General features: G+C 50.9%; 15 protein-coding genes, 1 long non-coding RNA gene, 1 other non-coding gene and 1 pseudogene across 37 annotated transcripts; 7 read left to right on the top strand and 11 right to left on the bottom strand.

The window, feature by feature from the left end:
- Positions 1–4,232: 4,232 nt before the first annotated feature.
- RASGRP4 (RAS guanyl releasing protein 4) lies at positions 4,233–17,321 on the top strand. Its single transcript, XM_058529251.1, has 18 exons — positions 4,233–4,389; positions 6,419–6,600; positions 7,013–7,118; positions 7,239–7,301; positions 7,924–8,055; positions 8,139–8,292; positions 9,352–9,525; positions 10,595–10,711; positions 11,503–11,778; positions 13,256–13,336; positions 13,415–13,519; positions 13,640–13,758; positions 13,868–14,012; positions 15,070–15,106; positions 15,189–15,323; positions 15,440–15,552; positions 16,031–16,122; positions 16,361–17,321. The coding sequence occupies exons 1-17, from the start codon at positions 4,367–4,369 to the stop codon at positions 16,085–16,087; spliced, it is 2,019 nt and encodes a 672-aa protein (XP_058385234.1). The 5' UTR covers positions 4,233–4,366; the 3' UTR covers positions 16,088–16,122; positions 16,361–17,321.
- FAM98C (family with sequence similarity 98 member C) lies at positions 17,292–20,572 on the bottom strand. Of its 2 annotated transcripts, XM_058529252.1 has the most exons (8): positions 20,497–20,572; positions 20,269–20,417; positions 20,065–20,199; positions 19,458–19,660; positions 19,190–19,267; positions 18,981–19,097; positions 18,521–18,688; positions 17,292–17,636 (listed from the first exon to the last, which is right to left on the bottom strand). In XM_058529252.1, the coding sequence occupies exons 1-8, from the start codon at positions 20,559–20,561 to the stop codon at positions 17,490–17,492; spliced, it is 1,062 nt and encodes a 353-aa protein (XP_058385235.1). In that variant the 5' UTR covers positions 20,562–20,572; the 3' UTR covers positions 17,292–17,489. The 2 variants fall into 2 exon arrangements, with proteins under 2 accessions (XP_058385235.1, XP_058385236.1); XM_058529253.1 differs by lacking the exon at positions 20,065–20,199.
- Positions 20,573–23,829: 3,257 nt separating this feature from the next.
- Positions 23,830–34,531, bottom strand: SPRED3 (sprouty related EVH1 domain containing 3). Of its 2 annotated transcripts, XM_058529249.1 has the most exons (6): positions 34,409–34,531; positions 30,607–30,694; positions 29,221–29,389; positions 29,047–29,123; positions 26,859–27,002; positions 23,830–26,106 (listed from the first exon to the last, which is right to left on the bottom strand). In XM_058529249.1, the coding sequence occupies exons 2-6, from the start codon at positions 30,688–30,690 to the stop codon at positions 25,441–25,443; spliced, it is 1,140 nt and encodes a 379-aa protein (XP_058385232.1). In that variant the 5' UTR covers positions 30,691–30,694; positions 34,409–34,531; the 3' UTR covers positions 23,830–25,440. The 2 variants fall into 2 exon arrangements, with proteins under 2 accessions (XP_058385232.1, XP_058385233.1); XM_058529250.1 differs by lacking the exon at positions 26,859–27,002.
- A 710-nt stretch (positions 34,532–35,241) lies between these two features.
- Positions 35,242–39,267, top strand: GGN (gametogenetin). Of its 2 annotated transcripts, XM_058529247.1 has the most exons (3): positions 35,242–35,466; positions 36,232–38,172; positions 39,049–39,267. In XM_058529247.1, exons 2-3 carry the CDS (start codon positions 36,251–36,253, stop codon positions 39,164–39,166), a joined length of 2,040 nt encoding a protein of 679 aa, XP_058385230.1. In that variant the 5' UTR covers positions 35,242–35,466; positions 36,232–36,250; the 3' UTR covers positions 39,167–39,267. The 2 variants fall into 2 exon arrangements, with proteins under 2 accessions (XP_058385230.1, XP_058385228.1); XM_058529245.1 differs by lacking the exon at positions 35,242–35,466 and having other exon boundaries at positions 35,822–38,172.
- Positions 39,268–40,095: 828 nt separating this feature from the next.
- On the bottom strand, positions 40,096–46,881 carry PSMD8 (proteasome 26S subunit, non-ATPase 8). Its single transcript, XM_058529248.1, has 7 exons — positions 46,534–46,881; positions 45,471–45,543; positions 45,250–45,352; positions 43,614–43,779; positions 42,558–42,658; positions 41,049–41,160; positions 40,096–40,321 (listed from the first exon to the last, which is right to left on the bottom strand). Exons 1-7 carry the CDS (start codon positions 46,879–46,881, stop codon positions 40,184–40,186), a joined length of 1,041 nt encoding a protein of 346 aa, XP_058385231.1. The 3' UTR covers positions 40,096–40,183.
- An 11,288-nt stretch (positions 46,882–58,169) lies between these two features.
- Positions 58,170–58,303, bottom strand: LOC131398012 (small nucleolar RNA SNORA31). Its single transcript, XR_009216810.1, has one exon. It is a non-coding gene; the product is annotated as a small nucleolar RNA SNORA31 (small nucleolar RNA).
- Positions 58,304–63,279: 4,976 nt separating this feature from the next.
- CATSPERG (cation channel sperm associated auxiliary subunit gamma) lies at positions 63,280–90,952 on the bottom strand. The gene is made up of 29 exons (XM_058531056.1): positions 90,468–90,952; positions 89,525–89,822; positions 89,385–89,438; positions 84,941–85,085; positions 84,471–84,594; positions 84,210–84,282; positions 83,161–83,316; positions 77,775–77,946; positions 75,876–76,013; positions 74,819–74,878; positions 74,541–74,660; positions 73,936–73,986; positions 73,704–73,833; positions 73,078–73,189; positions 71,856–72,014; positions 71,661–71,773; positions 70,714–70,927; positions 70,328–70,390; positions 70,029–70,227; positions 69,775–69,893; positions 69,580–69,660; positions 69,436–69,492; positions 66,200–66,356; positions 65,941–66,004; positions 65,707–65,802; positions 65,392–65,481; positions 64,002–64,094; positions 63,816–63,915; positions 63,280–63,724 (listed from the first exon to the last, which is right to left on the bottom strand). Exons 1-29 carry the CDS (start codon positions 90,950–90,952, stop codon positions 63,431–63,433), a joined length of 4,017 nt encoding a protein of 1,338 aa, XP_058387039.1. The 3' UTR covers positions 63,280–63,430.
- Positions 90,953–95,834: 4,882 nt separating this feature from the next.
- Positions 95,835–104,275, bottom strand: KCNK6 (potassium two pore domain channel subfamily K member 6). Its single transcript, XM_058529241.1, has 3 exons — positions 103,939–104,275; positions 97,392–97,787; positions 95,835–97,268 (listed from the first exon to the last, which is right to left on the bottom strand). The coding sequence occupies exons 1-3, from the start codon at positions 104,258–104,260 to the stop codon at positions 97,048–97,050; spliced, it is 939 nt and encodes a 312-aa protein (XP_058385224.1). The 5' UTR covers positions 104,261–104,275; the 3' UTR covers positions 95,835–97,047.
- A 2,673-nt stretch (positions 104,276–106,948) lies between these two features.
- Positions 106,949–114,694, top strand: YIF1B (Yip1 interacting factor homolog B, membrane trafficking protein). Of its 2 annotated transcripts, none has more exons than XM_058529240.1 (8): positions 106,949–107,047; positions 111,325–111,563; positions 111,647–111,751; positions 111,942–112,020; positions 112,152–112,209; positions 113,112–113,267; positions 113,343–113,436; positions 114,332–114,694. In XM_058529240.1, exons 1-8 carry the CDS (start codon positions 107,005–107,007, stop codon positions 114,485–114,487), a joined length of 930 nt encoding a protein of 309 aa, XP_058385223.1. In that variant the 5' UTR covers positions 106,949–107,004; the 3' UTR covers positions 114,488–114,694. The 2 variants fall into 2 exon arrangements, with proteins under 2 accessions (XP_058385223.1, XP_058385222.1); XM_058529239.1 differs by having other exon boundaries at positions 106,967–107,056.
- Positions 114,594–115,522, bottom strand: C34H19orf33 (chromosome 34 C19orf33 homolog). Its single transcript, XM_058529244.1, has 4 exons — positions 115,453–115,522; positions 115,224–115,336; positions 115,004–115,075; positions 114,594–114,904 (listed from the first exon to the last, which is right to left on the bottom strand). Exons 1-4 carry the CDS (start codon positions 115,472–115,474, stop codon positions 114,830–114,832), a joined length of 282 nt encoding a protein of 93 aa, XP_058385227.1. The 5' UTR covers positions 115,475–115,522; the 3' UTR covers positions 114,594–114,829.
- Positions 115,523–123,712: 8,190 nt separating this feature from the next.
- SPINT2 (serine peptidase inhibitor, Kunitz type 2) lies at positions 123,713–150,975 on the bottom strand. The gene is made up of 7 exons (XM_058529242.1): positions 150,525–150,975; positions 131,194–131,364; positions 128,667–128,726; positions 127,332–127,385; positions 126,125–126,286; positions 125,770–125,808; positions 123,713–124,363 (listed from the first exon to the last, which is right to left on the bottom strand). Exons 1-7 carry the CDS (start codon positions 150,628–150,630, stop codon positions 124,200–124,202), a joined length of 756 nt encoding a protein of 251 aa, XP_058385225.1. The 5' UTR covers positions 150,631–150,975; the 3' UTR covers positions 123,713–124,199.
- Positions 150,976–158,278: 7,303 nt separating this feature from the next.
- Positions 158,279–162,677, top strand: PPP1R14A (protein phosphatase 1 regulatory inhibitor subunit 14A). Its single transcript, XM_058529243.1, has 4 exons — positions 158,279–158,553; positions 160,769–160,849; positions 161,416–161,448; positions 162,456–162,677. The coding sequence occupies exons 1-4, from the start codon at positions 158,353–158,355 to the stop codon at positions 162,582–162,584; spliced, it is 444 nt and encodes a 147-aa protein (XP_058385226.1). The 5' UTR covers positions 158,279–158,352; the 3' UTR covers positions 162,585–162,677.
- Positions 162,678–195,385: 32,708 nt separating this feature from the next.
- DPF1 (double PHD fingers 1) lies at positions 195,386–203,877 on the top strand. 4 transcript variants are annotated; one of them, XM_058529235.1, is made up of 12 exons: positions 195,386–195,443; positions 196,801–196,961; positions 197,035–197,142; positions 198,551–198,678; positions 198,944–199,033; positions 199,423–199,501; positions 199,702–199,833; positions 200,734–200,784; positions 200,877–200,996; positions 201,992–202,104; positions 202,619–202,730; positions 202,889–203,877. In XM_058529235.1, exons 1-12 carry the CDS (start codon positions 195,415–195,417, stop codon positions 202,957–202,959), a joined length of 1,194 nt encoding a protein of 397 aa, XP_058385218.1. In that variant the 5' UTR covers positions 195,386–195,414; the 3' UTR covers positions 202,960–203,877. The 4 variants fall into 4 exon arrangements, with proteins under 4 accessions (XP_058385218.1, XP_058385219.1, XP_058385221.1 ...); XM_058529236.1 differs by having other exon boundaries at positions 195,404–195,443; positions 202,649–202,730; XM_058529238.1 differs by lacking the exon at positions 200,734–200,784 and having other exon boundaries at positions 195,404–195,443; positions 202,649–202,730.
- Positions 203,878–206,405: 2,528 nt separating this feature from the next.
- SIPA1L3 (signal induced proliferation associated 1 like 3) lies at positions 206,406–445,678 on the bottom strand. Of its 14 annotated transcripts, none has more exons than XM_058529162.1 (23): positions 444,825–445,678; positions 411,755–411,937; positions 349,444–349,511; positions 304,172–305,983; positions 300,234–300,364; positions 292,645–292,833; positions 291,609–291,783; positions 287,258–287,361; positions 285,110–285,267; positions 277,402–277,978; positions 269,749–270,023; positions 262,681–262,932; positions 261,826–261,963; positions 252,745–252,872; positions 247,460–247,578; positions 244,882–245,309; positions 234,135–234,356; positions 222,822–222,987; positions 222,123–222,372; positions 217,984–218,127; positions 211,743–211,878; positions 209,848–209,929; positions 206,406–208,651 (listed from the first exon to the last, which is right to left on the bottom strand). In XM_058529162.1, exons 4-23 carry the CDS (start codon positions 305,673–305,675, stop codon positions 208,508–208,510), a joined length of 5,322 nt encoding a protein of 1,773 aa, XP_058385145.1. In that variant the 5' UTR covers positions 305,676–305,983; positions 349,444–349,511; positions 411,755–411,937; positions 444,825–445,678; the 3' UTR covers positions 206,406–208,507. The 14 variants fall into 14 exon arrangements, with proteins under 14 accessions (XP_058385145.1, XP_058385147.1, XP_058385148.1 ...); XM_058529164.1 differs by having other exon boundaries at positions 445,289–445,678; XM_058529165.1 differs by lacking the exon at positions 444,825–445,678 and adding an exon at positions 436,409–436,647.
- A 4,850-nt stretch (positions 445,679–450,528) lies between these two features.
- LOC131396800 (WD repeat-containing protein 87-like) lies at positions 450,529–461,663 on the top strand. The gene is made up of 5 exons (XM_058529234.1): positions 450,529–450,643; positions 451,553–451,723; positions 452,108–454,989; positions 455,457–455,728; positions 456,091–461,663. The coding sequence occupies exons 1-5, from the start codon at positions 450,569–450,571 to the stop codon at positions 461,487–461,489; spliced, it is 8,799 nt and encodes a 2,932-aa protein (XP_058385217.1). The 5' UTR covers positions 450,529–450,568; the 3' UTR covers positions 461,490–461,663.
- A 1,277-nt stretch (positions 461,664–462,940) lies between these two features.
- LOC131396801 (uncharacterized) lies at positions 462,941–471,212 on the bottom strand. Its single transcript, XR_009216688.1, has 3 exons — positions 470,964–471,212; positions 469,776–469,858; positions 462,941–463,797 (listed from the first exon to the last, which is right to left on the bottom strand). It is a non-coding gene; the product is annotated as an uncharacterized LOC131396801 (long non-coding RNA).
- A 27,879-nt stretch (positions 471,213–499,091) lies between these two features.
- Positions 499,092–505,714, top strand: LOC131396781 (WD repeat-containing protein 87-like). Its single transcript, XM_058529177.1, has 4 exons — positions 499,092–499,239; positions 501,382–501,549; positions 501,957–504,811; positions 505,308–505,714. The coding sequence occupies exons 1-4, from the start codon at positions 499,132–499,134 to the stop codon at positions 505,660–505,662; spliced, it is 3,486 nt and encodes a 1,161-aa protein (XP_058385160.1). The 5' UTR covers positions 499,092–499,131; the 3' UTR covers positions 505,663–505,714.
- A 23,582-nt stretch (positions 505,715–529,296) lies between these two features.
- LOC131397961 (zinc finger protein 420-like) lies at positions 529,297–530,787 on the bottom strand (annotated as a pseudogene).
- Between the last annotated feature and the right edge of the window lie 7,308 nt (positions 530,788–538,095).

The following is a 538,095-nucleotide window of genomic DNA, read 5'->3' as shown; positions in this document are numbered from 1 at the left end:
AGTCTGGACCCGAATCCCAGCCTTGCCACTCACTCATGTGACCTCGGCCAAGTCACTTCGCCCCTCCGTGCCTCAGTTTCCCCAACTGGTAAGGAGGATATTAATAGTACCTATCTCATGGGGCTGTTACAAGGATGAAACGAGATAATTTATTTACAGCTCTTAATACAGTACCTTTACAGCTCTTAATACAGTACCAGTGCATAGTGAATGTTATGTGAGTGTTGTGAACATCAGCATCAGCATCCTCATTATTATAAAAACTGATGAGGCAGGAATCATAGCCATAGCAGATGTCTTTTTCGTGCCTGCTGCATTTCAGGCCCTGAGCTAAGATCTTTTTGCTGCCTCTCATTTAGTTCTCACAATAACCTTGCTATGACCCACGTTGTTTAGAGGAGGAAATAAAAAGGTATAGTCCTTCCCCTGTATAGTTTTAAGGACACGACTGGAATAAATGATATATTTCTCACAACAATCTTGTGAAGTCAGTACTCTTGTGGTGCCCATTTTACAGATGAGGCAAGCTGAGCACAGAGAGGAGGAGTAACTTCCCCGAGGTCACACAGGGCTGAGCCAGGGATTTGAACCCAGAGCCAGGGTTCTTAACCATTCCCCTTTACTGTCTCCATATTTGCATAAAATCCCCCAATTATAACAAAAACTCACTTCCCCAGGGCCAGGCCCTGCTCCCCAGAGTTCTAACCCTCCCTCTCTCCAAGGGCTACCTGAGCCACCGAGGGCCACTAGCGGGGCCACCGGTTTATGCAGATGAGTACCCTGGGCTTTGTAAATAGGAGAGTCCTGAGACAGGTAAGCAGCTCCTTCCCACTCCTGGCTGCCCAGGGCTGGAGGAGGCGTGGGCTCTGGGGAGCTTGGCGCAGAGGGCCTCTGCAGTTCCCTAAAACAAGAAGCGGTGGGGCCTGGAGGCCCAACGCAGGACGCCCCACACACACCTGGGCCTCCTGCCAGGCAGGCAGCTTCGTGCCTCTGGGCCTCGGTTTTCTCATCTGTCAACTGGGCTAACCTGGAATAGTCCCCACCTCCCGGGTTGGGGGAAGATTCTGTGAGGAAACTGATTAGAGCCGACCACATGGTAACTGATTGATACAGAGATCTATTATTATCATCATCATCATCATTATTATTATTATTAACATGTAATGGTATCTATTAAGTTATACAAAACAGTATCTTACAGTTCAATAAAATTATATGTAAAATGCTATTAAGTGTATAATAGGTTGCTATGTGTTACATCATTAATATTGATATATTGATACAATTGTAATATACGGCATTTAAGTTTGTATCATATTACTGAATTATATAATGCATAATTATATAATTATATATTTAGGCTAATATAATTATATAGTACAATTATATGTTTATTATACATTATGTAATACACACTTGTATATTAAATATTACATTTTTCCTTAGAATTTTATATATAACCTAAAATTGTTCTGTGTCATTGTGCCTTACATCATAAGATATTAATAGTGTTTCTTTTTTGTGACAGTCATCATTATGTGTTTTGAGACCTACTACCCGTGTTGCTCTGTAGACACCTGGTCTGTGGCTGTGGGGGCTTTGCAGGATTCCCTGGTGACTGTCCCCTTCTATTGATTCACCTACTCCCCTGGGGGTGGGCACCCAGGCTGCCCCCAGCTCTCTGAAACTAACGTTGCAGCGAACATCCTTGTATGGAACTGAGGGAGAATGTTCCGCTATGCACAGCGGGGAGCTATTGCTGGGTGAGCGCTCCATGTATACTTGGTTTGACTAAGAAGTGCCCAGTGGCCCTGGGGAATGGCTGCCCACTCTCGGTGCGTGAGGGTTCCTAGGTCCCCCCATCCCCAATCTTCACTTGGATTTTCCAACTTCTAATTCTTGCCAGACCAATAGGATGACTCACAGTTGTTCTAATTTGCACTTTCCTGATCTGTTACCAATAATTTCTAGCATTTTCTCAGGTGTCTGTCCGAGTTTGGGGTTTCGTCGTTACCTGCTCATACTCTTTGCCCAGTTTTCTCTCAGAGTTGCTGTCTTTTTTTCTTGCTGACTTGCAGCTGTTCCTTTTACATTCTACATTAATTTCTCATTGATTTTAGACATTGTAAATGCCTTTTCCTGCCCTGTCATCTGATATTTGTCCCATGGTGTCATCATTAAAAGAAGTTCTGGGGCCGGCCTGGTGGCATAGTGGTTAAGTTTGCGTGCTCTGGTTCGGCGGCCTGAGGTTCACAGGCCTGGATCCTGGGTGTGGACCTACGCGCCACTTGTCAAGCCATGCTGTGGCAGGCATCTCACATATAAAGTAGAGGAAGATGGGCACAGATGTTAGCCCAGGGCCAATCTTCCTCAGCAAAAAGAGGAGGATTGGCAACAGATGTTAGCTCAGGGCTAATCTTCCTCTCTCTCACACACACACACACACACAAATCCTTATTTGTGTGTTACCAAATGCATCCTTTTTCTGCCTTATGAGTTTTTGTGGTTTGATTCAGCAGCCTTTTCCTTTGTGGTTGTCGGTGTTATTGTTGGTATTAACCATCCCTGGGGGCCTTGACGGCGGCATGCATATGTATCAGTGCCAGGGCCTTTTCTGACCTGAGTCCCAGGGGCCTGGAGACACTCTCACACTACAAGCTCGGCTCAGCCAGGAGCGTTACATCACCTCGTGGGATGCAGGTGCTGAGGAGATGGGCCGAGAGACAGACAGACAGCACGTCATGGAGAGCCCCGCTTGAGACGGGCGGGGGTGGGCAGGAAGGAGGCAGAAGAGGAAGAGATGGAGACAGAGGGCCTGGAAGAGCTAAAGAGAATGGGCTCTGTGTTTGTCTAAATGTTCTGATGTGAAAAAAACATCCATGGTGACTTCTTTTAGTGAAAAAAACAAAGGAGCAAAAATATACTTAGAGCTTTGGTTGAATTGACTAACAGACTAGGTTTGGCAGAATCATGCTAATGACTATGACCCATTTATTCCCCTCCTGGGGATCTGGCCTACAGAACTGCACACGTTAATGTTCCTCAAAAGACAGGTGCTAGAATGTTCACAATAGGCCCAAACTGGAAACAACACAAACGTCCACCACAGGAGAATGGGTCGATAAATCGTGGAATACGCACAAGATGGAAGACTCTACAGCAGCGAAAAGGAATAAACGACGACCAAATATAATAACATGGAGGAATCACAAAAGACGTGATATTGAATGAAAGAAGCCAGACATTAAACTATTCCATTTAGATACAGCTCAAAAACGGGCAAAACCATTCTGCTCCCCCAGTCGGGCTAGTGGTAAGTTTTAGGAGGTAGTGTGGGGAAGGGGCTCAAGGGACTTGTGGGGGGTGGGAATGTTCTGTTTCTTGATTTGTGCAAATGTCACATGGATACGGTAAGTGTGTCACCCTCCATCAACATGAACACTTCTGATTTCTGCTCTTTTTTGTACACCAGTTAAAAAGTATGTCAAGCATGACACATTTAGGTAAAAGAAAAAAACACACATACTCAAAAGAAAAGTCTGGGTTACTATGAGCACCTATTTATGTACCTAAACAGATGCACAGCCAACAGATCAGATGAAAGCCAACAATATGTGATATTGGTCACCCCAGCCTAAGAGGGACAGCGAGATGGGGAGGGGGGCCCCAGAGCATTTACCTCCATCTGTAATGTTTTCATAATAAGATAACAGTCTTTAAGACGGCGTGAGGATTAAATGAGTTAATATTTTAAAAGCTCTTAGAACAGTGTGTGGTATACAGTACGCGCTACATAAGGGTTTGTCACAGTAAAAGTAACAAAGTGAAAATGTTTTTCTGGGTACAAATGGTACTATTAAAACTAAACTAGGGATAAAAGAAACATAAGAAGAAATATACAAAATATTGTCTTGTGACTTTCCTTTCAAACCTTTGTGCGTTATATACATGAACCTTATAGAAATATAGACTTTTCTTTTGTGTGTGTGCTTTTACATAAATGTGTCATATTAAGCATACTTTAAAAGAAACTGCTTTTATTGAAGTGTGACAGTGACAGAACAGAGAATCACGGGTCTAGAGACAGATGGGGAGATAGAGAGCCCGCTGAGCGATGGGGGGGTGGGGGCCGGCAGCACCGGAAACCTCAGCCTGAAGGGATCCCCGAGTGGGGGGAGGGGACCTTCGGTCTCTCCCCAGCCTCTTCCTTCCCCCTGGCCTGGGGCTGGGTGCAGAGGGGCAGTTCCTCTTTCCTTCCCAAGCGCGGAGGAGGCCCCAGCTCCCAAGGGGCTGAGAAGCTGGAGCATTGGTGAGAGGGGAGGAGCTGAGCCAGACTCTTACAAGACCCCCGCCCCCACAAGGAAGCATGAACAGGAAAGACAGCAAGAGGTGAGAGGACCCTCCCCAAGGAGACCAGGAGCACCCCAGGCCCCTGGGCCTCTGGCTGCATGGGAAGGTTAGGGAGGCACTAACCAGGGGGGTAGGGTGTCTAGCTCCTCTAGGAGCTGGAGCAGGGGCACCAGGTGGAAAGATGCTCAGGGAGTCCAGAGCCCGCTAGGGCTGGGGCTGCTTGTGTGAGTGTCTGTGTTTCGTGCGCCCACTCTCTGGAGTTTGAACTGCTCTGTAGCCCTTCTCCCCCGCCACCCCTCATCCAAGCTCTCTAGGCTGGGTGTCTCTGTCCTCTCTGGGGTCTTCCTGGTTCCCCATCACAGTTCCCCTGGTCTGGAAACTCTAGGCTCCCGCAGGGCCCTACCCTGGGGTAGGGGAGTGTGACCGCAGGGCAAGGCGGCTCCGCTGCCTCTGAAACCACTCCTGGCTGCTCCAGACACTGCAGGGGGCAGACAGTCTGCAGGTAAGGGCCTAGCAGCTGGCTTTGCCAGCAGGTTCTGGAATGCACTTCCTGTCACTCACAGGGGCCATGGTGGCTGGGTCCCTAGCCTAGGCAGCTCCTCCAGCCTCCTCCAGCATGTCTCTGATGGGCAAAGGGGTCCCCTCCCCATAATACCCACCAATTTGGTGGTGGAGACCTGACTGCCTCATTTTCTGGCTGCGTGATCTTAGATAAGTCATTTAACTGCTCTGTGCCTCAGTTTCTTCTTCTGTCAATAGAATAATCTTAGTCCCTCCTTGGAGGGGCGCTTAAGTCCTCAGTGAGACAGTCTAGACTAGTGCTCCCCAAGCTTAAGCAAGCATCAGAACTACCTTGAGGGCTTGTAAGACACAGGTTGCTGGGCTCATCCAAAGTTTCTGATTCTGTAGGTCTGGGGTGGGGGCCTGAGAATCTGTGTTTATATCAAGTTCCCAGGCAATGCTGTTGGTATAGGTTGGGGACCATGCTTTGAGAACTACTGATCTACACAGGTGCTCAGCTTTCTGCCCAGTACATATTCAGGACTCACTAAATGCCTCCTGTTACTCAACAACATTCATTATTGATTTACAGCGCCCTTGTTAGTAGGGTCCCCCAATTTCTGGTTTCACCCCCATGCCCCAGGCCTGGCTTCTAGTTTCCTCCATCACTTTCTCTCTCTGCATCTCCAGTTCAACTTTCCCACCTCTGCCCACTTAACAGCTTAAGCAAACTAGGTCCCTTATTTAGCACTTTTGAAAAGCAAGGCATCGAATGTTCATAATAAATTCCCGGCCAAGGTCTAAGGATGACCTATGAAAAATGTCTTATATTTTTCATATAAGGAAATTGAGGCCCAGAGAAATTAAGTGACTAACACAAAGTCACACAGCCAGCGTAAATTTTTCCACCCCAGTTTTGTCTGACTCTTGTGGAAGCCAAGGCCATTCTGCCTGGATTCTGCTCCCTCCTTCCTCCGCCATCTCTGTCTCTCCTTACCCTCTGTGCCCAACTGGAACATGAGCCTCAGGGAGGCACAAGGCAGAGTGAGGGTTATTTTTAAACTTTCCTTGAAGCTGCCTCAACCCCAGGGACCTCGCCCAGCTCTGAAGAGCCCTGAGGAGGCTACTGGCACCCGTATCTTCTCACCAGGCACCAAATCTAGGGACCCAGGCTGGCGGCTAAGACTCAGGTCCTACGGAAGTGCTGGCTTGGGGGAAGGATCTGTCACCTTAGTAGGGGTCAAGGTGGGGGATGGGGGAGAGATGGAATCTCAGGGGTCTGCTGCTCTCATGATGGCTGGGGGCAGGAGGGACGGGCATTGGAGAGCAAAGGGGAATTCTTAGGCATCTCCCTGAAGGCAGAATCTCCCATGATTCCCTCTGGGGAGGACAAGAATGATTCTGGGGGTCTTCTCCTATGATTCCCTGGGAGATCAGGAGTAATCCAAGGGGTCTGCCAACAGGAAGTCTTTCCCATGATGCTCCGGGGCTTTGGGGTCAAGAAAAATTCTGGGGGTCTGCCCGAAGGAAGGGGCTCTCCTGATGCCCTGGGGGTGTGTGCCCACAGGAAGTCCCACCAGGAATGCTCAGGGAATACAGGAGGGCGGGACCGGCCCCGGCAGGCCCGGCGCCACAAGACATGCCCCAGCCCTCGGGAAATCAGCAAGGTCATGGCCTCCATGGCTCTGGGCATGCTGAATGAGGGCTGCAGCGAGGACGAGCTGCTGGAGAAATGCATTCAGTCCTTTGGTAAGTGTGCCCCTCCCTGGCCAGCCTCCCCAGTTCTAAGGTTGGGCCAAGCACGCACCTCTCTCTAGGCCTCAGTTTTGCGGGGTACAAAATGGGAGCAGGGTGTGTGCAATGAATCTCAGTCACTATATTAGGGATAAGAGTGACACCTGCATTTCTTTTTCCTGCGATGCAGAGGGGGAGGAAGTCTGATGCTATTTTGATCTTCAAAGTGACTTGCCAGGAGCTGTGCTGGTCTATGCACAGTACAGACAAGGAAACTGAGGCACAAGGAGGTTAAGTTGCTCGCCCAAGTTCATGCAGGGGGTCACTGGTAGAGCTGGGGTTTGAACCAGGCGGTCCAACCAGCTCCGGAGGCTGCGCAGCCCACTGCCCAAGGCCGTTCTGACGTGTCCCCTTCTCCCGCCCCCAGACTCAGCTGGCAGCCTGTGCCGCAGGGACCACGTTCTCAACATGGTGCTCGCCATGCACAGTTGGGTGCTGCCTTCCACGCACCTTGCTGCCCGTCTGCTGACCTTATATCCTCCCAGGGCCGGGAGCAGGGGGTAGAGGGCAGAGACATGAGAACCTGGGAGATGGGGACAGGGTGAGCAGGCAGGTCTGGGACGCTGGATGACAGAGCCTTGACCAGAACTCAAGTACCAGGAGGCCTCAGGGAACACGCAGGAGCTGAGGCGGCTGCAGATCTGTCACCTGGTCAGGTAGGGCTGGGCCACGAACTCTACTCCCATGACCTAAGACCCCCACCCTGCTGCCCAGCCCCCAAACACCTCCCAAGAACTCCCCAGCCCAGTTCCCCACAGACCCACCAAGGCCTGCTCCCCCAAATCCCACTTCTGAGACGCCCCTGGTTTGGTTCCTAAGACCCTCCCAGTTCTGCTCCTTAGAACCTCATCTCTTGGAGACCCCTGACCAGGTCCCATAGACTCTCTCCTAGCTAGTTCCCAGAGGCCTCCAGCTCTGATCCCCAAAACCCTTACCTCCCATATACCCCAGCCTAGCTTCTAAGACTCCCTCACCCTGTTCCCCCAAAATCTCACCCCAGAGGCCCCCAGCTTAGTTCCCGAGACGCCCCCACTATCCTGCTTCCTACAGTCCCACCTCCAAGAGATCCCCCCAGTCTATCTCTCATTGATTCCCGAGCCTGTAAGAGAGCCCCATCCTACTCCCAGAGATGGCCCCAGCCTGGTGCCTCTCCGAACCCTGATCCTCCGGAGACTCCCAGCCCAGCACCTGGAGATTCCTCAGCCCAAGACACCCCTTTTAGAGACCTTCCCCAGCCTCACCCCCAGCCTCATCCCACTATCGCTAAACCACCTTCAGGTACTGGCTGACCCAGCACCCTGAGACGGTGCACCAGGAGCCCCAGTTAGAAGAAGTTATAGGTCGCTTCTGGGCCACGGTAGAGCAGCAAGGCAGCCCGGCCCAGAGGACCCTGGGAGACCATTCCAACCTGTGAGTCAGCCCCGCCACCTCCCTCCACGCCCTCATCCCCCCACCCGGAGCCCCTGCAATACCCTGCCCCTCTTTGCCCCCAGCCTGAGCCCGGGTGGCCCCGGCCCCCCAACCCCCATGAGCAGCCCAGGCCTGGGCAAAAAGCGCAAAGTGTCCTTGCTATTCGACCACCTGGAGACAGGGGAGCTGGCTCAGCACCTCACTTACCTAGAGTTCCAGTCGTTCCAGGCTATCACGGTGAGGACCCCCTCCCCCAACTGGGGAGGGCTCAGGGAGGACCCCTTCGTGGGCGCCGGGCATGATCTCAAACTCTCCCACTCGAGTGCTCAAAGGTCCAGAAAATGAGTTAAGCTGACTGAGCACAGAGCCCCTGGGTTCAAATCCATTGGCCCCTTCTTACCTGTGTAACTTTGAACTAGTTTCTCAACCTCTCTGGTTCTCTGTTTTCTCATTTGTAAAATGGAGGTCATAATACTTCATTGGAGGGGTGGGAGAAATAAATTAATACGTCCATTTAAAAATGCTTGCATAGTGCTTGCACATAGTAAGTACTCAAAATATTTTATTACTTATTCGTTTATTTGAGAAGCATTGACATGCACTGTGCCTCAGTCCCGTTATCTGTAAAAAGGGAGATTTAACAGTTCCTGCCTCATAGCATCAGTGCCTGGTCCAGAGTAAATGCTCTCTGGTAGAATCATTTGAAATTGCCATATTTTACCTACCCAAATGGTAATTTCATGTGTTTCAACCTATATATAATTGTTAGCTATTGCCATCATCATTTCAAGGGAAGGTGGGGACCTGGTTCCTTAATGTGAAAATTTCCTGATTGTGTGTACACTCACACACACACACACACACACACACACAGTGCAGTGGACGTGGGATGGATGCGGGACCCTTGAGCAGAACAAATAGAAATTGCTTTCATGCGTCTTGGCCATCCTTCCCTTTGCTGGCTAGATACCAGTCAGGTGTACAGTTAAGAGCATCACGCCCTGAACCAATTCCTTATCCTCTCTGTGACTCAGTGGCCTCATCTGTAAAATGGGAATAATAGAGCATTCACTTCATAGAGTCGATGTGAGGATTAAGTCAGTTAATATAACTAAGGGCTCAGAATAGTGCCTGGCTTTATTTAAACATTTCTCCTCAGATGGGAGAGGGCCGTGGTGACGGCAGGGACATGTAAGGGCCAGGCTAGGACAGCCGAGGTCGTGACTGCTGGGGGATGGACGCGTGAGGGGCAGGGCCTGCGCGCCGCGGCCCCCCTGACGCCCGCCTCACCCCCAGCCCCAGGACCTGCGGGGCTACGTTTTGCAGGGCTCCGTGCGGGGCTGCCCGGCCCTGGAGGGCTCCGTCGGGCTCAGCAACAGCGTGTCCCGCTGGGTGCAGGTCATGGTGCTGAGCCGCCCGGGGCCGGCCCAGCGCGCGCAGGTGCTGGACAAGTTCATCCACGTGGCACAGGTGAGGCTGGTCCCGGGGCTGACAGCGCCAGCGCCCCCAGTCATCTCACCCCCGGCCCAGCTGGCCATCCCGGGCGGTGACGTCACCACCCCGGCCCCGCCCCCGAGGCCTCAGTCCCCTAGTTCTAACCCGGGACTGTGACGGCGCTTCTTCCCTGGCTTTGATATCACCGCGTGAAACCCCTTGGTCCTAGGCGTGGCTGTTGACATCCCACCTCCGTCCCCCAAGCCCTATGCCCGAATATTCTATCCCCAGGGCAGTGAAAACGTCTCTTTCATGCCCCCCTTTGCATCACCCTCCACCCCAGTCCCCAGGCCCCAGCCGGACAGCGAGGGCCTCTCTCTCCATCACGTCGGGGCTCTCCCCGGCCCCGCCCCACGGTGTCACGCCCCTCCCTTCCCCCCTCTCTTCCAGTTACCTTCCCTCCCTTCTGGAGAAAAGGGAAGCCCTCCTTCCCCCGGCGTGGCCTTGCGTACTTCCTCGCAGACCACGCCCTTCCTCTGGCGTCTTCTCTCGCCTCGCTTCCCCTGCCCGGCCCCTCAGACCGCCCCTCAGACTGGGGGTTCTGGCGTCTGGCTGGGGTCCCCTCGGTCTGAGCATCTTCCACTCCTCCCTGGCCCCACCCTCTCCCCACAGCGACGTCCGCCCTTCAAACTTGAAAAAGGCGGGGGTGGAGCGGTTGCCCCTGCGCCCACCCGCTGACCCCACACCTGTCTCTCACGTCTGTCTGAGCCCTCCATATCCCTCTGGCCCCGTGCGCCTGGGCCGGGGCCTAACTGCTGCCCAGAGCCCAGGCCTTCTTGTCTCCCCTCACCGGACTCCTCAACACCCTGACACCTGTCTGAATCTCTCACCTGTTAGTCCCCAAACCTGTCCAACTCCCCGTGCTTGCCTGACTCCCGCCACTGTTTTCTGACCTCACATCAGTTGTGTCACCTGCCTGACCCCCGGGGAATGCCCACAGATCTGCTTGTGGCCCACTCCCCAACTCAACTGGGATGCTGTCATCTGAACCCCCACTTGTCTGCCCTCCATGTGACGCCCGCCATGTCTGCATCGCCCTCCCTAGAGCCTCCGCCAGCTGCATAATTTCAACACGCTGATGGCGGTCACCGGGGGCCTGTGTCACAGTGCCATCTCCAGACTCAAGGACTCCTATGCCCACCTGAGCCCTGACAGCACCAAGGTGAGCCCCCGCTCCCCTCCCCAAAGTTCCCATGGTCAATTATCCTGAACCACCATACTTTTCCCCGGCCCCCTCCATCCCTGCCCAGGGGCCCTGGGGCCATCGAGAAACTTTGCTCCTTCAAATCCAACAGACCCCCAGGATCTGTCCTGCTCTGTCATTCTTCCTCCCTCCTCATCCATCCACCCATCTAGCTGACCCTCGCTACTCTGTGTGCCTGGTCCTGAGCAGGACTGGCGGAGATGGGTGAGAGAGATGCTAGAACATGCAGTCCAGGTGGGGTGTGAAATGACGCCCCCAAGGACGCCGACATTTGGGCCCCTCACGGGAGGATCATGGTTGGGGATGTCCTGGGGAGAGTGAGTCCTTCGTGAGTCTGGTGTGTGGCTGAGGTCAGGAAGTGGCAGGAAATCAGGCTGGAGACGGCCAGCAGGAGATCCTGTTGAGCCTTGCAGGCTGGACTAAGTCGCCTGGGCTTTGTCCAGAGGGCAATGGGGAGCTAGGGAAGGTCTGGGCATGAGGGCAGCACCATGATCAGATTTGTGTTCTTGAAAAATCACTCTAGCCTGAGGAATGGGGGCTAGCGGGGCCTTTCTGAGGTGAGGACCCAGAGCAAGGGCAGTTTGGGGAGATGCTGAGGCCAGCGTGGGTGTGGGGGGGCTCACGGGGTGTCCAAAATGCCACTGGGCCCCCGGGGGTCTGGAGCCCACACAGGCCGCTAGGATATTCCCCTCGGGGGGGGGCTGAGGGAACAGAACTGCCCCCCCTCCACGACACGTCCTCGCACACAGGCCCTGCTGGAGCTGACTGAGCTCCTCGCCGCCCACAACAACTACGCTCGGTACCGCCGCGCCTGGGCCAGCTGCTCAGGCTTCCGGCTGCCCCTCCTGGGCGTGCACCTCAAGGACCTGGTGTCCCTGCACGAGGCCCAGCCCGACAGGCTGCCCGACGGCCGCCTGCACCTGCCGAAGCTCAACAGCCTGTACCTGCGGCTGCAGGAGCTGGCAGCCCTCCAGAGGCAGCACCCGCCCTGCAGCGCCAGCCAGGACCTGCTGCATCTGCTCACGGTGAGGCAGGCCGGGGGCGGAGGTCCAGGGGCCTGAAGACCAGAGGCTGCAGGGCCGGGAGAGCAGGGCGCCGGGCTGCACGGGCTGTGAAGCCAGAGCTTCTGGGTCTGTTCTTGTTTCTAGCTGTGTGGCCTTGGGCAAGTCACTTGACCCCTCAGCCTCAGTTTCCTAATCTGCCAAATGGGAATAATAATAGGACTCGCTTCAGAGAGTGGTTGAGAAGATCAATCAATAATATAATTCATGGAAAGTACTTAGAATAGTATCTGGACAGAGCGAGCTCTATGTAAGTGATGCGTTTTTTCCCCCAGCAACTCGAGTATCCATTGATCTGGGCTCCAGGACTGCTTTGGGCTTTCACACTCCTGAGCTCTGAGCTTCTCAAGTCACTAGTCCAAAATTCCAAGCTTCAACATATCCAGGAACCCAAGCAAAAAGCTAGTAGCAGTTATTGATCACTTACTATGTGCTAGGCACTGTGATAAACACTCTCTACAGAGCACTTCATTCCATCCTCACAACCCTACGAGGCGGGGACCCTTATCGTGCCCATTCTACAGATTGGGAAACTGAGGCCCATGAGGTGCGGTCACTTGCTGCTGAGGTCCCACAGCAGTAAAACCTGGATTTGAACCCAGGCAAGCCAGCTTCAGAACCTGTGTGTTAACATACGTTAACCACCACGCTGTGTCCCAAGACTGGGAGTGTGGGATTCCGGCTATATTTTATTTTATATGTATATTATTTATACCTATTTATAGTCTAGGGAGCTATAAATTGAGAGAGACTGGGGTTCAGAAGGCTCTGTAGTCTAAGGCTGATTTTCAGACCCTAAGACAGGACCAGCTACAAAATTTGCAGGGCCCAGTGCAAAGTGAAAATGTGGGGCTCCTCATTCAAAATTCTTAAGAATGTCAAGATGGTGACAGCAGGGCATTCAACGAAGTGGGGGCCCTTCTGAGTGCAGGGCCTGCCCTAAGATGACTGGTGCCCAAGGCCTTACACTTCGCTGATTCTGGAAGGCCATCAGCCCAGATCTTTACTGAGCGCCTGCCGTGTGCTTCAGGCATTTCGGTCCACAGTAGTGAGCATGTCAGAAAAAAAGATTGCTGTTCGTGTGGGGCTGACTTCCTAGTGGGGGAGAGAGTCAATAAAACACAGTAAATCAGTTAGTCATACAGTCTTCTGGATGATAAGTGCTACAGAGGACATTAAAGCAGAAACGGGCAGGGAAAGGGACAGGGGTTTGCTGTCACTATTATTTTTAAATAGGATCAAAAAAGCCTCAGTGAGAAGATGGCATTTCCGGGCGAGGGGATGGCGTTGTGGAGTGGATGGGGCTCAGGGGGAGACAGGAGCCTGGGGTCCCCAAAGAAGAGGGGCTTCGGGAAGAGGATGAGTGGGGTTCCAGGCAGGCGCGGGCCGTGGGGAGGAGGATGCAGACGAGGAGGGTCTGTAACGCCCGGCCCGCCCCCAGCTTTCCCTGGATCTCTTCTACACGGAGGACGAGATCTATGAGCTTTCTTACGCCCGGGAGCCCCGCTGTCCCAAAAGTCTGGTGAGACCTGCCCCCGCCCTCTGCCCTCCAGCCCAGGCCTAGGCCCTGACTGACTGCGCCCCTCTGTCCCTGCCCCAGCCCCCCTCCCCCTTTAAGGCGCCCCTGGTGGTGGAGTGGGCCCCTGGCGTGACGGCCAAGCCCGACAGGGTCACCCTGGGCCGGCACGTGGAGCAGCTGGTGGAGGTAAGGAGGGGACTGCGGCCTGGCCGCTGGGGGCCAGGAGGGGAGAGATCTGTACAGGGGAGCTGAGGCCGTGGGGACCAGGACTTGGCCTCACTCTCCCCGTCCCATGCTCCTCTGAAGTCCGTGTTCAAGAACTACGACTCTGAAGGCCGAGGCACCATCTCCCAGGAGGACTTTGAGCGCCTCTCCGGCAACTTCCCCTTCGCCTGCCATGGGCTTCACCCACCCCCCTGCCAGGGGTGAGTGCGCCCATCTCCTGGGTCCCCCAAACGAGGAGCCTGGGGCTGCCAGGACTCCTGGGTCTTGGAGAAAGGGGCCGGTCACGCTGAGGCGCCACTCTGCCCCCAGGAGTGGCTCCTTCAGCCGAGAGGAGCTGACGGAGTACCTGCTCCGGGCCAGCGCCATCTGCTCCAAGCTGGGCCTGGCCTTCCTGCACACCTTCCACGAGGTCACCTTCCGCAAGCCCGCCTTCTGCAACAGCTGCAGCGGCTTCGTGAGCACCTGCCCCCCCCCACCCTCAGGGCCCATGTCCCCCGGGTGCCCCAGCTCCTCACAGCCGGGCTCAGAAGGCCAGCCCCACCCCGGAGCACAGACAGCGCCCAAGCCCCAGATAATCCCCAAATTCCAGAATATCCTCCGCCTCAATCCCCACGTCACGTGAACTCAGAACACCGGGTACTCCCTACATCCTGCATAGTTCCGGAGTCTAGATAATGCCCAAGTCCCAGATCACCTCCATCCTGGGTGACCGCCACACCGCGGATAGTATCTAAAACCCTGGGTAATCTACAAACCTGGGTAGATTACCTCCAAACAGAATCAATCTCCAAGTCTGTAGGCTCCAGAGAATTGGAGCCGTGGATAATTTCCAAATTCAAGGTGTCCTCAAACTCTGGACAACAGACAAATCTCTTCATCTGCAATCCGAGACTAATTCACAGACCCTGAATTACTTCCCAAGTTCGCACTTTCATTCACTCAGTATTCACTGAACCCCTCCTGTGTGCCTGGCACGGTTCTAGGCTCCGGGGTCGGGGTAGGGGACAGCAGGAAACACAGACATAATCCCTGCCCATAGCATTTACATTTTATTAATTCCAAATTTTACCTAATTCCAGGGCCGGCCCCGTGGCACAGCAGTTAAGTGTGTGCGCTCCGCTGCTGGCGGCCCGGGTTCGGATCCTGGGCACGCACCGAGGCACTGCTTGTCAAGCTACGCTGTGGTGGCATCCCACATAAAGTGGAGGAAGATGGGCACGGATGTTAGCCCAGGGCCAGTTTTCCTCAGCAAAAAGAGGAGGATTGGCATGGATGTTAGCTCAGGGCTGATCTTCCTCACACAAAAAAACCAAATTTTCCTTAATTCCAGCATCCTAGCTGACTCCCCAAACTTGAGATTACCCCAAATTCCTTTAATCCTCAGATCCCACTTAAGCCTCTAGCCTTGAGGATTTCCCAAACCTGGATGGTTTCCACACTTCCAGACAGCCGCTCCCATCCACAGCCCACGCCCCCCAGCCTAGGTAACCTCTTCTGCTTTCTCTTCCTAGCTCTGGGGTGTCACCAAGCACGGCTACCGCTGTCAGGGTGAGTGGGGCGTCGGTGGTGGGGAGGGATCCGGGGGGGCACGGGCTGGGCGTCTGGCCACTAACCACTGACCGTCGCCCAGACTGCGGGCTGTGTTGCCACAAACACTGCCGAGACCAGGTGAAGATAGAGTGTAAGAAGAGGCCGGGGGCCAAGGGCGATGCCAGCCCACCAGACGCCCCTGTCCCACCTGCACCAGCTCCCCAGGCCAGCTGGGGTAAGACCCGGGGGGAGCAGTCCTGGGAAGGGGGCCTGGTGGGTGGGGACCAATTCCAAGGCCCTGAGGCCCTTCCTGTCACCTCCACCTCCCTCCCATCCACACCTCACCAACAGGCTCCGAGGACAAGCTCTCCTACACACTGTCCCTGGAGCCAGAGACGGGAGGCCACCTTCGCCATGCATGGACCCAGACGGAGCCCCCACACCCTTCCCGGGAACCAGAGCCGGTGAGGAGGGACTGCCCCCCCAACCTGGTACAGGGGGCACCAGGCCTTTTGCCCCGGGGAACCCAGGCAGATTTGGGGAAGCACAGGAAAGTAAAATGTGCAGAAGTCCTCAAATGCTTGAGTAGAAGAGTATAGCTACTGGTTAAGTTTTAATGTTGATAGAAAAACAGAATTTTCCGTATGTTGGGGGGGAGGGGGTAGCCACTAGTAGAACAGAAAAAGGATTTTAGGGAGAAAAAAAGAAAGAAAATAGTAAGATGGCAAGAATAAAGCCCAACATATCAGGAGTTATAATAAACATCAGTGGAGTATATTCCGCTATCCAAAGGTAGAGATGCTCAGATAAAAAATATATATATATATCCACAGGGGACATTGATTCATCCCCTTAGCAAACATCTGGTGGGGCTCTGCCCCTGGCAGTGAAGCGTCTCCGAGACACTGGACACCCCCCACATCACCGTCTTCCACCTTCCAGGTCCCCCTCCCAGCGACGGCCTCGCCACCCGCCCAGTCCTCCAAGCCGGACTCCTAGACACGGCCTTGGTCTCTTCTCTCTCCCCTCCCCCGGTCAGTCCCGAGTCCTGTCACTGGGCCTCCAGCAGAACCCCCACGGGCATCGCCGGCTCCCCATCCCTGTGCCTTCGTGGGAGAACCATGGTCTCTTACTCCAAAAGTCACCTTCTTTCCATCAGAACGGCTATTAACCGTACTCCCTTCTCCTGCACTCAGGAACTATGCAGCGCCGTGCTGGGGGCATTTAGACTTGGGCATCATCTCACTGACTCCTTAAATCTCCATTTTACAGATGAGGAAACTGAGGCCCAGTGAGGTTAAGCTGCCCGCGGAGGCCGGACTCAAACCCAGGTCTTTGTCTCCCTCTAAAGTGCGCTACACTGACAGCACGGATCAGGAGGGGGAGGGGACAGGGTGGGCCGAGTTCCAAACTCTGGGGTTCCAGAGACAGAAGGCTAGAGAAGGGATGAACGGGGACCCTGTGGACACCGGAGTCAGATCACATGCCTCCCCTACTCAGAGCCGTCCAGTGGCTCCATCTCTCAGGGAAAAAGCCAGAGCCCTCCCTGTGGCCCGCCCCACACGACCTACCCCATCACCTCTCCGACCTCACCTCCCACCACTCGCCCCCTTACTCATCCTGCTTCCACTACTCTGGTCTCGATGGTCCCTGAACATGCCAAAAATACTCCTACCTCAGAGCCTTTGCACTGGCCATTCCCTCTGTCTGGAACACTCTTCCCCAGATGCCCACATGGCTCCTTCTTTGGGACTTAGCTCAAGTGTCACCTTCTCAGCGAGGCCTCTGCGACTGTGCTCACAGTTGCAATCCTCCCCAGTGCCAATCCTGCCTTCCTGCTTTATTTCTCTCCAAAGTCCTTTCCCCATGTGACAAACTATACTTTTTACCTATTTATCTTGTTGAATGTCCGCCCCTCCTCCCCAGGGAAATGGCAGCTCCAGGAGAGCAGGGAGCTTATTCTCTCTTTCACTGCTGTGTCCCCAGTGCCTAGCACAGGGCTGGCGCATGGTGGGTGCCTGATAAATGTTTGTCCCAGCCTGCGTGTCCCCTTCCCCACGCCCACAGGAAGGGAAGGATGTGTGGCCGAAGAGCAAAGGACTCTGAGGGTCAGAGCATCAGGGGCCTGTTATGACACAGACCCCCTAGGCCTCCTCAAACCCGAGCACCCCTCACCTGGCCCCCCAGAGATGGGTCCTACGGCTGTCAGAAATTAAATTTATTTTCCAGAGAACACGGTCTTTGGTGTTGAGTGGTGGACATGGGGGGGACAGTCCCCCCCAGGGATGGGGGATGTGGGGCCTGGGTGCCAGGTGCCCAGGCAAACCCTGAGACTGAGCCTCCAGAGGTCATCGATGGCGTCAGCATCTCGTAGGGGACCCCTCCCCACCACCGGTCCCCTTTACTTCTTCTTCTTCTTCTTGTGGCCCCAGCCCTGGCGGCCTGCCTTCTGCCCACCTCTGTCCTCTCTTCTGTCCTTCCAGCTGGGCATGGGAGCCTCCAGCTCACTGGGGCGGCCCCCTCGGTCTGGCACGTCGCCCATAAGCACCTGCGAGTTGATTAGACTTGAGTTTCAGAGAAGAAAAATATTTCGGACAAGGGGGCCAGAGGGCAAAGGGAACAGCATGAGGTTGAAAAAGGAAGAGCAGATGTTGACTATCTGGTTGCAGTGGCAACCAGGGGGTGGGGGCGGGGGCTGCACGGGGCAAGATACAGGCCTGGTGCTTTCAAACTGGCTTCCAGGAGCCTCAGCAAGAAGGAAATAAAAAGAAAGGAGAGGATGATGGTAGAGCTCCAAGTCCCCACCAATATTAACGGGGACACCTCAACTTTGGTCTATTTCATATCTGGGGCTTTGTATACTATTTCCAGCAAACCAGTGTTTTTTCCTAAATATACATTACTCGTGCATCACCTGGAATATTTACTCCCTATATTTCCTTAAAACAAATAACCGTTTTTCTTAACTTAAATTTTGCCTCAGTCGCTGCTGTGCTAGACTTTATTCCCTAAGACTCATTCACATAACTATAAGACTATTTACACCAAGCAGTATGAGGCTAAATATGGAATCACTGAACAGAGGGTACTTCTGCCGTTAAAAATGGTTAAAACCCAATGCAATAGACAGGGTGAGGTGCTGGGGGAGGATTTTAAGCCAAAGCTGGAGAGGTGAGCAGGGCTTAGTAAATAGTTGGACTTTGTGTTTAAGGCACTGGGGAGCCATAGAAGGTTTTTGAGTGAGGGAGGGACATGGTCAGATTTTTGATTTAGACATCTCCTAGTTGCCACGTGGAGAGGGTAGATTAGAGGTGGTGAGTCCAGAGGCCAGGAACCCAGGCTGGAGAGGACAAGCCTGAACCAGGGCAAAGGTTGACAGGCCAGTTTGAAGGCCAAAGATGCTGGGGCCCTTCCCCACCCCCAGGTGTGCACCTTATTGATGGCACAGCAGGTCCCTCGGCGGGCAGCCTTGCTGGTGGCTGGGACGAGACGAGACAGGTCGGCTCGGGCAGCCAGGACGTGTGCGATGGAGACCTCTGCTTCCGGGGTCAGAGCCTCTCGGATTGGGATCAGCACTGCCTTCATGGCCTCTCCATGGACCTGGGTCGGGGGGCATGGAGAAGGTGCCCAAGAGCCCTCCCAGGTGGCATCTGCCATCTTGGAAGCATCTCCTCCCCACTCAGGGCCTCAATTCCCACATCTCTAAAGAAGGGGTATAGCTCTGAAGACAGTCCCAGCTCAGAGCTGGGAATTCTAGAATGCCCTGGGGAGCCTAGAATGTCTCGGGCCTGAGAACCTGCAGAAGGTTCTACTCCGGGCCCTCGTTCCCCTCCCTCATTGTGGCCCCACAGCCAGGCCTCCCTGCCGACCCCCCAAGGTCCTTAGCCCACACCTCTGCGCGGTCACTCCAGTGGAAAGCCGACGTCGTGAGGTCCAAACGCCGGAGGAGGAGCCGGCGGCGGCAGCAGTACTGCTCTTGCAGGCTCTGGGCCAGGGACTCCAACGCCTCCTGGGGAAAGTGACCTCAGTCACACGAGGGGCCCCCCGCACCCTCATCTCTGGATGAGGACACTGTTCACACACAGCCACACGCAGTCTTACCCATCTGGGCGCATCCAGCGGGGAGCTGAGGAGGGGCTGCAGGGACCCCCGGGGCAGGGAGGGCAGCAGCTCCGAGACCTGATGGGAGAAGGAGGAGTCCGAGGCTGACTGGGCAGACACCGGATGGACGCCTCCACGGACCCCAGGCCCCCACAGCCCCGAGGACCCAGGCCACGGACTCGAGAACGGCGGTCACAGCTCTAGAAAACAGCAGCGGCTGGAGCCCGGGTGCGGTGGCCCGGGTCGGGAGGGGCCTCCGGCTCTCTACCTTGGCGTGCAACTCCCGCAGCAGCCGGCTGGCAGGGGTCCCCGGCGCGGGTCTGGGCAGCCCCAGGGCTTGAAGAGTAAGGACCAGTTCCTGGACCACGGCTCTCCCCTCTGCCCCTTGGCCACCGGGCGGCGCAGGGCGGGGATCCAGCCAGGGGTGCAGGCGGAGGAGGCGGGCTGCCTGGAGCTCGGAGCAGAGAAAGCCTAAAAGTAGGGAAACGGAGCGGTGCAAATAAGGAGGGCTGCCACCTCCCTACGAGGACAAAAACCTCCCAGCGGCTTCAAAACCTCCCTCCTTCCAGCTCCGCCCACCTAGAACCCTGGCTCAGCCTCCAGAATAAGCTCCACCCACTTCGAGACCCAGGCTCCTCCTCGGGCTTTGAATCCTGTCCACTTCGGAGCCACCTGCCGGGCTCCACCTAACCCAACCCACTGGAGCGTCAGGACACTCCCATAAAAATTCTGACCCTGTTCATCGCGCAGCCCGGAGCCCGCCTCAATGTTCTGGCCCCACCCACCACGGAGCCTCTGGCCCGCCTCAAAACCCGGACCACGCCCCCGGGAAGCCCGCCCCTCCGGAGGCTCCGCCCCCCGGGCCCGGGGCTCACGCAGCAGGCGCAGGCCCGCGCCGGGCTCCCGCAGCGCCGCCCCGCAGTCCCCGCCGCCGAGCGCGCGCGCCGGGCAGTGCAGCTCCCGCAGCAGGCCGGCCAGCTGTCGCAGGAACGCCTCCTCCGCGCCGGGGCCTGCGGGACGCAGACGTCAGGGCGCGGCGGCCCCGCGGCCCCACCCCGGGCCTCCCGCTCCGTGCGTACCGTCGCCGCCGCTCAGCGCCCTCGCGCACCACTCTGGCTCCCGCTCCAGCGCGCCCAGAGCCCCCAGCTCCGCCGCCAGCCGCGCGCACAGCGCCCGGAAGTCTGGGCACGAGGTGCTCAGCGACGCCGCCCCCGGGAAGCCCTCATACCTGCGGCGGGAGGGAGCGGGGGTCAGCAAGGGTGTCCGAGGGCAAACCTGCACCCCCGGCCACGCCCCGCTCCCCTTACCCCAGGGCCAGCAGGTCCCGGGCCACGGCGGCCCCCTCCCGCGCCTCCGTCTCCGCCCCCTCCATGGAAGCTTTGCCTCTCCGCCGGCCGCGCGCGCCCCCTGCCGGCCGGCGGGAGGCCCCGCCCCACCGGCGGCGTGCGCACCCGCCCCCTGCGGCGGAACCGACCAATCAGCTTCTTCTGGCGAAGGCCTTCGGCGTTCCAATTGGTGCAGGGAGCCAGGCGGCGGGACCTAGAGCGCCGCCCAGTGGGTGCCGGTCACAGCTCTGGAAACTCCCGTGGCTCTGTAAATTCTAGAGCGTGCGTCTGGATCCCGTGTGTCGCTACTGCTGCGGCAGAGAAGCGACTTCGGTTTTATTTTCCTCAGCCGCCCTCGGATGCCCTCTGCCCTTAAAGCACCCCAGACCAAGGGTTGTTCTCCCACCTCCGCTCCAAACCCAGAAACTTGTTTCCTCCTTTCCTCCTTGGGGTTGGAATTCTGTCAGGGACCCAGGAATCCTTGCTCACCCCTCACACCCGCCTCCCACAAGAGCTCGGCCCTCCTTCTCATCCATCACAACGCATGCGTTGGGCCCTCACCCCTTTCCCTCCCCAGGCCTTGGAGAGGGGGAGCAGGTGCAATATACCATCGTGAATAAGAGATTGCACCCGAGGAGTCAGGCAGACAAGGGTTAGGGCTTGACTCCACCACTCACCACCTCTGTGTCCCTGCCAGATTGCGTCTCATCTGTGTAATGGGAATAATAATGAGGATTAGAGTCGTGCATGTAGGTACTTAGCAGACGTGTAGGGGGTACTCAAGAATAACAACTAACATATATTGAGCATTCTGTGTTTGCTACTGGGCTAAGTAACTTATCCTCATTTGACAGAGGAGAAAACTGAGGTTCAGAGTGGATAAGTCACAGAATGAATGCGTGGTAGTGCCAGGACGCAAATTCCGATCTAATTCCAAAGTCCATGCTTTTAATCACTTAACCTGTTACTACTGTTATCACTGCTACTGTTTTTGTTGCTGTTAAAATTATTGTTCCAGATCTAATCTCTTCCCGACTCTGTCCTGGTCTCCAGTAATTCCTAGATAATTCTGCTGGGAGTGGGACCGGGCTGGGCATTGAGCCTCAGGGAAGGACAAAGGCCAGAACTTCCTCGATGGCAGAGCCTGCCCTTAACCTGGTTCCTCCATAGCCCTGCCTACCCCAAGGCCGGGTACTCGGGGGCCATTTGTTGACCTTAATAAAACATTAAAAATGTCTGAGGCCAAAACCTCGGAGTGGTAACCTTGGCTCCTCTCTTTATATCAAACCCCATATCTACATTTGTGGGCTCTACTTTCAAAATAGATCCAGTATCTGCCTCTACTGCTCTCACACTGGTCCTGTGCACCATTGTCTCCCCCAGACCATCACAGCAGCCTCCTCTCTGTCTCCCTGCGCCCTGTCCCCTGTGTCTGTTCCCCACTGGCAGCTGGAGGGAACCTGTGAACCCCCGAGTCAGGTCACATCCCTCCCATGCTTGGAGCCTTCCTGTAGCTCCATCACTCAGGGTGAACACCAAAATCCATGCAATGACTTGCAAGGCCCCCCAGATCTGCCGTCACCTCTCTGCCTCATCTCCTAAGTACCCTCCTCCATGCTTCCTCCCCTGCAGAAGCTCAAGCTCCCTTGATGTCCCCCAGACTTACCAGGGCCCCTCCCTCAGGGCCTTGCCCTGACTCTTTGCTTTTCCCGAATGCTCTTCCTGCAGACACCCACAGGACTCCCTCAGCTCCTCGGGGAGGCCTCCCTGACCGGTCTCCAATTGCCTGGACCCCCATCTCCACTTTATTTTTTCTTTATAGTATGTGTCATTTCTAACATGTCATTCATTTGCTTATTGTCTCCTTCACTATTAAGTTCATAAGGTCCTGTGGGAAAGGATTTTTGTCTGTTCTTCACTGCTTTATCCCCAGTGCCTAGAGCAGGGCTGTTCAATAAATGCACTTTTGAGTGACTGCATAAAACTCAGCTGGAGGGTCTGCTTGGGACTAAAGGATGCGGAAGAGAATGTTGCAGGGAGCCTGGTTTGGCGGTTCAGGAAGATGAGTGGCCAGGAGCGCATGGATGCAAATAAAGAAGACAGGCTGAGAGTTTGTCACAGACACTTCTTGGAGCGGATATCTCATGCCCCCTCCCCCAACAACAAGGCTGGGTCTTTGCCCCCATCCTCCCCCACCACTTCAGCCTGCACTGACATAACGATATTGAGGTCACAGCCTGGCTTGGAATCAAGATCAGGAAGATAAATATTGGGGTGCCTCCCCCAGTCTGGGGGCCAAGCATCCAATCCGGGGGGCAAGCAGCTGGGCAATTGGGCCTGGGGGCTCCAGGGTCTGAGGTCTTCCTGGATCCCAGGGTCGGCCCTCCACGCACCCCTGATGTGGGGGTGATGAAGGGTAATCATGGATCAGAGGTGGGTATCAGCAGGGAGCAGGACTGGGAGACCTGGGAGAGGCGGTGCTGGGAGGGGGGGCGGGGTACCTTCCCCCGGCCCCCACCGCTTCATCCGAAGATCCCACAGCACCGTACAGCACTCTGGTCCCCCGTCCCACCCTTCCCCAAAACGAGGTAGGTTAAGAATGGAGCTTCCCCCCGCCCACCACGGAAGGGAGGAGACCGAGGCACAGAGAGGGGGATGGGGACCCAGGCTGCCCCAGCCCCCAGTCCCTCCGCCCTCAGCTCTGGTGGTTCTGACAGTGATGAGAGCTGGGCAGAGTGGGGGTGGGAGGGACACCCCCCTTTTCTCTCACCCATCCCAGGGTCTGGTTGGGAGAGCTGAATCTCACAGGTTCCGGATGTAATAAATAGTTAATAATTTAAAGGAAGTGACAGAAGGCTCTATCCCTCTGACCCCTTGACCTATCCCCTGAACCCCCACAAGGCCATCCAGTTTTCTGGGTAATGAAGAAAGATAAGTGCACATTTCCGGATGCTAGGGACCAGTTGCGGGTCCCAGGTCCACACAACATTGAGATTGCCTTGCTTCAAGACCTCGGTGCCCCCATTCAGGCCATCGGATCTGAGGTACCCTGGACTCCCATTCCATTCAGAGGAAAGGGACTGTGGCATCACCCCTTCCCCAGAAGAGGGGTCTCAGAGGGCCTTGAAACAGGCTTTCAAATGCTCCCAAGCAACCCTCAACTCTGAGATGGAAGAGGAGGAGTGAACAGAGGGCAGGACATAAAAACCTTGGACTAGGGCGAGGGTTCCAGGTTGGGCGTGGGGCAGAGTCTACAAGGTTGGGGAGAGAGTGAGAGTGTGTGAGAGTGTGTGAGTGTGTGTGTGTGTGTGTGTGTGTGTGTGTGTGTACCTAGCCCCAAGGTGCCTTTGTGCAACTTAGAAAAAAGCACACCTCCCTCTGAGGGCAGTGTGGCCAGCAGAGTGTGGTGTGAGTTCCAGCCCCACTCACCACTTTGGCCGTGTGCCTTTGCTCAGTGAACAGCCTGCACAATCATCCATGGTTGAGTCCCAGAGATGGGAGCAGGGGAGCTCCTGACTGGTCCTGGAATCCAGGAACATGAGCTCAGAATGGTGGGGCTTTTTCCCCTAGGGTAAAGGAGTAGTTCTGTGGGATGATGGGGGCTTGGGCTGGGGCCCCCGGGACTAGGATTCCAGAGTCTGGGACCTTGGGGTCTCAGGTCTCAAAGGGAGTACCAGGCTAGAGCCATCTGAGTCCAAAGAAATCTGGGATCTGAAGGTGCTAGGGTCCTGGGGCACCTTAGATCTGACCATTTCTGACACAGAGTGACCAAGGTCTTGTGTCAGGGGACAATTCCAGTGTTGTACAGGCTTGAGCCCTGAATTTGGGGGTCAATGGCACTTTGGGGTCATGGATCCAGTGCTCCTAAAGCACCTTGGGGTCACTCAGGGGCTGGGGGCCAAGGGGACAGAGGTCTGGGTTGCCATGAACATCCCATCTTCTGGGAGTGAAGCTCCCAGCCTTTAGGGGATTGGGGATCTGTGGGTACAAGGAAGCCAAAGATTCCAGGACATTCTGGGGCTTGAAATCCAAGTCCAAGGGGGATTGGAAGAGAGCTATCTGAGGACTTGGGACCAGTGTCTTGGGCCCTGAGGTGTTGGTGGCCTTCAGTCCTACATCTGGGGGTACTAGGCACCTCAGAGTCCTATATACGAGGTCCAGAGCTCCTGGGAACACTGGCTTGCGATGGGTGGGTCTACAGAGGTCTTTGATCCCTGACTCCCAGAGCATCTTAGGAGTCTGACATGTGGATCCGGAGAGTGGGGGGCACTCTGAAACGGGTCTCCCAAGTTATTTTGGTCAGAGAACATTTGTTTGAGCATCTCCAAGGACTCAGGGCATCTTAAGAGGGTTTGGTGTCTCAGGGGTCCTGGGGCTACAAGAACACCTCAGATACAGGCACCCCAGGTTTCAGGTGAGCATTCAGGGACCATTTGGGGTGATTCTGGGCCCTGTGGTCTCAAGGTCTGGGAGTAATTGTATACAGGCAGGGTCAGATATTGGCAACTCCTGACTAATTCTGGGGCTGTAATCTGAGGGGTTGTGGTGCCAGGCATGACTGGGTTCAGGGCCCTCTCTGTCTCAGGGACCCGTGTGCTTCCCGGCCTGCCTGAGGTGTAGTCTGAGGTTGCCTGGAGTCTCCTCAGTCTCGGTCGGGGCGGTGTCGAGGCGGGGCAGGGGGGGTATGGGGACGCCAGAACTCAGGATGCCTGGAACCTCTTGCACAGACATCCCAATGAAGCTGGGTCTCCGGTATCTCAGTCCTAGATTTGGGGTCCAGGTTCCAGGTCTGGGTTCTCTCAATCCAAACTCAAGCTCCAAGTTCCGAGTGTGCCTAGGTTTGGGTTTTGGGTCCAAATGGAGTCCGGGGTCCTGGACCCTCTATTTTGGGTCCTCGATCCGGCTATGGGACCCATCAGGCCGTCCTCACCGCGCCGCCTCCTCGTGGCGACCCCCGCAGCCTGCGCAGCCGCATCGCGCCGCGACCCAGTGGCATGCGCGCAGGGGCGCGTAGCAGCAGAGGCAGGGCACGGCGAAGGAGAGCGCGGCCAGCGCGGCCCAGCGCGCGGCGGGGCGCGGGTGGCCTGGCTCGCAGGCGCACGGGTCCGAGAAGTCGCCCTCGGCGTCCGACAGGCAGTGGTAGAGCAAGCTCTCGGCGCACCACAGGCAGCTGAGCCGGCGCACCAGCACGCGACCCGGGTCCGGCGCCTCCGCGCAGCGGCCGCCTCGCCCATCAGCGCGGCGGCGGAAGAGCGCGCGGCAGTGCACGCAGCGCGCCGCCTCCTCCGCCTCCGGGGAGGCCTTGGCCGGCGCAGGGGCCAGGCCGGGGCCCGGGGGTGGGCGAGCCGGGGGCGCTGGGGGCGCAGCCTCGGTGAGAGGGGCGGGTAGTGCCGCGGGGGGCCCCAGGGCTGCGCCCCGCAAAGCGCCGGTCTTGGCGAAGCGCACGACGCAGGTGGACAGGGCGAGGGGCGCGGGCGGCCCGGCGCGCCGGTAATCCTCATAGCCGCGGCCGCCCCAGCCCGGGCCCCCTGCTCCGCCCAGGGGCTCTGAGGGCTCCGGAATCCCCGTGAACGGTAGGAGCGGTGGGTAGCTCTGCGGGACGAAGGGACAGGAGAACAGGTTAGCGGGGTCTTTGATCCCCCACACCCCACCACAATCCATCCCAGTCTCAGAAGACCCGAGAGTCCTAAGACCGAGTCACAGGCCTCATTCATCCTAGGATCCTGAGTGCCTAAGTCTGGCTCTCAGACTTCCAGGCCCCCCGCCCGCGCCTCTCCCAGGGACAGATGAAATCTAGGGACAGACAGAAGAATCCAGCACCAAGCCCACACCTTAAGGCCCCGGTGCCCCCGGCTCCCAGTCCTGTGCTCTCTCAAGATCCAGGAGTCCCAGCCCCCAGCCCCCACTACTCTCAGATCCAGCAGTTCTGCACCCCAGCCACCTCCTCCTTCAGGACGCAGGAGTCCGGTCCCCAGGTGCCTTTTACCCCTTGGATACCGAGCCCCACCCCCTTGTGAATTAAGCAGTCTAAAGCACTCCTTCCATGAGTACCAGCAACCCCCTAACATACTTGAAGGATTCAATGGCCAAGTCATCCCCCAAACCCCTCTGCAATTCAGAACTTTCTGAAATCTCCAAGAGCACAGGAGACACGGGAAGCCATCACCCAACCCTCCGAGGAACCCAGGCCTCCAAGCTCCCCCGCCATGTCAGGTCAGCCATCCCCTAGGATGTGTATGTGGTCTCTCGCCCTTCTGTGGCCTCAGCTCCCACCCGCTTCGCTTCGGGACCCCAGCGCCCGGCCCCACTGCACCCAGACTTCCGCGGGGGGTGGGAGGTTGCACCTGAGCGGAGGAGCGGCGGCGCTGGGGGGGCGTGGCCGGCCCAAAGCCAGAAGCTGACTCCACGGTGGCGATGGAGGCCGCCGCGGTGATGGGAGGCGTCTCCTGGCGGCTGTGGCTGGAGGAGGAGTCGCTGTCCACGTGGGACTGGGGGAGATTGGCGACCTCAGAGCCGGACCTCCCCACCCCCACCCCGCAAAGCCGACGCCCTCACGTAGACCCCCTCCCATTTCGAGCAAGGGCTCTGCAGCGGCTCTGCCACTGACTCTGTGACCTCTGGCAAGTGAGCTCATCTCTTTGAGCCTCAGTTTCCTCGTCTGTAAAATGGGGATCCTAGTAGTGTCTATTCATAAGGATGTGGTTAGGGCCCACTGTAACGGGCACGGCAGATGCCTGAGGTGCAGGAAGAGCTGCAAGGGGTTATTATTATTATTTGACCCCCTCTTCTTATCTGCTTAGCTCACCAACCTACAGAACATCGAATCATCCTTCTCCCGTCTCAGAACCCCTCTCCCTTGGCCAGTCAGCCGCCTTCCTGCCTCCCTCCCACCACCAGTTCCACCCTTTGCTGGGCCAGTTCCACCCACCTTTGCTGGGCCAGTTCCACCCACCTGGGATGGGCTCCTTCCCATCCAAACCAAGCTGTGTCCATTATAAGCTGAAACATCACTTCTGAGAACCCTCGGTTTCCTTTCTATAACTTGGGGGTCACTCCTAACTCATCCGTTTACTGTCTTCAGTAAACATCCGCTGAGCACCCACGACGTGCCAGCGCACAAAGGCCATTGTGAGGATGTGAGATGGAGCAAGGACAGACCTCAGTGAGTGGGAATGGTCCGCGAGACTTTCATAGCTCCCACCTGCATCTCCATTACCCTGCGATGCCCACCTTTCTGCCCAGGGACCCAGTCTTGTTCCTCCAACTGTTTTCACCAAATCCCACTGTTCCCAGCAAGAGCCAACTTGCATCCGACATTATGTGCATTCATTAATTCATTCAATAAATTTATTCAATACATAATTGCTGACCATCTAGTGTATCCCAGACACTGTTTTAGGCATGGGAGATGCAGCAGGAAAGCAACAAAAGATCCTTGCCCTCCTGGAGCTGACATTCTAGCCTGGGAGAGGGACAGGAAACTGATAGATAAGAAAAGTGTCTATTGGGAAAGGAAATTATCTTAGAAGATGGGAACAAATTAGAAGAGGATAAGGAGCATTGGGAGATTGCAATTTTCAACAAGTTACTCAGGGAGGGCCTCAGGGAGAAGGTGATGTGTGTGGAAAGCCTTGAAGGAAATAAGGGAATGAGCCAGGTGGAAATTTGGGGAAGAGTGTGCCAAGAGAGAAGGACCAGCTGGTGCAAAAGCCCTGCGACAGGAATGTGCCTGCCCTTTGAGGAGGCCCCTGTGGCTGAAGCAGAGTGAGCAAGAGGGGCAGTAACAGCAGGCCAGATGGTGGGGATCTTATGCGCCACTGTAAGGATTCTGTCCCTCACCCTCTGTGAGATGGAGCCCTGCGACGGTTCTGAGTGGGAGATGACCATGAGCTGACTTCAGTGTCACTAGGACCCCTCTGGCTGTGTGTGAGGAACAGACAGGAGGACACAGGAGGGCGGCAGGGGACAATCAGAAGCTGGTGAGATGGTCCAGTTGGGAGATGAGGTTGGACAGTACCAGGTGAGAGGCAGATTCTGATCATTTTGAAAGTGGAGCCAATATTTGCTGACAGAATAAATGAGGGGCACAAAAAAGGAGAGGAGTCACGGATGCCTCCCTGGGTCTGCACCCTGGGTAACTAGAAGGATCGACTTGTCACTAATTTGCTCCTCCATTTACTTTCCATATTTATTCATTTTTATAGTTTATCTTTTTTTCCCTGCCTTTCCACACCAGCACAGAAGCTCCATGAGAAAGCGACTTTGTTTTGATACTGATGTCTCCCCAGTGCCTAAAACACTACTTATGGACCGTGCTCGATAAGTATCCTTGAATGAATGTGTGAATGTGTTTGATCGTGATAGAACAGAAAAACTAGAATCACTGGGATTGAATTGACACTAAGAGTTTGGGCCCAAATTTGTGTCCCCAGCACGTGGCCTGGTGCCTGATACACAGTAGGTGCTCAAGAATGTTCGCGCAAGAGAAATACACCCCTGCCCTCCCAGCAGAGCTGCATCCCGGAGACTCACCGTCAGAGGGCAGGGAGTCTCTGCGGTGTCCTGGGAAGGCGAGGAGGAGGAGGAGGAAGAAGAGGGGGTGAGCGAGCCTGGGGCAGGGAGAGAGGCAGAGAGTGAGTTCCCTGGGCCCCAGCTTCTCCCACCTCTCCACCCCAGCCCCCAGTGGCCACCACCTCCGATGCTCACCTCGACCCAGCGCGGCCAGCGCGGCCAGCAGACTCTTCTGGAACTCATCAGCCTCTGCAGGACTCTGGAACGTCAGCCCGAACTTGCAGTCGCCAAGGCTCCAGTGATGGAAGATGGGGTTCACCTTGTTGTAAACCAAGCCTGGCCTCAGGGTACACTCCAATGTGGTCTGAGGGGCGGGAAGGGGCCAGATCAGACCCCCCCATCCAGCCATGCTGTGACTTCCCCTTAACCCCCAGCCTCTCTGCATACCCCCAGTATCCTATGAACCTCATTTCTCCTAGGTGTACCCCTGAAGCCTGATCAACACCCTAATACCTCTCCCCAGTTTCATTGAACACATCTCTGATACTCCAGTATTTCTCCCAAACCCCGTGATCCCTCCATTTTCCAATATCTCCCTCTGACATTCCCAATAGGAATCTCAAATCTTATTGACTATCTTCAAAAATTAGTTAGCCCCTTCTGATAACCCAATATCCCCCCTTCTGACTCAATAGTACCCCCAAACTTTACTGAACATCTCAAAATATTATTGTTAATCCCCTTCTGATACCCCAATAATCTCCCAAAACACTACCCCAAAAGTTCTTATCAAACTCCCACAGATTTCGCCTCAGATGCTGGTCAGGACCCCCACTGTGCCCTCGGATCCTTGCCCAACATCACGGAATTCCTTCACACCATTTCCAATCCCCGACCTGGTTCCTGCTGACTCCTGCTCTGAGATGCAACCCTTCTCCCAAGCCTTTCCAGACAATCCACATCTTTCTACTACATCCCCAGCTGAAGCTTCAACCTTGTCCTTCCAAATCGTGCCAGACAGCCCAGAATATTCCTGCTGAACCCACATATAGGACTGTAGACCCTATTTGACACTTCCAGTTGGTCCCCCACCAAATGCCTCCATATACTTAGGGCAGACAGGGGCCTCGTGGTGAGCATCTCTGAGCAAGATGGAGCCACGGGAGAGTTCTGAGCAGAGGAGGGATATGATCTGAGTCAGGTGTTAGCGGGGCCCCTGTGGAACAGACTGGGGAGGGGGGCAGAAGCAGGGCAAGAAGACCAGTGAGGAGGCCGCTGTGACAGTCCAGCAGGTGACAGCAGTGGACGGGACCTGCTTAATACCCCAGACTCCCAACTCTTATCCACAGGGCAGAGATTCACTTCCCAACTCCTTCCCACTCCCCGGGTGGGGTCCAGGCTGGGAGAAGATCTGACCTCATCGCTGCACTCCCAGCCCCATTCCCTACTTCCCCACGCCCCACCAACCCCCACGCCCAGGTGGCTCACTTTCTGGTCCCGGAGGCGCTCCCCGTGGATGACGTAGTGCCCCTGGCAGGTCCCCCCCTCGGGCCTGGCCCCTCGGACCCGACATACGCTCACCTGGCTGAGGCCCCCGCCCCCCACAGGCAGCCAGCCCCCACTGGAGTCATCTCGGGCCATCACCACGGCTCGGACCCGAACCATGTACCTGGAGGAGGTGGGGGGACAGGGACGACATGGTCAGTGAGCTCCAATCCTGCTTGCCCATTCAGTGTCCCCCAACCCTCACCTGCCCTCTTCACCGCTCACATCTGGATCCACGGCACCCTCGGCAATCGATACTTTACCTTCCATCCCCACCTTCTCCCCATCCACACCTTCTCCGCAGTGCTCATCTTCTCCCCCATGCCCACCTTTTCCCCAATGCCCACCTTCTGCCCCCTCCACACTTTGCCCCAATGCCCACCTTCTCCCCATGCCCACCTTCTGCCCGATGCCCGCCTTCTCCCCCATCCCCACCTTCTCCCCCATCCCCACCTTCTCCCCTATGCCCACCTTCTCCCCCATGCCCACCTTCTCCCCCATCCACACCTTCTCCCCCATCCACACCTTCTCCCCATGCCCACCTTCTCCCCCATGCCCACCTTCTCCCCCATCCACACCTTCTCCCCCATCCACACCTTCTCCCCCATCCACACCTTCTCCCTCATCCACACCTTCTCCTCCATCCACACCTTCTCCCCCATCCACACCTTCTCCCCCATGCCCACCTTCTCCCCAATCCCTACCTTCTCCCCCATGCCCATCTTCTCCCCCATTCACACCTTCTCTCCTATGCCCATCTTCTCCCCCATGCCCACCTTCTCCCCCATGCCCACCTTCTCCCCCATCCACACCTTCTCCCCCATGCCCACCTTCTCCCCCATCCACACCTTCTCTCCTATGCCCACCTTCTCCCCCATCCCCACCTTCTTGCCCATGCCCACCTTCTCCCCGATGCCCACCTTCTCCCCCATGCCCACCTTCTCCCCCATCCACACCTTCTTGCCCATCCACGCCTCCCCCACGCCCACCTTCTTGCCCATGCCCACCTTCTTGCCCATGCCCACCTTCTTGCCCATGCCCACCTTCTCCCCGATGCCCACCTTCTGCCCCATCCCCACCTTCTCCCCCATCCACACCTTCTTGCCCATCCACGCCTCCCCCATGCCCACCTTCTCCCCCATGCCCACCTTCTCCCCGATGCCCACCTTTTCCCCCATCCACACCTTCTCCCCCATCCACACCTTCTCCCCGATGCCCACCTTCTCCCCCATCCACACCCTCTCCTCGATGCCCACCTTCTGCCCCATCCCCACCTTCTCCCCAATCCACTCCTCTCCCCCATCCCCACCTTCTCCCCCATCCACACCTTCTCCCGCATCCACACCTTCTGCCCCATCCCCACCTTCTCCTGCATTCACACCTTCTCCCCGATGCCAACCTTCTCCCCCATCCCCACCCTCTCCTCGATGCCCACCTTCTGCCCCATCCCCACCTTCTCCCCGATCCACCCCTCTCCCCCATCCACACCTTCTCCCCGATGCCCACCTCTCCCCTATCCACACACACCCTCTCCTCGATGCCCACCTTCTGCCCCATCCCCACCTTCTCCCCGATCCACTCCTCTCCCCCATCCCCACCTTCTCCCCCATCCACACCTTCTTGCCCATCCACGCCTCCCCCACGCCCACCTTCTCCCCCATGCCCACCTTCTCCCCAATGCCCACCTTTTCCCCGATCCACACCTTCTCCCGCATCCACACCTTCTGCCCCATCCCCACCTTCTCCTGCATTCACACCTTCTCCCCGATGCCAACCTTCTCCCCCATCCCCACCCTCTCCTCGATGCCCACCTTCTGCCCCATCCCCACCTTCTCCCCGATCCACCCCTCTCCCCCATGCACACCTTCTCCCCGATGCCCACCTTCTCCCCCATCCACACCTTCTGCCCCATCCACACCTTCTTCCGCATTCACACCTTCTCCCCGATGCCCACCTTCTCCTCGATCCACACCTTCTCCCCCATCCACACCTTCTCCCCCATTTACACTTTCTCTCCCATCCACACCTTCTCCCTCATCTACACCTTCTCGCCCATCTACACCTTCTCCCTCATCTACACCTTCTCTCCCATCCCCACTTTCTCCCCCATCTACACTTTCTCTCCCATCCACACCTTCTCCCCCATCCACACCTTCTCCCCCATCTACACTTTCTCTCCCATCCCCACCTTCTCTCATCTACACCTCCTCTCCCATCCACACTTTCTCCCTCATCTACACCTTCTCCCTCATGCCCACCTTCTCCCCCATCCACTCCTTCTCCCCCATCTACGCCTTCTCCCCCATCTACACCTTCTCCCCCATCTACACCTTCTCCCTCATCTACACCTTCTCTCCCATCCACACCTTCTCCCCCATCCACACCTTCTCCCCGATCTACACCTTCTCCCCCATCTACACCTTCTCCCTCATCTACACCTTCTCTCCCATCCACTCCTTCTCCCCCATCTACACCTTCTCCCTCATGCCCACCTTCTCCCCCATGCCCACATTCTTCTAGCATGGCTTCTTTCTTCCTTACGCCATCTCTTTTCTCCCATGCCTACCTTCTTCTCCATATCTACCTTTTCTCTTCATACCCACCTTTCCTTCCTTTCCCCATCCTTCCCGTCCCCACTCCCATAGCCTCGGTTTTCCACTTCCCTTCCCCCTCCTGTTCATCCCCTATCAACCCTGTCGCCTTCTTCTCCCTCAGCACATACCCACAGCCCCACCCATGGTTCCCCCTCACAGCTGGGTGCCTGCGCATATGTATTTTCTTAGAGCCCATCAGCTCAGCTCCAGTCCTCCCTACACTGCCTCCGCACCTGGCTGCCCAAGCCACTGGCTGGGTGAGAAACCCAGGCTCTCTTCCCCCCACCCCTTCCCGGATTTATGAATGAGACCGGATGCAAAGCTCACTGAGTCACCGAGCAACGGGAGATGGGCAAGGAGCAGGGAGAGAACCAGAAATGGCAGAGAGAGGCCGAAAGGGAGATGGAGGCAGAAGAAGCCAGAAACGGGAGACCCAGACACATCCAGAGAGCATTTCATTCACAAAAATCAAGCCTGCTCCCTCAGGCCTCAGCCGAGGGAAGGCAAGGGGGAGAGATTGACGGAAGGAGGGGTGCTGATCCCTCCTCCTCTCCCTCCCCGCCCCAGCATCCTTCAGAACCATCTTACCCCGCCCCCCAGCTCAGGGGACGTAGCCCTCCGCCCAGTAATTGGGATTAGCGTCCAGCCAGCCCCTCACTACCACCTAGCGCAGGGACCCTGGCGTCCCAGCCTTAGGGACCCAGGCAACGAGCTCTAGCCCCTTCCCCCACCTGCAGGCTGCCGGGTTTCCCCGGCCCTTGGGGAGGGGAAGGGGCGGCCGCAGCGCCCCCAGCCCCCTTTTCTCAATGGGATGGGATTTTGTGAATGAGCAGTCACGTGATGCTGCTTCCTTTGTCCGCCCGCCTCCGCCGACAACAGGTGAAGCCGAGAAAGAGGGCAGGGGTCCCCGCAGGGCCTAGTTGGGATGGGACGCCGGGATTTCTGGGTGCCCTACGCTCCCCACACATGTTTCCCGGGGAGAGTGATCCCCGGAGTTCTTCATTGGTGGGGGTCCAGTACGGAAATTTATGAATGGGTCGTCCTCGGAGGAAGTCCAGGCCCCCCAAATGGAGACTGGTACCCCAAATGGCTGCCGCGCAGTTTAGGGGCCCCCACCCCCTTGTCCTTCCAGCCAGGGTCTGGGGGGCGCCCCGGTGGGCAGGAGGCGCAGCGCGGTCCTGGCCGCCCCCTCACCGTGACAGGCGGTCGGTCAGCCCCCGCCCCCTCGCCCCCTCGGCACCTGCCTGGGAGGCTCCGGCCGGGCTCCGAGCGGCGGCGACGTGGCCTCCTCCTCCTCCTCCTGTCGCTCCGGCTCCCTCGCTGGCTCCGGCGGCGCTAGAGACGGGCACCGGGAGCCGGGGCGAGGGGGGAGGGAGGGGGAACCTGGAAGACGGGTGGGGGGGAGGGGGCGGCTTGGGGGAGGGGTGAGCGCAGGGCGGGCGCACTTGCCCGCTGGGTCCTAGAGCCCGGCACTGGCTCCAGCCCCCCAGCCCCCATTTTCTCAGGGTCCAGAGAGGACCCCCTACTTTCCCACCCATCTGCGCCATTGGTTCCTGAGGATGTGGGGAAGGGGTCGGGGACAGGGCCTGGTCTCAAGGTTCTAACGCGGCGAGGGTCCACGCCTAGGGTTCTCAATGGGAGGGGCTGGGCGCCCGGCAGGGTTCGAAAAGGGGTGGGGCGAGGAGGAAGCATCGCCAGGGGGCGGGGTCGGAGGACCTGGGAAGGAGAGGGTGAGGACGCCGAAGGCGCGGACCCGCGCGTGCGTCATGGAGGGGCGGGTCCGCGTGGACGGGCCTTCTGGGCGGGCCCGAGGGAGGAGAGGGTCCTGGGAAGAGATGTTGCGGGGTCCTAAAAGGGCGAAGTTTAGAAGTAAATTGTCGTAGGGGCGGGGCGCATGAAAGACCCAAGAGGGTGGAGCTACGTAGCCTTGTTCGTAATGGGCGGAGCTTCGGGAGAAGAACCAACGGAGAGGGGCGGAGCATTGTAAAGGGGCGGAGCCAAGGAGAACGTTCTAAAGGGGTGGGACTAGGGCTCCAGGCCTGGGGGCGGGGAAGAAGACGTCGGTGTAGTATTTCAAAGGGAGATCCAGGTTCGTAGTGGGCCGGACTCAAGCCGGCGCACAGGAGGGCGGGGCCTCGAGCCCGGGGGCGGGGCCTAGATCTCGGGGTCCGCCGTCGCTGGCTCACCCACCTGTCTTCACCCGCACCCCCGTTCTTTTCGGTTATTTTCTGCTACGGCCGTTCCCCGCCCTGCCCTGGGCCCAGGGGGCCGCCGTCTGATCTTCGGTCGGCTGGAGGAGTCGGTGAGTGGGACCGTCTGGGCCAAGGCGGGGCTGGGGCGGAGCTTGGGGAGGGAGGTGGGGTCCGAGCGTTGAGGTCTGCGGGTAGACCCGGAGCGGGAGTTTAGGAGCGAGGCCTGAGGATCTGCCTCTTTCAGGAGGGCTGGACCTCACCCAAGTGATGGACAGAGAGAGAAGGACTGGAGGGTTACTGGTGAGGACTGAGGGGTTAGCAGGACAAGAATACTGGGTATGACTTAGGCGCAGGCGGGGCCAGACCTGGCGGGGTGGTCGATGAGGCCCATTCCCTGACAACGGGGGCGGGACCAGGGGCGGGGGCGGGGCCTGGGCCTCCGGAGCCGGGTTAAAGTGCAGGGAGAGAAGCTTGAACTCCTTGTAGGCCGTATAGGCTACTGAGTACCACCATCATGAGTGATGTGGCCTGCGTGACTGACAGGGAAGCAGGCAAGACTTGTGTCTTGGAGACTGAGGGCGTGACCCAAGTGTAGGGATGTGATCTGAGGGACCAGCCAGGGCGACAGGGACCGAACCTTAGTACACTAAGATGATGGGGCCTAAGTGTCTGAACAGCAGCTGTATGGGGCCACGGTGATGGAGGCGTGAGTGGGGAGAGTCGGGCAACAGGAATGCAGCTAGAGACTATTGCCTGAGTGGATCTTGGAAGACAGGGGCGGGGCCCGTGCGGATGGGTAGGACCAAGTACAGCCAGCTTCGTGGGGGTCCCCACATCCCTGGCAGACTGACTGGCGGAAGTTTTTCTGACTACAGTCCCCGACCTCCGTCAGAAATGGGGAACGTGCAGTCGGAGCCGTCCGCAGGCGGGGGCTCCCGAAAAGAGCAGGCCTCGGACCGCTCCTCCGACTCCCGCCGGACGTCCCTGGAGGAGCCCGAGGTCACCCCCTCCTCCCCGGCCATGCGCCTGGCTCGCGGGCTGGGCGTCTGGTTCCCCGGCAGCTCCGCGCCCCCGGGACTCCTGGTGCCCCCGGAGCCCCAGGCCTCACCCTCAACCCTGCCCCTGACCTTAGAACTGCCCTCGCCAGTGACGCCCCCTTCTCAGGAGGCGGCTGCGGCCGCGGTCTCCACACCACCCTCGCCCCCCGTGGGGAGCCTGATGCCCGCGCCGTCTAAGTGGCGAAAACCCGCGGGCACTCCGGTGCCCCGAATGCGCAGTCTGCTGGAGGTGACCCATCGCGGCCAGGGCGACCCTCCGAATCTGCGCCCGCTGCCGCCGCCGCCCCGGCCACTAACAGAAGAGAACCGCAACTCTGTCCCGAGGGCCCCAACCCCGATTCCGCCGCCCGTGGAGCCGTGGAAGGCGCCGCCACCGCCACCTTCCGACTGGCAGCCCCCGGAGCGCAGAATCGCCCCCGCTCTGGCCACACCCGCCGCCGCCCCTGCAGAAAGCCAGGCGGGGCACGGCAGCGAAGGCCAGACGGCCGGCGGGGCCCGCGGAGGGGCGGCTCCCCAGGCCGGCGAGGGCGAAATGGCCCGGCCTGCGGCCGCCGAGCCCGGCCTGAGCCTGCTGTGTAAAGTCACCTTCAAGCTGGGACCCCCTCTGCCCCCTGCGGCAGCGTCGAGTCCCTTAGCGACCAAAGCCTCGCCCGGGGGCGGCGGAGGCGGAAGACACTTCTCCGCCACCTCGGGCGCCATCTCTTACGCCGAGGTCCTAAAGCAGGGGCGCCTGGCTCCTGGGGCCGCTCGCCCCTCGGGAGAGGTCCCTCGGGGGACTCAGGAAGCAAAGGGCGGTGATGGAGACGGCGAGGGGTGTTCTGGACGCCCCTCGGCGCCTGCGTCCCACGCCGGGACCCTTCCGCCACCACCCTACACCACCTTCCCAGGCTCGAAGCCCAAATTTGACTGGGTGAGCCCTCCCGAGGGCCCTGAACGCCACTTCCGCTTTAACGGAGCCAGCGGAGGCGTCGGGTCGCCCCGACGGCGCGCGGCCGCGCTCCCAGGTCCCTGGGGCTCCCCGCCGCCTCTGCCAGGGCAGATGCACCCCGCTCCCGGGCCCCGGAGGCCCGCACCCGCCGTGCTGGCGCCGCCTATGTTTATCTTCCCGGCGCCCACCAATGGCAAGCCCGTGCGCCCCGGGCCTCCGGGCCCGCAGGAGTCGCAGCCGCCGCCACCGCCGCCGCCCAAGGCACCGCCCACGCCACCTCCCGCCCCGCCGCCCACACCGCAGCCACCGCCCACACCGCAGCCGCCCGTGCTCCAGCCGACGCCGCTGCCCGCGGCGCTCCCGCCCACCCCAGGCCCGGGCCACTTGGAGTCGGCCCTGGCTCCCGCCCCGTCTCCCGCTGTGCCCCTCGCCGTGGCTGCCGAACAGGCCCCAGCCCGGGCCTCGGACCCAGCCCCACCTCCGGCCGGGGCCCCATCCCCGGCTCCAGCTCCAACTACGGCCGAGCCATCGCCGCCCGCGCCCGCGCCCATCAAGGCCCGCACGCGCAGGAACAAGGGTTCCCGCGCAGCCCGGGGCGCGACCCGCGAGAACGGCGCGCCTGGAGATGGTCCTCGCGAACAGACCGCGGCTACCGTGACTGACAGCGGCGCTGCAGGGAGTGGTGGCGGCGGGGCTCCTCCGGCGGGGACGGCTAACACGGGCGCTGCGCGCCACTGGCCGCCCTTCCAGGTGCTTAACTCTTGTCCCTGCAAGTGTTACTGCCGCCACCAGCCGCGCCATCGTCGCCTGCCACGCAACGTGTCTGCCTGGTGAGGGGAGGTCGGAGAGCAGGGAGGGGAGGGCCTCCAGGAATAACCCTAGGAGTGGGAACCCGACTCTCCCGGGTAGACTCCCATTCGGCCCTTTGGGGTTCGGACCCCAGCTGACCCTTGACCCTCCCCGGACCCAGCTGAGCTCCAATCCTTCAGGACCAAGAGGAGTCCTGACACTATACTGACCCCTGGCAGGGCCCAGCCCTTGCTATCCAGTCCGCCAAGCTGACCTTGGCCCTCCTGTTACTCGATGGAGCCATCACGGAAGGAAGCTGGTCCCAGCTGGCCCGACCCTGTTCAGGGCCTTGACCCTGAGGGCCCATGTCCCAAGCTCTTAAGAGATGAGAGGGGAGGAGATGTCTACCGGAACCAAACCGGTATACACGCAGGGCTCCAAAGGCAGCCCCTGGCCTAGTCCCTCAGCCTGCTGACCCCTCCCTCCAGCCTCCCGGCAACTTCTCCCGACTCTGGGACCCAGGGCTCTGACCGCCAGAGGGCACTGGTGCCCCAGTTCCTGAGCTGCAGAGCCTACTCCTGGGTCCTCAGATGGCGGGGTGAGAAGGAACACAGAGCATCCTCCAGGTCCCCCCCCCACACACACACTGAATCTCAGCACCTGGGCACCAGGGTCTGTCTGAATCACTGGGACACCCTCTGCCCTGGACCCCTTGGGGCTCAGCTAAGGCCTGGGGTGGGGGACACTGTCACCAACCCTCAGCCCCCTTTCCTACTAAGTTTAAGTGGATACAGCCCTGCCCTAGATTGCCTCTGGGATATTCAGATGCGGCCCCTTATACAGATGGGGCAAGTGAAGCCTAGAAGGGGTCAGGGCCTGGCCACACAGCAGGCCCTGCTGACTCTACCCTCCCCTAGGCTGAGCACGCCCACTAACCACCTGAGCGAGCCACCCTGGGTCACCACCATCAAGCTGGCTGGATCCCTGGTGGCGGGGCTGGAACACTACGACCTGCAGGCTACCCACTCCAACTGAGGCCAGTCTGCGCCATGCCCTCCGCCTTCCCCTCCTTGACAATAAAAGAACATCCAGATGCCTAGCTGCCGGTCAGTCACCTGCGAAGGGGTGAAGGGGTAGGGCAGGGCAGCGCAGCGGTCTCCATGAACCCACCACATCCTGGCAACATAAGGAGGCTGCACGCAGAGCAGCAGTAACAGAGGTTCCGTTCATCCAGCATCCAGACTGACGGGCCAGGGGTGAGATGGTCTCATTCCCCTTAACGCCATCAGCCCCATTTCTGAGCCGATCTGGTGCCAAGCTCTGGGGTCCAGCACACATCACTGGAAAGCAGGAGTGATCATTCCCAGTTTACAGCCGAGGAAACTGACTCTGGAAAACATTCTTGAAAATCCCACACATGGCTCAGCCAGATTTGGACTCTGCCTTAAACGCCTCCTGGAGAACTTCAAGGCAGGAAACACAGGCTGGGCAGCACAGGAGGTCCTAGGTCTCAGCCCTGGCTCAGGAAGGGTGGGAACCAGCGCCAGGCTACCCAGGGCCCATGCCTTTCGTCCCACCAAGGTCTCAAACTGGCAGCCCACAGACAGGTTCTATTTCGTATGTCATTTACAAAACCAGTTTAATTCATTGCAAACATTTTTAAAAATAGGACCCTTCACCCCCTTCACTGAAAAACTCTAGTGCCTTGGCCTGGCCTTCCTGTGTGTGTCCACAGCTGGCTGCAACGGTCCCTCCCCCCAGGGCCTGGCTCTCCCGCAGGCCACAGCGCCACTGGGCCCCTGCGTGGGCATCTGCATGCGAGACCTTGAGCAATGGCCGCTGGACAGAGGCAGATGAGACCCAGGGTTATCTCAGACCCACGAGGGCCCCCAAACTTCCCAGTTCTTCCGAGATGAGAATGTGTCTCCCCACCATTCCACCCGGGGAGACAAGGGCCTCGGAGAGAAAATGTGAATCCACCTTTATTGGAGGGGACCCTAGACTGCCACTGCTTTAAATAATGTAAGCCCTGCCCCGCCCCGAGCCCGGGGCTCAGACGATCATCTCCAGCTGCCGCGCGTACTCGATGACCTGTTTGGCCAGTTCCGTGGAGGGGATGGTGGTGTCTTCTGGCTTCTGCTGCTGGCTGGCAAAGCTGTAGTAGTTGTTGAGGCCCAGGACCCACCCGCGCTGCAGGAAGGGAGGGGTGAGATGCGCGGGGTGACCACACGGGCTCCCTCCCTACCCCGCAGGGCCAGCACTGACCTCTGTGGGCCCTGGCTCCCTTCCCTCACCAGCCCTACTCTGCCCGCGCAACTCTAGGCGAGTGGCTTCCCTCTCTGTGCCTCAGTTTCTCCGTGTCTGAGACAGGGACCCTCATCATACACCTCCCGGGGTGCGCTATGAGGAGTCAGTGAATCAACACCTCTGAAGCACTGAGAAGCGTGTTTGGCCGAGTAAACGATCACTAAATATCAGCCGTCACCATCACCCAAGTTCAGTTTCACCTCTTCCAGCCTGGTGTCAACCTCCCTCGTCACCAGGGTCACTGCACCCCCATGCATCAGCATCTCCAGGGGCACTGATCCTGCACCAACACCCCAGACCAAATGAAGCAAAGGCTTGTGGGGAAAAGCTGCAGCTCCAAGGAATTCTGACAAGGACAACAGCCAACGTGCGCTGAGCGACCCCCTCCACTCGTCCCCGGTGCTATGCTAGGCTCAGCCCACAGGTTAAATCCTAGCCTCATCCCACAGATGGGAAAACTGAAGCTCAGAGGAGTTCAGCGACTTGCCTGAGGTCACACGGCTGGATTTAAGCACGGGCAGTCTTGCTCCAGTGTCCCCCAGGCCACCCCACACTGCTGTCAGGGAGGGTACCCTCAGCCCCATGGCCCCGTGCCCTGCACCGCAGCCACCTTCTTGGCGTAGTCCGTCATCTTTTTCGGTGTGTTGAAGAAGAGGATCCGGGTGGCCTCAGTGAAGAGGATTTTCTCATAGGCCTTCTCGATGCACCCAGCAATCTCATCCCTGGGGAAGATGAGGGTCTCATTACTGAGCACCAACAACCCTCCAGGCCCTGTCTCCCCGACATGTGTGAGCCCTGACCCTTCAGTTCAGCGTGACGGCTGGAACCTGCTACTTGCCCTGTTTAACCGATCGAGGCTCAGAGAGCCAGGGAGAAGCTTGACCAGAGTTGCACAGCGAGGGCCACAGCAGGGTCCACACCCAGATCTCCCGGACTCCCAGGCCCAAACTCTGAATCCTACTCGCAGCCACGAGGACTTCAGGCTGTCTGAAACCCAGCCTGGGATTCCCATGAGCGATCTCTTCACATAACACCCCTCTACAATGGTGCTGCACCCCATTTCTAGATGTGAATCCAAGGGGGTTCCTTGCACCCTTGTCAAGAGGCATCATGATCAATACTGAGAGAGCAGGGCCAGCCCTGTGGCTTAGCCGGTTAAGTGCACACGCTCCGCTACTGGCGGCCCAGGTTCAGATCCCGGGCGCGCACCCAACGCACTGCTTGTCAGGCCATGCTGTGGCAGCGTCCCATATAAAGTGGAGGAAGATGGGCATGGATGTTAGCCCAGGACCAGTCTTCCTCAGCAAAAAAAAAAAAAAAAAAGAGGAGGATTGGTGTGGATGGTAGCTCAGGGCTGATCTTCCTCACAAAAAAAAAAATACTGAAAGAGCATCGAGTCACTGAAACTGGAGAAGGGTTAGTTCTGGGGAGGATGCGTCCATTTCTGAGATATCTTATCTCTCAGGCCAAGTGGTAGGTAGGTGGGTACTCATTATATTACTCCCTGTTCATTCTGGAGAGCTGAAATACTTCATAATCAAAAACAACCTAAACCCACTAAACGACCCCTCCTCATTCCCACCACGTCTCTGGGCTCAGCTCTGCCACCCGAGAAATGGAAACCCATCTCAGTCTGGCGCTTTGCCCGAGTGAACCAGCTCTGCCACCTGGACACCCTTTTACTGCTCTAGGGACTTGTAATGTCACGCCCACCTGCCCATGTGATGTCACAGCAACCCGAGGGGCTGGTGGGACTCGATGGCCCCATTCTAAAGAAGGAGAAGCTGAGGGATCCACAGTTTAGGTGACCTGAGGCGAGGCCCCACGGCTCAGGGGCTAGAGCACCTCCAAGAGCGGCAGCACGGTCCTCATCTGCCAAGCGCCATCCGGGCACCAAGCCCGGGCTCAGGGTCTGCCATACACCGGCACACATCAACAGCCCAGGGCGGGGAGGGCTGTCACCCACAATCTCGTGACCAGGCCCAGTTCACAGAAAAGGAGGACTGATGTGCCCGGGCTCCCCAGAGCACAGCGGGCCAGAACGGGATTCAAACTCAGGGCTGTCTGACTCCAGGGTCCGAGTTCTTCCTGAACCCCACAGGGCCTGGCCCCCACGCACCTGATTGTGTCGAGCAGGATGTCGATGAAGAAGGTATAGCTCTCGGCAGGGATGTTGCCTTTGGCCAGGAACACCTTGTTGTAGCTGCCCTCCATCAGGTACTGCAGAGGCCGCGGTGGGGAGGAAGAGAGGATGAGGAAGAGGCCTCACCCTCCTCCCAGTACCTCCGTAACCCCCACTCTGCTAGAACACCCTGTGCCATACAGTCACCCTTTCCCCATGCAGACGGGGGCACCTCCTCTTCCAGGAAGCCTTCCTTGGTTTGCACACACACAATCTAAGCCTGCTCTGGGCTGGTATCTAATTATCCCATCTAGTCTTCAATCCCAGGAGGAAGATAGAGCTGGATCCGCCCCAGGCCCATTCCTCCACACCTTTGGCCAAGCTGTGCCTCCTGCCACACCTGCCCTCCCCCTCATCCTCTCCCCACAGCCAAATCTTCTCATGAGACTTCAGCTCCAGGAACTACTTCCTAACTTTAGTATGAAGACTACTCCCCAACACTGCTCACCTTGTCTCACAAACACTGTCCTCTTCGCTTACCCTCAAACACAGCGGGCGTGCTTCTGCCTTGGGACCCTGGGACTGGCTGCCCCCTCCAACTGGATCCCTCTCCCCGAAATGTCCATGTGGTTCAGTTCTTCACCCCCTTCAAGTCTTTCTCAAATTTCACCTTCCAGCAAGGCCTTCCCTGACCCCCTTATAAACGATTTCACCCCTGCCCCCGACTCTCCCCACTCCTTCCTGCTTTCTTTTCCTCCAGAGCACTTCACATCTGACAGACCACACAAGTGACTTGACCTTTTTGTTCACTGTCGGCCTCCTCACCCGAGCGCCATCCCCACAAGAGCAGGGATTTACCTGTTTTGTTCACCGTACAGTCTGAAAACCAACCGCTGTGCCTGGCAGACGGCTGAGACTTAATATTTGTTGGACAAATGAGCAAATGCGTCCACGGGCTGAAAGATGGGTGGACCCGCCCACTCCTCCAGGAAACCCTCCCCAATGCTGTGCCTGCACCGCGTCCTTTAGCCAGGCCTCCCACCTCCAGCTCACCTGCTCCAGGGACACAGGGTGCTTGATGTACACGTTGGTCTGGATGTCCTTGGCAGGCAGCCGCTCCAGCTCCGTGTGGAACTCGGCCACCCGGTTCTGGGACAGCAGGAAGAGAAGGTTGAGCCCCAAGAGCTGGTGCATGTAAGCCGACTCGGGGAGCTGCTCCCTGCGGACCGGGGTGGGGAAACCAAGGTAAGGAGGGCTTGGGTTCCTACTGAGCCCCCACTCCAGGCTCCAGGGGCCCTGCTGACCGCCCCGTGCTGTCTCCTTGGAGAGGTATCACGTCCTGGGTTTTCAGAGTAAACTAAGGCCCAGAGAAGCACGAAGGAGTCACAAGTCCTACGGGCCCAAGCAAGTGACCTCACTTCAGTCAACTGACTCAGCCTCAATTTCCTTAGCTGTAAAATGGGTATCACCACAGCATCCATTTCATAGAGGTGGGTTAAATGAGTAAGAGTTAGGTGAATTAAATGACTTAACCCAGGTAAAGTGATCAGAACAGTACTTGGCCCAAATAAATACTGTACAGTCACATGCTGCATAATGATGTTTAGGTCAATGACGATCGCATATAAGATGGTGGTCCCATAAGATGAGTACCATAGAGCCTAGGTGTGCAGTGGCCTACACCACCTGGGTTTGTGTTAAGTACACTCTACGATGTCCACACAATGACAAAATCACCTAACGTCACATTTCTCAGAACGTATCCCCATCGTTAAGAGATGCGTGACTATGTAAGCGTTAGCTGTGATTATGATGTTAAGAACCATCACCCTGACTTTAAGAGAGAAACTGAGGCTTAGGGAAGTGAAGACCTTTGCCCAAGACCACATAGTCAGGAAGTGGCAACATTAGTTTCAAACTCAGGTTTGTCTGACTTCTGATGTCAAATTCTTAATCATCAGTCCATGCAGGCACCACTGAGTTATAAAACCATTCAGTTTTATATTTATATATCAACACATATCCAGTGAGTCCCTGCTCTGGGCCTGGCCCCACGCTAGGCAGTGCTGGGACACAGCAGCGACCATGACCCCCTGCCTTCAGGAGGCTCACAGTCCAGTGGGAGAGACAGCCTGGATGGCTGGATGGAGGGGGGTGAAGGGGAGGCAGAGGGGTCAGGGCCTGCTTCGGAGCCGGGGGTGGGTGTGTGTGCATGTGTGTCAGGGCCTGGATGGGGGGTGGGGGAGACACGGGCAGAGGGTCAGGGCTGTTACAGCATTGGAGGCCACAGGAACGAGCTTGGTCTGGAGCCTGAGAGCTATGGAGAGCCATGACAGGTTCTAAGCAGGGGATCAACATGGTGAAATTTTAGTGTCACAAAGATCCTACTGGTTGCCAAGGCGGATGAATCCAAGGGGGCAAGGCTGGGGCCAGGGCAGGTGAAAGGTGATAGTGCCCACACTCTGGAGTGGAAATGTAGTGTGGGAAGGTAGAAGGGGAGACAGATGGGAGGCCAACAGAGCTGGGATGGTACAATCCCAGACTCAGGACCTGCAGCCTCTAGGGATGGAGCTGGGCAAAGGGGGAGTTCCCAAGTGAAGGGAGATGACCCCAGAGGCTGGAGCACCAGGGATACAAGAGCAGCCATGTAACAAGCCCCACCCCCCATCAGCAGCAGGGCCCATCTCACTTGTAATCAAAGTAGTAGCATTTGAGCTGGGCCATGTATCGCTCGAAGGAGGGGATGTCCTTGCGCAGGATGCTCCACTGGGCCCCGATCTCCAGGATGTCACCTGTGGGTGACAGGGTGGGTTCTCAGGAAGTGACTGAGTCCCTTGCCTGACCACCACTGCTGCGATTCATGCCACCACCCCCAGTATGTAACCCGCCTCCAAGTCCAGTGACACTCACGGGCCAGAATGAGCTGCTGTTTGGTCAGTTTGGTCCCTGTGGTTGGCAGGAAGTTGAGCTCCAGCAGAACCAGCTGACGAGGAGGACAGGGAAGGAAGGAAAGAGGATGGGATTTCAAGTACAGGTTAGTTACCTCTTCTAGGCCTTGTTTTCCACCTAGGAGATGGAGCTCCTCATCATCCCTGACTCATAGTTATTCTGAGTACTAAAGGCATCAGTCCTCAGAAAGCACCCAGAACGGCCTGGGTACACTGTGAGTGCCCATTTAGGATGACCTCAGATTACAGTTACTCACAGCCTCACTGGGAAAACAGGAGACACGCTCCCTGCCTGACCCAATGGACACCAGGCGCTGGGGGACACGAGCACCTTCAGTTCTCGGCAGACCTTTCCCACACTCTGCTGGGTTGGGCCCAGCTCCACCCCCGCCCCCAAATCTACAACAGGGAGGGAGGGGCGCTGACCTCCCCCCACAGCCCAGCCCGCACACCCCCTCAGCAACTTGCTCCAGCCCACTGTGTGTGTACTGTTTCCCAAACACACTTGGTCTGAAGCACCCTGAGCCCCAGTCCGGTCCTCTATGATAAGGTTATTTTTCTAGGTTTAGTCCTGCGCTCATAATTTAGCTGGCCCCCCACCTAAGCCCCAAATCTCTCAGACCCCAACCTGGCCTGGTCTTAACCATCACACTCCATCATCTCAGCACCCGCCTTTCAACACCGCGTCCAGGCCTCATTCTACACTTGGTGTCGTCCAGAACCCGCCATTAGGAAAACTCCGACACCCCCAGCCTGCCACCCCAGCCAGCCAGGCCTCCAGGCCCCCAAATTTTAACCTCTCACTCGATTGTGCGGGAACCTCTGCATCATCCCACCGCGGGGCCGCACGGGTCCGCTCCGGGCCCCTCCCGCTTCGTCCCCCCTCCACGCCCGCACGTGGGCTGATCCGAATCCTTCACCCTGTTGGGTCCCCACCCCGCCCGGGTCCCGTCGGTAGCGCGGCCTCCCCGCGGCCGGAGCTCGGCTTGGTCCGGACCACTCGGGGCGCCCCCGCCCAGCCCTACCTTGAGCCGGCCCAGCTCCTCCCCGCACTTGCTCAGATTGGGGCTTTTCCGGTTCCACTCGCCCTTGAGTTGCTCGTACATGCCGGCCGCGGCCTGCAGGATCGCGCCCGAGGCCGCCGCAGGCCCCGAGTTCGAGGCCCCGTTCACCGCCGCGGCCGCCATCTTCCGTGATGCGGCAAACCGCCGGCCGGACTTACGGCAGCGCCGCCGGCCGACGCTCGCCCGGCGGAAGTGGGGCCGGGAGGCGGGGCCCAGGCCCGGGGGCGGGGCCGCGGCCGCCTGCCTCCGCCCGCCGCGGTTCGCGCTCAATCGCTGTCGGGGAGGCGCCCTCGGAGCCTGGCCCTTCATGAACCTGTCGGTCGGAGCTCCGCCTCTGCTGTCACTCAGGATGGTGACCGAAGTCGCCTCCTGCCCTAACTGAAAATGGGAGCGGTCGCAACGCCTCCTCGCCGCCCGCAGTCAATATGGCTGCCCTGGCTTCAGCCTAGGCGTTCGGGACGCTACGTTTTTGTCTTGGAGGTTCCACCTTCGCGGCAGCTTCTCTAAGCCGAGAGGTGGTGGTAGTGGTTATTGCGCCCATTCTATAGACAGGCTTTGAGAGGCCAGGTAACCTTCCGAAGGACTAACAGCAGAGATTCGAAACTAGGTCTTTCTCTCCAGTCTCTCAGTACATCCTTCTCTCCAAGTACATTTTCTCCAAGCGTATACAAATACGCACAAACTTTACAAAAATCATCCAATCTTATGGCTTCAAATACCACATATATGCGGAGGATTCCCAGTTTTTTATCCCTACTTCCGGTTCCTCCATATATATCACACCTGCGTGTTCAACAGCTCCACTTTTTCTCAAACCCACTGTCTCCATCATTTAGAATATCAGCTCCATGAGAGTAGGGATATTTATCGGTTTTCTTTACTACTGTATTCCCAGCACGTGGTAGGCAATAAATATTTGTTGAATGAGTGAATGAATGGCTATGTAAAATAAGTAGGGTCTTTTTTAAAAGTTTTTAAACAAAAACTGGATGATACTATACATATTTTCTAAAAAGCAAGGGGCTTTATAGCAATACATTAAGACATCTCTGGAGATCAATGGACATATTTCTGACACTTAAAAAACTGGCTGCATAATATTTCACAGTATGAATATACCACAATTCATTTAACGGTTCCCATGTTGATATTTGGCTTATTTTTGTTTCTTTGTTTGCCACTGCTAACAATTCTACAATGAAGATCCTTAAATGCATTTCCTTGAATACAATTGTTTTATTCCTAAGGGACAGGTCCTAGGAAGTAAGATTACTCAGTCAAGATATGCATGTTTTTTATTTTAGTAGCTATCAGAAGATTGCTTTCCAAAGTTGTGGCAGTTCACAGTTCCGCCAGCAATGAAAGAGTGCTGGCAGCATCACTGCTACTGGCCTGTATAGCTTCCCCCTCCTTTGTCAGTCTGATAGGGGACAAGCACTAGCTTTTTGTTGCTTTAGTTTGCATTTCTGTGCTAATAAGGTTAAGCTTCCTTTCCTGTGTTTATTGAACACTTGGATTTCCTCTTCTCTGAAATTTTCTGTGGGGTGGTTGCATTTTCCTATAAATTTTTAGGCACTTCTGCATGTTAGAGATAAAACGTTTTGGCAAATGTGTTACAATTATCTTCTTTGGTCTATTGTTTATCTTCTGAATTTATTTATTTATCTTTTGCAGTGCAAAATTTAATTTTCATATAGTAAAATTTGTGTAACTTTCTCTTTGTGACAACTTAAAAAGCAAATTTGCCTGTTACTTTATCCTCAAAATGGGTTTATTGGGTAGTAGCCAAAAGAATTGCAAATCTGGATGTGCATGCTACGGCGAAACCATAGGCAAAGCCGGGAAAACAAAAGAGGAAAGCTTGCTTTTATAGAGAAAAAGGGGAGTAGGAAGGGGCTGCTCTACTTGCTAGGAAGATCCATTGGGGAAAAGTAACAGTCCAAAGAGGCAGTGGCTTCTCATTGGCTGAGCTGCAGTGTTTCTTATTGGCGGGTCTGCTGCCAGGTGTGGAGAGAAATCTTTCAGTGGTAAAGTAGTTGTACTTCCTATGGGAAGATGCAAGAAAATGCAAGTGTACGTCTCTTCCGGTTTGGAGTCCTTGACGATGTGTGATAGAGCGTGAGAACTCCCCCTACAGGCCTTCCGGATTCCAATTTAGTTGAGGCTTGTTTTAGTAATTTCCACAGACGTCTGTGTTTTGTATCTTGTTTCGGAAGTTCTCTCCATGCCGAAGTAAAACAAATATTCTCCAAATTTTTTTTGATAACATAGTTGTGTTTTTGCACATGTAATTTCTATTAACCTTGAATTACACACACATATGGTGTGAAGTAGGGATCTAAAGTTGATTTCATCCTCATAGTCAATTTTTCCAGAACCATTTATTAAACAAACGAAATGAAGGACATTCGTGTCTTATATTAAATCTCTTCAATAATCAGACGTATTTTAAGCCATCTATTATATTCTACTGGTCTACATTTATTCTTGGTAAATACCATACTGTTTTATACATACATAAATAATGATATGTATATATCATTATTTTGTTGTTGAGATGAACAACAAAATTTGATATAATGACATGTTTTCTTTTCAAGAAAGAAAAATTAAAATTTAAGCAATTATTCATCCACAAATAATTTTCAGAGTTTATAGTTACTTTTTTCTAACCACTGTTTTAAATTGAAAATATGTAAAATGTGAAAGAGGATTATTCTACTAATACACAGAGGAAGAATTATCCTGAATCTCATACTATACTAAATATTCCTAACATGGAAAAAATGATTCCTAACTTTTTGTGTTCTTTAATAAAAAATTGACCATTTTAAAATGAACAATTCAGTGGCATTTAGTATATTCACAATGTTGTGCAAATACCACCTCTGTCTACCTCCAAAATATTTTTATCACAACAAAAGGAAACCCTATGCCCCTTAAGCAGTTGCTTCCCCTTCCTTTCTTTTTCTTTGCCCCTAGTCATCATCAATCTGTATTCTGTCTCTGTGTATTTACCTATTCTGGGTATTTCATATAAATGGAATCATACAATATGTGACCTTATGCTTCCGGGTTCTTTCACTTAGTGTGATGTTTCTGAGGTTTATAGATGTTGCAGCATGTATCAGTACTTCATTCCTTTTTGTGGCTGAATAATATTCCATTGTATGGATATACCACAATTTGCTTACCATTCATTGATTGATTCATTCATTGATGAACATTTGGGCTGTTTTCACCTTTTGGCTTTGTGAATAGTGTTGATATGAACATGCATGTACATGTACTTGTTTGAGAACATGTTTTCCATTCTTTTGAGTAACATACCTAGGAGTAGAACTGCTGGATGATATGGTAATTCTATGTTTAACTTTTTGAGAAACCAACAAACTGTTTTCCACTTAGCCATTTTACATTCCCATCAGCTATGTGTGAGGGTTCCAATTCCTCCACGTCCTCACCAACACTTGTATCTGTTTGTTTGTTTTTTAATTATTCTAGCCATCCTAATAGGTATGAAGTGATATCTCACTGTGGGTTTTATTTGCATTTCCCTGATAAGTAATGATGTTGAACATCTTTTCGTGTGCTCATTGGCCATTTATATATCTTCTTTGGAGAAATGTCTATTCAAGTCCTTTGCCCATTTTTAAATTGGGTTGTTTGTGGTTTTTTGTTGTTGAGTTGTAGGAGTTCTTTATATCTTAGACATTAATCTTTATCAGATAATTGATTTACAAAGATTTTCTTCCATTCTATGAGTTGTCTTTTCACTCTCTTGATAGTATCCTTTGATTCACAATAGTTTTTAATTTTGATGAAGTCCAATTTATCTATTTTTTTTGTTGCCTGTGTTTTGTGTATCATATTTAAGAAATCATTGCCAAATCAAAGGTCAAGATTTCCTCCTGTGTTTTATAGTTTTAGCTCTTAAATTTAGGAATCTGATCCATTTTGAGTTAACTTTTGTATATGGTATAAGATAAGGGTCCAACTTGATTCTTTTGCATGTGGATATCCAGTTTTCCCAGCACCATTTGTTGGAAAGAGTGTCCTTTCCCCAATAGATGGTCTCGGCACTCTGGTCAAAAGTCAACTGACTGTGTACATGAGGGTTTATTTCTGAGCTCTGTATTCTATTACATTGGTCTATATGTCTGCCTTTATGCCAGTACCACACTGTTTTGATTACTGTAGCTTTGCAGTTTGAAATTAGGAAATCTGAGTCCTCCAACTTTGTTCTTCTATTTCAAGATAGTTTGGGCTATTCGGGATCCCTTGCAATTCCGTATGAGTTTTAGGATGGGTTTTTCTATTTCTGCAAAAATGCCACTGGGATTTTAATAGAGATTGCATTGAATCTGTATATCACTTTGGGTCCTGTTATGTGCTAAATGGTGTCCTCCAAAAATGTGTATGTTGAAGCCTTAACCCTAGTAACTCAGAATGTGACTGTATTTGGAGATATGGCCTTTAAACCGGTGATTAAGTTAAAATGGGGCCCATTATGGTAAGCCCGTAATCCAATCTGAAAGGAGTCTTTATAAAAAGAGGAAATTGGGACACGCAAAGAGACACAGAGAAAAGGCCACATGAGGACACAGCGAGAGGGCAGCCATTGGCAAGCCAAAGAGAGAGACCTCAGAAACCAAACCCACTGACACCTTGATCTTGAACTTCTAGCCCCCAGAATTGTGAGAAAGTAAATTTCTGTTATTTAAGCTGCCTAATCTGTGATATTTTGTTATAGCAGCCATAGCAAGCCAATACATGTAGTATTGTCATCTTAACAATATTAAGTCTTCCAATTCAAGAATACGGAATGTCTCTCCATTTGTTTAAGTTTTCTTTTAATTTCTTTCAGCAATGTTTTGTAGTTTTCAGTATACAAGTCTTTTACCTTTTTGTATAAATTTAATCTTAAATATTTTATTCTTTTTGATGTTGTTGTAAATAGAATTCTTTTTTGAAATTTTCTTTTCGGATTGTTCATTGCTAGTGTATAGAAATACAGCTGACTTTTGCATGTTGGTTTTGTATACAGCAACTTTGCTGAATTCCTTTATTAGCTCTAACAGTTTTTTGTGTGTGTGAATTCTGCACATAAGATTGGGTCATCTGCAAACTGAGATAACTTTACTTCTTCCTTTCCAATTTGGATGCCTTTTTTTCTTGCCTAATTGCTCTGTCTAGAACTTCCAGTACTGTGTTAAGTAGAATAGGGCATCCTTGATTGTTCCTGATCTTAGGGGAAAGCTGTCAGTCTTTCACTACTGAATATGATCTTAGCTATGGGATTTTTATATATTACCTTTATCATGGTAAGGAAGTTTCTATCTAATCCTAGTTTATTGAGAGTTTTTATTGTAAAAGGATGTTGGGTTTTATCAAATGCCTTTTCTTTGTCAGTTGAGATAATCATGGGTATTTTTCTTCATTCTATTACTGTGGTGTATTACCTTGATTGATTTTTGTATGTTGAACTACTTTTACATTCCAGGGATAAATCCCACTTGGTTGTAGTGTATAATCTTTTAATGTGCTGCTGAACTTGGTTTAGTAGTGTTTTGTTGAGGATTCTTGCATTTATATTCATGAAGGCTATTGGCCGTTAGTTTTCTTTTCTTATAATGTCTTTGTTTGGCTTTTGTATGAAGACACAAGGGCAAGAATGAGTTTGGAAATGTTCTCTTCTCTTCAATTTTTTGGAAGAGTTTGATAAGAACTGGTAATAATTTGTCTTTAAAAGTTTGATAGAATTCGCCAGTGAAGCCATCTGGTCCTAGGCTTTTCTTTGTTGGGACATTTTTAAATTATAGATTCAATCTCCTTTCTTGTTATAGATATATTCAGATTTTTAATTTATTTTTGAGTCGGTTTTGGTAGTTTGTATGTTTCTAGGATTTTTTCACCTTCATCTAGGTTATCCCACTTGTTGGTGTACAATTGTTCCTAGTATTCTCTTATAATCCTTTTTATTTCTGTAAAGTAGGTAGTAATGTCCCCACTTTCATTTCTGACTTTAGAGTCTTCTCTCTTTTCTTCATAGTCTAGCTAAAGTTTTGTCAAAATTTGTTGATCTTTTCAAAGAACTAACTTTTGTTTTCATTGGTTTTCTTTATTGTTTTTCTATTCTCTATTTCATTTATCTCCACTCTAATCTTTATTGTTTCCTTCCTTTTGCTAGATTTGGGTGTAGTTTGCTCTTCTTCTAGTTCCTTGAGGTGGACTGATTGACTTGAGATCTTTCTTTTCCTTTAATGTAGGTGTTTATACTTATAAATTTCCCTCTTAGCACTGCTTTTGCTGCATCCCATAAATTTTGGTATATTGTGATTATGTTTTCATTTTTTTCAAGGTATTTTCTAATTTCCCCTTTATAATTTCTTCTTCTTTTTTTTTTTGTGAGGAAGATCAGCCCTGAGCTAACATCTGTGCTAATCCTTCTCTTTTTGCTGAGGAAGACCGGCTCTGTGCTAACATCTATTGCCAATCCTCCTCCTTTTTTTTCCCCAAAGCCCCAGTAGATAGTTGTATGTCATAGTTGCATGTCCTTCTAGTTGCTGTATGTGGGACGCGGCCTCAGCGTGGCCGGAGAAGCGGTGCGTCAGTGCGTGCCCGGGATCCAAACCCGGGCCACCAGTAGCAGAGCGCGAGCACTTAACCGCTAAGCCACGGGGCCAGCCCCTATAATTTCTTCTTTGACCCATTGGTTGTTTAGGAATGAACTGTTTAATTTCCACATTTATGAATTTTCCAGTTTTCCTTCTGTTAATTTCTAGTTTCATTCCATTATAATAAGAAAGGACACTTTGTATGATTTCAATAATTTTAATTTTTTTAAATTTTTGCCACCTGTATTTTCAAAATTGTTTTCTGTTGTGGGGGAATTTTTGTTTTTTTTTTTAGTTTGCGGTGTTTTTTTTAATTATTTTATTGAGGTCATATTGGCTTATAATGTGTAAATTTCAATTATTATATTTCAGTTTATGTATAGATTGCATCATGTTCACCACCAATAGTTTAGTTTTTATCCATCACCATACATATGAGCCCCTTTACCCCTTTTGCCCTCCTCCCACCCCCTTCCCCTCTGGTAAGCACCAATCTGTTCTCCTTATCTATGTGTTGTTTGTTTATCTTCCACATATGAGTGAAATCATACAGTGTTTGTCTTCCTCTGTCTGACTTATTTCACTTAGCATAATAATTTTAACTTTATTGAGACAGGTTTTCTGTCTAATATATCCTCTGTCCTGGAGAATGTGTATTCTGCTATTTGGGTAAAGTGATCTTTATACGTCTGTAGGTCTAATGAGTTTATAGTGTTGTTCAAGTAATCTGTTTCCTTATTTGATCTCCTGTCTGGTTGTTCTATTCATTATAGAAAGTGGGGTATTGAAGTCTTCAACTCTTATTCAAAACTGTCTATTTCTCCTTTCAATTATGTCAATTTTTGCTTCATATATTTTGGGGCTCTATTTTTAGGTGCATATATGGATAATTGTTATATCTTCTTATTGGATTGAACCTTTTATCAATATATAGTGTCCTTCTTTGTCACTTATATTCTTTTTTGATTTAAAATCTATTTTGTCTGATAATAATATAGCCACCCCAGCTCTCTTTTGATTACTATTTGCACAGAACATCTTTTTCCATCCTTTTACTTTTAGTCTTTTGGGTCTATAAAGTGAGTCTCTTGTGGACAGCATATAGAAAAGATGGATCATGTTTTTTTAATCCAATCTGCCAACCCTTGCCTTTTAATAGGACGCTAACCTATTTACATTTAAAGTAATTACTGGAGCAGGCCCCGTGGCGTAGCGGTTAAGTGCACACGCTCTGCTGCTGGCAGCCCAGGTTCGGATCCCGGGCATGCACTGATGCACCGCTTGTCAGGCCATGCTGTGGCGGCATCCCATTTAAAGAGGAGGAAGATGGGCACAGATGTTAGCTCAGGGCTAGTCTTCCTCAGCAAAAAGAGGAGGATTGGCATGGGTGTTATCTCAGGGCTGATCTTCCTCGCAAAAAAATAAATAAATAAAAAATAAGTAAAGTAATTACTAATAAGGAAGGATTTTCTTCTGCAGTTTAGCTATTTGTTTTCTGTTCCTCAATTCCTCCATTACTGCTTTTTTAAAAAATCTAATTGATTATCTGTAGTGTACCATTTTCATTCCCTTCTTATTTCCTTTGTGTATATTTTTTATACAAATATTAACTGCTAAGTTATTTTCTTAGTGGTTACCTTGAGGATTATTATTAACATCCTAAACTTGTAATAACCTAGTTTAAATAATATCACGTTAATTTCAATAGTATACAGACACTCTGCTCCTATACATCTCCATGCCTCCCCTTTTATATTGTTATTGTTGCAGACTACATCCTTATACATGGTGTGCTCATTAACATAAATTTATTTATTGTTTTATGCAACTGCCTTTGAAGTAATATAGGAAAAAGAGTTACAAACCCAATGCATGATAATATTGGCTTTTATATTTACCTATGTAATTACTTTTACCAGTGTTCTTTATTTGTTCCTATAGCTTAGAATTATTATCTAGCGTCTTTTCATTTAAGCCTGAAGAACTCCCTTTAGCATTTCTTGTAGGGCAGGTCTACTGGTAATGAGCCCCTCAGCTTTGGTTTATCTAGAAATGTCTTAACTTCTCCTTCATTCCTGAAGGATGGCTTTGCTGGATATAGAATCCTAGGTTGACAGGGCTTTTTTTCTTTTGTGACTTTAAATATCTGATCCCACTACCTTCCAGCCTCCATGGTTTCTGATGAGAAATCAGCTGTTAATCTTATTGAGGATCCTTCATATGTGATGAGTCGCTTCTTTATTGCTGCTTTCAAAATTCTTTCTTTGTCTTTGGGTTTTAACAGTTTGACTGTAATATGTCTCAGCATGGGTCTCTTTGAATTTATCCACTTGGAGTTAATTGAGTCTCTTGGATGTGTAGATTTATCCCTTTCATCATATTTGGGAAGTTTTTGGCCATTATTTCTTCAAATATTTTTTCTGTCCCTTTCTCTCTCTCCTTCTGGGAGTCCTACAATGCCTGTGTTGGTATGCTTGATGGTGTCTCACAGATCCCCCAGGCTCTGTTCATTTTTCTTTGTTCTTTTTCCTTTCTTCTCCTTAAATTGAATAATTTTTCTTCTCCCTGTTCAAATCTGCTATTGAATCCTTCAGAAGAATATTTCATTTCAGTTATTGTACTTTTCAGCTCCAGAATTTCTGTTTGGTTCCTTTTTATAATTTCTGTCTCTTTACTAATTTTCTCAGTGTGTTCATACGTCATTTTCCTGATTTTCTTTAGTTCTTTGTCCGTGGTTTTCTGTAGTTTATTGAGCATATTTAAGATAGTTGATTTAATATCTTTGACTAGTAATTCCAATGTCTGGGTTTCCTCAGCGACGGTTTCTTTCAAATTATTTTTCTCATGAAGGGGCCATACTTTCCTGTTTCTTCTTATGTTTTGTAATTTTTTGTTGTTAGTTAGACATTCTGAGTATTATAATGTAATAACTCTGGAAGTCTTATTCTCCCACTTCTCAGAGATAGTTCATTTTTGCTTGTTGAGGGCTAGAGTCATCTGATTGTGACTTTTCCAGACTATTCTTGTGAAGTGCTAACTCCTTATTAGTGTGGTCACTGAAGTTTCTGTTCTTTTATTTCTAGATGTCTGGCTTCAAAAAGGAAGGGGGGGAGTCCTGTCTCTAAATATTCCTATAGATGCTGCTGTTGAGAGGGCCAAAACCAGGGCAAATGTCTGTGCCAGTCCCTCAGGGCACCACCAGACCAATCAAAACACACAGCCTCACATTTTTAGAGGATAAGGTCCCCACTGCCTGCCAGCCACTTCAAGAATGGGCGCTGTGATCCCCAAAGCTGTGGCATGGTTGATGAATGGGGAGTGGTAGTTGGTTCCTGCATGCCACTCACTTATGAAAGATCAGCAACCTCTCTCTTCATCAAGCACTCCTGTGATTTTTATGAATGTCTGATCTTGTTCCAGAATTCCAAAATGGTTGATTCCAATCATTCTTTTCAGCTCAGTGGAGGGACTGAACCCTACAGCTTCCTACTTTGCCATTTTGTGTGACATCACTTCAACCTCATTCTTTTGCATGTAGATATCCAGTTGTCCCAGAACCATTTGTTGAAGAGACTATTCTTTCCCCATTGACTGGTCTTAGCACTACTGTTGAAAATCAATTGACCATAGATATATGGGTTTATTTATGGACTCTCAATTCTCTTCCATTGGCCTATATGTCTATCAATATTATACTCTTGATTACAGTGGATTAATGGTTAAGGTTTTTTTCTTTTTTGTGAGGAAGACTGGCTCTGAGCTAACATCTGTGCCCATCTTCCTCTATTTTTTGTTTGTGGGATGCCACCACAGCATGGCTTGATGAGCAGTGCATGGGTCTGCGCCCAGGATTCAAACCTGCAAACCCTGGGCCGCTGAAGTGGAGAGCAGAACTTAACCACTGTGCCACCAGGCAAGCCCCAATGGTTAAGATTTAATATCTGTGAGGTAAGTCCTTCCTTACTGTTCTCTTAAATAATTTTCTTGGCTATTGTCAGCCATTTAGTTATTGACTTCCTAGTCATAATTTTGAACAGTTGTTTTCCTATCATGGCAGACACTGGATTTAGCTTCCCAAAGACCTTTCTCTTTGTTTTTGCCTTCCACTACTATGAAAGCTGGAAAGCTAAACTATTCACCTTCCCATATTCCCTTGCGGCAAGGGATAGCCATGTGACAAGCTCTGACCCATAATATATAAGTGGAAGTCACTGGGTGAGGCTTCTGGGAAACTTCTTAAAGGGAACATACTGGGCTGGCAGGCCCCCTTTAGCTTTTGCCACTTCTTCCTGCCTGTAACGTAGACAAGGCCTACAGAGCATCAGGTCCTTGATAATATGAGTGAGCTAATAGACTAGGCCTGTACTGCCTTCTCCCAGGCTGCTGCTGCTGCTGTTTCTTCTCTTTTTACATTTTGTTAATGTTCTTCTCTGCTATTTCTAACATCTGTGTTAGTTCTGGGTAAGTTTCAATTGATTAGTCTCCTCACTATGGGTGTTGTTTTCCTGCCTCTTTGCATGCCTGGTAATTTTTTTAAACTGATTTGCCTTAAATTAATTACCTTTAACCCTTAAACTTTTAAAAGTGGAATCAGTGGGCCAGCCCCGTGGCTTGGCGGTTAAGTGCACACGCTCTGCTGCTGGCGGCCCGGGTTCGGATCCCGGCGCGCACCGACGCACCGCTTCTCCCGCCATGCTGAGGCCGCGTCCCACATACAGCAACTAGAAGGATGTGCAGCTGTGACATACAACTATCTACTGGGGCTTTGGTGGGGGGAAAATAAATAAATAAATAAAAATTTAAGAAAAAAAAACAAAGTGGAATCAGTCAGAAGGCAAGGGTATAGGGGAATAATTTCCCAATACTTCTCTAGTAAACTCAAACTTTAATTTCTTCTTTGGAGTAAAACAGGCTCTTCACTGTTTACAAGTTTACAAGGATATATCTGAGTTGCAAAAATTCTCTCCATGTTTTTTTTTTCTCTGTGTTCCCCTGTTCAATCTTGGCTGCCACACACAGACAGACAGAAAGCTCAAGGACACTTTTTTCTTCCGTCTGCCATGGAAACATTAGCAGCAGACAGTAACTGCTCAAGGTCTGTCAAATAGATATAGCTCTGCTAATCTTTGATTGGATGCCAGACATTGTGACTTTTACCTTGTTGGGTGCTGGATATTTTTTCTTATTCCTATAAATATTTTTGAGGTTTTTTTCTGGGATACAGTTAAGTTCATTGGAAACCGTTTGAGGCTTCAGATCTTGCTTATATGATGTTAGGAGGGTCCGGAATAGTATTGAGTCTAGGGCTAATTATTCCTTACTGCTTGCAAAACTTTCCTGAGTATTCTACCCAATGCTCCATGAATTACGAGGCTTAACAGTCTGGCTGGTGGGAAGAGTTACTGTCCCCAGCCCTGTGTGAGTGCCTGTCACTGTTCCCGCTAATCCTGTTGCATATTTCCTTCCCCATCATCATGCAGTTTCCTCGCACATGTACAGTGATTAGTGCTCTGCAGATCTCCGAGGTTCTCTCTCTGTGCGGTTCTCTCCTTTTCAGCACGCTGTCTTATGACTCAGTTGCCTTGGTCTTCCCAGACTTCCGTGTCCATCTCCTCAACTCAGCATCTGCAGGTTCCACCTCAGTCCCCCTCCCTGCACCTTGACCTGGACACTCACTCAAGGCTGTAAGCTAGGGCAACAATAGGACACAATTTATGTGTTTCCAATCTATCAGGAATCACTAGCCTTCATGGCATGATGTTCGGTGTCTTAAAAATCATTGTTTCATGTATTTTGTCTCTCTGTCTGTTTCAGGTATGAAAGTAAACCCAGTCCCTGTTACTCCCTGTTGGCCGGAAATGAAGATGGCGATATTAAAAGAGATGACTTGGCTGATGCAGGATTATGATCTGTTCATCTGGACCCTGAGGTGAATTGATGGCATCCTGATGCCGGTGTACAGAATTTCTCAACTTTTGTGGGAACATCCTCAGCCAACAGACCTTGCACACATGGATGTTGCCAGCTCTGGTTGCTATTGTCAGGTTTTCCTGTAATTTAGAGCTGATTACTCTTTGACATTTTGTGCAAAGGCTGCTAGCCAAAATCGGGTCCAAAATTTCCCTCTATAGTGAGAAAAGATTCATACATCCTTGTGTTATTCTTAGACGTTCATCGAATGTATATGTACCTCCCAGTCTAGGGATATGCACCTTCTCAATCACTTGTTTATGTCAAGCTTCACCATCTTTCAGCAAGATTGTATACTTTTCTTCGCTTAGTCTTGCTCTTTTCCAGACAAATTTATTCCTAGGTATTTTGTAGTTTGTGTAGCTATTGTGAATTGGACAAATTTTATTTTCTCATTTTGTTCTAGTGTCAAGGAAAGCTGTTGATCTTGTACAGCTGTCCTGTATACAGAAACCTTTTCAAATTGTCTTAATTAGTTTAGGTTTCTTTTCTTACAGGAGTCACCTGGATGTTTTAGGTACACATTTCTTCTGCATATACAATAGTCCTCCCTTATCTGCGGTTTTGTTTTCTGCAGTTTCAGTTACCTGTAATCAACTGCAGTCTGAAAATATTAAGTGGAAAATTCCAGAAATAAACAATTTATAAGTTTTAAATTGAGTGCCTTTCTGAGTAGTGTGATGAAATCTCACGCCGTCCCACTCTGTCCCACTCGGTACATGAATCATCCCTTTGTCCAGCACATCCGCACTGTATACACTACCTACCCACTAGTCACTTAGTAGCCATCTCCGTTATCAGATCAACTGTCACGGTACCACAGTGCTTGTGTTCAAGTCACCCTTATTGTACTTACTAATGGCCCCAAAGCACATGAGTAGTGATGTTGGTAATTCGGATATGCCAGAGAGAAGCCGTAAAATGCTCCCTTTAAGTAAAAAGGTGAAAGTTCTCGACTTAACAAGGAAAAAAAAATCGAATGCTGAGGTTGCTAAGATCTTCAGTAAGAACGCATCTTCTGTTTCTGAAATTGTGAAAAAGGAAAAAGAAATTTGTGCTAGTTTTGCTGTCACACCTCAAATATGTATGTACAGGGGAAAACATAGAACATATAGGGTTTGGTGTATCTGTGGTTTCAGGCAGCCCCTGGGGGTCTTAGAACGTATCCCCCACAGCTAAGGGGGGACTACTGTACAGATAATTGTCACCTGTTCTTTATCGATGTGTAGAGTTATTCTTTTTCTTGTCTTATTACTTTAGCTAAAAACCTCCAAACACAATGTTGGAAAGGGTGATGAGAGGAGTCATTCCTGTTTTTAATGAAAATGGCTCTGGCATTTAACTACCATATGTCATATGCCATCTGTCCTTGGTAATCAGGTAATTTGATAACCACGTTCAAGCAGTTTCCTTATATTTCTGTTTGACTTAGAATTTACATAAGGTGGGCCGGCCCAGTGGCTTAGCAGTTAAGTGCATTTGCTCCGCTACTGGTGGCCTGGGTTCGGATCCTGGGCGCGCACCAATGCACCACTTCTCTGGCCATGCTGAGGCCACGTCCCACATACAGCAACCATGATGATGTGCAACTATGAGATAAAACTATCTACTGGGGCTTTGGGGGAAAAAAAAAAAAGGAGGAGGATTGGCAATAGATGTTAGCTCAGAGCCGGTCTTCCTCAGCAAAAAGAGGAGGATTAGCATGGATGTTAGCTCAGGGCTGATCTTCCTCACAAAAAAAAAAAAAAAAATTTACATAAGGAATGGATGTTGAATTTTAGAAAAAGCCTTTTCAGGCACCTATTTATGTAATCATACATGTTTGCACACCTGACCCTCTGTTTCTTCATTTGTGAAATGGGGATAATGATAGAACATCATGAGGATTACTGGACAATCCAAGAAAAGGGATCTTCTATGGACTGAATGTTTGTGTCCCCCTCAGGGATATATGTTGAAACCTAACCCCCAATGTAATGGTACTAGTAGGTGGGGCCTTTGGGAGGTGATTATGTCATGAAAGTGGAGTCCTCATAATTGAGATTAATGCCCTTATAAAAGAGACCCCAGAGACCTCCCTCACCCCTTCCACCCTGTGAGGACACAGCTCACATGTGAGACACCAAATCTGCTGGCACCATATCTTGGACTTCCAGCCTCCATGACTGTGAGAAATAAATTTCTGTTGTTTGTAAACCACCAGTCTAAGGTATTCTGTTACAGCAGCCTAAATGGACTAAGATAGGGCAAACCAGGATATTATCTCATCACATCCTCCTTAATTGCATCAATGCAATTAGTTTTGTTGACAGAGGAGACTATACTGCTGACTATTGTGCCACACTGCTTGACCGTCCGTGACCTTCCTCCCGAGCCCCAGGTTCCTGCAGCCTCCTGCGTCGCCTCCTCTAGAAGTCTCTGGGACCTCCCACATGCACCATGACACCAGTTGGCCTCAGTGTCTCCCCCAAACCTGCTCCTTCTCCCTGCACCTTATCTCAGGGACAGCCTCTTTGTCCCCCCGTCTCCAGAGCAGAGCACTGGGCCTTTTCCTAAATGCCTCCGTCACCTCCACTCCCTCATGGCCCGCCAGCCCCACAGCCTGTCCACAGGCCTCCTGAGCATCGCTCCACCTGCCCCCTCCCCTCCTCCCCACACCAGGCTTTGGTCCAGCACCATCCTCTTCTGCCCAGGTCCATGGCTTATTGCCTCCCTGGATCTCTGCCTCCGGTCCTGAGCCATCCTCCACAGGGCAGCCAGGGGCATCTTTCTACATCTGACCACAGCCTTCGGCTTCTCACCTCTGATAATTCCCGAGATCCATAACATGACCTCAGCGGCCTTGCCTGCTCTGGGGCTTTGCTGTCTCATCGTGGACAAGCTGGTCCCGCTGTCTGCCCTGGTGTCCCCTCAGAGTGCGTGTCCCCTGGGCCTCTACTCCTGGAGTGGAGGACTGGAGGGGCATGGTCAGAGGACCTCCATAGTCGCTTCACCCAAGACCTCCGGGGAGGGCCTGGAGTTGAGCCCACCGGGTGGACAGGGAGTGGAGTACAAAGGCACATTTGATTCTCGCCTTTCAGTCTCCTTTTCCCCTTCCTGACAGCACATTTTCCTTATAAGAACTGCCCTTCCTCACACATAAGCAAGAGGTTAGGGTGGGACTGACAGCTCCAGGGGTGGGCTCTGACTGGCTTAAACCAATCAAGGTCCCATCCCTCAGGCAGTGTGAGTGGTAAAGTGGTGAGCTTATGACACAACCTCATCCAATCAGAGTAACTGACAGGGCTTTTGCTTGGGAAAGTTGGACTCCAGCCCCTTCTTTCTCTGGACAATAAGACTTGTGGGGAGCCCGCCCCGTGGTGTAGCGGTTAAGTGCGCACGCTCCGCTTCAGCGGCCCGAGGGTTCGCAGATTCAGATCCGAGCATGCACCGATGCACCACTTGTCAAGCCATGCTGTGGCAGCGTCCCATATAAAGTAGAAGAAGATGGGCATGGATATTAGCCAGGGCCAATCTTCCTCGGCAAAAAGAGGAGGATTGGCATCAAATGTTAGCTCAGGGCTGACCTTCCTCACAAAAAAAAAAAAAAAAAGACGTGGATGTGCAGCTTCAAACCATGAGGGGGGCTGGCCTGAGGTCAGAGACCACACTCAGAGGAGGGCAGAGCAGGGAAAGCTACAGAGAAATGGAGCCAGAATCCTCTGGACATTAAGGACTTCTGGATCAAACTGTACCTGAAGCCTATATTAACAAAGCTCATAAATTACCATTTCCATATTGACTATTTGAGTGAAATTTTTGCTACTTGCAACTAAAACAAAAATCCTAACCTCTCCAGAGTGCCCTTCTTAAGCTAGACACTAGATAGGTGTTGACATTCAAAATATTTAATGACTGATATGAAACCTGGGTCTGAACAATCAGACAGACTGCAGGCTATAGCAATGGGCCTGTGTCACGGAGGAGCTGCTGGACTGTAGGGGGCACCTGGGGAGGGGCTGAGTTGGCAGGCACACAGAGAAGCCACTGCTTGCCAGCTGGCAGAGGATTTTGATATTTTAATGACTTACGTGCTGTGTGGTACAAACTAACTAAACATGAACACTTACAAGATCCCCCAGCTGGTCCTGAAATGAGGCTTTATTTGGGTCTGAAGAAGTGAAAATTCAAGCAAAACAGAAAGGAAAGCCTGGGACAGGTGACTGGCTGCATTTCCAAGATGGCCCAGGCAGTGAGGGCGGAGGGCGGCAGGGCTGGGGCAGGCAAGAGGCTCAGGCCAGCGACCTCCTCCTCGAGGTCTCCTCAGGTTCGGCCGCGTTCTCCTCAGCCACCCTGGACACGGCTCTGGAGCTAACCCTGGAGCCGACCCTGGAGCCGGCCCTGGCTTTGGTCCGAGAGGGACTGCTGAAGACTCTGGAGGAGGTGACGTAGGTGGAGTAGGACTCCGAGGCGATGATGTTGTTGATCTTCCAGCGGAGGACGTTGCAGGCCTTCACCATCAGCGGTAAGAGGAGGCAGAAGGCGATGTAGAGGAGCACCAGGCCGATGAACAGGCTGGCCGACACCTGCAGGCGGCACGGCAGGCGTGGGCGAGCGGCGTGGGCGGGCGGGCAGCCCGGGCCCACCCACCGCGGGGCAGCTCCCGCAGCCACTCACCATGAGGATGAACAGGGCCCGCTTGGCACTGAGGGGGAGTCCGTGGATGTGCAGCAGGAAGGTGAGCTGGTGGTCACAGTACGTGCTCTTGTCCACGCCTCTGGGGGAGGCAGTGCAGGATTCGGGGAGGAGGCAGGCCCCGCACAGGAAGCCCCTGACCCCACCTGGGCCCCATGCCCGGCTCACCTGTTGCTCACCAACACCTTGAAGAAGAACTCGGGGGCGAAGATGCTATGGGGAACGGTGTCATGGCACGGGGAGTTCTCCAGACACAGCCACCTGGGGGCCCAAGTTCAGGTACTTGGGTGACAAACCATGCCTAGCATGTGCCAACCCGATTTCTCCACAAACCCCACGAACTCCGCGTGAGCCCCTACGAGGCGCAATCTCACACCTTCCCTGACTCACGCCTTCATTCATTCATCCAAGAAAGCTGACGAGCGCCTGCCACGCCACAGGCTGCTCGTGTCCTCGGTCATTTCCTCCTGCCTGTACACCTCCATCCGGCCGTTCCCCCTCACCATGCGTTCACCTAGATTACGGACTGTATACCTTTCATGTGCCAACTCCTCATTTATTCCCTGCTGCCCTCACTCCTTCATCCCACAAATAGAGCCTGAGCACCTACTAGGTACAATGTCACGCCTTCATGCATTTATTCCTTCCTGAATTCATCTGTTCAATAAACACAGGTTGAACGCTGCCTAGGCACAAGCTGGTTACTTCGTTCATCCATTTACTACCTTCATTTGCTCACGGCATCATTTTCTTCCTTTCACTGAATCCAAAATAGCTATTGAGCCCCTCTGTACTAACTTGTGCCTCCATTGTTTTATTCATTCCTTAAGACCTCCACTCAAATGTCAGTAAATGCCTACTACGAATTATTTAGTGAATTTGTTCATTGTCTCACTCAACAAATACTGTGTTGACTCTATTCAGGACCTGTGCCTACAAGGGAGACAGACCCCACAGGAGACAGTGATGGCCCAGAGAGGTCAGAGCTGGGATGGGGGGGCACAGGCAGAGGAGTCAGGGCTGGATGGCGGCACAGGCAGAGAGGTCAGAGCTACGATGGGGGGGCACAGACAGAGGGGTCAGGGCCGGGATGTGGGGACACAGGGAGAGGGGTCAGGGCCACGATGGGGGTACAGGCAGAGGGGCCCAGGCGGGATGGGGGACACAGGCAGAGGGGTCAGAGCCGGGATGTGGGGCACAGACAGAGGAGTCAGGACCGGGATGGGGGGCGCAGGCAGAGGGGTCAGGACCTGGATGGGGGGCACAGGCAGAGGGGTCAGGTGAGAATGGGGGAAGCACAGGAGGCCATGGGAGCCAAGTGTCCCATCTAGAACAGTCAGAAGTCCTCCCGGAGGAAGGGGCATCTGAACTAAGGCAGGAAGAAAGAGTAAGAGGGACCAGCACTGCACAAAGAGGGTCCAGCCTGTGTAAAGGTCATTCGCGTTTGAGGAACATGAACGCGTTCAGCGTGGCTTGAGGATCAAGAGGTCTCCCAGAGGCAGAAGGAACTGTGGGCAGGTGGGGGAGAAGGCGGCCTGCAGCGGGGCCGTGCACTCACTCGATGCCCAAGCTCTGGTAGGACATGATGTTGAAGGCCGAGTCCTTGGTGGCCGTCCTGTTCTTCGTGGTCCAGATGAGGCTGTCGGTCCTGCAGGGGCGCGTGACCTCAGCGGGGGCGGGGTGGGGCCTCAGCTGCCGCAGAGGGAGGCCAGCAGTGCGGGCAGGGGGCGGGGTGAAGCCTTTGGTGGGCGGGGCCTCGCGGTGTGGGCGGGACCAGAGCCCTGCGGTGGGCGGGGCTTGCAGCGAGGGTGGGTCTGCCGACGCGCAGCAGGGGAGGAAGGCCGATTCCCGGGCCGGGTCTCACAGGGATTACCTGTCCAGGGGGCTGTTGAAGCGGTAGATGTCCTCCTCGCTGTATTCCTTGATGCTGTCCAGGGTGGGCCCGCCGCCCACCACCTTCAGCACGTAGCTGCCGGGAGCAGAGGTGCGCATGTCCGGCCTCGGCGTCCGGAGTCCTGCGTCACCTCTACCACCCTCCCCTACTCTGCCCCCCTACCCACCCCAGCCGCCCCACTCCCGTCAGCCGCTGGCTTGGCCACGCCTTTACCTGCCCTGAAAACTGCCTGACTCTCCCGTCACCAAATCTTGGATCAGGAAGAAGGGGTAGAAGACTGTGGGGTCGGAGCGGGTGGAGGCCGGGAGGAGAAGCAATTAGCTTGGCCCGAGATGTGGAGGACGGAGAGGGGGGGAGGGAGAGATGAGAGGAGCGGGGGGGGGCGGGGGGGGGAGCGCAGAGGGGAGGCGGGCGGGCAGGAAGGGCGAAGCGGTGGGGGCAGAGGACCGCGCACAACGATCTGGACCCGCACCGTCGCGGAAGAGGAAGCAGGGCATCTCCGGGTCGACGTGCACGCAGTCGAAGTAGTGTTTGTTCTGCAGGCGGTTGTACTGCAGCGTGTAGGTGATGTCGAAGGCCAGCCGCTTGCCGGGGGGGCAGCCGATGAGCACTGGCACCAGCAGGTTGCCCTGAGGAGGGGGGAGAAGAACCTCGTGCTGGACGCCCCCCCACACACCCCTTCTCCCACCCCCAACACCACCACCTGCCAGGCTCACCCTCACCAGGGGGCAATAGGATCATTATCATCGTTGAAACAGTAACTGCCACCGCTTATGCAGCTCTTACTGTGCGCAGGGCACAGGGTGATGTTCTAAACGCTCTACATATTCAGATCCATTTAATCCTCAAAACAGCCTTGCGTGGTAGAGACTATTCATATCTCCATTTTAGAGATGGCAAAAGTGAGGCACAGAGAGGTCAAGCCGCTAATTAATGATCCAAAGCCACACAGCTGGTAAGTGGCAGAGCTGGGATCCCGGAACTGAGACGGGGTGGCTCCGGCCATCTCCAGAGGAAGACGTATAAACACAACCGCTGACACCCACACCTGGAGCGGCCAACTCCTAGCAGACTGCGTAGGGCTGAAGTTGGGCCTGAATTCTCAAATACTAGACCTGGGGAGCATGGGCTCGATGAGGGCAGTAGAGCCCAGGATGGGGGTCAGGGAACCCATGACATTGTCTTCAGGGTGAACAGCCCATGGCTCATTTCAGGGTGAGGGCCCAAGGGTTTCACCCAATTGTCAGAGGGACAGGGGCATCCAGAGACTGTGGCCTGGGCTTGACGGCGACCGTAGACAGGTGTCGGTGGCTGTAGATTAAGCACTTCCCATGCTAGGCCTGGGCCAGAGGCTTTACCCTGTCGGCCACTGGCTCACTGGGAGGTCTGACGGGCATCTCAGATTCCATTTAGCCACAACCCGTCTCGGACTGTGGCACCTCATCCTCCAGTTCAGACTCAAAGGCTTGGCCTCAGCCTGGAAACCTCTCTCTCTCTCTCTCTCTGTCTCTCTCTGTCTCTCTCTCTCTCTGTCTCCCCCCCCCCCCCCCCCCCCCCGCACATCCAGTCCATCCAGATATCCTGTTGTCTCTGAACTTCAAAACAGAGCCATTCTCTCTCCCGACCCCTCGACTCCTCCGCCTCACCCTCGCCTGCCTACCCTTGTTTCCTCCCTGGTCTCCCATCTGTCCCCCACATGCAGCCAGAGGGACCCTGTGGACGCCCGAGCCGCTCCTCTGCTCAGAGCTCTCCCGGGGCGCCATCTCGCTCGCCACAGCCCGCCAGCCCTCAGTGATCTGCCCCCATCACTGCTCTGACCTCGTCTCTCTCCACCTTCCTCCTCCCTCACCCTGATCCAGCCACACTTGCTTCTCGCTGTTCCTTTAGCCTAACACAAGAAACATCCTCCTGCCTCCAGGCCTTTCCACCATCATCCCTCTCCGGTATGCCTTTCTCATTCATAACCCCGTGGCTCACTTCCTCCCCTCCTTCAAGTCTTTGCTCAATGCCTCCTCCTCAGCCAGGCCTTCCCTGGACCATCCTACGGAAAATGCTCACCTCCCCGCTGCCCCTCGCTGCTAGTTTTTCTCCTCTTAACACACAGTGTCTTTTATTTATCTTTCTTATTGCCTGACTCTGTTGTGGGTTGACCTAATTTGGAATAGGGTCTTTACAGATGTCATCAAGTTAAGATGAGGTCATCGTGGATTAGGGTGGGCCCTAACCCAATGACTGGTATCCTTACAGGAAGAGAGAAATTTGGACACAGACACACAAGGACTCTGCCTTGTGATGACAAAGGCAGAGACTGGAGTGACGCTTCTACAAGCTGAGGACTGTTACAGATTATCAACAACCACGAGAAGCTAGGAGAGAGGCACGGAACAGATTCTCCCTCAGAACCTCGGACCTCTGGCCTCCAGAACTGGATGAGAAGGAATTCCAGTCTGCAGCAACTTGTTATGGCAGCCCCAGAAAACAAACACACACTCCCCCCAGAACATCAGCTTCACGGGGACAGGAATTTTGTCCGTTTCGTACACAGCTGTAACTCCAGCACTTAAAAAAATGCTGGTGTGTGGTAGGCGCTCAGCGAATGTTGGTGGAATAAATGAATAAGCTTCAGGCACAGGACGTGAAATCTGTTCCTGGCCTGTCCCTGTGATCCCAGGCCCAGCCCCATTCCCCCTGTGGCCCACCTCCAGGGCCGGCCTGCTGAGAGGCGGCAAGCCTTTATTCACCTAACCAAATTTGACTGAGGACCTACTATGTGTAAACTCATTTCTTCCCTCCTTCATCCAACATATTTACAGATTGAGAACGCGCTGGTTATCAGTGAGCTCCAGTTTCCAACTGTTCCAGGATGGGGAGCCAGAGAGAGGCACCAAGCTTTCCAAATACACATGCCTCTTGATCTGGTGAAGTGGGGGTGAGGAGAGAAAGGGAGGAGGACCTGAAAGGCCCCAGCCTGAGAATAAAGAGAAGCTCAGACCACACCCCGCCTCAGCACTTGTTTGCTTGTCTGTTTAAAAAAATAACAATCATTGGCCTTTTTTTACACTTCATTTTAGATGGCTAATATGGCCACGCGGTTATTCTCACAACCTTTTTGACTGCCCTGGATCATGTCAAGCCCGGAGGGAGGAGCCCCAGGTCTGGCTGCTGGAGAGCGGGCCGGAGAGTGAGCGAGAGCAAGGCCTCGGGGTCAGGTCCCTCCTCTACCACTTACTAGCCCCCTGCATTCCTCTGAGCAGACGTCTGCACCTCTCTAGGCCTCAGTGTCTGGCTCTGTGCAAAGCGGATATCGCATGTGTAAGCAAGCGAAGAACCAAGGACGCAAAGCAGTGAACGTTTGCAAATGAGGAGCAACGTGGGAAAGAAGCACCAGGCTGGCCCGCAGGACACCTTTGTGCCAACTGGGAAAAGAAGCCCTGTGTCTCGCATCCTTCACTTCCCCTGCAGAGCAGTATCAGAAGGAACATACAAGCTTGTGTGCAATCCACACAACCATTAAGGCAGTCCTTTCTGAAAACATAAATGGATGAAAGGAGGGAGTGGGTGGGTGGGTGAAATGAGGAAAATGAATGAGAAGGAAGAATTTATGAATGCTAGTAGGATTCCCACGGGGGGCACTCGGAATCGGCCCTCTTGAGACTGGACCCAACCCCTTCCCTCCCGCACAGGACCCAGTACCCCAAGGTCCAATACTTGCATGCGCGGCCCCTGGTGTGTGTTCTGGAAGCAGTGCCCGGCCGAGCCCACCACCTGTGGGTAGGAGCCGGCGATGATGACGGCCGCGTGGGCCCCATCTTCCCCTGGTCCCGCGCCCCTCCCCTCCGGGCTTGGCCGCACCTTCAGCAGCATGGAGGTCGTCAGGAGGTGATGTCCGCTAATGCCCTGCTCAAAGCAAACCCTTTTATCACTGAGCGTGACCTGGGGTGGGGGCAGACATGAAGGGTCAGCAGGCCTGCTGGAGGACCCAAGGACGGTTCAGAGAACCGCGGGCTTCCAGCAGGGCCACTGCGCCCCCCCCACGCCTGGCCTCACCCAGAAAAGCACCGAGTTGCGATTAACAAGGACCTTCTGCTTCACCACGGCCTCGATGCAGTCCGGGTTGGCCAGCACCACGCCCAGGCCCAGCTGGCTCTGCAGCTTGAACAAGAAGCCTGCTCGGAGCAGAGGGAGGGGGCAGGGCCTCGCGCCAGACCCGACAGAAGCCCCACCCCTCGGAGAGTGCCCGGGTCCCAGCCCCCGCCCCCACGACTCCCAGCCCCCCCGCCACCCAGGCCCCGCCCACAGACCTTGCTCGGGCTCCGACTTGAACGAGTGCCCCCGGGCGGTGAGGAAGACGGAGAAGCGGTAGCTGGTGCCCTTGTCCAGGAAGATGCGCTCGGGCAGCTCGTGCTCGGCCTGGAGGTCGTAGATCTTTTCGTAGCTGTCCATGTCAATGTGCACGTGACCCGCGCTCTGCCAGCTGCTCGCCAGGTAGGAGAAGTAATCCTGGGGGATGGGATGCGGGGCAACGTCGGCATCCAGGGAGGGGGCGGGGAGGGGTGTCCGGGCGCCGCCCCTCCGCCGCCTCCCAGCCCTCTCCGCGCACCTGGTCCTGTTTATTGTTCTTCCACCAGCGCCAGGTGGGGTCGTGCACCGGGTCCGCGTATGGCTGCAGGGACCGCCGGCACCGTGAGACCGGGGGGCGTCCCCCGGCAGGCGGCATTCCCAGACCCCTTCCTGGCCTCACTCCCAGCGCCTAACCCAAAGCAAAAGATGCATACCCCGGCCCGCCCCCAAGCCCGGCTTTCAGCCCGGCGGCCACACCTTCAAAGCCATCTCCCCAAAGCACGGCTCGCAGCCCTCCCCCAGCCCCCACTGAGCCTCAGACTCTCCCAGGCAGCTCCGCTCTGTTCCACCCTCCACGGCCGTTCTTGCAGCCGCGCAGGCCTTCCAGGCCTCCTCCGTGCCGGCTCAGACAGCCCCGGCGCCCACCTTGTCGTACTTGGAGTGCAGCCAGAGCAGGTAGTAGACGAGGCCCTGGTAGACGGCGAGCGAGTTCTCGCTGTGGAAGCCCGAGGGCTCCAGGACGCGCGGCGGCCGCGCGCGGTAGCGCTCCTGGCGCGTGTAGATCTGCGGGTTGGGCAGGTCCCGCAGGCGCATCACCGTGAAGGGGCAGAGGTTGGTGAAGGACAGCGTCGGGTGGCTCCTGGCGGCGGCAGCGGGGGGCGGCGGCTGACTTTCCGCGGGCGCCCCAGGAGCCTCCGCAGGCCTGTTTCCCTCTCTGCGCGGCTGACTCCCCGGATCTAATCCGGTCCTGCCTTCCTCCCCAGCCTCAGCCCTGGCGCCCTGGACCTCATCCTGGACGCCCCCCACCCCCATGGTACTCAACCTCCTAAGCGTCCTTCCACAGCCCCCTCTCTCCCCGCCCCCATGCCTCCCTGGGCTCCTCTGCAGGTGACAGAAGGATCATTACTGAACACAGTAACACCTGACTTGCAGTCCCTCCCCTTAGGCTCCCAGGACCCTCAAGATGAAGTCCAGGTTCCTCCTATGACCCCAGGCTCACCTTGTCCGCCCTACCATCACCACTGCACTCTATCTGCACCGTTCTTTCTCTCAGTTCTTGAACACCCAGTCTCCTTCCCTCCTCAGGGCCTTTGCACATGTGGTTCCCCTGTCTGGAACACCTTTCTCCATCTTATCACCTGGCCAATTCCTCCTTACTCTTCAGGTCCCAGAGGTGCTCATGCACCTTCGTCCTGGAAGCCCTCCCTGATACGCCCTCCCCCCAGGCTGGGTCAGGCCCCTCCTTTGAGCTTCCGTAGGCCTTGGCTCCCCCATCACAGCCCTGAGGCTGTCACTGGGGATGGCTTGGTCCCCCCGGGGCGGGAGCAGTGCCTGGGGCTGTCCGACTCCTGCTGTGGTCCAGATCTTCTCACCCCTGCCGCTGCACGAGGTAGCGTTTGCTGAGCTGCTGGTACAGCAGAAGCTGCTCCACAGGCACGAGCCTCTTGACAAGCTGGCCCTGCTGGTTGTTGATAAGGTACACCAGCTGCGGTGGGAAGGCGGGGCCCAGTGAGCTGCGCTCAGCCGCCTGCAGCACCCCCATCGCCCCCCAGCCCCCCGCCAGGCACCTGGTACAGTTTGTTGTCCTCGTAGAAGAGGGTGACCATGGTCTCATTGGGGGCGTGGAGAGAGGACTGGTGCATCGCCTGTAGGCTGACGTGCACCTGCCAGCCCTCGGACGGGAACAGCTTGTACACCCGGTAGCCGCCGTCCAGGAGGTACCAGATCTGGGCGGGCGACAGCCAGGGGTGTGTGTGAGGGCCATGAGGACCTCTGACCCCACCTCTCCCTCTCCAGCTGGAACCAGGTGAGCTCCCGTACCTTCTCTCCCTACTTCCCAGACCCCAGCCCTCTGTGTCCAGCCCTCACTCGCCATGATGCATTTCTTCCATGTTTCGGTCTGCTTGAGTGTTTTGTTTTGTTTTGTTTTGTTTGTGAGGAAGATCAGCCCTGAGCTAACATCCATGCTAATCCTCCTCTTTTTGCTGAGGAAGACCAGCTCTGAGCTAACATCTATTGCCAATCCTCCTCCTTTTTTTCCCCCAAAGCCCCAGTAGATAGTTGTATGTCACAGTTGCACATCCTTCTAGTTGCTGTATGTGGGACGCGGCCTCAGCATGGCCGGAGAAGCGGTGCATCGGTGCGCGCCCAGGATCCGAACCCGGGCCGCCAGTAGCAGAGCGCGTGCACTTACCCGCTAAGCCACGGGGCCGGCCCCTGCTTGAGTTTCTATTACTTGTGACTTAAGCATTCCTAATCTCGACCCCCCGAAAGGCCGTGGTTCCTAGGGCTGAGCCCTCTTGTTTCTTCTCATTCTCTGCACCCTCCAGGGTTTCACCATCCCCTCGGCCTCAGTTTCCCATCTCTGCACTGATGCCCACTCCCCCCCAGCCCCCCAACGCATTTGACTCTAGACCTTGCCTCCTCCTCAGCCTCAGCCTGTAGGACGTCCGCCCTCCGTGCGGCCTCCGCCGTGAAGCCCCCCCTGAAGCACACACGCCCAGCCTGGGTCAGGCCCTCCTCTGGACGTCCGTAGATGCTATTCTCCCCACTGTGGCCCTGATTACTCTGAACTGTCACTGTCTGGGAATGAGTCTGTCTTCCCAATGGACTGTGGCCCTGTGAGGGCAGGGCCCAGGGCTGCCTTGGTCGCCAGTGTCCCCAGCACTGCGTCAGGCATACAGTAAGTGCCCAATATTTATGAAATGAGCAACCGCAGGGAGAGAAGGGAGACCCTTGGGGTTGGGGGGTGGGCAGAGAGGAAGTGGGGAGAGGGGCAGGGCAGCCCACCTCCTCGGTTTCTGTGACAACAGCCACATCGCCACGGAACGAGCTGACCAGGTACTTGATGGACAGCTCCTTGGGGAAGTCCGCCAAGTAGATGAAGTTTTCTTTGTCATAGCTGCAGGGGCAGAGAGGGGAGCTGGGGGTGCCCAGGCCGGGCCCCAGAGCGTAGCTGATCCCCCCAGCTCCAGGCCTCACATGACGCAGGAACCGTGTGCTCAGGTCTTCACTAGCCTTGTGAGAACGTGCAAAGGAGGCCTGCAATTCTAGCCTCTGCCCCCCCCCCCGAAACCCTGGGCGACCTGCCAATCTGTAAGCAGGAGCATTCCGCGCACCTGGTAGTTTGCCAACCGCCCACGTTGTTGGCTCAGGGCCCCTAGGCTCCCAAGGGATGAAGCGTCCTAACCTTTCCGCAGAGAGTGCCCTGCTGTTGCTCACATAGGTTGGGTCCCCACATCCAGGCTCCCACAGCTGTAAAACATCAGCTTCCCCCACCCCGGTCCTCACCATCCCAGCCGCGCTTCCCCGTCACAGTCCTGGTAACTTCTGGGCCTGGGCATCCTCTAAAACCTCGGTGACTTCAGCCCCCACCCTAATGGGGCTGGGGAGGCAGAATATTGCCCGCCCTGTACCTCTGCAGGAGGAAGTTGCCCCAGATGAACAGCAGCTTGTTATATGGGTTGTAGACCATGCCCTTAGGGACCATCGGGAAGTTGGTGTAAGACTCCGTCCCTAGGATCATCAGGAACTCCAGGCCTCCAGCTGACCGGGCCAGAGGCAGAGTGGACACAGGAGTGAGGTGGGGTCGCTGGGCCCTTCCTCAACCCCACCCACCTTTGAGCCCCCTCTGTCTTCCCCTCCTACCATCAGGGATGAATTCCGGGATGGTGTAGAGGATGGCCAGGTAATCACTGACTACAGGTGGGGAGAAGACAGCAAAATCTCCTGAGGCCCTGAGCTTTCAAACCTGAAACTGGGCAAGTCCTCAGCTTTCCAACCCCTCCAAAAAAACCCTCCAATGGCTTCCCATTGGGGCCTGTTACCCCTGAGAGTTTCTTTATGTGAATTATAACAAGGCACTGCCTCTGAGAGGATACAGTTTCGTTAGGGCACAGGACTTGCCTCCTCTGATTCCTTGGCTGGGGAGTGCAGTGCACAGCCTATACAACTGTACGTGGCAGCCCTGTTCTCAGTTCAGGTAAAATCAAATTACATTTCCCTATTGTGAGCCACAAAGCCCTTCCTGATCTGGCTTCTGCTCACCTCTCCAATCTCCCTCCCTCTGTTCTCCCCCTCTGTTCCAGTCACATTATCTTCCTCTCAGTTTCACCAGCCCACCCCCCAAGGAGGGACATGAGCAACATTTCCCTCCAGCTCTATGCTGGGCACAGACCCCACAGGATGCGCGCGCAGTTCACGATCTGGGCTCCGCCCCTTGGCACTCAGCCCCCCTGTGGTGCCCCAATTACCCAGGTCGTAGCGGACCACCTGGAAATACTTCCGGATGGCAGGCTCTTCGATCTCCACCAGCAGCAGCAGACTGGAGTCGTCCGCAGTGTATGTGGCCCAGGTTATGGAGCAGTTGACAACTGGACGAGAAGGGGGCGGTCCGGAGACGCCCCTGGACCGCCCCTCTCCACGGTCTCTGTGACTGCATCCTTTCCCGTCACCTCTCCCACCCTGCCCTGCTCTCCCACACCCTGGATCCCCCACCCGGCCGCCGCAGACCCCTCTGGGAGATGGGTACCTTGTATCCCTTCGCACACGGACTGCTGCCTGGGCAGCATCTCGAAGGACACGCGGCCATCTGCGGAGCAGGGCAGGCGCACGCTCAGGCCCCGCCCAGCCCGCCTGGCACCCCCCGCACCAGCTCTCCGGCTGTCGGGGCCAGAAAGCTGGCGCCTCCCTGACCCTTAGTCCTCCGGACTCCAGGGAGCAGGTCTCACCCCCCGGCCTGTCAGTCACTCACACCTGGCCTATCAGAGCCTGTCTCTGCTCAGGTCTGGGCATGTGACCCAGAATGGGCCAATCAGAGTTCACCCAGGTATTTGTGATAGAGCTGAGGGAGAAGAGGCTGCTCTCATTCTCTTGGGGTGACTCAAACTGGTAGGAGATGCGACCCTGAGCTCCGGGGGGCCATCTTTAACCCCCATGAGAGGAGTATCTACCTGAAAATGAAGCCAAGTCATGGGGCTCATGATAATAAACCAGTTATAGCACCCGCCATGTCCCTAGCACTGTCCTAAGACTTTCCCATATGCTAACTTACTTAATCTTCCTATCAACCCCATGAAGCAGGTACTACTACTCCATTAGCCCTATTTTGCAGATGAGGAAATGAGGCCAAAAAGAGAAGTTAAGTGACCTGTCCAAAGCCACAGGTAACTTAGGTTGGGTGTGTTGGAGCAGTCTGTCTCCAGACCTGTGCTATAATCACTATGCTATACTACCTTGCCAAGAGATAGACAGAGTCCTGATGATATACCCAGTGAGCGCCTGGATCCAGCCATGCCTGAAGTCGGCCTCTGGTCTTTTCAACTATGTAAGTCTACAAATTCTTCATGCCTAAATGATTTTTGAATTGGGTTTCTGCCCTTTGAAACCAAACACATCATGAAAGATACATAATACACCCCAGGTCCTACCCCTACAAGTGCATAAACCCATCCCCACTCACATGACAACCTCCAGCCTGGGACCCCTCCTTAAGGAACACGGTGAGGGGTGAGGGCCTGAGGTCAGAATTCTTAGAGGTGAGAGTGTATGAAGGGGTCTCTTGGGCTGCCAGAGGCCCCCACTCTTACCTGTGATGGTCCCAAAGTGGACATAACCTTCATGCTTGCCAGTGGTGAGGGCCATGATGTACTCGGAGCCGTTGCTATGGAAATGCACAGGGCACAGTTTCTTGATGCACTCAGTGGCCAGGACACGAACCCAGCTCCCTGCAGGGGCCAGCATGAAGCCTCAGGTCCAAGCAGGACTTGGGACCTGAGCCCCTAGTCCACATTTCCCTGGCCTTAATGTGCCTGTTCCTTCTCCTCTCCTGCTGGAGCGGCTGTTCGGTGTGGCGTCTGAGGGACCCTTGGCAAAGGGCCCCAGCTGCCTCTGAGAAAAGCCCCCTTGCTCTATCCATGAGGTTCAGATTGGGCTGACCCCACCCTTGCATTCCCCTGGCCAGAGTGATTGGTTCTGAGCTGGGCATGTGACCAAGCTGGGCAAATCAGAGACAGTCCCAGCCTGCAACCACTAACAAAGAGATGCTCTTGGGCCAGGCCCATGGCTTAGAGGTTAAGTGCTCGCGATCTGCTACTGGCGGCCTGGGTTCGGATCCCGGGCGCGCACTGACACACCGCTTCTCCGGCCATGCTGAGGCCGCGTCCCACATACAGCAACTAGAAGGACGTGCAACTATGACATACAACTATCTACTGGGGCTTTGGGGGAAAAAAAAAGGAGGAGGATTGGCAATAGATGTTAGCTCAGAGCTGGTCTTCCTCAGCAAAAAGAGGAGGATTAGCGGATGTTAGCTCAGGGCTGATCTTTCTCACAAAAAAAAAAAAAAAGAGATGCTCTTTCCTACGGCCCCTGAGGGCACAGAAGTCTGCAGTTGCTGGTGGAAGGGGAGTCACCATGGCCACCACAAGGAGGGGCCTAACAGCTACAGTGAGCTCCTAGATCCAACTATGCCTGAAACCAACTTGCTCCTGCATTGTTCAGCTATTTAAGCCAATAAATACCCCCTTTCTTTGGCTTAAACCGATTTTAATTTGGTTCTCCCACTGTCAAAGTGCCCTAAGTAAGAAAGGGAGCAAAATGGGGCTGTTGAGAGCATGCACTAACTAATGAAATATAGGTTACAATACAAGTTTCTGTGCCACTATAAGTCTAAGTGCACCTATAAGCTGTCTAAGTGGCATTTCATCTAGATGGGGGAGAAAACTAGAAGAACTTAGAGGGCTTTGGTATCGTTTAAAAGATGAGGCTGGGGGCCGGCCTGGTGGTGCAAACAGTTGGGTGAGTGCGCTCTGCTGCGGCGGCCTGGGGTTCACCGGTTCGGATCCTGGGTGTGCACTGACGCACTGCTTGTCAAGCCATGCTGTGGCGGCGTCCCATATAAAGTGGAGGAAGATGGGCATGGATGTTAGCCCAGGGCCAGTCTTCCTCAGCAAAAAAAGAGGAGGATTGGCAGATGTTAGCACAGGGCCGATCTTCCTCACAAAAAAATAAATAAATAAATAATAAATAAATAAAACATGAGGCTGAATCAGAAGTCTCTCTTCTTCCTCTCTGATCACTCTCCCTCACGGCTTTGCCTCCCCAATGGCCCGTCTCTATTTCTCTCTCTTTGACTCTCTATGCCTCTCCCCACCCCCCGGATTTCTCTCTTGGTGTGCATCTCTCTTGGTACGCCTGTCTCTGTCTTTCTGACACTCTCTGTGCCGCGTGCGTGTGTCTGTGTCTCTTTCTGCCCCCTCCCTTCCCTCTCACACCTCCCTGTTCCTTCAGCTGGTTCTCAATAGCTGGGAGGGCCTGGGAGGAAGCCTGGCCCCGCTGTACAGGGGAGGAGGCCCACGCAGGGGGGGCAGCGATGATTCAGCACCTTGGGAAGTTCCTCCCTCCACCATGGGAATTCCAGTCCCAGGTGCCTCCAGCGGATGGGCTCACTGGGGCGCCCCCCTGCCTGAGGTGCCACGGCCCCTCACCGCTGCCATGGTTGCTCTCATGGAGTGTGACATAGGTGCCCGTGAAATAGTAGACGAGCTGGTTCTGCCGGATGAAGAGGGTGCTCTCGGTGGCGATGGCGTCGTAGATGGTGGCGGTGAAGCCGGCCTGGGGGCAGTAGAAGGAGCCTACCCAGCAGCTGTCAATGCTCAACTGCAGGGGGCAGAGCCAGCGGTGAGCAGCTGGCCTTGGCCTCAGCCCCCACGTCCTGCCTTGGCGGGAGGCGCCTGCTCTGACAACTGCTTGGGATGGACACAAGCAGCTGGCCCCGGGGTGCCCTCTCTGCTCACCCTGCAGCAGCACCTTGCTGGCCAAACTTCCCCAACACGGGCCAGGGAAGCAGGCACCCCTGGCTGGAGCCAGCTGGGGCTTTGTGTGCTCCTAGAGTTGGGCAGTGCACAGCGTACTCAACAGTGACAGCAGTCCCGGCTCCCCAGACCACAGTCAGGGTTGTACCCACGTGGATCCAAAAGATTCCATGCTTGGCCCAAGGCACATTTTTAATAATCTTATTCTACCTTGAACACATTTGGCTGTCAGGCTGACACTATCTGAACTCACTGACTGATCACTAACACTGCCAATACCGCTAACAGTGGGAAAGCACCACCAAGAATGGGTTCTTACCTAAAAGACTGAATCTAAATTTAATCAAGCTTCTAGCGCTCACTACCAGTTTATAGTCACTATGGGGTGTTATGACCGAATTGTGCCCCCTCAATTTATATGTTGAAGCCCTAACCTAAAGCGGAAATTAATAAAAGAAACCTTAACTAAACTGGAGTCAGGAAGGCCTGTATGGGGAGCGCTCATGCTCCCCACACGTCGTCCATTACACCAAACAGGAAGACACACACACCTGCATTTTCCACAGGAAGTGAAACTACTTTACTACTGAAGGAAGATTTTCTCCCCACCCAGCAACAGCTCAGCCAAAGAGAAATGCCACAGCTCAGCCAATGAGAAGCTGTGGCCGCCCTGAACTGTTATTCTCCCCCAATGGACTTTCATTTAGAACAGCCCACCTATTCCCCCTTTTTCTCTACAAACGCAGCTCCCCTCCTTTCTTTTCCAGATTTGCCTATGGTTTGCCACAGCATGGGCATCCCAAATTGCAATTCTTTTGGCTATTCCCGAATACACTTGTTTTGAGATAAAATAATAGGTGAATTTGCTTTTTAAGTTTACTCGATAATGTGACTGTGTTTGGCGATAGGGCCTTTAAGGAGATAATTAAGGTCCAATGAGGTCATAAGGGTGGGGCCCTAATCCTATGGAACTGATGTCCTTAGAAGAGGAGGAAGAGATGCCAGAGAGCTCTCCCTCCACTTGTGCGCACAGAGAAGAGGTCACATGAGGACACAGCGAGAAGGCACTTTCTGCAAGCCGAGGAGAGAGGCCTCACCAGAAACCAACCCTGCTGACACCTTGATGGTGGACTTCCAGCCACCAGAACTGTGAGAATATAAATTTCTGTTGTTTAAGCCACTCAGTCTGATATTTTGTTATGGCAGCCTGCACAGACTAATACATAGGGTCAGAGGAACAAGTTAATCAATTCCACGAAGAGGCAAGCAGCCAAATTCTATAGGACAAAAGGCCTGGTTTCTTAAATTGCCTGAAAAAAGACGGTTGCTGGGGGCAGGGAGCAGACTTACAGGTGAGAAGAATATTAAAAGACTTAACAACCAAATGCAATGTGTTGATTCTGATTCAAACAAAGCAATTTAAAAAGACGTCTTTAGAAAACTGGGGAAAATTGACTATGGCTGGGTTAGATGACATTAAGGGGTTATTGCTAATTTTTCTGGGTATTATAATCGCATTGTGGTTTTATTTTTTAAAAGTCCTCATGTGTTGAAGATACTTCCTCAAGTATTTCAAGAATTTACAGGTGAAATGGTATGATGGCTGGGATCTTCTTTAAAACACTCCAGGGGGGGCCGGCCCGGCAGCAAAAGCAGTTGGGTGCACGCGCTCTGCTTCGGTGGCCTGGGGTTCACCGGTTCGGATCCCAGGTGCGCATCAGCGCACCGCTTGGCAAGCCATGCTGTGGCGGCGTCCCATATAAAGTGGAGGAAGATGGGCATGGATGTTAGCCCAGGGCCAGTCTTCCTCAGCAAAAAGAGGAAGATTGGCAGATGTTAGCACAGGGCTGATCTCCTCACAAAAACAAAAATACAATAAAACACTCCAGGAAAAAAAAATGATGGGACAAAAAAAATAAGGAAAATGTTGATAATTATTGAAGCTGGGTTCAATATACTATGCTCTCTACTTCTGTGTCTAATTGAAATTTTCAACTAAAAAGTGGACTTTTCCACTAACTCTTCCAATAAAAAGTATAAGTCAAAACAAAACTCTAGGCTCTGCTGCTGAGGGAAATTTCATCAAGTAAGGAGAACCGAACATTCTCACTTCTCCCACCCTATTCAGCATCAAAAGAGTGTCCTTGAAAATGTTATTTCTTAAAAAGTCTTGTAATCCAGACTACAGAGGTTATTGCTATGCCTGGTGAAACTAACCTGCACCCTCTAAGTGTGTCATTTTGATTAGTGGTCATACTTAACATATTGCTCTGTTGATATTTGAAGTGAAGCCTCTGTTTTCTGGAAGAAATACCTGGAAATTTTCTTTGTTAAGCTAGAAGACGATTACCACATCTCCTCCCTTCTCCCACATATGTGAGGAAAAGAAAAGCTGTGAGTCAGCTGGATTTCTTATTTGAGCAAGGTTTGAGAATTCTGATGCATTTAACTCAGTAAGCAGCATGGTGGGTTTTCCTGGCCATGATGATTGAGTCCAGGTGGGCAAACGGCCTGAGCTATACCAAGTGGAAAGAATCTTGTGATTTGGTAGTTAGGGGGTAACGGCAAAGATCTTTCCCACTGGATGTGGGCCTCTGCCGTTCCAGGGTACAGAGCTGTTCTGACCATAAAGTCCATACAGAGGAACCTGGTCCAAGAGATGAAGAGAAAGAAACTCAGTCTTGGTGACATTGTTTGGAATCCTGGGTCAAGCTGGACCTGAAGTCCTGAATTTTTTTGGTTACATGAACCAACAAATTTCCTCTTCCACTTTTGGCAGATGGCTAGTTGAGCTCCCAAATCCATTTCCCCCATATTCTTTGGTAATTGAGTTTTAGAAGGGCATGTGCCACCCAGGCAGAAATTATATTTCCCAGCCTCCCTTGCATTTGGATGTAGCCAAGTGACTAATACTTCACTAATGGAATGTGAGTGGCAGTGGAACTTGCTGAAAAGAAAATAGCTTGCCCTCCATGTCTGCTCTTCGCCCTTCCCATTGGCTGGAATGTGGACACGGGCCTGACCCAGCTCCGATCCTACAGGTGGATCAATACCCGGGGTCTAGGGGGTGGTGAATCGGGAAAATGGAAGAGACCCGGGGTTCTCACTTCTGGGCTGTGATGAGAATGAGCAACAGCATCTATTTAAGCTATTCCCTTTCAGGGGTCTCTGTTACAGCATCTAAACCTGAGCCATGCAGGGCTGCGGAGAGCCGCGCACGGGGAGGATTGCTAAGGAATCCTTGGGGCAGTCTGGGGGGGAGTGGTGAACTGAAACAGGAGGGAGGAAAAGAGAGAGGAGACAGCAATGTGGAGAAATGCCGGTGATTAAAGAATGAGAAGAAATGGGCTTTTATTTGGGAGTGATGGGAATTTTTTGGAACTAGATAAAGGTGGTGGTTGCATATGTGAGTGTATAATAGTAAATGGCACTTAATTATTCACTTCAAAATGGCTAATTTATGAATTGTATGATTTTCACCTTGATAAATTTTTTTTTAAAAAAGGGACAAGAATAAGGATGCCTGAAGTTCACATGGGACTTGTCATTCCTGTGACATAAACTCCTCCGCTGCCCTCCAGATCTCTTTAGCAGAATCCACATCAGCCACGTACTCCCTGTGGGTGTGTTTGGGTCGGGAGTTTGTGAAAATTGAGTGACGTCTGGAAAGACTTGACCCAGAACAGAGAGATCTGACACAGGACAGGGAGATGGTCCATAAACTGAACAAATTCAGTGGAAGCAGGAATTCAGAGCCAGAGGGAACCAGCAGAACGTTAATCCATACGAGGTTCTCAGAAATCATGGGGGGGACTTTCAACATGGATGGGAGGAGGCTAAGGGAATTTCCTGGGGTTGCCGTGGTGCATAATTGTTATCTCGGACACAGTTAACAACCAGCATCTCCTCCCCACAACTTGGGGCAAAGCTACTGATTTCACTCTGGGGGACCATCGTTTCTCTGCTTCTTGTCTCACCTGCCGTCCTCACAGGACAGAGCTCATGAACTGTGCTAAGCCAGCTGGCACATTCCATTATTTGGGGACACATGACTCAAGCTGGACCAATCAGGACCAAGGAAATAAATGTCAGAATTTTTTTCTAAAGCTATTTGGGAAACAGATGTTCCCCTCCTCCAGCCTGGGAGTTGGGATGATATGAGCCACTTTGAGGACGGGGATAATCCAGAAGAGGAGCTGAGAGCTGGCGTCTTCATTTGAGCCCTGAATCAAGCCAGGCCTGAAGCTTGATCTGTGCCTGGGCTTTGCTGTTAGGTGCACCTACTAAACCCATTTCTCTGCTTAAACCAAACTGGGTTGGATGGAGTTCTGCCGACAGCTGCACCAGCTCAAACGTGTTTCGGTCATTCACACCAAAAGACCCTTCTTCAGACACTCCTTCCCCGTTTTGAGAATAAAATAGGCTCACAAGGCTGAATTTGGAGCCAGATGTATATCGCAATTCAAAATTTCCAGCGTTTAGCAGGTAATATGGCACATAAGCCATCCATATGTAAACCCTAAGCAGCACCCCGTCATCAGACCCCTTAATATTTCTGCGGGGCAGCATCTGAATATGAAATGCAGAATATCTAAGTGGGATGCAGAAGCACTATAAATAGCCTGCGTTAGCCCGGGTCGAGGTTTCTCGACAAATGAGTTTTAGCCCCAAACTTGTGAAAACACAGTTTTCAAAGCTTTTTGGATTTCAGAATTACAAATCGTGGACTTTAGTAATAATAGCTTTGACGCACACAGTATAGTACTTATTAACTTATATCATCGTCACAATGATTCTGTGAGGTAAATATAAATATTCCCACTTGACAGATGGGGAATCTGAGGCCTGGGTAGGTGAAGTGACTTGCCCCAGGTCCAGGATTTGAACGCAGGCTATCTGGCTGCAGAGTCTTACGTCTTTCCTTCGTGCTCTCTGCCCCTCACGGCACTGGGATGTCTTGGGGGACCCCTTCCGTAGCCCCAGGCCCCACCCTGTTTTAAGAGCCAAGGCCCAGACCCTTCAAGAGGCCCCAAGCCACTCTCTGTCCTGCACCCCTCACCTCCACGAGAAAGAAGTCCTTGAAGCTGGTGTCACTCAGCAGGATGGACTTCTCCCCCGGAATGCCACCCAGGATGAGCACAGGCGCCTGGTCCACGGTATACCACAGGGGCCTCGACGGGGCGTTCACAAAGTACCGGGGGACGAGATCCAAGAGCTGCGGGGGAGGGGCAGGAGGGCTGCTCGACACTCCCCCTCCCCTGCCACTGCCCCACCATCTCATTTAGGGTAACAGCCAAAGGCCTCACCCTGACACAATTTGTCCCTGTCACCTCTCTGACCACTCCCGCCTTGCTCCCTCTCTCCCAGCCACAGGGGCCTCCTCACTGCTGCGCGGACTCACCAGGTACATTCCCACCTCAGAGGCTTTGCACTGGCTGTTCCCTCTGTATGAAACGCTCTTCCCCTCGTATCCACACGATTCCCTCCTCTCCTCTTTCAAGGCTTTACTCCAATGTCAACCTTCTCAATTATGCCTTTCTTGACCCTTCCATTAAACACTTCAATCCCCTCCTGCACAGATCCAGTTCACCTCACTCTGAACTCTCCAGAGCACATACCACCTTTTAACCCACTGTGGAATTTACTCGATTTCTCGTTTACTGGTGTAGTGTCTGTCTCTCCCACTAGAATGTCAGTCCTGAGAGGGCAGGGATGTGGGTCTGTGTGTTCACTGTCGTGTTCCCATGGTGCCACACTGTGTGCTCAGGAAGTGCCTGCTGAATGAATGAATGAGTGAATGAATGCACAGTGATGAAGACTATGGTGCAGGAGTCAGGCAGACAGTTTCAAGTCCGGTTCCACATGTGCATGCTGAGACTGTGGGCAAATGGCTCCCTCCCTTCGGGGCCTCGGGTTTCTCCTCTTTAGAATGGGCCCATGAGAGTGCCTTCGCTCACAGGGTCACTGGGAGCACTTCCCTTCACCCGGGACCTGACACGACGTAAGCGCTCTGCTAATGGGGTCTGCCGCTTGCTTGGGAAGTACTCAGGGCCCCGGCCCACAGTCTTTCACCCCGTCTTCTGCCTCGCCCGCTGTCCGGCCCCTCACCTCATTCCCCATGGTGAACTGGAGTACGTTGCCTCGCTGCCTCTGCAGGAAGCCATTGATGTTCACCTGAAACCTGGGGCAGGTGTGGGGCAGGCACAGGGGAGGGGTTCCAGTTTCAGGGGCTCCCGCCATAGCTCACAGCCACATCCCCACCCCATTCCCTCCCTCTGGTCTCCTCCTGGCTTCTCTGGGGACCTGGGGATTAGGAAGTCCCTCCCAGAGTCTACACCCGCCCCCCCCCCCGGGCTTGGGAAAGGGCACCTTTTATCCGGAATGAAGGGCCCCAGGCCATTGCTGCTGACGTCCACGTGCATGACCACGCTGCCGTTCTTGATGGGCATGGGTGTGTACCAGCTCATGACACACACCTCTGCGCTGCACGGCTCTGCGGGTGGGCAGTGGGCACGGAGGCTGCGGGGCCTCCCAGCGCCCCTTCAGGCCACAGACCACTGGCATCTCCCCGCAACTCCCCATGCTCCCCTCTAGGCCACGGACCACACTGGAGCCTTTGTGTGGCCCCATCTAGGCTGTGGAACCTGCTGAGGCCCCCCCGTGCCCTCCTCCAGCTCACAGACCCCAGTGAGGCCCCCAAGAACCCCCACCCCCCTCCAGGCCATGAGCCCCTCTGCTGACCCCAGCCTCCCCTACAGGTCATGGACCCTGCTGAGGCCCCCAGCACCGCCCCACGCCCCTGCCAGGCTGTGGCCCCTGCAGGTGTCCCCCAGGCCCACCTGTGCTGCGGAAGGGGGCCGCCTCCATCTGGATCTGCAGCTGCTCTATCTTCCAGTGACGGAAGTTGACTGGGGACTGGAAGGTGACCAGTACCACAGGCTTCAGCCCCGTCAGGTGGCCTTTGCGGACCAGGGCCTCGGAGGACTGAGGGCAAGATGGCCCCACAGGTGTGTCCTTAAGATGGCCTCTGGGTCCCCCGTGACTTGACCCCACCTTTAGTGGCCTGTCTTCCTGGGCTGGGTGGGGAGAACAGACTCCACCATGGGAAGGGCAGAGAACGTGGTCTAGGTTTGGGGCTGGGATCGGGGGTGGACCAGGCTAGGAGAGGGGCAGAGGGGCTAGGGGCTGTGGAGGGAGTCAGGAGGCCTTCCTGGAGGAGGTGAGACCAGAGCCAGAGTCTTCAGACAGAATTTGGATGCAGGGAATGCACAGGGAAGTGCGGCACAAGGTAAGCAAAATGTGAGGTGGGAAGGAATCTGGACCCAGAACTGCTACAGTCACTACACTTCCCTCCCTGCAGCCATTCCCAGGCCCACCCCCCCAGACTCTCTGCCACCCCCACCGGTCAGAGGACAGCCAGGTTTGGGCTGGGGCCTGGGGGTGAGGGTGGGATGGGGCAGTTAGACAGAAAGGAACCGGGGAACCTTGGCCAGGGCCCGTCAGATCCTGGCTGGGCTGAGAAGGGCAGGCAGGGCTTAGAGTGGAGACGGAAGGAGGGAAGGAGAAGGGTGTTCCAGGTGCATGGAACAGCATAAGCAAAGGCTTGGAGGCATCCCCAAGAGAAGGCTGCACTCAAGCCACTGTGGGTGGGGTGTGGGGTAGGGGTAGGGGTGGGCTGTGAGACCGGGGCGAGAGATTTCACGAGTCTGACAACCTCTGCACAGGCTTCATCCTGAGGAACGCCTTGGCCAGGGCCCGTCCGATCCTGCCAACTACAGCTGGCCCCCTGCCTCTGGGTTTCCAATCACAGGGTAGCAGGTGATGGTGGGGCGGGACCTCCTCCCTGTCAGGGCAACAGGGGCCACGACCACCCTGTCCTGTCCAACCTCAACTCCTGCCCATACCATGTACCAGCCTCCTGTCTTCCTGCTCCCCACACGGAAGGAGGGAGCCTGTGAACACGAGTCAGATCACCTCCCTCCTCTGCTCAGAACCTTCTCAGGAATCCATCTCACTCAGGGTGAAGCCAGGTCCTCACTACAGTCCATGAGGCCCTAAAACTCTGCCCCATCACCTCCCTGACCTGTCTCCTGCCATGGCCCCCTCGCTCGCTCTGCTTCAGCCACACAGGCCTCTTCCCTATATCAGGGCCGCGGCGCTGGCTGTTCCCTCGGCCTGGACTGCTTTCCCAGTTCTCCTCATGGTCGTCCCTTTGCATCATTCAGGTCTCCGCTCAAGCCCTGTCGGAGAGACCTTCTCCACCCACCTCCGCTAACACCCTCCTTTCTAACATAGCACCTTGTTTTATTTTCCTCGTCGCACAGATTACTCTCATAAATGATTTTATGTATTCACTTGCTGCTTGTCTGCGTCCCTGGTGGGCTGAATCCACAAGAGAAATCTGGCCTGTTGTTTATCATTGTATTCCCTCCCTCATTGTAAAAAAAGGATCTGACTCATAGCAGGTGTTGAATGAACAGATAAAGGTATTATTATTGAACTTTTACAGATAAGGAGAGAAGGTTCATGGAGTAAAACTCTCTGCCCAGGGACACATTCTAGAAACTTGTTGCTAGCAAGCACTAAGCCCTTTGAACCAAGCCCTGTGCTAAGTACTTCACACATATTTAATCATTTTATGAAGTGGATATGATCCTGATCGTACCCTTGCTAAGTATGAGGAAACTTTGGTACAGAGAAGTTAAGTAACTTGCCTGAGATCACACAGCTGTAGGAGCAGAACTGGGATTTGAACCCAGGCAGTTTGGCTCCAGAGCCCAAAGTATTAACTATCATGCTATACTTCCTCCAAATCAATGTTAGTGGCAGATTCAAACTCAGATCTGCAGCCTCCAGAACTTTAGTTCTAGACTATAACATTCTACTGTCCTCAAAAAACTTACTCGAGCCAAAACAATCTTGAAAAAGAACAAAGTTGGAGGACTCACACTTCCCAATTTGAAAACTTACTACAAAGCTATAGTAATCAGGACCGTGTTTTTTTTTTTTTTTTTAAGATTTTATTTATTTATTTTTTCCCCCCAAAGCCCCAGTAGATAGTTGTATGTCATAGCTGCACATCCTTCTAGTTGCTGTATGTGGGACTCGGCCTCAGGATGGACGGAGAAGTGGTGCCTCGGTGCACGCCCGGGATCCGAACCCGGGCCACCACCATCAGAGCGCGCGCACTTAACCACCAAGCCACGGGGCCGGCCCAAGGGACCGTGTTTACTGGCATATAGATAGACATATAGAGCAATGGAATAAAATTATACCCAGAAATAAACCCTTACATTTATGGTCTATTGATTTTCTTTTTTAATAATTTTATTTATTTATTTTTCCCCCAAAGCCCCTGTAGATAGTTGTATGTCATAGTTGCACATCCTTCTAGTTGCTGTATGTGGGACACGGCCTCAGCATGGCCAGAGAAGCGGTGCGTCGGTGTGCGCCCGGGATCCGAACCCGGGCCGCCAGCAGCGGAGCACGCGCACTTAACCGCTAAGCCACGGGGCCGGCCCTGGTATATTGATTTTTGACAAGAGTGCCAAGACAATTCAATGAAGAAAGAATAATGTTTTCAACAAATGGTACTGGGATAACTGGATATTCACATGCAAAAGTGGGACCCCTACTCACACTATATACAAAAATTAACTCAGTACGGACCAAAGGCCAAATGTAAGAGCTAGAACTAAAAAACTCTTCAAAAAAACATGGGAGTAAATCTTCATGACCTCTAGTTGGGCAAAACCTTCTAAGACAACACAAAAAGCACAAGCAACAAAAGAAAAAATTGATAAATTGGATTTCATCAAAATTAAAAACTTTGGTGGTGTTTTATGGTATGTGAATTATATCTCAATAAACATAAAACTTTTGTGCTTCAAAGGATGCCATCAAGAAAATGAAAAGACAACCCACAGAATGGGAGAAAATATTTACAAATCATATATCTGATAAGGAACTAGTATCCAGAATATATAAAGAAATTTTACAGTGCAACAATAAAAAGACAACCCAGTTTTTTTTTTTTTTTTTTTTTTTTTTTTTTTTTTTTTGTGAGGCGATCAGCCCTGAGCTAACATCCGCCAATCCTCCTCTTTTTTTCGCTGAGGAAGACGGCCCTGGGCTAACGTCGGTGCCTATCTTCCTCCACTTTATATGGGACGCCGCCACAGCATGGCTTACCAAGCAGTGCGTCGGTGCGCGCCTGGGATCCGAACCAGCGAACCCCGGGCCGCCGCAGCGGAGCGCGCGCACTTAACCGCTTGCGCCACCGGGCCGGCCCCGACAACCCAGTTTTTAAATGGGCAAAGGATATGAATAGACATTTCTCCAAAGAAGATAGATACATAGCCAATGAGCATATGAAAAGATGTTCAACATCATAGTTATGATGGAAACGCAAATCAAAAGCACAATGAGATACCATGTCACACACACTAGGAGGGCTATAATCAAAGAGATGGACAGGAACAAGTGCTGGTGAGGATGTAGAGAAACCGGAACCCTCCTACGCTGCTGATAGGAATGAAAATGGTGCAGCTGCTTTGGAAAACAGTCTGGCAGTTCCTCAGATGTGAAACAGAGTTAAGATATGACCCAGTCATTCCATTCCTAAGTATATACAGAAGACAACTGAAAACATATGTTTATGCAAAAACTTGTACATGTTCATAGCAGCATTATTCATACTAGCCAAAAAAAAAAGAAATAACCCAAATGTCCACCAAGTGATGAATGGATAAACAAAATGTAGCACATCCAAACAATTTAATATTATTCAGCCATAAGAAGGAAATACTGATACATGCTACAACATGGGTGAGCCTTGAAAACATGCTAAGTGAAAGAAGCTAGACATAAAGGATCACACATATCATTCCATTTATATGAAATGTCCAGAATAAGCAAATTCATAGGGACAGAAAGTAGATTAGTGGTCTCCAAGGGCTGGAGGGATGGGGGTACAGTCTCTTTTTGGGGTGATGAAAACGTTCCGGAATTAGATAGTGGTGAGGGTTGCACAACTTTGTGAATATACTAAAAACTATTGAATTGTACACTTTAAATGGTGAACTTTATGGTATGTGAATTATGTCTCAATTTTTTTTAGTGGCAAAAAAAAAGCTTCCTTGAGCATCTACTATATACCTGGTGGGATACAGGGAATCTTCTTGAATCCTTAAGGTCCCCAGGGTCTGGTGGTACCACCACTATTAAAACGTTAGAGATGGGGAAACAGGCCAGCACAGAATGAGCTCCGCTGCACCCACTCACCTCTCCCTTGCAGGAGTAGTTTATCTTCAGGTAGTAAGGGAAGCCCAGGTACTTCTGTAAGGAGAGGTTGGGCAAACGTCCAGAGCCCAGTAGGTTGCGGGTCCACACCTCTCCTGTCCCCCTGACCCCAGGCCCCTCACCTCGTCCGGGTCGATGGGCGCGTCCACCAGCAGGCTGAACACGCTGCCCACTGTGTCCAGGGGCTCTTGGTCGAAGAAGCGGTCGCTCTCGCGGTTCTTGCCTACCGTCGCGAACTGGTTCAGGACAACCTGCCAGGTGCACTCCTGGATATCCTCGATCGCCCACAGCCTCCACGGTGCCAACGGCACCGCCAGCAGTGCCCACAGCGCCCGCAGGACTCGGAGTCTCGGCCACGCAGGCCCAGGAGGGGACATCGCGGGGCAGCGCGCAACGTCGCTCCAACCTGGAGAATGCCGGGGTCAACAGCCGCCGGCAAGACTGCGCGGGCGTGCGGTCTTCTGAGATCCCGCCACGCTCCTGCGCCGCGCCCCGTCCCTGCTCCTGGCCCCGCCCCTGCTCTTGCTCCGGGGCCCGCCCCTGCCCCTGGCCCCGCCCCTGCTCTTGCTCCGGGCCCCGCCCCGGCCCCTGCTCTTGCTCAGGGCCCCGCCCCCGCCCCTGCTCCTGGCCCCGCCCCTGCTCTTGCTCGTGGCTCCATCCCAGCTTTTGCTCCTGGCTCCGCCTCTGCTCCAGACTTCGCCCCTGCCCCATCCCCTGCATCTGCTCCCACTCCGGATCCCACCTCTGTTACTCCAGGTCCCGCCCCTACTGTTGCTCCTGGCCACTCCCCTGCTCCTGGTTTCGCCCCGCCTCCTCGTCCTTAACCTTGCCCCACACTTGCGTTTTGCTCCGCCCCTGCTCTGCATCCCGCCCCTACTCTTCACCTGGTCTCGGTTTTTGTTTCTCGCTTTGGCTGAGCCCCACCTATTTTCCCCAGTCCTGCTACTCCCTCTGGTCGCGCACCTGCGCCTGGCTCCGCCCCCACGTCTTGCTCCGCCCCCCCACTTCTCTTCGCACCGCCCCCTTCTCCTTCCTCTGGCCCTGCTCAGGTACGTGGTCCTGCACCTAGCCTCGCCCCTCTCTCGGTCCTGGGCCCGGACCTTCCCCACGCCCCGCCCCTTCCCCGGTCCCTGCCTCTGTTTCTCGCCTAGAGCTGGATCCCCGCTCCGCTTCCACTCTCTGTCCCGCCCTTGTTCCTCGACCCGATCCTGTTCTCCGGCCCGCCCCTTATCGACCCGCCCTTTCCCCTTGTCCTGGGCGAGCTGTTCTTCCTGAGGATGCTCCTCGCCCCGCCCCCGCCTATGGCCCCGCCCCTTCTCCTTAGAGACCCTCTCTTCGCCTTCGGATGTCTTCTCGCTGCCGGCCTTCCCCGCGCCGCGAGACGCCTGCTCGCCTTTTGCTCTCTCCTCACCCCGCGCCCTCTCCTCGCCCCGCACCTTCTCGCTCCACACCGGCGCTCCCTTGTCGTTCGGCACCTTCCCGATCCTCACCTTCCCCCCGGACCGCGACACCTTTTCGCCCCACCCGTTCTTCTCACCACCCCTTTCCATGCCCTGGACAGCCGCCGGCTCCTCCCCTCAGCCGCTCCCTGCTCCTCGCCCCGCCCCTCCTCCGCCCCTCCCCTCCGCGGCCCGGTCCCTCGACTCTCCTCCCTCTCGCCGGTCTCTCCCCTCCTCGTCTCCCCCTCCCCTCCTCGTCTCCCCCTCCCCTCCCCGCCACTCCCCCTCCCCCCCCGCCTCCCTCCCTGGGCTGGCCCCAGGCACCTCCCTCTTCCCCCCGCCCCGCGGTACCAGTCACTTAGGTTAAACCGGTCAACCGTCACTGGGCCGCTCCAGTCCCGCCCCTCTTGCCCGGCCTCAAAATGGCCGCTCGCACTTCCACAACCGACTTCCGCCGTTTCCGAGGCACGCCGCCCGTGCGCGTCTCCATGGTAACGCGCATCCGACAGGCGCCCAGGGCTTGGGGGCGGGAGAAGGGCTGGGGGGGGGGGGGGGCGGTGCTCAAAACCCGGGCGCGCGGGGCCTGGCCGGCAGAGGGCGCTGGAGGCCAAGTTTGTGATCCGAAGGCCGTCAAGGAGTTCCTATTGGTTGTTCTGGCAGCCGTCCTTCTACCCAATCAGGCTTTTATATCAAAAATTCTATTCCTAAAAAAAAAAGTTTGGTCTCCTTGTGGGAATTAATCTGACCGCGGCTTAACAGCCTCCTGTACAAAACAGGGACAAAAACAGTTGTGGGAAATCAATGAGATAACACATGAAGAGTGCCTGGCGCAAGTAAATATTCAGTAAGTTAACAATTTACTTTTGTATTCTGATGCCTAACAGATAAGGACTCGGAGCGTGACTTTTTGATGAACCGCAAAGCTGACTTGACTCTAAACCCATGGTGTTCAAAGTATCGCGTGCATTAGACTCACCACAAGGGCTTGTTAAAGCAGGTTGCTGGGCTCCACCCCAGAGTTTCTGATTCAGTAGGTCTGAGGTGGGGCTGGAGAATTTCTGTCTCTAGCAAGTTTCCAGGTGATGCTGATACTGACCGTCTGGGGAGCACACCTTGGGAACCAGTGCTCTGAAACCTTCCATGACTCCCCAGGACCTCGGGGAAACATCCGCCCTCAACTGGTTTCCAGAAGCCTGCGGAATCTCATCCCTGTCGTCCTTCCTGTTCGGCTCGTCTTTTTTCTCCCTATAGACCTTTGTAGTCCATACCCTAGTCACACGGAGCGACTTGGGTATCCTTGATAGGCGAGCTCTCTCTCCCCCAGACTGTGCACGAGCTGTACCACCTTGCGGTGTTACACTCACGGCTGCCCACTTTCCTTCCTTGGGTCTTGTTTGTGTTACATGACCAGCCCCAATCCCTCCCACAACCACCCTGGGCCATGACAGTCCAGGGTCTCTGTTCCCTCTGAATCCCAGGCTCCTCAGGGCAAGGCCTAGGGCTTTCTCTGCACTGTTGTTGTCAACTGCCATACACAGCGCAGAACTGGTGCTCCATGTAAAGGAACAGAGGACGGAAGGCTGTGCTCCCCAGCCCATGCCCACAGGCCAGGCAGGGGCCCCTTCATCTGAGGGAAGAAACTCAGCAGCTGTGTACCTGAGCCCTTCTAGACTCATGAACAGAGTCAGAGAGCCCGGGGTCTTCTCCTGGCACCCCTGACACAGGAATACAGCCCCACCAGGGGGGAGGTGCCTCTGTTAGATCTTGATGCACAAGGTGCGCTTTGCAGGATCGTTTATACCAGCAAGACTGCCAACCACGCATGTCCGTTAACTAGACATTGAAATAATTTATGGGGCGTGGGTCCTAGAGGAGACACTGCAGACATAAAAAAGGATCTGAGACCTCCTTGTGTGTCTCTGAAATGATCTCCAAATTACACAGGTTGGTGAAAAATGCAAGGTGCAAAAATGAGAATAATATTGGGAAAAGGATATAAACATTATATATTTATGTATATAACATATATAATAAAGCGAGGTGCAGACATGAGGATAAGCATCATTACCTAACATTTTATTGAGTACCAGACACTGTTCTAAGAGCTTTCTAGATATTAAGTTGCTTAATTCTCTAACAAGTCCATGAGGTAGGTGCTGTTATCGTCCCATTTCACAGATGAGCAAACTCAGGCCCAGGAAGGTGAAACCACTTGCCCAGAGCCCAGAGCTTGGGAGTGACAGAGCTCAGATTTATACCAGGAACTTTGCCTCCGGAGTCTGTAATTGTAACCACCTCACCATACTAGGTACCACTTGTGTAGAGCGAAAGAAAAAAATGAATGACACAATGACACACACACCTGTATATTGCTGCTACGTGACTGGAAGGGGACCTGAGAAATCAGTCATCACAGCCTGTGTGCGGGAGAGACACTGCCTCTCCACTGTACACTCTTGTACTTTCTCAATTTTTTAGCATGCACTTTTGTTTTTTTAATGTCTTGAACTGAACAGGGCCTGGTTTTTTTTTTCTAGAGGACTCTGGAAGGAGAAGCGGTGAAGAGCGAAAGCCAGATCCCACGGGCACCCCCCTGAAGAAGGGGAGAGGCAACTGCTTCCCCACCCAGCTGCGGATGCAGCTGCAGGGTGGACAGTGACCGCGCCGAGGAGCCAGGAAGGCTGGGAGGCTGAGAAAGAGCTACATGGCGGATGCTTCTGAGCCTCCCAGGGACAAGGCGACCAACCAAAACCTCATTCAAATCCCAGTTTTGCACCTCCTGTGTGACCTTGGATAAGCTACTTAACCTCTCTGGGCCTCCTTTCCTCATCTGTAATGTGGAGAATGTACCTAACTCACAGAGTTGCTGAGAGGGTTAAATAAATTATTACCTATCAAGGGCTTGGAACAGTGCCTGGCACATGGTAAATCTTAGGTGTTTTCCATCACTGGCATTAAAACAATCTTGTGTGACTGTTTAGCATAATTTGACAATGTTGACTTGCCTGCCTTAAAAGTCTCTCATCTCTGACCAATACCCCCCACCCTTCTGGTTTTCTTACCCCTTTCTAGAATTCCCTTCCGTCTCCCTTTATAAGCTCTTTTTTCTGGTATGAGGACATTGGTTGAAGGGTCGCTGTTCGCCATATAGGGCCTTTATGTTAATTAGAAAAAGGAGCCCCCTTTGGGCATATACGGCCTCGAACTTCAGCCCTATTTGTTTCCACCCTGCCAGCCAGGCATCCCTTACGTAGGTCCCAACCTGCATACTCGTACGAGATGGCCCCAGCCGATGAGTTAATCCATGTCCGCCCATTCTCCCGGCCTTCTGCCTTTCTAATGGAAGCCCAGTTTTGTTTACGTATTCACCAGCCTCCAAACCGAAACCTCAGCCCCAGCCTCAGTCCCAGCAGGCAGGGAGAATCCTGAGGAATGCAAGCTAATCATGGCGGCTCCATCTCTCTAGCCAATGATTGGTTCAGGATGGGCATGTGAGCCAATTTTGGCCAATGAGAGGGAAGAGAAGTCCGCTGGGAGGCTTTGGGAAAAGGTTGCCTTGCTTCCAGAGACACGGGAAGAGATGCCCCCCTCTTCATGCACTAAAAATTATCATGCCTGGTTGTGATGCCTGGACCTGTCGCAGCCACTTTGGGGCCATGAGGGGAGCCCATGCAGGAGCCAAGCCTTCAGCTGAGGGTGGCAGAGTAGAGAGAGAGGGACCCTGGGGCCACAAGACCCCCCCTAGAGCTGTGCCCAACTCCAGTGATGTGCAATCGACAATCATCTCATTGTTTCAGCCAGTGCCAGGCAGGATTTTGTTCCTTGGAAACAAAAATCCTTGGAAAGCCCGAATCTTTCCTTTCTGATATAAATACCATAAGGCTGAGTTCTCAAGGCTGGTCTTCACTTCCCTCCAGGGCTGCCACACTCACCCTCATGGCCCCGGTTCCCTCATCTGTCTCCAGCCTCGACCATCCTGAGCCCCAGCCCCGGGGGGCCTGTGACCTCCTGACACCTTCCCCTGGGGGTCTCTTTAGCCCCTCAAACCCACCATGTTCCAAACTAGCCTCAGCGTCTCCCTTCGAACCTGCTCTTTCTCCCAGGACCCCATCTCAGGGGCAGCTGACCATCCCTTGGGCCTTTCCCTGGCCTTGTCCCTCCTAAGTCTGTAAGGCCTACGGCCTGTCCACTTGGCCTCCTGAGCAGCCCTCCACCACCCCTGGGTCCTGCCTAGCCCCATCGCCTCCCCCTCTATTCCCGCCCCAGCCTCCCCTGGGCACCCGGCCTCAATTTCCCCCTCTGGTCTGTGTCCACAGAGAAGCTAGGGGCATCTTCCTAAGGCACAAACCTGACTCTCTCCTGCTCAAAGCCCTTCCATGGCTCTCCAGTGCCCTCAAGAAAGAGGCCACGTTCCCAAGCTTGTCAGTTAAGGACATTTAAGCTGTGCCCCTGTTTACCGCCCCACCCCCCTTCCCCCAGTCCCTCCGCACTCCAGTCACAGTAAACTACATGCCAGGAGCTAACGTTCAGCATGCTCTCCTGCCTCCAGGTGTTTGCACACACAGCCCCTTCTGCCTGGAAGGCCTCCTCTACCCTTTCTACTTGTCTGCTTACTATCCAGGCCCAGCCCAAAGGCCCCGGCCCTTCTGTAACCCCCACAGGGCTTGGTGGAGGTAACAGCTCAGAAGATGGGCCTTTGGCAGTAAATGCCATCACTGAGGTACCGTCTGGGGAGGGGGCACATCTCGCGGAGTAAATAGAAAACCTGAGGCCAGCTCAGTGGCGTAGCGGTTAAGTGCACGCGCTCTGCTTCAGTGGCCCAGGGTTCACAGGTTCGGATCCCGGGCGCAGACCTACGTACTGCTCATCAAGCCATGCTGTGGTGGCATCCCATATAAAGTAGAGGAAGATGGGCACAGATGTTAGCTCAGGGCCAATCTTCCTCACCAAAAAAAAAAAAAACAAAAAACAAAAACACAGAAAATCAGTCCCCTCCTCACCCTGAGTCTAAAACAAGGGCCCCCCACCCCCGAGCCTCAGTTTCCTCATCTGTGCAAAGGGGGTGATAACACTGTGTTCCTCATATGTGAGGTACCCAGGACGGGGCCTGGCAAAGAAAGCAGCACCGAATAACAGGGCAGCCTCTGTGACATCATCTCTTGAAGTCGGTACTGCTATTCTCGCCATTTTACAGACGAGGGAACCGGGAATCAGAGGTGGAGGGACCGCCCGAGGATGTGGGCAGGACGCGGCTGAGTCGGGATTTGAACCCAAGCAGGCTGGCTCCAGAGCCCAGCACAGGACATGCAGTTAGTGCTCGGTGAACGGGGACAGCAGTCACAATGGTGTCCAGGCTGGATCCTGTCTCAGCATCCTCCTGCCAGGCAGTTGAGGAAGATTCCAGCACCCAGGCTCACCTCAGGGCTCCCTGCCTGGGTCTTGCTTCCTGGAGACACTTGAGGAGAATGTCAAGTACATCTTCTTCCCTGGCTACTCCTCATATTTCAGGGCTGAGTAAGTTGTCCCTTCCTCCAGGAAGCCCTCCTGACCTTCCAGGTGGGATTGGGCAATTCCCTGTGCTTCCTCCATCACACCCCTGACCACGCTGCCTCCGCCACTGAGGTCTTGCCTATTCTGGGCTGTCACTGTGTGGGGATAGGGCTGTCCACGTCCCTGGACTGTGAGCCCACTAAGAGCAGGGCCCAGGCCATCTCGACCACCACTGTGTCCCTTGCACTGCCCAGCACGGGCCAGCACAGAGGAAGAGTTCTGGATGAGTGACTATATTCTTTCCACTTGACAGATGAAGACACCGAGGCTCAGAGAGGAGCAGTCACTGGCCCGAGGTGTGTTGAGCGATGCGGTGCCTGGAATGAGGTCTGGGCCCGGAGCCTGGTAGAATCGGCAGTGATGAGTGGCTGGGTGGGAGAGGCAGAGGAGTGAGTAAAAGAGTGAGAAACAAAGACGGTGAGAAAGCCAGGGAGGCACAGAGTGGGGGGAACGAGAGAAGGGGCAGGGAGGACAAGGCGGTGTGGACGCCCGGCGGAGGCCGGGACAGGTAAAACAGGAAGGACAGTTGGTGGCGATGCCTCAGGAACACCGGCATGTGCTCGCAGAGGTTCTAGAATGTTCTAGGATGTCAGCTCCAGTCTCGTGGGCCCCTCAGCCACAGGCCAGGTCCATCCAGCCTCAGGGCGCCTGCCCTGCTACCTGGGGATGGAGGCGTAGTCGGCGTGGGAGCCCGCCGTGAGTTGCTGGCACGGCTCGGGCTGGGGGCCCAGAATGTCCACGCGATCGTCCTCCTCGGTGAGGCTGGCAGGGTCCGGATTGGGCAGCAGGATGAGCTCTGTGAGGCCGTGAAGGTCGGACACGCGGCGGACAGTCTGGAGCACCAGCGCCATGGCGATCAGGCCCAGGAAGAGGTAGACTGCAGAGGGCAGAGGGGCGTGCGGCGACTCAGACCCCCGGGGCAGGCCGTGGGGCTACGGGACCCCCAGGGTGGGGCCGTGCCCCTCTCCCCCTCCAGTCCCCAGCCGGCCACCCCACTCACCTGTGACCAGCACCTTGTAGAGGGCCCGGTGGGGCTGGCCAGGGGCCTCTCCGGGCACGTAGTCGCCCAGGCCGATGGTGGACAGAGAGATAAAGCAGAAGTAGAAGGCATCCAGAAAGCTCCAGGCCTCCTCGAGGTGGGCAAACACCGTGGCCGGCACCAGGAAGCAGACGGTCACCACAGCCCCCAGCAGGACGGCCAGGTGCCAGCGGGCCGCCCGCCGGGGGTCCCAGCCCCAGCGCTCGCTCAGCCAGGACAGCGGGGCCCGGGTCAGCAGCAGCGACAGGCGCTGGGCCGAGGCGCTCAGCAGCAGCATGGTGACCGGCACGCCCAGGAGCGCGAAGGCGATGGAGAAGGCCTTGCCCGCGTCGGTCAGCGGCGTCGTGTAGCCGTAGCCTGCGGGGGCGAGAAGTCCTCTGCCCACTCAGCGCCTCCACTCGCGGGTCTGTGCTCCCCCAAACCGAGGCCCAATGTCACCCTCCAACCTGCCCCTCCCACAGCCTCTCAGGTGATGGCACCTCCGTCCTTCTGGCCGCTCAGGCCAAGAGCCTTGGTGTCACCCCCGGCTGCCTCATCACTCACACCCACTGTCCATCAATCTTCAAATAGACCCCAAACCTGCCCGCCTCACCCCACCCCACTCCCATGGCCCCCACCCTGGTCCTGCCTACCCCAGCAGCCTTGTCCCTGGTCTCCCTTCTACCCCCACCCTTGCCCCCTCAGTCTGTTCCCTACACGCAGCCAGAGGGACGCTGTGGACACCTAAGTTAAGTCATGTCCCTCCTCTGCTCAGAGCCCTCCCCTGGCTCCCTCCCACTCAGGTAAAAGGACAAAGTCCTCATTGTGACCCACAAGGCCCCACACAATGCGACAGGGCAGCACACTCCCGCCCCAGAGCCTTTGCACTGGCCATTCTTTCTCTATGGAATGCTCTCCCCCCAGGCATCTGCACGGCTCCCTTTCTCCCCTCCCTCAGGTCTTTGATCAAATGTCCCCTTTCCAGGCCTTCCCTGACCACCTTATTTTAAATCGTTACACCCTCTTACCCAACTCTTTTGTTTGTTTTCATGGCACTGAATACTGAACACTGAGCACACTACACAGTTTCCTTGTTTGGTTACTGTCTGTCTCCTGAGTGGGTGCCAGCTCCAGCAGGGCGGGGCTTCTGTCTGTTTCATCACTGCTGGAGCCCTGGTATCTGGCAGAGTGGGCCCTCGATCAATAGTCAAAATAATGAATGACAGGTGCAGGCTCTGGCCTGGCTCGGAGCCTCAGTTTCCCCTACTCTTAACACGGGTGTGACAAGCCCAGTGGGCTTGGACCACGGGAACAAGGTGGGTGTGAGTTCTGCAAACAGAAATATGATATGGGGGAATTCAGGTGTTGGTGAGACAGACTCACTTGGGCAATGTGTAATTTAAGGTCTCTTTTTATTTCCCAAACTGATTTAACCAAAGGGTCAGACATAGGACTGGGGTGCTGAGGGGCCTGGTTTATGTGGACAGTAAAATGTCTCCCCCAAGAGATTGCAGATCCAGCCCTGTGGTCAGTGATAAAGGCGGAAACCCTGCACCCACGAGCAGGCCTTGCCCTGGGCCCGTCTGCCCTACAGAAGGGTCCTCTGGTTTGTATATACTCAAAGGAACGGAAAGCAGGGGCTGCAAGAGACACCTGCACAGCCAAGCTCACAGCAGCATCACTCACAAAAGCCAAAAGGTGCAAGCCACCCAAGTGTCCTTCGACGGATGACTGGATAAACAAAGACAAATACCGTATGATTCCACTTACACGAGGTACCCAGAGTCGGCAAGCTCACAGAGACAGAAAGTGGAATGGTGGTGGCCAGAGGCTGAGGGGAAAGGGGGAATGAGGGGTTATTTAACGCGGATAGAATCCCATTTTGCAAGATGAAAACAATTCTGGAGATGGATGGTGGTGATGGTTGCACAACAATAGGAATGTACTTAATACCACTGAACTGTACACTTAAAAATGGTTAAGATAGTAAATTTTATGTTATGTGTATCTTATTTATTTCTTTTATTTTTTTTGGTGAGGAAGACCAGCCCTGAGCTAACATCTGCCAATCCTCCTCTTTTTCTGAGGAAGATTGGCCCTGGGCTAACATCTGGGCCCATTTTCTTCCACTTTATAGGGGAGGCCGTCACAGCGTGGCTTGACAAGTGGTGCGTCGGTCCGCGCCCGGGATCTGAACGGGCGAACCCCAGACAGCCGAAGCAGAGCGCACGTACTTAACCGCTATGCCACCGGGCCGGCCCCTGTTATGTGTATTAAGAAAGAGCTGAGAGCCGGCCCCGTGGCTTAGCGGTTAAGTGCGCGCACTCCGCTACTGGCGGCCCGCTTCTCCGGCCATGCTGAGGCCGCGTCCCACACACAGCAACTAGAAGGATGTGCAGCTATGACATACAACTATCTACTGGGGCTTTGGGGAAAAAAAGGGGAGGATTGGCAATAGATGTTAGCTCAGAGCCGGTCTTCCTCAGCAAAAAGAGGAGGATTAGCATTAGCAAAATTAGGATTAGCATTAGCAAAATTAGGATTAGCAAAAAGAGGATGTTAGCTCAGGGCTGATTCTCCTCACAAAAAAAAAAAAAGAAAGAAAGAGGGAGCTGGGAGCCAGCCCTGATGGTCTAGTGGTTAAAGTTCAGCACGCTCCACTTTGGCAGCCCAGGTTCAGTTCCCAGGGACAGAACCACGTCACCCATCTGTCAGTAGTCATGATGTGGTGGCAGCTCATGCAGAAGAACTAGAAGGACTTACAACTAGGCTATACAACCATCCACTGGGGCTTTGGGGAGGGGGAAAAAGAAAGAGGAAGATTGGCAACAGATGTTAGCTCAGGGAGAATCTTTCCCTGCAAACAAAAAAAAAAGAACTGGGGGAAAAAAAGGATCCTCTAGTTTTTGCTGGACACATGGCTGCCTGCAATAAAGACATTCCCTTGTCCCTTGCAGCCCAGTATGACTCTGGAATAATTTCTGGCCAGTGAGGTACACATGAAAGAAGCAAGCAACTTCCAGGAAGTGTCCTTAAAGAGAGGGGGATGCCTGTCTCCCTTCTTTCCTCCCTCATCATGCTGCCTGAACACAGACGTGAAGACTGGTGCTGAGCAGCCATTTTGGACAATGAGGCGACCTTGGGAATGGCAATTGTGCAAAGAGGAGTGATGTAGGTGCCTGAGGGTCTCCGACTATGACCGTTCCGGTCTTGGACCAAGTACTGTGAATGTGAGCAAGAAATAAACCTCCATCTTATTTACGCAGCTGTTATTTGAGGTTGATCACTTATGGCTCCAACCCTCATTAAGACAAGGATTTTGATGGAGAAACTCCAGCAGCCTGGCTGAAATGACAGGTTGCAAAGGACACAAAATCCTTATAAACAAAAAAATCACATAGAATTAGAATGCGGGCAGGGAGCCTCAGCCTACTGCCTCAAAGAGTCAAATCCAACTCAGTGCTCTGCCATTTATTCTCTGCACGACATCAGCCAAGTGACTTCCCTCTGAGGCTCGGTTTCCGCAGAGTCTGCAAAACGGCCTTCCTCAAATGCGATGGTAATAATCCAGCCAGGCTGGGACAGGACGTAGCAACAAGGGAGGGCCTGGGAAGAGTCACCAGGACTCCACTGCTCGCTCCCTCTCTGGATTCCCAGTCCCAGGCCTCACCAGCAATAACAATGACCACCAAGGCTCAGTCAACCTCAGTTACTGTTACCAGCACTTCACACGGACAGTCTCCCTCCTTGAGCCGACTTCAGGCAGGCTCCTCTGGGCCCTCTTCTGGACCAGGCCCAGTGTTAGCAGGAATCCTAAATCAGTTTAGGCAGAATCCCCCCACCCTTGACGTCTGAGCAGATTCCTCATCCTCCATGCTTGATATCTAAGTCCTTTTATCTAAGTCCTTGGCCTGTCTTTAGCCAGAAGCCTATTAAGCCAGTTTAGCCAGAATCCCCCACCCTCCCTGTTTCCTCTGAGTCCTTTTCCATCCACTGACCCCCTCCCTCTGCTCTCAGCCCTAAACCTCTAGCTGTCTTGGCTATATTCGGAGTTGAGTTCAGTCTCTCTCCCCTATCACAGTAACTTACCATTTTTAGCAAGTGTCAGAATAATATTTCTTTTACAATATACACACATCACCCTTCTGTATGCAAGCTTGAGAAGTAGTGCGGTGTATTGGTTAAGAGCACGGGACGCTACACCTTCCTAGCTGTGTGGCCTTGGGCAACTTGTCCAACCTCTCTGGGCCTCCGTTTCCATTGCTGAATAAACAGGGCCCCTAATGGCACCTGCCTCACAAGGCTGTTGTGCTGATGAAGTGGGTTAGAGCCCGTCTGTGGCAAGTCCTCTACCAGGCATTACTGTTACCGTGGAGTGGGGAGCGTGATTATCCCCATTTTAGATGAGGGAGGAGACCGAGGCTAGAGATGAGCAGCGGCTGAGCTGTGGCTGCCTTGAGTTTGGCCTCTTCACCTGTCCCGCCTGGCTGACTCCTGGGAAGCCAGGATGGGGCGGAGGCAGAGGGAGACACTGAGGTGACCCAGTGCAGCCCAGGAGCAGGTCGGGCAGGCCCAGCTGGCATGGGGAGAGAAGCCCCAGGGAAGGTCAGCGAATTCCGGTCAGTGAGGAGCATCCGGGCCTGCAGCCCGGCCGCCTATGGCCTTGGTTTGCCGGTCCACACACTGGGGCACCAAAGTGCAAGACCGCCGCTGTTGCCACAGGGAGGAATCCCGGCTAGCCTGCCCGGCCTCACTCCCCTCCCCCAGGCCCAATCCTGGGCCAAGACAAAGAGGAAGTCTGGGGACTGCAGAGGCGCTGGGGGAGGACCCGCAGCTGGGATTTCCCAGGTCTGCAGGGCACTGAGGCAGGTAGGGGGTTTCCCTAGGAGGGCTGGGGGCGGGGCAGTCTCACCTGCCTGGGGGGGGGGGTCCTGGGTCCAGAGGAAGGAGGGGAGAGGCCCCAGTGGGGGCATTTTCTGGATCGAATGGGACTGGGAGGGGAGTCCTCAGAGGGGGCTTCTGAGCCCAGGGATGCCTGAGGGGACGTGATGGGGGTAGACACTGCTAAGGCGTGATGGAGGGGTGGGGTCTCAGGTCCTTGCTAGCCCAGGGTGGAAATTGGTAACGGTCTTCAGCAGGTACTGGGGAGGGTTCTGGGGTGCAGAGGGCCCGGAGCGTCCTTAGTGGAGGGGAGAATTTCAGGCCCAAAGCAGGCTGGGGCAGTGTTAAGGTGCAGAGGGAGGTCCCAGCTGTTGGTCTGGAGGAGATTGGGGGGTCCAAGGTCCCCGGGAGACTCCCTTTCTTGGGAACTCCAGGGTGGACAGCTGGGGGCAGGGTAGCCGGCATCCTGTGTGTCTCTGTGCAGGGGGATGGGATTCTGTTCTCAAACACAGCATACAGGGCTCTGGGGTCCCTGAGAGGAGGTCCAAGTGGTTCTGGGGCTCTTACTGAGGAGCGTCAGGGCTTGGAGAGGGATGAGAGTCTCAGCTACGGGTTCTCGGGTTCAAAAGGCCCCCATGGGAGTCTCTGGTTTGGAAAGGGCTGGGGGTTTTGCTGGAGGCAGTCTTGGGGCCAAAGGGGTGGGAGTCCTGGCCAGGGAGCTTCTAGTTGGACACAGTCAGTGGTCCTTCCCTCCACGGTGGGTCCCTCTCACACATCCACACTTGGGGGATGCTGAATTGAAGTCCCAGGTCCAGAGGGAACAGGGGGTGTCCTCACTGGGCTCCCCAAGACAGGGGAGATGTCAAGATGGAATGGGGTATGTGGAGGGGGTCCTGCGTCATGTCAGGGCTACCTACTGGGGAGTATGAGGATGGGGTGGTCCTTGGCCTGCAAGAGGGCAAGGGTGCTGGGGAGTGGTCTAGGGCCAGAGGGGTGGAAGTCTCAGATGGCCGCCCCAGGTCCTTGGCGAGGGATCTCTACTGGCATAGAGTCTTTAGTGATGGTGCCCTGAGAGGGTCTGGGGATTCAGGGTCCTCAGTGGGGCACTAGGGTTGGGAGGAGGTTGGGGTAGGGCTTCCCAAACTGCGGCCCGGAAGGACTATCTGGAGAGTCAGCAGCCATTGTTGGAGGGGATGGCGGTCTGTGCACAGAGAGGACAGGGGTCCTTCATGGCTGAGGTCCAGGTCCAGAGGGGGCGAGGGTCTCAGGCGGAGGGTCCCAGGTCCTCGCTGGAGGTCTCTGAGGGTGGTCCTAGGCCCAGAGGGGACTGGACAGACCCGGGGCTCCCAGGGGCAGGCCGGGGAATGGCGTCCCAGATGTTCGCTGGAAGGTACTCAGGGAGGCCCTAGTCCCGGAGGGACTGGGGGATTTCCTGCTGCGGGGGCAGGCTTAGACAGGGGTTCCCCAAAGAGGGTCAGATCCCACGAGCGTGGGTCCTGGGTCCTCGTTGGGGGTTTTGAGGGGATCCCAGGCCCAGAGCGAAATGGGAGTGATCCGCTGGGATAAGGGTATTTCGTGCTGGCTCAGGGGACGCGGTGGGGGTCCCAGGTCCCCGCCGGCTGGGGGCATGGGGGCGGCGCTCACTCACCCACGGTGGTGACCAGCGTGCTGGCGAAGAAGAGGGCCGAGGCAAAGTCCCAGGCGGGGTCCGAGGCGTTGGCGGGCCCCGAAGCGTTGGCGAGCGCGGCGCGCCCCAGCCGTCCGGCCGCCAGCACCCGCTCCACGAAGGCGTCCAGGGCCGGGCCGGCCACGCACGGGCTGCGCCGCAGCAGCTGCTCCCGCTGCGCCTCCAGCTCGGCTCGGAGCCGGGCTTCGTGCGGGCCCTCCAGCCGCGCCACCAGCAGCGCGCCCAGCACCAGGTAGGCAGTGTAGGCGCCCAGGGCGCCCGCCAGGAGCGCGCCCCGCCGCATGGCGCCCGCCCCGCCCGCGCCCGCCCGCGCCCGCCGAGCCCCCGGCCGCCCCGCTGACGTGGCCCCCGCCTCCCGACGGCCGGGCGCCCAGCCTCAGTTCCGGGAGCGCTCGAGCCGCGGCTGCAGGCGCCCCAAAGAGGAAGGAGAGGGAAAGGGGGAGGGGCGCGGGTGGAAGGACGCTCCGCCTCCGGGAAACTGAGGCACGCCCTGCCGCCAGGTGTTCCTGTGTACCGAGAGGGTGGAGCCCGGAGCTCCCGGAGCTGGGAGACCAAAAGGCTGCGGGGCATTCCGCCTGTCCTTCCATCCCTTCCCTCTCTTCCTCCCAGGAGTTCCCTATGTTAGAGAGAATCCCAGCCCTCTTTTCCGCTCGCTGACCGAGGAGTCTCCCCCTAACTCCTCAGGGCCATCGCGCCCCGCTGCGTAGACTGGGCACTGACTGCATGAGGTCGCGTGGCTGAGGCGACAAGGCGACAACCTGAAATCCAGTCCTCGCTCCATTCGCCAAGGCGTGCGCCCTGGAGTGGGGTTGTGTCCACTTGGAGGGGACGCCTAATTCACAATTAGGAGGTGTCCCCTGGGCCCTCATGGATGGAGTGGGGATCCTTAGCGATCAACCAAATCTTTGCTCAGCGCCCACTCTGTGCCCGGCCCTTTGCTGGGTGATGCTGGGGACACAGCAGTGACCAAGACAGTCCCGGGCCTTATCCTCCAGGGGCTCCCAACTTCAAGAGTGACAGCTCAAAGGGTCACGGGTTGTGATGAGGGAAGCACAGACAGAGTGACCAGGGCTGATATGGGGGAAGGACCAGATGCCTGTGGAGCCCAGAGGAGGTGACCCACCAAAATTAGGAAGGTCAAGAGAGCTTCTCCAGGAAGGGGATATCTGAGCTGAGACGTGAAGGATGCACAGGAGTGAGCCAGGGTCTCTTCCTGGCAGAACCACAGATACACACCTCTATTAAAGCAGGGATTTTTCCCTCCCTGCACCCCCTGTATGTTTCTCTGCATCCCCTCCAGCTGTAACTCAGCACCTCCCTGACAGCCTTCTGGAGAGCAGCCCGGAATCCCGACCACATCTGACAGGCAGGGGAGTGGGGCTTGGGGCCCGGCTCAAACACACCCCAGCTGGTTCTATTTATAAAACTGTGGCAGTTCTTGGGGCAGAGACCAACTTGGGGCTGACAACTCACAGGAAGAGATACCTGATAATAAAAACAGTAACAGTAGCTGCCAGTGATCAAAGGCTTACAATACGCCAGGCCCTGTGGATACATAGGCTTGTATTGAACCCTCAACCCCTCCTATATTATTCCCATTAAACAGATGAGAAAATTTAGGCTTAAAAATGGAGAAGTGACCCGGGGCCGGCCCGGTGGCTTAGCGGTTAAGTGCACGCGCTCCACTGTTGGCGGCCTGGGTTCGATCCCTGGCACGCACTGACGCACCGCTTCTCCAGCCATGCTGAGGCCGCGTCCCACATCCGGCAACTAGAAGGATGTGCAGCTATGACATACAACTATCTACTGGGGCATTGGGGGAAAAAAATAAAAAAATAAAATTATTAAAAAAAAAAAAATGGAGTAGTGACCCAACTGGTAAGGGGTGAAGATGCGGCCAGCAGAAAGCCAAAATACCTGCTTTATTAATAAAAAAACATTCACAGAATTTAGAAGAGGGGAGGGAGCTAAGGATGAGAAACTGGTGGTGGAGCCCAAGGGACAGATACTAGACCAGAGGTGCAGAAGAGGAATGGGGGCACCTCACAGAAAAGGACCGCGGCTGAGCCAGGACTCGTAACTGAGAGCCCAGAACAGTCCTCAAGGTCCCCAGGAAAGATATCTCAGAGGAGGAAAGGGAAAGCCACAGCGACAGGTCACTTGCTAACATCCTTCCGGAGTGCTATCACTGCCCAGAAGTCACGTCTACCATTATCTTTGCCTCAGATAAGGGGAGGAGACCGAGGGACAGAAAAGGGGAGGCTGAGGGGAAGAGAAAGGGGGAGACCGGGTGAGATGAAGGGGGAGACAGGGGGACGGAGAGAGGAGGGACGACGGAAGCTTCATTTCCAGGCTCCTCACTTGCAGGTGTGGCTGTGTGTGCTATGAGATGCTGGGGCTTGTAGTGTTTTGGGCGGACCAGGAAGCCAGGTCGCAATACAAGAGCATTTGTGAATTTCTGGGAAAATGTCTAAAGATGTCTTCAAAGAAAGACTCCTGATTCTTCCCACCTAACTTGTTGGGCGTCCTTTTCTCATTCCAAATATTCACTTTAATACCTAAGGTCTGCCAAAATTGTACAAGCGTTAGAGCTCGCACAGCTCCGCTTAGCCCCTCGGGGACACAAATGGATCTCTCCTCCCCCGCTCCATACCCTTCCCTGGCTCCCCAGCGCTCTCAGCGACCCAAATTGAGCGCCTGTTTATAGAGAACTCCATTTCCCATCGGCCTCTCCGCTCCACAACTACATTTCCCGTCATGCACGACACCGCCCACTCCTAGGATTGCTCCTGGCTCCGCCCTCCTGCCCCTCGGGTCCCAACTCTCGCCTTACGTCACCGGCCTCCAGTCCCCGCCTCTCGCCCGCCGCCGACTCGTCCAGGCCTCCGCGAGGGGGCGTGGCCTCTGCTCTCTCATGTCTCCCATTGGCTGTCGCGTCGGCGGTAGGGCGTGGCTACGGGAGCCGGGCGGGCACATTTGGAACCGCGGCCAGGGCGGCGGCGGCAGTGGTGGCGGCGGTGGTGGAGGATGCAGCCGGCAGGCTTGGCGGCGGCGGGGACGCCCCGGCAGCGTAAGTGGCGTACGTGGCCGGGCGAGGAGACCGGGCGGGCGGGGCCGCTGCGGCGGTTGGCGAGGTCGCTGCGGGGCGGAAGTCACGAGGTCAGGGATCTGGAGCTTCGAGGTGTGCACAGCGCAGAGATGCCAGGTCCGGGTAGGGGGCGCGTTGGGGTCGATTATTCTTTTCTTTAGGAAATTCCTTGGGAAGAAAACCACTTTGGGTAGGCTATGGTGTGATGTGCAGAAAAACGCGACTTTCATTCATTGTCAGTTAGCGATCGGCCCGCTCCCCGCCTCCCGTGGCCTCGGGCCGTCGCCCACGCTTTTTAGGACGGCGTTCACAGCCCTGCGTGAGCGCGGAGGACCATTTACCCCGCATTTAAATTGGAACCTGTGTTTACCGTACTGTTCACGCCCCTTTCCCCTCTGGATTTGTGTCTCTCTCTGTAAGTTCTCTGCAGCTCCGTGAGTGTGCGTGCATCTCGTTTATTCATTCAACACATCCTGCCTCTGCTCCCCTTGGGCCAGGCCCCGTGCTGGAGTTGGGGTGCCCCGTGGTAACCAACATAGCACTGGTCCTTGTCAGCTTACAGCTCAGAGTGGAGTGGAAAGACAGACACTATACTCCAGAGCAAACAAGTCAGCAAGATAATTTGGGGAGTGATTAGGGCCGGAGGGGAATAACTAATCCAGAATGTGCCCTGGGATTGAGGAGGCCTCTCTGTGGAGGGAGAAGGCGCAATGCGCTCATTCCTTTCTTCACCCATTGTGAAGTGCCTGGCTGGCCCTGGGGTGGGTGATGCTGGGGATACAGCAGTGCCAGACAGCCCTGGTTCCTGTCCTCATGGAGCTACCATTACGGGGCAGAGGACAGCAACAGTCTAGAGTGGCAGGGCTATGATGAGAGAAGCACAGGCAGAGGAGCCAGGGCCAGGATGGCGGAAGCCCCATCACAGTGGTTGTGGCTGGGATGGAGGTGTTGTGGTAGCCCCAGCTTAGGCACGTGACCCAGCCTGGGGGTGTCAGAGAAGCTTCCTGGAAGAGGTACGTCTAATGATGAAGAATTAGCCCAGAGAAGGGGATCTGTGGTAAGAAGGAAAAGCATTGGAAGCCTGTGCCAAGTAAACAAGTAGACAAATGAATATATATTTAGCAACAGTGATAAGTGCTCAGAAGGGAAAAAGCACCACTGGGTATTATGTGAAAGAACAGATTGGGGCCGGCCCCGTGGCTTAGCGGTTAAGTGCGCGCGCTCCACTGCTGGCGGCCCGGGTTCAGATCCCGGGCGCGCACCAACGCACCGCTTCTCCGGCCATGCTGAGGCCGCGTCCCACATACAGCAACTAGAAGGATGTGCAGCTATGACATACAACTATCTACTGGGGCTTTGGGGAAAAAAAGGAGGAGGATTGGCAATAGATGTTAGCTCAGAGCTGGTCTTCCTCAGCAAAAAGAGGATTAGCACGGATGTTAGCTCAGGGCTGATTTTCCTCACAAAAAAAAAAAAAAAACAGATGGGGCTAGTGCTTCATATTGAGGAGTGAGTAAGGTCCCTCTGAGAAGGAAGCATTTGCATTGAGGCCTGAGTGCTATATTGGCAGGTGCTAATCGTGGCAGGTGTTCCAAGGAGATAGCACTGCATGCTCAGAAGCCTGTGGGGCAAGGAGCTTGGCAGGGTCAGGGCCCAGAGGAGGCCGTTGTGACTGGGTACAGAGAGCCAGTCATCAAACGAGGGTGGTTGGCAGGGCCGGGTCATGCAGGGCCTCGTAGGTGTTTGGATATTTTTTTGTGGGGAGGAAGATTAGCCCTGAGCTAACATCCCTTGCCAATCCTCCTCTTTTTGCTGAGGAAGATTGGCCCTGGGCTAACATCCGTGCCCATCTTCCTCTACTTTATATGTGGGACGCCTGCTACAGCATGGCTTGACAAGTGGTGCATCGGTCTGTGCCTGGGATCCGAACCTGTGAACCCTGGGCCGCTGAAGCGGAGCGCACCAACTTAACCGCTATGCCACCAGGCCGGCCCCAGGCATTTGGATTTTATTCTCAGCACAGTGGGCTCCAATCTTAGGCAGAGGACACGAAATGTTCTCTTCTGCATTTAAAAAGATCTCTCTGGCTGCCGACTGGAGAGAAGGTTGGTGGGGCTAAGAATGGACAGGGGGACCTGGTAGGAGGACATTTAAGTCAGGTGCGAGGTCACGGTCTGAGAGGGGAGGGTAACATTGAGACACAGTGGGCGAGCACTAGCCATTGGTTGGCTGGATGTCAGACAGAAGGGGAATCCGGGGTTTGGACACTGAGGTAAGGGCCCAGGGGCAGCCAGAGGGCGTTGCTGGGAAGTGGCCAGACCCGGGTCTGGAGCCAGGAGGGAAGTGGTAGCTGGAAACAGAGGCTGGAGCCCAGGGCACACCGTGGCTGTGAAAGCTGTGGGCGGCGGGTGAGATTGCCCCAGGTGAGAGGCAGAAGACGAGGGAAGAGTGGAAACGGGTCACACATTTCAGGGAGCTGGAAATAACTCATTGATGGAGAGGGACCAATCGGGAGACCCTCAGCTCCGTGAAGGCAGGAGCGTTTGTCTTTTTGATCCTTACTGTATCGGCCAGGCCTGCAGCAGAGCCTGACTCACAGAGGTCCTCAAGAGGTGTCTGGGGGCCAAACAGGAAAGAGAAAGAGGTCGTGTCCCGGAAGCCAGGAGAGCAGAGTTGGCGGTTGGCATCCGGGGCAGTGGCGTCAAATGCTGCCGAGGGCTCGAGTCAGAGAAAGTGGCGTGGCGGCCTCGGCCTGGAAGTGCGGAGAGCCAGTTAGGAGGCCGGCGGGAGCAGAACCCCAAGGGCCAGGGGCTGAGGGGTGACAGGGAGAGAGGAAGGTTTGCATTGAAGCTTCAAGAAGTCGGCCCTTCTGGCCACAAGAGGGACAAGGAAGAGGGAGGTGGGCTTGGGGACAAGCGGGCCGGGGCCAGGGCTGCCTGCTGTGGGATTGAGGGCACCTGGGCCTGTCTTCAGGCTACAAGTAGTTGAGAGGAAGAGTTGAGGCGCTAGTCATTAACAGGTGACAGGGACTGGCCGCTTGTTTTGTGCTGGGCCCGGGGCTGAGCGGTTTCTAAGGTCCCTTTGCCTCGGCCCTGAACTCCGCTCTGCAGAGGAGAGAACTGAGACGCAGAGGAAGCCACGATGGGATTATTCAGCATCGTTGACTGCTCAGGAGCGGGGCCCTGGAGCCAGAGTGCTGGGCTCAGGTCCGCCCTGTCCGTGTTCCCCGTCTCCCCGGCTGCCTTACCCACCCCAGCTGAGCGCACCTCCAGCAGGTCCTGCCCCTCCTCCCTCCACAGTCTCTCGGGAAGCAGCCCATGCCCTCCCCACCGCTGCCCCACCCTCTGTCCTGCCCTCCCACCTCGCCGCTTCCTCCCTCCTCTCCTCTCCCTGTCCCCCCCCAACCTGTTCCCCACGTGAAGCCAGAGGGACCTTTTAAAAACTTGAAACCTGGCTCTGCCTCCTACTATGTATGACTTAGGGCAAGGGCCTGAAGCTCTTTGGCACTTGCTTTTCCCATCTGTAAAATGGGGATGATAACAGCATCGACACAAATGGGGTTGTCATGAGAATTAAAGGAGTTAATCCATAGTGTTTAGAACACGGCCTGATATGTGTAAGTGCTCAGTTAGGGTTCATTATTCTAACATTTATCAGGCCCACCTGGGCTGGACCCTGCTGTCGCTCAGTCAGTTTGGCCCTTTGCACAAGTCACGTAGCCTGTCTGGGCCTGGGTTACCACATCTGTAAGATGAGGATAGCCATTTACTCATTCATCAGGATTTTATCAAGTCCTTCCTCTAGCCCTGTTCTGGGGGCTGGGGATTCCGCCACGAACAAGACAAAGATCCCCACCTTGGGGGGCTCATGTTTTAGTGGGAGACAGAGAGTGAACAAAATACAGAAAACACTATATTAGCTGGTGCTGAGTTTTGTGGATATCAGTGAAGCAGGGAAGGAGGGTGGGGAGATGCAGTTGTAGACAGGATGGTCAGGGAAGGCCCCCCTGAGCCAAGACTTCAAGGCAGGGAGGGAGCCATGAGGACATCTGGGGCAAGGCCCCAGTACGTGGTAGCTGTCAACATCATCGTCATCGCCGCCATCATCGTCATCATCATTTGGATGGATGGATGGGCAGCAGGCAGAGCCACTGCACTAGACTAGCTGGCCCGTGTGACATCGGAGCCAGTGCTCCCCGCGGCAGAAGAGGGGGCGCGCCTGCACAATGAATGAGCCTTCCCACCCCTCTCCCCCTGCAGCCTCGAAGCGGAGGATCCCTGTGTCCCAGCCGGGCATGGCTGACCCCCACCAGCTTTTTGATGACACGAGTTCGGCCCAGAGCCAGGGCTACGGGGCCCAGCGGGGACCAGGCAGCTTGGGCTACCCCGCAGCTGCGGCCTCGCCCCAGGCGGCCTTCCTGGCTGATCCTGTGTCCAACATGGCCATGGCCTATGGGAGCAGCCTGGCTGCGCAGGGCAAGGAGCTGGTGGATAAGAACGTGAGTGGGCTGGGCTGGGGGCGAGGAGTCGTGGGGGGGGCCATGGGGGGGCCGGGGCGTCAGGTCTGAGCTCTCCTCCCCAGATTGACCGCTTCATCCCCGTCACCAAGCTCAAGTATTACTTCGCTGTGGACACGCTGTACGTGGGCAAAAAGCTGGGCCTGCTCTTCTTCCCCTACCTGCACCAGGTGAGCATCGCCCCACTGGGGGACGCGGTCTGCGTGGGGACAGCCAATGCGAGAGGGCAGGGGCCTGGGGGTGAGTCAGAGGCTGGGGCAGGTGCAAGGCCCAGGGCAGTAGGCTCGCCCCAAGAGAGGGCCTGTAAGCAGGGTGGGGGAGCCCAGGTCTGGGGGTCTTGCCTGCCCCCTCTCCCCACAGGACTGGGAGGTGCAGTACCAGCAGGACACGCCAGTGGCCCCCCGCTTTGACATCAACGCTCCTGACCTCTACATTCCAGGTTTCACCCTCCCCGCGTCCATCCCGCACCCTCCTCCCTCTGGGTGGGCAGGTCTCGCGGAGGTTTAGGTGCCCGGAGGCCCGGGTGGTCCTTCCTTCTCTGACCTGTGTCTGTGTGTCTGTCTCCCACAGCTATGGCTTTCATCACCTACGTCTTGGTGGCTGGCCTGGCCCTGGGGACCCAGGATAGGTAGGAGAGGCCTGGGGTCAGCAGAATCGAGGGGGCCTGGGGGGCAGTCAGGAAGGTCTCTTGCATGCCCTCTCTCAGAAGAGCCCCACCGTGCTCCCAGGTAGCCCAAGACAGAGCCCTCTGTCACACTCAGGGTCACCCTTGCCTCTTCACTCTCTTTCCCACCACGTGCAGCCCATCACCACCCCCTGTGCTGGGTGACTCTAAATCCGGCCCTCCCTTGGCCTCCACCACCAGATCCAGCCTCATCCTCGCCCTCTCTGCCCATCCTCCTCACTCTGCTGCACCACCCTGGTCCTCTTTCCATCTTCCAGAGGGCCTGGTGCTGCCACCCCAGGGCCTTTGCACATCCAGTTCCCTTTGCTCAGGAGTATGTTCCTCCCCTACAGCATCTGCTCATCCACAATGTGTCCACTCTGTTGTCACTTCCTCAGGGAAGCCTTCCCGCCCCCAGTCTGGGTCAAGGTCCCACCTCTCGTTCATAGGCCCCTGTTCACTTCCTTTGTGGCACTGAAAACAGCTGTCATTAGAATCAGTTCATTGTCGAGGCACTGGGGATATGACAGAGACCAAGGTCCTTCTCCCCCAGCTCCTTACTCCAGGCCCCAGCTCAGTGTCCCCTCCCCTGGGAAGCCCTCTCTGACATACCCTCCCGACTGGGTCAGGCACCTCCCCTGAGCTCCCAGCACCCCCTGCGCTTCCCCCATCCCAGCCCTGACCTCTCTGGGCTGTCACTGAGGACAGGTCCGCCTTCCCTGTAATGGGGTTTCCACGAGGACAGGGCCCAGATCTGTCTCGGTCTCTGCCGGGTCTCCAGCCCCACCCAGCACAGGCTGTCCCCAGGCGCATGCCCAGGGAGGGTCTGAGTGGGCCTGCGGATGACAGGGCTTGGGCACTGGCAGGTTCTCCCCAGACCTCCTGGGGCTGCAGGCCAGCTCCGCCCTGGCATGGCTGACACTGGAGGTGCTGGCCATCCTGCTCAGCCTCTACCTGGTCACCGTCAACACTGACCTCACCACTATCGACCTGGTGGCCTTCCTGGGCTACAAGTATGTCGGGTGAGTACCCCTCCGCCTCCCGCCGCCAGCCCCAGCCCTGGGCCTCATCCTCAGACCAGCCTTGGCCTTCCCCAGGATGATCGGCGGGGTCCTCATGGGCCTGCTCTTCGGGAAGACGGGCTACCACCTAGTCCTGGGCTGGTGCTGCGTGTCCATCTTCGTGTTCATGGTGAGTGGGGCTCAGGGGAGGACGGGTGAGGGCACAGGCCTCCTGGGCAGAGTCGGGCTTCCTGGAGGCATCTGAGCAGAGGCTGGGAGGTGGGGAGTTTAGACGAGAGCTGCATTGCTGGACTGAGGAGCCCTGGAGTGGCTCCCCAGCCCGGGGGTCAGGAGGGCTTCCTGGAAGAGGAGGTGTCCAAGCTGGGGCCTGAAGGAAGGGAGGGAGCCAGCTGGGCTGCCAGGGTAGGCTCTCCCTCTCACTCCACTCTCCCTGCATGGTGGGCTTTCCTGCCAATCTGTTAGGACAAGAAAAGCTTCAGCACCACGGAAGTAACTCTCTGAGGCCCCCTCCAGCTGGAGTGGAGACGCTGGTTAAGAGCCCTGGGCTACACTGGGTCCTGGGCAAATCACCTCCTCTCTAAACCTCAGTTTCCCCTTTTATAAAATGGGGGTGATGATAATTGCATCTCGGGGTCCTGGGAGGATTCAGTGGGAGCATGTGTGAGGAGCAGAGGGCAGAAATTGGTGGCTGGTGGGCCCCATCTGACCCTCAGACAAACTTCGACTTAGATGTCATTATTTACAAGTTTTTTTTTAAAAAAGTATGTCTGGCTTGGTTGAAATACTGTCACTTGGCCACCCCCTTCCGGCAGGGTATTCACAGTGACGTTCCCACCTCAATCGAGGCCTCGCCTGGCATTTGAGTTGGAACACCCTCCCCCTCCCCCCCCCCCCCCCCCCCGTTTCCCCCAATCCTGGGGAGGAGCAAGTCCTCCCCCGAAGCAGAGACCTGGGCCCCTGTGGACGGAGGGAGAAACTGGTGGCTGCAGAGGGGCGGGGACTGGAAGCAGGTCCAGGGGCGTCCAGGGGCCGAGGGCTCAAGGGCCAATCCCCTCCCGCCCCAGATCCGGACGCTGCGTCTGAAGATCCTGGCCGAGGCGGCGGCCGAGGGCGTCCCGGTGCGCGGGGCGCGGAACCAGCTGCGCATGTACCTGACCATGGCCGTGGCGGCGGCGCAGCCCCTGCTCATGTACTGGCTCACCTTCCACCTGGTGCGGTGACGGCGCCCGGCCGGCCGTCGCCCCAGCTGCTGCTCCTGGCGGCCACCGCGCCGCCGCCGCTCATCTCCCTCGCCCGCCCGCCGTGGCAGCGGCGCCCCCAGCCCCAGTCCCCCCCCCCTTGCCAAGGTGCTGAGATCTCCAGCTGCACAGGCCGCGCCAGCGGTGCGGCCACTGTTCCAGAAACAATAAACCGCGATGGGCACGGCGTGCGCAGCCTCTCCTTGGCGCGGCCGCCCGGCAGGGGGCAGGCCCGGCCCGGGAAGGGGGTCGGCGCGGGGGCGGGGCCGGGACCAGAAGACGAGCGGAGGGCCAGAGAGGTTTTAATAAGCCCCGCCCCGCCCGTCAGTGCGAAGCCTCTTTCTTCCCCTTCTTCTTCTTCATCTTGGGCTTCTTGACCTTGCCCGCGGTGCCTTCGTGCTGTGGCCGAGGGCGGTGGGGGGAGAGGAGAGAGGGTCCGCGGGTGAGGCCCTGCCCTCCCCTGGGCACCGGGCAGCCGCTGGGAGGGGAGGTCCTTACCTTGGCCTCCGTGTCCGAGCCGCTGGAGCTGCTGCTGCTGCTGCTGCTGTCCGAGGAGCCGCGGGGGCCGTGCTGGTTGGGGGCGTGGCAGTGAGGCCGGCCCTTACCCAGTCCCCCCCGCCCCCCAAGTTGGAAGCCCGAGGCCGGGCAGGGCCCTGGGATCAGAAGCTACTCGTTTCCCCCCGCCCCGCGGGGTGTGCCCGGTCCTGTGATCACTTACCCCCGGGCTACCAGCTGCCCCTGCCTCGGGCGGGCCCTGAACTTTGGGGGGGCCGTGCTTGGGGTCGCCCAGCTGGCCTGCCTCCGGCAGTTTCTGGGGGGAGGGCTCCACGGCTGCGGAGAGAAGCCGAGCGGGGTGCGTTGGCGCGGGCGCAAGGACTGCCCTCTCGGAGGGGCCCTGGGTGAGGCCGGCCTCCCGCCCCCCGAGTTCCCCACTCCCCGGAGCGCACCTGCCGCCAGGTCGAAGTCCATGGTGGTGGGAGCGGGCTGTCGGGTGGGCGGGGAGGGCCGGGAGGGCGCGGGGAGGAGCCGCGGGCCCCGCCCGCCCCAGGAATTCTGGGCGCCCCGCCCGACCTTTGTTCAGTCCTTAGCCCTGACTCACCGCCGCTCCCGAGCGCCGCCCAGCTTTCCCCGTGGGAAATGGGGAGGGTGGACGGTTGACTGCTGTGGCCCTCCACCCCCACCGCGGAGCCTGGGCAAGGGGGACGGGGGAATATGTGGGCAGCTGCAGATTTCTGGGCAGGGGGCTGGAGCTGTCATCAGCTTCCCCAAAAAGGGGCAGATGCCCGCTTTGCACGTGAGAGGGAGGGTGCCCCGTCGTGCCCTCTGTGCCATGACAATAATTCTAACACGCTGTGTGCACTTCCTGTGCGCCGGGCGCTCTTCCAAGACCTTCGCTTCCATTAACTCACTTGAACGATCCTCGGCGGCGGCTTGGTGAGAAGCCGTGTCTGGAGGCGTGAAGAGCCTGAACTAGGAACCAGCCTGCTGAGTCTGAAGCCCAGCTGGACCGTTTCGTAGGGGGCCATCTGGGGAGAGTTGCTCACCTCTCTTGCCTCAGTTTCCTCATCTGTAAATGACAGCTACTTTATGGAGTTAACCTAGAATCAAATGGATTTGTTTCCTGGAACATGCCTGGCACAAAGTAAGTGCTTATAAAATAATATTTGGGGAATTTTTAAAGACAAGTATTGTGACTAGCCCTATTTCACAGATGAGAAAACTGAGGGAGCAGACAGTTAATTAAGAGGATGAGGGGCAGATGTAGCAATGAGCAGGCTGGAACTGGGATTCAGACCCAGGCAGTGTGGCTCGAGTCTAAGGCTCTGCCTGGCCCGGCCCTCATCCTGGAGGGCGCTCCGTGGCAGGGGCAGCCAGCAGAGCCCAGCCTTCCCTCCCGGCGCTGGGCTGGGGGAGGCTCCCATCGCTGTGAGGCTAGGTGTCCTTTCAAGTTCCTCCCCAGCCCAGCCCAGCCCTGCCCCCAGCCCTGGGCTGCCCGTCCCTGCAGGAGCGGGCAGGAGGGTCTGAGGCCTGTGCATGATGAACACGTGCAGTAGTCAGCCTTGTGCACTCGGGTCTTGGCTCCAAAGTCCATTCCTTAGAGGAGCTGCCTGGGCTGGCCGCTCCTCAGAGCCCGTCACTCCATCCCCTTCCCCTGCTTGAGGGCCGGCACAGCCCTCACTTTCCACTACCTGAAGTGGCCTTTCTTCTCGCTCATTCCTGCAGCATATATTTGTTGAGCCCAGCACAGTTCAAGTGCAGGGGAGCAGAAGGAGCAAAACCAGCAAAAATTCCAGCCTCGTGGAATTGACTTTGTAGTGGGAGAAACAAGGGAAAAGGTATAGCGTGTTAGGAAAAAACCTGGAAACTACAGTGTCCCATCAGTTGGTGAATAGGTAGACAAAATGTGGTCTATCTACGCAATGGAATACTATTCAGCAATAAAAAGGGATGAACTCCTGACGTAGGCCCATCACGGATGAACCTCAGAAACATTCCACTGGGTGAAAGAAGCCAGACGCAAAAGATGACAGACTGTATGATCTCATTCATAGGGAGTGCTCGGAGAAGGCAATTATGGAGACAGAAAGTAGATTAGCGGTTGCTGGGAGCTGAGTGTGGCAATGCGGATTAACTGTAAATGGGCATGAGGGAGCTTACTGCAGGATGAAAATGTTCTAAAACTGATTTATGGTGACAACTGCACCACTTGGTAAAATGATTAAAAATCACTGAATTGTACATTTGAAATAGGTGAGTTGTATGTAACTTTTTTTTTTTTTAAAGTGATATGTGCTAAGAAGAGAAATACAGCAAGAAAGGGGGCTAGGTAATAACTCTGTGGTATGTTGGGGAGGGGCTGGAGTTTGGAATAAAGATCTGAAGATGAGAAGACAAGCCATGCCGGCATGTGGAGGAAGAGTGCTCTAGGCAGAGGAAATAGCAAGTACGAAGGCCCTGGGGCAGGAATGTATCTGTGTGTCTGAGAACTGAGGGAGATCAGAGTGGCAGAGAGAACGAAGGGAAAGAAGTAGGAAGTGAGGAGGGATGGGGGAGAGGGGTCTTGCAAACCAGTGATCTTTGGTCTTTACTCTGAGTGAGAAGAGGTGAGTGATGATTGTGGCTTTGCCCACAACTGGATGCAGAGTTATGAGAGAAAGTGTCTGTCTCTCCTGACAGAACATAAATTCCTTGAGGGTGGGGCCTTGTCTGCTTTGCTCAGCACCCAGAATGGTGTGACTCAGAGCTGGTGCTCGCTATCATTTGGTGAATGAGGTTACCTGCTGCCCGGCAGTGATGGCAGGCTAGAGCAAGCAGAGAGTGGCCCGAGTCTGGGTTTTGTGGTCAGCCTGCTTGCAGGCGAATCCTTGCGCTACCCCGTACTGCTCTGTGGACACATAAGCCAACCACTCTGGGCCTCGGTTGCATCCTCTGTATAATGGAAAACCTATAAGGTACACGGTTTTGCACAGAGCCTGCCTGGCACGAGGTAAATAGATGCTCATTAAATGTTAGTTTTCATTATTATTCACAAACGCAATTTCACGATTCCTCATGAAACTGGCGATAGGATCCCTGTGTTATATTTGAGGCAGTCAAGCTTCAAAAAGGTAAGTTTCATGCCTGAGGACACTGGGCTAGAAGGCTGAGGAGCAGCAGTGTGAGACCTTCCAGCCGGGAGACGAAGCAGCTCTTTACTACTGTGCTCAAAGTGTGGGGAGGGTGGATGGGTCGGGGGAGACCACGCCCGGCCCTCCAGACTCCTCTGTTCACTCCTGTATCATAGTTAGGATGCGGCAGCTTTTACAGGGACCCGAAAGACAGAAAAAGCTTAACAAGATAGCTTCCCAGGGTTGGCCCCGTGACCTAGTGGGTAAGTTTGGCGTGTTCCACTTCGGGGGCCTGGGGTTCAGTTCCCGGGCATGGACATACACCCAAGCTTGGCGGCCAAGCTGGGGCAGCGACCCACATGCAAAATAGAGGGAGATGGGCACAGATATTATCTCAGGGCGAGTCTTCCTCAAGCAAAGGGAGGAAGATTGGCAACAGATGTTAACTCTGGGCCAATCTTCCTCAGCAAAAAAAAAAAAAAGGAAAGAAAAAAAAAGCCACAAACGATAGCTTCCTTTTTTGCTCCCACGAAGGCCTGGGCTAGTGGGAGTCCAGGGGGTGAGTGGTGTGCTCCGAGATCATCCAGGAACGGGGCTCCTTCTGTCTGGTTGCTCTGCATCCCTCCAGGGTGTTGCCCTTGGACATACGGGGAGGCTGGCCCCACCATGGGGTGCTCGGGAAGGGAAGGGGAAGTGGAGGGCACACCACTTCTTTTTAAGGACCCCACCAGGAGGCAGCACACGTCCCTTTGGCCAGACTCAGACCCATGGCCACATCCAGCTGCAGGGGGGACTGGGAAACACTTCCGAGCTGGGCAGCCATACACCCAGCAAAAACCGGGGGACTTTGATTACTGAAAGGAAGTGGGGGAACACGGCCACGGGAGCCTGTCCATCACTGCTCCCTGGGGGTGGCAGTGAGTGTCCCTTCCTCCCCTGCTCTGCCTGGCCCACAGGTTTACAAATGGGGCCGGATGAAGGCTGGGAAGGTGAAATGCTTGCACGAAAAACAGGCGTGAGGTCCTAAGATGAGAGCATGTCCACCCTTCTGCTCTTTGGAGAATACGAGTTCCCTGCCGTTCAATGCTCCTCTGCCACGGCTCACAGGAGCAGGGACAGCAGCTTATGTCCGCCCTCCCAGGCCCTGCCTGCCCCTCGCATCGAAAGGCTCTGCCCTCCCTGCTGGTTTCGTTATTTCTGCCCACGTGACTTCATCCTAAGGGTTTAAGCAACAAGTCTTCTCCTTTGTAGGGAAAGGGACCTGTGCTCCCAACTGGCCTGCAGCACTGACGCTATTATTCCCTGTAGCTCAGCTGACCCTGGCTCTAACATTTCCCCAGCTGACATTCTTCAGGGGTCCCTCTGACTCGAAAGTTTTTACTTCATCACTGCAATTTACGAAGAGATTTCTGGAAGCCGACTTTAGCGGCTGGGGAAGCCAAGATGGACGGAGGAGCGGACTGTCAGGAAGTCAGGCCTCCACAGGGTCCCGTGCTCCCACACATCTGAGGACTGACCTGGCTAATCGGAAAAGCAACTGCTACCAGGCCTGGTCTAGCCTCTTTCCTAAAGTTTACATGAACAGAGCGCCCAGTCGATAAACATCATAATCCCTGTTCTGGAATGTTTTCTTTAAACTTAACCACATCCCCAGCGATGCATGACCTTAAGCACACAGTATGCAGGGACTCAGTTTCCTTTCCCACAAGACAAAACCGCTGTGCTGGCCCTGGCCGTTCGGCAATACTGACAATCAGCAAGTCTTGGTGGGCCGGCCTTTGGGAGGGGCCAAGGGGCCGACAGCCCCACTGGGGAAACCGAAGCTTGACCCCCACTCAGCTCATGGTTTCGTCCAGGATTTGATTTTATTCTCTCTCTGAGCTAATCAATTAGCCTGTAACTTGTTTCCAGAGTGCTGGCAGAAGCCTGGCGACTCCTGGGGAGAGACGAAAGGCTTTCCTACTCCCGGTAAGCAGCACCAGCATCAGCATGTGTGTTGGTTTCCCCGGCCCCTTGGGGCCCGAGCGGAGGGTCCAGATGAACCCTGCACATGTGGTCGGTTGCATTACAAGAGGGACACTGAGCCTGGGGAACCTGCCACTCTGGAGCAGGCGGAAGGCAAGCCTCCTCTGTCCCAGAGGGAGCCATTACTTCATCCTTCAAGGAGCCCGCTGCACACCCGGCCCTGAGACAGGGCCCAGGTGACAGCTGTCAGCTGTTCTTGGCACACCCAGTAAGACCTGTGGCAGCTCAAGAGCCCCATGGAGGACTGTCTCTCCCAACAATCCACTGCTCTTGGCTTCTGGTGAATCTCCATGACTAGGCCAGAGTCAGCCACTCTGATTAACCAAATTCGTTCAGTTTGTCTCATATGGCCTTTAACTAAGGCCGCCAGCAGCAGGACTCCAAGCAGGAGCGAGCCTGCTGACAGGAGGCCATTCTTCTGTCCGGGGTCCCGGCCTCATCCAGCTGTGAACGGCGGGGCTTATTCAGACAGCCAGGATGTAATCCAAGACTGGTCTGTCCTCCATTAGGACCCATACGTGGGAGTTCAACCTGAGCTGCTGATCTGCGGTGTCACTGCCAATGACTAGAAGGCCCAAGAGCAGCCCTCACGCGCAGTGGAGAGACACTGGGGCTCGCTCTCTCCCGCAGGCAAAGACACGGAGTCCAGGGCACAGGGCACCCCAGCTCAGGATTTGTTGTTCAGCTTGACTTGGAACACCACTGCATGGGCTTGAAGCCACACGGGCAGGGCCACTGAGTAGTTGCAGCCTCAGTGGCATACCCCGGGGCCTGCCTGGGCATCAGAGTGTGTGACTGTTATCAGCCAGATGAGGACAAGGCTGTGCAGGGCCCGTCTTGGTAAACGTCCAGCGGCACCAGGCACAGCAGAATCGCTTGGGACTGGCCATGTCCCAGGTTACACTGCCAGCTGCAGATGCGGCAGGGCTTGGGGGGACCAGGCGACTGTTTGGCAGGTGGCGGTGTTGGATCTAGAGGACAGAGAGCGTTGACTGCACCCCACTTCCAGGCACCTCCTGGGGTCTAGGACGTTCCCTCCCCGGGTGCCGGGTTCTTGCTCTCCCTCCGAGGACAGGAAATCAGCATGTATCCCATCCCAGCAGGCAGAGCTTCACTCTTCTACCGTCACCTACTCACACTAGACCTGTTGTTCAGGAGGGTCAGATGTGGGGGGAACAAGCATTTGCACACGCTGACAGAGACTAGGTGGGCTAAGCGAGGCCCTCAATGACCAAGAGGTCATTGTCTTCACGACCTGGGACCAGTCAGTCCAAGAAAGAACCTTGAGGGCTGAACCAGAGTTAACTTTAGCCCGAGGCCCCCTTCTGGTCGCTGGCCACCAGGGGGATGCACCAATCAGGTGTGCTGGGGCTCCAGGTGAGGGGGAGGAAAGATGCACCACACCCAGGGACGATGAGGGTAGAACTCCGAGTTTTCAAAATCGTCCATAGAACTCACTGCCCCTCTGACCTGATCTTTACCCAGATGGCTGGGAGAGAAACGCTTCCTGGGGAGAGCCATGTCCTGTGACCAAACAGCCTTACTGTGTGGACCCGCAGGAGAGAGGGCGAGAGAGCTTTGTAGAATTTTTAAAAGTCTATTCCATCTCTTCATGATGCCCGTAGCCTGGGGATGACAGAGGCCCTGAAACGTCCACTGAATACCTGGGCTATTGGCCCACTGTTGGGCAGCCTTTGCAACAAAAAGAGCACCATTGTCAGCCTGTAAATGGTCCAGAAAGCCAAAGACGTGGCACAGTTTAGTTTCAGGGGCCACAGTGGCGTGGCAGGAGCCAGCTGATCAGAAAGGAGGAGCAGCACAATACTCTGAAACAGTGTGGCAGTGAGCCACCAGGCATCAGTGGGTCTGAGGTTCCTGAACACAAAGGGAGATGGAATGGATCTCAGGGTTGCTCAGGCGCGGTGGGGCAGGTTTGGGGACAGCCACCAACTACTTGAGGAGGAACAAGGAGACAGGCAGGTGGGCAGAGGCGGACACCAGCCTCTTGAAGGAGGCTCCCTTCCTGAGCACTCCCACAGGCGACCTGACAGCTAAGATGTCATGTAACCCTCCCACCCACCCATCTTACAGGTGCAGAAACCGGAGGTTCGAAGGTGAGTGACCTGCCCGCTGCCGCACCCCTGGACAGGGGTGGGTGGGGAATCTCTTTCCAATGTCTAGGCCTCCTTGCCCGGACCACAGGCCCTCCTGCTCTGGGGTCTGACAAGTAGGTTCACTTGCTCACCAACTCTTAGCCAGCTGCAGTGACTGTCCACAGTGCCGGGCAGCCTGGAAGGCTGGCAGGGAGAAAGCCAGGAGCAGGGTAAGATGAGGTATTCACCCAACTTGCTTATGGAATAGATTTTTTTTTTTTTTTGAGGAAGATCAGCGCTGAGCTAACATCCATGCTAATCCTCCTCTTTTTGCTGAGGAAGACCGGCTCTGAGCTAACGTCTATTGCCAATCCTCCTTCCCCGCCCCCCAAAGCCCCAGCAGATAGTTATATGTCATAGTCGCACATCCTTCTAGTTGCTGTATGTGGGACGCCGCCTCAGCATGGCCAGAGAAGCGGTGCGTTGGTGCGCGCCTCGGATCCGAACCCGGGCCGCCAGCAGCGGAGCGTGCACACTTAACCACTAAGCCACGGGGCCGGCTCCTGGAATAGATTTTTAAGCCCTAACGGATTCATGTCTTTCCCCACATGTACAGAATGTGACCTTTTTGGCCTGAAGGGATTTCTAGGAAGGGTCAAGGGCAGGAGAGCTTATTGTCTCCTTGTTCCACAGGGAGGCCACAGCAACATCTGGAACTGTCAGGCTGCTTGGGGCCCACAGGCTGGCCCAGCAGCCCCGCCCACTCCCGGGCCAGGGCCCAGCCTCCTGAGTGACCAAGGCAGGTGGAGGCCCCAAGCTACCTGCCTGACCCCGGGAGTTGTTCAGAAGCTGCTCTGTTTGGAAGAAGGAGGGAGGGAAGGGGCTTCCCGAGTCTACAGACAGGAAGGGAACACCCAGAGGAAGGCAGCAGAATTGCGCCTGAGCCTGGAGGCTGGATTCAGCTGGGTGGTGCCCCGTCCACAGTTCAGTGCAGGGGCATGTGGGAGACCCAAGGAAGACTGCAGGGCTGCAGCAAAAGACGAAAATCACGGATGCCAAAGTGATTTTCAGCCAAACCCACTCCAACCTCAGGAAGGCTTCCCCTAGACAGCGTGTATCCTTATTCCAACCCTCCTGGCCCTCAAAGGCAGTGTTTCAAGGAGTGGGCTACAATCCACAGTGGGTCATTTAAAAAAAAAAAAAACATCAATTCAGTGGGTGTTGCCAGAATTTTTAAAAAGTGAAATTGAATAAGAAAATATCAGAGCTCACCATAGGTGGTGGTAAGGCTGTGTGTTGTTTGGTGAAACTTTATGGGCACTCAGTTGTAATGTATGATGTATTTTGTTCAAAAACATCAGAAAGATGCTATTTTTTTAATGAGTCCATTTCTAGAATGGGACATCTCACGTAGGGTCCTGTGACAATTTTGGTAGAGTTTAAATGAGCAGTTCCATAAAGAAAGAAGGCACATGCTGAAATTTATTTTAAAACGGAAGGCCCTTTTTATTGAACTTGTGTATTTTACTCTCTTCCTTTCAGAATCCTAATAAAAAAAACTTATTTCTGCTTACTTAAAAAAACCCACAAATCAAACAAACAAAGGAAACTATTAAAATATCACTTCTGTGATGGGAAAGGAGGTAAGAGGATTCAACATAAGCAAAAGAAATTACACCTGGAGAAAGAAATAAACTGCAGAGGAAACGGGTCTGTCCAGGGCCAGACCAGTGAGGGGGGAACAGAGCCCTTCTCTAAGAGGGATTCCAGAGCACACCCACCCGGAGACCAGGAAGCAGCCCTCTCACCTTCCGGGGTAACAACGGACCAAAGCCCTAATGATCGCACAGATACAAATCAATCGCTAATTTACCAAGCACGCACACATTCTGCGGTCGTCTGCCCTCCCTGCCCAGGTTCTCTTCACCACAGGTTCTGAGCAGGGGCAGCCTCTGGGCGACGGGGCGTTCACAGGACGTATGTGTTCTTCACCAGGTGCTCCTTGTCGTCCTCAGAGGTCCAGACGGTGCGGAGGGCCCGCTCCTGGTTCCTTCCCGCCACCCTGATCAGGCAGACCACCGAGGCTCCCAGCAGGAGGATCAGGACCATCAGGAACAGCCCCGCCAGCACCACTGCCGAGGAGAGAGGCCTCAGAACCGGCGGGACAAGGAGGGCCGCACGGAGCTCACCACAGACACGTGGGCTCAGGGCAAGGACCCGCAGCCCTCGTGCCAGGCGTCCCCCCACCCAGCCTGGAAGGGTCTGGGCAACTGACACCGCCCTCCAGGGAAGTCAAGGAGAGTCCCTACAGTTCCGGGAAGCAGGTTCCTGAAAAAAGGAGGCGCCATGCCACGTGCACACAAAAGGAGTGACCATCTGTGTTGCTTCTTTTGAACAACCATCCCCACTTCAACTCTGCATTTCCCTGCCGCCTCTCAGGGGCAACCTGTACAGGAGTCTTGAGCCAAAGGAGGCACACCACGATGTAAAAACCACATTCCTCTGGTGTGTGTAAACATAAAACCCCGATCTCGTGTTCACCACCCCCTCAGCAGCCACAGAGGAGGATGTGGCCCTGCAGCTGGCTGGGGGCTGCCTGTGGAATAAGGTACGGGTGGAGGCGAGGGTGTACTCAGAGCAGGGCCGGGAGGGGACCCTCGCGCTTCTACGTGCCCAGCTAAATGGAACAGTGGTTGCCCCACTGCAGTCCCACTGGCCAGTTAGGATGCTTTTTTCTAGGCAGGGCTCCACCTAAGGAACGTGGCCTCCCGTGGCAGCTGGCCAGCTTCCTCTTCCCACTCGGCTGCAGAATCAGACAGGGGCAACTCCTTCTCCATCCCCAACCCCCCAGACCTGTCTGCCCCGGGCCTGGCAAACCAGGTTCCAGCTTCGCTCCTCCTCTAAAACAGAGCAGGCACGCAGGCCAGGTCTGGGCTCCTTAACAGGACAACAGGAGGAAAGAGGCCAAACCAGTGTGGCAGGTCCTTTGTGCAAACACTGCCAGCCATGACTCAGAATCAGAAACAAAAGCAAGGACCCAAGCCTCCTTGTCAGACCAGACTGCTTGGGGACTACAACACTGACCTGGCCTCGCTCTGCCCGCACACAGCCAGGGCTCTCCTGCCTGTCACCCATGACCAACCCTGTACACCCCAGGGCAGCAGAGCGCCCTCCAAAGGTGGAGTCAGACTCAGGCCTACGTGCAGCAGACACCTGCACGCCTCAGCACAGGACTCGTCCTGCAGCCACACCGCGCTGCCCGGGTGGGCTGCCTCGTGAAGGACCGCCTCTCTCCGCGCTGCCCGGGTGGGCTGCCTCGTGAAGGACCGCCTCTCTCCCAGCCCCACTCATGTACGCCGTGCAGTGGGACAAACATCCACCACGTGTTCCAAGCTGCCTGCCCATTCCCGAGCAGAAACGCGACTTTCTACCCGAGAGCTGTTCATAGTGAAGGGTGACGTGTCCTCAACAACACGAGCCTGCAAACATGGCTGAGCTGAGCCACGGCAGGCAGTGCGGGGAGGGCGAGGCCACTTACCTTTAGTGCTCTGGAGCAGAGCAGGATACAACTGCTTGCCTGGAAGAGAAGACACAACCCTGAGAGGTCAGCTCACAGTCCTCCTGCCCCAAGAGCTGCCACCTGACGATCCCCTCAGTCCCGGGCCATCATGAGGGGCTCTTTCCGAGGACTTTGAGGCCTTGCCACCCTGGTGGGGACCTGGGGCACGTCTGCCCACAGCCGGGACCGAAGCCCACCCGTGCCCCACTAGGAGCCAGCGAAGGCTGCAGTCCCAATGTCAGGGTTTCTGAGGCCTTCGTGTTAGTGGGAATGGACTGGGGGAGGGCTCACCACCCACCACCGTCTCTCAGATTCAGGAGTCTGGCTGACTCACCAAAGCATTGGCGCATGCATTCCTCCTTGGAGAGGTAGCTGTTTTTATTGCCCCGGCACCCTCCGTAGATGAACTTATCACAGGAGTTCTTCTCGGCGTTGAAGTACCAGCGTTGGAAGGCTGCACGGCAAGGCCCTGTGACTGCCTTGGCAGTGCAGTGTTCTGGGAGCGAGACAGCCCAAGGAGTACAAATCAGCAGGGCCCAGGAGAAGGGAAATGCAGCTAGAACGCTCCTGAGCCGTCACACCACTGCCAGCCAACAGAGGAACATCTTTCTGCTAAAGGAACCTGTCACTTAGAGACGCGGCCAGTCTGGCCCATTTGACACCCTCCTCCACATTCTCAGGGATCTTTTTCTTTCTCTCTTTTTTTTAAAATAATTTTATTTATTTATTTTTTTCCCCCAAAGCCCCAGTAGATAGTTGTATGTCATAGCTGCACATCCTTCTAGTTGCTGTTATGTGGGACGCGGCCTCAGCATGGCCGGAGAAGCGGTGCGTCGGTGCATGCCCAGGATCCGAACCCAGGCCGCCAGCAGCGGAGCGCGTGCACTTAACCGCTAAGCCACGGGGCCGGCCCAGGGATCTTTTTCTTTACAGCCAGACTGTGTCGCTATGGAGCTTACCCTACGCCAGCCAAGGTGCTAGGCACTTTACATGTACTAACTTGGTCTCTTAGAGATCTGTCCGAGGCCCCTCATTTCATACCCAGGGAATCTGAGGCAGAGCTGCAGTCACCTGCCACCACACCGCCTCTCTAAGCAGAGGTTCCCGGCATGCGGCACATCCTGCTTCCTGCTGCCCCAGGGCATCCTCGGGAGTTCTCCCACCCAGGAAAGGTCAGAAAGCCTAGCTCTACAATTTCCTTAGTGGAAACTGTCAACTCTGTCTCAGTTCCTGACTAAGAAAGAAAACATGTTTTACCCATATATAAATTTTTTTTTTTTTTTTTTTTGAGGAACATCAGCCCTGAGCTAACATCCATGCCAATCCTTCTCTTTTTGCTGAGGAAGACTGGCCCTGGGCTAACATCCGTGCCCATCTTCCTCTACTTTATATGGGACGCTGCCACAGCGTGGCTTGACAAGCAGTGCGTCGGTGCGCGCCCAGGATCTGACCCCGCAACCCCCAGGCTGCTGAAGCGGAACGCGAGCACTTAACCGCTACACCACCAGGCTGGCCCCATAAATATTTTTTAAAAGTTATACCTTCGTAGTCGAAAATATCGCTGGAGAGGTCATCAGAATCCTGCCTTCTGGGAACTAAAACACAAACATCATGTCAGGGAGGCTGGGATGGACACAGCACACGTGGCCCAGCTGGGCTAAGTCTGAAAGGGCCCACCGAGGGGATGCGGACACTGTGGCATCTAGAAGCGAGGGAATGGAGCCCCCCTCCGTGGGCAGCTTTGCTCCGTCCCCTCCCAGTCCCAGTGGGCTCTACAGCACACACGGAGTGAATGCTGGATAGGGAGGCCCGCCCACCGCCTCCCGGGTTACTATGGAAACTAATCCCAGCCACAGTTTTTGGGGTGATGAGGAAGACGGTCCTGTTCACTCTGACACAGTGAGGAGGCCCCTTACTCTCCAGGGGAAATTTTCTTCCGAGACAGGATGGAAACCAGAGATATTATGCCAATGCCCCAGGGGTCTCGATGACCTGGGAGAGGCCAGCTCGGGAATAAACAGTGAACTTAGGCAAAGCAACAGCCAGGACAGTCACAGGATTCCCGGCCTAGAGTAACTGGAAAGTGCCTCTAGCGTAACTCGGCATTCTGCGAGTCAGCCAACCACTGAACTAATAAATGCTCTCTCTCCTGTGAGCACCGATGTCGGAGCCAGAGGACCAGAGCCCAGACTGCAGCCAGTGTGTGGCCACTGGTCAAGTGGAGGGCCGTCCTCAAATGGGGCAGGGGCCGATTTCCTCCCTCAGGGCTGTCTCGCCCAGCTGAGCCCACCGCCTGGGGACCAGCCTTCAGGAAAGCTGGGCTGGACTGTCTAGTGTGTCTGGACCACTCACCCCAGGCTCCCAGTGCAGAGTCCTTTAAGCACAAAGGAGGCACGGGGCAGCTGCTGTCAGCACTACAAAGCAAGCTAACAGAAAGCTCGAGATCAGGGGCTGAAGTGGGAATGGAGGCGGGGGTGGCAGAGGACAGAGGACTTAGCACAGGGAGGGAAGCAGCACGGACAACTGAGCACACAGGAGACAGAACAGGCAGGGTGGGCGGGACAGAGGCCAGCCCAGAGAAGGAGGGGCCTGAGTCACATGTGGCGGGACCACAATCCCCTGTCCCCAGCAGGATGCTGAGGCCAGCCAGGAAGCCCCACAGAGTCCCCTGGCCCTCTTGTCCGCTGGACAAGGTGAACTCCCAGGGTAAGGACGGCGGCAAGGAGTCAGAGCCGGCAGCCCCGGCAAAGCGCGTCTGCCAATCCTGGGTACACAGAACCAGAAGGTGGGAGCCTTTGTACAACCTCCAATTACAAACGTCCCCTCAGTTACCCACTTGGGTGGCCCTCGTGCCATCTGGCTTTTTGAGAACCTACCACTTGGGCCAGAGGAATCTGCTCCAGTCCTGCTGGTGGCCAGAACATCAGCGGTGTTCTCTGCAAGGGGACACATAAACAACACTGAGAAAGTGCACCTCCGAGACTGCCCGGCAAACAAAATAAACGGTGGCCCTGCACAGTCGCGGTCCCGTATGCCTCTCCCAGCGACTCGCACTTCTCCTTTACGTGGGCCCTTCAGTGCACATGGTGGACCACAAGCTTGCCAGAACGGGGAAACACGGAACCAAGACTGCCCTTGTGGGTTGAACTTTAAGATCTACTCGCCGGGAATCAGAGCAAAGATGCGTGAAGTGACTTTAAAAAGACAGAATGGCTTCCAGGGCCAAATAGTCTGTTTAACTGTATTAACCCACCAAATGAATTAAAGAGCTAAGGAGGTGCAAAGCAGTGTGAATGCACCTAATGCCACTGAACTGTACCCTTAAAAATGGTTAAAATGGTAAGTTTTCTACATTTTTTCTCCCTCTCTCTCTCTCTCTCTCTCACACACACACACACACACACAGAGTGAGGCGGTGGGGTGGAGAGGCTGGCGGGTTGAGGAAGAGCAACAACAAGAGGAGCACTGGCAGGGCCCGGGGTGCGGGAAGCTGGCCGCCCCGCCTCCCTGTAGACCTCGTGGAAGGTCAGGCTGGCCTAACCTGATGCCATTAACCATTCACATCACAAACCAGCTCCCCTTGTTCCGCCTCTCTCCTCATGCAGCAATCTCGCGGGATTCTGGCAGAGAGGCTTGCCTATGTGGACTAAGGATGCAGCACAGGGACCCAAGTGTCTGGTCCCCTGGGTGGTTCTGGTTTTCATTATAAATTAATTAACTGGCACTCTTATTATCATTTGGCTTCCCACAGAGCTTGCCTGCCTGGGAGAGAATATGCTGGCAAAAGACTCCAGTGACTAGTGGCTCTGGCAGTTCTAACTCTCCTCAGACTCATGAGAGGATGTCTCAAGACGTGCAGTGGAGCCACAATCGGGTGCCAACAAACAAGCTTTCTGAGGCCTCAAGGCCAGGGCCAGAATCTGGACCATCTCTAGGGAGACAGCTGTCTGCCCTCTCCCAGCAAAACACAACCACCCACGGCCCCTCGTAGCAACATCCTGTCTTAATGCACACTGTCCGCTGCTTGTGTTCTTAAAACTTCAACTATCTTCCTGAGAAAATAAGGAGTAACAGAATGGGCAGGTACATTTGCCACAGTCAACTCTTGATTGGGAAAGGACAGAAGAAGTAGCAAAAAAAATTTCTCCTTTATTCCTCCCCCGACACCAGATCATAGCTGTCGATGGAAAAACACAATAAATGGTATTTTCCTCAGTCACCATCTGGTAAGGTTGCCAGTTGCCCCCCAAAGGTGCAGGACTCACTCACCTGTATGATCCAAACGCAAGACTCAGCCACCTCAGCTCTCCAAACACCTGAGCGCCCCTGGGCACCGGACCCACAAAGATCAATAAAGGCGTTCCTCAGGGCGCTCACACTGCTGGGCTTGTGTGCTCGGGCTGTATGTTTTAAACCTCAGGTCACAGCCAAAGCCGCTGTTGTTTTCTTCTCTTTACACACAACTTTAATAAGCTTATCTGATTTCTGAATGCAGAGCTCAGAGCCAAGAGAGATTACAGCCAGTGTGTGAGGAGACTTAAAAACGCAACAAGGGTGCGGGGCCGTCTCCGGGCATGGGCTCACAGGCTGGCGGTGTGCAGTGCGCACTGAGGGCACCCATGCCTCCGGACACAGCATCATAACCCAGAGTCCTTACGCTGATGCCAAGCTGGCGAGAAAGGATGCAGCAAGTCACATGACAATGTTAGGGAGATCGCCAATGAAAATCCTCAACAGACAGTGTGGATGGCCATGACCCTGGGTCTCTCAACACTTGGGAGGGATCAGGCCCCAGAGGGCCAAAGTCTCATTGCCACAGCTCTCAAGAAGTCCCTCCCGGCTCAGTTCAGAGCCAGTGCACGCTGCTGTGGGGCTCTGGGGTCAACGTTATCTTGATTCCAGAATCCTTTGCAGGTGAGGGCGGGGGGAGGGACAGATCCCAGGAAGTACGTTCTAGTCTTAACTTGACTCACAACTTGGCTGGCTGGGTGAGCTCAAGTCATTTGCCCCAGAGGTAAAAATAACTCAAATGCCCAGGGAGCAAAGGGGGGCGGCCTGTCTGCGTGGACTTGGACAACTCTGCTCAAGAAGGGGAAGGCCACGTCCTCCTATGCCGGGTCTGGTGGGGACTTGCACTCAGAAGCGGGAGAAAGGAGGTCGGGGAGAAGATGGAGTCATGCTCCCACCTCAGGCTCCAGCCTGCGCCTACTCTCCCCTTTCTGGGAAGAGCGAGAGCACCGCTATGAGACCACCATGTGGGCGACTTCACACTGTGCCTGTTTCTTCTGCTTTTTAACACATCCCCCAGCTTCAGCCATGAAGAACTAGTGAAGAGCAAAAGGCATCCAGATCCCAATAAATTGTCTCTAAACAATAAAATTTCCCCCACTACCACTGTCTTACCTGTGACACCAGCACATCTCCCAAGACAGTCCTCCTTGGTCAGGTAATTATTGTCATTCCCTTCACAGCCTCCATACACAAACTGCTGGCAGGATCTGTCAGTGACGTTGTACCACCACCTAGGGATGGAGGCCCGGCATGTCCCCACGATCTTTGAAACTCGGCAAAACTCTGAAATACAAAGCAGAGACCAGTGAGCATAGCAGGGCAATCCTGGCAAGAAGGAACGTGCGCAGACCTGTCAGGGAAGGCCCACAGTTTTCAGGGCCCCACGAGGAGAACCAGAGCCTGAAGTTCCAGCACAGTTCCTCTGTGGGCTGTTTCTAAAGTGTCCCACCAGGGGGCCGGCCCTGTGACTTAGCGGTTAAGTGCACACGCTCCGCTATTGGTGGCCCGGGTTTGGATCCCAGGCGAGCACCGACGCACCGCTTGTCCAGCCATGCTGAGGCCGCGTCCCACATACAGCAACTAGAAGGATGTGCAACTATGACGTACAACTATCTACTGGGGCTTTGGGGAGAAAAGGGGGAAAAAAAGGAGGAGGACTGGCAATACATGTTAGCTCAGGGCTAGTCTTCCTCAGCAAAAAGAGGAGGGTTGGCATGGATGTTAGCTCAGGGCTGATCTTCCTCGCAAAAAAAAATAAAATAAAATAAAGTGTCCCACCAGGCCTATTCAGTGATTCCTTCCTTGTACAGGAAAGAAACACGCCATCTAACAGCACAGACACGAACCCACCCAACTGAACTGGATTTCGGTTGCATGTTGATTTTTGTCCCTGCCCCCATTATCAAAGACATACACATCCAGTATAGAAAACAGGACTTTCAAAGGCAAAAAGACAGACTTCAGGATCCTTCTGGATGTGTGCCCCACCGCACCGGGCCAAGGGGAGCTTAGCTTGAAAGGCCAGAGCTGACGACGTGAGGTCAGCAAAGCAGTGCACTGTCTGCTCTTAGAGACTCTCTCGAGGACCTTTCTTCACCTTCCCTGTCCACCCTCTGCCTGGGCAGGCCACTTCACACTCAGATGATCACAAGAGCCTCAGAAAGAAGCTTCCTAACTCTAGGTCCCCTCACTGTCAACCCCCAGCTCCAAAGGCAACTCAGGTCATTCCTCCGCTCCAGCAGGCCTGGGTTTCAGGGAGCCCTAAAATCTGGCCCCACTCTAGAAGAAGAGGTGCAAATATTATAAAATGTCATAAAATTCCAGCCAGATACATTTGCCTGCAAAAAGCCTAGAAATCTGCTCACTCTCTTAAAAAGGGAGAGATGAACAAGTGCTGGAGGTATCACCTACACCAAAATGAGACTCTCCTGGAGGAACAGGAGGATTGACAGCAACGGGAAAAGGGAGCACCGTGACCACGTGACTCAGTGTCTGCCCTGCACCACCCTATCCCCGCTCCTGGCCCTGCAGCACCCCTGTAGCACGAGGCCACATCGCCCCCTGACACCAGGCCTTCACCCATCTCTGCCTTCTGGCATAAGGGCATCCAATCTGTGTGGGGCCCAGCACAGGGTGCTTGACAAACACCTCAGACAAAAGCACCCAGGGCCCGACACTTGCTTATACATTGTCATTTACTCCTCTCTAGCTGTGTTCATGTCTGTCAGGTTTACTTCGGCTACTAGCGGATGACTCTCGAAAGCAGAAGACAGGATTTGTGCTTCTCTTGGGTCTCCCAAAATACGTCACAATGATGGGCGTGAAACCAAATGTTTCACAAAACATCGATCTACGGACAAAAAAGGTTGGTACTGCACAAAACACACACACACGCCCCTCAAGGAACTCCCATACACATCGCTAAATCACAGGTAACCAGCACAACGGAAAAAACATATTTTCTTTTCTTTTTTTTTTGTGAGGAAGATCAGCCCTGAGCTAACATCCACGCCCATCCTCCTCTTTTTGCTGAGGAAGACCGGCTCTGAGCTAACATCTATTGCCAATCCTCCTCCTTTTTTTCCCCCGAAGCCCCAGTAAATAGTTGTAGGTCATAGTTGCACAACCTTCTATTTGCTGCATGTGGGACGCGGCCTCAGCAGGGCCGGAGAAGCGGTGCGTCGGTGCTCGCCCGGGATCCGAACCCAAGCCACCAGCAGCGGAGGGCGTGCACTTAACCTCGAAGCCATGGGGCCGGCCCAAAAAAAACATATTCTAAAGTAAGAAATTCTCTGTTAATTGGAAAGCAACCATCAATTAAATCACCAGTTAAAAAGTACCTTACCTGGACACTTCACATAAATGGAATCATACAATATGTCCAGAAAAGGCAAATCCACAGAGACAGGAAGTAGATTAATGGCTGCCTGGTGAGGGGGTGTGGGCAGGGAGTGACTGAAAATGGGCACAAGGATCTTTTGGACATGATGGCAACATTCTAAAACTGGATTGTGGGGATAGTTATACAACTCTGTAAATGTACTAAAAATCACTGGATTGTACGCTTAAAACAAGTGATTTTATGGTACATAAATGATACTTTATTATTTTGTGTGTGTGTGAAGAAGATCAGCCCTGAGCTAACATCTGTGCCCATCTTCCTCTACTTTATATGGGACGCTGCCTCAGCACGGCCTGACAAGCGGTGCGTTGGTGCACAACTGGGATCCAAATCCCAGGCCGCCAGCAGCGGAGCGCGCACACTTAACCGCTACGCCACGGGCAGGCCCCTAAGTGATACTTCAATAAAACAGTTAAAAAAATAACAGGGGCACCTTTTGTCCCCACCACATCAACCAGAACAGCCCAGTGTACTAGTGGAGCAGGTACTTTTGACCATGTGCCAAAGGTCAAAAATATCCACAATCACCGAGGCCCAGGGAAACCACAGCAGGAGGAGAGTTCTCTGGAGTCTGATTCTGCCCAGGCCACACGGTGTCGAATGCCGGAGGCAGCACTGCTACCACAGGACAAGATGGAGAGGACCCACCCGGATCCACTCAGGACCCCAAAGTGAAAACATCATCAAGGCGGGGAGCACCCAACTGCCAGAGGGCTGGCAGGAGCCTGCCCGATGCTCTGCCTGCCGAGCTGAGAGCCCTGGAGATCACTCTGCCTGCTCTGTGTCCTTGCTCCTGAGCCAAGAACCCGAGGCGGAACTGCACACTTGAAACGGGTGAACTATGTGGTATGTGAATTGTATCCCCACTAAAAAGAAAACCTGAGAGGGACCAACAAAGCTCAAGGCAGCCAGGCGGGAACCACTAGACACCATGGCAGAGAACGCAACAGGGTGACCACAGTATACAGAGTGGGAATTTGGTGGTTTTTCACGAGCAAGGTGTGGAAGCCCAAGAGTGTCTGTCTAGGGATGGAGGGCAGTGCCCTGGGTGAGCGTGGCCCTCATCTCTGTAGGCTCAGACACACACTCTTGGTGCCCCTGCACTGACGAGACAGGGGCACAGATCCTTGCTCACAAGGCGCGAAGGGGACACTGAGAAAGTAACTGTCACGCGGGTTAGCTGTGTACATTGACCAGCACACCCCTCGGAGAGCACGCTGAAGCGCAGCAGATGGTTTGGAGTCAGAGTAAGGGAAGTTCACTGAAGGGTTCCTAGGAACGTCCCCTCCATGGGGACCTCTCAGGCAGACCAGAGGCTCACAGCAGACAGCTTGGGACAGCACTCCAGTCAAGAGAACAGGGTAGAGGCCTGCCCCCGGGACACTTCCTCTCCTGACTGGAACGTTCTTCCTGTAGATGTGCTGGTCCCTTCATGACAAATCTTTCGAGCCTCAGAGGCCATTCTGTCTCAGACAGCTGCTAGCATCTGCTCTCAATTATCACAACTGATTTCATAGTGTAAGTTTCAGAAAGCAACCTCATTTCCAGGTTCCTTGGGTGGGGTAGGAGGGGATGGGGGCGGTGCTTCATTTTTGTCCCAAGGGAATTTAGAAATGTCTCTTTATTAAGAGAAAACTTGGATAAAAACCACAGTATGTCTGGAAAGACAGAATGTTGACAATTGTTGAAGCTGAGTGATGGTTCATAAAACTGTTTTCACGACTTTGTGTATATCTGAAAATTCCTGTAATAAAAAGAGAAAAAAAGGCACTCTTTTTCACTCAAATTTGGTTAGAATAAAATTAAAAGAGCTCTAAGTAGCAGAGTAACTGGCTGAAGCCAGGTTCAACTAAGTGAAATTTAACCACCCTTCACTGTGTCAAGACAGTCCTCCTGTGAGTGCAGAAGCCCCTGTCAACTGGAGAAGTCTCATTTTGTCACGTGCTTTTACTAACAAAATCGCTTTTAAGCCCCTATGATATAAATTTTTACTCTCTATGCTTAAGAGAAGAGAACTCATGAAAAAGAATTTTGTTTGCTTGTTTGTTTCAAAGGAAACAGTGTTCGTTTAAGAAACACAGGCCAGATATACTTCACCCCACCTCAAATAACATCAGTGCATTTTCTCTTTCACTGTTTTCCAAAAAGTTTGTAAAAAAGACAGAAATACTTTAGTATGTAAGGTAGCTTCCAGGACTTATCATCTTCTTTAAAAAAACTTAAAAAAAATTCAAGTACTATACTTTGGTAGATCCATATTAAAATCAAAATGAACCTGGGACCCGCCCAGTGGCTCAAGCGGTTAAGTGCACGCGCTCCACTGCAGTGGCCTGGGGTTCGCCGGTTCGGATCCCAGGCGCGCACTGACGCACTGCTTGTCGAGCCATGCTGTGGCAGCGTCCCATATGCAGTGGAGGAGGATGGGCACGGATGTTAGCTCAGGGCCAGGCTTCCTCAGAAAAAAGAGGAGGATTGGCATCAGATGTTAGCTCAGGGCTGAGCTTCCTCATAAATAATAACAACAACAAAACCAAAATGAACCCAAATGCAAGTATTACTTATTTCTTACTCTCCATTTACTGCCTGCCCCAAGCATTATGCCAGGTACATTACGTGCAGTAGTGCTACTGGTCACAATAAAACTGGGAACCAAAAAAGTCACTATAGTAACAGGCAGTGGGAAGAACACGAAACTCAAGTTGCCTAAAAGCCAAACATCCCCGAGGGCCTTTACCGCAAGCCGAGGCTCAGCAGGGCCAGGCCCTCTGCCAGGCCTCTGTTTTCAGTCACACTCAGCTGACAGGGCCACGGGCAGCCCCATACCAAAGGAACCGGCCAAGGCTGAGGGGGATTTGGTTGGACACATTCTCAGGAAGTTATTCCTTAACGAACAATTCTATTATTATTAAAAGATGACAAAATGATATGTTAGTGTTAGTGTTAGAACAGTGCTGGGAAACAATCCTGAAAAATATGTCTCAAGTCCGATTTGTATGCTCATAAATGCTAGCGCAAAATTAAATACATTCTATATGTTTTCAAAACACAGAGTAAGAAAAACAGGGAAAAGCTGAAGGGAACCAAATTTGGATAAACTCACTTCAGAATATGCAAAAATGGAATTTCTGCCTTCAAGAAACAGTGATGCTCCCTTGGAAAAGCATTAGACATGGTTAAAATCACACATTATCTGAAATATGAACCTAAATTACAAAACCCTGGCAGGCATTTTGAATATTAGCTATTACAAAATTGTCAAACAGACTGGTCTCTGTCATGGAGAACAGGTTTCTCTGGTTCTGAAGTCACTAGAGCTTTGACCAAGACACCCAGCACCGGCTCAGACAAGCCCACTCTGCGAGCAGTCGGCTGGACTCATCTGCTGTCACCTTCAACAAGGACATCACGGGAACTTGAGGCTCACAGGCACTACAATTTTATTCAACTTTACAGGCTGAAGAAAACGGTGTCTAATCATTCTTCAGAAACGTGCAATTGCAGCAGTGCCTACTCTGAAAAGGAAGTTTACTTTAATAAAATATTTCAAATGTTCTGAAAAGTACAGAAAATACCATTAAAACTGGTATATCCACTTCCCAGCTTAATCAAATTCTAACATTTTGAGGGACTAAACATTACCGATAGAACAGAAACCCTTCGCACACCCCTCACTTCAATCCCACCTGCTCTCCCTCCCCAGAATTAACCACCACCTTGAACTTGGTGTTTTCTTTTACGTTTTTATACCAATTCAGAGTAAGTTTACTTTTAAAACAAGCAAAAATAACTTTCCTAGGATTCTACTCCTTGTTACACTCGTTACCCCATGGTGCTATAAAGTGAGGAACGCTGACTTCTTGCCCCACTGTATGCACAATAAGAAAGCCCCGGGATCCTCTCACAACCTGAAGCCTCTTGTGAAATGGTCCTCCTCCTCCCATGTATCTGTTTTCTCTAGAGCAAAGGTCAGTGAACTTTTCTTCTTTTTTTTTTTTTTGTGAGGAATATTGGCCCTGAGCTAACATCCGTGCCCATTTTCCTCTACTTTATATGTAGGACGCCTGCCACAGCATGGCTTGACAAGCGGTGCGTAGGTCCGCGCCTGGGATCTGAACCTGCGAACCCCGGGCTGCCGAAGTGGAGCACACAAACTTAACCACTATGCCACCGGGCCAGCCCCAGTAAACATTTTTTATGATGGGCCAAACAGTAAATAAAAGCAGTACTCACTGGTTTTGCATGCTAGTGGGAATCACGTAAAACAACAGGAAAAATTATGACTTCCATGACCTCTAAAAGTTTTTGTCAAAACATTAAACACTGTGGGTTATAAATGTATAGAATAATGAAAAAATAGTAAAATGAATATTTATTTAGTACACCCTAAGTTAAAACATGAGGGGTGGCCCAGTGGCGTAGTGGTTAAGTTCATGCGCTCCTCTTCGGCAGCCCAGGTTCACATCCCGTGTGTGGACCTACACACCGCTCATCAAGCCGTGCTGTGGCAGTGTCCCACATACAAAATAGAGGAGGATTGGCACAGATGTCAGCTCAGGGACAATCTTCCTCAAGCAAAAAGAGGAAGATTGGCAACACGTGTTAGCTCAGGGCCAATCTTCCTCACACACAAAAAAAAAATTAGAAACTTGAGAATTAAAGAGTTTAAATTTCTTTCTAAAAAAAATTACCAAGAGTTGTTTGAACAGTGCTTGTGAGGGACTTCAGTCACACAACTTTCCACATGGAGCAAGCACCCTTTCAGTTCCCCTTAGTGAACCGTCCCACTTCTTTCTAGGTCTGGATCAGCTTCCAACATTTTATCCTTTGCTCTTTCAACGTCATGAAATTGTTCTGAGAGCTGTGTTATCCTTTGTAGAGGTTTGTGCCAGTGTTACTTCCTCTGGGACACCATCCTCTCTGTCACAATCACTTCCATCATTTCTGTCGGTAAGCGGGCCCTCGCCTAGCTCCTCTGGCTGCATGTCCAGTCTCTCAAACAAAAGTAGTGTCACCATTCCCACAGGCAGCTAGCTCTCCTATCACTTCATTTATGCGAGAATGGAATCTTCACCACTTTCAGTGTTATCACTTTTCCTCTTGTTAATTCTGTCGATTAACCCTTTTTGTAAACTGTCACTAGGTTTATCACCAGGAAACAAGGAGAGGCTTTGCTGTGTACGAACTGACCAATCACCACACTTGGTTTACACATGGATCTGTGACTGAGAGCCAGGAGCTGAAACCTGTCCTTTACCCAAGTACTCAGTTAATACACTGTGGTAACTGAAATTTGAGCCCTGTTGTTGGGGGACTGAAATTATTTAATAAAACTGTGGGAACCAAAACTCTCGCATATAGAAAACCATGCAAAGCGAGGACTGCCTTTATTTCAAGCTTCATGGGTCACATAGTCTGTCTGTCATTATAGCATAAAAGCAGCCTTCGGCAATACATAAATGAATGACCATGGCTGTCATTCAATAAAACTTTATTTATGAACACTAAAATCTTATTTCACATAATTTTTAAATGTTTTGAAATATTCTTTTGATTTTTTCAACCATTAAAAAACGTAGTGGGGCCGGCCCCCCGGCGTAGTGGTTAAGTGTGCGTGCTCCACTGAGGTGGCCCAGGGTTTGGATCCCAGGCAGGCACCGATGCACTGCTTGTCAAGCCATGCTGTGGCAGCATCCCATATAAAGTGGAGGAAGATGGGCATGGATGTCAGCCCAGGACCAGTCTTCCTCAGCAAAAAGAGGGGGATTGGGGGGCCAGCCCCGTGGCTTAGCGGTTAGATGTGCGCGCTCCACTGCTGGCGGCCCGGGGTTCGGATCCCGGATGCGCACCAATGCACTGCTTCTCTGGCCACGCTGAGCCACGTCCCACATACAGCAACTAACTAGAAGGATGTGCAGCTATGACATACAACTATCTACTGGGGCTTTGGGGGAAAATAAATAAATAAATAAAATTTAAAAAATAAAAAAAGAGGAGGACTGGCATGGATGTTGGCTCAGAGCTGACCTTCCTCACAAAAAAAAAAAAAATGTAGAAACCATACTTAGTTCTCAGGCCACATACAGGCCATGCTCCGAGCTGCAGTTTGCTAGTCCCTTCTTTAGTGTTTATAAAAACACTCTGTTCGGATTTTCCACCCCCATCAGGACCCAGCAAGTCTGATAAGTGTGGTCAGAAGCTATCATATAGACTCCTAGAGTTCACATTTCTTATAACAATACTGACCGTGCATTCCTCAGGTTTATCCTTTGCCAAAAATGCTCTAGCACATCCTTCCATCACTAAAAACAGCTCTACTTTTTCCATTATAGCCACTTAGAATTCTAAGGATAATGCCTAAAGGGATATTATTTACCATAATAATCCTCACACTTGAAAATCATATTTTACACAAAAAAACAGAGTATAGTTCACTGCTCAGTATCCAAAAGCAAAGAAATTAATGAAGAGTCATTTACTCTAAGAGTTTCAAAGAACAGGGGCAACCATCAGCACATCCAGAGGGCCTGGTGCTCAGACCCACCACAGCTGAAATCCACCAGAAGGACACCCTGTGTGGACTGGTTAAGTAACGTAAGTAACCAGACACACGGTGCAATACTCGGAGCTGTTACAAACAGGCAAATGCACGTGTGCTGGTACAGAAAAACGTCTAAGACTGAGGGGAAAAAAGCAAAAGAATGGTTTCTATGATTCCTTTTTTAACTTTTAATTTAGACACATATGAATCTACCTTTAGGGAAAGAGACTAAAAAAGGAGGGAGAGAGGCTTTTCCATCTGCATCTTTTAGTACAGTTGGAGTATTCTAATCTCGTCAATGCATTACTTTTATTTTTTTAAGGGTCAGCAGTGGTTTTATCTGGATAGTGGATTATATCTCTTTCTTTCGCTTAAATTTTACACTTAAAAATTTAAAACTACATGGTAAATAAAATTGAATGTACTAAATTCCCCAGTATCTTGAGCAGTACTAAGCAACAAATGTTTGGCGAACAGCTACTATATGTAAATAGGGTGGCCATACAATTTATCCTCTGGATCAAGACAGTCTTCAGAATGAAGGGAGGTGTTCTTAATAGCTATGGTGGGACATATGGGGGCATAATTGGAACCCTCCAAGGTAAACTGGGCTGAGTACCATCCTATATAAAAGACACTCACTGGGAACGTGGTCCTTGGCCCCAGGGGTTTACAACTAAGTTAGAGCCACTAGTCTTGCTTAGATAGAAAACACACACACATAAAGTAAAATACTACAATCACATCCTAAATTCAAAGGGATCGTGAGCCACACAAGGTACAAAGGAAATGACCAAAGGCTCTGGTATAAGGGAGTGACACAATAAGGAAGTTGTTGGGCAAGGGAGTGTAGGACAGATTAGAGGACAGAGCATGTAGGAAGTTGTCTGGTAACGCCAGGTAACGGCCACGAGTGCAGGAATCCCTGGCTGCCTCTTACCAGCCCACCATGTTACCTGGGGGTGGTTTTCCTAACCTCCATGTGCGTATTTCCTCATTTATATCATGGGAACAACAATACTTGCAACAAAAATGAATGAAACTCACAATAAAGCTGGAAATGTACAAACTTCATATTCTTTAATTCAGCAAGCCCCATATTCACTGATTCAGGCCTGGTTAATTTTTAAAAAATGAAGATTTTAGAGTCTTGGGGTATCTAAATCAAAGAATCTTGGGAGACTTAGGAAAAAAAGGCAAAGCTCTGATTATGGACCCATCATATCTGTGACATAATAAGAAATATGTATTTGGTGTCTGTCTGCCCCCACCGCTCCTCCCCCATCCCCCAGTTCCTACGACAGAGCTCCTAAAGCCCTTGTAATTTCCTGAGTGCTAGGACCATCTTTTGTTCTAATATTTGGTCTTTGACCCAGGTTCCTGACACAAGTTTCTAAGACCCTGGGACTCTCTGGAGTGATAAGAGTGTCTTTTTGTATGCTAATGAGATGACTGGTAGCTGGGTGGCCCCTAGATATCTTCAGGATGGGGGCTGGTTGCCAGAAAGACCAAGGCAAGTTTAAAGAATTGAAACTTTCAGCCCCACCCCCCATCCTCCAGGGAGGGCAGAAGGGTGGAGACTGAGTTAATAATCAATCATGCCTATGTGATGAAGCTTCCATAAAAAACCCTAACCAAAGGGGTTAGGAGAGCTTCTAGGTTGGTGAAAACATCCATGTGCCAGAAGGGTGGTTCACCCCGAACTCCATGAAGACTCCACTCCTGTGCTGGGGACCCTTCCAGACCTCACCCTAAATCTTCACCTGTATCCTTTATTTTTTTTTATTTTTTATTTATTTTTTGGTGAGGAGATCAGCCCTGTGCTAACATCTGCCAATCCTCCTTTTTTTTTTTTTTTTTTTTTGCTGAGGAAGACTGGCCCTGTGCTAACATCCATGCCCATCCTCCTCCACCTTATATGGGACGCCGCCACAGCATGGCTTGCCAAGCAGTGCATCGGTGCGCGCCCAGGATCCCAACCGGCAGACCCCAGGCTGCTGCAGCGTAGCATGTGCACTTAACCGCTTGCGCCACCAGGCCGGCCCCCACCTGTATCCTTTATAATAAAGCAGTAAACATGTTTTCCCTGAGTTTTGTGAGTCATTCTAGCAAATTACTGAACCCAAGGAGGGAGTCATGGGAACCCTAGATTTATAGTAGGTTGGTGAGAAGTACAGGTGACAACCTGGGATTTTTTATTTATTTATTTTTTCTTTTGGTGAGTCCTGAGCTAACATCCATTGCCAATCCTCCTCTTTTTCTTTTTTGCTGAGGAAGACTGCCCTGGGCTAACATCTGTGCCCATCTTTCTCTACTTTATATATGGGACACCGCCACATCATGGCTTGATAAGCAGCACATAGGTCCACGCCTGGGATCCAAGCCTGCGAACCCCGAGCCTCCAAAGCAGAGAGCACAAACTTAACCACTACACCACCGGCCGGCCCCACAACCTGGGATTTTTGATTGGCATCCGAAGAGGGGAGGGGCAGTCTTGTGAGACTGAGCCCTTAACCTGCGAGGTCTGTGCTAACTCCGGGCAGTTATGTCCGAATTGAGTTAAACTGTAGGACATCTAGTTGGTGTCCACTGAGAGTTGGAGAACTGCCTGATGTAGAAAAACCCAGACATCTGGGGTCAGAAGTATTCTGTAGTAAACAAGAGTTTTCCCGTTAGGTTAGGGTAGGGAAAAGGATGAGAATGTTAGCAAGAGAATTAACTTGAGGACATTATAAATCTATCTCAGTCTAAGTTGAGAAGAAGGCCTCTCTGTGTGTGATTTATACCTGTTCCGGATCTAGTTAGTACCAAAGTGTTTTTTGACAAGTTCGTCAGCAAAAAAGTCCTCTTTTGTGACCTCCAAACTTACGTTTCCTGCTGTGGAATGCACATTCATCTGGAGGCTATCCTGACAAGGGCCTGGGAAAGGGCATCGCTCCCTGTGACTTAATTCACGGGTGAGCAACACAGCGGGAGGCTGCGTTGGCTTTCTCTCCACAGGCCCCACAGAGATAAGTTCTGCAGGCTTGCACAGATGCACTTCTTAAAAACAACTCAGGGCCGGCCACGTGTCTTAGCAGTTAAGTGCGCGCGCTGCGCTATTGGCGGCCCGGGTTCGGATCCTGGGCGGGCACCGATGCACTGCTTCTCCGGCCATGCTGAGGCCGCGTCCCACATACAGCAACTAGAAGGATGTGCAGCTATGACATACAACTATCTACTGGGGCTTTGGGGGAAAAAAAGGAGGAGGATTGGCAATAGATGTTAGCACAGAGCCGGTCTTCCTCAGCAAAAAGAGGAGGATTAGCATGGATGTTAGCTCAGGGCTGATCTTCCTCACAAAAAAAAAAAAAAACAACTCAAACGAGATAGTTTTCTTTGACACATAGACCAATATCAGAAGAGTGTTGTGAAGATCAAAGGAGCTCTTACTTCTACTATAAGCACTTAAAACATCTGGCACAAAGCTTTGAATAAATAGTAGATATATTTTACGAAGACCAGACTAACGAAGAGACAGGATACAGGGGATATGGAAAACCGGAAGTACAATCTCTAAGTCAGAAAGTTGATCAAACCAACTCAACTGTCCCGCCTCCCTTTGTCTGTCTGCTGAGCCACCATTTGCCACGCCCTAAGTGACACAGTTCCTTTACTCTTCACCCAGAGTAAGACAGGGCAAACTGTCACACAGATCAAAGTCCGGCAACACTACATTATCATAAGCTTGACTTCAGACACAGAAAGCCTGAGGGTGGGACTGGAGAAAGTAAGAAAAACAAAGCCTTGGTTATTCATTTGGACTTTAAGTATCTTTCCTCAAGGAATGAGAGAATCTTAGAAAGTTTTGTGTGAGTGAAAAGGTCCTGAAGACCAGGGAGGTAACTCAAGGCTGTTTTAATTCTATCACGCCAAATTCCAAAGTTGACATTTATTTTATAATCAGCTTTATTTCAAGGAGATCAATAAATCTACCTATTTTGGTTAGCTGGCTAGGTTCTACATACCTGAGAGCTTCTGTTTCCAGAACAGAAAGCTACAACTACCCATCTCCTCTAGGTTCAGGTGCCTGGAAGCTGTCATTATTAGGGTAAGTAATTCAGAAACTTTAAAATAACCCCAAGGTATTTATAAGGAAAGAACATTTACAATGACAAATCCAACTTAAATTATAAGGCTCATAAAATCTTGGTGTTTTAGATACAAAATCTTGGCATTTTAGATATAAAATATTTAGATATAAAAGTTTACATTTCATAAACTATCAGCACAATGCAAACCACCACTCCTACACACTGCCACTTCATATTCATCACTCAAACAGGACTATAAATTCTACCCCTACCTAAATCCATAACTAGAATTACAGTAGCCCATCTGAATAACTTGGAAGGAAACAAGTGGTTCCAAAGTCTTCCACTGGGCTGTCTGTCAATTCACAGTCAAGGGTTAACCTTCTCTGAATCATGGACTATTTTCAGAAATTCTTCTGGTGAAAGCTAATGGACACTCTCCCTAGAGTACTGTCTCTCAACATTTTTTTCATTATCACCTCCCACCAAGGAGCCATTTTAGACATGTTTTTCCTAATCACCCCATTAAATTTCAATACCACAGACATACTGTATATCTATTTATGTACAGTAGTACTCTGAAAGGTGACGAACTATTGTAATATCTAATATTTTGTCACACCCCCTCCCCCCTAGAACATGCCCTAGACTCTAAATGACAGACCCTGGGACACACAAGGACAAAAAAAATCACATAAGCTCAGGGCTTGAGAAGCCATGGACCCAGGACCCCACTGGTGAGATCCATCTCAGACACTTGTGTATAAAACAACAGCTAAATTCTTGCCCTTACTTCTCAAATGGCTCCAATAGGGAAAATGTACTTGAAATAAACTTCAAAGTAACTAAAGTCCAAAGTTCCTGGGCCTCAGCATCCATGTTCCAGCATTCCTTCACAAGGAGTTTTCAAAAACATCTTGTCAGAAACCACGGGTGAAAGGACATTTGTGACCAGGACCGTACAAAGGCATCCCTAATCCATACTTGAACGCTTCTGGGGTCATCTGTGAACTCTGTGTTAGTCATGTGACCAGGGGGCCCCCTAGGTCTCCTGGGGTTAATGAAGTCATTTCAGTCATGAGTCACAGGCTACCTCATGCCCCATTTGGCCTCCCCTGTCAGCTTCAGGAAAAGGCAAACAGAGGCTTGGCTGCCTAGCCAACGATCTTAAGACAAGCCTGAGTGTCGCAAATGACTCTGGGGGTGGGTAAAATGAGAACCTGGTGGGGGGTTGGGTGAAAGAGGAGAAGTCGGCTTTCTCCACCACAGGCTGAGCTCTCAAATGCTGATGGGGCAGAGGCAGTTTCTGGTGGAAAGGGCCCACTCCCTCAGGGAACCTAAAAGCGAGGCCCTCACCACTCTTTAGGGACTGTCACCATTTGAGCCTCAAAGGCCATGTTTTCAGTACCGAGCACACCAAACCTTACCTTACTTTTTCATAGTACTCATCACCAGATATATATTGTTTAAAAGTAAATAAATACTTTTCAGGGCGAATCTTCCTCAGCAAAAAACTAACAAAACAAAAAACAAAATAACCTAGGCCTGGCACTTGGTAGGTGCTCAATAAATGTGTTGAACAAATCAGTGAATCAACATTTCAGACTATCCTGGAACCTGACTGTCTTGCCTGTGTGGGGGATCAGAATTTGCCACCCCAAAATGTGTCTATTTGGCTTGATTATTTTTTAAGAACAAAGACTCTGAAAGAAACTTGGACCTTCCCTCTAACTGCCTAAAAGAATTTAAGATAGAAGGCCTGTTCCAGGAGGGAGCTAATACCATAAGATAACTATAGTATAATGTAAACTAGGTGTGATAGAAAGGCGCCAGCAGGCCGATTTTTATCAAAGTTCTGTCTCTCAGGTCAAGTTGTCTATAGATGGCCCAGCAAAAAAAAAACTTGTTTAACAAACATTTGCATTTCCTTCCCCATGTAAATTGTCTTCCTCCCCAATGAAATCCCAAACCACTACCCCCAACACGCTCCTTTGTCTTGGCTGAAGATGGTACTTAAGGTGGAGGCTTTGGCCATTTTGGCGAGTTACTCAGTTTTCCTGGGTTTCTCCCATGTATACGTGATATTAAACTTTGTTTGATTTTCTCCTGTTATTCTGTGTCACATCAATTTAATTCCTAGACCTGCCAGAAGGACCTGGAGGGTAGAGGAACTGTCTTCCTCCCCTACACCTGCAAGCAGAACAAGTGCCTCTTCTGGGAAGGCCAGGAATCCCAGAGATGCTCCTTTGGAGATCCCACCAACACCAGCTGCACCTGGCTCTCACCTGTCATGGATCTTTGACCACCCAGTTTACAACTATCCTGGGGAGTGAGGAGAAGAGAAAAGAGCGGGACTAATAACATGCTTATTGGAGATTTGCTGGAAAGCTCATTCTTTTAGTGAAAGTTCTAGGGAAACTGCAATTAACCCAAGAGGTTAATGGAAACTGAAGGTTACTTGAAAGTGCAGTGGGGACTCAAATGAATGCTGCCACACTCGTCTCCAGTGGAAATTCCCAAGAACAATCAACAGAGGACTCTGAGCCAAGTAACCATTAACACAAGTTCTGATGCCCACGGCCGGCATAGTTTTGGCAGCAGGAACTACAATTAACTGACCGATCCCCAAAGGCACTTGCAAGGTTCTATTCTGAAGAGGATTATCTGCCCTTGTATTGATCAAAATTACATATTTTGGGGCCCTCCAAATACCAGGACTTATTAACTGGGGAAGAGATAAAAAATCATGCACATTTGTGGCCACCTGATAAGGGGTTTTCCCTTCCTAAAAGCAAAGCCACACATACACACACTCACCATACTGGACGATTCATAAAGCGCTGTTATGTTTTACCTACCTCCTTTTACTAAATGGAGCATGTTCTTAAGTAGGGGAAGTCACAACTCAAATGCTTACAGACACAGAGGGCAGGCCAGGTGAAGAAACAGAACTGAGGGAGAGCAGTGGATGTCCTGTCCAACAGGAGCACTCGGCACCAGCTCATGACTGCTAAGTGGGAACACTGGCTTGGTGCCACCAGATCTTCACATTTTTCAGACAAAGCCAAAAACCAATTTTTTCCATAAAAAATTCCCAGTTCTGGACACACTCCCAGTAGTGACATAAAGCCTGTTTGAAGCCTCCTGGGAATGGCCGGTTTATAATCTCTGGGTGCTTTCCATAGAAGACCGGCACTCTCCCTGAATGCTAGAAACCCCCAGAGCAAGATCAGCTGTCCCCCACCTCCTCAAAGGATCTGGATCAGGACACTCTTTGCCAAGCTTCCAGGTGCCCACTATGCCCCATACCCTTCTCTATCTGCCCCCCATCATGCAGCGCCTTACCAACACTGTCAGTCTTGAGACCACCTGATGCTCCTATCATGCCAAGAAGCCCAGACTCCTGAGTTACCCCTCATCCCCACACATCCTGTTTTGTCTCCATCTCCCTTCCCCCACCTCCTGGGGCTTCTGGCACTTATGACCTATCTTAAGTAAAATCTCATTTCCTCAAAGTCTTCTCTGAACACTACTGTCATCTTCTTACTCTAACTGAAACAGCTCTCCCCCCCAGGATACGCCTTCTTCTGTGCCTTTCCTCGGTGGTGCTTCCAGACCATTCTCCCTCCGCCCTCTCAAAACCCCCCAGCTAGGAATCTCTTCAGAGTAGATCATACCCCCCTTGTGCATCATCTGCTGACTCAGAGCCCTACCCCTCACTTCTCCACAATTTTAGCTCCCTGCTCACTAGCGCTCTCGCTGCTCCTGTCACCATTCTTTCCACATCCTCAGACCATCCTGGTCTCCTGGCTCTTAGACCTTCTCTCCTCCAGTGAGCTTGTCCTCCCCCCAGCCCCTCCCTCTCATGGTCATCCCTAGGCCTTGTCTCAATAACTGCAGCTTCTTCAGAACCTCAGTTTCATGCATATCACTCACTGCCCATCGTATCCTGTCTTTCTAGATCATTCCCTCAAAACCTCAACTCCAACAATCCGTTAGCTCTACCACCTTTCCACCAACCCTCAGCCCCCTCATGTCTTCACATAGATTAAATTCCAGCCCGATGGCGTAGCTAAGTGCTCGTGCTCCACTGCAGCGGCCTGGGGTTCGCAGGTTCGGATCCGGGTGCACACCAATGCACCGCCTGTCAAGCCATGCTGTGGCAGCGTTCCATATAAAGTGGAGGAAGATGGGCAAGGATGTTAGCTCAGGGCCAGTCCTCCTCAGCAAAAAGAGGAGGATCGGGGACAGATGTTAGTTCAGGGCTGAGCTTCCTCACACAAAAAAATACATAAATAAAAATAAAAAAAATTAAATTATGGGAAAAAAATTCCTTGCTCAACCATGATAATCACCTCTTACACACATTCACTACACACCTACCCCCTCCACTCTACTCATCTGGTGAGACCTGTGCAACTGCAAGTGGTGGGAGAAACACCTCACACTTTGCAGATGACTTTCCTTCTTGAGAAAATCCAAGTGATGAGAAGAGAGGGAAAAAAAATCAAAACTACCTCCTGCCTCAGATTAAGTTGTTGAAAGCTTTCGAACAAACAACTTCAGATAAGTGAGGGCATTAGTTCACCCAGCCAGACAGGAGTACTTCTGAAAGGTCAGCAGGCGCAGCCGGCTGTCGGGGAGGCCACTGGGAAGGGAGGCCTCTGCGGCCAACCTGGCTTCGTCAATTACTATCGCGCGACCTTAGAGCAGACCTGTGACTTCACCATCGCCCCAGGTTGTCTCAAGGAATACATAACACATACGAGCTCAGAGTAAGCAACAGACGTTAGCCCCAACTCAGTTCTGATCAAGCCCCAGGCCAGGTAACTGAAGGTACTTCCTAACATATTATTTCATCTAAAAGAGCCCAGAAGGGCCAACAAACTCTAGATCAGACTGCAAGAATGACCAACACCTGCATTCCTAATTCCTGGTCTTTGAGAGCTGAGCTTCTCCCCACTGGCCCTTGACGTCCCGATTAACTCCTTTTTTCCTCTCTGCTTTGCCTCGGGCGTCGGGAAATGAACAGTCTTCAGAAGTCACCACAGGCAAGGATTTGGTGCATACACATCCTGCTTTCTCTCTTTCCACCCAAAGTGCTGGCCTATAAAGTCACCTGGCACCAGCCTCTCATCCTCCTGCAACCCCCCACCCCCACTCCTGCTCCAGCCCTGCTGGCTGTCTTTTCCTTGAACACCACCACGCTTGTTCCCGCCTCAAGGCCTTTGTACTCCATTACCTCCAACTGGACACTTGTCCCCGAGGTCTTTGTGTGGCTGCCACTTCCTCATTCACAGTAGAGCCCAAATGTCACCCTTCTCAGAGACTCACCCTGATCACCTGAGCTGAAGTGGCCTCCCTCACCTTATATCAGTCTCTCTGTGTACTCTGCCCTGTTCATCTCCTTCTTAGTAATTTGATATTGTGGTGAGTGCTCCTGATGCAAATGTTTACTCGCTGTCTGTCTCTCCCACTAGAACATATGTTCTGTAAGTGCGGGGACCTGGCCTGTCTGAGTCACAGCTGTTAGCACCAGTGCTAGCACCATCCCCGAGACAGAGCAGGGGCTGAGCAAGTTCTGCTGAATCAATAAATTCTTTCAAGAGAGTTCTTTTTAAAGGGCGCTTGTGCTTGTCTGAAGCTGTTAAGTTTATAACAACACTTGTTCAAAAATGCCTTGCAGCCCAAACTTCCCTAGAGTGCAGAGGTTTAAACCCGGCTTATCCTCCACCAACCTCCAGGGACCAGTCCAAAGAATCCCAGCCCAGCTGCTCAGTGCCAACACTCTCCTTATACAAGGTGCCCACCCTTGCCCTTTGGCACACCTGCTTTCCTTCTCCTTCCTTTGCACCTCACTGAGAAACACCTTTCTTCTTGGAGGCGCTCCACTGCAACCGAACCTAAAGGTTTCTCCGGGAACTGCTGTCCAATACCCAAAGAAGTGGGGGTGGGGGCTTCTTCCCTGAGGCTAAAACTGCCACCAGGTCACCCGATCCCTAATCCAACCCCCATCCTCTCAGGCCTGGCCTCTCCGGGCTTTCCTGGGCTACGGAACTTTCCGCTGCCAGGAAGAGGGTGGTCTGCCCGGCCTCTCACCCCTTCCTGCCACAGGAAGGGCCACCGCCACTCCTCCTCGGTCACCAGCCCTCGTTCCCGCCCTCACCCACAGGAAACTTTCCCAACCCGGGCTCCTCCGCCCGTCCTCACTCCCAAGGGCTCCCAAGCCTCGTCAAGGCTCAGGCTTCCAGGGCGGGCTCCCGCACCCCCCCCCCAGGGCTTCTCCCAGTCGTCCCCAATTTCCTCCCCCGCAGGTTCTCTCGCTAGGACCTTGCGCCCCAGACCTTGCCCCTAACGCCCCGCCTTCGGCCCCTCGGGCCCCCACCCCTCCCAGGAGACCCGGCCGGGCCACACAGCTCGCGTCCCTCACCGTGGACGCCACGCTCTCCGTCGGCCGCGTTAGCCCAGAAGACGAGCAGCGAGGCCAGCAGCGCGAGGAGCGCCCAGCAGCGCCCGGGCCCACACAGCTGCGCCATGACCGGCTCCACCAGGCCGCCCAGGCGACGCTTCGAGCTGGGGGCCGTTGGGGTCTCGCGAGCAGGTGCGGGAAGACCCCGGTCGCGCACGCGCACTGGAGCGCCTCGTGCTCGGGTGCGGGCGCTCCGGGAGGGTCTGCGAGGTGCCACGCAGACGCTCACGCCGAAGTCGCCGCGATGCGCCTGTCCCGGGACTTCGGTGTGCGGACACTCGGCCTCCCACGCCCACGATGCGTCAGTCCGCTCCTCGGTCGCCCCCTGCGACACTCAGCGACTGTCCCACCGTTCAGGCCCCGCCACACCTCCACACGCTCGGTGGGCGCTGGTGCCAATGGCGGCCGCCTCGGAGCAGCTACCTAAGGTGGCCTGCCAGGGAGGGGCGGGGCGCACCTGGCGAGGCGGGGCGCGGCAGAGCGCAGGCGCGCGGAGCAGGCACCTGGGCGGCCGTCCTCCGCCCTCGGCGCACCTGGGCCCGCCCGCGGCTCTGGGGGAGGGGCGGGGCTTGCGCTGGCTCCGCCCCCGATAGGACCGAGCCCGGGAGTAGGCGCACGGCACTGGGGGTGCTGCAACCCTCGCCCCTTGTTGACGACGTCCGAGTCCCTGCGCTCTTGGACTGGGCCTCGGGGTGGGAGGAGAGAGTGCAGACACGCTCTCCCTGGAAACCTGTGGGGTTTTTCGCCCGCCTCGCTTCAGCCTTCCTTTGAGGGTAGGGGATTTATTCCTTCCTAAATTCAACGTTCACTGAGCACCTACTCGGTGCGTTGCTGGAAACCCAGCCGTGACCACGCCAGACTGGTCTCTGCGTCACGAAACAGGAACAGCCCAGAGTAGCGATGACGGAAGCATAGGGCAGAGTGATTAGGGATGTGACAGGGGAAGCACGGCCTGAGTGATCAGGAGCTGGGGTGGTGGAAGACCAGGGCATGATGGGAGCCCAGACAAGTTCCCCATTCAGCCTGAGAGAGGACCACGGAGGGCTTCCAGAGGAGGTGATACACCCATGAAAGAACAACAACCCCAGGCCCTACCTCCACGGTAACCAGTCCTGAGATGAAGGAAAGACGTCACCAGGCAGGGATAGGAGTTAGGGCTGTGATGGGCAAGCTGAGGCAGAATAATCAGGCCTGAAAGGAAGGAGGCCCAGAGAAGGCACCTGACCCAGTATAGGGGCCAGGGAGGGTTTCCTGGAAGAGGGGTATATGAGCTGAGTTTCAAAAGGGGGTTGGAGTGGAGCAGGCATAGGAGTAGAGGATAGCCAACAGGATAATTATAATAAATGCATTATTGAAAACACCTAACAGTGCTAGGAGGGAAATGAATTGGGGGCTGGGATGGAAAATAACAGAGGAGACCATATGAACTGGGTGGTGGAGGAGGGGTTCCATGGGGAGGGGCCTTTGATCATGAACCCTGAAGGATAAGGGCTGACGGACAAACATTCCAAGCATCAGGAACAGCAAATGCAAAAGTCCTGAGGCAGGAAAGACACCAGTGTGTTACAGAACCAGGGCCACTCCCACTCTTCAGCCTCCCTCCTGGCATAATAATAAGTGAAGAGCCTTCACGCTAATCACAGTGGTGTTTACCTTAAACAATTGTTTTATGCCAGCCATCCTCTTTTATCTTTTATCTCCTGACTCAAGGTCAGGAGTCTGAATGTGAAGCCAAAGGTCTCTCCAGCACCTGAATCCCCCAGCCCCACCAGGTTCCAAGGCTTGAGCTGGAAGCCAGCAAGGACTGTGGTGAGAGGTGAGCCTGGAGAAGAGGCACAGGCCTGTTCACTCATTCATTCATGCATCCATCCATTCGTTCAGCACATTCACTGAGCACCCACTAGAGCCAGGTCCTGTTGTAAATGCTGGAGAAGACACAGCTGTGAACAAAGCAGAATTCCCGCCCTGTTGGAACTCACTTTCTAATGCTGGGAACAGTGGTGGAACTAGCTTATTTGACATCTGGAGTGGATAATTTTTTATACCTCCTATCTACCAGAAAATTATCTTCAATAATACTCGTGTAAGAATCATTATTTGTTCTTTTGTTTTGAAATTATTGAAAATAAATAAATTTCCATTTTAAAGATTTACTCAAATTCAATGGAATATTTTATGTATGAATGAAAATTTGCACTTACCAAATAAAAGTATTACACCTTAGGGCCAGCCCTGGTGGTCTAGTGGTTAAGTTCAGCATGCTCCATTTCAGTGGCCCAGGTTCTGTTCCCAGGACCTATACCACTGTGTTAGCGGCCATGCTGTGTTGGCGGCCCACATACTAAAAAATAGAGGAAGATTGGCATGGATGTTAGCTCAGGGGGAATCTTCCTCAGCAAAAAAAAAAAAAAAAAAAATTACACCTCACAGTTCATACCCTGATTCGCTGTTGTAACTTTTAAACACAAAACTCCAAAAGAGGGCCGGCCCCGTGGCTTAGCGGTTAAGTGAGTGCACTCCGCTGCTGGCGGCCCGGGTTCGGATCCCGGGCGCGCACCGACGCATCGCTTTTCCGGCCATGCTGACGCCGCGTCCCACATACAGCAACTAGAAGGATGTGCAGCTATGACATACAGCTATCTACTGGGGCTTTGGGGGAAAATAAATAAATAAATAAAATTATATAAAAAAAAAAAAAACTCCAAAAGAATACGTAGAGTGACAGAATAGTTTCTTCATCTTGATGATCATTGTGCTATTGAAACCGGGGACCAACTTGCTTTAACTATATTTAATTAGTTGTCTATTTGCAAAAGTAGTTAGATAAGGCATTACTAAAGCCCCCCCCCCCACAGATAACATCTCTGACGCATGGGTCACCATGGTAACGGGTGGGGTGCTCAAGTTTTTCAGGAACTGAGAGTCCCCTCCTTGTCCAGTTCAGGCCGGTTGAGACCACCAATTCCTCTACTGGACCTGCTCAGATGACCGATCAATGACCCTTTGACGTCAAGAAGCTAAAAACTCCACCCTCAGATCATGGGAACGCTGCTGTTTTGTGAACATGCGTCCTGTGAAGAGGCATGAAGCCTGACTACACTTGTGCAGATCATCCATTACCTCACTTCTCTTCACCTCCAATCATCTATCCCCACACTTCAGACCACCTTGCCCCCTACTCCATAAGTATCCCTGAGTCCCCATTTTCGGGGAGGCAGATCTGAGATTGATTCTCCTGCCTCCTCACTTGGCTGCCTTGTGATTAAATCCTTTCTCTTTGCAAACTCATCATCTCAGAGATTGGCATAATCGTGTGGTGGGCAAGACGAACCAGGTTTGGTAACACTATCATTTTAACTTCTAATGTATGATTTAAACACAAGAATATGTAGAGTCACAGAGACTGAAGACTCAAACTTTGCCTGATACAAACCCAAATGATTCCAAATTGTTATGAACTTATTTTCAAAATGAACACATATAGCTGAGTCTTCATATGTCAGAGGTCAACTGTGTACCTAGCAGTTCTGTTGACTTCTCTGTAGGATATTGTGGCAAACAGACGTTGGGCAGCCCCATGTTCATGGCCTGTATAATCCCCACCCCTCAAGTGTGAGCAGGACCTGGGACTTGCTTCTAACCAACAACAGAATATGGCGAAGGAGGTTTGTGATTACATTATATAAGACTCCATTTTAGTGGACTGGAGAGAGAGACTTGCCATTGTTGGCTTTGAAAGAAATAAGCTGCCACATTGTGAGAGGACCTATGGAGACGGGCACACGGCAGGGACCTGTAGGTGGCCTCTACGAGCTGAGAGCATCCCCCACTGATGGCCAGCAAGAGAATGAAGACTCCTCCCTACAGCCTCACGCAGTTGGATGCAGATCCTGCCCCGGGTGAGCCTCTGATGAGACGGCAGCCCTGGCTGACACGTGGATTGCAGCCTGGTGAGACCCTGGAGCAGGGGGCCTGCTGGCCATCATTGGACTGGATCCACTGAAACTATGAGATAATAAATGTGTGTTGTTTTAAGCCACTGAGTTTGTGGTAATTTATTATACAGCACTAGAAAACTAATACAAAGCCAATGTTTACTAAAGGATAGAGTAATAAAATATCTAATTAGAAGCTTACATACATATTATTAAAACTCAACAGTAATTGCATCGATTTTTAGTAAGCAACAATTATAAGACTAACGAAAGACTTTCCTGGGGTGGGAAGATTATTTTATCACTGATACTGTATCGAATTGTCAGTTCATGGTATGATAAAAACTTGACCAACTTTTGGTTAGTTTTTTTTGATGAGGAAGATTGGCCCTGAACTAACACCTGTTGCCAATCTTCCTCTTTTTGCTTGAGGTAGAGTGACCTAAGCTAACATCTGTGCCTATCTGCCTATTTTGTATGTGGGATGCCACCACAGCATGGCTTGATGAGTGGTATAGATCCGCACCCAGGATCTGAACCCAAGAACTGGGGCCGCCGAAGCAGAGCACACTGAACTTAACCACTACGCCACTGGGCCAGCCCCAGACTTTTGGTCAGTTTTATCATTTTTAAATTCTCTCCAGACAGTGCACTCCTTTTTGCCTGTACCCAAGGCAGATGACTAGTCGGAAAACAGACAATAAATAAAATGAATAAACTACATACAATGTTAAAAGGTAGTGAGTGTTATGGATAAAACACAGAGCCAGGTCAGGGGCGCAGGAGTTATGGTAGGAAGCGGGATGGGCGGTGAAGCCCTCACTGCGCAGGCGCATGTGAGGGAGCCGAAGGAGCGAGCCCTGCTGATCTCCTCCTAGGGACGAGCTTTCCTGAGGAGGGAACTGCTAGAGCCAAGGGGCCGACATGGGGCCGTGCCTGGCAGAGCTTCAATCGTCAACTCAGGAGCTTGGCTTTCAGCCTCTGGGCAACGAGGAGCAACGGACAGTTGTTTTGTTTTTTGTTGTTAATATAACAGCTTTATTGAGGTATAACTCACACACTATACAATTCACCCTTTTAAAGTGTACAGTTCAGTGGTTTTTAATATACTCATAGAGTTGTGCAACTATCACCACAATTAATTTTAGAACATTTCATCATCCTCAAAAGAAACCCCATCCCCAGTCACTTCCCATTCCCCCCAGTTCTCTCAGCCCCAGGCAAGAGAGAATGAAAATCTATTTTCCATCTTTGAATTTGCCCATTCTGAACATTTCATACAGATAGAATAATACCACATGTGGCCTTTTGTGTCTGACTTCTCTCACTTAGCATGTTTTCAAGGTTCATCCATGTTCTTTTGTTTGTTTTTGCTTTTTTGCCCTTGTTTTGTTTTCTCAACCATGTTGTAGCAGATATAAGTACTTAGATTCTTTTGATTGTCAAATAACACTGCATTGTATGAATACACCACATTTTATTTATCCATTCATTGGTTGATGGGCTGGGTTGTTTTCACCTTTTAGCTATCATGAGCAATGCTACTATGAACATTCATGTCCAAATTTTCATGTGAACATGTTTTCAATTCTCTGGCATATCCCTAGGAGTGGAATTGCTGGCTCACATGGTAACTCTAAGTTTACCCTTTTGAGGAACTGCCAGACTGTTTTCCAAAGTGGCTGCACCGTTTTACACTCCCGCCAGCAATGTGTGAGAGTTCTGATTTCTCCACATCCTTGCCAACACTTGCTGTTTTCCATTTTTAAAAGATTATAGCCATCCTACTGGGTGTGAAGTGGAATCTCACTGTGGTTTTGATTTCATTTTCCCAGTAACTAATGATGTTGAGCATCTTTTCATGTCCTCATTGGTTTTTGTATATCTTTTTTAGGGAACTGTCTATTCAGAGCCTGTGTTCATTTTTTAATTGGGTTATTTGTCTTATTATTTTTGAGTTGCACGACTTCTTTATTTATTTTAGATATAAGCACCTTATCCGATATACGATTTGCAGTTTTTTCCTCCCATTCTGTGGTTGTCTCTTCACTTTCTTGATGATGTCCTTTGAAACACAAAAGTTTTTAATTTTGATGGTGTCCAATTTATCTATTTTTTCTTTTGTTGCTAGTGCTTTTGGTGTCATATCTAAGACACCACTGGCTAATCACGGATAGTTTTAAGCAGGGGAGGGACACAGCCAAATTTAAGTTTTAAAGTACCATTCTTGGGGCCAGCCCAGTGGCGCAGCTGTTAAGTGTGTGCTCTGCTTTGGCGGTCTGGGGTTCGCAGGTTCGGATGCTGGGTGCACACCAACGCACCACTTGTCAAGCCATGCTGTGACAGCGTCCCATATAAAGAAGAGGAAGATGGGCACGGATATTAGCCCATGGCCAATTTTCCTCAGGAAAAAAAAAAAGAGGAAGATTGACATCGGATGTTAGCTCAGGGCGGATCTTCCTCACACACACACAAATAATAAAGTACCATTCTTGCTGCTTATAATTAGAAGTGGGAAGACTTGGGAAGTAAGGGACTTTTCTGGTCCCCCTCGATAAAACTGCAACCCACCCTCACTCCACTTCTCCTTTTCTGCTTCATATTTCTCCATAGAACTTATCATATTCTAATAAACTGTATAATATACTGTACTTATTTCTTTTTTTTTTTATAGAAGACCCTCATCAGTGGAGAGGGCTTCTTTTTTTTTTTTTTTTGTGAGGAAGATCAGCCCTGAGCTAACATCCATGCTAATCCTCCTCTTTTTGCCAAGGAAGACCGGCCCTGAGGTAACATCTATTGCCAATTCTCCTCCTTTTTTCCCCCCCAAAGCCCCACTAGATAGTTGTATGTCATAGTTGCACATCCTTCTAGTTGCTGTATGTGGGAGCGGCCTCAGCATGGCGGGAGAAGCGGTGCGTCGGTGCGCGCCCGGCATTGGAACCCGGGCCGCCAGTAGCGGAGCGCGTGCACTTAACTGCTAAGCCACGGGGCCGGCCCCTATACTGTACTTATTTCTCATGTTTACTGTGTGTCTCCACCACAGGAATGTCAGCTCCATGAGGACTGGGCTGTCTGTTTTGAACAGTGCCTGGTAATGTATATATATTTAGGGATCAGACATTTTATTGAGATTTTGCTATGTCAATAGCTACAGAAAGCTGAGAGGACTGAAGGGCGCAGCCGCCGTCTCCCTCTGCACAGGTCGCCAAGGAACCCATGAGGAGGGATGCTGGGGAGGGGGAGCCTGATAATAACCTGAGGGAGAGAGGATCCAACGGATGCACTCTGGCCTGAGGAGTCTGATATGAGAGAGAAAGAGAGAGGGAGGGGCTAACAGCCCAGATGTCATGGTGTCAAATGAATATTTGTTGAATAGAGTGAATAAATGAACGAATGGACGCAGGGATGAGAATAAATGAAAGAAGGAACAAATGATGTACATGGCTTGATCTTTCCTTGCTGAGCAAGGAGGCGGCACGGGGGCTCCTGCACCGTCCCTTGCAGCCGCCAGAGGGCGCAGACAAGCCCGGTCCCGAGAGCCGGTCCCGGGACCCCGCCCCCCCGGGATCCAGGCCCCGGGAGCCCCAGCCGCCCGGCCCGCCTGGGGTTCCCCGACTCGCCCATACCTGAAGCACGCTCGGCGGCGCGCTCTACGCCGGCGCCGCGCCCAGCGCCCGCGCTGCGGCCGGGGAAACTGAGGCCCGGGGCGGCGGGGGCGGGGCCGGCCTCCCGGCGAGCCCGAGCCCCCGCCCCCGCCCCCGCCCGGCCCCGCCCCGGCCCGTAAGAGGCCCCCTAGGCGCGCGGCGAGGCGCACAGCGCGGCGTCGGGGCTGCGGCCAGGAGGGGACCGCGATGGCAGCGCAGCGCCTGGGCAAGCGCGTGCTGAGCAAGCTGCAGGCTCCGTCGCGGGCCCGCGGGCCGGGGGGCAGCCCCAGGGGGCTGCAGAAGCGACACGCGCGTGTCACCGTCAAGTACGACCGGCGGGAGCTGCAGCGGCGGCTGGACGTGGAGAAGTGGATCGACGGGCGCTTGGAGGAGCTGTACCGCGGCAGGGTGAGGCGAGGAGGGGGATGGGGCGTGGGGGGCGGCCCGGACCCACAGACCCCGGCCCGGGGTCCCTACGCCCTTGGGGGTCTCTGGGTGCTCGTGCTCTTGGTGCACACAAGAGGACGCAAGGCCGGTGCCAGGCACTCATTGGCCCCACCGTCTACCCTCGATGGCACTCTGCTTGTGGACACAGAGACTCACATACCTGAGCCTCCAGAGATGTGTCCAAACACCAGGGGAGGGCCAGGGAGTTAGCAGATGAGGGGCGTGGAGGCAAAGTGGGGGAGCTCTCCCGGCTATATCTAGAGAAAGGGTGGGGGGAGGAGGATGTTTTAAAGCCAAACATAGACATGGTGACAGGGGAGATACAGCCACACAGAGACGCACAGCAAAGGAAGCGGCAGCATTCAGATGGGCGCAGCCACAAGCCAGGGCCACTGACAGACACAGCGACAGAAGCAACGGCCATACACAGACTCCCAAGGACGCAAGCTGTGGTCCCTTACAGATCCACAGATGCTGCAGCCACAGGCACCCACAGACACAACAGCACAGGCCACAGCCACGTGTAGACACACAACACAACCACTATACCCACACAAAAGGACTCCAACTACAGCTCTTCACAGACACACACTGGCATAGGCTGTAGCGCCTCACAGACGCTGCAAGCTACAACAGCTACCCTCGGACTCCACATGACTCCAGTAACAACCATCCATTATCTCCTAAAGGCAAAAACACAACCACATGCGAACACAATGACAGGCTGCAGCCACTCAGACATAAACTAACAGAAATGACAGCAACCCCCAGACAGAACACCGCGGAAGCCGTGGGTACGTGCGGACACACAATGCGGACACACAAGGGCAGAAACTACGGCTGCCTGCAGGCACACAGGACGTAAGCTACAGCCCCCCGTGTTGACACGCAGGCTACAGACAGACAGACATTTCACTTGAGTCTCAGCTTGAAGTCACACTTTGTACAGCACGCACGTGCTACGGAGCACAACCACAGATACTGAGGGTCACAGACGTCCGCAGACACACAGGACGCACAGATCCTCAGCACGGCGTGAAGGTGGAAGAGGTCGTGGTCCCTCCCGGTGACCCGAGGCCCCTCTGTTCTCAGACGGACGTGTGGGCTCATACAGGGGGACAGACAAGTTCATAGGTGGCATCCTATGAGGTCATCCTCCGACGGTGGGCTCTGCAGCTGCCCCAGACACATGATGAAGGGACAAATGCAGCTAAGCCAGAGCCACGCACCTCACACCCACGGGACCATAGGCCCTCGTGCGAGCCACTCACACGATGCGACATACCTCTGCACCCTCATGCCCACCCTGGCCCCTTGCCATCGGGCTCGGGATGTGAGTCTCGGTGCACAGAGACTCACACAGGTGTGTAACACACTTACAGACCCTCACTCCACGCCTTTGCTGAGCCCTCTGCTCCACACGCTAACCCCCAACCGCCCAGCCCCGAAGCCTGCAGTGATCAGCAGGACTGGGGAGGGAAAAATCTGTAGCCTTAGGGATCTCTTGCTCAGACAGCTGGGTTCTGTCCCCTGCAGGGGTACTGAGCCAGCCTGCGTCTGGCCCTCTGCCCCAGGAGGCCATTCTCCAGTCCCCCCTCTTGGCTGCTCAAGGTGGGGCTTGTGGCTCATCCCACCCACCCACCACCTTGGGGGCTTGGGTGGTCATCTCTGCAGCCTCACCGGGTTGTGCTTTGGTCCCCCAGGGCTGGCCTGAGCCCTACCCTCCCTTCCTGTCCCCTGGGGCAAGGGCCGCCCCCAGCAGGCTCAGGCCTGCCCGCTCCCCTCCCTGCACCTAGCACTTAGACTTCTCCTTGAAAGGGCAGAGCCAGCCCCTCTCCTGAATCCAGAATCCGACATTCCAAGACTGCACCAGGCCTGTTTCCCGCTGTCGGAACTGGGGCCAAGGAGAGAGACCCGTGCCAGCCCCGAGGCTCCCGGGGCCCAGGAGCCAGGGCATCTGAGCTGGTACAGGCCCTGGGGCCTCTGTCAACCCATCTGTCACCCCTCCTCCCAACACCCAGATGTCCCGCCTTGGCGGTGCTGTCTGTGACTGCCACGTTATTGCTCCGGAAGCCGCCAGCTGGTCCCTGGGGCCAGTGGGGCGTCTCCAGAGCTCTGGACAAAGGCAAAAGATGGGGAGGAGGGGACCCTGACCATCTCTCCCTCCTCGCCTTAGGAGGCCGACATGCCCGATGAGGTCAACATTGACGAATTGTTGGAATTAGAGAGTGAAGAGGAGAGAAGCCGGAAACTCCAGGTAGGTGGAAGGGAAAGCCAAGCTCCACCTTACACCTCCCTAAAAACCATCCCAAGAGTTGACGTGTTTATTGAGCAATAACTGTGTGCCAGGTGCTGTTTCAATTGCTTTACGTGTATCGACTCATTTAATCCTCACAAAATCCTACGAAGGGTTTATTATCTCTATTTCATTATTATCACTATTATCTCCATTTTCCAGATGAGGAAAATGAGGCCCAGAGAGGTTTAATCACTTGCCCGGGGTCACACAGCTCAGAAGGAGCGGAGCTAGGAGTCAAAGCCAGGCAGTCTAGGTGCAGTGTCCTTCTCCTAGGGGCTGTGCTCTCCTGGAGGCAGGAAATACTGTGTGACCTTCTTGCCCTCTCTGGATCAACCCTGCACCCAATTGCCCTATAAGACCTCAGGCTGTGTTCTTCCCCTGAAGCCAGGTGGAAAGTCCACCCTGGAGCCTGACTTCCATTTGTCTTGTTGCCTTGGGGCTTTGTTGGGAAAGGGAAGGCCGGAGGGGCGGGGGTGTTAGTCATTTACTATTTCCTCTCTTTTTTCTGGGGCGGGGGTGTTTAGGGCCTCCTGAAGTCATGCGTGAACCCCACGGAGGTGAGTTTTCCCCATCACGGGCCCTGTTCTGGCCCCCTGTGCCCTGATGGGGGAGTCTCTGGGAGGAGGGAAGAGCTGGCCATGCCCAGGACGCCGAGGGGCCTGGGGGAGCCCCCTTCTCTCTCAGGGCCCTCTCCTCATCCCAGTGGTGTCTTCTGTCGTCCTCACCCCTATCCCCTTCCCTCTCCCCATCTGCCACTGGGGCTCCGTTATCTCCTCCCTGCTGGGCCGCCCCCCATCTGTCTCCTCTTTCTGCCTCTGCTCTGCTGTCTGCGGGCTCAGCCTCCCTCGTCTCTCTCCCCTGTTACTGCCTCCGCCACCCCAGGGCTCCCTTCCCACCTCTCAGGGGGCCCCCCATCCTTCCAGGCCCTGAGGCTCAAGGCCCAACCCCTCCCACTTCCTTCCCTGCTTTAAAAGGGAAAAATATTCATGTTTCTCTAACCAGCTCTGGGCTGCCTGAGGGACAAACGTCACTGTGTGTCTGTCTGCCCTGGAGACGGCTCAGGCCTCTGTCCCCGGGGACCCTCCTGGTGATCTCTGCCTGAGAAACATCTCGAGGTCTCTGTGGCTCCGTCTCTTTCTCTGTCCCTTTGTCTCTCCCTCTGTCTCTCTCTCTGCGTCTCTCCCTGTCTCTCGCTATCTCTGGTCTGTCTTGCTCACTGTGTCTGGGCCTCTGTCTCCCTCCCTCTCTCTCTTCCTGTCTCCCTGTCTCTCTCAGTCTCTGTCTCTCCCTGTCTTTGTCTGTCCCCATCTCTCTCTTTCTCTGTGGCTCTTTCTTCGTTTTGCTCTCTTTCCCCATCTCTCTCTCTCTTCCTCCCCCGTCACGTTCTTTCCCTCGGTATCCATAGTTGCTACCCCTTCCTCCCTCCACCTCCACACCCCTCACTGACCAGGATGCAGGAGAAGGAGGGCCCAGGTCAGAGGGGCTGGGCTGGGCTGGGCTGGGCTGGGCTGGCCAGGGGACCCCCACCCTCCCCGTGTCCTCAGCACCCCTGCCCTGTCCTCAGGACTTCGTCCAGGAGCTGCTGGTGAAGCTGCAGGGCCTCCACAAGCAGCCAGGCCTCCGCCAGCCCAGCCCCTCGGGTGACGGCAGCCTGAGCCCCCTCCAGGACCGGGCCCGGACCGCGCCACCCTGACCCCCTCTTGCCTCCGTGGCCCCCTCTGCGTCCCGCCCCCCAACGCGGTCCTGGCTTGTTTATAAGTTGTATTTAATGGTTCTGTAACAATAACACCGCGTGCCTGTGTTTCCTTTCCCTGGTTACTGTGGCCTCCCCGAGCCCCCCCCCAACCTCCCTCTCTCCTGCTGCGTCTCCTCGTGTCCCAGCACCCGCAGCTGGCCCGGCCAGATGGAGAGTCGCTCTTCCTCGGCCAGAGAGCATGAGAACAGGCCCTGCTGACCTCCCACCCCCGGGACTCATATCCTGTCCTCACCTCCCCCAGCCTTGGCCCAGTCCCAGCCAGCAGGGCCCCAGCGTGCGGGTGGCACTCAGGGCCCCTGTAGGAATGACAGCCCGTGGCCCCTAGGACAGGGGAGATGCACAGGACTGAATGTGCCCGGTATCACCACAACACACTGTAAACAAACCCTTCATCCACTCCATGAGTTTTATTGGGCGCTTACTGTGTGCTGGCATGGCCATCGGTACTGAGGCCACCAAGACAAGCAGAAGATGGTCCTTGGCATTAAGGTGCTCACACACTGGTGGAGGAGAAGGGCCTGTGTGCAAAGGATTAAAGCAGAGTGTGCTGTGCTTGGGGCCAGCCCGGTGGCGCAAGTGGTTAAGTGCACGCGCTCTGCTGCAGCAGCCCAGTGTTCGCCGGTTCGGATCCCGAGTGCACTGACGCACCGCTTGTCAAGCCATGCTGTGGCGGCATCCCATATAAAGGGGAGGAAGATGAGCTGGGCATGGATGTTAGCCCAGGGCCTGTCTTCCTCAGCAAAAAAAAAGAGGAGGATTGGCAGATGTTAGCACAGGGCTGATCTTCCTCACAAAAAAAATAAAAAATTAAAAAAAATAAAGCACAGTGTGCTGAATGGTCCAAGATACTTGGGAGCCCAGGGAGTAGGAGGAGCCATTCACTCTTGGGGTGGTGAAGAAATTTAGGAGGGCTTCCTGAAGAAAGTGACATTGAGGCAGGGCTTTGAAGGATGCATAGGAGGTTGTGTGAAATGGGTACCCATATCTGAGGGCTCTGAACTTGTGGGCGGGGGGATTGATATTGAGGCTGAGCCAGAGAAGATACCAAATATTGGCAGGGCCATCCGCCAGTCAGGATGGGCCAGTCCCTCAGAGCTGGATCAGGGAAGCCCCTGGGCTGGGGCTTGGGGAGGCTTGAAGGGTCCCAGGGAAGGGGCTAGGGCATCAGAAGTGGGTGGTGTTATTTGCCAAAACCTGTGGAAGTATTTGAGTATTTTAACAGCAGGTCTAGTTGTACCAGTGATCCCAGCTTTGTACAGTCAGGAGATGGGTGGGCCTGTGGGCACTAAGGGCTGGGCAGGGCCAGAGCTTCCCCCCAGGACAAAGCACGTCTCCCCACCCCATGCCACCCTGCAGCCCTGCCAGGATAGGCACCCACCCCAGGGGTCTGAGCTCCCATCTGGCAGGCAGAGAAGATGCCCCTGGAGAAGAGCATGTGGGAGGGCCTGACCTGTCTAGCCCTTCCGGTGGCCTTACTGACCCTGCACAGACAGGCTTCCAGTAGCCCTCCCTCCACACAAATGTAGAGGGTGACTGTGTGGAGAGTGAGGTATTCCTCTTTGTGGCATCTGAGCACACGGGCCCATCTCCAGACACGCCACTTGGGCCTAGGGGACTCGGAACTTCCCTCTCACAGAACCTGTTTTTGATTCCTCATTTTTCTGGGGGTGGTTTGTGCTCCAAACCCAAGTTCTAAAGTCCTGGGTGTGCCACCTGTTGGACCTCTCAGTTTCCTCATCTGGAAAATGGGGACTTCACAGATGAGGAAACTGAGGCCCAGGTTAGTGATGTCACTTGCCCAAAGTCACAGCTGGGAAGTGGTGCTGGCCTCAATCCCAGACATTATGACCCCAGAGCCCAACTACTTAACGCCTACTGAACTACTTAACTACAGCTCCTCTATAACCACAGCAATGATTGCTGTCCTTCAGTGGCAGGATGAGGTTGACTAACTCATACTAAAGTGTTAGTGACTGCTCACAACCCTCTGAGATAGCCTATCTAAAGGGCAATACAACTTGACCCAGAGCAAGGCCACAACAAAAGGATTGGGAGCAGCATATTGTGGTAGGTAAGAGTCTGGACTCTTACTGCCTGGATTCAGATGTCATCTGTCCTACTTCCCAGCTCTGTGATCTTGAGCAAGTCACTTAATCTTTGTGCCTCCATTTCCACATCTGTAAAATGAAGATGATTATAATAGTACCTGCCTCCTGGGGTTGTGAGATTTAAACGCACGGATCATAGACTAGCACCAGGCATATAATAAGCAGTTATCAACATTATCATTGTGGGGGAGGCTGGACCATTAGCTCCTACAGCCCCCATCCCTGGCCACCAAGATGTCCCTTGGGAATCACAGGCCCCCTGACATGGAAAAGCCCCCAAGACGCAGTGTACCTGACCGGCCACCCTCGCCCCCTCACTGGGCTCCCTGCCTCCCAGGGTCAGAGGTCTGTTTCCCACTCTGCAACCAGGGGACACTTTTTCCCACTCTCACCTTAGTCTCCATGTACTCCATTCCCTCTCCCTGTTTCCCCCAAAGGTCACCTTTTTTATCAATTTCTTGGTATTGTTCCGTGATTTCTTTATGCAAATACAAGCAAGGCCAAGTCTGTATTCTGTTTCCCTCTCTTCTCAGAGGCGATGCGGGCATCCTGCTTGCTGCTCTAGCCTTGCTGGTTTCATTTAACACCCTACCTGGGCCTCTTTCACATCATGACCCTCCACTGGCTCCCCTTGGTCGCAGAACAGGAGCAAAATCCTCCCCTGCGTGCTCCGCCCCGTCACCTGTCACCGCTGCCTTCATCTGTCTCCTCTCTGTCCTCCTCCTGCACTCTCCCCTCCCCCCTCCCCCCAGGCTCCTCCCCTCCAGGACCCACAGACACGTTTCCTCTGCCCCTCATTCTCGTTTATTTATTTTTTTGTGAGGAAGATCAACCCTGAACTAACATCTGTTGCCAATCCTCCTGTTTTTGCTAAAGAAGACGAGCCCTGGGCTAACATCCGTGCCCATCTTCCTCCACTTTATATGGGACGCCGCCACAGCATGGCTTGACAAGTGGTGCATCTGTGCGCGCCCAGGATCCGAACCTGCGAACCCCGGGCCAAGGAAGCTGAGTGTGCGCACTTAACCGCTTGCGCCACCTGGCCGGCCCTCATCCTTGTTTAGACGTAGTCTCAGACAGACGTCCCTGGGCCCCTTATCGAGGAGCCACCCTCAGTCACCCTGATTTATTTTCTCCATAGCATTTATTACTCTGAAATTGTCTGTTAGTTGATTGTCTGTCCACACTCCCCCACCTTCAGAATATCAGCTCCTCGCCTGCCTCGAGCCTGGCTGTAATCGTGACGTCTAGAACCGCGCCTGGCACACAGTAGGTGCTTGCCCAGTAACAGTGCCCTCTGATGACCACATTCTCTCTCCACCACAATAACCGTCCTCTTATAGAAGTGAGGCCTCAGCGCCCCCTCGTGGCTATGCGGGTTGGTTTTAAACTGCACCCCAGCGGTCAGTGACTCCAGGGGTGATCAGCTGGCTTTTAATGAAAAGAGCAGACTCCAGAGGTAACTACTACAAAGCACTCACCCATCTTAAATATTTATTTATTTATTTATTATTTAGTGTGTGTGTGTGCACGCACGCGAAGAAGATCAGCCGTGAGCTAACATCCATGCCAATCCTCTTTTTTTGCTGAGGGAAGACTGGCCCTGAGCTAACATCCGTGCCGATCTTCCTCCACTTTATGTGGGACGCTGCCACAGCATGGCTTGAGGAGCGGTGTGTCTGTGCGCGCCTGGGATCCGAACCCAGGCCGCCAGCAGCGCAGCTCACACACTTAACCGCTACACCAGGGGCCGGCCCTCACCCATCTTTATCTCTGATCAACACCAGCAGCTTTGCTAATTAGGATGATAAATATTAGAAATGGGCTGGCATCCATGATATGACGGATATTCACAACTGGCTAAAATGTTTTAGAAATACTTCTCGCCCTCATAATAACGAGGGCAAGAAGGCCCTTAGCGAAGGGATTATCATGGTTGATATAAGATCCACCTGCAGGGTCCAGCCCGGTGGTGCAAGCGGTTAAGTGTGCACGTTCCGCTGCGGCGGCCCAGGGTTCGCCAGTTCGGATCCCAGGCGCGCACCGACGCACTGCTTGGCAAGCCATGCTGTGGCGGCGTCCCATATAAAGTGGAGGAAGATGGGCACGGATGTTAGCCCAGGGCCAGTCTTCCTCAGCAAAAAAAAAAGAGGAGGATTGGCAGATGTTAGCACAGGGCTGATCTCCTCACAAAAAGACAAAACAAAAAAAACCTACCTACAAAAATCAATATCATTTCACTAACGCTGTAATAACCAGTTAAAACATAATTTTAAAAAATTGTGCAGGGCCGGCCCCGTGGCTTAGCGGTTAAGTGCGCGTGCTCTGCTGCTGGAGGCCCGGGTTTGGATCCTGGGCGCGCACTGACGCACCGCTTCTCCCGCCATGCTGAGGCCGCGTCCCATGTACAGCAAATAGAAGAATGTGCAGCTATGACATACAACTATCTACTGGGGCTTTGGGGGGAAAAAATAAATAAATAAAAATCTTTAAAAAATTGTGCAGTTCTCAAAGCAACAACAACTATCGTTTATCTAACAACTTAATCAAAGATGCCTAGGCCTTGATGGAAAAAACATTAACATGCCAATAAAGGCATGTTAGATTATAGAAGATAATCTGAAAAAATGAGACCATCCGTGCCCTTGGATAGGCTGTCTTAATGTTATCCACATGTCAGTTCTCTCCAAATTAGCTGGTATATTCAAAGCAATCTCAAGCGAAATTCTAGATGGATTTTTTGAGACACTTGGCAAGCCTGTTCTAAAATTTGTGTGGAGGAATAAAGGTGTACAAATAGGTAAGTCAACATTAAAAAGGAAAGGGGGGAGGGTTTGCTCTATGAAATGTTAAGACAGGCTTCAAAGACAGTGTGGTTTGGTTCAATACACGTATACACCAATACACCAAAGGAGCAGAACTGACTCACAGGCGGACCCAGGCACATAGAGGGACATAAAACAATAGAGGTGGCGCTGCATTCCACGGGGAGGAGGATGGATTGTTCATTGTGGCTTTGGGAAAACTGGCTCACCGTATGGAGTACAAAAAATGGATCCTTACCTCACACTTTGTACAAAGGTAGACTCCAAGAGAAATAAAGACCTAAACGTAGAGAATAAAACTATGGAGGTAATAAAAGAAAATGGAGGAGACTATCACTGTAACATGTCCACAAATTCTTCAATATGCCTCCCATCAAAAGGTGGTGTCTCGGGGCTGGCCTGGTGGCATAGTGGTTCAGTTCGCATGCTCTGCTTTGGTGGCCCGGGACTCGCAGTTTCGAATCCCAGGCGTGGACTTAATGCACCGCTCATCAAGCCATGTGTGGCGGCGTCCCACATATAAAATATAGGAAGATGGGCACAGATGTTAGCTCAGGGCTTATTTTTCTCAGCAAAAAAAAAAAAAAAAAAGAGGAGGATTGGCAACAGACGTTAGCTCAGAGCCAATGTTCCTCACACACACACAAAAAAATGTGGTGTCTCATTCCCCTTGTCTTGAGTATGGATCAGCCTCGGTGACTTGCTTCTAACAAATGCAATGTGATGGAAGTGTCCCTGAGTGACTATCTTAGTCAGCAAAAAAACTATCATAGACTGGGTGGTTTAAATAACAGAAATCGATTTTCTCACAGTTCTAGGGTTTGGGAAGTCAGGATGCCAGCATGGTTGGGTTCCAGCGAGGCCTCTCTTCCTAGCCTGCAGATGGCTGCCTTGTCACTGGGTCCTCACGTGTCACAAAGAGAGAGTACAAGCTCTCTGGTGTCTCTTATTTTTTTATTTTTGTTTTTTGTGAGGAAAATCGGCCCTGAGCTAACATCTGCCAATCCTCCTCTTTTTTTGCTGAGGAAGACTGGCCCTGGGCTAACATCCGTGCCCATCTTCCTCCACTTTATATGGGACGCCGCCACAGCATGGCTTGCCAAGCAGTGAGTTAGTGTGTGCCCGGGATCCGAACCGGCGAACCCCAGGCCACTGCAGCAGAGCGCGCACACTTAATCGCTTAAGCCACTGGGCCGGCCCCTCTGGTGTCTCTTATGAGGACACTAGTCCCATCAGACCAGGGTCCTGCCCTCAGGACCTCATCTAACCCTAATTACCTCCCAAAGCCCCATCTCCAAATACCAGCACATTGGGCTTAGGGCTTCAACATATGAATTTTGGGGGGACACAAACGTTCAGTCCCTAACAGGGACTTCTGAGGCTAGGTCATAAAAGGCTTCTGCTTGGTTCTCTCAGCATGCTTATTCTTGGGGTCCAGCTACCATGTTGTGAGGAAGTCCAAGTTGCGGAAGTAGGCTTTGTGCTTTAGCTGACAGCCAGCATCAACTGCCAGACACGAGGGTGAGAGAGCCCGGAGTGAGATGACTCCAGCCCTGGACACCGTCTGGCTGCAATGCCGGGAGAGACCCCCTGGTGAGAACCGCTCAGCCGAGCCCAGTCACTCCCAGAACCATGAGAGGTAATGTAACAAATGATTGCTGTTTTACACCACCAAGTTTAGTGCAGTTTGTTGCACAGCCAGTGATAACAGGAACAGTGACTTGGGGTGGGGAAGGACTCCTAAAACAAAGCTTCAAAAGTATCAACCATAAGGTGAAAACATTTGATGAATTTGATCATGTCAAAATTAAGAGTTTCTGGGGCCGGCCCCGTGGCGTAGTGGTTAAGTTCGTGTGCTCCACTTCGGTGGCCCGGGTTCCATGGTTCAGATTCCAGTCGTGGAGCTACACCACTCATTGGCCGTGCTGTGGCGGCATCCCACATACAAAGTAGAGGAAGACTGGCACATATGTTATCTCAGGGCTAATCTTCCTCAGGAAAAAAAAATTAAGAGTTTCTGTTCAAGGAAAGACATCATAGTTGAAGTTAATATTTAATAGAACGAGGGGCCAGCCCGTGGCTTAGTAGTTAAGTGCGCAAGCTCTGCTACTGGCGGCCTGGGTTCGGATCCTGGGCGCGCACCGACGCACCGCTTCTCCAGCCATGCTGAGGCCGCGTCCCACATACAGCAACTAGAGGGATGTGCAACTACGACATACAACTATCTACTGGGGCTTATGGGGAGAAAAGGGGGGAAGAAAAAGGAGGAGGATTGGCATGGATGTTAGCTCAGGGTTGATCTTCCTCACCAAAAAAGAAAAAAATATTTAGTAGAACGAGAGGACATATTTACAACAGGTAAAACTGATAAGTGATTAAAATTCAGAAACTGTAGGGAACTACTGCAAATCAACATCAAAAGACAACAAGCCTGCACCAGCCCTGATGGCCTAGTGGTTAAAGTTCGGCGCTTTCACCAGTTCCGTGGCCTGGGTTCAGTTCCCGGTCTCAGAACCACGCCACTGGTCTGTCAGTAGCCATCCTGTGGTGGCCGCTCACATAGAAGAACTTAAAACTAGAATATACAACTATGTACTGGGGCTTTGGGGAGAAAAAAAAAAAAAGACAACAACCCTGATTGAAAAATACAAAAGGGGTGTGAACAGACAATTGAGAGAACAGGAAGCTCGAATGCTCACCAGCGCATAAGGAAATGCTCAATATCAATAGTCATCTTAAAGATGCAAATTAAAACAACAATGAGACCGCATTTAACATCTAGATCTGACAAAAATTAGAAAGCCAGCTAATACCAAGTGCTGACAGGAGTAGCCGTGACATTGACCAACGGAACAGTCCAGTGAGCGTGTACGCGGCATGTGGGGATGCTCAGTGAGTGAGCTGGATCAACACCTGGCCTGGCTGTGGGGAAACAGGGCCCCCTCTGCACTGCTGGTGGGAGTGGATCAGGTCCAGGCTTCTGGACCCACGTGACCCATTCATTCGTCCACAGGTATTCTTGAGCACCTCTTAGGTGTCTGGCACTGTTCTAGGTGCCGGGTTACATCAGGAGCTCAGATTCTAGCAGAGCAAACAGATAATAAACAATATCATAAATAAATGAATTATATAATACGTTAGAAAGTGATAAGAATTATGGAAAAATTTAGGGGCCGGCCCCGTGGCTTAGTGGTTAAGTGCTTGCGCTCCGCTGCTGGTGGCCCGGGTTCGGATCCCGGGCGCGCACCGACGCACCGCTTCTCCGGCCATGCTGAGGCCACATCCCACATACAGCAACTAGAAGGATGTGCAACTATGACGTACAACTATCTACTGGGGCTTTGGGGGAAAAAAAAAAAGGAGGAGGATTGGCAATAGATGTTAGCTCAGAGCCGGTCTTCCTCAGCAAAAAAAAAAAAAAAAGAATTATGGAAAAATTTAAACAAAGGAAAAAAAGAAAAAATTAAACAGAGTAAAGAGATTAGAAGTGCTGGAGTGGGAAGATGGCAATTTTCAATAGGGTGATTTGGTGGACAGAAAAATGGCCCCCTCTTCTTTGAATACTCATAGTTACCATATAAGAGGCTTCTTAAAATTGTCCCACAGCTCAGTGATCCTCTTTTTTTTTTTTGTGAGGGAGGTCAGCCCTGAGCTAACATCCGTGCTAATCCTCCTCTTTTTGCTGAGGAAGACCGGCTCTGAGCTAACATCTATTGCCAATCCTCCTCCTTTTTTTCCCCCCAAAGCCCCAGTGGATAGTTGCATGTCATAGTTGCACATCCTTCTAGTTGCTGTATGCGGGACGCGGCCTCAGCATGGCCGGAGAAGCGGGATCCAAACCCTGGCCACCAGCAGCGGAGCGTGCGCACCTAACCGCCAAGCCACAGGGCCAGCCCTCTAGTTAACTTTTGAATACACGGAATACAGTGATGATAACAGTTTTCATTGTTGGTAATTTTAACAGCTGTGTAGGTTCTGGGCCATTTTCAGTTATTGATTAATCTCATCATTGGTTGTGTTTTCCTGCTTCTTTGAGTGCCTGGTGATCTTTGACTTTGCCTTGTTGGGTGCTAATTGTGCATTCTTATAAATACTGTTGAGGTCTGTTCTAGGTTGTTAAGTTACGGGGATGCAGATTGATGCTCTTGGGTTTTGCATTTATGTTGTATTAGGTGGGTCCTGAGCAGCATTCCATCTGGGGCTAATTGTTCCCCACTACTGAGGCAAGCCCTTCCTGAGTATTTTACCCAAAGCCCCATGAAGGATGAGCCTTTCCCGTCTGGCTGGTGGGGACAGGCACTGTTCCTTTCAGATGGCTGCCGCCCCTGACACAGGTGGTTTCTTCACAGGCATGTGCTGATCAAGCACACTGCTGAATGCTCAAGGGGCCTCTGCAGGTCTCTAGGGTCTCTCTCCTTTCTAGTTCTCTCTCCCGCAAACTCTCACCGCCTCACACTCTCCCCAGACTCTCAGCTCCATCTCTTCTCAACTCGGAGTCCATTGGATTTGCAGCAGAGGAAAAAAATCTTCCCTCTACCCTCCAAAGTTCTCTGGCTGGGGCCTTGTAAATTAGACCAACAAAAGACAGATTAACAAGAGAAAAACAAACAGAAGTTTATTAACATGTACATCATGCATACACAGGGGAGCACTCAGTGACGAGTAACTTGAAAAGGTGGTTAGAACTTTGGCTTATATAGCATCTTAAGAAAAATATAACTTTTTAGAGAAGTGACAAGACAAAGGAAAAGGACTTTGAGTTTCTAGGACAGCAAATTGTGAAAAGGTAAATCTATGGGGGAACTAATGGAAGAAAAGGGCTAGTTAGTAAGGTTTGTAGCGTAGGTTCCTCTGGTGGGGTCTCTGGGATGATAAGGATCTAGAGTTGTCTGGTGATTAACTTCTGTCCTTCCTGGTGGAGAGAGGAGGGGGACATCTTTACAAATTTATGTCCTGCTTATAGGCAAATGGCGGGGGCCGGGCGCGCAGAGAGCCATTCTTCTCAATCGTCTTCAGCTCAAAATGATCCTATGCCAAAGTGGCATCTTCCGGGGTGGCGTATTCTGCTGCCCTTCAGACCCCAGCTGGGATCCCCCTCCATGCACTGCAGCCCGGTACCACTTTCCAGGCAGTGCTTGGAAAACACTTCATTTGTTTTCCATCTCTCCATGGTCACTGTCCTTCCTTGCTTGATATCTTGAAAACCATTATTTTATATATTTTGTCTATTTTTATTGTTTCACTTGTCTCAGGCAGTAAGGCAAATCCAGCCCCTATTATTCTATCTTGGGCAAAAGCAGAAGTCTCCATAGTTTTGCTGAGGAAGATTAGCCCTGAGCTAACATCTGTGCCAGTCTTCCTCTGTTTTGTATGTGGGTGGCTGCCACAGCATGGCTGACGAGTGGTGTAGGTCTGCACCTGGGATCTGAACCTGCAAACCCAGGCCGCCGAAGTGGAGCACGCGGAACTTAACCACTACGCCACGGGGCCGGCCCCTCCATAGAACTTATTTAAACATATGTTTATTGTTTGTCTCCTCCCTCTAGAAAATCAGCCCCAGGAAGGCAGGGATTTTTGTCTTTTTTTCCCGTGCAGGATTCCCAGTCTTTAAAACAGTGTCTGACATAGGGTGAGTACTTGATAAATATTTGCAGAATCGATAAATGGACGGATGAGGTGAGTCCTGTTCTTGTTCCACTTTACAGATGAGGAAGCTGGGGCACCGAGGGGGCCAGTCATCTGTAGGGAGAGTCAGACTCAGGCAATCTGACTCCTGAGCCCACACTTTCAACCACAAGACAGCTGCCACTCTGCTAGACGTGGGCCATGTCTCTGTCTTTCAACTTCATTCAACTTCATCTTAGACCTGTTTTACCTTGTAGCAAGGAACGCAGTCTCCCATGGCTGGAAATTCTCATACTCTCAACATGAGGGTGGGGATCCATTCACTGCTGTAGCCCCAGGGCCCAGTGTGGGGACACAGTTGGTACACATTCTCTGAGTCAATGAATGAATGGATAAGTGAGAGGTGCAGAGACTCCAAGAGACTTAGATTGTGTCCTTTAGGATTCTTTGGTTGCAAGCAACAGACCTCATGGTGGGACTAAGGACCTCTCCCTAGGTCCACTGTGAAAAAACCCAGGAAAGGACCCTAATTGGCTCAGTCTGGGTCCTGTCCTATCTCTGAGACCAGGAGGTGGGTCACATACAAAATGGCAGCTTCTAATTGGATCACATGGCTAGGGCAGGGGAGGAGGGGCAGCAATTCACCTGAAGGTTGTGGGAGGGTTCTGTTTGAGCTGCTGAGGGTCCCATGGGAAGTTGAGGATCTCATGAGGGTTGAGGGTCCCATGAGAAGTTGAGGGTCCCATGGGAAGTTGAGGGTCCCATGAGGGTTGAGGGTCCCATGGGAAGGTGAGGGTCCCATGGGAAGTTGAGGGTCCCATGAGGGTTGAGGGTCCCATGGGGAACCTTTCCCACTGGGGAAGGGGTAAGAGGTCCTTGCTCCTGGTCAGCTCATTGCTGGGCAACCTGAGCTTCCAGGTCATTCACCAGACAATCCTGTTTGTCTCTCTCCACAACCCACCCCTTGATCATGGAACATCATGAAACACAACTCTGCTGCTCCGCTGCCGCTAGCCCTAGAGTGATTCCCCACTTCCTGCTGATGGCTCTGTAAGTAGCCTCTTTATTGACGTTGTCTTACTCAGATTATCCTCATCTGTCTGCCCTGTGTTTCCTCTTGGGGCCGTGATTAATACAGCCAATCCCACCTCTACACCTAAGGGCCACCTCGTAGGCCAGGAGTACAGGTCTGCAAGCATCAGTGGCTCCTTTGTGTCTCCACTGAATTCCTCGTTGGACACCCCAGTCCTTTATGGTAGTTTTGTCACCATGGGGGGTTGGAGAAAGGGTCCAGCAGGCCACTGTGGATATGCCGGCCACTCAACTCAATCTGCTTTCTCATTCCAGATGCTTTCTTCAAAATGTGGCCCATCTTGCGGCATGTACACATTTGGCATGCAAATTGAGCTTACAGCTAATTGTTATACTTATTTCCATGCAGGAGTACTCTACGAGGGTGTATCCCTAACATTCAGTCTTGGTGGGTCTCTGGCCTGACCAGACAGCTAGCCCATACGGAATGCCCTGTTTTTTTTTTTTTTGTTTGTTTGTTTTTATTTTTTTAACAATTTATTTATTTTATTTTATTTTATTTTTGTGAGGAAGATCAGCACTGAGCTAACATCCATGCTAATCCTCCTCTTTTTGCTGAGGAAGACCGGCTCTGAGCTAACATCTATTGCCAATCCTCCTCCTTTTTTCCCCAAAGCCCCAGTAGATAGTTGTATGTCATAGTTGCACATCCTTCTAGTTGCTGTATGTGGGACGCGGCCTCAGCATGGCCGGAGAAGCAGTGCGTTGGTGCGCGCTCCGGATCCGAACCCAGATCCGCCAGCAGTGGAGCGTGCGCACTTAACCCCTAAGACACGGGGCCGGCCCGGAATGCCCTGTTTTTAATAATGGAAATTTACTTGTCTTGTCTCGTAAGAAGGGTATTGAAGGATGGGAATGTCAGATCTGAGATTCCAATGTCCCCTCCCATGAAGCCATCTGTCCCCACCGGGGGCCAGTACCAGGCTAATAATTGCCTCTCAAAAGGGGCATACCAGCCAGCAGTGGGGACAAGTCCCTGAGTCCAAAACCCTAAAGGCTGACCCATGTGGCAGCATGTCATTGCCAAACACGCTGCTCTCCTGGGAGGCTGGACTTGGGGTAGGGGAGCCCTTGCTCCTGGTATTCTGGGGGTGTTCACTGGACAATCCTGCCTGTCTACCACACCACAGCATCTTTTGGGTTTATGTATTCTGGAAAAATACATCTGGACTGATGTATTGTGTGCATATCCTTTCAATCTATGTAACTGGAATTAGATTAAGCGCCCCACTCTATTTCTTACACTTGTCCCTCAGCACTGTATTTTATTTTATTTTATCCTTTTTTTTTTTTTTTCTTTTGTGAGGCGATCAGCCCTGTGCTAACATCCGCCAATCCTCCTCTTTTTTTTTTTGCTGAGGAAGACGGCCCTGGGCTAACATCTGTGCCCATCTTCCTCCACTTTATATGGGACGCCGCCACAGCATGGCTTGCCAAGCAGTGCGTCCGTGCGCACCCGGGATCCGAACCGGCGAACCCCGGGCCGCTGCAGTGGAGCGCGCGCACTTAACCACTTGCGCCACCCGGCCGACCCCTCAGCACTGTATTTTAAAAATCTATCCATATTGCTCTGTGCATATCTCACCCCATCTTCTCATTGCCACACAGGATTCCCTGTGTGTGTCCCCACCATTTACCTTCCCACTCCCCCAGGATGGAACCCGGACGCAGCCAGCTGCCACCATCACAAGTTATGCACAGTGGACCTCCTCCTCCATTTCCCCCTACAGAGAATTTCTAGAGGATGCTACCTACGAGCAACATTTCTGTGTTGCAGGCTATGTGTTTACTTAATTTGTCCGTAGGGAGGAAGGTGTATATTGCCCCCAGGAATGGCCACCCCAGGCCATACTCCTACCACAGTGCATGGGGGTTCCTGGGTCCTCACATCCCCACCACCACTTGACATTATCCAGCTTTCTAATTTTTATCAGTCTACCAGGTGCAAAGTGATATCTCATTGCTTTTTCCACATGTTTTATTATGAAAAGGTTCAAACATACAGAAAAGTTGAAAGGAATTTTATAGTGAATACCCATATCACTGTTGTTTTAACTTCCATTTTTCTGAGTGCTAATGATTTTGAACACATTTTCTTATGCTTGTTATTTTTTTGGGTCTCCTAACATTTAAATATTTGTATCCTTTGCTCATCCTTTTTTTTGGGGGGGGGTGGCCATCTTGTTGATTTGTAAGGGTTTTTTGAATATTCTCATTATTAATCCTTTGTCAGTTTCAGACATAGTAAATATCTTCTTTCATTCACCTGTCTACTAATTTTGTTCATAGCTCCTTCATTGAACAGAATCCTTAATTTTATTTATTTTGGGAATTTTCAAACACACACAAAGTAGAGAGAATAGTACAATGACCCCCCCTCCCCCACTTAGGCATCATCCAGCTTCAACCATTATCAATGCGTGGTCATTCTTATTTCAATTTTCCTCCTTCATCCTTTTATTTTTTAGCTAACACATTTTTTTTTTTTTGAGGAGATCAGCCCTGTGCTAACATCTGCCAATCCTCCTCTTTTTTTGCTGAGGAAGACTGGCCCTAGGCTAATATCCGTGCCCATCTTCCTCAACTTTATATGGGACGCTGCCACAGCATGGCTTGCCAAGCTATGTGTCTGTGCGCGCCGGGAATCTGAACTGGCCAACCCTGGGCCACCACAGTGGAGCGCGCGCACTTAACCGCTTGCGCCACTGGGCTGGCCCCCTAGCTAACACTTTCTTTTCCAACATTTCACCATGAAAAAAGTCAAACATATAGCAAAGTTAAGTAATTGTTCAGTGGACACCCATACACCCACCAGCTGGACTCTACCATTAGCTTCACCTGATTTGCTTTATCACACATCTATTCCTCTGTCCATTCCCCCATCCATCCATCATATTTTTTGAATGCATTTCAAAGTAATTTCCACACTCTACCTCTAAACAGTTTAGCAAGCAGATTATTATGAGTTGAATTGTGTCCCCCAAAAAAGATATGTGGAAGTTCTAACTCCCAGTACTTCAGAATGTGACCTTATTTAGAAATAGGGTTGTTGCAGGTATAATTCATTAAGATGAAGTCATACTGGAGTAGGCTGGGCCCCTAATCCAATATGACTGGTGTCCTTATAAGAAGACAGCCACGTGAAGACACAGGGACACAGGGAGAACATCATGTGAAAACAGAGACAGAGATTGGAGTGATATTCCCACAAGCCAAGGAACACTGGGGCTACCAGAAACTGGTAAGAAAGAGCCTCCTCCTTGAGCCAGCCCTGATGGTTTAGTGGTTAAAGTTCCGCGCTCTCACCACCACGGCCTGAGTTCATTTCGTGGTCGTGGAACCACACCACCCCCACCCGTCTGTCAGTTGCCATGCTGTGGCGGTGGCTCACGTAGAGAACTAGAAGGACTTACAACTAGGATATACAACCATGCACCGGGGCTTTGAAAAAAAATTCCTCCTCTAGAAGCTTTGAGAGAGCGTGGCCTGGTGGATAACTTGATTTCAGACTTCTGGCCTCCAGAACTGTGAGACAATAAATTTCTGTTATTTTAAGCCACCCAGTCTGTGGTACTTTGTTATGGCAGCCCTGGAAGACAAATACACATAGCATTACCAAGAGTTTATGATTTGTTTACTTTTTTTAAGGTAAAATTTGGACACAAAGAATGCAAAATCTTTAGTATGTTATTTGATGGGTTTTGACAAATGATTATACCTGTGTAATTCCAACCCCAATCAAGAAGTAGAACATCCCGGGCCGGCCCCGTGGCTTAGCGGTTAAGTGCGTGCGCTCCGCTGCTGGCGGCCCGGGTTCGGATCCCAGGCGCGCACCAATGCACCACTTCTCCGGCCATGCTGAGGCCGCGTCCCACATACAGCAACTAGAAGGATGTGCAGCTATGACATACAACTATCTACTGGGGCTTTGGGGGAGAAAAAATAAATAAATAGAAAAAAAAAATAGAACATCCCCATCATCCCAGAAATATCCCTCACACCCCATTAGCTGCAGTACTTGAAAACAACCCTAGTTTTAAGCCACACAAAAAGAACCCAGCCCTAGCTATCATGTAGTTTCAACCACAAATATTTTATTATTGGGCCGGCCCCATGGCTTGGCGTTTGAGTATTCGCGCTCCACTGCTGGCGGCCCGGGTTCGGACCCCGGGCGCGCACCAACGCACCGCTTCTCCGGCCATGCTGAGGCCGCGTCCCACATACAGCAACTAGGAGGATGTGCAACTATGACATACAACTATCTACTGGGGCTTTGGGGGAAAAGAAAAAAAAAAGTCTGCAACCTTAATTAAAAAAAATATTTTATTATTTATCTCAAATAAGTAATGGCTTTACAAAAATCATAACCACAATGCCACTGTCACACCAAAAAAATTAACAATAAATTCTTAATATCTCTAATACACACTCTATGTTCAAATGTCCCAATTGTCTCAGAAATGTCTTTTTAAGTTGGTTTGTTCAAATCAGGATCTACATGAGGTCCACACATTGTGGTCTTTTTTTTTTTTTTTGGTGAAGAAGATTGGCCCTCAGCTAACACCTGTTGCCAATCCTCCTTTTTTTGGTTGAGGAAGAGTGGCCCTGAGCTAACATCTGTGCCCATCTTCCTCTATTTTGTATGTGGGTCGCAACCACAGCATGGCTTGATGAGCAGTGTGTAGATCTGTGCCTGGAATCTGAACCTGCAAGCCCTGGGCCGCCGAAGTGGAGCTCACTGAACTTAACCACTACGCCACCAGGCCGGCCCCTAGAAATTGATTATGGTAGCAATTATGTATAGTTTAAGCAGTACAAGGGTTTAAATGGGGAGATACAAGGTTGGGAACACAGGCCTGGTCTGGAGTCTTGGGATAGCTGTCTACAACAGATGCCGTCTTCTTCTCATCCTGGTTTGGAGATATTTGTCTTGGTCAGTCAAAGTTGGCTGTCAGAAACAGGAGTTGAAACACTCAGGTGGAGAAGCCTTTTTGTGTGTGTGTGTGAGGAAGATCAGCCCTGAACTAACATCCGTGCTAATCCTCCTCTTTTTGCCGAGGAAGACTGGCTCTGAGCTAACATCTATTGCCAATCCTCCTCCTTCCCCCCCCCCCCCAAAGCCCCAGTAGATAGTTGTATGTCATAGTTGCACATCCTTCCAGTTGCTGTATGTGGGACGCGGCCTCAGCATGGCCGGAGAAACAGTGCGTCGGTGTGTGCCGGGGATCCGAACCCGGGCCACCAGTAGCGGAGCACGCGCGCTGAACCGCTAAGCCACGGGGCCGGCCCGGAGAAGCCTTTTTTAAATGAAAAATGTGAATCCGTGAGTCTGTGCCTTTTAATTTTGCAGCGCATGGGTTGGTTAAAAGCACCTGATACAATCCTTTCCAATGGGACTGCAAAGAGTCTTTTATCTGGTGCCTTTTCCAGTAAACAAAATCTCCAGGTTGAAGTCCCTGATCCTTAAGGTCTTCGTCTCCCGGGAGCTCACGATGAAAAGAATCAGCTACGAACCTCTCATTGCTTTTAAGTGTCTCAATGAGACCTTGACAATAATGTAAGATACCACCTTTAAGCAAAGGTGGTTCATACATGCCTTCATCTAGTTGCACAAGCCGTCTAGTTATTATCTTGAAAGGGGACAGCCGGTGTTTACCAAAGGGTATAGGCCTAAGATTGAGGAGCACTAGCGGAAAAACTTTTGCCATGAGAGATTAAATGCTTCTGAAAGCCTTGTCAATCGAGTTTTGATTGTGCTGTTAGTTAAAATGTTGCATTATTGGCCAAATGTCACAAATAGATTCAATTGTGTGTCTGTTGAAATGAGTTCCCCGGTCGCTGTGTAACTTGGTAGGAATTCCCCAAATAAGACTTATCCTGTCCAATTGTAATTTACCTACTGCCATTGCTCTTCTGCAAGGAAAGGCCTCAACCCAATGTGAGAACACACAGATCGTTACCAAGATAGATTTATATCCTTGAGATGGTGGCATTTGAACAAAGTCCAATTGCCATATCTCAAAGGGTCCCTTAGGAAGGGGAAAGTGGCCTTGTGACCCAGGAAGTGGTTTCCCTGGATTATACCTGGGGCATCTAACACGAGTATAGGCTTTATGAGCCACTGTGGGAGAAAGTTTCCAAAAGTATTGTTTTCCCCATAAAACCATCTTTTCAGTGCCCAATGGGTTAATTGATGTATATGCTGGAGCAGTGGCAACTGTGCTCCAACAGGCACTATGGGTTTTTATGGGGCCCGAACCACATCTGTGAGGGGGTGTCAAAAATCACCCCTTTTTGTTGCCACATCTGTTTCTCTTCTTCTGTGGTGATTACTTGAGCCTGTAGAAGGAAGTCTTTTCCTGGGTTAGCAGAGTTAATAGGAAGTAGCGGGTGTTCTGGAGGCTGGGTAGGGCAAGACTTCAAGGCTGCTTGCTTAGCAGCTGCATCAGTCAGTTTCCTTTAGCTTCCAAAGTATCAGATTCAGAGTGCCCTGGTATTTTAACAGTTGCTAAGTGTCTCGGTAGGTAACTGGATAGCATTTAATAATGCTGCAACCTGTCTCCAATCCTTTATAGGTTGCCCTGAAGAGATTAAAAACCCTCATTGTTGCCACAGCATTCCAATGTCGTGTGCCACTCCAAAAGCATAACGGCTGTCAGTGTAGATATTTGCTATCTGATCTCTGGCCAATTGACAAGCTCGAGTTAAAGCAATTAACTCGGCTTGCTGTGCTGATTTTATTTCTGGTACATAAGAATTTTCAGTTATGTCCACTGAGGAGGTTACTGCATATCCAGCCCGATAATGTCCTGGTTCATCCTTTAAGTAAGACACTTCCGTAAACCAAATTGGATCAGCATTATCAATGGGAGTCTCTTGCAAGTCATTCCCAGGAGCACGAAGGTAATCAGTTAATAAAATGCGGTCGTGGGCATCTTCCTCCTGTGGCACTTGAAGTAAAGTTGCAGGGTTAAGATTATTACATCAGGCTAAGGTAATATTAGGTGCAGAGAGCACCAGAACTTCATAGGAGGCTAGTTCAGCTTACAGAGTAATGCTGAGTGTGATGGGAATTGAGGAGATACTAAACTGAGTGGGGCACATAGATAGTTAAAGGAGACCCCATCGCTATTTCTTCAGTGGTCTTGCACAAGAGGGCTGCTGCTGAAACAGCTCTCATAAAAGGCGGAAGTCCTTCTGCTACTGAGTCTAATTCTTGACTATAATACCCTATATTTGATGTTGATCTCCATGTTTTTGAGTTAAAACACCTAAGGCATTTCCTTTATCTTCACGTACAAAGCGAAAAAACAGCAAGCTGTAATTAGGGTGTCCTAAGGCTGGTGCTTGAGTCAAAATAGACTTTCAGGTAGTTCTGCTTTCTCCCCTTCTGGTGTCCATTCAATTAAATCAGGCTGGTCAGGCCTTAGTGATGTATGTAAAGGTCAGGCTATAAGTGAAAAGTTAGGTACCCAGTTCCTGCAATATCCGGTTAGTCCTAGGAATCCCCTTAACTGTTTCTTTATCTTAGGGAGAGAAAAATCCGAGATTCCTTTAATCCTCTCAGAATCAATCAATAGTCCACCCTTAGATATTAAGTGTCCTAGATATTTTACAACAGGCAGGCAAAATTGGGGTTTATCCTTGGACACATTATGCCCCGCAGATGCTAACTGTTTTAACAGATAAATCATGTCCTTCTGTGAGTCCAGCTCAGTCTTTGAACACAAAAGCAAATCATCCACATGTTGAATTAAGGTGGAGACTTTAGGGACATCTACATGAGCTAACTCAGCCTTGAGTATCTGGGGAAAGTACGTAGGGCTCTCAGGATAGCCCTGTGGCATAATTGTCCAGGGATACTGGTGATTTTCCCACGTGAAGACAAAGAGGTATTGACTCTTCTTTTCTACGGGCATGCTGAAGAACGTGCTGCATAGATCAACTTCTGAGAAATAGCAGCTGTTAGTTGGAATGGCTGAGAGCAAAGTGTGTGGATTTGGGACCACAGGATGTTGGGGAATCACAATGTTATTTATCACTCTCAGATCTTGAACAGATCTCCAGCCTTTCCCATTCAGCTTTTTTACTGGCAAGACAGGTGGATTACAGGACTAGGTCAAGGAATTATAAGTCCCTTTTTAAGAGATTCCTGAACAATAGGGCTTATCCCATTTAATGCCTCTGGTTTAAGTGGATATTGCCAAATATTAGGTAGAGGCTTAGAATTGTCAACAGTCACCTTAACGGGAGTGGCTGATTTAATTTTCCCAATATCTGAAGAGCATGATAACCTTAATTCTCTAGGCACTTGCAATAATAGGCCATCAGTTTCCTCTTCCTCTATCTGAGTCATTGATTTTACAATCATTGACTTTTCAGTAACTACGTTTTGGTCAGCATCTCAATTTTCTAGATCTAGAAGCATTTCATGCTTTTGTGAAAAGGCAATATGGGCATCGTATGCTTCTAGAAGATCTCATCCAATCAAATGAATTGGAGCACGCTTTACCAGGAGAAACCCATGTTTTCCTGGGATGGTTCCTAATGGAAAAATCGGAAAACCTGAATTGGAAAATTTGAACCCCTACCATTTGAACTGTCTGTTTACTCCAAGGGAGAGGGCAATGAACAAGGGTAGTGTTAAGGACAGATAATGTAGCCCTGGGATCTACAAGGGCCTTTGAAGTTTCCCCAGCGATAGTTATGTCAATTTCCCCTAAGGTATTAGTGAGGAGAAGGCGTAACTCTCAGAGCCTCCCTATTCCTGTTTACTGTTGCTGAGCTCCAAATCCCATTTGAGTTTATGGTAGTCTCGTTTGAAATGACTAGGTTTTCTACAATAATAACAAGTGCGGTCATTCTGTTTCTGGTTAGATTTTAAAAGGATGGTTTCCCTTGGGCCACTAAGCTATACTCATGACTTTAGTGGCCTTTCCTTTCTTTTGTAAGGGTTTAGCTAGTTTATCCATGATAGTGATGAGAGCACGAGTGTGCAGTAAAACCCAATCCAATTCATGTCTTTTTTTTTTTTTTTTTGGTGAGGAGGACTAGCCATGAGCTAACATCCAATGCCAAACCTCTGCTTTTTTCTTGAGGAAGACTGGCCCTGGGCCAACATCCGTGCCCATCTTCCCCTACTTTATATGGGACGCCGGCACAGCATGGCTTGACAAGCAGTGGGTTGGTGTGCACCCGGGAACCAAACCTGAGATCCCCTGGCCGCTGCAGCGGAGCACGCACACTTAACCGCTGCGCCACTGGGCCGGCCCCTCCAATTCGTGTCTTTTAATTAACTTTGCTAATTCCTCATCTAATCCTTCTAGGAAAACTGAATTTAAAATGGGATCATTTTGACGATCCCAAAAACTTTCGGGAGCCATCCCGCAGTGTTTGAAGGTTTTCTCAAGCCTTTCAAAATAATCAAAGATAGATTCTTGGGGTCTATGATTACATTGGTGGGCTTCAGCCCAATCTACTCTCCTGGGAAAAAAAAATCACAGGAATGGCTCTCTGTCATTCCCAAGCAATATCTCTATGGTTCTTGAGGTCATCAGGTTCATGTTGATGAAAATCCTCCAGGGGATCTCTCCAATTGGCCTCTTTTATCCATTCCTTTGCTTTGCTCTCAGACACCAGCAAATGCACAAGCTAATATAAATCTGAATATCCTGGTGCATATGTTCTAACAATTAAATCAAATTCTCGAGCATACCCTAGAAGATCTTGCAAAGGGTCTAGGAAGTCCTTCCTTAAATTCTTAAGTTCAGTTCTACTCCAAGGGGTGTACACAAGAACAGGCTCACCTCTCCCAGTAACTGGTTTCTCCTTGAAGGGAGCCACTGTGACTTGAGGACTTTTAGTATCTGCTCCCGGAGAGTTACTCCTTGTTTCCTTAGGGGAGGAGGAGGAGGGGGAGGGGGAGGGGGAGGGAGGAGGGGGGAGGGGGAGGAGGGGGGAGGGGGGAGGAGGGAGGGAGGAGGGGGGAGGGGGGAGGAGGGGAGGGGGGGAGAGGAGGAGGGAGGAGGGGGGGAGGAGGAGGAGGAGACAGGTCCGTATGGAAGTCTGGAAAGGAAAGGATATAAGGGTGCTGAGGGAGAAGAAGGAGATGAGCTCTGAGGTGCCGAAAGCGGTGGCGGGGGAGAGGGGGGGGGAGATGGAAGAGATAAGCACAGCTTCTGACTTATCTCTAATCTTTAACTCAGACACAATCTCTAACAATTTACAGTTAGTCTCCTGTAAAGAAGTCATTTTAACATTATTATGTTTTTTGTTTTGTTTTGTTTTTTGCTGAGGAAGATTTGCCCTGAGCTAACATCTGTGCCAATCTGCCTCTGTTTTGTATGTGGATCACCACCACAGCATGGCTGCCGACAAGTGGTGTAGGTCCGCACCGGGAACCAAACCTGGGCTGCTGAAGCGAAGCACACCAAACTTAACCACTAGGCCACAGGGCCAGCCCCAACATTATCATGTTTTGAAGCCTCTAAATGCTAATCATAAAAGACTTCCCATTCTTTTCTTTTAGTTTTATAGCTGGCTTTTTCAACTTGTGCACACAAATACACTAGTTTTGACATGTCAGATGTTCCCCACTTTGGCCATTTAAGACTTAAGTCATCCTTAGTTAATTCTTTCCATTTTGTTAAATACTTGCAAGCATTGTTCCTGTGCAATTTGTACATGAAACTAGCTGGACTTCCAGTGGGAGGTTGTCTGGGAGCTGGCTGGCTTTAGAAGCATGACTTCCCATTTTCTTTTAGTTTTGTTTTTATTATAAAGTCTGAACAATTTCTAAGGACAATGTAGTCTAAAGACATTTCTCCCACCGGCAGTCTAAAACTACCGTGGGGCCTCAGAGTGCTGGACGACCACTCCTACATCGGGCGTCCCCAGGACGAGCCTTTAATTAATTAACGTGAAGGACAGTGGAGTTCCCTATGAGACCTCTGTACATCCCGAGGATAGATCCCCCCACACTTCCACATGGTTCTCAGTCACCGGAGAATGCCTTTCAGCTGGAAGGAGCTGGTGTCCCTTCTCTTTGGAGCTGAAATGCTCAGACTCTCATTTCTCTATTAAATAATTTGTTCAGACTTTATAGGCACAATTCTTTCCAGTGTAAAGCCAGATTAAAAGGACAACAACCCAGTTCACTCCAAAGCTCCCCTAAGTTCCCTTGGCCTAGGAAATTCCCCCTAGGTTCCCCTTACCTAGGAAGTGTACCGGTACCCTTCAAATTCTCTAGTCTTAAGACCTTAAACAGCTTATATAAACTCTTGGATGGTCGACTTAAAATAAGGAGGTCCAGGTTTCAGGAGAACTCACCCGGGTCACTTGGAGAATGCAGTGATCCAAGGGGGGCTCAATGGGCCCCTTATGGTACTAAGTGCCGGTTTAATGTAGATTCCAGTTGGTCTTGGTGGATTTCTCTGAAATCCTGCCACAACTCTGACAAGAAATGTTGACGCAAATAATCCATAACCAATCTATAACTCAAAATTGGGGTAAGTTTATGATGAGCCAAACCTAGGGACCATATAGCCCAGGAGAGGAACTTCGGGAAGGAAGGAAGCACACCAAAGAAACAGGTGTACAGATTGGTTATACTCCATCTTGGAACAAACAGCAGACATCACGTATTCTTTGTCCCTTTGCAGCAACATTTCTCAAAAGAGATGTCTCCACTTCTCTCTGACATCCTTTCTAATCACATGTGCGTGGTTCACGCTCCCTCCATGCCCTGCTCCGCAGAAGTGCTCTGGTCAGGGTCCCCTGGTGCTAATTGAAGTCACATTTCAGTCCTCATTCTACTGGACCTGTCAGGCGCGTCTGCCCAGTGGTCTCTCCCTGTCCCTGAGCATGCTCTCTTCACTTGGCTCCCGAGACACTGGCCACCCTCTCCTGGTCCCCTCCCTGGTTCCTCAGCATCTTCCGGATCTGTCACTGATGGCCAGCTGAGGCCTCCACCTTGGTCCTCTTCTCTCCCTGGAGAGCTCACCCAGGCCCCTCACTTTCCATGCCTTTGAGAACTGAGAGCTCCCAAATTTCTCTCTCTAACGCGACCCCCAGGCTCACCCAGCAGCCCCACTTGGATGTGTGATGTGGGTCTCAAACTCAATGTCCCCAGCTCAGCTCCTGGGCTCTCCCTAACTTGCCCCTCCCCGGCCGGCCCCATCTGGGGGAGATGGCACCTCCATCCCCCCAGCTGCTCAGGCCTCAGACCTTGGAGTCCTCCTTCACACTCCACGGACTCTTTCCCGTATGCCCCACAAATTATCCATCCGCAATTCTGCCCACTCTGCCGTGGTAGGCAGAACAATGACTCCCCAAAGGTACGAGGTCCTGATCCCTTACAAGCAAAAGGGTCTTTGCGGATATGACAAAGTTAAGCATCCTGAGATGGGGAGATCATCCTTGAGTATCCTGGTGGGCCCTAAATCCCATCACGATGTCTTTCTAAGAGAGACACAGAGGGCGATTTGACACGCATACAGGGGAGACGGCGATGTGAAGATGGAGCCTTGAAGATTGGAGTGATGCAGTCACAAGCCGAGGAACGCCGGCAGCCCCCAGAAGCTGGGAGACGCAAGGTGCGGATTCTCCCTAGAGCCTCTGGAGGGAGTGTGGCCCTGCGGACGCCTCGATTTCAACCCTGTGATACTGATTTTGGGCTTCTGGCCTCCTGAACTGCGAAAGAATAAATTTCTGTTGTTTTAAGCCGCCTGGTTTGCGGTCATTTGTCACAGCAGCCACGTTCTGCTACTTCTCATCTCCTTCTGGCCCCCAGCCTGGCTCTGTCCTCCCACCTGAACCATCGCCGCCTCCTCCCAGGTCTCCCTGCTCCTGCCTTGCCCCACAGACTGCCCCACACATGCGGCCATGGGGATCTTCCTAACAGAATGAGATCGTGCTTAAAACCCTCCACTGGCTTCCCTCCGCCCTCAGAGTCAGACCCAAGCCCCTTCCCCCAGGTTTTACAGCCCTGCCTGACGTGGTCTCACCTTACCCCCATCTCAAGACTGTCGTGAGGGCCACATGAGTGTGTGCGGTTGGCATGGTGCCTGGCAGAGGGAAGAGGGTTCAGGGAGCAGGACTCCTCCCATACCCGCTCCGTTAGGGCAGCAGAGAGGTCCTTGGGGTCAGCACAGCCGAGTTCAAGCCCAGGCTTTGCAATTTATTTGTGAACTCCAACCAGAGCCTGCACCTCTCTGGGGATGATAGTCGTGTCTGTCCCACTGGGCTGTTGAGATTATGCATGTAAAACCCTCAGCCCAGGGCTAGCCCACAGTAAATGTTCAGCCATTTGAATTTATGGTGTAAGATTACAGATAATATTTACTGTGTGTTAAAGTGTGCCAGACACTGTTGTAAGGGCTTTACATGGGCCCACGGCATCCTCACCACGAACCTGTGAGGTTGGGGCTGTTACTGTCATTCTCTAGATGAAAAAGAAGCAGCACAAGACAGACGGGGGAGGTTCCTGCAGAGCCGCGGGGGAGCACGGGACATCAGCCTGCGGAGCCACACCCTCCACCACTGGCTCCACGGCCTCTGATCCAGCCCTGTTCCCCTGCCCCACCACACCCCAGAGCCCGAGAGCCGTCCCTCCAACTGCATTGTGTTCCTTCTTTCTGTATTTGTCCCCAAACACTAGCCTAGTGATCTCAGGCCTTGAGGTCATCAGAAAGACTTGGGGCTGGTGAAGGACAGATTCTGGGATCTGCCTTCTGAGACCCTGAATCCCTAGGCCGAGGGGGTGGGGTGGCAGGGGTGGCATTTTCACGGAGGGCCTGAGAGGATGCTGACAGAGGCAGTCAGCAAGTCCCCCTCAGAGTAGCAGAGGGAGGAGGCTGGAGGTGTCAGCTCTGAGTCAGACCTGGGTTCAAATCCCAGCTCTCCCGTGTGATGGGTGGGGGCTCTTGGCTGCTACATCTGATGCCGAGGTCACAAGTCCTGCTTCCCGAGTGTGGTCCATATAATTCAGTGATGTAAAGCCTGTAAAACAGCTCAGCACAAGTCCTGACACACAGGAGAGCCCAGTCAATGGGACTTTACATATTGTTGTTGTTATTATTATTAATCATCATTGTTCTTGCCCTGGGAATGTGTGACCCCCATCCTGACCTCCTCCGTACCTCAGTATTGCCATCTGGGCAGGAGACTTCTGAAGGTCATGTTTGAACATCCCAAGGGCAGATCAGGGGAAGGCTGCATCCTCTGAAGATTAGTGGGGAAGAGAGGGATGAGGTGGGGATTAGCAGCAGTGTCTCCCTCAGAGGCCCAAGCTGGGCCCCCAGGGGTCTGAGACAGAGGGTCTCCTAGCGATTCCACAGGAGCCTTTGGGGAAAGGCGGTCAGACCCAGATGCTGGGCAGGGTCTGAGGACTCAGGGTGGGTGGACCAGAGTCTCCACTAGTGGCTCCACCGCCAGCAGGATGTCCCTCCTGGGTCTGAGGATTCGGGAACTGCCTGTGTGGACAAAGACTGAGGCCACAGTGCCCTCTAGTGGCCAAATCTTTGGGTTCCAGGGTTAGGAGACGCGACCATAGGTTGAGATTCCTGGGATCAGTATTGGTCCCCAAGACTTGGTGACAGGAAGATCAGGCATCAGGGCCCCAAGAGGTCATGACAGAGACTTGCCCTGTGTCTGGTGATGTCAAGGGGTCAGGCCTTGAAAATATTCCCCTGGAATCTCCTCCAAGAAGCCCTCCCCGACCCCCAGGCTGGGTCGGGAGCCTCTGGGCTCCCACAGCCCCCTGTGCCTCCCCATCCCGGCCCTGACCCCTCTGCCTGGGCATCCTCCACTCTTTTTTTTTGTGTGTGAGGAAGATCGGCCCTGAGCTAACATCTGCCAATCCTCCTGTTTTTGCTGAGGAAGACTGGCCATGGGCTAACGTCTGTGCCCATCTTCCTCCACTTTATATGGGACGCCGCCACAGCATGGCTTGCCAAGAAGTGCGTCGGTGCACGCCCAGGATCCGAACCGGTGAACCCCGGGCCGCCACAGGGCAGCACGCACACTTAACCGCTTGCGCCACCGGGCCGGCCCCTGGGCATCCTCCACTCTTGGCTGTCACTGTGTGATGACGGATCTGTCACCCCACTGGACCAGGAGCTTAAGGCATAGCCTGGGGCCGTCCCCATCACTGCTGTGTGCCCAGCATGCCCATGCAGGGCTGGGGACCATACTACTCTAGAAACGAGTGGATGTGCCTGCTAACCTCTGCCTTCTGTTTGCCTTGGACCTTGTCTGTGTGTGTGAGAGGGCACAGCCCGGAGCCCACCGTACTCTCTCCCTGCTGGTTGCATGCCTTGGAGCTAGACAGTGAGGAGAGACACGGAACACAATGACTAATTGATTCATTTATTTATTCAACATGCAATTACTGAGCACCTAGTTTTTCAGGTGCTGTTCTAGGCACTGGGGAGATGGAACAACAGTCCCTGTCCTCACCGAGCTGATATTCTAACGGGTGGAGACAGGCAATAAACCAAATACATAAATAGGTCTATAACATGATGACAAACTATGACAAGTGTCGGAAGAAAAAGAAAGCGTTTAAGAGGACAGAGAGCTACGGGGATGCTGTTTTAGCCAAGGTTGTCCTACGAGGTGACATGTAATCAGAAACCTCAATAAAGCGAGGGGTGAAGCCATGCAGGTGTCTGCGGGAGGAGCCTTCTGGGCAGAGAGAACAGCAAGTGCAAAGGGCCCATGGCTGAAGCAGGACTGGAATGTTCCAGGAACAGGGAGGAGGCCAGTGTGGCTGGAGCAGAGTTGGCCCAGGGAAGGACACAGGCAGATGAGGTCAGAAATGTGCTGGGGGTTGGGGAGGGGATTGAGTAGGGCCTGAAGGCATAGTGAGGACGTTGCATTTTATTCTAATTTTGAAAGAAGCCAGGGGAGGGTTTGAGCCGGAGAGCGCTGTGACGTCCTATGCTTTAGATAGCCCATTGGCTGCCGTGGAGAGAACAGACACGGGGCTGCCCAGGCAGGGGAGGTAGACAGTACCAGGATGGAGGCTGCGAAGGGAGAAGGGGGGATCCTGGATCTATTTTGTGAATGTAGAGATAACAGGATGGGCTGACGGGCTTGGTGTGTGTGTGAAAAAGAAGAGAGTCGAGAATGATTGATTGCACTTAAAACAAAATCCGTTCCCTTTATAACGGCCTGCAAGGCCCCGCATGACCTGGGGCCCTGCTCGCTCTGCCACTTTGTCTCCCACTCACTCGCTCTGCTCCAGTTACACTGGTTTTCTTACTGATCTTTGAACTTGCCATGCTTGTTCCTTTCTCCTGCTATTGATGGCTGGCAACTTCTCAGGTCTCAGCTCAAATGTCACCTCCTCAGAGAAACACTTATCACTCTCTAAAAGGATCTTGTCTATTCATTTTCTTATTTATCATCTGTCTTTCTCCATTAAAAGGTCAGTTCCTCGAGGGCAGCGACTTTGTCTGTTTGATCACTGCTATATCCCCAGTGTCTAGAAGAGTGCCTGGCACGTAGCAGGCCCTTAATAAACAAAGGCATTGATTAACTCCTGTACTTGTTTACAGGCCGGCTTACACAGAAAAGACACCCAGACAAGCCAACATAGACAAGAAGACATGACAGACCCCCGGGTCATCCACATACCCTGGGGAGACCCAGAGGCCAGGGATCACCTGCTCCCGCGCCCGCTGTCCCTGGAGGATGGAGAGCCGGAGCTGGGAATGGAGCACCCCCAGGGAGGAGGGAAGGATGCTCTGGGGAGAACCCAGCCCCGCCCTGTATCCCCAGCAGCCAATGGGCGCGCGGTCCTCCCGACGCCCCCTGGGACGTGTAGTCCGGACAGGGGCGCCCTCGGGCGCCGCCGCGCACCCCTAGACTCCACGTCCCGTCGTGCGCCGGGAGGTGCGGGGATTGGTCGAGCCCCGCCCCCGGCCCGCCCCGCTCCGCTCGCGCCGCAGCCCCAAGAATGAATGAAATCGTAGCGCGCTGGGCGGCAGAGCGGGCGGCGCAGGCCGGGCTGGGCCCGCGCGCGGCGGCAGCGGCGCCCCGGGCCGGAGGTGGCCCAGCCGAGCGGGTCATGGCCACCGCCATTCAGAACCCGCTCAAGTCGTGAGTGTCCCCGCCGTCCACGTCCCTCCATCCCGAACCCCCCGCCCCCGGAGCCCTTCCCCCTCCCTCGCTGGGGAGGGGGACGCAGCGCGCGGATGGTAGTTGAATGGGGGCCTCCAGCGCGCCCCCCCGTCCCTGGGGGGCCCGACACCCCCTGTCGCCCCATGGGGTTTGGGGCGGGAGCCCTGCAGGGTCGCGGGGGCGCCTCTTCTTTGTCGCTGTCAGTGAAGGAATGTGGCGCGGGCTGGGGGTGGCGGAGGCCGTTTCCCCACCCAGAGTGGGGGTAGGGGCTTCCCTCTCCTCCTCCTCCGTCTCTCCTCCTCCGTGTCTCTGGGGGCGCCGGGCCTGCCCCAGCATGGGGCTGGGAGTACGAACGCCTAAGTCCAGACCTCAGTCTCCGGGGTCTCCGCCACCCTCTTTCCCCTCATCAAAGCACCTTTCTCTCTTTTCCCCCTCTTTCTCCGAGGACCTCGGCTCGCGCGGCCGCAGGGTGGGAGCTGAGACGTCGGGGGTCCCCGGTTCGATCCCTGCTGTCTCCCCTTTTTCCTCCCCGGGTCTTGAAGACGCAGAAGCCTGGAAGCCCCGGTCAGCTTAGACCGTGGGATCCCTCCCTCTCCCCGCCCATACACATCTAACGAGAGCATCTCCCATCCCCGTGGGGACCAGATGCCTCGGGAGAGGGTGCTCGGAGCTCCCTCAATCTCCGGGGATTCCCTCCCTTTCTCTCTGTCCGCGTCCGTCCTCCGTGCGTTCGCTTCCTCCTGCGCCCAGTGGCTGGCAACCTGGACGCCTGGGTTCAAGGCTAGCTGGCTCCCATCCCTTCCCTCTCCTAGCCATCGCTCGCTATCTCCACCTCTCTTCTTCACTCTCTTTCCATCTCTCGCTCGCTCCCTCTTCGGGATCCCGGACTCCCGGGTCCCAGCGCTCCCCACCCCCCTTCCCCAGGCGGTGACAGCGGGCTCAGAGTGACAGGCGCGCGGCCGCTCCCGCCCTCCCTCCCCGGCTGGCGAGCGCGGACTCCCCTCCCCCTCCTCCCGGGCCTGGGGGAGGAGGCGGAGGGCGAACGCCGGCGGCGCCGCACAAAGGGGCCGGGACGACCTCCCCACGCTTCCCCCAACCCCGTGCGCTCGCAGCCTTGACCTTGAGCAACGCGTGCGGGGAGGTGGGGAGCGGAGAGGGGGCCGGGAGCGCCCCCCTCCCCCCAGAAGGGCTGTGCCTGGTGGCTGAACCAAAGGCCCCGGTTGCTTCTGGTTTCTGGCGGGGGAAGTTGGGAGAGGAGCGGGGCGGGGGCTTATAAGCACGCGCCTACACCTGCGGCTTTGCGGAGAGCGAAGAGGGCCTGGAGGGTGCGCGTGGGGCTGGGGTCTGTGTGTGACCGTGACACCCTTCTGCTCCCCTCTCACTCTAAGTCTCACGCACAGACAGATGTCTCCCCTGTGAGGGACGCCCTCACACTGGCTGGGATGGGGTTCCTGTGCAGGTTGGTGGATCTATAGGCATCCAGGCCTCCTCCCTCTGACCCAGGCCCAGACCTTGGAGGAGCTATGGGGCTGCCCACTGCAGGGCCCTGGAGGCCAGAGCAAGCGTTGGGCTGGGAATGCCAGCGCCCTTCTTTGCTCTCCCCCTCCCAAGGGTCTGCAGGGGTGAGGGTGGGCTCCTACTCCTGAAAGAATGAGAGTCAAATCTCCTTGGGAGTGGGAGGCTGCAGGGGGCAGCCCTCAGGAGTTCTGACTGCAGGGATTCAAGCCCCATCTTGAGCCACTCATTGCCCCCCTCTGAGCCTCAGTGTTACCATCTGTGGACTGGGGACTCATAACAGCTCTTATGACCTCATGGGGCTGTTATGATCTTTGTAAAGCACTTACTACAGAGCCTGATCCTGATGGAATGGAGTGATGATTATTAATAGCATCAATACTGATTTCACTTGTGGTCCAGTTTCACTCGGGTCCTGGGGGGTGGGGACAGGAGGGTTCTTAGCGCAGGGGAGTTCAGTGTGGGAGAGGGGTCTGTGAAGGTGACTAGGGGTACGGAAAGGGAGGAAGGCCCCTCTCCAAGCGTCAGCCTGGGTCTGCGGGTCAAGTCGTGCTGGTGGACAAGGGCCTCCCGGGAGGCCATGGAGTGTTCTACACTCAGGGTGCAGGGTTGGGGCAGGGCAGGAGTGAGCTGGCAGGTCTGAGGCTGCAGGTGTGGGGAGCAAGTGTGAGAGTGTGTTGGGGGACCTGTGAGGGTGGTGGGAGGTACGAGAGGAAGGTGGCAAGGGTGCTCGCTCTCTGGGCTGAGCTGACGGGTCCAGGTGCAGGGCTTGCTGTGGATGAGATGTGGGGTGGCCACTATAGGCGCCTGGAGGCCAGAGTGAGCGTGGGGATGCCAGCGTCCCTGACTCACTCCCCTTGCCACCTACTGTAGACCAGACGTGAAGCAGAGACCCATGCCCTTCCACTGGGGATAGGGGAGGGGAAGGTCAAGCCCTCACCTGGGGGAGAAGGGGGAGCGTTTGTGGAAGAGGTCTAAGACTAGAGGGGGGTGTGTGCGTGTGTTTAGAAGTGACCATGGGTGTGGAAGACCTTGAGGGGGTCTCTCTCACCCGGGGGTAGATGGGGGCATCAAGTGACAAAAGAAGCGAAGGCTGGTGCGCCTCTTCTGTCGCCTGGAGAGCCCTCTGGTGGACAAGGACCGTTGTGGGCGTTGTCATCTACGCAGGGGCTCAAACTTGAACACAAACTTTGGACGGGGTGGGTTCCAGGTCTGTGCGTGGGACTGGGTGGGTGTTGTGACTCGGTCACTCTCTGGGGGTCCCTTAGGGTAGAGTCAGTGCGGGTGACAGTGGGAGATAGCAGGAGGTAAGGCTGACTTGGGTACAGAATCCTTCCCTTAGTCCTACCTTCAAACAGCCACCAGAGTCTGAGAGCAAGGGACCGCACCTTTGTGTCTCAGATTCCTTATCTGGAAAATGGGGTCCTGATAGAACCACCCAGGAGGGTCATAATGAGAATTAAATGAGTTAATTGCTGTTAAAGCACTTAGAACTGTGCCTGGCACATGGCAGGTCCTCCGTATATTTATTCACTCAACAAATATTATTGACCATCTATTATGTGCCAGGCATTCTTCTTTCTAATAACGGTTAGCTCTCGCCCTTTGACATCTTAGTACATATAAGATCCTCTTTGTGGAATGGATGAATTTATTGAACACCTACTCCCTGCCGGGTACCTTTTAAAACACTTTACCCATATCTGTTCATTTAATAATTTTACAGACGAGGAACCTAAAGCCCAGAAAGGTGAAGTTATTTGCCCAAGGTCGCATGGCCACCAAGTGGCAGAGCCCGGATTTGAACCCAGGAGGTGTGGCGGCAACTCCTGGCTAGCCCCAGGGTTGTCAGGCCTGCGGAGGGGCTCGAGCAGGGCGGGGTCACTGTGAGAGTGTCCACCCCGAGTGGGAAGGGACAGGGGTCTCTGGAGCCAGGAGGGACTGGGGAGGGGGCGTTGTCAGTGAGCCACCGCGTGCGCCAGCGCGGGCATGTTGGGACCTTGTGTGGGCACCTGGAAGGCAGGCGTCTCTGCCTCCTGGCAATGAGGTGTGCGTGTGAGTGTCAATGTATGCGCGTCTGGGTAGAGGCGTGGGAGTGGGGGTGTGCGTGAGTCTACGTGGGCGGCTGTGAGTATACGTGTGAATGTGTGTACATTGCCGTGTGGGTGTGGGCGCGTCCAGGTGTGCACGTGTGAGCGTACGCCGGTGAGACTAGATGTCTGTACGCGTGAGCGTGTTGAGGGACTGTGCGTGCTCGGGCCCTCCTCGGCGCCCCCTCCGCGCTGGTCCCGCCGACTCCCGGCCCCGGACTACAACTCCCGGCATGACCCGGGCCGCCCCGCCCCGCCGCCGCGATTGGCTGCGGCCCTGCTGTGCCCGCCCCCCGGGAATGAATGGATGGGCGGCCTCGGCGCCCGCCCGAGCGCGGGGAGGACCGACCCGGCGGGGACCTGCTGGGGGCAGGACCCGGGGAGCAAGATGGCCACGGTCATCCCTGGCCCCCTGAGGTGCCGCGGGCGGCGGGAGGCGGGGGAGGGCGCGCGGGCGGGTCGGCGCGGGCGGGCGTGTGTGTGGCGGCTGGGGGTGGGGCCGCCGGGGTGTCTGGGGGGCTGTCACCGCGGGCCGGGCTGTGCGGGGGTGCGAGCGTGTGCGACTGTGGGGCTCTGGCTGGAACGGGGTCCGACGCGCTGCTCCTGGAGGAGCGAGGGTGTGGGGAACTCCGAGTCCTCTTCGGGTCCTTTTCGGGGAAGGGGGTCATGTCCCGACTCGCGACCCCCGGGGTTGCGGAGGCGGTGAAATGGCCCGGGGGTGCGGGGGCCTTGCTAAACTTGAGTGAAGCCCACACCACCTTTGTCTTGGGACATGGAGTGTGTGTCACTTGTTTGTGTTCTGGTTTTTGTGGATATGTGTGTGGATATGCGCTGACTTTCTTTTATTGGACACTAGGTATTTTTGGATATTTGGGTCTTGGAGTGTGTGTACATGCCCTTTCAAACTGTGCATCATTTGCGTTCTGTGGCTTTGGATGTGTGGGTATGCATGTATTTGTGTGTAAATTTTTGTGTGAACATGGGTGGATTGGTCTGTTTCTGTGCTGTATATGTGTGTATCTTTGTGTGTTTGAATATGTGGTATTTTAGATGTTGGTTTCTGTATTGTGTATCTTTGTGAATGTGTGTGTGTATCCTGTATGAATCTGTGTGATTTCTTTGTACAGTGTGTCTGGATAGTGTGTGTGTGATTTTTGTTGTGTCTTTGAATATGTAAGTACATATGTAGGTAATTTAACATTTCTCCTCTTTTAACATTTGTGTATCTGTGTGTGTCTTTGGATGCATGAGTGTGTGTGTGTGTGTGTGATCTGTCTGTTTGCATGTTGTGTCTTTGTGTGGGTGATTTGTTTATGTTGTGTGTCTTTGGATATGCGATGTGAGTTTGTGTATGGATATATGTGTGATCTGTCTTCTACACTACGTGACATTTGTGTTTTTCAGTAGACATTTGTGTGTGCACATATGTGAGATTGGTCTGCTTCTTTGTGGGTCTTGGGATATGTCTCTCTTTGTGTGTGAATCCGGTGTGACTATGTGTGATTTGTCTGTGTTGTGTGTTTGGACATATGCAGGGGTGGATGAGTCCCGGTGTATTTTTGTCTCTTTCTATATTGTGTGATCTGCTCCTTGGCTTGAGGCCTGCCCGAATCCCAGGTTGGGGGCTCCGAGGTCCAGGAGCGACAGGAGGGGGAGAGGGGAGGTTGGAGGAGGGGGCCCACCCATTCCCGACGCGCGGGCCGGGGGAGGCGTGCTGGGCGCCCGGCGCGCCTGCCCTTGCTGACAGCCGCCCGCCCGCTCCCCGCCCTCGCAGCCTAGGCGAGGACTTCTACCGCGAGGCCATCGAGCACTGCCGCAGCTACAACGCGCGCCTGTGCGCCGAGCGCAGCCTGCGCCTGCCCTTCCTCGACTCGCAGACCGGCGTGGCCCAGAACAACTGCTACATCTGGATGGAGAAGACCCACCGCGGGCCGGGTACCCGCAGGGAGGGCGGGGTGGGGCGGGGCGGCGGCCTCGCGGCGGGTTCTCACCGCCCTTCTCCCTCCAGGTTTGGCCCCGGGACAGATCTATACGTACCCCGCCCGCTGCTGGAGGAAGAAACGGAGACTCAACATTCTGGAGGACCCCAGACTCCGGCCCTGCGAGTACAAGATTGGTGGGTGGAGCTCCGTCCGTCCTCTGCCCGGGTGGCCGCCATCAGTGCCCCCAGCCCCCGCTGAGAAGTGTGTGGCGGTGCCAGTGTGTGTCTGCGCATCCGCCTTCATTTCCCTTCTGGCGAGTGTCTGAGGGGCTGGCTGTGTGTCTGGGTGTAGTCCAGAGATTCTCCACTGTTCCCTAAGTGACTGGGCCCAGGTGTATTCGAGGGCAGAGTGGTACCTGTTGTGTGTGTCTAGGTGTCTCGAGTCTTTGTGTCTCTTCCCTTGGGAGCTGGGATGGATCAGAGTGTCTGGCTGGATTTCTTCCTGTGGGGGCCTGAGTGTGTCTGGGTGCGTCAGAGTGTCTGATGGTAAGTCTTCCATTTGTAGTGGAGGGCATCTAAGTGTCTGTGTCTCTTTCCAGGTGTTTCCAAGTGTATTAGAAGGTTTATTTCCTCTTGTGTGTCTGGTCTGTCAGAGGATCCAGCTGTTCCTGAGTGTGTCTGGGTGTATCAGGGTGTCCACTGTCTCTTCCTTTGAGTGCCCAGGTGCTCTGGAATGTCTGGGAGAATCTCTTCCCTTAGTGTCTGGTGTCTTAGGTGTATTTCCACCCATGTGTACTGGTCTGCCAGAGTGTCTGGCCTTATCGCTTTCTGAATGTGTCCAGTGCGATCAGTCACTGGCTGTTTCTCTTTCCCGTCCAGGTGTATCCAAGAGTCTGTGTGGGTCCAGGTGTATTGGAGTGTCCACCTGGCTGTGTCCGACTGCCTCACAGGGACAGTCTGCACCTCCCTGTGTATGTCAGTGTGTATCCATCTGAGTGATTCTCTCTAGGTGTGTCTGTACCTCCCCGACGTGTGCCCAGGTGCATGGTAGTGTCTGGCTGTGTCTTCCCCACGTGGGTCTGGGTATATCTGATGGTCTGATGGTCTCTGAGTATCTCTGGGTGTATCCAAGGGTCTGGAGGTGTCTCCTCCACGTGTCTGGGTGTATCTGAGGATCTGGGTGTATCTGAGTGTCTGGGTGTATCTCTTCCTTTGTGTGTCTGCCTGTCTCAGATGACCCGTCTGTATCTCCCCTGTGTCTGTCCACGTGTATCTCGTGTATCCTGTTTGAATGTCTATCTCTCCATATGTGTCTAGGTGTAAGTGAGGGTCTAGCTGGGGTCTCCCGATGTATCTAGGTGTATATGAGGGTCTGGCCATGTCCCCTCCTGAGTGTGTCCGAGTGGATCTGGGGGTCTGGCTGTGTCTCCCCCAGGGTCTAGGCATCCTGCCTGGTATGTATGGTTGAATCTTTGAGTCTGTCGCTGGTTGAGTGTGGGAAAGCCTCTTCCTTCCAGCAAAGAACATGGTTCCCCCACCTGGGCAGTTGAGGGGTCCTCCAGGAACAACTTCCCCACCTGACCCCCCATGGCCTTGTCCCCAGACTGTGAGGCGCCCCTGAAGAAGGAGGGTGGCCTCCCAGAAGGGCCGGTGCTTGAGGCTCTGCTGTGTGCTGAGACGGGGGAGAAGAAGATTGAGCTGAAGGAGGAGGAGACCATTATGGACTGCCAGGTAGGACCACCCCCGGGGCCCCAGCTGCCCTTGCACCCCTGCCTCCTGCCCTGGCACCCCCCATTCCTGTCTGAATTCTCCCCTGGGGCCCTGGGCCCCGGGCCCTGGGGCATCCTGAGTCTCCATCCTCCCACGCCTCGTCTCTTCCTGGAAGACCTCTTGACTTGCCCCACCACCCCCAATCTCCAGCTCTGCCCAGAATCCCCCAAAGCAGAACAGTGCCCCTCATTTTCTTGACCGCAGTCTCCCTTCTCCTGATGCCCAGAAACAGCAGCTGCTGGAGTTTCCGCACGATCTCGAGGTAGAAGACTTGGAGGATGACATTCCCAGGAGGAAGAACCGGGCCAAAGGAAAGGTATTCCCCCCAAAGTTCCCCCCTTCACCCCTCCCCTCAGGGCAGGCCCCATTTAGTGAACGTGTACAGTGGTCAGACTCTGCCCCGGTTTGACCTCATTTCATCCCCAGAGCAGCCTGAAAGGGTAGAGGGTTTATACCCATTTTACAGATGAGGGTATTGAGGCCCAGATATATTAAACCATTTGCAAAACAGAGATGGGACAGTGGATTAGAACCATCTTCAGACCTGGGCTGCAGACGGGGAAAGGGAACCTCAGAGAGGTCAAGGGAGTTATTCAAGGCCCACAGCTACAAAGTGGCAGAGCTGCGATTCGACTTGCAGGCTCAAATGATGAAAATTCCTTTAGTTCCCTCTCTTTGGCCCCTCACTCCCGACTCTCCCTCCAGGCGTATGGCATCGGAGGTCTCCGGAAACGCCACGACACCGCTTCCCTGGAGGACCGAGACAAGCCGTATGTCTGTGATAGTGAGTCCTTCTGAAAAGGGGGAGAGAGAGAGAGAGTGGGGCCCCAAAGACCTCTCCCCTCCCGGCCCCCTCCCTGCTGTTCTGGACCCAGTGGGGGGATGCTCAGTTCTCTGGCAGAGGGGGGAGGTGTGATCCTGGAGGCCAGGGCAGAGGCGGCGCGGGCTGGGAGGGCTGACCGGCCCTCCCTGCTCGCTCTCCAGTCTGTGGGAAACGGTATAAGAACCGGCCGGGGCTCAGCTACCACTACACCCACACCCACCTGGCGGAGGAGGAGGGGGAGGAGAACGCCGAACGCCACGCCCTGCCCTTCCACCGGAAAAACAACCATAAACGTGAGCAGGCAGGGGGGCTGCGGGGTGGTGAGGGGCCCTGGGAGTGGGGGCTGTGGAGCCTGGGAAGGAGGGGGCACATTAGACATTTCTGGAAAATCTCCAGCTCAGTGGTCCCCTTCCCCCACCGACCATGGGGATGCTGGCTCTGGGGTTGCCATGGCAACCAACCATCTCTCCCTCACTCCCGGCCGGGCGTAATATTTCTGGGTCTGATTTATTGTTTCAATTAGAGCTTGGGGAGGGGGGGTGATAGATAACTCCCCTCCCTCCCTGCCTCCCTTTCTCCCTTCTCTGCTGAGCTTTTGGCCAAGGCGCTGGGTTGGGGCTTGGGAGCCCTTGGTGACCGCCCATGCCAATGCCATGCCAGCCTCGACAGCGGAGGGCTGGGGGAGGGCTGAGGTGAGGCTCTGCCAGTGCAGAAACCATCTTCCCACCCTTCCCTTGGCGGGAGATGGCGGTCTCTTCATCCCACCCCCGTTCTTACCCAGCCACCTCAGTGTTTAGAATTTTCCATCTGAATGTCTGTCTGTTTCCACACCAGATCTTGGCCAGTGGCATCGACCCAATTTTTATCTAGGTGGGGCTGAGGTGGGAGTGGCTGTCTTCTAGAAGCCTGTACGAGTGGGGAAGCAGGGGACTCCTCCTAGCGCTGTATCTGCCAAGTTGTTACTTAATAAAGAGGACACGTCCCTTGTCCTCAAAGAGTTAGGGGGGTCCCGGGGAGAATTATTTGGGCCCCCCCCAACTCTCTTTTGCTACTGGCCACAGCTTGGGGTAGCTACTCTCTCTCCCCACCTCCCTCATGCCTGGACCAAGGGGTCTGCCTTTGGGGCTGAGGCTGGGGGCAGGGTGGAGCCTTGCCTGTGGTGAGAGCCCCTCTCTCTGTCCCCCCACCCCCAGAGTTTTACAAAGAATTGGCCTGGGTCCCTGAGGCACACAGGAAACACACAGGTAGGGATGCCTCCCTCCACCCCTACTTCTTCAGCAGCCTTGGACTTGGAGCCCCTGCCTGCCCATGCCAACCCCTGCCTGCTGTCTTTCAGCCAAGAAGGCGCCCGACGGCACTGTCATCCCCAACGGCTACTGTGACTTCTGCCTGGGTGGCTCCAAGAAGACGGGGTGTCCCGAGGACCTCATCTCCTGTGCTGATTGTGGGCGATCAGGTGATGCCCCCACCTGAGGTTTCCGGGGGCTGGGGTAGAGGAGGGGAGGCAGAGCAGTGAGGAGGGGGCACCCAGAGCATCCCAGGGGCACTGAGGATAAGCCGAGGACCGCTGAGGACTGTGGGAAACTCTGTGGTCGCGGAGGCTCTGGGAACAGTGGGATGTGGTTGTCCTGGCATTGTGGGAAGTGGACTGTGACCGTGAGTAATGGATTGCCACTGCCTGGTACTGTGGCTGACAGAGGGCACTTGCCATGGACTTGTGGTTAGACTGTGGTTTCCCGTGGTGGGCTTGTGGTAATAGACTGTGGTTGCCTCAGCACAGTGGGTAATGAATTGTGGTTGTCATGGTATTGCGGGTCGTGAAATAGGGTTGTCATGGCAACTGGGGACAGTGGAATGTAGTTGTGGCACTGGGGTTGTGGCTGCGGTGTCTCTGTTCCGGGGACGGCTAGCGGACTGGCACTGCACGGTATTGTTAGTAACAGTGTGGTTGCTGCGGCCTCCTGTGGAATGGGCTTGGGTTGCAGGGAGTCAGGGTGTGGGGACCCCGCTGTGGAAGCTGCTTGCTGTGGCCCTGTGCCCAGGAGAACGTGGCTGCCACGTTACTGTGGCTCACAGAACCGGCTGGCCGCTCCGCTGTGGGTACTGGAATGTGGCTGCCTCAGCACGGTGGCTCACAGAACGTGGCTGCCCAGTGGTGTGGGTGGTGGGAAGTGGTTGCCACAGCACTGCGGGTAATGGAATGCGGTTGCCATGGCATTCTGGGGAGCAGAGTGTGGTTGCCATGGTGGCTGGTAGGAGACTGGTGGCCACGGCGGCGCTGCCCGCAGGACGGTGGCTGGGCCCTGTGGGCAGGGTGGGGCCGGGCTGTGGGCCCCAGAAGCTCGTCCGGCCGTCTGAGCCCGGTGGGGGCTGAGCCATTTTTTCCCCAGGGGTCAGCAGCCACCAGGGCCACGATGACCCCTAACCACATCCCTGCCCCTCGGTCCCCAGGACACCCCTCGTGTTTACAGTTCACGGTGAACATGACGGCGGCCGTGCGGACCTACCGCTGGCAGTGCATCGAGTGCAAATCATGCAGCCTGTGTGGCACCTCGGAGAACGACGTGAGTGCCACCCCCCCCGCATCTCCACCTTAAGCCTCTCCCCAGAGCCCCCTCCCTGGACAACACTAGTAACCTGTATTATCATTATCATTAGTGTCCATCAATTGGGCCCGGCTCTGAATGCTCTCCATCTCTCTACTCCCAACCACCCTCGGAGGGAGGTGCTCTGTTCCCACTTCACAGAGAGGAAACGAGCTCAGAGAGGGGAAGTGACTTGCTCAAGGTCCCCCAGCTAGGAAAATGGGACAGCTGGGACTCGAACCTCTGTGCGTTGCTTCCACAGCTGGTCTCAGACCAGCTCAGTGTCATGAGAATGTTCCACTGAGTCTTATAAACCCAGCCTACAACTGCTCACGGACAGTCCGCAGGGCTGTGCTGCTTGGCAGAGCAAAGAGTCCGTGATGCAAAGACCTTCTCAGAGCCGTTTCTCGTGGAAGGGACCACCTCCCCCAGCCCCTCTGACCTATCCCCTGCCCCAGCCCCCCACCCCGGTTTCTGGTGCCCGTGCCCCCAGGGTGCCAGCTGGGCGGGTCTCACCCCCCAGGACCAGCTGCTGTTCTGTGACGACTGCGATCGGGGTTACCACATGTACTGCCTGAGTCCCCCCATGGCGGAGCCCCCGGAAGGTGAGAGAAGAGGTGGGCACGACATGGGGGGGGGGCAGGGGATGGGTGGGTGGGAACACTGTATTTCTGCTGGCGGAGACCGTGTCCGCTGGATGGGAGGGGGCTGGGCACCCTCCCTGGACCTGGGCCTCACTCCCTGTCCTCTGGCCGCCCCACAGGGAGTTGGAGTTGTCACCTCTGTCTTCGGCACCTGAAAGAAAAGGCTTCTGCCTACATCACCCTCACCTAGGCCTGGCTCCGGCTCACCTGGACCTCTGGGGTGGGGCGCGCCTACCCGCCTCTTGGAGCTCCTCGGCTCTCTCCTCGTCCTTAATGCCCCACAGCAGGAGGGGGACCGGGGCCTGAGAGGGGGCTGGGCCCCCCTTCCCAACGTGCAAGTGGAATGTTTGCCCTGTGGGTTGGTGGGCCTGGCAGGGCCCCTCTCCCCTCCTCCCTCCTTCCCCATCCCTTGGCAAATGGGCACCAGGGGCTTCTGCTCCCCTCAAAGCCATACCCCGCCTCTGGGCGGGCACGAGGGTAGTGGATGCCAGCTGGGGACACGGACACAGCCTTTTTCTAAAGAAAAACTCAAAAAGTTAAAAAAAAAAAAAGAAATTAATATATACAAAGAGTCCTATAAGGCCTGGCTGGGTGGAGGGGGCACCGCTGAGCGCGTCCACTGGGCACCAGTCTATGCCAGCGTCCCCCCCCCCCCCCCCCCCCGGTTTCTGGAGTTGCAGCTGCTCCACCTCCCCCCAAGGTGGCACCATGCCCCCCTGTGCCCAGGGCAGGTGGGTGTGGTGTCCACCCCTCACCCCCTCTTGGTGCCCGCCGTGGATACTGCATGAAGTGAACCATGGTTCTGAACTCCGTCCCTGTCCCTCCGAAAGCCCCGCCCTGCCTGCTGGCCGTGGCCATGGCAGGGTGGTGGGTGGCTCGGGGGCACGGCGGGCCCCTGCCCAGCGCCTGCTGGAATGAGAAGCACAGACTCTGCAATGGACTCCGTTTTCCCTGCTTCCCTGCCCCAAGTCCCCACCGGCCAGGCCGGGCTGCCCCCTGCCACCCTCGCTGGCCATTTTCGGGGTCGCGAGGGGGCGTGGTTGTTTCTTGTGGTTGTGTGTGTTTGTTGTTCGGTTTTAAAAAAAAAGGGAAATTGAGACTGCAGGTGGGGGAGGTGGTGGGTTGGGGGGTTCTCCCCCAATCCAGGCGTGCCCTCCCTTGTAAATGAGTCTCCTTTATTGCCTGCCTCTGCTGTGAATTAACTTGTTCTGTGTATTAAACTGGGCCTGACCCCTCTGCCCACAACTGCCTCGTTCTCCGGGCTGGTTTGAGGCGTCACCAAGAAGGGGCAATGGGGCCTCGTTGGGGGAGAAGCAACTCAGGTTAACAGCTGGACTCAGCCCTACCTCCGTCTCCCTCCATCTCTCCCGTCTCCCCTCTGCACCCCGCCTTTCTCTGGCTTTGTCCCAGCTCCTCCCTCCCTGGCTGGAAAGAAGAGGGGGGATGGGGTGGAGGGGGCTCCCGCCCCGCCAGCTGTGGTTGCCCTGGCAACGGACTGCTGCAGCTGCAGCGGGAAGCAGTGAGGAGGAGGCAGTGAGGAGGAGGCCAGGAGCTGGGCCTGGGGGAAGGGAAGGGAGGGAGATGGAGACAGCGGCCCCTCCTGGACTAGGGTGGGGAGTGGGGAGCCAGGAGCATCTCGTCCTGGGCCCAGACTTCACCTGGAGCTCCTGTCCCGGATGTGGGGCCAACAGTGAGGGGACGGGGCAAAGGAGAGACAGAGACACAGGGACATTAGGAGAGAGACTGAGATTAGGGTGAGGTGGGGTGAAGAGAGAACCAGGACACAGATCAGGAGAGAGATGCGGATACGAGAGTCACAGATTTTCAGAGAATCAGAAAAAGAGCAGGAGAGAGCAGAGGAGGGAAGAAATAGATCTGGAGAGAGATGGAGATGAGGAGGGCTACAGAATTATGGCGAAGAGAGCAGAAGAGTTGGAGAGTTAGTGAGAGAGGCGAAATAACAGTAATAAAAAATAGCAGACATATCAGGGAGACAGGAGGAGGAAGTAGGCAGCCAAGTGGGGAGAGAAGCAGAAGAGAGATTCGATGAGGGGAGGCAGAGAACCAGGGCACGTAATTTAGCAGGGAGAAAAAGAGAATCAGAGGGGAGGACGTTTGGGGAGAGAGAGACAGAGTTAGGATCCAGGGACAGGCCAAGGCCCAGGATGAGGACACAGAGGGATGAGACTCACGGGAGAGAGAGACAAAGACTTTAGGGGAACAACAGAAAATTCTGGAGAGAGCAAGCGGTACCAAGGGATCAGAGACAGGATGAGGCGAGAGCCAGAGATGAGGGGGGAGGGAGAGAGACCGGGAGGGCCCAGGGGCGCCTGTGGAGGAGGGAGGGGAAGAGGCAGAGGAAGCTGACAACTGGGGTAAGATGGGGAGGAGACCAGCAGGGCCCAGCTCAGGCGAGACCTCGGGCTGGCGTGTGCATGTCGCGGGGTGCTGGAAGTTGGTGTGTGTCACAGGCGCCAGGAGAGGATGTGAGAACAGCTTGTTCCCCCGTTCCAGGGCTGGTGTGGGGAGGGCACGGGTTAGGGATGGGGCCTCAAGGAGGGCGGAGACAGGGAGAGTGTCTGGAACACTCTAGAATTTTTAGCTGTGGAAATAACTAGTCCACCTCCCCTGGAAAAAGGATATATCCTCGTTTTGAAAAAACATATTTTTCGGGGTTGGGGGGACGGGCCTGAGTCAGAGAAGCATCAAGTTTTAGCTCAGTGATGGAAAACTCGATGACAGGTACATGGGTGAGGTGGGCCAGAGAGACCCTGCCACGTGGCAGGCCCTGTCCAGAGGTGGGGCTGCCTCTTAGATCCGGGCGGAGCCAGATCCAGACTTCCCACGGGGCCAGACCTTGGGATTCTCATGTGGAATTTTGAGACTCGAAAATGAGTTTGACTCTGATCCTCCAGTCAAACTGGACAGGGTTCACCAGGGCAGATGCAGATCTGGGGCCAGGAGTTGAAAACCCTCCCCCGCCAGGAGAGCCCCTGGAGGAAGGCCTGGCCCAGGGCTGAGCTCACCGAGGCCGCCAGTATCTGTCCAGACACCTCCACCTCGCTGTGCTCCCCCACCCTGGAAGCTGGGGCTGCTTTTCACCCCAAAACACCAACCAGATGACTGGCAGAGGCGGCCCACTCCCACATATGCCAGGGAGAAAGGGGGGATGCAAATAAAGCAGCACTGGGCGGGGGTGGCGGTGGCAGGGGAGACAGCCCAGCCCAAGGAGGTCAGGGCCCCTCAGTTCTGAGACTTGCTGCGAAGGAGAGACTTACCGAGCTGGAAATCGGCTTTCTGCACATACCGTCTCCGGATTTTTAAAAGTTGACACTAATTCTAAAACCCACACAACTCCGTGGGCCAGGCCTGGCTTTCAGGCCTCCGGTATACGCCGTCTGAAGGACAATCTTCCTCTTTTTAACTTATAACTTAAGGACCTTTTACATTCTGAGTATTGGATTTCTGTTGTCTGGGTTTCAAAGAAAAGAAACTTGCAAGGCTGGTGTTCTCTGGTTCTTAGGGAATAGTGTGGGTGACAGTGTTTGGGACAGGGGGACAGGAGGAGGGGCCCACGCTGGACCGCACCCTCGCGTCAGTGACTCCAGGCAGCTGCCCAGCTAGTGAACACATGAACCATTTCTATGAAACATTTATTTCCTTTGAAACCTCCAGAAACATGCCAGAAAATCTCAAGACAGGGATAGGGGGGAAAAAAAGACAATAAAGAATAATAAAAAATCCAAATGAAACAAATCAACACATAAAAAAACCCCTGCTCTCTTCAGCCATCAGACAGAACACCAATCTCAAATTAAATAGATCTGTTTTGCAGAAATCTTTAAAAAAAATAACAGAAAACAAAACCAAAAATCATAATTTACACTTCTCAATGTACATGATTAGGTCCCCAAAATGATTCGAATGATCTGAAGACGTGAGGAGGTGACTTAAAAAAGGGGTGAGGGGCGGCCCCCAGGTTAGGGTCTGAGGGGGGTTGGGTGCGATCCTGCAGAACCCTCCGGAAAAGCGGGTCCGGGAAGAGGGGCAGAGACGTCACAGTAGTTGGCCAGGGCTGAGGACCGAGCAGGCCCCACCTTGTAGCCCCCTCTCAACCCACGGGTGATGGGGAGGAGAGGGCAGGTCTGAAGGCTCTCTGGGGATGTTGGCCTGCGGGGACGTGGGGATGGCAGGGAGGCATGAGGAGTGCCCTCCTCTCTCACCCCTACTCATCCAGCCTGGCACCCCCCCAGTGCCTGTGTCCTGTGCAGTCCCCAGAGCCCCCTTCCCTGAGGTTTCTGGCCCCAAAAAGAAGGCGGTGGGGTCCCTGGACAAGGGCTGGCTGCCTGGGGCTCCCAGCCTGGGCGTGCTGCTCTGAGCCAGGCCTACGCCAACCCCCCGCCTGGTGTCTTTGGAAAAGGGAAGCCCACCGGCCTGCCCACCCTGTCTTTCTGTCCCTCGGAGTCCTCCCGCTGAGCCCCAGCCCATGGGGGATGTGCCTCGATCCTCAGCTTGAGGTTGGGGGAATCCACAGATTGTGGCCATACAAGCTTGTTCTGGCGCAACTCTACGTGAAAAAATAAATATATATATATTTTTTTGTTTTGTTTTTAAAGGAAAAAAAGAACCTCTGTTTCCTGGGTGAACAGCATAGTACCACACCGGCCTGGCTGCCCGGCAAGCTGCCCCTTATTGCCTGGAGAGAACCCGCGTCTCGTGGGCGTTAGCACAGCAGAATGCTCCCGGGGAGCACGGGGAGGGCGTCCGGCCATGTGGGGCCTGCGAGATGGGCCAAGATGGGCCATCAAAACCGGAGAGGAGATGAACGCTGTTCCTCTCCAGCCCTGAGCTGAGGGCTCCATGAGCCCCTCCTGGTGCCCGGAGGAGGCCGTGGCTGCGTGGTCGGAGCTCGTGGGGCTGGGGAGGAGGAGATGCGCTGGGTGGGCTCTGCTCCTGGGCCGGGCCAGGCAGCAGCTCGAGGTGCAGGGCCCAGGTGCCGTGGCTTCTGGTGGTCGAGGGGCTGATAGAAACAGACTGTATAAATGGTCCCGCGTGTGCAAAGGGGGTGCCCCCTCCAAGAAGTTGCCTCTGGATGCTGGACTTTCCTCTCTCCAGCCTGGGACCCCCCAAGAACACAACTGAAACTCTAACAAAGTGCTCCTGCCTGCTTTTTGGAAAGATAGGGCTGGGACGGGGTTGTGTCCGTGCTTTTCGGAGCTATGTGCATCAGGACCGAGAGCCCAGGCTCGTTTCCACCCGGGCCCCCGTCTCCCTGGGGCCTGGGGGAGGACAGGCGGCTCACACACTGTGACTTTCATGGAGGGGCCTCGGCCCCACAAGCCCAGACTCTGCTGTGAAGACATCTGGTTGTGAATTCCTGGAGTGGTGAGGTCTGGAGACACTCTCGCCCTCCCTCTCCCCTTCCTCCAGCTTCCCGTGGCTTGGTCCAAGGAAGGGGCTGGATGGGGAGGGCAGGGTGGGCCCCCGGCGGCAGTGTGGGCACAGCCCAGCCCCAGGGACCAGAGATGGGCAGTTCAGAGGGAGGCCTGAGACCGCGAGCAGACCCGGCTCCCGGCCCCGGCGAGGCCTCCCTCAGGGGCCCCTGCCATCTGGGGTCTCCGTGTGCACGGGGAGGGCGGTGGGGCCCTGGCTGGATTATCTTGGCCACACTTGCAACGGGGAGCAAATGGAGGAAGAGAGGAGCAGGGCCCACAGCCTGCGGGCGGAGGCCTGTCCACTCAGAGTTCCTTCTTCTCCCTGCGGAAGATCTCGGCGAACTTGCGCAGCTGCTCGCTGGCGGCCTGGGACTCCTCCTGCAGCCGCTGGTTGTTCTGCCGCAGGCTGGCCACCTCTGACTGCAGCACGGCCTTGTCCTGCTTCTCCTGCGGGGGGCCAGGCATCAGCGCGGGGGCCCAGCGAGGGCTCCTGGGGCCTGTGGGCCCTGGCTCGTCCGCGGATTAGAGCCAGGCTGCCGAGGTTCAAATCCCAGCTCTGCTTCTCGACCGCTGAGCAACCTCAGGCAAGTCACTGCACCTCTCTGGGCCCCAGCTCCCTCAACTCTCAGACGGGTGGTGGAGGTTTCCCTTGAGGCCATGTATGTTAAGCTCTTGGAACAGCCTGACGTGCAGTAATTGTTCCATAAACATCACTAATTATCATCACCTCATTTCAGCCACCCAAAGACTTAGGGACCATCGTCACCCCCATGTTCCCGGAGAAGCAAGTGTGGAGCTGGGAATGTGGGTGCGGGGCTGCCTGCGCAGGCTCCACGGCCTCTTCCGAGACACCCTCTCAGGATAACGGAACATCGCAGGGCAGTGACTTGTCCAAGGTCACACAGCATTGAGCGGTGGGGTGGGATGTGAACCTGGGCCCCCAGAAATCCTGAGCTTGAGACTCACACATTCTACTCTGCCACCATTTTGCCTTTACCCCAAAGTAAATAAAACAACAAGTAAAAGTCCTCCGCCCTTATTTCTCCTCACTCTTCCACACCCTGACACCCTGGAGGTAAGTACACCGAACAATCTGGAATGTTCTAGATATCCCTGACCCAGGGATGTTAAACATTTAAGTAAGTATGATGTTTCTAGGAAACAGTTGTGCCTCTTGCTTAGTTGTTTAAGTTACCGGACTTCTTTTGTGTGTTAGTAAATATAAAGATTTCTGTTATGATTTTAATTGGCTGCAGAATATTCCGCTGCCTGGGTGTCCAGTCATTCACAGAACATTCTCCTGTGGAGGGACAGCTGCATTAGCTCCAACTTTTTATTGCTAAGAGTGCAGCAATGAACATCCTGCAATTACATTTTGAATAAATAGTGTCCAGTCGCCCTCCAAAAACGCTGGGCCAATTTATTCTCCCTCCAAGAATGTACGAGAGTTTCTCTGCGTGCTTACCAGCTTTCGCTATTGTCATTTTTACTCTTTACTCTCAGCTACATTCAAAGCTGGTGGCCTCCCCTTGCACAGGAGGGGTGGGGTGGGGACACGGGCCTCAGCCCCACTGGCCCCCGAGTCTCGGGGAAGTGCAGTGGGCAGGCATGTGCCAGGCGAGGCGGCTGCCCGGTGGCCTTACCTTCTGGAGGTCCGTGTGCAGCTGTTTCAGCATCACCTCCAGCTGGTACACCTTGCCCGTCAGATCCAGGGGCGGCTCCTCGCTGCAAAGACAGGGGCCGGGGTGAGGTTCGCGGCCCACAGCTGAAGGAACACGGGGCATGGGTCCCTTCTGTCCCTGAAGCTCTGCGAAGTCCTTTCCCCGCTGCAGTCCCGAGGGGTGCCTGGAGGAACAGCTCTGGGGGAAGCCAGAAGCCCGCCCTCCTCCCACCACGCTCCACGCAGTGAGGGCACACCTGTGGGCATGGCTGGGGGTCGTGGGAGCACCAGGCCTACGAAAGGCTGTGCGTCTGCCTGCCCTGAAGTGGGCATTCTCCCTGGGGATGGAGCAGGTGTGTGCTTTAGGGATCAATGCCTCCCACGTGGATGACGTCACGTGGCACAATACAAAGAACTGGCCCACTGACATCCACTGAGCCCCTGGTGGGCCCGGGACTGTCCCAGCGCACGAGGCGCGGAAGTTGGCAGACGAACAGGACAGGACCAACAACCATACTGACGAGGATGAGGCCCGCCTGTTACCAAGAGCCCACCCTGCACCGTGTGCCATCTCAATCTAACGGAGCTTCTGGCCCACCGCAGCTCGGCAGGTCACCATGTTGTCACCCACTGGACGAGGGGGAAACCCAGGCTCAGGCAGGGACACTGCATCCGGGACCCCCGCCTGTGGCTCCTCCTTTGTGCAGATTCCGGCCCTGGGTCTGCCTGGCCCCCGCAGAGGAGAGCGGGCAGCCCTTCCTGCAGAGGGCTCCCCCGGGCACCGAGGGACGGACACAGCCGGTGGGGGTGCCAGGAGGGGCATGGGCTGCGCAGACAAGAAGGGAGGCAGGGTGTCTCAGCCCAGGGAGGCGAGAGGACTCGGCCCTCCCCCGCATTCCTCCCTCAATGGTCCTGGATCTTGGAGACCTGCAGCGGCAGGGGAGGCGGGAGGCAGGGCGAGGAGGTCACCAGTTCAGGGGCAAAGGGAATCCAGGAGTGTGCCCAGAGGCCACAGGCCCCGCCACCCTCACTGCAGTGGTGCCATCTGTAGCTGCCTAGTCTTATAATTAGGGTGGGGCCCCAGCTTCGGTGGAGTGGAGTTCTAAAGCCAGTGTGGGAAGCAAAAAACCAAGAAGTCAAAACTGCCCTGGAACACCGCTGACAGTGCCCACGAAGCCCAGTGCACGGCTGTCGTGTATCTAACCCTGCACAGCGAAGTGTGCAGCTGAGTGTGAAAGGCACTACTGAAATCCACGGACACGCAAACATGCCACTTCCGTGCTCTGTTCCTCTTTTCGATTTTATTTTCTGCCAAGCTGCTGCAGACAAATACGCAGCGCTAAATGTGAGGTGACAAATGTGCGCTGTCCGTCTCCCTGCCCTCCTCCTGCCCCAGGACCCTCGTGAGGGCGGGGCCTGGGCCTCAGTCACCACCGGGTCCCCAGAGAGCCCAGCACAGGACCTGCTAGGGAGGAGGGGACGGTGAACGTCAGGGGAATATCTGCACACTTTAGGGACACGTGGAGGAGGAGACCCAGGAGCAGACAGAGGGGAGACAGGCAGAGAGCGGGGAGCCCAAGATGGGGGAGCCTGGCGGCCCTACTCAGCATTTGGCAAGGTTTGAAGTGAAACAACTTTGCAACTATCGTTTCCAGTGTTGTCTCCACTGTGAGGACAGGGCTGAGGGACTCGGTCACCGCTGGGCCCCGGCACAGTCTGCGATGTGTGAGGAGATGCTCCCCAGCTGTCGCCTAGCGGCTAGTGGGCTGACGCGCGGCAGGTGCCTCTCGTCCGGGGGGAGGGTGAAAGGGGGCAGGTGGCCCCCTTTCACTGCGCAGCGGGCTGCTGGGACCCTGGGTGCTCCCAGCGAAACCTCACCTCATGGTAGGGGTGGTCCTGGGGGTCGGGGGCCCCCTCTCCAGGCTCAGGTGGCTGTGGACAGGACTGTGTGCGGGCGGGATGTCCGGGCTCAGAGCCGGGTCGTTGAGAGAGAAGAGCGAGACGGCTCTTTGCACTGCCAGGGAGAGAGGGGAGAGGGGTCGGCGGGGCTGGCAGCAACTCCTCACCACCCCCCGAATCGAGCCACCCTGCCTCTCCCTGCAAGCCTCCCGCCCCGACCCCTGACACTCCCCAGCACACTTCTGTTCCATCACAGGCATTTGGGATGGATTCCTGCCGAAAAGCAAAACCGAGTGAGGACGCAGGCAGCAGAACCGCATCCTGATTCTGATCCTTCTAGAGCCAACACCAGTTCACACCAAATTCAAGGGACACAGAAACAAGTTCAATGACAGTGAGAGGAAGCAACCAACCAAAGTCAGCATAGATGACCCTGTTTCATCAGCAAATAAACGGCAGGAAAAAAATGGCCACAAGCGGACGGGGTGGAAGGTGGACGACAGGGAGGTGGGGATTCGTTACACTCTAGTTCTGGGCGTGTCTGCGAAATTGCAACAGCAAAAAGAAAAGCACAACGGAATATCGTGTACACGGAAGAGAGAAATCATGGGGGGCTGCTGATTAAAGCGGAGACTCCTGGGTCCCATCCCAGACACGGGACCCTCTCGGGGTGGGGCCTGAGCAGCTGCATTTTTAAATGGGACTGTTAGGTGATCTTCCCGTGATGGCAAGAATGGGCCACAGCCCTGGTGCCCTCAGAGAACAGCCGGCTCAGGGAGCCCCAGGCCAGCCAGACAAGGTGGGGTTGGGGGCACAGCAGGTGGGCTTGCGTGTGGATCCCGGGCACACACCGCACACACTGCCAATCGATCCACTGTTACCTTTCTGAGCTAATAGCACAGTAAAAACCCAACACCCTTCCCTTAGATCCACCAAATAGTAACATTTTGCCACATTTTCTCTTTCCTCCCTTATCTGTGTGTGTGTATTTTTTTCCATAATCATTTGAGAGCAAACTGCCCACATCACGGTCCTTCACCTCTAAGTAATTCACTGCACTTCTCCAAAAAATAAGGACTCCGCACACCATCATATTTGAGAAATTTAACATTTTTACAATATGAGCACTGTCTAATAGAGTCACCTTTAAATTTCCCCAATTCTCTGACTAATATCCTTTATAGCTCTTGTTTTCTATTCTGGATTTAATATTTATTCTCTTTGAAAATATTTTTATATGAACAATTTCAAACATGCAGAGAAAACAGCCCCAGGAGTCCTCAGGAACCAGTCACCAGTTTCAACAACATTCAACATCCTCTGGCTTCCTCCCGGGCACTCCTTTGCTTTTTTTATTCCTCTGATTACTCCTCTCCTTTACTTCTTAAAAACAGTTTGAGGTTGAATTCACAGACAACACGCTGTACACGTTGAAAGCATACAACTTGAGAAGCTGTGATATATGTGCATATATTCTGTGCCATCAAGCAAGATCACGAACATATCCATCCCTCAGAAGGTTCCTTGTGCCCTCTGTAATAACGCTCCCTCAACTCCATCCTTAATTTAAAAAACCTTTTTATGTTGAAATAATCTTAGGTTTACAGAGGAGCTGCAGAGATGACAGAGAATCCTGTATCCCCTTCCCCCAGCCTCCGCTAACGTCAGCTCCTCACGGGACCAGGACACAGCGAGCAGAGCGAAGAAACCAACACTGGTCTCGAATGGTTAACTCAACTACACGCTTTATCCGGAGTTCACCTGTTTTTCCACCCACGCCCTTTTCCTGTCCTAGGATCTAATCAGGATCCCACATGGCATTCAGTTGCCACATCTTGGTCTCCTCCCATCTGGGACAGGTTCTCAGTTTTCCTTGCATTTCATGACTTACACTTCTGAAGTGTACCGGTCAGGTCCCTCAGTTTGGGTTTGTCTGATGTTTGCACGGATTTGGGGGAATACGAGAGAGGTGGTGTGTCCCTCTCAGTGCACCACACCAGGGGTCCACGACGTCACATGTCTTGCTCCCAGCCATGGTGACCTCGCTCACCTGGTTACGGTGCTGTCTGCCCACTCTCTCCAGTTACTGTTTTTCCCTTTCCTCACTCGAGTTGTTAGAAGCAAGACACTAGGTCCAGCCCACCCTCAAAAGGAGAGAGGAGTTAAGTTCTACCTCCTGGAGGGACAAGCATGAAAGCACTCCAGGACTGCACAATAATTCATAAATATTTTGGGGGCGATACTCTGAGGCTATGTAAATACCCTGTTTCTGCTTAAAGCTCCCCCACTAATTTTAGCCATCATCAACAATTACACTGTGTGGTTCTAATGATTTCCTATTCCCCTCATTCCCTCTAGACTTATTAATTGGAATCCTCCTGTGAGGGAGAGCTGTCATATCGCCACCATTTGTTGATTCAGTTATTTACTTATATGAGAACGGACTCAGGGGTATTGACTTGATTCTTCCGGTTATAGTGCTATTGTTATTTATTTTGTTGCTCATTTGTTCCAACTTTGGCCATTGGGAGCTCTTCAGGTTGGCGCCTGTGTCCCTCCGACGTGTCTTATCCTTTTTTTTTTTTTAGCTTTTATTTTCTGATACCATAAGACGTGATCTCCTTTACTTTTTTGTTTTCTGGAATATTTTAAAGCAAATCCCAGATACCTTTGTGTTTCACCTGTAGAACCTTCACTAAATATCTCTAGTGGTTAAGGGTTGTTTTTTTAACAAAACTACTATGCCACAAACACACCTACCAAAATTAACAATAATTCCTTTAGTCCTTCCCATTTATTCGAATTGCACAGGCTAACTCACATATATCTTCATCAAGAAAAACAAACGTTACAATGAGCTGAAAGCACTGACTCCACTCCCGGCTGGCCCTGCTCCCAGCTCCCCAGGGAGTAACTGCCATTACAGTGTTAGTGTTTCCTTCCAGGCCTTTCTGCTGCACCACCCCACACCACCCCTTATGTAACCTTCCGTGTTGCTGCTGTGGTTCATTTATTAATTTCATAAAGAAGGAGAAAGCTCCCTGGGCGACTGAGGCACAGCCTGGGTGAGGACCCAGGGCCACCGCCCCGGCTTGCTAAGCTTCCTCACGTGTAGTGCCCGTTTCTCACAAACGTGGGCGCAAGGGTAAGAGGACTGGCTGCGGGAGGTGGGGGGCTCTGGCTGCCCCAGCCCCTCCAGCGGCCATGGCTGTGGGGGCTCAGGGTCTGGACAGCTCTGTCTTCCACAGATAATACTAAAGCCGCTGCCGACATCAGTGCCTCCCGGAAGAGGCCCAGGGCCTCCCATCTGTTCCCACGGGGCCCAGAACCAGGATGCCTGGGGACCCCAGGAGAGAGGAGATGGCCCAGCCTCCGGGCCCCACTCCCTCATTCCTCCTGGGACACGCCCCTGGCACCCCCATCAAATACAGAGCCCTGGGGTGTGCAGCAGACCCTGCCCACTGCTCCCGGGAGCCCAGGGAGTGAGGGCCCCGCAGGCCAGCTGTGAGACCCTGCTGGGGCCCCCGTGGAGACCTGCAGAGGACAGTCGACAAAGGCCCTCAGACTCCTCCTGGCCCCAAATCTTGGGCTGAAAAACCCCTCAGGGACGCACAGGTGTTATAGAGGGTGAATCTATGTAAACCCATTTAATGCTCATAGCCCCTTGCAGGGTGGGAAAATGATCCCACTTTACAGATCGGCAAAACTGAGGCCAACTCGTCACACAGCTCACCAACAAAGCTGGGGTTCAGACCCGGACAGTAAGCTCTGGTTTCCTTTTTAACCACAGTTGACCCTTCCTCCCTCAGGAGACCACCGTGCCCTCCACTCTTTAGGCCAGGCTGCCCCACTCCTTCCTTCTTTCCCTCCCGAAGTCCTGGACCCCGGTCAGGTGCACCTTGGTTAAGTCCCAGGACTTGCAGGTGGGATATAAAGTCCTCGGGCCACCAGCATCTAGTCTGCAGAACCAATGAGGGACCAATAATATATACGGGGTTCTCACTTCTCCTGAGATCACCCCTGCCTCCCCACCGCGGCCTTTCGGATGGTGGGTGAGCAAGAGGAGCCAGGCCAGCCTGGACGGGCCACGTGACGACGGTCAGCTGGGCCACGCTTAGAGGAAGGCCTTCCCCACACCCAGACTCCTGAGAAGCGCTGGCCCCGAGGGCGCGCGCATTCTAAGTTTGGCGGCAGGCGGGGCCCAGCCGCCCTCCACGGGGCCTCGCCCCCAACCCACCCGCACCTGCAATGCACGAGGGGCCCCCCTCGCTCACCCACCACCCCGCGTCCTCAACCCCATCCCTGCAGTTCCAAGAGGAGGAACCGCACCCCTTCGAGTTGCAACTTGCATTTGCCTTATTATGAGAGAGGCCGAGCGGTGTTTTCAGAAGCGTGAGAGCCATGTGAGTTTCCTTTTCTGTAAACGGTCTGTTTCCTACGCCCATTGTTTTGGAGGGTCGTTCAGGCCTGGGTTTGAATCCTGGCCCCGTGTGTCCTTGGCCAGGTGACTCTGTGGTAGCCAAGCCTCAGTTTCTCCATCTGTAAATGGGAATCTGATACGTCCCTCAGACTGGGTTAGAGAGACGATGTTGGTAAAGCAATGAAGTGCTGGTTCAGAGTAGATGCTCATAAGGTCATTGTGGCTGCAGAGTCACCTCCTCCAGCAAACGCCACTGAGCACCCCTCTCCCCCACTGAACGGGTCAGGCCTCCAAAGGGTCAAATTCATCTGCAGCACTGGGTCACTGCCCGGCAACCCTTCCCCAGTGGTTCCGGAGCGTAAGGCTGGGACAGACCAGAGGCCCGGCCTGGTATTCTCTGACCCCTCTCCCCCCAACCCCGCCCTCTCCCAAGGCCAGACTGCCTTCATCCTGTGGCCAGGAGAGGCTGCAGGATGGGATGGAAGCAATGAAGGGGGGCAAACAAGGAAGGAAGCTTCCCCCGGGGTCCCCTGCCAGATGTGGACGGCTCAGATGCGGAAACATGAAGGACGTGTACCATCTGGGTCTGGATTGAGGGATCCTGCTCTGTGCCAGACGCGTGCTGGGCACCCAGTGGTGACCGCGGCAACCCCAGGTCCTGCCCTCCCAGATGATGGGGAGACAGACCCATCATTAGACAGCAATGGCCCAGAGTAGTCAGGGCCGGGATAAGGGCAGCACAGGCAGAGGGGTCAGGGCTGTGGGAGCCCAGAGGAGGTGCCTGGTCCAGACTAGGGGATATCAGGGAGGGCTTCCCAGAGGAGGCACAGCAAAGCTGTGGCCTAAGAGATGAAAAAGTGACCAGAAGAACATGCTCGTGTCTGTCAGGGATCACCATGAGTCCCACTGTACAGATGAGGAAACTGAGACTTAGGAAGGTAAAGCTGCTTGCTCAAGCCTCACGTGGGAAGGAAATGGCAGAGACTGCTAGCTGTCCCTCATGATCTGTTTTTCCTTTTTCTGTGATCACAAATCCCAAATTTTAGCTGGGCACATGGCCTCATCTCCCAGCTGGCCCTGCAGCTAGGGGTGGCCGTGTGTGACGCTCTGGCCAATGGGAGGTAAGTGTAAGAGTGTGAGGCCTTGGAAGGCATCCCTAAAGGGAGGGGTTATGTCCTCTCTCCTGCTGGTGGGAGCTGGACTTGATGGTCAGAGCTCTGGCAGCCATCTTGGACTGTGAAGGTGAGCCCCCACCCCCACTTCCCTACGCCCCAGGAAATAGCAGAGCAGAGGGTGGAGGGAGCCCAGGCCCTCATGAATTTGTGGAAGTGCCACACCAGCCCCAGACCGCCCACCCTGGGAATTTTTTATCTCCACAAAACCTTATGTGTTTAAGTCACTGTTAATTCAGATTTTCTGCCACTTGCAGCCGGAGCAAACTTAAGTACTGTTTGGATTACGACAATGTTGTTCTGTAATAATAACATAAGGTACTGTCTGTTGACGGCTTGTTCTGTGTCTGACATGTTTTACACACAGTGTTTCATATAATCCTCACTGCAGCCCCATGCAGTGGGCACGGTCACATCCCTGTTTTGTAGACAAAGTAACTGGGGATCAGAGAGCTGAAGACACTTGCCCAGCACTGCACAGTGAGCAAGTGACAGGGTAGGACGTGAACGCTGCTCCCCGATTCTGGAACTCGAGTGTATCCCCCTTCAAAGCCCCAAGGCCCTCCACTGATCCTTCTAGAACAGAGAAGGGGGTAGGGATCTGGTGGGATAGGTGGAAGGTGCCTACCTTCGTATGCCTTGGCTGCGTTGACCAGGCTGGACCACTCGAGGCCAGCAGCCGTGTCGGGCAGCGGCATCATGCCGGGGTCAAGGCGCCGCAGGGGCCGGTCCCGCCCGTCAGCCAGCGAGAGCTCCGAGGCCGAGATGGTGGCTGGTGGGGAGAGCGGAGACGGGGAGATGGGTGAGATTAACAGCGTGGGAGAAACAAGGCAATTGACACATTGTGTTTTACTTTATACATAATCATTGTAATATAACTAAATAAACACGTCATCTTTACTAGATGCTAAATGCCAGGGAAACACCCAGCAGGTAAGGGGTGGGACTGTGGGACGTTTACGTGGGTATAATTTAAACTGGGTGCGAGGAGAGGCCTTGCTGAGAAGGTGGCATTTGAACAAGGCTCTGACGGAGGGAGCAAGCCAGAGGGATACCTGCGGGAAGAGCATTCCAGGCAAATGGAACAGCCAGTACAAAGTCCTCAAGGCAGGAATGTGCCTGTAGGTTGAAGGAACATTGAGGGGGCCGTGCGGCTGGGACAGAGAGGGAGAGTGGTGGAAGGTAAAGTCAGAGAAACAACAGGGCTGGACCGTGTGGGGCCTCAGGGGCCATGATGAGGACTTCATCTTTGACTCGGGGTGAGAGGGAGACACTGAGGGCTCTGAGCAGGGAGGAACACAGGTGTCCACAGGCTCCTTCTGGCTGTGTGCGGCAAACAGACTGCGTGTGTGTGTGAGTGGGGAGCAGGGAGACAGAGACGAGGCTGCGACGTCCAGGAGGTGGACGAGGGTGGCCAGGACCAGGTAGGGCTGTGGAGGGACAGGTGGGCAGACGCTGATCGATTCTGTAGGTGGAACCAAAAGCATTTCCTGAAGAGGGGGTGAGGGTGTGTGACAGGGAGAGGGGCCCGGAGGGACAGCGAGGTTCCGGCCTGGGCACAGCGGGAGGGAGCTGGCCCTAACTGAGACGGCGCAATCCGGGGGTGGGATGGGAAGTTTGCCTGGGGAGGTGTGGAGTACGAGAGGCCATTAGACCCCCACAAGGAGCCAGCGGGTGGGGGCGGTCACACAGGCCCGGAGTGGAGGAGACTCCCGGTCTGCAGGTATAAATTTGGGTCATGAGTGCACGGACAGTGCTTACATGTGGCAGGGTCACCGTGGGGAGCCCTGGCGGGTTCAGGTATGACACGCAGGGCAGGGAAAGAGCCCCTGAAGTCTCTGGGTGATGGAAGGGACGGATAGCTCGAGCATCGCGCCGGCAGCTGCATCTGCTGCAGCCACTGAGTGAGTCCTGCGTGCCGGGCTTAGGCCTCACGGCCACTCAAGGGGAGAGGACAGAGGACAGCGAGGCGCAGAGAGGCCAGGAGGCGACTCGGGCAGGAAAGGCGGAGCCTGACTGAGTGCGTCCTCTTGCTGGGCACCGCGCTAGTATGCCCCGGAGACCACCTTCCAGCCTCGCCTCCAGCTGGCCAGGAGGGAGGCGCCGTGTGACCCCGTGCCGTGGAGGCAATCAAGGCTCAGGGCGAGAAGCCGCCCCGCCCGGGTTCACACGCGCTGGTGGCGGCGCTGGGATCTGAACCACATGGTCCGGGGCTGGCCCTGCTCTAAGCCACGCCACGGCTTTGGGGTTTACGAGGCCCCTGTTCACGCTCGGTTTTCTCCAGTCCAGAGGTGGACACCTGACTCGTGACGGACTGAAAGGCTTGCTCCAGAAGACAGAACGCTGACAAACAATAACCAACAGCTGGTCTCTTCTCAGTGCCTACTGCACGCTGGGCGCCATGCTAGGCGTTTTCCACAAATTAATTCATCTGAGCCTCAGTGTCACTCAGTGAAGAGGGCACTGTATTTGCCCACATTTTACAGTCTAAGAAACGGCGGCACTGGGACGTGACACCTGTGAATCAGGACCTGAGACGTGAACACAGCTCTCGGGACCGGTGGTGCTAGGAAGCGTGTGCTGAATGAACGAATGCTCGGGGAATGACGGCGGGCAGGAGGGACGCCGAGCCCCCGGCCTCCGTGCTCTGATCTCTGGCCCGCCAGCACTTCAGCGCTGAGCTGGGGGCCGCGGCAGCAGCTGCCACAGCCAAGCACGTGATCAGTGGGCACCGCTGGGAGAGGCTCCTTGGCATGGAGGGCCCTTCATTAGTGAGGCCCAGCCCGGGCGACTGTGTCTCTCCAGCCCACACACGGCCTGGGAAGGGCCCTCGAGCAGCCTCGGGAGAGGTGGAGAGGCCTGGGGGGCCCGGCCACGCTGCAGCCAGATGGGACTCTCCCGGGTTCAGGGGACAGGGGAGGCAGATGGGCAGAGAGGTGCGCGTGTGTGCTCTGCGAGACAGAGGGCCCCGGAATGCAGTCACCACAGGGACCCAGACGACCCCAGGCCTGCTCTGAGGGAGGCCCCAGTCCAGCAAGGGAGACAGATCTGTTCCCGTATAGTGACAGCCCAGAGTGAATGGGGCTGCGACAGGGACACATACGGCAGAGTGAGCAGGATGGGGTGGGGGCAACCCAGAGGGGGTGCCAGACCCAGCATGATGGGGGTGTGAGGACTTCCTGGAGGAGGTGGCATCTGAGTTGAGGCAGAGAATCAGGCAGAGCTAGTCAGAGACATTCAACTTTGTCTGTGTGGTCTGTGCCTGTGTTCTCTGTGCACACCCCTCTGCCTTGGCCCTCTTGCCTTCTGCTCAGTACGAGCCGAACGCCTACCATGTGCCAGGCCCTGCCTTAGGCACAGACAGGGCAGGAAGGCCGAGGGGCAGGGGAGGAGACAGGAGGGAAGCTTAAGGAAGCAGGAGGAACTGTCAGTGAGACCCGGCCCCCCAGGGCAGGGGTGTTCTCTGACTGCTCCCCGCTGGGCGCCCACGCCTAGAGCAGAGCCCGGCCCACAGCAGGTGCTCAAGACAGGGGTGGGATGAAGGCAGCGGAGGGCCGGGCCAGGTGCTCTGCAGTGTAAGACGGGGGAGACGACCCAGCCTGGGGTTTGGGGGAGACTCCAGGAAGGAGCAGTAGCTGAGCGAAGCCCTGAAGGAGAAGCAGGAGTTACCACAAACGTGGTTGGGGGAAGAGCATGAACGGCAGAAGGAACAGCCACGTGGAATGCCCTGAGAAGGGAGACTGTGGTGGACTGGAGGATCTAAGGGAGGGTTCCGTGAGGTGGAGGGGCTGAGATGCGGGACCCAGAGTGGGAGCCCTGAAACACCACGGCAAGGAGTATGGACCCAGACACTAGGGCAATCGCGAGCCATGGAAGAATTTTAAGGGGGAGACAGAGCCCCTCAAAACAGTCCCAGAGCCTCCTCCATCCCACCCCCTGCAGTGAGCAGGAGGCTCCTTCTAGAATACGGGACACAGCCCCTCAGCCGAAACCCTCGGGGCGGACACATCTCTGAAGTCGCGATCTGTTTGGACCTGAGAAAGTGGTGCAGGCGCTGAGTATCACACAACACCCCAGAGAGGTCGGGGAGCACCCACAGCCAGCACAGCAGCGTCTGCAGTGAAGCCACGATCGCTCACACCGAGGGGCTGAAGACGGACCACACACAGCCTCACGTCTGTTTGGGCTGGGTTTTGCTGCTCAATGAGCTTGGCCCAAACCTCTGCATCGCCTTTCAGTTTTGGAGCCTTTGGGGTCGTGGATAAGAGATGACAGGGTGGACGAAGGCTCGGCCGCCCCCAGCCAGTGCTCGGCTTTTTGATGGGGGACATGCGCACAGCGCCCCTTCACGGGGGACACTCAGGAAATATTCGCTGGATGAATAAAGGGATGGGGGAGTCACGCCCCCCGAGGGTTGGCAGGCTTGGGGGGAGTCAGGTGAATGTATAAACATTCACGAAGCAATCTGCATGACGCTGGAACCTGGAGGGGGAGCAGCTGACGCAGACCCCCATGCTTAGGGCCCGATGCTGGGCCCCAGCCTGATGTCCTCTCCAGTCTCAGATGACCCCCATCCTCGGGTGCTCCGGACTCCTAGGTGACCCCAGGTGCTCGGCTAACGTCCCTTGCTCTGCAGGTGACCCCCAGTGCCCGACCACCAGGCCCCCCGACGCTCCCGTGCACCCCAGTTCCCTCCCTCTGCTGACACTAACACATGAGCTCCACGTGGGATGCCCCGCCTCCCAGCGCCGGGGCGCCTGGGCTCACCTTTCTTCTCGGGGAAGCCGTTGCCGGCGGCAGGGCTGGGGCTGGGGCCGCTGCTGCCGGGCGGGAGCGGGTGCTGGTGCTGGCGGCGGGCGGGCAGCGTGCTGGAGGGGAAGGCGCAGGTGCTGGTGAAGAGCACGTCGCCGGGCAGGCCGGGCTCCAGGCTGCCGGGGCTGGTGAAGCCGGGCTCCCGGCGCCCGCCACACAGGCTCTCGTCGGACAGCGTCCGCTGCAGGCTCTTCTGCGGCGACTGCTGCGGACGGGGCGGACACGGGGCGTGGTCAGGGCCCAGCCACGGTCGCCATGCTGAGACTGCCTCCCAAGCTGGACGTCGGCGGCTCCCACCCGCCCAGCACCCAGTTCTGCCCCACCCGCCCAGCACCCAGTTCTGCCCCTGTCTGGTCAGCTTCTCCTGGGGACACCTCCACCCCCACCTGTGGGCCACCTGGTCCTGGAGGGCCAGCACTGCTTCCACCCTGGGCGCCACGAGGACACCAGAGCCAGTGACAGTGGCCCTTCTGGTCACTTGTGGTACCCTAGTTGGGACAATTTCCCCTCGTGCGGCCCAGGCTGGTTTACACCGATTCTGTCCCTGATCAACGTGACACCCTGACTCCCGGCCACGAAGCCACATCCGCCCAGACACGGTGGGCGGGTGCCTCGGGCTGGAAGCTCCCCCGCCCTCCCCCGGCGCCCCCGTACCCCCGCGTCTCTGTCCTGCTCCGGCGCCAGGGGGTCCATGATGATGAGCTTCTTCAGGTCATCCTCGATGGTGGACTTGTAGTTCTTCCGTGGGGAGCGGAGGTCGCGGAGTGACGCCCTCAACCGTGGCTGCCCAAAGACGTTTTTCGTGTTGGTGTCCACCTGCCTGGGAGGAGAGGGTCAGGGTCAGGGCTCTGGGCTCAGGGTCAGGCTTGGGCAGGCTCGAGCTGCTTCTAAGGTGTCCTGACCCAAGAAGGCTGGCCGCCACTGGGGGATGACCGCAGCCATGTCTGCTTCACCTGGCGAGAGTGTGACAGAGGAGGGACTTCGTCTATTCTCTCTATTCCCTCAGCCCGCAAGTGTTCCCTGGGCACCTGCCCTGTGCCAGGCCTGCTCTAGCGGGGGGCAGGGGGTACAGCAGTGAACATGGAGCCGACCTCCAGTTGGGGAGACCGACGACGAACAACTGAACAGAAGGGAGACCCCATAGCGTGAGGCAGAGGGGGTGTTATGAAGAAAAATCAAGCTGGGTAAATGGATAGGAATCGACAGGGATGGAGGATGGCTTTTCTGAGGGGTGACCTCTGAGCAGAAACCTGGAGGGAGGAATCCAGAGGGCAGAAGAGCATCCCAGGCCATGAGGTGGGTGGGCACAAGTGTGGTGAGTGTGAGGGGTGGGGGAGGCCCATGGGCGTGGAGGACATGAGGGGTGGAGGTGAGGGGTCTGGGAAGGGACGGGGGGCAGGTGTGCAGAACTATGACCACAGAGGGGACTTGGGGTCACATCTGGGAGCCCCTGAGACTCTGAGCTGGTGAGTGCTGGGTCCTGATTTGCGCTTTGGCAGGATCACTCTGGTTGCTGGACAGGAAAGTGACCCCCATGGGGGTGGGGACAAGAGGGGGGGCGGGAGGCCGTGAGGAAGCTCCTGCAGCTGCCCAGGTGAGACAAGGTGGCCCAGACCAGGGCTTCCGGTAACAGAGGAGGGATGGGGTGTCCCAGAGGGAGCATCCCCTGGGAGAACTGGTCCCTGGGGGTAAGCGCTGGGCCACAGGCAGCAGCCCTCTGGCCCAGGTGTCCCAGGGCCAGCCCTCAGATCTCCCCAACCTGGGGCTCCCCATCTGTCACGTGGCATAGGAGAGCTCACACGTCACGACCTGGCTGGGAGGGTCCAGACACGAGCACCTGTGCCCTGAGCAGGGGCCTGAAGCCCCTGACTGCTCCCAGGACACTGTTCTAGGGGGCCTTCCATTCCAGCAGTCGGTCTGGGCCGCTCTGATAACCGTTCACCTAAGGCTGACCAGCATCCACTCCACTCTGCTGCTCTCTCACCCCCTCTGCTGGCCCTACAGGCGGTCATCCCGCGGCTCCCTGGCCCTCGCCTGACCAAGGCTGGCTCCCCTGGGGCACCGTGTCCTTCACTCCTGGGACTGCCCCTGAGGCCTCCTCTCGCCTTCCGACTCTGGCCCAGCCTCTGGACTCGGGTCTTACTTCCCCAGTGAAAATCAGGTCCCTGACCCGAGGTGTCGCAACCCCGCAGGGGAGAAACGACGACGGCTAACAGGGGCGCAGCCCTTGCCGTGCACCAGGCACCAGCCACCAGCCCGAGGGCTCCATCTATGCTCACTTGTTAAATCCGCACAGCCGCTCCCCCGGGAGCCACTAATCCTATCACCCCCACTGTACAGATGGGAAACTGAGGCACGGAGAAAGAAACTAACTATAGGACACTTGTCCAAAGTCACACAGCCTGAGTGGAGGAGTCACGACTCCAGCCAGGGCCACCAGGCTGCAGAGCCTCCAGGGGTCACCACCGTGCTGGACCGCCACGTTTATATCACAGAGATGGCCCCACAAAGATGTACGGGGTGTGGACCATAATCACCTTTGGTTTAATAATATGCCTTTATATGCAGGAAAAAATTCTGGAAGAAATGAGGGACAACGATTACCTCGGCAGCAGGAGGCTTATAAGGAAGTGGAAAAATGGGGCTTTTTTCATCTGACACCCTTCTGAACTGTCTGAATTTATTTTAACATAATCATGTGTTATAACAATAATAATAAAAACTAGTTTTAAAAAAGCTGACACCTAGGGGCCAGCCTGGTGGCATAGTGGTTAATTGTGCACGCTCTGCTCTGGTGGCCCGGGGTTTGCAGGTTCAGATCCCGGGTGCGCACCGACGCACCGCTTGTCCGGCCATGCTGTGGCGGAGTCCCATATAAAGCAGAGGAAGATGGGCACGGATGCTAGCCCAGGGCCAGTCTTCCTCAGCAAAAAAGAGGAGGATTAGCATTGGATGTTAGCTTGGGGCTGATCTTCCTCAAAAAAAAAAAAAAAAAAAGCAGACACCTAGACTTCACCATTTTGTAACTCAAGAAAGAAAAGGAGTCTTTGAACCCATGAAGAAATAAGCTGTCTTGGGCTCCTGAGGGTTCTGAAGCCTACATTTTCTTTCTCTTCTCTCAGCTGCCAGCCTTGGGATTCTAACAAAGGAAGGAAGGGAGGGTGGCAGGTTCTTTCTTGTCAGGTCATAGTCCTCCCCAAATTAGAATCCCAGGTCAGGGGTAATTCTGGCTCCACTACAGTGTTCTCTGAAGGGTGTTCTCCAGGCAAAGGAAAAGCTTCAGATCCAAGAGAGAGAAGTAGAAAGAGGCACAGCCCCAGTGAGTACATGCTCCTCCCATGGGAGCCGGAAGGGGACTGATCCCCCCGCTTCCCTTTTGATTTGGCCATTTCCCAGAACCCCCTGCACGGGGAGAACGCGACTGCGCGGGGCACTCTGCGTGCTGTGCCCGTCTCCTGGGAGGAGCAGCCGGCCTTCGGCTCCTCTGCCGCAAGAAACGGGCACTGTCCTCAGGCTCTCCCCTGGGCGGGCTGTAAGGAGGCCTTCTGGAAACGCTAAAACGCACACTCTTTCTGTCCTACTTCTGGCAGTGTGCCCTTCAGAAAGGCCTTATGAACCCGCGGTGCCAGGTGTACAGGACGCTTCACGGGGTCCTGTCTGTGGACACACAATCGGCTGGCAGGGGACAGGCGGAACCCCACAGAACAATACCACCCAGGTGTTAAAGAGACATGGAGCTGAGCCACACGACAAGGAAAAGCTTCTCCCAGACACGTCACGGGAATAAAGAAGGGGTATGTGTGGTGTGAAATCGTTTTTAGCAAACAAACTCACACACAGTTTAGCTTGGTATACCGAAGTTTACCAAACTCTCAGCTCCAAAGGTGGATACTGGGGATTCACTTTCTAAAAACGTTCCTCACCACAGCCCATGAGGTCTGAAACAATCGCCCTCATCTCCTCCCACACACGCCTCCCAAGTTCCTTAAACACACCAGGCACCCTGCCTCAGGACCTTTGCACTGGCTGTTCTGTCGGCCTAGACTGCCCTCGCCAGTATCCCTCATGACTGGCAGCTTCTCATCCATGCAGCTTAGCTCAATGTCACCTCCTTAGAGAGGCCTCCTGACCACTCAACCTTCTGGAGCGCCCTCCCAGCCCAGGTGCGCTCGATCATGAAACCCTGCGCTACTTCCTCACTGCGTTCACCTCATGATGATCTGTCATGTGTACCCGTGCGTTCTCCGTCCCACTCCTCCTACCTCGCCTGCAGCCTTCTGCATTCTACGTCGTGTCGGACCAGGCCCTGCCACACTGTGGGCACTTGAAAGTACCTGTTAAATGTGTATCATAAGGAACCAACCTTCCTTCCAACTAACCAACCCACCTCCCTACCTTCTTCCTTCCAACCTTCCCTACTCTCTTCCTTCCTTTTACAAGAAGCCTAAACGACTTTTATAAAACAGAACAAAGTACAGAGTTACTTTGAAAAGCTAAGCCAAAAGAACATGTATTCCTTCCCCAGTCTGTTTAATTTGTGTTCATTTGCTAAAATCGCCTTCCCAGCTCCCAGGACCTCCAGGACTCTAATGGGGCATTCCTAATTCTACAGTGGAAGGCTGGCTCACTGGAAGAAATCGTGCTAGAACCTTCTCCCCCGACCCTCAAATCTGCACCTCTCTCATCTCCTGCAGGTTCCACAGCCTGACACTATTTGTGGGCTGCCGTGACACGCCTAAAGGGAAAAAGTACGATGAAATTTATTTTGGAGAGTTAAATCAATCACTTTTGCTCTTATTCTCTTTCTTCTGGAAGAATTTTCCAATGTATTTTCTAAATTGCAGATCCTAAGCAATAATTTAAAATGGCATTAATTCCGGGTTAAAAAAAACAAACCGGGTTTCTACATCTCTGATCTTTTTCCTTTTTCTCAAGATCTCTGGTCTCCATCACTGTTAGAACCTAATCATCTCTGAGGAGAAAACGGACTTCTCTCTGACCACACAGCAGAATGAGATCACCGTCTATGGACTCATACGGAACTGTCGCCAAGACATCTGGAGAGAAAACAGCAAGCGGAAAAGGCAGAAGTGCAGAGCGAGGAGGTGGCCACATCGATAAATAAAAAGGGGTTCGAGGGACGTGCACGCAGTCACATGCTGGTCATATTTGGAACATTTCTAGAAGGATGCAGGAGAGATGAAACCACGGTTGCTCTGGGGAGAGGGCTGGCCGGGGAAGGAGAGAAGCTTGGTTTTCACTGCAAACCCTTTTGTGCTGGTTTGGTTTTTACTCTGTGCTGGTTTGGTTTTTACTCTGTGCATATTTTACCTTTCAAAAAGCAAATGAAGAAACATCCAGAAGGATGTACTCTCTCTCTCAGGGTTCTGATCGGCAATGGACAAAAGCTCCACTTTGCCCATGTTGTCTAAACTGGGATTCTGTCATGTTGTGGAATTAAACCACTTACATTAGAAAAGAAAAAGACAAAAATGACAGAGAAGGCTCTGCACTTAGGACCCAGACAAGAGCAACTTCTTCTTCCAGTGAGGGAAGGGCCAGGAGCGGAAGGCGACCAAAAGCTGCAGCTTGGCTGGGCTGATCCCAGCTGACTCGGAGCCTCCAACTGGGGCGGCTCCCCCAGGCCCGGGTTAATCAAGCTAATTACCACCACTGCCGACCTGCCTGAGCTGGGGGTTCTGCCAACGAGACTGGCGAGAACGCTCACCAGGCCTGCCCCTCAGGCGGCAGGCGGAATTTCCTGGAAGGATGGCTGGGAGAGGCCCGTGGGAGAGGGGGGCAACCCTGCTATGGGGTGGGGCAACCCTGCTATGGGGTGGGGCTGGTGGGGAGAGGCCTTCCCGTCCTTCCGTGGCTGCACTGAGCTGGACCCAGGCCCCTAACCCCGAGGAGGGAGGGAGCCCTAATGCCAGGTGTCACCCAGCAGATGCCAGTGCCTGTCGGCCCAGCCATGACGGGCAGGCAGTTCCCTATGACTCACTGAACCCTCCTCACACCACCTCTGGGACGTAGGCACTCTTGTCTTCCCCACCACCTTTTTTTCCTCAAAGATTCACTATGAGCTAACATCTGTTGCCAATCTTCCTCTTTTTTTCTTGTTTCCCTCCTCCCAAAGCCCCAGTGCCTGGTTGTATATCCTAGTTCTAAGTCCTTCTAGTTCTGTGTGAGCCACTGCCACAGCATGGCAACTGACAGACAGGTGGCGTGGTTCCACAACCAGGAAACGAACCTGGGCCGCCGAAGTGGAGCATGCCGAACTTTAACCACTAGGCCATCAGGGCTGGCTCTTGTCTTCCCCTTTTGATCTGGGGAAACTGAGGCACGGTGAGCTGAGGATACTCAGAACACAAGTCTGCCTGACGCTCTGAGCCACTCTGAGATCCACTCATGATGAAAGCAGCTCCCAGTGTGCGTGGATCACGGTAACAGCGGCTCCTGGTGACATGGGCCTGCACCCTGGGGGCCCTGCGTGTCACGTGTGGCTGCATTCATTCCTCACAGTGACAGCGACAGGCAAGTTCTACCGTCACCTCACTCTACAGATGAGGGCACTGATGCTCTGAGACGGTCTCAGCCAGTGACGACAGAGCGGGACCTGAACTGAGGGGGTGTGGCTCAGGGGACTGCAGGTGTAGGACCATCAGCAGCAACAAAGTCCACGTCCTGAGCGCTCACTGTCTCCCAGGCCCAGGGCTGCCCTCCACATGGGTTATTCATCTCATCCCCTCGGCGGCCTATGGGACGCAGGGCTGCCCCCGTTATGCTTGAGGATGCCTGGGGCCTGGGTCCTCAGGTGCAACCCGCGGGCTTGCCCCTCAAACCACCGCTGCACACTTCAGGCAGCACACAGAGGCTGTTCCCGAGGGCCTGCCTCCCCGGCCCCAGGCCCTGGGTCTGCGGTGGCACGGGCCAGCGGGGCCTGAACACGTGTACCTCGTGACAACCCTCCATGGTGTTGCTGACCCATTTCACACTCAGAGATGAGTGGTGGCAGTGTGGCCCTTCTCTGGAAGAGCAGAGGCCCGTCCTCGGCTGTACCAGCCTTGTGAAGCTTTGGGGGAGGCCCAGGGGCCACCGGCCTGCAGAGGCAGCGCCAGCCCTTCAACTGGGTCGAGACCAGCCCGTTGGGGATGAGGTGCCCAGGATGCTGAGGAGGCAGGGCCGAGGGCCACTGGTTCCACATCCTCCCCCATCAGCCTGAAAACCCCTTGGCCTAGTCACACTCTCACCTGCTAAGCCCTGGGCAGCTTAAACTTGGTGCTGGGGGCCTCACGTGGATTAGCTCAGCGAGTCCTCCCAACTCTGGAGGTAGGGACTGTCATCCTAGTTTAAGGAAGGGAAACGGAGGGGAAGGCAGCCCACGAGGGATTCCCGCCCTGACCTGCACGCTGCTCGGCCCCTGTAATGGCTGGGGGAAGGCAGGTCAATCAGTTAAGAGTCCTGGGACCAAGTGGTCAAGACAAGGCTTTCTGGGGATCTCCTGAGGCAGAGGCCAGCCTGCCCCCACCGTCGGCCAGGGCCTGCGGAAAGGCCGAGCACGAGGGACCCTCTGTGGCAGATACTCTCCGTCCCCTCAGCATACGGATTCTCCAGCCTTCCCCAGCTCACTCCATCTGCTCGTCAACAAACAGAGCACATGCCCAAATACGGGGATACTGTTTCCTCCGAGAAATTAGTCCTCAGAACACGAGTCACCGCCTCGGATGGAGTCCTGAGTCTCTCACACGATGAGGTGTTGTGTTTGTCATCTTGCTGGGTATCAATCTGGCTCCGCCACATCTAGTGGGTGACCCGGGCTAGGTATTTCTGTCTGTGCCTCAGTTTCCTCATCTGGAAACGGGGATAAGAACAGGATCCCTCTCATGGGGTCGCCGAGAGGATCAATGGGGCCAGGTCTCTACAGCCTGAGCGGAGCAGCCCCATGTTGGCCATTACCCCTCCTCTGGGGGATGCATTAGAGGTCCCTGACCAGAAAAAGGAGGAAAGAAAGTTACTAGAGGGGCCGGCCCAGTGGTGCAGTGGTTAAGTGAGTGCACTCTGCTTTGGCGGCCTGGGGTTTGCAGATTCAGATCCCAGGCATGCACCGACGCACCGCTTGTCAAGCCATGCTGTGGCGGCGTCCCATATAAAGTAGAGGAAGATAGGCATGGATGTTAGCCCAGGGCCAATCTTCCTCAGCAAAAAAAAGAGGAAGATTGGCATTGGATGTTAGCTCAGGGCTGATCTTCCTCACAAAAAAAAAAAAAAAAAAGTTAGACAAATTTGGTAACTACTCCCGGGGGATGAGTTCATAATATGCGGTGACCCTGTGGGGACAATTACAAAACCAACAATCACATTTGCAGTGATTAACCTTAACTAACTTAACGAATACGGGCAGGTGACTTAACCATCCTGGATGGACCTCAATTTTTCTCACCTGGGAAACGGGATGACCAATACCTAGACTTCACTGTTCTGGAGTGAGGAGCAAATGAATGAATGCAGGTAAAGGGTGAATGACATACCCAGCAGAGCAGATATCAGTCAATACAGGTAAATGTTATGCAAATAAGGTTTTGTGGCTTGGGATAAAATTTCAGCAACAGCACCACACACAGATGAAAAAACACATGCTTAATCTCAAATAATTTAGTTGGGAGTGATGACAACATTTTCTGGAAAACTAGGTTAGGTGACTCAGAAGTGTCTGTAACAAAGACGAGACACCACCTCCAAAATGCTCGGGGAGAGTTTGAATAAGACAGCTTTGTGAAATGGGAGTGTGTGGACAAAAGCAATCATTCTAAATTAGCATATTATCTTATGCCTGTGATTTTAAAAATATATCTATAAATTAATAAACATTATAAGAATCCATGAAACTACTTTATTTGCATCCCCAAATATTTTACAGTTTACATATGTTTACACAAACACACACACGAAAAGGCTTCTTGGGATTTTATCCTTGGGAAGAGGGGTGGTTGTTTAGGGTTGTCCTGTATTTGGGTGTATTTTCTGAGCACCTACTACGTATAAGGCCCTGAGTGGGGCTCAGGGTGTCTCTGGTCTCCCAGAACTCTCAGTCCAGTGGGGGCGACACAGAGGAAGGAAGTCACCAGGAGATGCCCCTCTGATCTGCCCTGGGGTAGGTGCCACGCAAGGGAAGAAGCACAGGTCCGCGGCGGGGAGGAGCTTGGAGTGGGGTTGGGAGGGCTTCTCCAAGGCAGGCATGTCTGTGCTGAGACCTGGGGGTGGTATTATGGGTCCTCCCAAAAGATACATTGAAGCCCTAACCTCGAGAGTCTCAGAGTGCGACCTTATTTGGAAACAGGGTCTTTACAGAGGTAATCAAGGTAAAACGAGGCAGTCCGGGTGGACCCTGATCCAGTGTGACAGGTGCTCTTATGAAAAGGGGAAACGTGGACACAGAGACACGCACACAGGGAGGACACCAGGTGAAGATGTGAAGACAGAGATCAGGGTGATGCATCTACAAGCCACGGAATCCCCCAGATTGCCAGTGAATCAACAGAGGCGTGGAGCATGTTCTCCTCCACGGCCCTCAGAAGGAACCAACCCCGACACCTTGACCTGGGACTTCTAACCTCCAGCACCCTCATGAGACAATACATTTCTGTTGTGAAGACCGCCGCCTGGAGTACTGTGTTAGCACAGCCCTGGCAAACTAACATGGGGGGCAGAAGTGAGCCAGGCGGGGGTGGGGGACCCAGGCAGAGGGAACAGCACTCATGCGGGGGAAGCACAGCCAGAGCAGCCACCATCGTGAGGAGCATGACAGGGTCACTAGGGCCCGAGCCTCTGGTCACCCTGAAAGTGGGGCCTTACGGTACCCCACGGGGTTGCAGTGGGAATGAAGCGAGATGCACGGCTCATGCCCTCACGACGGCGCACCCAGAGTGCCAGGCAGGCCACGGGGGTCTCGTCACCAAGACAGTGCCACCTGCTTTCCTGGGGGGCGGGGGATGGGCAGTGGAACAGAGAAGTGACAGAATGACAACAGGGTCTACGGAAGGCCCCTGAGGAGGTGGCGTCAGACTAGGCCTGTCTGGAGCCAGCCGGAAGATCTGGGGGGAGCCCCCCCCGGCATTGAAGAGCCACTGCCACGGCCCCGAGGGCGGCCTGCAGTGCGGCTGCAGTGGAGGGATGAGGGGGCGCGGGCGGACACGCGGGCAGAGGGCGGGGGCGATTGTGCAGGGTGCACGGGAGCTTGGGCGAAGCGCAGGGCACACCAGGCCTGTTACGCAACACGTGCTCGGTAAACGTGAGCCTCCCTTGTTAATCCTGGGAGCGGTGAGCCGCTGGAAGCTTTAACCAAGGGGAGGGAAGGACGACAGCCTAGTTTTCAGAACGCCTCTGGCTGTCAGTGAGATGCGTGAAGCGGATCCTCAGGGTGACTCCAGCACGTTCGCCTGCTGACATCTCCAAGGACCCCGTTTGTCTCCTTATGAACTCTGTGTCACCCCATTTGAATGGCCCCATCCAGGTCATGAGAGACGACATTACAAACAACAGGAGGAAGGAGGGGAGATCCTCCCACACCCAGCAGAGAAGGAGCCTTGGACCGGGGTTCCCAGGCTCTGATCCAAGCTCCATCCCTCACCAGTTGCGTGACCCTGGGCCTCAGGGGCCTCATCTGTAAAATGGAGCAAATAAGAGGTCCACCTCTGTTGGAGCTGTTGAGGATTCAGTGAATTAATTCACATACAAGAACTCAGAACCGAGACCGGCACACAGTGAGTACTCAATAAACGGTGGATACTGTAGTCACCTACCTTAAAAAAGCAAAAACCATCTCTTAACTGCATACCCCTCTTCTCTCTCTTTTGATTTACAGCACAACACCTCAAACAAGCTGCTTATACAACTGCTTCCAATTCTGCCCTCCCTTCTCTCCTGGCCCCTCAAGTCACCTCCACAAGGCTCAATCCGACGCCCAGTTCTTGGACTCAGCCCAGCTGAGCGCTCACGGTCCACAGCCACGGGCTCCTCCGCGTAGTCTCTGACCACCGAGGGGTCTCAAGCCCAGCTGTACCACCTCACCTTCTCTCTCCCCATACTCTCAGCCTCCGTCAGCTCCTCTGGCCTCGTGCCTTTATGCTGATGACACCCCAATTTCTCTCTCCAGTCGGACCTATCCCCGAGCTCCAGACTCCTTAGCCGCTCCAGAGCTCTCCCCCAAGCCTGCTCCTCTCTCGGCCCCCACCTCAGCTCAAGGCAAATCTGCTCTGGAGGCTGCAAGCCCTGGAATCATCTTCAACCTCACTCTTGCTCTCACTCCACATCCAACCTGCCAGTAAACCATGTCTGCTCCCATTTGAGAACCTACCCTGAAGCTGCCCTCTTCTCCCCTTCCTTGGCCTCCATCCTGCTCCAGCCCGGACCACCCCAGCAGCCTCTCGCTGGTCCTCACGGGCCACGCCCCACACGCAGCCACAGGGACCCTGTGAACGTCCCCTTTAGATCATGTCCCTCCTCTGCTCCACACCCTCCCGTGAAGCCATCTCCCTTCGAGCAGACACCAAAGCCCTTACATGTGGCCCACAAGACCCTCCACGATCTGTCCCCGTTGCCTTTCTGACTTCGTGTGCTCACACTGCCCCGGCCACACCGGCCTTCCTCCCACAGACCAAGCACGCTCCTGTCTCAGGACCTTTGCAGCTGTCATTCCCTCTGCCCGGGCACGTTCTTCATCCAGATACTGCACAGTGCTAGCCACCATCTGACCTACTGCCTGCTTTTCTTAGTTACCCTATTTGTTGTCTGTCTCCCCAGCTGGAATGCCGGCTCCCCGAGGGCAGGGACCTCTGTCCACGTGTTCACAACTGTATTCCCAGTGTGCAGACTGGCACAGCATCCTGCTGAATGAGTGACAGAGGTGTCACCCCCTTCCCCACCTGGGCTCGGCTCTGGCAGCGTCCCACAAGGCGTCCAGGCACTTACTTCTTTGGGTCAGTGAAGGGGAGTGGCCGTGGCGGGGGCTCATCTGTTCTCTTCCACCCCATTGGGTGCTTATTGCGCACGGGCTGCTTGGAGAAGAAGGACTTGGGGACGGAGGCAGAGAGCTGGAAGGGGCTGGGCTGGGCCAGCTGTGAGGGCCGGGGAGTCTCTGCGCTGGCAGTTTTGTAAACCTGAGCAGGATAGCCAGCCCTGGAGCTCATATCACTGCAAAGGGAAAACGAGAGAAATAAACGATTGAATCCATTCCACGTTTCACAAAACCAAACTGTTTAAATTTACTCTTGGGAAAGAAAAAAATCCATTCACACAAGCGAGTCACAGATACATTCCTGCTATGGAAAATTCCAACAGTACAGAAGCCTATACGGAGAAAAGGTGGAGTTGCCCGCACAGCCCCCAGTCCCACCCAGGAATGCCCTTCTAGCACGTTTGGTGCCTCTATGGGAATCTAGAAAAGTCACTGCTGTGGGTGGACGCACCCCAAGATTCCATCTCCTGGGCACAACACACACAGCTGAAGGTGGGGGTCCCGCCCCCCTCATGGTTAGAGGTAACCATGGTTTACAGCTTGCTCTGCTTCCTTCTTAACCTCTTCCTACGCATGCAAATATACACGTGTGTACAACCAGAGAAACAGCACCCTTTGAGGGGTGGGTGGAGGACTTACGTTTTTATATAACCAGGGTCATGTTAATACATTGTTCTGTAACTTGTGGGGTTTTTGTTTTTTTTTTTACTTAAAATATATCTTGCCATGTAGTCTCTTCATTCAAACACTGTTTGAGTACCTACAACACACCCGACACCATTCCAGCTGATCTAATCAAAACCACAGCTCAATATCCCAAATGCTGGGTTCCTGTGGAATTAATGCTGCAGGGAACCTCGTGCGGTTAACTAGGACCCAACTCTCAGGGACCCAGCTGCTTACTCCACTGAGGCAAATCAACGTTCAAAATTTTTAAATAAAATTCCAATTCCATTTCAAGCAAGAGGTATTTACTAAGAAAACTGATGCCCTTGGAGTGTAAGTCAATAAATCCTTTTTGAAGGTCAACTTAGCAATACGAAGGGGTGGGACTTTTGACTATGGCTGAATGAGGGGACTGGCAATCTTTTCTCCAAAAAGCACAAAATTGACCAAAACAAAAACCATTTCAGCACTTTGGAAATTGATCAAGGGCATACAACAATTGAAGAAACATTTATGCTTCAAACACTGCTGAACAGAGGAAAGGAAACTGTGGCGTTTTGGCCTGAGCCTCTTTCCATTCTCCGACCCAGCTCAATGAACAAGGAAGTTCTGCCACCACGGAACCTTTGGGACAGTGCCATGCAAACCAACATAAGTGCAATGAATTTCAGAAGCACAGAGAAAGGAGCAGAAGAAAGGGTTGAAGAAATAATGGCTGAAAACCGTCCAAATTTGGTGAAAAACATTAATCTACACATCTGAGAAGCTCAATAAATCCAAAGCAGGATAAACACCAAGACATTCGAATCTAGAAAAACAGGTGAAAGTCTAAGACTAAGATCATAAAGTCTTGAAAGCATCAAGAGAAAAAGGATTCGTCACATACAGAAGAGCATCAATACAAGCAACTGCTGACTTCTCGTTTGAGACAATGGAACGGAATTATATTTTCAAAGTGCTGAAAGAAAAAACGGTCAACCGAGAATTCTATATCCAGTAAAACTATCCCTCACAAATGAAGGCAAGTAAAGATGGTCCCATACAAACAAAGACTGAACAAATTCACTGCTAGCTCATCTGCCTCGTGAAGTAATAAAAGCCCTGAGGTCGAAAGGAAATGACTTCAGATGGTGACCTGAATCCATATGGAGAATGAAGAATCTAAGATGGTAAATTTGTGGGTTGGAATAAAGGACTCTGGATTTATGTTTTCTTATTTCTTCTCTAACTTCCTTAGAGATATAAGATTGTATAAGGCAATAATAATGACACCATATTGTTGGGTTTATAACACAGATGGACGTAACACATATAACAAAAATAGCACAAATGAGGGGGAAGGGAATGGGGTTATACTGGAGAAAAGTTTCTATGTTTTATTGGAATTAAGTTAGTATTAACCTGAATTACACTGAGAAGATGCATATTATAATAGCTAAAAAAGTCAAAAAAATCAAGAGGAATTCAAACAGTACACTAAAATACATTTATTCAACACAAAAGAAGTCAATAAAGGAAGAACAGAGGAGCAAGAAAGATAGTACACATATAGGAAACAAACAGCAAAATGGCAAATGTAAATCCAATCACTTTTCCATATTTACATTAAATGTGAATGTTTAAACATCCCAATCAAAAGGCAGAGATTGTCAGACTAAATTAAAAAGGCAACCTCCAACCACACATGCTTTCTACAATTTAGCAACATCTATTAACAGGGCCAAGGATGTGCCCTGGTTGGGGGATGTCCAGGGAGCCATGGAGCACATTACACCAGGAGCGGACTTTGGGGTGGTCAGGAGGCAATGGCGTCTGAGCTGAGCACTGAAGGATGAGTACTATCAGTCTAACACCTGACCTCCTTGAAATCCACGTCACAAAAAAGCCTGCACAAGTCCACATAGGCACATACAAGGATGGTCACTGCAGTGCTGTGTGTAATTAAGAGAAGCTGGAAATGGCCTGAATACCTTTTTTTTTAACATTTTTTTGTGTGTGTGAGGAAGATCAGCCCTGAGCTAACAGCTGTTGCCCATCCTCCTCTTTTTGCCAAGGAAGATTGGCCCTGGGCTAACATCCATGCCCATCTTCCTCTGCTTTATATGGGATGCCACCACGGCTTGGCTTGACAAGCAGTGCATTGTTGCGTGCCCGGGATCTGAACTGGCGAACCCCGGACTGCTCCAGCGGAGTGTGCGAGCTTAACCGCTACACCACTGGGCCGGCCCTTGGCCTGAATGTCTTTTAATAGGGGATTAAGAGATCATTCCAAGCATATCCGTATGATCAAAAACTATGCAGCTAGTGCAAAGAATGAGGTAGATTTCTGTTTATGGACGAGGACAGATGTCTGAGCTACAGTAAGTGGAAACAAGGCATGGCACAAAGCTTGACTTGCTTCTTTTTCTTCTTTTGAATGCCTATACGTTGTATGATTATTGGTCTTTTTCACAAAAAGGAGATGCACAGTGTTTCCCAACTGTGGGTCATGAAATCAATTCAGCAGGTCTTGACCATTATTAAGGGGAAAAAAAAGAAATAGACTAGGATAAAAAACGTCAGGGTACATCACGTGAGTCTGTGAAATTTCATTCCGCATGTCCACACTGGGTGTAACGTAAAATGCTTTTCCTGTTTTGGGTAATTGTCAAAAATGTTTGAGGGGCTGGCCCCGTGGCGTAGTGGTTAAGTGCTCATGCTCCGCTGCTGTCGGCCCGGGTTCGGATCCCAGGCATGCACCGATGCACCGCTTATCAAGCCATGCTGTAGCAGCATCCCATATAAAGTGGAGGAAGATGGGCACGATGTTAGCCCAGGGCCAGTCTTCCTCAGCAAAAAGGCGAGGGTTGGCATGGATGTTAGCTCAGGGCTCATCTTCCTTACAAAAAAAAAAAAAAAGTTTGAAAGAACTGGGCTGGTAGAGATTTGGAGAAAAATCTCAGGGAGAGTGTAGACTAAAAGATTATCTCTGGAGGTAGTAATGATGGGGGACATACACAGAATAAAAGTCAAATGAAACCCACATAAGCAGCACGGGGTAAGAAGGAAGTGCCATCTGACACTTAGTCTCCCTCGTCGAGGCAACCTTGGTCCACCCTTTCTTCTTGACAGACAGCCCATGCATACACAAGCACATGGGTGTGAGAGGGAGCGTGTACTCTCCCAACTGTTCTTTGTAAACTAAACGGCAGCACATCATAAGCTTGCTTGGCACTGGCTTTCACCTCAACAGTTACGTTCTGGAGCTCTCTCCATGTCAGTCCATACAAGCCCCTCTATCTTCAATGGCTGCAGAGGGTCCACTCTATGAATATATCCCAATTAATTTTAACCCTAACTTTTACTGTCCACAGTACATATTTCTCTACCTTGTCAACAGGCATGTTCAACTTTTGTGAGCTGAAAAAACAAGAGATGATCTTAAACAGGAAGGGAACAAAGATGAACTCCTTTGTCTCTGTGTTTGCCAGCCAGGTCCATCCACTGCCTCTTTCCAGATAGGCTTGCCCCTCTCCAGGCCTCTGGAGATGATCCTATCATCCTAATCCCCCCCGACTCTGTGAATATAGGCTGATTTTACCCGCCCTTGCTTGAGGAAGGTGACCAGACACCCAGCCCACAGGGAAAATCCTGATTGGCTGACGCCACTTGGGTTGGGGTGGGCCTGTGAGACACGGAGTGTGCATGCGGACTGTCTGCTAAAAATCAAAGAACGCTTGCAGAAAACATCATTTCCTCTTCCACTGGACACTATACTATCTGGTTGAATGACAGCCACTTTGAGACTGTGAGGGGAGGCAGCCTGTAGTCCAGTGGGGGCAGAACAAGAAAAAGAGGAAGACCCTGGGTCCTTGAGTCAATAAATTACCCAGTCCTGGGGCCCTCCTAACCCAGGACTTCAAGTTCTGTGAGATTACAGGCTTTCACCAATGGAGCTGGAATATTCTGTTACTTGCAGCCAAAAGCATTCTCATGACTGTCCCCATCTTCAGCCTCTACGAGCCTCAGGAACGGAAGCAGGGCCTCAACAAAGTACTAGTCCCTCGAACGTGCTGTGCATCTCCACCCAGCCCTGCGAGACGGGTGTCCGTGCTGCTCCCCCGATCTGACTGACACACTGTGATCTCCGCTCGAGTCCTTTCCCCTCAATGAGCCTGTTTCCTCCTCTGAGACACGAGGCAGCAACAGCCTGCCTCACAGATCATATGTGCAAAGTGCAGGCACAGGCCGGGCCCCGGGAGGTGCTCCCCGAGCTGCAGTTGCAAAGGGAAGTGGTGTGTCTGGGGGCTAAAATCTCCGGGCTCAGCAGGACTGGGGGTGGGGCGTCCTGCTCTGCGCTCCCAATGCACCCCCACCCAGAAAGGCTCTGCATTTCTCCGTGTTGTATCTTAGAGGAGCATTTAAGATTTTATTGGAGTAAAGGGTTTGTGGCTTAGAAAACAGGTGAAAAACCACAGGCCAGATGGAGAAATCACACAGCTGCATGGGCACGTGCAACGCTCTGGGCTGCCCAGCCCTGGGGGCTCTGAAGGGGGCCTGACGGGTGGTGCAGGCACAACGGAAGCTAGACCCCTCTCTCCAGGAGGAAGAACGGCGGAGGAGCAGGTGACAGTGCTGACAGCACGGAGCCCGGCCCTGCTCTAAGCATCCTACAGATGTCACTTCCTTTAGTCACCCCAGCAACCCCATGAGGTAGGCTCTACCACCATTCCCATGTCTCAAGTGGGGAAACTGAGGCCCAGAGAGACTAAATAACTCCCTACTTGGCCTTGACTGCTGGACCAAGCTCACCCTCTCTCCCTGGTGCCCGGCACAGGCTTGAGAGTCAAACCAGTCCCTGCATATGGCTGGGATTAGGCTCCAGCGCAGGAGCTGGGAGCCGCCACATTCCACCCCGTGGCCTAGGAGCAGAGGCGCAGGTCTTCAGAGAGCGGAAGCAGACAGGACAAGTGGTAAAGACTCACTGGCTCAAAATTGAGGTGGAATCCAACCCCTGCTCACCACCTCCACCAACCACCACCCGCCTCTGTCATCTCAGTGGCCTCCTCCTTCCCCCCTGCCCCCCAAAACACAGCCAGAGGGAGCCTGTGAACATCTGAGTCAGACCACAGCCCTCTTCTGCTCAGGACTCGCTGGCTCCACTGCATCAGGGTAAGAGCTGGAGTCCTCCCCGCGGTCCACGAGCCCCACACCATCTGGTCCCTCCCCTCTGCCCTCAGCTCCTCCCACTCTCCCTCTCTCTCACTCTGCTTCGGCCACATGAAGCTGCTCCCTGAACATTCTAGAACATCTCCACGTCCAGGCCTGTGTTTTGCTCCCCCCCGTCCCCAAGATCTCTGCGGGGTTCCTTCCTTCCCCTGAGTTCCAGGAGGCCTCAGTTCCTCTGCCCGAGCTACAGTGACTCTCTGAGCAGGCCTGTCATGTGGGACCGCAGCCTCCTGGCTAACACAGGCGGGGGGGGGCCCAGTGGACCCCAAGGCCCTCACATTACCTTTCGGGGCTGTGTCCCCAGAAGGGCATCCCCGAGACCTCCAGCACAGCCCTGGGAAGCCAGGCCACATGCTTCTTGCCTGCTCGGGAATGCCCGGCCTCTCAGCTCCATGTGGAGCAGGGAGCCTCTGATTGCCCCAAACAGCTCTGACGAAGTGCTCTGGAAACCCAGGAAGCTCTGGAGCTTGTGCTGCTCGGAGGAGGGCAGGGGCCAGGTGGCTGCCCGCCTGGGATCGCTCAGCCCATGGCGGTGCCCACAGCAGGCCTGGCGCCTGGCGCTGTGCCCAGGAGCGGGCTCCCATGATGAACGTCTGGGGGAGAGTCTGAAGGCGCTGAAGTCATCACGGGCACAAGCTGCGACAGGCTGCAGTGGCTCCCATGCAGGAGCTGGAGTGCCAGGGGCGGGGAGGGGTTTCCCTGTGTGGGCACGGTGGGCCCACCCCTCTCCTGCAGCCCTCGGACTCTGCCAGCAAACTCACTCCCCCCACCCTGATAGTCCATCTTTCTCAGAGTAGCCCAGAGTGATCTTTCAGAAACGTTAAGTCAGAAGATGTGCTCCAAAGCCTCCCGTGGCTCCCACGCCCCTCAGATCAAACGCCAGCACCTGACCACGGTCACTCCCGCCCACCCTGCCATCCTGACCTCCTGCCACTCTCCCCTTTGCCCTGGCCACTCCACCCCCTCGGCCACATGACTAATTCCAGAGCACTGCAAAGGACCTCACCCTCAGCGGCTGGGCATTCGCTGTTTCCTCTGCCTGGACTGCTCCCTTGCTTCCTACAAAATACCACCTCCCCCCAGAGGCCTTCCTGGACCTCCACCCTGTTCGGTTTTTCTCCCCAGCCCTTAACCCCACCTGGCGTATTAACATTACATGGTTGCTCAAGCATCTGTCTGCCTGCCTCACTCTCTCTCCGGGAGCATGTCAGCTCCACAAGGAAGGGACTCTGTGCCCTGCTGTGTCGCCGTGTCTGAACCACTGCCCGGCACACGGGTGCCCCGGTGGGCAGTGAAGGTAAGAACAACATTCCTCCCGGGCCCGCCCGGCCCCACTCTCCTCTCCAGACTCTCAACGCTCCCCATGCAGCCTCCTGACACTCAGCAGTCGCCCCACTTCTTAAACAGCTCGCTGGCACTGCCCTGGACCTGTCTCCTCCCTCCTCACGTCCCGCTGACGCACCCACAGCTGCTCTGTCCTCCCGTCCAGGTCCCCTCCTTCTCACGCACACCTCGGCCTCGGCCCCACCCCTGAGACTTCGCCTCCCGGGCCCCCAGCACCATCTCTCAAAACATAAATCTGCCCCCGTTACCCTTTCCTCCGAAACCTTTCCTTGCTGCCCGCGGCTCTGAGGATCAAATCCAAACTCCGTCATGGGGCTGACAAGGCCTTGTGTGGTCTGGCCCCTGCTGCCATCCCAACCTCCCATGCCAACATGGGCCCAGCGAGCCAAGGGGCCTGTGTTCAGTGACCGATGGCACCCACCCTGCTCCCCATCTCAGGGCCTTTGCACATGCTACTCCTCATAGCTGCATCCTCTCCACCCTCCATCCTCCTCTTCTCTCTCTTTTTAAACTGTAAAATAGCCATATGCAGCAAAGTGTACAAAACATACATATAACCACACGCCAGACCAAGAATATATCATCAGCCCCCTGAAATCTATTCACCTGCTCCCTCCTCCTCATCTCTCTCATCCCCGGCAGCAATGCCCCCCGCACAGGAAATTATCCTCGCCCCCAGGCTAGATGAGACACCGCCTCCAGCCCTGCAGACTCCAGCGGGGCTCCTCGCGGGGTTTCCCCAAGACCACTCATTCCTTACTTTTGTAACTGTTGGCCTGCCGTCTCCCCTGGCACCCCGTCTGCCTGCAGCGCCCAGCGGAGGGCCGGGCGTACAGCAGGCGCTCACCGTGTGAATAAACACGAAGAGCTGTGCTGACAAATAACAAAGCGCTGTGACGTAGCGCCCGGGCAGCTCTTGAGCACTGTGCCCGCCCTCGAGGGGCCGAGGCTGGGCAGCAGGCCGTCCGCGAGCCAGGCCCAGGGGGAGGGATGGGGGACGCAGACGCGGGGCGGCCAGGCCGGCAGCAGGCAGAGGCCCACGTGGGCCCCTCGGGCCCAGGTCTGACCCGAGCAGGTGCTGGGCGACCAGGCAGGGAGCTGGGGCCCGCGGAGGTGGGAGGATCGTGGGAGGACCAATGGAGCGAGGGCGCGGGACGTGCACATCTCTCTGGACCGCTCTGCCCCCAGCTCCCGGGCTCTCTCCTCCAGGAGAGCCCCTCCCACACCGGGGCCAGGCCCCTCCTCGGGGCTCCCGCACCCCCACATCCCAGGCGCTTCCCTCACCCCGGCCCTCACCACTCCGTGCGGCCACTGCCTGCGGCCAGGTCTGCCTCCCCCACCGGACTTGGAGCCCTGAGAGGGCAGGCCTGGGCTGTCCTGTCACCCCAGTGTCCCCAGCACGGCCTGTCACAGGCCTGGCTCAGGGGAGACATTCTGAGTCTGAGGCAGGGCCTCATCTTTTTTATACCATCCCCCCGCGATTCTAACAGCAGCCAGGCTTGAGTTCCACAGCCAGGCCGTTGGAAGGGCTCTACACATCAGCTGGCTTAATCCTCACCGCACCCCCCTGAGGGAGGTATGTGATGTATCCCCATTTCACGGATGAGGAAACAGAGGCCCAGAGAGGTTCAGTCATTTGTTCAAGGCCACACAGCCAAGACAAGACAGGGGGAGGGCTTGAACTCAGGTGGGCTGGAGCCCACACTCTCATCTGCCATGAATGTGTTTCTTTAAACCAACTCATTTAACGTTCCTGCACCTGTCCAAGGCAGGATCTGTCAATCAGGGGAGGGATGGATAACCCTTTTCCTAATATTCATTAAAGCAACACATATCCATTTAAAATGAAACATTTCCCTCCCCGTCCCACCCAAACCACCTCGAGCACCCCATTTTGGGAAATGCATTCCCCAGAGCGCCTGGTTGCCTAGGAGAAAACTTCAGGAAGCAGCTTAGAAGGATTTGCAATTAGCCTCAATTGTCTGCATGCAAACGAGAACTCCGCCAGGGCCCTCTGCTGTAGCGGCTCCTCTCCCACTCCATTCCCCTCATTGCTGGGTTCGGCAAGCCCTTCTCAGGATGCGGGGCGGGGGGTGGGTGGGTGGGTGGTCTTTGACATCTGTCTCGGCGATGACCTGATTCTCGTCTGTCTCCATCAATGGACAGCGGGCTGAGGTGAGGGCTGGGGCCTCTCTGAACGTGCTCATTATTTCTCCTCAGCTCCCAGCCTCATGTCTGGGACATAACAATCCTCGAGAAATATTCTGAGTGAAACAAATGGATAACTTAATAAACGAAGAAGCTGTTGAAAAGAGTCCGTGAGTTCGAGAAGCAAAGGAGATGGAGATACCCGCTGGGGGGCCTGGACACCGGCTGGCCCCTGCTCAGGGTGGTCAGGGAAGGGAAGGGAGGCTGTGGCCTCGGGGGTCACAGCACAGTAATCGCTGCCTGGGGCCACGGACCTGTCAGCGGGCCCAGGGACGAGGCTGAATCCAGAATGATTTTTCTGTCTGCATTTTTCTGGGAGGCGGTTCGTTGTCATCTGATTCTCAGAGTGGATGCGGTCCAGACTCCAAGTTCTGGTTCCTCGACACCTGTTCTTTCTCACTCACTCCCCTGCCTGTCTCTCTAGTGGTTCTCAAAGCGTGGTCCCGGGACCAGCAGCATCCGCATCTACTGGGAACATTGTAAAAATGCGTATTCGCAAGCCCCACCCTGACCCAGTGTATCAGAAACTCTGGGTGGGGCCTGGCAACCTGTGTTGAACAGCCCTCCACGCACTGCTTGGAGACCCTGCCCTTCACTATGGAGGCTGGAAGGCTAAGCCGTGATCTCCCAGACTTCCTGGGAGCTCGGGTGGCCATGTGATGGTGCCTGCTGATGGGGGGAAAGCATTTGCTTTCTCCACAGAAAGGTAGCTACAGAGATGCCACGTCCCCTCTGTTCTCTGCCCCATACCCCCAGGGGCACCCAGCCACCTGGAGACCAGGGAGCTGCAGGCAGCATGATAAGGATGGTGCAGTGGGAAGACACAGGGTGCCAGGCCTTGAGGCCCTCCTTGAGCGGCTGTACCAGTCGGCTCTGCTCTGTCTGGATTTCTCATCAGGGGACTGTTAAACCTCTATTTGTTTAAGCCACTGTGGGTCAGACTTCCTATGACCTCTAGCCGAATGCACTCCTAACAGATAACAGTCTGTGACTCCCCGTAGAAGTCATAAAAACCACTGGTCTCAGCAGAGAGAGAAGGAAAAAGAGACAGAGCGTCAGAGTGAACCAGAGACAGATGAGACAGCCAGCCAGGGATTTTTCTCCCTCTACCGTGGTCCTTGGAGGCTGATGGATGGGCAGCAGGGGGTGGTCCATGAGCCACCCAACTCTGTAAGCAAACTAGTGCGCAAACACGCACATTTGTGAGCATGTTTGTGGGCAGGTGGAAGGTGGTCGGGACCCCCTAAAGGACCCAGACTAGGTGCAGCGCCTTACCTGGGCTGCCTGGGCGAGTCGCGGCTGCCCCCAGCCAGGCCCGTGGGAGTGCTGGAGCCCGAGGAGTACAGCTTCGGCCGGTAGCCCTTGCTCTGGCCAGCGACCACCGGGGCTGGCGAGACCTCCCGCCGCTTGTCTGCGTGGTGGGCCCGGCCGGCCGCCTCGCGCCCGCCCCCGCAGAGGCCCATACTTCCGGGGGGCTTGTGCGGCTTGGCCGGCCGGGGAGTCTTGGCCAGCGACATGCAGCTGGGGCTGGAGGTGCAGAGGGCGGTGTCAATGCCGCTGTCGCTAGAGCCGCCCTTGGAGAGGGGGTCCTGCTCTGGTTCCAGGGGGTCCAGGGGGTCAAACCAGCGATCGTCGCTGTGGCTGCTGGACGCGTTGCTGGAGAGGGTGTTGCTGCTGGAATGACTGGAGTACTGAGGCTCGCCCTGGAAAGGAAGAGGAGCGTGCCACCCTGGGACCCAGGCGGGGCCGGCCTCCCCTCCCAGCCTCCCCCCGCCTGAGTGTGCACCCTGGAGCCAACGACTTCCAGCTCTGGCCCCCCACTGGCTGACCGTGTGACCTTGGGCAAGAGACTGAAGCTCCCTGTGCCTCAGTTTCCACATCTGTGAAATGGGGCTGATGGTAACCCTGCCTCACGGGGTTTGCTCAGAGGGAGACATGGCATTATATACGTGACATGCTGTCCACAGCTCGAGCTCACCACGTCTACGATTGAGCTCCCGGCCTTCCCTCCCAAGTAACGGCGCCTCCACCCTGTCAGCCACCCCACCCCAGAGCCTGGGAGCCACCCTGGACCCCGCCCTCTACTTCTACTCTCATATCCAGCCCCACAGCAAATCCTGCTGCCTGCATCTTCAGAATAGACCAGAACCTGCCATTTCTCCTCCCTCTACGGCTCCACCCTGGTCCTGTCTACTGCTGCACCATGGCACAGCCTCCCCTCTGCTCCCGTCCCGTCTCCCCCATCCCACCAGCCCCCACTTTGCTCCCCACAGCCAGAGGGAGGCTGTGAACACCCACATCAGATCATGTGCCTGCCCTGCTTAGAACCCTCCTGTGGCGCCACCTCACTCCGGGGAAAAGCCAGAGCCCTCACCCCGGCCCACGGGTTCTGGTCTCTAACTTTATCTCCTCCCTCCCTCTCCATCACTCTGCTCCAGCCACTCTGGCCTCCTCGCTGTTCTCTGAGCACGCCAGGCACACTCCCACCTCAGGGCCTTTGCACCTGCTGCTCCCTGTGCCGGCAATGCTGTTCCCCCACGTATTTTCATGGATTGCCTCTTACTTCATACAAGGTTTTGGCTTCCAGGTCACCTCCTCAGAGGACTTCTCGGACTACCCTATCCTACAGCAGCAGAGCTTGACACTCTCTCTTTTCCCTTAACTGTGATTGTTTTTTTTCCCAGCGAGGACCAGTTCTCAGTGTTATATAATGCATCTGTTTATCTGCTTGTTGTTTGTTGCCCCCACTGGGATGTCAGCTCTGTGAGCACAGGGGCTTGGCTATCCCCTTCATCACTGTGGTCCCAACGCCGTTCGCGTTGTAAGAGCTCATCAAACACCCACTGGATGCAAAGAGTGTCAAGTACTCACCAACTCTCTCCCCCTCCTGGGCGCACCGGGACTGCGTTTCCCAGTTTCCCTCGCACTTTGGTGTGGCCTCACGATGGAGTCTTGGCCAATGCAGTGTACGTGGAAGCAACTTATGCCATTTCCAGGCCTGGGCTACCAACACATCCCACGTGATCCTCTCCCTCCCACCCCCATCTGCTGGAAAGAGGCAGGGACCCAGCAGAGGCTCCAGGCCTGAGGGACAGCGGAGCCCCAAGACGGAGGGAGCCTGGGTTCCGGAATCACCAGGTGGAAAGCTGCTCCCTGAATACCCGTCCTGTATTGTCATACGAGAGGGAAGTAACTTCTATTGTGTGAGGACAGAGATTTGGGGACTGTCTGCTGTAGCAATTAACCTACTGCCACAGGCTGACTGAATGTGTTCCCCAAATTCACAGGTTGAATTCTAAATTCAAATGTGATTGGAGGTGGGGCCTTTGGGAGGCGACTGGTCATAGGGTGGAGCCCTCACGAAGGGGATCAGTGTCCTTAGAGACCCCAGGGAGCTCCCTCGCCCCTTTAGCCACGTGAGGACCCACGAGAAGGCCGTCTATGAACCAGGAAGCAGGCTCTCACCACACACCGAATCTGCCTGGGCCTTGAGCCTGGACTTTCCCGCCTCCAGAGCTGTGAGAAAGAAGTTTCTGTGGTTCATAAGCCACCCAGTCCATGTATTTTTGTTAGAGCAGCCAGAGCTGCAGGAGACACCTACCATAACAGAAGCAATAATGAGAAAGGGCGGCCTGAGGTGGTGAAGGGATTTGCCCAAGACGACACAGCTGGTGAGGGCTGCAGCCAGAACGTGCACCTGGCTGGTTCTAACTCCAGACCAAGCATTTGGCGCCTCTGCTGGCGTGGACGGTGGCAAAGCGGGAGGATGTGCTTATGCGTGGTGCTCAGAGGCCCACACCCACCTCTGACAGTCCCGATTCCCCAGGGCGGGGCGGGCGGGGCCCAGACTCACTTTGGAATGCCTGTTGGGGGAATCTTTGCCTGCCGCATCCTGCCTGGAGGCGTGCTTGCTGCCGCTGCTTCCAGCCACGGCCGAGAGCCGGGCCTGGGCGGGCACATGCCACAGGGGCTCTGCAGGAAGACAGGAGACACACCAGCGGTTAGAGGTGACGCAGGCCCTGGCCAGAGTCCACCTGAGGAATCTGGCCCTAGATACCTTTGATGGTCCCACTCCCCCGCCAGCTTGTCTGCTCAGCTCACACAGGCCCACGACCCCATCCACTTCTGTCTTGGGTATAAGACACTCAGTAAGGGAATATTTACTGAGCATTTTCAGTGTACCAGGCACCACTCTAGTGCTTCACATGGTCAACTCATCGACGCCTTTCCACACCCGTCCATCGCCAGCCCCAAAGGAGGCTGTGCACACTGTCACCCTTACTGGCGTCTGGATTTCCTGTTTTGTAAATTACTTGTTCATATCCATTACCCATTTTTCTATGGGGTTGACTGTGTTTTATATTATTGGTGAACAGGGCTCTTTATATATGCAAGGTGGCAATCCTTTGTTGATTAAATATGCATAACTTTTTAAAACAGGAAAATGGAATCAAAATAAACTTGATTTTTCACTTTCCAATACACTGACACTTGCTTTTCGCTTTACTTCTTCATAATACACCCTCACATAACTGAACGTGCAGTTATCTTATTTTAAATAGCTGCACAGTATTCCATCATGTGAATGGACATGTTATTTAACCAGTTTTCTACTGATAGACATTTGGGTTATTTTCAATTTTTCCTTTACAACAGTGTTTTACTGGCCTTCCCTCTAAATGCAACTCGGAGCAAGTGTGGAATTGCGTCTGAGACAGAGATCTACAAGTGGAATTGCTGGGTCAAAGGTGAAGTGCGTTTAAAATCGCAATGGCTGGTGTGGGTGTAAATTAGTCTAGACTCCCAAGGCTAGTCAGGGTGCCTGACCTGAGCAACTGACCTTAAAATAAAAGGACCACCCAACTGAGGGCTGGTTAATATCTACTAAACTTACAAATGCACTAATGGAGGATCTGAACCCAGGTGGTCTTACCCCAGAGCCCACACGTTTGATCACTGCTGTATTTAAGACACTTATAATAGTGATAATTATCACGAAACCCGTGCTCTGTGCCAGCACGCGTCAACCTGCTGTGTCCTCCCAATAATACCGTGAGGTGGGTATCAGCACCATCGCCAACAGATGAAGAACATTGAGACTCAGAAGTTAAGACACTGGTCCGAGGTCAGCCAGTGAGGAAGGGCCAGAACTGTGCTCGCGACCCCTGCCCCCTCTCTGTGCTTCCCCAACGTGCCACCACGGGCAACAATGGAGAGTAAGCCCTTGACGAGCAGCTGTCGTCATTCCCCTAATGATAGACTGGGTCCTGTGCTGAGGGCTGGGCAGGTGTGATCTCACTGGGCCCCAAACCACCCTGGAGAGACACTTAGGACGTCCACTGCAGAGGAGGGACCTGAGGTCACTGATATGGTCACATGGCCAACTCAGAACTCCCGCCAGGCCTGGCAGAGCCTGTGTCACAGCCACACACGGCTGCCTCAGTGCAGCCCTAGGGGGCTCTGGGCCATGATCCTGCCTGCTGAGGAAGGTTCCTGCTCTCGGCAGTCAGGGCCACCACAAGGAACAGCCTGGCTGGCATAGTCAAGGGTGTCACTGTCTGTGTGGCTTCCGGGAACCCTGGATACGAGAAAGCAGGGAGGCCGGCAGCTTCGTCCACCTACTTTACCTCTGGAGTCAGTTTTCCCCTTTGGAGCATCCCACAGGCCCAGGAGGTGCTGGTCCCCTGGGAGGTGGCCAGACCCCGCTGGGAGCCCACGTGTCCACAGAGAGACAAGCCCACGGCAGGCACACCCAACCTTAAGTACCACTTGTAACACCAACGTCTCCCACATTTCTGTCTCTGGCCTGGACCCCTCCCCAACTTCAGACTCGTACACCCGGGTGGCTCACAACACCCCATGGGGGGTCTACGGGGCCCCTCCCACTGAACACACTCAAAGCCAACCCCTATCTTCCCCCAAATCTCCACCTCGCACCGTCTTTCCTGCTCAGTCTACATGGCTCCATCCTTTCAGGCGCTCAGGCCAAAAGCCCGGTATCACCATGATTCCTCCCTCTCCACCCACCCAGAAGTGTCAGGACATTCTGTCACCTCTACCTCCAAATGACCATATCCAGAACCCACCCAGCTCTCCCCCACACTCTCCCCACCCGGCAAGAATCTGTAGCCAGAGTGACCCTGTGAGCACTTGAGTCAGATCCCATCCCCTCTCCGCTTAGAAGTGAACCTCATGGCTCGCATCCCACTCTGAGCAAAGAACAAAGTCCTCACCACACGCTGTCACTGTCACCTCCCTGACTTTGTCTCCCACTTCTCCAGCCACATGGCCTTCCTCACTGTTCCTCCAACACCAGACTCACTGCCATCTCAGGGTCTTTGACTAGCTGATCCCTTCCATGGAATGTTCTCCTCCCAATCTCACCTAAAATGTGATTTGCTCAGAGATTCCCCCAAACTCTGTCAATCTCTTTCTCAGCCTGTGTTAGTTTCCACTCGACACTCAGCATTACGGGTGATTATTTTACCACCACGTGCCCCCATGTACTGTCCAGCTCTCCTAAGAGACCGTCACTTCCAAGAAGGCAGGGGACACGCCTGTCTGGCTCACCCTGCACCCTAGCACCCAGCCTGGCGTATGTCATCAGTGACATGCTGAAGGAACAGAGGGATGAAGGGCCAGGTTCCTTCCCCTCCTGGCTGCCCCAGTGTCCCTGGCTCTGCCCTTAGCAGGCCCTGATTCTGGGCTGTTCACTGGCCCTCTGGACTGGCCCCCAGTGACCTTCTGGCCCTTCTGCTTTACCCTTAACACACTGGGTGGGTGACAGACATGGATTTGGTTGTGAGGGTGTGCTGAAACCACGGCCAGGGTCAGATTCAGGGCAGCTGGAGACTCCAGGCCACCTTCCCAACCTGGTGCTCTGAAGCCTGGGAGATACTCAGACTCTGTGGGTGAGGGATTGTGGGTGGTGTCTGCAGGTGGCAGGTGGCAAGGAGGGTTCTAGAACCCAACAGGCCTTGGTTCAAATCCCAATTATGATGCTCACCAGCAGGGACCCTGGACACATGACCACCTTCCTGTGCCTCATCTTCCTCATCTCGAGAATGGGACAGCCCCAGTGCCCACTCTGTCGTGTTCTGGGATGAGGAAATAGGAGGGAATTGAACAAACGCACAAACCTGGGCTGCTGTGACTGTGAGTATCAGCATCTGATCAGGGCTGGGCAAGGCCCGTGTCTGTCATGGTGTCTGATTCCCACCCCCCACCAGACTACCGTTTTTCTGGGTCTTGAATACATTCTAGACTTCATGATGATTTCCAAACAGACCGTGTGCGTGCGTGTGTCTGTGTGTGCACAAGGGGGAGTTAGTCAACTTACAACAAGGTCCCAAGGAAGTGACATGGGCACCCAGCTGCAGGGGACAGAAGGCAGGAGAAGGGAAGGCCAATGCTGAGTCTCTGTGACACCTTATTTAGGGCCCGTGATAAACGCTGGACAAATTTCCTCCCCATTTTCATGAAGTCTCCAAGCAGGACTTTTCTCTTATTCTGAACTGGGTGGAGAAAAAAAAGATCCATATCTGTCTGTCTTGGAGCAGAGATCACGGAACTGCAGGCAGTGCCAGGCAGACCCAGCGTGCTGAGGAGAGGAGAAACCGTGTCCACAGGCCCCCGGGGCGGCGGAAGGGGCACAGGGAGGGGAGGGGGACCTGCTGGCCTGAAGGCCAACCATTTTCCCTGGGTTAAGGGAACCACGGGGCTGGGGGGCCGAGGACTTCTCCAGCCGCTAACCCTGGGCCAGGCAACCTCTTCCCTACCCCACGGTGCCTGGGGAGCTGGTGACACGCCGACATGGTCATCTCCCAAAGCTGCCTGGAAATTCTCGAACGTCCCCTAAGTGGACATCTCCATCTCCCCCTGCAATGTCAATGCTCTCTGACACCACTGATTTTCTTTCTTTCGAACCCACCCATTCGCGTGGTGGTTCTCAGACTTCAAAGGAGCTACAAGTTTGTATGTGAAATTATGTTTAAAATATTCATCTAAGTAGTAAATGCCCACGATTAACAATCACATATAGGAGCATAGAGGACAAGATGCTCACCTCATCAGGCACCAGAAAAATGCAAACTAAAACCACCACGTGCTACCACTCTGTGCCCCCCAGAGGGGCTGGGACGAAAAGGCCGGTGAGGATACAGGGCAACTGGAACGCTTGGGTGTCACTGGTGGGGGTGTGAAATGGCTCGTCACTTTGGGAAATGGTTCCACACTCTCTTACAAAGTTAAACATGCGGCCCAGCAATTCCTCTCCCAGGCATACACCCTACAGAAATGTAAGCATGTGTTCATCAGAAGACATGTGCCAGAATATTCCCTGGCAGCACTATTCTAAGCAGCCTCAAACTGGAAACAACCCAAATGCCCATCAACACTGGAATGGAGTAATAAACTGTGGGTCATTCATACAATGGAATACTACTCAGAAATCACATTGCCACATACTGTCACGAGGATGACTCTCACAAACGTGATGTTGAGCAACAGAATCCAGACACACACACAATATATCCAGTGGGAGCCTGTATTCCATAGACATAAACTTCAAAACCAGGCAAGACTAAGTTTGGCTGTGAGAAGCAGAGGGGTGGCCTTTGGGGTGCTGATTGGGAGGGGCATGGGAGCTTTCAGGAGGCTGGGTGTGGGACACGGGTGCGTCCACTTTGTGACATTATCAAACTGGACGCGCACCATTGGGGCTCTTTTCTCAGCATACGCTGTTCTTCCTAACGGTGAGAAAACAACAGCACAGAAGGGTTTATGTAAGGACAAGCCTCAGAACACAGTCGGTTCTCCCCCGACCCGAGAGCATCGCTTCTAGTCCTTCTCAACCACGTCCCCTGGTGGTCACCACCCCGTGTCACACATCTGTGCTCCAGCTCCTGACTGACAATGCCAGCAGATGCCACCTGCTGATGCCCTGTGGCCATGGACACGGACCAGCTCACTGTCCCCGCTGCTCTCCCAGGTGACCTCTCTAATCCTACATGTGGCTCTACAGCTTGTGTGTGTGTTTATCCCTCACTGACAGGAGGAGAGGTGTCACCTGTCAGCATGTTAAGTAAGAGGTCCCGCAGGGCGAGGCCGGCAGGCACGGCTGGCCCGGGGAGGCCCTACCTGGCTTCTGGCGCTCCATGGTGCTTTCCTGGCTGGTCAGGCCGCCTGAGGAGGAGTCGCCGCTGGACGTCCCATCATGGCCGAAGTGGGGATCGAAAGACAGCAGTGGGTGTGGGGCGGCCGCATACCTGCAGGGGAGCAAGAGGAGGCAAGCGCAAGATGAAGGGCCAGTGTGTTGAAAACCACCTGAGCCTGTGGCTTCTTCACTGGCGGGTTTTAAGTCCACAGGAGGCTCTGCGTGGAGGGCAGAGGAAGCAAGGCTAGATGAGTAAGCCTGGAAACATGCTATTAACGGAGGATCAGGAATGAGTCTCGCCTGGGAAGCATGCCAGGGAGCTGGTGGTGGCATAGAGCAGAGGGCACGGTGAGTCCTCAAGGAAGGAGGGGCGGGAGCCACTTGGGCCCACCGCCCTGCCTGTAGGCTCCTTGGGGTCCTGTTTCTTGGCTGTGAAATGGGGTGAGCCTCTTGTTCAGCTGGGTACAGGCCCTTTCTAGCCCTGAGCCTCAGTTTGCCATCAGAGGCAGTCACACTGGCCCTTCCTTGAGGACTGAATGACATCCTGGGTGCCCAGCATGCGCCCTGAGGCTGACACCTCACACAAGCGAGCTGGGACAACTGGCCGATGGGCCCGAGCTGTGTCTCTCTGCGGGAGGCAGGCGCTGATGTGAGAAGCTGTGGGCTCAGGCTCCACAATGAGGCAGATCTGGGCTCAGGCCCCCGTTCCAGCCCTGACAAGCTGTGTGACCCTGGTCTGGCAAGGGGTCGTCGATTTGAGCTGCAGTTTTCCCACCTGGAAAACGGGATAATGACGTTTTCTACCTCACAGGGTCGTGGAGTAGATGAAATAGTTACCTCCTAGACAGACTCTCCTGGAGGCTGGCTCTGCACACCCACAGGCCGGGGCTGAGATTTAATGGAGGAAGCGGCAGAAGGTTCTCCCTGTGCCCTCATGTCCCAGCTGCATTCTCCACACCCTGAAGTGAATCCTGTGGGCCCCACCCAACGTCCATTCCACCTCAGCTCAGAGCCAGTCACGACAGAAACCATTCTCCCACCCGGCGTTGGTTCAGGGACAGACACATGACACAGTCTGGCTAATAAGACGGGACAGGGTGTGAGTTACTAAGATTCCCACGAAATACTTCTGGCTTTTCACCTGGCACGCACACGGCAGGACCGCACTTTCTAGCCCCTTGAGATTGGCTGGGGGTGCCGGGTGACTGGTTCTTATCAATGAGCCATGAGGGAAGTGACTTGGAGGTGGTGGCTGCTCAGGTGGCCTGGGTTCTCAGAGGTCCCCTGCGAGCCAGCAGTGGAGCTGCAGCACGGCTGCGAAATAACCCTTTGCTGATTTAAGTCACTGAGATTTTCAGATGCTTGTTACACAGCATAACCTGACTGAAATGGGGGTAGCTTGCTGTAAAAGTCTCCTTGCTTCTAAGAGAGATGACGAAGAAAGATGGCCGCTCTTCTCCATCCAGCTGTTGCTGGGTCCAGATATACCACTGTCGGCCTCTCACTACCAGCCTGAGGATGAGCCCATGGCTGGGGGTGGGAGAGAGGAGGCGGAAGGGACCAGGCCCTTGATAATGTCAAGATGCTGCGTTAACCCTCCCTGGAGCCTGCCCTGCCTCTGAGCCTCCTTGCCTGTGAGATAACAAATTCCTACATTTGAGCCAGCCGAATTTTGGTCACTTGTAGCCAGAAGCATCCCAGTGACACAGGCCCTGTACTTTGCAGGGGTTATTGAGCCTCCATGAAACAAGCTGATACTGTGATTCCCCGTTTGGCTGCTTGTGTCTATACTGGCCACTTGGGAGGGTGATACACTGGGACCCCCGACATGCAAAAGAGGAGCTAGCTGACTTCTCCAGGGTCGCCCTGCCAGCCCGAAGCCAGGGCTGTCTATGCAGAGACCAACTAAACCCGTAGGCCTCAAAGCCTCCAGGGCAGCAGACGGTGCTTCAGAGGCGCAATGGACTTTCGGAAAACTCACCTTTACTCACCTGCTGAGAAAATACATATTATCCCCGCCCTCCCAGACCCTGACCTCTGACGCCTCCGGGAAAGGAAGACAGAGCCAAGACAGCAAGAAGCATAAGCAATCTTCACCTCACCAGCTGACTTAGCAGCCAGCCAGCTGCCTGTAAACTGTGGCTCCACCACAGCTGGAAACTGAAGTGCTGGTGTGTTCATTTCATTTTCTCAAACGTCTGTGTCAAATCCCGAGCACGGCAGGAAAACGTCCGCAGTGGCTGGGTCGGCCAAGGAAAGTGGAAGGCACGCAGGGCAGACAATGCCAGTGGCTCCCCCGGGATCCATACTCTCCCTCCGCCTTGTAACAGAATCCCAACCGTATGGGGGGCAGCAGTGTGATCGGTCAACAGACGACGTTTCCCAGGCTCCCTTGCGGCTCTAGCCAGTGAGATACAAGTGCTGCATGTGGCTTCCAGGAAACCTCTGCAAGCGTGCTGCGGGCGCCTTTCCTCACCATCTCCTTTAAGGCTGAAGGTCCAGCAGCCACCCTAAGACCAGGAGGACAAGGGCCAAGGACGGCAGAGCATTGGCGAGGAGGAGCCTGGGTCCCTGATAACATGGGAGAAAGAAGGAAACTATCCCGTCTGAATCACCGTTTTCCGTATTATGAAGCTAAACCTAGTCCTGACTGATTTCTTGGAAGCTGAAATCACTTTCAAGATAAAGGATTTGGGGTTTTCGTGAGGTAACTGGCTGTGGTTCCAGACGTCTCCAGGCAGAAGCTGATGCCCTGGCCCTGGGGAGGCCTGAGCGGGGGTTGTCTTAAGGTCAGCAGGCTTGGGCTGCCAGGATGTTGGCTTTGAGCTTCCCACTCAGCCAGAGAGGAAAGGACCAAGACAGACATGAATGGAGGCCTGAGGGGGGCCTCTAGCCTGCTGTCAGTCTCCCACACCGACCGCTGGACCAATGGACGGGCGAAGTACAGGACGACTGGGGGAAAGGGTGGAAGGACGATGTAGCCATTGTTGCGCGCCATGCCAACAGCCACCATCTCCCTCTCCCCTGCTGGTGGAGCCCAGACTCTGCTCTGGCAGGCCTCCTTCCGCACATGACTTGAGTCAGTCCTGACAGCTTAAGACAGTCATGGGGGACCAGTCTGACCTTGCCACGGGTTGGTTCAGGGGTGGGCAAGTGACCCAGTCTCTTCACTCTTAGACACAAAGAGAAGCCCTTCTCTCTTCTGCAGGGCGCTGGTTTTGCCTGAGGCCACGGAAGCCACCACGGGTCAGGAGTGGAGCCAGGTCCCTGAGGACTTCCCTGCAGAGCGTAACCAGCCCCAGAGCTGCCCAGCCTCTGGACTTCTTATTACGTGATGATAAACCCCCTCAATGCTTCATGCCTTCTTGAGTTAGGTTTCCCATCACAGTGAGTCAAATGCCTCCTAACTGATGTATTGCTCTGTAAGGAGCTGACAGAGAGAAATAGGGGGGTAAAAAAAGCCAGCCAGGTGCTCTGATGAGCAAATGTCTGGGGCCCGGTCTGGCCCTACTGGCTTGCTAAGCCGGGCACAGGATCTGCCCTAACATCTGTCTCGAGTGTGGTGGTCTGCCCATCCCGCACACAAGGGCGGCAAACTTCTGAGGGCGGGGCCAGCACCCGCCAGCCTCTCTACCTGGCCACCAGCCCAGGCCTCCACCCAGCACCCACAGTCACAACCCTCATGGAGCACTTACCAGTGCCCAGCCCAGTTCTAAGTGCTCTACAGGCTCTCTCCTTGAACTTCTCGACGCTGCTCGGAGGCAGACATTCTACACGTGAGCAGACTGAGTGAGGAGGGGAAGTACCTCCCCATGCTCCCACGGCTCACAGGGGCAGGCCGCCTCGCACCTGTCCTTCAGTAAATCGAAGATGGGCTACGGGACAGGTTCTGTCTAGGAGGGCGTTCCTGCTCCTAAAAGCTCGACAAACTTGGCAAGCAGCAGGCCTGCTGCAGGAGACAGGAGTCCTGAGGGGGAAATGTCCAACTCGGGTCACACGGGCTCCAGGATGTCACGGGGCAACTGTGCAGCAGGAAAAGGGGGTAAGGAGCTGAGGTCAAAGGCCACCGGGGCAGCCCAACCTGCTCTTGGGCCTCTTACTGCAGGCTGGTGACAGCCCACGAGAGACACTTCTGGGGGTTTCGGGGATGAGGTGTGCTAGGGACATCTGGCAAAGCATGGAACCCAGCTGTTGACAGAGACAAACAAGGCGGAGGCCTGGGCTGCAGAGAGCACAGCTGGGCTCCCCTGGAGCCGTGGGAAGAGAGGGGTAGGCTGGGGAAGAGAGAATCCAAGGAAGAAGTGATATGCTCCCACTTGTCAATGCCCAAGAGCCAGAAACACAGAATCACGGCCATTGAGTGTCAGTGTGAGACGGGGACTCCAGCAGGGACCATGCAGGTCACCTTGATGTGGAGGATGAGCTCAGAGCCCCACGTGCAGGCAGGACAGCTATGGGGGCAGTGTTAGCCCACCAAATCACATAGGCCTAGGTCTCATCCCAGCTCTGCCACTTCCTGGAAGAGTGACCTTGGCCAAGAGGATTCACCTTGTTGAGCCTCAGTCTTCCCTCTGTGAAACAGAATTAAACTACCTACTCATGGAGCTGCTGGGAGCACTCACTGAGATCGTGTATATGGATCAACAGAATGGACAAGAGAACCAGAAATAGACCCACACAAATGTGCCCAATTAAGTTCCCCTTCCACTGGATTCTTGCTTTGAGGAACAAAAGCCATGCAATGGAGGAGGGAGAGCCTTTTCAGTAAATGGTGCTGGAGCAAACTGCACAGCTAAGCAAAAAAGGGAATTTCAACCTAAACCTCTCACCTTATGCAAAAATTAACTAAAACAAATTAACTCAAAATGGATCATCGTCTTAAAGATAAAATGTAAAACAATAAAACTTCTGGAAAAAACCATGAGAAAATCTTCAGGACCCAGGACTAAGCAAAGAGTTCTTAGACTTAACACCAAAAAATACGACCCATAAAAGAAAGTGATAATTTGGACCTCATCAAAATTAAAAACTTCTGGGACCAGCCGAGTGGTGTAGTGGTTAAATTCGGCACACTCCACTTCAGTGGCCTGGGTTCACAGGTTTGGATCCCAGGCACAGACCTATATCACTCATCAGCCTTGCTGTGGCAGCGACCCACATACAAAATAGAGGAAGACTGGCACAGAAGTTAGCTCAGGGCAAATCTTCCTCAGGAAAAAAACCCCAAAAAACAGAAAACAAAAAAAACAAAAAAACTTTTGTTCTGCAAAAGACCTTGTTAAGGAACTGAAAAGATAAACTAAAGACTGAGAGAAAATATTTGAAAACCATACATCTGATGAAGGACTTGTATCTAGACTACATGAAGAACTCTCCAACAATGAAAAACATTGAATCCAATGAGAAGACAGGCCAATGCCACACGTGGACATTTTACTGAAGTCACACACAGTTGGCGAATCAGCCAGGAAAAGATGTTCATCATCATCAGCCGTTAAAGAGATGCAATGAGGTATCATTACAGACCTATCAGAATAGCTAAAACGAAAAACAGAGACACCACCAATGGGGGTGGGGATGTGGAGAAACCAGATCATTCAGCACTGCTGTGGGAATGTAAAATGGTACAGCCGCTCTGGAAAGCAGTTTGGCAGTTCCTTTTAAAACTAAACATGGACGTATCACACACAGTAAACAATTGTATTCTTTTTTTCCAAATGCTTCTCTACAGGCAATACAGAAGGGTCTGCACACCCATTCACTGAAATAACACTGTTCTTCACTTGCCAACCAAACTGCACTCTTAGAACCATCCCCCTCCACTCCCAGCTTTACTGAGGTATAACTGACAAACAAAACGGTAATATAGTCAAAGTGTACAATGTGATGATTTGATATACGTATACATTGTGAAATGATTACGATAATCAAGTTAATTAACACATCTATCACAGTTACTTTTTCTTTGGTAAAACACTTAAGATCTACTCTCTTGGCAGGTTTTAAATATACAATACAAAATTATTAACTATAATCTCAATGCTGTACCTTAGATCCTCAGAACTTCTTCATCTTATAACTGAAAGTGTGTAGCTTGGACCAACATTTCCCCATTTCCCCCAACCCCTAGGCAACCACCATTCTACTCTGTTTCTATGAGTCTCACTTTTTTTTTGATTTGACAGATAAGTGATACCATACAGTAATTGTCTTTCTCTGTCTGACTTATTTCACTTAGCATAATGCCTTCCAGGTTCATCCATGTTGTTACAAATGGCAGGATTTCCTCTCTTCACGGCTGAATAATAGTCCATTGTATATATACACCACATTTCCTTTATCCATTTGTCTGTCAATGGACACTTAGCTTGTTTCAATATCTTGGTAAGCAATTGTATTCTTGGGCATTTATCCCAGAGAAACGAAAACTTATTTTCACACATGTTCAGAACATAAATATGTATAATAGCCCAAACCCAGAAACCACCCAGATATCCTTCAATGGGTGAATGGTTAAACAAACTATGGTATTTCCACACCATGGAACGCAACTCAGCAAGAGTAAAAAATTGACTATTGATACAGGCAACAACTTGGATGAACCACAAGGAAACTATGCTGAGAGAAAAAGAATCTCAAAAGGATACATACCGTATGATTCCTTTTATATAACATTCATGAAATGATACTAATTAAAGAGTTGCAGAACAGATTAATGGGTGCCAGGGGTTAGGGGTGGGGAGGGGATAGAGAGACACACACACACGAGTGCAGGTATAACTGGTAAATTCTGAAGGAGCTCTATGGACTGTACCAATGTCAAGGTCTTGCTTTGGTCTTGTATGATGCATATGCAAGATGTTAATATTGGTGGGTGCTGGGTGAAGGGTTCATGAACCTCCCTGTACATTTCAAAATAAAAAGTTTAAAAATTATACTAATAAAGGGGGGACACCAAGACTTGGAAAGAAAAAAGAAAAAGCCCCCCGGGGTCAGCAGTAACATCATGCCCACCACCTCTGCTCTCAGCTAATCGCTCTGTGCCAACCGCCATTTCCAGCCCCAGCCCTTGCCCAGATATCCCCACTCTCCACGCTCCTCTTCACTATTCCTGCATTCCACACCATTTTGCTTATTCACATCTGTGGCCTTTGCTCTGTCTGGAATGACTTTCTCCCTCCTTTCTGCAGCAAACTCCTACCAATCTCCCAAAGCCCTGCTCAAATGTCACCTCCTCCAGGCAGCCAGCCTAGACCTCTGGGGCTGGGCTGTGCTCCCTCCTCCGAGGCCTGAGTTGGTTAGAGCTCTCGTCAGAGCGCACGCCACTTCTAAGACCCTCTCTCCACCAGCCAGCAGCTCTGACAATAAGATCCTCTGGTGAGTGAGTATGTTAAGTGTTTCTCCCGGCACGTGGCACAGAAGGCTCTTGATACCCTGTGCTGAGTGAAAGCTGAATGGTGGCTACTAGAAGATGAGTGAGTGTGTTTTTCCCAGTTTTACACCAGAGGCCTAGAATCAAACGATGGTTTAGTGCGGTGGCTCTCTAAGGGTGATCCTGGACCAGCCCTGTCGGTGTCGCACGTTCTACTCCAGACCCACCAAGCTGGAAACTCGAGGGTGAGGCCCAGGGATCTGTATGTTAACAAGCCCTCCCTCCAGGTGATTCTGAGACAAACCAGAGACTGACACCCACTGGCCTAGTGGACTGATCCCCTGTCTTACGGCAGGTGGTCTTACTGAAGCAAACTCTCTCTATCCTTTCATCAAATACACACCAAGGATTTGCCATGTGCCAGGCCTTGTGCTACGTGATAGTAATACAAGGACGAATTGGGGAGGTCCTAGATCTTGGGGAGAGGGCTCCGTGTCATGAACATGCATGCACGCGTGCGTGTACACAACTGGGCTAATACAATGGAGGGTACTCAAGGCCAGGGTCAGGAAATACATAGGGAAGTGAGGGGCAGAGCGGCAGCACCTCATAGAGTGCTGGAGGAGGTTCAGGGAAGGCTTCCTGGAGGAAGGGCACCAGAGCTCAAGTTGGCAGGATTGGGGTGCGGGTGGGGTACGGGGGGAAGAGTGTGAGGAGTTCCCAGGCGGAGGGAAGACCATGAGGAGGGCTCTGAAATGCAGACAGCCTACTTAGGAAACTGGAAGTGGCCAGCGTGGCTGATGTGTGGCACTGCATGAGGACGGAGAGGCGGGTGGGGCCTTGGTGGCCCCGGTGTGGCACCCAGGCCGTGTCCTGAGGGCTCTGAGACACATGAGAGCATCTGGAGCAGGGGACAGGCACGGCCAGATACAGAAAGATCCCTCTGGCTGCTGAGTGGAGGGTAGCCCAGAGAAGGTGAAACGGAGGCTGGGGGCCTAGGGAGGTGGCCAGAGTGAGCAGTGGGGAAGGAGGAGGGAAAGGGGGATAGATGCTCTAAAGGCTGAATGGATGTACAGCAGCAGAGGGGAAGGAGGAAGGGAGGCACCCAGATGAGGCCCACGGCTCTGGCCTGAGGACAGGGCAATGGTGGCGCTGCCCAAGACAGGAGCCCTGGAGGAAGAAGGACACAGGGCACCGGGGCTGAAGGCAGCAGCGAGTAAGCTGTAGAGTTTCAGCTTATCCCGAGGGCACTGGGGAGCCATGGAGGAGTTGGGAAGATCTCTCGGGCTGCCCGGTTGGATGAGCATCCACGGGGGCTGGACTGAAGCCAGAAGGCCACGAGAACAGGGTAAGGCTGGTGGCCTGGTTCCAGGGAGCAGAGGCTGGAGAAAGTTAGAGGAACGTCTGAGCTGGAAGGCGGATCGTCTTGCTCAGACAAGTGATACAGGTGTCAAGAAAATGGCAGCTGAAATTCCGCTGCAAGGAAAGCCCACGGCGACTCCTGCCGGGGCTGCTTGGCCCTAAATCTTAGTCGACACAGCCCGTCCTCCTGGAGGCCTGCTGATGACCTGCAGGGATCTAGAAACCCCACAGAACGGCAAATAAACTTGTGGGGCCCGTGCATTTCCTGCAGAAGAAGGATCCCCAGCTTTCATCAGATTCCTTAATTTGAAAAGAGTGAAGGGATTCTGACCTTTCCGGGGATGGCTTGTATCTGGCGTAGGTGGCCGAGCCGGGGGTGGAGAAGCTCCCAGAAGGCTGGCGGTAGGGAGGGACTTTGTCGGCCCCTGCTGGTGATGCTGTGTAAGGGGTTTCTGGGAAGCTGACAGGCCTGGAACAGAGAGACAAGGCAGGCCGGGGGTGAGTGAGGACACCCCTTTCCTCATAGAGGAGAAAAGACCTTTCCCTCCTGCCCAACCACATCCCAACGTGTCCTCCTCCCCTGCGGATGGAGAGAGAGCTGCTGAACACCGGCCGGCGGGAGTCAGGACCCCCTTGCCTTCCCCCTCCCACTGATGCTGCCAAAAATGGTTCTCGCCCAGTCCTGGGACGAGATGAGACACCCCTCTGCAAGCTTGATCCCTTCGTTTTTTGGAAATTTATCCTTATCTTTTAATATATTCAAAGGAATATTTGTAAGTTATATGTTATCACAATAAAACAAACTCCCTGAAGCTACCACTTACCCCCAGAACAGAAGGGCGGCAACACACATCCACCTGCGGGCTGCTCCCCTCCCACTCCCTGCCTCCCTCAAGAAGTAATCACCATCCTAAACGTTATGCTTATCAGTCCCTTGACCTCTTAAAAAATATATAGTTTTAATTATAGATGGTATGGTGGATTTCCAACCTCAGACACTGAGCTCCAGCACGGCCCTCCCAAGAGAGACTCATGACGAAAGTCGAAGGAGAGAGAGAAGCAGGCATAAAGACAAGGAGGAGAAAGACAGAGGAGAGGAAAAGGCTGGAGAGAGAGAGAGGAGAGAGAAAAGGGCGAAGGACAGGAGGGCGACGGGGCTGGGGCAGTGCCCCTCGGGGGTCCTTACCTCTTGCTGTGCAGGGGCTGTGACTCCCGGAAGGGGACCACGGGGGTCTGCTTCGGGGGCCGGCTCAGGGACTGGGCATGGCTGGGGGTGGCTGGAGGGGCCCACTTGGAGGCTGCCAGAGAGTTGTGGGACGCGGGCCCGCTCCACTGCCAGGGAGCATTGCTGCGGTAGGGGGGCCGGCCCCCGGGGGTCACGCTATCCGGCTCTGTCTTGGGCTCCGAGGTATTCATGTCATAGGTCTCCGGCCACCCCCTGGAAGAGAAACTGCGTTACTCAGAGAGGCCCTGGCCCACGGCGCGCGTGCCTGCTGCCTGGGAGAGGCCTGCTGCCCCGTGACACCGGGCTGGGTTTCCTGGTCAAGTCTGAACCGTGAGGGCCTATTTCAAAAGCCGAGTAGATACCCTTTAAATGGGTCTGAAACTTACCAGCTCAGAGTCCTCAACCAGGACAGGGCCCAACACAGGGACTCTGACTGCCCGGCCCTCTCCACCTCCTCTCCTCTCCTCTCTCTCTCTCTCCGTTTCCCTTCTCCCTTCTCCCCGACCCAGGCCTCAAGCTGGCCAGTGTCCTCCATGGACTGGCTCGGCCCCCCTTCGCGGTCCTCGGGGCCAGAAAGGTGGATGCCCTTGGCATCAAAGGATAGTATCTGCCTTGTTCCAGAGAAGCTCAAAGGCAACTGGAGGAGGAGCAGGTGACCTACTTTGCAGGATGGTTAAAAAAAAAAGCCATGAAATCCAGAACCTTGAAATAGATGCAGAACGGCCTGTGACTCCCTCAAGACCAGGCTGGCATAGGCACAGCGCTCCCGGCTAGGGGCGAGGGATCCGCGCTGGGCTGGCGCTCTCTACCGCGGCTGCAGCGCAGCACGGGCGGGGACTCTGAGCCCAGGGAGGAGGCCGCGCTCCCGAAATCAACCTCCCAGCAGCCGTGGGAGCTGAGCTCGGAGGAGCCCTCGGCCTGGAAGCTTTCCTGCCCCCATCGAATGATCCTCTGTGGCTCTCCTGAGTCCCCTGGAGCCCAGGGAACCTTCAGGGCCACTCGGCAAAAGAGCTGATGGACTCGGTGGCTGGAAGGCCGTGCGCCCAGGACACGGCTGCTAAGGAGTCATCGAAAGCTGCCCCGAGGATATGCTCTCCCCGGGCCCGACACACTGTGCCCCCAGCAGCATTAGGGTCAGAGCTGACATTCAGCAGCTCCTTCTGTCTGTCTCCCTGGATTGGCAGGCGTGGATGCCTCACCAGGTACCAGACGAGGAATGACAACAATACGAATGTCTAATAGAGCCTGTGGACAGGCCAGCCCGGGCCCCCGGGCAGTGCACACCGGCTGCTCCTGCCTGCCTCGCTTCCACACCCGTCTCCTGAGAACAGGTCTGTGTGCTCTGGGTGGGGCTCACCCCACTTCTTGGCTCCAGGTATGAGCATGTGACCCAGGCCTGGCCAATCAGAAACTCCTCTCCCCCAAGACACACCGACTGGCACAGGATTGGCAGGTGCCCTGAGCAGGCCAATCAGAGACAAGCATCAATTCCGGCACTGTTTCCGGAACTGTTGGGGGGAAAAATCTATTTCCCCGGGGCTGCTGAGCTGGGGAGACCTGAGCCTGGAGCTGTGAGGAGGGGAGACTGTCAGAGAACGACAGCAGCCCAGCAAAGGAGACGGGTGGCAGAGGTTCCTCCTGAGGGCATCCACGGCCCTGCATACGGCCACACCTAAATCGTGCCCATCTCCTAGTCTTGTCAGGGACATCAGCCAGTTAAGTCCACCTTTTGACTCATCGTTTGAGTTGGTTCTGCTGCTGGTAACCAGAGACCTGATTAGCCCGTCACATTTTAGAGGGAAGTAAATTGAAGTACAGAGAAGTTACGTACCCTGTCCAAGGTCACAGCCAATAAGAGGTGGAAACGGGACTTAAACATCATTAAGTTGACTCCGAAGCCCACAGCTTTAACCACCATGCACAGTGGCCCACTGTGGAGTGGTTTGGGAGCCAGTGGGTAGATTTCTTGGGTCCCTGACTTCTCCTCCAGTGACCCACAGCTTCACCTTTGACTAGAAGCCCCCGGGCATGACCTCAAAGAGGGACACATCATCTAATCATCTTGAAGGCAGCAGAGTGGTGGAGGGCCAGGGCTCCCGGGCCAGCTGGCCTTGGGAAGGAATTTGCTTCTCAGAACCTGTTTCCTCATCTGTAAACTGGGGGTGGCTGTGGGCATTCTACAAGCATCAGTAGAGACTCTGGCGCGTGCCAAGTACTAAATAAACAGGAGCTGATGCTGTGACCTTCTCCAGCCTATTCTGTGGACAGTCTGCCCACTACTCCACATGCTCAGAAGCCGGAGTCTCCCTTTCACTTTCTGAAATCCCACCACACCCACGTGGGGGCTCTGGAACAAACTCCTGCCCAGCAACCGAAAACCACCAGCATCTAAAGCACCCTGAGAACTCAGCAAAGGAATGCAGATTCCCGGGCCCCCTCTCAGCTCCTCTGAATCAGAATCCTCCTTGAGGTGGGGCCCAGGAATCTGCATTTTACCGAGCTGCCCAGGATGATTTGGACACACAAAAAAGTTTGAGAGGCCCACTTTGTTGACTTAGTTTTTGAATTGTTTTTAAAGGTTAAGGTGGTATAAAAGGGCATCTGTGTCCTGTCTCCCTGTTCCCCAGTTTCACCTCCCAGAAGCAACCACAGCTTCCAGTTTCTTACAAATCCTTTCAGAAATATCCTATGCAGATAAGCAAATATTACCTAAAACAGTAATAAAAAGAATAGCACACTACAACTCCTTACACCATCCTGCTTCCCTTCCCCCCAGTTAACAGTGTTTCTTACCAGGCCCTCAGCACAAACAGAGTCACTCCATTTTCTTTAAACAGTCAACCCCTATCCCCTCAGATGGATGACCTGGGATTACCCAGCCAGCCCCCATGGATGGAGACTCAGGTGGCTTTTAGTCTTCCGCTCGACCAACAACGCGGCACTAAGGATTCCGGTGCAGCCCCTCCGGCACGTGGGGAGATGGCTGAGGGAGGGTGCCCCAGGCTCGCGGATGGCTTCTCTCACCGCCTCCTTGTGCTCGATTCCTGACTGCCTAGCGTCCGGGGGCCACAGGGGCCCCTTTCTTACCTCCTTTACTCACTCACTTGTACGGGTTCAATTTCCCTTCTCAGGGAGGGGTTTCCGACCCTGCGACCAGAGGTCTTGAGTCCAACTAAAGGGGACAAAAGCATCCCAGGATGGCCTGCCCATCAGGCAGCGACAGAGACAGCGAGATGAGAACATCCCTCCTGAGCCTGCACGAGCACCCAAGGTCTCGATGACGCATCTCATCTGGGGTGCTGGGATGTCCTCTTGGCTACCTGGCCAGTCCAGCTGTGGCCCAGCGGTGCAGGGCTCACTCGAGAACCCCAGCCTTGTGGCCTGGGGGAGGGGGCTAACCCCCTGTACTCTCTTCGGTGTCTGCAGGGCACGGGGTTGGACGCACACCAAGCAGAGCCTGGCTGGTGGCAGCGAGAGCATCTCTGCCCGACCCTGTGTGTTATCGCGACATTTAAGCCAGGAGGCCAGGGTTGCAGAAAGCGGCTGGAGGGACCCAGAGCTGGGGTTATCAGCTCTGCAAACGCGCTCAGCCCAACACCTCTGCACTTGAAGAACAACAAAACCCACGCCAGTCCCAACCCATACCAGCCCCTGCACACAGGAGAGCCTGTTTTGGTGGCCGCCTTGTAAAAGGAGAAGAGCGGCTGGCCCAGTGGTGCAAGTGGTTAAGTGTGCGCGCTCCGCTGCTGGCGGCCCGGGGTTCGCTGGTTCAGATCCCGGGCGCGCACCGACGCACCGCTTGTCAAGCCATGCTATGGCGGCGTCCCACATAAAGTGGAGGAGGATGGGCGTGGATGTTAGCCCAGGGCCAGTCTTCCCCAGCAGAAGAGGAGGACTGGCAGATGTTAGCACAGGGCTGGTCTCCTCCCAAAAAAAAAAAAAAAAAAAAAGGAGCAGAATGACAGTTTTCTCCTAAATAGGGCAGGGAGTGGGACTCATCTGTCTGGTCACACCTTCCCCGGCCTCGTCTCCCCAAAGCCAGAGAACGGAGCCTGCAGACTTTTACTTTGGCTTCAGCTAGTCCCTACCTCTACGTCGGGGACACTTCTGGGCCTCTTGCGCTCCCCATTCTGCACAGTCATCCGACAGGTGGGCTGGCTTGTCGTGTGCACACGTGCGGGTGTGAGCGTGTGTGCAGAGCAAGGAGAGGGGGTCTGTGGGGAGCTCACCTATGGGGTTACCTCGGCTTGACTTGCCCCTGCAGAACTCAGAGCGGGTGTGGCTGGGCCTTGGCTCCGTGCTGAGGTGGAGTTGGCCCCTGTAGAGGGCTGCGGGAAGAGGAGCCGGGGGCCTGGCTGGAGTCCTGAGGCCAGGGGACCGGGACATGGGTGAGGGGTGGCCCAGTCCCTCATTGCAGGGTTTAGGCCTGCCCAGAACTGTCCCCACCCAGTTCAGAGCAAGCAGGACTCAGGAAGGTGGGGATGGAGCACTACACTCAGGCAGCAGAGTAGGATGGGGAGGGGAAACCTGGGTTGAGTTTTGCTCTGCCACTTACTAGCTGTACAACTCTGCACAAGGGACTGGGCCACGTGGGGCCTCAGTTTTCTCATCTGTAAAGTGGGGTCACACCAGCCCTGTGAGGTCATGTGTATAAACTCTGTGTCACCTCATCTCCTGCCTTCCTCCTGGCTCACTCTGCTCCAGCCACACCCTCTCTCTGGTCTGTCAACAAGCCAAGGGCCGCTGTCCTCAGCTCAGGCCTTTGTGATGGCTACTCCCTCCCTGCAAGGCCCTTCTTCTGGCTCTTCCTCACCCTCAGGCCTTCCCTGACCACCGTGTCCACTGTCAGGCCAGGCCCTCTGTTTTCCTCACACTCCATGTCTCAGAGATAGTGTCTCTAGAGTGCCCTCTACGGGCCAAGTGCTGTTGTATGTGCTTTACAAGTCATATCTCCAACCCTGCAACTACCTTTGCAGACAGGATCTATTATCGTCCCCATTTTACAAATGAAGGAACTGAGGCACAGGGTGGTGAGGCCACTTGCGCAGGGTCACAGGTGAAAAGAGGAAGAGCTGGGATTCAAACCCCGGCGACCTCACCACAGAGCCCGCCTTCCTGCTACACTCGACCGCCTCCCCCTCCTGCAGTATGAAATCATCTTATGTGCTCACTTTTTCACTGTTTGTGTCCCCCGATCCTTTCGTCAGCTCCTCGAGGGCGAAGGCCGTGGCTGTCCCCTGTGCTTCCAGCATTCGGAACCTAGTGATGTTCTCTCTCTCTGTCTCCAGTGTCACCTCTGGAGGGTGCCAGGGTACCAACTCATTATTCTAAACACTGCCTTCATCCTGCTTTCCCTGGATAAATGACACCTCAGAGTAACCAACAGTTACTGAAGGAAAGTTCTTTTTAGAAGAATTCCAGCCAGTCAATGAAGAAGGAAAGACAGAATTGAGAATATTGCTACTCTGAGGCCCATAATGAAATAACGGATCTAGGCAATGATCACGAACGGCCGCTGAGAACCGCGGGGAAATGTCAGACGATGAGCCAGGCTGCCACCACCTGAACCCCGTCTGCCCTCAGCACCACTCACAGAGGGAACCAGACACGGGGTGCCCCCTGATGACGCACACCGGGAAGCGTTGTTACCGGAAGAAATTTAACCAGATTCACATCAAGTTTCTACATCAGACCCCAGTTTACAGAAAATACACGTGCTAGAGGAACAGGTTAAAGGACGCCAGGGGGATGCAAAGAGCTAAATCCAGAAGTGGGAACCTCTAAAGTACAGGTGACCTGGCTTCATCCCAGAATAAAATGCAGGGGAAAAAAAGGAGGAGGGGAAAATAACCGATTAAAGGAGCCGGAAGAGACCCATCAACCAGATGCCACAGGAGGAGCCTGATTAACAGAACAACTGCTTTTAAAAAATCTCTGTGATACAACAGGAAACTCAAGACAGACTAGGTGGTTGATACTGACTTATGGTTAAAAATTCTAAGCGTAACAATAATTTTAAAAAGGTCTTGACTGAGGAGAGATACATTCCAAGGACTCAGATTGCAGTCAATATCCAAAATGGGGAGATATGGAGATTTAAAAACAACAAAAAACCGGCCATGAGTTGGTAACTGTTGGAACAGGGGGCTCTGTATACCTTTAATATGTCTGAAATGTTCCATTAAAAAGATGAAACAAAACGAAAGAAACAAACCCTCTGCTGACTTCCCACTGCGCTTGGAATAAAACCCAAGCTCGTCACCGTGTCCATAAGGCTCCCCCTGGTCCCCAGTCTGCCCCTTCCCCTCTCTGTCCCTCTCTCCCACCTCTCAGCCTGCTCACCCTGCTCTAGCCACACTGGCCTCCCTGTGCAGCGCCCCACACACGTGCACCTTGGAGACTGTGCGCTAGCTGGTCCCTGTCTGGGACCCGCTGGCCCAGAAAACCAGATGGCCACCTCTGCCGAGGAGCCCTCCCTGACCACCCATAAGCGGCTTTCCCATCACACTGCAGGCCCTGTAACTACCCTGCTTTAACTCTCTCCTGAGACCTCTCACTGCCTGGCCCCATATTCTATATCTATTTCATTATTACCCATCCCTCCCTCTAGAACACAAACTCCCAGGCAGCAGGCACTTAATTTTGTCACGGTTGTACCCCCAGCACTTCGAGTGGAGCTTGCACAGAGTAAGGGCTCCGTAAATATGAGCTGAACAAACAATGCCCAGCGTGCCCCTGGGCAAGTGTCTCATAACACTGGGTGCATCATCTAGAAAATGGGGACTAATGAGGGTGTCTGCCCCACGGGGCTGTTGTGGAGATTACACGGAGTAATCAGCACAGGGAGGGCTGAAGCCAGAACTGGCACGCGGTAAGTGTCCATGGATGTTGACCCCCAGCCCCATCACCACCATCGCTCTTCCTGCCGGATGAGAAAGGGACTCGAGTGACAGCTGGGCAGGCCTCGTGCCAGCACCCTGGGAGTGGCCAACCTCACCTGGCTCCCGCCTTGTGGGGGGCTGCCCTTACCTGCGGGGCGTGCCGTCGTCGAAGGGAGGGATGATGACCACCTTGACGGTGACTGAGGTGCGCAGCAGGTCGATCATCTGGTCGTGGGTCAGCGTGACCACGGCCACCTTGCAGATCTCCACCAGCCGGCTGCCCTGCCGGAGGCCGGCCTGCCAGGCGAACCCGTAGTCCTCCACTTCGGCCACCGTCCCGTCGTACTTCACGTGGAAGCCCAGCTGCCCCAGCCCGTTCCGCCGCAGGGTCATGTCCACCGTCTCCCAGCCGTTGGTCATCACCTGCGGGTAACAGGCGGGACCCAGCCTCAGGGGCCGTTCCAGGGCAGAGATTCCCTCCTCTGAGGCCAAAGACCCAGCCGACCCCCATCTATCCCCCCAGGAGATGCCAGCATACAGGAGCACAATCCCCCACCCAGTCCCAGCCCAGGCTCCTGATTCTGGAGAAACGTGGAAATGCAGCTATGTGGCTTACTACCTCGCAGAGACCGTGGCAGCCACGAGCCGTGTTCTCCAAATGCCCCTGGACCCCTCCCTCCGCGGGGAAAGGTGGATGGTACTTCTTGGTCCCTTGTGGTCGGTGGGCCCAGGGACTTGTTTTGGCCAATGAGTGGAGTGGAACTGGCGTGTCATCTGGGCAGGGGCGTTTAACTGCCAGTTCAAGACCCTCTGTCGCCTTTCCCCGCTGCCACAGCCGCCGGGATTATTCCAGACAGTGGCTGTCTGGTCAGCTGGGGTCCTAGAGCTAGGACAACATGGAGCAGAGACCCCAGCTGAACCTAAGATGGACATGTAGTGTGAACAAGAAATGAACCTTGGTCGTTTTAAGCCACTAACACTGTATCCTGACTGATAAAATGGTTAACCAAGGTAAGCCGGGAAACAACAGGCCACCAATCCTGGGATCTTTTCTACAATGGGGACTCATGCCATATTCTTTACTTCATGACATCATTTTTAGAGATATAAAACCCTTTCTCAATCTTCTCAGACCGTCCTCCAACCTGGAGCCAATCAGACCACACAGGGCCTTGCCTCCAATTTAGTCCTTGCTTCATGTGTATGACATTTTCCTCATGATAATATGTTACCATAGATATGAGGACCCGCCAAACACAACCCCCCGTCCTTTAGCATGACATTAGGGATTTCCTCCTCTTGTTAGGATAAAGAGATCAACTTAACAAGCTATGGTTATTAAAGAAGTTACATCGAGATCTGTCTGTCCTTTCCTAAGACTGCATCAAGGAAAGAGCCAGTGGAATGGTTCAAACTTCCCGTGAGAAGCCATTCCTCGGCTAGAAACACTATTTCATGTACCTGTTAGAGCCGTGGCTTTCACATTTTTCTGACCACTACTCACAGTAAAAAAGAATTTTGTGTTACAAGCCACACTATGCATTCACACATTTACACACACATCTATATAGACAAAAATATTCCTTGCAATCCAAATCGATCATATTCCTGAGTGTGGGGGGCAAGAAGTGAGCCTGGATGGGAAAGGACTTACCTGACAACGTGACCACATCTGTCTGGTTCCTGATTTGGATGGGGGAATTTGGGGGAACATGTAAGAAGGGAACAAGGCTCCACAAAACAGTACTTATCCTTGCTCACTGGGATGTACGCTGATCTATTTATTCTTTCCTATCTGATCCTTCAAAATTGTCGATTGAGACCTAGTAGTTGATCTCACAGCCCAACTTGTTTGTATGACAATAATGAATTATTGTTAATTCTTTATGTATGATAATGACAAAATAGTTATTTTTTTAAGCATCTGTATGCTTTAGAGCTAAATAATGCAATGCTTATAGACGAAATGACAGGATGTCGAGGATCTGTTTCAAAATACTCAAGAGGAAGGTAAGGGAGGGCAGGAAGAGACGAGACTGGCCATGGGCTGAGGGCTGTGGAAGCTGGTGGTGGGGTTAGCAGTTCACAACGCGAGTCCCTCTACTTTTTGTGTTGGAAATTTTCCATAATTAAGAGTTTAAAAAATTGGTTTGAGGGGCCAGCCTGGTGGCACAAGCGGTTAAGTGCGCGTGCTCCGCTGTGGCGGCCCGGGGTTCGCCAGTTTGGATCCCGGGTGCACACCGACGCACCACTTGGCAAGCCATGCTGTGGCAGCGTCCCATATAAAGTGGAGAAAGATGGGCATGGATGTTAGCCCAGGGCCAGTCTTCCTCAGCAAAAAGAGGAGGATTGGCAGATGTTAGCTCAGGGCCGATCTTCCTCACCAAAGAAAAAAAAAATTGGTTTCAAAGGAAAGCCTACTGCTTAGCGCCTCAAAAAAGAAAGCTGTGGGGCCGGCCCGGTGGCGCAAGCGGTTAAGTGCGCGCGCTCCGCTGCGGCGGCCCGGGGTTCGCTGGTTCGGATCCCGGGCGCGCACCGACGCACTGCTTGGTAAGCCATGCTGTGGCGGCGTCCCATATAAAGTGGAGGAAGATGGGCACGGATGTTAGCCCAGGGCCGTCTTCCTCAGCAAAAAAAAAAAAGAGGAGGATTGGCGGATGTTAGCTCAGGGCTGATCTCCTCACAAGAAAAAAAAAAAAAAAAAAAAAAGAGAAAGCTGTGACTGGCTTCGTCCTAGCCCATTTCTTCTGCTTTGGGAGTCAAAATTCTTCTTCCCTTTGAAGCAGTCACCTCTGTGTCCAAAGAATGAGGCTGTGGGTTATAGGGAAAAGTCCTGGGTGTCCCTGCCTGTGACTGTGGAGGCCACACAGCCCTGGGAGTCCTGCGCTGTTCTGACGGGGCGCACCCGAGGCCCGGATGGCTCGGACACCGCCGCAGCAGGGACTGCTAACTGCCTGCTGTTCTCCATCTCCCCTTCTTCCTTTTAGGACTAAGACCTCCCCAACACACACACCGCAAAACAGAGATTTGATGGGCACAGGGCCACCTAGTCGGGGACCACATTTCTCAGCTTCCCTCGCAGCTGCGTGTGGACACAAGACTTGGTTTTGGCCAACAGGATATGAGCAGAAGCGATGGAACTTCTACTTCATGTTCTCAAAAATGAAACTGCTTGCCCTCCAGGCTCACGCTCTCCTCCCTGCAGACGGGAGCACGGATATGGAGCAACTCCGCTCTAACCATGCGGTTAGGTCCAGTATGGAAGGGAAAGGAGGAGCCAGGGGATGGACGGCCGTGAGTCCCTGGGCTGCCCCTGCCCTTGCCCTGCCTGAGCGCTGCTCGCAGCCCCTGGCCTTCTCCGTCTCCCAGCAGCTCAGGCTGTAACTGGCCCCCCCACAGCTGCTCCGGATCATTTTCAATAAGGAAGGGGGAGCTGGCAGGTTAGCTCAGCTGCTCTGTCTCAACATCCCGAAACTTCTCTCCCCTTCGCTCTTGTAACCAAGCCCCACCCGAAGAAGAGAACCATTCTTCATGTTTACAAGGTCCCAGAATGGCCCCACGAACACCTTCAGAGCCCAAACACACAAACCAATTCATAGGAACCTGTGCCATGTCACGCAGCCACGCGGCCCCAGGTCCCCCTTCCAAAGCTAATTTTCCTGGGGACTGAGCTTTGTGTGTCAGGCACCGGTAAGCTCTTTATAGGCCCAATTTTGCTAACATCTCACTTACGAGGTAGGTTCACCTAATTTGCTTATTTTACAGATGCAGAAACTGAGGGGGTGTCTGCGGCCCAGGGTCATAAGGCAGGTCCATCTCCTGAACTCCTGTCTTTAGCCACTGTGTATTCCCTGCTGCCCCTCATTTATTCTTTCATTTATTTCCCCCTCATTCTTCACCAGGATAATTCTTATTTACTGTTCTAGTCTCAGTTTAGAAGTCATTTCCTCAAGGAACGCCCCCTCCCAACGCCCCAACCTCAAAAGCTGGGGCGCTTGGTGGGTGACGTCAATGAGATGCGGGCAGGAGAGGACCACGGCCAAATGGTGCACTCGGGGCCCCTCTAAAGGGGGCACCCACCACCCGGCTTCAGCTGACCATTGCCTTGTGCAAACGTAGGCCCAGCATAGCCAGATCCCCCAGTTTCTCAAGAGAAGCTGTCACCAACTAGGTGCCTCAAGAAACTCAAAGGTGGGTTTGGAAGCAATTAACTGTTTTTCCAAGTTGTTTCTTTTCCTTTTGTATGTTAAGGAGATATAACCACCAGCCACCCTGAAACTGACCAAGCCTCCCCACAAGAGCTGAGACCATGACCTTTGCCTTATTTTTAACGCAAAGATCTCTCCAGGAGGAGCTAGGGCCTCATTATGTGGAAGCATGTTTTCCAACTGAGCCTGTGCAAGCGAATACCCGCCTCCCTCTTTTGCATATTCATTCCCCAAGTGAAATAAAACTTCCTGCTTTCCTTTGTTCAGGGACGCCATGACTTTGGAAACGATTCCTCATGGCCTCCTATTTGCTGCAAATACACTTTACTTTGTGATACAACTTCCACTGGTGTAGAGTCTTATTTAACTCACCAGGAGGCGAGCCCACTTGGTTCAGTATCAAAGCCAAAAAGCGAGATCCATATGAAATTGCCTGAATGTTAAGTTTTGATAACTAATTAAGTATGTCTGGGGGCTGCACCCCTCCTGTAGGTCTGAGACTGCCCCCATGACAGGTTCCCCTGGCCTCCTCAACACTCCCTCTTGTAACCTCCAGGCACTTGTAATTCCTTGTTCAATATCCGCCTTGGATGGGAACCTCAGGAGGGCAGCCCCGGGCCCACTATGATCACTGCTGTGGCTGAGCACTGCCCAGCCCAGGGCCAGGCACATCATAAAACTGGTCGACTTCACTAATGAAGGAAGTCTGTGTCCCAGCTCCGCTGGGGGAGGGTGTGGGCCCTCACCTTGGAGGCCTTCACAGAGGAGACAGACTCGCTTGTGGTTCATTTAAGATGGGCCTGTCCCGTCAGAGAAGATGGCTATGTCATCCCATCCTGGGCCCCTGGCTCCTCAGTGGGCTTTGGGGCACTGAGCCTGTGAGGGGGACTGTGGAAATGAGCTCTACAAGCACCATGCCAACAGTAGGCACGGGGGCGGGCGTGGGGCAGGGTGGCACAGAGAGGATGTGAGTAAGATGTCACCTGGCCCAGCGCCTGGTGTGGCCACTGCTCGAGGAACGCGAGCTGCTGTCAGGGTTTGGGAGGAAGAATGCCCCCATGTTCAAGAACCCCGGTGCTGAACCCACTCTGGGCCTTGGGCGAGTCGCTTTACCCCTCTGGGCCTCAGTTTCCCCCCCATCACATCCGTGATGTGGGGATGGTAACGGTATCTCCCTCACTGGGCTTTTGCAAGGAAGAGATGCAAAGATGTGCAAGGCACTGAGGTGGGTCTGACAGTTAGCCTCCATAAATGTTGGTTCTCACAGCAGGTGCGCACACATTCCGTACATGTTCACCAAGCACCCACTGCATGCCAGATGCTGGCCTGGGTGCTGAGAACACAGGGGGGAACAGTGAATACATGAATGTGTGTCAGACAGTGGCAAGTGCCATGGAGAACATGAAAACGGGGGAATACACTCGGGGCCAAGTAGGGGAGGGGGGCTTGCAATTTTAGATCATGAGGTCTCACTGAGGAGGTGACATCTAACTGAAGGCCTGTAAGAGGGGAGGGAGGGAGCCACGTGAGGTCAAAGAAAGTGTTCCAGCGATAGGGCACAGGCCCTGAGGCTGGATGCCTGCCTAGCACACCCTGAAAACAGCAGAGGTCTCTGTGCCTGGAGCAGAGAGCACGATGGGGAGACGAGGTCAGGGAGGTCAGCAGGCAGCTGGATGATGCAGGGCCTCACTGGCCACCGTAAGGACCTCGGCTTCTACCTAGAGCGGGCTGAGGGTTCTGAGCAGAGCAGTGACGTGATCGGATCCCTCTGACTACCTTACTGAGAACTGACCACAGGGAAGCAAGGGTGGGGGCAAGGCACATCAGCGAGGCGACTCCTGGACAGTCCAGGGGAGGCCGGGGGAGGCTGTGGAAGAGGGAGAAGTGGCTGGAGTCCGCCTATTGGAGGTGGAGCTGACAGACTGGATATGGGTGTGGGACAAAGACGGGGGCGAGGCTGACGCCAAGGCTTATGACCTCGACAAATGGAGTGACGGACTGTCCTGTACAGAGATAGGAAAACGCCGGGAGGCAGGGGGAGGAAAACCAGGAGTTAGCCCTTGGACACGTTGAGTTTCAGGGCTTTATAGACACCCCACTGGAGATGCTGAGTAAACAGCTACCAGTCTCGAGGTTGGGCACAAATGGGTTTTGGAGTCAGAAAAACCTGGATTTAGACCCCAGTCTGCCACCTACTGGCTGTATGACCTCATGTGAGCATCTAAACCTCTCTGTGCCTCAGTCTCCTCATCTGTCAAGTGGGGATAAGAACAGTATCTACAGTCGAGGGGTGGAAGAGTATGCCATCATGCATATAAAATGCTCATTAGCACAGAGTCAGGGTTCAACAGACTCATTCAGATAACAAACTACTCAGTATTGATTGAACGCTTACAATGGGCCAGCCCTGATTTATGCACACGAGATCAGCAAGCAAGCATGGAGGCCCTGGTGCATGGACCTCACATCCTAATGGGAAATCTCAGCACTAGATATTGTTACCTACAGCTGGGCATGAATTCTGGAGTCAGGGAAGCTGAGCGCAGAGCTTTACCAACCCCACCTGAAGAGAATGAGAGAGTGCAAAGGCCCAGAAGGGTGAGCACAGCCAGCAGACACGGTGGCATCAGGAGGTCACAGCCCACCAAGTCAGGCAAGCTTGTGTGGGCCACATAACTCATCCAGTCCTTCAAACTTTCACGTGATGTAGGATGATTATCATTCCCATTTTTCAGATGGGGAAACTGAGTCACAGAGCAGTTAAGAACTTGGCTCAAGGTCACACAGTCGGGAAGTGGCAGTGCCAGGCCTTGTGACTCCAGAACCTGTGTTCTTAACTCTTTCTCTATTTTGCATGCACGACACGCCATCCTGCTAAACCCACTGACAGGCAGTCACCTCCTCAAGCTCAGATGTGGCCTGAGTACTTCTTAGCACAACCTCTTAGCCTCATTCAGCCCTTACCAACTAAACTATCATCTGACTTGAAACCAATCTGCCACCCTTGGTCTGGCCCATGGACTGAGCCTGAGCTGTCCACCAGGAGTTTAGGGTAAGATTTTTACCCAGACTGTGAGTCTTTGTCTTTTAATAGGGGAAGTTAAACCGTTCACATTTACTGTAATTACTGATGTGGACTTATTCCTGCCATAGAATTTTATGGTTGTTTTGTTTATCAGGCTTTTTTATATTCCCACTACCTCCCTACTTATGCCCTATCTTTTAATGGCCTGGAAGCTTTTCATTCTATGGCCTGGAAGCTTTTCATTCTATTTTAAGTCTTCCAGAAAGTACTCTTACATTTTTAACATAAGCTTAAACATATTTTCTATCAACATCTAGAGTGAATAAACGTGTCTTTGTCCTCCCAAGGTGATGGCATGGAGAGCCTTGGACCCATGGCCCAAACCTTCCCCAGAAGGGACTTGGCTGCAGGACCCACCAGACCCCTAGTGTGTAAGTGGCAATGCTGATTCTCTTGGGGCCAATTAGTGTCCTGGCCTAACTGACAGGGCTGGGGGAGGCGTGTCAGTGGTCCCTGAGGCCTCCACCAACCGCAGAACTGCTGCCCCTGGCTGAGCTCCCTCCCTTACCTTCAGTCTCTGCACGATTTCCCTTATGTCCTCCACAGAGCCCTCTGCAGCCTGGAGGAAGATGTGGTCCCCTCGCCCGTAGAAGATCTTGAGCGTCGAGGAGTCTGGGGTCCAGCCAATGACGTCCCCGCAGTAGCAGTTGAACACCACCTCCTTGGTGCGGAGGTCCAGGAGCACCACAAACTCGTTAGAAATTCCCAAAATGCAGTCGATTTCGACCCCCTGGGCATAGTCCTGAGCCGCCACCCTCCAGGCGATGGCCCCTGCGCTGTGCTGCTCGGCGCCTGCCCGGGCTTTGGTCTTCTCCTTCTTCTTGGAGGTCAGGGAGATGAGGTTGAACTTGCCAGTGGAGTCAATGGGCGTGTTGGAGACGCAGTTCTCGGCCAGGTCCTTGAGGTACTCCTGGCGGGTCCTGGTGGCCATGGTGTGGAACTTGTCGGACTTGTGCGCTGCGTTCTCGGCATTGATCACCTTGGCCAGCAGGAAGTCTCTGAAGACGTCAGACTTGCGGAAGGTGGTTCCACTGGGGATTGGGGGGCCGAAAGGAGGGGCGTCTTTGGATCGGGTCACAGCCATACTGAGGAGGGAGAAATCATTTAGAAGACAGAAAGGCACCTGAGATTCACTCTAGAAAGAAAATATATGCTCACAAATAGGAGTTTTTCTTTTCATTTTTGTGTGAGGAAGATTGGCCCTGAGCTAACATCTGTGCCAATCTTCCTCTATTTTGTGTGCAGGATGCCGTCTCAGCATGGCTTGATGAGCGGCGCGTAGGTCCATGCCCGCGATCTGACCCTGTGCACCCCAGGCTGCTGAAGCAGAGTGTGCAAACTTAACCGCTACGCCACCGAGCCAGCCCTGGAGTTTCCTGTTTAAGAATGGAAATCTACATCTAATTAGTAAGTTGCTAGCTAACTAGATCGAAAACTTTAGAAAGTCTTAGGGCACACACATGAAATTTTACTTCCTATACAGCAGACATTAGAACATCCACTGACATTCAAAGAACAGTTCTCCTAGCATCGTTCAACTTCAGTTATTCTCCTTGTATACACAGACTGTGTAGTACATTAGATTATAGTTTGGCAAAAATTCACGGCTTCCTTCTCACCTTCACAAGCAAGCCCATCCATCCTGCGCCTGGTCATGTGACCTGACTTGGCCAATGGCTTTCAAGTGTGTGTGGGGCCTACTGGTCCCAGAAGGATGAGAGACCCTGGAGCAGACCTGGACCCCACCTGCAGCCTAGAGCCACGGCTAGCCAGACCCCACCTGAGCTGCCAGTTTCCTGTGAGCCAGAAAGAAATGCCAACATTTGTGAGCCACCGCATTTTGCGGTGGTTTGTTAAGCAGCATTACTGGAGGAACACCCGACTGATACGGAACATTTATGTGAGTTAGTTCTTTCAAATACCTGTGTAACACTGTTTACTACACTAAATCATCTTCCCAAAGGTTATTTTGAAAATTCACTGGAACAGGAAGTTAGAACGGTACCCTTCCTACTTTAATTTTGACAGAGATTCCATTATGATAGAAATCAGACAGCAACTGAGTGAGAACGTAAAAAGGCAATGATCTAAAACCTGTTCCCCAAAACCCCTGAGCCTCCTCACCCACCACACAAACTATAGAGAAGGAGGATCTTACTGGGGGGAAATCTTCGGAGAGAGCTGGGCGGTGACCCCATTACCTCTGTCCCCCCTCCTCTAGGCAGGGGCTCCTAGGTGGCCCTTAAAGTCGGGAGGAGACTGGGTCTGCTCCTTCCTGGGGGGCTCTAGATCTAGAGGGCAGGGAGCCGAGAGTGCACGCAGCCAGCTGTCACCACAGTCCCAGAGACACTTCCCTGCCTCTCGCTTCCTCCCTGAGCTACAATCCTGGACAGGTCAGAAACTGGCAGTGAGTGGGCTGGGGTGGAGAAGTGCAAGGTGGAGAAGCAGAGGAGAGGAAAGCAGGCTCTCCATGCACCGAGGCTTCCAGAGGCTTCCAGGCAGAAGCCGTCCTGAGCTGGGATATGGGAGAAGATTTGCTAATAAGTCAAGTTTGGAGATTGGATGAATATCTTGGATGTGATGTTCTAATGACCAAATCGAGTGGACACTCAGGGCCTACAGGGCAGATGATTTCTTTTTTTTTTTATTTTATTTATTTATTTATCTTCCCCCCAAAGCCCCAGTAGATAGTTGTATGTCATACTTGCACATCCTTCTAGTTGCTGTATGTGGGACGCAGCCTCAGCGTGGCCAGAGAAGCGGTGCGTCGGTGCGCGCCCGGGATCCTAACCTGGGCCGCCAGCAGCGGAGTGTGCACACTTAACTGCTAAGCCACGGGGCCGGCCCAAGATGATTTCTAACCTAGAGCAAAAAGGCTACGGCACCTGCCAGAGTGATCACCCTGGGGCCGGGAAGATGACCCACTGAAAGACATTTAAAGGGGCCACAGAGACTCCCTGAGTTTCGCGGTTTACACAATGATGATTAAAAATGCTAAGAGTCAGGGTCCGGCCGGGTGGTGTAGTGGTTAAGTCTGCGCACTCTGCTTCGGTGGCCCAGGGTTCGCAGGTTTGCATCCTGGGCGCGGACCTACACACTGCTCATCAAGCCATGCTGTGGTGGTGTCCCATATACAAAACAGAGGAAGATTGACACAGATGTTAGTTCAGGGACAATCCTCCTCAAGCAAAAAGAGGAAGACTGGCAACAGAGTTGGCTCATGGCCAATCTTCCTCACCAAAACAACAAAAACCAAAAACCAAAAACCAAATGGTTAGAGTTGTAAACCAGCAGCGATAAGTTCACTAAGTTTTCCTTCAAGAGGACTGTATTCATCCTCTATAAAAACCTCCACTTGTGAGTACGGCGTTAGGGGAGACTTCTACTGTTTCTCTTCCTACCTAGGATAGTTTTTTAAATAATAAGATTCCTGATTAAAACATATTCCATGAAACCCAAACACAGTGTAAGGCTCAGGTTTCGACTCCCCCACCCTCCTCCCTCACTCTGACAAGGGACCGGTGCAACATCGATGCACTGTTTGCCTAGCATTTCCAGGACCCCTCTCCCTTGGGGATGCAGTGGTCCCTGGCTCCCGAGCTTCTCATCTAGAAGGGGACATACTAAACAAGCTCGCTCACGACTGGACTTATAAACACAAAGAAAGTGAATGAGGTATGAGAGAGCAATAGAAGGGCCTGATCTGGACAGGGGAATCCAGGAGGGCCTCCTGAGGAATTGACAATGAAGCTGGGAGGCACGGCTGAGCAGCAGCCAGAGGAAGAGCTGAGAGGAGGGCGCTGCAGGCCATGGGCACGGCACACGCAAGGCCTGCTGGGAAAGATTGAGTATGGGAGGCCAGGGTCAAGGAGCCCAGACAGGGAGGAGTGGGAGGCTGGTAAGGTCACTAGGGGCCAGGCCACACCTGACAATGTGTTAGCACTTTTCATCCTCATCACGAGAGCAAGCAACCATTCAACCATCTGGGCGCCGGCCCCTAGACCCAGTCTACGCCCAGCTCAGTGCAGGAAGGTGGGTCTCTAGGCGTGGTGTCACCTTCACCTGGCTTCTTCCGTCCTCTGGCTTCCAGCTTTTTGCCAACAGGAAGCACTGGCAGGCGAGGGGAGGGTGGCAGGCAGGAGAAGGTGGGGTACTTTCTCTTCACTGCCTCCCTGCTGGGCCGGGACAGAGGCAGTGGCTGTGCCTACTGCTCACTCGGTCCCTTCCTCACAGCCACAGCTCCTGTCGGGTGGCCCCCCTCCCAGAGCCATACCTCTCCCCAGCTTCCAGAAACTTCTCCCATCTCCCTCCAACCTCATCAAGCTGAGGGGGTGGGGCAACGGCTCCCTGCTGTTGCTGGTCCCTAGATGCCTCACTTTCCTGTATCGGTTCCCTTAACCCGGCCACGCCTCTGTCAGTTCCTCAGCTCCTTCAGGTAAAACCGTGAGGGAGGCACCTGCTTCTTGCTGGGCCCCTGATGGATGCAGATACCACCAGAGTGACAACCAGCCTGACATCTGCAAAGATGCCCGTGGCTGCCCATGAAGAAAGGACTGGCGGGGACCAGAGCACGCGCAGGAGACCACTGAGGGAGCTCCTGCAGACACAGGCAGATCAGGCCAGCGCCTCGCTCTCCCCCTCCACCGTCCACTGTCCGGGACCCTTCTCCACGTCCGGAGAGTGTCATGTGGGCAGGTGCCACCCTGGGCTTGGCTGGTCCCCCAGCACCCACACAGGTGCTCCATGTTGATTAAGGTAATGATTTATTTTCTTTTATTTTTTTATAATTTTATTTATTTATTTATTTTTCCCCCAAAGCCCCAGTAGATAGTTGTATGTCATAGCTGCACATCCTTCTAGTTGCTGTACGTGGGACGCGGCCTCAGCATGGCCGGAGAAGCGGCGCGTCAGTGGGCGCCCGGGGTTCCGAACCCGGGCCGCCAGCAGCGGAGCACGCGCACTTAACCGCTAAGCCACGGGGCCGGCCCTGGGTAATGATTTAAACCTGGACAGACCAAGAAGTAACAGATTTCTACCATTGTGCTGCGGGTGTAGATTAGACAGAAAAGGCATTTCCCAGCGGAGAGGCTCTTCAAAGGCCACACACACCAGGCAGGTTTCCTTCTGTGGGAAACCTCGTGGGAGCGGCCCGGCCCCCGGGCAGCGGGATGGATAAGACGGCCTCACCAGTCTCGCTACTCTAATTAACAGCACATTCAGATTGTGCTTTCCAGACGTGGGTGGCTTTGCAACGGCTTCATTCAGCACTTGGCTGCTTACAGTGACAGATTTCCCCACAGTCCTGATTCAAGATTTTAAAAGAATCACGAAACTGCAAGCTGCTAGGGCTTTCTGGACATCAGAACAGCTGGCCCCTCACGTCCCAGCAGCAGGGACAGGGTTCCACAGGCTGCAGGGAGGCTGGGGCCCTGCAGAAACAGAGCACTTCAAGCAAGAAAGCATGGCAACTTGCTACAAACCAGGAGACGGTGTGAGCACCAGGTCACCTGGTCACTGTAGCTCAGTAAGCATCTCCAGAATACTCACAATTATTTACTCAACGATTACTTTCTCAGTGCCTACGACGTTTGGGCCAGGCATCTGTCTAGCCAGCAAAAACGTCTTTGGGGCCGACTATACAGCAAGTACCGTGCCAGGATGGATATATGAAGGGGACTGACACGGGCTTACCTTCAAGGAAGGCAAGAACCACATAAATAAGTCTTGTTTACAGTGTGATGAGTGTTGTGACAGAAACATGTTTGGGGACACAAGAGGGACAGGGTAAGGTATGTCCAGAGAGCAGCTGCCTGTGGGGAAGGAGGGGAGGGGAGGGGAGAGAAAGGAGGGGAGGGGAAGGAGGGGAGGGGAAGGGAGCGGGCAGGGGAGGGGCAGCTTTGGTTGTATCTGTAACATTTTCTTTCTTTAAAAATCAAGAAAAGAGAGAGAGCAGAGGCAAATGTGGCAAAATGTTAACGTCTGTTAAATCTGGTGGTAGGCACGGGGTGTCTGTTACATTATTTTCTGTACTTTTCAGAATGTTTAAAATATTACATAAAAATATATTAAGTTAAACTGTAAAAAACAAGGAAGGTTTGCACGTCAGAGAATAGAAATCAGCCTGGAGACCATGCCAAGGCTGGCCTGGAAGGGTGGGAGGTCGGCTGCAGGCTCATGGGATAGCCCAGGTCGGGGGGTGGGAAGGGGTGGAGGGCCCACCCAGCTCAGTCCCCTGCCTCTGATGTGCTCCCGGAGGGGGGTGTGTGTGCACAATGGCCTCTTCCCTCACCAGGGCCACCTCTCAGCTGCTGAGGAACACTGGACATCACCTGAGTGACCTCAGGCCCACACAGAGCCCGAGGTGCAGGCACTTACAGCTGCTGCTGAACGTCCTGGGAACAATCGGGTGGGGGCGAGGGGACTCGGGGCCTCAGGCCTGGGACTGGGCACACAGGAGGCCCTGCGACAGTGTCCTGGCTCCCAGCAGCCACTTGGGCAACATCCAGTGCAATGGTTCTATTTTTTCGTGAGGAAGATTAGCCCTGAGCTAACATCCATCGCCAATCCTCCTCTTTTTGCTGAGGAAGACTGGCCCTGGGCTAACATCCGTTCCCATCTTCCTCTACTTTATATGGGACACTGCCACAGCATGGTTTGACAAGTGGTGCATTAGTGCACGTCTGCAGACCCCAGGCCGCCGCAGCCGAGCGCGCACACTTAACCGCTACATTACGGGGCCGGCCCCAGCACAGTGGTTCTTAACAGCAAGCGCTGCAGACTGGAATCCCTCTCCTTCTCTCATATACCTGGCCAAGAAACTGGGAGATTCTGGGAATTCCACCAAGACTCCCAGTGCACCTACGCACATGCCCTTTGACCCAGGAACTCCATTTTCAGGAATTTATCTATCCCAGCTGTATAACTGGACATGTGTGCAATGAGAATATACACAAGGTTACTCGTGGCAGGATGGACTGTGACAGCGGGAGACAGGAAACAGGCCAAATGCCCATCGACAGGGATGCGGGAAGAGCCTCATGCATCCATACGATGGGATATTCGCAGTCAGGAGGAATGGAAAAGCACTCCATGTACTGGTTTGGAAAGATCTCAAAGATTCCTGAGTGAAAAAATACAGGATGCAGAACAGAGCGTGTGACACGTCACCATTTGTATTACGAAGCTGGAAAAGAAATGCTTATAAATACTCGCCTGTATGTGCATAAAACCTCAGGACACAAGACACTGCTCACAGGGGTTGCCTCTGTGAGGGCGACTGGGTGGTTGGGGGTCAGAGGGGGGAGGCAGACTCTGATCTTTTTGCCTGTTTGTCTTACCGTTTGTATCTCCCCAGCCCATCCCCAGAGGCTGCAGTGCTGCTCCAGGGACAAGGGCCGCCCTCGGCCTGGCCCGGGTGAGTGATGGGCTGGCTTTCAAGTACCACAGCTCTATCCTAGCCCGCACTCACAGAGCTTCCCACGTGGCCTTTGGGGGCCAGCCACCGGGTGATAACTGGTGTGTGGGGAGGATGCTGAATGGGTCTAAGGCCTGTGCCACTTGCTGATCTGTGAACTAAAACAAGCAGCTCACCTCCCGAGGGGCCCCGCCTGGCCTGCCCCCATGCTTCCACGTCCTGATTCCCGTGAGCCATCACTCCCGTGCCCCAGTCCATGTGCCACTGCCTAGGCGTGGTGCTGGTTTTGCTTCGGGATGGGCACCCGACCCCTACCCAGGTCAACGAGCCTCCATGCTGGGGCTTCTTCTCTTGGGAGGGAAAGCTCTCTTTTTGCTGGACTTGTAGCTAGGAGGATGTTAGGCTCAGAGCTGCCAGCAAATGAAGCATCGTACAGGAAAGTGGACCAGATCCAGCCTGGACCGTCATTTGTGAGAGCCAGTATATACACAACTGCCTTTTTGTCTTCAGCCAGATGGAGGCGGGTTTTCTGTCACTCGCAACCAAAAGATTCCAGGCAAATACAAACCCCTAGTGGCTTCCTCCCCAGAACTGGGGCGACACGCCCCCTTCTGGTTGAGAATCACTCTCTCAGAAGGTGCAGGAACATGTGGACAGAGCTCCCCCACTGAGCACAAACGGGAAACTCAGGAGGCAGCACCCAGGCCAGCTGCCCGCTCACTGTCTCTCTCCCTGCGCAATGCCTTTTTCTGTGACTTCCTGTGTCGGGGGTGCTCCCGGGAGCCCGTGTGGAGGCGTGTACCTGTAGCAGACGTTCTCCGTGCAGGGGTTGTGGGCTCGGACAATGATGAAGACGTGCTGAAAGTGGGAGCGGATGTTCTTGGGGGTGAAGGGCAGCGCCCCTGGCTCCTGGAAGATGATCGTCACGATGTCGTTCCCTATGTGCCTCTTCCTTAGTAGCTGGTAAGTGGGACACAGAGTGGGGAGAGGCACACGTGAGGTCGGCACCAGGGTTCTGCCCAAACCACCACAGCAGCCTCCTCACTGTCTCCCCATTCCCACCCAGGCCGCCGTCCCTTCCCAGACACCTGGGCTGAAAAGGCCAGGGCAGCTGCGACTTCACGCTGCCGTACGGGAGCCCTGTCCTCTCCCCCTGCCCGTCACAGTCTCTGTAGAAGACTCTTATTTTCACAGGCGATGATGTATCCACAGCATTTTACTTGTCTGCTGAAATCACACTGTACACTGAACTACACAAGTTCAGCCTTCTCGGAACTGTCAGGAATCCCCGTTGGTCACGTGAGGTCCACAGACGGAGTCACGTGTGGCTCTACACAAGGTGCCCACGGTGTGAAATCCGGAAACATGGAGCAGCACAACTCACACTACTGAGCTGTTAGTTCTTTATGTGTGTTTGAAACTGGATTAAATTAAATTGCTAGATGAAGCAACCATTACTGGGGCCGGCCCTGTGCTAGGTATTTCACATCCACATCCTAAAGTCACAATCTCATCTAATCTTCACAAAACCCCCTGAGGCATGAACTCATCCTACCCTCTTCTACTGGTTAAACGACTTGTCCTAGGTCACACAGTCATGGAGGGAAAGAGCCAGCATGTGAACCCACTTCTGCTGGACTCTACAAGCCAAGCTATTCTCTACCATGCCTCCCGAATACCCAGGACCAGCACTGCCTGCCTCCCGGGCCTCTCCTGTGCGCCGGGCCCTGCCTCGTGCTCTGGTTTCATGCATGAGCACAGGGACCTTTCCCAGTGACCCCAAGACATGGGTGCCAGCATTTCACCCAATTCACAGAGGGCCCCGAGGCTCCGAGAGAAGAATCACACAGCTAAGAAAGAACCAGAACTCAGGTCTAACTCTGAGACCAACACTCTCCCAGCACGCTTGAAGGTTAACCTGGGGAAATCACTGACACCTGACCATCTCCAGCCTATAAAATCTGCAACCTCGCCTGTACTGATGGAAAAAATATACACTTGCGAAACCATCAACAGTCTGCAGGGTTTCTGGTCATTAGAAGCTAGGAAGTGGTGTTCCCCGACTGAGTCCACACGGTACGTCCAGGAGGAGCCCCTGGCAGCCCACCCAGCACCACTTCCTCCTTCTTCGGGCAGCCACGTCCATGCCTCTTGGGAAAACACCCCTGATCTCTGTCGATGTTTCTGGCTGTCTGACCCCACTCGCCCTGTCTAAGGGTGGGGCTGTGCTTCAGGTTTGCCCAATCAGCTCGCTCCATCCCCTCCCAGGCCCAGGACTGGCAAGCGAATGGTCCAGTGAGATTCGGCCCTGACACGTCTCAGGGACACTTTGCAGGCACAGCTCTCTCTCCCCTAGGGTGGCTACGCTGGTGGGATGTGAGCTGGGGGCTGCTAGGGGGCGTCTTTCTTGCCACTTGGGAAAACCTGTGAATAAGACCACCACGAAGAAAAACAGAGGTGAGAAATGGAAAGGTTTCCTGATATTGTTTGAGCTCCTGGATCCAACCATACCTAAAGCCAGCCCTCTCCCAGCATCTGAGAGTTATATAACCCAGTAAACCCCATTTTTTGCTTATGCCAATTTGGTTTGCATTTCTGTCACTTGTGGTCAAAATAACGTTGACTGATTCACCCTTTTTTTCCCATAAGGCTCTTGAAGGCTCAAGAGACCCTGGAGGGGAGTTGGGGTAGCTAGAGGCAAGCAGGGTGGCCAAGGAACAGCTAGGAAAAAATGACATCAAATGCACCTGACCGAGTCTCCAACCCCCAGGTGAGGTGACCGTGGCTCAGAGGGTCGCATGGCCAAAGGCCTCGATCTGTGCACAGGATGGGGACAGGAGAGCCAATGCCGGGCACGCAGCCAGCTAATGGCGTGGGGAGGGGAGTGTCTCGGGTTTCAGCTGTGCATCAACCGGAAATCACTGTGGGCCCCGGCCTGAGCCCCACTGACCTGCTGCCTGTTGTTGGGGGTGTACGGGAGCAGGGTGGAGACGTGGAACATGATCTCGTAGTCCTGGTACGTCGTGTAGAGGGAGTGGGTCCCCGTGGAGTCGGCTGGAACAGAAACGCCAGTCAGCAGCCCGTTTCCCAAACCTCTGGGCTCCTGCCATATCCCACACACCATCTGCGTTAGTTTTTAACTCGATGTTTTCACTTAACTCCACTCTTGAAAATTAAATAAATTTAGGTAAAAAGGCAATCTTACGTTCTACACCCAACAGGCTGGTACACATTTAAGTCTGACAGTACCAAGGGCTGGGGAGGATGTGGAGCAACGGGAACCCTTTCTGTGGCTGGTGAGGTGTGTAAATTGGTACAACCACCTTGGACAACTTTTTAGCAATAGCTGTTGAGCCTAAAGACAGGCTAAATTAATGGCCCAGCACTTGCGCTCCTACGATCAGAGCCTAGAAAAATCGTACACGTGTCCCTGGGATACGGGCACAGGTATCTTCAAATGTCAGTCAAAAGAATGGGGAAACAAACCGGTATATTCACAGTGTGGAAAAATACACAGCCACGAAAAGGAAGGAGTTGTGGCCACCAAAGGGGTGAATTCCACAAACAATGTTGAAAGACAGACGCCAGATGCACAGGAGCACGTACTGTACGATTCCGTTCACATTACGTTCAAAATGGGCAAACAAATTATATTATTTAGAGATGCATGTACAGGGAGCAAAACTATGAAGAAAAGGAGACGATAATCACGGGAGTCAGGATATTGGTTATCTCTAGTGGGAGGGGGATACGACTGGAGAGAAGCACACCTGATTACTGGCTCCATGTTCAGAGGAGGAAACTGAGGCACAGAGAGGAGTGACTTGCCCAAGGTCACAGTGAGTAGTGGTGCAGTCTGTACTGGAACTCAGGGTGTCTGACTTCAGGGTATTTTCTTAACAGTATTCAGTGCCGCCGCTTAAGGGGCTCACATTCCTCGCAGGAAACAGACCCAAATTCCTAATCTTTAGCCCTAAAAGCCCTGCATGGTGAGGCCCCTACCTGTCTCCCTCACTTCTTTCTCCACGCTAATTCCCTGGACAATAGCCTTTAGACTTCAGGGCCTTTGCACATGCTGTTCCTTTTGCCCGGAATGCCTTTCCTGCTCCCTGTTTGCCTATTTGATTCCAACTAGTCCCTCTCAGGTCACATGCCATGTTCTCACAGACACTTTCCAGCCAGACACGAGAGCACGCTCTCCATACACACTTGTAACACCCTGAGCTGCTCCTTGCTGCCCAGGGAGGAGGGCTAGGAGGTTTCTGCTGAACGCACGAGTGAACCCACAAACCACACTGCAGGTAACTCCAGGGGGCCGCCCTCACCCTGGAAGCCCACTCTTTGGCTTTTGGGTATTCAGGTCCACCAGCCTGATGTAATTGCAGGGGCTGGAGAAACAGTGGTAAACAGACCGAGGAGGCCCTGCTCTCGTGGGCTTACGCTCTAGGGGAGAAACTATGACAGGGGAGGGCACTGAAGCCAAGTGCCAGAGCCAGGCGACCTCCAGGTGGGGTGGGCCCAGGGGACCCTTGTCTGTTAGCTGGGGAGACTGGCCGGGAGCCCTCTGCTCCTCGGGCTCCTCAGAAAATCCACCTCCCCCAGAAGCCACGTGGCAGCAGCTGGTGCCTATCTGAGTGCCAATTCTCTGGAAGGCGCTGTGCTGAGCGTCTGATTCTCACAGCGGCCCAGGGAGGGGGCCGCTGTCATTTTGTGGAGGACGCTGGGCCTCGGGAGCCAGCACTAGCCTGAGAAGGGGGATGGTAAGTCTCCCATCCCTCTTTCTGGGTGTACTGCTCCTTTGGCGATGAAGGAAGTAACATCACCACAGAACCACAGCGCTCACGCTCACACTTGCTGCGTGTGCTGGACGTGTCGTGAGAGGCCCACAGCCCATTAGTAGCCTGCGGGCCGCGCCCACCCTCGGAGTCCGGGAGGCTGGCAGACCCAGTGCCCAGCACAGAGTGCGAGCTCAGTACGTTAGGTTCAACGCTGGGCTCCTGAGGTCAGTGTAATTATCTCCCTTGCTGTACAGATGAGGAAACTGAGGCAGAGAGCGGTAAAGCCACCTGCCCAAGACCACAAAACCCACAACGGGCACAGTAAGATGCCTCTTCCTCCTACTGCCTCCTTCAGCGGAGGAGGCGACGGTGAGGACGACAGCCACAGACACCTGTTCAACACTTGATCCATCTCTCTAAGCCTGGCCTCCTCCTCCGGGCCTCCATTTTCCAGATGAGGAAACTGAGGCTTGGCAAGGTAAGGCGAAGAGCGAGTGATCAAGCCAGGGCCCCATCTCGGGGCTTTCCGCCTCGGCCTGAGCAGCTACCCAACGCTGGTCACCCCCACGGTCAATGGGCGGTCCTCCCCCCAGGAGCCGTGACACCAGCGCACAGTATCATTCATCCCTCCCCTAAAACTACTTACCATGAAGCGCTTCAGGCCTACACACCATATACAAGTATATTTAAGGATGTATACGGGCTCAGCTTAGATGAAGGAGTGCCAACTGGTGGAAGAAATATCAACCACGTAAGATATGCAGACGACACCATCTTACAGGAAGAAAGCAGCAATGACTGGGAACGACTTCTGACGAAAGTGACAGAAGAAAGTGCCAAAGCAGGACTGCATTTGAACATCAAGGAGACAAGTCACGAGTACAGAAGAAACACACAGCTTTACCGGAGTCAATGAAGACACTGAAATTGTTAAAGATTTTGCTGGGAAAGACTCACCCTGAGCTAACATCTGTTGCAAATCTTCCTTCCCCGCCCCCCGCCCTTTCCTTCCCAAAGCCCCAGTACATAGTTGTGTATTCTAGTTGTAGATCCTTCTAGTTCTTCTACGTGAGCCGCCACCACAGCACGGCTACTGACAGACGAGTGGTGTGGTTCTGCGCCCACCGAACCTGGGCCGCCAAAGCAGAGCTCGCTGAACTTTTAACCACTAGGCCATCACAGCTGGCTCAAGACTTTGTTCAGCTTGATCCAGTCATCAATTTAAATGGAGACTGCAGCCAAGAGATCAAGAGAAGACTGGGACTCGGAAGGGCAGCAATGAAAGAATTAGGAAAGTCATGAAGCGTAAGGAAGTGTCGTTGGAGGCCAAGGTGAAGATCATCCACACCCTCATATTCCCAATTCCTATGAACGGTGTGAAAGCTGGCCAGGGAAGGAGGGTTAACAGGAAAAAATGGATTTGTATGAAACATGGTGTTGGAGGAGAGCTCTGTGGATACCCTGGACTGCCAGAAACATGAACAAGTGGGGCCCAGAGCAAATTAAGCCTGAACTGTCACTGGAGGCAAAAATGATAAAACTGAGGCTGCCCTACTTTGGGCACATCATGAGAAGGCGGGATTCTTTGGAAAAGACAATAATGCTGGGAAAGTAGAAGGCAGCAGGAAAAAAGGAAGACTAAATGTGAGATGCAGTGACTCCATGAAGGAAGCCATGGGCACCAGTCCACAGGAGCTGAGAAGGGCTGCTGAGGACAGGACACTGTGGCCATCACTCACGCATAGGGTCGCCAGGAGTCAGAGCCAATGTGAGAGCACGTAACACACACGTATGCATACGTATGTGTAGTACGTACATATGTACTATAATGAATATGTTGTTCCTAGCACGCGCCTTAAGAAACAGACCACCACTCACACTCTAACATGAGCGTCACTTTCTAGGGAAATCCACTCTCTCCCTGGGAGGCAGCCACTGTCCTGGCCTCGTGTCTATGACTGCCTCGTTTTCTTTAGACTTTTACTATATAACAAACCTCCAAACAGTATACTGTTGCATGTGCTTTGTGTGAAAGGCCTCATTCAGTCCCCGCTCTCCTGAGACCCGCTGTCTGTCTCCACATCGAGTATGTGGCCCTCTCTGGGCTGATGCCCGTGGCTCCAGTTCACTGCTGTCACTACCATACGGCACTCCATTGCGGGAATATACCACAACTCCGCCCGTGCACGCTGGGGACCACCCAGGTGGCTGCAGTTATGAACATTCAGGACCTCTCCCAGCGTGCACGTGCACAAGCTCTCGAGGATACGTCTAGGAGTGCAATTGCTGAGACGCAGAGAAGGTGAATCTTCAGACCTGACTAGAATGTGCCATACACACTGTTTTCCAAAGCGGCTGCATCATTTGCTCTCCCACCATCGGAGTCAGGGGTCCCCCACTGCCCTGCGTCCTCACCTTGGTACGCCCAGGCCCTTTGACTTCCGCCCCCAGGGCAGGCGGGCGTGCGGTGCTGGCTCACCAGGATCCAACGGGCTCCCCCACCAGGTCACCATCCCCACTTACTCTTGACGTCCAGCTGGGCGGCGTACTTGGTGAAGCCCTTCAGACAGACCTTCTCGCCGATGAGGGAGAGGAACTCCTCAAAGGCGGGGCCGGCCTCCTCGTTGTTGTACATCTCCTCCTCCGAGCTCTGGCCGGCCTTGCAGTACAGGATGCCCACCTTGTGCTTCCGGCAGAGCTGCAGGGGCGAGAGCGGCTTGATGGAGGCAGGCCCGGCAGAGAGGTCAGAGGGAACGGGACAAAGGGGGCTCTCTCGGGCGCTGAGCCCAGGGAGCTGCTGGGGTCACGCGGGAATTCAGAGCCACAGCCAGAAAGGAAGAAAAGGGAGTGAGGGCGCATCCCAGCTGTCTCTCTCCCTCCGTGCATTCCAGAGGGCATGACGAGGTGCCCGTGTCGCCCATTCTCGTTCTCTCTGGGGAGGGTGATGCCACTCTCTCGAGGAAAAGAGACCATTGCCGGCTTCCCTTGGTAGGTGGACTGGAACGGCTAAGATTCCGCAAAAGAAACCTTAGCTGGAGAGCTCAAGGCTCAGCACAGTCAATACTGTTTTTTAGGGGGTGGCCCCCAATAACCATGTCTCCTTGATGAATCCCTGATTCCCCTGGTCACTGGACCACGGACAGACACTTAACCTCATGGTGGCCCAGTCCGAGGCTCTCCTGGGACTGGGAGTCACCTAGCTGGGGTCTGCATGTAGCTGTAATTCTCACAGCAAAACTGGGAGCGGTGGGAGGGCCAGAGGAGCAGAGGGGGCCAGTGTGCAGGGGGTGGGAGAAGACACAGACACACATACAAGCGCGCGCGCACGCACACACACGAACCTGGCGGCTGTCCCACTCCTGGACCTTTTCCCTCCTGAGACCCCGCCACATTCCTGCTCTTGGCACCCCCAGAATTTGATATAGACCCCTCCTGTCACTGAAACCAGCTTAAGTGGGTTTCTGTTCTTTACAAAAAAAAAAAGAGTGACCAAGACAGAAAGAGGTGCCAGGAGCAGGCTGTAGGCTGCCGCCCCGCTGCCCCGACCTGGGCGGCTCACCCCTTGCTCGTCGAGCTTCAGCAGCTGCTCCGTCACCTTGGGCGTGTTGAGAGCCAGCCGCAGGCAGTGGATGTTGAGCTCGGGGATGACGTACTCCAGGGCGTCCCTCAGGGGCAGGCCCCGTCCCGTCCCGTGCTTGGTGGCCGTGGGCGTGGCGTCCTCCAGGATGGAGCCCCGCAGGGTGATGAGCTGCGAGGGAAGGAAGGGAAGATTAGCGGGTCTGGGGACCCAGGAGCGGATGAGAGCATAGGAGGGCATCCTGTTCTCAAAGCCACACGCGTGAGGGTCAGCAGCTTGGGCTCTAGGGCCAGAAAGCCCTGGCTCTGGACCAGCACTCCAACTTGCTGCCTCCTGGCTGTGTGACCTTGACCACGTGACTACTTATCTCTGAGCCTCAGCTTCCTCTTCCGTGAAATGGGTGCACTGACAGTGTCCTAACCCTGAATGGATGTTGGGAGGACTAAATGCGACAACGGGTGGAACATACCCTCATTTGTTCAACAAATATTGACCGAGGGCCTCTAAGTGCCAGCTCTGTTCTAGGTGGTGTGGATAAAACGAAGACCCCTGTCTTTGTGGAGATCTTTAGTCAAGCCAATCATGGCCATCTTACCCTCCTTCCCCAGATGTTGCTTTCCAAGTTTTTTCTATAGCTGGTCACCTGATTAGTTCCAGGCAGTGAGATGTGAGGGGAATTCAGCTTGGGGAAGACTTCTGGGGCAGATTTTCCTCCCTGGTAAAAGGCAAGTCCCTTTCCACCTGTCCAATTCTTCTTGCTAAGGACACTGGTGTGAGGATAAGATGTTTGGAGCTGTGGTAGACATCTTGTGATCATGAAGAGAGACAAAAACAAAAAATCACAGAGAACTCAATCCTTGTAGCTGCCTACCTGCAGACTTCCTAGATAATTAAAATACCCCCCTATTTGTTTTATTTATAGTCATGTTTTCTGTTACTCTGCAGATAAAGCAATTTCTAACTGATATATCTTCATAACAAGTCACATTTTTGAAAGTGTAGTTCACTGCACTGTATTCCAGGTATGATAGTAGTTATCTAATTATATGTATAGGTCTGTTCAGGGGAGAGTTTGGTATCTCCATTTTACAGATAAGAAAAGTGAAGCTCCAAGAGGTTGGTGCCTTATCCAAGGTCACCACAGCTAAGCGGCTGAACCAGGATGCCAACCTAGGTCTGACTTCTCCAAAGCTCATCATTTTTTAATTTTTTTTTTTCTTACTGTGAAGTATAATCCACATACAGAAAAGTACACACACATATAAGTACTGCTAAAGGAATTAGCACAGAGAGAACACCTAGGTAATCACCACTCTGAGCAAGAAATATGTGTTTCCAGCCCCCACAAGCCCTTTTGTGCCCTGACCCTCCTCCCCAAAGGCAACCCCACCCTGACTTCTGGCACTATAATTTATTTCTGAGCTTCGGGCATTTTGTATTCTTTTATATCTGGCTTCTTTCTCTTAATGCTACTGATATGAGATGCGACCATGTTGCTCTACAGTGGATTTAATTCACTCTACTGTTGATGAGCACGGAAACTGCTTCCGGTGTCTGACAATTGTGAACACTGCTGTTGGGAACATTCAAGAAGCACCTCTCAGTGCACAGGAACACATTTCCTCTTGGGTTTATACCCAGGAGAGAAACTGCTGAGTCAGCAGGCATGTTACTCTTCAATTTCACTGAACTGCCAGTTTCCAAGTGGTTGTGCCCATTTCCACCCCGCAGCCCCGTCTCAGAGTGCCTGGTGCTTCCCGTCCTTTCTGACACCAGCTCAGGCTTCTACCCACGATGTGCTGCCGGCTATCAGGTTCTGCCATGCCCGGGAGAGGCAGCCCCACCACCACACCAGGATGGCGCAGCACGGGGTAAAAAATCCTCCCCCAAGCGGATAGTTACAAGCACCCAAAATATACCTGGGGCTATGGTTTAAGACTAAGGAGGATCAGTGTAAACTGGAAAAACATCCTCACCCTAAGTCAAGAGACACAGGAGGTGGCAAAAACAACGTGTCTTGACATCGCCTCTAAGCACACGGCCCACCCTCGCAAAACAGGAACTGGGCAAGAGGCGGGTGTGGAAGGAATGGAATGATCTCATGGTTGGGAGTTCCCAGTTCCTGCCCCGGTAATTAACAAACAAATGTCTCCCATCAGAAGCAGGGTAGTCTTGACACAGATTGTGAAAAGCAATGACGTGGGATGCTCTGCCCTGCCGATCTGGGGGCGTTTGTGGGTTTCAATGAATGCACCAGCGGGATCAGTGGCTTTGTATCCCACCGACAGTGCCCCACAGCACCCTCTGCTGGGGCCAAGGGGCAGTGTGGACCAGAAATCCTCATTCATTCTTCCACGTGGGAGACAGGTGGCCGACCGTCACATTTTGGCTCTGACGACATAACCAGAAGCCACTACTTGAAAAGCTCCGAGCTTTTCCTTCTCTGCAGGGATAATAAGTAGGGCACTGGCAGGTTACAACAAGTGGCCACGTCTACTCTCCACCTGGTCCTGGCCACCGTCATGTCCTACCCGGAGCGTGACAGTCACCTCCTCCTGGTCTCCCTGCTCCCATTCCTCCTACCACCCCACTCCAGTCAATTCTTTCTGCAGCAGCCTGAGTCGGATCATGTCTCTCCTCCGCGCAGAACCCGCTAGTGGCTTCCCATCTCTCCCTGAATAAAATCTACACTCACCGCTCAGCCGGCAAGACCCTGTGTGATGCGACCCTCAATGACACCAGGTGTCATCTCACTGAGGACAGGCAGTCAAGTGAGCCACGTGAGCAAGGAGGTTCCCATCTGCATGGGCCGTTCTCCACCGGCTCCCAACTCAAGGGCTTCCCTGCCTTTCCCTGTGCCGGGTGTGGGGTACACCCTTCAAGAACTTCTCCTGGGAGGTCACGTGGAAATCGGTCTGCCTGGGTTTGAATCCTGGCTCTACCCATCCCCTGGCTGTGTGACCCTGGGCAAGCCGCTTAATTTCTCTGTACCTGTTTCCTCATTTAAAAAAGGGAAAGAATAGTGCCCATCTCAAAGGTTGTAAGAATTCGATAAGATAACCCACATATGGTGCTTAGCACTAGAGCTGGCATACCGCGAGTGCTCAACACGCATTAGCCATTATTATGTGCACACACGTGTCAAATGTATTTGTACTAAGCTGCATGCGTAGTTAAGAATTTAAGGGCCGGCCCCGTGGCTTAGCGGTTAAGTGAGCGCGCTCCGCTACTGGCGGCCCGGGTTCGGATCCCGGGTGCGCACCAACGCACCGCTTCTCCGGCCATGCTGAGGCCGTGTCCCACATACAGCAACTAGAAGGATGTGCAGCTATGACATACAACTATCTACTGGGGCTGTGGGGGAAAAATAAATAAATAAAATTAAGAAAAAAAAAAGAATTTAAAAAAATTTTAACCATAAATAGGAAGCTACAGATTGCTTTTCTCCCCATTTAATAGTATGCTTTGGAGATTATTCATACACACATACACACAAACATACACAATCAGGTACCTAATGAACACAAATGAGGTCCCACTCAACGCACCATTACACTTGCTTTTTCCACTTAATACGAGACTCTCCCTTCTCTACTTTGCACACTTATGTACTTAAATGATTAACAATGAGTAAGCGTTAGTTTCTAAATAAAAAAAGAAAATAAAAATCCAAACCTCTAACCCTAACAAAACTGAGGCCCATCAAAAACTCATGTTTGAAGCGCTGCATGGAACCCATTTGGCTAGCTGGGGCCCCCCGTGTCCTGGGAGAGACAGTGGCAGCCGGGGGCTCGGGACAGCGCAGCAGGGCGCTTGTCCTGTCCAGGCTCAGGGGGTGGGCTGTGGGCTCACATTCGGTCCTGTGGTCTCAAAGCCCAGCTCCCAGTCTGTCCCTGCCCTGTCGGGGAGCTCGGTGCTGCCAACGCTCACGTCCCATCTGCTGGGGGACGTGGGCCCACCCGACTGCCTGCTTGGCGGCCAGGGGCGGCCATCTGGGGCGGGCCAGCCGGCTGGCTTGGAAAACAGCCTGGGCCCCTGGCTCTGGCCCCCAGGCCCTGGCGTACGGGAGCCGGGGACGTGCGTGTGGCCAGGAGGAGCACAGAACCCTGTCTGTGAACTCAACCCTTGCTCCCAGCACGGCCCCCTGAACTCACAGGAGAGAGTGGCGGCCAGGACAGCAGTGTCATCACGGTGACATCTGCAGCTCAGACACCCCCAGCCCTGCCAGTCTAAGAGAACCTCCCACTGCTCCAAGACAGGGAATACAGAGAAGAAACTGAGGCGCCCTGAGGGAAAGCCCTCTGTCCGAGGTCACGCAGCTGGCGGGCGGCAGAGCCGGACTGAACCCAGCGCTGTCTGTTCCCAGAGCCAGAATTCAGACTCGACCCGACAGGCAGTGTGGTTAAGAGCACAGGCTCGGGGCCCAGGCAGCCTGGTCCACGTGCCAGCTCTGCCACTGGGGGACCCTGGGCCTCAACGTCCTCATCTGTAGGATGGGGATAATCAGGGGACCCACATCATGGACTGCTGAAAGGATTCGAAGGGTCAGTGCATATACAACACTTGGGGCGGTGCCAGGCAAGAACATGTGCTGAGTGTTAGCTATGACTGTGAGGACTATGTTATTCCTTTTGGGCTGTGTGACCCTCTGCTCTGCCTCTGTGACAGGAAGGGCCTCAGGAAGGGGCGAGGCAAACCTTGCTAGCACTCCCCCTCCCTCCACCTCCAGGTGAGGAGGTCCTCAGGCCTCAGCGCCCAGGGCGGCGGCTCTGCAAGGGGCTGGGCCCAGGCCGAGCCTGCGTGAGGCCTGCGTGTGTGAGGGCAGAGAGAGGGCCACCTGCGGCTGTGAACCTCATGGCAGCCCACAGTTCACAGGCTGAGTGGAATGTGACAAGGGGACAGCAGACTGGGAGGCTTCCCGACAGCTAACCTCACTGGGCTCTCCCCATGTGCCAGGCCCAGCACTGTCGCCTTTATATGCGCAACCTCACCGAGCCCACACCAGTCCTGTGAGAGTGGGATTCCCAAGGGGAAACTGAGGCTCTGAGAGACAAAGCCACGCGCCCAAGGTTTCATGGCTGCTGAGTGGCTGAACTAGGACACACACCAGGTCCCCAGTGCGCCAGCCACGGTCCTACCTCAGGACCTTTGCACTGGCTAGAATGCTCTTCCAGATGTCCACAGGGCTCCTCTTCTCATCTCCTTTAGCTCTTTTACTCAAATGTTCCATAATCTTCCAGTGACACCTTCCTTGACCGTGCTATCTAAACGTCTTACCACCCCTCACACTTATCTCTCTTCCTCACTTTCCTTTCCACCTCATCATCACGTACCACACTGGAGAATTTACTCAGGTAAATGTACTGTGTACTGTCTGCCTCCCCAACAAGAACGCAGCCCCACAAGCATCTTCGTGGCCTTACTGACCACTGTCCCCTCAGCGCTCAGCACAGGGCTACGGGCAGTGGTGCGGAGTGAACGTCTGTGGCATGGATGAATCCCAGTCCCGGGCCCTGAGTCTCGAGGGCCCTGTGCCCAGCCGGGGTGGACCAGAGGCTAGCTCCGTCGGTGCTGGGGTGGGAAGTGGACGGGAGCAGGCACGAGCCAGGAACGGCAGCCGGCAGTTTCAAACCCACTGAAGAGGAACCCCAGCAGAAATACCACACCCTGACCCAGCATCCACAGCAGTCTCCCGACTCTCGGTACGTCACTGCAGGCTGCGGTTTTAAAAACTCATTCTACACATTCTATTTTCGTTAAAAAAAAACCCAACGATACAAAAAGGCTGGCAGGAAGTGGAGTTCATAACCCTCGGACCGGCTGAGCCCAGTCAGGTGAATCCCAGGGGCAGCGAGCAGGCTGACATGGCGCCCTGTCCCTCACAGGAGGGCAAGACCTTAACCTCTCCATGCTTGTCTCGTCATCTGTACATGAGGACCACGGTGCTTTCAGCGTAGAACTGTCACAACACTGGAGTGACTGATTACACGGAAGGGGTGGAGAAAAAGCCTGACACCCAGTGTCAAGGAGATCTGCGATATAATAGCAATTGTAACAAATACTATTTACCAGTGTATGACTCGTCACTTCGCCCAGCAGCTCCCCTATGTCACATACAACAGTCTGACGCGGTGTGAGCTGTCACCTCACATTCTGCTCTGGTGCTCACGTGTCTAGAAAGGTGGGGGGGAGGGACTGGGGAGACAGAGGGGCTGGTGGCCACCCACAGTCTGGGGCCCGAGGTTTGAGGGCTGCCTTCCCTCAGCTGCTGCAGAGCCTCTGTGCCATCCCAGTCCCCCGCAGGGGAAGGTCTTCGTGAGGGGAGGGGGCTAGGGCCTCATGCAGCATCTGCCAGTCTGGGTGAGGTCCAGGCCCGGTGGGCCCCACCCCCAAAGGCCCTGAGAGCAGCAGCCTGCTGGGTCCCCGTGTCTGGGCAAAGGCCAGACCTGAGGGGGATGGGGCAATGCAGGACTGAGGGAGACCCATTTTGGGGGGCCCGCCCAGCTGACTGCCCCTTTTCCGGAAAGGTCTTCCTTATTTGGTCTTTTGGAAGTCTCATCATTTTTGCTGGCCTAGCTCCCCTCTTTTTGCCGAGGAACCACCTGCTGACTCCTCCAGGTGGCTCTGATGGAACTGTCAATCACAGGGCCCTCCCTGCCCCTGGACCCAGGGTGGAGCACATGTCCGAGATCTGGCCAGCTTCCTCTATCATCCCTGACGACAGCGACTGGCCCAGCGGGTGGGCCTGTAATACAAGTGGAGCCAGTCAGAGTCCCTCCCAGAGATCTGGCGATAAGAGTCTCTTCCTCGTGGAGGAGAAGGTATAAAGATAAGAAGATTTGAGCAGCCAGTCTCCACTTTCCTATGACTCGGAGAGAGCTTGTTGGTGGCAGAAGAAAATGACAGTCACAATGCAAAAAGAAGCAGAGCCTAGAGGAACAGAGAGATAAGGAGGCAGAGTTCTGGTGACATCATTTGAGTGCCTGGGTCCAGCTATGCCTGAAGCTAGCCCTACCCCTGGATTTGCAGTTACATGAACCAAACAATTCCATTTCTGGCTTTAACCAGTTCAATGCAGGTTTCTGTCAGTTACAACTTAGAGTCCTAATGAGGCAGGGTGCCCTCAACAGGCCCTGTTCCCTAGCCACAGGTGACCTTTAACCCAGGGGAAGAGCTCTGACCAAGCCAGAACAATGGGATTCCCCACTCAGCATGAAAAGGGACACGCTGGGCGTCTTTTGACCGATCAGCACCAACGGCAGCGCCTGTGGCTGCAAGTCCCCAACTCCCGCCCCACCACAGCGAATCTCTCATACGTGTAAGAATCCCGGGTTCTGCAGTCACACATGCTGGATTCTAATTCTGGCCACTTATTTGCTGATGCCAGACAAGTGGTTTAATTTCTCTGAGTCTTAGTTTTTTCTTCTGTAAAACGGGGAGATAACAGGATTGCTCGCATGAGGCTGTTGGGAGGATTACAGGAGGGGAGGCGCCTGCCCACAGAACCGTGCACACAGCAAGGGCCCCCAGACGGGCGTGGTTATCGCTACAACAACAGTGGCGGGGCCTACCTCGCGCGTCCGGAAGATGATCCTGTGCTGGTACTGAGGCCCGTGGTCCCTGTGGTCTTCCAGCTTCTCCCGCCTGATGCTCACGGCCACCGGCCCCAGCTTCTCGTCCACGCCAAAGTAATTGGCATGCTCTGAGAGGGAAGAGTAGGCGAGTGCAGTCAGCTCCCCAGGAAGCAGGGGTGGCATCCCACGGCCTGTCCCTGAGGGCACGGCTGGGGCAGGCTCTTGTGCTGCCCGTGGGATCCTGGTCACACAGACCTCACGCCTGGTCACGGCCACACTCAGTGGAGCAAGGGCGAGAGGTGAAGCCCACCTTACTCCACCACCTCGGACAAATCACAGAACTTCTCTGGGCCTCATCTTTTCTATGCTCTCATCTGAGAAATGGGGGCCCCGCCACTACCCACAATTCAGACAGCTCATGTGAGGGGGAAATGAAGCTGCATGAATAAAATACTTAGCGCCGTGCGTGGCGTGTGATGAATCCAGCCTCACTGCGATTATCCTGTCTTTGCAAATGGCCCCCTCCACTTAGCTGCCCATTAGCCCCGTGAAGTGGTGAAGATTCTAGTCTCAAGGGCTCCTGCCCGGCCGAAATCCAGGCTCTGCCGCTGTCAGATGTACAGCCCAGGCTGAGTCACTCGGCAGCATTCTCATCAGTAAAATGAGGATGGACCTCATTTTACCGGGTAAGGATGGACCCACCTCTCGGCACGGCTGTGAGGATTAAGTCAGTTAATAAGCAAGGAGCACCGAGCACAGAGCCGGGCACACGGGAAGCACATGGGAGGCACTGGCTAGTCCCAACCCCAGGGCATGTTTGTCACAGAAGAGGGACCACGATTCAAGTCCCTAAGCATCACTTTCTCTGACCATGTATCTACAGACCCAGGAAACTTAACACTGCTCTTTCTGTCCTGGTGGCGACAGAGCTTCTAACAGGTCATGGAGGGAATCTCCCATTCTCTCCCCTAAATGACAGCTGTCTCCCCCTTTTTTCTAAAACCCGCTGCTGTCTTATAACCCTTCCAGGCAAACAGTCCTTCCCCACGTATAACCCCAGGGCCTCCTGCTTGTGGGGGATACCCACCAGCAGTCTGTCTTCTTCACGTCCGCGAGCCAGCATCTACCCGCTGCCGGAAACTCCTTCCCACCCAGCGCTCTGAACATTCAACTGAGGGTTCCCGGTCTCGTGAGATGCTCTTGGCAAATCAAAGGCTCGTCTAAGGCCCAAATAATGTGGGATATTTAACGGCCCCAATCAGAACAGCACCTGCCGTGGGTTGAACAATCTCCCCAGGTGGCCGGAAAACAGAAGAAAGACTGTGCTCCAGAGACAGCAGTCCCTTCCCGGAGCAGTAACGGGCTTGCCTCCCCACGAACACACACCCAGTACCCTGCAGTCCTGACACATGGCAGGCACTCAGTGAACACTGACCAATGACTCATTTATGTATGAGCCTCCAGGGCTAGAGAGAAATCATTTTTTTGAAAGAAAATGGCTTTTCTTTAAAGCTCCACGATGAGGACTTACTGTGTCTGATGAAGAACTAAGCGTTTTAACGTACAATCTTACTTGAACCACACCACAGTCCCTTCAAGTAGGTCTTTCTAGGTGTGAGCTAAAAAGAACGTGTTCTCTACTGGTTAGGCCCAAAATTAACACATATAAATGTAAAATCAGGTTTTGATCAGGTTATTCGGATCCTCTACCTTATTTTTTGGCTACTGGATTCGTCAATTTCTCCCACTGGGCACCATCTGCTCACTTCTCCCGTATCAGTGTTTTATGTATAAGCCCTAACCCAGGTTGCCAGCTACACCAAGGTTCACAACCACTAGTTTCTCGGTGAATTTTAAAAAATCAACATGAAATGGCTCTTTCAGTTCCTCAAACAAGTGCTTTCAGCCCTGAAATCGAGTTCGTGTGCTACTGATGCTGCCTCATTGCTTTCTCTTGGGTAGCAACTGTCGGGACCTCCTCCCTTCATCCCTTTATTTCCAGTCTGTGTCATTCTGGTCTGGGGTATGTGGTGCTGCGACAATCATCTCCATTCCTCATAGGAGGACAGAGTCTGAGGGGTGAAATGTGTCACAGAGCTAATAAGCTTTGGAGCAGACACCCAAATGCAGGGGTCTGACTCTAACACTGGAGCTCCAGAGACTGCACTGGGCCCCGGGGGATGGCCTAGCTGACATGTGTCATGTTCCACTAGGACACTGCTTTAAAAAAATTTTAAGCTAGCTGATGTGGAATACTAAACTGCTTACCCATTATCTAGTCATCTGTTCTTCCTTTTTAAGAAAAACTCTCTATTCTTGGGGCAGGTCAAGAGAGCGGCTGTGTCTAGCTAAAAACCTACTTTTCCCAGCCTGCCTTATAAATGGAAATGGCCAATGAGCAGAAGAGTTTGATGGGGTTTCTAAGAAAGCTCTTTAAAGGGGGCTGACTTGATAGGAGGTCTGCCTTTTTGCCCTTACCCTTTCCTCTTTTTCTTTGCCTAGAAACATGGATGTGATGGCTGGAGCTCCAGCAGCCATCTTGGACCAGGAGACCACCCTGAGGGCTGGAGGTCACACACTAAGGCTGGCATTCCACTGATGCTGAGGAGTAACCATACCAGACCTCGCCTGCTAACTTCTGGGCTTCTTTATATGAGAGAAATACACTTCTATGTTGTTTAAGCCTGTTACTGGCAGTTATAAGCCATTCTGAATCAATACAGCTACCAGCATTTAAAAATGAGAAGAATCCACATTAAAAAATCTGAATTTCAGGAAAATCTTGAAAAATTGGGAAGGCTGACAACACTGGGTTTGTTTGCATTTCCTGCATGACAGCAGTGAGCTGGGGCTGAGCAGCAGCTGCCGTGTGCTGAGTCCCCACGGGGCAGCTTCACTCCTCATGGTTCCTGCCCGGCCCTTGTGGCTGCCTGGTTCATGTCTCTGCACTCTGCTCTGCTGCCACCTGGGATTGTCCCACCAGCACCAATGAACCTGGTGATGTACAAAGCCCGTCTCTCCCTGGGGTTAACACCTTCCAGATACCAACAGCTCAGCCTTCAAAGGGGACCCAGAAGCTGCCTGCTTCTTCTCCACTCCTGGGCTCCCACCCTGGGCGTGTCCATCGTCGTCTCCTGCCAGGACTACCAGAGCAGCCTCCTCCCTGGTCTCCCCGCTCCCCCGCCCCCATAGTCTGTTCCCCAGAGGGAGTCAGACCAGGGCCTCTGCTGCCCAGAACCCTCCTGAGGCTCCATCCCCCTTAGGGTAAAAGTGAGAGCCCTCACCACGGCCCAAAAGTCCCACACCATCTGCCCCGGCACCTCTCCGCCTCGGCTCCTTCCACTCTCCTCGGTCACCCTGTCCCTGCCACACTGGCTTCCTTCCTATCCTTCAGCATTCCAGGACTACCGTACTTGCTGTTCCCTGGGCCAGGAACCCTGTCCCCAATCTCCACACGGCTCCCTCCTCACCTCACATGGCCCCTACCTAGGAGGCCCCCCGGCTACTCCCTCCCACCCTGACACTGTCTCCTCCTTCCCTGCTTTACTCTCCTCCGTTGCACCTGCCACCTTCCCACACTTAGATATTTCACCTCATTACCTAGTTTTACCGTTTGTCTTACCCCACTAAAACACTAAGTGCTAGAAAGACAAGATTTTTGTTTTAGGCTCCCCTGGCTCTAGAAAGTGCCTGGCACACAGCTGAGCCCAGCACATATTTGCCAAATGAATTCACATCTACTGTCTCACGGAGCTCACGGCTGTGGAGTGGGAGCCCTGGGTCAGGAGGCTGGCTCACAGCCCCTCTCCGAGGGGGCCTCCCTTCCTGCCGTATTCTCAGAGCTGAGAACAAGATCTGGGGCACAGTGAACGGATGCGCAGGGGAGTCCCCGAGACAAGCTGTCCCCCACCCCCGTCCCGGGCCCGGACGGTCACCTTTGCCCACGAAGTAGTCCTGGTAGTAGCGAGCGCCCAGGTCCACGTGCTCGATGCTGTACTGCCGCGGGCGGCTCTGCGTCCTCTGCTGCTCCTTGGGCACCTCGAGCACCGAGATGCTGGCGTTGGTGCGGCAGGCGCTCAGGGCGGGCTCGGCCGGGCGGCCCTCGGCGCCGCCCCCGCCCCCGCCCCCGCCCGCCGGGGGGCCCGCGGACGCCCTGGCGAAGCTCACGTCGCGCTCGCGCTCGCCGCCGATCTCGTTGCGGAAGTGCGGGCAGCTGAGCAGCAGCTCGTTGCTGGTGTCGTCGCCCAGGTCCTGCTCCAGGTTCTCCTTGCAGTTGAGGTCCTCGGTGCTGGCGAAGGCGGGCTCCGCGCCCCCGAGGCTGTGGGCGCGCGCGGCGCCGAGGGCCGCGGTGGCCGAGGCGGCGGAGGCCCCGGTGGTGGTGTTGCGCCGCTGCGCCGTGGACGCGCGGTTGGCCGCCGCCTCGTGCAGGTCGAATAGCATGCTCTGCACGTCGAAGTGCGCGAAGCTCTTCTGGCACACCCACGGCCGGCCGGCCTCCGCGGGGCCCCGGGCCTCATCCGCCTCCCCCGGGGCGCGCGCCTCGGCCTCGGCGCGGCCGCCCCGAAGCTTCCGGAAGATGCACGAGTCCGCCGCCTCCCCGCCCGGGCCCCGCGTGGGCTTCTTGCGGGCCTTCTCCTTCCCGGGCTGCAGCGGCAGCAGGCTGTCCTTGCCGGGCTGCCCGTGGCGGGGGTCCCCCTTGGCGCCGCCGCCGCCCCGCAGGAGGTGTGCGACCCGATCGAGCTCGGGGCGGCGTGGCGCGCCCCGGGGTGCGGGCTGCTCACTGCGGAACTCGTTGAGAATGTCGAAGAAGCTCTGCTCGGGCACGCCCTGCACGTCGATGGAGGACGTGCTCCCGTACTCGCGGAAGAGGGGCAGCGCCCCCGCGTGCCGCGCCCCCCGCGGCTCCCCCGCGTCCTCCACATCGCACTCACTCAGCGTGATCTCGCTACTGCTGCGGTGCCGCAGCGGGAGGAAGGCCCTGCCCGGGGGCCGGGGCCACACGTCCTGGAATTCCACATCTTTGGACCTCCTTCTGGAGAGCCGGTGGAAGGCCTTGGACCCCGAAGAAGCCGGAGTGCTGGCGGGGGGCTGTCCGTTCTGTATGCTCCTCATGGGATGGGCCACCTTTGTGGCCTTCGTGCCATCTGCGTCCTGCGAGGGGCTTGGGTTGTTCTGCTCTCTCAGGGCCTCCCGCTTGGGCGGCCAGTCAGCCACTCTGGCGCGCACGCCCATCTTGGGCATGGCAGGCGTGGTGGGGCTGGGGCGGGTGGTGGCGCTGGCTGGGCTCTCAACAGGCTGGGGCATGCTGCCGTTCTGGACCCAGAATCCCACGGGAGTGTAGTCCCCGGTGTGCGACCCTGGGAGGACATCGGCCCCTCTGGCCCCACAGCTGGCTGCCAGGTCCACGCCATCATTGGGAATGGGCCGATAGGTGGTCATAGTCCACAGGCAGTGGAGTGCTACTGGCCCCCAGAAGCTGTAGAGAAACTTTATGGGGTCCCCTGGCCCTCAGCCATTGTTCAGGGCCACCAGTCCCAGGAGGAAGGATGCTGGCCCCTGAAGCCTGACAGGAAGGTCTTGAGCCTGTGGAGTCCAGTTCTCCACCATCGCTGTGGACAACTGCGCCAGGACAACCTCGGGAGGCAGGTGCTGTCCTGGGGGCTCCAGACTGGGCGGCTCAGCAGGGCACGGCAGGCAGCAGATGTGGGCGAGGGCCGGCAGGCTGCAGGGATGTCCTCCCCATCATGCTGAAAGGGAGACAGGCAAAGGTGAGACTCGGTGCCATTCCTGTTTCGGCTCTCCACCCACTCCTACATTTTTTGTTTTTGACAAAATATTTTAGAGTAAATCCCAGACATCAGGACATTTCACCCATAAATACTTTAGCTTGTATCTCTAGCAGACAAGGCCTTTAAAAAAATAACCATGATCCCTTTATCATCCCCACCCAGATGAATAAGAATTCTTCAGTACCACATAATACCCCACCTGCATTACATTTCCCCCATTGTCTTTGCTGGTTTGTTCAAATCAGGATCCAAACAAGATCCATACTCTGCTTTGGCAGATAGATTTCTTAAGTCTCGTCTACTCTAGAATGCCCCCCGCTCCTGATTTGGATGTTATTTACTTGTGGAAGGAGTGGGGTCACTTGTCCCATGGAGTTCCCTCTTTCAGGATCTGGCTGACTTTTCCCTGTGGTGTCACTGAACACGTTCCTCTGTCCCCTGTGAGTCCTGTCTACTGGTAGCTGCACGTACAGGCCAGACTGTGGTCTGTCTGTTCCGTAGTCCACCCGACCAGCCACCTCGCTGGAAAGGAAGTGAAAACAGCCGCTGAGTCACCATGGGCATTGATGGATTTGGGGAGGCAATGTCTCTAGAAATCTATGTGATTCATAGATACCATGAGCCGCCAGATCAGCTCCCGTCCTTTCTTTGCCGAGATTTCCCCAGTGGCTCCTTACTACGTTAGAGTAAAACCCACATTCCTTCTGCTGGCCCACAAGCCGCTGCTGGTCCCCGTGGTGCCTCTCCCCATCGCGGACTAAGATCCCATCACACTGGCCTTCTTTCCTGTTCCTCTGACATACCAAACCCCATCCAGGGCATCTGCGTATCCTTCCTGGTTCTTCACCAGGCTGGTTCCCGCCCATGGTGTCGACTCTTCACTGAAGCTTTCCCAAACCACCCCATCGAGACAGAGACGCTCCTGTCTGCTCAAAGCCTTTCTCTGTCACTCACTCTGCTCTTTTTTTCCTTCGTGGTTATCACCAATTGATGTTATTTTGTTCATCTATTTACTGATTATCCCCACCTCTAAATCATCAGTTCCAGAACGGCAGGGGTGTCTGCTGTTCACTGATGTATCCCCAGCTCCTAGAATAGGACACTCACTCACTATTTATTGTGTGAATGAGCGAACCGACAGCATCTCCCTAACCTGACGTGTGAGTACATCCTGATGCTCAGACCTCTGGGGAAGGGAGTTCGTGCTTCTGCCCAGCCACCTACAGTACTCAGCAGGATCATGTCCCTTTGTCTCCACGTTAATGTCTGGAAGATGGACCCCTGTGCTGGGGATGAAGGGGAGGGCAGGTCACGGTCTGTGCAGGACCTGTTGGTCGTCCCAGCAGCTGGGCCCCTTCCTCTGCCAGCAGGACTGGGCATCTCACTCAAGGTGACCAACACCTTTTCTTTCCCTTGGAATGTGGAGCCAGACAGGGCCATTCTGGCCAACGACAGTTGTTGCTCTCCGAGTGAGGACATGGAAGGCCTCCTGTGTGAGTGAGGGGCATATGAGTGTGCGAGAGAGAGAGAGAGGGAGAGAGAGAGAGAGAGAGAGAGAGTGTGTGTGTGTGTGTGTAGGGGGCATTTCCTAACTCGTGCCCAGAGGTAGGGAGTGAGCTGGCAGAGAGAGACTGAGGGGGAAGCCTGAAGCAGATTCATGGAGCAAAACAGCAAGGCGAGCGTACAGCCTCTGAGAAGTGAGAACCAGAGAGTGAGGGGAGAGGCGGGAGTGGGGAGCAAGAGTGTACCCCTCTTCCTGGTTCCCCACAAGCAGGGAGCACACAGGGGAGGGGACAGAGAAGGGGGAGGAGAGCGGAGAGCCCCCAGGGTCGGGCTGGTTAAGGGAGCTGGGATGGAGGCAGGAGAGGCCGTGGTGACCTGGTCTTCTCAGCAGGCAGGTGGGCCTCAGCTCTGGCGACCAGTCTTGCGGAAATGTGGATGCCAGATCATCCGATTTTTCAAGAGAAACCAGAAATCTAGAATTGTATGCAACATCTCCCAATTTGAAAACGAAAAAATAATAACAGCAACAACAACTACCACCTACCATGCAAAGGCAAACTCTAAAAGGATTTTCACGAAACTGCTAACAGTGGCTGTCGCTAGGGAGGGCAACTGGGCGTCTCCCACCCCACTCCCAGCCCCTCCCTGCGTCATTTGTCTCCTTAGTACTGGGTATCCCCAGGACCCGTGTTTTGAAAGAAGTTTTTTTTCATTCTACATCACTGGCGACTTTGTGCCAATTATTTGCATGTACTTCTAGTCAACAGATAAATACTTAAGAACATTACCAACCAAAACCACAGTGAGGGTCAACAAAGTAAATATGTGAGCTGGACTTGGTAGGGGTCTGTGACCTCAGGTGACGGGTCAGTGCAGCAGCTTTCCCAGAGAGGAGGGCCTGAGGCCAGCCCCACGCTCCACTGGGCGCCGGATCCCAGGCCAAGCTGGGGTGTCCAGGCTGGCCGAGGGCATTGCCCGTGCTTGGCAGCCCAGCACGCCCCCGGTTCAGCCTGGCAGAGTGCGGAGGATTAATCCTCCGCATTGGGGCTGCATTGGGGCTGGCTGGGAAAACCAGTGGCCCAGATGCGACCCTGACTTGCTTACGAAAGCACCTCCCAACACACAGGCTTCGCTGATGGCATTTTGTTTCTAGCTCAGCTGGCAACCCCCAATCCGTTCTGCTCCCTTCTGTGAAAACACACCGATGTTCTCCAGGCCCCGGTCCCGGGGCGCAAATCCCTTCTTCGAGCAGGTGCAGCCGAGCCTCCCTGTGATGCTTGGCGGCTGAGTGGTACCCACAGCCTCCCTGGGACTGGTGCACACTGGTCCCTTCCCAGCTGTCTGCTGTCGAGCTCCCGCCTCCCAAAAGCACTCTGATCTCCCTGATGGGGAAGCCCCCATCATGAGAGCCAGACAGCCTGGGTGTGCCATGGACTGGTTACTGAAACGGTGACTCAATTTCAATCTGTAAAATGGGGATAATAACACCTACCTCACGGCCACTATTAATACCATTCCTTCATGTATCTGTGGCAGGAGCTCTCGCCCTCCCCCTAATGACAGAAGCACAGCCCGGCGTGGGCACAGGACCCCAGCTAAAAGCACGGAAGGCTGCAGGGGCGAGGCGTGTGGACCTGGCTTTTCCCGAAGTGACCTGCTGGGGACCCTTGGTTCCTTCCCCTCAGCGTTCCTTGGCTCCTGTCTCTTTTCTGTGATTGCTCCTCTGGCCTCCTGTTGATTTGGTAAGCCCCTGATAAATTCCACTTCTGCTCAAGACTGTCAAGTGCGGCTTCTGCTGCTGGCACCTGAGGACCCTGACTAGTGCTGTGTGCAAGGAATCGGCCGGGGATGGTGGCGGGAACAAACGGGGCGGAGACAGCAGCACAATGAGAAGCAAGCCGCAGTGGGCGAGTCAGGTGGGATGCACTTGGCTGCAATTAACAGAGCACCATCCAACTCGGTGGCTCGGGTGATGAAGACGTTTCATTACCTCGTGTGACAAAGTGGCCAGATACGGCAGCCCTGGGCTCACACCGTGGAACGACGGCAGGTGCTGTCTTTGTCCCCCCCCTCCACCCGCCTCCCTCCTGTGCTGCTGGCTGACATCTTTGGCTTGTGGCCTCATGGTCGTGAGCTGGCGGCCACAGCCATGCTTCTCCCTGAACCACGGGCAAGACGGAAAGAGAGGGATGACGTAGGAGTGTTCTTCTGACCCATCTGCCCCTGATCAGGAAGGAGAATCTTTGCCAGAACATTCCCCCACCTCAGCAGAATTTCTTTTATGTCTCATTGGCCAGAACGTGGTCACTTATGGCCACTCCAGGTGCCAGGGAAGCTGGCAAAGCCAGAATCTGTGATCGTCCTTGGGCCAGTGAGGACTCGTCCCTGCGGCTGGCCACACGGGTCCCTGAAAATGTCTGCGTCTGTTAGAAGAGCAGGCCACCGGGGGTGTATCTGCGTAGACGGCCCCTGACTATCGCTTGTGAAGAAGCTGGGAACTCTGAGCTGAGTGGATGTTCCCTTATGAGGCCCCAAAAGCCTGGAGGCTGGAACAGCAGGAAAACAGATGAGCGCCACAGACTCAGTGTCCCAGCTCTGAAGGGCCCTCCTCTGTGGGGCCACAGTGTCTGCCAGAACCTCCCAGGGCGGAGCAGAAGGGAAAAACACAAGCCGTCCAGTGCTCAACACACGTGGTTTGCTTCCCCAGCCTCCATGACTCCTTTTCCCAGCAACAGCCCAGATTTCTCTTTGGGAACCTGCCCTCTCTGACTCCCACCCAATGGGCTAGAAGAGGGGCTCCTCTGGAGCTTGAGAACAAATCATGTGACCTGATCAGAACCAGTGAGACCCACTGTTGTCTCTACCAGGAGTCCTGGGGACGAAGCCTCTGCTTTCCCCTCTTACCCTGAGTCTGAGGATGTGAAGGACGGAATCACTGCAGCAATCTTGTGACCATGAGGGGAGAACCATCAGTGAAAGGGGCTGAGAGTCAGAGGGAATCTGGGGGCTGTAGTCATCATTTGAGTCTCTGCATCAAGCTAGACCTGAAGCCAGCACTATTCCACTTCCCACCACTGGACCGTTTAGAAACAAAACAACAACAAAACACATCTATAATGGCAGCTACCAGGAATATGATCCTTCTGTGGGCCACGTCCTTCTCTAAGCACTTGACATTTGTTATCTCTCAACACTCATAACAACCCCATGACGTAGCTATCGTTATCTCCATTTTACACCTGAGGAGAGCGAGGAAGGGACAGATGAAGTAACGTGCCCCAGACCCCATGGCTGTGAGGCGGCAGAATTGAGACTGACTCAGCTGCTTCATTCAGGCAGCCCTGAATTTGAGCCCCAGTCCTCCCCGTGATCATGGGCAGAGTCCTGGACCTCTCTGATTCTTTTTTTCCTCACTGGTGACACACAGTCAAATCTCTCTAGATCTAACTGTTCTACTGAGTCCCTAACTCAGGCAGCCACCTGCTTACGTGACATCACCACCTACGTATCTCACATGCGCTGCAAACCAAACATCCCCAACTGGAACTTTTGATCTCTCCCAATCCACAAGACTTGGTCCTTCTCGGGAGCCAGGATGGGCTAAGCTACGCCACAGTAACGAAGGTCCCCAAGTGCCCAGGGGCTTACACGACAAAGGTTGGTTCTTGCCCATACTGCATGTCCATCACGGGTTGGCCAAGGGCCAACTTCACTCCCAGCCGACAGAGCAGCCCTCTCCTGAGACCCTGCCCATCTCAGAGGGAAGAGACACGGCTGAACCATGCAACGGCCCTTAAAGCGCCTGCCCAGGAATGACAGGTGGCACCTCTGCTCACATTTCATTGCCCAAATCAACTCATACATGCAAAACTGACGTCAACAGGGAGGCACACTGGAATATCCGTTAGAACAGGAGAGCAATTGGCCATCTGCTACCTTCCACAACCCAGTGAAAGGCCCTTCCTTCTTCCAAGGGCTCAAACTGGAAACATCACCATCATCCTTCACATTCCTCCCCTTCGCTGTACACGTCCAGTCCACCACCCCAAGTCCTGCTGACTCCCCACAGCAGATCCGAGTCCACCCTTCTCTCCCACCACCCGCCCTGGTCTGAGCCGCCATGACTTCTCCCTGGCTGACCACCCCACAGCCTCACTGGTGTCCCTGCTTCTGCTCCCCTGAGGGCCCCTCTCCACACAGCAGGCAGAGCAACCTCAGGATAAAGTTCAAAATCCTAGTGAAATAAGTCAGAAACGACAAATACCGTAAGATTTCACTCACATGCGGGATAAACAAACACGTAGATAAGGAGAACAGATTGGTGGTTACCAGAGGAAAAGGGGGTCGGGGGAGGGCGAAAGGGGTAAAGGGGCTCATATGTGTGATGACGGATAAAAACTAGACTATTGGTGGTGAACACGATGCAGTCTACACAGAAACGAAATACAATAATGTTCACCTGAAATTTACACAATGTTAAAAGCCAATATGACCTCAAAAAAAAAAAATTCAAAATCCTCACGTCAGCCTTCAAGGCTCCCCTCTCCTCTTCCCCTTGCTCTTGGACCCCAAGCCACAATGTCCTTCTTTCAGTTCCTCTTATGCCCCATCCTCCCTGCTGCCTCAGGGCCTTGCTGCTCTTTCCCCTATCTAGGTAATTTTTTCAACACTCAGGATAGATGCTTTCTCCACATGACCTTCCCTTCTCACCAACCTTGTTTGAGCCCCAACCTGAGCTCCTGGAGCACTCTGCATTTCTCTCTGGGGGTAGTGCCTGCATCAATATCTGCAAGTAATTTACCATGTAATTAATGGTCTGCCGTACGTAAGGTTTGTGAGGCAGTACACTGCCTGCATCCCCAGCACAGGCCTGACACATAGGAAGCCACTAATAAACATCTGCTGAATAAACGAATGGATGGACAACCTCACTGGGGCCAGGGAGCACTGGCTCAGTGGGGGTCTGTGACCTGAGGGTGGGCGGGGCTTGCTTGGTGCCCGAGTGTGGCTGTCCCTGGAAAGAAGCACATCCAAGAAGCTGAAAGTAGTAAGTGGAGTGCGTCTGTGTGTGTGTGTGTGGCGGCGGGGGGGTGGGGGTGGGGGCGGCGCGTGCTTTCCCAGGCCTTTGGATGATGAGGGGCAGTGGGCAGCCAGGCTCTCCTTCCCAGGCAGGCTTCTGTGTCCCGGGCGGCCCTGATCTGCTCCAGCTGTGTCCCCTTCATGGAAGTGTGACACAGTCACTGTGATGGGGGTTCGGTGGGACCTAAGAGCTCAGGAGAACTCAGGGCTGTGCCACCAAGTCTGAGGGCTTCTCTCAGAGGCCCAGGTGGAATGGTGACTCCTCCAGGAACACACCCAGTGATTCAGCAGCTTCTGGGCACATATAAGTCATTCATTCGTTCAGTACAAACCAGTTAGTCCCTAAAACTCATTCATTTATTCATTCACTCACTCATACAATGAACACCTACCACATTCTTACAAATCATTAAGTCCAGAAAATTCATTTGAGCAAAAAAAAAGGCACTAAAAATTTATTCATTTATTCAACATTTACATGTATAATTCATTCATTCATCCCACAAACACCAAGCACTTAAAATCCATTCATTTACTCAGTACGTTTCTTAAGCACTTACAGTGTGCATTTTGTAAGAAGAGACAGCCCTGAGCAGGACAGACCACGCCCCCGCTCTCATGAACTTACTTCCAGTAGGGGGAAGCCAGAAAAATAAGTAAACAGACAGAAGACAAGGTAACTTCAAAGGGGAGTCAGCAGTGTTAAGGAATAAATGCTACACTAGACGGGAGGAGGTGAGGAAAGGTCGCTGTGGGGGTCTGACCCGGGATCTGCACGGAGAGAGAGCGCCTGCCACATACCAGGCGTGTTGATGAGCGAGGTGTTGATGAGCGAGGCTGGCGTGCACGGGCAGAAGGATCCGTGTTCGGATCCCGGGTGTGCACCGACGCACCGCTTCTCCAGCCACGCTGCGGCCACGTCCCACATATGGCAAGCGGAGGGATGTGCAACTGTGACATACAACTATCTACTGGGGCTTTGGGGGAAAAAATAAATAAATAAATAAAATTATAAGAGGTCTGCAGCTGACTCTAATATGCAGCGAGGGGCCAGGACAGAACAGAGAGAGCCAAGAGGGGAGGGCCTGAGGGGCTGCAAATCCGAGAGGGAGCGAGCCCGTCAGCCAGAGCAGGTGTGACAGAGGCCCGGGTGGTGGGGGGCCCCGGGGAGGATCAGGAGCCCGCAGGCTGGGTGCTGACGAGACGGTCCTGTATGGCGGCGATTACTGGTCTGAAGGGCATTGGTGACCACTGCCGGAGGGACTGCTGCCCTGGGGAGCCCTGTCCCCGCCCCTTGTCACCCAGTGCTGGGGCCTGCCCTGACTTGTCCCCCAGCCCCTCCACACCCCCAGCAGAATCACTACCGCCTCCCTTGGCTGAGCTCCCAGGTGTCTGCACACACTCTGGCTACAGCCTCGGAGTAGGTTTTGTCCTCCTCAGACTGTGAACAGCTCCAAGTCTGCAGTGGACTGGGGTCTACCCATGTGTTCTTGCCATGTGGGGTGGGGGGGATAACATGGTGATGACGGTAAGAACAGCAAGGCTAACACAACTCTCCTGATGTGCCAGGCTCGGGCTACACACTCGGCGTGTATTAACTTGTGTGTTGTATTCCCATTTCACAGATGAGGCACAGGTCACATGCCCAGTCACACAGCTGGTGGAGCAGCTGGGATTCAAACCGCGACAGTCTGGCTCCCACACTTCGCCACTCTGCTCTAAATAAAGACAAGGTGGTTCAGACGAGTGTGTCGTGTGAATACACGAATGACACAAGTGGCTTCAAAATGGATTCGTAAGGGGGGGCCCGGCCTGGTGGCGCAGCAGTTAACTGTGCGTGCTCTGCTTCGGTGGCCCAAGGTTCCCAGGTTTGGATCCCAGGTGCGCACCAACGCACCGCTTGTCAAGCCATGCTGTGGTGGCGTCCCATATAAAGTGGAGGAAGATGGGCACAGATGTTAGCCCAGGGCCAGTCTTCCTCAGCAAAAAGAGGAGCATTGGCATGGATGTTAGCTCAGGGCTAGTCTTCCTCACACACACACACAACAATGGATTTGTAAGGACAAAACTCCAGAAAGTCAGCAACAGCTCAGCGGATTTCAGGTTAAGGATCTGTTTTCTTCCCCATGTCTTTCCCCACTTTACTGGAAATCTCAGCACGCCCAGGACCATGTTAGGGGTCCCCCAGGAAACGAGATGGACGACCGTCCGACACCTCATCAGGAGGGGCTGCAGCAGACACACTGCTCCATCAGCCCCAACAACGAGCGAGGTGTTGACCACGGCCGTGTGCTGTTATGATCTGTGTTGCACACTCAACAATTCTGACACCAAGTGTGTGGGTTTTCCACACCAAGCAATTCTCTGCAGACACCAACTGGATGTCCTACAATTTAATTCAATCCTGACACTAGCTACCCAGAGTCAGCATCAGATCCCACAAGGCAAAGGGCTCAGTTCCGCAGACCGCCCCCACTTCAGATGCCAACCCCAAGTAGTGGGTCCCCAGGTTACGCACACTTCTGAATTGGCTACAAATCGGGTTCCCAAGACCCCTTCCTCAGGTTTGATAATCTGCTGTAACAGCTCATAGAACTCAAGGAAACACTTTACTCACTGGTTTATTATAAAGGACACAAATGAACAGCCAGATGAAGAGGCACATAGGGTGAGGCCCAGAAGGGTCCCGAGCACAGGAGCTTCTGCCCCTGTGGACTTTGGGGGGCTTCCAATGCGCTCATCAACCTGGAAGCTCTCTGAACCCTGCTGTTTAGGGTTTTATGGAGTTTCCATTAAGTAGGCATGATTGATTAAACCTTGGCCATTGGCTTAATGGCAATTGACTCAATGCCCGGCTAGGGCTGAAAGTTCCAACCCTCTCTAACCACATGGTGGGTTCCTCGGGCAACCAGCCCCCATCCTGAAGCTATCTAGGGGTCCACCAAGAGTCACCTCATTAGCACAAACTCAGGTATGGTTGAAAGGAGCTTATCATGAATAACAAAAGACGCTATCACCTGTATCACTCAGGAAAGTCCATGGGTTTTATGCCAGGAACCAGGATGAAGACCAAATATATATATTTCTTATTCTATCACAATATACGCCATGAAAACCTGCACTTGTCTTTAGTGTCAAGGAACCCAGAAGATGGGTGTTTCTAATTTAAACCTCCCAAGCCATCCAGGAGGGGCCCACGTCCCTACCTAGGCACCGAGGGCCTAGGGGGCAAGGGCAGCCATGTACAGCCACTCCACTCAAATGGGTGAGGGTCCCACAGGGGTCAGAGTGCCCAAGCGGCCTGCCCTGCTTCCAAGGGTGTAGATTGGTAAAGTTCTTTCCCCTTAGGGGAACAGGAAGAATGAATTGGAATGACACATTGAAATTTTAGGTGTGCATACTCTTTCATTTTAATCCAATCACTTCACTTCCAAGAAGCTGTCCCCCAGATGTTCACACCAGTGCACGTCTAAAGACAGGTGCACGGTGGCTGGACTGCAGGGGCCTTCCCAGGGCCGCAGTGATGTAATACGGAAGAACTGGGGGCAGCCTCCCTGCCCATCAGCAGAGGATGGGTTAAGTGAATGTGGGCGCCTCTATTCCAGGGAACACAATGCATGCACACAAGATGCCCACAGGGCCCCAAGTGAATACTGTGTACCACGCTAAGAGCTTTACACACGTTAACCCATTTAACCCTCATGATGACCTTGTAGGGAGGGACTAATACCATCCTCATTTTAAAGCCAATGCAACTGAGTCCAGAGAGGCTGAGTAACTTGCCCAAGGTCACTCAGCTAGCAAGTAGTGGCGCTGGGATTCGAACCCATGCAATCCAGCTTCATAATTTGCACTCTTCCACTCTATGTTGCCACTTGTGAAGGGAAAGGCAAGTTGTGGAATAGTTTGTAGCATGACCCTGTTTGGTTTCAACAAATCAGGGTGGCGGGGACGGGGGGGATTATTAGTGTGTGTGTACACAAATGTCTATAAATGTACAGGAAAGTGCCTAGGAAGATATCCACCAAACTGTGAATAGTGGTTACTTCTGAGGAGTAAAACGGGATAGAAATAAAGGGAAACTTAAAAAAAAAATTCTACACATCTGTGTTTGAATTTTTATAGGCAGATAAGTTCAAGGCCCTCCTCAGGAGCCCTCTGAGGCCCTGCCCCAATCTGCATCCTGAAGAGAAGCTCTGTGAACAGGTTTTGCACGCCTTCTTCCAGACCTTTCTCTGTGAGTCTACAAGGAGATGCTCACAGTTGCACATGGGAGGAACATCTCAGGCTGGGGTTAAGTCTTCAGTTTTAAAAGTGAGCATGTGAGTGGGGGCTGGCCCAGTGGCATAGTGGTTAAGTTCGCACACTCTACTTTGGCGGCCCAGGGGTCGCGGGTTTGGATCCCGGGTGCAGACCTACACACCACTCATCAAGCCATGCTGTGGCAGCGTCCCACATATAAAGTAGAGGAAGATGGGCACGGATGTTAGCCCAGGGCCAGTCTTCCTCACACACACACACACACACACACACACACACACACACACACAAGTGATCATGTGAGGGGGAAACACAGGCAGAGTGAGAACCACCCCCAGAAAGCCCGGAGTGTGTGGAACGCAGGGTTAGGATGGAAGAGACGGCGCCACCTCCCTGGTGAGCACCAGTCCCCACATCTGCCTGTCTCTCGGGCCCATGGAGGCTGAAAAATTCATCTTTCCAAGTGGAGATTCCTCTGCGGCCTGGCGAGATGCTTGTGCTCAGACCCGCGGAGGGAGCAAGGGGCACCTGTCTCGTGTTCACGTGCTCCCTGGGGAAACAGGGGCTCCACTACCCCAAAATGCTTAACCTGCAGGTCGCCCTCTTTGTTTTTAGTTTGCTCCCTAATATAGTCGAAGTTATACAGGTGAAATGCTTGGATCATCACAGGCTTATAGAGAGAGGTGGATTTATTTTAAATAAGTGGGTTAATATCTTCATAGCTGCTTTTCTTCCTTATTCCAGATCTTGGCGATCCTGCCTGAGGCTGGCAGCTGTTGCAGAGTGGTTAGAAGCAAAGACTGGCCGGGTTCCGTTCCCAGCCCTGCCACTTGACCAGCTAGACAGAGGCAGGTAAGAGCCTCTCTGCACCTCGGTTTTCCATCTGCAAAACGGAGATAACAACGGGGCTTAACTCTCAGGGATGGTATGAGTTACTAAATATAGAGACTTGGACTATCTCTGGCACACAGTGATATACAAGTATTAGCTATTATCGTCTTTTTCTTATATAATAATAATAAAAAAATCTCAAGCACACAAATGGAAACAAACGTGGCCTTGGAGTGAACCCTGGTTCTCAGGCCCAGGGCGGCCTGTCTTGATCAAGAAGAGGGCGAGCCCCTCCTCCCTGGTGGCGCAGAGCCAGGGCCACAGGCAGGCGCCCCTCCGAGTCCCCGTGGGGTCAGTGGGTTAGGCGCAGTGTGGCTCCCTCCCCCGAAGCACACGTGGCTCAAGCGTCTTGCTGCAGTTCTGGGCGCAGTCCCGCTCGCTTCAAATGAGACTTTGAAAAGCAAAATTAAAAAAGGATGCTTCTGGAGTCTGGGCACCCGCGCCAGGCCCACCCAGGAGCCGCAGCCACGCCTGTGCAGTGTGGATGATGTGGCAGGGCCGGGCTAGGGGCCTCTGTGGTCAGGGACGCCCCCTCTGGGGAGACTTAATCAGGGCCACAACCACTGCTCCAGGCGGCCGGACATCCCTGGAGGGAGCTGGGCTGGCTCTGGCCAGGCCCTGTGTGAAGCCACATGCACTGGGGTTGCCGTGCTGTTTATTTCAATACCGAAACTTTTTGGTAAACAGCTGCTGCCTTGAACCCCGAGTGTCCCCACTATTACCACGTGGGGCAATGCTAGGTCCCACAGGGGCATCTGGGTCTGCTCTCGTGGTGGCTGCTGCCCGGGCTAAATATTGAGTATGTCCCCCCGAGGACATACTCCTCGGAGCCCCTGAGGGCTCACTCCTGTGGCCAGGCCAGGCCTCCTCTAGAAGATGGTGTCTTGTCAGCATGGAGCCTGACTTGCAAACGAATCCCAGCTAATTGCCACTGAAACCTGCTAAGATCACATCTGCTGGGCCTGGAGATTAAATCAATATTTGACGATCTTGATTAAATAGAGCCAGGGAATCCTTGTCAAAGAACATCTGTTCGAGGCCTGTTCTTTCCGGCCTGCTCTTGAGGGCCAGCCCGGGGCATCTCTGGCTCTGGTTGTCTTCCTGATGACAGCTCTGGGGTGGGGTGAGGGGGGACAGGGGCCCCCCAGGGACCCCGTGGCCAGAAAGGCTCCTTGTGGTGGGAGGGAGGTGGGTGAGCAGGACACACAGCAGGGCACTGTTATCCTGGGGGCGCCCAGCAGTGATCACCCGAACTGCCCCCTGAGCCGGAGCTCCGAGAGCCACGCCCCATGCAGAGCCCTCACCACAGGACACTGAACTTGTCTCCTGGCGACCCTCTGAGGTGGGCTCTTGCCTCCTCCGCTTCACCATGGGGAAACCGAGGTGCCCGAGGTCACAAAGAGGATGAGAGGAGGAGCGGGGGTCTGAACCTGGGCCTGGCTGACTCCGACTCTGCCCCGTGCCCACTCCTGGGGCCCCTCCACATGAGAGCACAAGCTGTCCAAAGGGAGAGCAAAAACCGGCCCTTATGGAGCCGGGAGCGCAGGTGGAGGCCTGCTCCCGGCCCAGCTCCCTAACCACACATAGGCTACGGCGGCCCCCACGAGGAAGCAGTGGCCTCACAGCCTGCCCTGCTCAGCCCACATGGCACCCTGCGGGAGGGCCCTATGTTCTCCCCACTGTAGAGAAAGGCACACTGAGGCTCAGCGCAGCCAGGTACCATTCAAGCCCACCCAGCTGAGGTGCCAGGCAGAGGTGGGGCTCGAACCGGGCGGGGTGAATCAATGGCCCTCATAACCACTGTCGTCGCTAAAAAGCAGGGAGAGACTGGGGAACACAGCGGGCGCTCAATAAATGCCTGCCCTCTGTCCTTGAGCGATTTTAAGGCAGAAATGAGGTTCATGCTCTGGAGTCAGATTGCCCAAGATCAAATCCCGGTCCCCACACGCCAGAGAGGATGGCAGCCCACCTGTCGGACCCCTGGAGGAGCCCGCGAGGACCCCACGAGGCACCGCTGCCCACAGCAGATGGCAGACAGTAAGCCCTCACGTGCCCTCACCCAGGATTTAAAACCAGCAGTAACGACGACAAAGCTGCACTCACGGTGCCCTCGTGCTGGGGGTGGGGGACGGTCACACACCCAAGCGCCCGCAGCCACTGTTCACCGTGCCGTCCCCAGGTCCGAAGATGAGGTGAGGCCTCCATAAGTATTTTCTGAGTCCATTAAAAAAAAACAAAAACAAGAAAAACCAAAACCAACCAGGCAACCAGTCACACACCGGGCCAGATAACCAACTAGCCAGCCAACCAGATAACCAAGCAACCAGACAATCAACCAGCCAGTTAACCAGCCACCTGGCCTCATGTTTCTGTGTCCCTGTCTCTATCCATCTACATCTCTACCCTCTCTCTCTGCATCCCTGTCCCATGTTTCTGTGTCTCCGCTCCATCTGTGTCCCCGTTCCTCTGTCTCTCCACGTCCCTGTGTGTGTCTCTCTCACACATGTGCACACACAGATGGCACAGCCCTGCACATTTCTGGCCCCTCAGTCACAATCCCATGTAAACTCCCCACCGAGGATGTGTCCAAGGCCGGGCAGCTTCTGCCTGGTCCCTCTGTTAACCCCCTCTCAGACTCCACATCCCCAATATCTGCAAAAGGGAGAGAAGCTAAGGAATTGGCCAAGGCTATTAAAAAAAAAAAAAAAAAAACATATCGGGAGGCAGATATCAAACCGTCAGCTAAATAAAAGCATCACGGGCACGTGTGACATTGTTCTGGCCCCTAATTTCTTGTATTCTAGGCAGGACTTCCAACTGCCTTGTTCAGTCTCACCCTGAAGTGGAATCTCACAAGCAAACTGGCTGCTTTAATAAGAGAACAAACTCAGAAACCCCAAGAAGAAGTAATTCGGAAGAATGGCATATCCTGTCTTACAATTTAAAAAAATGTATTAAACTAAAATCCCCATGCTACGTATTTTCTATCTATATATCCACCTAGGTCAATGAAGAGCACAGATCTGGAAGGCCGACCTCCAGCTGTAGATGGGTACCCGGGAGGGGCGTGACGGTGTGTGGGCACCTGAGATCAGCCCAGCCTCAACCCTGAAGCTTCCAGACTCCCCAAAGTCACACACCTCCACGCGGGCACACCCGCAGACCACCTGTACTATCATTTACCGAAGACGGTCCTTTCAACCAACTCACTCATGAAAGCCTGAATAGTATCAATGTTAGATTCATTATATTTCTTTCTAATACTCATCAAACAAAATGCACAAATGTGAAAATTCGTAGAGCTTATCTGTGCCTCAGTGAACGTGAGTTTTAGTACCAGAAATATGCTGACATCAACGCCAGGATGAAGTTCTCAGACATGGTCCTGAGCCAAAAAGCCAGACACAGAACAACATGTGTAGTTTATGCTTCCGCTCATATAAAGCTCAAAAACAGGTAAAACAGAACTGTGTTATTTAGAGTTGCTCACACAGGCGATCAAACCTTCAAAAAGCAAGAAATGGTGCCCACAGGAGTCCGGAGAGCAGTGGCTTCTGGGGGAGAGGGTTCTGATGGCGGGGGGACCACAGAGGCTTCTGGGGGGCTGGCAAGGTTCTCCTTCTTGATCCAGGGGTTATATGAGTGCTTGCTTTATAAGTGTTCGCTAAACCGTATTTACATTTTACACACTTCTCACCACATATGTTACGTATAATGTATGTTTCACAATAACAAAGTTTTAATAAGTCTTTTGTCTTGTATGAATTCTTTTTCAACAATGTGATTGTACTTTTGTGTTACGTAAAGTCACTCTCGCTGCTGGCTCGAATTCCCTTTCTCTCCTAGACAAGCTTCCACTTCCCAGAACCGGCAGGACCACTTCACCTGTGTGAACACAAACATCCAGGCATGCAGGGGAACGTGCGCTTCCTCCTAGCCAGGGGGGGCGGGAGGGCAGGGCTAATCAAAGCAGCAGTTTGAGTTTGGGGACAACTCACCACAGGACAGCTGGGAACAGAGGGAAAGGGACCCACGCCCACCCGAGAAGTGCAGGAGGGCTTCCAGGGCTGTCAGGAGCGTGCACCCCAGCCCCAGCCCCGCAGATTCCAGCGTGGGCTCCAAAAGACTTCCTGGGGTCAAAGCCTCTTCTTGGGCCCACGGGCCGGCTGGTAGATGGCGAGGCCTGCAGCTCTGTGTGCACAACCCCATAATCAAACATCCCGCCCGGGAGTGCGGCAGCATGGGTACCCAAAGCCGAGGAGGACGGGCTGGAATGGGGAGGAGACCAGGGCAGTGCCTCTCCGGGAGCCCAGGACACTAGGAAACCAGTCACTCACTCTCAGGACTTTTTTTTTTTTTTTTTTTGATGTTTACAGTTGGTGGAAACTTTCTAGAGGCAATCTGGCAAGAGCTTTTAAAAATGTTCTTACTCTCTGAACCACCACTGCTACTTCTGGGACGTGATCCCAAAGAAATAATACAGATGAAGAAAAAAATTCATGGCACTGGTTATAAAGCAAAGAAATAGCACCAACCTCCATGTCCAACAACAGGAGAATTGTTAAATAAATTATTACACTTATGACATTAAACATATATACATGCATGCAGATGCAGTCACAGAAAAGAAAGACCGGAAAAAATACTGTAAAATGTTCATGGGGGTTCTCTTGGTGCTAGGACTACCAGGGATTTTTGAAAATGTATTCTTTATGCCTTCCTATATTGTCCCAAATTACCTTGAATGATTGTGGTTTCAAACTCAGGGGAACAAAGCAGTAAGTTTTCACTCATTTAACTGATTTCCATTAATTAGCTGAATATTTCCTGAGATCTTACTACGTAATAAGGCAGTGAAGGAGGTGGACCCCTCTCTGCCCTCCAGCCAGAAGGGGAGACACACATGAATTAAGCGCCCTTTCCACGTACACACGTCAGTACAGAGCGAGATGAAGAGAGGATAAACTGGGGAAGGAAGCAACAGCGTGTGGAAGAGTGGGTGCTCAAGGAAGCCTTCATGGAAGAGGCGGCGTTTACACTAAGCCCTGAGGGATGCAAAGCTGACCAGGGAAAGAGGTGGGGGTAGGAGAGGGGGACAGATGAACAGCAGGTGCAAAGACCCCAGAAGGTCTGGAGGTGGCTTCCAGACTTAGGAGGCAGTGACCCCATCTGGCTGCCGTGTAGAAAATGAACCCGACGGCAGGCAGAGAGTCCCACTGGAGGCTAGGGTAGCCACCCTCGTGGGGGGCAGGAGGCATGACCCAGAACAGGGGTGGCATTGACGTAGAGAAGGGGACACTGGGGATCCAGCTGCTTCCTCACGGGAAGAGGAGCTCCAAGGCATTCAGTCCCAAGCTGACCACCGGGTGGGTCCCAGGCGCTGTGCCAGGCCCAGTCACAGAGACGCAGGCACCACTCTGTTCTCGCCCCCACGCTGTTCAGACTAGAGGGGGACGGGGACGAATAAACGAGCCATTTCAGGGCAATATGTTTGGGCTCCCAGTCAGCTAGTAGGGCCGGGTTCAGCTTTAAGAAAATCTGACAATTTTCCAAACAAAAGCCAGCCCAGCCCTCCTACAGGGCGGGAGGCGTTTCCAAGTCCTTCCCATCCAGGTTTTCACAGACTCGCTAGTGCTGCTGCGGGACCCCAAGCAAAGGAGCATCCCTCCCAAGGGCAGATGAGGAAACTGGGCACAAAGTGGTGGTGTTTCTCTACAACGAGAATGAGAACTGGGCCCTCGGTGGGAGAAGACTGCGACCCTCCACTGGGGGCTGCTCCCATCCGGGCACCAGGCCGAGCGCTCCATGCTCCTGGCTGCACGGACTTCACTGCTGGGTGTCACACAAACCACTCTCCTCTTCTCCCTTGAGAGAAGTCTGAATTTGTCTGGGGCAGCAGGATTCCCATCCAAAAAGCTTGCTTTCCCAGGTTCCCTTGCAGCTATGGCTAACTACGTGTCCCATTCTGGTTTATGAGAGCTTAAGAGGTTAAGCTGAGGGGAGAGAGGGGAGGAGGAGGGGCCTTCTGGTAAAGCTACTGCTTTCCATTAAGAAGGAGTAGCCTCAGCTGGCACACGTCCTTCTACTCTTCTCCTTCCTGGAATGAGGATACCGTATCTGGAGGTGTGGCAGCCATTTTGTGATTGTGAGGCTGAAAGTCACATGCTGAGGATGGCAGGGCAAGGACTGAGAAGGAGCCCACCCTCCCAGGCAGTGGCCCTGCCCCATCTACCCACACTCCTTTTCCTCCCTCTGTGCAAGAAAGAAAACTGTTGCCTTATTTAAGCCACTGCTTATTGGTTTTCTGCAATCTTGACTGATAGAGGACCTACTCTGATCCTCATTTTACAGATAAAGACACCAAAGTTCTGAGAGGGGAGGTCACTAGCCTGCGGTCACACAGGGCCAGGCAGAGATAAGGCTGGAATGTGAGCCTGCATCTCCAACCACATCACAGCAGCACCCTGGATCTCAGGCCAGAGGACTGGCTTTGGAGAAACCTGGGCTTCAGTCCACTGCTCCATTTACTAGTTTGCTTGTCCGTGCCCCACACCAGAAGCACGAGCCCCACAGACGTAGGCTCTGTCCTGCTCCCTCTCCACCACCTAGAACAGCGCTGGGCTGGCGGCAGGTGCTCAGCACACACCCGCTGAAGGAGCAACGACTCAATGCATGGGAGGTCGACTCTTCCGGAAAACGGGAACACCATCGGCTTCACAGGAGCCTGTGAGGGTTCAGTGAGGAGGCAATATAAAGCACAGGCGTGATGTCCAGTAAGCGCTCGATAACTGGTCCCATTATTACCATCACGGGGGCTGTGGGTCTCCTCTTCCCAAGGCCTTCCCGTGATCGGAAGACTTCACTAACTCTAGACGATCTTTTTTTTTTTTTTGGTGAGGAAGATTGGCCCTGAGCTAACATCTGTGCCCATCTTCCTCTATTTTGTATGTGGGACGCCACTACAGCATGGCTTGATATGAGCAGCGTGTCAGTCTACACCCGGGATTCAAACCTATGAACCTCAGGCCGCTGAAGCAGAGCACGTGAACTTAACTACTACGCCACTGGGCCGGCCCCTAGATGATGTTTTTTTCAAAAATTGGATTCAAAGATGATTTCTCAACACAAATCAGCTATAACTCCCAGGCCAAACATCCCCCAGGACTCCCAACTAATGCCCAACTGCCCTGTAACTGGATCAGCCTCCTCGCCTCAGCCTCATGTTCTGCCCGCAGTAACTACCTGCTCTCTGCACACCAGTCCTTCCATTTCCCTAGGCCCACCTCCCAGCGGCCTCCTGGGTGAGGCCCTCCCTGATTTCCCCATGCTGTCTGGCACCGCCGCCAAGGCAGCCCGTGGGTCCCTCCCCGCCTGGCCCATCCTCTGCCTGGTGTAGCCTCTGGACAGGCCGTCTACCTGGCACTCCTGCTGGGTGCTCAGGTATGGGCACTGGCCCCACAAGACCAGCCCCCACGGGCAGGCGCCACACCTCTCTCCTGCCTCCCCGAAGAGATGCTCAAGCGTATCCGATGAAGGGGAGAACGAATAACCCCATTGCCTGACACTGACACGGGGCCTACCACGCACCTGGCAGGGTTCTAAGCATTTACTCGTATTAACTCACCGGACCCGCACAACAATCCTTCGAGAGAGGCACTGTCCCCATCCCCATTTCACCCAGGAGGAAACAGAGGCACAGAGTGAAGTAATTTGCCCAAGGTCACGCCACTGCTACACGGCAAGGTTGGGCTCAAATCCAGCAGACTGACTCCAGAGTCTACGCTCTTAACCTCTAGGCTCTCCAGCCTTGTTGCATGAATCAGTGTACAAAGGTCCACAGCACGAAGAGAGACGCCGGGGCCAGGCTTGAGCGAGAGTGTTTGCTCTGGCTTAGGAAGGCAAAGCTCACTTCTTAAGCCAGAACAAACACTCTCACTGGCATCTCCACAGCATTCCAACCCCCTTCTCCTTTGCCTACCTGCCAACATCAAGGCTGAAAAAGCCAGACACTCACTTTTCCAGCTGAGAAGTCTGCTAGAAGGTGGGGGGGACTTCCTGATAAAAGAGCAGTATTATGGTCCTGGCCGGCTCCCTGCTTCCTGCCTCATCTCATGGCTGTGAGAGGAGGATATGATACCCGGAGCCACAGCAACCATCTTGCAACCATGAGGAAAGGCCGAGATGATTTCAGAAGCACACACTGGGGCCCTGACATGTGGAGCTGTTGAACCAATCCCAGAACTGCCTTTTCTCTGGACTTCTAGCTAAATAAGTCACTGTGAGCTGAGTTTCTGTTACTTATATGCCAGGTTGAGATATAAAATACTTAGGAACCAGTATGGCACAGGTGACAGGCAATCAGAAGGGATGGTGGTTGGTGAACATCAGCCTTGCTTGTACCCAAATACTTGTGTGTGAGCTCCTTGAGGGTTGGGATCACTGTCAGCTTTGTTCACTGTGTCTCTCCACACCAGCACCGGGCCTGGCACAGCAGGCACGCAGTCAACGTCTGGTGAACAGTTCTGACTGAGGCCCCTGGACACCACAGACAAAGTTGTTTTGTGAGAGCACAGGCACTGGAGCGTGACGTGCCAGGCCCTGAGTGCGGGTTGCACTCCTCCCTACTCTGGACGAGGCCACTTCACCTCCCCGAGCTTCAGTCTCCTCGTCTCTGAGCACTTACCTCACAGGGTCCAGAGGACACTTCAACACCCACATGTGTGGGGCGCTCAGCTGGCGGGATCCCAGGGACATGTGTTAGCTGCTGTCACCACCAGCCCCTGTACCCTCTGTCTTCTTGCCTGTCACATGGCTCTCAGGATCCTCTCTCTGCTTTAATGAGACAAAATCTGACAAAGTTCAGTATAAAGCGCCCTGCAAGCCAATGTAACTCTAATCTTTGACTCAGTCCCGTGGAGCAGTTAAGAGAGTGGATTCTGAACTCGGGCTGCCTGGGTGAATCCCAGCTCTGCTGTGTGACCTTGGGCAGGGCACCTCACCTCTCTGTGCCTCCGTCACCTCATCTATAAGATGGAAATAACAAAAGTACCTCCCTCATAGGGCTGACGAGAAGATTAAACAAGTCAATCCGCAGAGCTAACACGTAACGCTCTTGGAGCCGAGCCTGGCACACGTAACCACAAGTGGGAGTGGCTCTTATGACGACTGGTCTTACGGATTCCTGGGACACTGCTCCCTAGACGTGCAGCCTTGGGCAAGTGACTCCACTCTTGGCCTTTCTCCTCTCTAGGATGGGGCCACTAGCAGGGCCTCCCTCTCAGGATTATCGTGAGAATTAGATCAGTTAATCTACGTGAAGTGTCAAGGACTTGAAACAAGGCCTGCCTCACGAGAAGGGCCCTGATAACGTGAGCGACCTCACCGTTTTGGTGGGCTGTCTCTCGTAAGACTGACCTCCTACACTTTTATTTAGCTGCCTGTCTGCATATCTGGCACAACCTGCCCCCTCAGCTCCCTCCTCCTCCACGAAGCCATCCTCTCCAGAGGGTGCCCAGCACACCTCCTACCCCACGTGCCCAGTGCCCGCCGGGGGCACAGCTGCCCGCTAACTGCCAGGGGGCCTTGCTCAGTGGGTGATGTTCTCTCCCAGCCCGGGACGCTGGTGCCTCGCGCAGAGGCTCCCTGAGAACATGCCACCACCCAGAACTCTCCAGTCAAGCAGAGCCACTCGGCCTGCTGGCACAGAGCGTCCTCAGCCGGGCTCCTCTTACATCAGGGCACAACTCAGTCCTCTGACAGGGAACACAGGCAGCGTCTGCTCTGAGCGTGGGATGGGGAAGCCTGGAGAGGATCCGCCAGCAAAGGAAGAACGTGTACCCGTGGGCAAACGGCCCTGAGCTCCCGAGGGAGGCCTGTCCCAGGAGCAGTGACCAGCAGCTGGCAGGCAACGCCCAAGAGCCGCCTCAGGTTTCCCTGGCAACCAAGGGACCAGCATCCAGGATGGTGGTTATCACTAACCAACGTGCCCCTGACCAGGCCATTTAGAGCCTCCGGTTTTCGTCTATAAATGGGATCAACTTCCCTGACCATCCATTGCCTGCCCTCCTCCTGCCCTGCTCTGAACCCCGGGGAACTATCTTTCCCAGGATTCCGGGTTAGGTTCAGCCAACGGGGGACGCTGGCGGAAGCCTGGAAGGTGGAGGCGGTGAGAAGCCGGGGTGGGTCCCCTTCTCACCTTCCACCTTGGGCAGCGTCTTGGAAAGGGGACGCTCCCCCCGTCCCCCATTGCCCTGGGCTCTGGTGACACCCCCTCCACTGTGTCCCTCCAGCTCTGGTTCCTGTCTCAGGACAGTCTCTCTGCCCCTGTTTGGCTCCCCGGTTCCTCCACCACTCATTCAACCACAGTCTCTGAGCTGAATTCCCTCAGCCTGGAACAGCTGGGCTGGATCCTGTTTTCCTGACAGACCCACCTGCCTTGCCTGCATTGTAAGGGCATCTGAGAACAAAGGGAGAAGATGCACCTGGGAAGTGGATACCACCACAGGAACTGAGGGTTATCTTTCGGAAATGTCCTCCTCTCTTCCATTACACAGAGACGCATTGTGGGCGTTGAGTTTAAAACCCCCCAAACAAAATAAGATGTTTGAGATTTGCTCTGAAATAGTTCCAAGGCAGGGGGACGGGAAAAGCCAGCTGGGCCGTGTCCTGGTAACTATGGAATCTGGTGACAAGTAGGTACCTGTGGCCTCTGTATGCCCCCTTCTACCTCTGTAAATGTTTGAAATTTTCCATTATTCAAACAAAACCAATGGGTAAGATAAAACAGGTCCCTATTCTGTTGGTGGGGGTACAAACCAGCAGAGCCTTCTTTGAAGGCAATCTGTCAGTTCATTAAATTAAAACCACGCACATCCGTGGCCCCAGCGACTCCAACACCAACAATGTGCACTCCAAGTGCACATATGAATAGAGCACTTGCCATGTGACAGCACTTTATATATGTTATATATTATATGTTCACAAAACCCTGTAAGGTAGATACAGCTATCACCTCCATTTTACAGATGAGGAAACTGAGGAACGGAAAGTCAAAGTCACATGTTGAAGTCCCAACCTCCAGCACCTCAGATTGTGACTGTAGCTAAAGAGGTAAATTAAAACGAGACCATTAGGGTGTTCCTTAATCCAATGTGCCTCGTGTCGTTATAAGAAGGGGAGATTAGGTCTCTAAAATATATAAAGAACTCATACAACTCAACAAGAAAAAAACAACCTGATCAAAAAATGGGCAGAAGATATGAACAGATATTTTTCCAAAGAAGATATACAGATGGCCAACAGGGACATGAAAAGATGTTCAACATCACTAATCATCAGGGAAACACAAACCAAAACTACAATGAGAACTTACACCTGTCAGAATGGCTATAATTACCAAGACAAAAAATAACAAATGTTGGAGAGGATGTGGAGAAAAGGGAACCCTCATTCACTGCTGGTGGGAATGCAAACTGGTGCAGCCTCTATGGAAAACAGTATGCAGATTCCTCAAAAAATTAAGAATAGAACTACCATAGGGTCCAGCTATTCCACTGCTGGGTATTTATCCAAAGAACCTGAAATCAACAATCCAAAAAGGCTTATGCACCCCTATGTTCATTGCAGCATTATTCACTATAGCCAAGAAGTGGAGGCAACCCAAGTGTCCATCAACTGATGAATGGATAAAGAGGATGTGGTATACATATACAATGGAATACTACTCAGCCATAAAAAAAGACAAAATCATCCCATTTGCAACAACATGGATGGAACTTGAGAGTATTATGTTAAGCAAAATAAGCCAAACAGAGGAAGACAAACACTGCATGATTTCACTCACATGTGGAAGATAAACAAACGCATGGACAAAGAGAACAGATTAGTGTTACCAGGGGGAAGGTGTTGGAGGGTGGACATAAGGGGTAAAGGGGCACATATGTATGGTGACTGACAAATAACATTTTACAACTGAAATCTGACTACGTTATAAACTATTATGACCTCAATAAAATAAAAAAAAAAAAGAGAGAAGAGATTAGGACACACAGAGAGACACCGGGGGTGCGTGAGCACAGAGAGACGACCACACGAAGAGGCAGCAGCAGGGCAACCGCCTGCAAGCTGAGGAGAGAGACCTCAGAGGAGACCAACCCAGCCAGCACCTTGATCTTGGACTTCCAGCCTCCAGATCTGGAGGAAATACATTTCCGTTGTTTAAACCACCCAGCCTGCTGTAGGTACTCTGATACGACGGCCCTAGCAAACTAACATGCTGGGTCACACAGCCAGGAAGAGCTAGAACCAGGATTTGGGCCCAGGGCATCCGGCTCAAGTCCATACCCATAACAATACGGCCGACACAGCAAATTGTTCACAACGGTTCTTTTACCTCCAGAAAGTGAGATTGGGGGTGGGGTGCAGGGAAAGGAGGAGTAAGACTTTTCCATTTTTACCTTACCTACTATCATAATGTTTAATATTTTTTTTTTGCTGGGGAAGATTCACCATGAGCTAACATCTGTTGCCAATCTTCTTCTTTTTCTCTTTTTATGTGAGCTGCCGCCACAGCATGGCTACTGACAGACAAGGGGTGTGGTTCCACACCCAGGAACTGAACCCGGGCTGCTTCAGCAGAGCACACTGAACTTGAACCACTAGGCCATTGGGGCTGGCTGGCCCCTATAATGTTTAACTATTAAAAAATTCACACATCACATTTTTAAAAATTAAAAATAAAACTACACATGTGGAAATGAACACACAGCTCCCCACCCAAATGTGGGAGAAAGGAGTATATACAGGCCTGACCTGTCTTTTTGCAAGCTTCACTATACTGTGTTTCATGGTTCCTAAGGAGCCACCCGGGAGAAGCCAGAAATGCCTCCACAGGCAGACATTCTGATGTGAAGAGCATGAGGATATGATATGAGGAGAGGATATGATATTTGAATTTTTAGAAACTTTAAAACACTCAATGATGATGATGACGATGGTGATAATAATTGCTGATATTTTCATATCACATACATGTTAGACACAGTCCTAAATGCTTTAAATATATATTACCTCATTAAATCCTCAAAATATCTTAGGATATAGATACTATCATTATTCCCATTTTCTACTTAAGGAAACGCAGGCTCAGAGAGGGTAAGTGACTTGCCGGGTTAGATGGCAGGGTCAGGATTCAAATCCAGGCCACGGGCTCTAGAGTCTGCCCCTCATGACCTGTCCTCCTGCCTCATCTCATCTCTGAACAGGCCACTCATGGAAAGGAAGCCTGAGTCACGGTAACAGGTGCTGGAAGGTGCTAGAAGAGGCAAGAAGTGGTGCTCGGCCAGATTGGTAATCAGAGCATTAAAATCTGACACCCCACTTCATCGGCGTGATAGAAATTAGGAGGCCGGACAACAGCAACTGGTGACAAGCCAGTAGAAAAGCTGGACCCTGCTGCACTCTCAGGAGAGCGGGGGCCAGAGCAGCCTCCTGGAGGGCAACCTGGCCATCCTGGGGGAAGAGGAAATGCCATCTCCTGCCACAGTCGGAGCCCTGGAAGCAAACCCCAGGGGTCAGAAGGACACAGGAACGTGGACGCTCACTGAGGCGCTGTCTCCGGTGGTGTGGCGCTGGGGGCCACTCGGGGGCCCCACACTGGGGGCCGAGAAACGTGAGGAGTGGCAGACACACGTCTCGTACAACTGTTCCTCGGACAGACACCACACCCCCAATGCACACCGAAAAACATGGCTAATCTCAAAAACCCACTGTTTGGTGGGAACTGGAAGAAACAGAAAGAAGGAGATACGGAGCACAAACCCATCTCTGAGAGTGGACTCTTCACCCAGACTTCAATGTCTGTTTTGCAAGGAAATGCACACAGTTACAGACACACACCACAAACACCTCAGAGTGGGGGAGGGGATGGAAGGAGAGAGAGGACGAAGAAGGAAAAAGCAGCAAAAACCTGCCCAGTGACAAGGGAGGCGACACACACATTGTCTCCGCCGACAGACAGGTAGTCTGTGGGGGCCAGCCTCTATCTGCCCCCATTTGTGGGGTTACCTGAGGGTGGAAGAGGCCGAAGGCCACAAATCACTGTACTTCAAATACCCACTTCCCTCTTGCCCTGGACCATGGGCCCCGTCTGGTCACAGGCCATCACAGCCTGGCATTCGTCTGGTGATCTGATTGGCCCGGTGAGGGGGACACAGGACCTCAGCTGGACCAATCCGAGATTAAAGGGAAGTACTTATAACCCATGAGGGAGGGAGCTGTTTTCTTTCTCTCTCTCCTGATGTCTGCGGATGAGAAAGCAAATGGTCCTGTCACTGGCAGCCATCTTGGGACCAAGAGGCATATACACGTACCCATCCTAAGATGAAGCTAATGCTGAGAATCTGAGTCCTTCATGACAGACATTTGAGCTGCCGAGCCTACCCCGCCTGACACCCACCCACTTCTAGACTGCCAAGACACATTAAATGTCTTTACTATTTGGCCAGATGATAGCAGGGGTTTTGTTATTTGCAACTAAAAGCATTCTAACAGAGACCCACAAACTAGCCAGCCATTTTTTGATTGTTAAACAAGGGTTCAGCGCTGCGGCCCAGGTTCATTTCCAGGTCAGAGAACCACACTACCTGTTTGTCAGCTGTCACAGTGTGGTGGCTGCGTGTTGCTGTGATGCTGAAAGCTATGTCACCAGGATCCCAATACTAGTAGGATCACACATGGTGGATAGGTCTCAACAGAGCTTCCAGACTAAGACAGGGCAGAAAGAAGGACCTGGCCACTCACTTTCAGAAAACTGGCCATGAAAACCCTATGAATAGCAGCATAACGCTGTCTGATATGGCACGAGGCGAGAGGATGGGGCAAGAATACCCAGGAGGGTTCCACTCTGCTGTCCACAGGGGTGCCGGGAGTCGTGACTGACTCGGCAGTACTAACACCAACAACAAAAAGCAAGGGAAGTCTCTGCAAGCGGGCAACGCGGCAGCAGAGGCACAAACGGGAAGGAGCGATGAATCTCACGTATGAGTCTCACGTATGGAGAGTGTTTACGAGTCTCAAGTTGCACGGCCCCTGCCCATCCAGACAGCACCAGCATGTGACACCACGGAAACAGTCAGTGGCGCTGTCCCTTGCGTACGAGGACCCAGGAACACTCCCGCAGTGGGTTACTTCATTTCCCTCGTTCTTCACAAGAGCTGAGCTGCAGTCAGTTTCCTCTGCTCTATTTCTTCTGATAATGGCAGGGGGTTGGTCCCCAGCCAGCTGGAGCTGAGGACAAGAGACAGGACAAGAAAGCCAAGCCCGGCTCTCCTGCAGCGGCTCTTCCCGAATCAAAGGTCGGACTTCTGGATCGGGGCTCCCCCAGATCTGACTACAGCTGGGCTCTCTGAAATGGCGCACGGCCCGAAGACCTCGCGAGGAGACCTCCCGGCTGCTGTGGGGTATGGCCACTCCATCAGAACCCAGGGAAAGGCCCCAGGGAGACGAAAGGGAAGTTAAAGGAACCTGCACTCTGGAGCCGGCCTGCCCTGGTGCCAATCGCCGCTCTGCCACGAGGGAGCCTGTGACCCTGCACAAGAGATGCCACTTGAGTTGCCTCATCTATAAAATATGAACAGAAGTACCCATCTCACAGAATTGTTGTGCAGATAAAATGAATTAACACGTGTAAAGTGTTTAGCATGGAGCCTGGCACAGAGTAAAGGCTCCATAATGTGAGCTGTTTTATTATTATAATCTGATGGTTTATATCTAATTATGAAGTATAGTTACATACAATAAAATGTATTTGTTTTGAGTGTAGTTTGATGAATTCTGACACCTGTTTACACTGTGTAACTCACACCCCAAACAAGACACAGAGGCTGGCCAATGACACACATTAACTGGCTGCCTTGCTCCTTCTGCCCAGTTCCCCGTCTCAGGGAGGGTCCCACAGGCAGGCGTGTGTCCGGGCCTTGTGGCGGCCCAGGGGTGATTATGAACCTATTTCCTTCCACATGATTGATGAGGCTAGGGCCAGGGCACCTTCCGGGCACAGGCAGCCCCTTTCCAGCCCTCCCAACTGTGCAGCCAGACTCAGGACAGAACTGGCCGGTCAGGATCCGGAGACATCCCCGACCCTTGCCTCCGGAGGCTGGTCTGCTGCCCCCCTCAAGGCCCTCCAGCTGGCCCACCTGTCTCCACACTCAGGTCCCCTGACGTAGCTATCTCTCACCAGATTCCCTGACCTGATTCTCTCACCAATCTCTCTGCAGCAGCTAGAGCTATCATTTAAAATGCGGATCTGGCCAGGTCCCTCCCCAGCCTGACCTCAGGGTCCATTCCTCCCTGGTGACCTAGGAAGCCAGTGCCCCACCCATCTCCCCGGAGCCACCCTCCATGGCCCTTTCTCAGTCCTCTGGTCTCACTGCACTTGTAAGATACAATATAGGAAGATCCCATACACCCTTTACCCAGTCTGGAAAATGGGAACATTGTGCAAAACTATAGTGTAATATCATAAACCAGGATATTGACACAATGAACTGATTTTATTCAGATTTCCTGTCTTCATCTGTGTGTGTTTTCTATACAATTTCATCACACATATGTGTATGTCCACCATCACAATCTAGATATGAACAGTTCCATTACCACAAAGATCCCTCATATCATTTTTTATAACCACACCCACTTCCCCATAACCCCCTGTCCCTAACCGCTGACGACCACCAATCTATTCTCCATTTGTGTAATTTTGCCATTAAAAAATGTGATATAAACGGAATCATCCTGTATGCAACCATCTGGGATTGGCTTTTTTCATTCAGCACGATTTCCTTGGGTTCATCCACATTGGTGTATGTATCAATAGTCTGTCCCCTTTATTGCTGAGTAGTATTCCATGGTCTGGAAGTAGCAAGGTTTATTTTAACCATTCATGTGCTAAAGGATATCTACGCTGTTTCCAGTTTTGGGGTATAATGAATAAAGCCACTGTGAACAACTCTGTACAGGAGTCTGTGTGGACATAAGTCTTATTTCTCTGCGATGAAGGCCCGAGAGCACAGTGGTTAGGTCATATGATAGTTGGATATTTCGTTTTTAACAAACTGCCCATCTGTTTTCCAGAGCGGCTGTACCATGTGCCATCCCACCAGCAACGTCTGACACCAGCTTCTCCATATCCTCGTCACTGGCAACTCTGGTTCATTCACTCAGCACACATTTATTGAGCACGACAAGAAAGTCCAGCCTGGGTGTCAGGCACTGTCCTAGATGCTGGATTTACAGCAACGAAAAAGACACATAATTTGTATTACCAAATAGGAGTTTACACGCTGAAGGGTGTAGACAGCAATACACGAGTCAACAAACGTTATGATAAGTGCTAAGAAGAAAATAAACACAGTGATGTCATAAGGAGTGTATGTATGTGTGTGGGAAGAGTGGGCAGGCTGGAGGTGTGGCACAGTGACTGTGACGCCAGACAGCACGGGTTCGAATCCTTGCTCCACCACTTCCTAGCTGTGTGGCTCAGACAAGTGACCTGACTGATCTGTGCCTCAGTTTCCTCATCTGTCTAATTGGATAGTACCTACCTCATAGGGCTGTTGGGAGGATTAAGTGAGTCGATGCCCGTAACAACTTAGCAGCAAGGACGAAGCCAGGGTGGGGAACCCATCTATTTGTGTCACTAAGAGCCTTTCCACCACCCGGGCGGCACTGTTAAGAAGCCAGTTACAAGATGGGGGCCGGCCCCGCAGCGTAGTGGTTAAGTTCATGCACTCCACTTCGGTGGCCTGGGGTTCGCAGGTTTGGATCCCAGGTGCAGACCTACACACTGCTCATCAAGCCATGCTGTGGCAGGGACCCACATACAAAACAGAGGAAGACTAGCACAGATGTTAGCTCAGGGCCAATCTTCCTCACAACAAAAGAAAAGGAAGCCACAGTTAAAAGCTTTGTGGGTTTCCCAAAACACAATGCACCCAAGTGCTCCAAAGGGAGGCGCCCCTCCCCACGGGGTCGGAGCCGACCTTGCTCTGGAAGTGGACAGCTGTGGGCACACAGAGGGAGGGACAGCAAGGCCCTCCACTCATCCAGCAACTGGCAGAGGCCACTCGGGCAGAGGAGCTGCTCAGGGTACCCGGGCCTCTCCACACTGAGGGAAGTTGACACCATTCCCAGGCTGGAGCGGGGCTGGCGGACTCACTCGGGCCCTCGCTGAGGGGCTGGGGCACAGGGCCTCCCACCAAATACCCACTTCCCGTACGGTGGAGACAAAGGTAACTGGAAACTCCCCTCCCCACCCTGTGGGGCCTCTCTCCAGGGCCTGGCCCAGAAGAGGGAACCGAGAGCAGCATGTTGGTTGGCATCTTGTAACACAAATAGGGAAAAGGAGAGGGGTGGGGCTGTCAGCAGCTCCAGGTCGCAGGAAATGAGGCCATCTTTACAGGAGCGGGCTGGGGTCCCTTCTCCGGGAAGAAGTGACGTGAGTCAGCAAGGCCCCGAGCCTTTCCAGGAAGAGGCAGCTGTGACCTGTTTTGCGGGCCTCCCGGTGGCCTGGGATGGATCGGCACACTGCTTTTTCCCTCAGGATTGATGAGTCTGGAACCAGGGCACCTTCTCCTTATATATAGGTCCTCTCAACCCTGCAGGCTGGTTGTCCAGACAACAGCACAGCACTTTAAGGTGCCACATGGCGGGGATGGTGGGGACAGGCTGGAGTCTCTGACCCTGACCCGGGTAGAGACTGTCCTGGGGGAGGAAGGGAGCCAGGCCACCAAGCCTTGAAAGTGCACACAAGAGTTAAAAAAACAAACCCAAACCAAAGAGTATCATTACTCTCCTTAAAAACCTTTGTGTGGCTTCCAGGGGCCGTGGGAAGATGGTCCAAATCTCTAGCGATGGCTCATCAGGCCCAGTGGGACCAGCCCGCTGACCTTCCCCTCCCTCACTCAGCTCAGGGCAGCGGCCTCTGTCCCACCACCAGGCCATTCGCCCGGCCCCAGCCCACCCCTGCGGGAGTTCCTATTTACCCTTCCAGTCAAGGCTTGCAGGTCACTTGTTCAGAAAAGCCTTCTTACCCCTCCCAACCCCACTCCAGCCTCAAATAAGACCCCCGCCTCCATTCTGGTACTCTCTCCCAAGGTACTCTGAGCTTTTTCCTTAGAGGTTAATTACCAGTTAAATTATGTGGTCACTTGAGCAATTATTTGACACCTATCTCCCCCACGAGATGGTGAGTGCCGTGAAGTCAGGATAATGGTGATGATGCTGTTCCTTTTAACAACAGCTCACATTTATCAACCACCTGCAGGGTTTCACAGCCTTATCTCTCTGACTCCTTACAACAGCTCCATGAGGTCAGACTGTTATTACCCCACTTTACAGAGGGGGAAGGCCCAGGAGGCCTGCCCCACAGGCACTCAGCAAATGGTTAGTTCAGTGGGGGGGCAACCAGACATCTGGGTCACATTTCTGATTACTCCTTCCCCTACTGCCCACAGGAGAAGCCCACTGAAGACAGAAGCCCAGGTCCATGGAACACATTTTTGCCACACTTGGGAGGGACAGCCTCTGATTCCAAGGGCCCCTTCGGGTCTAACCCCTCCCCAATCTGAGGCGACATTAATTTAACACATTTTTATTGTGCAACTACTGTGTGTCTGCTTGGCCTGAGCACTAGAGACACAGCAACAACAAAACACGTGAAGTCACCTTCGCACGGGTCATGTCTGCTGGGGAGATGGACCCAAGGCCTTGTCCCTTTTCCAGTAAAAAGATGAGCAGTGGTCAGGGGGAGAGGAGGGAGGAAATAAACAGGTGGTGCCCAGGGGAGCTTCAGGGCCGTGACACTACTCTGTGTGACACTGTAATGGTGGACACACGTCACACTTTTGTTAATAACAATGGATCATTGGTTCATCAGTTGTGACAAACGGACCACACGAATAGGAGATGTAAATAATCGGGGAAAGTGTGTGGTGGGGAGAGGGGGAGTTTGTGGGAACTCCCTGTACTTGATGATTAATTTCCTGTAAACCTAAAACTGCTCTTAAAAAAAAAAAAAAAAAACCCTGTCTCTCTTGAACCCGCTCCCATGGGCCATTTGTCCCTCCCCTTGCCTGGCCCAGCAGGCATCGCGGGGCCCTCCTTCCTCACCTGGCCTCGGGGGCTCCACGCTCTCCCGGTCTCCCCCTCCTCCGGGCACCCCTTCCGGCCTCCTCTGTTGATTCCTCACACGTCTCTTCTCTATCAACACCCCTCCCCTGGTGATCTCATCTGTCCCTGGCTTCAAACACCGTCTCCTCGCTGAGGCCTCCGGCTCTTTCTTTTCTAGCCTCGACCTCTCCCTCCAACTCCAGACCTGATCAGCCACTGCCTCCTAGCCGGCTCTCGCAGCGTCTAAGACGTCATCTTCCATTGACCAGACCCAAGGCTGTATCCTCGATCCTCCACACCATCTCCACCTCCTCCTTGCAAACCTCCACCCTGGGGGTCCTCGAGTCAACACCTTCACACTCACCTGAGTTCAGGCCAAAACCTTGGTGCTGTCTTCCACCCCTCACTTTCTCTCACTCGCGCGTCTGGTCCCTTCATACTTACTGTGGGCTCCACCTTCCAAACATCATTAGGATCCACCTACTCCCCCCTCTCCCACTGCCTTCCACCTGGACATCACAGGGGCTCCCACCCCTGCTCCCACACACAGCCAGAGGGCCTCTGCTAACGTGAGCCAGCTCGTGTCCCTCCTCTGCTCAGAATCCTCCCACTACACATTTAGGAAAAAGCCTCCGTCCCTACAAGGCCTCAGGTGTAATTCTCTGCCCTCATCTCCTCCCGTGCCGTCTTTCATTTCAACCATCAAGGTGGGTGTGTAATGGCAGCTCACTGTGGTTATCACTGCATTTCCAGGATGATGATTAAGGAAGGTGAGGTATGCACTTGAAATAATAATAATAATAATAATGATAAATGGTGAGCATTTACACAGCATTTGTTATGTACTAGGCACTATGCTAGGTGCCTTATATACACAGCTGCACAAGATCATTTTCCAAACCTCCGAAGCCAGAAGTGTTTTGGAATTCTGGATAATTTGGGTTTTAGAAAGGCAACAGAGAGCCTGTACCCCAGCAGGTTCTGGGGGAGCATCTATCACATCGGTATTCGGCAGCAATGATAATCCGTCAGTTTGCACCATCTTCCAATTGTGGATCTGTACTAAATCCCTGAATCCCCACAACCACTTTATAAGGCAGGCAGTATTATTACCTCTAGTCTGTAGATGGGGAAACTGAGGCACAGGAAGGTTAAGTGCCTTGGCCACACTCACATAGGTAGAAGTGTGAGAGCTGAGATGCTAGCACAGGCCACCCATATGACTATCCTGTATACCAGTTCTTGGGGTAACTGACAGGAAATTAATCAATGCTGAATGAATCAATGAATGAATGGATGAGATTAAGCTGGGAAAGTCAGAGAAGGAAGGCTCTCCAACTAGTTATTGCTCAGAGCAGGAAGGTCAAACACCACTGAGCTGTGTGTTTAACCTAATTACTTTATTTTGAATACAAGATCTACCCAAATATAAAGCAAGATCTTCCCCCAAAAAATGATCCTCAGAAATAATAGTTGTCTTTCAGAGTTTTCATATTATTTTACTTGGAACAAAGTGCTGTTTGGGAAAGACACATTAGCATCTAAAGACTTAAACTGCTGTTTTCAGCAACAATAAAAATGAAGGCATATATTATAAGACTTAGGGACCATTCCTGAGGGCTGGACCTCACAATTCCAAGTGCGATAAGTCACTTAAACAGGCCCTTTAAAGATTCCTTTAAAGAGCAAGATAGGGACAAATGATTGTAAACAACATTCACTTAATTTAAATCAAATACTTCATGTAAAATCTTACTGTATATAGAACTTTGAAAACTGCAAAAAGGCTGGGTAAGGAAATCTTTTTTTTTTTTTTTTTTGAGGAAGATCAGCCCTGAGCTAACATCCATGCCAATCCTCCTCTTTTTTTGCTGAGGAAGACTGGCCCTGAGGTAACATCCGTGCCGATCTTCCTCTACTTTATGTGGGACGCGGCCTCAGCATGGCCTGACAAGTGGTGCGTCGGTGTGCGCCCGGGATCCGAACCCAGGCCACCAGCAGCGGAGCACGTGCACTTAACCGCTACGCCACAGGGCAGTCCCCCTTGGGTAAGGTAATCTTGAAACCAAGCGCCTGAACCAAGCGCCACTGTGTGGGATGAAATTTAATTTTCCCAAACTGTCATTTCTTCTTCATATGGGAATGATTAGTCTGATTGAGTCAAAAACAAGTGCTTATGTAACCACTTTCATATGTTCACATTTATTCATTTATCCGTTTTCAGTAACTGTCCTTAAAAAAAATCAAAGTTTCTTTCCTAATGTAACATAGTAAGTTAGTGGCTACACTTTAGAGATCACCAATATACAACTAAAAGGGGAATTTTTTTAAAAAACTGTCTAATGATATGAGACTACTTGGGATAATGTTTCCAGTGACAACAGAACACACAGATTACGGAAGTGCCCCATCACAGACACTTCAGATGGATGTGGAGACAACATATTCTCAGACTGTGTGTAGATAACTCAAACAGTGACTCTAAGGATGATACCGATGCCGGTGAAGAGTATAACATTGTCTTATGATGAGAGAGGATCTAAGCAACACTTGGCATTCAATATTTTTGATATCATGATTCTAAATGCATCACAAATTAATAAACAGACAGCCGATTATGTCATCTGTATCCCTAAACATTTCAAGTGAGCCCCCAAACTTTTTTTTCAATCTTTTCTTCGGTAAGATGGGGAATCACCTTGTTCTGGGATACAATCTGGTATTGTTTTGGTACAAGTATTTTAAAAACCTGGAAGGAACACATCAGGTTAAACAAAGTCACTATCTTGGCAGATTCTGGGTCCTTAGATTTCTTTGGTTTAAACAACAAGCAAGTATTACTTAGATAATCAGACATGCTAACGAGCAATACAGCTTTATAATGTGAAGCTCATCCCAGACACGATAAAGCAAGGTCCTCACCCCTGGCCGCACCCTGGAAACATCTGGTGAGCTTTAAAAAAACCATCCCACGCCTGGTCCTACCCTCAGTGATTCTAATTGATTGGGGTGGGGTGGGGCCCAGGCCTGGGGTTTCTTAAAGCTCCCACGTGACTCTACTGTGCAGCAAAGATTAGAATCATTATTAAAACAAAATTCTTCAAATTTTTCTGCAGAACATGTTACCAACTGTCTTTTAGAAAATAAAAAGGTTCCACCGTCAAAGACGGTTTCTGTCCTGCAAGATTTCTGAGAGCCCGTAATATGCAAACGTGTGCCATGACTTTAACAAGAGGAAGACGCGGTACAAGGTGGACATCCCTGTGTGTGTCTGTGTGTGTGTTTGTGTGTGTGTGTGGGGGGGGGGGCGGTTAGCAAGCCCTGGCCACTCTACCTCCTAACCCGGCCCCTCCTCAACCTCCACTCACCCCGCCCTGGTCTTATCCTCCATCGTCTCCCGGCTGGTCTATGGCAGTAGCCTCCCCCCTGCTCTCCCACTGGCCCTACAACTCACTGTCCACAAAGGCGGGCTGGAAAAGATCCTTGGGGCACAGAGAGTTTGAAAAAGCTTCTGTTCCCCTCCCTGAGACTGCCTGCAATGTCCCTAACTGCCACCAATGACAGTGGAAGGGACCTGCCTTAAGGTGAAGACAGCACCAGGGACAGTAGAGCTGGGCGGAATGAACCTGGGTCCTCGAGGCCACTGTTGAGCTGCCATGTCACCAGCCCAGAAGGCGGCCCCGAGAACCCTTGGACTTGGAGTTGGGGAGCCCACACATTTCCTGATAGTTCAAGCCAGCACAAATGGGGATTCCTGTTATTTGCAGCCAAAAGTATCCAAACTATATGCTCTCTACTAAATTACCATGTTTATTGGTCATAAGTTGTTCACCAGGTAAAATTATCTTATTTGTTTTTCTTGTTTATTGTCCGGCCCCACTTCTAGAACACTAGCTCCACGAGAGCGGGGTATCTGTGTGTCTTGTTCACGGCTGTGTCCCTCATACCTGAAACACTCTCTGCTGAAGAGCAGGACTCAGCATTTGTGGAAAAAATGATCGAGCTCACTGAATTCTTTCAGCAGCTCCAAAAGGGAGGTGTCAGGAACACCAAACTCCTCCCCACAGCCCAGGGGACCCTGCATGGCTTGCCCCCCACCCCTCTCCCCAACTCATGATCCTAGTTCCGCTGGCCTTCTGCCAGTTCCTTCTCCAAACTCCTCCCCACGTCCAGAACTCCGCTGATGCTGTTCCCTCCACTGGGAACACTCCTCCTCGGTCCATTAAGGTCTACTCGTCTGTCAGGCCTCCTCTCAAATGTCAGTCCTTATGACAGACACCTCCTGACCTCCCAAACATGCCAGGCCCCCTCAGAAATGCTCTCACGGCTCCTCCATCAGGGCACTCCTCGCAGGTGTAACTACACAGCTACTTCGGTAATTACTTAGATTCCGTTTCTTCCACTGAACTCTGAGCTCCAGGAAGGCAGGGACCCCTTTGCGTTTCCACAACTCCCAGAAGGCCTGGCACACAGTAGCTGCTTAATAAATACCACACCCGTCTACTGTGGCCAGGATGTTGGCTGCTCACGGAATACCCCTATGGCCCCACATCTCCAGCCCCTTTCGGTTGAGGAGGGCCCTGCGTCTACTTCTGGGTGTGAGCAGAAGGGATCTGTGCCACCCTGGGCCTTGGCATCTACACACCGTCCTGCCGTGTGACCCTAGAGGCTGTGTGTTCCAGTCAGGAGGCTTCAATTCAGGGGAGCCCCTGTCAGTCTGGGCCCCTAAGATACAAGGTAAAGTCCCCCACCTGACCCGCCTTGTGTCTCGAGTAAGAAATCGACATTGGTTGTGTCCCAATCTCTAGGATTTCAGGATTAATTTGTTACCGCAGCAGAATCGTGCCTATCGCCGGCAGTCCTATGAATGAATGAAGGCAGCCGGAGGCAGAGATGATTGTGATCACAGACCAGGGGGTGAGGAGCAAGGCAGTGGCCTCTAGTCACCAGTACTGAACCTCAGTGACAGGATGAGAGAGAGGGACAGAACAACCACTCCCCAGGGGAATCGCCACTTTCAATTCCCGAGGTGGCAGATGAAAGGACCAGAGTCCCCGCTCCCTTCAGACAGGGCCTGCCTCGGAGGGTCCTCATCAAACACAGCTCCTTAGGGATCACAGCCAAGTCTCAGCCCCTGGGGATGGGAGGAGGTGGCTCAGGAGCCAGCAACACCCTGGAAAACCCTATTAGCTAGAAGAAGCTGAAACAGCACGGCTGCATGAAGGGCCTGGGCTAATTCGGGCTGACAACCTTCCCTCAGAATCACCCACAAGGGCTCTGCCCTCCCGGCTCCATCCCAGAGAATAAATCACACTGTCAGGTCTAATTCGGGCCTCGGCTGAAGGTCTGAGCAGAGCATCCATGCGTTCTGGCCACAGAGGTCAAGGGCAGCCCACGCGCTGGAGGCCACTGCTGAAGCGCGCGGGGACCAGAGGGAAAGGGGACCGGGAGGCCAACAGCTGGGGCTTTCCAACACACACCCAACAAACTCCTCTCCTCTCCCATGAAATATCTGGCCCAGGCCTCAGCTGCACAACCCCTGTTTCCACAACAGACTCCAGCCACGTCCAGGCACCACACTAGCTCGGGCCTGGGCACAGATGAACACTCATATTTGGTAAATAAATAATCATAACAGCAGCAGCGAACGCTTATTATCTTGCAGGCTGGTGACTAAGCCACCTAACCTGCGACACGGAGTAAGGACTAATGAATGTAAGCCGTCACCGTCACCATCACCACCACCACCACCACCATCCTCATCTCATCTATGCCACGACCACTCTGTGCCAGGCACCGTCCTAAGTCCCTGAGACGCATAATCACCTTTTAATTCTCAACACAACCTTAGGAGAGAACAGAAGCTCCCAGGGCCGGGTGTCCCACTCAGGGCTCGTCAGTGACTAAGTGAAGACTAGACCCCAGCTTGGCTGGATTCTGGAGCCTGTGCTCTCGGGCACCGTGTCAAGCCAGCTTTGGTTTCGTCTCCTTCAAGTAGCTCGCCCTGAAACCCCAACGCAGGGTTAGGTGTCTCCTCGGAGTCCCCACAGCCCTGAGGCCTCCCCTATGAGAAACCATTTTGCACTGTTCACTTACAGAGCTTTCCCCAAATATGCTCTCTCCAGTGGGGTCTTCCTGGCAGCCTAGTGCCCAGCAGAGCACCAGGAAATGGGATACGCCCACTCAGTGTTTGCTGGATGGAAACCCAGGTCCAAACCTTTCACTTTACAGAGGAAGGGAGTGGAGATTCAGAAAGGAGAGCTGTAGTGAAAAGTCTCACTGAAGAAAGGGGAAGGGGAGAAGAAGGGAAAACTGCTCCGTGATGAATCTCCATTCCTCCTCCAAGGCCCAAAGCTGCTTCCAGAGCCCTCCCTGACCCCCAGGCTGGGCTGGGCACCTGCTCTTGGGCTTCCCCCATACAGCCCTGACCACTCTGGGTGAGACAGTCTGAGGGCCTGGCTCCCTCCCTGGATGCGGAGTCCCATGAGTGCAGCCCACCCAGCCGTGAGGCTGTCCCCCCCACATCACTACAGCACGGGGACAGGCACCGAGGAGACGCATATTACATGCGTGTCGAATTGACCAGTGGAACCCCAAGAAAGGAAACAAGGCCGGAAGCCTCATTCTGGAAAGAATAATTAAAAGCACAGGTGCGATTTCTTTGGAAAGGGAAGGCCAGAGACGTCTTCTCAGCCATCTGCAAGCCATGAAGAAGACACGTGGCTGGTGCTGCCCACCAGCACTGGACCAGAACCAGCGAGAGGCAGTTACACGGAGTGGATGTGATTCATAAGAAGGCTTTTTTTTTTCCTGAGGAAGATTAGCCCTGAGCTAACCTTTGTGCCACTCTTCCTCTATTTTGTATGTGGGTTGCCGCCACAGCATGGCTGACGGGTGGTGCAGGTCCGCGCCCGGGAACCAAACCAGGCTGCCAAAGCAGAGTGTGCAGAGCTTAACCACTATCCCAGGGGCTGGCCCCCAAGAAAGCTTTTCAATGATCAAAACTTCCCCAAAGCAAAATATGCGGCCCTGCTCCTCTCCGCTGGAGGAATTTACACTGAGGTCAGAGAGCTGGCAGTCTAGGACCCTGGGACCTCTTACGAGGCAACCAAGTGTAGTGGCCAAGAATGGGGGCTCTGGAGACAGAATGCAAAGGTCCCCCCAGCTCCTCTGCTTGGCAAGTGGCTTCCCCACTCTGTGCCTCAGTTTCCACGCCATTACCACGGGGAGATCACAGCAGCGCCTTCACAGGGTGGGTGTAAGGACTGAATGAGATCACGCGCAGAGAGTGCTTCCAGCAGGCTTGGCCCAGGGTCAGCGCCCACTAATGTTAATTATTATTTTTTTTCTTCCCCTGTGGAGGCAGACGCTGTTGGCTGGCTAACCCAACCAACACTCTCAACTCCCTTTTTCTCTGGCTTCGTCCTCAGGAGAGGCCAAAAAGCTACATGAAATACTTCCCACCCTCCTGGAGCTAGGTGAGGCCATATGACACATTTCTGGCCAATGAGATGTGAGTGGAATCTTCTGGGGGGATTCGGAGTGCTTAAGCAGTCCAGAACTGAAAAACAGTGTTGCTGGAGTTGACTCTCCCCTCCTTGTCCTGCAGCAGCGACCCTGTAACCACGAGGGAAAGACCAAGGGAATCAAAGAGCCTCCAGCCCAGGCATCCCTCAGCCTCTGAACTAACGTCGGCAGCCTAGTACCTCCAGGTTTGTCGTGATGGGAGAGAAATCAATCCCCATTTATTTAAGCTGCTGTGAGCTGGGTTGTCTGTTCTCGCAGCTGAAAGCATTCCTGGCTAACGCACCCACCATGACACAAACGGCTCAGGGCACATGTCCATGGTAATCATTTGCCAACCTCAGTTCAGGTCCCTAGTTGAGAATCCCTGATCTGGAGGAAATGGGTGGAAGGCTGAGCCAGAACAGCGTTCACCCAACCTCAGTCGCTGTGCTCTGTCCTTCCTTTTCAGCTGCATCAATGTCCCATCTGTACAATTATTTACTTAATATTTTCTTTAAATCAACTCACTTTTAAACTTAAATATATATATACACATATTTAAAAAGTAACCTACATTATCACCAAAATGAAAAATTGGTATCTTTTGCTACAAAGGTAACTTAGTAAGTAAATACAATGAAAACAAAATATATTCATCCACATACCACTAAAAATTATCTGATGTGGCATAATTTGGGTTTGAAGGACTAGCAAGAAGTCCTCATTTTTGCCTTCAATTGGGGAAAAAATATCAGAAGATCTGGCAATACTTGGTATTTCCACAGGGCCACAATGGGCAGACAGAGAGGGAACACATTTTCCTATTAGCCACAATTCCCGAAACCCTGTTCAGGAGCGAGAGAAGTTGTTCAGATCTCCCACTGGCTGGTGGGAGAATGAGGTCAGGCAGTTGCCTTATTCCATCGGCTCCGGGCCCCCTCAGAGAGGTCCTCCCAGCCCACCTCGGGGAAAACGGCCCCTTGTTCCTCCCAGTCAGTCCCCTGCCTGCTTCACTCATCTCTGTGGTACTTATCCCCACACAACTTCTCCTACATTCATGTGCTCATCTGTCTACTGTTTTATCCTCCAGTAGAACACCACTTCCCACAGGGAAAGGATTTGTCTTGTTTTACTTATTCCTGAGTCCCCAGTGCCTGGACCATAACAGTGGGTGCTCAAATGCATTTTTTTTTTTTTTTTTTTGCTGAGGAAGAGCATCCCTGAGCTAACATCTGTGCCAGTCTTCCTCTATTTTGTATATGGGTCGCCGCCACAGCATGGCTGACATGTGGTGTAGGTCTGCGCACGGGATCCGAACGAATGAACCCGGCACCAAAGCGGAACCTGCTGAACTTAACCCCTACACCACGGGGCCAGCCCCACAAATGCATATTTTTTGAGTGAAGGAAAGAAAAAATATAAATTAACAAATGAAACCCCGCCTCCTGCTTTCCAGTTCCCTAAGGCACTCGTTACCATGTAGGAAAAATGCCAGTTCTCCTGTGGTTTGAGAGGCAATACTAGGAATTCACGCTGAATTTGGAACCCTTTACCCCACTAAAAAGGAATGTGCTAGATTAAAACGATTATCTATGAGGCCATACAGATATATGTTAATAACTGAATAACTGAAATAAATGAGGAAGAAGGGACAGGTCTTCCTGTACAGAATTAATTATGTGGACAATTAATAAATGTAGAAGGAATGAGGGACACACAGAAAATTACCATTAGGGAAATACCACAGTAATCATCAGTGCAGGCAGGATCGACCCACCAACGCACGCCAAAATGAGCGGGTGGACGTCTGAGGAGAAATAACCACGGTCTCAAAGAACCTCCCCTGAGATATCTATCCACTACAGAGGGAAACACGGTTCCTTTACAGGGGAGAAACCCAGCAGACAGCACCCTAACCACATGATCCAGGTTAACATCACCAGTGACAGACACACGGACATCCCGGACGCCCTGGTATGACGCACTGAGGAGGACAGCTCACCTCTGTGGGGTTCTGCCAGATAACGCATAACTTCAGTCTAGTCACGAGAAAACATTAGACAAACCCAAGTTGGGACATTCTGCAAAATAACAGAGCAGTCCCCTTCCAAAATGTCACGGTCATGGAAGACAAGGAAGGACCGAGGAATCGTTACAGACTGGAGGAGACTAAGGAGACACGACAACTAAATGCAACATGAGACCCTGGATAGGATCTGGGAACAGAAAAAGGACATCAGGGAAAAAAGTACTGAAATCCGACCAAAGTCTGTAATTTAGCTCATAGTACTAGACCAGTGTTCATTTCCTCGTTTCGACAGCTGTATAAGATGGTAACATTAGGGGACGCTCAGTGAAGGGTAGATCTGTGATCTCTCTCTACTATTTTTACAACTTTTTTTTTTTTTCCCTGAGGAAGACTGGCCCTGGGCTAACATCCGTGCCCATCTTTCCTCTACGTTATATGGGATACCGCCACAGCATGGCTTAACAAGTGGTGCATTGGTGCGCGCCCGGGATCCGAACCTGTGAACCCCAGGCCGCCGAAGCAGAACGTGCACACTTAACAGTGTGCTGGGCTTAACTTAAAGCCGGCTGGGCCCACTTTGCAACTTTGTAATAAGTCTAAAATTCCTTCAAAATCAAAAAGTGAATAAAGAATTGTGCTAAGAAGCTTCCTCTGATGGAAATCTGGCCCCTAGAGACTGTCCCACCAACAAGCGCCAGGTACCCGTGCAGAGCCTCAGGGCAGGAGGAAGGAATGAGAAGAGACCCAATGAACAGACAGAAGGGAAGTTACCATCTAGATTCACTCAGTTTCCAAAGCTCGACTGGCTGGTTCCTGCAATCGGCCAACATCACTACCCACATCCAGAGTCTGGGAGCCAGAACCTTCCGTTCTCCCACTTCCCACACTGTTAGGGTCTCTTGGTGCCTCAAGGATCAGACAACGCCCCCTCTCCCAAGCACCCTTGTTGCATCCTGCCCACAAAGGTTGGCGTCCTCATTCAGAAACGCCCCACATCAACCGGAATACCACACACCCAGGGCCCCTCCACTGCTTAGTCTACGCCACAGAAACAGAAGAGGATGTTCACCAGCAGAAACTCCAGAAATCATAATTATAACATATTCAAAATCTTTATATTAGGGGTGAGGATTTACCATGTGTACATATTTTAATTACGTGTAAATCCCCACGCTCTATTTTTAGCCTGCAGAGAAAGAGCACGTCGTCACAGCGGGTGATGGGGACATTCTGTATCTTGACTGCAGTTACACAACTGCACGCATGTGCCTCAATGCAAGGAACTGTACACCAAACAGTGAATGTTACTCCACGCAAATTTTAAAAATTGAATTAAAAAAAGTAAAAGAAAAAAAAAGTGTGATACACTGACATATGCTATGAACGAAAATCTCCAAGATACACTACTGCTGGGGACAGAGGGAAATACGCTGCAGAAGCACCCACAGAGCGTGGCTTACTTCTTTATCTAGCAAACTACAAGAAGAAGTGTGTGTACACATAAGCAGGGATGCTTGTGTACGGGAAGAGGTCTGGCAAGACACACACTCGACTCCTGACCATCACCACCACTGAGGGAAGATGTCAGACTTGTTGGGGTTGGGAGGGACAGCGAAGGAGACTTCCATTTTACCCTTGATCCTCTTTTTTTTTTTTTTTTTGTGAGGAAGATCAGCCCTGTGCTAACATCTGCCACTTCTCCTCTTTTTGCTGAGGAAGACTGGCCCTGGGCTAACATCTGAGCCTATCTTCCTCCACTTTATAGGGGACGCCACCACAGCATGGCCGGAGAAGCAGTGAGTTGATGCGCACCCGGGATCCGAACCCGGGCTGCCAGCAGCGGCGGGTGCGCCTTAACCGCTACGCCACGGAGCCGGCCCCTCCTTGACACTCTTTTGAATAATTTTTTTTTTAATAATAAAGAGGCTTATAGTTACTAGCTGTAAAATTTAAGCAAATAATCAGGCAACCACACTGCACTCACCCTTGGTGTGTTCTGGACACTAGCGGTCCTTGAGGGTCCCAGGAGAGCCGACGTCAAAGACCGTGTACCTACGGAGAGGGAAAATGGGGTTATGTCTTTGGCTCACTTGAGCCCTCCTGCTGCACGATCCATCTGTCATTCATGGATTCACTCCCTCAACAACACTGACTGAACACCCACTCTGTGCCAGGCATCGAGGGTACACCCGTGACCAAGACACAGGCGCTGTCCTCAGGGAGCAGACCCTCCCGTAGGGGAGGAAGACAATACACAATACGGAGTCAGGGAGTGGTAAGAGCCTGGATGGGGCTCCTACTTCAGAGTCATCAGAGGAGGCCCGAGCAGAGGACAGAGGCCTGAATACAGGAGACTGCGAACTGTGTCACTATCTGGAAAGGAGCCTTTCAGACCACGGGAACAGCCAGTGCAAAGGACCTGAGGCGGGAGTATGTGTGTGGAGCGTTTTAGCAGGAGGCTGTGTGCCTGGCGCAGGGTGAGTGAGGGGCGAGCGGTGGCAGATGAGGGCAGGGAGGTGACAGGGCCGATGGAAGGCCATTATAAGGACATTTCCTTCAGACAACTGTGAGCAAAGGAGTGGCAGAGAAACAGCACTTGTCCTGACTTGTAACTTTATATTATTTTTTTTTTGAGTTTATTTATTTATTTATTTTCCCCCCAAAGCCCCAGTAGATAGTTGTATGTCATAGTTGCACAGCTTTCTAGTTGCTGTATGTGGGACGCGGCCCCAGCATGGCCGGAGAAGCGGTGCGTCTGTGCGCGCCCGGGATCCGAACCCGGGCCGCCAGCAGCGGAGCGCGCACACTTAACCGCTAAGCCACAGGGCCGGCCCATAACTTTATATTATTAATCTGTTTTTGAATATTTAGTATGGTTGTTCATATTTGAATGGATATTTCATGGAAACTTTCTATTATTAATTTATGTTTTTGAATATTCAGTATGGTTGTTCATATGTGAGTGGATAATTCACGGATGACTTAACGTCTCCAGGCTGAGAAGCCACTGTCTGTACTGTTCACCATCACATTTCAGTTTAGGCCAGGCACTTCCTAAGTCAGGGAGAAGAGATCTGAGAGGACAACCTAGAACCTTCCTATACAGAATGGCCATTAAATAATGACCCTCACTCCCTAGGTGACAGGCTCTGTCCTAGCAGACATGCTAACTCATTTCACTTTCCCAATAACCCTAAGAAATAGATACTATTATTACGTCCATGTTACAGATGAGGAAACTGAGGCAGAGAGTAGGTTGGAGTGGGAAGGGGTCCTGAGCATTCATTGGCAGTTTGGGCCCATCCTGCATCCATTTCCCTTTCTGGGTCAGCTCCCTGAACCTCATCTTTCCCACTCAGTCTATGCAATTCCTGTGGGAACGACCCCACCCATGGGTTGGTAGGGAAGCGGGGAGCTGGTCATATGATCCAGGCCTGACCAATAAAACCACTGCACACCCCCCTTCCCTGCTCCTGACCTCAGAGATAGCTCGGGGTGGCCCTGGCACCAAAGCCAGGCTGATTAGGTCCCATAAACACCAGCCTCGGGACATGTGCTAGGACTACCAAGAAAGAGATGGTTTATTTCCCCTGTGGTGGCTAAGCTGGTTGGATATACATGTGGAGCTGCCTCAGAGCCTACTTGACAATAAAACCAACACAGAGGAATGCAGAGCCAGAAGGTGGAAGGAACAGGGTTCTGGCAACCTCATGCAAGGCCCTGAATCCAGCCATGCCTGAAGCCATTACACATAGAATGTCCCAGGTCGTGAGTTCAAACATTTCCTTTCACACTTAAGAAGGCTGACCCAAATTTCTATTTGTTCACACAACCAAATGACTCTCAGCTAACACAGAAAGGCAGAGGCAAGGACAGTTCTTGACAATTCCCATAGCTCACTACCAAGCCACTTAGGAAAGCATGGCATAAAACTAGAAACCATTACTATACATAGAAACAGCATCAACAGAAAAACACACACTCTTTAAAAACTCAGAAATAGCCTCTAGAGTAGTTGCTATCCATAAGCTGGTCTACGAAGCCCTAACAATTTTCGTTTTCAAGATGCTTAGCAAGGCAGGAGGGAGCCAGAAGCACCCAGAACGTTTTCCTTTATCACCAGACTTCCCATTAAAAAAATTCCTGGGATGATCAGGAGCCCCCTGTGACAAAGCTCCTGTAAAATTTTAATAGCTGCCTTTCAAGTTGCAACAGAAATGGCTTTTCTGCCACTCTCACTGCCCCCCTTCTTGCTCTAGAGTGAGGTATATGGCCCTTTAAAGGCACATCAGTAGCGACGTGGGGGGATGCCACGTCTCTCTGAGCTGGGAATCTACTTCCTGTCGACTGCAGGAAGCCGTGACGTCCATCAGTCTGGGGTCCCTCATACAAGGGAGAGGCCACGGCACAGAGGAAGATGCCGAGGGGTTGTGGAAATGGCAGCAAAGGTGGGCGATGGGCCAGGAATTCAGCCAGGATCCAGAGACCCCACCACCTGGGCAGGGAGGATGTCCTCGGAGTTGCCTCAGCGACCCCAGCACGCCCACCAGGGCCACAGCCCGAGTCCGCCTGTCGCATACGTTACACTCACAGTCCGCGCACCTCGCTTCCCAGGGTTTACACCAAGAAAGTGGATCCCAGATGAGAGAACCTGGGGCTGACTCCTAGCCTGAATGGTTCCTGCCCTCAGCCACAGCGACTGGCTCTGCGAGGGACACATGATCCGAGCAGGGCCAATCAGAGTCGGCCCTGGAAATTTTGCTGGAATTACTGGAGGAAAGGGCTGGATGTAAGGCAGGGCTGCTGAGGGCCTTTGCCACCTGGGGCAGGACGGGGGGAGGAACGGAGCCCCTGAGAACCAAGTCAAAGCTGCGAGAGGCAGAACCCAGGAGTGAAGAAGGGCGGATTCCTGACAAGGCAACCCACGTGTGGACTCCCATAGGGCCAGCTCTGGGATTTTCAGGTCCTGGAGCCACTAACTTCCCTTTGTGGGTTAAGCCTGTGTGAGTTGGGGCGATTCTGTCATTTACGACAAAAGTAACCGCCAGATCTGGAAGAGCCCTCAGAAACCAGTGCAGTGCTCCTTTAGGTTTGGGTGAGCACGATTCCTTCTAAGAAGCTGACAAAACAAAACGACGTCATGGCTCTCCACAAAAAAACCCACAAAACCCTGCGGGGCTCAAGGATGTCGAAGACCGCTGAAGGCCCCGCCCAGAGGAACAGGGTGAAGAACGCTCTGATCTAGTCTATCTGCCCACTGGATGGATAAGGAGACTGAAGGTCAGAATCCTACTTGACTGGGGCCCAGGCCCACTGGAGGCAGAGCCAGGCCTCCCCAGAGCCCCAGGAGGGTTCCCCTGGAACTCCTCTGAGTCAAGTCTCGGGGAGACTGTGGAGGTAAGGGGAGGCAGCAGCAAGGCTCCAGGCCTCCACACCCCCATTTACCTACAGCTGCTCCACTTTTTCCTGTTTTATAAAATGGGCTTTCAGGGAAGTGTCTGACGAAAGATCCATCACGCCACAACCAACATAATGAAAACCAATCTCTTATATCACATTCCAACGTATTTACATGTTAATAACCTTGGTTTTGACCCTCTGTGAAATCCTAATACGCAGGCATTACGGCCATGGTTCCGTGCAAGGTGCTTCTGCAGGGCCAGCCGCCAGGGTGCTGCTCTCCTGACCCCAAGGCGGCCTGCGCACCCGGCCTTTCTGTTCCTGTACTCGTGGCCCGGACATTTCTAGTCTTCCCTCGTATGTCCATCTCAATTCATATGGAAAGGACCATCCACCCACACCTCTCCGCTGCCCTTTACCTGGTCCTCCATGAAGACCAAGGGAACCTGGAATAAGGGGTGGCTAATCTGACTGGTCAGACGTTGTGACAGTGGCTGGACCCGCTTTTCCAGGGGGCAGGATTATTAGCCCCGAAGCTGGGACTAGGCCTACCGCTCTTTCCTCTCCCTGTGCCCAGAGATGGCCGCTTTCTCTTTTGTTTCTGTCTTGGAGCAGGACACACACCCGGGGCAGTGTTCACCCAACCTCTGAGAGGGCCCGGCCACACGCACCCTCCTGACCGTGGGGGCAGCCAGCCGTTCTCCTCCACGCAGCCGTTTGTGTAAGTGGCTGATCTCGGCATTCAGATTTGAGGTTAAGGAGAACCAAGCCCACTGGGGCCTTCTGCTACAAGCTGCATCCTCCTTTCTAGACTTTACCAGAGCTTCCCACTGGGGCATCAGGGACCTACTCACCTACTAATGAAGTGGTCCAATCATCGTTCCTTTAGAGAGGATTCCCATTATCCCATCCCCATCCTGTCTTTGAAATAGTGACTTAGGAAAATACCTGTTCATTCAACTGTTCCCACCCACGTGGCAACAAAGAAAGGCTGCTGTGTGAAGAAAGGACTCTGCCTGGGAAGATCTAGGTCCTCAGCCGCCGTGCTGTACGGCAGCCACTGAGATCACCCTGCCATCAATCACATTCTCTTATGACCTACATTCTATTAATAACACACATGAACGATCCAGCCCCGGTTCTTTCATTGATGGATTCAGTTCACGAGTATGACTAAGGCTCGATCACTGATTCGGAGGGTCTCACATCCTCATCTTCTGTCCCCCCCTCCCAAGATGAGCATCGTGGTTCAGGGCTCTGAGGACTTCACAGTGCCAGGGGGCCCAACGGCTGTCCCTGCCCCCAGCCCAGCCCAAGTGACCCCGTGGTGGAGCGGTGCATGGCCGACCTCCACAGAGAAACTGCTCAGGGAAAGCAACAGGGCGCGGCCGTTTCACACACAGCAGATCGGCCAAAATGTCAGAGGCTGACGTCACCAAGTGTACTGAAGTTGTGGGGTTAGGGGAACTCTCAGTCACCGTAGGTGGGAGTGGACACTGGGGCATTTTGAGAGAGCAGCTGGCAATTTCTTGTAAAGAGGAAGAGATGGGGACCTCAGTGACACGCTTCACCTCCTCCACTGATGTGGGATTCCCTGCCGAGGTCCCAGAGGCACGTGGCCTTGCAAATTCTCATTCTGGCTCGAAGCACGAGAGGTTTGCTTTAATTTTATGACAAGCCAGGCACTGTTTTTGGTTCTTTAACCATCATTTAAACTCTCCCAACCACCCTGTGAAGTAGGGCCTACCAGCCCTACTTCAGCACCCCCATTTTTAACAGACCAGAAACCTGAGGAACAGAGGTGACTTGCCCGAGACCACAGCAAGTAGGTGGCATAGCCAGGAGGGGCTTGAACCCAGTGGGTCTGGCTCCACAATGCCACCTCCCAAACACAGCCGTGAAGAGGACGGCTCAGCCCTGAACCCTATCCCACTCCACATCCAGACATCAATTTCAGATGCAGCAAGGACCTAAACACAAAAGGAAAAATACGAGTGTGTCTAGAAGATGACACAGGAGCATATCCTCATGTTGCGGTAGGTGAAGGTTTCTTATTCGGGGATTCTGGGAAAGTGTGTGCTCTCCTCACAAAAAGGGTCAGACCCATCCACACAGTCCTTTGCCCCTTTGCCAATCTGCCTTTTCCAGCTTGGAATGTGGACCTGATAGCTGGATTTGAGAGGGTCCCTCTTGTCTCCAGAATGCTACTCTGCCAGAATAGAAGGGCTGAACTCTCGGGGTGTCCCGGCCTCCTAGGGAAGGTGGGTGCAGCAGCCGTCTTGTGGCCATGAGGGGGCAAGAGGGTCAGAGCTGAGCCACGGAGCCACCTCCTCTCCCTCCAGATGTTACGTGACACAAACAACCTCCTGTGTGTTGACGTGACAACGCCACCCGTGGACTCTGGTACTTGCAGCCAAATGCCTTCCTAACTGAAACACCTGCCACAGCCAGACTCCAGCAGCCACATGCGGTGCATCACCCCAGAGAGTCTGCAAACGGCCACGAACATGGATTTGAAGGTGTCTAAAAAAGACTCAACTCCGAGATGAACTTTGGGAATCAGAGACTGCCACCACACATGGATGACCAGAGGCATCTTGAAAGATAACGTGGTGCCTGAACTAACTCTCAGAGGACCTGAACTGGACAGCCTTTCTTCTCCCTGCAGACTTCCAAGAGCAGTCAGGGAGACTGTGAATTCAAAGGCCAAACCCAGCCTCTGGCACAGCCGCGTGGTGTCCGCCAGCCCCGGGCTCGGGGGCTGGGGAATCCTGCAGAGCTGGTGGATCCTTTCTCCTCCTGTCACCAGACATTTGCTGGACATGCCAATGGTTAAGCCTCTTCCTGCCCTTCTATAAAAACAGCTTGTCAGTGTGTTTTCGACTGCTGGGTGCTTTTCCACAAAGCGCTCTCCAGATCCCAGCTAATCAGACGGAAGACAGAACAGTGGTCAATCTACCAAAAGAGGTCAGGCTTTATTTCTTAATCCTGTTATTCATAACATATTGAAAGGGAAGAGTGAAAAAAACAACGTTATTAACAGCGAAAACGTCTATGGTTACTTAACCTCTCTGTGCCTTAGTTTCCTCACCTATAAAGTGGGGATAATAATGGGGGTGGTGTGAGGATTAAGTCAATTACTCCATGAAAAATGTTTAGAGTAGGACCTATCGTATAGTAACTGTTCAACAAAGGTGAGCCTCCGGGGCCGGCCAGGTGGCGCAAGCGGTTAAGTGCGTGCGCTCCGCTGCGGCAGCCCGGGGTTCACCGGTTGGGATCCTAGGCGCGCACCATGCGCTGCTTGTCAGCGTCCCATATAAAGTAGAGGAAGATGGGCACAGATGTTAGCCCAGGGTCATTCTTCCTCAACAAAAAGAAGTTTGGCACATGTTATCACAGGGCTGATCTTCCTCACAAAAAAAAAACACAAAGGTGAGCCTCCATGATTGCCGGTGACATGGTGACCTTCCTGGACTAAGGGCCCTTGAGAAGTTTCGAAATCCACCCTCCGGTCAGCCAGACAGACAGAGAGAAGCACTGCTCTGATTCTGGCCCCTGAGGGAAGGAGGAAGGCTGGAAGGGCCAGGCCCATGAGCAGAAGCTGGCTGCTGTGGCCCAAGGCACGGTGGGCAGGAAACGGACCTAATGGGTGCCAGCTGCCCACCCAGGAGCCATTCTTCCCTTTCTTCTCAGGATGCTCAGCTGAAACCAGATCCCCCAACCTCCCTTGCGAACAAGGGGTAAGTAGAAGCTGCTGTGGGACTTCAAGGAAAATTCCACACCAGAAACACAGAGCTGGACGACACTTACCCATCCCCCTACCCTGATTCCCACCTGGACTACAGACTCACTGGCTTGACCCCAGCAGTCACATTGGCCCATGAAGCCACCTTAAGGATGAAAGCCTCGTACTAGGGATGGTCAAGCAGAAAGACAGAAGGGGCCTGCTTTCCTGATGACCGTCGAGCTGCCACACCAGCCCCGGATTGTGGATCTCCAGACATTTTCCTCACGAGGGAACCACCTTCCATTGAGTTTACACCACTGTTATTTCTGGTCTCTACTACGGCAGCCAAATGCACTCTCAAATTACACTGTGGTCTTCCACACCAGATGACCAATGGACAACACTCTACACCAGAAAATCCTTCTAGCAACCTGTCATCATTTAAAGTGTCCTCATGCTTTAGGACCTTTGCTCTTTCCTCAACACCAGGTTAAAAGCTAGACAGAGAATTTCCCACAGATGGAGTTACAAGCATTTTGCCTTAGGAGCGGTAAAATGAGAACTCTATGAGATATTCTGAGTCATTCATTCAGCAATTATTAAGCACTGCCCTACACAGGGCTCGGTGTGAGGTAGGGGTTACATATGGTGAACACAAACAGATACAGTCCCTGCCCTTACAAGGCTTATAGTTCAGAACAGGGGACAGAGAAGAAATAAATAGGCAAACAAATTCATATATAAGTACAAATGGTGTAGGAAACCAGGGGGAGTTTTAGCCCAGAGCTAAAGAGAGAAGAGAAGGAAGCCAGGTGAAGAGTGGAAGTAAGACCAACCTGGAATGTTCATCAACTGAAGAATGGATAAACAAAACATGGCACAACCATATAACAGAATATTATTCAACCATAAAAAGAAGCAAGTACTGAATCAATCCTATACGACATGGATGACACTGAAAACATTACACTGAATGAAAGAAGCCAGTCACAAAAGACCACATAGTATATGATCCTATTTTTATGAAATGTCCAGAACAGACAAATCCAGAGAGACAGAAGGTAGACTGGAGGTTGCCAGGGCCTGGGAAGAGAGTGACTACTAATGGGTACAGGGTTTCTTTTGGGGCCGATGAAAACGTACTGGAATTAGAGACTGGTGACGGTTGCACAACCTTGTGAATACACTAAAACCCACTGAATTGTACACTTGAAAAGGGTGAATTTTATGGTAAGTGAATTATATCTCAATTAAAAGACACTCAAAGGGCTACCCAGACTGAATTATTGGATTGGTAATAAAGTCTCTAATGAAAGTTAAAAAAAATAAAAGAGCATCCCAGGAGATGGAGGAGGCTGCGTGGATGGCCTGCGTGGCTACATGCAGCAGGGGGGCAGTGCCAGATGTGGCAGAAGCTCCCAGGGCTGTGGGAGCCCCAGTCAGCTGGTCAGCCACATGCCTTCTATTCTAAGTGTGACGGGAAATAGGAAAAGGATGTGTTCTGATTTACATATTTAAAGGATCCCTTTGGCTACTGCACAGAGATTGTGGGGTTCAAAAAAAAAACAGGGAGAACAGGGAGGCGGCAGCTGCAATGCCCCAGGAGAGACGGTGGTGACTGGGACCAGGGTGAGGGCAGCGGAATGGAAAGAAGGCTGGTGAAGATCTACTTCAGACCAAGGACACACCAGCCTTGCTGATGGACCGGCCATGGCGGGTGAGGCAGAAAAGGAAGATTCAAGAATGATCTTCACGTGGTCTCACGAGTTTTTCCAAAGTGGTTTTCTGCCAGATTCAAATTGTGCACAGCACAGCAAGAGCAGTTCACCAAATGCCTGTTAAATGAACTGCATAAATGAACAAAGTCACTGCCCATTTTTTTTGTAGGGCACATTTTTGTATTTTCAAGATGTGAATTCTCTCTCTCTCCATATATATACATAGATATATACACATATATGTATGTATCCATCTATATAAACATAATATCCTTACCTATACCTGTTTCTCTCCCATCCACTGGTAGATAGCGGTCCACTGGATACTATCAACTACCCATCTGCTCAAACCAGAAAGCTGAGGGTTATTCTTTTATATACGTATATGTATATACACACACACACGCCTTAAGCAAGATAAAGCCGCTGAGTCAGTAACAATCAGATCCTTCCTTCTCTGAGGGGATCAGAGGAGAACAAGCCAGCGAGAAGCAAGCTCTCACTTCTGATGAACGACGTGTAGGAGAGGAAACAGAAAGAGATGCTGCTCCAGACAGGAAGCGTTCGCTTTCTTTTTGGTGGGGGCAGGGAGGGGTAAGGGGTACAGTCAAGAGACTGGGGGAAAGCACTGTGAATCAACATGGTCTGGGGGGGTGGGGGGAGAGATTCAGTTTGACCCTATGCCTTTCCTTTTAAGAGCTGCCACTGCAGGTACGCCCAGCAGGAGACAAGTTATGACACAAGGGGGTCATGAGCCCCAACCCACTGGCAGCCACGTCTGTTCTGAGGGGAGCACCAGAACCCTGGGAGAATGCATCCTCATCCTGGCAGCAGCACTGGGAAAGGGGAGGGGATGCAGAGTCTCACCGAGAACTCCAGGGCCAGCAGATCACAGACCACACTGCCAACAGTGCCCCTGGAGCGGGACAATGCAACGGTCCTGTGGGGATGCATCCACCCAGAAGTTGCCTTCCAGGTCCACTGTCCCCAGCAACAGGGTGCACCCGTTTTATGAGTGGGGTGTGAGAAGCATTCTGCTGGGCAGCTATGTGTGGTGGGCTTGGGGAGGATATGAGGTAAGTTGTTCCCCGTGCTGCCCGCCCCGTGAAGCTTCATCTGGAACACAGCCGGGGACCTGATGCCTTGACTTGAGCGTTTCTGTAATTCCTCCCTGTTATTCTCACAAGTGGCAGACCTGGTGCCACTGTATGTGCCACACAGCTGACCAAACTCTGTGCTTATTTCATCTACTGAACGACTGGGAAGCAGGTCAAATTGCTTGTCACGCTCAGTTAAAAGTTCCTTCTCACCACAGCACCCAGGACCACGTTAGCCTCTCCTAGTCTGACGGAGGCCCCGGTGAGCATTTACCAACACCAACGCTGGGCTCTCCACCTGGGGCTGGAGTACCCTCCACAGAGGCCTCTAATATTGGCCAACATGTGAAGTTTGTTCTGACCACAGTTGAGGATCCAGCAAAGCTTCCCAGAGAGAACGCTGGGCCAGCAGGCCATGGACGTGGAAGAGAATGGAGCGCCCACTCCACGGACACCCATCACTCAATCACAATACAGACACACACACTTCTGCCGCTGCATTTTACATCAACAGGGTCACATCACATGTACTTCTCTGAACCTTGCTTTCCCTTAAACACAGCACAGAAACGCTTCCAAATCAACTCATCATGCTCTCACCCCTTCCCTTCAGCAGCTGATAGTCCATCGTAGGGATGTGCTGTATTTTACTCCATCGTTCCCTGAAAAACGGGCATTCATTCTATTTCCAGAGTTTCTTGTTTGTTTTGCCACTGCAAACAATGCTGCAATAAATATCCTGTTGTACTGGGGCCATTTTTTCTGCAGGGTAAGTTCTCAGGGGTGGCAGTGCTGCCTCAAAGACTATTCCTAGGATATTATATACAGTACAGAATGGTTTCCAATATCAAAGTCTAGAAAGCTATGTATAATGTGTGTGTTTGCCTTCAATATCTCTGGAAGAACACACCTGAAATCGGTGTCCTCACATGAGGCAAGCTGGGGGACAATGGACGGGAAGGGACACACTTTTCTCTGTGCATCTTTTTTTGTGCCATTTGGATGTTTTATCATGTGCATGCACTGCTCAATCAAAAATAAATAAATAAGATTTTCTTTTTCCAGGCTGTCTTCTAGAAGGCTGCCGTGATTCACACATCCTCCAGCAACTTGGGCGAGTACTTAGTTGAGCTCATTAATGCTCTATATTTTTCTCCTTCCAGACTTTCCCTCCCCTACCACTCTTCTGTTTTTTAGACCTGATACGAGTTGAAACATGTCAAATTTTACCTGCTCGTGGCCCATGGTTCCTCCTATTCTCCAGCCCTTGGGCAGGCAGAAGGCAAACGCCAGAGATGCCAATTTTCACAAGTCGGCCTGGCCGGCCCCTCCCAGCAGCACAAGAGGGAAACCCGAGCCAGGGTGGGAGCCAGGTCTTCAGGGAGCTGCGGGCGCCGATGGCAGAAGGAGACAGGAGCAGGGTCCCCTCCTCACACACTCGCAGGGCACGCTGTTTTAACTCATGCAGGCTGAGCTGCCTTCACGAGTCGAGGGGCCTAAAGGCCTCCAAACGCCCACAGCCTCTTAGAAAGGGCGAGGGAGCCTGCAGCAGTAGCTGAAGCCCGTGGGACCTGCCCCCTCAAGACCTAGGCCAAGGACGAGAAACAGGAGGGAACGGGAACAAAGAACACGGAAGAATCAAGTTCATACAAACAAGAGGGCTTCTCGTTCACATCCTCCACGCTGGCCCAGAACCAAAGGCCTCGCCAGCCACCGCTCCGAAGCCCCACTGTGACTCACGCGACAGGAAAACAAAGCTGACCCAGCCAGAGAGCCAGGGCCCCAAGTCGGGCTGCAGCTCCAATGTCATGCACCTGCTGCTGCCAAGCCGGCTGGCGCTCTGGACCAACCTGCGGAGAGGAGGGCCCCGGACGCGGCCAGAGGAGAAAGCAGCTCTGGGGAAAGCGGGAGATGGGAAAACACGAAAAAACATCCTAAAATCGGCAGCAAGTCCACACGCTTCACGTCCTGTGCTGCCGCTCCACAGTCCACACTCTAACCTGAGCTGGGCTGGGCGCAGGGAGGCCCCAGCCTTTGCTCGAGTGGTTCCCTCTACCCAGAATGCTCTTGCCCTTGATCCTTCAAGACTCAGTTCAGGGTGTGTGCACGTGAGTGTTGGCTGGAGTGGCCTCTGTGAGTGTGGAAAATGGGAGACAACCTGAGCGTCCATCTGCAGGGATGCGCCGACACACCGTGACGCAGACACGTGATGGAATCCTTTATGTCTCTTCTTCCCTCATCCTTCACGGCAAGTCCGTTAGCAAGTTCTGTTGTCACAACCTCCAAAACAGATCCTGAATCCATCCCCTTCCTCCTCCCTCCTAGGCCAAGCTACCACCACCATCTTTCACCTGGACAACTCCATCAGATCACCCACTGGTCTCCCTGAATCCACTCTCGCCTTCCTAGATTCGATTCTCCACACACAGCCAGAGGGGTCAAATCAAACAGGGATCATGTCAGATTGCTTTCCTGCTTAAAATCCCTCAACACCTCTCAAACCTCATCTCCTTCCACTTGACCAGTCACTCAAATGTTCCCACCACACTGGCCTTCTTTCCCTTCCAAGCTCATTCCTGCCCCAGGGCCTTTGCACATTTTGCCCTAGCTATTCTCAAGGCTGGCTTCTTCCTGCCAGTCAGGTCTCCCCATGACTGTATACAGTGGTGAGTAGGCATGAAATCTCACTACACACAGTGGCGTGGACATCTCAAAGACACAATGTTGAACAGAAAGGCCAGACACAAAGAAGCATTTACTTAAAGTTCCAAGTCAGCTGTGAGACGTCGAGAGAGTGGCTTTGCCTGGAAGGGAGGAGTGACTGGGAGGGAGCAGGAAGGTGGCTTCTAGGGGCTGGCAATACTGTTTTCAGAGCTGGCTACACGGGTGTGTTCAGGGTGCGAATGTTCATCTAGACACGTTTGACATGTATCCTTGCCCTTTTCTGTCAGTATATGATAGTTTAATAAAATGTTTCAAGAATTAAAGCATTTTGGCTGCCCATCATTTTTCCTATGATTTGGGAATTTCCCATCTGTGAGCCTCTGTGGGAGGCCGGGCCTGCCTCCCATGCTAAGATATTACAAAGGCCAGGAATGGGCTCTCACAGCCTCCCCTGCAGCTGGGCCGTGGGCGCAGGATCTGGGCTCTCCTCCGCAGATGCGCCCCCCACCCCCCACGGCTTCCACCAGCTGGGGAACCAGGGCTTATTCACCTCGGCGTCTGGAGCTGAATCCTGGCACGCGGGGGGTCTCACTGAGGCTTGATGAGAGGAACTAATCCCTCCTGACCCAACACACACATACATCTCCTCCCCCAGCACAATAATGACAGGACTGAGCCATCTGCACTCAGGAGCTCATTCATTCTTTCAAGAAACATTTACTGAGTGCCTACTCAGTGCCAGCACTGTTCTAGGCCCTAGGGGTTCCGGTGATCATTTTGTGATGGTGGTGGCTAGGGACCCAGGTGAACAGAACACTGGAGCTGACACTTCCAGCGGGGAAGACGAACAAGCAACAAAGTAAGTAAAAGGTATGTTAGTTAAGTGCGACAGAGAAAAAGAGAGAAGGGAGAGAAGGACCTCCGTGAGAAGGCAACACAGGAACAAAGCACTGAAGGACATGAGGGACAAACCATGTGGTTATCTGAGAGGAGAGCTTTCTTAGTAGCAGGAAGAGCCAGTGAAAGGGCCCTGAGGCAGGCACACACTGGGTGTCTCTGGAGCAGTGAGGAGGCCCATGTGGCTCGAGCCGAGTAACTGGGGAGAGGAGTGGGAGGAGATGAAGTCACAGGTAACGGGGGCAGACTGTGTGGGGTCTGGTTGGCCATGGTGAGGACTTTGGCTTTTACTCCGGGTAAGACAGAGCCATGGGAGGGTTCTCAGCAGAGGACGGACAGATCTGACTGGTGATAACAGGGTTCCTCTGGCCACTATCCAACCCTTGCCCCGTGCCCAAGATGGAAACCAATCTCGACAAGAAACAGAAGTCTGGTCATTTGTGTGGCAAACGTCTATGAGAAATAAACAAGTAGAAGGCTCTCTCCACTCACTTCTTCCAATCCATCAAGGCCTCCTGCGGGCCAGCAAGGCTTTGTAACGTGGTTAACTATCCACATCACATCGTAGGAAACCAGATCCTCCTCCACTGGCCCCCAGGAGAACCCCGAAAGCAGATGAGGAAGCAGTATGGCCACGTGGCCTGCAGAGCGCCATCTTGGTGTTCAGCTAGAGCCGGAATCAAATCCCAGCTCTGCCTCTTAGTGGCTCTGTGATCTGCGGCTTGTTACTAGACCTTTCTGAGTCCCAAGCTTCTTTATCAGTAAAGCGGGGGAAGTAATATCCACCCCCAAAAAGGCTGTTGGGAGGGTAAGAGCGACAGAGTGGCAAAGTGCCTGGCCCAGAGGGAGCCCTAAAACATGTGAGCAAAGCTGTTACAGTAACTGAAATATCGAAGAAATAATAAGTGACACTCTCGACTCCTCAAGTCTGAGGACAACCTTGGGCAAACCGGACTCTGATAGCACAAGGTTGAAGTGAAGGGTCCTCCACAGGAGAAAGGCCTTCAGTACGGAAGCTTCTCTCTCCCTCTACCATTCTCCACGGAATAACTGCCCACAACAAGCGTCATCCAAGCCAAAGGGAGAGATAGGCCACAGACAGCTGGCAGAGCGGGTGTCAACCGTGCACGGCACAGGCACATGTCTCACGCCTTCACAGGCAGAGACCCCGGCCTGTGCCCATCTCATTCAAGGTGACTCTGAAATGGAAATGTGAGTAAAGGAAATGTGAGAATTTTAAGAGCATAAAAGGCAGTCTAGGGCGATTTCTTGCCTCTTCCGCAGTCAGAATAGCAGTGGGCCCTCAGTTTGCTCCAGGCAAGGAGGGCAAGGCCTCAGGGGGCCCCAGGGCCACATCTGGACCATGGGGACAATGTTCACTCTGGGCTCGTTCACTTGCATTCAGCACAGACTGCGGAAACAACGACTGAGGCCAGAGACGGCTCTAGATGCTGAGATACAGCAGGAATGGCCACGGATCCCTGCCCTCGGAGCTCGGGTGCTAGGGGGGACGGGGCAGAAAGCAAACAATTAACATCAGAAGATGACAAGGGAAACGAAGAAAAATAAAGAAGGGGACAGAGAGCCACAGGGACGGCCGTTTCAGACAGGGTGCTCGGGGAAGCGTTTCTGAGGCAGTGTCTCAGCCATTCGAGCAGAGACCTGAGTAAAGGAGGGAAATTATATATTCATGCATTCATATACATAACTATGGCTCTGTCTCTCTCTATAACGCACACGCATACACAGAGCCAAGAACACAGAGCCTGCCACAGAAACCTAAGGTGACCTGGTTGGATAGTTCCGAGTGCTCTGGGGCTGCCTGGGATGGAAGCTTCATAAAACCCACACTCTTCCCCCAGACTCCAGTCTGTTCTCCCTGACTGAGAATCACGAATAAAAGGTGCTCCTTTTTCTTTCAGGGTACCGCAGACCGGGAAAGCCCGCCCTGTCAGGACCATGTCCTCCTTCATCGCGCACAGACAGCCTGACCCATCCAGACCTGTTAGTGGACATCGAGAACGGTTTCCATCCTTTGCTCCGAGAAACAGTGCTGTAAGGAACCACCCTGGACACAGATTACTCCCCAGACACGGGACCGTCTAGAGGCAGAAATTCCTAGAAGTGGAACTGCTGGGGCAAAGGAAGGGTGTGTGCACGGGTCACGTTGACAGATACTGCCAAAGTCCCCTCCAAAGTGAGGCGCCCATGGTCCCCCCACCAGCACGGACCAGCCTGCCTGCTCCCCCACTCCACTGTCTCGATGTGTGCTCACCTTTTGCTCCTGCGCTTCTGGGAGGTGACAATATCATCTCAGCACGATTTTCATTGGCACTTGTATTATGTACAATGTCGAATATCTTTTCTTGTGTCTAGGAAGCATTTCCTATTCTACAGGTGCTGCCTGTGGCAGTGTGGCGGACACATCACCTCCCTAGACAGTATTCAAAGAGGTCTGCCCTCTCTTACCCTCCCCAGGCCCTAGAATGCAAAAGAACTGAAGCCCAACATCCCAGCCGAAGCCCACAAGGCCAAGCATGGCTAGGGCCTGTCCACCTCTCTCACCTTCTGTCGAGCCACCCCCCCTCACTCATGACACTTCCATGTTCTGGCCTTCAGTTCCTCCAAACTGGCTCCACCCCACCTCAGGGCCTTTGCATGTGCTGTCCCCCACCTCCTCCCTGAGATCATCACTGCTGCCACCCCTCCCCCAGACTGGCAGACTCTTACCCCTACTCTCAGCCTCAGTACCACCTCCCCCTACGACCTCTCAGCACCCAGTCTTTTCTTCTATGATTTAACTACATGTTTATCTGTCAGCTCATTTGTTTAATACCCACTCCTCCCCGCCCAACACACAACACACTGAGCTCCGTGAGGGTGGTGATGAGGACCGGCACAGAGAAGGGTGGGCAGACTGATTGACTGACACACAAGCTAAGGAAGAGGAAGTTGGCACTGGGGACAGAGCAAGACAGACTCTGCCCTTTTCTCACGGGCTACCTCTTCCTCAGCCCTCAGCTCACATGTCCCCTTCTCTGGGAAGCCTTTTCTGATGCCAGATCTTCCTCCCCCTCCCCCATCTCATTGGGTAAGAGATTTCCTCTGGGGACCCACAGCCCCTGCACTTCCCCCATCCCACCCCTGACCCCTCTCTGCCTATGCCCCTCCATCCCGACCCTGACTGCTCTTGCCTGTGCCCCCCCAACCCACCTTTGAGCCCTCTGCCTGTGCCCCCCATCCCAGCCCTGACCCCTCTGGGTCCATCTCCCCCCATGGATTGTAAGCTCTGAGAGGACATGTTCTGGGGTTGTCTTATGCACCATTCTGTCCCCAGCAGCAAACAGGCTAAGGCCAGGCCCAAAGCAGATAGCCAATAAATGTGTGTAAATGAATAAATGGTATATACCTTCTAGGAGCGAAAATAAAACAGTTAACAACTCATCCCAATTAGCCATCACTGCATTCGGAGCCCTTAAGGAGGAGTCCAGGACACTGTGCACTGTGAGAGCATATAAGGGAGGGGGCCTGACCCAGGCTGGGAGTCAGGGGTCTCGAGCATATAAGGGAGGGGGCCTGACCCAGGCTGGGAGTCAGGGGTCTGTTCCTGAGGAAGGGACCTTTCCACCGACCTTTTCAGGACAAGCAAGAACAGGCCAGTGAAAGGGGGTGGGGAAGAGGTTCCAAGCAGAGGGACACGCGTGTGCTGGTGTCACCGTCTCCGGCAGTGGCTTGTGCACCCTGCTCTCAGCCTCTATGGGGCAGGCCCGACCCAAGGCCATCTGCTCAGAAGTGAGGTGTTACTGCGTTCTGTCTAGAATCCTCACACGCTCCCAGGCCTGCTTCCGTGGCCACATCAATCCAGGTAAGTCCCCACAGAACACGCGGACATGTAACACGTCCTGAGCGCTCAGGATCTGCCAGGCACCACACTACTTTCCTTATGTGTGCTAACCCACTAAACCCTCATCTCTCACTGCACCCATTCTCCAGCTGAGGAAATGCCCAGGAGTGAGGGCATTCGTTCAAGGTCACCAGCCTAGCGGGTGGCAGAGCTGGGACACCAACCTGGGCTCTTACCCACCATGCTAAGCCTCTCGGGGCCGCCAAGCTCACAGCTTCCTCACTCAGTCTCACGGGCTTTTGCTGAGGTGAAATTTCCCACAAATTTGGCAATCCTGTCTGCCTAAACCAGACTGAATTATAAGCAGCAAAGGAGGCGAGAAGTGATACTGGAGAGGGAAGTAGGTCCAGGCCGCATCAAGAAGAGACGGGCATCTGGACAGAAACTGGGAGCCTGGACTGCGGATGGCAGAAAACCAGAAACATGGGGCCTGCCTGGAAGAAGGCATGGCCTGATCATGACTATCGGGGAGATCACGGGAAGTAAATCACATTCCAGGGGAAAAAAGAAAACCAGACAAATACACTTGTCACATGTATGGAAATCTCTGGGAGGAAAATCCACTCGTGCAGAAACATCACCACGGCTGCCCAGAATTTGGAGGCTGGGGGACAGGGATGGAAGGAGACTTTTCATAGCACACACTTTTGAACTGTTAACCCCTTGACTATATTATCAACTCAAAAACTGGGTAAAATTAATGTTATAGACTATATAGAGAATGTATAGAAACACAGACTGGGATTTATAATAAAGAACATATATTTGGTCCTCGTCTGTTTCTGGCATGGGGCTCCTAAAACCCTTGGGATCCCCTAGGGGATAAGAGCAATGGGAGCGTCTTTTGTTTTGCATTGTTTGGTCTTTTGTTCTCTGCTCCTGAAATAGCTGCAGAGTGACAAAGGTGAAAGGAATGTCCTGTTTGCCAGAACAAGCCCCTTTCAACCACACCTGAGTTCACCGTTAATCAGGTGACGTGTGGAAAGCCCCAAGGGTAAACTCAAGATGGGGGAGCTGGTTGTCAGGGGAACCAACCAAGATTAGCAGGATGGAATTTACAGTCCACCCCACCCCACCTCCAGGGAGGGGAGAGGGGCTGGAGGTTGAATCAATCCCCAATGGCCAATGATTGTATCAATCGTGCCTATGTAACGAAGCCTCCATAAACACCCAAAAGGATGGGGTCGGGAAAGCTTCCGGGTTGGCGGACACATGTGGGTGCAGGGGGAGAGGGCATGGAAGGTCCGCACCCTTCCCCATACCTTGCTCTGTGCATCTCTTCCTTCTGGCTGTTCCTGAGTTATGTCCTTTTATTTATTTTTTGTGTGTGTGAGGAAGATCAGCCCTGAGCTAACATCCGATGCCAATCCTCCTCTTTTCTGCTGAGGAAGATTGGCCCTGGGCTAACATCTGTGCCCATTTTCCTCCACTTTATGTGGGACACAGCCACAGCATGGCTTGACAAGCGGTGTGTTGGTGCACGCCCGGGATCCAAACCTGCGAACCCCGGGCTGCCGAAGCGGAGCGCGCGCCCTTAACCGCTGCGCCACCAGGCCGGCCCCAATGTCCTTTCATAATAAATCAATAAGCTAGTATGGAAATGTTTTCCTGAGTTCTGTGAGCCACGCTAGCAAAGTAATCGAACTTGAGGGAAGGGGCGTGGGAACCTCCAAAAGCCAGTCAGTCAGACGCACAGGTAGGGAGATTGGGGTGGGGGTTGGGGAAAGTCTTGTAGAACTGAGCCCTTAACCTGTGGGATCTGATGCCATCTCCACACAGAGAGGCAGAAGTGAAGCAGTGTTGTAGTCAAGTGTGCAAGTGAAAGAGACACAAGGAGGAGCGTGTCTTTCCTTTACATACATACACAGCAAGCTGGTGGGCAACTCGATCCCCCCAAAACTGGCTGATGGTTAAATGGTGGGCTCTTACCACCTCCTCTCTGGGTGGCCTGGTCAAATTCCTAAAGCTCTCTAGGACTGTGCCACCATCAATGCAGGGACAGGGGACAGCAATTAAACGGTCTAGGCTGGAATCGCAGCTCTGCCGCTTCCTTGCAGAGTGATGTGGGCAAGGTCACTGTGCACCATTTTCCTCAACTGTGAAGTCAGGATGACAGCAAAGCCGGCCTCCTAGGGCTGTCATAAGGATCCGACGAGATGACACAGGTAAGGGACTTAGAACAACGGCTGGCACTCACTGCTCAATAAATTACTATCATCGTTATTATATTCTGTTAGATGGGAATAACCATTTAAAAGTTTTGTATGTAAAAGGGCTTAGAACTTTTATGTTCTAAGTGCCTATTACGAAGGAGCCACTCAAAAGACAGCTCTTTTAATTATATTCCTATGATCCCTTCATTCATGTCCTCAGCAAAGTTAGTAAGGCCACATCTGGTGGGAGGCGCTACGCCTTGATCGAAACAGACTGGGTGCTGCCTTTATGGAGCTGACGTTACCAAGCAGTTCAGGGAAGAAATGTGGGCTGCGAGCCTGGGCAGGTCCCTTGCAGTGATGTTTAAGGAGAGCTCTGAAAGAGGAGTGGGCCTGGGCAGGCCAGAACAGGGCGGGGGGCAATGACAAGAGAGAAGAGGAAGCCCTCCTGGGACAGGGCACAAATGTCACGCACTGAAGGAACTGAGAGCAGGCCAGGTGGCTGGAGGGCAGCATGCAGAGGGATGTGCAGGATGAATAAAGCAGGCATGGGGTGGGGAGCACTGAGGAAGGGAATCCTGCGAGTGGCAGTTGTGTTCTGGTTCCAGTGCACAGGTTGGCTGCTTCCCAGCACCCATTCTGCCCTTCCCCATGAGTGGTTTTAGGTGGGAGCAACCAGCCTGTTCATGTGATCCCACCCCTGTACCACAGTGATTGGTTCAGGGAAGGTCACCTGACCTGTGCTGGTCCAACCAGAAAGGAGCTCGGAAGCTTGGCACTGTGGTTGGGGGCGAGATACACTCTCTCTCTCTCAGGCCAAGGGTGAGGAGACAAAAGCCTGGACCAGTGCTGGCAGCCGGTCTGCAACCTCCAGGGGAGCCAGGTCTGAGGATGACACAGACATCAGAGGGAAGAATGGAGGGACAGAAAGAAAGTGGGTCACGGGTGATGGCCCTGAGCTCCTGGACCACCCAGCCCAGAAGCTCACCCCACCTCTGGGCTTTCTGGTTGTGTGAGCCGATCCTTTCCCTTAGGGTTTGTGCCCATTTGAGTTGCTGTTTCTGTTACTTGCAACCAAGTAACTGCCTGGCACAGTCCTTCCTGAGGCCTCGCTTCAGTCTCTGGGCCAGCCCAGCATCCCCTGGTTAAATCCTCCTTTTTTGCCTAAGCTGCTAAATGCAGGTCTTAAGATGCTGTAGGAGAGCAGTATAGCGATTTGGCCAACTTGCCCCCTTGCCACAGTTTCCCCAGCTGTAAAATGGGGATAATTATAATCAACACTTCAGTGGGTTGTTAAGAGGATTAAAAATGATTTAAAGAATACCTAGCACAGTGTAAGTTCTCAACACATTAGCAATGATTATTCTAAAGCACTGAAGGGTAGGTCTCCACCCCAGAAAGCATTAGCTGCACCCCTTCTCCATCTTGTTTACTGTTCCTTTGTTCAGGTCAGCAAGCCCTTTCTTCACAAACAGTTCCAGAGAACAGCCAGACCAGTTTCTGTCCGGAGGGTAGCAGAGCTGCCTCGGTGGGGGATCTGAATGAAAGAGCTCTGACTCAACGTCTCCAGTAGCTGGGTGGTGGAGGAAGCCCTCCTGAGCTCATTCCTCCATCAAATACAAGCTGGGGTCTAAAGTTTCAAAACACGGGCTGGGGCGCCCTGGCATAGTCCCACGAGTGGACAAAGGAGAGCGAGCCTGGATGCAAGAGAAACCACGACACAGCAGGTTCCACCACGAACTCTGTGGGGAGGAGGCTCCCGGGCTGGCTCCCAGCCACATCCGCTCTCTGCGCGGCTATGAGGCAGCAGGAAGAAACGACCCCGCCACGTCTGTCTACAGCTGGGAACCGGCACGAGAAACTCGGAAATAAACTCAGTCAGGAAGTGAGACCTGGAAGATGCTTCCATGGCAACGCCCATCTGGAGATCCCTGCCCACAGCTGGAAACATCCAGAAGCGAGGCTTATCTAGAGATGGACACCAAATTCATTTTTTCCGTTTGCACCCGGAATATGTTACTTACACTTCACTTCCTTGGGGAGCCGCTGGGAAGCCCCTGTTCTATGGCTCAAAGAATCCTATCCTTCTACTGAACATTTAGAACACAGGACATATCCATATGGCTGTGTGTTTCTTGTGTCTTTTCCCTCTGTCTGTGGAGAGGCAGACTGTACTTGGCCCAGAACGTGTCTTCAGTCAATGTTTACTGAATAAATAAATCAACTGTTTTGTTCCCAATTTTATTGTTATTCATAATCTCAGCTAATGGAAGCACCCGGATGGATATGGCAGTGAGCTCAGATGCACGACACCTCATGAGGTACTTACTACTGTCATGCCCATTTTAAAAATGAGGCTCCTTCTCAAGGTCAGAACAAGAGAACTAAAGTTCTTTCATCTCAAGAGAAGGATGGGAGAGCACGAATACCTAGAGAGCAAGGCTGGGTCGGTGGAGGAAGGGATGTTGAGGAATTGGCTTTGGTATCAAGAACTTTCTGAGTAGAAATTCTATAGGGCCTGGGGCCAGCCTGGTGGCGTAGTGGTTAAGTCCATGCGCTTTGCTCCAGAGGCCCAGGGTTTGCAGGTTCGGATCCCAGGCGTGGACCTACACACTGCCCATCAAGCCATGCTGTGGCAGCATCCCACATACAAAATAGAGGAAGACTGGAACAGATGTTAGCTCAGGGCCAATCTTCCTCAAGCAAAAAGAAGAAAGGAAAAAAAAAAGAAAAGAAAAAAAAAGAAAGAAATTCTACAGGGCCAGAGTGACCTCATCAAGGAAAGTTGGAGCACAGGCTTCTTAAGAACTCGAAGATGAAGCAGATGGCTACATTCTGGGAGAATTTCACCCAGCCTCCCCAGAAGCCATAGCTCACACGATTCCTCACCTTTTAAAATATTTTTCCTGTTTATGAAAGTGGTATATGCTTTTATATACATATAAAAAACTTGGAAAATAAAGAAACGTGCAAAGAAGAATATATATAAAGTTACCCATAATGTCCCCACCAAAGGATAATCACTTAAAGATGTTGGTTTACTTCCTTCTAGTCTTTTTTTCTAGTGTGAGTAGTGGGTGTAAAGAGAAGCAGGGAGAGAGATTTTCCCTCTTTAAAGTCTTTCTAGGAGCTTTTAAACATCAATAGAAAAATAACATTTTTTAATGGCAAGATTAAGCCTATTGCCCCAAACTACAGACGAGGGGAGGAAGGAGGCCTCCTTCTTCCTCCTCCAATTTCTGCCTGCATCTGAACCACTGTTCTAGACCAGCATTTCTCAACCCTAACTGCATGATCACAACGGTAGGACACAGTAATTGCCACGGCCTGTATTCACTGAGTAACTACTACAGAAGAGGCCGTTTTAAACATTTTACAAATAGCATCTAATTTTATCCTTATAATCCTACAAGGCAGGGACTCATCATTTTACAGAAAAGGAAACTGAGGCAGAGAGGTTGAGCGACTTTCCGAAGGTCACGTGTCTGTTAAGTGGTGGCGCTGGGATGTGAACCCAGGCCATCTGGCCCCGGTGCCCTCTCTTCCCGGTCCACGCTGCTCAAGACCCTGGCAACAATGACACCAACTATGCGCTTCAGGGCAAGGTTCCCAACGGCCCTACTGCCAAGTCTGTCATCATGATTATTCATACTGCTCTCCAATCTCATTTTGTTTCCTAAAGGAAATGAGAAATTGCTGGAATTCAGCAAAAGTGAGACAGCCGGAAGCTACAGCTGACCACATGCACACGTGGGTCTCCTCCTGGGCTGCCTAAGAAACATTCTTCAACAATGACCTTTCTGGAGGGGCCAGGGTCAGTTCCTGGGTGGATCGCCCTCCACCGACGGAGACCCCACCCAGTGCCAGATGGGATGTGAAGGCTCCTCCCTAACTTCCAGGGGCAGTGGCATGGAGAATGAGCCCAGCGCTGGAGAACACAGCCAGCGCCTATTTACATGTGAATTTGGAGAAGGGGCTAGGGGCGCAGGCTGCTTGACAGGGATGGACAGGGATGCTCTCGTGCGGGGCTGGAGCCAACATTTAGCCACCGTGGAGTATCAGCCACCATCACACAGATCTGTGGTGAAAAGTGTGACTCCCTCCTCCCACGGCAAAATCAGACCCCGCAACGAGGGGGGTTTTCCCGAACACTAGAGAGCGTGGCCTCCCCTCCAGGGTGGGAAGGGAAAACCTCCATTTCAGGAAAAGGTCACTGAATGCCCGGTTCAGGGAAGGAGATGAGAAATTGCTGCTTTGAGTCTGAAAGCCACTATCCTTCCAGCTGCCGAGCCAAAAGGGTCTCCCCACAAAGGGGCTCCACTGCAAGAGGCACTGGGGGAGCTGAGGGCTATCACTCACCCAACAACACCGGGGCCCAGGGCCTCTAACCCGCCTGTGTGCAGCAAAACTGTGCACCGCTTCTCAATGTTTAGGCTTCTTGGGGGGCGGGGTGTTGGGGGGTGAGCGGGGCTGTTTGTTTTGTTTTGTTGACATTCTAAAAAAGTGGAGAGAAAGGTACAATGAACTCCCATGTACTCAAACCCAGATTCAATAATTATCAAGATTCTGCCACACGAGCTCCATCTATTCCCTACCTATTCCTCCCCCTTCCTTCTTGCTGAAGTATTTTAAAGTAAATCCCAGACATCATGTCATTTCACCTTTACATGTTTCAGTTTGCAGCTCTGAAAAATATGGACATTTTCTTATGTGTCCATAATACCAGGCTGGTTTTATTACTGATGAGCAACAATGACTTCTGTCCTGGAAGATAAGACCCGATATTGACTAAGGAGTACGGAAATGGGTCATCTCTGCTTCTACTGATGGAGCAATGCCTTTCTGAAGGGCCTCTTGGCAATACAAATCCAAAATACTTTTGTTAGAGCAGCCCCAGTGGACTGGGACACGCAGTCAGAATCTTCCCTGGGGCTCGTGTAAAGATGTTCAGGACGAGAAATCCTCTTTCCACTGGGCTGACAAATCAGGAGGGTTTGCACCTGGACCCAGCCTGTCGCACAGTGAAGCCACGCAGAGCAAGGAAGAGGGACAGAGCCCCCATGCCATACTGGAGCCCCCGACTCGGGCAAGGTCTGAAGCTCCCCTACTCCAGACTCCCAGTGACAGAAGTCAAATTCATCTTACGACCAAAAGAGCCGGATTCATCCACCCAGCAGCACTGCCCCATCCCCCTACTTCTGTTCATTCTGAGGCCCACCCTCCTCGCGCCATTTCCTGCCATGTGCACCTGGCAGAACTCCTGCTCCCCTTTCCAAGGCCAGCCCAACCTCTGCCTGTGATTCTCCCCACACTCCCCTCTCTCCTCTCCAGCTCACCCTCCCTGACAGAGCCTGGAGCGGAATTTCTCTTTCCTCTGTGCTCTCGCAGCACCTGGTGCTCAGCGCTCATCACCCCGAGTTACGGCTACGGCCGCCTGGGTGTTCCCTGCGGGGAAGGCAGTACCCTACAGGGGTTAAGACCACAGGCTCTGCAGGGGGGAAGGATATCGGTTCAAATCCCTGCTGTCACTACAAGCTCTCTGAGACCTAGGCAAGGCATTTTCTCATCTCTCTGCTCCTTGCTTTTTCTCATCTATGGGGGGGTGGAAAGAGTACCCACCTGCACACATGTGGTTGTGTAGCTTATGGTCATTCCTAACCCATCTCTTGCTGCCTCCCACTGCACAGACACCCACTTTCCCAGCCTCCCTTGCAGCTAGGGGCGGCCACTGGCTGGCTCCTCTATGGCCGATGAGAGATAAAGAGAGGTCTGCTGGGGGGAGGGGTGTTTATGGGAACACATTCCCCTCAGAAAGGGAAGGCACAGGAAGGCTGTGTATGAGGACGTGATGATCAGGCAGGGGCGGCCATCCCCTGACCACGCAAAGACCAACATGAGGACGAAACGCCTGCACACGGAGGGGTGGGAAACAGCAAGAGAGGAAGCGCCCAGTTCTGGAAGGCGTCCCTGAGCCGCTGCACCCACCGTGGAGCTTGTCTCCTCCACTCTTCGCAGCGAGAGAATTAATCCTCACCGCTGCTCAGCCCGGACTCACCAGGCATCTTGTTCCCTGCAGCCCCATGGGTCCCAACCTCCAGAACGCCTCGCAGAGTGAGGGCTCCACGCCGTCACGCAGGGAAAGCGCTCAACATACTGTTGGCACTCACTCGATGTCGGTTAGAGATGACTTCCATTATCACAGTTGGCTGCTCAGGGCCCTATCACAGCTTCTCCATCCCACCGCAGAGAGAGAAGCTGCCAGCAGCACATACTTGGTACATTTCACCCCCACCTCAGATGGAGGGAACTACAGCCGCCAGGGCTGCTGCTCCTCCGAGGTGGCTGCCACCCAGCCCTCAGGGGCATAAAGGAGCCAAGAAGGAGAGGGGCAAAGGGGGGCCCGTGGCTCGGCAACCTCCCAAGGGAGCTGCAGCCTTTCCATGGCTGAAAAACAGGATTAAAGCCCAGCTCAGACGTGTTTCTCCTCCTGCCACGTGTCCCCACTGCCAGGATCTATAGGCACCCGTTTCATTTTTGCCATATCCTCAGCCCACCCATACTATCACTTACTTTGCCCTTTTCTTTAACTGTACTCATTTTATTTTGGCTTACATATCAATGTTGGCCTCACCCCAAAGCAGAAACAGCCATGGAACGCTGGGCTTAAAGTGCTATTGAAATTCTTTTCCTGTTATGCATTAAATAAAAGTACAGCTATTAAAATGTTTCACATGTTTATTCATACACCACCTCAAATTATCTGCTGGAGCGATCTGACCTTGGGAAATCTGTCCCTGTGGCAATAAGACACCATTCCTAGTCAGCACGCACCTACCCCCTTCCTTTGCACATTCTCGCACATTCTCTAGAAACACACAAGCTCGAAAGCTAGCTCTGAACAAGCCCTCAGAGGTCTCTCCCAGACTCCTCCATTAGGGCTCTGCCCCCCTGGAACATATCCACGGCTTATACTTTCCACTTACACTGCTTTCTAGGACGGGTTAGTAACAACAGCAGTAATAACAGCCCACGCGCGCTGACTTTTTCTGTGCCAGATGCCACTTTGAGGACTTTACATCGATTAACTCATGATCCTCACACGGCACCGTGTGAAGTCGGTGGTATCACCTCCATTTTACAGATGCGGAAACTGAGGCTCACAAGAGATTAAGTCACTGACTCCAGGTCCCAAGCGGGGACGTGACCCGGCCATGGTTGAATCCAGGGGACTGACCCTGGGGCCCACGCGCCTAACCTCCTCGCTCCCCGGCTGCCCCAGAACAGCCAGCAGGGATCAGGTTCGTGCTGACTGAACACTGACACCGCGTCTTGGGACCTCCCTAAAGTCACGCAGCTGGGAACACAGGGACCCAGGTCTGCCCTGCACAAGTGACCCTGTGGCCAGCACCTCAGGGATGCTGAGCGGAACCTTCCTCTGCTCCCGAGGCCCTGGTGCACCTCCGCTCCCTGGCTTCCTCACTGTGCCCTCTCAGCTCGCGGTCTTCAGCCCCGAGAGGCCAACTCTCCTCTGAAAGGAGGAGCAGAACCCCGACACAACCAAATGGAGCCTCCACCTCCATCTCTTCTGCCCAGAGGGAAGCCGGCTGACCAACCTGGAGTTTCCTAAAACCAGCCCACTCATGACAACATTCTGTGCACGGCTCCTCCTCTCCTGGTTGCCAGGCCTCAGGCCCACATTCTGAACCGATAATTATAATCACGACAGCTAATGCTCATGGGGCTTATCACCATGAGTGCCGGGCCCTGAGCTCAGTGCTTCATGGGCACTGCCTCACGCGTGCTCACAGCATCCCTATGAGGTAGGGACCAGCACCACCCTTGCTGAGGAGGAGGAAACGCAGCAGCAGAGAGGCTAAAGCCACCGGCCCAAGGCCACAGAAGTGGGAGCGGTGGTTCCAGAGGCCCTGCCTTAACCACTCAGGGACACTGCCTCCCACAACAAAATCTCTCCCGTGTACTGAGCACTCACAGGGTGCCAGACTCTGGACTAAGCACTTTACATAAGATGACCTCAGTGAGTTCCCACCCTCACCCTCCAAACATACACACCTCAATGAGTACGTATTTTAAAAATGAAGAGCCTGAAGCTCAGAGAGGTGAAGTCACCTGCCCAAGGTCACACAGCTAGGACAGGGTGGAGCCAAGACACGTCGCCTACAGTGTGACTCCAAAGTCATCAGCCGCAAAGTTCCATAGCCTCACACCCAAACTCCAAACGTCCGGAATCTTCACCCTGTTCCCAGCAAGCCCCTAAGAGAAATCAGTCTCCAGCTCCAAGGAATCGGAGTGGACCATCACCTCTGAAACAGCATCACAGTGACAGGAAGCCCGGGCCATTCCGTAGGGCAGGACACAGCTCGGCAGCTGCACCATCCCCCCTTCTCAGTAATGAGCCCACTGAACTCTTGTGCAGACGGGGCACAGGAGCCAGGCCAGGGCTCTGCAGGACGACAGTGACCAGCCAGTGACACTGCTCTCTCGCTAGCCCTGCCCTTAGGTTCTTCTCCATGGCCTTGGTTCTGGGGGCGTGGGGAGGTGTTGCTGCTCCTTTCTGCACTGGCAGGGCCTTCCTCCCGACCCCAGAGAGATCAACCACTGAGCAATGTCGGTCCTGTCCAACAGCCCGATGTGTCCACAGAGTGCTTCAGAGTGAGGACTCTGAAGCCAGATGGCCTGAGTTCAAACCCCAGCTTTGCCACTTAGGAGCTGTGGGACCTCAGACAAGTTACCTCCCCTCTCTGTGCCTCAGTTTCCTCATGTGGAAGAGGGGGATAACCACAGTACCAACGGCATAGGGTGGTTGTGGGATGAAAAGCACTTAGAACAGGGCCTGGCACTAGAGCTGTCTAACTGTTTGCTACTGTGAGTACGAGCGGCCCAATGAAACACACTCACACCCCTGGGGTGGGCGGAGATGGTCGCCAGGCCTCTAAGACCATGCGATCACCCTCCAGCTACACATCAAGGAAAAGCGACTCTCTCAAAGGACCCCACTGGCCTGCTGGTGGCAAAGGGCACATTAGAGTCGGGACCCGGGTTCTCGGTTCCTGCTGACCAGCTGTGAGGCAGCTGTCATTATGGTCCACTTGTAATTATTTGGCTTGTTTGTCTGTGTTTGTGTTTATTCTTTGTCCCCAGCCCATGCCAGGACAGAAAGCTACACGAAGGCAAAGCTAGTGTTCCAGACCCCACAAGCCCTGGCCTGAGCCGGAGAATGTTCACTCTGTGACCAGGGTCCCATGGAGGAGAATCCCCAACTGTCTCACTTGCTGCTTCCCCTGACATGCCCGAGGCAGGGCCCAACACACAAGAGGCCCCAAAGAGATACTGAGTGAGTGAATGAATGAGGGTTTTAGATCTATTTAACAAGGGCACCTACTGCCTGCCAGGCCTAAAAGAGACCAAAAAAAGATGCCTCTACCCCTGCCCCGAGGCAGGGATCAAGATATGCTGTAAAATGACTTAGAAACATTCCAAGGGCAGTTCAGCAACCAGGAGAGGGGAGGGGCGGGGGGACAGAAACGGGAGTCAACCCCAGTCCAGGATTGTGCAGGGCGTACACCAGAGAAGGTGCCTCCCCGGCCCTGCCACACGGAGCAAGCCTGTGAGCTCGGCTCGTGCAGACCGACAGACACCACCACCAGGCCGAACAAGAGGCCAAGTGGGGGCCACGTGGCTACCTGAGCAACATCACACACACAGCCAGGAACCCCAACCCTCTCCTCCCCAAGGCCGGCTCAGGAAGGCCCCAGCAGCCCCACTGGGTGGGTGGAGACCCAAGGCCCAGGCTGGACGCGGCACCCCAACAAGCAGAGCAGTGACCAATGGGTTAGAGACTCCATCCGAGCGGGAAGGCCCGGTGTGGATGCTGATCCCCCCAGAAGTAAAGTGGCCGTGCCCTCTGCTGCAGGGCTGGACATCTGGGGGCCCAGCTGGCCCCGGGACTCCCAGGCACGGCTAAGCTTGAGGGCTCTAGGCGGCTGATTCTCATCTGGAGGCAATTTGCCACCCTTACTCCCAGGGACACGTGCAGACATTTTTGTCATGACTGGGGGGTTGGGCACTGCTACCGGCATCTCGTGGGTCGTGGCCAGGGATGCTGCTAAACGTCCCACAATGCACAGGACAGCCCCGCAACAAAGCAGGGCCCGACCCACAAGGTCAACAGTGTTGAGGCTGCGAAACGGGGTCTAGGCTCCCAAACCGGAAAGGACAGCGAATCCCCGGCGATGTGGCAGAAGTGCAGATCGGGATTCCATGTGGGGGTCTGAGATGCCGAGTCTGAGAGGCGGACTTCTAGGCCCACGATCCTCAAAGCTGGGGTCCAGGGAGCGGCGGCAGCCAGGGGCACGGTATGGTCTGGGGACTCCCAAGACAAGCAGACCCTCGGCCCCTCCCCAGACCCGAGGAATCAGAATCTGCATTTTCAAAGGATTCCCAGGTGATCCTCAGGCACATTCAGGGATGGAAATCCTGGCGGCAAGTTAGGGAGCTCTGAAACAGTCTCCAAGCCTGGGCCTCGGGCGCTCTGGGGGCCGGGGACAGCTTTTGACAGGGCTCCCGATTCTAATGCACAGCCCAGGTTGAGAAGCACAGAAGCCTCGCCCGCCCTGGGGAAGCATCTTCTCTCCCTGGCAGGCAGCAGCAGTCACCATCGTGAGGCCTCCACAAAGTCCCCGATCTCTGGCGACAAATACCCTGTCAACGCTCAGCTTCTTGGCATCGAAGAACCTGTCCCCCGAGAAGCAGGGCTGCTTTTTGGCACCCGAGGCCTGGCTGCCTGCCTGCCTGCCGCAGAGCTCTGGACAAGACCCGGGCTGCTGAGGAGAAACAGGAGTCGAATCCCAGCGTCTTAACTGTTCACGAGAAACGAGAGGAAAGAGGATCTCATCTCGCTGTGACTTAAACCGGAAGGTGCTGATAATGAGAGCCGGCACTTCCTGTGTGTGCTTCTCTAAGCACAGGAACTACGGTCCCCATTTCACAGATGAGAAAGCTAAGGCAAGGCCCTGGTAAGTTATTGGTCCAAGGTCATAACGTGAAAGCAGTGCTGAAACCCAGGGTCCAGACCCCTCGCTGCTGCTCCATTCCACCAAGCCCTGGGGCTTTAATACCTTCGGCCCATAGAGAATAGCTCAGTATCACCCACACCCCCAAAACACAGGCTCCGTTTGGCTGGGCTGTCTTCTGGCACCTCTCCAGGGCAGCTAGCTTGCAGCTGTCCTACTTTGGGGAAGAAGAAAGTGGGCTTCGGGCACAGAGCATCAAGGCTTGGCTTTGTGTGACAGCACAGCTGGGCCACCTTTGGGACAAGAAACGCGAACCACATTCTTGGCTGGGAAGTCAGAGAACCCAGCAGTGGGTGAACAGTCTCTTCCTTGTGGCCTGGAGTTCCTGGGTAAGGGCCTTGAGAAGGTTGGTAAGAGTGAGGCATGGACCAGGCCTCTGGTCCCCTCACCCCTCTTTCCAGATGCCGAAGTCAGCTCCCCACAGCCCTTCCCTTCAAACGCTCCCAGGGACGGAAAAAGCAGAGGCTTCAGGGAGCAAACTCAGATCTACAGATCCCTCCACCACGTTCTCACCTTTGTTCACCCAACTCAAGCCACGCCAGCCTTTCTTTTCCTCCAACTTGCCGAGCTCATTCCTGCCTCAGGGGCTTTGCACTTGCTGTCTCTCCACCAGGCACCTTCTTTCTTCACCTCTTTGCACGCCTGGCTCCTTTTCATCCTTCAAGTCTCAGATCAAATGTCACCTTCTTTACCCCGCTCTCTAAGGTACCCCTCCCACCACTGCTCACATTGCAGTATCCTGCTTTAGTTTCTTCACAGCACCACCAATCGCCTCTGACAGACACTGTTTCTTTCCAGTTTGTCTCCCCAACAAGACCTTACACTCCAGGAGGGCAGCCACTGGGTCTGTCTTGTCCACTGTGTACTTCACACTTGCAACAGTGCTTGGCACAGAGTAGAAGCCCCATTAAATACTTGTTGAATGAATACATGAATCTTTATTTCTAGTCAGGTTAAGGAAATAACTATTATCACCCTGAGGGTTCACCAAGACCGTATACTCTAGTTCGCTACAGAGTTGCCTGCATTAAGAGTTGCTGGTGGAGCACTAGACCAGCCCTATTCCACAGCAACCGAAAGCACGATAGTAACAATAACAACTACAGTAATAATAGTATCGCAGCTAACATTTAATGCACACCTACTGTGAACCACAAACTATGGAAGGTGCTTTACTAGCTCAAAGCTCATTAATAAGCCTGTGATGTTGTATCTTATTCTTTTCTTCATTTTGCAGAGATGGACACCGAGGCTTGGAAAGGCCGTGTCACCTGCCCAAGGTCACACTTTAGTAAGGACTGAGGACCGTGCAGGGCCCCCAACCACTGCCCTGCCCCACCCCGCCCAGGGCTCAAGGCAGTGCGCCGAGACGGGACCCACAGGCATTTAGGGAAGTGACTCATGGTTCCCAGGAGAGTCAGCCAGGCTGTGTCTCTCCACCACCTTCTCCCACAAAGGACACACAGTTCCTCACAACTCTGAAAATCCCAACTCTAATCACATCTGTACTAAGCAAGCATACTGATCAGGGCTGGATTTATGATTCCACATCAGTGCTGACCAGCCGTTTTCGGCTGAAATCACTGGTTCTCAGGTCCGTGGGTTGAACTTCACTTCCCCTGGAAGTGAGCTTGTTTCTCCACAAACTTGAAGCTAAGACTCAATTACTCCTCACAGTCAAAACTACTACCTAACACCTAATAGCAACAGACGGTAACTCGCACACGTGTGCTGTGTGCCAGACACCTTAAAATTTCAACTCATTTAACCCTCACGACCACCTCATGGGGTTGGTCCTATGACTATCTCCACTCCACAGATGAGAAAGCTGAGGTGCTGAGAGGGGCAGTCCCTTGTCTAAGGTCACTCAGCAAGGAAGCAGCAGAGCCATGTGTGAACCCCAGCAAGCCGCCCCAGAGTCGGTTTCCGGTCACTGCCCTCCACTGCCTCTCTAACCCTGATTTGACATCTGCCCAGAAGATACTGCAAGGAAGTTCTGTTTAGCTGTACATTGTGCCATATGAGTCATTTATTCACTCATTCATTCAGACACGTTTATAAAACCTAATGCACGGTCAGGATGGGGCTAAGGGAAGTAGATGCAAGGCCCCCAGCCTCCAAAAGTTTGGTTTGCGGGAACTAATGAGTGAAAAGACAATTTCATAACATCATCCTTAAAGGTGAGAAGCTCGAGACTTTCCCATTAAGACCAAAACAAGGCAAGGATGTTCCCTGTCACCACTGCTTTTCAACATCGTACTAGAACTCTTAGCTAATGCAATAAGACAAGAAAAGGAAATAAAAGGTACACAGATTGGGAAGGAAGAAATAAAACTGTCTCTGTTCACAGATGACATGATCATCTATGTAGAAAATCCTAAAGAACCAAAAAAAAAAAAAGAAAAATCTTGGAACCAATAAGTGATTATAGCAAGGTTTCAGGATACAAGAGTCAATCTCATTCCTACATACCAGCAATAAACAAGTGGAATTTGAAATTAAAAACACAATACCATTTATATTAGCACCCCCAAAAATGAAATACTTAAGTATAAATCTAACAAAATACGTACAAGAGCTATATGAGGAAAACTATAAAATTCTGATGAAAGATATCAAAGAACTAAATAAATGGAGAGATATTCCATGTTCATAAACAGTAAGCTTCCATACCATCAAGATATCAGTTCTTTCCAACTTGATCTATAGATTCAACATAATCCCAGCAAGTTATTTTGTGGATATTGACAAATGGATTCTAAAGTTTATACGGAGAGGGAAAAGACCCAGGATAACCAACATAATATGGAAGGAGAACAAAGTCAGAGGACCAACACCACCCGACCTCAAGACTTACTCCTAAGCACTAGTAGTCAAGACAGTGTGATACTGGAGAAAGAATAGACAAATAGATTAATGGAACAGAACAGACAGCCCAGAAACAGACCCACATAAATACAGTCGACTGATCTTTGATAAAGAAGCAAAGGCAATACAACAGAGCCAGATAGTCTTCTCAACAAATGGTGCTGGAACAACTGTACATCCACATGCAAAAAAATGAATCTAGACACAGACCTTACACCTTTCACAAAAGTTAACTCAAAATGGGCCACAGATCTAAATGTAAAATGAAAAACTATATATAAAACTCTTAGAAGATAACATAGGAGAAAATCTAGATGACCTTGGGTATAGTAATAACTTTTTAGATATAATACTAAAGGCAATCCATGAAAGAAAGAATTGATAAGCTGGACTTCATAAAATTTAAAACTTCTGCTCTATGAAAGACAATATCAAGAGAATGAGAAGACCAGCCACAGACTGTGAGAAAATATTTGCAAAAGACACATCAGATAAGGGACTGTTATCCAAAATATACAAAGAACTCAAAACTCAACAATAAGAAAAGAAACACAATTAAAAAAGGGGCCAAAGACCTTAACAGACACCTCATTGAAGATGATGTACAGATGGTAAATGAGCCCATGAAAAGATGCTCCACATTATACGTCATCAGTGAAACGCAAATTAAAACAATGAGACATCACTACACATCTATTAAAATGGTCAAAACCCAGAACACTGACAACAACAAATGCTGGTGAGGATGTGAAAAAATAGGAACTCTCATTCATTGCTGGTGGGAATGCAAAATGGTTCACTTTGGAAGACAACTTGGCGGTTTCTTACAAAAGTAAACATACTCCTACCATAGGATCTAGCAATCATGCTCCTTGGTACTTACTCAAAGGAGTTGAAAACTTCTGTGCACACAAAAACCTGCACACAGATGTTTATAGCAGCTTTATTCATAATTGCCAAAACCTGGAAGCACCAAGACATCCTTCAGTATGTGAAATGGATAGATAAATTCTGGTACACGCAGACAATGGAATATTATTCAGCACTGAAAAAAGATGAGCTATCAAGACATGAAAAGACATGGGGGAACTTTAAGTGTCTTTACTAAGTGAAAGAAATCAATCTGAAAAGACTACATACCGTATGATTCCAACTATATGACATTCTGAAAAAGGCAAAACAATGGAGACAGTAAAAAGATCAGTGGTTGCCAGAGGTTAGAAGGGTAGGAGGGATGAACAGGCAGAGCACACAGGATTTTTAGGGCAGTGAAACTCTGCATGATACTACGATGGTGGATACAGGTCATTATACATTTGTCCAAACTCACAGACTGCACAACACCAAGAGTGAACCCTAATGTAAACTATGGACTCCGAGTGATAACAATGTGTCACTGTAGGTTCATCAACTGTAATAAATGTACCAATGGTGGGGGATGTTGATAATGGAGGAGGCTATGCATGAGTAGAGTAGGGGGCACACAGGAAATCTCTGTACCTTCCCTCCAACTTTGCTGTGAATCTAAAACTGCTCTAAAAAGTAAAGCCTATTAAAAAAAATCAGGCAACAAAATAAGCCATCAATGTTATTCTGGAATAACAAATATCTACAATTTTTTTAATTGAACATTATGTAAAAAAAGGGTTTTTTTAAATTAAGACTTTATTTTAGGATCATTTTGCAATATATACAAATATCAAATCATTATGTTGCACACCTGAAACTAACATAATGTTATGTCAATTATACCTCAATAAAAAAAAGGAATCAAACATCATTTTGCAATACATACAAATAACAAATTATACGTTGTATACTTGAAACTAATATAATGCTATCTCAATTATACCTCAACAAAAAAAAGACTTTTATTTTTTACACATCTGTAATGGGCCTACACAGACCCACCTCATGGGGCTGCCGAGAGGATTAAATGTTTTAACTCAAGTACCTGCAATGCCTGACACACAGTGAGCACTCGATAAATGTCACCTATGGTTATCTCTAGCACCCTGGATAGCACCAGACACACAGTAGGCACTCCCTGGCCCCAGGGGGCCCAGCCATCTGCAAAGAGAGGCCCAGCCCAAGGGAGGAGATGACCCCAAGGCCCCTGGGAGCCAATGAGATTGTCCACCAGGCAATCAGACAAGTAGGTAAACAGACCTGCCCCAAGAAACCAGTTCTGCAGCCTTTCTCCGGCTGCTCTAGGCCCAGTTCTGCCTCTCGACTTTGATCCAGGAGGTACAATTGTTTCCCTGATTACATAGATACAACTCAAGAGGCTTTAGAACTGGGTCCCTCACAAGCTTCCTTCTAGCACTTCACGTCGGGGGCCAGCTGCTCTGCCCCATTCCATGGGTCACTCTCTACAAATCGACTACAACACAGACGTGTGTAAAATGCCGGGCTGCCTCATGACGGCTAGATTGGCAAACGGATTCATGTGACTGCAAATATTCACTCAGCACACCTGTGACTGTGGTATTTGTATTCTACTGGGAGAGGCAATTAGGAAAACCCTCGATTTCCCAGCTTTCCTTGCAGTGGAGTGGTCAAGTAACTTTACATGGCCAATGACACACAAAGGGGAGCCTGGTGGGATTAGCATTCCTGACTAAACAGGCAATCCTTTGCTCCAGGAATTTGCAGGAAGGTGTCCTTTGGAAAAGGTGAGGTGTCACTGCAAACAATGGGCACTGTCTCCTGAAATGCTGGTGGCACTGACATGGAGCTCCCGAGTCTTCTGCAAGACCTCTTGATGGAAAGCAGAGGCTGTGCAGTAACAGTAACAACCATAGCTGGCAGCCTCTGATGCTGCTACCTGCTGTGCACTATTTTAAGTGTTTAACAAACGTTAACTCATTTCCTCCTCAGCACGGGACCAGGGACCAAGAGGTCGGTATTATTAGCTCCATTTACAGATGACAAAAGTCAAGTTCAGAGAGGTTAAGTAACTTGCTCAGTGTAGACCGTAAGTGACAGAGGGGGGACTGGAATCCAGGTGACCAGGCTCCCTAAGCAAAACTCTCCATCGTGAGCTACCCCAACAAAGCCTGAGCGAGCCCTGCAAAAACAACCAGAGCCATCACTACCGTGGGTGGAGCACTCGCTATGGGGACACCCGGGAACCCAGCACAGCGTATGTGAGCCTCCAAACACCCCAGGGGTCGGCACCGGGACTGTGTCTGTTGAAAAGACGAGAGGTGATGGGACTTGCCCTGTGTCACCCGATTGGTGACCTGACTGGTAAGGACCGGGGAGGCCTGCAAACCCCTCCACATCCCATCACGCCTCTGGGGAATAGCCTGCAGGAGAAACTTTCTTTCATTATTAACCAGTCAATAATCGGCTCTCAAGGACATTCTTGGCCTCTCCTTGGCCACGTGTGATGAAGGCCACGTGTACTTGGCCACAGAGAAAAACAGGGCATGGAAGGAAACAGAGCAGAACTCCACACCCTGGTGCTCCCAGAATCAAGGCCAAGGTCCCTCCCTTTACCATCAGGCTCTTGCAGCCAGAGCAGCAGGCCCCTCCCTCCCTTGCTTTAGCCTCACAGGCCTTCCCTCTGCTCTGGAGGAAGCCACGCGCCCCAGGATCTCAACACATGCTGTTCATGCTGTTCCCTCTGCCGAGAATGCTCTTCCTCATGCTCCCCCTGCCCCAATACACACCTTTCTCCTTCCCCTAGTTAACACCTACTCATCCTTCAGGGTTCAGTTGGATCAAGAGAGATCTCCAGGATGTGCTATTAAGTAAAAAAAGCCAAGGGCAGGACAGGGTGTGGAGCAGGCTATATTTTGTATAAGAAAGGAGGGTAAGATAAAAATAGATATTTGTATTTGCACAGAGAAAACTAAGAAGGATATGCAAGAAACTAATACAAATGATTAATTAAGGGGTGGAGAAACAAAGTGGGCAGGAAAAGGGGTAGCAGAGAGAGACCTCTCAGTGCATTATGTGTGTACACACACACACACACACACACACACACACACACACACACACAGAGGCATGCACACAGAATTGACTTCTGAAGCACAGAAATGCATGACTTACTTTTCAAAAAGTGTCACAAATAAAAACAAAGCAGGAGTAATGGGCAGAGGCTCAGAGAAGGACTGTGGGCGCAGACCTGAATACACCCATCCATGGGACGGCCTGAAAATGTCCGACTCCCCCACCAGCTTGTGGATTCCCGAGGGCAGGCCTAGACCTGATCTGGCTGCCAGCCAGACGCCTGCCATGCCGCTGGTGCCCGAGAAAGGCTTCCGGTGTGTGAGTGGAGGCAGCAGCCGGCCCACCTCCAGCCACACACCTGGGCTTGGCCCGCAGCTTGCAGCCAGGTTCTGCCTGTTTCCATGAAATAAATGAATGGGAAAGGGGGAAGGGAACAGTCACTGCGCAAGACAAGTGCTCTAGGACACACTGCTGAAGGAAAGGGTAGTGCAGGGATGAGCCATCTTCTTCTGTAGAGGGCCAGAGAGCATATATTTCAAATACGGTCTCTGTCGCAACCCCTCAGCTCTGCCGTTGCCGTCTGAAAGCAGCCACAGACAACACGCAAGTGAATGAGCATGGCTGTGCTCCAATAACACTTTATTCACAGACACTGAAACCCAAAGTTCATATAATTTCATACATCAGGAAATATTCTTTTGATTTTGTTTCAACCATTAAAAAATGTAAAAACCATTCTTAGCTCCTGGGCCACACAAAAACAGGCAGCGGGCCAACTGTGGCCCATAGGTTGTGGTCTGCCGCCCTTGCTGTAGAGCATGGCCACCATGTCTATGTACGTGTTGTATACACACAGAGAATTTCTGAAAGGTGACAGGTCACAGTGGCTGCTTCTGTGGAGGGTTCAAGGATGGGAAGAAAGTTGACTTTTCCATTTTTAAATAATGTACCATGTGCAAATTAATAAAATATTGTTTTATAATTCAAAGAGATTTACGCACCCCTATGTTCACTGCAGCATTATTCACAATAGCCAAGACGTGGAAGCAACCCAAGCGCCCATCGACTGATGAATGGATACGGAAGATGTGGTAAGTATATACAATGGAATACTACTCAGCCAGAAAAAAAAAAACAAAATCGTTCCATTTGCAACAACATGGATGGACCTTGAGGGTATTATATTAAGCAAAACAAGCCGAACAGAGAAAGACAAACACTGCATGATTTCACTCACATGTGGAAGATAGACACATGGACAAAGAGAACAGATTAGTTCACCAGAGGGGAAGGTGTTGGAGGGTGGACATAAGGGGTAAAGGGGCACATATGTACGGCGACTGACAAATAATAATGTACAACTGAAATTTCACAATGTTATACACTATTATGACCTCAATAAAATAAAAAAACTAATAAAATAAAATATTGTTTTAAAGTTAGTACTAAAGAGAAAAAGGAAGCTGTGTATGGGGTTAAGAGCCCAACCCCATGGCCAGAATCTCAACTATCTTCCTCACTTGCTGTGCACCCAACAGGCAAGTTACTTTACCTCTCTGAGCCTCAGCACCATGGGGATAATATATTAGTAACTGGCCTCATGGGCAGTTGTGAGGATTCCATGGGTGAATCCTTCCACACAATGTCAGGCACCTGGAAAGTGCTGGCTATTATTATCTTTCTTACTAAGAGACATTCATGGGGAAAAGCCCTTCTCCGAAGGGAAGCCTGAAACATAACTGTGGCTATGAAATTCCCCTGTGAGCCCGCCCAGTCCCCCGGCGCGTCATCGACTGTCCACATAATAGATGCCTTGTGACAGGAGGAAGCTCATTTGTACCAGCAATTGCATTCCACAGAGATGCATCCTGGAGCCACGTCTGCACATCCTGTTCATTGGAGAAGGCAGCCAGCTCCCCAACTCTGGGTCTGTCCCCAGCTGTCACACAGGGCTTCAGGGCTGTGCACCTATGAGATCGTTCATCTGGCATTAAACACCTACTGTGTGCAAGGACCGGCAGGGGGACATCGCTCTGCACCTCGCCCTGGAGGCTGCAGGTGCAAACATGAGCTTCTTCTAAAATAACCGGTGTGACCAAAGAGTAGATGCTTTGCCTGAGTATTCCCATAAGCCTCTTGCATTTCCCTGTGTGTTTCTTCATTCAACAAATATTTACTGACCTCCTGAGGGCCGGGCATTGTTCTAGGCACTTGGTCTTAACCAGAATCCTCATTCTCCAGCTGTTTCCCTCTGAACTTTAAGACCTGTCAGGAAGGGACCTTGCGAATCACTGTCTCTACTGTGTCCTCTGTGCTCAGCACAGGCCATGGCACAAAACAGGCAAATGACAAACATTTACTGGGTCAAATTCCTGAGCATGGAGGACATCTGGGGCCTGGGGCTGCCTGGTGTCTCTGTGCCAACTTCTGGTGACAGCAGCCCATTTCTCCTAGGGACAACCATTCCTCCCCATTCCTCCTGGCTGGGGGGGGGGGGGCATGGACCAATCACAGGACCCCACCCACCCACATGGTCTAACCTAGGCCAATCAGCTGCTCTTCCTCAGAAATCTGAATTTCAAGCTGCAGATAAAAATAATGATAATGATAATAACAACAGCAATAAAATAAAAATAGTGACTAATACTTATCTAGCCACATACTCTGTACTAGACACTGCTCTAAACATCTCAAGTATCACACAACTTACCGAATCCTCACAGCAACCCTCCCGTCTTATCCCCGTCTTCCGGCTGACAAACTGAGGCCCAGAAAGGCTGGGAAACTTAGTGAGGTTGGGACTCATGCCCAGGAGGCCACCTACAGAGTCAGAGGCCTTCTCTGCTACCCTCCACTGCCTCCTCCGCTACCCTCCACTGCCTCCTCCACCCCCGGCACAGCCCTGAACACCCACCTAGGGATGCCCCAGAGCTGCCTGACCCCAGTTTTACTTTCACTGCAGGTGGCCAAGCTGGTTTCTGTTGCTCGCAACTCCAGAGCTCTGACTGATACACCTGGACTACTTACCAGGTTTCACACTTTCTGCCAAATGAGTCAGCAGTGCTTCCAAGAGCTACAGGGCAGGGGCAGCTTTTCAACATTTTAGGAGTCGGTGGTCAGGGCATTTGGGGGCAGCCTGCATCTGCAAGAGCAGCCATCTTCCCACCTGGGGAGGGAACACCAACAGGAGACAGAGAGCAGGCGGGAGAGCCAAGGAGATACATCAGGGGACAGGTCTCCCCAGGCGGTGACTGCTGGCACTGTGGGTGGAACAATCCTCTGTTACTAGTCCAATCCTCTGCATTGTAGGACTTTTAGCATCCTTGGCCCCCAGGCCCTAAACTCCTGTAGGAGCACCTCCCCTTCACTGCGAGACCAAACCACCCCACACATCTCTGAATGCCTCCTGGAGGTGGTGTCCAGTGGCTGCACCCCAACCCCCACACCAAGTCCCCATGTCTGGCAACCCCTGCTGAACACTTTCCCAATCTAGATTCTGGCTCTCGGCTGGGTTCTTTTTTTTTTTTTTAAGATTTTATTTATTTATTTTTCCCCCAAAGCCCCAGTAGATAGTTGTGTGTCATAGCTGCACATCCTTCTAGTTGCTGTATGTGGGACACGGCCTCAGCATGGCCGGAGAAGCAGTGTGTCGGTGTGCACCCGGGATCCGAACCCGGGCCGCCAGCATCAGAGCGCGTGCACTTAACCGCTAAGCCACGGGGCTGGCCCATCGGCTGGGTTCTTTGATTTTCTATCAGCTCTTTTAAGTCCCACAACACACAAGTTTTAATTACTTGTTAATACCCATAGCGCCCTTGCTACATGCCAGGAGCTATTCTAAACGTCTTACGTGCTGTAACTTATTTAATCCTCACAGCTACCTACGAAGTGGGCACCATGACCAATGTCGCTCCCATTTGACAGATGAGAAAACTGAGCCTGGGTGGCCTGCGTGACTTGCTAGCAGGTGGTGGAGCTTCAATCTAAGGCAGTCTCCTCTGAGTCCAGTGAGAGTGGGGGTTATGGCCTGTGTCTAGAGCTTTCCATTCCCCCTAGAGGTGGTCTGCTTCCCCTCCACCCAGAAGCTGCTCTCTCGCCACCATTCAGCTTTAGGCACCTGCAAGCCTCCTCACCTCCTCACTCCTTGCCCCCGACGCCCACATCAGGCCCCACGTTCCACACGTTAATATGCTCTCCAAGCTCCTCGTATTTTTCCTTGACGGAGTTTATCACAGCGGCAATCGATGCTCGTGAAGTTATCTGCTGAGTGTCTGAATCTCTTGCCTCCCCTCCAGACTGTCAATTCCATGAGGGGAGGGACTTGCTTAATGATGTACCTGGGTCTGGTGGCCCAGATCTGCTCCTGGTGGGTACTTCAACATTCGCTGAGTAACAAATCAACTACTGTTTAAAAATTCACGTTTAAAACTAGGACAGCAGGGGCCGGCCCCGTGGCTTAGCGGTTAAGTGCGCATGCTCCGCTACTGGCGGCACGGGTTCGGATCCCGGGCGCGCACCGATGCACCGCTTCTCCAGCCATGCTGAGGCAGCGTCCCACATACGGCAACTAGCAGGATGTGCAACTATAACATACAACTATCTACTGGGGTTTTGGGGAGAAAAAGGGAAAAAAAAAAGAGGAGGAGGATTGGCAATAGATGTTAGCTCAGGGCCAGTCTTCCTCAGTAAAAAGAGGAGGATTGGCATGGATGTTAGCTCAGGGCTGATCTTCCTCACAAAAAAATAAATAAATAAAACTAGCACAGCAAAACACGGGCTCTTAACACTGAAACCAGAGTGAAGGGCTGGCCTAGAATCGAGGCGGCAAAGAGACCAGCAGAGTCACTTGAGCATTTAAATGGTGGAGCTGAGGAAGGGGCCATGCACCACCGGGTTCTAGAATAGAGGAGGGGTGTCTGTGATGGTGCAATCACGGAAACCCAAAAGTCAGCATTAAAAATAAATACTGAGGAAACGAAAGCATAAAGTAAACAAACTCCTCTGTCCAGAATTTTAAGCCTTCTACTCCTGCATTCACGTTCCACCCTCACGACAGTAACATTTTTTTTTTTTTTAAAGATTTTATTTATTTATTTATTTTCCCCCAAAGCCCCAGTAGATAGTTGTATGTCATAGCTGCACATCCTTCCAGTTGCTGTATGTGGGACACGGCCTCAGCACGGCTGGAGAAGTGGTGCATCGGTGCGCGCCCGGGATCCGAACCCGGGCCACGGGACCAGCCCACGACAGTAACATTAACTAAGAGCAAGGCCAGAACTGGATCCTGTGTTCAAATCCCACCTCTGACACAAATAAATACACATATGATCTTGGGGGGGTGGGGTCAGTGAACTCCTGCGCATCAGAAAAATGGGGGTCCATCCCATAAGGTTGTTGTAAAATGAGTTCATCCACGAACACTGCCAGGCACACAGTAAGCGCTCAATCAAGACGAGCTGTTATCTTTACCAGGATCAGCATCATTGCGTTTCAGCCCCAACAATCAAGACAATGGCGAGGTGACTTTGTCGATGGGCCATACCTGTCTTGTGATTCCCTACTTGAGGCCACAGCTGCCAGCTCTCTCTGGTGCCGACCTTCTCGGCTTCCAAACCAACAGATCATCTGCCTTAGGTGATCTAAGATGAGTTCTGACACTTAGAATCAAGCATTCCAATATAACGTCACATCCAGTCATGTGAGAAGCCAACCACACATCTTACGGCACGGTAAAAAAGCACACAGAGGCTGCATCAAATGTTTACCTCACATGTATTCAATGATGCACCTGACCCCCTCACCATCCCCCCAAAAAAAGGACACAATTTAAATAGAACAGATGTCCAGCATTCCACTTCACAAGCACTAGCTCTGGTATGGACGTGAGATGCAAGTGGAGCATATGCTATTCCCTCAGGCCGGCTCAGTTCTTCATCAGGGAGCAGCTCACCACTCTGAGCAGCATCCCAGCGTTCCAAGACACACATCTTTCATGCAACATGGCCTCTAAAGGCAACCCAACCTCTCTGGCAGGTGCTTATCAGAAGGAAGAACATGTGTTCTGAACCTGGGTGAGAAATTGGCTGTACAGGGTGTAGTGTTATATTCACTTCTTCTTGTCCCCCAATTCCCATTCTCATCTTTTTCCTTTAATAACTGAACTCTTACACTGCAGCCCTGCACATGGCGGACTTGAATGAAGACTACATTTCCCAGCCTCCCTTGCAGGCAGGTGTGGTCACGTGACTAAGTTCAGCCCAATGAGATGGGAGTGGAAGAGGTGTGTATGACTTCTGGGTCACCCCTCTGAAGTATGATAGAATTCAGGAGCTCCACTAATTTAGAGGGGAGAAAATTACCTCTTTATTTTCACTAACCTCTAACTGAAATCCAGCATTTCCTTCAATTATGAACGTAGGCAAACACAGTAGTTTTCACTACAACTGTGAATCTGTCACCAATAGAAATCGCAGGTATTTTTTAAATCACATTACAGTTCTCGCAAACATCTCAAAATAGCATTTATGCCCTTTAGTACTTTGAAATTATATAGTTATGAGACCTGTCACTGAGTTTTGCCATACCATATCACATATTTGTTATCTTCATATTTCAAACTGTATTTCAACACAATTAGTTTACTTTGTAATCTCATATGTTTTACGAATTTAAAACTAAGATTGAGAAGTAAATGTCAAAAGGTCCACGGCACACAAATGTTAAGAACCTCTGCCCTGTTCTTCAAAAAGTTAAACATAGTTATCACATGACCCAGCAACTGAAAAATATGTTCACACAAAAATGTGTACAGCACCATTATGCATAATAGCCAAAAAGTGGAAACAACCCAAAGGTCCATCAATTGGCGAATGGATACACAAAATGTGGTATACCCATGCAATGGAATATTATTCAGCCACAGAAAGGAATGAAGGACCAACACACGCTACAACATGGATGAACCTTGAAAACATTATGCTAAGTGAAAGAAGCCAGTCACAAAAAGCCACACATTGCATTATTCAACTTACATGAAATAACCACAAGAGGCCAATCCATAGACCCCTCCCTCCCATGGGCCAGAATGCACACACGGTGATGGCGGGAGTCACCGTGGACCATGCAGATGAGCGCAACATGCCAGGAACGGGGAGCAACAATATGGCAGGAGCCTGGGTCCCCAAGACTGTGGAGCAGCCTCGTCAGCCCTGGGCTGCTCACTCTCAAACTGTTTCATGAGAGGGAAATCAACTGCTCTCTCGTTTACCCCACTGCTCTTCTGGGTCTGTGACAGTGGCCAAACCTACATTCATCCACTACCCAAGCAGAAGGTTAAATTAGGTGATCTGACACTACAGCATTTCTGCTTTACCCGTTGACTGCCGAGGCTAACTCTTCCATGAGATGCACCCCCACATCCTCAAGTGTCCCCACCCCTGCCTCCTGCAGGCTGTCATACTAGTTTGATGACCTTTCCACTCTGCACTCAGTGGCTGACTGCGGCTTTAGGAGAGAAGAAAAGTGACCTGGGAAAAGGCTTCCACCTGCAGGATGCTTGATGGACGGCAGAGCTCCAGACGGGGTCGGCGGCATGGGACAGATCTTGGAGGTACTTGAAACAACCAAGTGTTAAAACGCTGGACCTCAGCTTCCCACTCTCCAGCCTCCTTAGATACAAGATGACTAACAGGCTACTTAAACATGCGTGTTAATCATTCGTCTCTAGGGGCCGGCCCCGTGGCTTAGCGGTTAAGTGCGCGTGCTCCGCTGCTGGCGGCCCGGGTTCGGATCCCGGGCGCGCACTGACGCCCTGCTTCTCCGGCCATGCTGAGGCCGCATCCCACATACAGCAACTAGAAGGATGTGCAGCTATGACATACAACTATCTGCTGGGGCTTTGGGGGAAAAATAAATAAATAAAATTAAAAAAAAAGAAAATCATTCGTCTCTAGTTAACATGGCGAAGTTTTTATTGTTAGGAGATGCGCCATCTCAACTGGCCCCAAGACTCCAAAAGTAAGGTCACTTAGGGCATCATTAATACCAACAGGCCTATAAAAAATAGGGCTAAAGCATGCATTTCATTTAACCTACCAGTAAAACTTTCACTTTGAAATTTCCCTGCCAGGGTTTTTAAAACTTCCGGCCAGTGGTTGTTTCCTGCTCCAGTTCAATGACAGGCTAACCATAATTTTAAATGAGTAAACCATTCCACTTCAAGCACATTCATTTAATAAAGATTTTTTTTTTTTCCTTTAAGCACCTAGTATGTACTGGTGATGCAACGGGAGGAAATAAATACAGGCCTGGGCTTGACTGCCTGGGACTTACAGCCCAGTGGGGAAGACAGACATTAAACATGTGAAGGGAAACCCAACGTATAATTAAATATTGTGATAACTGCTCTGAAGCTTTGCCAAGCGAGAATAACAGGGGGCCTGGTTTAGATTCAAGATGCTCCGGGAGGGCCTCTGGGAAGAGTTGATATTTAAGCTGCAATTTGAGGGATAAGAAGAAAACTAGGAGGGCCGGCCCCGTGGCTTGGCAGTTAAGTGCGCGCGCTCCACTGCTGGCGGCCTGGGTTCGGATCCCGGGAGTGCACTGGCGCACTGCTTGTCCAGCTATGCTGAGGCCGCGTCCCACATACAGCAACTAGAAGGATGTGCAGCTATGACATATAACTATCTACTGGGGCTTTGGGGGAAAAAATAAATAAATAAAATTATTAAAAAAAAAAGAAGAAGAAAACTAGGAGAACAACTATCAGGAAAAGCATTTCAAGGACAGGGAAGAGCACATACAAAGGCCCTGAGGTAGTAAAAGAGCTTGGCTTATTTGAGAAAATGAAATACAGGCTGGTATGCAGTGAGCGAGGCTGGCAGGAGCTGCATCATGGGGCACTCTGTAGGGCAAGAGAAGGATTTTTGAATGTTAAGTTCAGGAGTATAGCAGTAGGTAACTGTTTTTTTTCCCCTCTGGCATCCACTGTCTCTTTTCTCACAAAGCACCTTATTTTCACTTGGAGCCCAGATGGCCCCCACTTTCAGGCCAGGAGATGTTTATGGGGCTCCGGCCCTTACCCAGGCCTAACTAAGCCCTTCAAAGCATCCTGTCTTCCCCTGGTCACAGCGATGGTAATACTTGCACACGTGACCTAAGTTGGCTCACAGTGAACTTCACAACTTTTGTAGAAGTTCCCACAGAAAAAAAAAAAGGGCTCCCTCCCTCTTTTTCCACTGGCCTTGAGCCTTATAATTTGAGGCTAGAGCTGTTGCAATGATCTTACAATTATCAGAGAACAACCAATTCAAGACTGGAACTGTGATAAATATATATTTGCTCTTTGTCCCCGGCTGCTGACACAGAGCTTCTAAAACCCGTGGAATTTCCTGAATGACGGGGGTGATAGGAACATCGCGTGTTATTCACAACAAGCCCCTTCAACCACACCTGAGTTTATGCTAATAAAGTGACTTTTGGCTGGGAGGTCCTTAGAGAGCTTCAGGATGTGGGACCCAGGCATGATTAAAGGGTTGGAACCGTCAGCCCCACCCCTCGACCTACAGGAGGGGAGAGGGGCTGGAGATTGAGTTAATTACCAATGGCTAACGTTGGATCATGCCTGCACAAGGAAATCTCCATGAAAACCCCTAAACAAGAGGTTTGGAGAGCTTCCATGTTGGTGAACACGTGGAGGTGGTGGGACGGTGACACGCCTGGAGAGGTCGTGTGCCTCTCCCCCCATATCTTGCCCTGTGCATCTCTTCCATCTGGCTGTTCCTGAGTTGCATCCTGTATAAAAAACCGGTAAATGTAAGTAAAGTGTCTTCCTGAGTTCTGTGAGCCATTCTAGCAAATTATCAAACCTGAGGAGGGGGTCACTGGAATCCTCAATTTATAGCCAGTTGGTCAGAAGTACAGGTGACAAGCTGGGACTTCTGACTGGTGTCTGAAGTGGGGGCAGTCCTGTGGGACTGAGCCCTTAACCTGTGGGGTCTGTGCCAACTCCGAGTAGTCAGTATCAGAATTGAATTGTAAGACACTCAGTTAGTGTCTGGAAAGTTGGAGAATTGGTTGGTATGAGGCAAAAATCCACACATTTGGTGGCAGAAGTGTTATGGGTAAAAACAGCTCAGAGGAACCAACGAGAGATCAAGGAGAAAAACTCAGCATTGGTAATAACACTATTCGAGCCCTGGATCAAGCTGCATTTAAAGCAGATTACCCCTGGACTTCAGCTATGTTAAGACAATAATTTCTCAATTTCCTTCAGCCAGTTTGGGTTGGGTTTTCTGTTACTTGTGACCCTGAGATCCTGGCCGCTAGAAACGGGAAACCACTAAAGGGTTTACACGTGGGGTATGACGTGACTTCCTTCTCCCTTTTTGGAGAAGGGAATGGAGGGGTCAAGAAGAGAAACAGTGAGCCAACAGGAGGCTACTGCAATAGTCCCACTGAGAGATGAGCTCATCAGAGCCCATTAACAAGACTGACTAACATCTACTGAGCAATGACCACGTGACAGGAACGGAGCTAAGTGCTTTCTGGTGTGAATTAATAACCCTAGTGCACAGGGAGTATTATCAGTGCTATATTTTTCTGTCACGGGTTGAATAATGTCCCCCTGCAAAATTCAGGTGGTGAAGTCTCAACCTTCAGTACCTCAGAATGTGACCTGATTTGGAGACAGGGTTGTCAAGATGTAATTAGTGAAGTCAGAATGAGGTTATACTGGAAGAGGGTGGGCCCCTAATCCAATATGATTGTTGCCCTTATAAGAAGGGGAAATTTGGCTATAGATACATGCACAGGGAGAATGCCATGTGAAGAGGAAGGCAGAGACTCGGGTGCTGCTCCAACAAGCCAAGGACCCCCACAGATCGCCAGCAAACCACAGAAGCCAGGAGTGAGGCTCGGAACAGATTCTTCCTCGGGGGCCTCAGAAGCAATCAGCCTCACTGACACCTTGATCTCACACTTCTAGCCTCTAGAACTGAGGGACAACACATTTCCGCTGTTTAAGCCACCCAATTTGCAGTACTTGGTTACAGCAGCCCCAGCACTAACAGTGTGAAGGGGAACCTGAGGCCCAGAGGGGTGCGGTCACCTGCACCACACTCCCCAGCAGCGGTGGAAGTGCTGGGTCTGTCTACCTTGGGAGGCCGCACTTCTAACCACTGTCCTGGTCCTCCAGCCTTGTGGGAACTGCTCCGCCCCCCAACCTGGGTCTAGAAAAGTCCTGAGCCCTCCACGTGCCCCTGTTCTCGACTGCATCTGCCTTCCCCTCCCCCAGTGCCTGGGCAGGTGTGGAGAACGAAAGAGAACAGATACACAGGTGCAGGCCTCTGGAGGTGGCACAGACGCGGGACAATCCTGGACGGTATTCTGAGCAGAAGAAAACACTAGAGGAGCGTGGAGGAGGATCAAAATCACCTCCCCACCCCAGATGGCTGGCACCATGAGATCCAGCCTCTCCCTCCCTCCCGCAGCAGACTGGAGAACAGAGCCGGCCCCAGATGGGTAATGCAGGGGGAGGTGGGCTTCTGGCAGGAGTTGTGCACAAGACACAGGAACGCTCCAGGATCCCAGATCAGGAGACCACAACCCACCATGACAAGCTGGTCAGATGACATTCCTCCAGCCCCCACGAACCAAGGCCCCGTCGCGCTCCACACGTGGAGGAAAGGGAGCTCTGTCCCAACCTGTCCTTGCCATCATGAGCAAGTCGCTGCAAAGCATCCCTCGCTGAGCCAGAGCAGGTGGCACATGTGACTGGCAGAGGCCCACGGCCACTGTGGTAAGCTGGGATGGGCAAAGCCTGCCAGCTCCCTGCAACGCTGGTTCCTCCTCCTGGGAACCTTTCTTCTAACAGATCAGTGTTTCTGGACCAGGGCTGCAGTGGGCAGCATCGAAATCCCAGTGGAACTGAAAACCAATTAGCACTTATTTCGGGAAGAACAGTGAGCCATGGATCACCCAGCAGGGGAATGGGGGACTGTGTCTAGACCAAATGGTACCAACAGAGGGTGGAGAGCTAGCCCAGCACACACCTGGGCCACAAGAGATCAGGTGTCAAGTCACAGCTTGCTGATTCCCACGTGCACATTTCCCCAAAGGGCGCCCCCGCAAGAGAAGGAAACTTGGCAGGTGCTTCTGAGGGGGCAGGAGGTGGCAGCATCCAGATGTACTGAAGGCATAGTCACAGACTGGGTCCCTAACACGAAACTTCAAGGGACGGGGCCTATTACAGAAGGACTGAAATGGCATTCAATGTCACCCAACACATCTGATGACATGACATCAGAAAACATTCCAACTACAATTAAGGATTCGGAAATGCAGGCACAGGGGATGGGGGAGGGAGAGAAGACAGCCTGCTGCTGTGTTCCTCAACTTTCCATGGCAAAAAGTTAGGGAGAAAATACGAATCTAAATGTTTAAAACATTTAAAAATATAAGAACTGACAAAATCATAATCACTGTGGGACACACACACACACAGACTTCTTTCAGGAGAGTAACAGATAAAGTTGGCCAAAAATAAGGCTAGAGAGAATTTGAATAACACAAACTAGCAACTTGGTTTTAAAGGTTTATATAAAACTCTCACCAGAAAACAGATGAGATTCAGTCTTTAAAAAATATCCATTGAATATTCACAAAAACTCATCCTATGTTAGGAAAAGAAAAAAAAATTATAAATTCCCCAAAAGAGAATTTTTCCTATCACAATACTCTGATTCTAATGCATTTAAACTAGAAACGAAGAACAATTTTGGAAAAGGATACAGAGAAATCTAACTCAGGGGTTCTCCACCTCAGCCACTTGTCATGACTACCTGGGAGTTTAACAGACCCTGATGCTCAGACCTCACCCCAGACAGTCTGACTTCACTGGACTGGGCATCTTCTTTTTCAAAGTCCCCCAAGTCTATCCGAGGATATTAAGAAATTACTATTAATTGTTTTAGCTGTGATAATGGTATTGTGATTATGTTTTTAAAATGAGACCTTCTCCTTCTGGAACTATATCCTGAAATATCTGTGGGTGAAAGGATACGATGTAGAATATTTGCTTCAAAATAATGGGTAGGGGGGCAGGCAAAGTCAGAATATAAAAGAGAGAAGACTGGTCAGGACTAGATAATATATGCTCTACTTCTATAGGTCTGCAATTGTTCATAATAAAGAATAGACTGTAAGGAACAAAAAACAATTTAAAACATTCCCCAATGGATCAGAACCGTGCAGCTGGGGTTACATATTTGAAATTTGTAAATACTTCTGGGTGTGTCTTAAGTTAAAGAGGAAATCAACAGTCAAAAGTGCCAACCAGGCCTCCGGAAAGGCGAAATGAGCTCAGAAAATTCTTTCTCCCAAAAATCAGCAATGAAACTGGACAAAACCGTGACACATGAGCATTTGAGGACTCTAGAAATCAACCAAGGCAGACAACAACCTGAGAAGCATTTGTTCCAGAAAAACTGTAAACTTCGTGTAAGAACAGTGGAAGCACGTGGCACTTAACTGAGGTTGTTCCCATTACACACTCGTCACATGCCTCCATCACATGCTCCTTCAGTGCTACAGCTCCACCAAAGCAGAGCAAGCCATGAAAACTTCGCTGCTGGAAGGGGCTGACTTGACCTGGAGTAGGGCAAGGAAAAACACCACGTCCCTGGGCCTTGTTGAAGCAGCAGCAGTCTCAGTGGCAAACAAATGGGAGAGACCAATGTCACGGCTAGCCTGTGGTTACAATCTGTTGCAGCAAGCCACAGACCCGCGGTCTAGCCAGAAATTCAACAGGAAGACCCAGAGAGTGAGACAGCCATCCTGGGCCTTGGTAAGCAGCCATGTATCCTTCCTGGTCTGGAAGAATGTATGTATACACAAGGCTGCAAGCAACCTCCGGAGAGACTAGAGAGAGGGCCCTGGCTACCCACACCTCCCTGGCTGAACATGAGGCCTTGAGACTGCAAAGGAGACACCAGACGGCCAGGCAGAAAGCAATAGCTGGGGCAGATGCATAAACTGCTTGAACTTTGAAAATATTCCCCATCCCACACAAAGATCCACTGACAAAGGTAGAAGCCTCACTGGCTGCAGGAGCTTCAGCACAACCTCTGGTCAACCACCAGCTGATCACTACACCATGCTGAACCAAGGGCAACCCCAGTAACTTATGCTCGAAATTAAAACAAGAATTTTTTTAAAAGAAAACAGCAGAGACATCAGTCTCCGTCTCCACACCACAGGAGAGAAAGACTCCAAAGAATTAGCCCAGGAAAGTCATTAAACAAATAAAACAGCTTAAAAAGCAAAATAGTAACAACAATGGCCTGGAGGGAAGGATCAGAATCCAGAGTTGCTACAATACAAGATCTAAAATGTGCAGTGTTTTTTGTTTTTGTTTTGTTTTTTTGTGAGGAAGATTAGCCCTGAGCGAACATCCATGCCAATCCTCCTCTTTTTTGCTGAGGAAGACTGGCCTTGAGCTAACATCCGTGCCCATCTTCCTCTACTTTACATGGGATGCTGCCACAGCATGGCCTGACAAGCGGTGCGTTGGTACGCGCCCGGGATCCAAACCCAGGCCGCCAGTAGCAGAGCGCACGTACTTAACTGCTACGCCACGGGGCCGGCCCTCAAATGTGCAGTTTTTTTTTTTTTTTTTTAAAGATTTTATTTATTCATTTTTTTCCCCCCAAAGCCCCAGTAGATAGTTGTAACGTCATAGGTTCACATCCTTCTAGTTGCTGTACGTGGGACTCGGCCTCAGGTTGGTCGGAGAAGTGGTGCCTTGGGGCGTGCCCAGGATCCGAACCCGGGCCACCAGCATCAGAGCGCGCGCACTTAACCGCTAAGCCACGGAGCCGGCCCTCAAATGTGCAGTTTTTAAGGACAAAAAAAAAAAAAATGTGGGGGCTGGCCCCGTGGCTTGGCAGTTAAGTGCACACGCTCCGCTACTGGCGGCCCGGGTTTGGATCCTGGGCGCACACCGACACACCGCTTGTCCGGCCATGCTGAGGCCGTGTCCCACATACAGCAACTAGAAGGATATGCAACTATGACATACAACTATCTACTGGAGCTTTGGGGAGAAAAAGGGAAAAAAAGGAGGAGGATTGGCAATAGATGTTAACTCAGGGCCGATCTTCCTCAGCAAAAAGAGGAGGATTGGCATGTATGTTAGCTCAGGGCTGATCTTTCTCACAAAAAAAAGAAGAAAAAAAAAGTTAAAAAAAAGTGACAAACTAAGAAGTAGTCAAGTGTGACCCATACTCAGGAAAAGAAGCAGTTAACAGAAACTGTCTTCAAGAAGGCCCGGAAGTTGGACTTAGTAGACAAAGACCTCAAATTGCTACTATAAATATGTTCACAAACTAAGGGAAATCATGTTTAAAGAATTAAAGTAGAGATAATAAAGAAATAGAAATTTTTTAAAAAAAGAAATCCTGAAGTTGAAAATCATAATAACCGAAATGAAAAATTCACTAGAGGCACTCAACAGCAGATATGAAATGGCAGCAGATAGAACCAGTGAGCTTAAAGATGGATCAACAACTTTATCCAAACTTTACCCAAATCTGAAACAGAAAAAAAGAAGAAAAATAAACAGGTTGTCAGAGACATGTGGGATATCAACATGAGCATAATGAAGTCCAGAAGAGGAGGAGAGAGAAAAGCACAGGAAAAAAAAAAAAAAAACCTGAATAAGTAATGGTCAAAAACATCCCAGATTTGATGAAAAACATCAGTCTACACGTCCAAGAAGTCCACAGAGGATAAATAAAAAGAGATTCATACCTAGACACAACATGGTCGAATGCTGGAAAACAAAAACAGGGAGAAAACCTTTCAAGCAGGAAGAGGAAAGCTCACATGCACAGGAGGCATCAACGCAATCAAGAGCTCATTCCCCACCAAGGACAACGGAGGCCAACAGGCATCAGGATAACATATTCAAAATGCCACAAGAAAAACAAAACCTGTCCAACAAGAATACTCTATCCAGCAAAACTATCCTTCAAAAATCCAGGTGAGGGGCTGGCCTGGTGGTGCAAGTGGTTAAGTGTGCGCGCTACGCTGCGGCGGCCCGGGGTTCGCTGGTTCGGATCCCGGGCGCGCACCGACGCACTGCTTGGTAAGCCATGCTGTGGCGGCGTCCCATATAAAGTGGAGGAAGATGGGCACCGATGTTAGCCCAGGGCCGTCTTCCTCAGCAAAAAAAGAGGAGGATTGGCGGATGTTAGCTCAGGGCTGATCTCCTCACAAAAAAAAAAAAAAAAAAAAAAAAAAATCCAGGTGAAATAAAGACATTCCCAGATAAACAAAGACGGAGAGAATTCACTGCTTCCAGATTGGATTTGCAAGAAATACTATAGGAAGTCCTTTAGGCTGAACGGAAAAGATGCCATATGGCAGCTCCAACTGACAAGAAAAAATAACACCAGAAAAGGCAAATACATAGTAAATATAAAAGCCTACATGAATATATATTTTTCTTTTCTTCTCTCAACTGATTTAAAAGATGTAAGATTTCATAAGATCTCACAAAACAATTATAAAACTGTACCAAGGTGCTTGTAACATATAAAAATATACATGGCAATAACAACACAAAAGAGGGAGGAGGAAATGGAGCTATATTAGAGCCAAGTTTCTATATTTAACTGGAACTAAATTTTAGTATTAATCTGAAATAGATCATGATAAATTAAGATGCATGCTGTAATCCCTAGAGACCTACTAAGAAAATAACAAGAGAAAGAGTTTGTGGGTTTTTTCGATGGGAAATAGTTGCTCTGAGCTAACATCTGTTGCCAATCTTCCTCTCTCTTTTTTTCCCTCCCCAAAGCCCCAGTACATAGTTGTATATTCTAGCTGTAGGTCCTTCTAGTTCTTTTATGTGAATTGCAGCCACAGCATGGCTACTGACAGATGAGTGGTGTGGTTCTGCACCCGGGAACTGAACCCGGACAGCCAAAGCAGAGCGCGCTGAACTTTAACCACGAGGCCATCAGGGCTGGCTACAGAAAGAGTTTTTAAAAACCCAAGAAATTAAGATGAAACACTAGAAAATATGTACTTATCAGAAAAAAGGCAGTAAAGGAGGAATAGAGGGAAATGTTAACCCAAACATACCAATAAACACATCAAACGTGAATGGATAAAATTCATGTTTATAAAGTGGACAATTCAATGGTTTTAGTATATTCACAGAGTTGTGCAACCATCACCTCAACCTAAGCTTACAAAATTTTCATCACCCCAAAAATAAATTGATAAAAGCAGTCACTTCCCATCCCCCCCCACAGCATCCCCAGCCCTAGGCAAACACTAATCTACTTTCTGTCTATATAGAGACTCACTTACAGTGAACATTTCCTATCAACGGAATCATACAATATGTGGTCTTTTGTGTCTGGTTTCCTGCATTTATCATACTGTTCTCAAGGTTCATCCATGTTGTGGTATATATCAGTAATTCATTCCCTTCTATGGCAGAATTACACATTACTGTGTGTATATACTGAATTTTGTTTATCCTATCATCAGTTAATGGACATCTGAGTTTCCACTTTTTGGCTATTATGAATAACGCTACTATGAACATTTGTGTACTAGCTATTGTGTGGACATATGTTTGTGTTTCTCTTACGTATATACCTAGAAGTGGAATTGTTGGGTCATAATGGTAACTCTGTGTAACTTTCGAGGAACTGTCAAACTGTTTTCCAAAGTGGCTACACCATTTTACAATCCCACCAGCCACATGTGAGGGTTCCAATTTCCCTACATCCCTGACAACACCTGTTAGGTCCACTTTTTTAGTTACAGCCATCCTATTTAAGTGCAATCTCCTAGTAGTTTTTTTTTTTTTTTAATTCCTTTGCTGTTTTTATTTATTTATTTATTTATTTTCCCCAAAGCCCCCGTAGATAGTTGTATGTCATAGCTGCACATCCTTCTAGTTGCTGTATGTGGGATGCGGCCTCAGCATGGCCAGAGAAGCGGTGCGTCGGTGCACGCCCGGGATCCGAACCCGGGCCGCCAGCAGCGGAGCACGCGCACTTAACCGCTAAGCCACGGGGCCAGCCCCTCTCCTTGTAGTTTTGATTAGAATTACCCTAATGACTAGAAATGACTGAGCATCTTTTCATGTGCTTATAGACTATTCGTATATCTTTAGGGGAGAAATTATCCATTCAAACTCTTTGCCCATTTTTAAATTGAGTTATTTATTTTTATATTGTCAAGTTGTAAGAGTTCTTTGTGAATTCTAGACACAAGTCTCTTACGAGACATATGATTTGTAAATATCTTCTCTCATTCTACGGGTTGTCTTTTTACATTCTTGATGCTATCCTTTGAATCACAAAAAATTTTTATTTTGATGAAGCCCAATCTCTTTTTTTTCTTTTGTTGCTTATACTTTTGATGTCATATCTAAGAAACCACAACCTAACCCAGGATCACAAAGACATACTCCTATGTTTTCTTCTAAGAGTTTCATAGTTTTAGCTCTTACATTTAGGTCTATCATCTACTTTGAGGTAATTTTTGTATATGGTGTGAGGTAAGGATCCAACTTCATTATTTTGCATGTAGATATCCATTTGTCCTACCTATAGTATTTTTGTAATTTCTTGTGAGACTTAAATTATTTCAAAATAAAATGTAAAAGACATTTTTTAAATAATTGAAATGATACAAAGAATGTTATCCCATTACAATGAAATTAAATTAAAAATCAACAACAGAAAGAAATTTGGTAACTCATAAATATTTGGATTAAACAAGATATTTTTAAATAACTCATGAGTCGAAGAAGAAATCACACAGGAAATTAGAAAATACTGTGAAGTGAATGAAGCAAAAACACAACATTTATGGGATGCAGTTAAAGCAGTATTTAGAAGAAAATTTACAGTTTTAATTGCCTATATGAGAAAAGAAGAAAGATTTCAAATCAATAACTTAAGCTTTCACCTGAAGAAACTAGAAATAGAAAAGTAAACTAAATGCAAAACAAGCAGAAAGAAAAAATATTAAAGGACAGAGCAGAGCTCAATGAAATTGACAGTATGGAAGTTCCCTGAAAAATTAAAAATAGAACTACCTTACCATCCAGCAATTCCACTTCTGGGTATCTATCCAAAGAACACAAAAATACGAACTCAAAAAGATATATGCACCCCCATGTTCACCGCAGCATTATTTACACTAGGTAAGATATGGAAACAATCTAAGCGTCAATCAACGGATGAATGGATAAAGAAAATATGGTGTGTGTGTATATATATAGAATGGAATATTATTGAGCCACAAAAAAGAATGAAATCTTGCCATTTGCGACAAAATGGATGGACCTCAAGGGCACTATGCTAAGTGAAGTAAGTCAGACAGAGAAAGACTAATACCATATGATCTCACTTATATGTGGAATCTAAAAAACCAACCAAAGTCACACATACAGAAAACAAGCCAGTGGTTGCCAGAGGTAGGGGGTGGGAGATGGGTGAAATGGGTGAAGGTGGTCAAAAGGTACAAACTTCCAGTTATAAAATAAATAAGTCATGGGGATGTAATGTACAGCATGGTGACTATAGTTAACAATGCTGTATTGCATTTTTGAAAGTTGCTAAGAGAGTAAATGTTACAAGATCTCGTCAGAAGAAAAAAATCTGTAATTATGTACGGTGACAAATGTTAACTGGACTTATGGTGGTGATTATTTTGCAATATGTACAAATATCAAATCAGTATGTTGCACACCTGAAACTAATATAATGTTCTATGTCAATTATACCTCAATTTAAAAAAAGAAATCAATGAAATGGAAAACCGACAATACAGAAAAGTCTATTAAACTAAGACTGTTGATTTTTGTTGAAAAGATCAACAAAATCCTTTAGCCAGACTAACCAAAAAGAAAAGAGAGAGAGAGAAAAGACAGAAATTATAAGGAATGAAAAAATATCCCACCTTACAGAAATTAAAAGCAGTGTAAGGGAATACTATGAACAACTTTCATGCCAACAAAATGGTCAACTTAGATGAAGTGGACAAATTCCTAGACGGACACAAACGAACAAAACTGACTCAAAAAGAAAAAAGAATCTGAATAGATCTAATAAGACAATGAACTAGTAATTTAAAATCTTCCCACAAAAAAAAAGCCCAGCCCCAGATGGCTTCACTGGTGAATTCTATGAAAGCCTTACAGAAGAAATAATGCCAATTCTTCACAAATCTTTAAAAAAATATACAGGCAAGGGGCCGGCCCGGTGGCATAGTGGTTAAGTTTGCATGCTCCACTTCAGCGGCCAGAGGTTCGCAGGTTCAGATCCTGGGCACAAATCGACGCACCGCTTGTCAAGCCATGCCGTGGTGGCGTCCCATATAAAGTAGAGGAAGATGGGCACGGATGTTAGTCCAAGGCCAATCTTTCTCAGCAAAAACAGGAGGATTGGCAACAGATGTTAGCTCAGGGCTAATCTTCCTCACACACAATCTAGATATATATAGGAGGCAAGGATACTTTGCAACTCATGCTATGAAGCCAGTATTACCCTGATATCATAGCCAGATAAAGACATCAGAAAAAACAAACCAACTATATGTCATCATCACTCACGAACGTACACACAAAAATCCTCAACAAATATTAGCAACTGAATCCAGCAACACGACCAACAGGGATTTATCCCAGAATGCAAGGTTGGTTTAACATCTGTAAATCAATAATATATCATATTAATAGAATAACAAATGAAAAGTACATGATAATCTCAACTCACACAGCAAAAGCATTTGACAAAATCCAATACCCATTCATTGAAAAAAAACCAACCAAACAAAAACCTCTCAACAAACTAAGAGTAGAAGGAAACTTACTCAACTGGATAAAGGGCACCTACAAAAAAAACCTACGTCTAACATCATACTTAACGGAGAAGAACTAAACACTTTCCCTCTAAGACTGGGCACAAGGCAAGGGTGTCCACTGTCACCATTTCTATTCCGCACTGTACTACAGGCTCTCATGAATTCAGTAAGGGGAAAAAACTTTTAAAATTAAACGCAGTCAGATTGGAAAGGAAAAAATATAACTGTCTCTATTTGTAGATAATATGATCTTGTATATAGAAAACCTTAAGGAACACATACACATGCATACACACACACACACACACACACACACACACACACTACTAGAACTATAAATGAATTCTGCAAGGTCACAGGATACAAACATTGATATAAAAGGGTCATAGGATATAAACATTGATATAAAAATTAATCATATTTCTATATACTGACAATGACAATCAAAAAATGAAATTAAGAAAACAATTCCATTCATGATAGCATCAAAAAGAATAAAATACATAGGAATAAACTTAACAAAAAAGTGTAAAGACTTGTGCACTGAAAAGTACAAAACAAACCTGATGAGAGAAATGAAAGAAAATCTAAATAAATGGAGCAGCATTCCATGTTCATAGACTGGAAGACTATTGTAAATACAGCAATTCTCATCCAACTGATGTATAGATTCAACATAACTCTATCAAATCCTAGTAGGCTTTTGTGCAGAAATTGACAAGATGATCCTAAAACTCACAAGCAAATGCAAAGGACCCATCATAGCCAAAATAATTTTGAAAAGGAACAAAGTAAGGATTTATGCTTCCCAACTTCTCAACTAACTATAAAACAATAGTTATAATAATTAAGATAGTGTGGTATTGGCAATAGGATAGACATTTAGATCAAAGGATCAGAAGTGAGTCCAGAAATACATCCTTACATGAACAGTCAACTGATTTTTAACAAAAGTTCTAACACCATTCAATGTGGTAATATGGTGTTTTTTCAACAAATAGTGCTGGGACAATTGTATAGTCACACGCAAAAAGATAAATTTAGACCCTCACCTCACATAATGCACAAAAATGATGTTAAAATGGATTACAGACCTAAAGGTAACAGCTAAAAGTATCAAACTTTTAACAAAAAACATGAGAAAAATCTTTGTAATGCTGGATTAGGTAAAGAGTTCTTAGACATGACACCAAAAGCAGGTTTCATAAAAGAACAAATTGATAAAGTAGATTTCACCAAAATTAAAAACTTGTGCACCTCAAAAGACATCGTTAAGAAAATGAGAGGAAGGCAGGACGGAGGCAGAAAAAAAAAAAGAAAATGAAAAGACAAGTCACAGACTGGGAGAAAATATCTGCAAATTATAATATCTAATGAGTGACTGTTATCCAGAACATATAAAAAATTCTTACAACTCAATAAGAAGATTAAGAAATGAGCAAAAGAGTCAAAGAGACATTTTACCAAACAAGATATACATACGGCCAATAAGCACATAAAAATATGATCAACATCATTAGTCATGAGAAATGTGAATCAAAACCACAATGAGATACCACTGCACATCCACTAGGATGGCTATAATAACAAGCATTGGTGAGAATATGGAAAAACTAGAATCCTCAATACATTGCTAGTGGGAATGTAAAATAGTGTGGTCACTTTGGAAAACAATTTGGCAGTTTCTTAAAAAGATAAACACGGAGTTCACAAATGACCAGCAATTCCACCCCTAAGTAGAAATGAAAACATATGTACACACAAAGACTTGTACACGAATATTCATAACAGCATTACTCATAATAGCCCAACACTGGAAACAATCCAAATAGTCATCAACTGAGGAACAGACACACAAAATGCAGTATACCCATACAACAGATTATTATTCAGCCATAAAAAGGAATGAACTACTGATACATGATACAACATGGAGAACCTCAAAAATATTATGCTTGGGGGCCGGCCCCGTGGCTTAGTGGTTAAGTGCGCGCGCTCCACTGCTGGCGGCCCGGGTTCGGATCCCGGGCGCACACCGACGCACCGCTTCTCTGGCCATGCCGAGGCCGCATCCCACATACAGCAACTAGAAGGATGTGCAGCTATGACATACAACAATCTGCTGGGGCTTTGGGGGGAAAAATAAATAAATAAATAAAATCTTAAAAAAAAAAAATATTATGCTAAGGGACAGAAGCCAGGTGCAAAAAGTTATACCTCAATAAAGGTGTTTAAAAATCGCTAATTATTTGGAAATAAATGACTCATAAGAAATGACATCAAACCCTGTCGGGTATGAGGGGAGTGAATGGGGTGTAGGGGGAAAGAAGCAGGAGAGACGTGGCTACGTAAATGGGGTGTAGGGGGAAAGAAGCAGGAGAGACGTGGCTACGTAATTTTAAGTTTAAGTTTACTCTATGTAGGGTATTTCAGGGCCAGCTAATGAAACAATGTTGGTGACAATAACAGTAACAACCCACTACTGATTACGTACAACACAGGCTCTGGCCTGATCCCTCCCACGCAGGAACATCAAATCCCCATGTCCCCAGGAGCTCACTACTATAACCACTCTTTAATAACGGGGTTAGCAAAGAGCGGAACAGACACTGGAACCCAGGCCAGCACCTCAGTCACCGAGCTCATCCTCCAGCCCCCACTGCAATTTGCAGGACGAAAGGAATAACCATCTATTCTTCTCTCATCGTCGTCAACCGTAACAAAATAGCACTTACGTTTCCTCCCTTCACTGTGACACAGTGCTAACTGCTTCACACAATTTATCTTATTTAAACCTCACAGCAATTGCATTAGTTCTGATTCATCTTGCAAGAACAGAGTAGAACCTCACCTCCCCACCACTCTGAAGTTAACTCTGGCCATAAGATCTGCCCTGGCCAATGAAATGTGAGCAGAAGCAATGCGGGTCAGTTCCACGTGGGATCATCTGAGAGCTGATACACAATTCCCCATCCTCTCCTTATCGCATGAATGAACCTGTTCCAGGTGGTGGAACCTGGGCCCCTGAAGCAGGATGATGTAGAGCAGAGACCACCACCAATCTATGAAGAATATGGGGTATTAACGAGAAATAAATCTGGAGTCTTTTAAGGCCACTGAGATATTAGGGTTATTTGTTACAGCAGCATAACCTGGCCTATCCTTACAGACTCAGTACCCTTTGAGTTAATCCTCTCCTTACTAGGAAATTAACTGAGGCTCAGATACGTTAAATGATGTGTTCAAGAACATACTGTTGAAAGGTGGCAGAAGTGGGATTAGAATTTAGGTCTGTCTAATTCCAGGGCTATTAAATGCTGTCAATTCAATCACTACCCTGAGCTTCCTCCTAATTCACTCAACATTTTCTGAATGGCTCTTTTATGAGCCACTGTTAGTTTGGGGCACTGTTGGTTTAGGGGAAGAGAGGTGTTACAGAGTTTCACAAACACCCCACCAGTAATAACAACAACTAACATTTATTGAGGGCTTATGGGCCAGGTGCCACTGCAAAGAATGTCATCCAGGTTAACATTTTTCCCCAGTAAAATGCCTCTTTGGTTTTTAATACCCAAACTTCATGGAGTGTATATAGTTCTTGATGCATTTTCACCTTATTTTTATATGGGAAAAATTTATGCTCTCAAAACTCATTACAACATTTTTAACGAAATGACGAGCAGGAAAAGTCTCAAGGTTCCATTGTAAATACAATTAGTAGATGGTGAGAAGCATGTGCGGACATGAAACGGCTGACCAAGGTGAACAGAGGTGATGCGAGTTCAGAAGTTGTTGACTGGAGGGGAATCGTGGTGTTCAGGCATACGCCGCAGCTGTTTTTTAGCCACCATATTAATTGTTTGGTGATCAGGAAGTGATGTTTTGAGCATTTTACATCCGAACATTATAGTCTGTTGCTTACCTCTAGGAGATGAGCCAGTCTAAGCCAGTTGGGTCAAGGGGACAGGAGAAGAGACCTGCTGGGGCTTCTGGAGACAGGTGCCCGGCTTCCTGCTCCTCAAGACACTGTCCTGTCTGGCCAGGATACCCAGGGCTGCTGGAGTGCTCTCAGGACCAGGCTAGGGCTGCACACAGGAGGAGAAGCCTGCAGAGCCAGGAGGTGAAGATAACTGAGTCTGCAATAATGGCGGTGGTGAACCAGTCAACCATCGCCGTAACCCACCTTACGGCTGGACTTGCTGCTCTGGGAGAGAAGAAACAGCCAGATTCCTTAAGTTAATAGTCTTCAGGCTTGGATGTGCTTATGTGCCCCCAAGGGTTTATGGAGACTTTCAGTGCATCCAAGAGCACAAATGTTTTTAAGGGAAGCAATGTTCAGATCCTCAACTGCCCAAGTTCCCCTACCCAAAACTGAGCTGCCTGCGAACCAGCCCACCTTCTCAGTTGCCCATCCCCCACTGTTCAACGCCCACCTCTTCCCAAGGAGCACTGCCCAGGGGGTGTGTGAACCTCTACGGCTCCAAACAATAGAAAACATCAAAATACTGGTTTCAGGGAAGTAGTCTTTAATGAATAATAAAGCCCCTTAAGCCCCCAGACTTGTCTGTCCCTCCCTGACTTACACATCTTTCTGTTAAATATGAAACTTGGCTTTAAAACAGGATATTTGGCCCATGCTGGGATCCCCTAAATTCAGAACAGTCAAAGCAGGATAGTCAGTGGCCCTGATTCATTTAAATGGAATGTTTTGCAGGACCACCAAATTTCTTGAAATCTATCAGAAAAAATTCCCAGGGAAAAATTTATGTAACTTCTTTCAGATGCTGTGTGCTTTATTCCACAGGGTAGTGAAAATCTGTTTTATCTAACCATATCATAATATTTATTTCAATTACAGTCAATCTTCATCTTATCTCATCTCACAAAATATGTACTATTTTCTTTCTCCCACAAATAAGAAAAATTTAACATTACCACAAAGTGATTTTAGATATTAGCTTTATAATGTACAAGGAGGTACAGCTTATGAAAATTCTTTTGAGAGGAGACAAACAAAAATATGTAAAGATGATCAGTTTAAATGTGAATAATCCTGGGCAACCCACGCCCTAATTCCTGGTAGCTGAGCTACAGGAACTCCGCATGGGGTCCAAATCCTGGGGAAAAAAGACTTTAGACAATGACTAAAGTCACACGTGCCTGGGGTTGGAGCCAACAGGGCACTCGGTCAGGCTCCACACCCCCTGCCAGCTCTCAGGGGCCTCACAAGCAAAGCTGCTACAAGACAGTACTTGAAAAGGGATTTTCTAGCCCGATGGGTCACCTCAAAAGATTCCCTTTCACTCAAGTAAAAGGTCTGTGGCCCTTCCTTCACCTCCAAGTAAGTATGGATACACACACACACACACACACACACACACACACACACACACACGAGGGAAGCATTTATCATAAACGACCTCAGACTAAGTCAGGGACTAATCACCCTCATGAATATTTTCCACTACTACCAAAGTTCTTCAAGAGCATCATTCTGAATCTGAGGCCATATTTCAGCAGGCACTATATCCAGCTCTTTCCCAAGTTACTGGAGGGGTTACACTCTGATTAAACCATTACACTCATAAAACTCACATATCTAACCAAATTTCTCCTAAAACATGATGTGGTGTGCAAAGGCAAATGATGTTCCAGAGAAGAGCTAGATTCAAACTCCACTTTCATTCACTTGAGAGAGACCAAGGCCGTAGGCTGGGCATGACCCCTGCACTTGATCACAGTGCTTCTCCAACTCTGAGGTGCGCCCAGTCACCCAGCATGCGGCTCAAAACCCAGACACCCAGGCCCCAAATCAGAATCTCCAGAGTTTGGAGCAGAGCCGCTGTTTTTTTAACAAGTTCCCCAGGTAAGTCTGTTGCTCACTTCAGTCTGAGAACCGCCACTCAGAAAAGTCTAGCAAAGTGTTTCTCAAACATCTGATTCATACACATCATTTGTGGAGAATTTTTTTTTTTTTTTGTGAGGAAGATCAGCCCTGAGCTAACATCCGTGCTAATCCTCCTCTTTTTGCTGAGGAAGACCGGCTCTGAGCTAACATCTATTGCCAATCCTCCTCCTTTTATTTCCCCAAAGCCGCAGTAGATAGTTGTATGTCATAGTTGCACATCTTTCTAGTTGCTGTATGTGGGACACAGCCTCAGCATGGCCGCAGAAGTGGTGCGTCGGTGGACGCCCGGGATCCGAACCCCAGCCACCAGTAGTGGAGTGCGAGCAATTAACCGCTAAGCCACAGGGCCGGCCCTTGTGGAGAATTTTTAAGATACAAAGTCTAGGGCCCACTAAAATTACTATATTACTTATAGGACTCTTTTGGTTGCAAACGGCAGAGACCCAACTCAAACTGGCTCAAGAATTTAAAAAAGCAATTTTTCGGCTCACGTTACTAAAAAGTTTAGGGATTATTCCCACTTCCAGTTACCCAAAGAATTTTTCAGGAACCTACCATTTCCATCTCCTTTCTATCTGACCCTTTGGGCAAAGATGGCCCCCAGCAGCACCTCAGCAGCAAGCAAGCAACTCTTTCCCAGAAGCTCCAGCCGAAGACGGGGATTAATTCTGAGGGAACTGATACGACTCATGAGCCTCCCCGAGCCAAGCACTGTGGCAGGAGGGCAGAACCACGTGAACGGCCCAGGCCTGCTCCTGAGGCGGCTCCACATCCAAACCACAGGACCAGCATGCTCCACGAAGGGGACTTTTTTTAAAGTTGTTCTTTTCCTCCTGTTTCTAAAAGTTCATTCTAGAAAATGTGAAAAACACATAAAAGTATAAAGAAGAAAATGGAAGTAATCAACGAACTAAATCATCCTATGAACTAAAGTTTTTAGAATTTTTAAATTCAAAATTGTGCATATGAGCATTGATTTTTTTGTGTGTGAGGAGATCAGCCCTGAGCTAACATCTGCCAATCCTCCTCTTTTTTTGCTGAGGAAGACTGGCCCTGAGCTAACATCCATGCCCATCTTCCTCCACTTTATACGGGATGCCGCCACAGCATGGCTTGCCAAGCAGCGTGTCGGTACGCACCTGGGATCCGAACTGGCGAACCCCGGGCCACTGCAGCAGAGTGCACACACTTAACTGACTGCACCACAGGGCCGGCCCCGAGCACTGGTTTCTTGAACAGAAACCTATTCTGTACAACGAAGTGTCTCATTATGGCTGAGTCTTCATGACAATACCCCCAAATTGAAAAAAGATAAATGTGTTAGTCATTTTTATCATTATTTGGCCAATACTGGTTTGAATCCCCCTTTCCACAAATTTGTTCTTGTTTTTAGTACCTACAGAAGTCAGCGGGTGTTTCCTAAGAACAATGATATTCTCTCAATCATCATACAATTATTGACATCTGAAAGTGACAGTGATACAATCCTGCTACCTAATGTACAGTTATCTATTGTATAACTTACAAGACAACTTATAACTTATAAGATACTGTTATCTCATTCCACTCAAGGGCAGGGCTCTCGGCTGTCTGATTCACTGCCACATGCCCAGTGCCTGGAGTAAGCAGTGTGGCACATACAGTGGGGCTCAGTAAATGAGTGGACTGGATGGTGAAAGCACAGTTCCTAGAAGGAAAATCCCAAAAGAACAGTGAATGTTGCTGGGTGGCCAAACCAGCCAATGATCTGCTGCACCTGCCCAGACAGAAGCTCCAGGAGTGAGGCCAGAGAATCCCAGCTGTTTACAAGGTTCGCCAGGTGATGCCAATTCCCAGCCAGGTGTCAGAGTCACTGTCTGGGGAATGGGTATGACCAGACACAAATACAACATTCCCTGAGAAGTCGTCTTCCAGATCTGTCTTTCACAAGAGAAGAAGCCTGATGAAGGTGAACATGTCTGCGCTCCCACTCGGCGCTGCACCCCAGGGGCCTGGGAACAGACGGGTCAGACCTGGGTCCTGCTCTCGCAGAGGGTGAAGACGTGCTTGCAGGGAACCAGTGCTACACCACGCACAGAAGGGCCTTCACAAGTCTTTGTGAAGGAGGGGAGGCAGGTCCTAACATCACCCTCGCCATCAGCTCACACTCAGGGGCGGTGATCAGGGACCAGGGCTGCACGGAGCCCAGCACCTGGGATCTCTTCAATTTCCACAATCACCCCAAACCTCAGACAACACACACACATCCAATCAACAAGCCCTGTCAGCTTGTTATTCTCCCTACTGTGCTGAGGAAGAAACCAAGGCTCCAAGAGAAGTTACCTACTTGGTCAAAGTCACAGAGCTGGTTGGTAGTGGAGCTGGGGTCAATTCCGGGCTCTTATTCCCAAGTCCTAGCTTGAACTATGGAGCGCTCCTCAGCCTCAGGAAGGAAAAACAAGGATGATGATGACCAGTGCTTCCTATATACCAGACGCAGACTATTTAATGCTTTTAATGGCCCCTTGAGGTAGAAACCTGTATCATCCTCATTTTACAGGTGAGGAAACTGAGGCCCTAAGAGGTGAAGTGACAAACCCGAGGTCACACAGATAGCGAGTGGCTGAGCTTTCAATCCAGCCATCTGGCCCACGTTTAACCACAACGTGATGATGCTCCACATGTAAGAAGAAGAATGACGCCCTGGGCCAGGAGGGCAAAGAAGTGGGTGTGCCGGGCTTCCGAGAAGCCCTGTTTTATGAGATGTGTATATGTTGTGCTTACTAGATGAGAGGCAGCCATCTGACCAAAGCCGGGCCAATCAGACCCCCTGTCCTGGGATTGAGACAGGCAGTCAAGTCTTTGCTGGTGGCTGGGACCTGGAGACCATAAAGGAAGGAGCTATGGGACAGCCAGTGCCTGGAGAGACCCAGAGAGAGACAGAAGCAAAGAGGCAGTGGGGGGAAATGGAGAGAGAAAATTGTCTGGGCCCTGGGCCCACTGATCGTGACACCAGCAGACGATGCCTGTCCCAGGCTCCAGGAGGCAGCTCAGAATTCTTTTAGGGTCAGGTGGATCTGACATGGGTTTCTGTTATTTTTCAACCAGAAGAACCTGGGCTAAGAACTTCCCACCTGGCTCCCTCTCTGACCTCATCTCCCGCCCCTCCCTCCTTCCCCTCCTCACTGCCCTCTGGCCACACTGGCTCCTTGTACTTCTTAGAACTGCTCTGCAAGCTCCGGCCCCAGGGCTTCTGCATTTGCAGTGCTGTCTGGAATGATCTTTCTCAAATGTTTCCATGACTGGCTCCTTATCTTTCACGTCTTGTCCAGACGTCACCTCTTCAGAGATCTGCCCGGATCACCCTGGCTAAAACAGCAGCCTCTGTCACTAGAGCTCTCCTCTGATCTTCACAGCACACGTCACTACTTAACATCACATTATTTATCTGTTTGTTTCATGTGCACATCCCCTCTCGAATGTCGGCTCCAAGAGTGTGGGGATAGCGTCCATCCTGAGCCCTGCTGTGGCCCCAGCACTGTGTGCCGTGTCGTGGGTGTTCAGGAAATACCTGAGTGCTGCCATCTGCTCCCACACCCTCTAAGCACATCTTCTGGGACCTTCCTCTCTGCCCTCAGAAACAGCGAAAGGGGAAACAGAGAAACAATGACTAACACTTATCTGAGTGTTTCCTAGGTGCCAACCACAATTCTAAGCCCTTTACATGGATCATTTAATCCTCACCCAGGGCAAAAGCTTAAACCTAGGGTAAGAGCCGTTATTACCGCATGTCACAGGAGATGAAGCTGAGGCACAGAGAGGTTAAGTTACTCGCCCAAGCCCACACAGCCAGGCAGAGGCAAAGCTGAGACGTGAAGCCGGCAGTCTGACGTCAGGCCTCATGAGACCCGGGTGGGCAACCAGTTCCACAGGCCCAGCAGCCCGCTCTGAGGCCGCCCCCTCCATGTCTGGGTTCGCTGTGCAGGCTCCTTGCTGAGCTGCCGCAGCTCGGCTACTGGACTTGCTCTTTTCATATTAATCAAGGCCCCAGAATGTTGCTTGTGCTCAAGTTGTCACCCCTGATGCCAGCTTCTTCCCTGGTTTGGCCCAGCCACGGGGACAGATGAGTCCTTCACTGACATCGCCACAGAGTGGCCACTGTGGACTTCATAAGGGTACCCAGAAAAAGCCTAGTCCTTGCCTAACCAGGCCCCCATCGAGAGGGGTCCTGCAGGACAGAACATCTGGGGCACCCACACCTGTCTGTGACCTCCACTGGCATTTCACAGTGCCATGCAAGTCCTGGCAACAAGGCAGGGAATAGGCCTGAAACAGACAAGCAAGCATAGGAGCCATCAAAATAACTATCACTAGTGGCCAGAAGGAAGGACTGCCAAGAAACTGCAGGAAAAGCTGCAGAAAATATATTAGAAAGAAGAAGGCTGGTTACTGAACAAATCCACAATATTCCAAGTCAGACTCCGCCTCATCCACGGTGTGAGACATTAAGCAAGGAGGTCCCCTCCTCGTGCTGCAGTTTCTCTCTGGGAGTGGGGACGCTGCTTCACTCAGTTGCGGTAGGAGATTGAAAGAGAGACATTAAAACATTAGACCGGGCCTGGTTCATGCTAAGCCTTTCCAGTTAGTGGCAAAAGATGGATTAATCGATATTACCGGGACAACTGGTTAACTACTGGCAGGGGGTAGATGGAAGGTGGGTTTAACAACTTTATCCCACACCTAACGCCAAAGAAAATTCCAGATGTTGGATGTAAAAAATGAAGCCATAAAATAACCAGGAAGCAAATACAATATTTGTCTCATCTTAAATTCAAGGCCAGAGCATAAAAGCAAAAAAAAAAAAAAAAAAGCCTCAGTATGATGTTTCATAACATTAAAAAAATTAAAAGGTAAACTAGGAATATAAATTTACAACATAGGACAAAATGATTCGTACCTTCAATAATGTAAAGATCCCCTACAAATCAGTGAGAAATAAAAAATACCCCCTAGAAAACGAGAGAACTAACAAGGAAATAGAATGGTTCACAAACAGATCCCGGAAGACCAGTCAGCAGTACACACCCCAAGTCTTTAAACATATTTCTACACTTTGTAGCAGTAATTGCAACTTCAAGGCTTTGTCCTAGGAAAACTCTAAGAAGCAAACAAAGGTGTGTGAGATGTTCAGCGCTACAACAACGCAAGTTGGCAACGACCAGTATGTCCAACAACAGGGCACTGACGGAGGGACCACTGAAGTCGTTAGCAAGAACGCGACCGACCTTGACGCACCGCTCCGGGGCGCCCTCCCAGATGGATTACTAAAGGAAAGCGCAGTGGGCAGAACAGCATACCTGAGAGCGTGTCTGTAAAACCATCCACACGCATACGTGTGTGTAATAAAAATAGCTAACGTGTGAGTGCTCCTCACCTGCCAGGCGCCACCCTGACACACATGAACGAATGAATCCTTCCAAGCCAAGAGGTTAGGACCATCACCACCACTTTACAGATGGGGAAACTTGAGGCACAGAGCCATTCAGTAAAAGCCCAAGTCAGTAAACAACAAAACTGGGATTTGAACCCAAACACGGAAGCTCCAGAGCCCAGGCTCTTAACAAACACAATCCACCGCACACACAGCAAGGAAGGGCATCTTTACTGTCTCTCTGGGCAGGTGAGAGGCAGGGGAGGGCCAGGTGCCAGGGTCATGATGGGAACGAGGAACTTCCATGCTTTAGCTGACACACTGCCCTACTGTTTGAACTGTCTGGCAACCAGCGTGTGGCTTCTGTAAGCTTTACATCAATAAAGACTGTTTTTAATAGAATTTTAAAAAAATCAATCAATATAAAATTTTGGGGGGCTGGCCCCATGGCTTAGCGGTTGGGTGAGCATGCTCCACTGCTGGCAGCCCGGGTTCGGATCCCGGGTGCGCACCAACGCACGGCTTCTCCGGCCTTGCTGAGGCTGCGTCCCACATACAGCAACTAGAAGGATGTGCAGCTATGACATACAACTATCTACTGGGGCTTTGGGGAAATAAATAAATAAATAAATAAAATTATATATAAAAAAAAAATTTTTGCCATGCAATCTAAACACAAGCAGGAGCAGGCGAGGATCAGCATCTGTCAGTGCCCCTGAAGGGGGAGCCGGGAGCAGTGCAGGACCAAACTCCAGACCACCATCCCCCCGAGCCACATGCAGAGGGAAGGGGAGGGGCACACCTCTCCCTAGAGGACACGAGTACAGCCCTCTGGCTGTCTGAGGTATCAGATCCGACACACGCCCCACGGGGAGTGAGCTCCCTTTACAGGTGGGGCGCTGGAGGAGGAGATAAGAAGGGTGTGATGGGCGAGGAGACTTGCGGCCCAATCAGTTAAGCAGGCTCAGGAGCTCCAAGTCCCGGGCCTATACACACCTCATCTGGCCCACGTGTCAAGTTACGTAGCAGGTGTCAGCGACCAGAAAGTTCCTGCTTTCTACCCTGTAATAAATACTGTAATAAAAGGCACGTCAGGATCTAGGTTAGCGGGGACAGTGGAAGGGCCACGGGCGTGGACTTGAGCCCCTCCCCACTTCACAAATGTAAGACACGGACATTCGGCTCCTCCTGGGCACAGGCTGTGTCAGCATCGTTTACTAACAGCTGTGGCTGGAGTCAGAGAAAGGGAACAAGGTCGGACTGTGGGTTGGGCTAGCCAAGTTCCAACCCCAGCCCCACCAGCTGTGTGACAAGGATGAAGGGCTTCACCTCTCTGGGCCCGGGGTCTCATCTGCAGAAGAGGGAAGAAGAGTCCACTGTCCTGTAAGGAGGTGTGTGAGCAGGACACCTCAGCCCATGTTAAAGGGGCCCGGGACCGTTACCACTGCCACCAAACCGGCAGACCGAAGCCCGAAACTCCTGAAGATCTTTTACCCCACTCACCACCCACTCTGACCAATCCCTTGTAAAGTTCTGGCGGGTCACGCACTTCTCTCAAGCACCCATGCCACCACTCTGGGCTGGCAGCGCACCTCCCTCCTCACTTCAGTACTGGCTGCCCCCCCCCGGCCCCCCTCCACTCCCACCTCTCATCTGTGCTCCTCGCAGTAGCCAGAGGGGAGGAGAGAGCCAACACTCAGAACCTAACCCCAGCTCTCTTCCAGGCTCCCACCCCGCCCACCCCTCAACCTCATTCTCCGACGCTCCAGCCGCACTGGCTACGCTGCTGTTCCTTGACACACCAAACTCACTCCTGTCTCTGCAGCACCTGCTGTTCCTTCTGGGAGGAAGGCTCTTCCCCCAGATCCTGCACAAGGCTGGCACCTTTGTATCATGCCAGTCTCAGCTGACGTGTCCCAGCGAAGCTCTCCTCCAACACCCCAGCTGTCAGCCTCCCACAGCCCCTCCACCTTCCAGGTGGCTCTCTCACCCTTCTGCTGCCAAGACTCCATCGCATCATTCATCCCCACCTGAAATTATCATAGCAATCTGTTTACTACTTTATCATCCCTGTACTTCAACCTGAACACACACTCCAGCAGAACAGGCCTTCTCAGGCTCTGACCCCAGCACTGGAACACACTGGATGCTCGATAAATATTTGCCAAATGAACAAGTCAATGACTGAATGAATTAATGAATTCTACATCATTTCATATCAAATCTTCTCCCCCTCAGAGGGAATAAATATGTTGTAATCTCCAGAAGAAAAGAATGCCCTTAGGGAACGTGCAATATAATGCATAACCAATCCCACCCAAGGCATCCAAATGATTTCAAGCATGCTGGTGTCCTAAAGAACTTATGACCCAGACAGTAGTGGCTGGGGTCAGAGTGGCCCCCGGCCAGGCTACTGGAAGGACCAGCCTCTCCAGTGGAGCAGAGCCCTTTATTCTTTTGTCTAGGAATGGAGTTTCAGATCAGAAGAAATTCAAATGCTCAAAACCCTCTTGCCCCAAGCATAAAGGTTTAATCTCCTGGCATGAAGTGAGAACTCTTCAGAGGTTGTAGGTTTGAAAATACAGGGCCAGGGCAAGAGAGGAAAAAAATGGAAATGTCAACAGCTGAGAATCGTCTCTCCCTGGTTACACTGAGTGACGAACACGCACAGGGCTCTACCTGGTCAAATGTAAGGCCTGAGGCAGCCCTGCCCACACAACGAGGTAACTGATCGGTTCTTCCGTTTATCCCCAAATCCAAGATGGGGGGAGACCAGTAGCTATCGAATGAATGAACACAAAAAAAAGGACAGAAGACTCAAATCACCAAAGGAATAATCAGTTTAGAAACCGCCAGCCCAACTGTTCGATACTCATTTCTAATGTAAACAGAAGTTCAAAAGAGTCAGTCCCCTCAGGATCACTGAATAATAGATGAGGAAGGTTTCTCTCTAGAGGAATAGTCCAGCTAATACACGAAGAGGAGGATAGAATTACAATGTCACAATTTTTGCAAACCCCAAATGAAATCATAGGCCTAGGCAACGGTCATTTATAGCCGTTAACTCTACAGAACATCACAGAAACAGCCAATGGGCTTTCCACACCTCCTAATTGATATACACAGGCAGCAATGCCTAGGAGAATGTCTTGCCCCCCACCACACACACACACACACACACACACACACACACACACACAAATGTGTGTGTATCCCAAATCTGATCCAGTCTCTAAATTCAACTACCCATTTACAGGAAACTCATGGACAGAAGAACCCATTAAATACCACCAAAGGGACACAGCCAGACAGACTGTGGGAAATCTACAGGACAAATGACATGGCTTTTCTCAACAAATAAACTATAAAAGAAAAAAAAGAAAGAGGGAGGAGGAACCCACAGATTAAATACCACTTAACAGGCATGTGAACCAAATCCAAGAGTGGACCTTGTTGGGTCCTGATTGGAACAAATCAATTCTAAAAAAATATTTATGAGAAGATCTGAAATGTTAACACTAACTGGATACTAGTGATGACAAGTGATTATTGTTATTTTAATCATGACAATAACATTGTCATTATGTCCTTGAAGAATTCTTATCTTTCACAGATAAATACTAAATTATTCAGCTTTTTTTAATTTATTTATTTATTTATTTATTTATTTATTTATTTATTTATTTATGGTGAGGAGATCAGCCCTGTGCTAACATCCGCCAATCCTCCTCTTTTTTTGCTGAGGAAGACGGCCCTGGGCTAACATCTGTGCCCATCTTCCTCCTCAGCTTTTTTTTTAAATAATTTTATTTATTTATTTTGTTTCCCCCAAAGCCCCAGTAGATAGTTGCATGTCATAGCTGCACATCCTTCTAGTTGCTGTATGTGGGACGAGGCCTCAGCATGGCCAGAGAAGTGGTGCATCGGTGCGCCCGGGATCCGAACCCGGGCCGCCAGCAGCGGAGCGTGCGCACACGACCGCTAAGCCACGGGGCCGGCCCGTGAATTATTCAGCTTTAAAATAATCCAGTGGGGACGGAAAGTGGCAGATATATATATATAAAACCAGAGTGGTCATGAGTTAGTAAGAGTCGAAGCTATTCACTTTTTCAAACGGTGTCTAGAGGTGATTAAAAGCACAGGGTGACTGAGAAGGCAGCTCACGATTACTTGCACTACAAGTGCTGACGGTCAGATCACACCTTCCTCCTGCTCAGAACCCTCCCGAAGCTCCACGTCACTCTGGGTGGAGCCCACAAGGACCCCCACCATCCGCCTCCGTCACCTCTCCTCCTACTTCCCCTACTCTGCCCCTGCTCACCGCCTCGAGCGCTGCTGACCACTCTGAAGCTCCTCAAGCGTGCCGCTCTCTCTCACCTCGGGGCCTTTCACTGGCCCTCATTCTGCCCCAAATGCTCTTCCCCCAGATTCCCACATGGCTCCCTGACTCCCCTCTTCACTTCTGCTCCAATGTCACCCCATGAAAGAGGCCTTCCCTGACCACGCTGTCTACCACAGCACTGCATGCCACTGACATCCCATCCTCCTTTATTGCTTTCCACACCTATTATCTCTTGCTGACTCACTATGGTTTTTCACACTTATTACCTCTTTCTGACGGTGGGGGTGGGGGGCATGACATGAGACTCCCTTTGTTTTGTTCATTATGGTCTTCCCAGCTCCCAGAACACTGTCTGTGCAAAACAGGTGCCCAAGAAGTATTTCTGTAATAAATCCAAGACTCAAAAGGGGCATCATCCAGAGGTACGTACCATCCTAGTGTCTGGGGCTCCTTTAAGAGCCATTGTTAGAGAATACTTCAGAACTAGTAAAATTGCTAGCTGCCTAATACAAGATTTAGTCTCCTTCTTTAACTCAGTAATAGAATCTGATTTTTGGCTAAGAACAAGGCCATGTGCAATAAAGACTACTTTTCCCAGATTCCCTTGCAACCACACAGGGAACTGTGACAAGGTTCTAGTCACGAGTCTATAAGCAGAATTATTGTATGCATCTTCCATTAAGGCTTTTTAAGGAGACAGGGGTCCCATCTTCATCCCTTCTTTCCTGCTTGCTAGGACGTAATGGCTGGAGCTTGAGCAGCCATCTTGAACCATGAGGTGACAGGATAAGGATGGGGAGCAAAAACTTAGAAGGAGCCTGGGTCCCTGATAAGAGTGCAGCCCCGGGCTGCTTATCACTGGGCTCCTTTATGTGAGAGTGAATAAACTTCCATCTTGCTTAGGCCATTGTCATTTTGTTTTATATGCAGTTTTCTATTTATGGAGTTGAACCTAATCTTTTTTTTTTTCATGAGGAGGACTAGTCCTGAGCTAACATCCGATGCCAATCCTCCCCTTTTTTCTTGAGGAAGACTGGCCCTGGGCTAACATCCACGCCCATCTTCCTCCACTTTATATGGGATGCCGCCACAGCATGGCTTAACAAGCAGTGCATCGGTGCACGCCCGGGATCCGAACCAGCAAACCCCAGGCTGCCACAGCGGAGCACGCACACTTAACCGCTGCGCCACTGGGCGTCCCCTGAACCTAATCTTAACTGGTACGCCTGGTATCAAAAAGCTATGGTAGACTGGGTGGAACGGGTATAGTCACATATCTATACAAACATGTAAAAACGCCTGTAAATTGAGGACTGTTCCAAAGAAGAGAGAATCACCACGAGCTAGGGGTACATAAAAAGGTATCATGGGGCTGGCCCCGTGGCTTAGCGGTTAAGTGCACACGCTCCGCTACCGGCGGCCCGGGTTCGGATCCCAGGCGCGCACCGACGCACCGCTTCTCCGGCCATGCTGAGGCCGCGTCCCACATACAGCAACTAGAAGGATGTGCAGCTATGATGTGTAACTATCTACTGGGGCTTTGGGGGAAAAAAAGGAGGAGGATTGGCAATAGATGTTAGCTCAGAGCCGGTCTTCCTCAGCAAAAAGAGGAGGATTAGCATGGATGTTAGCTCAGGGCTGATCTTCCTCACAAAAAAAAAAGGTATCATGGAGTTGGGGGGAGAGCAGACAGGGGAGAGGAGACAACCAAGGAGATGATAACACGAGAATCATAAAACTTTCATTAGGTTAAACGGGCTGCTGTCCAAGGATTAGAAACCAGAGTATATAAAGAACACCTACAAATCAGTAAGAACATGAAGCACAGTGATGAACAAGCCATATCCAGAAGAAGAAACATAAATGAAAAGACATTCTGCCCTAGTAGTCTTCGGGGGAATACAAATTAAAAGCACAGTGAGATTCCCCCCGCCCCCCCAAAGCCCCAGTAGATAGTTGTATGTCATAGGTTCACATTCTTCTAGTTGCTGTACGTGGGACTCGGCCTCGGGTTGGACGGAGAAGTGGTGCCTTGGGGCGTGCCCGGGCACTTAACCGCCAAGCCACGGAGCCGGCCCACAATGAGATTTTCACATCCATCAGACCAGCAAAAATAAAAAAGCTTTACAAAACGAAGTGCGACAAGAATATAGAACAACAGGAACTCCTATACATCCTTGGTGGGAATGTTTAGAGAACAGTTTGATGATATTTGGCAAAGTGAGAGATGCTCACATCCCACAACACAGCAATCTCACGCCTAGTTACAGACCCAAAAGAAATTCTCGTCCACGTACACTAAGAAACACGTGTACATGGTAGTACACCTATTTGGTACATGGTAGAAATACGTGTACGTAGCAGTAAAAAATGAATGAACTACAGCTATACCAAACAGTCTGGATCAATCTTAGAATCATAATATTACGCGAAAAATGCAAGTCCCACAAGACTATACAAAGTATAAAGTATATTCGTATAAAGTTCAAAAATAATTCTTTCTAAATCAAAGAATGATAAACAAAAAAAGTTCAAGATGGTGGTCACCTCTGGGAGAGCAGGCAGGAGACTGAATGGGAAGTACCACACAGGTACATACACATTATCGGTAATGTTCTAGTTCTTGGGCGGGCGGTAGGTTAATGGCTGTTCATTATAATAGACAGATTTTTTGCATGGACCAAAAATACCAACATATCGTGCATCAAGGATTATGATTAATCCAATTCTGTGTGCCCAAAGGCCATCTTTAAAAAATGGAATGAAGGGGGCCGGCCTGGTGGCGCAAGCGGTTGGGTGCGCATGCTCCACTGTGGCGGCCCGGGGTTCGCCAGTTTGGATCCTGGGCGTGCACCGACGCACCGCTTGGCAGGCCATGCTGTGGCGGCATCCCATGTAGGGCAGAGGAAGATGGGCACGGATGTTGGCCCAGGGCTGGTCTTCCTCAGCAAAAAGGAGGAGGATTGGCATGGATGTAAGCTCAGGGCTGGTCTTCCTCACAAAAAAAAAAAAAAAAAATGGAATGAAGGGCTGGCCTAATGGTGTAGTGGTTAAGTTCGCATGCTCCGCTTTGGCGGCCCGGGGTTCCCAGGTTTGGATCCCAGGCACGGACCTACACACCACTCTTCAAGGCATGCTGTGGTGGCGTCCCACATACAAAATAGAGGAAGACTGGCACAGATGTCAGCTCAGTGACAGTCTTCCTCAAGCAAAAAGAAGAAGATTGGCAATAGATGTAAGCTCAGGGTTGATCTTCCTCACCAAAAAAAAAAAGGAATGCTTTTAGAAAGAGGTGAGGGAGGATGTACACCAAGTTACTGACAGATGGGACCAATGAGGCAGGAAGTAGGAGTGGGGAGGCTGGAGTAGTAAGAGATGTCTATTTCTTATTTCGTTCTGCTGTCACTTACATATTCATTTCAACAAAAAATGTTTCCTGTAATACAGAAATAAACAAAAGCAGTATAGTCCAGTACAGGAACGCCACAGCCAGCCCACCCGAGACTGCACGTCCACTCCACTACTCCCTAGCCTGGGACCTCTGGCAAGTTATTTCTCTTCTCTGTGCCTCTGTCTCTGCGTCTGCAAAGGGGTGACGACACCAGCGCCTACGTCATAGGGCCACTGTGAAGACGAAATGAGTTGGCTGATGACAAGTACTCATGACAGTTCCTCCACACAAGTTAAGCCCTTAATGAGATTGGCTATTATTATTATCATTAGTCTAACTTCAAACAGCTACATGGGAGATAGGAGCTGAGCAATTATCTGGTCAAGGCCTGCAAATGATCCCGGTCAGTTTAACCCCCAGATGTGCTGGCCTCACTGATCCTTGCAGCCTGTGTAAAAGCCCAGTGCTCTGCCCATCCATCCCTAGTACTTCCTAGGCAGTCGATAAATGGACGTGTGCTACATCAGTTTAACCACCACTTCCTTGGCTGTCTGAACGGACCACTTCTAGATGCCCACCTCGCACGTCCATTCTCCCCTCTTCTTCCTTACTGACCCTTTGTTCAAGGTACTGATAAGCCCAGCTTAAAAAAATGCATTTCCAGGACTTCGTTGGAGTAAGGGGTGGTCGTGTCACAAAGTTCTAGCCAAAGAGACAGAAGCAGAAGTCGGCTAAGATTTCTGGGAAGGCTTTGGTTTCCTGACAGAGGTGTTGTCTCCTTTTCCAGAGCTTTGCTTCCTTAGCCCGTCACAAGGATGTGGGGCTGGAGGTGGAGCGGCCATCTTATGACTATGAAGACTACGGGCAGCAAAGCAGAGAGAGAGGAGCCTGGGCACTGGGGAGACGAGCTGCTGCACCACCTGGTCCTGATGACCTCTGCACTTGTTCTTTCTGGAGAAAATGAACACTCTGGTAGTTTCCAAAGATGGCCCCCAATGGGCCACACTTCCTGGAACTCAAGTCTTCCACTGAAGTCTTCCTGGAACTCAAGTCTTCCACTCAAGTCTTCCGTCAGCCCTCCCACGATGGATGTAGGCTGACACTATGACCCGCTTTAACCAAGGAGATGAGGCTGAAGTGAGGCTGGGCCAGTTCTGGACCTATGCCTTAGAAGGCCTAGGAAGCCCTGGCTGCCACGTGATCCGTCCAGCTACTGGCTGGCGAGGCCACATGGAAGGAAAGGTTCTGAGCCTAGATGGAGAGAGGGGCCCAGCCATCTCCAAGGTGCCATGTGAGTAGAACCATCTTGAGTCTTCCAGCCCCATCCACCCTCTGACAATTGCCACATAAGACACCCCAAGCAAGACTGGCACAAGAGCCATCCAGCTGAGCCTCAGTCAACCACAGATTCATGAGAAATAATACACTGTTGTCGTTTCAAGGCAGTAAGTTTTGGGGTTATTATGGGCTTATTATGCAGCAATAGAGAACGAGAACCAACTTCTATCTGGGTTCACCACTGTACAAGTCTCACGAAGCCAAACATATTTCTTAACTAAAGCACCAGCTGAAAAAGAAACGTGCCAGGGCCAGCCGGTGGCGCAGCGGTTAAGTTCGTGTGCTCCACGTCAGCGGCCCATGGTTCCCAGGTTCGGATCCCGGGTACAGACCTACCCACCGCGCATCAAGCCATGTGTGGCAGGCGTCCCACGTATAAAGTAGAGGAAGATAGGCACAGATGTTAGCCCAGGGCCAATGTTCCTCAGGCAAAAGAGGAAGACTGGCAATGGAGGTTAGCTCAGGGCTAATCTTCCTCATCAAAAAACAAAAAACAAAAAAAAAAGAAACATGCCAATCGACCACAAACCCCAAAAACATCTCTTGCATATTCTGATTTCCAACAAAGACTGTTGATATGAAAAAGCATGAACCTTCTATTTCGTAATAAGTACTCATTAAGCACAACTAATCTGCATTATGGGTGATGAATCTATTAATCACTTTTATAATTAAAAAGCATTTAAAGCAGATGGTTCAACACTGTGCTGGACCCAGTGAGAACCTCAGAAAAACATCTCTCCTATCTGGGCAAGAGGCATCATTATAGTAATGCTAATTCACGTTCATTCTCAAAGGCTTAGAGCTTAAGTTAACAAGGTGGCTAACAGGTTGGATGCCTGCAATCTAATTAAAGGAGGCTATCAATAAAAATAATAATTTGGAAAAAAAAAAACCTAGAAACAGAGGGAATGCACACCAGTGAGGGCCTGGCCGCATAAATGATGGTACACCCCCACCACCATGTGTCACACAGCCACTAAAAGAGCAAATCTGAGCACTCCGTGAGAACGGGGGGGGGGGCGGGGGGGGGGCAGCATTTCCACATGGTGCGGCCATGTGAGAAAAGCAAAAAGCAGGAAAACAAGGGTAATATTACCCCTTATAGGAGAATATTTCCCTTATAGGATTATATAACCATGGAGAAAACCGTGGAAAGACACATACAGTACTTGATTGTCAGCATGCATGAGGGACTGTGGGAGGATGCTGACATGGGGGTGGGGCAGAGAGGAGGAGGAACAGAAAAGGAGCCCAAGAACAAAGGACAGACTGGAAAAAATCACAAAGGGGCTTGAAATCAATTTATAAAAAACATTAACCCCATCTATGGAGTGCTTTCTATGCACTACACAGTGCTAACAAGGTCACCTGATCTCACTTTCATTTCTCATTTAATGCAGGTACTATTCATTATTCCCATTTCCCAGATAAGGAAACTGAGGCCCAGAGAAGATAAGCACTGCACCCAGAGTTTGCAATGGCCTCCCAGGAGGGTCCTCAACCCAACTCCAAAACCACTGCACTGGAGCTCCAAGGACACAGCTCAGCATTGGAGGAGCTGCTCCTTTCACACTTCGCACATTCTTAAAATAGCAGCAGGCCCCTTGGTGCGCTGATGTGTGACGCGGCAGCACACACCTCCGTCCCCATGCCTCATGCTGCTGGGAGAGACCCAAGAGGGCCACTGACCTGCTCCCTGGAGCGTGGGGAAGCCCTGCCCAGGATATTTTTACAGAATCAACTGCTGACACCAGGAGCCAGAAAACAGACGAGGAGGTGTCAGCTATAACACAGCCAGACTCTTGGAGCTCACCATTTAATTAAAACCCGCTCAGCCCCAGAACAAGAATTATAGCGTGTTAAAGCGGGGGAGACGGATCGACTGCACCTGGCCAGTGCATTCTTATTTCCCAGGCAGTCCCTGCCCTCCCCACCACAGACACCAGGAGGACCTGGCCAGGAAGTCGGCTTTCCATGCACACGGGGCAGGGTGTATGGGTGCGGTCTTCGACAAAGCCTTTCCCACTTAAACGAACCTGCACACATCTGTTCATGCCACATACACCCAGGCTCCCCGGATGAGCCACTGCCAGGGCCCGGGCTGCACAGACGGAAGGGGCTGAGGGACAGGCAAGCTGAGTACTGTTGGGTGAGCAGGGGGGGTTGCGTGTACGCCACCTCCCACAGCTGCAGATGTGCGCATATGCTGGCCTTCTACTCAACCCCCGAATGGGGACAGCCACCCATTCACAGATGGACCTGATATCATCAATTCATTCATAAAATAATTTATCCCACACCTTCCACGTGCCAGGGACTGTTCCACAAGGATAGAGACAGAAGTCCCGAGCTCCCGTGGAGCCTACAGTCAGGGGGAGGGGGCAGATCATAAATATATGGCAAGTGATAATAAATGCTATAAACAGATAAAGCCGAGTAAAGGGCTAGAGATGATGCAGAAGGTGCTATTTAAGGAGAGAGGCCGCACTGAAAAGGTGACATTTGCGCAGAGACCTGAAGGTGGATGGAGCTTTGGAGATACAGAAGGAAGTGTTCCAGGCAGAGAGAACAGCCAGGGCAAAGGCCCTGAGGGAGAAGCAGCAGGAGGCCCGTGTAGCTGGAGGACAGCCAGCAGCAGATGAGAAGTCAGAGATAAGGTCAGGCAGGGAACTGGGGGGGCTGGGGGTTGGGGTGGGGGCACAGGCAGAGCTGACATGGAGCACCACTCCGTGCCCAGGCTGTGAGCACATCACATACGTGACTCATTGGAAAGGTGGGTGGGTTGGACTCATTGGAAAAAGCTGCTCCCTATTCCCATTTCATCAGATGAGGAAACTGAGGCCCAGAGAGGGAAAGGAACTCCCCAGAGCTCGTCTGCACCAGGCTGGGATGCTCCACAGCCCCTGGCACAGAAGTCTGCCTCCCGTGGGAACTCAACTCAAGTCAAGGATTCCTTCTCCAGCGAGGAACGTCCTCTGTTTCCTTCTCACTGCCTCAACACTCCGCCCACCCTTCCTTCACACTTAGGAGCAGGCAGGTAAACATTTCATGGGAGAGGAGGAAAAAAAAAAAGAAAAAAGCCACCAGTCTATACCCGAGAAGAAGAAACACAGTTATTAACTTTGTCTACGCTACAAGTCACAACCAGACTTAACACACGCCACTCACCTGGAAGAGGTCCCCAACACAGCCCCGATCACAAAGGAGGCAGGTGTCTGGGAGGCGGCTCCTGTGCCGGGTCTTCTCCTCCAGGTGAAGGCCACCTGCCGAGCCCTGCCCCTGGGGTGGTGCCGCCCCCAGCTGCTGTGGGTGTCTGGAATGCGGAAACGGGAAGCTGCCGTGCCAGCTTCTCACAGCCACTGATCCAACAGCCGCAAGAAGCCGCCAGCCACCGGAGTTCCCCAAGAGACGGCCAGTCTTCAGGAACAGGAGGGTTCCCAAAGAGGGCTGTTGTGCCAACAGTCCCTTTAGGGGAGGGAAATAAAAGGCCTCCTTACTCATCAGACACGTGGTCTGAGGCCTGAATGGGCTTCAGAGAAAGCTCAAAGGTAACAAAAGACAGGCTCGCCTGTTTACCTCCCACCCAGGAACTGGCCACCTGTTCTCGGACCAAGCCCGGGCTGGATCTGCGCCCACAGCATCCCCTGCCCTGGGCTGGCACCTGCCCACTTCATTCACAGCCTCCAATCCAAAGGTGGGCTCCCCTCCCCGCGCAGATGGGGAGCTGGCTCGCAGAGCCACCCAGCTTAACGATTAAGCACCGCCGCTGGGCTCCTCGGCCAGCTTCGGAAGACGGCTGAGTGGCTTTGCCTAATAACCACCACCAGACCCCAAACCCCTTGCTCACTCTGCGCAAGGCACTGTTCCAAGCACTTCATATGAATTATCTCCCCTAGCCCTCCCAGCTCCCCTCTGAGTAGGTACTATTATCACTCCTATTTCACACAGGAGAAAGCCCAGGAACAGAGATCACAGGCTGGAGGTCACACCGCAAGCAAGTGGTGGGGCAGACAGTTAACCCACGCAGAGCGACTCTGGGTTTCAAGCTCTTAACCACTGCACTAGACCTCCTCTCAAAGGAAGACAGATCCCCCCCCACCCGGCCTCAGTTTCCTCATCTGTAAAATGGGGTGAGATGAGGAGTGGGCAAGATCTTAGCCTTAACCCACAAAAATGCTCAAAAATTCTCAGCTGCAGTTATCACACGCTGCCCTCAGGTTCAGCTTATACCTTCAAAATTGGGGTGATCATGGTCACCGATTTTAAATTCAGGGCAGCTGAAGGGAAAACATAACGATTCTTACTGCCCTCTTTTTCATCCACAAAAAAATATACAGAATATCCGTTCTGAGTCAGGCACTAGGACACAGAGGTAAACAAAAACCACACAGACCCTGCCGTCAGGGGGGTTACAGTCTCCTGTGAACAGACCGGCACAAAATACTAAAGGAATGGCAGATACCGCCGGGATAAGCGCTCCCAGTGGGCAGGCAGTGCAGTGTTCTAAGTGCTTTATGGACTGTAACGCACTGAATCCTCCGACAACCCAGAGGGCAATGCCATGACCAGCCCCACCTTAAAGATCTAGAAACTGAGATAGTGCGAGGCTCAGTGGCTTGCCCAAGGTCACACAGGAGCCCGAGCTAGATCCAGGCCTGCACCCCGGCGCTCTGCCTCCAGAGCCCATAACTCCTTCCTCAGCCCCTCTGCAGGGCAAGAGCTTTCCACTGTGTCCACAGCAGCAGCAACAGGCATCCTCAGGAAATTTCAGTCTGCAAAATGGATGGTCACTTGCATCGGTTGTTGGGAGGAGAGGGCAGGGTTATTAAGTGGTATTTAATTATTCAGTGAATAAGTCACATTGAATCTGTTAATAAGAGAGGCCACGATCTTGAGCACTTACCACGTGCCAGCTCCTGGGGGTAAGCACGCGACCCATCCTTTCACCCACACCACCACCCTACCAGGAGGTCCTCAGGGGGGACACTGAGCCTGTGCGAGGAGCACCTTGAAGAAGAACTGGTCAGAAGCAGCAAGAGTGGGACCCAGGTGATTCTGAGCAGAGCGCACGCCCTCAAACACCATGCACGCTGCCCCTCAGACCGCTGCCTCATTACCTAGCTTGGGTCTCCCTGACTTTTCAGACGAAATATCTGTTTTCTCGAAAAGACTGAGAGCTCCTATGGTACAGGGACTCTGTGTACACATTCACGAAGGTGACACGATTAGAGAACAAAAGGCTATGTCCTGATTCAGGCCACTACCAGACAAAGCTGGTGAGTGACACAAAAACATATGGGTACTGTATGTCCACTTCACGTCGCTAACTTCTGAGCAGATCCACTTGCTTGCCTACCCAGTATCCCTCCGTCTCCCAGTCCTTTGCTAAAGAGTACTACAATTTTTTTCCTGTAGCCACTCCCCTCCCAGCAGTGACGAGCTTCAAGGTGAGGATGGTTCCAGCCCCAGCCCCGAGAGTAAATCCTGATTGGCCTTTGGCTGTGATTTCCCCCGGGCACGGTCATGTGTCACAATCCTGGCCAAGGAGATATGAGGGGAATCTAGGAGACAGTGCGTCTAGGGCAGGTTTCCTAACTCTTAGGAGACACATAATGAGTGAGAGATGCCCTCTTTCTGCAGCTGGATATAGCCTTGTGAGGGTGTGATGACTGGAGCTGTGGCAGTCATCTCGTGGCCACGAGGGGAGTCTGAGGACACAGGAGACACACCGAGGATGACAGAGCAGCTTGCCTACAGGCATTGTGGTACTGCTTAATTAGTCAACCCTGGTGCTGCCTACCTATAGGCTTCTTATATGAGATCACAAATCTGATTTCAGGCCAATTTCAGCTGGGTTTCCCATTATAGTAGATCAGTGGTTCTCAAAATGTGCTCCCAGGTCCAGGAGCACCAGTTATTGTTAGAAATGCAAACTATCAAGCGAGACCTAGTGAATCAGAGACTCTGGGTGGGGCCCGGTCAACTGTGTTTTAACAAGCCCTTCAGGGGATTCTGATTCTGCTCAGGTTTGAGACGCACTGCAGAAGCACAGCGATTAAGAGTTCAGAGTAAGGCTTCTGGGGTCAGCCTCCCTGGATCCAAACCACGTCACCACCATTTTCTAGCTGTGTGACCTTGGGCCAGTTATTTAAATTTATTGCCTCATCTGCAAAAGACGAATAATAAGAGTACTTATCTTACAAGGTTGTTGAGAGGCTTAACTGAGTCACTTCATGAGAAGCTCCTAGAAGCGCCTAGCAGAGTGGCTCGCATACCGTGGACATTTTATCAATTACCCATTTGCTGCTGCTGTTGTCGCTATTACTATTGTTTGCAGCCAAAAGCATACCAAGTGACAACTGCCTGACTCAGCTCCCCCAAAGCTGGATCCACAGCCCCTTTATGTTTATTTCACCCCCCGAGGACGCAGCCCAGTACCCTGGGTTCCAGAGACTGGGACTCTGGTCAGCGCACGGGTGTGACACACAGAAGGGGCTGAAGGCTTTCTCGCAAGTCCAGACCTCAGCTCCTCAGACCACCTCCCGCAGCCCAGGCCTCCGGGGTCCAGCAGATCTGCCCACGGACACTCCAGCCTGGGCACTCTGCCAGTAGCTCTGCCCAGTTACCGATCCCAAATGCCCACAAGTTCTGCCCGGCCCTGGAGAGCACCCCCACCGTGAGTCATGCTGAACATCCAGCCAGAGTCCAGGGGTGCCCTTCCCTCTGCGAGCTATCTGTGATTTCAAAACTGGTAGCACCAAGACGTAGAAAGCCAAAGAATGACTAATGCCACCCCCAGGTAAGGTCCCGGGAGGAAGAGGCAGCCTACTGTCAGGCTCAACAGCAAGACTGGGGACGGGGCGGGGGGAGGGGCAGCCATTTTGGGCTCACTAGTGTCACTGACACTGCTGGGCCAGTCACTGAGAGAACAGTGGGAGGAGGGCGGGGAAGGAGGTCCCGACCTCTGACCACCAACCCTTGGGGGGTGGGGGGCAAGAAAGGATTGGTCAAATTCCTCGGGCTCTGCAAAGGAAGCTAACAGGCGGAACCTCATAAAATTGCCAATATTCAACCATTCTTGACCCACAAAAAGACAATTTCATATGGTTCAACCTAATAAAAGCCAGGACACTCACTCAAATAATGCGATGTCACAGAACTGGTCACCAGCAAGGAACTAGCATGGCAGTGGCCTCTGGGAAAGGGAAGTGGGTGCCTGATTTTTGTTCCTTTGTGGGGTCACTATTCAAAATTTAATGAAATTTAATAAATTAATCAAGCCTGCAGTATTTTCCCATCTCAGACAAAAGACCAACTTGTCCTGGATCCTAAGAGATCTGCAAACCCATCACCTCTCTGCCCTCGTCCCCTCTGCCTCTCTCCCCCTTGACTCCGCTCCAGCCATACCAGCCTCCTGTGAGCTCCTCAATCTTACTGTCAGGCCCACGGTCTCAGGACCTTTGCACTGGGTGCTCCTTCTGCCCAGACTCGTCCACTGCTCACACTGCCTCACCTCCTTCAGGCCTGGACTCAAGTCACCTCCCAGGGAGGCCATCGCTGGCCATCCTGTCTAAAACCACAACACCTTTCACCCTAATACTTCATATCCCCTTCCCCTGCTTAATTTCTTCCACTTAGCTCTATTACCCCCATGCACAGTACACGTCTCACTTATTTATCTTGTTTACTGTCTGAATTCCCCACTGGAATGAGAGCCCCGGGAGAGGAGAGGCCTTGTCTGTCTTGCTCACTGCCGTCTCCCTAGTACCTAGAAGAGTGCTCAGCTCCACGAATACCTGTGGCATGAGTAAGTTTAAAACTCAGATGCAGCATCCGGATTGGGGGTTTGTGGCCCTCAGATCCAACACATGCAGGTCTACACGGGAAACACGGAAAAATCAAGGTGTCTAAACTGGTGACAGCGCTCCAAATGTTCTCTCCACACTGGACTCATCTCAGAGCCTTTGAAAGAAAAAGAAAGGCCAGAATGGAAGCGGGTGCTGGGGACAGAAGTTTCTGGAAGCTGGAGGGGCTGTAGGACTTCCCCTGCTTTCCTCCTGCACACCGAGCGTGGTGAGATTAAGAGGGCACTGGAGAGAAGAGCTGACCGCCAGGTGGACCAAACGGCACCAGCCTCCAGCGGGATCAGACCAGAGCTCCTGCCCCCTCAGCCAACCCCCCTACCTGGCAAGCCAGCGATAAGCAGAAACGCCCAAAGGAAGGTGCCTTCTGTCCCTGCCACTTCCACACGAGGATTTCTGCATCCCTCGGGGTCGCTGTGGAGTCGAGACCCCCAAGAACAAATGCAAGAGGAGACTCCGCTCGAGGTGAGGGGGTGCGCATGCGTGGTAAAGGGGCTGTAACTGCCGGCTTGGGGAGACACAGCAGCAGGTCCCAGGCACCGCCACAAGCTGCGTCTTGCCCCTCTCGTTTGTATCAAATTCAAAACTGAAAGGGGCGCGTTCCCCACCTGCTGCCTGCCACAGCAGCGCTGGAGGCAAACCAATGCTGGATTCTGGTTCCTGTGGGGCCTTAACAAAGACCCATCAGAGGACGGATCTGTGCATGAGTGTCCTGAGGGCAGGATGGGGGGAGGATCGGAGGCCTCTTGTTGAAACTCGTCTTTGGAAAAAATGTGGGAGGGGCCCCACGGTCAGGTGCTGGAGGGAAACAGATCTCAGGGAAGAGGGACCCCCTCGAAGTGACTCGGGGCCAGTGCCACCGTGGCCGGTACTCAAAGCAGCTGGGGAAGCGTGGGCCCGCGGGAGCCTCGGCCGTGTCCTCACTGCTGCTGGACGCTGCTTTACCAAAGGGGTTTCCAGAGGCTGGGGCCAAGTGTTGACTCATATAATGAAAAAAACAACCGGTTTTTATTATATAAGTGGACTGGGCAGAGGCAGAAAATTACCCCCCACAAACACTTGAGCTTGAAACACACAAATGCTGAGTGAAATTTGTTGTACTTGTTTGTAACTTTTCATGATGAGACATTTCAAACAGGCAAAGGTGAAAAGAAGAGTCTAATGGCCCCCGTCCGCCAGCTTCCTCAGCTATCAGCTCCTGGTCCATCCCATTCCGTCTCTTTATTAGCCCATACACGTGTCCCCCTCCACGCCCTGACCGTCCGCACTGATTGAAGCAAATCCCAGACATCTTAACAGTTCACAGGTATTTCAGAATGTATGTCTCAAAGATAAGGACTTGTTTCTTAAGCAGACCCACAGTATCATTATCACATCTAAAAAATTAACAAGAATTCCTTAATAACATCAAATCTGCAGTTCGTTTTTGTTGTTTTAAAGAAAGAGGAAGTGCAGGTTCCGGAATCATAGACAAACCCCACGCCCAGACTGGTGTTCGAGCCTCCAGGCCGAAGGGGCCCGGGACCTGATGCAGGCTCACTCCAGACAGGAGATCCGAGACCACACGGGAGTGGAGAAGCTGGAACTAGTCAGGATGGTCCTATGTGTCCACCCCATTCGCCCATCTGTCCGTCCACAGAGAGACCGCAGAGTGGGGTATTTAAGAGCCCGGACTCTGGAGCCAGCGGCTGGGTTTACACCTGGCTTTGATGCTCACCAGCTGTGTGCGCTTCTGGGGACCTCAGTTTCCTCATATGGGAAATAGGAGTAATGACAGTACCCACCCCATGGAGTCGTTATGAGGATTAAATGAAATATTGCATGAAAAGCACTCAGCGCCGTGCCTTGTCCACAATAAAGACATCATCATTAACTCAGCCAAGAAACACTTACTGAGCATCTTTTACTGCTGGGCACTGTCCAGCAGGAGGAGATAAGAGGAGTGAAGAGGTTAAAACCCTCATGATTCACCACCTGGGGACAGGGACTGGCACCAGGCCACCACCTGGGGACATGAACAGACTCAGAAGTTCCAGCACCTGCCTTGTTTGGGTGGGAGGCCCAGATCCACCCCACCCCTGAGATGGGGAACCCTGAACCAAGAGAGTAACTAAAAGTCTAGAAGCATGACTCGCAGAGATGAAAGAGGAAACCACTGTGACGTGCCCTCCCTTCTCCCCCTCACCCAGGAAGGCCTCCCTGGATCAGAGCAAGGGCAAGATTCACAGCTGGGTGAGCGCTGCTGTGGCTGAGCTCACAGCGAGATGCCACAGCTCCCACAGGAGGCCACAGCCGCCAGGGACAGTCAGCAGACGAAAGAGAAAGGAGGCTTCACCCCAAAGAAGCTGTTCAGAACAGGCTTTCAACAGGCTGGGCCCTTCCTTGCCTCCCTCACTCTCCCTGCCCTCCCTCCCCAGTCCCCAAAGACCCTCTCTTTGCTGGGAAGTAAGGCCTGTCTCCACCGCACCTAGAGTTCAATGTGAGGACTGTATCAGCCAGTCACTCAGGTCTAAACCAGCATCGCAGCACCCACAGACACCCCAGGATGGCTGCTGACAAACTCTGGGAATCCACTGTGCAATTAGTCCTTCCTGTGGTTTTTATAGCTCAAAATTCAGACCCCATGCCCCTCAAACGCTCACGCAGCACATACAACAGAGATTTAAGGGTATGGTCTCCAGACCCGAGTTCAAATTCTGCCTCCATCACTTCCCAACCTTGAGTGAGTGGCCTCTCATTGCCAGACCTCAGCTTCCTCATCTGTCAACGGGGATGATCATAGTCCCTGCACCCCAGAACCCAGGTCACACACGCCCAGCGCTAAGCACAGAGCCAGGCCCACAAGGCGCCTCTGATGGCCAACAGCTGTGAGGCTGCTATAGCTGCCTATGATAAATTCGCTCTTCATCACTCATCTGCCCTTTTCCACCAAGACAGCACAGGGCCAGCACCTCTGATCCACCCCTGTGGACTACCACCCTTGATTTACATGCGTCTCATACCCTGGGCCCACACTGTCCAGGACATGTGGCTACTGAGCACTTGAAACGCGGCCGGTGGGGCCTGCTGGGTGGCGCAAGCAGTTAAGTGCGTGCGCTCCGCTGCGGCGGCCCGGGGTTCGCCGGTTCGGATCCCGGGTGCACACCGACACACTGCTTGTCAAGCCATGCTGTGGCGGCGTCCCATATAAGGTGGAGGAAGATGGGCACGGATGTTAGCCCAGGGCTAGTCTTCCTCGGCAGAAAAAGAGGAGGATTAGCAGATGTTAGCACAGGGCTGGTCTCCTCACACACACAAAAAAAAAAAGAAACACGGCCGGTGCAAACGGCGATGTGAAGGCATATAATACACGTTGTATTTTGAAGACTTAATGTGAAACAAAGAATGTAAAATATCTCAATGATATTTATATTGATTACATGTTGAAATGATACTACTTTGGACTAAATAAAATATATTAAAATTCATTTCCTCTGTTTCTTTTTACTCTTTTCAATGTGGCCCCCATAAAATTTAACATTACATATATGGTCCACATTGGTGGCTCACATTATATTTCTAAGGAACAGCAGTGCCGCAGACCCTTGAAAACCAGTGTCTTCTTATTCAACTTCATATTGTCAGTGTCCCCAGCACGGGACCTGGCACACAGGCTAAGTAGAAAACAGTGTTTCACAGGTGGCTGGATGAAAGATGCTCTCTATACTTCTGGTCTTAAAAGCTCCCACCACTGTCCTCACACCTAATCAGGCTTGCCCTCCATTCAAAATATTTAACAAGCCATAAGTCCCAGGCTACAGCAAATCAAAACCGACACAGTCACGATGGCTAGAGCAGGGCCCTGGCATCACCACTTTAGTTGCTAGACTGGATTTTGATATTCTAACAGTCCATATCGCTGGCCTGCTGCTTAGAAACACTCTTTCCCCTGCCAGCCCAAGTCCCCTTGCCAAGCTCACCCCAACGAGACACTGGCCTCGTTCAGTCTCCTTCGACACCACGCCTCGCTTCTCATTAACCTGTGTCTGGTGTGGCAGCCGAGCAGTCAACCTTGTTTTATGTGAGGACAGGCTCTGCGGAGGGGCCTTCAGTTTTGAACAACCAACCAAACATCCCCACAGAAATGGACCCCATCGTGTCTTACTGTCTGTGGAAAGGATGGCACAACGCCCCCGGATCACTCCTGCCGCCCCGTGAATGAGGCACTAAACACAGTTCACAGAGCTCTGCATGTCCAACAACATGGAGAGGAAATGCTGCTTCCGCTTCCTAACCTGCCTCAGCCCCGCACAGAGGGCTGGGAAGAGGAGTCCGGCATGCGGGCGAAGAGCCTGGAGTCAGCTTCCTCATCTGTAAAGTGAATTCCACCCACTTACCTACTTCACTGGACCCTTGTGTGGATTGTGAGGAAAAGTGTGAGATGCTAAGAAGAGCGCCCAGTACAGAGTCAGCGCTAGGAAATGTTAATTGCTATTATTATCGTTATCACTATTTTACAAAAATTAAAGTAGCGTGAACTTGAAAAATGGGAATCCACCCTCCTCCAGCCACAAGGATACTGTTTTTGTAGCAAACTCAGTCCTACCTCTGGGCCTTTGCACTTGCTTTTCCCTCTGCCTGGAATGTTCCTCCCCTGGCTCTTGGCACAGCTGGTGCCTCCTGCTCATTCACGTCTCAGCTCACGTGATGCCCCCTCAGAGAGGCGTGGGAGGCCTTCCCTGACCATCCACGCTAAAGTAACCAACTGCTCCCCACCACCAGCCTGCCCATCAGCCACTCTCTATCCCCTCACTGTGCGATTGCCTCCAGGGAAACCATGTGAAACTACCTTGTTTATTGCATGTCTCCCCAGCTAGAATGTAAACCCCAGGCGGGAAAAGATCTTGTCTGTCTTGTTCACTGTCCAGAGTTTATGCTTTTAGCCACTGTGCTATACTGCCTATGTACCAGGATGCTTACTGGCTGCGTGTCTGCAAAGGTAAAAGAAATCCCAGAAACAACCTAAATGTCCAGCAATAGGGGAATGGTGGAATAAAGCATTCTCCATACTGAAGAATGCGGGTCTAGCTGTTAAAAAGAATGAGTCAGGGGGCCGGCCCCGTGGCCTAGTGGTTAAGTTCAGCACGCTGCACTCTGGCAGCCCGGGTTTGGTTCCCAGGCCTGGACCTACACTACCATCGGTGGCCATGCTGTGGCGGCCACCCACAAACAAAACAGAGGAAGACTGGCACAGATGTTAGCTCAGGGCAAATCTTCCTCAGCAAAAAAAAAAAAAAAAAAAAAAAAGAGTCAGATCTGTAGGAAATGACTTGAAGGGATATGCCCTATTACTAACTGAAAAAATCAAGTTACAAATATGAGTGGCCTGATCCCTACCCCTTCTTTTTTAAGGAGTGGTGAGGGAGAAGGAAAAAAACAGTCACAATGTGCCTATATACCTCCATACAAGCACAGAAAAAGGTAAGTGAGAGCGTCTACCCAAATCACCAAGGGCAGAGGCATATCCATTTTGGTCACAACTACATCTCCAAAACCTGACAGTGGATACTTAATAAACACTCACTGTCTGAATAAATGGTTATCTTCGGGGGTGGGATTTTGGAGCGCAAGGCAGCACTTGTTATTTCCTTGTACGTCTCTGTATTGTTTGACATATTACAACAAGCACATATTTCTTTACATAACTTTTTTAAAGCCAAATTCAACTGATTCTCACACACACACGAAAGGCCATGAACAGTCCTGAGAACCAGGAGCAGTATCAGTCTTAAAGAAAGCACAAACGCATGAACTGGTCCCAGGCCGCCCATTCTTTTTTTTTTTTTTTTTTGGTGAGGAAGATTAGCCCTGAGCAAACATCTATTGCCAATCCTCCTCTTTTTGCTGAGGAAGATTAGCTCTGGGCTAACATCTGTGCCCATCTTCCTCTACTTAATATGTGGGATGCTGCCACAGCATGGCTTGATGAGTGGTGTACAGGTCCGTGCCCAGGATCTGAACCTGTGAACCCTGGGCCACTGAAGCGGAGCACACGAACTTAACCACTACGCCACCAGGCCAGCCCGAGCCACTCATTCTAATAGCTAAAAACACTTTTCTTTAAAGGAAATCACTGCTTGCTTCTTTTATTAAAACATAAATACATTTAATTTAGATTTTGCCAATTAAACATATAACAAAGTTAAGCTGGTACCACAACCTATGTCATTTTTCAAACCTAAGTTTGAAATATATCAGCAAAATATGTTTTACAGAAAAAGAAAAGGCACCCATCACTGCACATTCTAAATTCCATGTTTGATTTACCACCTAACAACTGCGATGTCTGAAAAGCAGGCTCCCGTTGAACTCTTCGACCACCCCACACAGACTGCTAAAAACCCATGTGCTGTTGTCACTAACAATTAAGACTAAGATTTTTTTAAAAGTCACTGCTTTATTGCCTCAGATTACAAAAACCCTTAGGTGAATTTGGTGCCATCACAAATCTGATTGACACCATGGGTTCCCATCCTCAAGTGAAATCACAATGAAAGGTTTCTGCCACAGACTCAACCTAAACGGAGATCTAATAAATTCCCTTCCCAGCCTCTTCCAGGGTGTGAGAGCAGCCTCCTGAACTGCCCAGGATGGCCACCTACCCACGCAGGATATGCTAACCCGCTGACACGGTGTAACTTTTCAGAAAGAAATGAACGACTCAGCCGAGCTTTGCCACACTAAAACTGCAGAAATGGGTCCCCTGAAAGCCAGGCCTTAATGTCACACCTGTGGCCACTGCAGTCTGGCCAAGTCCATACTGTCTTCTCTGCCCCTTACTAACACAATGTTTTACATACATGAATCCTTGAAGACTTAAAAGAAACAACTCAACCTTGTCAGAACAGGCTACCTCCAGTGGCCAAAAAGGACTTGCAGTGCCCACGAGATGGGACACCAAGACAGGCCAATGAAACGGCAGCTCCATCCTTCATGCCAACCTACTGGACCTGGGAAGGCTGGGGGAGAAGAGCACCTCCCCAGTTTCTGGCTTGGGCCACGGTGTCAATGCTGGCCCACTTGCCTAGATGACGGCAACTGGGCCTGGGAGAAGGAGTTTAGGTTGAATATGTTGAGTTCACGGTGCCCAAGGGACAGTCACGAGGGGACATCAAGGAAGCACACGCTCCACGTCCAGAGCTGGAGCTCAGGGAGCTAATATGACTCTGAGACAGAGTCAAGTGCTGGCAGCACCGGGACAGTATGTACAGCACCAGCCTGGGAGGAGGAGTATACGAGAGCCGAGCAGGGGCTGCTCAGAGCAGGTCAGCGCCTTCTCTTCTCAGGCCCCTATACTGCCGTGCATTCCACAATTCAACCTTTGATGAACACAAACTGGGGGGTGGGGACACACACTAACCTTGCCTGTTCTACCCCGTAAATACAAACAGAAGCTGCAATGGCTTATCAAGAAAAACAAGATACGTTTATTATTTGCTTACTATGCACTCGGCCCTGTGCTAAACACTAAACATGAAGTATCTCCTGGAATCATCCAAACAAGCCTGGCACAAAAGTCCTATGACTACCATGTCACAGATGGGACATTGAGGCTGGGAGTGAACGTGTGGGGGAGCTCAGGGCTGTCATGTCACAGCCCACAGTTAGGCAGTCTCTGGGCCATATGGAGAACACTGAAGAAGAACAATTATAATACATGAGAGCTGCTACTCAGCGAGAGATGGCTCTGCACTGGAACACAATCTCGGCAAAGCCTTACAACCCCCTGAGGCTGATACTGTTACCCCATTTCACAAACGAGGAACCTGAGGCTGCAGGAGAGGAAGTCAACTAGACCAATTTTGAGGCTGGTCCACTGGGGAGACGAAGACTACAGCCAGGGCCACCACCCTCAGAGGGTCTCAAGGACGCTGGGAAAACGCTGAATAAATGGTACCATTTATTGAACGCTGACTATGTGCCAGCTGCTGCTCTAAGCACTTTACACGTGGTGTTCTCACTGCATCCTCAAAACAACTCTATGAGGTGGCTGCTAGTAAAATCCTAATTTTAGATAGGGAAATCGAGGCACAGAGAGGTGAAGTCAGTTGCCCAAGGTCACACAGCTGGGAAAAGGCAGAGCCTAAATTTGAACCTCAGTCTCTCTTGCCTCCCAAGCCACAGCTCTTAACAAAATAATGTCAGTTAACAGCAGCCACCTTGCTTTGAGTGCTAACTATGGTCTCGGCTCTTTACATGCACTCTCTCAACTAACCCTATGCAGTCGATAATTCCTTCACCCCATTTCTCGGGAGCTAACAACAGCGCAAACACGTAATAAGCACCTTCTCTCTGCCAAAATCTTTACTCGCCAGATATCAACATCTCAAAAGAATCCCCAGCAAAAGACAGACACTCTTGTTCCCCCGTTTTACCGAAAAGGGAAACAGAGGTTCGGCGCGGTTTCCCTAGATCGCAGCTCCGGAGCGGCAGAGCTAGGACGCGAACCCACTGCAACCCGATTCCCACTCCACGCTCTTCCGCACACCGCCGGGGAGCGCGTCTGGAAAGTTGAGCCGTGCGGGCAAGGGTCCGGCCAGGTCCAGAGGGCGCGAGCCCCGGCGCCGCCGCCCCCAACAATCGGTGCCCACACCCGGCCATCCGCCCGGTAGCCTGCCGCGCTGACCCTCGGGGTCCGAATGGACACCGATTCCCCGCCACCCTTGCACGAGGCCGCCTCTGCACCCGGAGCCACATACCTGGGCGTCCCGGCTGCCCGCCCCGCGGGCCCCACGACCGCGGCGTCTGGCCCCGCGCGGCTCGCTGGAGACGCCGCCAGCTCCAGTGGCCCGAGTGACTTCCAGGCTGCCCACTTCCAAGCCGCTTCGCGCGAGGCCTCCCGGGAACTGTAGTTTCGCCCTAGGCGGCAGCAGACTGAAAAAAGCCTGGCGCGCAGGTGCTGCCGGGAGCGGTAGGCGCAGCACCACGCCGCCTTCTGGGAATGGTAGTCCACCTGTCGCCTCTGAGCCGCTCCAGTCTCCCCAGCACTTCCGCAGCCCCGAGGGGTGTGAGGGATGGAGGCGTGTCTTCTGCAGACTCCAACCCGGCTGCCGCGCTCCTCACACCGCGAGGGCAGTTCTTCCCTTTCTCCCAGCCCTGTCCGCCCCCTCCCTTCCTTCTGCGGACCCTCTCTCTCCCTCTCCGCGAGGCGCGAGGTACTTACCCCGAGGGCGCGAGCCTCGGGAGAGGCGGGGACGGCGGAGCAGTGCGCTAGACCCCCAACGAAGGGAGCGGCGGCGGAGGGCGTCTATGCGCGCTCGCGCACGCGCGCTCGCCGGCCAACTCCGGCCTCAATTGCCGCGGGCCCCCGCGGGGAGGACTTTTTTTCCTTTCGAACGAGCGCGCGCGCGGGGTCTCGCGCTGGGCTTGTTTCTGCCGGGCGCGCGCCAGTGCGCACGCGCGCTGTCTCCCCTCGCCTGGGTCAGTCTGCGGCGCGCGGGGCTGGGGGGGCTAACCGCTCTGTCGTCCCAGTCCTCCCGCAGCATCCCCAAGGCCGCTCCGTAGGTGCTCCTTCGAGGGCTGGTCCTGGGTGCCGCCACACACGCCGTCCCTATCTCTTGTCGGGAGTCCTGTCGTCGCAGGTAATAGGCGGCCCCCCTTGAAGAGACGGACACGCCCTCCTTCCCCGCCCACGCGGAGGGCGGGGGCGCCCGAGGGTGTAGGGACTCGGGTCTGGTCGCCTCTGCCCGGCCTAGGCGGCCCCAGAGCTCTGCCTTCGACGGGAGCCTCGTGACTGCCCCCCATGGGGGCTGCCCTGGATGCCCTGTTATCTGCCATTCATTCGTTGATCACACATTCTGACGTTAACTAGTGTTGGTTGAGTACCCAAGGCCTGGGAAATTTTGTTCCAATTTAGTCCACCTGCTGACATAATCAGGGCTCTGACCCTTTTCAAAAAATAGATGTGCCTCCTACTCCATAGGGGTTACGGAGGGAATTGGCTGGAATTGCAAGGTCCTCTGGTCAAGAAAACCCAGTTAATACCCTTCCCACCTCGTCCTTCCTTCCAAGATGATGCTCAGTAAGACCTGAAGCTGGGAAGCATGCTGTATTTCTTCTTGCTGGGAGATGGCAGAGGGTCATTCGTTTGCTCATTCATTCAACCAAAATGTATCAAGCACCTCCTTCATGCCAGGGTGGGTGACTATGGGGACACAACAGACATGAAGACAGATTAGTTTCCTACCCTCAAGGAACTAAGTCCAGTGGGTATCAGACCACCACCAGACGGTGACAATCTGAAGCAGTACTATCTAATAGAAATATAATGCAAGCCACACGGGCAATTTTAAATTTTACATTAAAAAAAGTGAAATTAATTTATTTAACCCAATATATCCAAAATAAGTTATGTTTAATGAAAAAAGATTTACATTGCTTCAATTTTAAATTTTATGGAAAATTAAATAAAATTAAAACTCGGAGGCATTAACAAAGACATTCATTTGTGGCTTGTGGGTTGTCATAGCAAAAGGTTGGAAACTATTAACGTCCGTTAAAAGAAGTTTGGATAAATAATAGTTCAGCCACACAGTGGAATACCATGCAGCGGGCAACTGTTGAAAAATGAGACAGAGCTATATGTTTTAATATAAGTAGTCTCTAAGGTATATTAAGTAAGACAAAGGTGCAGACCCATGTATATAGCATACTACCATTTCTATAAGAAAAAGAGTTTTATGCAGAAATAGAAGTATAATGATGTACACCTGAAATTTATACAATGTTATAGACCAATGTTACCACAAAAAAAAAGTATTTTTTATATATACTGTATGCCTGTGTAGGTACAGAACACCTATAGAAAGACACAGCCAGAGTTACCTTTGAGAAAGGGAAACAGAAGGACAGACGATCAGGTGTGAAAAGGTGACTTTCTTTTCATTATATGCTCCTTAGTATGTTTTGAATATTTTTACCATGTCCAGTTTTAAAAGTTGTTTAATTAAATCGAGGTTGATGGCTAAGTCATAGAATCATAGTAAAAATTAAATGAAACAATATTTATAAAATGCCTGGCTACAGCTTTACAACCTAATCCATTCTGGATGCTATTATTACTCCCAGATCACTCTTCCACCCAGTAAAAACCAGCCCACCCTGATAATGTATGTTTGTCAGCCTGGAAAATTGTTTCTTTCCATAAAAAAGTTAAGTGCTTTACAGCCCCAGCCCTCGCTGAGAAGTCAACTGTAAAGCCAGAGTAGCAGTCCCGGGCCCTGGGGACAGACTTGGGCTCCTTATCAGGAATGTCATTAAAAAAAACAGAGTAAGCCGAGATGGCCCTCTGGCTTTACAGTCAACTAATTAGGTCCTTTTGATGCCATCTGGGTTTTCTGTACACCTGTCCCCGAACGTGAGAGCCAACTGCAAGGCTGTAGGATCCACGCAGGGCCCTGCCTCAAAGTGTGGAGCACACCCTCCATTTGGGTGGCCAGGTCTCCTTGTTATGTGTACTCACAGCACTTTGTTCTTTTCCTTCTTAAAGCTGAATCATTAGCATAATTTAAGTTTGAGAAAATTAAAAGTTGCAGAAAAATTCAAAGGATAGGATAACCCATCACCCAGAATTTCCCACTGTTATCCATTTTATGACTATTTGACGTCTGCCTTCCCTGCGGAACTGTAAGCTCTGTGGGGCAGAACTGTGTCCCCTCACGCTCCTATAACAGAGCATATGGAGCCAATGAGTGACCCCAAAGGAACCCAGGGGCCCAATAGCATCACGGAGTGCAGTGCCCCCGAGAGCACATTCTTTTTATTACAAAGGCAGAGCTTGCGGGATGCTCGCCTTCCATCCCACCACTGTACTTTGGAGTGGACTGCAGCTAAGAAAAAGGATGTAGTGCCAGTGTCAACGCCCAGTCACAGGCCTGGTTCGTCTCCAGAGCCAGCAGGACATACCATATATCTCAGTCCCACATACTGACTGCCCTAAGTTGACTGCAGGCTTGAATTTTCCCTTTAGATCATCTCTGGGTTATCCAGATATTAAAAAGTCAAGACCATCGGGATTAAGGCATCTAGAGCTCACTCTGGACTCGCTTTAAGGACAGGTAATGGGATTAGGGAATCAAATGTGGGGGGGTTTAGAAGAGCGGTTTCCTCTGAGGGTAACCCAAGGAAGCTGGTGTCTGCGATGGGGGAGAGTGGCAAAAAAATAAACAGAGGTTTGGAGTTTGAAGGTCTTCTTTCTCACTAACCCCCAAAGAATGTGCCCCACTTGTTTTTGTAGGCTGGTCAAGAGAGGTTAGACCCAGAGGAGATATTAGGGACAATGGAAACTGGTGACAGTGACTGGAACAGCAAGTGCAGGGTTACAGGGGAATAGAATGGAAAAAGATATGGCAGGAGGGCAGCATGCAGCCTTGGGGAGAGTGGATAGAGAGAGGGGATGCTGACGTCTGACAGCCAGTCCCCAGTTCCCATTAGTGGGCTGTGGGTCAGAGAGCTTCCTTAGCATCAGCTGGCAGAACCTCTTCCTCCTCTGATACAGTGGAAGAATCTTGAACAGTGGATTGAATCTTAGTCTTGAATTTGCCCCGTGTAGCCTTGAACACATCCCTTTCCCTCTCTGAATTCACGTTCTTACATATAATGGAGACGATGAGATCTGCCTCTCAGAATTCTTCCGAGAACTAATGAAGTGATGCATGTGGAACCTTTTTGTGGGCTCTAACCCACTCTACCCATGAGATGATGATGAATCTTGCCTGCTGCTTGTCCCAAGTCCAGCCATTGAGTCTCTGTGGCAACACAGCACCTAGGCTTAGCCATACTGGAGGGCGAGTTCTGCTGACCCTGCCTAAGGAGGCCCAGGCCAAACTGATCTGGAACTCCATTAGCTCTCCAAACCAGTGGTTCACAGACTTTAAGTGTGCACAAGATCAACTGGAGAGCTTGTTAAAACTCAGACTTTGGGGCCCTACCCTCAGTTTCCAATTCAGTAGGTCTGGGGTGGGGCCCGATAATTTGCATTTCTAACAAGCTCCCAGGTGATGCTGATACTGCTGGCCTGGGGATCACACTTTGGGGACCACTTCTTTAAACTGAGGAGCTAGCCTGCTGGTGTAGTGGTTAAGTTCATGTGCTCCACTTCCACGGCCTGGGGCTTGAGGGTTCAGATCCTGGGCATGGACCTACACACCACTCATCAAGCCATGCTGAAGCAGTGTCCTATATACAAAAAAAAAATGGAGGAAGATTGGCACAGATGTTAGCTCAGGGACAATCTTCCTCAAGCAAAAAATAAATAAATAATTAAAAAAAATAAACTGAAAGTTCATCAGTTTGCCTTCATCTGGCAGGCACAAGGATGGCCTCCATTGCCCTCTGCTGGCCAGATTACAAATTTAGCTGTCATATTCGCAGAGCAAATGAAAAGTACAAAGTATAGGTTGGAAGGAAATAAATACTTGTCTGAGAACCCAACCAGCCTGAAAACAGCAATCATAATTCTTGCTTCAGCGTATACTTAAAAAGGTATTCACAGGAATTATTTGATCTTTGCAACAATCCTGTGAAGTAGCCAAGCCTGGCATTTTCATTTTACAAATGAGGAAAACAAAGCTATCATCAGACCAGTAATGACAGACTCCCTGACAGAGGGGGCTTGTTAAAAGTAGGATTTATTCACAATCCAACCAGGAAAGGTTTGTCCTCATGAAGGCCAAAGAGAAGGGAATGGGGGAGAGGGTGATGAAAGCAGATGGATCACATGTAAGAGCTACTTGATTCCACAAGCCTGGGAACGCCTGTAAGCCCAGATGGCTGGATTCTTTCTCCAGCTGTGCTAGGTGGGGCTGACTCTCTCTCCTGGGCACCCCTTATCTCGATTTCCTATTTCAAGAGTCAGACTTGAATGTCCATAGAATTACCTGGGAAGCTTGTTACAAGTGAAGGTCCCTGAGTCCCATCTCCAGGATTCTGCTTCAGTAGGTCTGGGGGGGGGGACCTCGGGTTCTGCATTTGAAGACGTACCCTGTGCCCCAGGAATCCTGGTGCAGGAGGTCAGGAGCCATACTTTGGGGACTCCTAGTCCTCGCAAAATGCTTCTTGACACACCACCACCAGCAAAGAGCTATGATTTGCCTATTCCTTTGTAGCCCCTCTCTGCTTCCCTCACTCAGAATAGCCTACTGGGCTATGACAGCCAATATGAAGAATCCCCAACTGCTTTATTTACCCTGTCCAAGCCTCAGTGTTCCCATCTGTAAAAGGAGGTAGAACCTCCCCCCCTGGGCTGTAGTGAGGATTAAATGAGAAGGTATATCTTATGCATAGTTCCTGACATTCAAAAAGTATTCAATAAACACGAGTTCATGAATCTTGTCTTCTGATTCCTAGCTCCTCAAACAGTAGGAGTGGCTAAGAAGGCCTCTTTTTGGATTCCCACAGGTTTTTAAGCAACTGTCCTAAGAAGGACCAGGAGATAATCAAGGCGATGTCTTCCACCAGACTCATTCCCCTGTGGAAGGATTTTAAATACCTCTTAAGTGACATCGTACATAAAAGCCAGGTAATGTATCTGTAGAATATAAGCATGTTATTGGTCTCTATCTATCTTATAGTTATGAACACTTTAGAGGAGCAGAGATTTTCCATGGGCGCAGGAAGCAGGCAGGGTAGACTATAAAGACAGTTGTCACCTTAGTAGGAAGTGGGCCATCAATTTCCAAATGAGTCTAGGGACCTCTTGCAAGGAGGTCCCTAGTGAACACTTTGGAGCATTGTCAGAGGAACCAACCCTCTGGGAAGAGAGATTTTTCTAAAAGAGAAGGGAGAAGGCACCAGAGAGACTATCTGCCAACCTCAGTTTTGCTGTGGTTGGCTCTGTGTCAAAGGATCCCAGGGGCATGCTTCAGAGCACATGCTCTATCGCTGTGGGATAATATATATGGTAAGTAAATTGTATATATATTATCTTCCTCTGTCAACTCTAAAGGCCAGGTGGGGTGTCCTGAAATTCCTTCTTCGTGTAGTTTTAAGCTTTAAGAACTTAAAGCTGCACTGGCTTTTGGGAGACCCTGTTACATTACATGTGGGTATAAGGCAGTGCGCTTGCCTGGGTAATGTGTTAAATGTGTCTTTTGTGACATATGTACCTTTTAGAGAGAAGGGAGAATGTTAGGGGACACGTAGAGCTAACTTCCTGTGGGGAAGAACATTGCTTTTCCCTGTAGTCACACTAAAATTTGCCAATATAGGCCCTGTGGGGGTTTGGTTCTCCCTTGTGTTGGGGATTTTGTTACATGCTTGTGAAGTGCAAGCATCCTACAGGTGATAAGTTGTGCTTGTGTGGGTGTAAGAGGAGTGGTCCTTGGGGTTGATGTATGACTCTGGGAACTGCTTCGATTGTGACTTGTGTGAGAATGTCTTTAGTGCATGTGTGTCCTGGTCTCTCAGTTTATGCCATGCCTCTCCCCAGCAAACTTTAGATGACCCAAAGAGTGAGGTAGTTGTGCTGAGTGACCGGTCCCAGATACTGTTCAAAGAGTCTCGCCATCCTCAGAATATGCCGCTCATATGCTATTACTTCAGTGATGCCAACTTCTTTGCCTCCCTCTCTTGGGTGACAGCAGGCACAAAGGAAATACAGGTAAACCTGCCTTGCCTTTCTTCTTCTTCTTAGCCCATTCTGCAGGGGCCATGCCTATACAAACTCTCCGCCCAGATTGGCAAAGGAAGATATACCCCTTGAATGGCAGTGATGACCTGGATCCAGGATTCCCCCTCATCCTTTCTCTAATTACAGTCTCCATATTGAGTAGATTTTATGGTTCCCCTAAAGTAGGCCAAGGTTAGGGAAAGTGTCCCAGGCCTTTTGCTGCTTCTACAATATTTTCAACCACTATAACCAAGAGGTAAAATCTAGAGTCTTCCAATTCCTTCTTAGCACAAGAACAGGGAAAAATAACTGAATATTCTGCCCTTTCCTCTTCTACCATTTTTTCTAGGCAGTTTCCATCTTATTCTCTTCTAGGCTGTAGTATGGATGAAGAGCAAAACTGAGGACATGGTCGAGAAGAGAACATTCTCCATGACCGAACGATTGCCGCCCATCCAGTCCATGGTCCACACAGGTTCCTTTCATATCCTCGTGGCCTACTGTGGTGATCTGCTCCTGCGGCTCTTTGGGGACCACTTTCGGTCATTCAAACCCCTGGGTATAGTGCCCTGCCGCTTTAACATCAACTGCCTCTGCTATGACCCGGAAATGAAGATGCTTCTGTCGGGCATCCTGGGAGCAGTGGTCACCTGGACCATTGAGCGGAGTGGCAGGGGCCTCGTGATGGCCCACACGGTTCCCATGCCTGGCGATGAGCTTGTCCAGGACATCACATTGAATGGCCCCAGTGGCTCCCTCCTAGCCATGTGTGAGACTGTGGTGAGGATGCTTGAGCGCCAGGGCCAGGGCCGCCTGGGAGAGGTGAAGAGGTTCACGTCCACCACCAGTGGCTCCTCTATCACCTGCTGCTTCACCTGTTTTGATCAGGGCTTCCTCTATGCTGGAAACAAGACTGGGGAAATCCAAGTATGGAGCCTTGGTTGGGGCCAGTCTCTCCACAGTTTCAAGGCCCATTCCTCATCAGTGATTTGTATCCGCAGCCGGCCAGAAGCCCACACCCTGCTAACAGCTGGCAAGGAAGGCTTAATCAAGGAGTGGAACCTGACGTCAGGGAACCTGCTGCGGCGGCTAGAACTTGGCGAGGAACTGTATCGACTCCAGTTTATCGACAGCAGTACTTTCTTCTGCCAGACTACCCATACTTTCTCCTTGTGCTCTCTGCCCTGCTTCTACAGCCTCTTCAATGTCTGTGGCTCTGCTCCTCAGCAGCTGCGTCGCGTCCGCTGCGCTGATAACTGGTTCCGGATCCTGTGCACTACGGAGGATGGCTTGTTGCGCTTTGTGTCCCCACTAACAGGGGATCTTCTGGTTCTCACCTGGCCCTTCTCCATCCTGGACCGGGCAATGGATTGGGCCTATGACCCAGATAAAGAGGAGCTCTTTGTAGCAACAGGCAGCTCAGAGGTGCTAGTATTTGACACAACCCGCAGCCCTTGCCCGGCCAAGTATCTCTTATGCACCTCACTGGATTCTCAGGACTTGGTTCAATGCCTGGCTTATGGGCATTTCCACCTGGGTCGGGGTCTAGAAGGACTAATGTTCTCCGGACACCAGAGCGGTGCGATAAGAGTGCTTTCCCAGCACAGCTGCGCCCGAATAGAGAAATTCATGCACTTTGGGGCTGTACTGGCACTTTCCACACTGCCTGGAGGGTTTTTTGGCGGCCGAGAAAACTCTTTGCTCTGTTCCTATGGAATGGATGACTATGTGCACCTATCAGAAACTCTGCTTGAGGGGATCAGAGTACGTCTGCGGCCCCTCGCCAGCATTCTCAGCAGCTGTCACCTAAACCACCTGATCCTCTTGCCCAAGGCTGTGGGTGCCATCACGGAGACTAACTGCCTGCGTCTCTGGAAGTTCCATGATTTTGTGTCCTCTGAGTCACAGAAAGGCTCGATGTTCATAGAGACATTGCCTCTGCACCAGTGTGCCATCACGTCCTTTGACGTCTGCCTGTCCTTGAGTCTTTTTGTCACAAGTAGTAGTGACGGCTCTGTCCGCATCTGGAACTTCCATGGGAGGCTTGTAGCCATGCTGGACTCATCACTGCACTTTGGCCCAGTCTGCTTTGCAAATGACCGGGGCGACCTGCTTGTGACTTTCAACCAGAGTCTTTATCTAGTGTCCTGTTTAAAACTGCTTCCCCCAGCCATGCTGGTTCGCCTTTCCTTTATAAGCATGACAGATGAAGTGCTAGAAACTCCTAAGCCTTTCATACCAAGCTTCTTCTTCTCCTTTGAGACCATGTTTGTGCCCAAGTATATCTACCGTGGACAAGGGCAACAGGAATTAGTGGGTCTGGAGAGCCTTGTCAATAAGCGGGCCATTGCCTTTGACCATACCGTGCCACACGTCATAGAAGAAGATGAGCAAGGGAGCTCCACGTTACTGGCTGCCTCCAGACACGATTCCTTGCATAAGGAGGAAACTGATTGGATGCAAGTGAGCAAACCTCGTCATGCCCAGTATGTAGTTCCTCCCCAACTACAGCTGACTACCTGGGATGGACTCAACCCCTATCAGATATTGCGATACTACTTTGGTCAGGGGCGGAAATGGCTCCTTGCTCCTGATTGCTACATCCCCAACTCAGTGATTCGTGCCCGTCTTTGGCCAGAGGGCAGCCCAATATACCTACAGTGCAACCTGCACTCACCCATGCGGGAATTGGAATGGGACAAGTCTCAACAGTTCTTCTTCTGGCACAGTAAGGTAAGAGCTATAAGTGATGTAGGACAATATCCACAGGAAAAAGAGGATGAAGACTTCATAGAAACGAGACTGTCCAGGGATGTAACCTACAATGTCCTTATAGACTCAGCAAACCGCAGTTGGCTGGGAAAAAAGATGAGTGAAATAGCTATTAATAGCCTGATTGAGACAATCCTCAACATTATGATCTATGCTTCTCCATTGAGGTACCAATGCTGTATTGGTGTGCTCGGGCAAATCTTTGCCTCTTACCAGGTCTCTCCAGCCTTGCGTTCTGAAGTGGCCCATCGTCTGCTGGATGATACAACCCATTCCAATCCACTGATCCGAGAGCTAGCCTGGGAAGGACTGAAGCATCTAGGAATGATTACTCATCTCTTTGCCATGCCACTGGCCCAAGGATTAATGGACAAGGATGAAAGAGTGAGGAATAAGGCGCTGAGCCTCATGGCTGAGACTGGAATCAACTCTAAGACCTCACTCTTACACTTGATCCAGAACCGAGAGACCTTCCGGGAGATGCAGTAAGTTCTTTGTGCCTTCTTCAATTCTTTACTAGCTTCTAATTTTCTTCTCCCCTTCCCCATTTGCCCTTCCTTTGCTTCGCCATCTCTTCATCCCTGTTCACTAGCTCTTCCTGCCCTTTTTCCTTGTTCATAGTCTTTTTCCATTCCTCGACTATCCTACCATCCCCTGACTGCTCATTCCTTTCTCCTTTTCTCCTATCCCTGTCCATCCCCTACCTCTTCAAGTTCCCCTTTCCATCCTTTTATCCTACCCCTGCAGCCCCCACACAATCACTCCATTCATTGCCATCTTGGCTTCGTGGACTTTTTCTTTCTTCTTGACCGTCCTTTACCTCTACATCCACTGCCTGTCTCTGTTGGCCACTTTGCCAAGCCCCCTACCTGTTCCACCGCAGCTCTTTCCTTCTCATTCTCCCTCTGGTCCCTGATTCAGCATGGTCTTCCCTCTCCTTTGACTTTCACAGGCAGGAAATGATTGGGGAGGAATCCCTGGACCATCTGCTGGGGATGCGGGCCACAGATCTCCAAATCCTTCATACTAAAGTGGAGCAGCGCTTGGAGGAAAACCTGACCTTGTCACAGGGAGTTGGAAAGCCTGCTTTTTCTTTAGATGTCTCAAGGCCTTCTGAACTTACATCCCTTTCCAAGCAAGTTGATACAGTTCCTGAAGAATCTGAAGGTGCCATCAAGCCTGGCAAAGGCCAAAGACGAGGCCGAGCAGGAAGCAAAAGGCCAAGTAAGTATGGGGTGATCTGGTTCATGCCTCAGGGTCCCTAAGAAGCAAGGTAGTTAGGGCTAAAGTAGGTCAAGAGATATCAGGTAGGAATAGAGAAAAGTGGAAAGATCTTTTCACAGAAAAGAACCTTCCTAGAAAAACCCACCCAAACTCAGGGAGACTCTGAGGCCTTTCTTTCTAGGGTTTGGGGGGTGGGGCACTGGGAATAAAGCAAGGAGATTGCCTTTTTTTTAAAAGGCCTCAGCCCCCTCTGTTGCTATTTCTTTTATGGCAGTTCCTCTTAGTTCATACCGGATGTTGGGAAGGGTTTCATTGAAGCCTCCCATGCTTTACTTATCTACATCTCCTGATTTTCCCTGCAGTCCGAAAATGGTTGCGGGGCCTCAAGAAGATAAAAGAGGCTGACACAGAGCCAGCTCCCTTAAAGGGTGAACCTGAGCAGAGTGAAGCTGCGCTCAGTGAGGTGGAGGATGCAGCCATCTATTCTTCCAAGTCTTCAGTCCTCAGTGTGCTAAAGATTTCAAAAGATGCTGAACAACAACCTCCAGAGAAAGATGCCTCAAAGGATCAAATTGCATTGACCCTAAAGATGCTGGGGAAAATACGTGACAAAACAGGCAAGAAAACAACAGTTCGAAAACCCATAAAGAGGCGCAAGAAGAAGACAAAAGAAGCTAAAGTTGTAACTGAGGAACCTCTGTCTACTGTAAAGGAAGAACCAGTTGTGAAGAAGATGAAGGCCAAAGGGCGCGGTGCCTCTGGAGCGCCTGGCCTCAGGACTGCCTCTGGAGACGGCTCCTCATGGCGGGGTGATCTGTGTCGTCTTATGACCCTCAGGATATCTGGTTTTCAAACACAAATGTCAGAAGCTCTAAACACTGAGCTAGTGACCTTGGCTCAGGAGGTGCTGGCAGATCAGCACCCCAGCTGGGACCTCTTTCAGGAGATCTGCCCCCTGTTGAAGAAAGAAAGTGAGGTTCTGCTGGAGGACCTTGAGTGGGAGGCAGCCTGGCCAGAGGAGAAACCAATTTTCATTCACGAAGGAGCAATTAGAGAGGACATGGTGATCAGAGAGATGGAAGAGATACCAGAGGAGCAAAAGCAAGTGCAAAAGGAAGCAAGGGACATGCAGGACTTGCAGGAAACCCAGGTGATTTCCAAAAAAGGCAAGAGAAAGAGAGTTATTTTTTTAGAACCAGGCGACCTAACCAAGGGAAAACAAATATCGAAGAAGGAAGAGAAGCAATCCTCTAAGAAGCCCTCTAAGCAAGAGAGGAAAGCAGTCCAGCAGGAAGTCAAAGTGGATAAAAAGGAGAGGAAAATGTACAAAGGAGAGAGGGACGTGAGTGAGGAAGTGGGAGAAAAGGCCATACTGGAGCAGAAAGTGGTTGATCGAGAAAGAAGACCAGTTAAGGATGAGAGAAAGCTGTCCTGGCAGGAGCGGAAGAGGTCCTGGGATCAGTGGAAGCAGGCCTCCAGTGAGACAAGGACATCCTGGGGTGAAGGGAAGGAGGCTTGGGACAGGAGGCATCTTGAGGAAGAGGAGAAACTGCAAGAGGACAAAAAGAAGCTATTCCCAGTTGAGGAAAAGCTGTATGAGGACGAGAGGAAGCGGAGATGGGATGAGTGGGAACAGGACCAGGAAAAAACGTTGTCAGCCAGGTCCAGAGATCAACTGCTTGAGGATGAGGAGGAATTGACCTTGGCGGAAGAAGGATTGTCTCAGGAAGAAGAAGAAGAGCGGGTGACAGAAGAGCAGAGACAGATCCAGAAAGAACGTAAACAGGCCTGGGTCGACAAGAAAAGAGCCCAAGCTAAAAGAAAACGAGCCCAAGAGGAGAGGAAGTTGGCACAACAGGAAGAGAAGCTGGCACAAGAAGAGATAAAACTGGCCCAGGAAGAGAAGGAACTGGCCAGAGAGTACGGGAAACTGGCTCAGAGAGACAGGAAAATGGTCCAGGCAGAGAGGAAGTTTGTTCAGAAAGAGGAAAATCTGGCCCAAAGAGGGGAGAAGCTAAGCCAGGAAGCAGAGAAATTGGCCCAGAAAAAGAAGCAACTGGCCAAGAAATTGGAGAAACTGGCTCAAGAAGAAGAGAAAATAGCAAAGAAAGGAGGGAAGCTGGCTGAGGTAAAAAATATATTGGCCCAGAAAGTGGAAAAACTGGCCCAGAAGGAGCAAGATATGGCATCGCAAGAAATGGAACTAGCCCAGGAACTGGAGGAGCTAGCATGGGAAGAGGAGGAACTGGCCCGGAAGGAAGAGGAACTGAATCAGGAAGAGGAAGAACTGGGTGAGAAAGAGGAGGAGGGACTGGCTCAGGAAGAGAAGACACTGGCCTGGAAAGAAGAGGAACTGGCTGAGGAAGAGAAAAAATTGGTCCAGGAAGAAGAGCTGCTGATCCAGGAAGAGAAGAAACTGGCCCAGGACAAGGAAAAACTGCGTGAGGAAGAGGAAAGTCTTGCCCAGAAAAGGGAGCAATTGATGGAGAATAAGGAAAAACGGGTCCAGGAAGAAGAGCTGCTGATCCAGGAAGAGAAGAAACTGGCCCAGGACAAGGAAAAACTGCGTGAAGAAGAGGAAAGACTTGGCCAGAAAAGGGAGAAATTGATGGAAAACAAGGAAAAACTGGCCCAAGAAAGAGAAAAACTGGTCCAGAACAAGGAGGCACTCACAAAGAATAAAATACTAGCCCGGAGGGGGAAGACTCTGGCTCAGGAGAAGGAGAATCTGGCTCAGAGGAAAGCGAACCTACTCCAGGTCAAACAAAACCTCACCCAGGACAGAAATAAATTAGTCCAAGTAAAAGAGAAACTGGATGTATACAAGAATAAACTGACACCGATGGAAGAGAAGATTATGGAGGAAAAGAAGAAACTTTTCCAGAAGAAGGAAAAACAGGCTGATGCAGAGAAAAAACTGACCCAAGAAGAGGAAAGTCTGGCTGAGAAACAGCACAAACTAGGCCAGGACAAAATGAAATTAGCTGTGGAGAGCAGGGCAGTATTTCAAGAACTGCAGCTTCTCAGAGGAGAGTGGGATGTTACTAAGGAAGAAAAGGCATTGGACATGGAAATGAAGAAACTAGCTCAGGAGAAGGTGAGACTAGCTGAGAGGAAGGAAACTCTCTCCAAGGGAGAGATTCAAGAAACCTCAAGAAAGAAAAAACCAACTAAGGATGAACTAGAACTAATTAAGAGGAAATTGGCACTAGAGGAGAAGATCCTGGTATTTGAAGACAGGGTACTGGCCACAGAGCAAAGGGACATTGCCAAAGGAAAACTAGAGTTTATTAGAGGAGGGAGAGTCTATGCCCAGGAAGAAAGGAAGCTAGCCAAGGTAATAAGGAAGTTGGCTAAAGAAAGCAAGGGCATTTCCAAGGAACCATCAAAAGTGAGCAGCAAAGTCTTGAAGGTACTTCAAAACCTTACCAAAAAAGAAAGGAAACTAACCCAGGAAGAAATACAGATGACAAAATTAAAGAGATCACTTTTCTTTATGGAAAGGAAATTGAGCAAGGAACAGCATACACTTGATGCCAAAGAGTGGGGTTTTTCTGAGGAAGAATCAGAAATAACCGAAGATGAGAAGAAACTGGCTAAGCAGCAGAGAAAACTGGCCAAGGAGATGAGGAGAATGATAAAGAAAGAGAAACAAATGACTGAGGAAGAAAGCAGATTGGCCAGGCAACAGAGAGAAGTCATAGAGGAAGAAGAGGAAGAAGTGACAGAGGAAGAGGAGGTAATGCCGTTCCTTAAACAAAGGTCAAGAAAGAGGAGAATGGACATGAGACAGGAAGAGTTTCCCCGTCAAGGGGATAAGGTGGAAAGAGAAGAGAGCTTTTATGAAGAAATGGAAAGCCTGTTACATGAAGTAGAGCGAGACAGTTTGTCTGAGGAGGAGAAAGAGGAAGAGGAGGAGGAAGAGAAGGAAGAAGACAAGGAGGAAGAGCAGGAGGAGGAAGAGGATGAAGAGGAGAAGGAGGAGAAGGAAGGGAAGGAGAAGAAGAAGAAGAAGAAGAAGGTTCAGGAGCAGGAAGTGTTTGAGGAGAAGGAAGCCATCATGAGGGAGGAACAGATAGAAAGTTTGAGCGATAAAGAAACAGAAGAAGAGGAGAGAAGCTCATTGGAGGAAGAGGTAGACAAGGAAAAAGAGATCTTAAAAAAAGAAAAACTATTTAAGTTACAAGAGGAGAGAAGAAAGGACCTAAGAGAAAGCGGCACAGTCCCTTCTATTAGAAAAAGAATCCCTGAGGTCAGAGGCAGTCCTATAAAACGGGGAGTTCTGAAAAGCCCTTCCAGGAAACTTATCTCAATAGCTCTGGGGAGGGAAGAGAAAAGACCAGTGCCAGTGCCTACGAAACAAATATCCTGGGAAGACAAGGCCACAGTACTTGAGACGTCCAAGATATTCCCAGAGCCAAGGTTTGTAGATAAACAAGGAGAACTGTTGAAGAAACATAAGCCCACACCTCCACAAGTTATGGGTACAGTTTTGGAGTCCCAAGAGCCAGACTTAAAGACCGCATATTTATCCCACATATTGAGGAAGACCATGGAAGCTCAGAAACTCCAGGGCAAACCAGTAGGGGCCAAGTGGCAGTGGCTTTTGCAGCATCATCCATCTCTGCTGGCACAGACCGAGGTGCAATTACCTGTGCCCCACATCCTGGCTGAGGAAATATATGCAGAGGTAAGCCTCTCAGATGTTGAGTGGCTTCACCATGTCCTAGAACGGATGGAGGCAGGAGAACAGATTTCCAGGGATAGTTTCCACAGATTGTGCCAGCTCCTCAAAGACCTCACCTCAAAGGGAAACTTAGAATGGATGCATCTGGCCATCCTTGAAGCCATAGTGTACCGCCATAGGCAGGTCCTGGAATCACGAAGCACAGGTGTCTCAAAACTCAGTAAGGAGCCCATGGGTCCAAAACACCTGAAAGTGATCCCTCCTATAAAAGGAAAGGAAAAGGAAAGCTCACTAAAACCTTTGGCTGTCCCCACACCAAAGTTGCCATTAGCTACGAAAAGGATTCCAGACCCAAAGGCTATAAATTGGCATCTTCTGGGAGAGCCTTACAGGAGTGCTTGGGCAGAGCAGATATCCAGTGCTCTCAAGGAGATGGAGATACAACACTTTTATCCTAACGCAAGAGACATTCCTACAGGTGCCCGTGCCTCTGTGGAAAAACAAACACTAGCACTGATGTTTCAAAAGGACTTCTGGGCTTTTAAGGATAGGGGCAGGTTTCCCAAATTGCCCAAGTTGAAGAAGAAGACACAGCCCATCTCCAAGAAAAAGGAAGAGGTGCCCCAATGGGAGACATTTGTGGCACTGTACCATGTTTTGCGGATGTTACAGGAGCGATATGCAAAAGACAGTGCTGCTTGGATGGAACAGTTCTACCACCTCATGGACCTGTACCAACTTAAGTCGCCCCGAATCCAGAGGCTGCTACAGGAGCTGCTCCTGAGAGGGGAACCCCAGTTCCAAGAGACCATCTACAAAGAGGCCTTAAAGACCATGGAGCTAGTTCCCGGGGAGCGGTTGTTCTACCGCTTGTTTTGTGGTGGCTCTCACATCCCTAGAGGTCCTCTGGAGTTCCAGGAGGTGGTGTCCCTCCCAGGGCAGAACAATGTGCATACCGTGCTTCCCATGGGCATTGCCCACTATGGGATCTTAGAACTGGCCTGGAAGAGCCTGCCCCAGGCTGACATTCACCTCACCAAGGAATTTCCCCTCATCGTTGCTCCTACCCCCTAATTTGAGACTGACTGGAGGTCAAGATTTTTCATTCCCACCTGGACAAAGGCCTTGTTCTCAGAATCTAGACCTTTATCTCTAGGGCCCACACAGAGGTAGGGCCAGGCCAAAGCCCTCTCCCTACCCTGCTCCAGAAGCCAGCTTTTATATGTGGAATAAAGAGGAAGTTCTCATTTGCAACAAGCACTGTGATGTGTCCCTTTTCCTCAAGCTGCTTCTCCAGAAAGGTAGCCAGGGAGACCAGATACTCACATACTCCTGAGATTGGGAAAACTTCCTGAAAGCCAGTGGTGCTCACCCTATGGAGGCCTTCAGGCAAAAGAGACAGTCGTTGTCCTCTTCCTTCCTTGCCTCCCACCTTCCTCCCCTAAAGACTATAGGAAGGAAAGCACCTGGCACAGAAATGAATGTATATTTGGCATTAATATAAGAGGCATTGATATAGTGGAAAGAAAATTAATTTTAGAATCAGAAGACTGAGTATTTTGCCCCTTAGTTTTTGGGGATACACAGTGGAGTCAGACTCTATTTCCCTGATCATAGCTCTTCATGCTGATGACTTGGGTCCCAAACAGCAGGTGTGGTGGGTATTGAGGAGACCCTCACAGTAAAGGGAAAAGCTTCAACAAGTTCTAGCCAGTACGTACCACCTCGTGACCTCATTACTGGACGGCACTAAGGGATGAGGCCATTTGAGGTTAAAGCAGAAAGAAAGGGAGGGAGGCCTATGTCTGTTACTTCCTTTGCCAACACCTGGAGATGGGGTCTGGGGAGGATGATAGAATGAAAATTTGGAAGATGAAGTGTAAGCTCAAATATGTCCCACAACTGTCTAGGGACTTGTGATCCTTCCCTCTAGCAATTAAGGAGACAAGAGTTAAAGGGAAAGGGGTAGCAAAATGGAGGAAGTTGTCACTGCCAGTAATCGTGTTCCTTCCCTGATCTCCTTTCCCCACCATGGAGACCTCAGAACTGCCTCTTTCCAGGTAAGCTGAGCCTTCCAACAGCTTCTAGCAAGTAGCCTATCTATGCCATTTGCCACCCCCTATCCCATCCTTGCCTTTGTTATTCTATTCCTTCCACCTGAGTTTGCTTTTGTGGGGAAGCCAGGGATCCAGGGCAAGAGAACATTCTGAGAGGTTGGATTCACCATGGAGGCCAATGGCAATGAGAGCTCTGGGTGTGTAGTTGGGCTCTTCCATGTCAGACTACATATCAGGTCACATGGAGTATATGAGAGCAATGTTCTGGGGACAGGAAGCCTCAAAAAGGATGATTGACTCAACAGCTGGGCAAGGCAGCAGAAGTAAAGATGGCTCAGCTGGTTCTGCAGCCTTGACTTGAATCATTTCTCTGTTTACGTGTCTGTGTCAAAAAGGGGATAGTGCACAAATTACAAATATCAGGCATGAAAGAGGGGACATCACTACAGATCCTACATTAAAAGACATTAAAAGGATAAAGACTACTATGAACAACTCTATGCCCATAAATTTGACAACATACATGAAATGGGACAAATTCCTCAAAAGACCCAGAAAAGGAATAGCAATATCTATCTAATTCATTTTGCAGGATATCTGTGGGTCCTCTGGTCAAAAACAGACAAACAAAACAGAGTGACAAAAAAATAGTCTAACTGTTGTGGTCCTAGAGTCAGGTTCCTGTCCATGGATGGCTCTCCAGGGAGCCTCAAAACCTTGGTACTGGCTGTGACAACCCTGATATCCTCTTATCTTTGCCAGAAAGGCAGAGAGCAGGACTTGTTTGTATTTTCTCCTCAGTATGAAAAATTTCAATCACAAAAGTAGAAGAAAGTATGATAATGAACTCCCAAATCCCCATCACCTAGATTTAATTATAAACATCTTGCATAAATGCTTCATCTGTTTTTTTCTTTGATGAGGTATTTTAAAATAAATCCCAGACATCATATTTCAACCCTAAATACTTTGAAACTCATCTCTAAAAAATAAAATCTCACATACTGATTTTCACATCTAACAAAATAATAATTCCTTAATATCATCCAATACTCTATGCAAATTTCCCTGGTTGTCCCCCCAAAAGCCCTTTTTATACTTAATTTGCTTGAATCAGACTTCAAACAAGGTCTATATGCAGCATTTGATTGTTATGCTTCCTAAGACTCTTAAACATTTACACTCTCCTCAGTTTTTTTGCGCCATTGATTTGTTGAAGACACTGAATCAGTTATCCTATAGATTTCTCCATGTTTTGGATTTTTCTGATAGAGCAGAGTTTTGCAACTTGAGGTCTGGATGTGCTTTGAGGGTCCATGAAGCTTCTGAAATTAGATGAAAAAGAATTGTTGGTATGTGCCAGGTACTTTCTCCCTCCCGCCACCCTCACCTCCTGGGAAAAACTCTGTAGCTTTCCTCAGATTCTGAGGAAGTCTTGGACACCAACATGTTACATCACCACTTGAGGAGACAGCAGAGACACATGGGCTTGAGCACAGACATTGCCAATCATCAGTTGAATGACCTTCAGCCAGTACCTTCCCCTCACTGGCCCTAGATTTCTGATTTTTGAAGGGATAGTTATACTTCAGACCTCTCCAGGATATTAGAAAGGGTTTTCAGCCCCTGATCCTTCTCCTAGAATGTGTGCTCAGAATAGTGTGAGAGACTTTCCCTACTGTGCACTGCTCCCAACTGCTCTGAACCAGGAAACACACAATAGGGAGTTGACCTTGGGTAAGACCTCAAAGGGAGGAGGATCTTACATTTCCTGGAAGAATATTACATGCTCATAATAAGGTGAGTGAATAAAAAACACTAGACTTAGATTAGGAAATGACCCTGACAGCACACAGAAACTCCTAGATGGCTTGGCTCTGAGGACTGAGCCCTGGAGGTTTAGAAGAGGGAAACATAAAGGGGAACTGTCAAGGAGATTGAGAAGGAGCAGCCAGGAAGGTAAGCAAAGAGCCATTCAAGAGTGATGCCCAGAATTCAAAAAGACACATTTCAAGAAAGTGGGAGAGATAACCTGCGTCGGATACTGTTGATGGGTCAAGTAAGAGAAAGACTAAGGATTGACCATTAGAAGTGGCAAACTAGATGTAATTGGTAACCTTGATGAATGCATTTTAGTGGAGTTGTGGGATAGACAGCCTGACTAGAGTGGGTTTAAGAGAGAATGGAATGAAAGGAATGGACTCATTGGGGTTTTTTGTTTGTTTTCTTACTTTTTATTTGGAAATCACTTCAAATTTACAAAAAATTGCAAAAATAAAATAATTCAATAAACCTTTTTACCCTTATTCACACACACACACACACACACACACACACACACACACACACAAAGAGAGAGAGTGATAAAGCAATTGAGGTAAAATGTTAACAAGAGTTGAGTGTGTGTTGTGTAGATGATATATAATATTTGTCTGAACTATTTGAGGTAAGTTACATATAACACTTCAGTGTGTATTTCCTAAGAATAGGGATATTCTCTTACATAACCTCTGTACAGTTATCAACTTCATAAATTTACACTGATACACTACTTTAATCTGCCATCCATGTTCCAATTCCAACATTCTCAGCTGACCTAATGTCCTTTATGGCATGCTTTCCCTTCTGTTAAAGGAGTTGAAGTCCTTTTGTGACTTTTTGAAGTCAGGTCTAGAGTCAGGTATTGCATTTATTTGTCACGTCTCTTTAACGTCCTTTAATCTGGAGCACTTCCACAGCCTTTATTTGCCTTTCATAATATTCCCACTTTTTTATTGGGGTAAAATATACATAACATGAAGTTTATACCATTTTAACTGTTTTTAAGTGTGCAGTTCTGTGGCATTAACTACATTCATATTCTTGTGCAACCATCACCATCTTCCATCTCCAGAACTTTTTCATCTTCCCCAACTGAAACTCTGTCCCCATTAAACACTAATTCCCCATTTCCTCCTCCCCTCAGTCCTTGGCAACCACCATTGTACTTTCTGTCTCTTGGATTTTGACTATAACATTGCCATTTTTGAAAAATATAGTCACTCACACTTAGCTGAATGTTTCTTGTTTTGGGTTTGTCTGGTGTTTCCTCATGAATAGACCAAAGTTATGCATTCTTGAGCAGAATACTGTAGAGGTGACACTGTGTCCTTCTAGGGTATCACTACTGGAGCAGATGATGTCCATCTACCCCTCATTGGTGAAGTTAATTTTGATCACTTGGTCAATGTGTAGCCCAATTTCTCCACTATATTTTATTGTTTATCCTCTTCCTCTGCACTAATAAGCTGTATGTGAGGAGACACTCTTAAGACAAATATTCTGCTCCTCATCAAAATTTCTCCTTAGATTGAGCATCCATTGATGATTCTTGGTTGATCTAATCATCATCACCATGGCTGCAAGATGATTTTCCGACTCCAGCATTCCCTCCATATTTTCTAGGCAGTCCTCAGCCTTTTGTATCCCTGTGCCATGCTCCCATCGTTTGTTTTTTAGCACTTCGTCACTTTCTGGTATAACAAGATATTCCAGGCTCATCCTGCAACCCCCCTTCTCCAGCTCTGAAATTAGCTATTTCTCTGGAGAGACCTGGTTCCTCTTAAAGGGGAATGGTATTAGAGACTATTGTGAGTCGAATTGTGTCCCCCAGAATGATATGTTGACGTCCTAACTTGCAGTATCTGTGAACGTGACCTTATCTGGAAATAGGGTCTTCGCAGATGTAATCAAGTTAAGACGCGGTCATACTGGCTTACAGTAGACCCTAAATCCAATGACTGGTGTCCTTATAAGGAGAGGGAGATTTGGAGACACACAGATACACAGGGAAGAAGGCCATGTGATGACAGAGGCAGAGACTGGAATGATGCAACTACAAGCGAAGGAACACTAAGGACTGCCAGCAGCTACTAGAAGCTAAGAGAGAGGCATGGAACAGATTCACCCTCAGAGCCTCCCGAAGGAACCACCCCTGCTGACACCCTGATTTTGGATTTCCGACACCTGAGCTGTGAGAGAATAAATTTCTGTTGTTTTAAGCCACCCAGTTTTGTGGTAATGTGTTATGGCAGCCCTAGGAAACAATTCAGATCTGAGCACTCAATGTGCTCATTGCTACTGGGGTAACTTTGTTTCAAGGTCCTTCAGCAGGTACAGCTAGGGAAATATATGTACGTACATATACACATATACATACAATACATACATGCACTTGCATATAAACATGCTTATATACATACATATACATATTTTAGAGATCATGAATTCACACCAATACTTTCTTTCTTTTTTTTTTTATTTATTATTTTTTGTGTGTGTGTGAGGAAGATCAGCTCTGAGCTAACATCCATACTAATCCTCTTCTTTTTGCTGAGGAAGACTGGCTCTGAGCTAACATCTATTGCCAATCCTCCTCCTTTTTTTTTTTTTTCCCCAAAGCCTCAGTAGATGGTTGTATGTCATAGTTGTACATCCTTCTAGTTGCTGTATGTGGGACACGATCTCAGCATGGCCGGAGAAGCGGTGCGTCGGTGCGCGCCCGGGATCCGAACCCAGGCCGCCAGTAGCGAAGCGCCCACACTTAATCGCTAAGCCATGGGGCCGGTCCGCCACACCAATACTTTCAATTTCAATCCATCCCCATATGGTTCTTTGTTGTCTGCCCCTATTCATATTTGTATGTCCTTCTTTCCACAGTGAGTACCCTGACTCCCAACAACAATAAACATGTTTATTCAAGTCTATGATGCATTTAAAATAGTTTCAGAATTGTTTTGCTCATACTACTACAATAAATAAATCTATTAAAAAGAGTTGAGGGGGGCTGACCTGGTGGTGCAGTGGTTAAGTTTGTGTGCTCTGTTTCTGGCGGCCTGGAGTTCACAGGTTCAGATCCCAGGTGCGGGCCTACACACCACTTATCAAGCCATGCTGTGGCAGGCGTCCCACATAAAGTAGAGGAAGATGGGCATGGATGTTAGCCCAGGGCCAATCTTCCTCAGCAAAAAAGAGGATTGGCAACAGGTGTTAGCTCAGGGCTAATTTTCCTCACACACAAAAAACCGTTGAGGAATTGTTTGCAATTCTTTTCCCATACACACCCCACTCTGCCCAAGACTGAAGGTATTTGTCAAGTACTGTGCACATAAGATTCTTGGACTAGTTCTCCCTCCCTCTCTTCTTCTTTTTTTTTTTTTGTGAGGAAGATCAGCCCTGAGCTAACATCCATGCCAATCCTCCTCTTTTTTTTTGCTGAGGAAGACCAGCCTTGAGCTAACATCTATTGCCAATCCTCCTCCATTTTTTTCCCCTTTTTCTCGCCAAGGCCCCAGGAGATAGTTGTATGTCATAGTTGCAAATCCTGCTAGTTGCTGTATGTGGGACGCCTCCTCAGCATGGCCAGACGAGTGGTGCATTGGTACGCGCCCAAGATCCAAACCCGGGCTGCCAGTAGCGGAGTGCGCGCACTTAACCGCTAAGCCATGGAGCCGGCCCCCGCCCTCTCTTCTTTCTTTCCTTCCTTCCTTTTTCCTTTAGGGTTATGTTATTCATTTGAAATACAATTAAGTTCAATTCTGACAGTTTACTTTCAGTTATAGGATTCCCTCCCTTCCAATTATTCTTAATTTATTTTTTGCTTGAATATGCATGATGTTAGCATGCTTTCAAAAGTCAACAGTACACAAAAAGTGTACTCAGAGAAGTGTCATTCCCTCTCATATCCCATCCACCCCATTTTGCCCTACATACTCCTTGTGGGTAACCAACTTCAATGTTTTCTGGTTTGTCTTTCCTGTGTTACATTTTGTAATAAATTCAGCGGGTTTTTCTGTAAAAGAAAGCAGACCAGGAGAGGATTCTGGGAATATGGCAGAGTAGGAAGCACAGGTAGCTATTTCCCTGCCTAGACAACAATTGCACTGGCTGAATCTGTCTGATGTAACTATGTTGGAACTCTGAGTCTACTGAAGGCTTGCAACCTCCAGAGGAAGATTTGGATGGTAAATTGCAGTTAATTTTGGTCAATTTCAGCTCTCAGCACAGTAGCAGCTACCCATCCTCCATCCCCAGCCCAGGGGCAGGCAGCTGTGCATATATTCCTAGAGCAACTTGAACACAGCCTGCAGGAGCCAGGATAGGCAAAAGAGCCCTGTCCACCAAATATCAGGGATCTGTGCTCTCATCACTGATTGCTGCTTCTTATCATGGAGGAGCAGACAGAGAGGTGGGCAGCCATCCCACAATGTACCTCCTCCATTGTTTCAAGCCCCTTCCCCTCTGGCTGAAGTGACTTCCAGGAGATTTAAAGGGCCAATGCACTTTATTTCCTCTCTTCATTTTTCTATTTTTACCCCTTTGGGAGCCAGGCATTAAACAGGAGGACCTTCAAAAACAACTGCATATACAGGGAAAATTAGGAAGTGACCATACATGCCAAGGAAAGGCTCATAAAATACCTGAGAAGACCTTAAGTTTACACATCAGCCTGACCCTCAGCACAGAGACAGCCTATGACAATTAAAAAGTAAGTAAAAAATAAACAAAAACAATAATAAAAAACAGCAAACCTGGGGGAAAGGGAAGAATCTCATTTCCAGAATTACCATTATTAGATTCAAATGTTCAGTGTTCAACAAAAAAATACAAAGCATACAAAAGAAAAGGAAAGAATGGCTCATTCAAAGGAAAAAAAATCAATCAATAGAAATTGTCCCTGAAAAAGACCTAATTGCAGATATACTAGACAAAAACTTGAAAATAACCATCTTAAAGAAGCTCGAAAAACTAAAGGATGATGTGGAGAAAGTAAAAAATTATGTATGAACAAAACAGAAATATCAATAAAGAGAAAAATAACCTAAAAAGAAATGCTGAAAAGGAAAATAACTGAAATGAAAAATTCACCAGAAAGATTCAAAGGCAGATTTAAGCAGGCAGAAGAAAGAATCAGCAAACTTGAGGATAGGACAATAGAAAGTATCAAATCTGAGGAACAGAAATAAAGATTGAAGAAAAGTGAACAAAACCTAAGGGACCTGTGAGACACCAACAAGCAGTGCATCATATGCATTGTAGGAGTCCCAGAGGAGAAAAGGAAAGAAAGAGAATATTTGAAGACATAATGGCTGAAAACTTCCCAAATTTGATGAAAGACATGAATATAAATATCCAAGTTCAACAACCTCCAGGAAGGATGAACTCAAAGAGACCCACACCAAGACACGTTATAATCAAAGTTTCAAAAGACAAAGACAAAGAGAGAATCTTGAAAGCAGCGAGAGAGAAGCAAATCATCACATACATGAGATCCTCAGTAAGATTATCAGCAGATTTCTCATCAGAAACTTTGAGACCACAGAGCAGTGAGATGATGTATTCCAAATGCTAAAAGAAAAAAAGGTCAACAAAGAATCTTATATCCAGCAAAACTGTCCTTCAAAAGTGAGGGAGAAATTAACACATTCCCAGATAAACAAAAGCTGAGGGAGTTCATTACTACTATACCTGCCCTGCAAGACATGCTCAAGGGAGTCCTGCAAGGTGAAATGAAAGGACACTGGACAGTAACTCAAAGCCGTTTGAAGAAATAAGAATCTCAATAAAGGTAAATACATGGGCAATTATAAAATATAGTATTATTGTAAAAAAGGTTTGTAACTGCACTTTTTGTTTTCTACATGATTTAACAGACCAATAAATTTAAAGGAAAAAAACAATTAGTATAAAAGCTAGTATTATTGTAGCTTTGGTTTATAACTCCAAATCTTGTTTTCTACATAATTTAAGAAACTAATGCATTTAAAGAATTATTGGTTTATGTTTTGGGGCACACAATGTATAAAGATGTAATTCTGTGAGGTTAATAACTGAAGGGGGTGGGGACAGAGCTGTAAAGGAGGAGAGTTTTTGTATGTTAGTGAAGTTAAGCTGGTATAAATTCAAATTGGAGTGTTATAATTTTGGGTGTTAAAATAATCCCTATGGTAACCACAAAGAAAATAGCTATAGAATATATACAAAAGGAAATGAGAAAGGAATTTACACATTTCAGTACAAAAAAATCGACTCAACACAAAAGAAGACGATGCAGGAAATGAGAGACAAAAAAGCTATTAGGCGTATAGAAAACAAACAGCAAAATGAGAGAAGTAAGTGCATCCTTATCAGTAATTACTTTAAATGTATATATATTAAACTCTCCAATCAAAAAGCAGACATTGATAGAATGGATTCAAAAAACATGATCCAACCTTATGCAATCTACAAGAGACGTGCTTTACACCCAAAGACACAAATAGATTGAAAGTGAAAGGATAGAAAAAGACATTCCATGCAAACAGAAAGCAAAAGAGAGCAGAGGTGGCTATACTAATATCAGACAAAATAGAATTTAAATTTAAAAAGCTTACAAGAGATAAAGAAGGACATTATATATTAATAAAAGTTTCAATACAGCAAGAAGATATAACAATTATAAACATTTATGCACCTTATAGTCCATCAAAATATATGAATCTTGGGGCCAGCCCAGTGGTGTAGTGGTTGAGTGCGCATGCTCTGCTTCGGTGGTCTGGGGTTCACAGGTTCGGATCCCAGGCACGCACCGATGCACCGATTGTCAAGCCATGCTGTGGTGGCGTCCCATATAAAGTAGAGGAAGATGGGCACAGATGTTAGCCTAGGGCCAATCTTCCCCATCAAAAAGAGGAGGATTGGCAACGGATATTAGCTCAGGGCTAATCTTCCTCACACACACAAAAAATACGAAGCAAAAACTGACAGGGAGAAATAAACAGTTCAACAATAATAGTTGGAGACTTCAATACTCCACTCACAATAATGGATAAAAAATCAGACAGAAGATAAGTAAGGAAACAGAGGGCTTAGCACAATAGACCAACTAGATCTAACAGACATATACAGAACACTCTACCTAATAATAGTACACACATTCTTCTTAAGTGCACATGGGACATTTTCCAGGATAGACTATATGTTAGGCCACAAATTAGGTCTCAATAAATTTTAAAAGATAGCTATCATACAAAGTATCTTCTCTAACCACAATGGGACGAAGTTAGAAATCAATAATAGAAGGAAAACTGGAAAATTCACAAAATTGGGAAATTAAACAACACACTTTTAAACAACCAATGGATCAAAGAAGAAATCACAAAGGAAAATACTTAGAGATGAAAGAAAGTGAAAATTTATGGGAGGCAGTAAAAGTGGTGCTAAGGGGGAAATTAATAGCTATAATGCTTACATTAAAAAGCAAGACAGGGGCCAGCCCAGTGGTGCAAGTGGTTAAGTCTGCGTGCTCCGCTGTGGCGGCCTGGGGTTCGCCAGTTCGGATCCCGGGCATACACCGACACACTGCTTGGCTGGGCCATGCTGTGGTGGCGTCCCAGTATAAGGTGGAGGAAGATGGGCATGGATGTTAGCCCAGGGCCAGTCTTCCTCAGCAAAAAAGAGGAGGATTGGCAGATGTTAGCTCAGGGCTGATCTTCCTCACACACACACACACAAAAAAGCAAGACATATGGGCCAGCCCCAGTAGCCTAGTGGTTAAGTTTACTATGCTCCACTTTGGTGGCCTGGGTTTGGGTTTAGTTCCCAGGCGCGGACCTACCCCACTCGTCTGTCAGTGGCCATGCTGTGGCAGCAGCTCACATATAAAAAGAGTAAGATTGGCTGTGGATGTTAGCTCAGGGCGAATCTTCCTCACCAAAAAACAAAAACAAAGAAACAAGACATGTATCAAGTCAATGACCTAACTTTACAACTTAAGGAACTAGAAAAAGAAGAACAAACTAAACCCAAAGATAGCAGAAGGAAGGAAATAAAGATTAGATCAGAGATAAATGAAATAGCGAATAGAAAAATAATAGAGAAAATTAATGAAACCAAAAGTTGGTTCTTGAAAAGATCAACCAAATTGACAACACTTTAGCTACATGGACTAAGAAAAAAAGAGAAGACTCAAATTACTAAAATCAGAAATGAAAGTGGGGACATTACTGCCAAGTCTACCGAAATAAAAAGGATTATAAGAGAGTAGTATGAATGATTATACACCAAAAAATTGGATAAACTAGACGAAATGAACAAATTCCTAGACATACAAAACCTACCAAGACTAAATAATAAAGAAAGAGAAAATATGAATAGACCTATAACTAGTAAGAAGATTGAATTGGTAATCAAAAATCTCCTGAAAAGAATAGCCCTGGATCCAAAGGCTTCACTGGTGAATTCTACCAAACACTTAAAGGAGAACTAATACCAATCTTTCTCAATATTTGGAAATATTTCCAAAAAAAATGAAGAGGAGTGAACACTCCCTAACTCATTCTATGAGGCCAGCTTTACCCTGATACCAAAGCCAGATAAAGGAACTACAAGAAAACTACAGACCAATATCCCTTATGAACACTGATACAAAAGTCCTCAACAAAATACTAGTGTACTGAATTCACCAGCATATTAAAAGGATTATACACCATGACCAAGTGGGATGTACTCCCAGAATGCAAGGATAGTTCAACATTCAAAACTTGATCAATGTAATACACCACATTGACAGAATGAAGGAAAAAAAAAACCCACATGATCATCTCAGTTGATACAGAAAAAACATTTGAAAAATTCAATATCCTTTCATTATTTAAAAAAATCACTTATAAAACTAGGAATAGAAGGAAATTACCGCAAAATAATAAAAGCTATATATGAAAAACCCACAGCAAACATCATACTCAATGGTGAAAGACTGAAAGCTTTTCCTCTAAGAATAGGAACAAGGCAAGGATGCCTGCCTCCACCACTTCTATTCAACATAGTACTGGAAGTTCTAGCCAGATCAATTAGGCAAGAAAAGAAATAAAAGGCATTCAAATTAGAAAGGAAGAAGTAAAATTCTCTGTTTGTAGATCATATGATCTTATATGTAGAAAATCCTAAAGACACCATAAAAAAGCTGTTAGCTCTAACAAATGAATTTAGCAAAGTAGCAGGATACAAAGTCAACACACAAAAATCAATTGCATTTCTATACACTAACAATGAACAATCTGAAAAGTAAATTACAAAAATAATTCAATTTACAATAGCATCAAAAAGTGTGAAATACTTAGGAATTAACATAACCAAGGAGGTGAAAGACTTGTACAATGAAAACTACAAAACATTGCTGAAATAAATTAAAGAAGACATAAATATAGTCATGCACTGCATAATGACGTTTCAGTCAACAGGCCACATATAGGATGGTGGTCACACTAGATTAATATCATATAGCCTAGGTGTGTCGTAGGCTACACTATCTAGGTGTAAGTACACTCTATGATGTTCGCAGGACAAAATCACCTGCGATTTCTCAGATGCATTTCTCAGAATGTATCCCCATCATTAAGCAACGCATGACTGTAAATGGAAACACATCCCATGTTCATGGATTGGAAGACTTAATATTGTTAAAATACTACCCAAAGCAATCTACAGGTTCAATGCAATCTCTATCAAAATCCCAATGATGATTTTTGAAGAAATAGAAAAACCCATCCTAAAACACATATGGAATCTCAAGGGACCTGGAATAGCCAAAATAATCTTGGAAAAGAAGAACAAAACTGGAGGACTCACACTTCCTCATTTCAAAACTTACTACAAAGCTACAGTAATCAAAACAGTGTGGTATTGGCATAAAGATATACATACAAACCAAGGGAATACAACAGACAGCCCAGAAAAGAACCTTTGCATATACAGTCAAATGATTTTTGACAAGGCTGCCAAGACCATTCAATGGGGAAAGGATAGTCTTTTCAATGAATGGTGCTGGAAAAACTGGATATCCACATGTAGAATAACGCAGTTAGATCCTTACCTAACACCATATACAAAAATTAACTCAATACGGTCAAAGACCTAAATGTGAGACTAAAACAATAAAACTATTAGAAGAAAACATAGGACAGCTTCACAACATTGGATTTGGCAATGATTTCTCAGATATGACACCAAAGGTGCAGGTAACAAAAGAAAAAATAGAAAAATTGGACTTATGAAAATGTAAAAATTGTGTTAATCAAAAAACACTCTCAAGGGGCTGGCTCAGTGGTGCAGTGGTTAAGTTCACTCCACTTTGGCAGCCCAGGGTTTGCGAGTTTGGATCCTGGGCACAGACCTACATGCTGTTCATCAAGCCATGCTGTGGCAGCACCCCACATACAAAATGGAACAAGACTGGCACAGATGTTAGCTCAGGGCCAATCTTCCTCACACACACACACACAAAAAACCCACTATCAACAGAGTAAAAAGGCAACCCACAGAATGGGTGAAAATATTTGCAAATCATATATCTGAGAAGGGATTAATATCCAGGATATAGAGAGAACCCCTAAAACTCAGCAACAAAAAAACAAACAACCCAATTAAAAAATGGGCAATGGACTTGAATAGACATTTGTCCAAAGGTGATATACAAATGGCCAATAAGCACATGAAAAGATGCTCAACATCACTAATAATTAGGGAAATACAAATCAAAACTACCATGAGATACCACCTCACACCCATTAGGATGGCTACTATATTAAAAAAAAAAAAACAAAAAAACCCAGAAAAGAACAAGTGTTGGTGAGGATGTGGAGAAACCGGAACCCTTCTGCACTGTTGGTGGGAATGTAAAATGGTACAGCTCTTATGGAAAACAGTATGGCAGTTCCTCAAAAGATTAAAAATAAAATTATCATAAGATCCAGCAATTCCACTTCTGAGTATATACTCAAAAGACTGAACGCAGGATCTTGAAGAGATATTTGTAAACTCATGTTCATAGCAGCACTATTCACAATTGCTAAAATGTGGAAGCAATCCATATGTCTATCAACAGATGAATGGATAAGCAAAATGTATTATATACACACAATGGAATATTATTCAGCCTTAAAAACGAAGGACATTCTGCAATACGCTACAACCTGACGACATTATGCTAAGTGAAATAAGCCAGTCACAAAAAGACAAATACTGTATATTCCACTTATATGAGGTACTTAGAGTAGTCAGAATCATAGAGATAGAAAGTAGAATGGTGGTTGCCAGAGGCTGAGGGGAGGGCAGAATGGGGAGTTGTTATTTAATAGGTATAGAGTTTGAGTTTGACAAGATGAAAATTATGGAGATGGATGGTGGTGATGATTGCACAACATTATGAATGTATTTAATACCACTGAACTGTACACTAAAAATGGTTAAGACGGTAAATTTTATGTGTATTTTATCACCATAAAAACAGTTGGGAAAAAAAAGGAGCAGAGAAATAGAGAAATGGGGTGCTAGCTGGAGAACACGGGGTCAACGGAGGGCTTTTTTTTTTTTTTAGATGAGGGATATCAACATGTTTGTATGATGATGAGAATGATCCAGGAGATGGGGGAAACTCCTAGAGTGATGACCTTGAGTGGTGAGTAATAGCAATCCTGCATACAATTATAGGGGTGGGTCTTAGATAGGAACATGGGCTATTCATCTACAGTAATTGAGACGGGGGCGTAGATGAGGGTAAATGTCACGGAGGGAGCATGAAGAACTTTTCTTCTGTTATTTCTGATATTCTCGTTGAAATAGGAAGCAAGGTCATCAATGAGTGCAGAAGGGAGGAGGCGTTGGAAATTTGAGAAGTAATGAAACACAGGTCTAGGACAGTGATAGAGGAAACAGAGTTGGAACATGGAGTAAGATTGCCAGGTAACAGTATCTCCTTATTTGAGGTTAGCAGTCGTGAATTTCAATGAAACTAGTTAGCATGGTAGTTATTTCCCCAGCTTTGCTCATCTGCATGGATGCATGCAGTAGGCAGAGAATTTGATTTAACCGGGCCTGAAGTTTTCCTAGTTCAATATTTTGGAGGGAAAGAGGGGCAAGTTTGTTGAGGGAATAGTCAAGAGAGTGGTTGTATGATGGCCCATGGGTAAGAATGGTAAGGAGGGACGTGAGGATATGAGGGTGGTAAGGCGCAGTGAAAAGGTTATAGGATCAACGGTTTGTGTTGGGTCTGAGAGTCATTAGATCTGGACAACTACAGGGACCAAGCTGTACAGACACAGGAGGAGGCGGTCAGGGGGGTTACCATCCCACCTCACGGCCTTAAATACTTGCATATTCTGCTAACTCCAAATTTATGTCTCCAGCCTGAACCTCTACTCTGAACTCTAGACTGGTATACCTAAGTGCCTTTTTAACATCTCCATTTGGATGTATAATAGGCATCTCAAACTTAAAACAGCCTGATCTCATCCCTCCAAAACTACTCCTCCCCCAGTTTTTCCCATTCTCAGTAACAGCAGTTTCTATTCTTCCATTTGCTCAAGCCATGTGGAATCGTTCTTGACTCCTTTTTTTCAGATACACCCACATCTAATCCATCAGCAGGTCCTATCTGGTTTTACTATCCAAGGGACTATCTCCTATCTGGATTACTATAATGAACTCACTCATCTCACTGCTTCCACCTGGACCTCCAATATTGTATTCTCCATACAGCAACCAGAAGGATTCTTTTAAAATGAACATCAGATCACATCATTTCCTTTGTTCGAAATTCTCCAATGTTTCCCTGTCTAAGAGGAAAAGCCAAAGTCCTTACAAGGACCTAGAAGGCCTGCATAATCTAAAGCAAAAGTGCCCCCACCCCCACTCCCACTTTAAGTACATTTCCTGTCGCTCCTCTCTCACCCAGCTCCAGCAACCTTGCTTGGACATGTGAAGTGAATCTCCTCTCAGGGCCTTGGCACTTGCTATTCCTTTGCCTGGAATGTTGTTCCCCAGAAAAACACATGGTTTACTCTTCATTTCCTTCAGATTTCTGCTCAAATATGGCCTTATCAGAGAGGCCTCTTTCCCCTTTTCCCTCTCGTGTTCTCCTTCCTCCTTACTCTGCTGTATTTTTCTCCAGAGCACCCAGAAACTAACATTTCTGTATTCATTGTCTCTCTCTCCCCACTTCCTGTCAGCTCTGTGAAGGTAATCACTTTGTTTTGGTCACTGCTTATTCCCAGTGCCTAGTACAGTGCCTGGGACACAGTAATCTCTCAGTAAGTGTTTCTTGAATGAGTGAATGTATATGTATTAGCTGTTAGCTTCTGTGTAACCGAAGACAAGGCTTGGCTCTTCCGGATTGGGAAAGTAATACACCAAGCTATTCATGCAATGAACGCTAATGAACTTAGTCCTAAAACTTTAAAGTCCACCTACTTATCATGGTGGCCATATTATCAGGAGAAATGCTCCAGGCTTATAACTTAGTAATGCTATCTCTTGGGTTCCTTCTAGCTGTAATCTAAAGGAATCTCAGATTGCTCAATCAGGAGCAGAACTGTACCAGGAGCCTATTCATTAATTCACCAATATTTATTGATCACTGTATGAGCCAGACACTATGCCAGGGTCGGGTAGGAGAACGGAATGTGCAACATGGAATAAAATTCAGTCCCTGCCCAGAGGGAGAATGCAGTCTAGTAGTTGAGATAGTCAAGTAACTATAAAGTAGATCAGTAAGTGCTACATAGGAGTAAGCAGAGACTTCTACAGGTACACACAGGAGGGACATTGACCCAGCGGCGTAGGGTGGTCAAGAAAGGTTCAGACTAGACATGATGGCCTACACCAGGACATGAGAGGGGACATTTAGAAGGTAGAATCAACAGGCCACATATGACAACCAGGTTTTCTTCTCATGTAACTTGAGCGCATGTTGTTTTCCTGGAAAGGGTATGAGTTTTTGTGTGGAGATGAAGGAAGGGTAGAGAAAAAGTGCTCAGGATGGGACATGTTCAGTTTGAGGTGCCTGTGGGACAAGGAAATGGAAATCTCCAGTGGACCATTGGAAATCTGTGTCTGGAACTCAGAAGAAAAGTCTGGGCTAGAGGCAGACGTTGAGAAGTCATCAGTATATAGACAGTAATTGCACTCCTGGAAATTGCTGAGATTATCCAAGGAGTATAAATTAGGAAGAGAAAAGGGCATAGGATATAATTCTAAAGAGCACCAATATTTAATGGATAGGTAGAGCCAGAGCAGACTGACAAGTTTTTAATACCTATTTTTGTTTATATTATTCTGAAAGAAAACATGAGGTTTCTGGATCAGAGATCAGACTTATTATTATTATTACTTATAGCAATAACTGCATTAGTTCCCCGTGCCTAGTACCCTATAGGTGACACGATGGGAGCCAGATGGACCACGCTCGTGAAAAAGGGTGTTTTTTTTTGAATTATAGGAGAAGAGCCTGGACATCATGAACCTGAGAGTTTATGTAGACTATATGCTGCGCACCTACCACCCTGCCCTCCTAAGAGAGGGAAAGAAAACCAATCTCCCTAATATAAACAAATCCCTCAGAATGTAAATAAGTTCTCTTGGGAGGAGAGACGGGAAAGTCTCCACTTTATAATGCACGCATTTGGCTCTAGAGAGAAGTTTTATTGCCCTTTGAACAGAAGCAGATGGCTCCAGGTCTAACACCACGGGACTGTCAGGAGCAAATGGGTCTGAGGAAAAGAACATTCTCTAGCATGGCATTCCCCTTTGCTCAGGAAACCAAACCATGCAGAAACATGACAGAGACTTTGAGGGAAAAGCCAGAGAGAGGCAGAAGAACAATTAAGAAAGTGTAGGACCAGAGAAGCCTTGGGAGGAGAAATGTTTCAAGAAGAGAGGGGTCAGTAGAGTCAGTTAGTGCAGAGAGGTATGAAAAGGATTGAAGGAGACTCATTGGATTTAGCAACAAGAAGGTTGTGACGACCTTGACCAAGCAGATTCGGTGGAGTGATGAAGGTCGAAGCTAGACTGCAAGGGTTGAGGAGAGAAGGAGTGGTGCGAAGAAAAGACAATGTAAACACAATAGGTCGACTATCTAGCAGGGAGAGGAGATAAAGCAGTATCCCATCAGAAGGCAGGGTGGGAAGATTTTAATAGGAGAGAAACCCACATATGTTTGTACACTGATGGGGTCAAATCAGCGGAAATGGTAGTCTCGAAGACACAGGAGAAAAAGTGAAATAATGGGGATACTGATGTAAGTGAGGTCCTTGAGAAAACAAGAGAGAATGGAGTCCAGAGCCCAGCGGGAAGAATTAGCTTTAGATAAGGGTGGGTGGGTGGGTGTAGCTTTCCAACATAGTAAGGAGAATAAGAAAAGAAAGATAGGATTGTAGGTGTGACAAAAAGTTAAGGAAGTTAAGAAAAAAATATTCAATGACACTTGTTAAAGCACAGTAAGGGAGATTTTATTCAACGGAGGAGACTATCTTGATCAGTGTAGGGACCACTGTGATGGAATTTTGCAGTTGAGGGGAGAGATTGGGCTCAGCTCTGAATACAGCACGGGCAAGGGGGGATTTACAGCCAAGGAGGAGGGTGGGGTCAGTGAACAGAAAATTACTAAGAGGACACATCAGGGGGACAGGGGATTCTGGCCAAACTGACCTAGTAGGACTCTTGCTGATGCAGGCCAGGGTGATCAGACACCACCCAGGGGATAGTGGAGGGTGGGGAATCTGATCAGATATGCAAGGTGATCAGATATCGAGGGTGGAGGGTTCTGGTTAAACTGACTTAGCAGGATTCTTGCCAAAACTAGATTTTAGAAGAAGTGCACGGATGGGGCTAGGAGAAGGCTCAGGCACCTGACTAAAGTTTGGTCAAGCTCTTTGTCAGAGCTCCCATCTAATACGTTCTTTTTTTTTTTTTATTATTTATTTATTTATTTTTTCTCCCAAAGCCCCAGCAGATAGTTGTAGGTCATAGCTGCACATCCTTCTCGTTGCTGTATGTGGGACGCGGCCTCAGCATGGCCGGAGAAGCGGTGTGTCGGTGCGCGCCCGGGATCGAACCCCAGGTTGCCAGCAGCGGAGCGTGTGCACTTAACCGCTAAGCCACAGGGCCGGGCCCTAATAAGTTCTTTTTTGAGTGAATTAAAAGTTATTCGCTGGGAGTGTGCAGGGAGTGAGAAAAGACCTGAGTTTGCAGGCACCAATCTCCAAGGATGGAAAATATTCTCCTGGAGCGCTTAGAAGCTTGCGTGCAAGAGCAGTGAATGCTGTCCAGTCAAAACAAATTCAGACTCGGACAAGGAGAGAACACTGCAACCTCAGGCTCTGCAAGTGTCTCAGAATCAAACCAAGGTTTCTTTTCTTCCTTTCTTCCCTGCTTCCTTCCTCCCTCCCTTCCTTCCTTTTTTTTTTTGCAGGGGAAGATTCACCCTAAGCTAACATCTGTTGCCATTCTTCCTCCTTTTTCTTCCTTTTCCTCCATGAAGCCCCAGTACATAGTTGTGTATAGTTGTAAATTCTTCTAGTTCTTCTGTGTGAGCCGCCACCACAGCATGGCTACTGACAGACGAGTGGCGTGGTTCCACGACTGGGAACTGAGCCCAGGTTGCCGAAGTGGTGCGAGTGCCAAACTTTAACACCAGGGCTGGCTCAAAGCTTTTCTTTTATAGGGAGGGCTCACAGACCTTTTAAGGGGAAACTGGGCAAGTGAGGAGGGGAGCAGACAACACGATCGGGTTCATCTGACAGGAAATATTTCTCTTTGTGTTCAGGCGATAGCTGATTCTCGGGAAGAATTGTTAAAGGAGGATGGTCTGCATTTTAGTGCTTGCTCAGACTTGAGGTCAAGCTAAATTTCAGGACCAGCCCCGTGGCTTAGCAGTTAAGTGTGTGCGCTCCGCTACTGGCGGCCCGGGTTCGGATCCCACACGCGAACTGACACACTGCTTCTCCGGCCATGCTGAGGCCGCGTCCCACAGTCAGCAACTAGAAGGATGTGCAGCTATGACATACAACTATCTACTGGGGCTTTGGGGGGAAAAATAAATAAATAAAGTTTAAAAAAAAAAAAGAAGCTAAATTTCAGGGGTTTGTGGGGAGGAGAGAAGCTTGACTACACTTTGGTCAAGCCAAGGCAGAGGGTAAAAGAATGGGCAACTGTGAACACTTGGTCAATGTGGACAACTGGACTGATCTACAGTGGGGGCTTTCACAGGGTGTGAGGAAAAAGAGGCAATGAGGGTTAAGAGTATTGGCAGAGAAGTGGATAAACCAGATGCTCATGGTATGTAGGCTAGATAGAGAAGGAAATGAAGTCAGCAGGAAGCTGACCAAAAGGGAGAAAGGGCAATAATTGGCGACTTGGATGCAGTTGAAGAATGGGGACAGTAGTAATAATGGAGAGAGTAAACAAAAGAATTGGAGGTAGGGCTGGCCCAGTGGCTTAGTGGTTAAGTGCGCGCGCTCCACTACTGGTGGCCCGGGTTCGGATCCCAGGCGTGCACCAATGCACCGCTTCTCCGGCCATGCTGAGGCCGCGTCCCACATACAGCAACTAGAAGGATGTGCAGCTATGACATACAACTATCTAGTGGGGCTTTGGGGGAAAAAATAAATAAAACTATAAGAATTGGAGGCAATATTCCTCTGGCTTAATCATCCCAGGGCCAGGTGCCAGGCAACTAGGGACCACCCCATAGGCCAAGACCTGCCGAACTTATTCAAACTAGCCAATCCTAAAGTGTTCATCCTGCCCTGCCCTGCCTTTCTCGCAGAAATCCCAATAACGGCCATGGCCTAAGCCTTCCTCTTGGTCCTGTCGTCTGCCCCCTGACCACCCTGTGTCTCTCCCATGTGGCCCTACGTGGCGCAATGCCCATCTCTAGGACCTGTGAGTGTAAGAAACGGACTTCCTGAGCCTCTCCTCTGTCTTCTCTTATGGCTGCACCTGACTGACCTCCTCATAAGAGAATACCAAACACAGAGTAACAAAATGGTCACAATTCCCTGTGATCTCTCGGGATTCAGACCACACGCTCACTATAAGTCAGTTATCGGGAGATTTGGAGGCCAAATGTAAAGACATCAGCGTGTGATATCTTGTGCAGTCTTCAGTAAAATGGAGTTGAAAAGAAACAGACTTTAGTCCAGTAGTACTTAAAAAAGTAGTATGGGGTCTGGAGTCAGATTTCTTGGATTCAAATCCCAGCTTTGCCACTGAGGGCAAGTTTCTGCATCTGTTAAATGGGTGTATTAACAACACCTGCCTGTATCAGTTAGGGAGTGGAAACAGGGAGATGAGTGAGGAGGTTGCTGCAATAATTCAGAGGAAAGAGGATGGTGGGTTTGAACGAGGGAGAAAAAAGCAGCAGAAATATGGAGTATTGGGCAGATCAGGATCTAGCTACTGTAACAAATAAACACCAAAATTTCAACGGCTTAATAAAATTGAAGCTTATTTCTCATTTGCATACATGGCAGATTTCCCTGGTCAGGAGGCAGCACCCTTCCATCAGTGATCCAGGGACCCTGACTTCTTACATCTTGCAGTTCTGCCATTTGTTTTTGTGTGTGTGTGTGAAGAAGATCAGCCCTGTGCTAACATCTGCCAATCCTCCTCTTTTTTTGCTGAGGAAGACTGGCCCTGTGCTAACATCCATGCCCATCTTCCTCCACTTTATATGGGACGCCGCCACAGCATGGCTTGCCAAGCGGTGCGCCGGTGCGCGCCCAGGATTCCAACCGCACCCGGGACCCCAACCGGCAAACACCGGGCCGCTGCAGTGGAGCACGCGCACTTAACGGCTTGCGCCACCGGGCCAGCCCTGAAGTTCTGCCATTTGTTAGGGCCTTGGAATCCTCTTCACTCAGGAAAGAGGGAGGAAGAAGGCAAACCTGTTTCTTCACTGACTTGGCCCAAGAGCAACACTTATCATTTCTGTTTACATTCCATTGGCAGGAATGGTTAACGGCCTCGAAATTTTAGGTATTAAAAATGTAATAATTGCAATAAAGAACAAAACAGATGAGGTGAGAGTAGGGTAAATATAGCTCATAAATAAGTAAATTGAAAGATCAGCTTGAGGAGCTCTCCCACGAAGCAGCCAAAAATGGAGAAAGAGAAAATATAAAATAAAGGCTAAGAGATATAGAGAAGAGAAGGGAAAGTGCCCACATGCAGATAATAGGAGTTCCTGGAGAGAAAAATAAAGATGGAGACAGATATTTGGGGAAATAATTGTGACAGTTTCCAAGAATTAAAGATAAAAGAACCCTAATTGAAAAGGATTATAGAGTGCAAAATAGAAGAGATAAAAACACAAACCTAGGGGCCGCCCTGTGGCTTAGTACTTAAGTGCGTGCGCTCCGCTGCTGGCGGCCCGGGTTCAGATCCTGGGCACGCACTGACACACTGCTTGTCCGGCCATGCTGAGGCTGCGTCCCACATACAGCAACTAGAAGGATGTGCAACTATGACATACAACTATCTACTGGGGCTTTGGGGAGAAAAAGGGAAAAAAAAAAGGAAGAGGATTGGCAATAGATGTTAGCTTAGGGCCAGTTTTCCTCAGTAAAAAGAGGAGGATTGGCATGGATGTTGGCTCAGGGCTGATCTTCCTCACACACACACACAAAAAACCCCCACAAAACTAGACACAGTGAAATTTAAGAAAATCAAAGCAAACTCTAAAGATCAGAAACTCTACAAAAGAACAAGGTTCAGACTGACATCAGATTTCTTTGTAGCAACGCTGGATTCAAGAACACTGAAGGGAAAGAACCTAGAAATTTATATCCAGCTAAACCACCAATCAATGAAGACTTTATAAAAAATATCTTCAGGCTCACAAGGCCTCACAAGGCTTATCACAGAAAGGCCCACTTCGAAAACAGTTTTGGAAGAAAGACTAAAAAAAAGAAAAGAAAAATCCCAGAGATACTGTAAGAGAAATGGGAAGAAAGTGTGACCAAATATTTTGGTAATTGTTTATTGTTCCTTATTATTGTTATATTAAAAGGGCTAGGATCAAATAAAATAAAGAGAACATCCATAACTCAGCAATAAAATTCTCTACAATATCAACACGAATGGAGGGAGCAAGAATGGGGGACCAAAGGGACACGAGAGCATGCTAAAGCACTTGTCTTGCTAGAGAAAAAATGTTGTCACTTTATTGCGTCTCAGCTCCAAATTCACCCTTCAATATACACTCTGCCAAATGGACAGAATTCCTTCCAGCATCTCTCCTTTGCAGTGAGCACAACGTTAAGCTTTCTCAGTGGAGGGCTGTGGAAGGTCACTGCGGGAGGAAGGGGCTCTCTTGCTGTTTCTGGCTCCTGGATGGGGGGTCAGCAGTGGAGGAGTGAGACATCCCATAGAGCTCTGCCACAGCCAGGTGCCCAGAACACGCAGTCTCGTGGTGACCTCGCAGCCTTGGCCTGGCCTTCCAATTACCTTCCTGTGCTGATATGGACACCAGGACCCCAAAGGCCTCTTACCTGCAATGGTGTCCCAATCTGTGGACCACTTCCTGCCTTGTTGGCCTGTGGTGCAGAGGGTTCTCAGCAAGCCTCCGCTTCCTCTGCACACCCAGGCCACTGGTTGCTGATTGTCTGTGCCCCGTCTGCTCTCCGGAGTGTTGATTCCTGTTGCTGATAAAATAAAGAGATAAGGACAAGGCCAGAGTCAAGGTGACGGTCTCGATGACTGCCTCAAGGCTAAACTACAGGCAGAAACAAAGAATTACATTTTAACCTTAACTGTCACCAGATGGCCAGAGAACAATGCAGTGGTCTTTCCCTGCAGTTAGGACATTTACAAAGCCCCTGGCACAAGATATGCTGTAGCTGGAAGAGGCGACCAATCAGAACTGGACTCAGCCTTAACCTTGCACGCTCTGTACTTTTTACCTTTAAAAACCAGCCACCTCAAGACCTGGGGGGTGAGGGGGGTTCACCTATGAACTTGCAGGTTGAGGTGTACTTCCTCGGTTTGCAAACTTTTAAGAAAGCCTCTCTTTTCTTTAAAACTCATCTTTGCCTTGTAAAGCTGCTCATTTCAGTTAACATTGTCCAGAGATGGCAGACCAGCTCCAGCCTGGACAAACCAGGGAAATTTTTTGCTCTCCCGTGGGCTGAACTACACCTTTTGCAATGAGGGCTGAACCCCAGCCTTGGGGAGGGACCATCCTTCAAAGTTTGTCCTCCTTCGGGTACTCTCTCTCAGTTCTAGGGTACCATATAGATTTTCCTGATAGCTTGTAACAGCTTTGGGGCCAATTTAAGGCCTTTGGCTTTTACCCTGAATGAGATGGAAATCATAGGAGGGTTCTGAGCAGAGGAGTGAAACAATATAACTGAAAGGTACAGTTTTTTTATAACTGAAAAAAGCCCACAGGTTGAGGGCTGGAATGGAAGCAAGGAGATGAGTGGAGGCGACTATAATAATTCAGAGGAAAGAGGATGGTGGGTTTGAACGAAGGAGAAAGAAGCAGTTGTCGGGGGAAGAGAGAGACTCCCCCTCTGCCCTTTTCTTTAAGGTTCTTATGGCTGGCCAAATAATTAACAAGACAGGTTAGCAGGAGAAAATAATACCAAGTTTAATAACATGTATACATGGGAGAAAGCAAGGACACTGCGTTTCTCAACACAATAGCAGAAATTCTCGTCTTAAATACCATGTTCAGCCAATGACAAAGGAGGATTTTGGGGGTGGGGGGAGTCAGTTACAGGAGATTACCACTAAAGCACAGTAAACAAGAGTAAGGTTATTATGCAGAGTTAAGGCCTCACCTTCCACATTGATAAGCCTCTAGAAATGAGGCCATCCCCCCCCTCTTCCCAAAACAGAGAGGGAGATACCTTTACAAATGGAGATTTCCCTTATAAATGTAAATGATTGTCTGGCAACTCCTCGCAGGGCCATCCAGAGAATGTGGCCAGAGAGACAGAACTTGCGATAAGATGGGCTTGTTGGTGCCTTTCCTATTGTAACATTTATCCTACATTATCTTTACAGCCATCATGATAGATCTGTTCCAGGAAGGAGCCACCATGTCAAATTCTTTAGGCAGTTAGTGGGGGAGGTCAAATGTCCCTCAGAGAAAACAATCAAGGTAAAGAGATAGATTTCAGGGTGGCCAAATCTTGATCTCCCACACAGTAGAAGTGAGGAGTACTGGGCAGACCTGGATCTGCTTGGAGGTAGAGCCATCAGATTTGCTGATAGGCTAGACGTGAATGTGAGAAAGAGAGGAGTCAAGGATGACGCCGAGGTTTTTGGCATGACCAGGTGGAAGGCTGGAGGCGCCATCAAGTTAGCTGGGGAAGATTAACGGGGAGCTGATACTGGGAGTGAAACCAGCAAACAGTTAACCATTGATAACTAAGCAGCTAGTAACTATGGGGGATCAGAATCTGCCCTGTTGGGGAAGAGCGAGAATCCCCCTCCGCCCTTTCCCTTAAGGTTTTTATGGCTGGCCAAATAATTAAAAGACAGGTTAGCAGGAGAAAATCAAAGTTTAATAACATGTATACATGGGAGAAACCGGGGAAACTGAGTTTCTCAACAAAATGGTGGAGGTTCTCATTCTAAATACTACTGTCGGGGGAAGACGTAGAATCTCCCTCTGCCCTTTTCTTTAAGGTTCGTATGGCTGGCCAAATAATTAACAAGACAGGTTAGCAGGAGAAAATAATACCAAGTTTAATAACATGTATACATGGGAGAAACTCAGAAATGAGAAACTCGTCCCTCTGTCTAAGCTGCTTGCTTAAGTATTGTAGCTAAAGCCAAGGAACGTGTTGGGGGCGGGTAGTGGCCTGGGACTTCAGAGGGCAGGAAGACAATTCTTTTCAGGGTCATCTACAGATAATGTGGTCAGGGAAAGATAGAGTTTTTTGATAAAAGGGGCTTGGTGCCCCTCCCATTGTAACATCTACCTTACATTATCATTACAGCTATCATGATAGAAGATCTGTTCCAGGAAGGAGCCACCATGTCAAATTCTTTAGGCAGTTAGTGGGGGAGGTTAAATGTCCCTCAGAGAAAACAATCAAGGTAAAGAGATATATTTCAGGGTGGCCAAATCTTGATCTCCCACACTACCTTAGGCTAAAGACAAAGGAGGATGTTGGGGGCAGGGGGAGTCAATTATGGGAGATTACCAGAAAGCACAGCAATCAAGGGTGTGTAGATTTAAGTCCTCTCCTTCCATCCGGATAAGAGTTTCCAGAGATAAGGTCATCCCCCTGCCCCCAGAACAGGCCATTACCGTAGACATCTCTGGGTATCTGGGTGGGTCCGTGCTAAGTCCATTCTTTGTTCTGGTTACCCTTTATAAGAGACATTTACATTTGTAAAGAAAATCTCCATTTGTAAAGGTATCTTCTTCCCTGTACCAGGAAGAAGGTGGGGATGGCCTTACCTAGAAACTTATCAGAAGGAAGGCGAGGACTTAAATCTGCATGATAAACTTACTCATTGTTAACTGTGCTGTTTGGGCGATATGCTATCTGACTCCCACTAGGTTCCTATAGGTAACATCCCCCTGGAACCAGGGTCACCATGGTAATGGGTGTTTGAGCTATTTTTTTCAGGAACTGAACCCCTTGTCCACTTCAGGCCAGACTGAGACCACCAACCCATCAACTGGACCCACGCAGATGTGTCCGATAAGCGACGTTTTGACGGCAAGAGGTTGGAACTCCACCCTCAGGGCATGCTAATGCCGCCATTCTGTGAACATGCGTCCTACAAAGAGGCATGAAGCCTGACTACGCTTGTGCAGATCATCAATTACCTCTTCTCTCCTCACCTCCAATCATTTCAGACCACCTTGGCCCCTACCCCATAAATATCCCTGAGTTCCAATTTTCGAGGAAGTGGATTTGAGATTCATTCTCCCGTTTCCACACTTGGCTGCCTTGTGATTAAACCCTCTCTCTGCTGCAATCTCGTCATCTCGGTGTTTGGCTTTCTGGGTGGCAGGCAAAAACAGACCTGGTGTGGTAACAGGAGGAAGATTGGAGTTCATGAGCTCAGTTTAGGACAAATTGAGATTTAAGCAAAGATGTCTAGTAGGCAATTGGATATACGAGTCTGGAGCTCAGGAAACAGGTGCAGACTGGAGTCATTAATTCAGCAATCATTGGTATATAGATGACACTTAAAGCCATGAGACTGGATGAGATGACCCAGGGATTGAGTGTGGATAAGGAAGAAGAAAGATTGTAGCCTGAGGAGCTCTACCATTAAGAGGTCAGGGAGAGGTCAGCATAGAAAACTGAGAAGGAGACACTAACGGGTAGGAGGAAAACCAAGAACCTATGATGTCATAGAAACTAAGTGAAGAAGGTGTATCCAAGAGGAGGGAGTGATCAGTTGTGTCAAGTGCTACTAACAGGGCAAGTAGATTAAGAATTGAAGGTCACTAACTGGATTTAGCAAGATGAAGATTATTGGTAACCTTCACAGGCACAGTTTTGGTAGAGTGATGAGTGCAAAAGTCTGATTAGAGTGGATTCAAGAGAAGGGAGAAGAGAAATTGGAATCAGGAACCATAGACAGTATTTTCTAGGCGTTTTGCTACATATGGGGCAGTAGTAGATGGGAGAAGGGCAATAAAAAAAAAGTGTGCGTGTGTGTTGTTTGTTTTCAAGGTGAGGGAGTTGCTAGAGTCAAGAACTTGATAGACAAAAGGGGGTGGGATTTAGAGGCCAAGCGGAGGGACTAGCTTTAGATAATACGGTTCATTTGTGGGAAGAGAGCGGAAGCGGTGTATATGGGCACAGATGTGGATGGAAGGTAGGTGGGTGAGCCTGTGGAGATTGTCTTCTGATAGCTTCCTTCTTCTCAGTGAAGTCAAAAACAGGGTTACTAGTTGAGAGAAAGGCAATGGGAGCACGTGTTGTAGGTTTGAAAAGTTGCCTACGGCAGTGAATGGACTTAAAAAACAAAAAAGAGTGTTTGCCAGGAGGCATTAAGAACCACTTGAGGTTCATGGTTATAACTTGAAATCGGGACCAGAGTGACAGCAGACTTTTCTCCGCCGCCTTCGGGCAGGCGCAGCTGGGGGACTTCGGGAGGGAGGTGGAGCCGCAGCGCCTGCCGGGAAACTCCCTCCCCCCACAGCTAACCGGGAGCTGGGATCCCCCTGCCGCCTCCACCTTTCCTCAGGAACTTCGAGGAGGCAGAGAGACGAAAGAAGGCCCCGGACGATGCACACTGGAAACTGAAGTCTCCCAGCGTCGCGGATGTTCCCGTCACCTCCCCCAATATCGTCTCCACTCCCATCACTTGTCGCAGGCAACGCTCGGGAAGCGGGCGGGCTTGATGCGGCGGTAAAGCCCAAGGAGCTTCCCCGCGAGCATCGTGGGAACTGCAGTCCCCAAGGCGAGGCACATTGAGGGCGTTAGTCCCCGTCACCTCCCTTCTCTACGATCGCCAGGGGGCGCTGGGGAACAGGCGAGACGGAAGCCAAAGGCGAAGCCCACGGAACTTGGGAGGGATCGCACTGGAAACCGCAGTTTCCTCAACACAGGACTTAACTGCAAACTGGAAAACCCAGCCCCCTGGCCCTCACGTGCCCTGGAAAGAGCGAGAAAGGCATGGCCTAGGGAGCCGCGCCAGGGACACTGGGGAAGGGAGTCCCGCCCCTGCGGCTCAAACTGAGAGTCATAGTCCTCTGGCCGTCGGGAGACTTGTTCCGAGTCCCCGCGCGAAGGGACGGGTCTCCGCCCCGAGGGACATCCCGCACTACTCTGCCCAGCCACCCTTTCACCGTCCTCCCTGTCCTCCCTTCTGGTGTCCCCCTCCGAAGTGGAAGGGGAAGAGGCTCGAGACCCGTAGCGAAAGAAGGCAGAAGAGCGCGTGAGACGGCACGGCAAGCACGGCTTCCGGGCTGGGAAGAGGCTGCAGAGCAGGCCGAGGCCCTGGGGCAGGGGCGTCCGCCCGCCGGCGCGCGCACGCGTCCCGTGAGTCCCTCCCTCCGGGCGCCGCGCGCATCCTAGCTCCGCCCGCTCGCCCCCCCGCACGCACGCACGCACGCCCGCCCGCGTAGCCGATGAGTCGCGCGTGTTTTCCCGCCAAAATCCGGCGGTGCGTTTCCCCGCCGGAGCAGGGCGGAGGTGAGGCCCTCGCTGAGGGTCGGGAGGGCGCGGAAGGCAGCGGTTGCTGCGGCTCAGATATGCGTGCCTGCTCCCGACCAGCCCGCTCCCGACATGCGTTCCTCACGTCGTCCATTCCGAAGGCAGGCGGACGGGGAGGGCGGCGGGGCCGGGCTTGCCTTCTGGTCGCCGCCCTGCCGCCTGTTTGCCCCTGTGAGGGGTGGTGCGAAAAGAAGCCAGGACACGCGGGCTACTGTTGGGTACCGCTCTGTTTCCTACCAGGTGGTTTTCTACTAGGGGTGGCTTCTGAGGGCTTGGGGGGCCGGGCGTCGTGGTGTACAGGGCGCAAGGAGACCCTTCATAACCACGAAGAGCCTGCTTTGCGCACGCGCCCTGATGCAGGGCCCCTGTCACAAAGGCCGCGCCTGCTGCGCAGCTCCGGCGACTGTGGCGCGATAGCCGCGAACATGCCCGAGTGTCGCTGTCCTGCCCTGCCACGTTCCAGCTGTGGGGCTGGAGGAGGGTGTAATGGTACCTTTAAGTAGGGCTGCCACGTTCGGCAAATAAAAATGCGGCACATCCTGTTAAGTTTGAATTTCAATTAAAAAATGAATTTTTTTTTAAGCGTAAGCTTGTCCCAAATAGCATCTGAAATTCACATTTAACTAGGAATCAAATTCAAACTTCACTGTATTTTATCTGGCAACTCTGATTTAAGGCATGAAAATGTCCTTAGAACAGTGCCTGGCGTGTGTAAACATGCAATAAGGTTTATTTCTATAAAAAAAAATAAGATTTATTTATATAAAAAGGCCAAACTCCTCCCACCGCACCCCCCCCCAAGACATTAGTGCCTCTAGTCGTTTGGCTGTACTGTCTGACATGGCCAGCCCTCAGAAAGCCACTCTGTCATCCAAGGTCAGTTTAAATGCCCTGTCCACCCCACTGCCCTAGAGTGACCCCGCTCCGCCATCGCCGAGGGCCAGATTCCCCCTGCCTTCCAGCACTTGGCACACTCATGTGGGGATTTTCAAGTTCTTAGTAAGGCTGGTGCTGTGTCACTGGACACAGGGTGGGGTGAGGGGTGCGGGAGTCTGAACCATTATGATGTTGGAGCCCGTGACACTCTTTCTTTAGGAAGCTGTGACTAGAGTCTGTCTCCTAGAATTAGGGGCATATTATCTTCTGTGAGGATCAAGGTGTGTGAGCCAGGAGAGAATGAAGAGGGAACGGGGAAGCCTATGTTAGTAACAGGTTTTCCCAACTTGGAGAATGTACATTGAGTGGCATTGGTCCCACTGAGCTCATTAAGACACTGAAGAGGCGGAATGTAGGATTATAAATGTAAGTCTATTTGATTCTCAAGTTTCCCTTTCCATCTCTCCTCTTCTGCCTCAATCTCAGCCTGCCCCGTCACTTCTCTCACAGTAATGGCACTCTGAATTTACATTGCACGTTTGCATTATAAAGCCTTTTGAATTTCGTTATCTCACTTTATTTCTTAAAGGCTTTAGTAGCGGAAAAAGAGAGGGCCCTTCCTCTCTGAGACCAAGAGGGGTTAAAGGGAAATGCCTGACTCTGCAAACCTCGTGGGATGGAACATTAGCCCAGCATTTAGACAGAAGTGTCAGGCACTTGCCATTTTCCCAGTCAGAGCTCCTGGTCTTATGTCACCAGAGGAGACTTTAGGGAGTCTCTGAGATCGTGGGATCTAACCCTTCCTTCTCTTCACATCAGCTTGGTGTAGCAGCCCGTTCTCTCTCGTCTGTATTTTCACTCTCCCTTCTTAATGGCTCCTTCCTGCTGATATTTAAACATCTTTAATTATCTCATTTAAAAAAACCTCTTCCCTCCAGGGGCCAATTATTTGGTATTCCCAGACATATCCTTGAGAGTTGTATGCAGGATTTGGAGAGTTTAAACTTTACTCGGGTGGAAATTGAAGGGAGGTAGTAACTGTGGCCAGGTGGAAGAAAAATGCTTGGATTGTTCAGCTAGGGATGGGAATACCAAGGCGGGCCTCCATAGCACTCTGGTGCCAGCTTGGAGCTGTTTGCCCTGGTTCTCAGCAAGATCAGTACAGAAATTCAGAGTAAGCATTTAGGAACTTTTATAGCAATTTCACAGAGTAATCTTATGCCTGTTGAACTTAGTAATGAAAAATCTGCAGTTAAAAAAAAAGTCTTTCCTTGACCCTGCATACTCTTCTACCTCTCTCCTCTCTTTCTCCCCTTCTCCCTCTTTCTCTTTCATCCCCAAGCTTTTGAAAAGCTACACTTAAGTGGTCTTGAGTTTCTTACTTTTCATTTACTCCTCAGATCCCTCCAATCTGACTTTAGGAATCTCTACTCTGATTTGATGTATTCAAATGGACTAACCAAGAGTAAGAGCAGGTACGGAGGAGAGATCATCAGTTTGATTTTGGATTTGTTGAGGTGGTTATGGAACATCTGAATGAAGAGATTTGGAAATGTGGGTCTGGGGATCAGGAGAAGGTCCGGGTTGGAAACAAGTATATGAAAATGACCAACCTATAGGGACAGCTGAAGCCAGGTATCTGGAGGAGTATCCCCAGAGGGGAGTATGCAGCATAGAAGGAGACTTGATAAGCAGGTGTTTATGGGGAAGCACACTGAGAAGGAGCAACTATAGAGAGAGAGGATGTTCTCCCAGACACCAGAGGAGAGTCTCCTGAAGGTAGGTCCCCCGTAGCAGAGAGGTCAAGTAAGACAAACCGAAGAGAGTTTTCTGCTTTTAAGGATTTATCTTATCTCATGAATCCTTAATAGGGCCGGCCCCGTGGCTTAGCGGTTAAGTGCGCGCACTCCGCTGCTGGCGGCCCGGGTTCGATCCCAGGCGCACACCAACGCACCGCTTCTCCGGCCATGCTGAGGCCGCGTCCCACATACAGCAACTAGAAGGACGTGCAGCTATGATATACAACTATCTACTGGGGCTTTGGGGGAAAAATAAATAAATAAAATAAAATAAAAAAAAATCCTTAATAATCCAGGGTAATCTCCCTATTTAAAGGTCTATAACCTTGATTACATCTGCCAAGTCCCTTTTGTCATGAAATTTAACATATTCACAGGTTCTAGGGATTAGGTCATGGACATCTTTGTGGGGCCATTCTGCCTACCACAATGCCCTTCTCATAGGTTGTTTTAAGTATTAAACAAAGATAGATAGATAGATATAGATATATGTGTAACACTTTACATATAGTAGGCCCTCAGTATATCCCCTTAGCTCTGGAGAGACTTTTCACCCCAGGCCTTCTAATCATATGTACCTGCCTTGTAAAGGTTCCTCCTTGTGAAAAAAAAAAAACAAACCCACCACTGACGTTCCAGGAAAGCTGCCTGTCCTCTGAAGGTTCCTATCTCAATATATGAAGCACACATCTCCCTCTCCAGGGCCTTGGAGTCAGGTCTTGTTGTTACATATCCTTGTTATACACTGTCCCCAACATTTTCTACAGCTGTAATTTGCTCTCAATTTAGAGAAGTTGCAGAAAAGTATACAGAATAGAGCAAAAATAGAGCAAATACTCATGTCCCCACAACTCAGAATTTCACACTTGAAATTCATTGTAATCAGTTTTTTTGTATTAATTTTGCATTAATTTTCCAGTATCTGGATGCATTCACTTAGCATATTTTCAAGGTTCATCCACGTTGTAACATGTACCAGTACTTCATTCCTTTTTTGCCTGAATAATATTCCTTTGTATATGTATATATATACCAAATTTTGTTTATCCATTCATGGATTGATGGACATGTAGACTGTTTCTACTTTTTGGGCTATTATGAAAAATGCTACTGTGAATATTCATGTATAAATTTTTGAGCGAAGATATTTTTCTTTTAAGACTATTTTTTTAGAGCACTTTTAGGTTTATAATAAAATTGAGAAGAAGATACAGAGATTTCCCATATACTCTCTACTCCCACACCTGCATAGCCTCCCCCATTATCATCATTCACCTGAATGGTACATTTTTTTTTACCACGGATGAACCCACACTGACACATTGTAATCACTCAAAGTCTGTAGTTTACCTTAGGGTTCACTCTTGATGTTGTACTACATTCTATGGGTTTGGACAAAAGTATAATGACATGTATCCATCATTATAATATCATAAGAGTATTTTTACTGCCCTAAGAATCCTCTGTGCTCTGTCTATTCATCTCTGCCACCCCAACTCTGACAAACACTGATTTTTTTATGGTCTCCATTATTTTGCCTTTTCAAGAATATCATATAGTTGGAATTATACAGTAATTATATGTAGCCTTTTCAGATTGGCTTCCTTCACTTAGTAATATGCATTTAAGTTTCCTCCGTGTCTTTTCATGGCTTGATAGCTCATTTCATTTTATAGCTGAATAACATTCCATTGTTTGGATATACCGCAGTTTATTTTTCCGTTCACCTACTGAAGGACATCTCAGTTACTTCCAATTATGGCAGCTTGGTTATAATTTCTCCACATCCTTGCGAACACTTGTTATTTTCCATTTTTAAAAATTATAGTCATCCTAGGGCCGGCCCCGTGGCTTAGCGGTTAAGTGCGTGGGCTCTGCTGCTGGCGGCCTGGGTTCGGATCCTGGGTGCGCACCAATGCACCGCTTCTCCGGCCATGCTGAGACCGTGTCCCACATACAGCAACTAGAAGGATGTACAACTATGACATACAATTATCTACTGGGGCTTTGGGGGAAAAAAATAAATAAAATTAAAAAAAAATTATAGTCATCCTAGTGGATATGAAGTGGTATCTCATTGTGGTTTTTATTTGTTATTTCCCCAATGACTAACAATGTTGAGCATCTTTTCATGTGGGTATTGCCCATTTGTATATCTTCTCTGGAGAAATGTCTTTTTAAATCCTTAGCCTATTTTTAATTTGAGTTACTTGTCTTTTTATTATAACAGTTCTTTATATATTATAGATACTGTTCCCTCACCAGATAGATGATTTGCAAATATTTTCTCCCATTCTGTGGGTTGTCTTTTTACTTTTTTGATAATCTTCTTTGATGTACAAAAGTTTTTGATGAAGTCCAATTTATCTTTTTTTTCCCCTTTGGTTGATTGTGGTTTAGATGTCATATCTACGAAACCATCGTGTACTCCAAGGTCAGAAAGATTTATACCTATGTTTTCTTCTAAAAGGTTTTAGAGTTTTAGCTCTTACATTTAGGTATTTGATCCATTTTGAGCTAATTTTTGTATATGGTGTGAGATAGGAGTCCAAATTCATTAGTTTGCATTTGGATATTCAGTTGTCCCAGCATCATTTGTTGAAAATACTTATTTTCTAAGTAATTCTGTCTATTTCTGTTTCTTTTTGTTTTTCCCATTTTTATTCTCTATATTCTTTACTGAGTTTTTCTCCCTTGTGTTTCTTCAAGTTTTGTCCTTATATTTATGGTATTTGATTTTTCTTCCATTTCTGCCTGCTCACCTTTTATCCTACTCTGTTGTTTTACCATCTCTTTCCTTAGTTCTTGTATTTTTGCTTTGTGATCTTCCATCATAGAGATAATTAAATTATTAAAATTTTTTCATTCATGACAAAATATTTAGTGATAATTTTTATCTGATCCATTATAGCAGTTTTCTAGTGAATGCTCTTCATATATTCACTTATTTTTTATTCTTTTCTTTTTTTTTTTTTTAAAGATTTTATTTATTTATTTTTTCCCCCCAAAGCCCCAGTAGATAGTTGTGTGTCATAGCTGCACATCCTTCTAGTTGCTGTATGTGGGATGCGGCCTCAGCATGGCCAGAGAAGCAGCGCGTCGGTGCGAGCCCGGGATCCGAACCCGGGTCACCAGCAGTGGAGCGCACTCACTTAACCACTAAGCCACGGGGCCGGCCCTATTCTTTTCCTTCATAGTTCTTTTTGTAGCTTTGGATTAACGTAGCACTAGTTCCTTTCTTCTTGCACATCGTTGTCTGAGTTGGGTTTTCCTGGACTGGTTCTTTGTAAGAGGTTCCTTGGTGTGTTGAGGGGTCAGGGTAGAGTTCCAGGCTAGCTGGTTTTGGCAACATTAAAGTTCATTTCTTGTCTTCAGTCACATTTATGGCTTTTATAAGGGACTGAGCAGCTCTACTTCCTCTGCTTCTGCTTCCCAGTTTCTTGCAGTTGTAGTTACAAGTAGGAGGTATAGAGTCTCACCTTTATGAAACTTAATTTTCCTGGAGTTTTTTTTTTAGATCTGCCTCTGTTTGTCCCTCTTTTGCTCAAATTTCTCTCCATAGTTTCTTATTTCCAATTTCTTTGTCATAGTAGCCCCTGATTTCAGCTGCCTTTCTCAGCCCTTACATGTAATTTGTTATCTACAGATTAAATTTATCTCCTGGTTCTGCTGAATGTTGAGTTTGCAAAGATCTTTTTATTCTCCTTATTGCTTTTAGATGATGTTCAGGAACAGGACGCCATGGTAATAATGATACTTTAAAGTTTTTGTTTTTACATTTTAGATTTGACTCATTAACAGCATGCAACTATACTTTATTCATTTAAAAAATCTAATTTGAGAATTTGTCTTTTATCTAATGAGTTTAGTCTGTATGTATTATAGTAATGACATATTTAGAATTGTTTCTATCACCTTATTTCTTTCTACTTATCATACTTCCTTTTTCCTTCCTATGTTTTGTCTTATATTTCTGCTATTGGATTAATTTGTATTTCCTTTATTTTCTATCCCCTTTCCCTAACTAGTTAAATCATACATTCTATTTGTTTCTTTCCTTTTGGTGGTTTCCTTAGCATTTTTGTGTGCGTGTGTGTGAGGAAGGTCGGCCCTGAGCCAATATCTGCCAATCCTCCTCTTTTTGCTGAGGAAGACTGGCCCTGGGCCAACATCCACGCCCATCCTCCTCCACTTTATATGGGATGCCACCACAGCATGGCTTGACAAGTGGTGCGTCGGTGCGCGCCTGGGATCCGAACCGGCGAACCCCGGGCCACTGCAGCGGAGCATGCGCACTTAACCGCTTGCGCCACCGGGCTGGCCCCTCCTTAGCATTTTTAATATACACATATAACACGATGTTAAATGTGACTTTCAGTGTTCTGGGAATTTCATTTAAGAACAATAGATGTCAGAGAACCTATGCAGAGCATGCTAAGAGATTGTGAAGGAGATTTTTGTGACCCTTAGCTCATTACCCTCTCAGGTGTAGATTTATAAGTGATGATTTCTTTAGACAGAATTGTTGGTATGCTCTGTAGTGTTTCTCCTTCCCTCTTCTCTTCCTTGTCAGTCCAAGTGAGGTAGATGTCAAAGAATCATGTGGAGAATTTGATGGGTATACCTTGGAATTTGGAGGTGTATATGTTCCTGACTCGTGCCTGGAAAAATGTTTAAAGGTGTGTAAGCTTTCAGGAAGTGGAGCACGAGCCAGCTCTGTCTATGGCAGTCTCTCTCTCCAAGGTAATGGAGGGGTCTCAGTTCCAGCTCCCTATCTCTTATGGGCCTAAGTCCTAACTCTTCTCTTTGCCAGGACAATACTACCCTAGGTCCAGCCCTTATGGTCAGTGTGGGGCTCTGATAACTACACCTCCTCAGGACCATCACAGAAGCAGTTTGCTCTTATTGCTGTGTCGTTTTCCCCACCTCTTCGTTTCTGGCTCCTGGAATTCAGCCACTTGTTATTTTATCTAGAATTTCCAGGAGTTTGTAGTGAGAGGCTTTCAGGTTATTTTAGTTTTTACTGAGTTTGTAGTGAGAGGCTTTCAGGCTTTTGCCAAAACTAGATGTCTATTTTAACTTGTTCAGTGTTTGCCTTCCATAATAAATGGTAAACTCCATGCTGGCAGATAATCTTTCCTGGTCAGTGTTTTCTCTCCAGCTCTCAGCACAGAGCCTGGCATATAATGAGCGCTGAGTAAATATTTGTTGAACAAGTGAGTGACTTTCACATACATGAAGGCTTCAGTAGTGAAGAAGGATAGATATAATTATGTCTACAAAATTTAGTCTACAAACATGAGCATCCCAGTGAAGAGAGTTATGGGAGGGCTGGAAAGCCAGGCTCCTCTATCATTTCAGCTTTGCTATAAGTGACTCACCTAAGCTCACCCAACAGCTTTCTTTTGCCACAGATTTTCCTGTTTCTAGACTTCACGAAACTCCCGCTTCACTCCTATCGTCTTTTAAAAATCAAATTTATTTAGGTATAATTCACATGTAATAAAGTGTACCCATTTTAAGTGTATGTTTAGATGAGTTCTGACAAATTTATATACCCATGTACCTACTAGTACAGTCAAGATGTGGAACAGTCCCATCACTGCAAGGAGTTCTCTTTCACACCTTCCCAGGCAATCCCCCAAACTCTTAGCACTAGGTAACCACTGATCTGCTCTCTGTCCCTATAGGTTAATTACTCTTTTCTAGAATTTAATATAAATGGAATCATACATTATGTGCTCTTTGGTGTCTGACTTCTACTAACTATAATGTTTTTGAGATTCATCCATGTTCTTGCAAGTATCAGTAGTTCGTTCTCCCCCCTATCTTTTTGAAACAAGAGTCCCTCCTGTTTCTAAAGGAGTACTTTTGCTTCTGCCCTTCTCTAACTTTCCTTGTCGCTCTTCCCTCTCTCAATTCCCTTAATTTCCAGTCTATCATCAGATGTTGTGATTGTCACTTTTATCTTCCACAGGTTCTATAATCCAAGATGTCTGTAAAGAGCTGGAATAACACAAGGATGTCATCTTCACCCAGACTTATTCCTAAGTGGGAGGACTTGAAACTCCTCATAAATAATATCCAGAAGGATATAAAGGTGATGTGTATGAGAGAGATGCACATGGTGGGCTTGGACGAATTATCTGTCCATGCTAAGGCAGCCTGTGGCATGGGCAACACGTGAGCAGCTTTGGAAGGGCCCTCCCATACCGCTGAACAACTCCCCGTTCTAGATTAAGATGATAACGTGAGTTATAATTAGAACACATTCTGCTGCAAAAAACAGAAAATGGACTTATGTGGATTAAATAAGCAGGAGGCATCTTTGTTGTACATGTTGTCAAGGACCCTGTTCTTTTTCTTTCTTCTTCACCATCCTTAATGTTTTAGCTTATTATCTGAAGATTACAAGATAGTTGCTGCACTACCAGGTATCAGCTTTAAATTGCAAGTCGGTAGAAGAGAGAAGGTCAGAGAGCCCAGAGCTGTGCCATCGAGTACCACAGTGCCACTCTCTATTGCCAGAATCTCTGGGTCCATGATCGTCCTAAACAAGATCCGAGTTTTGTTGGGATGGAAGGAGGGGGAAGACGAAGGAAGGGGGATTTATAGAGAGTAGGCAACAGTAGTGCCAGGCACAGATACATTGCTTGGGTTTAAGATAGTCTTTTAGTGTCCTCTGTAGAAAAACATTGATATTGCTGAATGAGTGAACTAATTGTTTGTACACGAAGTCTGGAAAGAAGAAAAGGAATGATGATTAACTAATGGAATAAGGGGTATGTAAATGAGCTTTCTGATTCACTGAAGAGGGATGGAGGATTGGGAGCTCAGACACCAGGGTCCTTTCTCTCAACTCTGCTGCTCTCACTGAATCAGTAATGACAATGGGTACTAGAAGCTCTCCAGCTCTCTGTATTCTGTACTCTCTCAGAATACACGAAGATCTGAAAATGAGAAATACAGGGAGAAGAGAGATTCTGAGTTGCAGACAATGGCCTCAGTATAGTCTGAAATCTTTTGCGGACACAGGAAGCAGGCATGATGGACATTTTGAGTAAAGAAGTATTAATACTTTAGTTTAATTCAGTATTTTACCTTCCAGCTTAAGTGGTCATAGCACAAATTCTTATGCAGAAAAACTTGGAGAGTTAGATTCATGGAGCATTGTTCAAGAGGCAGGTGTAGCATAAGTATCTGCTGAGAAGAGGGACCTCAAAAGTAAACTTCGTGAGCCTCAATTTTGGCTGATCAGTATGAGGAGTTCATGTATTTATATCCTAGATATATGCCATGTCACTGGAATGTAGTGTGCATTGTACATGTTCTACTGTGTTACATGTTGAAAGGTATATATCTCCCTTGATAGATGCACACACACAAAGCCCATTGGGTCAGAATGCAGAATGTTAGAGCTGAAGCACAGCTAACTCCATGTTGTGAATAGCACACGTTTCCCTTGGATGCACACAGGAGTAGTGAAGGAGGTGCATGCCACAGGTCTAGCTGTTGCACGTGGTGGGCATTCTATGTCTGTGAAGTATGAGTTTCCCGTAGGCAGTATATCATGACTGTGATTGTGACAGGAGTGGTGCTTTGGGTGTAGGCGGGAACTTTGAAGAGTTGTTCCAACTGTGACAGGTAGAGATATTTGCCAAGGTTGGGGTCTTTTGTCACACTTGCATAGGATTGTATTCCTTTCTTTTGAAGCATTTATTTGTTTTCTGCAGTCATTTGTTAGTGGTTTGTTTAATGTCTGTTTCCTCCACTGGACTCTTATCTTTTGAGAGCTAAGGCTGTGACTGTTTTGCTCAGCATCGTATCCCCAATGTTTGTTATAGAACATATCAGCCTTTCTCAAATGTGGCTCCTCATGTGAACCACGGAACACAGAAAGTGATCTGAGGGGCTGTTTTCTCAGTTCTCTTAAGGTACATAACTAGTAGCATTCTAGATGCATACAAGAGACATTAATTCATTGTGTAGAATGGATACTTGAGGACATTAGGGCTTACTTCTCCTGTGGAACCTTGGTTGAGAAAGGCTGAAGGTACCTTGATGAATTAGGATGTATTCTGAGAGTGAGGGAGGGATGACTCCCCAAAGAGTGCTTTCCAGTAGTAGGGTGAATAAATGTTGGTTAGCTAAACAATAACAAATGTCCCTCAATAAATATTTATTAAATGAATGAGTGAGTGGGGACTCAGGCCTCTTAGCTCAGGCCACTCTTCTCTCTCAGGCTGATGGAAAACCAAAGAATGATGTGGTCGTACTGAGTGACTGGCCTGAGACTCTATACCAGGAGCCTCACCATCCCCAGAGCAAGCCTTTCATCTGCTTCTACTCCATGAATGTCAACTATTTTGTCTCCTTAAACTGGGTGGAACCGAGTTCAAAACAAATGCAGGTAAAGCTACCTCATCTTTTTTTTTCTCCTTCTTAATCCACTTTACATGCATCATACCTAAACTGCCCTCATCTCAAAATTATGAGGGTGATTCTGAGTTAGCTCATTTTAATATCCATCTCCATAGCCCAATTTGACCTGGATGGAGTGGTTCTTCTTCACCTCTGGTCATCAGAATTCATATTCCCCATAAAGTAGACTGAAGGCTAAAGAAAGAGCCATAAGCATGGTGCTTCTATCATGTACCCAACTCTTAGTACCAGGAAACTCCCCAAGTCAAGCTGTCCAGTCTTTCCTTAGCCCCACAAGAGGGAACAGGGATCTAAACATGCAGCCCTTTCCTACCCCTCACTACGGGGAGATAATCTGCCTCCATGGTCAGGCTTTCCTCTTTCATCCTCTTCTAGGCAGTACTTTGGGTACAGAAAAAAGATGGAGAAATGGAAGGAAAGATACAGAAGATGAAGTTTCATGTGATGGATCAAGTGCCACCCATCAAAGCAATGGTCCACACAGGGTCCTACCATATGTTAATTGCTTACTGTGGCGACATGCGCCTGTGGCTCTTCGAAGATCACCATCGAGCATTCACATCTCTGGGTACAGTGCCCTGTCGTTTCTCCATCAGCTGCCTCTGCTACGACTCAGAAACTGAGATGCTGCTCTCTGGTACCTTAGGGGCCGTGGTTACCTGGTTTATCTTACCAAATGGCCAGGGGCTCCAGATGGCACAAACAGTGCCCATGCCTGGCCGGGAGCTTGTGCAGGGCTTTTCCCTGAATGGCCCCCAGGGCTCCCTCCTGGCTCTTTGTGAGAATAAGGTGAGGGTCTTCACTCACCAGGGTCAGGGCTGGCTGGAAGAGGTAAAGAAGTTCACTCCCGTAGCCAGTGGCTCCTCCATCACCTGCTCATTCACTTGTGTCTCTCAGGGCTATTTCTATGCTGGAAACAGGGACGGAGAGATCCATGCTTGGGGTCTAGACCGGGGTAACTTCCTCCACAGTTTCCAGGCCCATTCCTCATCAGTGATATGTGTCCATAGCCGGCCAGAGACCCACACCTTACTAACAGCGGGCAGTGAGGGCATAGTGAGGGAATGGAATCTTGCCTTTGGAAACTTGCTGCGGCAGCTGGATATCGATGAGGATCTGCAGCAACTGCAGTTTATTGATAACACCACTTTTTTCTGCCAGACTACCCATACTTTCTCATTGCACCATCTGCCCTACTTTTATAGCCTCTTCAATGTCTGTGGTTCTGCTCCCCAGCAGGTGCAGCGGGTCTGCTGCGGCCATAATTGGACTCGAATCCTGTGTGCCACTAAGGATGGTTTGCTGCGCTTCTTGTCTCCAGTAACAGGAGATCTCCTGGTTATCACCTGGCCTCTACTTGTCATGGATCAGGCTGTGGCTTGGGCCTATGACCCAGACAGAGAGGAGCTCTTTGTGGCAACAGACAGTTCAGAGGTGCTGGTGTTTGATGCAACACGCTCTCCTTGCACAGCCAAGTATCTTGTGTGCACTTCTGTAAACCCTGGGGATAGAGTAAGATGCCTGGCCTATGGGCAGTCCTGTTTGGGCAAGGGCCTAGGAGGATTGATGTTCTGTGGGCATGAGAGTGGCATTGTGAGAATCCTCTCCCACTATAGCTGTGCCCGAACAGAGACGACTGTTCACTCTGGGGCTGTATTGGTGTTGTCTACCCTGGAAGGTCCCCAGGAGAACTCCTTGCTCTGTTCCTATGGCACGGATAACGTCATCCACCTGACAGAAGCTGTGCTTCAGAACAAGGTAATCCTGCAGCCTGTCAGCAAAATTCTCTGTAGCTGTCCCCTAAAACATGTGATACTCTTGCCGGGTTCTGTTGGGGCGATCACTGAGAATCACTGCTGGCATCTCTGGCACTACCAAGATTTTCTGACATCTTCAGAATCAAAACAAAGCTCTATGTTGAAAGAGACAAAATGCCTGCATGAGTGTGCCATCAGTTCATTTGATGTCTGCCTTTCCTTGAAACTTTTTGTCACGGGGGGCATTGATGGCTCAGTCCGGATCTGGGACTTCCATGGTAGACTCATAACTGAGTTGGACTCAGCATTGCATTTTGGCCCACTCTGCTTTGCCAATAATCGGGGTGATCTGCTTTTGACTTTCAACCAGAGCCTTTACCTGGTATCCTGCTTAAAATTGCTCCATCCAGCTCAGCTGATTCACCTCACTATCCTAAACATTGCTGATGAAATACAAGAAGTCCCTAAACTGTTCCTGCCTAGCTTCTTCTTTTCTTTTGAAACAGTATTTTTACCCAAATTTGTCTACCTTGGACAAGGGCTGCAGGAATTACAGGGACTAGAGGCCCTTGTTAACAAGCGAGTCATTGCCTTCGACAATACTGTGCCCCATGTTGTAGAGGAAGAAAGATTTATGTCCTCTGTGATTACAGAGGGACCCAAACTGCATTTTTTGGAGGATAAGGATGTTGATTTTTCTACTCTTGACCCCAAACATAATCGTCCCCTACATGTGGTTCCTGCTCAGTTACGGCTGGCTGGCTGGGATGGATTGAACCCCTACCATATATTACAGTGCTTCTTTGGTCATGGACGGCAATGGCCCTTTGCTCCTGATGGCTACATCCCCAACTCAGTGATCCGTGCCCGCCTTTGGCCTGAGGGTACCCCAATCTTCCTACGCTGTGATATGTACCCATCCTACCAAGATAAGGACTGGGACATGACTGAACTGTCACCTAGGACTCTAGTAAAAGAGAAAATCTCAATGAGTAAACGGGAGAATAAACCCAAGCAGTGGAAACGAACTTTCTTAGATGTTCTTGTAAGCATGAGAAACCAAAATTGGATGGTAAGAAACTTAGATGAAGGACGTATAAATAATTTAATCGAGGCCATCCTCAACCTCACAATTTGCTGTTCTGTAGAGCAATACAAGAAATATATTCATGTCTTGGCACAAATTTTTGCCACTTATCAAGTGTCTGCAAAGTTGCGCTCTGAGGCTGCCTGTCGCCTCCTTGAAGATACAACCTATTACAATCCATGGATCCGTGAGCTAGCCTGGGAGGGGCTAGAAAGGCTAGGCCTCATGAGCCATCTCTTTGCTATTCCCCTGGCTATGGGATTGATGGACAGTGATGAAAATGTGCGGACTAAGGCCTTATACCTTATGATAAGAGTCACAGGCATCCAAACTAAGACCATGCTGGTAGGCCTGCTCAAGAAACAAGACACTCTCCAGGAAATGCAGTAAGTTGGTGGTGACCTTCGTCCCTTCTGTTCCTTCTAGCTCCTAACCTCCAGAATCTGATGGCTTCTTCTCCTTTTCTACAACTCTGTCTATTCTTTTCTTCCCCCTATGTTCTTTGTTTTTATTCACATTTTCCCCCAGTGCCTCCCCTTTTCTTCTGAGCATTGGCTAGCCTGCTCGTCCATTATTTCCTTACTTCCTTAAATTCCTTAACACTCAAGTCCACAAATCTCCCAACCAAAGAAGCATCTTGTGTCACCCTGACTACTCTATTCCTTGCTATCTTTGATTCTTTCTTCTTTATCCATCCTTTACTTCAGACTACTCTGTCCTAAGTGGCTACTTATTTCTGCCTCTTTCATTAGTTTTCCCTCCTCCCCTCTCTCCCTCTGCCCCTCTCCTCCTCTCCTTCTTCCTTCTCTTCCTCTTTTTCTTCTTCAAATCTTGTTTTATTGCTGGCTCAGTATTATCTTTCTTTTCCCTTGACTTTTGTAGGCAGCAATTTATTGGAGAAGCCTCTCTGGACCAGCTTCTGGGGATTCAAGCTAAAGATATCCAGTTCCTCCTTACTCACGTGGAGCGGCGGTTAAATGAAAACCTGACCTTGTCAAGTAGAGACCAACCAGTTACTTTTTCTTTAGATATATCAAGGGGTGGTGAACTTGAGGCCCTTGCCGAAGAAACACTCATACCTTTGTCAGAACCTGAAAGGATCACTAAGCCGAGGAAGAGAATGACACGTGTTCAAGCAAGGAGCAGAAATCTTAGTATGTATGGGGTAATATGTGGCACTCCATACCCCATGGGTAATTGGTGCCCACCTCAGGGCACCAAAAGGCAGAGTCTATAAGGCCTGTAAGGCCAACGTATATAAAAAGATTCCAGTGGGAACAGAGTTAAGTAAGGAGAATCCTTTTCACAGAAAGTAAACTTCCTGGGAAAGACCTACCCCACAACAAATACCAATGTCTTATTTCTTTAGGATATGGAAGCTGGGATGAAACAGCAAGCATTTCCGTACCATAAAGCCTCAGTCCCCTTTGCCTTTGTACCTCTTACGGTAGTTCATTGAACTAGATATTACAAAGGATCTCACTCAGGACCTCTGTGTTTTTCTTAACTATTTTTCTCCCAATATCTCTGCAGTTGAAAAGGATCTGAAAGTTTCCAGGAAGCGGAGACAGACAGAATTTGTAAAGTTTAGCCCTGTGTTGGTGCCTTCGGAAGATGAAGTTGAACAAAGAGACGCCAAGAAATCAGGGCAAATTGACACCCAGGATATTGCCTTAGAACCAGAGCCAACACTAAGTACTTTCAGCCCAGTCGGATCCCAAAAGGACGTTGAATCACAGGAGGTCATGTTGGAGGCCACAGAAGCCATGGAAGCCACAGAAGCCATGGAAACCACAGAAGCCATGGAAGCCACAGAAGCCCTGGAGGTCACAGAGGTTATGAAGGCCGTAGATCAACATGGCATGAAAGACTATGGCGAGGTGATCCCTAAGCTGGAAAGACAAGAATACATGAAAAGGCTTTGGAAAAGGGCCATGAAAAAAAGCCTCAAAAAAGCAGATGTGAAATTGAAAAAGAAAAAATATTCAAAGGATATTTCCGAGATAACTGTAGAAGAGCCCAAAGAAGAAGTCATACAAGTTACTGAGCAAGAAAAAGATATAGGGAAGAAACCTAAAAAGAGTGCCCGTGGTTTGGCTGGGACCCCTGGACGCATAGGTAGAACAGACACTAGGTCTTGGCGGGATGACATTTGCTACCTTGTCACCTCAAGGATAGCAAGTTCCCATCCAGGAATGTTAAGGGATCTGGGTCAAGAATTGGTGGACTTGGCTCAGGTGATGCTTGCTTCCCGACAGCCCAGCTGGGATCTCTTCCAAGAGATCTGCCCCTATTTAAAGGACTCATCAGAATTGGATGACAGAGTGGTGGAAGAGCCACCTGTCATGACAGAAAAAGTGGTTAAAGAGGTCAAGGAAGAAGGGACAGTAGGATTGAGAGAACAAGGGGGTAAAACCATATTAAAGAAGGGCAAGGCATTTTCTCAAGTAGTCAAGAAAAAGAAAGTTGCTTTCTTAGAAGATCACCTAGTCTTAGAGAAAAGGAAATTTAAAAAAAGAGTAAAAGAGCTGGCCATGCAAGAAGGGAAAATAGCTGAGGAAGAAAGGAAACTGAGGAAGCCAGAGAGGAAATTAATGCAGAGAAAGGAGAAACTGACCAAGGATAAGAAGAAACTGACCCATCAAAAAGAAAAAATAGCTTTGGAAGAAGAAATACTGGCTTCCCCACAAAACAAATTAACCAAAAAATTAGGCCTAAGAGAAAAGAAACGGACTAGAAGAAAGGGGAGACTTCTAGGGAAAAGAAAGCAAGTGACTTTGAAAGAGGGGAAGACAACCCCAGAAAGGAGGAAGTGGGACTGGGAGCAGATTATGCTGGCCCACGAAGAAGGCATGTGGGCCCAGGAAGAGAGGTTGCCTGTCTGGGAAGAGAGGAAGTTGTCCCAGGAAGAGGAGGAGCTGGGTGAAAAAGAGGAGGAGCTGGGTGAGGAAGAGGAGGAGCTGGGTGAAAAAGAGGAGGAGCTGAGTGAGGAAGAGGAGGAGCTGGGTGAAAAAGAGGAGGAGCTGGGTGAGGAAGAGGAGGAGCTGGGTGAAAAAGAGGAGGAGCTGAGTGAGGAAGAGGAGGAACTAATCCTGGACATAAAGAAACAAGCTGAAGAAAGGAAAAAGTCCCACAAAAAGAAGAAACACATCCAGGGTATGGAGAAACATGTTGAGGAAGAGGCCTGGAAAAGGGGGAAATTGGCCCAGCAAGAGGAACATTTGTCTAGAGAAGAGGAAGGACTGTCTGAGGAAGAGGGAAAACAGGAATTAAAAAGGGACAGCCTGGCAAAGCAAGAGATTAAATTGACCCAAGAAAAGAAGAAATGGTTAGTAAAGGAGAAAAAAGAGGCCCATACAAAGAAGCAAATCCAAGAAAAGAAAAAACAAGTTGGGAAACAAGAGGAAGAAGAGCAGAAAGAGAGGCAGGCTAAGAAAGAGGAGAAACAGGCCAAGGACAAACAATTAACCTGGAAAAGAAAGAAACTGGGCCTAGAAGAGGAGGAAGAATTTGGGGAAATGGAGAAATTCTCACAACAAGAAGATAAACAGACCCAGAAAAAGGCGAGAAAACCTTGGGAAAAGGAGAGAAGGGCCCAGAAAGAGGAGAAAACAATTGAGAAAAAGAGACAACAGGCCAGGAGAAAAAAGAAAATGGACCTAGGAGAGGAGGAACAGGCTGGAGAAATGGAGAAATGGCCACAGAAAGAAAAGAAACAGGCCCAGAAAGACAAGAGATGGGATCAGAAAGAGGAGAAATTGGCTCAAAAAGCAGAGAAAGAGGCTGAGGGCAAAAAACGGGCCAGAGAAACAATGCAACTAGTCCCAGAAGAGGAGAAAAAGAAGGAGGAAATTGAGGAAGTGTCCCAAAAAGAAAAGAAACAGGCCATGGAAAAAGAGAAACAAGCTAAGAAAGAGGAGAAATGGGTTGGAAAAGATAAGAAAGCCATTGAGGAAAAAAAACAACGGACCCGCATTAAAGAGCAACTAGCCCAACAAGAGGAGAAACATGCCCAGAAAGAGAGAATATGGAGTCTGAAAGAGGGAAAAAAGAGTGAGCAAAAAAAACAATGGGCCTGGGAAAAAGAGGAATTGTCCCTAGAAGACGAGGAACAAGCTGGTGATATGGAGAAAAAGTCCCAGGAAAAAGAGCAAAAGACATTGGAGAAAAGACTGATCCAGGAAGATAGTAAACTCGCCAAGGAAGACAGGCATATTGCTAAGAAAGAAAAGGCAATAGCCAGGGAGGGAATTGGCATAACTAAGAGAAAGAAAAAAATAACCCAAGAAAAGAAAGAAATTATGAAGGAAGAGGGCAAACTGTCCCAGGAAGAGAGGAAATTGGCCTATGACATTAGGACCAAAGAGACAGGTGTTGCCAAGAAAAAAAAGAAAAGAACCAAAGAGGAGAGAATACAGGCAATGAGGAAACTGGATATGGAAAAGGGTTCTGAAGAAAAAGAGGCTAGTTCCAGGGAAAAAGATACAAAGAAGAAAGAGAGTCACCTGTTGAGGATCCTGGCTAAAACAATTAGAGAATTCAGTACAGTGCCATTGGAAGAAATAGAAATACCTGAGAAAGAGAGATCATCCACTATGGGAAGGAGTGAAATTGATGACCAGAGGGGGGATTTTTTTAAGGAACAGGTGGAAATAACCAAAGAAGAGAAGGAACTAGCTCAGAAAGAGAGAAAACTAGAATATGATAGACTGGCTACCAGAGAGAGAACACTGACTGATGAAGAGAGCCTGGAGGAGGACCAAAGGTTATTAGAGAAGGTCCAGGAAAAGATGCTATTAGATAAAATCCAGGTAGAGAGTTTGTTAAAGGAGGTCCAGGAGCAAAATCTGTTAGGAAAAAAGCAGCTAAAGAAGCTTCTGAAGAGAACTGAGAATAAACTAGAAAAGACCCAGGCAAAGTGGTTATTAGAGAATATCAGAGATACAATGTTTGAGAGCTTATCTGAAAGCTTGACTGAGAAGGAAACAAAGGAAGGTCCAACTAAGAAAGGGAAAGAGGAGAGCCTCACTGAGGAAGGAGAAGAGGAGGAGGTTCTGCCCAAGAAAGAGAAGGGGAAATATCTGATTAAGAAGAAGAAAAAGAAGGTAAGCCTAAGTGAAGAGAAATTGGAAGAGAACTTGACTAAGAAGCATAAGGAAAAGAGTTCAACCCAAAGAAGGAAAAAGGAAAAGAGATTGACTCAGGAGAAAGAGAGGCTGAGGAGGAAGAAAAAAGAGGGCCCACATGAGGAAGAGAAGGAGCAGGTCAGCCAGGAGGAGGAGGAGCACCTGAGCATGGAGGAGGAGGAGAGCCTGCATGAGGAGAAGGAGAGTCTGAGTGAGGAGGAGGAGGAGAGCCTGAGTGAGGAGGAGGAGGAGAGTCTGCGTGAGGAGGAAGAGGAGAGCCTGAGTGAGGAGGAGGAGGAGAGTCTGCGTGAGGAGGAGGAGGAGAGCCTGAGTGAGGAGGAGGAGGAGAGCCTGAGTGAGGAGGAGGAGGAGAGCCTGAGTGAGGAGGAGGAGGAGAGTCTGCGTGAGGAGGAGGAGGAGAGCCTGAGTGAGGAGAAGGAGAGCCTGAGTGAGGAGGAGAAGAAGAGCCTGACTGAGGAGGAGGAGGAGAGTCTGCGTGAGGAGGAGGAGGAGAGCCTGAGTGAGGAGGAGGAGGAGAGCCTGAGTGAGGAGGAGGAGGAGAGTCTGAGTGAGGAGGAGGAGGAGAGTCTGAGTGAGGAGGAGGAGGAGAGCCTGAGTAAGGAGGAGGAGGAGGAGAGCTTGAGTGAAGATGAGAAAAAGGAGGGCAGGCTTATGGAGGCAATGCTCTCAGAAGAGGAGAGAGTACTGAAAACAGAGCTCTCAAAGGAAGAAGTGAGTTTACGGAGGCTAGTGATAGAAGGTGAGGTTCTTGCTGAGGAAAGGGAGGGTACAGTTAGAAGGGAAATACCTTTTAAGAAAGAGAGATTGCTTGATGGAAAGAGAGATCCCACACTTATGGATAAGGCTGTGTGGTCAACAGTTCTGAAGAGCCCCTTCAAAATACCACTCCCAGTAGCCCTGGGAAAAAAAGAGGGAATGCCCCTGAAAGTGTTAGGGGATCATCTGGATTTGGAAGGACAGGAAAGTCAACTTCTTGGGGCACACCCCATGACAAGTTCATGGGGAAGACAGGAGGCTATGCTCTTGGAGAAAGCCAGGGGTGTGTTTTTACAAGTCATGGAAACAGACTTAGAGACTCAGTTCCCGGAAGGCCTCCACAGGCCAGAGTCCCACTTACCTGATACCATGAAACCACAAAAACTTGAACACAGGCCCAGAGGCGGCAGGGGGAAGTGGTTCTTGACATATCAGGATTCTCTGATGGGGAAAATTGAGGACCAAGCCCCAGCCCCAGCCCCATCCCCATCCCTTACCTCTATGCCGGCCAAAAGTCCATGCTACTCAGAAGCAAGCGTCTCAGATGAGGACTGGATTAATAATGCCTTAATAAGGCTGGAAGCAGGAGAACAACTTTCCAGGGACAGTTTCCATAGACTGAGCCAGCTCCTTAGACACTTCACTTCAAAGGGATACTTGAAAGGGATGAATCTGTCCAATCTTAAAGCCATTGCTAAACACCTCAGGCAGAACCTAGAGGTAAGTCACACAGATATATCACAAACCTATAAGGATGTTTTGAGTCCAGTGCACTTAAAAGTGATCCCTCCAATTAGAAGAAAAGAAGAAGGGAGCTGGCTAGAGCCATTCCCTATCCCTGAACCAGTGTTCCCATCCACTACCAAGAGGACTCGAACCCCCCAAGCTCTCAAATGGCATCTCTTAGCTGAGTCCTACAGGAACAAGCAGGCACAACAGTTATCCACTGCTGTCAAGGAGATAAAGCAGCTTTACCCAATCAGAAAGGATGTTCCTACAGCTGTCCATCCCTCTGTGGGTAAAAAATCCCTGCCTCTGATATTCCAGAAGGACTTCTGGACCTTGAAGGGGGGGGGTGAGCTCCCCAAATTTCACAAGGCAAAGAAGAAAGCACTGCCCACCCCTGTACCAGTGTTACTATCAACCACCAAGAGGATTCAAGTCCCAAAGGCTATAAATTGGCATCTTTTAGGAGAACCTCACAGGAGTGCGCGGGCACAGCAGATATCCAATGCTCTCAAAGACATGAGAACGCAACACTTTTATCCTGACACAAGAGACATTTTCACAGGTGCCCATGCCTCTGTGGACAAACAAACTCTAGCACTGGTGTTCCAGAAGGATCTCAGGGCTTTTAAGGGTAAAGGCAGGCCCCTCAAGTTGCCCCAGTTGGAGAAGAAGGCACAGCCCATCTCTAAAAAAAAGGAAGAGGTGCCCCAATGGGAGACATTTGTGGCACTGTACCATGTTTTGCGGATGTTACAGGAGCGATATGCAAAAGACAGTGCTGCTTGGATGGAACAGTTCTACCACCTCATGGACCTGTACCAACTTAAGTCGCCCCGAATCCAGAAGCTGCTACTACAGTTGCTGCAGAGAAAGGAACTCCAACCCCAAGAGACCATCTACAAAAAGGCCCTGAAAACCAAGGAGCTGGTACTTGGTGAGCGGTTATTCTGTGGCCTGTTTTGTGGTGATTCCCATGCCCCTGCAGGTCGCCTCAAGTTCCAGGATGTTGTACCCCTGCCTGGGCAGAACAAGGTGCATACTATCAAGCCTGTGGGCATCGCCCAGTATGGGTTCCTAGAACTTGCCTGGAAAAGCCTACCTCAAGTCAATCCTTACCTTATCGAGAGGCTGCCCAACATCCCTACTCCTCCTCTCTGATTTGGCTTAATATGAGGACTTTGGGGTCTTATTGGAAAATGAGCCTGGGCCACAGGTTTTAAGCCTCCTTACTTGTTCCCCACTTCAAGGTGGGGCTTGACAAGGACTCGTCTTCATTCAGCTTCAGAAACCTGCTACTATCTACTGAATAAAATGAGTAACAAATATTCTGGCTTTTTCCTCTTCCTCCAAGCCTAGAATCCCCTGGAAAGTAGCCAGAGAAAACAGATAACCTTTGTTCCAAGAGGGACAATTTTTTCAGTCAGTGGCCTCATCCTTTGGAGGGCAGGGGCCAGTACTTGGTCACCTTTTGATAGAAAAGTCTGTCCTGGCACTCAAACTCTTTGGCTACTATTTCCTTCCCTCAGAGGATCTTGGAGGGAGACTGTCTGGCACAGGTGGGCGTTTATTTAGCATTACTATGAGAGGAAGCAGAGGAGACCCATAATTTTGCCCCTTTGTAAACTTTGATCTTGACTTAAGTTCCTCAACATCTCTAAGCCTCAGTGTTCTCATCTACATAATGGAGATATAGTGAAGTAATGGTTAAGAATGCCAACCTTGAATTCAGAAGAAATCTCATTACAGTCCTTGCTCCACCATTTGTTAGCTCTTTAATCTTAGTTTTTGGTTTCCTCAAAGTAAAATGGTGATAATAATGCCTACGTTAGTGAAATGCTTAACACAGTTCCTAGAATATAGTTCTCTCTCTCTCTCTCTCTAATGGATAGCTAATTTAATGGGAGACAGTGTGTGGATGACAATGTGGGTTCTAGATTCAAAGCAGCATTTGAATCCCTGCCTTTCAACTTGTAATCTTGAGCCAGTGATTTCACCTTGCTAAGCTTCAGTTTTATCATGTGCAAAATGGGGTTCACTGTGAGGCTCAAATGAGATTCTGGCTATGCCCATTTTAGTGTACTGGGAATATAGGAGAGGAACTGAAGGCTAGAGGAGGGGCCTGGGACCTCAAGGAAGTTTGGAGGTACCTTAGGAGAGGGGACAGAGCTCAAGAAGAGAGCCTGCAAGAGCAAGGGAGGAGCTGGGGCATGAAGGAGATGCTTGGAAGCCCAAGGGAAGATCTTGGGCATAAGAAATCAGAGTCCTGAGAGAGGTGACAGATTCTAAGGGAAAGCTTGGGAGCCCAGGAGATCACAAGTTTGGGATTACTGGAAAGAAACCCTGGAGCAGGAGTCACATCTCAGGGGAGAGGTCTGGAGTCCAACAGATTTTTGTATATTGATTTTCTATCCTGCAACTTTACTGCATTTGTTTATTCCAACAGATTTTTTTTGGAGGCTTTAGGGTTTTCTCTCTATGATATCATGTCATCTGCAAAGAGAGAAAGTTTTACTTCTTCTTTTCCAATTTGGATGCCTTTTATTTCTTTTTCTTGCTTAATTGCTCTGGCTAAGACTCCCAGTACTATGTTGAATAAAAGTGGCAAGAGTGGGCATCCTAGTCTTGTTCCTGATCTTACAGGAAAAGCTTTCAGTCTTTCACCACTGAGTATGATGTTAGCTGTGGGCTCATTATATATGGCTTTTATTATGTTGAGATATGTTCCCTCTACACCCACTTTCTTGAGTTTTTATCATGAATGGATATTGAATTTTGTCAAATGTTTTTTCTGCATCTATTGAGATGATCATATATTTATTCTTCATTTTGTTAAAATGGTGTATTACATTGATTGATTTGCAGATGTTGAATCATCCTTGCATCCCTGGAATAAATCCCCCTTGATCATGGAGTATAATATTTTTAATGTATTTTGTATTCGTTTGCTAATATTTTGTTTGAGGATTTTTGTATCTGTGATCATCAGGGATATTGGTCTGTAATTTTCTTTTCTTATAGTGGCCTTGTCTGGTTTTGGTATCAGGGTAATGACGGCCTTGTAAAATGAGTTTGGAAGTGTTCCCTCCTCTTCTGTTCTTTGGAAGAGTTGGAGAAGGATTACAATTAGTCCTTCTTTAAATGTTTGGTAATAATTGATTTTCATTGTTCCAGCCGAGGATTCATCTTTTTTCAATACTGGAAAATTCTCAAATGTTAACATTTTGCTTATTTCCTCTCCCTCATTCACTCTTTTGCTTCCTTCTAGAAATCTGATTTCATGTAGGTTGGCACTTCTCATTCAATGACATTGCCTCCTGGCCTCTCGTAATTTCTCTATCCAAGTTACCTTCTCTTTAATTTCCTCTAATCTAATTGTTACTCATTTTCTTTTCAGCTGTGTCAAACCAGTTAACTGCTTTAAGGTCTATCTTGTCTTTTTCAAACCTGTCTGGTGTTTTTAATAGTATTTTCTTTCCCCATGGTTTTTATATCAATTGTCAGTTATTGTTTCAACAATAGTTGCAGTATAATCTCCAAACAGTATTTACACTTTCTGATGGGAGGAAGAGTGTGAATTCTGCAGTTTATTGCGTCCACTGAAATTTATTCATAGCGGACTGTTTTCTTGAATGTTTTCTAATTTTGGACTGAGCTCAAGATAAGTGAGGTTTTCCCTGTTGAAAATCTCAGAGGAATAGCTTAAATAGAAGTGATTTTTTCCCCCTGCCTTGTACCCTATGTTTTGCGCCAGTTGGGAAGTTTTATTTGTTGATTCCTGGTTTGATATTTCTATATCTTGCAGCTAAAATAAACTCATACCTAAAACCCAAGGAAGATTCTTAATTTATAAAAACTATATACCTATAAATTAGTATAAATACTAATACTTATAATTTATAAATAAAGGTATAAATACTAGGGAAAGAAGTTTTTTTTCCATCTTAGCATCTAGCTTTATGCAGAGCTTTTTTTTTTGTGAGGAAGATCAGCCCTGAGCTAACATCCATGCCAATCCTCCTCTTTTTGCTGAGGAAGACTGGCCCTGGGCCAACATCTGTGCCCATCTTCCTCCACTTTATATGGGACACCACCACAGCATGGCCTGACAAGCGGTGCATCACTGCACGCTGGGGATCCGAACCCGGGCCAACAGCAGCAGAGCGCGAGCACTTAACTGCTACACCACGGGGCCGGCCCCGATGCAGAGCTCTTAATTCCAATTCTCTGAATCACTCATTCCTAAGACTCATAACCTATCACATTACAGACATTAAAATGTAAACTCTTTCATTCCTGTTTTAGTTATTGCCACATAACAAATTACCACAAACCAAGCAGTTTATAAAAACATACATTCATATGTCACAGTTTTCATGGGTCAGGAGTCTGTACATGGCTTAACAGGCTTCTCTGCTCAGGGTCTCACAAGGCTGCCCATCAGGGTACCAGCTGGGCTGTGTTCCTTTCTGGAGTTCAGGGTCCTCTTTCAAGCTCTTGTGGTTGACAGAATTCGGTTGCCTGCATTTATAGGATTGAGGGCCCTGTTTTCTTGCTGGCTGTCACCTAGGGACTGCTGTCAGCTCCTAGAGGCTGCTCTAGGCTCCTTCCCACGTGGACCTCTTCCAGGTCCTCTTACGACATGGCAACTTACTTTTTGAAGGCCAGCAGCAGACTTGATCACACCAGTCTGTTAAGATGGAGTATTTTATAAAGTAATGTGATAATGGGAGTGACTATCCTATCACATTTGCCATATTCCATTGGCTAGAAACAAGTCACCAGTTCTGCTTGTACTCACGAGGAGAGGATTATACAAGAGAGTGACTCATGAGGGGTCACTTTAGGGTGTGTCCACCACAATTTCTAATATGTGAAGGCCTCCCAGGTTAACCACAGCATATGCTCCTACCTCTTTCTTTTTTTGTTTTTGTTCCCTAGTCTTTCCATCAGGACTTTTGTGAACTCGGCTATGCATTTAAAAGGATGGCTCTTCCACGACTAATATAGGTGTTTTGTAGAGAAAGATTCTTTCAGCTTCTCTAGTGCTTGCTTCTAAGAGAAATATATATATTCTTTAAGACTAGGTTCAATACCAACTCATACGGACAACCTTCCCTTCATGTGCTATCTCAGTCCCCATCTCGTCACACTGTGTTGTGATTGGCTTTTTTATGGGTCTCCTGATAGTTTCTTGAAGGCATATCTATTAGATTTTTTCCTAAACACACAGGGGAAAGGAAATCAGCAAAAGCAGAGCAAAGGGGGCCTTGGTCCCACACTGCACAAAACGGGGGATTGGAGGGAAACTGAAGTTTACAAGTATGAGACTGACTGACTGGAACCAGGGGAAGCATGCCTGGAAGTGTTGGGAAATAAATGGGTAACAAAGCTGGTACAAAATGCAAGGGATTTATTCCCTTCAGGCCCATGAGGGAGTGCCATTAACATTGTCTACAGAGAGCTAAGGGCAAAAATCATTATATTTGGAATACAAAGAAAGTAAATCTAGTCTCTTGTTCAGTTAGACTAAGCTCTGCTCAGGGAAGTTTGAGAAATTCCTGATCCTGACTTGGATCCCCAGAATCTTTCCCTGTTATAAGGGAAGGTGTAAGCCTCCTCTGTGAAAACTTTGAGAGAGAGTGGGTATGGCACATGCATGAAGGAGAGAAAGCCAATTTCTGTCTCCACTCTAGAAAGAGCCTGGAACCCCTGGTGCTAACGGAAGGAGTGGCTGTGGTCCATACTTGCTCAATGTGTTTGATGGTAGAGGAGCTTTTTCAAATAAGTCAGTTTGGGAGATAGAAACTAAGACTATTCTCTCACGGATCTTAAAAAAAAAAAAATACTTGTTACAGTATGCACTGTCGAGGTTTCTGAAGGGACTGAGATCCTGCCCTATGTGCAAGCTAGTGAGTAAACCTATTATTGTTTCATGGAAGCTGGCAGAAGACATGAGATTTCCAGTCAAGAACAAACGACTTTACTCATGGAATGCCAAGAAGCTTGAACTTCATGTTTCTGTCAATTCTCCACGGCCCCAAGTCCCACAAGCACAAAGCAGGGGAGCCTAGATGGACGCCTGCACACAGTGGGTTGTGTTACAGGAGTGTAACACTGAGCCTGGGGAACTTGCTACCCTATAGCAGCCCATGAGCAAGCCTCCTCTTTGTCGAGGGTGAGACATTTCCGCATCCCTCAAATTTGCTTGCTGCAAGCACAACCTTGAGAAATGTCCTGGGTAAAGAGTAGTCAGGGACTTGTGTTTCTGCTATACCCAGGGTATTAGTTTGCTAGCACTGCCATAATAAAATACCACAGACTGCGTGGCTTAAACAACAAAAATTTATTTTCTTATAGTACTGGAGACTAGAAGTCCAAGATCAAGGTATCAGCATGTTTGGTTTCTTCTGAAGCCTCTCTCCCTGGCTTGCAGATGGCCGCCTTCTTGCTGTGTATTCACATGGTTGTGTCTCTGTACGTCCAAATTTTCTCTTATTATAAGGACACCAGTCAGATTGGATTAGGACCCACCCTAAGGGCCTTATTTTAACTTAATCACCTCCTTAAAGGCCCTAACTCGAAATATAGTCACATTCTGAGGTACTGGGAGTTAGGGCTTCAACATGAATTTTTTTTTTTTGGCAGGGGAACACAATTCAGCATCTAACACTCAGCAGTAATGTACAGAAGTGCTAAGGGCCCACGGCAGACTGTCTCTCCCAACATGCATATACAAGGGAACAGAGCAATGAGTTTCCCTAAGCTAAACAATCCTTTATAACCAGCTCCCAGATGGAGTAGCACCCTCCAAGTCCCATTTCACGATCTCCTCCAGTCACCACCTTTGAAGGAAGCCACTATCCTAATTTCTTAGAGCATAAATTAGTTTCCTAATCTGCACTATCAGAATTTCTTATTGGAATGATATATGACATAGTCTTTTGTGTCTGGTTTCTTTTGTTCAGTATTGCTTGGGGGATTCAAACATATTGCTGACTGTAGTTTTAGATGATTCATTCTCATTGCTGTATATTATTCTATTTTGTAAATATACCAGAATTTACCCATTCTACTATTGATGGGCATTCTAGTATATCACTTTTGATGAACATATTTATGCTCTCTTGGACTTCTGCACCTCATATCTGCCTGCCTCAAAGCTCTGCCCTATTTCTTTCCTCACAAGACAGGAACATTAGAAATGATTAGCTATGATGATTTTAAAGATTTTATTTATTTATTTTTTTCCCCCCAAAGCCCCAGTAGATAGTTGTATGTCATATCTGCACATCCTTCTAGTTGCTGCATGTGGGACGCGGCCCCAATATGGCCAGAGAAGTGGTGCGTTGGTGTGCGCCTGGGATGCGAACCGGGGTCGCCAGCAGCGGAGCGTGCACACTTAACCGCTAAGCCACGGGGCCGGCCCATCTATGATGATTTTAAAAGCCACATGTCAGGTGAATTAGCGATTTTACTTTTCCAAATAGGCTATACTTACATTTTTCAAGGATTAGTGTTATGGACAGAATGTTTGTGCCACCCATCCTCAAATTCATATGTTAAACCCCTTACCCCCAATGTGCTGGTATTTGGAGATGGGGCCTGTGAGAGGTAATCAGGGTTAGATGAGGTCATGAGGGTGGAGCCCTCATAATGGTATTAGTGCTCTTATAAGAAGAGACACCAGAGAGCTTGCTCTCTCTGCCTTGTGAGGACACAGCAAGAAGGTGGCGTGGCCATCTGCAACCCGAGGAAAGTTCTCACCAGAAACTGAATTGGCTGGCATCCTGATCATGGATTTCTAGCCTCCAGACTGTGAGAAAATAAATTTCTGTTGTTTTAAGCCACCCAGTCTATGGCATTTTGTTATGGTAGCTCAAGCAGACTAATACAATTAGGAACATTTTATTCTTTCACGAGTCTTCCGACATAGCCTTGTTCCACAGAGTAACTAGTGGCTCCAACCAGATAGCAGTGTATTTCCCTATCACATACAAGTCTGGAGAAACCATACAAATATGGCAAATATAGGAAGTCCTCGGGGATATTACATATATAAAGCAGGCAATAGCTTGGAGAAAGGGAAGAAGAAACAGAGCAAAGGACCCAAGCAAGACACCTTTAAGAAAGGCACCCAGAAACTGCTACAAAATTCCGACGACAGCCCATTGATTATAATTTGTCCTATGGCCACAGCTAGCAGCAATAAATGCAGTCCTTAGTCTGACTGGGCATAACCCCAACTAACAAGTGGAGGATCTACTACCACAAAAGAGGGGCATAATGAATTTTGCACAGGTTACAAATAAGAATGCCCACTCAGGAAGCCAAAGATATAGTTTAAATTTGACTAACTGCAACTAAGCACAGTGGAATTCAGTGATTTCCTGGAGACCATTACTGGTACAAAGAGTTACTGAACTGAACTGAGATCCTGCAATTGAGGACAAAGAGGTTCACTTCCTCGGTGTTGACAATAATCTAGGCATCTTCTCCCTTTTCCCTCCCCAATTTTACATCCCATCAGACAACACCCAAACTTTGGTTTCTAATGTTGTTCTTTACTACAAGGAGGAAGGCTAATTAATTCTCTGTCTCATGGCAAAATTAAAAGCAAACAAACAAAAAGGATAGGTCTAAATATCCTATTTTTGGAAAAACGTAATGCTTCCAAGGAAGTCAGGGACAGTGCTCAAGAGAAAGGAGTCAATGTAATGGGACTGCTATGGGTGAAGTTGTTCTATTTAAGCAGAAGATTACAATGACAATATCATTTTTATAATTAGGCATAAAATAATAACATTAAAATAACAGATGGTTAGAGAACTATTAATACAAAATGTATGAAAATAGTGATGATATAAATATGGATAGATATAATAAGATACGTGTATTGTACTACTGACATCAGTAAGCTAGAGAGTGTTAACACAAATAAGTATTTTTTTCTCTCATCAATTATATGTCTGTGTAGAAGGTACAGATAGCAATATCTAATTTTGTTAATCGTGTAAAGAGAGAAATAAGGAAAATAGGAAATCCATGAAACAAATAAGGTCTGCACAAAGTAAAGGAAAAATGGATCAGCACTGATGGCCACTCAAAATAACCACACAGAAGGGGGTCCAACATGTCATCAGCACTAGGCATGTCATAAACAAAAACCAAACAGATGGAAGATTCAATAGCATCCCCAAAAGAAAAAAAATTGCCAATGTCTAGAGAAAATCTAACAACAGACTAAATCAGTCATCTCCCAGGAGTTGAAATATCTATCAATTTTTTTTATTGATGTTTATGATTTCATATATTTTTGCATTGTGGTTCCTGTGTTGGTTTTGATTTTCCTCATCCTGGAAGTCTCTGGTTGCAATTTCCACCTGCCGCCACTGTCTGGTGGTAAAGGGCTGTGTAGTCTAAGCCCCCTGCGCTCTGCCCCAGTTTTTCTGCTGCGATCCGCAGTTTTCTTTTGTTTTGTTTTGTTTTTTCTCCACTGCGATCCACGGGTCCAGTCCAGTTTGTTCAGGTCTGCCTCGGATCGCTAGGTCTGGTGGAGCTGCAGACTCCGGGTTGCGGGGAGGGGGGAGCTCTCTCTTTTGCCCTCTGGGTCCCTGACGTGGGAGGCTTCTCGTTTTCCCCTCTTTATCCGCTCTCTGGGTTGCTCAGATGTTGATGGTAGCCCTGTGGCTCCTCTGAGCCCTCTGTGCGGGAGTTTCCCACTGGCTGAGAGAGCCCGAAGAGCTACAGTTTCCCGCCGAGGGCCGCCCCTCCCCCCTCTCTGGGAGCCGCACGGACCGGGATCGCTGATCTGATGGAGAGGGAGCGGAGTTCTCCTTACCTCTCCCCACTTCCTCCGGGGGCCCAGCACGTTCCGCTCTCAGATGTGCAGCAGTGTGGATCCCTCCGCTCTAGGTTTTCACTGTCTGGGATTCCGTTGTTGGTCTGTGGCTGTTGCTTTTGTTGTATCTTGTGGGGGAAGAATTCACGGGAAAGCTCACTCCGCCATGATGCTGACGTCACCTCTATCAATTATTTTTAAAAGAACTAAAAAGCAAACAGACTTCTTTCACATACCATAATGGTGGGAAAAACATCACATATAAAATTTTAATTCATAAGAACAGATTTTGACTTAAATATCCTACAACTTAATTTGTCAATATATATATATTTTTTAATTTAATTTAATTTTTTCCCCCAAAGCCCCAGTAGATAGTTGCATGTCATAGATGCACATCCCTCCAGCTGCTGTATGTGGGATGCGGCCCCAGCATGGCTGGAGAAGCGGTGCGTCGGTGCGCGCCTGGGATCCGAACCCGGGCCGCCAGCAGCAGAGTGCGCGCACTCAACCGCTAAGCCACAGGGCCGGCCCTGTCAATATTTATTATTAAAAAAACCCCAAAGGTTAAGCTGGTATAAATTCAAATTGGAGGGGCCGGCCCGGTGGCGCAAGCAGTTAAATGCTGTGTTCCGCTGCGGTGGCCTGGGGTTCGCCAGTTTGGATCCCGGGCATGCACCAATGCACCGCTTGGCAAGCCATGCTGTGGCGGTATCCCATATAAAGTGGAGGAAGACGGGCACAGATGTTAGCCCAGGGCCAGTCTTCCTCAGCAAAAAAAAAAAAAAAAAAGGAGGATTGGCAGATGTTAGCACAGGGCTGATCTTCCTCACACACAAAAAAATTCAAATTGGAGTGTTATGTTAGGATGTTGAATGTAATCCCATGGTAACCACAAATAGCTATAGAGCACACACAAAAGGAAATGAGAAGGGAATGAAAATATTGCATTGCAAAACATCAACTAAACACAAAAGACAATAATGCAGGAAATGAGGGGGAAAAAAGCTTAAGGCATATAGAAAATAAATAGCATAATGACAGAAGTCCCTCCTTATCAGTAATTACTTTAAATGTAAATGGATTAAACTCTACAGTCAAAAGTCAGAGATTGGCAGAATGGATAAAAAAATTATTAAACTATATGCTGTCAATAAGAGGCTCACTACAGGCCTAGAGACAAAGATAGGTCGAAAGTGAAAGGATGGGAAAAGATATTCCATGCAAATAGTAACCAACAGAGCAGGGGTGCTAGAAATAAGCCAGTCACAAAAAGACAGAGTATGACTGTATTTACATGAAGCACCTCGAAGAGTCGAAATCATAGAGACATGGGTAGGATGGTGGTTTTCAGGGGCTGGAGGGAAGAGGAATGGGGAGTTACTGTTTAATGGGTGTAGAGTTTCAGTTTTGCAAGATGAAAAGAGATGGATGGTGGTGATGGTTGCACAATAATATGGATGTACTTAATACTACTGAATTGTACATTTAAAAAGTTAAGATGGTAAATTTTATATTATGTGTATTTTACCACAATTTTTCAGATGTTATTAAAGAAAAAACAAAAACAAAAACCTAAAGCAGTTCAGGATCACATTGACTCCGACCAGCCCCAGTGATCTGACCCAGAAACAAATGCCCGATCACTCAGCTTCTGCCACCCTGTCTGATGGGTGAGAAGATTGAAATTATACACTATAAAACTCGTCCCCTGGAGAAAAAAGACCAAAGAAGAAAAACTGGGAAGGAATTAGAACAGAAATAAAAAACAGCATAAGAATAGAGAAGAAAGAAGTGAACCTATAGCAACGCATTTGAAAAACAAATTATTATAAGTTCACTGATCAGTTTTATAAACATTTTAATCTTTTGAGTGTTGTCTCTACATTTACAGATTTTAGGTGATTTTAAACATTAAGTTTCTGAGTTTCAACAGATGTTCAAAGAGCTTACATTTGCAATTGATCACTAAAAAAAGACATTTAATTTGTTAAATCTTTAAGATTTGGTTTATTGGCTGTCTAAACAGCAAGTATGTAGAGAAATGCTGGTCACTTAATGTTTAATAAAATACTAATTGATAGATTAAAATAGAAATTGGCTTTAAAATATCAAATATCAAAGGCAAATATCAATGGATATTTCTAAATACTAAATATTCCTAAATCAGTGAGATTTTCTAATTAGTCAGTATCTCTAAAGTATTACTTCTAGTATTTCTAATTAGTGAAAATTTCTAAATATTAACTATTTATAAAAATTCAGACAAGAAAGAATCAATTAGTACCAATGTGGTTGCTGAGAAGCATCCAAACCTTTTTAAGGAGCCAAACTGCATTTATGCCCTTCCAGAGGAGCCCTGGTGTCCCAACTAGTATTGCCAAAAACACATGATACCTGACTTTTACTGAGGGGCTCATGTAAAAAGATGCTTCTTTTAAGAGGAGTGAAGATCTAACATTAAAAACAAATCAAATCAACAGATAGAAAAAGCTCCTTAAGTTTTCAAAGACAAGTTCTATCTTGTCTTTTTAATCTTTTAAAAAACTGATAATTGCAATATCAAACATGAGAAATATGATACGATCTCACATACAAATACAAATGCAAACATTCTAAATCAAATATTAACAAATGGAATCCAGCAGCTTTAAAGAATAATATACCAGAGTTGACCAGGATTTATTCCAGGGATGGTTAAAAACCAAGAAATCTATCAGTATTAATAATATCAATACATTAAAGGAGAACAGTATATGACTAAAGTTACAAATAATAAAATGGTATTCGGAAAAAATAAGACATTTATAATGTAGGAAACTACTTAGATACAAAGATTATTTACCCATAACCAAAAGCAAACCACTGATGAACTGTGAAATGTTGTATAATTTCCATGAAATTGGAGGAAAAGACTGAAAGCCTGGTATCACTACCAACATACAATACAGCCAAAGCTACTTCAATAAAAGAACTGATCCATACATTAAAAAAGGAAATTTTCATTTTGACTTGCCAATAATTTGACTGATTATTTAGAAAACGAAATAGTCTTAACAAAATTGTGAATAGGAATAACAAGAATATTTGGTAAGACTGAAAACTTACCCTACTATTGAAATTTAAAATATTCATATGAGGGGCATTGAACACAGTAAAAAAACAGCACAAATCAGCATAAATCTGGAAGAAATAAGGACATCATATAAAACAAGCAAAGGATTTGGATACTGAATATTTTTTAAAGCACCTATAAATCAGTAGGAAAAAAATGAATAAATGGGCAAAAAACAGAACTAGGAAAATCATCATAAACAACATGATTGGCTGATAAAAATATGTGAAAAATACTCAACTCACTAGTAATTAGAAAAATAAAAACTAAACCACAGAGTAGAAGGAGAAATATAGGACACAAAGTCTGACTGAGTTGTCAGACTTTACAAAAATAAACAAGTTAGCAATATGTACCAATGCTGAAAATATATACATCCTATGCCTCAGCAATTAGAGATGTTGCTCACATGTACAAGAATAAAGCTAGCCACTGTTTTTGTAATAGTGAAAAACAGTCAACAACTGTATAATGATCAAAGGGCAAGACAAATTCATTGAGGTGTATGTATATAAAGCTTGAGCTAAAAGATACTTCATTTTGTAGAAAAATAACAGTTCAGAAAAAGGAAGCTAATTGCAGGTCATGATGTGAGCTGTCTGCCGTCAAATCACCATTAACTACACGAAATAATGACTGATAATTCCAACCTCAGAGTCATTCCCTTTGGAATTGGGAACATTTCCCAGAGATGTTAATAGGTATTAGGAATGCGGGTTCCATGATAACATTATAAAATATTCTTTATCACAGGTCTCCATTTGTTTGGCTGATACAAGCGTTCCATTGTTCAAAGGGAGGCATTAAGTTTTCAGCACTTCGTAAATTTGTTTAAGCACAAAAATGTGTTTTAAAATATTATCAAGTACTAATGGTGTTCCTGGGGGCATAATATCAAGTATTTTGGGTAAACGTAGGTCTTTGCATCAACATGTGCATACAGTAAGCTGGAGAAGTACCAAGCTGACCTATTGCAATGATGTACTATTACAGAACACAAATTATTCTGTTTTGTGTTATATTTAATTCCAAAACTTTAACTTGTATGGGACAATGGTTCCCCCCTCCCCGGGAAAGATTCGCCCTGAGCTAACATCCGTCGCCAATCTTCCTCCTTTTTTTTTTCCTCCCCAACGCCCCAGTACATAGTTGTATATTGTAGCTATAAGTCTTTCTAGTTCTTCTATGTGAGCCGCTGCCACAGCATGGCTACTGACAAAGTGGTGTGGTTCTGCCACCGGGAACCGAATGCAGGCTGCTAAAGCAGAGAGCACTAAACTTTTAACCACTAGGCCATCGGGGCTGGCTTGGGACAATGGTTTTAGCTATCAGACGGTGAATGATTAAATAGGATACTGGATTCTCCATCTGCAGCAAATGGACATAGAAATGTCAATTATTAAGGGAAAATCACAGTGGCATCTAGGCGGTTGGTTGACAATGTGTAATTTGAGAATGTCCACAATCATTCTTTTTTTTTTTTTAGTGAGGAAGATCAGCCCTGAGCTAACATCCATGCTAATCCTCCTCTTTTTTTTTTTGCCGAGGAAGACCGGCTCTGAGCTAACATCTATTGCCAATCCTTCTCCTTTTTTTTTTTTTTTACCCCCAAAGCCCCAGTAGATAGTTCTATATCATAGTTGCACATCCTTCTAGTTGCTGTATGTGGGATGCAGCCTTAGCATGGCCAGAGAAGTGGTGCGTCGGTGAGCGCCCAGGATCTGAACCCGGGATGCCAGTAGCGGAGCGCGCACACTTAACCGCTAAGCCATGGGGCCGGCCGGTCCACAATCATTCTTATTTGAAAGGTATTAATTCTTTTATAGGGTTGAATACTAATTATGCAAAACCACAGTATTTCATCAAAACTAGTATGCTTTGATGCTGGCACTTTCTTGACATTGCCAGAAAATACAGTGGAAGGTATTTCAAATGACTAATTTATGATGGTTTTCTGGCTGGACGTGATTGAAAGTAGCTATCAATTGTAAATAGCATTCTGATTTAGATAATGTTAAAATGCAAGAAAAAAATAACGTTCCTTTTAGTATTGAAGAAATTTATAATTCAACTCATTCCTAAAGTTAAATAAAGATTAGAAAAACTAATAAATCTAGATCACAGGTCAGCAAACTTCTTCTTAAAGGCAAATAGTAAATATTTTAGGGTTATGGAGCATACAACGTCTGTTAAAACTACTCAGCTTTGCTGTTGAATCAAGAAAGTAGCCTTAGATAACATGCAAATTAACGAGTATAGCTGTGCTCCAATAACACTTTATTTACAAAAACAGGTGGGTGGCCCACAGGCCATTGTTTGCCGACCTCAAATCTTGAAAAAACCAGAGTTGGATCAATCGTTTTGTCACTCATCAAGATTTATAATTAAACCAGAATAGTTAATGTCTTGGTTATTCTACATAAATGCCTTTTAGTTTCATAGTTCTTTTGGTAAATCCTTAGTTTCATTTGACGAATAATGTATTTAGATTTCTTGTGCTTAATTTCATAAGGGAAACTCATATAAGTTTTGATTTTTGGGAGCTATTCTTATAGAGATTTATTATAATTATGTAATCCATGTAGCAATGAGATGGAAAAACTTTGTTAGAAATAATTTCCTTATCTAAGTCTTACCTGCGTATGTGCCATAGTGCTGCTTTTAAGAGAGAGAAGTCCTTTTCCTTTGATTTTATTAAAATTTCCAATATCACCTTAGGTTAATTTTGATAAATCACATTTTTTCTAGGAAGATAATTCATTCTCCCTAGATTTCTAAATATACTGAAGCATTATATTATAATTTAAATTTTTTCCTCCATATTTAAATCCCTTTTATTAACAGTGCTATAATATAATGATTCTTATGTTTTTCTTGACCAGATTTACCAATGTCTATTTGATGTTAATATACTTTTAATAAAGAAATTTAAAAGTTAAAAAATATTGTTTCAGGGGCTGGCCCCATGGCATAGTGTTTAAAAGTTCAGCGTGCTCTGCTCTGGTGGCCCAGGTTCGTGGGTTTGGATCCTGGGCATGGACCTACACCACTCGTCAGCCATGCTGAGGCAGCAACCCACGTATAAAGTAGAGGAAGACTGGCACAGATGTTAGCTCAGGCCTAATCTTCCTCAGCAAAAAAATATATATGTATAGTTTCAAGATTACTGTTTCTTTTTCTTTTTTTTGTGAGGAAGACCAGCCCTGAGATAACATCCAATGCCAATCCTCCTCTTTTTTGCTGAGGAAGACTGGCCCTGGGCTAACAACCGCGCCCATCTTTCTCTACTTTATATGGGACGCCGCCACAGCATGGCTTAACAAGCGGTGCGTCGGTGCGCGCCTGGGATCTGAAGTGGCGAACCTCGGGCCACTGCAGTGGAGCGCGCGCACTTAACCGCTTGCGCCACCGGGCTGGCCCCATGTTTCTAAACCACTAAACTCTAGCTCTAGATGTATTCGTTGCTTTTCACAGAAAGAAACAAAACTGTTTTTTGTGTGTGAGGAGGACTAGCTCTGAGCTAACATCTGATGCCAATCCTCCTCTTTTTTCTTGAGGAAGATTGGCCCTGGGCTAACATCTGTGCCCATCTTCCTCTATTTTATATGGGATGCCGCCACAGCATGGCTTGACAAACGGTGTGTTGGTGTGCACCTGGGATCTGAACCTGCCAACCTTGGGCCACGGCAGCAGGGTGCATGCACTTAACCGCTGTGCCACCGGCCCAGCCCCCAAGAAACAAAACTTTTCAAGAGTACTATTTCAGTTACTAATCAATAAACTCTAATAATTTTAGTTGTATTAATTCCTTATATTGGCTTAGAATTTATGTTGTTGTTTTTCTAGCTTTGTAGGTAAAATTCTTATTCATTATTTTCTCAATGCCTACTAAGTGACAGGCATTGAATAGGCTCTGGGGATAAAGGAGTGAATGGAAATAAAGTTCTAGTCTTCATTTTTGGTTTTGTGCATGCATGGAAGAGTATTAAATTTCCAACAAGCAGAGGACTGGCAACATCCCGAAGTTCTGGTATACAGGCATTTTATTATCACTCTTTTCCAAATAGGCTCTAATTTTAATTTTAATTTTCTATTTAAATCAGGACTTATACAAGAGATTATCAATTTGCAAAAGGACGTGATACAATACTACCATGCAGATAATAACTGTAAAATGGATCTCTACAATGGAGAGATCTAGCAGTCACCGCTATAAAAAAGTGATAACATCTAGCATCATTAATAGTGGCAAAACTCAACATTATATGCTTTTTAATGTATACAACATCAATGCAATGAAACCTCTTTGTTTAACTTCAAATTTGCTGGAACTATTAGGGATAGAAAAACAAGATAAATGACCCATAAGGAAACTACTTAACTCTCCAAAAATCCAAAGTCGTGAAAAAATGTTCTAAAGCAGGAATTCACAATTTTTTGGGGGAAGAATCAGATTGTAAATATTTTAGGTTCTGTGCGCCATACAGCCTCCTTTGCAACTACTGCAACTATAAGCTCTGCCAGAGACGTACAAAAGCAAGCCACAGACAGTACGTAAACGAATGGATGTGGCAGTGCTCCAATGAAACTCATGTTTTAAATCCTCTCGTTTTTCATATCCTACTAGTTTTTGTCCAGAAAGAATTATTTAAAACTTAACAAAGCCATAAGTAATTACATGAAGTTTATCTAAATTCATTACATTGATATAGACTTGATCTCATAATAACTCATTAACAGTAATAGAAATAATGACAATACTAAAAATAGTATCTAATACTTACTGAAAAAAGACTATGTTCTAGATAGGTTTCCAAGTTTTCTATATTCCAATAACAGCACTATAATTAGTTGGTACTATTATCATCATTTACAAATGACTCCCATAGGGATAAATATCTTACCCAATGTCGACAGACTGTAAAGAATCAAATGGCAATCATGATGGTTTTCCACATTTGTTAGGTCAACAGGGGTTTTCTGGGGTATGAGTTTTCTCAAGTTTAACAATAATTGACTAGGGCTGGAGGGCTTTTACAAATAAAGCATAAAAAACAAGAGCATTTCCACATTCTCTGAATTTTCCATTATGAATATTCTTATAATCTATAAATAGAGAAATGCCAGTAAAGGTTTTCCTGTGTTACATAAAAATACATCATAAATTCTCTGAATATGAACATTTGGGTCATAAATGAAAAAACCAAAACATTAGTTTTGGTGTTTAATATTAGTTAAAACATTTACATTGCGAGGGATTCTCACCAGTATAAATTATTTAATGCCTTATAAGAACTCAACTATATCTAAAAGTGTTCCCACATTCTTTGCACTCAAATTGTTTCTCAGTGTTATAAATCCAGTGATGTACTGTACATTGTCTACTGCAACACATGCCCTTCCACAGTCCTTACATTCATAACGCTTCTCTTCAGTACGAATTCTCTGTGTACTTTAAGCCTTGAACTAAGCCTAAAGGACTTCCCGCATTTGTTACATTCAAAGGGTTTCTCACCGTTGTGAATACTCTGATGTCGAGTAAGTCGTCCATACACACTAAAGGCCTTCCCACATTCCTTACATTCATAGGGTTTCTCACCAGTATGAAATCTATGATGTACAATTAGTTGATGGCCACTAATAAAAGCCTCCCCACATTCGTTACATTCATGGGGTTTCTCACCAGTGTGAATTCTATGATGCATTCTAAGGCTTTCAACATGACTAAAGGCCTTCCAACATTCCTTACATTCTTATGGTTTCTCACCAGTATGAATTCTCTCGTGCCTAACAAGGTTTGAGGTAAGACAAAAGGCCTTCCCATATTCTTTACATTCATAGGGCTTCTCACCAGTATGAATTCTGTGATGCATTCTTAGGCTTCCACCATGAATAAAGGCCTTCCCACATTCTTTACATTTATAGGGTTTCTACCAGTATGAATTCTTTCATGTTGAATAAGTGCTGAAGCATGACTAAAGGCCTTTCCACATTCTTTACATTTATAGGGTTTCATGCCAATATGCATTCTCTGATGTGGAATGAGTTGATAGCCACAACTAAAAGTCATCCCACATTCCTTACATTCATAGGGTTTCTCCCCAGTATGAATTCTCTCATGCTGAACAAGATTTGAGGCACAACTAAAGGCCTTCCCACATTCCTTACATTTGTATGGTTTCTCCCCAGTATGAATTCTACAATGTTCTCTAAGCTCTATAACACGACTAAAGGTCATCCCACATTCATGGCATCCATAGGGTTTTTCACCAGTACGAATTCTGTCATGTTGCACAAGGTGAGAGGCTTGACTAAAGGCCTTCCCACATTCCTTACATTCATAGGATTTCTCACCAGTATGAATTCTCTGATGAACTATAAGATCTATTCTACGACTAAAGGTCATTCCACATTCCTCACATTTATAGGGTTTTTCACCAGTATGAATTCTCTGATGTTGCAGAAGGTTGGATGCACGATTAAAGGCCTTTCCACATTGCCTACGTTCATAGGGTTTCTCTCCAGTATGAATTCTCTGATGTACTGTAAGGTCCGTATGTTGACTAAAGGCCTTCCCACATTTTGTCACATTCAGAGGGTTTCTCTCTGAGTTTTCTGAGGTAGAGTAAGAGATGAACATTTTTTATAAATGTGTACTTTTTCATAGCTGATTATTTCATATCTTGACTCCAAATCTAAAAGAAATGAGAAAAATATTTTGTTTTCCTGGACAAAAAAAAAAATTGAATGTTTTATAGTCAGTTTTTTTAAAAATAAAAAATATCACCCGTTAGAGATGAATACTTTAGAGAACTCTAAAATCAGCTATACAGTTTGCAACAGTTACTGACAGTGTCTCCGCAACTCATTTATCACACTTTACTAAAACGATTTAATGTACTCTTTTCTGTATCAGTTTCCATATAAAATATAAATATATTAAAAGCAACTATTTATAGCTGATCTTTCTCCAATTATACTTCCCCTTAAAAATACAGATACTGTGATTGTGGTTCATTCCCTCCAATGCACGGCCATGTGTGCATTTCTTGGTTCCCATATCAAATAAAATAATGAGTTCTTATTTACTTATCTTCATTGAGCTCCTCCTTATTAGTTACCCATTCTACAGATGTTCCATCTGTTTTACTCCTTCATATCTTCTCTCAGGTTCTCTCTCACTCACCCCACTCCCCTTTTCTTTTGGTGAGGAAGATTAGCCCTGACCTAACATCTGTCGCCAATCCTCCTTTTTGTTGAGGAAGATTGGCCCTGGGCTAATATCCGTGTCCATCTTCCTCTACTTTATATGTGGGATGCCTGCCACAGCACGGCTTGATAAACAATGTGTAGGTCCACGCCTGGGATCCAAAGCTGTGAACTCCGGGCTGCTGAGGCAAAGCACGTGAACTTAATCACTATGCCACCAGGCCGCCCCCTCACTTTCTCTCTCTTTTTGTTTTTGAGGAATATCAGCCCTGAGCTAACATCTGTTACCAATCCTCCTTTTTGCTGAGTAAGATCAGCCCTGGGCTAACATCTGTGCCCACCTTCCTCCACTTTACATGAGATGCTGCCACTGCATGGCTTTGATAAGCAGTGCGTAGGTCCACACCTGGGATCCAAACCTGAGAACCCTGGGCAGCTGAAGTGGAGCGCGCAAACTTAACTGCTTTACCACCAGGGTGGCCCCCACTCACTTTCCCTTTTAACCACAGTTGACCATTCTGGTAATTCCTACAAGTCTGTCAATGAATTTTCAGGCATGTACTAGGTATACACCCTACAAAAAGTCATAAAACTCTGAGCATCTGGGGATTTCAAAGAAAAGAAGGAAAACTGAACTATACAGTAAAACAGCTGGAGAAAGAATGCCAGGAAGTATGTGAAAAAGAATTGACAGATGCAGCCTATAAGGTAATAACCAATATGAAAGAATATCTTGATGAAATTTCAAAGTGCTGAATGAGTAGGTCGAGATTTGTGGACAAGAAATATCTTATGAGTAGAGTATCTATGTGTCAAAACTCTGAGGTAATACAAACACTCTCTCTCCAAAAACAAGTAACAACAGAAATTAATAACCATATCAGAAAACCAAAACATGTTCCATGTGAAAATGGATATGTCCTCTCCAGAATAAATGCTGCGTAAACAAGGAAATAAAAAATTGAAATGGAAGAACTCTAGTAAATCACAATAGAGAAAATAAGTACATATCAGAATCTTGGGCAATTTCAGCATTCAGAGAATTCAAAGATTTAAACACTTATTTCAATAAAAATGGAAGAAATAAATGAATTAAGGAACCAATTCCAAAACTTGGAAAATAAAGGAAAGCAGAAAAAAATTAAGATAAAAGAAAATTTAATGAGTTAGAAAAGAGTAGTGTTAATAAATAAAGAACTAGTGCTTTAAAAATCAAGAAGTAAAACACTGGGGCCGGCCTGGTGGCACAAGCGGTTAACTGCGTGCGCTCTGCAGTGGCGCCCAGGGTTCGCCGGTTCGGATCCTGGGTGCACGCCGATGCACTGCTTGTCAGGCCATGCTGTGGCGGCATCCCATATAACGTGGAGGAAGGTGGGCATGGATGTTAGCCCAGGGCTGGTCTTCTTCAGCAAAAAGAGGAGGATTGGCTGATGTTAGCACAGGGCCGATCTTCCTCACAAAAAAAAAAAGAAGTAAAACACTAGCTAAAACAAACAAGAGTAAAAATAAAAAATAAATGATTAAGGGGTAAATGCAAAATTAAAATGAATTTTATTGATAATTATGAATATTTCTGAAAACATCATTAATACTTTTCAAAGTATAAATGGAATGGAAAATTCTCAAGAAAAATTCAACAAAATTCATCAAAAAAAAAAAAAATCACCAAGAAAGCCTAAACAGACCAATTGCCACAGAAGAGACAGGAAAAGTTGCCAGAAAAGATAGCTATAATGACCACTCTTTAACTCCTAAATTATAATTTCTAAATATCAATGTCCACCATATGGATCCAAGATAGTTGAATAAAAAAACAATTCGGGGGGCCAGCCCGGTGGCGCAAGTGGTTGGGTGCACGTGCTCCGCTGTGGTGGCCCGGGGTTTGCTGGTTTGGATCCCAGGTGCGCACCAACGCACCGCTTGTCAAGCCATGCTGTGGCGGCGTCCCATATAAAGTGGAGGAAGATGGGCATGGACGTTAGCCCAGGGCCAGTCTTCCTCATCAAAAAGAGGAGAATTGGCAGATGTTAGCTCAGGGCCAATCTTCCTCATAAAACAAAACAAAACAAAACAAAAAAGAATTCGGGAAAGGGGCAAGAAAATGAGCCTAGAAATCTTTCGCCATAAAGAAATGAAGATGTCACAGATTTACAGAGGTGTAACTGGGAAAAACTGTAAAAACAGTAGCATAAAAATGATTGTGATAGATATAAACAATATAATAAAAACCAATGAGTCTACAATGATACAAGAGAAAATAAATGAAAATATCATTTTCACCATTAAATACTCCTTAGTTGAAGAAGTTCTAGTTCCACCATTGTGGTGTAAACCTCTTATAGTCCATCTCCCGCTGACTGATATCAACTAAAAATGCTTGACAAAATAATCAAACACCTGAGGTCAGTAAATAAGAATAAACAAAGGCGGAGGATTGGAGATGGCAGTGAAAACCTTAAAAAGTGACCTATACTAGGCTGAGTTTTTTGCTAATTTCCCTATCACTCATAGCCTTGCCACAGGGGTGGGCCCCAGTTATACTGGCACAAAAATGGGCTACAAAAGCCCCAACATATTTCTTGCTACAAGAATCATGGCAAGGAATACTACCAAACTGGAACATGAAGGGGGAACCCTAGAAAGGAAACATCCAAAGAAGATTCCTAATTTGGGGTACGAATGAATACAAATCTTAGTCTAAACCTGAATTACACATGCGTGAGAAAGACACAAACCAGTGTAGCAAAGCCTCAGAGAAGCAAACTGAGAATTAAACCACTGCCCACAAACAGCAGAACATACAGTCTAAATGTTATTGCTTTGATTCCTTGTTAAAATATCAATATGTAAACCTATCGCTATCCTCCAGAGAAATGAACAAAACTCAGAATAAACACAAGATAGCACTCACAATGTCCACAATACAATTCCAAATTATTCAACATAAATAGAACAAAAAAATGTGATCCCCTCTCAAAGAAAAAGACAAACCATAGATGCTAAACCTGAGGCAACCCAGGTGGTGAAATTATCAAACAAAGACATAAGCTATTTTATGAGGCTGGCCCCATGGCACAGTGGTTAAGTTTGGCACACTCTGCTTTGGTGGCCCGGGTTCACAGGTTCAGATCCTGGACGTGGACCTACACCACTCATCACCCATGCTGTGGTGATAACCCACATACCAAACAGAGGAGGATTGGCACAGATGTTAGCTCAGGGAGAATCTTCCCCAAGCAAAAAGAGGAAGAATGGTGACAGATGTTAGCTCAGGGAGAATCTTCCTCAAAAAACAAACAAACAAACAAAAAAAATTATTTCAGCTATACATTAAGAGATTAAAAAAAATTTAAAAACCCACACATTTGAAATTACTCAAAGATAAGAAGCATAAACAAGAGAAAAAGAAATCGCATAAAGAACAAAATGAATACTGTGGAACTAAAAGATATAATTTCTAAAATAGCTGGATGAGCTTATAGCAGAATGGAAACAACAGAAGAAAGAGTCAGTAAACTTGACAGATGTATAGAAGTTATTCAAACTGAAATTCATAGATAAGACAGGTTAAAAAATTTCATAATAGAGCTTCAGGGACCTGTGGTAAGATATCAAAAGATGTAATTACAATCTGAAAAGAAAAACAGAAAGAGACAAAGGCAAAAAAAGGTCTGATGAAAAGAACAAAACTACTAAAGGAAGTTATTTAGGCTGATGGAAAATGATAAAAAAGAGAACCCTGAATTATCAGGAATGAAGGAACGGTACCATGAAAAGTAAATACCTAGGTAAATATCTAAGATCATTTATTCTCCTCAAGTTCTTTCAGATATACATGACTGTTGAAAGCAAAGCTTATAACATTGTTTGGTGGTATTTTTAATGTATGTAGATGTGATAAACACAACAATTATAAAGGGAAAGGTATGTATAAAGGGTATTGAAGATGTAAGGTGTCTTCATTTTACAAGAAATAATAAAATATTAACTATGTAGATTTTGAAAGCTTAGGAATATTATATATTGTAATCCCTATAACATACATTAAAGTAAATATGCAAAGAGAAATAGGCAAAATGCCAATAGATAAATTACAATGAATAGTAAAAAAAATTAAATATTCCAGTACAAGGCAGGAAATGGGAAACAGAAGAACTAAAAACAAAGGGGGATAGGGCATTAGGAAGAGGGTGGACTAGGAAGATACAGGCCCTTGTTTTCCCCAGGAGATACTGAATTAACAGCAATATATGTACCAAAATACCTTTGTGAGAACCCTAAAAACTAGGTAAGGGGCTACAGAACCGAGGTAAGCATATAAACAAGAGAAGAGACAGCAAAGAAAGGTAAGAGTTGGTCATAGTTTGCTTGCCCTACCCCCTTGTGCTATCCAGTGTAATTAGGTATGAGGGGAGAACACCTCGTCCCAATTTCTGGCTCCTCTCTTGGGACAGAAAAAAAAGTGGAACTTGTATTCAGCATTCTGGCTTGTTTGGAGGCTGCCCATGGGACTGGTTTCTGTCTCATGCGGCTTGGGGTGCTGATGGAATGGTAGCATAGTTTGCATATCAGGTGGGAAGCCCTTGAAAACAGAGGCAAGCACCGCATTGTGTTAGAGCAGCAGAAAATATGCAGTTTCACAGGTAGTCGCCAGGAGAGGCAAACGATTAATGGTAGAGGAATACAACAAAAACTGAAAGCTCCTGAGAAGAAACAGGAAATTAAGACAGTTAAGCAGCCATATATACTAGAATAAAAGCACACATACAACCCCAAAAAAGATCCATCCCCAGAAAAGGTTTGAAAGGTTCCAGAACCCCTGGCTGGGCTGACTGATGAAGGTCTTCCTCTGCACAAAACTGGTCTATAAAGACTGAGAGAGGTGGCTGTTTTCTCAAAGCTAAAATCTCAACAAAAAATCACAAGGCATACAAAGAAACAGGGAAACATGGTCCAATCAAAGGATGAAAACAAAGTGCTGGAAATTGACTCTAAAGAAACACAGATCTATGGAGTTTCTGAAAAAGAATTTAAAATGACTATCTTAAAGATGCTAAATGAGCTAAAAGAGATCATAGATAGACAACTAAATGAAATCGGGAAAACAATGCATGAAGAAAATGAGACTATCAACAAAGAGATTATAAAAGAGAACCAAAGAGAAATTCTGGACCTGAAAAAATACAACTAAATTGAAAAATTCACTAGAGGGGTTCAATAGCAGACTTGATCAGGCAGAACAAAGAATCAGCAAACTTGAAGAAAGGTCATTTGAAATCATCACGTCAGAAAAAAAAAGAATGAAGTGAAGAGTGTCTAAGGGACATATGGGAGAACATCAAGTGGACCAATATACAAATTATGAGAGTCCCTGAAGAAGAAAAGAGAAAGGGGCAGAGAGCTTATTTAAAGAAATAATGGCTGAAAACCACCCAAATCTGAGGAAAGAAACAGATACATACATAAATTTAAGAAACTCAATGAACTCTGACTAGGAAAATTCAAGAGACCCACATCAAGACACAGTATAATAAAACTGCTGAAACTCAAAGACAAAGAAAGAATCTTGAAAGCAGCAAGAGAAAAGCAATTCATCACATACAAGTGGGCTTCCACAACATTATCAGTGTATTCTTCAGCAGAAACACTGGAGACCAGAAGGGAGTGGGATGATGTATTCAAAGTGCTGAAAGAAAAAAAAAGTCAACCAAGAATATTGTACCTGGAAAAACTGTCCTTCAAAAATGAAGGAGAAATCAATACCTTCCAAGATAAACAAAAGCTGAAAGAATCCACTACCACTAGATTGCCCCACAGGAAATGCTAAAGGGAGTCCTTTGAGTTAAAACAAAAGGACATCAGAAAGCCATACAAACCCACACAAAAGTGTACAGTTCTCCAATAAAGGTAAATATATGGACAAATATAGAATCTTGTGTTATTGTAATTTGGGTGCATAAATCCACTTTAAATTCTAGTATAGAATCTAAAAGACATCACAAAAAACTAATCTATGTTAATAGGTAATCAATATATAAAAATGTAATTTATGGCATCAACAACATAAAGGGGGAGGGCAGAGTTCTAAATGAGTAGATTTTGTATGTGATTGAAGTTTTTATCAGTTTAAAATAGATTATTATAACTTTAAGATGTTTTATATAATCATAATGGTAACCACAAAGGAAATATCTATAGAATACACACAAGAGGAAATGAGATGGGAATCAAAGCAGGTCACTACAAAAAAATCAATGAAACACAAAGGAGGCAGTCATACAGGAAACAGGGGTCAAAAAAGCCACAAAAAACCCCCAGAAAATAAGTTAAAAAAAATGGCAATAATAAATCCTTTCCCATCAGTAATTTAAATGTAAATGGATTAAACCCTCCAATCATGAGACATAGATTGGTTGAATGGATAAAAAAGCAATTCAATGATTTGCTACTTACAAGAGACTCACCTTAGGACACACATAGACTAAAAGTGAAAGAATGGGGGCCGGCTCTTTGGCATAGCAGTTAAGTGCATGCGCTCCACTGCTGGTGGCCCGGGTTTGGATCTCGGGCACGCATCGATGCACTGCTTGTCAAGCCACGCTGTGGCGGCGTCCCACATAAAGTGGAGGAAGATGGGCATGGATGTTAGCTCAGGGCCAGTCTTCCTCAGCAAAAAAAAAAAAAAAAAAAAAGGAGGATTGGCATGAATGTTAGCTCAGGGCTGATATTCCATAAAAAAAAATAAAAAAAATAAAAGTGAAAGAATGGAAAAAGATATTCCATGCAAATGGTAACCTAAAGAATGTAGGGGTGACTTTAAGGAAAAAACTGTCACAAGAGACAAAAAGGACATTACATAATGATAAAACAGACAAA

This window comes from Diceros bicornis, chromosome 34 (genome assembly GCF_020826845.1).
Source record: "Diceros bicornis minor isolate mBicDic1 chromosome 34, mDicBic1.mat.cur, whole genome shotgun sequence".
NCBI classification, from domain to species: domain Eukaryota; kingdom Metazoa; phylum Chordata; class Mammalia; order Perissodactyla; family Rhinocerotidae; genus Diceros; species Diceros bicornis.
This window is presented reverse-complemented; position numbering and strand designations above follow the sequence as displayed.

What these genes read in the sequence shown, in the direction of transcription:
- RASGRP4 (XM_058529251.1), top strand. Translation starts at nt 4,367, where the DNA reads ATGAACAGGAAAGACAGCAAGAG. An exon ending in CAGATCTGTCACCTGGTCAG is followed by an intron (nt 7,302 to 7,923) that starts GTAGGGCTGGGC and finishes AACCACCTTCAG; the next exon opens with GTACTGGCTGACCCAGCACC. An exon ending in CCCGCTGTCCCAAAAGTCTG is followed by an intron (nt 13,337 to 13,414) that starts GTGAGACCTGCC and finishes TCCCTGCCCCAG; the next exon opens with CCCCCCTCCCCCTTTAAGGC.
- FAM98C (XM_058529252.1), bottom strand. Translation starts at nt 20,561, where the DNA reads ATGGAGGGGGCGGAGACGGAGGCGCGGGAGGGGGCCGCCGTGGCCCGG. An exon ending in GGCGCTGAGCGGCGGCGACG is followed by an intron (nt 20,200 to 20,268) that starts GTACGCACGGAG and finishes TGCGTCCCGCAG; the next exon opens with GCCCCGGCGCGGAGGAGGCG. An exon ending in ACTGGAGTGACCGCGCAGAG is followed by an intron (nt 18,689 to 18,980) that starts GTGTGGGCTAAG and finishes CCCCCGACCCAG; the next exon opens with GTCCATGGAGAGGCCATGAA.
- SPRED3 (XM_058529249.1), bottom strand. Translation starts at nt 30,690, where the DNA reads ATGGTTCGGGTCCGAGCCGTGGTGATGGCCCGAGATGACTCCAGTGGG. An exon ending in GCTGGCCGCGCTGGGTCGAG is followed by an intron (nt 29,124 to 29,220) that starts GTGAGCATCGGA and finishes TCCCTGCCCCAG; the next exon opens with GCTCGCTCACCCCCTCTTCT. An exon ending in GCCGCCGCTCCTCCGCTCAG is followed by an intron (nt 26,107 to 26,858) that starts GTGCAACCTCCC and finishes TTCGTCCCGCAG; the next exon opens with AGCTACCCACCGCTCCTACC.
- GGN (XM_058529245.1), top strand. Translation starts at nt 36,149, where the DNA reads ATGGGTAGGACCAAGTACAGCCAGCTTCGTGGGGGTCCCCACATCCCT. An exon ending in CCACGCAACGTGTCTGCCTG is followed by an intron (nt 38,173 to 39,048) that starts GTGAGGGGAGGT and finishes ACCCTCCCCTAG; the next exon opens with GCTGAGCACGCCCACTAACC.
- PSMD8 (XM_058529248.1), bottom strand. Translation starts at nt 46,881, where the DNA reads ATGAAGGGCCAGGCTCCGAGGGCGCCTCCCCGACAGCGATTGAGCGCG. An exon ending in AGGAGCTGGGCCGGCTCAAG is followed by an intron (nt 45,544 to 46,533) that starts GTAGGGCTGGGC and finishes CCTCCTCGTCAG; the next exon opens with CTGGTTCTGCTGGAGCTCAA. An exon ending in ACAGCAGCTCATTCTGGCCC is followed by an intron (nt 45,353 to 45,470) that starts GTGAGTGTCACT and finishes TGTCACCCACAG; the next exon opens with GTGACATCCTGGAGATCGGG.
- CATSPERG (XM_058531056.1), bottom strand. Translation starts at nt 90,952, where the DNA reads ATGGAAAGGGGTGGTGAGAAGAACGGGTGGGGCGAAAAGGTGTCGCGG. An exon ending in GGCCCCCTTCCGCAGCACAG is followed by an intron (nt 84,595 to 84,940) that starts GTGGGCCTGGGG and finishes GCCCACCCGCAG; the next exon opens with AGCCGTGCAGCGCAGAGGTG. An exon ending in CTGCTTCCTCTTCCGCGACG is followed by an intron (nt 66,005 to 66,199) that starts GTGCGGGTCCAG and finishes CCGACCCCACAG; the next exon opens with TCTTCTACCCCTTCTTCCTG.
- KCNK6 (XM_058529241.1), bottom strand. Translation starts at nt 104,260, where the DNA reads ATGCGGCGGGGCGCGCTCCTGGCGGGCGCCCTGGGCGCCTACACTGCC. An exon ending in CACGCTGGTCACCACCGTGG is followed by an intron (nt 97,788 to 103,938) that starts GTGAGTGAGCGC and finishes TCGCCCCCGCAG; the next exon opens with GCTACGGCTACACGACGCCG. An exon ending in CTACAAGGTGCTGGTCACAG is followed by an intron (nt 97,269 to 97,391) that starts GTGAGTGGGGTG and finishes TGCCCTCTGCAG; the next exon opens with TCTACCTCTTCCTGGGCCTG.
- YIF1B (XM_058529239.1), top strand. Translation starts at nt 107,005, where the DNA reads ATGCAGCCGGCAGGCTTGGCGGCGGCGGGGACGCCCCGGCAGCGTAAG. An exon ending in GCCCCGGCAGCGTAAGTGGC is followed by an intron (nt 107,057 to 111,324) that starts GTACGTGGCCGG and finishes CTCCCCCTGCAG; the next exon opens with CCTCGAAGCGGAGGATCCCT. An exon ending in CTGGGCTACAAGTATGTCGG is followed by an intron (nt 113,268 to 113,342) that starts GTGAGTACCCCT and finishes GGCCTTCCCCAG; the next exon opens with GATGATCGGCGGGGTCCTCA.
- C34H19orf33 (XM_058529244.1), bottom strand. Translation starts at nt 115,474, where the DNA reads ATGGACTTCGACCTGGCGGCAG. An exon ending in GGACTTCGACCTGGCGGCAG is followed by an intron (nt 115,337 to 115,452) that starts GTGCGCTCCGGG and finishes TTCTCTCCGCAG; the next exon opens with CCGTGGAGCCCTCCCCCCAG. An exon ending in GCTCGGACACGGAGGCCAAG is followed by an intron (nt 114,905 to 115,003) that starts GTAAGGACCTCC and finishes CCTCGGCCACAG; the next exon opens with CACGAAGGCACCGCGGGCAA.
- SPINT2 (XM_058529242.1), bottom strand. Translation starts at nt 150,630, where the DNA reads ATGGCGCAGCTGTGTGGGCCCGGGCGCTGCTGGGCGCTCCTCGCGCTG. An exon ending in CGATATTTTCGACTACGAAG is followed by an intron (nt 126,287 to 127,331) that starts GTATAACTTTTA and finishes TCTCGCTCCCAG; the next exon opens with AACACTGCACTGCCAAGGCA. An exon ending in ATGCATGCGCCAATGCTTTG is followed by an intron (nt 125,809 to 126,124) that starts GTGAGTCAGCCA and finishes CTTCTCTTCCAG; the next exon opens with GCAAGCAGTTGTATCCTGCT.
- PPP1R14A (XM_058529243.1), top strand. Translation starts at nt 158,353, where the DNA reads ATGGCAGCGCAGCGCCTGGGCAAGCGCGTGCTGAGCAAGCTGCAGGCT. An exon ending in AGGAGCTGTACCGCGGCAGG is followed by an intron (nt 158,554 to 160,768) that starts GTGAGGCGAGGA and finishes TCCTCGCCTTAG; the next exon opens with GAGGCCGACATGCCCGATGA. An exon ending in CATGCGTGAACCCCACGGAG is followed by an intron (nt 161,449 to 162,455) that starts GTGAGTTTTCCC and finishes CCCTGTCCTCAG; the next exon opens with GACTTCGTCCAGGAGCTGCT.
- DPF1 (XM_058529235.1), top strand. Translation starts at nt 195,415, where the DNA reads ATGGCCACGGTCATCCCTGGCCCCCTGAG. An exon ending in GAAGACCCACCGCGGGCCGG is followed by an intron (nt 196,962 to 197,034) that starts GTACCCGCAGGG and finishes TTCTCCCTCCAG; the next exon opens with GTTTGGCCCCGGGACAGATC. An exon ending in GGCACACAGGAAACACACAG is followed by an intron (nt 200,785 to 200,876) that starts GTAGGGATGCCT and finishes GCTGTCTTTCAG; the next exon opens with CCAAGAAGGCGCCCGACGGC.
- SIPA1L3 (XM_058529162.1), bottom strand. Translation starts at nt 305,675, where the DNA reads ATGACCACCTATCGGCCCATTCCCAATGATGGCGTGGACCTGGCAGCC. An exon ending in AGGACCACCCCTACCATGAG is followed by an intron (nt 209,930 to 211,742) that starts GTGAGGTTTCGC and finishes CTGTCTTTGCAG; the next exon opens with CGAGGAGCCGCCCCTGGATC. An exon ending in TGCACACGGACCTCCAGAAG is followed by an intron (nt 208,652 to 209,847) that starts GTAAGGCCACCG and finishes GGCCCCCCGCAG; the next exon opens with GAGAAGCAGGACAAGGCCGT.
- LOC131396800 (XM_058529234.1), top strand. Translation starts at nt 450,569, where the DNA reads ATGTCTTCCACCAGACTCATTCCCCTGTGGAAGGATTTTAAATACCTC. An exon ending in ACATCGTACATAAAAGCCAG is followed by an intron (nt 450,644 to 451,552) that starts GTAATGTATCTG and finishes GCCTCTCCCCAG; the next exon opens with CAAACTTTAGATGACCCAAA. An exon ending in GAGACCTTCCGGGAGATGCA is followed by an intron (nt 454,990 to 455,456) that starts GTAAGTTCTTTG and finishes TGACTTTCACAG; the next exon opens with GCAGGAAATGATTGGGGAGG.
- LOC131396781 (XM_058529177.1), top strand. Translation starts at nt 499,132, where the DNA reads ATGTCTGTAAAGAGCTGGAATAACACAAGGATGTCATCTTCACCCAGA. An exon ending in ATATCCAGAAGGATATAAAG is followed by an intron (nt 499,240 to 501,381) that starts GTGATGTGTATG and finishes CTTCTCTCTCAG; the next exon opens with GCTGATGGAAAACCAAAGAA. An exon ending in CGAGTTCAAAACAAATGCAG is followed by an intron (nt 501,550 to 501,956) that starts GTAAAGCTACCT and finishes ATCCTCTTCTAG; the next exon opens with GCAGTACTTTGGGTACAGAA.